This window comes from Typopeltis vanoorti, chromosome 24, assembly GCF_054136105.1.
Source record: "Typopeltis vanoorti isolate ZY-2024b chromosome 24, IOZ_Tvanoo_1.0, whole genome shotgun sequence".
In the NCBI taxonomy this organism is placed as follows: Eukaryota; Metazoa; Arthropoda; class Arachnida; order Uropygi; family Thelyphonidae; genus Typopeltis; species Typopeltis vanoorti.
In genome coordinates, this window is record NC_143572.1 from 25,674,190 (window position 1) to 26,095,318 (window position 421,129).

At 36.1% G+C, this 421,129-nt stretch overlaps 1 protein-coding gene across 2 annotated transcripts; it reads right to left on the reverse strand.

Annotated features, from left to right (window-relative positions):
* Positions 1–11,396: 11,396 nt before the first annotated feature.
* LOC150093032 (dual specificity protein phosphatase CDC14A-like) lies at positions 11,397–394,204 on the reverse strand. Of its 2 annotated transcripts, XM_090413767.1 has the most exons (12): positions 393,736–393,760; positions 362,947–363,043; positions 361,578–361,640; positions 305,743–305,818; positions 250,090–250,182; positions 235,398–235,477; positions 183,349–183,415; positions 140,623–140,685; positions 106,692–106,779; positions 88,198–88,428; positions 60,466–60,604; positions 11,397–11,804 (listed from the first exon to the last, which is right to left on the reverse strand). In XM_090413767.1, the coding sequence occupies exons 4-12, from the start codon at positions 305,782–305,784 to the stop codon at positions 11,489–11,491; spliced, it is 1,119 nt and encodes a 372-aa protein (XP_090269893.1). In that variant the 5' UTR covers positions 305,785–305,818; positions 361,578–361,640; positions 362,947–363,043; positions 393,736–393,760; the 3' UTR covers positions 11,397–11,488. The 2 variants fall into 2 exon arrangements, with proteins under 2 accessions (XP_090269893.1, XP_090269892.1); XM_090413766.1 differs by lacking the exon at positions 361,578–361,640 and having other exon boundaries at positions 393,736–394,204.
* Positions 394,205–421,129: the final 26,925 nt, after the last annotated feature.

The window sequence follows — 421,129 nt, forward strand, 5'->3', positions numbered from 1 at the left end:
AAAGGCATATACTGCCATTTTCTTGGATTTAGCAAAGGCATTTGACAGGGTGCCACATGATAAGCTGATTTTAAGTTGCAGCACATGGGTTTGAATGTCAGGTTGGTCAACTGGATTCAGGATTGGCTGTCCAATAGGTATCAGAGAGTTGTGTATGGTGGGACAGTTTCAAGGAGGCAGAGGGTTACAAGTAAGGTCCCACAGGGCTCAGTACTGGGACCTATATTGTTTAACCTTTATATCAATGACATTGTCAGTGGATGTTCGGTTGTTTGCAGCTGAAGTGAAGCTGTGAAGGGTTATTAATAATAGTGCAGATGTGGTAGTCATGCAAGGGGATTTGAATAAGCTTGACAGATGGGCAAATGAATGGGGGTTTCAGTTTAATGCAGAAAATGTAAGGTCTTGAGGTTTGGGACACATCGATGGGATGCTGCATACTCTATTGGAGGAGATATACTGGAGGAAGTAGGGGAGACAAGAGATCTGGGGGTTGATGATTGACAGAAACCTGAAATTCAGGGGACATATTGCAAATATGGTGAAGATAACACAGAGGACTGCTGCAATAATGAGAAGGATGCTGACCTGCAGAGATAAAAGAGTTATCATTCTGTTGTATAAGACCCTGATCAGACCACACTTAGACTATTGTTCTCAGATTTGGACCGGACCCCAGGATTTGAAGGGGATAAATTAACTGTGGAAAGGGTACAGAGGCGGATAACAAATAACAAAGAACAGTTTCAGGACTGTACAATGTTAGTGATGAGGATCGGCTGAGAGAATGTGGACTGCAGAGTTTGGTGGATAGAAGAAGGAGAGGTGATATGATTGAGACTTTTAAACTGTTGAGAGGTGGTTAGGGTTCACACTGGGAAGTTCTTTCGCTTGGTTGAACAGCGGGAAGGAGTGATGACAAGGGGCCATCCCTGGAAGTTACGAAAGGAAACTGTGAGCAAGAGGGTGAGGAGTGGTTTCTTTGTGTGGAGGATGGTTTAACCATGGGATGCATTGCCTGATAGAGTGGTGAGAGTGAGAATGGTCAATAAGTTTAAAGAGTGGTATGATAGACGATAGACTATGTTTCCTAAAAAGGACCTCCTGTGATGAGTCTTTTGACTACTTGGAGGCCCAAATAATAATAATAGTAATAATCCTACAAAATCTCTACATCACTTTCATCATCATCACATTTCCATGGAGTCAAAAGACTTGTGAAATCTTGCTGTCACAAACCCTCATAACTCATGAAACCGTACCATAAACAAATGTGCTGTCTATGCTCAGATAACATTCCAATCAACCACTACTCTCCATGCAAAAATTTTTCTTTCAATAGTGAAATACCATGAGTTAACATAATCAAAAGAAAAAAAGGAAGGAAAACTTACATAAAAAAGTTTTACTCTAAACTACAGGCATGATCAGTACAGGATCACAGAATGGAAATTAAATAATAACAGACAATTCTAAAAAGCACAACCTGAGCAGCTAATATAAGATAACTAAATAAGGTCAATAATTTCCTAACTTTAAAACACACATATATACAAAATAAAGTTACAAAAGTTTAACAGATTTAAAAAGTAGTATCTTCCACAATGGGGATACACATATATACAAAATAAAGTTACAAAAGTTTAACAGATTTAAAAAGTAGTAACTTCCACAATGGGGATAGACAGAGACCATTGTAATTTTTTTTTTTTTTTTATATGCAAAAATTTACTCTGTCACTCCACTCTCACAAAGCTTCCAAGGACTGGCCTCTTGTTCGTGCCGTCTCCCTCACCATCCTATGATAAATCTTCTTTGAGATCAATCTGGCCATAACTCCTTATCAATTTATATGTTTCAATCATTTCCCATCCTCTCTTATCAACTGCAAATCCTGCACTTCCATTTCATTATGATATTGCTAATTATTGACCTGGGATGGCCCAATTTGTCAACAATCTGCCAAATAGATAGGCCTGCAATATGGCATCCTATTACAATACTTCTTTCAAACTCTGTATTCCCTTCTTGCAGCCATTTCACCTAGACACAGTTGCACTGACTTGGGAGTATTGTATTCCTCCAATTTATACTAGTTACAAACAAGCGACTCATTCATGGCATGATGCACCTTGTCCATAGGGTGTCTGTTGATTTCTTTCCAAGCACTGTATGTCCCCATAGCCAAAGTCCTCCATAATAATTACTCAGTCTACACTTATCATGCTAATCTGCTGATGCATGGTATATTCAATTTTCTGTGTACCCCTTCGGGTTATAGAAGATATCAACTACAGAGGTTCCTGTCAGCCTCTCTCTCTCATACCAGATAGCTTCAATTAACCATCTCTCTTACCCATGAATTGCTCCTACTAACTTTTCCTTTTGCAATCTTTCATGATCAGTAATGTCCATTCCTCCACCCTGTTCCCTGAAAATACAATACCCATTATATCCTATCCCTATATCACCTTTCACAAGCAAGTTTCTCTAATAGTAAGTCACATCATATATACTAAATTACAGCAAAGCTAATATTTTACAGGTGTCAAAACGATTATGGAAATGAATTTACTCTAAACAACACTTATTTAAAGGATGTTCTTTAAATTACTTGCTCAAATAAATAACTGAGTGGGATAAACATCAATAAATCAATTATAACATTAATGAAAGATTAAATAAGGAATATTCTTTTTTTAAAAAAAGATGGATTTTGCCAAGTATCAGTACATGGTCTTTTCAAGTGGTAGCATATATGGGGCAGAGCTGCCAGGCTTGATGGGATCAAAATTGAAAATTATATCAACTGAAAATCATATATTAATTTGCCTTGCTTTGTTAAGAAGTGTTTGTATACTTCATTTCAAAAACTCTCACTACAAAATAATGAATCTTATATTTAAATACAATAATATTTAAATCCATGATAGCAAAAATTGCAAATGTTTCTTATGTTTCTATTACAAATCTATCCAATTAAATGGATAATGTTTTTTAACTTACCCAAGCAGAGTTGAATTTTGCATTTTCTAACACATTCTGTAAAGGTTAATGATACACTTTTCTTAAATGTCACCACCACCCAGAAATCTGACTTCAAATTTTTCAGTTTGCTGGTTTATAGATATTTCTCTAGAAACCAGCACAGCACATGCATAAATATTATGTATGCAACAACATAATATGATCTAATTCCACATATATATAGAGAGAGAGTTCTTGACAGGAGCTAAGATGGTGAGCACAAAAGTTAATCTTTTACAAGCAATAACAGTTTATGGCCAATAGTTGGTGAGGAATAAGCAACAAGAATATTCAAAACTGTTTTGCTCACTCTGTGTGGTTTTAAGCATGCAAGTATGGACATACCAGATTTGGCTGACAGTGAAAATGACATCCATTAGATGTAAATCAGATCAAAACTGTGAAGAGTTTGCATCCATTGAGAACAGTCTTTAATACCATAATGAAAATTCTGGAAACAAAATTGTGGAGGAAATTGCAGCAAAATATTAGAAGACATTAGAACAAGAAAGTGATGAGGATGACTCTCCAAGTTTGAATGGATGATTATCCAGTACAATAGAAAATTTACTGCTGGATTACAACTCTATTTCATGCTATACCTGTCCTAGATACCTGTGCTTATTTTGTTCAATAAAAAAAAAAAAAGACAAACTACACTCAATGAATTCCTAGAACATCAAGAACTGTATGCGTGTTTAACAAGTATCTAAATGAAATTATTTTTATGGGAAATATTTTACTTCAATTAAAACCAATTGTATCTATAAATGTAATTTTGCTACTTGATAAATGAAAACCTTGTCTAAATTTGTATTTTGTCTTATGTATATATACATTTTAAACACTTTACATGTAACTTCGTGTAATTGAGGAAGCTGCTTAATTGGGCCAAATTATGCTATTCTTGATGTGGCCCAATTAACCAGAATCCACTGCATATAGAGAAATATGAAATATCAAGAATAAATAATTACAAATAAATGATTTTTTTTTTAATTTATTGTACTAAGAACTAATAAGAGGCTAAAAAAATTCTTTCATATACACAATATGTTATGAGGCTGGTAATGTATACTGTGACACTTCTGCAGATTCAATAATGAAGCCATAGCCAAATAAAACATTTCAGCTAATGAAGTGCATTTTTTAGTGTAGACAGTAAATTCAACATGGACAGAAATAATAGAATAAATAAAGCTTGTATAACAGTGAGCTAGCTGAATAAATTTATATGGAATGACAGAAAAATTAGCCAAAACACCAAACTAACAGTACACACGAGTGCTCAAACAAATTTTATCTTAAGGATCTGAAAGCTTGGATAAAAAGAAAAACACATTGATTGAGGCATACAGACTAGCTTCATGTCAGCAAAGAAAAAGTTAAAAGGAAACTAGTACTGTTAGTTATAACATAACTTTTGTGTTGTACTATAATGTTAATACCCACCTGAAGGCACACACAAGGAAATGATAATTAATATGAACTCGACTGTTTCCGGTTCATGGAAAATTTTTTTCAGGGAAATTCATTATGAGAAAATTCTTCACAAGAAAATTGAAGTAATATTGTAATAACACACATACATGAAAAACGAATTCAAAACAAGACATATTTTAGGAAATATAGTTTCTTTCTATATTATTAAAACACTTAAGGAATTGAACAACGTAGGTAAGGATATAAATTAAATTAAACTTTAATAAATATTTTCCGATATTTCGGCAACGTCACGTTGCCATCTTCTAAAGGAACTTACAAAAAAAGTTACGTGCACGTAGGCACTACAACACAGAAACTGGGAATGAAGAGATGAAGCTATTGTTCTCCTAACAGTCCTGATGGTGCCCTCTAGCGGGCTAAGTAGGTGTTCTTGGCCGTTGGGCTGAAGATCTGCTGATGTAGGCCTTCCAAATTTGGGTTACAAAAACAATTAATGTAACATGCACACAAAAACTTACAATACTAAGCCCAACCACATGGGTGACAATAAAGTCTTATCTAGGTGGAGCGCCCTCTAAAGGCGGTAGTAGGTGGCCTGGAATGTAAGGTGGGACCTCTGGTGATGAGTGTTTCCCAAATCTTCGGAAGCTTAATGCAACCGTATTTGTTAAGATTTGGTTGGTTTCTGAGAGCTGCTGCTGCTTCTAAGAAAAGTCTCTCTTTCTTGAATTTGCTGTGGTGGAGCATGGTGGTTTTCTTCCATGATACTCTGTGGGTGGTGTCCAAAACATGGTCAGCCAAGCCTGAATCGCCATAGCTGTGTTTAACGATGTACGACTTGTGTTCCTCCAGGCGGATGGATGCTGATCTGCCTGTCTGTCCAAAGTACGCAAGCTTACAGGAACAGGATACTTTGTAAACTCCAGGCAGAGAGAGAGAGAGGAGGGAGCTGATCTTTCATAGAACGGATAAGGGTAGCAAGTTTGCAGTAGGGCTTATATGCTGTGTGTAGGTTATACTTTTTTAGTATCTTGGCTATTTTTTCCGAAGTGCCTCGGACGTAGGGTATGGTGATGGCATTTTTAAAATTTGTTGACGAGAGGGATGGGGAATGGGGGAGGAATTGATTTTTTTGATAATGTGTTCGCTGTAGCCATTGGAGAGGAAAGTTCTGTGTATGTGGTTAAGCTCAGTCGTGAGGGCGGTTCCACTGGAACAAAGATTGTGGGCTCTCTTGGTAAGGGTTTTAATGATGCCATATTGTTGTGAGGGGTGGTGGTGGGAGAGTTTGTGAATGTATCTGCCTGTGTGTGTGGGCTTTCTGTATACAGTGAAGGCAAGTGTATCATTAGGCAGGCGCGTGACTAAGGTGTCTAGGAAGGGTAAACAATTGTTCTTTTCCATAGTAAACTGGATTCTTGGATGTAGGCTATTGAGATGACCGAGGAAGGAGTCTAACGTGTCTGGGCCATGAGGCCAAATAGAGAACACATCATCTACATATCTTAGCCAGATAGAAGGTTTGAGTTTGGCTGAGTCTATGGCTCGTTTTTCGAAATCTTCCATACAGAAATTGGCAAGGGGGAGGAGAGGGGGGAACCCATGGCGGTTTACTCTATCTGCTTGTAGATTTTGTTATTCCAAGAGAAATACCCAGAGTTGATGGCAAAGGAAAAGAGATCTAAGATGTCAGAGGGAAAAACGTTTTCTAAGAGAGATAAAGTGTCAGTTAAGGGAATATTGGTAAACAAAGAGGAGATATCAAAGCTTACAGACATATTAGTAAGCGTTGATATCTCCTCTTTGTTTGCGATGGACAAACTTGTACATCGTTAAACATAACTATGGCCATTCAGGCTTGGCTGACCATGTTTTGGACACCACCCACAGAGTATCATGGAAGAAAACCACCATGCCCCACCACAGCAAATTCAAGAAAGAGAGACTTTTCTTAGAAGCAGCAGCAGCTCTCAGAAACCAACCAAATCTTAACAAATACGGTTGCATTAAGCTTCCGAAGATTTGGGAAACACTCATCACCAGAGGTCCCACCTTACATTCCAGGCCACCTACTACCACCCTTAGAGGGCGCTCCACCTAGATAGGACTTTATTGTCACCCACGTGGTTGGGCTTAGTATTGTAAGATTTTGTGTGCATGTTACGTTAATTGTTTTTGTAATCCCCGTAGATGTCCTAGTGACTAGGACGAAATATAGGAAGTATTAAATTCTATTTTAATTCTTTTTGAGTGTTGTAAAAAATCCATTAAACCTCCAACATAAAGTTATTAGTTCAGAACCTTCAAAGTAGGTGGAAAAGTTGGATGTTGATGGTTCTTTTCCATTATTTTAGAAAGGATTGAACTGAGGGAAACTGGATGACATTTGAAGGTAAAGATTTATCATCTTTCTTAGGTGACAGGTTGTATGTGAGCTAATTTTCATATTGCAAGAAAGATACCAGTGGAATAAAAGTATAAAAAGGCAATATAGTTGGGAAACAGCTCTAGAGACCAAACCTGGAACTTTTTCGAGCCACTTCAGGCTTTTCATAAGTGTGGCAGAGGTCTCATCCAGCACCAGTGGCAAAGAATTGTCATTTACATTAGGCGATCCCAAACAATGTGGCATTCAAACCTGCAGTCTGTTGATTGGAGAGAAGATATGTTAACCACTTGGCCAACCAGGATGACATTTGTCTGTCTTCTGTGGTAAACTTATTCAAATTCTCTGCATCAACACAATGAAAACTGACTTTTAGAGAACTAAAAGCAGGAAATTTGCATTCTTCCAAAATGGCAGCTGAAGCTACACCCTCTACATAATTTCTTGTATGTTCCTCAACTTAACTGGTAGAGAACATCAAAGAAGAAAAATATGCTAAACATACACTGCTTGGAAAAAAAAGTCAATAGCACCCCCACCTTACTTTGTAGCTGGTATAAACTGGAGGAATATGATGCTTCCAAGTTAGTGCAACTGTATCCAGGTGAAATGGCTGCAAGAAGAGAAGAGAACTGAAGGAATTTGAAAGAGATGTTGTGATAGGATGCAGTGTTGCTGGCCTATCTTCTTGGCAAATTGTTGACAAATTGGGCCATTCCAAGTCAATAATTAGTAATACCATAATGAGATGTAAGCGCAGAGAGTCAACTGCATGTATTCTCCTTTGGACAACCCACTACACTCACCAAATGTGACCATAGGTTGCTACAAAGGATAGCATGTAAAAACCTTATAACATGCCATTCTTTGGTCAACACATTCAATACAGAGTTCAGAGCATTGAATCTGCATAAAAACATTCAGAACCGAGGCTTGCAACATCAATTTCCATGGCAGAACCACAAATGCACAAGACCCACATTATCCAAACCAACTGCAGTATCATTTTCAGTGGTGTAGAGAGCAATGAATCATGCTACAACCTCTACTGAACAGCAGATGGACAGGTGTGGATGTGGCAGATGCCTAGTGAAAGCATCTTACCAGAATGCGTAATCCCAACTCCGAAATTTGGAGGTGGTGGTGTGATGGTATGGTCTTGCTTTTCCTGATTTGGCCTCAGACCTCTGTTTAGGGTGCCATGAACAATGAACTCCGAGAGGTACATGAACATTCTGGACAGTGCTTCCTATTTTGTGGTATTTCTATGGAACTAACTATTGTCTCTTTCCGCAAAACAATGCACTATGATATAAGGCTGTAGCTGTATGGTTTGTGGATATGAATATCACCACACTTGACTGACCTCCACAGAGCCCTGATCTCAACCCTATTGAACATCTGTGGGATGAACTGGAGTATCGGGTGAGGTCAAGGGACATCAACCCCACAACAGTCCAGGACCTTGAAAGTTTATTTTTCACTTGGTTAGAGTATAATAAATTTAGTTTAATACTTTATCCAAGTGTGTGCAAACAAAGTTTGCGCCTGAAAGTATCTTCAGGACTGGGGCAAGGTGATACAACACCAGGGCAACTCGTTGCAAAGGTGTAGCAAGCTACCAACACTCCTGTCTCAGTATCTCCCATAATGCAAAACACATCTCCTTGCGGATATGTCTAATGTTATGCATTAAGGGAAGGGCCACTACCCGTTGGTAGCTTGCTACACCTTTGCAGCGAGTTGCCCTGGTGTTGTATCACCTTGCCCCAGTCCTGAAGATACTTTCAGGCGCAAACTTTGTTTGCACACACTTGGATAAAGGATTAAACTAAATTTATTATAGTCCAGGACCTTATTACATGCCTACAGGAAGAATGGTCCAAAATTCCCATGGATTGCTATTGTACACTTGTGGAAATTATGCTCCGAAGGACTGCTGTAGTTATCGCAGCAAAAGGGGTCCTACATCTTTTTAAGGTGGGTGCCATAGCTGTTTGTTCCTCACACGATGGTGTCTGCTAACTTCTTTCCAAGCAGTGTATAATAACATCTCATATTTCTCCTGGTATGGAGCAACTGATATGCAAAAATTGGTAATTCCTGATTGATTGGCACTGCCCAGAATATAATTTAAACACAATCAATGCTCCTAGCCTTCCACCACTTCACAACAAATTTATTATTATTTATATTATTATTATTATGTAACACCTCCAGGGAGTCCAAAGACTCATCGAGGGAGGTCACTTACTCTACAACTCTCCATCTCCACCACTCATTTCACCAACTGCAATGATCTTCATTATCTATACCAACATCATCTACCGCTGACCACCACCACTAATATTTTCACAGACAATCACAAACATCAATGTCCACGGCGGGATTCAAACCCACAGCCTTTTGGCTGGAGAGCAGATATGCTAACCACTCAGCCAACCAGGCAGGCAATGAAAACATTTTCAAAAATATTTAAAACATTTTCTTTTATACCACCTGCAAACAGCAGTTGTTGAGAATAAACTACTTTTGTAGGTGCCAAAGTAGTTCATTTTGCTTTCTTCTTGTGTATTTCATTAGTGACAAGAAAAGAAAATCATTAAGATAATGGTAGTCTAATAATTTATCATTTATTAGTTTTGAAGCTCCATATGTAACTAAAAGCACTGAAGACCCCTGACTCTAAGAGAAATGTTAATAAGTCCTCAGAGAGTCTCCTCATTTTTCTTTTCTTTTTTTTTTATGTGATTCCTTCTTATGAATAACTATAGGCCTATAATACATTAGTACCATGAGTGGTCTCAAGAATTATTCGTTCAATTTTTTATTAATTTTAATTTTTTTCTATATTTTTAACTTATTTTTAAATAGTATGGAAACTCTGCTCTAGAGAAGGAAAATTGGAACTTTTTCAAGCCAATTCAGGTCTCCAATAAGTAGGAAGGTGGATCTCACACTGGACAATGAAATCTATCTCCCACCTAAAGATAATTACAACATTCATACCCACAGTGGGAATTAAACCCATAACCTGTTGGTTGCAGAGTGGAAATGCTAACCACTCAGCCAACCAGGCTGGCATACTAATGGATACAGACCTTGTTTTTGTATGGCTATTTATTTATATTGATTGGAATTGGAAAATTGTTTTTAGTTCTCAATATAAGCTTTTCTTAAAAATATTCACCCTCAACAGTCTTCTCTTCAGTAACTTTATGTAATTTTACATCACATAAATTCACAACAATTTCTATGAAATTCCAAAGTTCTTAAAAAAAATTTAAGTGTTTTTAATAAGATTTTGAAAGCAATATTTCTCCTATTTTGCTATCTTTCAATGAGTAAAACTGACAAAGAAAAAATTAAGAAATAGAAGAAAAATCCCATATCTCAATGACAAAGGGTTCTTACACTATAAATCAAAATGCACAAAAAAGCAGATTTAGAATGAGGTTGTTAGGTAATTCAGAAGGTCAAAATCTGAAGTTCATATTGGGATGTGAAGACCATAGGGAAGTCTATAGTCTTTCAATCTAAAGAAAAGATTACAGAATGGTGGTGTATAAATAGATATGCAGTTTTATGTTTAAGATTTAAAATCATAGTATTTTATTGAAGGAAAAAAACACCTATGAGATACTGATATAGTCCTAGAATTGAAATATCCAAGTTGTTTAATACTGTTCTGACAGAAAATGTGTCTAGAGCTTTTTAGGGTGTTTGACTTGGATTCAGCAATCACCATCATCATCAGTACCCATCATTAGATCTGAAGACAGATACTATCACTACACATATTGATGGGACAGACTTAGAACATGCCGAATATGATGCATTTCTAATATATAACCAGTTAGATCCAGATATGCTGAAACATTTTTTTCATATTTGTATGCTCCTTATAATGGTACAAACCGCTGCTGGGTGAAATATAGACGGTGCAATGCAGCCAACCCTACCTGTTAAACACAGTGACCAATTTGTTAACCTTAGTGTGATTTATTGATTGCTGCAAATTGCTTCTGATGCTACTTTGTACACTCAAGTTCTGATAATAATGATGCCAGAAGCTGAAAGTATGTGTAGTGGGGGGGTAATGTCACATCCTCTTCATCATGATGTTAAATACTCTTTGCAAATAACTGGTGGTTGCATAGGTACAGATTCTTGTAATTTATGTAACAGAAGGCTAATATTGCACTCTGGAGACCTATAAAACAAGAATAAATTAGTGAATATTTTTAAGGGGGCTAGATCAAAAAGAGTCAAAATATTAATACATACCATATTACAGTGTAGTACATTTTCTCCATTCAAACCACGTACCAATTTTCAAACAATACAAAAAAAAGTTCTTCATAAGGAATCCAAAAAGCTTCCTATTTTTTTGAGTAAATTCAATTACATATCCTCTGTGAAAAATCTATTTGTGTCCTCTCATTCCCTGGATAAATAAGAAATCTACTTCAAATTAACAAAACAGGAGAGCAATACCTTCAAAATATCTGAAAACAGTAACACCTGAAACTGAAAGTAATCATGCAAACTTTATTTTAGTATGCAGAAATGAATATTTATACAAAATAATAACTGGTTTCATTTACATTTGGTTCTCAATACTTCATTTTAGTCCCCCCTTTTCCTAGTTGGACACACCTTTTCTTTCTTTCTGAAGATCGGCTCCTTAATAGTTTTTATGGTAACAGTTTGTCTACCCTCATCCAGTTGCATTTGATCTACTTTATTTAATATACGAGAAACCGTTTCCTCTTTCCGCACTCTAAGGGATGGATTATGATGATCCAAGCTATCTTCTGTCTTGTTGCTGTTGATGTTCCCAACATTGTTACCAGTGCAACCACTACTGCTGCTGTTGTTATTATTCAAGTTTGCTTTCTGGGTTCTGTAAATATCTCCTTGTAACCATAAAAATGACTGTTTCCTATAAATAAATTAATTTAGAAAACAATTTTACATGAGCTGAAGAAAAGCAATTTTTCGCACATAGAAAGTAATATTAAGAACACCAGAGATTTTATTTGTAAAACACACTGACAGCAGTTTCAATTTGCATAAACAAATTACACTGAAATTGCTTTAAAAAATAACCTTATTACTTACACATGCAACATGGGAAGGGAGTCAACTATGTGAGGGAAAATTATAACATACTCTACTTGGGTATCACTGGGCAGGTGATTGTAATAAGCTTAGGAGGCAGCTAGAAGCACTGTGATGGCTTAACAATTTGTAAGAGAAGAATGCTATTAATAAATAGAAGCTGGTCAAGTGGTATCTGAAGGAAATAACATCAGGCTTGTATACTCAAGGCCAGGAAGATAAATCAGGCAGGAGTACAATGGATGAATACTATAGTTAAGCAGGGGCTGGAAAAAAAAAAGTTGTAGAGTGTATAGAAGGAGAAAAGTGAACAGCAAGCTTAGGAGCAGCACAAGGCACAAGCAGGAAAGATGGAAGGGGTGGCCAGCATGGTAAGAAGACAAAATTAGTTTGAGAGGAAATTAGCCAAGCAGGCCAAAGGAAATTCCAAACAGGGCTTTCACTATGAGGTAGGTGAAAGGAAGAATGACCATGGAAACTTGTGTTATAAGAAAATGGGCAAAGGAATTGGTTAAACAGTCTAGTTAAACAGCTGACTAGGCATTTAACTTATGCCTCAGCTCTGATAAACTGAGGGAAAGGAAGGAGGGAAAAAACACTGCATTGCATAAAAAAGACTCCATGACAGAGGTAGTAAATTACAAGCCTTGATATGACCACATATGGATGGATTACTGCCCAGGTCTGGTTACCTCAGTTTCTTGGGAAATGAAGTGCTAGCAGGGATTTAGAGAATAATATACCAGTGCTCTCAGTTAGGAAAATTGTTAAGTAAGCTAAATAAATGAGTTGAAAGTAAGAAGATTAATGTCTCCAAAATTTTGGAGACTAATTTTGTTATAAACCAGTTTTATATGTGTGTATGCAGTATTCCTTCATTCTCATTCAAAATTTTGGAATAAGCTTGTTGTTCTATCTTTGTTCTCTTTTGCTATTGTTATTTAATATACTAACTTACTTCCTTAATAATGCCCTTCTCAACTCTACCTAGGAATGCTTCCTTTTTGGACACTAGAAAATTTATTTTTTATTGCTGCGCCAGCCAGAGTCCTATAATATGAGCTTATTCAAAATTCAGGGAAATATTCCTAGGTTAACTGGCATTCATTCTAATATGCACTAAATAGATACTGGTTCTAATTGCAGTCGTGACCAATAAATCTATTACTCAAACACTCTCATTAAATTCCCTCCCGCTATGGTTCTAATTTTTTTTTTTACAATAAAACATGTTTATTAGAACAAATTCACTTTACAACTGTAATTGAAATGGGATATCAAGCTTTACAAAATCTCTTACTAAGTTAGTTACTCAATACTAATTTAAGAAAACACTCATAGATTAACTTGGCAATTACTCATACTCTATGCAACATTAAAACAAGCTAACTATGTTATTCAAAATCAAACTCTTAATTCTTGCTACATTAAAATACATTTCTCAACTTGTTACTATTCTGATATAAATCAACTACAAATTATCAAATTCACATATAATCTCAGTCACATGCAGCTAAAATTTCACTCCTGACATTCTTTTGTTTAGCAGAATTACTCTATCTCAAAATTCAAATCCTTATTATAGTCCACTATGAAATGTCCACTTAATATGATCTAACATTAAATTCTGTCTCATTTAAACATACAACAAATGTCTTTACGTTACCCAATCTTTTTCTTCCAAAGGTCTGTTAACAGTCGCGTGTATTTCGGGTCCTCCTTCCTTGGTAGCTTCTGCAATGGGCTTACGACTACGCCGTCCATCTTACATTCTTCTCGGATTCGAAATTCTCACTGCCTTGATACAGCGCATTCTCTGCTCCTACTCGAGTGGGACATCTCTCTCTCGCTCGTCCCTACTCCATTCACTATTCAGCAATCCTTGAAGTGAAGTCAGGAACAACCAGAAAAAAGCCCCACATTATCGCGCGCATTCCGCTTATATTTCGTCCCTTCTTTCCCATATGACCCTTTGTTTTCATGCCCTTAAGGTGCTCCTCAAGTCCTAGCTGCCGTTTAGGTGCTGTATTCTTGGGAATCCCGCTTACGTCATCTTCCTCGTATGTTGTAGCTGGCGGCATTATGGCTGATACGTGTGTATGTAACTCGACCTTTGCACTCGTACTCTTAACTTCTTTGGCGACTTATTAAGTTTAAGAAAGCTTAATGGGACAAGATTATTCTACAATTTCTTTATTAAATTTTCACCTAATCCTATAATCCTTCAGTTTAACTTTCAACTACAAAATTTTTTTAGTACGATTTACATATTATACAAATTCCTTTGCAACATAAATTCAGCACTATGTGCTGTCAACCAGGTATTATCTGAGTTAGCCAAATTCTTATGTTAGATTCTGAATGAATAATTTCTGAAGATCGTCCATTCAGGATCTAACATTGTTTCAGCATCTAAATTACTATAATTTCATTCTTTTCCTGGGTCTTATTATATATCTCTTCCCTTCAGGTTTATATTTAATACTTCCTTTGATAGTCTTTCTGTTTCTACTCATATATATTCTCTTCAATTCTTTTGGTGTTCTTTAATTTTATCATTTATTCCACATATTTGCAATTCATTCAATTCCATCATTTTGTATTTATCCATCGTTTAAGGGATCAAAGCAAAATAACTGAAAGAACACCTCCACATTGCCTTTAAGGAATATGAAAGAACTAATGGAGGCTTCTAACTTAATGGCCAATCCTCATGTTTATGTGGTGCACCCCATTAGTAGATATCCACTGGATACTGAACAAGCAAGGATGGGCTGGCAGTTTGTGACTTAGCCCCAAACTGTACTCTCCATTAGCTTAAACCACAAATACATATGATGGTACAACATGATGAGATTTCATGCAAGCTTGGGTATGGGCTGTGGTTAAACAAGGCCTGCGCTGTTTTCATCAGGAGAAACCAGGGCAAACAGTGAAAAGTCAGCTACTGAAACAAACTCCAACTCAATATCTACATAAAGCAGAGTAAACTCTACATCAGAAGAAGTGAAGAAAGGAACAAACAATGTAAGGAAATGGAAAGGAAATTGAACATGCAGCAGAACTGGAAAAGTTCTGCTGCATGTTGGTATTACTAAGACATATAAGACAAAAACAGGTGAGATCTTACTAAATAACTATTATTATTATTATTATTATTATTATTATTTCGGGCAACTCCAAGGAGTCGACAGACCCATCAAGGGAGGCCCTAACATCATGTCAAGAACAACTATGCAACATTCACACAGTATCTATCATACCTCGTCTTGAACTCATTCACAGTCATAGCACCCACAACTAGCTCTAACACCCTTGCTAACCACATTCTTGCCCAGCTTCCATGTATGGCCCCTAGTCCTCCCACCACCAGTCCTATTCTCAAAAATATCTTCTGAATTAATCTTATAGAAACCCTAATAAGGGTTCAGTTATATTATACAGAAAATAACAATCAAGGAAAGGAAGGATTAATGACAGCATTCAGGTAGAGTATCTGGCCAAACATCAAAATGGAGTAATGGACAATGAACTGATTTGTGACCAGTGCTTTTTTTTTCTGAAAAAAAAAAAAAGGTGCTGGTACTCACCATGAAGATGTTATTACAGCAGCTTCCACACTTTTAACATATCCTATGATATAATATACCTTCATCGTCTCTAGATCTCTTCTTGCTTTTGGTATCAACATTTTATTCTTGACATACAGCCACTCGTTTCTCTCGCAGAAGTCATTTTTTTGCAAAAGAGTCCAACATTCGGGCCAATCAGAATCTGCTTCCTTTTGACCACGTGGATCTTCAGTCTTGGTTTCGTGATCCTCTTCACCAAGTGTATTTTCAGTACTAGTTTTCTGTTTTATAGGATCACATGTACATTCAACAATTTCTGTTTCTTCAGCCTTCCTGTTTTTTTTATCACTGGCTTATTTTACTCATTTTGAACAATGATAGCACTGATTTAACTTAGATTAATTCAAAACTCACGTGAACACCTGCCTGTTACAGAGTGAATATAGAACTGAGAAACTGATATTGGAAGCAATCGAAAGTGAACACAACGTCCTGTTTCCGGTTGCGTACCAACCTATGAAACAGGAAAGCAGGGTACCAACTTATGAGTAATCAAAACTGAAAATTTGATTCGTGAACACAGTTGTGAACACCATACAAATTGTGAACACAATTCGTGAATATCATCTACCGCGATATTTATAATACATTTTGCTGTCAATAAATCTCAAAATTTTAAAAACTTAAGAAAAAAGGTGCTGGTACTGCATACCATTGCATACTGCCAGAAAAAAAGCACTGTTTGTGACTATGGTCCTTCAGAAGGTTCTCCTAAAGAAGAAGTGGAAAAAATTTTTAAGTCATTAGAGCAGGCAGCTGAAAAAAGAATATGGAAATGGAAAAAGTGCTTATTGTTGGAAATGTAAACAGTCAAGTAGGAAATGAATCCCACCAGGTATATGGAAACATTTTGGGAAAAATTTGAAGAAAAGGGTAATGCTAATAAGCATCTGCTGTATTTCTGTTAATAATACAGACTGCTCATTACTAAACACCATGCTCAACATAAAAATGTGTACAAGTTCACATGGAGAAAAGACAAGAAATAAGAAAAGCCTCACTGACTGTCATTGTTGATAGTGATATCTTCATGATGGTTCTGTATACAAGAGTGTACAGAGGATTTGAAATTAGAAGTGACTATCACTTAGTTTTAAGTAGGATAAAACTTAATATCACATTTAAAAAGAACATTATGTAAGAAAGTTTTAAAACTAATTAAACTTGAACAGCTTTTACAAGTAAACTGCAGACTCAACAATACAAACATTATTGCAGAAAAAATGAAACAGCTTGAAAACAAGAACATGGAGTCTCAGTGGCAAACTCAAACTAGCCATTGATTGATTCAGCTAGGAGAATATGTGAAGTTAAATGAGTCATGGACAAGAAAAAAGCATACCGAAAGGTCCTAGGAAATAAGTCAGCACATGGCCTAAAAAAATACAGTGAACGTGTGAAAGTAACTGAACAAAAGACACGGGAAGACTTTGGTAAGAATATAGAAGGTGAATATCAGGAAGATGGCAAATATTCTGGAGGCAATTAGCAAAGCTTAGAAATGGAGGAAAGAGTACTATAAAAGGAATCAAAGATGATAAAGGTAACATGAAAACTGAGGATAGTTATCCTGGGTGTAGAGAGTAACTATCTGGAAAGATTGTTAAATGAAACAAACAGCGACAGAACTGCAGTAGAAAACTTTCAAGAGAAATGCAAAGAGGGGTACATATCAATACCCGAAATGTGGAAGGGCAGCTGGAGGAAATGATATTCAACCAAAAATGCTCAAATATGGAGGCATAAAAATTTTGCAGTGGCTAAATTACAAAACCGCATGATTCCAAGGGCCTCAGAAAGTTGAATTCCAGAAGGTTGGAGCAGAGCTCTCATAATTTCCCATCTATAAAAAAGGAAGTAAAGATGAATGTGAGAATTATAGAGGAATCTTACAATTAAGTGTTCCAGGTAAGATTTATGCAAGCATACTTGACAAGAGGTTGAGAAAAATTGTGGAAAATAAACTTGAAGAAGAACAAGTCTGGTTCAGACCAAATAAGTTGTGAAGATGAAGTTTTCACTTTACAACAAACAGTTGGGAAATCATGGGAATATGTTTGTAGATCTGGAAAAGGCACATGACAAAGTGCCCAGAGAAAGTTATCTAGAATTTTGTAGACACATAGACTATGTGCAGAACAACACATAGTCTATATTTAAGTTGTAAGTCAGCAGTTAGAAAATTAAAGGAAATACAGGAAGATGTTTGATGTAAAATCATAGGAAAACAAGGATGCATATTATCGCCACTCTTATTCATCATCTATATGGATCACATTATGAAAGAAAGTGGCATTAAACCTAATATTAGAATCAGAGATATCAAACTTAGCTCTTTGCTTTATGCATATGACATTGTACTCCTAAACACATCCAGTGCAAGTCTCCAGGGTTAACTAAATTACATGACAGCTTTACAAATTTGGCATGAAAATCAGCAATAAAAAGGCCAAAAAGTATGAAAATAGGCTGGAACATAAAAAAAAAAAAAACTTCAGCTGATTCTGAATGGAGAACCTATTGAACAAGTAAAATAGTTCAGCTATTTAGACACAGGTTTTAGTGAAGATGGCAAATTAAATTTAGAAATAAACAGAATAAGCAAAGCTGGTATGATGGAAAGCCAAATGAATAAATTTATATGGAATAAGAAAGAAATCAAACAAAACACCAAACTAGCCACACACACACACACACACACACACACACACACACACACACACACACACACACACACACACACACACACACACAAAAAAAAAACAGTGTTCAAACCAGTTTTAAGTTATAGATCTGAGAGTTGTGTTAGGAATAAAGCACATGATCAAAGACTGGAGACCACAGAGAGTTCTAAGAAAAATTAAGGGAGTGAGGAGATGGCATCAATGGCAGAATCTTATTAAAAATGAAGATATTAGAAAGGAACTTGACCTTGTTAGCATTCAAGAATGTGTGAGTAGAGCTAAATCTAAGGTGGAATTGACCATTTAAATAAAATGGTGAGGAAAAGTTACCAAAACAGATGTGTTGATGCCAAGATGGCAGAAAGAGACCAAGAAGAAGAAGAAGACCAAAGTCTAGGTGGACCGAATGAGTCAGAAGTGCCTTAGAGCACAAAATGTTAAATACGACAATATGCTGACAAGTAATAGACTAATTTGGAGAAAAATTGCTGATAGGAAATTAATTATAATATAAACTTAATCATGCAGTGCTGTCATAGTAGCCAGTAGCCCAACCCCCCCCCCTTTAGGGTACATATCAGGATATTGATGATCATCTAAACTTTCAACTGCACTAAGAAATTCCCATGTAATTGATTTTGGCCAAAATCAACTGCATGAGAATTTATAAATATACCAGACATATTTTTCTATTCATATGCTCAGATGACAAAAGTTCTCCCAACTTGGCCAAAGTCTGCTAACTTGCAAGAGTAAATTCTGTACAATCATGGGTGATCCATGGTAGATGGGTGTATCTGAATGAGCAGATAAAGACAGCTAGTTTTAATGATACTGAAAGTTGTACTGATATTATACTTTTTTAAAACCGTTCCTAGTTTAGTGGTGCTCTGGATATGTGAGATAATTATGAGGTTACTATAATCTGGTTTCTGGGGTAAAGAAGGAATGGCTACTGGCTGAGATGGTTATGAACATGAGTAAGTTCAATAGTAATTTGAACATGTGGTTCTGGTCTTATTGTATACCTCTATACATAATTAACTCTATAAAATGCCATTTGGAGGAGTGGCTATGGAATAGTGGCAGATAGGTTCCCTGCAAATGATAGTAAATAAAAGTTGCAAACATATGAAAGAGCCATATGCATGAATAGAGAATAGCTGCACCACTGTGCATGTGGTACAGCTATATAGGAGATTTTTTAAGTTGATCTGAGTTAAGTGCAGTATTTTCAAAACTTTTCACAAAAAAATTATGAGGGAGTAACTTATATCTGTGCCTTAAGTAATCTGTTTATAAATTTTACAATATAAAATTGTAAATATAAAATATCAACAGAAAATGAATAAAGCAGTACTATCTAGAAAGGGGAGTCTCTATAACTCAGTTGGTTTCGACAAAGCCCTTTCCAGGTCTTTCCACTTTTCCAAAAAAGTGGAAAGACCTGGATCCCATCAATCACATGATGAACCTTATCAGTGCTTTTCAATTAAAGGTGAGGTAGTCAGTCTTATGGATGGTTTAATCCTCCAGGAAACTTAGGTTTATCATCTCTCAAAACAGGAAAACTAGCCCCATGAACACATATCTACAGACATAAGATACTGCTAGACAAAGAAGGCAATTGGAAACCACCTTGTTCTATAAAGCAGCATTGCTATCCAGGGCCACACCTACACTTTTCCCTAGGTGGGTGGGGCCCAAGATGTTAGTGCTCTGGAACCCCTAAATTGGCCCCTGTGCAGTACGGCCCTGTTGCTACCCCATCAACCACTGGGTTGGGTGGGGGTGGGGGGGTTAACACATACACACACACACACACACACACAAAATCCAGAAGAGAACTAGGATTAGATTAGTACTATGGTATCTTTTATAGATAGTTTTGTGGGAAGCTACATCAAAGCAATTGAAAAGTGGAATACAGCCAGTGATATGGCAGAATTCTGACTAAATATCAGGCAACCAAAAAATTTGTATGGTTTTTCGGTAGAGTTTGCTGCAATGAGTTGTTTTATTTTGTAGTGGTTTGCAGAGAACAATATTTTATGTGAATCATAAGGCATAGATGTGCAGCAGACAATCGGTGTGCTCTAATTTGGTGTGTGTACTCTTTTTTCTGTGACTTTGACCCCTTTTAAAATGTTGAAACTGATGTAATTCAGGCTTGTTTGCTTTATGAATTTGGCGTGAAGGCCTTCAGAAGCATCTCGTAAGATACGTGTGGCATTTGAAAAAGATGCAGTAGCAGAACATACTGTGCAGAAATGGTTTAAAATTTGTTTCTGATGATGAATCACTTTAAGATGCACCACATTCAGGAAGACCCTATATTATTGATAATAAAGACTTAACATGCTGCTGCTGAAAATAATTCAAGATTAACATGTCAAGAACTTTCACAAATGATTAACGTGAGTGGTGAAATAATTTGTTTACACTTGCATCAACTGGGAAAATCATGGAAGCTAAGCAAATGGGTCCCACATGCATTACCAGATGAAAATAAACTTCAAAAGCTATCAATTTGTTCTTCATTTCTTCCAGCCATAAAAACGGGCCATTTTTGGTTTACTTACTCACGTGATGAAAAATGGATCTTATACTCTAACAGAAAGCAAACTTATCATTGGTTGTCACCAAACGATCCAGTACGGCACACTTCAAAGGCACTGCTTCATCCCCAGAAGACTATGCTTTTATGTGTGGTGGACTGGAGCTAGTATTATCCACTGAGGTTCTTGCTGCAGGCCAAACAATTACGGCAGAGATCTACTCGATGCAACTCGAGTGTGTACAGCAGTGTTTCTCAAAGTGTGGTACGCGCACCCCCTGGGGGGGTGCGCGAAATGTCTTCAGGGGATCCGTGGCAATTTTTGGCTATGCATCATTAACGCATGAAATAAAATTTAAGTTTAAGATCGTAAAACATTCCTATTGTATCACTGAATAAGGTACAGAGACATCTGCAGGCTGTGTAATATGTTTCTCAACAAATAGTGCAATTAGAGACAACTGGGTAAAAACGGAACTAATGAATCGCATGACCCCTCCCACATAAAATACTGTATAGTAGACAATCAAAAACATATGGTGCACCGGCAACATATGGTTTTGTTTGAGTGAACATGTTAAAACTAAGAAATATATGGTGAATGTGTTTCAGATATTATATAAGGAATTCAGTTGAAGAGAATTAGCATTTCAACTGAAATGGCTTGCTTTTGTCAATTAGTAACGCGATCTTTTGTTAATACCGCACCAATCATATGGACGTCTTCATAGCTGCTTTATCTCTACTGGCCTACCATTGCTGTCTGTTTCAAGTTCTGCTTTCACTAGCCATATGTTGAAGGACTGTTTGTTAAATACGGTAATTTTTTTTTAGCTTTCAAATTCTTAAGCATGGATCACTGGTTAAAGACTGGATTTTTAAAATGTGCAAAAGAGATGAACATAGTAGATACAAGTAGCTGTCAGCAACAAGAAAATGTTGATATTGTATCTGGATCAAGTGAAATTGATAAGTGTGTGTCGTCTGACATCTCTAAAGAACCAACTAGGAAGAAAATGAGAAAACTTCGTAAGTACGATATAAATTACTTGAAATGTGGATTTTCATGGACGGGGAAATGCAGAGGAACCTATTCCATTATGTGTAATTTGCAGTGAAACTTTAAAAAATGAAAGCATAAAACCATGTAATTTAAATCGCCATTTTGAATCGAAACATAATGAATGCAAGGACAAACCTGTCGAATTTTTTCAAAATAAACTAAAAAATTTAAAAGAATCTCAAAAAGTGATGTCGATCATGTCAGGAGGTGAAAACATGAAGGCTTTAGAAGCTTCATATCATGTGTCGCTATTAATAGCAAAAAGTGGTGCAGCGGAAACAATTGGTGAAACTTTGGTCAAGCCTGCAGCAAAAATAATAGCGGAAATTATGATCGGAGATAATGCAAAAAGATCTTTTGATAGGATTTGTCTTTCAAATAGTACCGTTCATCAAAGAATCACTGAAATGGCTGAAAACATAAAACAAACATTGTTATCTGATATACGTAAGAGTCGTTATTATGCGTTGCAGGTAGATGAATCCACCGACATTACAAATTTTGCAAATCTTCTAGTGTTCGTTAGGTATGAAAAAAATCAAAAAATTCATGACGACCTTTTATATTGCCAACCCTTGCCAGAACATACAACAGGAGAAGAAATATTCAACAGCATAAATACCTTTATGCATCAAAACAAGCTTGATTGGAAAAGTTGTGTTGGAATAAGCATGGATGGAGCGAAATCCATGGTCGGATCTAAAAAAAGGGCTTGTTTCAAGGCTTCAAGCTGTTGCACCAAATGCAAAGTCGACACACTGCTGCATACACAGGGAGGCTTTGGCTACACATATGATGTCTACAGACCTAAGAAAAGTTCTTGATGAAGCTGTAAAAATCATAAATTATATTAAAGGTCGTCCTCTAAATGCCAGACTTTTCTCTCAGCTTTGCAAAGAAATGGGAAGCAACTATACACAACTTCTTTTCCATACCAATGTTCGTTGGCTTTCTCGTGGAAAAGTTCTTACTCGTTTATTTGAACTTCGATATGAACTACAAGTTTTTCTTGATGAAAAGTTTGAATTGAAAAAAGTATTTACATAATTGGAAATGGCTCAGTCAATTAGCATACCTGGCAGATATATTTACTGTATTAAATAGTCTTAATTTATCTTTACAAGGCAAGGTAATTTCTATATTTCATGTCCAAGATAAAGTGAATGCCACGTTGGCAAAAATGAAGTTATGGCAAAAGCGGGTTGGTAATGGAGAATTTGACGCGTTTCCATCGCTTCGTGAATTGCTCGCAAGTTCAAATGAACAAATTGATGATGATGTGAAAATTACTATCATGCAGTATTTAAAAAGCTTACAAATGAATCTAGAAAAGTATTTCCTTGAATTGGACATTAATATTGAGTGGATAAGATACCCTTTCAATAAAAACAAATTTATGCCAAAGGGTCTATCGTCAATAGAAGAAGAAAAACTTTTAGAACTAGCTTCTGATGGTTTCCTAAAAAATAAATACAGTGAGAATACGTTATCATCATTTTGGCTACAAATACAGAATGAATTTCCTGAATTAACAGATAAAGCTCTAAGGTTCATTTTTCTATTTCCAAGTTCATATCTGTGCGAAGTTGGATTTTCGGCCCTTGTAGATATTAAGATGAAGAAGAGGAATCGCATTATAGATGTCAAACCGCATTTGAGATTGAAATTAACAACTATAGAGCCAAATTTTGCTGAAATTTTATCTCACCATAAGCAATTTCACTCCTCTCATTGAAGATAAATTATTTCAAGTAAGTAAAACTTTATAGTATCTTTATAAAGTTTGTTCTATTAAAAAAAATCATATTTTTTGTTCACATGAACATATAAATTCAAATAAAATAGATATTTAATTTTTTAATATTTTAATTTAATTTTTTAATATTTTAAATTAATTTATCAATTTTAATTAATTAATTTATTTTTGAATTAATTAATTAGGGGTACTTGGTAATAATGAAAATTTAAGAAGGGGTCCACAGATATCTGAAGTTTGAGAAACACTGGTGTACAGGATGCATTACTTCAGAAACAGCCCCAGAACTAATTAATCGGAAGACAGTGCTATTCTTATAATGGAATGGGACAATGGAATGGAAAGGACAATGCAAAACTTACACATGAGAAGATTTGTGCATTAGGATGGGGAGATACTCCCTCATCTTCCACATTCCCCCTGGCATTTCTCCAAGCAATTATCACCTTTTTTTATCTGCTAGACAGTTCCGTGATTAAACAGAGATTGAAATGGAGGTTGCTAGGTTTATTACTTCTAAAGACAAAATATTTCATAAAAGCAGAATTTACAAACTTGTATCTCGTTGGAAAAAAAGTTATAGATTATGAAGGTGCTTATTTTAATGAATAAAACATTTTATGAAAATTTCTGCAGTTGTTTAATTTTTATTATGAAAATCCACACAAATGTTTTTGGTTACCTGACTTTAGCCAGTTTGTAGATAGGACAATAAATATACTAATACAACTAGGGGAGCATTGGATTGCATGTTTTAATAAAATTTAATGTCTATCCTATTCTTATATAATTATAATAATATTATATTATTCTAATCATTTGATAAAGTTCTGATAAACACCTAGAACAAAAATTAATTAAGTTTATGTCTTATTATATATCCTAAAAGAAAAAGAAGAAATTATTACAATTTGAGGAAAATGAGGGGTTAAAGAGTTTTAAGATATGTTCTTTTTTGTGGTTATATTGCTTTAATGTCATTTTTGTTCTAGGTGTTTAACAGAACTTTCCGGCCGCCCCTCGTAATTACAGGCTATCAGTTTGTGCTGGTTTTAAACTCCAGGCAGTGGTAAATCCAAGGAGGATTGGATTGCATGTTTTAATGAAATCTGATGTCTTTTTCTAATTCTGTTCTTATATAATTATAATAATATTATATTATTCTAATAATTTGATAATATTAGTGGGGAAGGAATGAGGGAGTGGATGTGTCAATCATGTAGTATGTTACTGATGAAGAAATAAGGTTGTTCCTTTTTCTGTTTTTTTTCCCTCCCCATTTTCCCTATTCATAATGGTAATATTTTTGTTTTGTCAAATTTTTTTTTCAGTAGAGATAAAATGCATTTTGATCTGCTTTATTGCTTTATTAAGCAGTTTCAAGACACCTAGCCTTAGGATGTTAACATGTGAATGTTAACATCAGGTTAACAACAGGCTAGGTAAATTATACATTGTTCACTGTGTGAACAATGCATTTTACATTTGCCCAAAACACAATCTTGACATGCTGTAAGCCTTATTAGCTTACATGAAAAAGACAGCCAGCATTCTAGTACGTTTCACTATGGTAAAAGAAACCAATAATTGTCTACCTTTCCTAGTCACTCATCTATCAAACAGATCTCCATTCCTTACTACATAGAGGAAACCTACAACAAAGATAAGAACATCCATCATGACTGCACCTACAACCCTTTCCACAGTGATTAAAGCTCTAGCCAACAGAGCAGTCATATATATATATATATATATATATATATATATATATATATATATATATATATATACACATACAGGTAACTCTCGTTATACATGGGGGTTGCATTCTTAAGAATCACTGTGTATATCAAAAAATGCATAAAACAGGAGGCTTATAAAATCAGATAACAGAGGTTGGATACCCAAATGAGAGAGATTCAATCTTTTTATGATTAATTTAATCAAAAATGCACCTATTTTGCATACATATTAAAGCATAAGAGAAGTACATAAAATATTCAGTATGTATAAAAAGATAAATATTAAAATAGTTCTTTCATTTCAAGATTAATACATTGTAATCGCATTGTTAAATTGTGAATGAAGCTATGTTATGTAATTTATTATTTTTCATTCACATTTAACATTGCTTATTAACTATTAATCATGGCTCATATAAATTTATTTATTATTCCTTAAATAAGAATTACTAATTAAAAATTTATTTAAAACCTGACCTATTATTAACTTATAAAATAATAATATGTTTGGAATTTTGTATAACAAAAAATATACAGGGTGTTCGGGATAAATTTGACAGTTTCGTAAGGAAAAAGAAAATCTTCTTTGTATCTATTAAATTTAATGAATTGACAAAAAAACATTACAGGCAGAGTTAATTACAATACTATCAACAAGATTTACTCAAAATAACCACCATTAGCATCGATCACAGTTTCAATTCTGCTTCGGAACCTCGAACAAGCTGATGCTACAGTCTCCCTGGGAAGGGCCGCAAAAACTGTTTTAATTTTATCCATTAACTGGGCTTTTGTATTACTGGAAGTGCGATTGGTGTCTTTTTCAACTGCGCCCCATACAAAATAATCCATGGGGTTAAGGTCTGGGGAGTTTGGAGGCCAAACATTTGGACTGGTGAAGTCGTAGAAATTTTCAGACAACCATTTTTGACTTTTCCCAGAGGTGTGGCAAGGGGCCGAATCCTGCTGCCATACATACGGCCTACCATTGGCTACCCTTGTTATCCAGGGCTTGACTACAGTTAGCAACTCCACGAACAAAGCCCAAATTCCAATGCCAGGGTTCTTCAACACCTGTTCCTGCAGATTTGCGAGGAATTCTGCTGTACGAACGCAATCAGATCGTCTGCTAGGGATCTTTCTTCTTGCTACATCCTCGTAGTCACCATTGCAAGTCTCTAGTTCATGCCTGATTGTTTTTACTGTATTCAGGGAGCATTGGGCAGCAGTCGTAATATCCTTATTTTGATGGCGGGCACAAATCATCATGATACAAGTTATTCTCTTCCATGATTCAGGTGGGTTCCAGCTATCCATCCTTTCTGACATCTTGTATATGAATGAAGAAGGGTACAAACTTTTAAATGAAGAGAAGTGTGTGTTAATACATGTAACTTACGGAAAAATATAATTAATTATAAATATGTCAAATTTATCCCGAACACCCTGTATATGGTGTAACGTAAAGTGTTATTTTATATTTAACTGTATACGTAATCAAAAAGTTGAAGAAATAGCTTAAATATTATATTGTTCTTATTTCTGAAATATTTAATGTTATGTAATCACTCATGTAGCAGTAATATAGCATACATTACATTGGCGAGATGTTTACGCTTAGTCAATTGTCATGGAAACGCACGCGTAAACAACCACGAGTGGAGTAGAGCGTGGCATTCGAACGTAAGGTGGGAGTGAAGGTCATATATAGAGAGAGAAAGCAGAAAGAGAAGGAAGGTCATAGATAAGACAGGGAAGGGAGAAGAATTATTATTAAGCGAGTGAGGAGAGAGTTTTGCAGAACCAAGATTATAAAATCCTGAGGGCAGAAATTTATGAGTATAGTGTTCGGAAGTGAACCTATAAGTAGTGAAACATAAAGTTTAATGTTATAAGCGAAATCTTCTGTTGTTATGAAGAAAGGTTGATGCCGTAATCAGATAAAAGGAAACTGGACAGTCAATGCGAAAATTCTGATTAGTTCCAGTTAATCTGAATTACGATTAAATTCTATATTGCCCTAGGAAAAGGTTATATTGATTACTTGGAGAAAAGTGAACAGGAAAAGATATTAGTACCTAATTACTGTTGTTTGGAATAGTGAAGTGCGACTTACAGTAATACAGTTTAAACTATGGAGAATATTTGTTATGTGTGTTCCGCTAATGTTAATTAAGTTAATTCATAAGTGCTCTCTCAATAATTTGATGTATTGAAGAATTTGTCTGGTAAGAGTGGTTGTATAAGTTTCTCTATTCTAGCATTAACTGTAATATATCTCCGATGCTCAAGGTCCGGGAATATATTTGCTTGGAATTATGCTTACGTAGTTTATTGCCTGCTGTGAATATGAACATTGAACTGATAGATTTGTGAAGACTGATAAAATGTGAAATTGTTATATTAACTTGAGATAAGAAGATTTGTGTTTTTGAGACTGTGAATAGTATATGAAAGTTAGAACATTGAATTAGCATCAGTGACTTAAGAAGATGTGTTAAGTTAATTGTATAGTTCCATTTTAAAATAGAGTTCTTGTATTTGTTAACCATATCATATATTAAATGTTTTATTTTGTTGATCTAAATATTGTGTTTGCCTGAATTCCTTATTATTGCACCGTTCATAAACATTCGAATCGTGCGGCAATCCCAAGTAAAAATGATAATAGATGAATTGGCCTAATGAGATGACTGCTAACCTAATTTAGAACTGATCCTACTATTTATATAGACTAATCTAAGAATAGGGTGGCGCAGTATAAATATAAATTTCCCTACTTTTGGATCGGTGATCATTTCGTAATTAGTTGTATTATTCATAAAAGTGACTTGAAACTAAATAGATTTAGAACACACAGAAGAGGTCGTCACGACAGCATCTTTAGCTGGCATGCTGAAGTTGAAGGCATGTAGGAGGTTGGAGTCTGCCTTTACAAGAATATCTCAATGGAAACCTGATTTGCAGCTTGTAACTCCTGATTGTGGATATCTTTGTGGCATTCAAGGATGTTTTCAATCTCCCTTTTCATGTTAGAACTCCTAATATAGTCAGAGTCACGTTCTTCAAAGAGTCATGGCACTGGCATATCAACTTAAAACATGACTTTCTCTGTGAGAGTTTTCACAGGCTCAATCTCCACAGAACTTGACTCAGATTCCTTACCAATGTTCTTTTCCATAGACAAAAGATCATTGCTGAGGTCCTCCTGATGCGATTCAAGCAACTCTTCCACATTTTCTTCATAAATCTCCTCAAATCTGTTAGCTAATGAAGCCACAAAAAATCCTAGGGAATTCTTTTGATATGTAGCAAGCAAAACAAAAAAATAAATAAAAAATAAAAATAATGATTATGTAAGGATGACACTGATTAGAGAAAGTGGTATAAGAACAACTGCTGCTGCAGAGGACATACTTGAGATATTTAATGAGCAGTTCATAAAGGTCTTTCATTCTTGTGAATGTGACATCATGGAGAGTTTGAGAGCAGCTTATCAGTTGTTGATAAGCCTGTTACCTTCTCCAAGCTTATATTTTCACTGAAATTACTGATTTCTTTAGGTGCAATAATGGTGGTGCTATCTGAATGAGGGAGAAGTGGAAGACAGGTAAGTAGAATTTGCAATCAATGGGACTTTGAGGGACCAGAAGGCACAGGTTTCATTTGGACAGGAGGCAAGTTTTCTGCTATTATTCTTTAAGAAGCCAGATATGAATTTGCTGGGGTCTTGTCAAAAGGCATCTGCAGTAAGCTGAGTTTTTTCATTTCAACCCCCATTCTACTCAAAATTCTCATTCATATTCCATGTCTTGGTCCAGCAGATGCTGGACCAAGACATGGAATGTGAATGAGAATTTTGAGAAGGCCTTTAATAAACGTGAAAATAGCAGGATTTGGAGTGGTGCATCTAAAATGTTCCTAAAAGTTTTTGACATTACCCAAAAGAAAAGATAACCCAAACCTCGCATATTTCTTTCACTTTTTCATAGATACCCTGTTGCTGTCATTATGTCTTTTGTATAAGTATTTTCACATGCACTACTCAGCTGAAATGCCCGCTACCATTCCTTTACTTTTCTCTAAACATTAAAAAACATGAACAGCTGTTAGTCAAAATCCACATCAAACCAACTTCTTACTTCTAATTCCATCTATCTCTGTTCTTTGAAAAAGCCTTCTCTATACCATTTTCTTCATGGACTGTGACCTCCAAACAGTTCAAGAAGCACATAAACAGATGCTTTTTTCTTCTCCCTAAGCAAAACTATCAAAACTTTTATCCACATACAGCACTCTTGTGTTATAGGTTTTGCAATCTCTTGTGTATGTAGTTCTCTCTCTCTTTCTCACTCACTCTCTCACACACACACACACACAGACACACACACACACACACATGCATGCACGCACACACGTGCAAGCATGCAAATATATTTTAAGATAAATTAGAATGTTGGAAGTTTTTTCACTTGGTTAGACTATAAATTATATATTTAGTTTAATCCTTTATCCAAGTGTAAGCAAACAAAGTTTGCACCTGAAGTATCTTCACACTGAGGCAACTTGTGGTAAAGTTGGTATAAGTTCTCATCACTTGCCTTAGTATCTCCCGTAATGCAAAGCACACATTTCCTTGTGGACATGTATAATGCTATGCATTAAGGGAAGTGCCACTACCCAGACCGGTTTCGACCTTTATTGAGGTCTCATCAGTGGGAGCCAGACCCAGAAGTGGTGATACCATGGTGGAAGTAATGGAGAAGTCATATTTACCTATATGAGTTGCCAAAAGGTGTCGCATCTTATTATCAACTTACTCTGGATTAGAGAAGGATGTTGGAAGTTTTTTCACTTGGTTAGACTATAGCATTATACATGTCGGCAAGAAGATGTGCTTTGCATTATGGGAGATACTAAGGTAAGTGATGAGAACTTATACCACCTTTACCACGAGTTGCTCCAGTCCTGAAGATACTTCAGGCGCAAACTTTGTTTGCTTACACTTGGATAAAGGATTAAACTAAATATATAATATATATATTTATGAAGGAGAAAAAGACATAAAATTAAGAACTTCAAAATTTTTACAGATTATAGGCCTGATAAATAGAACACTCAACCCAAATATAGTACAAAAAGAAACATGCTTGAAAATATACAATATTTTAGCAGTGCCCACATTATTATATGGCAGTGAAATTTGGGCAATAAACAAACAAGATAAACAAAGAATAAAAACAAGTGAAATGATATTTATGAGAAGAACTGCAAAATACACATTATTAGATCAAAAAAGGAATGAAGACATTTTAAAAGAACTAAAAACAAAATCAATAGGAAAAAACTATCATCATCATCATCAAATTCCTGCCATGTACCCTCAAGGGGTGTACAGGATATGACAGTACTACATGAAAAAATTACATCATTACTAACTTCCTATCTACAATTTTCCTCCAAATCAGTCTGTTACTTGTCAAGACTCCAACATTATCAGATCTTATATTTCTATCGTCTAAGGCACTTTGTACCGTATCAATCCACCTATATCTTGGTCTTCCTCTGGGTCGTTTTCCTGCCAACCTGGCAGAGAACACTTGTTTTGCTAATCTTTCCTCTCCCATTCTATTTAAGTGACCATACCATCTGAGATTAGCTCTGCTAACACATTCCTGGATGCTGACAATGTCAAGTTCTTTCCTAATATCCTCATTTTTAATATGATATTGCCATTGATGCCATCTGTTCACGCCTCTAATCTTTCTCAGGACTCTCATATCTGCGGTCTCTAGTCTTTGGTCAAGTGTTTTACTTCTGACCCAGCTCTCAGATCCATAAGTTAAAATTGGTTTGAACACAGTCTTGTATACAGCTAATTTAGTGTTCCGACTAATTTCTTTCTTATTCCATATGAATTTATTCAATTGACTTCCCACGATACCAGCTTTGCTGATTCTGTTGTCTATTTCTATATTTAGTTTACCATCTTCAGTAAAAATTGTGCCTAAGTAGCTGAAATGTTTTACTTGTTCCACAGGCTCTCCATTCACAACACAGTTGACATTTTCAATGATTCTGCCTATTTTCATTGTCTTTGTCTTTTTATTGCTGACCTTCATACCATATCTATTACAACAGCAATTCAATTTAGTCAGAGAATCTTGCAGACTTGTAGCGGATTTATTTAGAAGTATAACATCATCCGCATAAAGCAAAGAGCTGACATTAACATCTCCAATTTTGATATCAGGTTTAATACCACATTCCTTCATAATGTGATCCATATAGATAATGAATAACAGAGGGGATAATGTACATCCTTGTCTCACACCAGATTTAACATTAAACCATCTTCCTGTACTTCCTTCAATTCTAACTGCTGACTCACAATTCAAATAAAGACTAAGTATTGCTTGATATAATGCCCCATTGACACCATATAACTGCAGCGTATTGAATAGCTTCTCTCTTGGCACCTTGTCATATGCCTTTTCCAAATCGACAAAACTTAAATACAGATCTTTGTTATATTCCCATGCTTTCTCGACTATTTGTCGTAAAGTGAAGATCTGATCCTGACAGCCTCTATTTGGCCTGAATCCAGCTTGTTCTTCACCAAGCTTTTCTTCCACAATTCTTCTCAACCGTTTCTCAAGTATACTTGCATAGATCTTGCCAGGAACACTCAGTAGGGAAATACCTCTGTAATTCTCACATTCAGTTTTATTTCCCTTTTTATATATGGGTACTATGAGAGCTCTACTCCAATCATCGGGAATTCGTCCCTCTGTCCAGGCTTTCTGAACTATGCAGTGCAGCCACTGTAAGACTCTTATACCACCATACTTCAGCATTTCTGGTTGAATATCATCTACTCCTGCTGCCCTTCCACATTTTAAGCCTTTGATGGCTTTTTCTAATTCAAGTGTGGATATGTATTCCTGACTGCATGCCTGGTCAGTGTTTTTTACTACTGTGCTGTCATCACTGCTTGTTTCATTTAGCAGTTTTTCAAAGTAATTACTCCATACTTCAAGGATATCTTTTTCTCCTGTTTTCATTTCACCTTTATCATCTCTAATTCCTTTTACAGCACTCTTTCCTCCATTCCTAAGCTTCTTCAACAACCTCCAGAATATTTTGCCACCTTCTTGATATTTATTTTCTATATTCTTGCCAAAGTTCTCCCATGACGTTTGTTTAGCTAGTTTTACACACTGTTTAGCTTTCTTACGTTTGTCTCTGTATTCTGTAAGAGTAAAAGCTGACTTATTTGCCAGGAACTTTTGATATGCTTTCTTCTTTTCCTTCACTGCCTCTTTAACTTCCTGTGTCCACCAGGGAGTTCTGATTTTTTTATCTTTGCACACAACCTCAACACATGCCTCTCTGGCAGAATCAATCAATGTTTCCTTCAGAGTTTGCCACTGAATCTCCAAGGTTTGATTCCTGTTCTCAAACTCTTTCATTTTCTTTTCAATAATATTTCTGTATTTTAGTCTACAGTTTACATCTGAGAGCTGCTCAACTTTTATTCGCTTTAAAACTTTCTTACATGTTATTCTTTTCAATATGAAATTCAATTTTATCCTGCTCAAGACTAAATAGTGATCACTTCCAATTTCAAATCCTCTGTACACTCTGGTGTCCTGCACCAGGGAGAAAACATCACTATCAACAATAACATAGTCAATGAGACTTTTCTTATTCCTAGCCTCTTCTCTCCATGTGAATTTGTGCACATTTTTATGTTGGAACATGGTGTTAGTAATAACCAGTCCATGTCCTGAGCAGAAATCCAACAGATATTTGCCATTATTATTAGCTTTGCTCTTTTCTCCAAATTTTCCCAAAATATTTTTGTATGTCTCATAATCATTTCCTACTCTACTATTTAGATCCCCAACAAGGACCAACTTTTCCTTTTTCATTGTGTCAGTTGCTTTTTCTAAAGCCTCGAAAAATTCCTCCACTTCTACCTTAGTAGAACCTTCTGTGGGACCATAGGCACAAATAAGTCTCATTGTCCAGTTCCCCATTCTCATATTTGCCCACATTACTCTACTTGAGACTGACTGCCATTCAAGAAGATTAGCCTCGTATTTTGTGTTGAATACTATGGCTACTCCTTCTTTTCCTTGATTGTTATTGCCTGAATATAACATTTTGTATTTATTGCTCAGAAAGATCTCACCAGTTTTGGTCTTTTTTGTTTCAGTCACCCCTATTATGTCGATCTGGTACTTATCTAATTCCTCAGCTAGCTCCATTTCTTTGCCATTTAGGCTTCTTACGTTGATAGTACCGATCTTTAACTCTGGTGATGTTGAGTTGGGGTTTGTTTTCAGATTTGTTCCAGTAGCTGACTTTTCGCTGTTCGCCCTGGTTCCCTGGCGAAAACAACGGGGGCCTTGTTTAACTGGGCGACGCCCCAGCCGGCATGAAATTTTGTCATGTTGTGCCATCATTTTTTATTTTGGTTTAACCAATAAGAATACAATTTGGTCGGCTAAATCCCAAATTGCCAGCCCATCCTCGTTCGTTCAGTATCAAAGTAGATACCCAACAGGGTGCACCACGAGAAGGTGAGGATTGGACATTAGGTCTGAAGCCCTGGTCGGTTCTCCGCATTCCTTTAAAGGCTATGTGGAGGTCTCCTCTCAGTTATACAGCTTTGACCCTTAAGCACCCCCTAGGAAAAAACTAAACAATTATAAACAAAAATGGATAGAAGATGTAAACTGAATGGCCAACCCGAAATCCTAAACAAATACTAAAATATAAGCCAATTGGAAAGAGAAGGCAGGGTAGACCTCAAAAAAGGATATTGGATGGATAATGAGAACGGAACAGACCAATATGGTCTATACCCGTAATTAGCGTTATGATGATGATATAATTTATATATTAGAATCTATATTGAAATTTACTAAATCTTCCCAATTTTATCAGACTACCAACTACATTTAATGACAAATTTAGCCAATTTGAAACTATAAAAATTATTTTACAAATGACATAATGAAACCCCTTTTAGCAAAATCAGCTAGAACAATTTGAAAAAAAAAAAAAAAAAAAAAAAAAAAAAAAAAAAAAATCTATAATGCATTAGATAAAAATAGCTCAATATTTGCTTGTTATGATGAACAGTGCTATTCTCAATGGCACATTACAAAAATGTTCTGACATGCACCTTTCTTTATGACTGTCTTGGATTTAGATTTTTCTGACTTGGAAACTTTTACTAGTTTTCATTAGAGTATTTGTACAAAGAAAGTGATGACCAAATGTTAACATCTCTTCCTGATCACATTGTCCTTTATCATAAAAAAGAAAGACTTAAATAACACAAAGATGTAAAATTTATCTTACTGCACACATAAACCAAAGTGAGATTTTTTTTTTTTTGAAATAGCAAAAGCTTAATAAGATATGTTAAACCAGCAACAATGCATCAGATTCACTAAAATGTGGATGTGAATAGAACTATAGAGTTGAAATAACATGAATAAGAAGTGCAAGCCATTAATTAACTGCATCATGAGATGTGATAATCTTTCACATCCAAGAGAAGACAGTGTAAAGAATTAACTAACGATCATAGCTACCTCTCAGAACCAGTGCTAATGAAATCAAGAAAATGCATGTTCTTACAGTAGTAATGTAGACATCTCTAATTTAAATAAAGCCACTACACAGAATAAATGTATGTAGTATAATTTTATATTTCTAGTTCTTCTATCATTTTATTATTATAGTCTGTTGTATGCTATTTTAAATCGTTTTGCAGAAAAAAACAAGTGAAATTTCCATATGTAATATTACTGTACTTTAGTCTGATTACTTAGGTTTCTTGGGGATGAGGAAGTAGTGAAGATGACTCACAAGCAAGTGACAAAGATGGTGAGTGGTCTAGGGAATACTCCCTATGAGGATAGATTGTCAGTTTGTTAGTTGCAAAAGTTGGTTAAAAAAAAAAGGGGGGGGGGATATGATAAAAACATTTAAGTTACTTAAAGGGTTTTATATGATTGATGGAGAAAATATTTCAGCACTTAGAGGAAAGAGAACAACAAATCATCCCTGGAAATCAAGCTAGAAGTACTGCTGGCTAGGTTATCTAAGTGGTTAGCACATCCATGCTCCATCCAACAGGCTGTGGGTTCAAATCCTGCCATGGGCATGGATGCTTGCGATTGCTTTCAAATGAGAGATGAATTTCATTGCTCAATGTGAGACTGCCACTTTGCTTATTGGAGGGCTTAAGTGGCTTGTAAAAGTTCCATTAGGTTTTTTCTGGACCAGGTAAAATAAATAAAAATGCAATATATACAAAGTACATCCAGAAAGCGCGTGTGCGCGCACACACACACACACACACACACACACACACACGCTATCTTTGGGTTACTGCAGATGATAGAAAAGTTTCGAGAGAAACAACAAGAGCTACATCTGGCATTTATTGATCTGGAGAAAGCATATGATTGAGTGCCGAGGCAAGAAGTCTGGAGGTGTCTGAGGGAGAAGAAGATTCCAGAGAAATATGTCAGGTTGGTGCAGGAGATGTACAGAAATGTGAAGACAAGTGGGACAGACAGAAAGTTTTCAAGTAACAGTTGGCTTGCATCAAGGGACAGCATTAAATCTGTTTCTGTTTAACATTGTGATGGAGGAGGTGAGAGAAGATGCGCCTTGGACAATGTTGTATGCAGATGACATCTTGCTGTCTGCAGATTCAAGAGAAGAAGCGGGAACTAAACTGGAAAGATGGAGAAAGTACTGGAAGAGAGAGGTATGAGACTGAGCAGAAGTAAGACAGAGTATATGTGTTGCACAGTGGGCGGCGGCCAGGAGACAGATCTGGAGCTGGAAGGAAATGTCATCAGGAAGGTGAGGGACTTTAGATATTTTGGTTCAACAGTGGAAGAAGATGGAGGAGCTGAGAAGGAAGTGGGATGCAGGATACAAGCAGGTTGGAGGAACTGGAGGGAGATGGCTGGAGTGTTATGCGATAAGAGGGTGCCGATCAATCTGAAAGGCAAAATCTATAGGACAGTAGTGAGGCCAGCTATGACGTATGCTATAGAAACTGTGGCCCTGAGGAAAAATAACATCAGCAGGATGGAAGTAGCAGAGATGAGAATGCTTAGGTGGATGTGCAGTGTGACCAGAAAGGATTGTCTGAGAAATGACTATGTAAGGGGAACAGTGAAAGTTACGAACTTAGAAGCGAAGATACAGGAGGCAAGGTTGAGATGGTTTGGTCATGTGATGAGGAGGGAGGACAAATATGTGGGAAGAAGGGTCATGCAGATGGATTTGCAAGGAAGGAGGAAGCGTGGGCAGCCAAAGAAGAGATGGAGGGAGCTGGTAGAACAGGACTTGAGGATGAAGAATTTGGATGTGGTGACAGCCCAAGACAGGAGGATGTGGAGGAGACTCATCATCAACAGTGACTCCACTTAAGTGGGAGAAGCTGCAGAAGAAGAAGAAGACATCCAGAAAGTACGTTCCAATGGGCCGCCAGAGAAACAAAAATATACTTATAAAAAAACTTTATTGGAAATTAAAGTAGCCATCTTTCACTACTTTTCTACATAATTTCTGCCACTGTTCAGGCACTTATCATAATGGGGCACCAAAAGTTGTATACCTTCATCATAGAAGGTTGGTGCCTGTGACACAAACCACGTATTTACTGCTTCTTTGACCTCGTTGTCGTCTTGAAACCGCCAGTCACCAAGGAAAGATTTTAGATGTTTGAACAGGTGAGTCGCTTGGCATGAGGTCAGGACTATATGGGGGAGGATGGAATTGTTCCCAGCTGAAGGTGGCAAGAAGTTGTTGTGTTACATCGGCTGTGTGTGGGAGGGGGTCGTTGAATGAAAACAACACCCCTGGTAAGCATGGCATGTCGTTGATTCTGGATCGCACGATGCAGTTTCTTAAAGGTTTGGCAGTATATACTCACATTGATTGTGGAGCCTTGACTCAAGAAGTCTACCAGCAAAATTCCTTGTCTGTCCCAAAACACAGTGCACATGAATTTCCGAGTAGAAACTGTTGTTTTCAATTTCATCTCAATTGGTGATGAGGTGTGCTTCCACTCCATGAACGTGTGACACCCAAGTGTTGTCCCCAGTGACAAGTCTGCTCCAAAAAGCATCGCCTTCCTCATGGCAGTATGTCAAGAATTCCAACGCACTACCCAGCCAAATCACTTTGTGTTGTTCTGTAAGCAACTTCGGCACCCAGCATGTACACAATTTTCGATAATTCTGTTTCTCCAACACAATTTCATGATGACATAAACATGAAACTTCTGGAAATTGTAGTGAGAGTGACATCATAGTGAATCACCATTCTGTCAAATCTTCCCTTCAACTGAAAGCACCAAATTGTCAGTAACTAACAATGATCACCTGCTCCATTCATCATCTTGCACACCTGTCCTTCCTTCATTAAAAAAGTCTTACCCATCTTCGTATCACTGAATCACTCATTGCGTATTCTCTATAAACCGCAATAACTTGCTGATGAATTTCAGCTGCTTTAACATTCCTTGCATTCAAGAAACGGATAACCAACCTAATTTCGCATACGGCGGGTGATTCGATTTTCTTAGACATTATAAACACACACCAAGAAGCATACACACTGTGAGAATGTCTGAAAATGATACCAACGCCTTGGTAACGAATCAACAAAGTCAGCATGCATGCATGAGCACCATTGCAATCGCAATGCTGCAGTGAAAATATTTAAAAACGGAACTTACTTTCTAGATGTCCCTCGTGTGTGTGTGTGTGTGTGCGTGTATAAATTAATAAAAGTAGGGGAAAAACTTAACTCACGGTACTAATGTACTATAGGTTTACAAATAGACCTTTTGTGTTTAGCATGAGTCTTTGCTTAGAAACAGCTTGGTGAATGAGTGGAATGGGTTGCCAGTCATTTCTACGTTATAGGTTCAACAAGAGGGTACAACAGATGAGACTGTGTGGATAGTTTGGGTATCCCACAATGAGTCTTCAGACTCTATGGAAACAACAACGCAATAATAATTTTATGACTAATAAAAAGGAAGGTGGCATCAATGAGTACAGAAAATATATTGCATTTCCACAAATAAATCATTTACTGGACTTAAATATTGTATCTTCCTGGAAAAACAATATTTGAATAAACTTTTCTGATTTATCTAATTACACTTAACTGAAAGTCCATTTTTTGTTCCCAAAGACTATTCATAATAACAACTTTCATGAAACAATTACTGTATGAATTAATTATATATGTCTAGGTTATTCTAAATTAAGCTTTCTTTATTGGTTCTTGTCGTTTTTATTATTACATGAGTTCTCCACACTTCAAGTTAGAAATCAATTCATAGAATGTTTAAGTTTCCTTGTGCATGTACAGTTTTCTTTACAGAAAATGAAGCACAAATCTTTACAAATTACTGAATGAAGAATACCAATTACAGAATAAAGACATCTTGTATAAATCTTAGGATATTTATAATCGTTTGTAATGTTATAGTTTAAGGTTGGCTGATTGGTAGACCCTCTGCTACTAATGGCGCACGCAAAAAAATTAAGCAAGTTTGAGTGCAGTTAGTAGTTAGAAGGGTTTCAATCATTCCTATTGGCACACTCTCCCTCTATAAGTCTTTCGACTCCCTGAAGTGTTCATATAATAATAATAAAAATAATGTTATCTACAGTATCTGACATGCAACAAAAGCAACATTAGGTGTGACAATTTCCTGGAATGGCTTCATACTATCATGTGTATGGGCACTCTGGCAGAACCATATGATTGTGCAATGGCATATGCCGGTGTTTGAGTCATATTGTTATAATTATTACTATTATTATTGTATGACCACTACCATGGAGACTGAAGACTCATTGTGGGAGACCCAAAATAGCCACACAATCTATAACACCTCTCCTTGAACCCATTAACAGACAAAGCACACACACACAAATGACTCTGGCAAGCTGTTCTATTCATCAAAACTTTCCAAGAAAAAAATCTAGTCCTCACACCCCTACTAAACACATTTTTATTCAACTTCCAGGGATGACCCCCTTGTTCTGGATCCTCTAGCCAAGTGCTGAAACATTTCCTTGAATCAATCCTAAAAACCCTTTAAGCAACTTAAATGCTTCTATCATAACCACTCTTTTCCTCCTATCAATCAATTCTGCAATCCACACACCTTCCTTCTATCCTCATAGGGAACATTCTACAGACCACTTTGCCATTTTGGTCACTCACCTCTGAACTTCTCCGACTTCCTTGTCCCCCAAAAACCTAGGAGACCAGAACACAGTAATCCAGATGTGGACATATTAAGGCTTATAAAGAGGAATAACAACTACCTTATCTCTAGTTGTTAGTGTGTTCTTCAACCTTAGCAATTTGTCTTTTAAATTTTAATTCTCTGTCTACCACCACCTTCATCTATTTCCTGGAGTACATTTCCATCAATGTAGCACACAGCTTGTAATCTATTTATCCCAAAATGCATAACTTTACATTTCTCGACATTAAACTGATATGCATTATCTTCTGCCCATACATAGCCTATTTAAATCATCCTGCAAGCTCTCCATATCACCTTGATTAACTATTAATCTACCAAACTTTGTATGATCGGCAAACAAGTGAATGTTCCCTTTCAGGTTATTTCCAGAGTTCTATGTGGTATTCTGTCAAATGCAAATCCAGCAGAATCATCCTATAGCCATTTCTTCCAACTTAGCTGTTACTCGATTATAAAAAGTTTGTAAATTACTAAGGCATGACCAACCCTTCACAAAGCCACGTTGCCAGTCATACAGTATCATATTTTTATCCACCTACTCTTGGATTCTCTTTTTTGACTAATTTTTCCAGTACTTTGGTAAAAGTACTGGAAAAATTAGTCAAAAAAGAGAATCCGCATCTGAGATACTGATTGGTATATAATTTGCTACTGCAGTAGAACCTCCCTCATTCAAGGGAATTATTTTGCCCTTCCACTTCCTTGGAACTCTTCCAGTGCTGAGACTTAAATTAAAGAGCATAGTCAGAGGCAATGTCAGTTTCCTTGCACATTTTCACAAAACCTGAGTTGATATCCCATCTAATCTCACAGCTGCATTTACCTGGAGATTCTGCAATATCCTAAGAACCTTCAATTCATCCACCTCTTCTCCCACATTAGTGTCTGTCACATATGTTCAAGAAGTAACCTCACTTGGATGATATATCTTTGCAAAGTGGTCACTCAACTCAACTATTTTATCTGCTTCTCTCAGCTCGTGACCATCATCACTCATTAAAGTTAATCTTCCAAGTCATTCTTCCTCTTACTTGCTACATAATGAAAGAACTCTTTGGGATTTTCTTTGGCCTGCTTGGCTGGATTCTTTTCATAATCTGATTTTGACTTCCTTCCCATACTGGTCATCTTTCTTGCCTGAGCCTTGTACTGTTCATGAGTTTGCTGGTCATCTTTTTCTTTATATACCCTCCACAGCATTTTCTTCTTCTGCAGCTCATGCTTAATGATATTACTCATTCAACTTCTACCTGATTAACCCTCCTTACCTTAGGTATACAATTTAATATTGCTTCCTTTAGATGACCTTAACTATCTCCCATTCACTAACATCCTTAGCCTGCAGTGTTTTATGCCATTGCACAGATTGAAGCTTCCTCCTAAGCTTGAAATCATCACCTGTCTTGTAGTTCCACATATTCCTCTTCTGAACAGAATATTCCTCATGTTTTACAATCTCAGAAATCAAGACCACATGGTCACTTTTGGAGGAATTGTGGTCACCCTGGTTATGGATAGCTCTTCTGATCCTATGACCAGACCCAATACTCTCATTACATGCTGCCTCAAGTAATTATCTCTCAGTAAGTGTATAAATTCCATCCCTTCATGCCATGTGATCTATCTTCCTTCCAGTCTATATCTCCATAGTTGAAGTTTCCCCCATAATAATAATCACTGACCTGTACTCACTGTACTAATTTGATGATACATGTCTTCCAGATCATCAGTGGAATGCTGTGGTTTATAGCAACAACGAATGTATATTTTGTCTTACTGACCTTGATCTCACACCAGACTTTTTCAAATGAACAGCCACACTCTTGCCTATCTCCTATTCTTTTGGGCTGCAATTCATCTGCTATCATCAGCAGTACCCCTCCCACATCCTATAGTCTCTATCAAGATGACAATATACTTGACAATCTGTCTTGAGTTAGAATTTTTTTTTTTTATGTTGCTCTCACCCACAAAAAGTTATTTGCAAACTTATAGTACAATTTGCACTATGGATGGGCTAAGGTTTTTTTATATTATTATCAATTATATATATATATATATATATATTTTACATAGTCCAGAAAAAACCTTACTCTAGAGCCCAAATATGAAACTTTTTTCAAGCAACTTCAGAACTCCAATAAGTATGGGTGGTGGTTTCCCACTAAACGATAAAATTCATCTCCCATCTAAAGATAATTGCAAATATCAATGCCCATGGTGAGATTCATACCAGCACTCTGTTGGTTGGAGAATAGGTATGCTAACAGCTAATAGACTGGCATGTACATGTTTGTTGCTTTAAGCAGTAAAATGAAAAAACAGAATTTAGAACACTGTATTATTATCAAGTTTTATGCAAAGTTAGGTAAAACTCTAGACATGTTAAGAGCAGTTTATGGTGCTGATGATGCCATGAAAAATACCAGTTTGTATGACTGACATAAGAGGCTTAAAGATTTGTGGGAAAATGTGAGAGACGATGAAAGAACTGGGCAACCATAAACTCAGTGGTGTGTAAATGTAGAAAATGTACAGCAATTTGTTCAGTCCAACAGAGTGATTAAGTGTAACAGTTAATGGCAGAAAATAAGATTTTGAAAGAGAAACAGTGAGGAAAATTTCTACAAATTTTGAATGAAGTTCAAACAAAGTGGCAGCTTTATGTGTGTTCTGATATTTTTTCACAAATAACTGTTTGATAGAGTTATTACTGGTGATGAACTTGGTGCTGTCAGCATAACCCTGAAATAAAATGTCAAAGCATGTAATGGAAAACATCTTCAAGACAGAAAAAGGTATAAATGTCACAATTGTACAGTAGCAAACAAATTAATCCGAACACTCACATTTTAAAGAAATATTTTATTTCACAAGAAAATAAGTACAAAAATTAAACTAACTGATCTAATAATTTATATGTGCTCCTCTGTTCCTAATAAGTTCATTAATTCGCTTAGGCATGGACTCTACCAACATAACACATTTTCTTATTTCTGCATCTTGAAACTATACTACTTTTATAATGGATTGTATTAGTTATCCTTTGTATTATCGCACTTTAAATTTCCAAGTCTCTTTTTCACTATGGCCCACAAATTTTCTATTGAGTTGCCTGGCCACTGAAGCAATTGGATTTTGTGATTTTTGAGGATCGCTTTCCCTTTTTTTGAAATGTGGCATGCAGCAAGATCCTGTTAGAAGATAAGTTCTTTATCTTTCTGGATCTGCGGGACTACTCTTTTCTCCAATATTTTTATGTATTGGTCACTTTTCATCATATCATGCTGTCAACAGGTACAAGTGATCCTGGACCATCACATGTAAAACAACTCCAGAACATCTATTTAAACTGGGTGTTTAGGAGCTTGTTGAAGGTGGGTGGGAGAAGTCTTCCCAGCCACTCATTTGTGAACATAGGGTACTTGCTCTCCTTAGACAAAGAAATGGCTCTCATCTGAGAATACAACATTCTTCCATTTCTCAAAAGTCCAACCTTTGTATACTTCTGTTCACTGGAGCCTCTTTTTCTGCATAGCCTTCATCAACAGTTGTTTCTTTCTTTTTTTTTTTTTTTTTTTTTTATCTGTGGGCAGTCCATGCTTCTAACAATCTTCGATGGACTGTCATGCAAGAAACAACACTAGCTGCCAAGTCTCAAAGTCTACAGCAGACAATCTTGGATTCATTTTGCTTTTCCTAACTAGTAAACTATCTTCAGTAAGTATAATTCGTGGGCAAAAAAGTTTCCTTTTTTGCCCACATTTTCCTTTTCTGTCAGAAGAAAAGGTACCTGTCTCCCTAAATCTCTTTAAAACATGAAAATTTCATTTATTGAGATCCTGTATGATTCTTTCAAAGTTTGTCCCAATCATATCATCCTCTCTTCCTCCTATTTGTTGGTGTCTGCAACCTACAAATTCTCAATTTTGTCTTCATAATTGGTATTCCACAATCCTGATATCTCCTTTGCACTCTCTACACTGTATCAGAATCACCATAGAACCCAAAACACAAAAATCCAAAGGAGTTCTATATAAGGAATTGTAAAACTTGTAAAAGAGATAAATAACTTTCTTATCTTTATATGTCAAAGTCTGTTTCAGCATTCCAACTATTCTCTTGAGTTGTATTTGCTATCTTTGCTATATGACCCATAAACTTCAACTTCCTATCTTGTAAAACTTCAACATGTGTAGCCTGATTAGTTTCTTCTAGCATAATCCCAATATAATGAGATTGGGTATCGAATCACAAGTACAATGAATTTATATTTACTAACAATGAATATAGCCATTTTCACATGCCCATAATTCCAACCTGTTCAAATCACTCTGTAAGTACTGCACATCAGCCACATTCCTGATTACCAAATAGCTGTATGTCTCCTCTCAAATACTTCCAAATGTCATTAATGTATAGATTCAATAATAATGGACCAATGACTCCTCCTTGCAGAACACTACTAATTACCATAAATCTTACAGATTCACATTCCCTATATACAACTTTTTGACATACGAGGGTGGTCTGAAAAGTTGTCGGCCTCAACCGTAGATGGCAACACTCTCGGCAAGTTTTTTTTTCTAAGTTGGTACATCTGTCATAAGCATCCATGTGAAATGGAAAGTCATTCTATCGAGTAGTTTGTTTTACAGAGCCTGTCTGAAGCAAAAATGTTGTATGCATCCCTTGAAATGGATAAAATTGAGTATCGTGCAGTAATAAAATTCTTTTTAAAATAAGGTTTAATGTCAAAAGAAACTCATTCAAAGTTCATAAAAATTTATGGGCACTTTTCTCCTTCATTTATGACAATTAAGAAATGGTACGGCCAAGTTGAAACGTGGCCGTACCAGCCCTGAAGATGATCCATGTGAAGGACATCCAAAAAAGTGTAACAAAACCAGAAATCATAATAAATTTAGTTTAATCCTTTATCCAAGCAAACAAAGTTTGTGCCTGAAGTATCTTCAGGACTTAGGCAACTTGTGGTAAAGGTAGACCAAGCTCTCATCACTACTTATCTTAGTATCTCCCATAATGCAAAGCACATCTCCTTGCAGACATGTATAAAACATGTAAGGGAAGGGCCACTACTCACACCAGTAGTGGTCACTACCCAGAGTTCAGGTGCAAACTTTGTTTGCTTACACTTGGATAAAGGATTAAACTAAATTTATTATAGTCTAACCAAGTGGGAAAAAACTTCCAACATCTTTCTCTAAATCCAGAGTAATTTAATAATAAGGTGAGACACCTTTTGGCAACCCATATAGGTAAATATGACTTCTCCATTACTTCCACCTTTGTATCACCACCTCTAAGTCTGCCTCCCACTGACGAGATCTCAATAAAGGTCGAAACCAGTTGGACGATTGCATGATAAATGGCAATGCTGTAGCCCATGAAGTTTACTGAGGCAAGGCTATTGCTGTTACCCCTCAGATGATATATGAGCAAATGAGCGGCTCTGCTCGGTGGTGGGGTGAGGCTTCCACGGCATTGAGCCAATGCTGAGAGTTCTTCTCGGTGGCAGGGTGAGCTTGTTACTGAGGGGAACAATGCTAGTTTTTGGAGTTTGACCTGTACTTGAACAGTCAATAAAGATAGAAACCGGTCTGGGTAGTGGCCCTTTCCTTAATGCATAGCATTATACATATCCGCAAGGAGATGTGTTTTGCATTATGGAAGATACTAAGACAAGTAGTGATGAGAGCTTGGTCCCTCAGTCCAAGTGTAAGCAAACTTTATCTAAGTGTAAGCAAACTTTGTTTGCTTACACTTAGATAAAGGATTAAACTAAATTTATTATAGTCTAACCAAGTGGAAAAAACTTCCAACATCTTTCTCTAAATCCAGAGGAATTTAATAATAAGGTGTATAGGTAAATATGACTTCTCCATTACTTCTACCTTAGTATCACCACCCTCTGGGTCTGGCTCCCACTGATGAGACCTCAATAAAGGTTGAAACTGAGTCTGGGTAGTGGCCCTTCTCTTAATGCATAGCATTATACATGTCTGCAAGGAGATGTGTTTTGCATTATGGAAGATACTAAGACAAGTAGTGATGAGAGCTTGGTCCACCTTTACCAAGAGTTGCCTCAGTCATGAAGATACTTCAGGTGCAAACTTTGTTTGCTTACATTGTGATAAAGGATTAAACTAAATTTATTATAGTCTAACCAAATGGGAAAAAACTTCCAATACCAGAAATCATTGATCAAGTGCACGATATGATATTAAATGACCGGCGATTCAAAGTACGTGAAATTCTGAGTCTATCGTCATTTCAAAAGAACGTATAGGATATATTTTGCAAGAAGAACTGCAAATGAAAAAGCTTTGTGCAAGATGGGCATGGTGATTGCTCACAGCAAATCAAAAACTCACTTGCATGAAAATCTCTGAACAGTGCTTGTGCATCGATTTATTACTACAGATGAAACTTGGATTCACCATTACACACCAGAATCCAAACAGTAGTCCAAACAGTAGTCCAAACAATGGACAGAAGTTGGTTGTTCAGCAACAAAGTCAGTTTCATCAGCAGGAAAGGTCATGGCATCGGTGTTTTGGGATGCTAACGGCATTTTGTTTATTAATTATCTTGAAAAGGGTAAAACAATAACTGGGGAATATTATTCCAATCTTTTAACCAGACTAGAGGAAAAAATCTGTGAGAAAAGACCCGGTTCGCAGAAGAAAAAATCACCTTTTATCAGGACAATGCACCTGCCCACAAAGGTGTTTTGGCAATGGGAAAATTAAGGGATCTTCACTATGAATTTTTTGAACATCCACCCTATTCCCCAGATTTGGCTTCCTCGCTACAACTCTTCCTTACTGGTCAGAGCATTTCTTCGAATCAAGAGGCGATTGCTGTTGTAGAGGGGTATTTTTGTAGATCTTACTGAGAACCACTACAGGGACGGGATAATGGCATTGGAGCATCGCTGGAATAAATGTATTAGTCTTAAGAGAGATTATGTTGAAAAAAAAATTGAAATTATAAATTCGTTTTTTCATTGTTAGGCTGAGAACTTTTCAGACCACCCTCATATGTCAGTCAGCCATCCCCTTATCACACTAATATTTTATATTCCAATCCCATATATTCTCTAATTTATGCAACAATCATCCATAGTATATTCTGTCAAAAGCCTCAACAAAATAACTAGGATTATTTTTAGCTTGCAAAATCCAAAGGTATAATGGTGAATCTATTCTCCTTGTCTAACTGAATATAACATTATTACAGAATGTGAGCAAGTTGCTCAACCATTACCTTCTTCAAGTAAACCCATGCTCCTCCCTGCAAAGTATACATTCTCTGTCAATGCATTCCTAACCTAACCTAATCCAACCCAACTTTTCCAAAATCTTCAATACTACCCCAGATATCTCATTGGTCGATAGTTGGAATTTTTTTAAGTGGTTCCTAACCAGAAAAGGTTTATTTGTAACCTATAGTACACCTCTGAATCAAAAAAAAATTTTTTTTAATTAAAAAAATAATAATAATCAAAGATTTTGCATTGAATAATTTGCAATTCTAATTTGTTGCATAGAAAATAATTATTATCAAATATGAATAAGCATCATCTAAATCTACATACTTTGTAGATTATATAACCATGTAAACACATAAAAATGTAATAGAAATTATAAGAAAACTGTTATTTAAAAACATTCACAAACTTAGTATTTTTAACATGCTTCAAAATATTAGAATATTCCAAATTATTTTACCCGATTGGTTTTGAGGAGCGCATAGAAATAGCATATATTTCAGTAGCTGTGGGAACTTGTGAGTGAGGAATCATTTGTGCATGGATTTCATCATTTGCTAAACATAGGTTGAACGAGTGACAAATCGGAAGCTGAGAAGTTTCGTATGGTGCCTCTACACAAAGAAGGCCAAACTCAAATTCCTTAGCTATAACGGTTTATAGCTAAGGAATTGAAATGTTCTCAAGCAAGCGTGAGCAGAGTATTGAGACAGTATTCTAATAACTGGAGTTTTCAAAATAATCGCTGTGATACAGTCGAAAAGTAATAACTACATTAGGATATTGAAGAATATTGTCAAGAAAAATCGTTTCCGAGGTGTAAGGTGATAACTAGGTGTGTACGTACGATGTTGAGATGGCTTCACAAATTGGGTTTTAAATGATGTGTGCCTAAGTCAAAGTCACTTATGACTTCCAAACAAAAGGCAGCTAGAGTGCAATAGCATAAGCAAAGACTGCTGTGGGGTTAAGAGGACTGGTAAAAGGTACTTTTTAGTGATGAAAGTATGTTTTGTTTGTCACATGGTCATCAAGGGATATATTTGGCATCTTAAGGAAGACATGTGATAAAGAATGCATGAACATTTGGTGAAATTGCAACCTCTGTCATGGTATGGATTTGTATGACTGTAGAGGGTCCAGGCAGGCTGTATATTGTGTACGAAAGAGTCAATTCCAAAGTGTACCAAGAAATTCTTGAACACTTCATGTCACCAGCATCAGAAGATTTATGTGATGGTGATTTCAGTAAGATTCAGCTTCTTGTCACACTTCCAAGACCACTACTAGATGGTTCAAAGAAACACAAATCAATGTAATTCCTTGGCGAGCAAACTCATGAGATTTAAACCCCACTGAGAATTTGAGGGGAATTATGAAGAAATGTCTTCAAGACGTTGTCCCAAGAAACAAAATTAAACTTGTTTCTAGTCTATAGGCCACATGGGCATGTTTCAGTAAAAAAAGACTGTGAACTGCTAGTAAACATCTTTTATTGGAAAAACATCTAATTTTTCTGCATTTAATTTCACATTATTCGAATATTTTGAACCACGTTAAAAATTGTTCAGATTTTGCGAATGTTATCAAATAACAGTTTTCTTATAATTTATATTACATTTTTATGTGTTTACATGGTTATGTAATCTACAAAGTATGTAGATTTAGATCAGTGTTTCTCAACGTGGAGCGTATGCCCCACAGGGGGCAATTAGAAAATGATGTTGCATTCGTCACCTTCTCACTGATACTCAAAACACTCACTATTGTCGGCAAGGGGGGAGGGCAACATCAAAATCTTTGAGGAGTTGAGGTGGAGCATGATCCAAAAAACGTTGGGAAATACTGATTTAGATGATGCTAATTCATATTTAGTAATAATTATTTTCTATGCAACAAATTAAAATTGCAAATTGTTCAACACATTTTCTTTGATTATTCTAATTTTTTGATTTGGAGGTGTACATTCATATCATGTTAGGTTAGGTATATATATGATGATGATGAACAGCCTATTTTTCTACCCACTGCAGGGTAAAGGCCTCTCCCATGAAGAGAGTGAGGTTTTGGGTCTACTACTCCCATGGTGACCCAGTCCATATTGGGAGAATGTATCTATACTTGGGTGAATGAATGTATGAAGGTGGAAAACAATCACAAACATCCATGCCTATGCGGGGTTTGAACCTGCAGCCTCTTGACCAGAGAGTGGATACACTAACCACTTGGACAACCCATGCTGGCATATGTATATTTAACAGATCCAGAAACCTCACTCTAGAGATCAAACATGGAACTTTTTCAAGCCACTTCAGGCCTCCAATAGCAGGGTAGTGGGTCTCACACAGGGAAATGAAATGCATCTTCCACCAAAGGACATTCACAAACATCCATGCCCCTGGCAGGATTTCAACCCCACAGCCTATAGGCTGGAGAGCAAATGTACTAATCACTTGGCCAACCATGGTGGCAAATCATCTGTCTGGATATATCAATCTTTGTGCAACCCTCGTGGATTGGGATTACCATTTGTTGTTCATGAAGGCAGAAGAAACATTAAATAGCTTGGTTAAATTAATAGCAAGTTCAACTGAACACTCTTTCAGCATCTGTTCTGATATCCCATTAGTCCCTACTGCCAAATTTTTCTTCATTTTGTATGATAGATCTAGTACCTCGTCCTCCTCATACAACTAAGTTTCTTCATTGAGCAAAGAGGTAGCAATGAGCACAATGTTGCATACACCAGATTGTTAGCTTTTAGTAAAATGGGCTCTCATTTGTTGAGTAATCTCTTCTGCATCTGTCACCCATATGCCATCTGCATTCAGTAGGGTTTTTCTTTCACATTCATTCTTTATTGACAGCATTAAGGATAGAAATTTTTTGGGTTATTTTTAGCTTGCAGAGCCAGTTTCTTTTTATACTTATACTTACTCCATGCCCATGGTAGTATTCTAGCCTGTTGGCTGGAGAGCAGATATGCCAAGCACTCAGTCAACCAGGCTGGCAAATCATCTGTTTGGATACATGTCTTTGTGTGACCTTTGTTTTTTGTACAATGATTGTGATCTTTTGGCATGCTGTATACACTTTTCATAACTGATATCACTCTTATATACACAATATTCCTTCCACATCATCTTTTTTCTTATGACTCTCTTATTTAATATGATTACATGTGCTTTTCGCTCCTAAGGTATTTATTCTTTTAACTCCAGGAACATATTCTGATATTTCATCAATTAAGTATTTTTACATTTCTATGCACACTGTCAATATTCTCCAACTTGATGCAAAATAGTCACATCTTTACATAGTTAATAGTTCAATAGTTACATCTTTTAAACATTTCCCATGCAATGTCAATATTCTCCCCATCCAACAACTAATACCATGGTGCAGAATTCAGCATATTCTTCAGTCAGTCATAATTTCCTGCTTTGTAGTTCACAGCATGTAAACTTTTCTGAATGTAACATTTCTAAACTTAGCCACTCCCATAGTGAAACTACATGATTACTGTCACTAACTGGAAGCAGAATAGGTACATCTTCAACTGAAACTGATCTAACATTCTTTGATCTCAAGTTCCTTCTGTCTTGTAACAGCTCAATAAATTGAGTTTCGTTCTTCTCATGAGATTTCACTGCTACCCAATCGGTTCAGATAATTAAAGTTCCCCATTATGATTACACATTTCTTACCCATCATCTTTATTTGGTAATGCATTTCATCATCACTAGAAACTGATACACTAGGTCTGTAACAACATCTCACGATGCGTTTGATCTTGTTAGCTTGCACTCACACCAGATGGCTTCAAGCTCACTGCTACATGAAAAACTGTTACTAGTATTGCAGTCATAGGCCTCAACTCTAACTGGATTTAAGTCATCAAATATAATTAGCACCACCCTCTCCTGTACTGTCTATTCTTCTTAAAAATATTGTGCCTTTATGCTTGATACCAGTTAGTATGTCTGCTTCTGATAGCCAGGTCTCACTAATTCCCACAATCTGAGGTCCCAACATATTGAAGAAGGCTATAAATTCTATCCCGTTGTTTCCGATACTCCTGGAATTTGTTTACAGACAATAAATAACCTGGATGCCTTTTTTGTATACTCTTGAAAATAATCTGCATGATATATTTGCAGGTATCTGTTCTTATCTAGTGCTTTATTTATGCAGGTATCTTTGCCCATGCTTAACAAATCCAAACTGGACAAACACAAAATCATTCTCTCATCAATCATTTCCATGATAATGTCTAATCCCATCATTAACACAATTACATAGTATTTCACTCTTACACACAGATTCTCACCATTCCTACCATCAATATTTAGTTATCCTCACTCACTGTGTTAGTTTTCATACCAATTAATAATTTCTTAAGACTTCTGATGCCAAATGCATTCAGGTGTAGGCCTTCTTCCTTCAAACTACACATTCAAAAACTGACAGCCATTCCTTTCATGCATCTAATTGCAAGCCATCAGAGTCATTTGTTCTTAATTTATTTCTCTATCATATCTAGGTAATATACTTATGATTATCACATTCTCACTCTTACTTCTTCTAACAGTCCTTTGATATTATTATTACGTGACACCGCCAGGGAGTCCAAAGACTCATTGAGGGAGGGCACCTACTCTATAGCCTTCTGTCTCCACCGCTCACTCCACCAACCACAATGAACTGCAATATCCTCCTCATCATCATCATCTACACCAACACCAATAGTATTTTCACAGACAATTACAAACTTCCATGCCCACAGCGGGATTCGAACCTACAGCCTTTTGGCTGGAGAGCAGATACTCTAACAACTTTTGGCCAACCAGGCCAGCTACTAGAATTACGATCTCTTTTCTTTTCTTTTCTGTTTTTCAAGTGCATGTGGTATATTTAAAATTTTTCTCTGGGAAAACTTGTGTGAAGTTATAACCTGCTCAAAAATGGCATATTTCATGATAGAATCTTACCAAACAATATCCTTATTTTTACAATCAACTTTACCTATCTGATTTTCATTAACTTGCTCTAGCTTGCCTGATTCCGTGCTTTGTTGTTTCTCATTTTGCTGCTAACTTTCTTATCCTCCCTATGTCCTTTTAAATGACACTTGACTTTCTGTAATTCCTGCATCATCTGTCTAATGATCTGCTTTAAATTTGAGATTTTGGAGTTTAAATCATTTTCAATATCCTGTTTAGTGGGACAAGCCTTGTTCACTGCTTCACTGTTCTTGATAGTTCTGTTTCCTGTGTGTTTTTAGAGTCATTTCACAGCTATTTAATATTGTAATATCTCAATTAAAATATGTTATAAAATACTAAACACTATAAAACAAAAACCACAAAAATCTACTGTAATGTACTATACAACACTAATTTTGTAAGGAAAACATATAATAAAACAGATAAAATTTACCAATTTTACATGAGCACTAAATATGCTGACCACTAATGACTACATTTAGAAATTTGCAAGGATACAAAAGAAGACAAAAACAGAGGATTGTTCAAATCACATTTCTTTCAGCAAAAATTATTCACAAACATCTTGCTTTTCAAAAAAAAAATTAATTTAATTATTTTCAATAATTAAATTAATTTTATGTGTGTGTTAATTAATTAACACATAAGGCCCAAATCAAGAACAAACTCGCATGACTTTATTTTTCTTAAAAGGCCCTCATAAAGAAAGCGATCTGTTTTGATTCTTCTGCTGTCTTCTTTTGCCTCAAGAAAGTGATGGACGAGGGCTTCAAAGTGTTCTCACACTGCAGAAACAGTGCGAAAGCTAGATGCAACCCAGTGAGTGCTTAAAATTCTGCCAATTTTAAGAAGTTGACTCGAGTCGCTGCACATTCCTGTAGTTCCCTAGCATTCTTAGGTGAAGCATGATAAGTCACAAAGTTTGTCCATGAAACTCTTAACACGTTCACTGCCAACCACGAGTATACTCGTAGTTGGTATATGAGCCTCACAAGCCAACTACGAATATACTAGTATGTCGATTACTGCCGGCAATGAGATTACTTATACTGACCTTCAAGAAGTGAAAGTGCTTGGCGTGCAGTAACAAACCATGCTCGAGGAGCATGGCAGCAAACGTGTTAAAGCATTTCACTCCTGGCACATGTTCACCGTGTCACTAACAGACAATTCAAGGTGATGGCTAGCACAATGCCAGAAAATAACACTAGGAAACTTCTCTTGTATTAGCCTCCTTACACAATTACGCACACCGAACAACATGGCTGCACCATCACAAGTTACAGACAATAATTACTCCTTTAAGTAATCTTCACATAATCCTAAACACTCAAGATGACTAATTAAAGAGTTTAGAATTCCTCTAGCAGTTACATCTGATAATTTGATCAAATCTAGGAAATTACTCACAGGAGCCGAAAGTTCAGGAAGAACTACACGAACAATAACAATCAATCATATTTATTAATTTAGGAACACAAAACACACATGTAGAAAATATTATTTTACTGATTAATAATAAAATAACTTTACGTTTCGACCCCTGTATTGAGGTCATCTTCAGAAGGATACATGTGTATAAGAATAAGCTACATGCTGTTGCACCCTATACAAGTAAATTACATCTACGTTGTTAACTAATCTTTATTCTTATCCTGCCCTCTAGTGATAAAAAAATAAAATAAAATAAAATAAAATAAACAAAAATAAAATAAAAACTACAATAAACTTTGCTAAAGTCCTCATGTACTAGGATTCTTCTGGAATTGTACAGTACAGGTTGCTATTCAATGTTCAGGAGAAAAAACCACTTCAAGTCTTCTTGAATTGAGATTTTTTTCTTCGGGGTTGCTATGAAGGTTGTAGATGGGTCCTCCAGATTCTTGGAATTGTTAGACCATCATTTTTATTCAGATTCGGATCATGCTTGAGCATTTCACATGCTTCCTTGAATTTCCGCTCGAACCAGGTTTTGGTGCGGTGTAGGGACTTGGTACCTTTCCAGTCAATTCTGTGGTATGTTTGGAGTGCGTGGTCAGAAAGGCCTGTTTTTCCAAAATGGAGGTATTTTATGTGACATTTGTGTTCATCCTTTCTGATTGGGATGGTTCACCCTGTTTCTCCTATGTATGGTATGTTACATATGCAATCTATTTTGTAAACCCCTGGGTTGGCTAAGTGTGGCAGGGGATCCTTGGAAGAATTGAGGAATTGAGTAGGTGTCTTAATTTTGTCGGAGATTTAAAGATGGTTTTGATGTTGTATTTGTGTAGTGTTCTGTCTATTTTTTCTGAAATGCCTCTAACATATGGTATAGCAATAGCATTCTTGAAATCTTTTTTTGTTATTGGTATTCAACCAAAAAATTAAGCAGCAACCTAAGCAAAGCAGATAAACTGGCCCTCATATCCCTAAAAAATAACCATGACATTATTATCACAAAAGCAGATAAAGGGAATGCCACTGTTGTTTTAAATCAAACAACCTACATTGAAAAAATGAACCATTTGGTATAGGACCACAACACCTACCAAATGGTCAATTACAACTCCACGCAACGTAACAAAAAGAAAACTACTTAAATCAGTTAACACATGGCTGGAAGAAACAATTAAAAAATTAATACCGCAGTATGCCTGCGTGCCCAGAATTTATGGCCTGCCAAAAGTACACAAAACAGACATGCCATTATGTCCAATTGTGGAAGGAATTGACAGTCTGAATTACTACTTAGCCAAAAAATTAGCGGCCACACTCAAGGAATTGGTTGGTCATTACCCTTCCTACATAAAAAATACACAACAATTCATAAACAAAATTAAAAATATTACACTCAACGACCAAGATCTATTAGTCAGCTTTGACATAACTTCCCTTTCACCAATGTGCCAATCAATGATACTATCCTACTCTTACAGAACATATTTCCACATGACATCACGGCACTCTTTGCCCACATACTCCGCTCTGGATATTTTGTGTGGCAAAACAATTTTTACCTTCAAAAAGAAGGTACAGCCATGGGCTCACCACTCTCCTCCCCAATAGCGAACTTTTATATGGAAGGTTTTGAGCAACGAGCTCTAGAATCGGCATGCCTAAAGCCCAAAATTTGGCTCGGATATGTCGACGATATTTTCGCCATTTGGCCCCACAGCCGCCAAGCACTAGATACATTCCTTAGTCACCTGAACAAACAACACAAACACATCCAATTCACAACTGAAATTGAAAAAAAAACAACTCTCTTCCATTCCTAGACACACTTGTCACAAGTCTTCCTTCAGGCTGTCTCTCCTTCTCAGTTTACTGCAAACCTACACACACACAGGCCAGTACATACACAAAACTTCTTATCACTACCCAACACAAAAACTAGGGGGTCATAAGCACCCTTAAACACAGAGCTCAAACCATTTCTTCAAATGAACAAGCTCTTAACCATGAATATGAGACCATCAAACATACCTTTATAAAAAATGGATACAGTATAAATACCACTAATAACAAATAAAAGATTTCAAGAATGCTATTGCTATACCATATGTTAGAGGCATTTCAGAAAAAAGACAGAACACTACACAAATACAACATCAAAACCACCTTTAAACCCCCGACAAAATTAAGACACCTACTCAGTTATTCCAAGGATCCTCTACCACACTTAGCCCACCCAGGGGTTTAAAAAATAGATTGCACATGTAACATAACATACATAGGGGAAACAGGGTGAACCATCCCAATCAGAAAGGATGAACACAAACGTCACATAAAATACCTCCATTTTGGAAAAACCGGCATTTCTGACCACGCACTCCAAACATACCACAGAATTGACTGGAACGGCACCAAGTCCCTACACTGCACCAAAACCTGGTTCGAGCGGAAATTCAAGGAAGCATGTGAAATGCTCAAACATGATCCGAATCTGAATAAAAATGATGGTCTAACAATTCCAAGAATGTGGAGGACCCATCTACAACCTTCATAGCAACCACGAAGAAAAAAATCTCAATTCAAGAAGACTTGGTGAAGTGTTTTTTTGTTTTGTTTTGTTTTTTGTTTTTCCTCCTGAACATTCAATAGCAACCTGTACTGTACAAATCCAGAAGATAATCGTAATATAACAATATAAACTGTATAATTCCAGAAGAATCCTAGTACGTGAGGACTTTAGCAGAGTTCATTGTAGTTTTTATTTTATTTTATTTATTTTTTTTTTATCACTAGAGGGCAGGCTAAGAAAAAAGATTAGTTAACAACGTAGATGTCATTTACTTGTATAGAGTGCAACAGCATGTAGCTTATTCTTATACACATGTATCCTTCTGAAGATGACCTCAATACAGGGGTCGAAACGTAAAGTTATTATTTTATTATTAATCAGTAAAATAATCTTTTCAACACGTGTTTTGTGTCCCTAAATTCATAAATATGAATGCTGATCACCGTGTAACCTTAAAAGAAAGGAAAAATAACAATCAATGTTGTTGTGTTACTCACAGTTGTCGATTCATCGATAAATAATGATATTTTGTTCTTGGAGTTCACTATATTGTTTATTAATATTTTTCTCATTTCATTTGCGATATGGCTCACAATGTTAAGGCAAACATTTGCAGAATGAAGAATATATCCCATGTCTAGGCCATTAAGTTCCTGTAAATTTATTTCGTCTTCAAAGTTGTTAAATGATGGATTTCTCCTCGCAACATTGTAAGCAGTTTGAAACACTTTTCCTGTTACGTCTTTATTATGAGACAAAGTATTTAGGAAAACTTTCTCTAATGTTTCGTTTTTTGCTTCAGCTTTTATTTTTTTGACATGCTTTGTGTGCTGCACTCTCCTTATGATCATAAATCATTTTTCTTAATGACATTAACTGTTGTTTGCAAGATTCTCCAAAATGACTGATTTTACCATTTGCCCACTCCTGCTGAAATTTTCGTTAACATGTGTTTATTGACGGCACGACTTCCGACATCACAACACACTTTACAGCCCAACATTTTATTCTTGACATACAGCCACTCGTTTCTCTCACAGAAGTCATTTTTCTGCAAAAGTGTTCAACATTCGGGCCAATCATTATCAGAATCTGCTTCCTTTTGACCTTTTGATGGATCTTCGGTCTTGGTTTCGTGATCCTCTTCAACAAGTGTATTTTCAGTGCTAGTTTTCTGTTTTACATGATCACAAGTAGATTCAACAATTTCTGCTTCTTCAGCCTTCCTTTTTTTACTCATTGGCATAAAGTAACTACTTATTTTATTCATTTTGAACAATACTTGCACCGATTTAACTTAGATTAATTCAAAACTCATGTGAACACCTGCCTGTTGCAGAGTGAATATAGAAATGATAATATTGGAAGCAATCGGAAGTGAACACAACTTCCTGTTTCCAGTTGCGTACCAACCTATGAAACAGGAAAGTACCAACTTATGAGTAATCAAAACTGAAAATTCAATTTGTGAACACAGTACCATCTACCAGAATATTTATATAACTGGTAATTAGTTTACTGAATTAACAACGCATATAAAGTATATTAATTAAAGGTAACTTTAATGAATAACTTCTATATTTCGGCAACGTCACATTGCCATCTTCAGGAACATAAAGATATGGTATGTGCACTCAGGAACTAACACAAAGCAAATGAGGAAGAAAGCAAGAAACTAATATTGTTCCTAAAGTCCTAATGGTGCCCTCTTGCGAGCTAATTTGGTAGTCTTGGCAGTTGGGCTGAAGTTCTCATAATGAAAGTCTCCCAAATTTGGGGCAGTTTCATGCACCCAAATTTGTTGAGGTTAGGAACGTTTTTTAGAGCTGCTGAAGATTCTTTGAATAATCTTTTGTATTTAAACTTGCTGCGATGAATTATTTTTGTTTTCTTCCAACGAATTTTATGGTGGGTATCTAAGGCATGGTCTGCCAGCCCAGAGCAGCTGTACTGGTGAAATATTTATAATACATTTTGCTGTCAATACATCGCAAATTTTTAAAAACTTAAGAAAAAAGATGCCAGTACTGGATACTGTTGCATACCGACAGAAAAAAAGCAATGGTAATGGCTATCCTTCATATTTATTTCTTCTGACCCCCACCTTCCATTGGCAAGTGAATTCTTGTAAACCAATAGTTGAAAGTGATATATCAAATCATAATTTGAAAACAACTAAATTAAATCTCCTTTTTGCACTAATATAATACATGTGATAAATTTAATACATTTCCTATTCTTACTTCTCTAAAGTAAAACAATCCACTAATGATACTTTCAATAATTCATAATGCTAGACAATTATTTCAAAAAGTAGTATAAAAGCTTATATATTACAACAGATTGCCTTTTTACAATTTAATGCATTGGTGCTTACAGAAATTTACCTCAAATCCCCTGTCCCTTATTTTTCTCTCTCTTTTTTGTGAATAAAATCAAACTTTTGGTGATTCTATCTACAAATAGTGGCCCTCAGGTAGTTTCATAATTTGAATATATTTATACTCTGTCTCTTCATTAATCTAAACAAAGCCTGGGCAAGTCATAATTCACACACAAAGCTTAAAATATCACATATAGGAGTGCTGACTGCCATAATTACCAAAACAAGATTCCCCCAAAAATGCATATGCACCAAAGAGCTTCTGGTTCAATTAATGTATTCAGAAATGGAGGGAAAGAAATAGCAGAGGGCCAAAAACTTCACTCCACAAAAAATGCCAGTAATTGCCACATCCCATCTTCCCTTCTATGTTAGGTTCAATGGCCTATCATGACAAAGTAACTTGGCTTCTTATAAGCCTGCTTACTGCTTATGATAGGACAAGTAATTTTATCTGTAAAGTCTGCAAAGTCTGTATGTGTGTTTCTGGCCAGAGTACCTGTTTTACTGAATAAAAAACCCTAGTTTCTGGAGGTGTGTGTGTGTGGGGGGGGGGGGGTTTCACTTCTACCTTCATGTGAGACAAGGGCATGAATAACCTCTGGGTTCAAAACCCCAGAGGTTATTCATGTCCTTGAAAGGATTCAAACCCAGGTCTTTCCAACCAAAGAGAATTATTGTTACTGACTGAGCTTGGAGGCTTACTAAATTCCAATAAGTTTAGCATTGACTTAGCAGAATAAATTTGGAGAGGTTACTTTCCAAACAAATTATCTATAATAAATAGTTATAGTCATATTATAACAAAGAATTTGATTTCTACAAGTTTCCCATAGCAAACTTGAAGAAATAACACCTTTTTATTATAGTACCTTTCACACACAAGCAAAAGTTATCAAGTACTCAGACAACAAATTGAAATGACCTATACTGCTTACACCAGTTAAGTCCATAAATTCAAGGAGGCTTGTTTGTTTGTTTGTTTTGGATTTGTGGCTGAAGCAATAAAGGTCAGTATATTGTCTGTAAACTGGGGGTTCTTTTTTTCCAGTTTGCCTCTTTTCAGGGATTAAAAACCTTACTGCCTCCATATGACACCAGCTAACAAACTGTCAACTGAAAATTCTGATAAACGTTCTTTGCATCCTAGATGGGATTCAAACCCAGGTATTTCCAACCAAAGGTTGGAAATATCTGGGTTTGAATGCAGATATTCTTCAAGGAGGCATCCTAAATGCCACTGAAGGACAGAAGTGGCTATTGCCATGTTTCATCTCCAGGGTAGAGTCTCTGATTTCTGTCTTTTCCCTCCTTTCTTAACACATGCAGTGTTGATAATGACCTTAATGAGCATACCCAAAACACCACAATTAACTAGGAAGTTAGTATTTTCCATCTGAGGATATAGAAGTGCCCCTGCAGGTTAACCACTAGATAGTACAAGGAAACAAACCTGATAATATGGCTTACAGAAGCTTCCTGACAAGCTGGAAAATAAATTCTGCTATGACTTAAACTGCCAGATTGTGCCCAGAGAGTCCTGTGTAACTATATACAGTGGGCGCTCCCTATGTGGAAATCATGTCTACCATCACCACCATTATTCCACCTTCCTCTTATCATGCAAAAACATGAACTGCTGCTAGCCAACATCCATACACAGTACAGCTCCAAACTTTTCAAATTAACTTCTCATTCGCTTTTTTTTTTCATTCTACCTACTTACCTATGTTCTTTGGAAAAGCCTTTCCCCATGCTATTTTTCACTATAAATATAACCTCCAGCTCTTCAAGAAACAGTGACAGATTCTCTCTTTCTCCTTAATCATTTGTCTGCATATGGCACTATTGTGGTCATGGTAATACCACATTGTGGGAAAGACATTACACATTTGAAAAATTTTGCATATAGTTGACATTCAAAGTCTTTTGTTAAACCCATCCAATGAGTGAAAAATAAGGAAATTACTAACTGGGTAGGCGATTTTCTTACAAAATCATATCAAATAAATACTCACTCTTCCAGCCAATGCTGCTGATGTCCAATAATTGATCCTGGTCTACAAATTCTAATCCAAGCTACTGCTTCTGCTGCTGTAAAGCGATAATGCTTCATAATATAGCAGGCAATAAGAGTTCCAGTCCTTCCTAGTCCAGCTAAAATGTAATATTAATATTAGCATTATACCAATTATTTTCAAAAGAAATGCACTGCAGATTAAATGAATATTAAATTTTTTAAAACTGTGAAGCTGTGATTGTTTCTGATTTTGCAAACATGAATATTCACATTAGCTCCTTTTTAGTAAGCTTATTTCATATAACAGTTACCCCAACTAAATCTGCTCTGAAGGCTAATAAATCTAAAAAAATTGTCAATATCAGTACAGGCAGCCCTTGATGTACGCCTCACTTCCATTCCTGTAAAAAACGGGTGTAAACTGAATCCAATTTTAATGGGAAGTACAAAGTTACGTCCCACGCAATCAAAAAATATGCACATGAAGCATGTGTAACATTATTATATTTAAAGCTTTGATAATACATACATATATATTTGTTAAAATAAAATTATTAATAATGAAACCAAAACAAAATTATATACAAAAAATATGAAACTTCGAAAAGATATTACATATTTTTATGTTGAAGTTCCTGGTTTCGGATCACCTGCATTTTTTTTAAAAAAAAGTATCCAGTGTTAACTGCCCAGGTTTTCTTTTACTTTCTTTAAGGAGTTCAGTGTAAGGTCAAATACATGTGATTACCCTCCTTTTTTTACGTTCGCACTCCATTCCCAGTCATGGTCCATTTTGCAGAGTTTATCAGTCAATGTCTCTATGCTTGCAAGGATATGCTGTAAATCGGCCATTTTTATATTTCTCAGAGGCCCTTCTTCATTTTCTTTCTCCTCCTTTGGATGTTGACTTAATTGTTAGGCTAATTCTTTGTCTTCATTAGAGAACAATTTATCATGGCTCTTTAAGACTTCTGTCACATCTTGAGCTGTAATATCATCCAATCCCACCTCTCATGCAAGCTTGGTAACGTCTTCAATAACATTCTCCTCTTCCTCTAATTCCTCGAAGTCGTGCATAAATGCCAGAAGAAGTTTTCTCCATGCTCCTTTTAAACACTTTGCTGACACTTCGTTCCAAGCTGCCTTGATGTTGTTAATGCCCTTCAAAATATTGAATGACTGCCAATAGTCTTTGATAGATTTTCCTGAAGTGTCCAAGACCCTTACCATTTCCATAAATGTTATAAGGAGGTAATAGGTTTTGAAGATTGATATAATTCCCTGATCCATCAGTTGCAAAAGCGATGTTGTGTTTGGGGGCATGTAAACAACCTTGACATCCAATGGTATTCTTACTTCAGCAAGGTTTTGATGATGTCCAGGGGCATTATCCAAGAGAAGCAATGCCTTGGCTGGCAAATCATTTTCTTTACAGATGTGAAGCACAGTAGGACAAAAATAATTTGTGTACTAATCTATAAAGACGTCTTGTGTAACCCAAGCTTTCTTGTTCCATTTCCAATAGACTGGAAGCATGGCTTTTAGACCCTTGAAGGCACATGGTGTCTGTGATTGGTACACCAACATTGGTTTAAGCTTCAAAGTTCTGGAAACGTTTGCACCCAACAAAAGAGTAAGTCTATCTTTCGCAGCTTTAAAACCTGGATCAGAACGTTCTTCACAGGAAATGAAGGTATGTGATGGTAACTTTTTTCCAGTAGAGCCCAGTCTCATCAACATTAAAAATGAGATCAAGAGGATAACTTCCTTGTTCTATACAGTCTTGACATTCTTTAGGAAAAGCAGCTGCTGCCGCAACATCTGCACTTGGTGCCTCACCACATAATTTGATACTATGGCACTTACTTTGAGACTTAAATCTCATAAACCAACCTTTGCTTCCTAAAAATGTTTTTTCGCCTCCATCTGTCTTTTTAAGATCTTCAAAAATTGTTTTTGCTTTCTCAGTTATAACAGTCTGCATCAGAGGAATGCTTTTCTGATTCAAGTCATCTGCCCATAATGATAATAATTTTTCCATTTTTTCATAAAGTTTACCCTTGTTATAACTTACATGTTTTGCATTTAGTACTGTCATAGATTGCTGTGCAGACTATTTTATTCTATCTGCATTTTTCATAATTGTAGTAACAGTCGAAGGAGGCAAGTTCATACTTCTACAGACATTAAAACGCGTCTGCCCACCTTCCATTCTTCGAATCACTGCCATCTTCTTTTCAAGAGTGATTGATTTCCGTGCCTTCTTAACACCAAGTTCTTTTCTGCACTTCTTTTATCAGACATGGTATGTAATTACGTACTTTATCAATTTAAATACGTATGTATGTAAAAAAAATTAAATAGAACAATTCGGCAGATGCAACAGTAAAACTAGGTTTGATACATATACATCGTAGTAGCTCGATAAACACTCAAACACTGGAGTGCCTGCTAGCGTCATTTCTCAGTCAAATCACACTACAGTAAGAAAGTACACGCAGGCATCCTGGGTTATTGTGAATCGGTATAAATTGAACTATCGTAAACCGAGGGCTGCCTGTATATGAATATTGATATTTACCTTTGAACATCCTTGAAAGGAAAGAAGAAATCATTTTATAGAATCTTCTAAATTACTAAAAGGATTTTCTGGCACGAAATTTAAAACAAGGCAAAATCAATTTAAAAGTGAAAACATAAAATGCAAAGTGAAGAGTCCAAAAAGTATGATGGATTAAAAATATAAGTCATAAAATAGTATTAAACATGGAATAACACAATTATGAATATAAACTAATTAAACATTAACTTTTAAGATAAATATGCATGTAGAAATATGTAAAAGGAGTGGGGGGGGATATACATGATATACAATAATATACAATAAAATATATATGATAAGCCAACAAATTAAGGATGGCTTGTTAAGATATGTTGAATAATTATTTTTTATCAGACTGCAGAAAAAAATTGCAAGAAAGCTATTTTATGAAATTGTCATGAAATTTGTAAAGTGAACAAGATATTATGTGAGAGATTTTATTAGTTTCAGAGTGAGAAATGAAAAGTAACTTATTTTATTTAATTTTCAATTTTATAAGCTTGCAGAGACATTAAATAATAAGTTACTCTCACTCTCAAACCAATAAAATATCACCTAATATCTTGTTTTGCAATGCCCTTTGCTTGGAAAGACCTAAGTTGAAATCCATCTAGAACACAAAGAACCTTTATCAGGGTTTTTCAGCTGAAGGTTAGTTATTCAGCCTCATATGGAGGCTGAAGGGTTTCTCTTCCCAGAAACTGGTCATAATATACTGATCTTAGTTTCTTTGGCCAGAAATTCAAAACAACCAACCAACCAACCTAATATCCTAACTACTTTATAAACTTCAAAGCAATCTCATAAACCAGTTTTCTTCTACAAACAGATAATGAATTGTCTGAAATGGCTAGGAACACCATCTCTGATTTGCACATGTCATGTATATTAGTTGTTGTTTTTTTCCCCCTTTAAATTAAAGATACCATGAAATTATATACTTGGTTTAATCCTTTATCCAAGTATAAGCAAATACGTTTGCTCCTGAAATATTTTCAGGACTGGGGCAACTCAAGGAAAAGGTGATATAACTTAAAAATGCAAAGCACATGTCCTTGTGGACATGTATAATGCTATGCATTATGGGAAGGGTCACTATTAAGGCAAGTTATGTGAAGTCATACTACCTTTTCAACGAGTTGCCCCAGTCCTGGAAATACTTCAGGCACAAACTTTGTTTGCTTACACTTTTTTTTCTTTCTTTTTACTTTAATTGTATTTGCAGTCTTTTTTCACAATGTTTAATTGGTTTATACTCATTCTGTGATATTCCATGTTTTCCAACTTATATATTTCATCATCATCACCATCAAATTCCTGATTTGATGATGTACCCTCAAGGGGGTGTACAGGTTATGATAGTACTACATGAAAAATTTACATCATTACTAACTTCCTATCTACAATTTTCCTACAAATCATGGTAAATTGAAATAATTCAATTTACCTGCATTCATGGTAAATTGAAATAATTCAAAAATATGTGGGGGAAATTTAGACTTGATTAAATCAAGAGTGTCTATAAGTGGTACATTGGTAAATAGGGAGGTGACATCGAAACTAACCATTATGTCTGAATTTTTAAGATTAGATTTTTAACCAGTGTTTTGAAATGGATTGAATTTTTTACAAAAGTAGAGGAGTTGCCAGTACGAGGGGCAAGCGACTTAGCTAAATGCCGGGCCAGTTTATATGTGGGACTATCTATGCTATGAAAACAAAGTACTTACCACAGCTACATACAAGCCACAAGTGTGGTTGCGCTATATAGATGATGTGTTTGCCATCTGGCCCCATGGACAAGACACTTTGGATGCTTTTATCACCTACCTAAACAGCCAACACCCCAAAATTCACTTCACAGTAGAAAAAGAATCAAATAACTGTTTACCATTTCTTGACACATTAGTCACCTGCCTTTCAGATGGATCACTATCTTTTTCTATTTACAGAAAGTCTACACACACAGGAAGATACCTACATAAACAATCACATCATCATCCAGTCCAACAGTACGGCATTTTAAAAACACTTACACAGAGCCAGAGCCATTTGTTCTAACGATACAGCTCTGACCACTGAACTCCAGTACCTGCGCCATACGTTCTTAGCCAACGGCTACAATCCCTACAAAATAGATAAAATACTACATAGGCCCATTACTCTGCCCTCCTCTAATACACAAGAATACAACATGACCATTTCTATTCCCTATATCAGAGGTACATCGGAAAAGATAGCCAAAATATTGTTGAAACATGGCCTTTGCACCACCTTCAAACCTCATGTCAAGCTGGCAACTCTGATCCGCTCGCCAAAGGATAAACTTCACCCTTTAGCACACCCAGGAGTGTATGAAGTTCCATGTGACTGTGACTTGGCCTATTATGGGCAAACAGGAAGATCAGTGAATATCCGCCTGGAAGAACATGAAAGATACATTCGCTACTATTACTATGGCAAGTCGGGATTGGCAGACCACGCTTTGGACACTCCTACACACAAGATTAGATGGAGGAAAACGAATTTGCTATTTAGGAGTCATTATAGATCTGAAAGATTATTTTTTGAGTCAGCAATGGCTTTGAAGAATTCTCTCCCAACCTTAACAAATATGGTTGCATTAATTTGCCAAAAATTTGGGAGACGGTTATCCTAAGAAAAACTCCTGGATAACTGCGTTTTTTTTTTTTTTTTTTTCGTTAGAGGGCACCAAAAATAGGACTTTAGATCTTTTGTCTTTTGCAATTATATTGTTTCACTCACTCACTGTCGCATTTACATGTGTGTTGTGCTCTGATGATGCTGAGTTGAAAATCAGCGAAATATTAGCGTTAATAAAACATCTTTGTTGATAAAAGTGTTTGTGGTGTCGTGAAAAATAAGCCATGATTAATGCCATCTGTTCACGCCTTAATCTTTCTCAGGACTCTCATATCTACGGTCTCTAGTCTTTATTCAAGTGTTTTACTTCTGACCCAGCTTTCAGAACCATAAGTGAAAACTGGTTTGAATACTGTTCTTGTTTACAGCTAATTTAGTGTTCCAACTAATTTCTCTCTTATTCCATATGATATTATTAGATATTATATCAGATATCCTACCATACCAGCTTTGTTGATTCTGTTGTCTATTTCCATATTTAATTTACCATTTCACTAAAAATCGTGCCTAAGTAGATGAAATGTTTTACTTGTTCCACAGGTTCCCCATTCACAACACAGTTGACATTTTCAACAATTCTACTTATTTTCATTGTCTTTTGTCTTTTTAATGCTGACCTTCATACCATATCTATTACAACAGTTATTCAATTTAGTCATGGAATTTTGCAAACTTGTCGTGGATTTATTTAGAAGTATAATATTGTCCGCATAAAGCAAAGAGCTGACATTAACATCTCCAATTTTGATATCATGTTTAATACCACTTTCCTTCATAATGTGATCCATATAGAGAATGAATAACAGAGGGAATAATGGATATCCATGTCTCACACCAGATTTAACATTAAACCATCTTCCTGTACATCCTTCAATTCTAACTGCCAACTTACAACTCAAATACAGAATAATATAATGTACCATTGACACCATATAACTGTAACATATTGAATAGCTTCTCTCTTGGCACCTTGTTATATGACTTTTCCAGATTGACAAAACTTAAATACAGATCTTTGTTATATTCTCAGGCTTTCTCGACTATTTGTCGTAAAGTGAAGATCTGATCCTGACAGCCTCCATTTGGCCTGAATCCAACTTGTTCTTCACCAAGCTTTTCTTCACAATTCTTCTAAACCATTTCTCAAGTATACTTGCATAGATCATGCCAGGAACAATCAGTAGGGAAATACCTCTGTAATTTTCACATTCAGTTTTATTTCCTTTTTTATATATGGGCACTATTAGAGCTCTACTCCAATCATCGGGAATTTGTCCCTCTGTCCAGGCATTTTGAACTATGCAGCGCAGCCACTGTAAGACTTTTATACCACCATAACTTCAGTATTTCTGGTCGAATATCATCTACTCCTGCTACCTTTCCACATTTCAAGCCTTTGATGACTTTTTCTGCTTCAAGTATGGATATATATTCCTGACTGTATGCCTGTTGAGTGTTTTTTACCACTTTGCTATCACTGCTTGTTTCATTTGAGTGTCCTTGGTAAATGTGGCGGTCGAGTTAAGCTAGTCTAGAAAACGTGTTTTTAAAGTTAAATATAGTGTGGCTTTTTGTCACAAATTGTGCTAAAATTGTGCATCGGTTAGAAACAAGTGTCCTTCAGTGGTATTATTGTTTAGAACTGTGTTGTATATATTGTGTTTTCACTGCCGTTTGTTTCACTATATCAACGTGTAAAGATGGCGTCCAACAAGAAACGTACATCAGCGGCGCGCAGGACTTCTACTACTACACGAAAGGCTGGCTCAGCGTTAGATTTTTCGCAATGGATGCGTTGCGGAAACTGCTACATGTATGCACCGAAAAATGTGAAGGATCTGTGGTAGGTCTGGCAAAATGAAAAGAAAGAAAATGTCGACGTATGTGAGAAGTGTCGGGATAGGCTGGAGCGTTTAGGAATGGAAGCTGACATCGGGACAGTAGCGGAAGAACTTCGGCGGGAGTTTATAAAAATGAAAAATGACCTTCATCTTCTTCATGAGGAAGTGGAAGTGATCGGTAAGGAGATACTGGAAGTTAAAGCTGAGTTTAATGTGTTAAACAGAGAAATTAGGACTATAGAGATTACTTTAGCTGAAGTAACTAGAACAGGATTACATATGGGTGAGTCTTTGGTGAATGATTCAGTAATAAATAGTATGGGAGTGATTGGGAGTCAACATAATAAAACCACAAGTGGCCAAGAAGAAATGAGATGTAGTGAGAGTGGGGGGGTAAGTAATAGAGAGTTGAGTAATGAAGCTGGGAGAGTCATGCTGAATAGTGTAGAGAATGAGTCCATGAGTGTGAACTTGAATGAAGTTAATAGTGGTAAAATATATGGTGATTCTATGATTAAGGGTATGGAGAGTGGTATGCATGAGGAGTGCTTGGCTGATGGTACAATAGAAAGAGTGGCTTTAGCAATAAAGAGAGGGCATGAAACAGACAAGATGATAGTTATGGTGGGTACGAATGACCTGAGAGGTAGTATAAATCGGGTAGGAAAAGATTTAAGAACATTATCAGATATTGTGAAGAGGAAAAGTGTCAATGGGAGAATAGTGTGTGTGCTACCTCGTTTTGACAATTACGAGTTAAGTAGACGAGCAATGATAATGAATGATATGATTGCAAGAATGTGCAGAAAAAGAGGTCTGGAATTTGTTGATGTTTGGAGTGTGTTTGAAGGAAAAAGGCAGTTGTATGCTAGAGATGGACTGCATCTTAACATGGAAGGACATAAGAGATTGAAGAAGTTATTGTTTTCTGAACAGGTTGAAGTTATTGGGCAGGGAAACTAATATTGAAAAGGTTGAGTGTAAGAGAGAGAAACTTTAGCACTGATTGTGTATTTATTGATCCTTATAGGCAGAATAAATTGCAGAAGAGAGGGGAAAAAAATCGGCATAGGACTACGGTAGTTAGTGACTTATATATCAGTTCTAAAGCCGGTACAAGATCTAGAGGGAATCTGCAATTTTTGTATACCAATGCTAGAAGCATTAGAAATAAGAGAGAAGAATTTTTGGCATTAGTCAGTGAAATCTCACCAAAAGTTGTAGGCATTAGTGAAACTTGGCTGTCAGCAGAAGATGTGGTCACTGGAATTGAATGTGATGGGTACAGTATTTTCAGGGAGGATAGAGAAGATAGAACAGGAGGAGGAGTACTGTTGATGATAGCTGATGTGTTGCAGCCAAAGAAAGTAGTATATCATGATGATAGACATGTGAATGAGAGTTCATTTGAGGCAGCCTGGTGTGAAATAGTGACCAACGCAACCAAATATACAGTTGGATGCTGCTATAGGCCAGGGAGTACAGGGGGAGATATTGAATTCATGCATCAGCAACTTAGTGCAATGAGTGAAGGCTTAGTGATTATTATGGGGGATTTTAATTATGGTGATATCAATTGGAAGGAGGAAATATCACGTAGCAAAAAGGAAATGGAGTTCATACATCTGCTACGAGATAATTATGTTAGCAGTGCTTGGGATAAAATCAGCGGGTATCTGAGGAAAGCAATATCAGATTGTGTTCCCATGGTCAGGAGGTCAAACAAGGCAGGCATTAGATGGATGAGCAGTAGTATCAAGCTTGAACTACAAAAAAAGAAAATGTTATGGAGAATTTACAAGGAGAAGGGCGATCAGGACACCCATGAGCAGTACAAGGCTCAAGCTAGGAAGGTTACCAGCATAGTAAGAAAAGCTAAATCAGATTATGAGAAGACCTTAGCCAAAGAGATCAAGGGTAATCCCAAAGAGTTCTTCCGCTATGTGGCAAGTAAGAGGAAGAATGACTTCGGAAGGATAACCTTAGTGGGTGCTGATGGTATTGAGGTGACAAAATCAGATGTAATAGTCGAGTTACTGAGTGATCACTTCTCAAAAGTCTATCACCCAAGTGAGGATATCTCTATACCTATAGCAATACCTAATGTGAGAATTGAAGCTAAAGAATCAGAGGTATTAAATATATTGCGAAACTTAAATGCAAACACTGCGGTAGGCTTAGATGGAATATCAGCTCGGGTGTTGCGTGAATGTGCAAATGAATTGTCAACCCCTCTTACCTGGATATTTAATTTAAGTTTGAACTCTGGTATGGTCCCTAGGGAGTGGAAGTTAGGCAAAGTGGTTCCTTTGCATAAGGGTGGCTCTAAAACTGCGGTATTGAATTACAGACCAATCACCATCTCAGGAGTAGTGGTAAAAGTATTGGAAAAGTTGGTTAAAGACAAAATTCAAGAATGGGTGGATCAGGATATGATACTCTATAGAGGCCAACATGGTTTTGTTAAAGGTAGATCTTGCCTTAGCAATCTATTAACTATCCATAATAGAATAACATCAGAGTTGGACAAAGGAACTGGCTACACAGTGGTACTTCTGGATTTTGCTAAGGCTTTTGACAGGATACCCCATAGAACACTGTTACGCAAATTGGAGCAGATGGGAATGGATATTAAATTGGTGATATGGATAGGAGAATGGCTCAGGGAGAGATACCATAAAGTGGTGTATGGAGGAGCCAAGTCCAGAATGAGGCAGGTGACCAGTGGTGTGCCTCAGGGCTCTGTGCTTGGGCCAATGTTGTTTAATTTGTATATAAATGATATAGGAAACGGCTTAAAGGGAGATATTCAGTTGTTTGCTGATGATGCAAAGTTGTGTAGTGCAATAAAAAATCAAGCTGATGTTGAAAGTTTGCAGGAGGATTTAAATAAGCTGGTAAAATGGGCAAAAGAAAATGGATGTCAGTTCAATGTGGAAAAGTGTAAAGTCCTGCATTTTGGGATTAAAAGATTACCAGCTGTGTACTACATCGATGGAAAGGTACTCCAAGAGATTGATGAGGCTAGGGACTTAGGGGTATTGGTAGATAAGGAGATGAAGTTCAGAGGACACATTGCTAAGGTGTCCAAGATTGCACATAGGATTACTTGGTTGTTGAGGAACACACTGACATCCAGAGATAAAGAGGTTATTATTCCCCTTTATAAAGCATTGATACTTCCACATTTGGATTACTGTGCTCAGGTCTGGTCACCTGGATTCCTTGGAGATGAGGAGGCTGTGGAGAGGGTTCAGAGAAGAGTGACCAAGTTGGTGAGTGATATAAAAAATGCTCCCTACATTGATAGATTGAGAGCTTGTGGATTGCAGAGATTGGTTGATAGGCGAAGAAGAGGGGATATGATAGAAACATTCAAATTACTAAAAGGTTTTTATAGGATTGATGCAGGGGAAATGTTTCAGCTGTGTGATAGTGATGGAAGAACAAGAGGTCATCTCTGGAAATTAAAGAAGAGTGTGGTTAACAAAGGTGTCAGAACAAGGTTTTTTGCCTGGAGGGTGGTGAATGAGTGGAATTCATTGCCTGACTTTGTTGTGAGCTCTTCATCTGTAAATGAATTCAAGAAGAGATATGACAGATATTGTTTTGCTAGTTTGGGTCTCCCGCGATGAGTCTACTGACTCCATGGAGATACCCGTAATAATAATAATAATAATAATAATAATAATAATTTAACAATTTTTCGAAGTAATTACCCCATACTTCAAGGATATCTTTTTCTCCTGTTTTCCTGTCACCTTTATCATCTCTAACTCCTTTTACAGCACTCTTTTCTCCATTTCTAAGCTTCTTCTTCAACAACCTCCAGAATATCTTACCACCTACTTGATATTTATTTTCTATGTTCTTGCCAAAGTCCTCCCATGACTTTTGTTTAGCTAGTTTTACACAGTGTTTAACTTTCTTACATTTGTCCCTGTATTCTCTAAGAGCAAAAGCTGACTTATTTTCCAGGAACTTTTGATATGTTTTCTTCTTTTCCTTCACTGCCTTTTTAACTTCTTATGTCCACCATGGAGTCCTGATTTTTCTATCCTTGCAGACAACCTCACCACATGCCTCTCTGGCTGAATCAATCAGGGTTTTCTTCAAGGCTTGCCACTGAATCTCCAAGGTTTGGTTCCTGTTCTCAAACTATTTAATTTTTTCTTCAATAATCTTTGTGTATGTTAGTCCAGTTCACATCTGAGAGCTGCTCAACTTTTATTTGGTTTAAAACTTTCTTACATGTTATTCTTTTCAATATGAAATTCAATTTTATCCTGCTCAAGACGAAATAGTGATCGCTTCCAATTTCAAATCCTCTGTACACTCTGGTGTCTTGCACCAGGGAGAAAACATCACTATCAACAATAACATAGTCAATGAGACTTTTCTTATTCCTTGCCTCTTCTCTCCATGTGAATTTGTGCACATTTTTATGTTGGAACATGGTGTTAGTGATAACCAGTCCATGTCCTGAGCAGAAATCCTACAGGTATTTGCCATTATTATTAGATTTGCTCTTTTCTCCAAATTTTCCCAAAATATTTTTGTATGTCTCAAAATCATTTCCTACTCTGCTATTGAGATCCCCAACAAGGATCAACTTTTCCTTTTTCAATGTGTCAGTTGCTTTTCCTAAAGCATCAAAAAATTCCTCCACTTCTACCTTAGTAGAACCTTCTGTGGGACCATAGGCACAAATAAGTCTCATTGTCCAGTTCCCCATTCTCATATTTGCCCACATCACTCTACTTGGGGCTGCCTGCCATTCAAGAAGATTAGCCTCGTATTTTGTGTTGAATACTATGGCTACTCCTTCTTGTCCTTGATTGTCATTTCCTGAATATAGCATTTTGTATTTATTGCTCAGAAAGATCTCACCAATTTTTATGTTTTTTGTTTCAGTCACCCCTATTATGTCGATCTGGTACTTATCTAATTCCTCAGCTAACTTCATTTCTTTGCCATTCAGGCTTGTCATGTTGATAGTACTGATCTTTAACTCTGGTGATGTTGAGTTGTGGTGTGATTTCAGATTTATATATCTATCTGTCAATATTATGGCAAAAGTATGAAATCTCAGAAACATCCAATTCCTATTTTTCATAACTAATTTAAATGTAAGATTACTGCCAAGTACATTAAATTTCCATAATCTTTCAGCTCTTTACCTTCCAAACCAATTTTTAAACCCTACTTTAAGTTCTATACCAAAAACCTGCTTTTAATTTAACTCCTTCAAGTGATGTTCATATGGCAATATTAATACTGATATAAACAAAACAAATTTTTAGCATTCAGGGTAGCCTGAGTTGGATTGTTCTATATAAAATAAGCTTTGCTAATGACAAAACCATTATCTATAATATAGCATATTTCTATTACTTAGCAATCTTCTTCATTTATTTGTTACTCACAAATGTAAACATTAATTCTTATTTAATTACACTTGATAACATCAATACAAGTGGGAGAGTTTTGCTTTCTTCTTCTTCTTTATAAGAAACAGTCTACCTATATGAGCTAGCACAGGTTTGCCTACAGTATAGGATAAAGTTATCACTTGAACAAAAATAGTAATTTCTCCATACAGAGAATTTTTCCTCTCTCTTTTTTTGACTGTTTATTATAATTCCTTAATTTTTTCATTTACTTTCCAAGCAGACTTTAAAAATAAATTAACTTAATTTCTGATTATTGTTGGGTTTCTAGGATGGCAATAGTATGAACTCTCAGATATATCCAATTTCTATTTTCCCTAACTAATTTAAATGTAAGATGACCAAGCATTTCCATAACCACAGCTTCAGATTGATAACTCACTTAACATGGGGGTGGGGGGGGGGGCAGTTGAGCCATATACCAAGTAATCACCACTTTACATGCAAGTTGGCAGGCGTACCTTTCACAATTTTTTCAAAATTATTTTTAGTGTTTTATTATCTATTTATTATTATTTTACTTATATCTTTACGTGCAAAAACAACACAAAATAAGGTTGGCCAAGTGATCCGTTTATTTGCTTTCCAACCAACAGGTAGGTTTGAATCTCACCATGGTAGTGGTGGTAGATCAACTTAGGTGGTAGATGAATTATGTGAGACCATGACCCTACTTATTGGAGGTCTGTCTTAAGTGGCTTGAATAAGCTCCATGTCTGGTCTCAAGAACAGGGTTTCTGGACTGGTAAAAAATATATATTTTTTTAATTATATAAATTAATAAAAATAGAAAAAAATTCTTAGCCTATCCAGAGTACTAAGTACTAAAGATTTACAGCCATCTATGGTTGGGAGTTAACAATATCAACATGTTTAATTGTTATTATCTCATTTTATTTAACTTAACCTCCACAAAACCTATATAAATATACTGCTTATATACTATATTAACTGTGGCCAATCCAAATATTTTAATCCTAACAGTAAAAAAAAATGAATTCTTATGTTTGTTCTCCTCCCTCACCTCAATAGCTTTTTATTATGTCCTCTAATGAAGACTAATTCAGACAAGCGCAACAAACTACTGCTAATTATTCTTTAACATTCCTGAAATATCATAAAATTTGATTAAATCTCCTCTCCCTTTCTTATTAAATAAATCAACAAATTATAAACAAAACATCTTCTATCATGACTGATAGGATTATTCAAGAGTGGTTGAATTATTTTAACTTATATGTTAATCTATAGTGTTTGGAACTACAGGTAGCTTTAGCATACTCAAGATTAAAAACCTTTTGGGGGAGGGGATTTATATAAAACAAACTACAAATTGACAATACAAACTATTCCTCCATTTTTATCCTCTCCTTCTATTCAAACATCTTTACTTATCTAGGTTTCCCTAAGAATTAATGTGCTGTTGTGTTCTGAATCCCTCTGTAAAAAAGACCGCATTTTCCCCTTTTTAAGCAAAGGTCATAGCAAAAATTACTATGAGAATCTACAACAGCCAGAAAAAAAGAAAAAAAAAAATATAATGAATACTTGTTATAACTAATTAAACATTTAGAAAGATAATTTTTCCCAGATCAAACAGCAAATGACATAATCAGGTTTATTTCATATTATCACTTAAACTATAACAATTACATTATGATATAAACTGTAGTATAAGAGTGATCATGGAGTAACTAACCTCTATCATACCAGATTTTGCAGAAGAAAGACAACTTTTATTCTAATCATTGACTAGAACTGAATTATCTGAAATTTTCTAGGTATTATTTTCAGCCCAATTCCTGGGTTGGCTGATCTTTATTATAGGTAAGCAAGGTTTCCTCTCTTTTGAAAGAAACCAGTATTTTAAATCTATAACTCAGAAATATCGACTGTAGAACATGGTATGGCAGAAGTTCCACAGTATTCTTGTGTCTCCTTGGATACCAGTGTAGGCTAAGAAAAGCACACTCCCCTTTAGTAATAAAGAAGGTGCACACTAGCCACCATACAGTTTTCAAAATGTGAAGGCTAAACGATTGTCACCTATTCCCCTTAGAGAATAAAAAGGTATCAGAAAAATATTTCATCTTAAATGAAATAAATATCCATAAATATCCACTGTGGGAATCCATATCTTGAACATGCTAATTGGAACATTATAATACACATGGCATCTGCAGTATGTAAACAAAAATGAAAAATAGCCGCTATTGTATATCAAGCCTGACTAACCTCTGTTCAATTCAAGTGTTTTTTAATTATTTATTATTCTGAAATTTTCGATGCGCTGATACTAAGCAAGAGAAGTTATTTCACAAAGTACAGAATTTTTAAAACAATAAAGATATTCTGGTATTTAAGTATAACACTATTCATGCATGCAGAACATTCACTTGCTCTCACTCACTGCAAGAGAGCAGAAGATAGCACAAGTGGTGAATATCAGTGCTGAAAGGCAAGTTCATTTTGAAAGTTTTTAGTGACAATTAAGTCACTCATTTTATATCATTATATTTATGAATGTTTGTGTGATTAACCTTAAGAGTAGTGTACTTAATATTTTGATTTATAAAGGTTTAAAATTTGTTTTATTGTACACGGTATTGTGCATCACGGCACCAATGCGCAAAACAGTGGTGGACAATAACTTGCATGATTACATTTTCCACAGCATGTGCAAAATGTATGCTCTTTGTAGAACAAAAGATTTTTGTAAGGGAGGATGTAACTGGGGGGGGGGGGGCGGATGTGTTTGCAAAAGTGTATCATGAGCAAATATAATAAGTATAAAGAGACTGAGAAGAGTGATAGTGGTGAGATGAAAGATAAAATGCATGATAATGCAATTGGCATTGTTAGTGTTGCAAGCAGTATGAGTGACTGTATGAATGACATGGAAAATGAAAAAAAGAATGGCCAGATAGTAATGAAAAAGATAGCACACTTATGCGGAGTTTTTCACATAGCAAAACGTGAGATTGAGTGGATCAAGAACTGCCTGGTGGATGATATGATACAGAAGTTAAAGAAAGGGGAGAGAAAGCAGGGGATGAAAGATCAAAAGCATGGAAATAAGGATTGGATTATGTATGGTGATTCACTGATATCAGGAGTCCTTGAGGAGAGTGTGACAAAACTGTGTTTACCTGGAGCTAAGATAAAGAATGTCAGTGATGCTAAGGATGCAGAGAGTTAAGGTGAAAGAGATGTTTGTTTTGGTTGGTATAAATGATTTAGCAGGTGACAAGTGTGGTACTGTAAGAAGATATGAAAGAGTTGCTAATGCATGTGAAAAAGAAGATTGAGAAAGTAAAAATTATGAGACTGCTGCCACAGTATGATAGAGGCAAGCTGAGATGGAGAGCTGTGATCTCAAATGAGTCAGTGGGCAGATTGTACAGGAGGAATGGTGTGGAGTGAGTTGATGGAAGGAAGGATTTGTATAAGGTGGATATGGCTTGCATCTGAACAGATTTGGTGTCAGGCGTCTTGAGAAAGAATTGTTCAGTGAGAGTTCAAAAGTACAAAGTCAGGGAAACTAGAATGTTTTGGGGGGATGCAGGTGAACATGGGTCCAGACAACCTAGAGGTTAGTAAGTAGGAGAGTAATCACATGATGTCGAATATAGCACCCCAGGTTAACTTTAGTCAGCTAAGTAACATAAGGTGTAAGGGAGGTTGTGGGATGAAGGGGGTATTGCAGTTTATGTATACTAATACCAGAAGCATTCAAAATAAACTTGAGGAGATTTTGGCATTCATTAGCATATCTTGGCCAAAGGTTATAGCACATTAGTGAGAGATGGTTGCCCTAGGATGATATGGTCACAGGAATAGAATGAAAAGGATACAGTGTCTTCAGAGAGGGCAGAATGAACAGGAGGAGGGGAAGAGCTGTCTGGTGTGAAGTAGAGCCCTACAGGGTGAAATATATAAATGGCTGCTTTTATAAATTGGAGGGGGGGGGAATACAGGAGAATGTAGATAACATGCACTAGAAAATTAGCATGATGAGTATAGGTCGAGTAATTATTATGGGGGATTTCAACAACTATGGGGACATAGATCGCAAGGAGGAATGGTTACAGACAGGGAAGGAAATGCAATTTACAGCTTCTGAGAGATAATTATCTGAGGCAACATGTAATGGAGGACATGTGAGATTCAAGAGTGCTGAATCTGATCATTCCATCAGAAAACTTAACAATCAATCTAGCTAGGCTACCTCCTTGGAGAAAGTAATCATGTAGTCTTGATCTGGGAGATTGCCAGACTTGGAGAATTTTCTATTAAGAAGGGATATACATGGAATTACAAAGCAGGTGATTATGACAAGCTGGGGAGACAGCTTTCATCGCAGCAGTGACATAAGAATTTGGAGGGGAGAGATGTTGTTGGTGCATGGGAGGTAGTTAAGGAGGTGTTTGAAGAAAGCAGTATCTGAATGAATAGCATCATTAAGCAAGAGTTGCAGAAAAAGTTGTAGAGAGAATATAAAGAAAAAGGTGATCAGCATGCCCATGAGCAGTACAAGACATGAGCAAGAAAGGCGACTGTATGGTAAGGAAGACCAAAGCTAATTATGAGAGAAAGATACCTGATGAGGCCAAAAGAAACCCTAATGAGTTCTTTTGCTATGGGGCATGTAAAAGGAGGAATGACCATGGAAGGATGACCTTAAAAAGTGATGATGATGGGGAGGTAACAGAACCAAACCAAATAGTTGAATTACTGCTTGAGCATTTTGCAGGAGTGTACCATCTAGGCAGTGATATTGCAATGCCCGATGTGACATTGACTGATAGGAGAACAGAGGTTGAAGAAATGGAGATGCTTAAAGTATTGTTGAACCTCAATATGAATACAGTCATGAAATTATATAGCATATCGGCCTGTATATTATGAAAATGTGCAAGGGAATGGTCAGCTCCTCTGACCAAGCTGTTTAATTTAGACCTCAGTAGTGGGAAGATGCCAACGGAGTGGACTAGTTGTTTGCTGATGCTAAACTGGAAAGACCATTGGTAAATGAAGGTGATGCAGAGATGCTGCAAGAATACTTATACAGACTAGCAGTATGGGTCAAGGTTAATGGTTGCCAGTTTAATGTGGCAAAGTATAAGGTGATGCACTTTGGAAAGAGATCAGAAGCTGTGTACTATACTGATGGAACTGAATTGCAGGAAACTGGTGAGGGCAGGGACTTGGGTGTGATTGTTTACAGGGAGTTGACGTTTAGAGGACATATTGCAAAGGTAACTTAAACGGTGCATCAGATTACATGGTTGTTGAAGAACACACTACCAAGTAGAAATAGAGAGGTTATTGTTCCCCTATATAAGGCTTTAATAAGGCCAGATCTGAACTACTGTGCAAATATCTGGAGTCTCAGATTCCATGGTGATGAAGCTGTGGAGAGGATCCAGAGGGAAGTGACAAAGATTATGGCACGTCTGTGAAATGCTCCTAACAAGTACAGATTGATGTTCTATAGCAATGTTTCTCGATCTGTGATCCACGACGATGGGACAAGTGGTCCACAGGCAGACTTAAATTAAATAACTAAATAGATATATATATTTAATTATCCAAACAAAACAAATTAAAATTGAATAAGTTAAGTAAAAATTATTGAAATAAAATGAATACTTAAATAACCCTAATTGTGGTATGCGTGTTGATTATCAGATTTACTCACCGTAAATCTGATACTATAATCTGATATAAGTAGAAGAAACAAACAGTTCAAAGAAAAAATACAGTAGGAAACATAACAGTTCATATTTGGAATTCAAGTTTACGTGGTGTGGAGATGAAGTGAACAGAAACCTCAATATGTTTTGTGTTATGAAGTGTTGTCGAATGAGTGCATGAAACCTGCAAAACTCCGACGACATTTAGAAACTAAATATTGTGAAGTGAAAAATAAGCCAACTGAATTTTTTTCAGAGACGCTTAGGGATATTAAATCATGGGAAGGATATAGTTTTGGCCATGGGTTCGATTAATAGCAAGGCACTGGAAGCATCCTATATCTTAAGTTTGCGCATAGCAAAAACAGGGAAACCTCATTCTATCAAGGAAAATTTACTACTTCCAGATATAAAAGATGTGGTAAAAACTATGTTTGGCAACAAGTCACTAAAAGATGTTGATTTGATTCCTCTTTCAAATAACACTGTCGGTCGCAGAATTAATGATATGGCAGGTGAAGTAGAATCTCAGTTAATCGAAAGAGTTAAAAAGAGCCCTTATTATGCGTTACAAATAGATGAGACTACTGATGTTACAAATGATGCACTGTTAATATGCTACGGAAGATATGTGCATGATAACAACATTCATGACGATATTCTGTTTTGTAGAACTTTGTCATCCCAAACAACTGGAAGAAATATTTCACACTCTCAGTAATTACATAATACACAAAAGGATCCAGAGGGAAAAATGTATGGGCTTCTGTTTGAATGGAGCTCATGCCCTTACAGGCAAGCAGGCATAGCTGGGTTGTTTATAACTTCAAGGAAGTAGCTCCAGCTACGAATTGGGTACATTGTTTCATATATAGGGAAGCATTAGCCTTCAAAGGAATACCACCAGAATTTAAAACTGTGCTATACAACACTGCAAAGCCAGTTAATTTTATTAAGGCTTATACATTAAATAACAGGTTATTTTCAGTATTCTTCGATGAAATGAGCAGTGAATATATACAACTTTTGCTTCATTCTGAAATTCACTGGCTTTCCAGGGACAAAGTACTAACAAGCTTATTTCAATTAAGGCACTAAGTTCTTCTGTTTGTAGATGAACGTAATTCTGATTTTGCATCACTCTTTGTCGACAAAGCATGTTATCAACACTATCCTATCTTTCAAAAACTTTTTTTTTTTTTGAAATTAAATGGACTGTCTCTTTAACTATTCTTGATGCCTACGACAAAATAAAGACATTCGAGATAAAAACTGGTGTTATGGATTAGTTATTTAAAAGACAGACAATTTGCACCTTTTCCAACATTGGAATCCTTTTTAGTGGAAAATTATATTTTTGTTGATTCTGAATTTCTGGAAAGAGTTTGTGACCACCTCAAAACTCTGAAACAGAATTTTGAATCATATTTTCCGAAGATATAAGAAATTACTGTGAGTTCGTGATCCATCAGACTTATTCATGAGAACAACCTTTCGTTATTGAAAAAAGAATAGTTAAATGAGCTTTCAAGTGATAGTGGACTTAAAATGCAATTCCGTGATCTTGGTTTGGCTCGATTCTGGATCTCACCTTCAGCGAGAAGTGAATTTCCCAAATTATCTGAAGAGGCATTGAAAATTATCATGCAGTTTTCTACAACCTGTCTTTGTGAGAAAGGATTTTCATCGTTCCTTCAAATAAAAATAAAACACAGAAATCATCTTAGTGTGTGTCTCGATCTTTGACTGAAGGTTGACTAATATTGAGCCAGACATTAAACAACTTTGCAAGGGCCAAGAATTATATTAAATATTTTAATAAAATATTTAATATAATTAAATGGGATGCTTAAGGGTCAAAGCTGTATAACTGAGAGGAGACCTCCACATAGCCTTTAAAGGAATGGGAGAACTGACCAGGGCTTCTGACCTAATGTCCAATCCTCCTCACCTTCTTGTGGTGCACCCTTGTTTGGTAACTACCTGGATACTGAATGAACGAGGATGGGCTGGCAATTTGGGATTAAGCCGACCAAATTGTATTCCTATTGGTTAAACCAAAATACAAAATGATTGTACAACATTACAAAATTTCATGCCGGCTGGGGCGTCACCCGGTTAAACAAGGCCCCCGTTGTTTTCGCCAGGGAACCAGGGCAAACAGCAAAAAGTTAGCCACTGGAACAAATCTGAAAACACACCACAACTCAACATCACCAGAGTTAAAGATCGGTACTATCAACATAAGAAGCTTGAATGGCAAAGAAATGGAGCTAGTGGAGGAATTAGATAAGTACAAGATCGACATAATAGGGGGTGACTGAAACAAAAAAGATAAAAACTGGTGAGATCTTTCTGAGCAATAAATTCAAGATGTTATATTCAGGAAATGACAATCAAGGACAAGAAGGAGTAGCATAGTATTCAACACAAAATACGAGGCTCATATTCTTGAATGGCAGGCACTGTCAAGTAGAGTGATGTGGGCAAATATCAGAATGGGGAACTGGACAATGAGACTTATTTGTGCCTATGGTCCCACAGAAGGTTCTACTAGGGTAGAAGTGGAGGAATATTTTCAGGCTTTAGAAAAAGCAACTGACACAATGAAAAAGGAAAAGTTGGTCCTTGTTGGGGATCTAAATAGCAGAGTAGGGAATGATTGTCAGACATACAAAAATATTTTGGGAAAATTTGGAGAAAAGAGCAAAGTTAATAATAATGGCAAATACCTGTTGGATTTCTGCTCAAGACATGGACTGGTTATTACTAACACCATGTTCCAACATAAAAATGTGCACAAATTCACATGGAGAGAAGAGGCAAGAAATAAGAAAAGTCTCACTGACTATGTTATTGTTGATAGTGATGTTTTCGCCCTGGTGCAGGACACCAGAGTGTACAGAGGATTTGATATTGGAAGTGATCACTATTTAGTCTTGAGCAGGATAAAATTGAATTTCATATTGAAAAGAATGACATGTAAAAAAGTTTTAAAACGAATAAAAGTTGAGCAGCTTTCAGATGTGAACTGTAGACTAAAATACACAAAGATTATGGAAGAAAAAATGAAAGAGTTTGAGAACAGGAACCAAACCTTGGAGATTCAGTGGCAAGCGTTGAAGAAAACCCTGATTAATTCAGCTAGGCATGTGGTGAAGTTGTCTGCAAGGATAAAAAAATCAGAACTCCCTGGTGGACACAGGAAGTTAAAGAGGCAGTGAAGGAAAAGAAGAAAGCATATCAAAAGTTCCTGCAAATAAGTCAGCTTGTGCTCTTAGAGAATACAGAGACAAATGTAAGAAAGCTAAACAGTGTGTAAAACTAGCTAAACAAAAGTCATGGGAGGACTTTGGCAAGAACATAGAAAATAAATATCAAGAAGGTGGCAAAATATTCTGGAGGTTGTTGAAGAAGCTTAGTAATGGAGGAAAGAGTGCTGTAAAAGGAGTTAAAGATGATAAAAGTGATATGAAAACCGGAGAAAAAGATATCCTTGAAGTATGGAGTAATTACTTTGAAAAACTGCTAAATGAAACAAGCAGTGATGACAGCACAGTGATAAAAAAACATTGAACAGGCATGCAGTCAGGAGTACATATCCATACTTGAAGTAGAAAAAAGCCATCAAAGGCTTGAAATATGGAAAGGCAGCAGGAGTAGATGATATTCGACCAGAAATGCTGAAGTATGGTGGTATAAAAGTCTTACAGTGGCTGGACAGCATAGTTCAGAATGCCTGGACAGAGGGATGAATTCCTGATGATTGGAGTAGAGCTCTAATAGTGCCCATATATAAAAAGGGAAATAAAACTGAATGTGAGAATTACAGAGGTATATTCCTACTGAGTGTTCCTGGTAAGATATATGCAAGTATACTTGAGAAATGGTTGAGAAGAATTGTGGAAGAAAAGCTTGGTGAAGAACAAGCTGGATTCAGGTTAAATAGAGGCTGTCAGGATCAGATCTTCACTTTACGACAAATAGTAGAGAAAGCATGGGAATATAACAAAGATCTGTATTTAAGTTTTGTCGATTTGGAAAAGGCATATGACAAGGTGCCAAGAGAGAAGCTATTCAATATGCTACAGTTATATGGTATCAATGGGGCATTATATTAAGCAATACTTAGTCTTTATTTGAGTTGTAAGTCAGCAGTTAGAATTGAAGGAAGTACAGGAAGATGGTTTAATGTTAAATCTGGTGTGAGACAAGGATGTACATTATCCCCTCGGTTATTCATTATATATATGGATCACATTATGAAGGAAAGTGATATTAAATATGATATCAAAATTGCAGATGTTAATGTCAGCTCTTTGCTTTATGTGGACAATGTTATACTTCTAAATAAATCCGCTGCAAGTCTGCAAGATTTTCTGACTAAATTGAATAACTGTTGTAATAGATATGGTATGAAGGTCAGCAATAAAAAGACAAAGACAATGAAAATAAGCAGAATCATTGAAAATGTCAAGTGTGTTGTGAATGGAGAACCTGTGGAACAAGTGAAACATTTCAGCTACTTAGGCATGATTTTTACTGAAGATGGTAAATTAAATATGGAAATAGACAACAGAATCAACAAAGCTGGTATGGTATGAAGTCAAATGAATAAATTCATACTGAATAAGAGAGAAATTAGTCACAACACTAAATTAGCTGGATACAAGACAGTGTTCAAACCAGTGTTAACTTATGGATTTGAGAGCTGGGTCAGAAGTAAAACACTTGACCAAAGACTAAAGATCGCAGATATGAGAGTCCTGAGAAAGATTAGAGACGTGAATAGATGGCACCAATGGCAATATCATATTAAAAATGAGGATATTAGGAAAGAACTTGACACTGTCGGCATCCAGGAATGCATTAGCAGAGCTAATCTCATTTGGTATGGTCACTTAAACAGAATGGCTGAGGAAAGATTAGCAAAACGGGTGTTCTCTGCCAGGTTGGCAGGAAAATGACCCAAAGGAAGACCAAGATATAGGTGGATTGATACGGTACAATGTGCCTTAGATGATAAGAAATATAAGATCTGATAATGATAATATTGGAGTCTTGACAAGTAACAGACTGATTTGGAAGAATATTGTAGATATGAAGTTAGTAATCATGTAAATTTTAGATGTAGTACTATCATATCCTGTACATTCCTTGAGAGTACATGTCAGGAATTTGATGATGATGATGATATAATTAAATATTTTAATAAAAATTAAAATTTTGTTCAGTGATGATACACTTTTAATCGTTTACTTCCAATTTTATTATGTTTCCATATGTATTCAAAACATGATTTTAGATTTATTATGTTATAAATGGCACAGTTTTTTCCCAAATGTTGGTAATCCCCACATAGGTTTTTTTTTTTAAAAAATTACATAACTTAGTGGTCCGTGGAATTGTTTTAAGCATTTTACTGGTCCTTGGGCTTAGAAAGGTTGAGAAAAGCTGTTCTATAGGCTTCAAAAATTGGCTGATATACAAAAAAGAGGAGACGTAACAAAAGCACTTACGTTATTAACGGTGTTTTTTTTTACACGATTGACACTGAAGATTTTTTTTCAGTATATAACAAGAAGGGAGAGAAACAAGTGGTTACCAGTGGAGACTGTGTACGAGTGTGGTTAGCAAGGATATTAGGACTAGTTTTTTTTGCTTGGAGGGTGGTGAATGAATGGAATGGGTTGCCATAGGGGTTGCGCGAGATTCATCAGTGAATGAGTTTAAGGAGAAGTGTGATAGGTATCGTGTGAAAGATGGCTAGTGTGTGAATAAATGGATCTTCCATGATGAGTCTTCTGACGCCATGGAAATAACTGTATAATAATAATAATTATTATTATTATTATTATTATTATTATGAAATTATTATTCAGACTACATGATATTATTAAGTATCATGTAGTCTGAAATGAGTCTTTGATAACTCTGACATCTATGCTTTACATCAAAAGCACAAGTATTGAGACAATGATTCTCCACTGTCTGAATGAGCAATACTCAAATGCATTTGGTATTGAGAGTCTTAAAAAACTAATAACTGGTATGACACTAAACAGACAGTCAGAGAAACTAAATTATAAAGGGAGGCATGAGTGTAAGAGTGACAATGTTATGTCACTGTGTTAATGACACAAATGGGTTTTGTCATGGAAATGTTGACAAGGAGAGAATGATTTCGGGTTTGTGTTCGTCCAGTTTGGATCCATCAAATGTGTACAAAGATGTCTACATGTGTAAGGCATTAGAGAATAGAGATCTGCAAGTTGTCAAACTGTGTCAGGCAGACTGCAGACAAGACAATACAAAAGAACAAACAGGTAGATTATTATGTCTGTGCATGAATGCTAGGAATATCAGAAATAAAGGGATAGAGTTTGTTGCCTTAGTCAATATGTTGTGACCTCAGATTGTAGGTATTAGTGAGACCTGGCTATCAGAATCAGACATACTAACTGGTATCGAGCGTTAAGGGTACTGTATTTTTAGGAAGGATAGATAGAGAAGAGAGGAGGGGGAATGCTAATGATATCAGATGACTTGAACCCAGTTAGAGTTCAGACCTATGATTGTAGTACTAGTAACAGTATTTCATGTGCCAGTGAGTTTGAAGTCATCTGGTGTAAGATGGAATCTTATAAGATCAAAGACATAGTGAAGTGTTGTTACAGATCTGGTGGATCAGTTGCTAGTGATGAAAAAATGCATCACCAAATAGAGATGATAGGTGCAAAAAAGAGTAATCATAACGGGAGACTTTAATAATCCAAAGATTGGTTGGGTAGCAGTAAAATCTCATGAACAAAATGAAACCGATTTTATTAAACTATTGCAAGACAACTTCCTGAAGCAGCGAGTGACAGAAGGAACTCGAGGTCAAAGAGTGTTAGAATTTCATTATAGTGTCAGAGGGTATTTCAGTTAAAGATGTAACTATTCTGCTTCCTGTTGGTAATGATAATGTGGTACTCATTTGGGAAGTGGCTAAGTTTATGAATGTTCCATTTAGAAAAAGTTATGTGCTGAACTACAAAGCAGAAATTATGACTAACTGAGGATATTACTGAGTTCAGTGCAATGGTATCAGTTGCTGGATGAAAAAAAAAACATCGATAGTGCATGGGTAGCATTTTAAAAATATTTAAAGGATGCAATATCAGAATGAGTCCTGAGAGTTCAAAGAATAAATAGGGTAGGAGTCAAATGGATGTGTAATCTTATTAAGCAAGAGATTCATAAAAAAGGATGATGTGGAAGTGTAAAATTTCTCATGATATGTAACTTATCCCGTTCGCTTTTACTTGTTTTTTTAAAAGGAATGTACTTAGAGAAATGTTAATTTTGTCTGTAATAATCTTGTAGTTTTAATGACTTAAATAAGCCTTTGCTAAAATAATGTGGTGCATGACATCATCATGTAATACTGTTAACTCATGTCTAACCAGTAAGTCTAATTCTAAGAATAGCGAAGAATTCTAAGAATTGACATACTGCATGACCACATATGGAAAGTTTGAGAAATGTACACATGTGTACAACGGAAGTCCGGGCTTATATAAGGCGAGATGTCAAGAAGGACTTTGTCTTAGCGTTTTCATCTTCTCTTACCTGGGTCTGCCACCACGTGAAGTCTGCTGTTAGTAAATGAAAGAGAAGCGTTGTAAGTCTGAGGTCTTGGAGTCTTAGGAATTTCACCTTCTCTTACCTGGGTCCACCACCACCTGGGTCTGCTGTTGGTAATCAAAAGAGAAGTGTATGTCTTAGGGTTCTTAACCTTCTCTTAACTGGGTCCGCTGCTATGTGAGGTCCATTTGGTAATCAAAAGGAAAGAGCTGCACATTGCAACCATGTTAAGGGTCCTATAGGGCATGGAATAACTGACGACTAGGATAAAGAAGAAATTTGGCAGGAAATCAAGAACAAGCCAGCAGAAAGAAAGACAAGAAGGAGCACTTACATGTGAACAAAAAATTCAAGTAAAAGGCTGTGCTGAATGAGAATTGTAAATACTTATGTATGTGATAATTCCGAACAAGATTGTACATCAAGAGTGTGTGTTTATGAGTACAATAACATTAAGCTCTTTGTGGTGATCTTCTGTGGTTATTGAAAAAGGGAGGATAGGTAGTATGCCAAAATGTGTGTAGGATCACACCATCAATTCTAGTGCAGTTATTCGAGTTATGAAGAATTTCAGCTACAACCGGGAGGTCTTTGTGATTTAAATTCACTTTTTTCGACCTTATGAAATGGCTATTATTTAAAGCATCTTATGCTAGCCCACTTTTAGGTTGCCCATTCTGAACATGATTTTTATGTTCTTTTCTTCTTACCAAGGTGATCAGTTTATATAAAATACCAGGGGATACTATAGACATTTAGAAAGGAGGACAGAGGATTTTAACAGTCTGTCCTTGATTTGTTTTAGGAAAGTAGAATTTTTTTTTTCAAAGGTTTCTAGTCTGTTTTAATTTTCAACTGTTTTAAGAGAGAGCCCAGTCTACCTGTTGTACCTTTGATTTAGGTTTTTTTTTTGAGGGGGGGGGGGATAACTGGTTTGTTATAACCCTGTTATTTCAGACAAAGTGTGTAGATCTTGAAAATGAAATTTGCTCTGATCTTGAAATTCCAAGTTTTTCTAGGCAGGATGGTAATGCAAAGTGACATATAGATATCTGCCTAAGAGTGTATGGGGGGGGGGGGGGGTAGAGAAGGCTAAGGACCTTCTTTTTTCTCTTTAACATTTTTACTAATTCAGGAATGGATTGGTGAGAAACTGAAAAGTTATAAAGAGCCAGTGGGCCATGTGGCCAAACTGGCAAAGACATCTATAAACCACAACCATACTTTGGGCTTGGGGAGGATTTACTAATTACAGTTTCCCATAGTGTTCCAGAAACTTCAATATGAATCACTGACACGAAGAGTTAGCTTGGTGATGTGCCATGCCAGATCACTGTTGTACTCATTTAGAAATATAATGAGTGCTTTAACCATTTAATGCTTCAGCTATGTAAATATAATATAACATATATAAAATTATATCAGAATTTATCCATTTGCATTTGAGGTATATTTGAATCAAGACAGATGTGTCTACCTATGGTATTAAAAATATTATTACATCACACATCTATGAAAGTCACAGGGGTCATCAAGGAAGGCAACTTTATATTACATGACTTATATGACCCACAATCAACACTACATAATCCTATGTCTGCAAAAATATGGTGCTTTTTTACTTTGAAGAGTGTTAAAAATACACAGTTAACACTTAATTCTGTAATGACATAATACGACTCTCTAACATTGCAAAATTCTGTGATTTCTAATTTTGCTATTTCAGTGAAAAATTCGAGTCAGCCTTGTGCTGCCGATTCTTAAAAAAGTACATGATTAATAAAAGACAAAAGTTAAATCAAAAAAAAAAAAATTCTTTATGCATGTTTAAAATAAAATTTGCTTTACCTTTACAGTGAATAGCAAGTGCTCCAACAGCATTTTCAGAAATCTCTAAAAAATCTTTCATTATTGCATCACTAGGTGTGCTACCATCAACAAAAAATAAATCCCTATGGTCAAAACCATTGTCAGAAAATCGGTGGGAATCATAAATTTTCTTATTAAGTCTCACAACTGTTGTTACATTATGTTTATGGAAATATGGGAAGTATGATTCAGGGGCATGCAGATGATAGCCTGTAAAACATAGTAAAAAAAATGGCAATGCATCCAATAACAATATACAAATTAAAATTAAAGAAATTAAATTACTTGTACTAAAGAATATAACAACATGGTTATAAATGGACAACTCTTCTAACTTATCTTGTTTACTGAAAATGTAACCTCATAATATCACCTAAAATGCCTAAAACAACAGTTTTCTCCTTTGCCCTTCATTTGCATAAATATTTCCGAATACCAGACTTATTTTAGCAGATCAGCTCCCTACAACCGTTACCAAATCGCTCATTAAGTTACTTCATAAAAATTAATCAAGACACTATTAAGCAAATGTGAAACAATCATCTTATCTTTGTGTTTTAAAGGAACAGAAATGACTCTAGAACTTATGTATTGCATATAAAAATTCATGGTAGAAGTTCTAGCCATCTCTGTTAATGAATTCCCTAATTTTCATGTTCTGGTGTCTAAAGTAAACTAAGCTGCAAGTACATGGAACTTCATAAATTCATAGTAGCTGCTGATTCTTAAAAATAATCTCTCAGACTTGTGACAACTTCTATGCAGCTGAGCAGTCTTCTTCCATTTAATCCTGAGTACAATAAATAGATATCTAGAGCATGGTTTGTCAGTACAAATTTTCATAATGAGGGTTGTACATGTGTAACTTCTTAGGTTCATTGAGGTGGATGTTAACCCCTCTCATGCATAAGGGCCTCATATGAGGACACATATATTTTCCCTCATAATAATTATTCATTCATAATTTAGTGCTACTGTATGCATGTAGTCCTCATCTGGTGGAGACCAAAGTGTTCTTAGAAACCAGACCAGATGGCAGGAGTTTCAAGAGAGTCACAGGAATATCAATCTCTGTGCAGTGCATGGTGGTATCAAGGAGGAAGTGAAAAGCTGCTGTTTTGTTGATTTGAATTTGGTGATTTTATGAGTCTTCTGGAAAGGTTAGTATGGTTTTATATATTGGTATACCTTGTAGATGAAGTGTGAATATTTAATTTGTTCATGTTTATTACCATATTCATAAAACGAACTTGAAAACAACCTGTCCTCACATGAGGACAATATGTTTGTAAGGTAATTATGCTGCAAATAGTTTGAGGTTAGAAAGTTCTTGTACAATATTTTTATAATTTTATTTATTTTATTTTTTCAAACATAAATGAATAGTAAGTGTGTTAATTGGCATTATCATCTCTTTTACAGATGGATAACCAAAATCCAGGTCCATCAGGCATAAAAAAGGGTTATTACCACAAGAGACTTACTGAAGAGAAGATTGAAAAAAAACTGTTGGAGGAATCTGAAGATGGTTTGGAGCTGAGTGATTCTGATGATCCTACATACCAGCAGCCACAAAATGATCCTACAGAGAGTGACAGTTCAAGAGAAGACAGTGATGTTCAGTGCCTTTTCCCTGTTGGTCAGACTTGCAACATTCAAAGTCCAGCTAGTGTGCAAAATACAGCTGTTGCTGGTCATATGCCATTGCAGAGACAACCAGTGTGGTTTAGTGAGAAAATTGGATTTGCTGGAATTCAAATCAAGAGTGGCAACTGATTTGATATAATCAAGGTTTAGCTCAGCTAGGTACAAAAAAACAAGGACACCCTTCAAGTCAGACACTGCCAGCACTAAAGAAACGCAGAACTCGCTCTGTGCAACATGAGAAACATTTTGATGGTGGTGGTGGACACTTCCCAAAGAAGTGTCCACCACAAGATACATCTGTGGTAGATGTGAGGTTCCAATCTGTCCAGAATGTTTTTCAGTCTTTCCATACAAAATGTGGCAAAGAGAATTCTACTTTTTCCTATGTACTAAGTAATCCAAATCTTGATCATTCATGCAGTGTTTCAGCAAAATATAAATTGTTTATAATCTGTTTTGTCACACTTGTAATGTCTTTCAATGAAAATAAATTCCTTGGTCTAAGTCGTTTCTACAGAAATATGTCTGTAGTCTGTTGGTGTGATGCATGATGTCCTCAGATGAGGACATAATTTTTTTACATGTACAGGACATAAATTTAGCAAAATTAATGAATTCATGGTAATACTGTAAGATTAAATGGTACTGTATCATGCTATTATAATTTTTTTATAAATGAATATAAAAATTCATGTATGAAAAGGTTAATATTGAGGTCCACCTAAAGTATGCCAAGCTGCAGGTATATGGAACTTTTAAACATTCCAGGAGGTGTAAATGCTTCCTCCAAGCAATTCTATTTCTAAGCTATGGAATACTAGAAAGTCATGTGGGTTCTCTCTCTCTCTCTCTCTCTCTCTTGCTTGACATTTCAAGAATAGCTGACCAAGTCTGGCCAGACCTCTTTACCGCATCTTATAATCTGCTTTCTACTCTTTCTGATCAGATCATCTGTTTACTCTCTGGAAAATCCACAATGAATGACATGTGCAGGACTGCATAAAATAAATATAAATAAGGTGCTAAAATATTCTGGAGAATAATGAGAAAGCTCAGAAATGGAGGAAAAAGTACCCTAAAATGAATAAAAAAATAATAAAGATGACATAAAAACTGAAGAGTGATTAATTGAAAAGATTGGTAAACAAGACAAGAAGTTACAGCATGGTGGTAAAAACACTCGACAGGAATGCAATCAGGAATACACATTTTTCTTCTTCTGCAGCTTTTCCCACTTAAGTAGGGTTACTGTTTGTAGTGAGTCTCCTCCACAACCTCCTGTCTTGGACTGCAGCCACATCCAAGTTCTTCATCCTCAAGTCCTCCTCCACCATCTCTTCTTTGACTGCCCAAGCTTCCTCCTCCTCTGCATATCCATCTGCATGACCTTTCTTCCCACATACTCTTCCTCCCCCCTCATCACATGACCAAACCATCTCAACCTTTGCCTCCTGTATCTTTGCTACTAAGTTCGTAACTTTCACCATCTCCCCTTACATAGTCATTTCTCAGACGATCCTTACTGGTCACACTGCATATCCACCTAAGCATTCTCATCTCTGCTACCTCCATCCTGCTGATTTTATTTTACCTCAGGGCAACAGTTTCCATAGCATATGTCATAGCTGGTCTCACTACTGTCCTGTAGATTTTGCCTTTTAGATTGATCGGCACACTGTTATCACATAGCACTCCAATCATCTCTCTCTGGTTCCTCCATTCTGCATCCCACTTCCTTCTCAGCCTCACCATCCTCTTTCATGGTTGAACCTAAGTATCTAAAGTCACTGACCTTCCTGATGATTTCCTTCCAGCAACAGATCTGTCTCCTGGCTGCCATCCACTTTGCAACACATATGCTCTGTCTTACTTCTGCTCAGTCTCATACCTCACTCTCTCTTCCAGTACTTTCCTCCAACTTTCCAGTTTAGCTGCCACTTCTTCTCTTGATTCGGCACACATCACGATGTCATCTGCATACAACACAGTCCAAGGCACATCTTCTCTCACCTCCTCTGTCACCACTCCATCACAATATTAAACAGGAACGGGCTTAGTGCTGATCCTTGATGCAAGCCAGCTGTCACTGGAAAACTTTCTGTCTCTCCCATGCAGGTCTGAACTCTTGTCTTCACATTTCCGTACATCAGGAATACATATCAATCCTTGAAATAGAAAAGCCATCAAAAACATGAAATGCAGAATGGCAGCTGGAATCAATGACATTCAACCAGAAATGCTAATTATGGAGGTATAAAAGTTTTATAGTGGCTACACCACACAGTTCAGAAGGCCTGGTCAAAGGGTTGAATTCTGGATGATCGGAGTAGAGCGCTCATAGTATCCATCTATAAAATGAGAAATAAAACTGAAAGTGAAAATTATAGAGGAATTTTCCTACTGAATGCTAATGGATGATTTATGTAAGTTTACTTAAGAAAAAAGTGGAGAAAAATTGTGGAAGGAATGCTTGGAGAAAAACAACAAGCTTATTTCATAACAATTAGAGGTTGTCAGTATCAAATTTTCACTTAAAAAAGAAAACAGTTGAGAAAACATGACAATTTAACAAGAATCAGTATTTAAATTTTGTAGATCTGAAAAAACCACATGACAAGTTGCCAAAAGATAAGTTGTTCAAAACGTTACACTTATATGGTATAAATGGGACATTATTTGGAGCGATACACAATCTATATTTGAGCTGTAAGTCAGTAGTTATAATTGAAGGAGGTACAGGAAGATGGTGTGATGTTAAATCAGACATGAGACAAGGGTGCACATTATAATAAGTTTAGTTTAATCCTTTATCCAAGTGTGTGCAAACAAAATTTGCGCCTGAAAGTATCTTCAGGACTGAGCTAAGGTGGTGCAACACTAAGGCAACTCGTGCCAAAGGTGGAGAAAGCTATCATCACTCCTATCTCAGTATCTCCCATAATGCAAAGCACATCTCCTTGCAGATATGTGTAATGCTATGCATTAAGGCAAGGGTCACTACCCAGACCAGTTTCAACCTTTAATTGAGGTCTCGTCAGTGGGAGCCAGGCTTGCCTTAATGCATAGCATTACACGTATCCGCAAGGAGATGTGCTTTGCATTATGGGAGATACTGAGATAGGAGTGATGATAGCTTTCTCCACCATTGCCATGAGTTGCCTTGGTGTTGCACCACCTTAGCTCAGTCCTGAAGATACTTTCAGGTGCAAACTTTGTTTGCTCACACTTGGATAAAGGATTAAATTAAACTTATTATAGTCTAACCAAGTGAAAAATAAACTCTCAACAAGGGTGCAAAACATGTCCATTGTTATTCATCATCTATATAGATCATATAATGAAGGTCTAATAAATACCTTGGAGTGAGCCTGGACAGAAGTGCACACACTAACAACCTATAAAAGGCACATCACCAACCTGTCCAACAAAATTAAAACAAGAAACAATATCATTTCAAGGCTTGCTGGAACAACCTGGGGTTGTGGTGCAGAAGTCCTAAGGTCATCTGCACAAGACCTCGCATTCTCTGCAACAGAATATTGTGCCCCTATCTGGGAAAGAAGTGCACACACTAACATTATAGACACCAGCTAGACTCTACCATGCACACAATTAGTGGAACAGTGAGAAGCACCCCTCTCCTGGCTGCTTGCCCTATCTAACATTGCTCCACCAAATATAGGGAGAAGACAAGCCTCGATTAAAGAATTTAGTAAAGCGATTAGTAACTCACTCCTGCCCCTGCACCAGACTCATAAATCCACCTAGTCTTTGCCTAAAATCTAGAAAGCCTCTCTCTGGTCCACGGACAAATTCTCTTCAGCTGCCTTGCCATCAACATCTGACATGTGGAGAGAATACTGGTCCAACAAACGGCTTCTTAGTAGAAGATCCCTGTGCTCTGCAGCCTAGTTTTGCTCTTCCTAGGAAGATTTGGTCATCAATGAACAGGATCAGAACAAACCAGGGCAGATGTGGCTACCTACTACATAAATGGGGACTGTTAGACCACCTTTATTGTGATTGTTCTCCCATGGCTCAGATGATTACTCATATTGTGAACGACTGCCCAAGGCACCAATTTCATGGTGGTGGCCTACAGGACATCCACAAGGTGATGGATGAGGCCTTGGATTGGCTTCTCAGACTGGACATTGACCTGTAGTTGTTCTGTATTACTTTTGCCATAAGAATAAATAAATAAACATAATGAAGGAAGGTGGTATTAAACCTTATATCAAAATTGGAGATGTTGATCCCTACTCTTGACTTTAAGCCAATAATATTATACTTCTAAATAAACATAATACAAAATATGCAGAATTCCCAGACTAAACTGAATAACTGCTGTAATAAATTTAGTACGAAAATCAGCAATAAAAAGACCAAGGCAGTGAAAAAAAATGCAGAAACACCAGAAACATTAACTGTAAATTGAATGGAAAACCTATAGAATTAGTAAAATTTCAGCTATTTAGGCACAATTTTCAGCAAAGATGACAAATTATATTTCAAAATAGACAATAGAATTAACAAATTTTGTACAGTAGAAGTCAACTGAATAAATTTATATGGAATAGGAGAGAAATTAGTCAAAACACTAAACTAGCTGTATGCAAGACAGTGTTGAAATCAATTTTAACTTATGGATCTGAGAGCCAGGTTAGAAATAAAACTCTTGATCAAAGGCTGGAGACCACAGACATGAGAGCTCTGAGAAAGATAAGGGGGTAATGACGAGATGGCATTAATAACAGTAATGTATTAAAAATTAGAATATTAGGAAAGAACTGGCCATTGTTAGCATTCGGGAATGTGTTGAACAGAATGGGAGGAAAAAAGCCTAGCAAAACAAATGTTCATTGCCAGGATGGCAATTAAAAAAAAAAAAAGTAAAGTCAGAAATATAAGATATGATAAAACTTGAGTTTTGACAGATAACAGATTAAATTGAAGGAAAATTATATAAACATAAAATGTTTTATGACTAAAACATTCAATATCAACAGGAATTTATTAGTCATTAAATTATGTAACATCCACCCACTACTTTCACCACCTGACTGGAATAGAACTGGCAGCTTCTTCAGTTCTTAAAACACCAAAAATATAAATACGAAGATCACAAAGTTGACTAAACACAAAAAATTCATTACAAAACAAATAAATAAGTTCATGCTAAACTAATAAAGTAAATCCCATGACATGCATTAGCTATCTGCAGCTAATGACACAGTGATTGTTGGCAAAATTGAAATCTCTGATGTTAAAAGATTTAAAAAGTGATACCTATATATCAGTCCTTGGTGTTTATTCTGGAATCCATGTGAATGTATAACTGTAACCGATTTCTTCAGACTTCATGAATAAAAGTTATTTTCTACATAAAGCATGATTGAAAAATTTCCCATCGACTGCATGGTTGGTGTTATAAGTATGGCTGGCCAGACCAGATCTGTCTTTTCTATAATTATTATTATTATTACGAGACCTCTAGGAAGTCAAAGGACTCATTGAGGGAGACAACATATTACACTCACCAGCTATCATAAATGTTCTTGAATTCATTCACACTGCTTGTACACATATCCCATGGCAATTCCTTACTTTATTCCAATCACATACCACTCCATGAGAAATAAATCTAGATCTCACCCAGTTCTTGGTGGCATTCATTCACTCTTGCATCCTTTCCCTACACCCTCCATAAAATGAAAAATTCCATCAACTGAAATCCTGTATGATCCTTCAAAAGATTGTAAGTCTCGATCATATCACCCCTTCTTTCTCCTGTTTGCTAGTATCTGCAGTCTACAAATTCTCAATCTATCTTCATAATCAGTATTCTACAATCCTGACATCATTTTTAACTCTCCTTTGCACTCTCCACTGTATCAGAATCACAATGAAAACCAGACTCTCACACAATAGTCTAAGTGAGGTCTTATCAAGGCCTTGTAAAAAGGCAAAATGATATCCTTATCTTTCCATGTCAAAGTTCGTTTCAGCATTTGGAATCATTGCAACATGGCCCCTGAACTTCAACTTCCTATCTACTAACACTCCAAGATTCCTAATTTGAGCAGTTTCTTATAGCATAATCCCAACAATATAATACAACATCGATATGTAATCACACCAAAGTGCACGATTTTACATATACTGACAGTGAACTCACATCCATTTTCCTATGGCCACAATTCCAGTCTATTCAGATCATTCTGCAGGTACTGTATGTCAGCCACATTCCTGATTACCCCACCTATTTCTGCATCACAACAAATAGCTTTATGTCACCTGTCAAATCCTTCCTAATGTCATTCATGTACAGATTGAATAACAGTGGATCATGGACTGATCCTCATGGTACCCGACTGCTTACCTTAAATCTTGCAGACTCACATCCCCTATATACCATTTTTTGATACCTGTCAGTTAGACATCCTCTTACCCACACTAATATTTTATAATCCAATCCCATACTCTTCAACTGATGCAACAGTCATCCATGCTGTATTCTGTCAAAAGCCATGGATACTCATGGAGTATCCATTCCTTTTGTCTAGATCAATGAAAACATTATTATAGAATGTGACCAAGTTGCTAAAACATGACCTTCCATTAGTAAATATATGCTGTTCATTCCAAAGCAGAAATTTTCTGTCAATCCGTTTCTGAAAATGCGAGCCATAACCAACTTTTCCAAAAACTTCACACCACTCCTGTGATACAGAGTGGTCAATAGTTGGATATATCAGTCTTTGTACCACCCTTGTGCATTGGGATTGCCATATATTCTTTCCACTCCTGTCAAATCTTTCCTGTTCTGATTATATAGCCTGGTCAAAAAAATAGCCATTTTGGCTGAATACTCTATTTAGCATCAATGCTGATATCCCATCATTGCTTATTGGTGAATTCTTTGTGTGTGCAACAGCTTGAATAACTCCTCCTCATACATCTAAGTTTCTTTCATATTGATAGAAATTCTAGCATATTGATAGAATTCTTGGGGGTTGTACAGGGTGTTCGGGATAAATTTGACATATTTATAATTAATTATATTTTTCCGTAAGTTACATGTATTAACACACACTTCTCTTCATTTAAAAGTTTGGACCCTTCTTCATTCATATACAAGATGTCAGAAAGGATGGATAGCTGGAACCCACCTGAATCATGGAAGAGAATAACTTGTATCATGATGATTCGTGCCCGCCATCAAAATAAGGATATTACGACTGCTGCCCAATGCTCCCTGAATACAGTAAAAACAATCAGGCATGAACTAGAGACTTGCAATGGTGACTACGAGGATGTAGCAAGAAGAAAGATCCCTAGCAGACGATCTGATTGCGTTCGTACAGCAGAATTCCTCGCAAATCTGCAGGAACAGGTGTTGAAGAACCCTGGCATTGGAATTCGGGCTTTGTTCGTGGAGTTGCTAACTGTAGTCAAGCCCTGGATAACAAGGGTAGCCAATGGTAGGCCGTATGTATGGCAGCAGGATTCGGCCCCTTGCCACACCTCTGGGAAAAGTCAAAAATGGTTGTCTGAAAATTTCTACGACTTCACCAGTCCAAATGTTTGGCCTCCAAACTCCCCAGACCTTAACCCCATGGATTATTTTGTATGGGGCGCAGTTGAAAAAGACACCAATCGCACTTCCAGTAATACAAAAGCCCAGTTAATGGATAAAATTAAAACAGTTTTTGCGGCCCTTCCCAGGGAGACTGTAGCATCAGCTTGTTCGAGGTTCCGAAGCAGAATTGAAGCTGTGATCGATGCTAATGGTGGTTATTTTGAGTAAATCTTGTTGATAGTATTGTAATTAACTCTGCCTGTAATGTTTTTTTGTCAATTCATTAAATTTAATAGATACAAAGAAGATTTTCTTTTTCCTTACGAAACTGTCAAATTTATCCCGAACACCCTGTATTTAGCTTGCAAAGTCAGTTTCTTATTATACTACTAAGACTTGAGCATTCTGTGCAATAGTTGTGACTCTTCTGGCCTGCTGCTTATAATTTTCAAAACAGACATCAAAGGTATTCCCTCCACATCCTTTTCTTACGAATCCCTTGTTGATAATATTACACATCTGTCTGACTCCCACCCTATTTATTCTTTGACCTGTCGGGACACATTCTGATATTGCATCATTTAAGTCTTTTTAAATGCTTCCCATGCACTGTTGATGTTCTTCCAAGCATTTGATACCACTGTATTGAACCCAGTTTGCTCCTCAGTTCATCGTAATTTCTTTCTTTGTAGCTCAGCATATAATCTTTTCTAAATGGAACATTCATAAAATTAGCCACTTAACAAATGAGTACCGCAGTATCACTGTCAGCAACTGGAGGCAGAATAGTTACACCTTTAACTGAAATATCCTCTGACAGTATAATCAAAATTAAACACACTTTGACCTTGAGTTGCTTCTGCCGCATGCTGCTTGAGAAAGTTGTTTCTCAACAGCTCAATAAATTTAATTTCCTTCTTCTCATGAGATTTTACTGCAACCCAATCAGTATTTGGATAATTAAAATCTCCCCTACGATTACTCTTTTTGTGCCCACCATCCTTATTTGGTGATGTATTTCTTCATCACTAGGTCTGTAACAACACCTGGTCTGTGTTGTTACACCCAGCGTCCATAACAACACTCCACTATGTATTTGATCTTGTTAGATTTTACCTCACACCAGATGGCTTCAAAGTCACTGCTACATGAAAAACTGTTACCAGTAATTATAACTTATAATTATGGTTGGTGGTAGATGGCGTTGGTGTAGTTGCGATCAGTTAGTGGAGAGAGTTGTAGAACAGGTGCCCTCCCTCGATGAGTCTTTGGACTACCCGGAGGTGTCTAATAATAATAACTACTAACTGGATTCAAGTCATCCGACATCATCAGCAGCATGACCCCTCCTCTCCTCTCCTATCCTGTTTATTCTTCCTGAACATATTGTACCCTTTACACTTGCTACCAGTTATTTCAGTTTAGGTTTACAATACACTTCAAGAGTAACACCATTTTCAGCCATTTTAGTGATGAGAACATCAAGAAAAGGGAATTCTATATACCTCTTAATATTTGTAGAAAGGTATGCTATATTTAGAAAACCTCAGGAGGCTGCTAACATTTTGAATTGGTTAAAAGTTACATTGGTGCTGTAATCTTTGAACAATGCTAGTTTAATCAACAGACTGCCAATATTGTCCATCTTTTTGAGCATTAATATAAATTTGATAGTGGGTTTATAAGAGTTAAGGGAGATAATGTTCCCAAAATAATAAAAATATCTGCATATCTCCATCATGCTACTGCTTTTTTAAACTCATTTCTGTTATCAAGGTCCTCTCAAAATTCTACATTAAAAAGGTCAGCTGAAGGAAGAGAGAGAAGCTGCTCATTGTAAATCCAAATTCTTGCTTGTAAAACATATTATTCAACTGAGTAAAAATTGCAAGAAACAGTGTTCAAATAAGTCCCCCCAACACACACAACTTGGTTAGACTATAAATTATATATTTAGTTTAATCCTTTGTCCAAGTGTAAGCAAACAAAGTTTGCACCTGAAGTATCTTCAGGACTGGGGCAACTCATGGTAAAGGTGGATAAAGCTCCACATCACTTGCCTTAGTATCCCATAATGCAAAGCACATCTCCTTGTGGACATGTATAATGCTATGCATTATGGGAAGGGTAACTACCCAGACCGGTTTCACTGTTTAAGTGCAGGGTTACCTCTCCAAAAACTCATGAGATCCCCCAATAATGAGCAACCCGCAGGAGCAAAAAACTCAGCATTGTTCCCCTCAGTAGCAGGCTCACCCTGCCACTGAGAAGAACTCTCTGCATTGGCTCTACACCATGGCAGACTGACCCCACCACCGAGCAGAGCCACTCATATTTCATCTGTGGGTAACAGCAACAGCTGTGCCTCAGTTAACTTCATGGGCTATAGCATTACCATTCATCACCCAAGCTTCCAACCGGTTTTGACCTTTATAGAGGTCTTGGCAGTGGAAGCCAGACCCAGAGGTGACACCAAGGTTGAAGCAATGCAGAAGTCATATCTACCTATACGAGTTGCCAAAAGGTGTCACACCTTATTATTAAATTACTCTGGATTAGAGAAGGATGTTGGAAGTTTTTTCCCCCCCCCCCATTTGGTTAGACTATAAATTGCAGTCTGTTGATAAACAAACAAAGTTTGCACCTGAAGTATCTTCATGACTGGGGCAACTCGTGGCAAAGGTGGATAAAGCTCCACATCACTTGACTTAGTATCCCATAAGGAGATGTGCAAAACACATCTCCTAGTGGACATGTATAATGCTATGCATTATGGAAAGGGTCACTACCCAGACTGGTTTCGACCTTTATTGAGGTCTCTTCAGTGGGAGCCAGACCCAGAGGTGATACCAAGACAAGTGATGTGGAGCTTTATCCACCTTTACCACGAGTTGCCCCAGTCCTGAAGATACTTCGGGTGCAAACTTTATTTGCTTACACTTGGATAAACGATTAAACTAAATATATAATTTATAGTCTAACCAAGTGGAAAAAAAAAACTTCCAACATCCTTCTCTAATCCAGAGTAATTTAATAATAAGGTGTGACACCTTTTGGCAACTCGTATAGGTAGATATGACTTCTGCATTGATTGCCTCAACCTTGGTATCACCTTGAGTCTGGCTTCCACTGAAGAGAAGCTATTGCTGTCACCCAGATCCTGCAGGGATGAGGGCAATGCTGTAGCCCGTGAAGTTAACTGAGGCACGGCTGTTGCTGTTACCCACCCCAGATGAAATATGAGCGGCTCTGCTTGGTGGTGGGAGTGAGCCTGCCACAGGGTAGAGCCAACACTGAGAATTTCTCTCAGTGGAAGGGTAAGCCTGTTACTGAGGGGAACAACGCTGAGTTTTTGATCCTGCAGGTTGCTCATTGTTGGGTGATCCAGGGGGTTCTCACGAGTTTTTGGAGAGGTAACCCTGCACTTAAACAAGGAAGCTGATCTGGGTAGTGACCCTTTCCATAATGTATAGCATTATACATGTCTGCAAGGAGATGTGCTTTGCATTATGGGATACTAAGGCAAGTGATGTGGAGCTTTATCCACCTTTACCAAGAGGTGCCCCAGTCCTGATGATACTTGAGGTGCAAACTTTGTTTGCTTACACTTGGATAAAGGATTAAACTAAATATATAATTTATAGTGTTCAAATAAGTTAGTGACATTTCGTGGAAAGATGTCTTGAAGGAGTTACAAGACATCATCTACATGAAGGTATTATCCAAGTCAGTGGATGAACATATCACTAACTGACTTGCAAGGAAGTCGGTGGATGACGTCAGTTTCTGGACAAAATGGGATGAATTTTTGATGGAAGATCCCGATGACCTTATGAGTGTCCAAACTAGATGTCTAAATAAGGTATAAGCTGGGGAGTTTATGCCATCTACAATTGGTCTCAAGGTGATGCCAAACTTGATTATTTTAGGCAACCCATAAAGTCATGGAGGAAGAGAATGCAATGACTTGTGCTTTCTTAGTAATTCTGGAGGCCAGTTTGGGACATTTTTAATAATAATCCATTTGCTTTTCCATAAGTTGACAATGTAGGATCATGATCCAGAATGAAACAGTAGAAGAGCTAGAAAGCAAACTTGTAATGTTTTCATTATAATCCTCCGTAATCAGGCCTACTGTGTATTCCCTTTTATCAGCTCTCAAAATTATAATATTCCTGATCTTTTTAAGTGATAGTCAAGCTTTCTTTCTAAGATGAAAATACTGAATATTGGAGTTGGAGGAAGGAGCAGAGCAGTGGTTTTTTAGTCTAATAATATTGGCAACATCTGCTGAAAGGATGCAAATTCCATTTACAACACTGCATAAAAAATCCTTCTAGAACATAATCCGGAGTTACAGCATAGTTAAATCCTTTTTTTTTTTTTTTTGAGAATAGATTCCTCTGAAAATATTAAGCAGTAGTATGAAAGGTATAATATGCCATTATGTGAATGTAGAGACAGCTACATTCATTTGAGACTGATGTAATGAATTAAATTTCTTCATTCTATTGTACACAAAAAAAGCACTGATATGAGTATAAACTATGCTACTGATCTTGTTCTAAGAAATTATATCTAATGCTAAAATGAAATATATTTCGAGACATATGGAATTTAGTATCCTGATATAATGAATACAAATACATAAGAGGAATAATGAAGTTTTGCGATAAATACATTTTGCTCTGATTGATATCACTTGTTCTTTGATACACAAACTTAGGAATTATACGACTGTCTCTACATCTTTGAAGAAATATTAAATGGTTAATCAGAGAGGCCTTTATTCATCTTGTAACAGGCTTGAAATACCTTGAAAATTCATGTCCCTTCCCACCCCATCCCCCCTAAACAGCAGGGGTTCTAGACTGTCTAATACTGAGCTCACACAACACTAATTGTAATGTACTATAGGTTTATGCTTTCATGTGTGGCATTCACATTGCAAAAAATTCTAAATAAAGCCTTTGACTCTTAAGAAACTGCTCTGGAAAATTCTATAATTTTAACAAAACTTAGCTGCCCACCAAAATTCATTTCTAAGAACACTACATGATAACAGTCAGTAAGCAAGTAGTCAGACATGCTTGTTAATTAAACAATCACACGTATCACACAAGAAAATTATATTTATTTTACAAATATTACAGCAAAGAACAACATTAGGGATTTCAACAAAAACAGGAGAGCACATACACTAAATTTGAATAGCAACCTATTCAAATTCACAGTCACATCAGGATATTTGACATGGAAATAACAAGTGGAAGGAACTGCAATGGGTTCACCATTATCACCTCACCTAGCAAACTTTTATCTGAAAATCTTTTCTCTCTATCCCAAACCATCTATTTGGCTATGATACATGGATGACATTTTCAGTATGGAATCACACAGAGCAAAAACTCCATTCATTGTTACAAAAAAATCAATAATCTACATCCCCAAATTAACTAATGAACAATACATTAGCACACCATCCATCTCAGAAATACGAGCATCATAAAATCTTTATTGATCAGAGCACACAAGATCTGTTCTTCTGAGGGACTGTTCAAACAGGAATTGAAAATTATTAAACAAACAGCTCTACTAAATGGATACAACTGAAGAACAACACAAACAATAGGATTTCAAGACAACATCCAAGAGAAGAAATATAACTTTGTGGGCCTCCCACACCTTATATCAAATCACTGAACAAGTAGCCAAGATTATGAAAAAATACCAACTTATACCCATCTTCAACCTTATTAATCAAATTCATAACCAAAGACAAACTCTCAACAATGATGCTAACTGAAGTATACCAAGTAGCATGTTTGTGCAAACTATCATACTATGAAAAAACGGGAAGATCACTTAATAAACAGACTGTATTTCTGAACAACAAGACCATATCCAGTTCATCGAGCCACACAAATATGGCATGCCACAACATGGAATTGAAAACGCAAACCACAGGTTCCAATAGGAAAACACAAAACTATTGCACAGATATATGTCCAGATATGAATGGCTATTCAAAGAAGGCACCAAAGCTCTAATTCATCAACCAAACCTTAAACATAACGACTGCGTTACCATCCCAAAAGTTTGGGAAATTGTTATACTCAATTGTGTTAAATAGACTGTATTAAAAGTAATACAGTTATTAATAATACTGTTACTCTGCCATTTGTTTTCATCTTTCTCTGTTCAAGGCTTCCAATACCAACATTCTCCAGTATTCTCTAGTAGCTCATCCTTCCATTTTCCCCCCAGTTGCCCCAGCTTTTGTCTTCCTTCTTACAGATACCTCTGGGTGATTGTCATTGTCCATCTATCACTTTTCATCTGTGCACTATGAGTGCTCTGTCAATCTCCATTTCAATTTTAAAATCTCTTCCACTATATCTAATGCCTCTTTCTTTTCACATATCTTCATTCCTTATTTTGTCTATGACCCTACCACGTTTAGCAGAAGACTTCACTCTCAAAACCCAATGAAGTACAGGCGTGACCACAGGGCATCAAAATAACGTCACATATGAATAACTAACTAAAAGTCACCCAAGCCTTTCTGAATTTTTCTTTTAATTTCTTTATGAATGCTTATTTTTCCGAATGTAAAATTCTTCCAAGTTATATATGCATACTTTCTCTATTTTGTTACCATCTATTATTTGTTCTGTTATCTGGTTTCCTTTAATATTTGTCATTATTTTAGTTTTTCATAGTTTACATATAATCCTACTTTATTTGATACTGTACATAATTCATTCATCATTTCTTCTCTTGTTGTTTGCTATTACTACAATATCATCAGCATATTGTTAACAGGTCTCGCTATATATATATATATATATATATATATATAATATTATATATTATATATATCATAAATATATATATATACAAGGGATGTCCAGAAAGTAAGTTCCGATGGGCTGTCAAAGAAACAAAAATATACTTACAAAAAAAACTTTATTAAAAATTAAAGTAGACATCTTTCACTACTTTTCTACATAATTTGTGCCATTGTTCAGGCACTTATCATAACGGGGCAGCAAGAGTTGTATACCTTCATCGTAGGAGGTTGTTGCCTGTGATGCAAACCATGTACTGACTGCTTCTTTGATCTCATCATCATATTGAAACCGCCAGCCACCAAGGAAAGATTTCAGATGTTTGAACAGTGAAAGTTGCTTGGCGCGAGACAGCCTTCCCGTTTGAAGCAGGCTTCCAGAAGAAACTCAAATCCGGAGTCATTTTCATTGACCTACCATCAGCTTATGACACAGTCTAGATTAGGGACCTCCTCCTAAAGTTAGGAAATATTATAAGGTGCAAAAAAACTTTCCAGATTTTTGAATCCATTTTCTCCAACAGAAAGATCCCAGTCCATATTGGCAGAAAAAAGAGCAGGTCCAGATTCCTTCACAACGGTCTCCCAATTCTCTGTGTTATCCCCTTTACTTTTTAACATCTACGTGTACAACTTACCACATACCAGCTCAAGCAAGTATATGTATGCTGATGACCTAGTGATCCTACATCAATCTATCTCCTTTACCAACCTGGAATCAACCTTGAACACAGACCTGAACATCCTGGAAGAGTACTTAAAGCCAAATCCAAGCCAAATCAGGTGAAAAACTGTGTCCACAGTACTTTACCTGAACAATGCAGAGGCAAATCGACACCTCAACCTTTCTTTCTGTGGAAAAATGGTAGAACACGAGCCTCACCTGAAATACCTTGGAGTGAAATACCTTCGGGACAGAAGCCTAACCTATAAAAGGCACATCACCAACCTGTGTAACAAAATTAAAATAAGAAACAATATCATTTCAAGGCTTGCTGGAACAAGCTGGAGTTGTAGTGCAGAAGTCCTAAGGTCATTTGCACTAGACCTCGCATTCTCTGCCCCTGTCTGGGAAAGAAGTGCACACACTAACATTATAGACACCAGCTAAACCCTACCATGCACACAATTAGTGGGACAATGAGAAGCACCTCTCTCTCTCTCCTGGTTGCCTGTCCTATCTAACATTGCTCCACCAAACATACCGAGAAGACAACCCTCGATTAAAGAATTTAGTAAAGCAATGAGTAACTCACTCCTGCCCCTGCACCAAACTCATAAATCCACCTAGTCTTCGCCTAAAATCTAGAAAGCCTCTCTGGTCCATGGACAAACTCTCTTCAGCTGCTCTGCCATCAACATCTGACATGTGGAGAGAATACTGGTCCAATAAACGGCTTCTTAGTAGAAGATCCCTATGCTCTGCAGCCTGGTTTTGCTCTTCCTAGGAAGATTTGGTCATCAATCAACGAACAGGATCAGAACAAACCAGGGCAGATGTGGCTACCTACTACATAAATGGAGACTATTAAACCACCCTTATTGTGATCATTCTCCCATGGCTCAGACGATTACTCATATTGTGAACGACTGTCCAAGGCACCAATTTCACGATGGTGGCCTACATGACATCCACAAAGTGATGGATGAGGCCTTGGATTGCCTTTCCAGACTGGACACTGACCTGTAGCTGTTCTGTATTCCTTTTGCCATAAGAATAAATAAACTAACAGACTAATCTGGCAGAAAAGTTGTAGATTGGAAATTACTAATATATAATGCAAATTTTCATGTAGTACTATCATAGCAACTTGTATATCCTCTGAGAGTATATATCAACAATTTGATAATGATTATGATGACACCTATAGGAAGAGTGGCCTTGAAATTATTCAACAGCTGAATTAAAAGTTGCCTTACACACTACCATTATGTTCAATATGATAAAATCTCTATAAATCAGTCACACAATAACTGTTATACCTTCAAAAGAAGAAACCTGGAAATTTCAGTAATGTTGACATAATGAAAGAATTACTCATATTGCCTGTTAGAAATAGAGAAAAAGGAAACCATCATTCTCCTGTGGGATAGTACAAATCGCTTTTGACAACTTAAGCTTCCAAACTACTACTCTGCTTGGGGCAATGCACTCCATTTTTAAATTTCTGAATAATACTCTGCAAAATAATGGTTATGGAGACTACGTCATTCTGAATATATGATTCTCATTTTAAAAAGTCTACATTTTGAATTAAAACATTTAACATTTTTTAAACAGCTACAAAGCAAAACTTATATAGAAAATGCTATAAAAATGTTAAAAGTGTTATATAAAAGAGTAAATTTTTTTTTTAAAAATGTCATCTATTATTTTAAGCATTGGCATCTTACCGTTTTCAATCTTGCTTTTAGAATGAGGCCCACAGAAGGCAATAAATTTATTTGGCACAATCCAATTAAGATCTCCATTTTCTACACGCTATAATGACAAGAAAAAACGATTTTAAAGAGTGCACCCAGTTGAAAATAACCCATACTCATGCTTGTATTTACTTTATACTTAAAACATAAGCCACTTTTCTAGCAATATTTCCATAGAGTTAGCAAACTAGCCTATCTATCTATATATGGTTTTAACAAACATATCAAGAAACAAATATATGCCATCAGGTGGCATATGGTGGTAGGGCTGCATTTGGAGAGCTCTGAAAGCTAAGATGTTTAGTTTTAAAAAAATAGTGATATTAGTTAAAAATTGTGTTAGAATTAGACTGTTGTGTGATTAATTAGATTTAAGTTAAAAGTTTTGTTTTAAATATAGTCTTTTTGCAATATAGTCAATATAGTAATTTTGCACATCCACTTTCACATCATTTATTATTATTATGTGACACCTCCAGGGAGTCCAAAGACTCATCAAGGGAGAGTGTGCCAACAGCATCGAACGATTGACCCCTTCCAACTACTAACCATGCCCAAACATGTTTAACAACACTTTTTCCATGTTTGTGAGACATATGCATTACCAGAGGAAAATAGAATTTGGTTTGAAATTGATAGCAGTGGGAAAATGTGCTGAAAATGCTATGAAAGTGAGGATCAAAACTGCATGTCAGGTCAGAAGATTGAAGTAGTGGAAGGAACTGAGAATATGCATGAAAATTTGAGTAATATAATGGCAGATAGGATTAAAAGAGAAGTTAAAAGTGACATGAATAAGGAATAATAGTATGACAGATGTAAAGAAAAGAGTGAAGGGCTGGCTATAATAAAGGTGATAGCTCAGTTACGCAGAGTGACAGAGGACAAAGTGGGAGCTGCAATGAATGCAGATGTGTCTGGCGAGTGGGTCAGCAGATATCACAAAGAAAGACGTGCAAGATAAGAAAAAGCCATAGAAGATTTAGCAAGCAAGTCTTATATGGTGATTCTATCATAAGAGGTGTGAATGGTGAGACTGACAAAATCGTGCTGTCTAAGGGAGCAAAAATTAATGATGCTAGTGAGTCTATTGGGCATAAAAAGGGAAAGTGAAAGAGTTGATTGTTTTGGCTAGAATGAATGATTTGAAAGGAGAAAAGTATGGCATGAGAGAGAACATGAAGGAATTACTGGAAGTAGCAAAAGAAAAGAGAGCGAGAGAGTTAAGATAGTGAGTATATTGCCGTGGCTGAGAAGGAGGGCCATAATAGTGAATGATTCAATTAGTAGGTTATGCAGGAGGAGTGGTGTAGAGTTTGTGGAGTGAGTTTGATGGGCGAAAGGACTTATACAAGAAGGATGGTTTGAATTTGAATGGATTTGGTGTTAAGTCTGGAAAAAGTGTTGTTGAATGAAGTGAAAGTGGATGTGAAAAATCAGGGAAGATAGAGATTTTTTTTTTGGGGGGGGGGAGAGCTGTTAAGGAGATATATAGACATCAGGGAGGCAGTTGAATGCAAGAATGTGTATAAATACCTAAGTTAGTACCACCAGTCTAAGTCTAAGTCTAAAGTGTCAGGATAGTAATCGGACTTTTGCACTTTATGTACATTAATGCCAGGAACATTAGGAACAAAGGGGAGGAATTTTTGGCATTAGTTAGTTTATTCTGGCATGATAGTGATACCAGATGGAATTCTAATCAGTAACCTGCAGCATGGATATAGAATTGGTGAGATGGATAGGAAGGGGGTTGATGCGACATATATCAGAGAGTAGTTTATTCAGGAGTAGAGTCCAGAAGAAGGCCTGTGTCTAGGCATGCTGCAGGGCTCTGTTCTTGAACAGATGCTGTTTAATTTGTATGCTAATGATATAGGAAAGGATCTGAGAGGAACAATTCAGCTGTTTGCCAATGATGTAAAGTTGGGTGGAACAATAGTTAATACAGATGATGATAAAATTTTGCCGGATGATTTGGATAGACTGGCAGTCTGGGCAAAGGATAATGAATATCAGTTTAATGTGGCAAAATGTAAGGTTATGAGTTTTGGGGTGAAAACATTATCAGCTGTTTACCACATTGATGAAACTCTACTCCATGAAATTGATGAAGCCAGAGATTTGGGAGTGTTAGTGAATATGGATATATAGTTTAGAGGGCACATAGCAAAAGTGACTAAAGCAGCTCATCTGATTACTTGATTACTGAAGAATACCTTGATGAGCAGAGACAAGCAGTTATTATTCCTCTTCATCAAGCCAAGAATCCATCTTGACTACTGCATGCAGATCTGGTCACCAGGGTTTCTTGGCAATGAGGAAGAGGTGGAGAGGAACCAGTGGCAAGTGACCATGATGGTACCAGATCTATAGAATGAATCTTACGAGAACAGGTTGAAGATTTGTGGGTTACAGAAATTGGCTGACAAGTGGAAAAGGGATGATATGATTCAGGCACAAATTACTGAAAGGTTTTTACAAGATTAACACACAGGAAATTTTTCAATTAGGTCATCCCTGGGACCTGAGGTACAGCAGCAAACAAATTAATCCAAACACTCACATTTTAAAGGAAAATTTTAATTTTGCAAGAAAATAAGTACAAAAAAATTAAACTCCAACTATACCTAATAATTTATATGTGCTCCTCTGTTCTAATAAGTTCATTAATTTGCTTAGGCATGGACTCTACCAACATAAAACACATTTTTCTTATTTCTGAATCTTGAAACCATACTTTTATAATGGATAAAATTAAGTTATCCTTTATATAACAATTTAATTTTCCAAGTCTCTTTTCCATTTTTACCCACAAATTTTCTATTGGGTTAATGTCAGGAGAGTTAGCTGGCCACTGAAGAAATTGGATGTTGTGATTTTTGAGGAACTCTCACTTTTTTTGAAGTATGGCCATGTATCAAGATTCTGTTGAAAGATGAGTTCTTTATCTTTCTGGATCTGTGGGACCACACTTTTTTCTCCAATATTTTTATGTATTGGTCACTTTTCATCATACTGTCAACAGACACAAGTGATTCTGGACCATCATGTGTAAAACTACCTCACAACATAAATTTAAGATGCCAAGAAATTATGTTCTTTTTTTAATCCTTTATCCAAGTATAAAAACTTTCAACATCTATCTCTAATCCAGGGTATATTAGTAATAAGGTATGACATCTTTTGGCTACTTGTATATGGAAATATGACTTCTGCATTACTTCAACCTTGGTATCACTTCTGGGTCTCGCTCCCACTGGTGAGACCTCAATAAATGTTGAACCCAGTCTGGGTTGTGACCCTTCCCATAATGCAGAGCATTATACATATCCATAAAGATATGTGATTTGGGATATTAAGGCAAGTGATGTGAAGTCATTATCCTCTATATATGAGTTGCCCAGTTATGAAGTTACTTCATGCAAAAACTTTGTTTGCTTACACACTTGGATAAAGTTTTAAATCAAGAATATAATTTCTTGGCCTTTAATTTATAGTATAATGAAGTGAAAAAAAAACTTTCAAAGGCCTCAGAACATCTTTTTTGCTGGGTGTTTAGGAGCTTGTTGAAGGTGAGTTGGGAGAAGTTTTCTGAGTTGTGAACATAGGGTACTTGCTCTCCTTGTACAAAGAAATAGTTCTCATCTGAGAATATGACCTACTTCTACTTCTCAACAGTCCAATCTTTGTACGCTTTTGCCCACTCCGGCATCTTTTTCTACATAGTCTTCGTCAACAGTTGTTTCTTTTTTGGTCCGCGAGCAGTCTTCTCTGCTTCCAACAATTTTCGACAAACTGTCATGTCAAAAACATTAATTCCACTAGCTGCCAAGTCTCCATTTAAGTCTACAGCAGACAATCTTGGATTCATTTTGCCTTTCCTAACTAGTAAATAATCTTGAGTAAGTGTAGTATATGGAACATTCATATACTTAGCCACTTCCTGAGTCATTAGCTGGAGGCAGAACAGAAACATCTTTAATCCCTCTGACACTATAATCAGTTCTAGCAATCTTTGAGTTTACATTACTTCTGTCACATGATGCTCAATAAATTGGTTTCATTCTTCTCATGAAATTTTTCCACTACCCAACTATTATTCTGACAATTAAAGTCATATATGATGATTACTTGTTTAGCACCCATCAGGTTGATTTGGTGAGTCTTTTGTTATCACCAGCAACTGATCCATTATGTCTGTAAGAACATTCTGCTGTGTATTTTGATCTTGTAAGTCTCCACCAAACATCAGATAGCTTCAGACTCGCTGCTACATGGGAAATTGCATTCACAGCCATAGATTTCTATCCTAATTGGACTCAAGTCATCTATCACTTCTTCTTGTCTATTCTTCTTAAAAATACTGTACCTCTTACACTTAAAACCAGTCTGTATATTTACCTCTGAAAGCCAGGTTTACTAATTTATACAGAATAAAAGAGAAGTTAAAAACACTATATTAGCTGTAAACACAACAATGTTCAAACCAATTTCAACTTATGGATCTGGCAGCTGAGTTAGAAATAAAACAGTTGATGAAAAACACCACGGATATGAGAATTCTGTAAAAAATTATGGGAATATGGTAGTGTCAATCGCAGAACCATGTTAAAAATTATTATATCAGGAAGAACACACGTGTTGAACAGATTATTTTATTAATTACTAACAAAATGTTAGTTGGTCGAAACTTGACGTTTCGACCCCTGTATCGAGGTCATCATCGTAAGAATACAAGTGTATAAGGAACCAAGCTACATGCTCATGCCCTGTATATCGGTAAACTAAATCTACGTAGTTAATTAATCCTTTTCTCTAGCCTGACCTCTAGTGATAAAAAAAAAAATTAATACATTAAAAAAATAAAGTAAAATAAAATAAATAAAAATAAATAAATAACTAATTAAATACAACTACAATAAACTGCTAAAGTCCTCATGTATTAATATTCTTCTGGATAGTTCTGATTGTTATATGATTTCTTTCAGTTGTTGTTGGATGTTACAAACACTTCACCAGGTTGTCTTCTTGTAGTGGGATTTTTTATCGCTAATTTAGTACTAATACATGAGGACTTTAGCAGTTTATTGTAGTTGTATTTAATTAGTTATTTATTTTTATTTATTTTATTTTACTTTATTTTATTTTTTTATGTATTAATTTTTTTTATTTTTTATATCACTAGAGATCAGGCTAGGGAAAAGGATTAATTAACTAGTTTACCGGTATACATGGCATGAGCATGTAGCATGGTTCCTTATACACTTGTATAAGGAACCATGATGATGATGACCTCGATACAGGGATCGAAACGTCAAGTTTTATTTTGTTAGTAATTAATAAAATAATCTGTTAAACACGTGTGTTTTTGTGTCCCTAAATTTACAAATATGAGTGCTGATCACTGTGTAACCTTAAAAGAAAGAATCATCATAATCCATGGAGAACCCACAAACAGTGCAGCCTCTACGGTAGCTAAAGATACGTGTTTCCTTGTTAACGAATCGACTAGCCTTTTTGAAACAATGTAGAGACAGCAACGTAATACCCAACTGCATTAAACTAAAGAAGAAGTTTAAATCAGCCAAAGCCCTCCATATTTATGCCCGGTTGGAAAAAGCCTTGTTACGAGAACAAATCCACGAGGCACGTAAAAATCTAGCATCCACCCAAGCCAAAGTTCTACAACTTAAATTTGAGCTATCCGGCTACGTTATTCCAGAAATTTGGGAGATTTTAGATAGGATCACAGACGACTTGGCCAAGCACTTATTACTGAAAAACAAAGAAAAATTAGTAATGAAATTTCAAGCCCTACAACAACAGAAAAGCACAAGACCATCAAGACGCCATAACGAACGGAACAGCCAATCACAAATTGATATCATAAGGAGTAGCCAATCGCCCACAAAAGAAGTTAGGAGCAACCAACCACCATCGGACCACTGCCTGGTTATCAACCAATCAAACCACAATCTTACCTAAGATGAACTCTCGCTGCTAAAGAAAGGTTTGAACTATGCCATTGCTCCGAGGTCAGTGAACAAACTTGATATTATGTATCATATTGAGAGAGGTTTATGATCCCTCCCCACCATTTTGGCTGATAAAATACGAATGGAAACATCGTGTATACTAAATTCAAACAAAAAACTAAGCACCAACTTAAACAAAACCGAAAATCTAGCCCTTAAATCCTTAAAAAAATAACCAAGACATTATAATCACAAAAGCAGATAAAGGCAATGCCGCTGTCCTTTTAGACCGTACAACATACATACATTGAAAAAATGAACCATTTGATGTCGGACCACAACACCTACCAAATGGTAAACTACAACCCCACAAAACGTAACAAAAAGAAAACAACTGAATTAATCAAATCCGTCCACACATGGCCCGAAGAAACAACAAAAAAATTAATACCTCATTATGCCTGTGCACCCAGAATTTATGATCTGCCAAAAATACACAAATCAGGCACACCACTACGTCTGATTGTTGAAGGAATTGACAGCCCAAATTATCACTTAGCCAAAAAATTAGCAGGTCAGTCCCCTTCCTACATAAAAAATACACAACATTTCATTAGTAAAATTAAAAACATTACACTCAACGACCAAGATTTATTAGTCAGCTTTGACATAACTTCCCTTTTCATCAATGTCCCAATCAATGACACTATCTTGCTCCTACAGAACACATTTCAACACGACACTACAGCCCTCTTTGCCCACGTACTCCACTCTGGATATTTCATGTGGCAAAACAGTTTTTACCTTCAAAAAGAAGGTACTGCCATGGGCTCACCACTCCCTCCCCCCAATAGCTAACTTTTATATGGAAGACTTTGAGCAACGTGCTCTAGAGACAGCATGTCTAAAGCCCAAAATTTGGCTCAGATACGTCGGCGACATTTTCGCCATTCGGCCCCACAGCTGCGAAGCTCTAAATACGTTCCTTAGCCACCTAAACAAACAACACAAACATATCTAATTCACCATTGAAATGGAAAAAAACAACTCTCTTCTTTTCCTAGACACACTTGTCACACGTCTTCCCTCTGGCTGTCTCTCCTTCTCAGTCTGCCGCAAACCTACCCACACACAGGCCAATACATATACAAAATTCTTACCACCACCCAACACAAAAACTAGGGGTCATAAGCACCCTTAAACACAGAGCTCAAACCATTTGTTCAAGCTCTTAACCATGAATATAAGACCATCAAACATACCTTTATAAAAAATGGATACAGTATAAAAACTATTCACAAGATCCTCCATAAAGATACCAGTAAGAACAAAAAAGATTTCAGGAATGCAATTGCCATTCCTTATGTTAGAGGCATTTCTGAAAAAATAGACAGAACACTATGCAAATACAACATTAAAACCACCTTTAAACCCCCAAATAAGTTAAGACACCTACTCAGTTCTTCTAACGATCCTCTTCCACACCTAGCCCACGTAGGGGTATACAAAATACAATGCACATGTAACAAACCATACATAGGGGAAACAGGGCAAACCATCCCAATCAGACAAGACGAACACAAACGACACATTAAATACCTCCATTTTGAAAAAACCGGCCTTTCTGACCATACACTCCAAACATACCACAGAATTGATTGTTAAAATATCAAGCCCCTACACCGCACCAAAACCTGGTTTGAGAGAAAATTTAAAGAGTCATGTGAAATGCTCAAACACAACCCAAATCTCTAACAAAAATGATGGCCTAACCATTTGAAGAATGTGGAGGACCCATCTACAACCTATATAACAACCTAAACTAGTCATAAAAAATCCCACTACAAGAAGACAACCTGGTGAAGTGTTTGTAACATCCAACAACAACTGAAAGAAATCATACAACAATCAGAACTATCCAGAAGAATATTAACACATGAGGACTTTAGCGTTTTATTGTAGTTGTATTTAATTAGTTATTTATTTAATTTTTATTTATTTTATTTTACTTTATTATTTTTTTTTCATGTATTAATTTTTTATTTATTTATTTTTAATCACTAGAGGTCAGGCTAGGTAAAAGGATTAATTAATTACGTAGATTTAATTTACCGGTATACAGGGTATGAGCATGTAGCTTGGTTCCTTATACACTTGTATTCTTCCGATGATGACCTCGATACAGGGGTCGAAACGTCAAGTTTTATTTTATTAGTAATTAATAAAATAATCTGTTCAACACGTGTGTTTTTGTGTCCCTAAATTTACAAATATGAGTGCTGATCACCGTGTAACCTTAAAGAAAGAATATCAGGAAGAAATTGCAACTGTAGCATTCAGGAATGTGTGAATAGAGCTAATGAATCTTGGGTAGTATGGTTACTTAAACAGGATTGGGGGGGGGGGGGAGTTAACAAAACAGGTGTTTGATGCCAGGATGGCTGGGGGATATGAATATGGCCTATGAATAGGAAGTTAATAATAATGTAAGTTATTCATGTAATATTATCATTGCATCCTGTACACTGCCTTCAGGGTATATATCAGAAATTTGATGAAGGTGATTGTTTGTAGGGGATATAGAAATGGCTGAGTCATAAGCAAGCAGATTTCAATGAAAATGAGTCCCCCACCCTTTAGCTAACTTTTACATGGAACACTTTGAATCATGATACTTACCACATCTATGTACAAGCCCTTAGTGTGGTTATGCCTTGTTGATGATGTGTTTGCCATTTGATCCCATAGACAAGTCACCTTCGATTCTTTTGTTTCCTACTTACCCAGAATTTGCTTCGTAGTAGAAAAAGAATCTAATAACTGTTTGCTTTTTCTTTGTACATTACTCGCCCTGCTTTCGAATTCACCATCTTCTTCCATTTATAGAAAACACACACACACACACACACACGCCCACACGCGCGCACACACACATACACGAGAGAGAGAGAGAGAGAGTTCCATAAATAATCATATCATCATCTAACCCAGTGTTTCTCAAACTTCAGGTATCTGCTTACCCCTTCTTAAATTTTCATTATTACCAAGTACCACTAATTAAATAATTAAAAAATAAAGTCATTAATTAAAATATAAATTAATTAAAATTTATAAATTCATTTAAAATATTAATTAAAATTAAATATCTATTTTATTTGAATTTATATGTTCATGTAAACAAAAAATATGATTTATTTTTAAATTTTGGCTCTCTAGAGATGTCAGACGACACCCTCATCAATTTCATTTGATCCAGATGCAATATCAATGTTTTCTTGTTGCCTACAGCTACTTGTATTTGCTATATTGCTCTCTTTTGGGGGTTTCATAAATCCAATCTTTAACCAATGATCCATACGTAAGAATTTGAAAGCTAAAAAAATAATGTATTTACTCGAATATAGCTCTAACTTTTTTCCTAAAATTAAAGCTAAAAAATCGTGTTGCGAGATACGTCCGGGAATTTTCAGAAACTAAAGTTTTCAGAAAAAAAACTGAAAATGGTGCGACTTACCAAGAAGCTCCTACTCGCTATCACTACTTTTGGCATCAAGAACAGTTTCTTTGTGTGTATCGTCAAAGTCATCAACCCAAATAGCGTCATCTTCTTTCCCATTATTTCAAAAAAAAATTACCAGTAATTTACAAGACTTGAGATATGTAGAGCAGGGAAGAACTGCATATGATTGGTGCGGTATTAACAAAAGATCGCACGAACCAAAGACAAATTAGCATTTCAACAATTGAGTTGAAATGCTAATTCCCTTCAACCGAATTCCATATTATCTGAAACACATTCACTATATGTTTCTTAGTTTTAACACGTTAACGACGGGGGTGGTATCAAGCAAAACGTATGTTCCACCGGCAACATATGGTTTTGCTTGAGCAGTTTCTGTTGGAGGGGGAGGATGCGATTCATTAGTTAGTGCCGTTTTATCCCGGTTGTCTCTAATTGCACTGTTTGTTGAAAAATATAATGACTCCTTTAACTAAAAAAATTTTAAATTAGCAACTCTGATCTGCTCTCCTAAGGATAAACTCGATATCCTGGAGTGTATGAAGTTCTATGTGACTGTGACTTGGCTTACTATGAGCAGATAGGAATATCTGTTAACATCTGTCTTGGAGAACATAAAAAAATACGTTCGCTAACATTATTATGGCAAGTCAGGACTGACAGACCATGCTTTGGTATACCCGTTCGCACAGGATTAGATGGGGAAAAAAACAACAAATACCTTTATAGAAGTCATTACATGTCAGAAAGATTCTTTTTAGAGTCAGCCATGGCTATGAAGCATTCTCTTAAGCAAAAAAGTAAGGTTGCATTAATTTGTCAAAAATTTGGGATACTGTTATCTTATGACCAACTCCTCTATAACTGTAATACTTCTTTTTTACAACATTAGAGTGCACCAAATTAGGAATTTAGATCTTTTGTCCATTATAATTTGAATTGTTTCATTTACTCATTGTTGTGTGTTAAACCGTAACTATGAAAATTGCATGTAAATACACATGCATGCATATGCAATGAACGGCAAGACTTAAAAAACAGATATCAACTACATTACTGAAGTCGACTTTTCCCAACTATGGAGTGAGACAGACACATGCACACGCACGCACGCACGCACACACACACACGCACGCACGCACGCACGCACGCACACACACACACACACACACACGCACACACACACACACACACAGAGAGAGAGAGAGAGAGAGAAAGCAAAGTATAAACCAGTTAATAATTTTTTTTTTTTTTTTATAATTTAGTTGGTTTGGGATGTCCTTCTTTCTTAATCCTCCTCTTTTACCTTTTATGGTGTCAAGGTAAGTATTCTTGTAACCACAACTGTACTCGAGGATAAGGTGGTTAGACCTATACCTCCTTGGTGTGTCCTATGTCTGTAAATACGTGTGTTCATGGAATAAGAAGTAGGAACTTCCTAACTCACCTTTCATCGAAATAGACCCACTAAAGGTTCCTCACGTCACTGACGGGAATCGAATCCAGGTCTTCCTGACTAAAGGGCTTCGTCTATACTGACTGAGCTACAGAGGCTCAGTTTGGGATGTAATACTGTTAAAATAAGTTATGGTTAGGTCTGTGAGTTACAGAAATTAGCCGATAAGCAAAAAAAAAAAAAAAAAAAAAAAGAATGTAAGGATTTAATGGAAACATATAAGTTATTAAAAGGGTTTTATATATATGGTAAAGAAATCTTACAGTATGTTAACTGGAGAGAGAACAAGGACTCACCTCTTTAGGTTATTTTAGGGTGTGATTAACAAGTTAGGACTAGATCTTTTGTTAGGGAAAGTTTTGAACGAGTGGAGGTTGCCAGAGGTAGCCACAAGTGCTCTGCCAGTAAATGAGTTTAAGAAGTATGCTATGCATTGTGGTTAGTGTGGACTTCCAACAATAAGTCTTTGTACTTCATAAATATGGTTGTGTAATAAAAATAATGTTTAGCTTTCTCTTTCAAAATATTTCTTTTGTAATTTCAGTTTAGGTACACAAAACTTAATTTCCCCTTTCAAGCCTTTAATGCCGATGACTTCACAATTTACTGTCGCTCTGCAATATTGAGGATCATTGAAATACAACTTCAACAAGCAGTCAATCATGTCTCTTCATGGGCTTTTTTGCCATGGGTTCAGGTTCTCTGGCAGAAAAAAAATGTCTGTGTATGCTTCAGCCAGAAGCACACTCTTCACCCCAATCCTGATTTAAGAATGAGACAAACTGTTATCCCACTAGCCTCCAAGACCAACTTCTTTGGACTCATCTCTGACAGAAAGCTACATTCTTTACACACATTTGTCATCTTTGGGCAAAGTGCCAAAAAAAGCATTGGACATCCTTCACACTCTATCTTCTACAGAGTAGGGTGCTAAATTGATGTTCCTTGCTCCACATCTATCTTGATTGAAAGCTTCATTATGGTTCCCAGGTTAACAGTTTTGCTAGTGAGAGCCTGTTCCAGTGGTTGGACCCCTATCAATCATCAGAGTATCTGGATAGTTAACAGTGATTTCCACACATCACCCATTCAACGTATTTATGTTCAATCAAATGGATCTCCTCTATCACTTAGATGAAAACAATTGTCTCTTAATTATGCCCTAAAAATAAAGTCCCTTCCAGATCATTCTACATGGACTAATCTTTTTTGTCTACTTTGCGAGTTCCAATATCACTCACTCACTCACTCTCTCACACACACACACACACACACACACACACACACACAGACACACAGACACACACACACACACACACACACACACACACACACACACACACACATCAGACCGCCATGATTACTGCACCAAACAAAACAGCATTCCACAATGTCAGGCTTGCACTCCCTCTCGCTTTGTCAACTACAGATGTCTCATACACCATCTGTCTACCTTCAATTGTTCAGTGCACACAGTTCTTAATCATGTATACTGATGGTTCAAGATCAGAGAGCTCTGTTGTCTGTACTGTCATGTTTCCTTACATTACTCTCTCCAACCAGATCCTACTCAATTGCAGTAATTATACAGCAGAGTTGAATGCCATTCAGCTCACACTTACACATATAAAAGAAAACTCCTACTGAAAGTGTGTAATTTATACAGATTCTTTGAGTTCCCTACAGGCTATTTCATCTCCAGTATATAATCCACATCCAGTGCTTGGTGGCAGGAAGCGCTGACAAACAAATTGCATGAGATTAAGCCTAAAATTAAGAATTGGCAGTCTAGTCAACATAGGAAATGAAGAGAGAGAGTTGTTCTTGCTAGACTCCACATAGGTCACAGTCATCTTATGCATCTTATTTATGGGCTGATGACTCACCTATATGTGAGAAATCCAACACCCATCTCAACATTAGTCATATTCTAGTGGAGTGTCAGTGCTTCACACGAGAGATGAATGACATTTTACTTATTTGACTGAGCCCTGTATACTTGAGCAGATGTTATCACACTCAGACAAACTGCATGACATTTTTAAATTTTTACAAAGAATTAATTTATTCAAACACATTTGATTGTAAATTTCTTTATATATAGATACTGGACTGTAGATATTAAACCTTGTGCATACATTTTATTTACTCATTTATCTTATAACTATTTATTAATACCTTTCTTTTAGTGTTACATGGTGATCAGCATTCATTTTAGTAAAGTTATGAAGACTACACCTGTGTTAGGAATAATTACTTTAATTTCCTGACATTTCGACCTTCATATCAAGGTCATCATCTGGAGTATACACATATACATGCAAAGACAAGTTACATTACATTTCTAACAGTAAGCCAGAGTGACAATGATCTGATCAATCGTTATTACTACTGGCCTGACCTCTAGCGAAAAAAAAAACTACATCATAGCTATATTCTATTTATAACATCATCAGAGAACAAATTCATATAGATAGTTTTAATACAGCAAAGCGGTGGCCTAATTCATAATTTTACAATAGTGTTATATTAGAGTTATAATCCTGGATTGATTATAGTCCTAATTATAATTAACTCTTAGACCAAAATGTTAAGTGGGTAGAATATGTGCCATCCATTCTTGGGATTTTTAGACCACCATTGTTGTTAAAATTAGGATGGCTGTTAAAAATTTAACAACCACCCTAATTGTTGTTAGGGTGGCTGTTAAATTTCTCCATTCATCACAGGCCTCCTTGAATTTATGCTCATACCATGTTTTTGTGTGATGTAAACAGGTGCATTCCAATCAATTCTATGTTCAGGGCCTGATCAGAAATGACAGATTTACCATAGTTATAAAATTTAATATGCTGTTTATGTTCCTTTTTTTCTGATAGGAATTATGCATCCCGTTTCACCTATATCAGGCAAATTACAGGTGCAATGAATACGGTATACTCCAAGGTGAGTCAGTGGAAGAAGTGAATCCTTGGATGAGTTGAATCATCATCATTAGTGTTCTGTCTCTTGACAGGTCCAACGGTATAACTCAGCAGATTCTCTTCCCCCAATTTCCTTTGTCTCTTGCTTCCTCCTTCATTTCCTGATATCTTCTTTTCCCCATTATATCATCAAGCATCATTAGTCGTCGTTGCTTCCTTCAATTTTCCCTTCTATAATTCTTTTCAGTAGGCTGTCTCCTCTTAATACATGTCCTATCCAGTTATGCTTTCTTCTTCTTCTTATGGTCTTTAGTAAATTCCTTTCTTCTTCAACTCTTTGTAATACTTCTTCATTGGTGATTTTTTCAGTCCACTTTATTTTCTCCATTCTTCTCCATAACCATATTTCAAATGCCTCCAACATTTTAACTTCTTTCTTCCTAATTGTCCATGTTTCTGACCCATATAAGGTCATACTCCAAATATAGCACTTAATAAGCCTTATCTTTAGATTTTTATTCATTTTATTAATAAACAAATTTTTCTTGCTATAAAAGACATATTTTCCTTTGTTAATTCTTTCTTTTATTTCCATGTCACATTTTCCATTTTCTTGTATTATACTACCAAGGTATTTGTATTGTCTCACTTGCTCTACACTTTCTCCATTCATCATCACCTTGATACTTCCTGGTTTCCTGGAGACTCTCGTCACTTTTGTTTTCTTTGCGTTAATTTTCATACCATATTTCTTGCATATATTTTCAAATTTTTGCATTAGGTGCTGTAGTTTATCTTCGGTATTAGCTAATATTGCTTGATCATCTGCAAATCTAATATTCTGTATTGTTCTTCCTCCAATAGTGATTCTTCTTTCCTCTTCATAAAATGCTTCTTTTATCATTTCTTCTGCAAATATATTGAAGAGCGTCGGTAACAGGCAATATCCCTGTCTTACACCTCTGCCAATCACACATTTTTTAGTTTTTCCTACTTTTGTCTTTATTATGGCCGTCTGGTTCATATATAATTCAGCTATTAACCTTGGATCTCTCCAATCTAAACCTACTTTGCATAATATTTCCATCAGATTTTCCCATTTCATCATGTCAAATGCTTTTTCAAGGTCGATGAAACAAATATAAACTTCTTTATTTACTTCTATATTCCTTTCGCATATGGTCCTCATTACTCCAATTGCATCTCTGGTTCCTCTGTCTTTTCTAAATCCAAATTAATCATCCCCCAGGAAATACTCCACTCTATTATACAATCTTTGATTTAATATTCTTAGCAGTACTTTGGAGGCATGTGAGAGTATGCTTATAGTTCTGTAGTCACTGCACTTAGCAGGATTGCTTTTCTTTTCTATTGGTATAAGAATACTCTCTGTGAAATCTTTAGGCCATACTCCTGTTTTGTAAATGAGGTTGCAGAGTTTCCATGTTTCTGTTATACCTTTGTTCTCCAGTTGTTTTAGGATTTCACTAGGTATTCCATCCACTCCTTCCATCTTTCCACTTTTTAATTCCTTAATTGCTGTTTCTACTTCTCTCTTTAGTATTTCAGGACCTCTTTCTTCTGTTGAGATTTCATTTTGCTCTTCCAATTCGATTTTTGTTGGTCTTTCATTTTTTGCGTAAAGTTCTTCGATGTATTCCTTATATCTTTTGCCCTGTATTTCAATATCATAAATCAGTTTTCCTTGCTTATCTTCTAATGGCAGATTTCTTATGCTTTTTTTAATATTTGTAATTTCTTTTGCTTTTTCAAACATTTTATCATATTGTCCTTTTTTTCCATTTCTTCAATTTCTTTACATTCTGTTTTTAACCATTTCTCTCTTGTTTTATCAGTTTCTCTTCTCAGTTCATTATTTAATACTTTGTATTTTCTTCTTCCCTCTTCAGTGTTTACATTTTTCCATCTTCTTCTTTCTTCCATTTTTCTTATCATTTCATTTGTAATCCATGGCTTTTTCATTCTTTTCCCTTCGACAAAACCTTTCTCACCAGCAGCTGTTTCATATATCAAGTTTTTCAGTTGATTTCATTTTGCATTAACATCCATAGTTTCTTCAGATATATTCTCTTTGTTCCTTATTTTCTTTTCCAGTTCTTCTCTGAATTTCCTACCTGCATCTCCTTTGAGTTTTTCTAGGTTCCACCTTTTCTTGCTTTTTTTACCTTTGTTTATTTTCTTATATCATATTCTTAATTCCATAACAAGCAAATTATGGTCTGAGTCAATATCAGCTCCTGGATATGTTGATATCCTTTTTACACTGTTTCTGTACCTGTTTTGTATTAACATATAATCAATCTAGTATCTTGCGATATCACCTGGCATTTTCCATGTATATCTTCTTCTCTTTGGAAGTTTAAACCAAGTATTAACAATGATTAGTTTGTGTCTTTTGCAAAACTCTATAAGTCTTTCACCTCTCTCATTCTTTTTTCCAAGGCCATATCTTCCTGTTATTCCTTTCTCTACCTTTTCACCTACCATCGCATTCCAGTCTCCCATCCAGATGGTACACCTTTTAGTTCTGTCTTCTTCCATTATCTCTTCTATTTGATTATATATCTCTTCTACTTCATTTTCATCATGATCACTTGTGGGCATATATATCTGTATAATCATTATGTCCACAGGCTTTGCTTTCAGTTTAATCATAATCACCCTGTCACTTTTATATATTATTTTTTCTACTGAATTTTTAACTTTTTCATTCAAAACAAATGCTACTCCATTTTACCCCTGTGTTCTACAGGAATATATAATTCTATAACCATGAGTTGAATGTTTTTTAATTTTGCAAGAGATTTAAAGGTGGCATTAAGGTTGTATTCTGTTTATTTTATCTGATATACCTTTAATGTATGAAACGGCAATAGTTTTATTGTATTCTAGTTTATTTTTATTTATAAATGGAGTCTTATGAAGAATTTTGTTGATAGTATTTTGTCTGTAGTCATTTTTCAAGAAGGTATTAATTCATGTTTAAGTACTTGTTCACTGGAGCAGATCTTCAAAGCTCTGGTTCTTTTTTAGTGTGTTAATAACATCTACTTTTTGTGTAGGGTGGTGGTAGGAGTTTATATGTATATATTGGCCAGTATATATAAGCTGACAGTAAACAGTGAAGGAAAGACTGCCTGAAGGAAGATGTGCGACAAGCATATCCAAAAAGGGAAATGAGTTCTGACTTTCAATTTCAATTGTAAATTGCACGTGTTTGCCACCTTAATGCCACCTTTAAGCCATCCTCAAAATTAAAAAACTTATTCAACTTATCCAAGGATCCTCCTCTCCATGTGGGGCACCTGTTCGTGGTGGAGGGGACCTCTCAGTGATGGTACTGACCCTTTTCATTCTTCCTCTTTTTCTTTACTTTATTTCCAATATTCTTGGCTCTGCTTCTCCTGAATCTTTTTCCCTATCCTTTTTTCCTGATCACCATCACTGGAATCCATCGTCCTCCCGCCGTATTTGCCATGCGGTGTGACCTGTGGACATCCAGAAAGGGGGATCCTGGTAGTCTTGTACTACTTTGGCCCCTACTTTGGCAAGACGGGCAGTCCTGGATGGCCCAGCCAAGATCAATCGGCTAGTGGGCTTGCCTGCAAGGGTCAAAGGTGTTGCAGTAAGTCTCTCACCCCATGGTCCATGATCGGAATCCTAGACCTGCTGTAGTGCCCATATAGCGTCCAGGATAGCCCTAGCATTTCACTCCTCAGTGCAGTCTTTGCATGCCGGGCAGTAGACATCCATGTGTGACTCCATGGTGGGTGGGGAGCTCTGGTGCCAAACTGAAAACTCCTTGAGCATGAATCCTTCAACCTTTTCAGGGATCCTAACAAAGTCCCAACCAAGTACTGATACTGTAGATACAGCATATGGAAACAGAAGAAAGAAACAAAAGTTATCGGATATGAACATAAATGTACCAACCTTTTTAATCATTCATGCAACAGGTGAAAAGCCAATTGTGAAAATTTCACCCTTCTTTATTCAAAAAGGTTTAGAAGGCCTGGCAGGACCTGCCAAAACTGTTAAGAAATTGCATTCTAGTGATATCCTTGTGGAAACACTGTGTCAGCAACATTCCGAAAACTACTGAGAGCAAAGACAATAGGTGGAATACAAATTGCAGTAACACCTCATAGAACACTCAATTCCAGTAGAGGAGTGATATCAGGATGGAATCACCTTGATTTTCCTGATGAGGAGATATGTTCAGAGCTTAAAGATCAAGGAGTGACTGGTATGAGGCACATCCTGATATGTATGGATGGTCACTTGGTTTCAACCAAGAACATCATCCTTACTTTTAATACACCTAGGCCTCCGACATCTGTAAAAGCAGGATATCTCAGCTGTCCTGTTAGAATGTACATCCCTAACCCGCTGAGATGCTTTAAATGTCAGAGATATGGACATGCCTAAACTGCCTGTCGTCTTTCCACTACCTGTGCCCAATGTGGTAGTAAAGAACATGATAACAAATCTTGCTGTGCAAAAAAAGCTAAAGTGTCAACTGTCGGGGAAATCATCCAGCTTATTCTCGTGCATGTCAGAAATAGAAAGATGAAAAAGAGATACAAAAAATTAAAACAGAACAAAACATAACATATCAGGATGCAAAAAGAAAGCTGGCCACCATTACACCTGTTCTGAGATCCTCTTATGCCGAAAAAGTAACAATTAAAAAAGTGCCAACAGCAACTCAAACGTGTATGTCTGTTCCACCATCTGATAATTTCACCATACCTGAACTTTGTGATCACAGGTGCTTCTCTGTTGAGCACATTAATCACAAGACCTCTGGACTTACTCCAGAGACAACTTCAAAAATGGTCCCAGTCAATGAAAACTCACCTGTCAAAAAAAATTACAGCAAAATATCACTCAAAGATAAACCACCATACACTTGCACAGAAAAAATGAATACCTCGGTACCTACTGAAAGTAAACTATACCAACTGACCCTAACACATTTGATGTTTTGAACTCTCTACCAGAGGAAGAGATGGACATTGGCCATCCATACTTCCCTAAAACAGTGGATAAATATAAATCTGACAAAGGTAAGTCCTCAACCTCCTGAAAACCTGACAAGTCAATAAAATCAAAACAACAGGAAAATTTTACAATGGAACTGTCGTGGAATTCGCCAGAATATCGATGATATCAAGATGTTGTTGCAGAAACACAAACCTTTCTCGTTCTGTCTACAGGAAACGTACTTAAGACCCAATGAGGACGTACCTTTAGGAATTTCACTGTTGTATGTAAAGACAGAACTGGAGGTGGTCCTGCTCATGGAGGAGTAGCTATCCTAGTTGGCAGTCATATTCCTTTCCACCATGTCCAGCTTAATACTACTCTGGAAGCAGGAGCAATTCGGCTCTCTGTGGGATTTCTTGTTACAATATGTTCAATTTATTTATTGCCGAGTGCTGAGTTAAATGAAATTGATCTTGACAATCTTATTTTGCAACTGCCTGAACCCATACTTTTGATGGGTGACTTTAATGGTCACAATACTCTGTGGGGTACTGCCATCACTATTCATATTCATATTCTGCAATTGATTGTACAATTTCCCCTTCCATTCTTTCACTGTTCACATGGGATGTTGAAGAGAACATATACAGAAGCGATCACCTCCCTGTTCTATGCACAATGTCTTCACAAGAACCATGTTCACCCACACGAATACCTATATGGAAAATGGACCAGGCTGATTGGTTTTTCTCATTTTGCAAAATTTAATGCTGATACTATCAGTCAAACACCTGTCAATGAAGCAGTAAAGTATATAACAGAGTGCCGTTATATACTTTGTCCAGTAACATTGTCCAGGCAGCAGCAGTAGCAGCCTACATCCCGAAAACATCATCTCAGTTTCAGTGGTGTATTTAAGTATTTGATGCCCCCAGAAAGTGCCACCCCTCATGACCTGCCTATGGGCAGGTCATGAGGGGGGCGGCAAATACAAGTGGAATTTTATAGCAAAAGTTGCTATAAAATTCCACTTGCTTCACATCACGTAACTTTCTTCTGGTTGGTGTCATTTTCAATTTTTGGACAAAGTGGAAATTATTTCCGTCCATCCCTCACGAAGACTCTGAGAGGCATCGTCACGAGCTGACCAACGAGTAGGCGAAGGACGTTTGATTACTTTCGCAAAAGTTTCCAAGTGCTTTCTTAGAACACTCCACCGATGTGTTGAAGATGTGAAAAATACGTACAGTTTCTGAAGGACATCAAAAAATGCAGAAGAGTATGGACAGGATTTGGCAGCGCAAGTACCAATTTGAGACAGAGAATATCCAGCGCACGGTATGAATTCTGCCAATGGATTTATTTCAAGAATTCTTGCTTGCATTCCTGTGTACTTGCCTGACATGTTACTAGCATTATCATGTGCCTGCCCTCTGCAATTTGCTACATCAATTCCAAGCTCGTTTAGTGAAGTCAGTACCGCCTCTTGTGACTCTTCAGATTTGTGACTTACGTTAGGAATGAAACGCAAGAAACGCTCCATAGAAGTTCCATGTTCTTTCACATATCGTACAATGAAGGACAGCTGATCAACATGAGACAAGTCTAGTGTTGAGTCAACACTTATGAAATAGTACTACGCTATTTTAAGTTCTTCCACAATAAATCTGATTACTTTCTTGCCCATTATTTTGATAAATTCCTCATTTGTGGCAAAGGAAAGATAGGAAACAAAACTTTTTCCTTTTTTTTTTCCGATTTTGGCAATGTGCTCAGCAAGAAAGGGATCAAATTCACTAATCTGTAGTACCTTTGTGTCAAGAGAAACTGATTACATGCCAATATGCTTGCAGACTAAACTTACAATGAGGAAAAGAAAAATATTTCTCTACTTGTGAGTAGATGTGGCATATAAGGAACATGCTATAACTAAAAAATGAGAGCCTGGAAATTTCCGCCGCACCTCAAAATTTGCCGCTCTAGGCTCAGGCCTATACCTAAATACGCTACTGCTCAGTTTTCATTCTATCCAAAGCCTTGGTGGAAACCAGAATGTCAGACAGCCAAAAAAGATCAACACAGAGCATGGGGCATATTTTGTGGATACCACACCACATGAAACATAATAGCTTTCAAGCATGCTCGAGCCAAAGCACATCATGTGAGATGTCAGAGGAAAAAACAATCATGGATCCAATTAATCAAATGACCAGTCCAAAAATTGTATGGGATAAAATCCGGAAAATGAAAGGCAGGTATAGTACACATTGTTTGTCTACCTTAGACCATAATGGAAGTGTTATTGCTGATCCCAAAGCTATTGCAGACACTTTGGGAGAAACTTTTGCTAGAATCTCAGCAACAGCTTCATATTGTTCATACTAAATTTTTGATACTGAAAGTGCAGCAAGAGAAACAAAGGCTTAATTTTTCTACCAACATTCTTCAGCCATTTATTGAGGAACTAAAAAGCGCTCTTCTACAATCTCATCCTAGTGCAGTAGGGCCTGATGACAAATTCTTGACATAAGTCAATTGTCATTACTATCCCAAAACCAGGAAAAGATACAACACAAGCAAATAATTATCAACCCATAGCTCTGACCAGCTGTCTTTGAAGGACATTAGAAAGCAACAGTATTAGAAAGCAACAGTCTTCTCTCCAGTACACAGTGTGGTTTCCATAGACATCATTCAACTTTAGACCATTTGGTTAGTTTAGAAACTTTTATAAGAGATGCATTTCTGAAGTGAGAACATCTCGTTTCAGTTTTCTTTGACATGGAGAAAGCTTATGACAGCCTAGAGATATGGCATATTAAAAGACCTCTATAACCTAGGTCTCAAAGGACACCTCCCTGTATTTATTAAAAACTTTCTGTCCAGGCGAACTTTCCAAGTCAGAGTGAGAAGTACGCTATCTCGACCATATCATCAAGAACAAGGTGTTCCCCAAGGCTGTCTTACGTGTGACTCTTTTTGCTATTAAAATTAACTCAATCATTGAACAGCTTCCTCCCACTGTAGACAATGCTCTATTATATGTTGATAACTTCACAATTTACTGTCACTCATGTAACATGAGGGTAATTGAAAGACAACTTCAGCAGGCAATTGATCATGACTCTCTGTGGGTTCTTGATAATGAGTTTAGGTTTTCAACAGAAAAAATGTCTGTGTACACTTCAGTTGAAAACACACTCATCACCCAGATCCTGAATTAAGAATGGGACATACTGTTATTCCAGTATCTACAGAACCCAAGTTCTTGGGACTCATCTTTGACAGAAAACTTACATTTCTAGCACACATTCGTGAACTAAGAAAGTACAAAAAAATTTTGAACCTCATTCGCACTCTATACTCTACTGAGTGGGGTGCTGATCGAACTTCATTGCTCCATCTTTATCGTGCACTTATACGTTCAAATGAATTATGGGTCCCAAGTCCATGGTTCTGCAAGACAGAGTAACTTACAATGATTGGATTCCATCCATCATCAGGGTATACAGATAGCTACTGGTGCCTTTCGCACCTCACCCACTCAAAGTCTTTGTTTACGCAAATGAACTGGCTCTATCACTTTGACGGAAACAGTTATCTCTTAATTATGACCTAAAAATAAAATCTCTCCCAGATCATCCTATATGGACTAGTATCCTCTCTCTGCATTGGGAAGCTCAATATCACACACATCAAACTGCTATACGTCCTTTTGGTATGCGTGTTAAAGAAACTGTGCAAGCTGTTGGTATAAATGTTGACAACATTAGCTACACTAAACATAACAGCATCCCTGTGGCAGGTTTGCACACCATCCTGCAACCTCCACTTTGTCAGCCACAGAAATCTTATACTCCATCATCCATCTACCTGCAATTGTTTAATGCACCCAGAGCAGCACATGCTGATTTTTTACCCATCTGTACTGATGGTTCAAGAACTAATACCTCTGTTTGCTGTGCTGCTGTGTTTCCTCACATTATTATCTCAAATCCGATCCCACCAGACTGCAGTAATTATACAGCAGAGTTACATGCCATTCAGCTTGCACTTGTGCATATAAAAGAAAACTACTACCAAAAGTGTATAATTTACACAGACTCATTAAGCTCTTTACAGGCTATCTCCTCTCCTATGTATAATCCACATCCAGTACTTTATGAGGTGCTACACGTTTCACAAAATGAAAATCCTTAATTTTGATGTTCAGTTCTGCTGGATTCCCAGCCACATTGGAATTAAGAGAAATAAGGTTGCAGCTGCAGCTGCTAAATCAGCTCATATCTTTTCCACATACTGTTTGACAGTTCCATATACAGACTGCAGACAGCTTATAAGATCAAAGCTAATTTCTCAGTGGGAGTCAACATGGCAAGAAACATTGACAAACAAATTATGACATTAAACCTGAAATTAAGCACTGGCATTCTAGTCAACGTACAAAGAGAAGGGAGGAGGTTGTTCTTGCTAGACTCTGCATAGGTCACAGTCACCTTATGCATTCTTATTTACTGAGATCTGATGATCCTCCCATATGTGAAAAATGCAATACGCATCTCACTATTTATCATAATCTGGTAGAGTGTCAACAATTTACATAAGAATTATGTATTACTGTAGGCCTTGATCTTGTATATTTGTGTCACCCCATTGTAATTTTGTAATATGTAAATACCACAATGCTAAACTTAATTTTTATGCATATATACTGTATAATAATTCCTTTCTGACTCTTTATGTATTAGTATAATAACATTGGTTGTAATATACTATATGTAGATACTGCTTTCCTTGACGTGTTTTGTATATGCATATGTTAACCTGTACTGTTATCTATTGTTGTACTGCTGAAACCTGTGCAGTAATTTTGTTTATATCTAGATACTGCATTGTTTAACTTAAATTTTGTATATGCATTTTATTTACTAGTTTATTTTTCGACTAATCATATATTGCTGTAGGACACCTTATCTATTTGTGTACCTTCTAGTAATTTTGTTGATAAATTCTGTTTATACTGCATTGCTAAATTTAATTTTCATCCATGCATATTGTATAATAATCCCTTTTTGCCTATTTTTCTACTGCTGTAAAAACATTTGTTATAATTTTACATATATGTAGATACTGCATTTCTTGGCTTGGTGTTGCGTGTTTTGTGTATTAACTTATATTGTTAATTATTTTTGTACTACCTTAATAACCTCTGACCTTGTGTGTTGCTGTGCTGTCTGCAACAGTTCTGTTTATCTGTAGATGCTGCTTTGTGCTAAATTTTTGTATAGACATATTGTTTACAATTTTCTGTAACTGCTTATGTATAGTTATAACCTGAATGAATGAAGTGGGATAGGTGAATGAAGAGTGAATGAATGGGATAGGTTGCCAGTCTGTTGCAGGTAACATGACTGTGAATGAATTCAAAGCAAAGTATGACAGATACTGCACAAATGCTGGGTAGTGCTTGATATGATGTTTAGGACTTCCCTCAAAGTATAAAGACTCTATGGAGTAGCCAGTAATAATAATAATAATAACAAAAGAAGTTAACAAAACAAAAGTGCCAATAAATTAGTCTATCCATCTATATGTACTTTTAACAAACATATCAAGAAATAATAAATCACAAACATTATACACACCAGTTATCTACTATATTACTTGAATGGCATTTCCACAATCATTGCAAGAGTGAGGAAATTAAGATAATGTCACACTTACTAGCACCTGCCTATAAACAAAATAAATGACAACAACCTCAACAATCAGAAGTTTAGCAGCAAGATGGAACTACTTTCATTAGTTCTGAATGTGTTGTAATGAAGCTATCTGCAGTAATAAAAATTATTATTCTTTATTGTTGTGAATATGTGTGTCTAAGGTGACTGTCTGTCAACATTAATTGGCAGTCACTTCACTTCACTTTACTTTTTTTTTAAAAAAAAACACAGTAAAGTAAAGCACCCACTAAGTTCTTTTTCATTTACTTTTATTTAATGTGGATAAATGGGGTGAAGAAAAATACTACTACTACTGTAAGCTCACAGCAGTAGTATTTCTTTTACATCTTGAACAGTTCAATTCAAGATGAATTTTTAATGATGCTTTTGACACAGATTATTAGACACACATATTCACAAGAATAAAGAATAGTTTCTATTACTGCAAATATTTCATCAAAGTGATCTGCTGGAATGAAGATATTATCAAAAAACTGAAGACCCATTTTGGAAGAACTCCATGTTTCAATAGCCTACCAAAAATCCATAAAGAATAAGTCCCACTCAGACCCATAGTTGACTGCATAGATTCCCACATATCACCTAGCCAAATTCCTAGCTTGCCTTTTAAGCTCCCGCACAGGCCACATGAGCCTTTATGAAAAATTCATCTGAATTTCTGACGAAACTAAAAAAACCTAACCCTTCAGTATACAGACATCATGGTCAGTTTTGTTATCCAGTCCTTATTTACTACAAGGTAATAAGTAAATAAATAATTGGAGTGTTCCCTCAAGGCAGTCAAACTATTTGACTTTGTCATGCACTCAGGATATTTCATCTGCAGAAACCAATTCTACAAAAAGATCGAAGGAACTGTTCAGGAAAGCCCTTTGTCACCTACACTTGCCAATTTCTACTTAGACCTTCTTGAAGACTCCCTGTTCTCTTGCCAATAATAGCCTCAACCTTCCTTTTGAATTGACTATGTGGATGATGTGTTTCCATCTGGACAGATTCAGAAGAATTGCTAGAGACTTTCTTAACCAAAATCAACAGCCTACAACTTCACCATGGAAAAAAGAAAAGGATGGGAAATTAATCTTCCTGGACATCCTTCTTTCCTGTACTCCATCTGAAATACGACCTCTGTTCACTGTAAACCTACTCTCACAGGCTGGTAAATACAGTAAGATTCAGCATATCATCCATCTCAAAAAATAGGCATTCAAATCTTTCCTCAATACAACACGTCAACTGCTCCAATTCCCAAGCCCTCTCAACAAGAACCGAACACCATCCAGTGCACCGTCTTCACCTCAAAGTTAAATAGCATCCTGGACACATGCATGCCTAATCCCAAAAACAACCCTGAATCTGTATAACGAGTCCCTATCCCATACATAATAGGCATCTCAGAGGCAATTTCAAAGATCCAGAAGAGATACAGATTAGTAACTACATTCTCCGTCAACAAAATCTCCTCCTGGTTACCATCCATGAAAGACAAACAGCTCCCTTTCTCCCTCCCTAGTGCAAGTGCCTCTTTTCATATTTTGGAGAAACAGGATGTTTGGTCAAAACAACTACAAGAACACCTGTTATATTACCAACAATAAAGCTGGAAAATATGGCAGTGCTCAGCATGAAGTGGAAACTGATCATGATATCCTCCAGTTTGGAAACCAGTAAATATAGCAGATGAATGTTACTAAGTGGGGAAAGGAAACCTTCAGACAGAGGAGGTGAAAAGCAGGAAATTCTAAATTTGGTATTCGCTGGATAGGCAATATTAAAAAGTACAAAAGCACAGGTGCCACCGTTTGTGGCTAAATGAATCATGAAGAGTATAATTTGGGTATTGAAGTTGAACTGTGGTTGATGTAGCTGTAATTTGGGTGTCTGTTAAGAGGAGGTAGTCTGATTTGGATATCTGTAAGTGGTAATGAATGTCATTTATGTTGTAGATGTTTGTGAAGTTGATGTGGAAATGAATTTTTTTTGGTAGGGATCCTGGTAACGTTGGAATATTGTGTTTGGTTTGAACTGTTTGGATAAACTGGTTGTTGAAGGAGATTTATTATGTTTGCTGCATTGCCATCATTGTTTGTCTGTTTCATTTTTGGTTTATTATTAGATGAAAGGAAGGAGGGAGGATATGCAGTAGGGGGGGAATAAACTCATGAACATGACACCCATACAGAGTGACCAGTCTTCTTGCCTTTTCATGGCCTCAACAGTGCCTCTCATATACCACTACTTGGACTCCCTCGCCAGGCATAACCTGGCAGATGGTGGGAGCGGGACTATGGACAAGTGGACTGGGAAGCCTCCTGACTAATTACTGACTGGATGGGGCCCATATACTATTTGGCAGCTGGCTGGCATTAACACCATTTTTACTGCTGTGTCCTTGAAATGAAGGAGGGTGTGGGTCTCTAAGTATGTTAGTCATGCCCTTGAAGAGTATCACTCACAAACTCACAATGTATGGAGAACATGGGGTAGATGGGGGGGACCCTGCTCTGGAAACCAAACACATTCACCACTTCAGGTCCCCAATATGAAGGGTAGTGGTGTTCCATCAGGCCTAGTCGAGTTGGCATTTCCTCCAACTAGGAAGATATCCTTTCGCAACACGAATGCTTGCTGAACACCAGAGCCCCGTTTGTGGAAAGAGGCCAAACAGGAAGACAAGGTTGACTTGACTGTGTTCTTCCTGATATAATAATTTTTAACATGGTTCTGCGATTTACACTACCATATTCCCATAATTTTTTACAGAATTCTCATATCTGTGGTGTTTTTCATCAACTGTTTTATTTCTAACAGATCCATAAGTTGAAATTGGTTTGAACATTGTTCTGTTTACAGCTAATATAGTGTTTTTAACTTCTCTTTTATTCCGTATAAATTAGTAAACCTGGCTTTCAGAGGTAAATATACAGACTGGTTTTAAGTGCAAGAGGTACAGTATTTTTAAGAAGAATAGACAAGATAGAAGTGATAGATGACTTGAGTCCAATTAGGATAGAAATCTATGGCTGTGAATGCAATTTCCCATGTAGCAGTGAGTCTGAAGCTATCTGATGTTTGGTGGAGACTTACAATATCAAAATACACAGCAGAATGTTCTTACAGACATAATGGATCAGTTGCTGGTGATAACAAAAGACTTACCAAATCAACCTGATGGGTGCTAAACAAGTAATCATCATATATGACTTTAATTGTCAGAATAATAGTTGGGTAGTGGAAAAATTTCATGAGAAGAATGAAAGAAATTTATTGAGCATCATGTGACAGAAGTAATGTAAACTCAAAGATTGCTAGAGCTGATTATAGTGTCAGAGGGATTAAAGATGTTTCTGTTCTGCCTCCAGCTAGTGACTCAGGAAGTGGCTAAGTATATGAATGTTCCATTTGGAAAAAAATACATGATGAATTAAAAAAGTAGGGAAATGAAGACCAACTAAGCAATACACTCAGTTTGATACTATATCAGTTGCTAGATGGAAGGATATCAGCGATGCATGAGAAACATTTAAAAAATACTTAAATGATGCAATATCAGTTTGTGTCTCTAGAATTCGAAGAATAAACAGGATAGGAGTGAAATGGATGTGCAATCTTCTTCTTATTATTATTATTATTATGTGACACCTCCAAGGAGTTCAAAGACTCATTGAGGGAGGGCACCTACTCTACAACTCTCATCTCCACCACTCAAATCCACCAACTACAGCGAACTGCATCATCTACACCAACGCCATCTACTGGACACCACCACTAGTATTTTCACAGACAATCACAAACATCCATGTCCACAGCAGGATTTGAACCCGCAACCTTCTGGCTGGAAAGCGGATATGCTAACCACTCAGCTAACCAGGCCTTATAATGCAGGAAGTTCTTAAGAAAAAAATTATGGAAAAATGGAAAAATTATGTGGAAAGATGTGTGCATAAGGGTGAAGTCCATTATGATGGCAGAAGAATTACATGTATCATATGGAAAGCTAAGTCTGGGGATGAAAAGAAACTAGCTTAGTAAGCTAAAAACAACCCAAAGAAATTATATTATTATGTTGCAAGTAAAAGAAGGAATGAATGAATGTGAAAGAATAACTTCTGAATGCAAACAGTATGTAAGTGAAAGATGCAAATGAGATTGTTCAACTAATCAGTGTCCACTTTTGTTAAGAGCTAAGAATGTCGTGTATGCAATATAGAGCTTAATGCTGCCTCTTCACTGGATGAAGAACTCAGGTGTAAGAGGTGGAGAATGCGCTAGAGCTGTTACATAAAGTGAAAAAAATTCACCGATGAGGTAATAGGATGATTTCAGAACACATTCTAAAAGAGCGTTTGGCTAAACTGGATTTTGACTAGACTGTATAATTTGAGTCTTAGAACAGGTAAGATCCCACAGGAGTGGTACAAACATATCAGTGTAAGATTCCAGAGAAGTGTATAAACTATCAACCTATCAGTATCTCTAGAGTGATGTTGAAGATTTTGGAAAAGCTGGTAAAAGCTCATATACAGAAAGAGGTTGATAGAGAATCTATATTTTGTAAAAAATAGCATGGATTTAATAAAGTAAGGTCGCATTTGAACAAACTTGCTCACCTTTTTTTTCTTTTTAAATAAAATCGTAGCAGTTAAATTAGACAAGGAAATGGATTTAGCATGATATGTTTTTTGACTCTGCTAAGATCATTGATATGATGCAGCATGAAAACTACTGCATAAGTGTTGGAGGATATGGAATCAGATTATAAACATTAAAATGGAGTTAAGGTGAATAGTGGTGTATCCCAAAGAACAGTACTTGGTTCATTGTTCTTAATGTTTATATTAATGATATAGGTTGGAACTGTGGGTATGTGAAAACGAATAACAGTTCAATGTTACTAAATGCATGTTATGTGCTTCAGTGTGAGATATCCAATGGCATATTACACTGGTAGGATAATGGTAGAAGAAAGTGATCTTAAGAATCTTAGATCAGGTATCAGGCTAGGTATCTTAGTTTTAGTAGATAGGAAGTTGAAGTTCAAGGGCTACATAGCAACGACTATAAATACAACTAAGAGTATAACTGCAATGCCGAAACAAATATTGACGTATAAGGATAAGGAAGTTATTTTGCCTCTTTACAAACCTTGATATGACCTCACCTGGCCTGTTGTGCACAGATCTGGTCTTCTGGTTTGTGTGGTGATGCAGATACAGTGGAGCTGATGCAAAGGAGAGTATTAAAGATGATATCAGGACTCTGAAATGTAAAAAGAGAATGTGAAATGAGGGCAGAATGAGAATTCATGAACTGCAGACACAACAAAACAGGAAAAAGAGAGGGTGATATGATAGAGACCTACAAACTTCTGAAAGCATCATACAAGATACCAGGAGATGAATTTTTCATTCTTTGGAGGATGGGATAGGACAAGAGGACATCCGTGGAAGTTGAGAAAGAATGCAGTTAAAACAGGGATGCGAGCTAGATTTTTCTTTGATATAGTAGTGCATGATTGGAATCGACTGCCTTTGGAGTTGGTAAGTGCAAGTAGTGTGAATAAATTCAAGAAAAGGTATGATAGCTGGTGTGAGTGATAGGTGGACTCCCTTGACGAGCCTCTACCTGAATGGCTGTATCTGACAGTAATAATAATAATTTATTCAATAGACTTCCTACCATATCATAAATTGTCTAATTCCATATTTACTTTGCCATCTTCACTAAAAATTGTGTGCCTAAATAGCTGGAATATTTTACTTGTTCTACAGGCTTCCTATTCAGATTGCACCTATTTTCAGTATTCCTATCTATTTTCATGATCATTGTCTTTTTACTGCTGAGTTTCATATCATATTTGTTCAGTTATCCAATTCAATTACAGAATCCTAAAAAGTGATACTGGATTTATTTAAGAGTATAACATCATCTACATAAATACACTTTCTACCATATCAGTTTTACTGATTATATTGTCTAATTCCACATGTATGTAGATACCATCATGAACAAAAGCAGTCTTTTACGGAGTTTCTGTAGTTAACTCTATTTTCATTTCCTCATGTATTTTTAATTTATTGACTGTGGAAGGGGAAAAGAAACCTTTTCATTTTTTGCTTTATGGTTCAAGACTTTTTTCCTTTTTTGGGTACTACTTCTTAGATAACCACAACATCTGCAAAAAAAAGTCAGATATAACCTAGTAAAATGATTTACTTAACATATTTGCGAGGGGAATAGGCAAACTGAATTGTGTTGTACTTGAACTTCAGGCAGGATAAGTCAATTTGTCTAGTGCTTTCTATTTGCATATCCAGTGTATATATATATATATATATATATATCAGTAATTTAGTACTGGAACGAAAATCACCCTATACAGTGAAACATATCTCCCCCTACAAACACCATACCGCACAGATGCAAGCAAAACAAAGTAAACTGTTATTGTAGCACTAAAAACAGTACAGACACGCAATGTATACCATATTTAATGAAAAACAGAGTATTCAGTGTAATTAGAAACAACTGGAATGAACAGCATGCTGCATAAGAATAACAATAAATAAATATGGATGCCACTAAGGTTAGTTTATTATAATATTACATTAATTCATTGTTATTCCAGTGTCTTCCACTTATGTCTCAATTTTCAAGCCTAACCATTCTGCATAGCTGCAAACACAAGAATCTAGAAGTTTTATTGTAGCACTAAACTACGATCCTGCTTGAGGTGTAACTTGCAAGACACAGCTTAACATGAATGTGTTAATATATCAATAATAATATATCTTAATACAGAAGTAAAAATGCAAATTTAATTAAATAACTAAGATTATCTGAACACTAGGTAAAGGTAAAAAAAATCAAAGATTACAAATTTCTAAATATACATCATCCATATGTCACACATCACTGCTTAAAAGAGGTGCTGGTACAGCATACTATTGTGTATCATCTCAAAAAAAAAGAGCACTGATAACTTATACATAAAACAGGAGAAGTGGAAGACTTGAAGAACTATTGACCTATCAATGAAGTGTTTCCAAAAGACTTAGTCTGTAGGCTATGAGGGGGGGGGGGGGACTCTAAACTTTGCACAGTCAAAAGAACAGGCAAGTTTTTCAAGTGGATTTCAGCACAATGTCTTATATTCGAGGTGTATAACAAACTACTGAATGATGAAATGAACAACAACTCCCATTCTGTCTTGCTTTTATTGATTATGAGAAAGCTTTTGATTCAGTAAAAACTGTCAGAATACTTAAAGCACTGTGAAATCAACAAGTGGAGAAGACATATGTAAGGACCATCAAATCGGCATACATCAATGAAACAGCAACCATCCATTTTAATGGGAACAACCTCACTGTGGAAATGAACAGAGGCATACAACAAGGTAACACAATACTCACAAACTATTCGCAATTGTCACAATGCAAGAAGGACCAGACATTACCTCCCCTCATCTGTGATATATCAGATCTCCATAGGATTGACTTATATCTCTAGCCTCTCCTGGCCAGCACTTTACATAACATATATAGCTTCCTCCGTATCCAAAAAACTAGATGTCCTTTTCTGTTTAAGACATTATTTCTCACCTGTACAATTCCAGGTACAGGTGAGAAATAATTCCAAACTGGCCTTATCTCAGAATATCATTCTCACATATGAGGGGGTACATCAACAGCCTCTCTAAAAATGCTTGATGTCCAGAAGAGGATTAATGACCCTTCTTTCATAAACTCACTCCAGTTGTCATCACACACACACAATGTTTCTGTCTTGTGCCTCTTCTATAAGTATTTTCATGGGCACTGTTCCACCAAACTGGCTGATACCATTCATCTGCTTTTCCTCAAACATCCATTCATTCATTGTCCAGTTCAAACATACTAAACCTTCTTATCCTCTTCATTCACACCTTTAACCCATGTGCGTTGGAACTACTGTTTTCATAAGAACTACAACCTCTACTATTAAAAAAAAAAAGAAGTCATATTTCACTTTTTGTCTATCTTTCTAGTATTTTAAAATATTTCTTGGAACAGCATGAAGCAATAATTCATTACAAATGTTATTAAAATGATGTTTTAAATTCATTACGTTAATTTGATAAAAATTAGTAATAACTGACTGTACATTCACAATGATGCGAGTCAGGAATTTGATGATGATGAAAAACAGAGAATTTGTATAATTCAATTTGCTTTGTTCTTTGTATCTCGAAGGTAATTATATATATTAAATCATTATTAACCACATCAATCAAAAAGATTGATGTGGTTAATAATGAATTCAAAATTCAACATTCCTGATGATCATAGCCTACCTTCGGGTGAGGGAAACAATAAATAAACACAAATAATAAAAAATAAATAATATAAAAATAAAATACAATAAAACATAATTATCGTAGTAAAATCACATCAGCAATCATTTGTTTCTTAAGGTCCTGTTATTTTAAATTTCTGTTTCCTGCCTGAAAGTTATTGCATTGTTATCCAATTAAATTTCTTTTCTTTTGGTATTCACCCTGTGGATAATTCTTCTTTTTCTAGATGCTGTTATGTGGGTCATAGATGAGCCATCCGAATCCTTGGAACCTCTAGGCCATCATTTTTGTTGAGATTTGGTAAGGTCGATAAGTATTTCCACAGGCTTCTTTTTATTTACTTTTTTGTACCAAAGTAAGGACTAGGTGCCTTTCCAGTCAATCTAGTACATCTATGTTTCAAGTTCATGGATTGAAAAGACCTACTTTTTTGTGATGAAGATACTTGATGTGTTGTTTATGTTCTTCATTTGTTTTGGGATTATACAGCTTATTTCCATGTATATATACAGGTGCAACAGATTTGATACACACCTGGGTGGGCAAGGTGAAGAAGGGGGATCTTTAGAAGAGATTATTATTATACCTCCCTCCCTCCCACACATATTCCAAGCTATACTGTGTTGGTGGAAACAGCCCAAGGTATTAACTGTTCTAATCTAGTGACAAAATTTAAATAAAATTTCATGAAATTTTAAGACACTCCCACATGTTTACTTAACCACTATGCTGTCCATGACATGCATATATGTCAATATGTCAAAATATGGATGTAAAGTATCCAGTGAAACTGAAATAAGATAGATAAAAAGCATAAAATGTTTTGGTATATTTAATCAATATAAATGGTTGGGTAGTTAAGGGAAATTATTTCTAATTATTAAAAAAATAATTCACAATGCTAAAACCTATAATTTTTCATTTTACTAACCTCATAATATTCATATTCATCAACATCAAATGTGTCAAAGTTGAAAAAGCCATTTGTGAGTGCCTATAAAACAAAGGAAAACAAGTCACTATATAATAAAACCAGTGTGATATTGGGGGGGGGGGGGGGGGCTTGTTTTTCGTGGATATAGTTGCAGCTTTATTATTAACAGCTATGGTTAAAATCTGCACTAATATAAATCATTAGCACTGCCACCGTCCATCAGTCATTCTTTAGACCACGACCACCTAGGAGGGGGTTGTTTTAAATTACAGCTAAAGCTATGAAGTCAGTATATTATGTCTGTTAATTGCACATGTTCTTCTGGCCAGTATGCCTGTTTTGCGAGATGAAAAACCTGAGTTTTTGAAAGGACTGCCACATGTGCTTCCAAATTGGATGTGCACACCTGAATGCAGTTGGTGGGGAGGTGAACTTATCAACAGACATGCAGAAATGCAGCATTCTCTAAAGCCAACATGCACCACAAACACAAAAGGCAATGGCAAACCACCTCTGTATATATTCTGCCAAAATTGTATGCACAAAGGCTAAATTAATGAGATATGTGCCAGAAAATGGGACACCAAGGTCAGAAGGCATCAAAATGCCTATTGGGAAAGAGAAGAGGAGAACTTTTGAATATTAATAAAATTAACAAGAATGATGAAGATGGATCAAAGCCTTTGGAAGATTCATCTTCCATAGAGTTAATTTCAGAAGAGGACGCCTCTGCTCTGTTGATTTACATAAAATAGGAACATCGAATGTAAGAAATATGTATCAAGGAAACTGGAACCAGCATAAAAAAAAAGGAGATGAAAAGAATTACTCAAGCTAAGATTTTAGGAAAAGGAACACTTCGAAACTGAAGATTTATTATCCATATTATCTTCATAGTTAGAAGAAAATATGGAAAATAAATTTTGGGTTAAAATCCAATGTCTGACAGAATAATTCAAATCAGAATAAAACCATATCTAGTGAATGTCACACAATTTTACCTCATCTCTATTGGCATCTGTAATGGGTAAATACATCTGTATATGTACCCATTACAGATGCCAGTAGAGATGAGGTAAAATTTTTTTACAGTAGATTGCAACAAGTAGGTGTGTACAGTTTTGATAAGGTAGATTTTCTACCGATTAGGTGATTGGAATGCAAAACTGGGAGAAAAAGAAGAAATTGAAATGCAGAACTAATCATGAATTACTGACAGCTGAGGTTAGATTTTAATTAAGAGCTGGGAAGAAACAAAAAGGAATGTATAAAATTTGATTCAAATCATATAAATGATGTATTCAAAGTAAATGTCGGAAAGAAATTAAAAAATTTGGATAGGATACAAAGAGAATTAGAAGAACTGTGGGAACAAAATATAAAATAATATTAGAAGAAGCAAAGGAGAATCTAATTAAATCAACAAGAAAGAAAGATAGTAAATGGTTGTGAGAAGAAGCTATTCAAATAGTAGAAGAAAGAAGAAAAATGACACTTCAGGGAAACAAGGAGTTAGACAGCTAGAGATTTTCAGAGACATGCTAGGAAAGATAAAGAGAAGCATCTAGATAAAAAGGTGCATAGAAATAGAAGAAAAATAACATACAAGTAGAACAAGAGATTCGTTTAGAAAGATAAACAAAGTTACCGGAAAGTTGATCCCTACATTATTATTATCATCCTTATACAGGTATTCTCCATGGAGTCAGAAGCCTCACCACAAGAGATCCAATATTCACATACCTATCATGCTCATCCTTAAAACTCATTCACTGATGAAGCACTCACAACTACATCTGGCAACCCATTCACCACCCTCCAGGTAAAAAACCTAGTCTTAACACCCTTGCTAACCACACTCTTCCACAATTTCCACTGGTGATCTCTCCCATCCTGCCATGTACTGAAAAAAAAAAAAAATCTTCAGTATCAATCCAGTAAAATCCCTTTAATAATTTGTATGCTTCTATCATCAGCTAGTTATGAAGTCACACAGACCTTCAGTACATGCAGGTCCATGTGGTTTCAAAAGCTAGCTATCTATGAGATGCTCATAATTCTTACAGAAATGATAGACCTGTCATAGTGTCACTCACCTCTGGATCCTCTCCACCACTTCTTCAACCTCAAAAAATTCAGACGATTACATCAGCATGCAGCAGTAGTCTAGATGTGGCTTTATTAAAGCCTTATAAAGGAAAACAATAACTTCTCTACACCTGCTTTTTTTAAGTGTGTACGACAATGATGTAATCTGATGTGCTATTTTTGCCACCAATATGCCCTCTAAAATTCAACTCCTATCCACAATTATCTCCAAGTCCCTGGCCTCACCACATTCCTGCAGTTCAGTTCCATCAATATAGTACACAGCTTGTGATCTCTTCTTCTAAAAGTGCATCACCTTACACTTGGCCACATTAAACTGGCAGCCAGTTACATTTGCTGATGTGGCTAGTCTATTTAATTCATTCTGCAGATCTCCACATAATCTTCATTAATATCACTCCCCCTCAGTGGCGGCTCATGACTTGAAATCGTGGGGGTGCTGCAACTTTCAAAACATATATACACACTGTAAGTATAGTGTAAAGGGTTTGGATAAAATATCAAAATTATGGTAAAAATTTTTAAAAAAATTAAACATGAAAAAATATTGTTTATTATTGATAAAATTATACAGTTCGGTATAATTCAAAATTACTTAAAAATAAAATATATTCTTCTTGTTTTGTTTCATGAAAAAATATTGTTTATTATCAATAAAATTATACAGTTTAATATAATTCAAAATTACTTAAAAATAAAATCCAATCTTGTTTTGTTTTGAGCGAAAAGGTCAATAACTTTTTCCTTGATGTTTGTGTGACTGTTGAAGAATTTTTTCTCCGTTGAAATCATCGCAAGTGCATTTAAACTATCCTGATTCATAATGCTCCTCAGAAATGTTCTATTCTCTTTAATGTTGAAAAACAGTGTTCAGGTTCTGATCTAATCATAGGAATTGTCAAGAGAATTTTTATCAATACAGTAATTTTACTAAGAACACAATCTAAATTATTTCTGTTATAAATTTTAACAAGTCAATTAATTTACAATAATCATGCATGTCGGGTCTACTGTAGAATACTCGAAGTTCAGTTTCAAGTTTTTCTGTGTTGATCATGGGATATGCTTCAGTGGTCAATTTTATTTCTTCTGTGGGCAATTTATTCTTAAAATTAGCTAATTTATCCTTGTTAAATAATAGCAGCTACTAAATGTTTAGTGAAAGAATACCTGTCCTCCATATCAACACATATGCAGTCACATACTTACTTACATATGCAGTCACATACTTATTCAGCAATGAATGTCTTTGAAGGATTCTCACAGTACTTTGAATTTCTTATTGCCAAAATAGCAGTTTTAAAATTTGCTATATATTCATGTACTTTGAATACATCAATTTAAAGAGATTGTATTTGATTGTAAATTACTTCCACATGAGGCATTACCTCATGAAAAAGCTCCAACCAGAACATTAATTTTTCATTATTTAGATAGACTAAAATTCCTGTGGCTTCTGAAATAGTTTGATCTGCAATTGATGTTGACTGAATTTCAGCAAGGCAGCTTTTTACCGGTTGCAAATTTTCGTAACTGTGTTCACAGTGTGTATGTTAAAGTTCCATCTTGTAGCAGATGGGAGCAGAATGGCAACGTTTATATGCTTATGAAGAATTGTTACAGGTTGTGGTGATCTCGAGAAAAATGTTGATATAGCCATAATATTGGAGAAAAAAATTCTTGAGTTCTGAGTAACACTTGCTGCATTTTTCATTATAAGATTCAGTTGGTGAGCATAACAATGAGTGAAATGTGCATTATTATAAAATTCTTTAACTTTTGCTTGAACGCCCCCTTTTTTATCCTTCATGACATTTGCACCATCAAATGTCTGAGCTATTAGTTTTTGTCTATTACCTTGAAGGATAATATCTAACTGCTCTAGAATACATTTGGATAAGCCATCTGCAGTTTGATTCTCTGGAATAAAGAATCCCCAAAAGCGTTCAAATATTTCTTCATTCAATAAGTACCGAAAAACAATAACCATCTGAGAGTGTTCTGAAACATCCGTTGTGTCATCAGCCATGACAGCTACAAATGAAGCTTCTTCAATATCCTTATTTATTTCATTTTGGTATATGAAAAAGACAATCGAGTATCTCATTCTGAACAGTCTTAGAAACACCTTTAAAGACTGTACTGGTTTCTTAAATCTGGATCTAATTTAGACAGAAAATTCACTAATCCCCTAAATAGACCTGGATTTGCTTTCTTCATGTCCACGTAAAGGCATTTCAAAATTTCCACAAAATAACATAATATAGTCAATTATCTTGGATAAAATTTCACGGTTTTTAGCAACCTTTTTGTTATGCTCATTAATCGAAATTCTGTAATCCTCACTAAGTTTTTGTTTAATATCTGCAGTTCCTAAAAGCGATAAAGAAACTGCATTTTCAATATTTTTTTTGACGTTTCATGTTTTTCAGTTTATTCATATTTACAAAACCATCTTTTGTCCATTTCGTATCACCTCCAAACAACAAACACAAAACAAAATAGTGCATTTTTCACTTCACAACGACATAGCCAACTTTTCTTTTTATACCACTCTGTATTAAAACTTCTAATGTACTTCTTAGCATTGCTTATTCCTAGCTGAGATATTTGAATATCAGGTAAAGGATGCCTCTTATTTTAATAGAAACTTTCTCAGAGAGAGAGTCAACTCTGAAAATTTAAGTTTTTGTAGTTCACTTACAGTCACTACCGTCACAGAACTTATTTCTTGAGGTTGCATTTTGGAGGTCATAATTGTCAATAACCCCAATAATGTTCTAAAATAAAAACTAATAACAAATGTCATGTGGAACTGCATGACGAACAGTGCCACATTATGCTAATAGCTCGCATCTCACTATGACGTGCATATGCTTGCATGCGTAGCAATATGACACTGTGGTAAACATAGTGCTGCTAGCATCCTTTGCCCTCCTACGTGCTACAAGATGGATGTTTATTATTTTTTATACAAAATAAGAGAATTGTATAGGATTGTTGATGATAAAATTAAATATTACAAACAAATATAAATAAATTAATAAATATATTTATATATTGAGAAACACTGGGAGTGCTGTAGTTCTGCAGTGCCTATGCACGAGCCACCCCTGCTCCTACTAGTTCTGCATTATCAACATAAATTGAATATTTCCCATATCACTGATGTACAAATTAAACAACAGAAGACTAAGTACCAAGCTCTGTGGTACTTAGTCCTCTACTTAGTGGTACACAATTAGTCATCTGTGTTCTCCTGAAATCAACTCCTCCTCCACTCTTTGATATCTGTACATCAGCCATCCTCTAATCCAAATCACCAGATTCGAATCCATCCCATTGGCTCCAATTTATGCAGCACAGTTCTGTCTTGAATCTTGTCAAATGCTTTGCAAAGTTCAACAGTATCACCGAGTAGTCATTTCCTTTATCCAATTCCATTGCCACTTGATTATAAAAATTAATCAAACTACTCTTCATAAAAGCATGCTACCCTTATAAAGTATCATATTCTTATCCCCCCCCCCAGTTCTGAATTCTGTCTTTCATTAGTTTTCTCCAGTACCTTAACCACCACTACTGAGATGCTGATTGGTTTCAAATGTGCTACTTCTGTCTTAGAGCCTCCTTTGCAATGGGACTATTTTTCCCTCTTTCTATTCTATTGGCACCTTCCCAGTACTTAAACTAAATTTAAATGGCTTGGTCAGAGAAGATAAGTCATTTGCATATTTTTGTAATACACAGGCCAATATGCCACCTATCCCATGGCTATGTTCATATTGAGGTCTGCAATATTTTAAGCACCTCCATTTCTTCAACTGTTATTCTTCTTTCAGTCAATATCAACATCTGGAATTGCAATGTCACTACCTAAATGATACACCCCTGCAAAATGCTCAGCAGTAATTCAACTATTTGGTTTGGTTCTGTTACCCCCCCCTATTTTCATCATCATATCACTTTTTAAAGTCATCCTTCAACAGTTGCTCCTCCTTTTACCTGCAACATAGCAAAAGAACTCCTTAGGGCAGGGGTGTGGGCCACCTGTGTCCTGTGGAGCTCTTTGCCGTGGCCCACTGGCCATTTTGAAAAAATAACTACTTAACATTAAAACGCGATTAAATAAAAAATAATTTCAATAAGGCCAACAGGCCACTAAGCTATACTGCAGTATTTAGAATTGTAAGATGCTTTCCAGATTCACAAGGAACACTGTGCATTTGATACTTTACATAAAATCCTATAAAAATGAATATTAAATAGACATGCTTCTTCAGCCATCTACCAGCGCCAAGCAGTACTTAAGTACTAGCACTAACATTGCAGGTAGATGGCTGAAGCAGTAGTTCGTTCGAGTGCACTGTCAAGTACCTTCCAGATACATCTCGATATTTCGTTATTTTCATATAAATACAAGAGGATCTCATCCACAGTCAATCGTGATATTCATGTATAAGTGCACGCAGGTTCGTCGTGCCAGCTATAGCCTATTGCGGTTTTATACTGCCAGACATAGTCAGTGGATAATAAACAGTTATATGGCCATTTTGAATCATTTTATGGGTTCACCTTCCATCACCATGGCATCTCCGAGTAAAAAGCATAAATCAAGTGATTCTTGTCGGATTTTTAATGAAAAGTGGACCGATTTGTACTTTTTTTGTGCTGATCCATGATAAGCCAGTATGTTTAATTTGTCGTGAGTCAGTGTCAGTATCAAAAGAATACAATATAAAACGACACTATGAGACAAAGCATGCGTCCAATTTCGATCACCTTCAAAGACGTCTTCGTGTAGACAAAGTGAACCATCTCCAAATTGATTTAAAATGCCAGCAGGGTATGTTTAAAAGGTAGAGGGAAGAGAGCGAAGCGTGCATCATAGTAAGTTATGTAATAGCTGAAAAAATTGTAAAAAATCAAAAGCCTTCTTGGACGGTGAACTTGTGAAAGAGTGTCTCATCACTGCTGGGGATATTCTGTGCCCAAATAGTAAGGAAGTGTTTAAAAACCCAAGTTTGTCTGGGATAATTGTAGCATGATGTGTCGAAGAACTTGCCAATGACATTGGAGGAACTTTAAAAAAAAAACGGTCATCCGAATTTACGTCATATTCACTTGCTTTAGATGAGAGCAGATATGTGAAGGATACATTACAACTGGCTATCTTTGTCCGTGGCATTGATCAACAATTGAATGTGACAGAAGAACTGCTAGCGCTTGTACCTATGAAGGGAACAATGAAAGGTACTGATATTCTTGAAGCTGCCAAGAAAATGCTCCAGCGTTTCTACCTCAGCTTAATCAACCTCGAGGGTGTGGCAACTGATGGTGCCCCTGCTATGTGCTATGGTGGGAAACAACCAGAACTAGAAGGAAACATTTCATCCATTGCCACTGTTTAATCCACCAGGAGAATTTGTGCACAAAAACTATTGGATTTGAGAATGTCATGAAAGTTATTGTGACTATCGTCAGCCTTATTAGGGCAAGAGGATTGAATCATCGTCAATTCCAAGAGTTTTTGACCCAAGAGTGCAAAGCAAATCACGGCGATGCGGTTTATTATAGTAACGTGCGTTGGTTGAGCAGAGGGAAAGTTCTTAAAAGAGTCTTTGACTTAAGGAGCGAAATACAGCAGTTCATGCAAACCAAAGGGAATCCGATTGCAGAATTTAACGATCTGAAGTGGATGACAGACTTTGCCTTTGTGACTGACATCTCGCTGCATATGAATGACCTAAATATGCGGCTACAATACAAAGATCAACTGGTGCACACTCTGTTTGATCACATCAAAGCTTTTGTGGTCAAACTCAAACTTTGGGAGGCACAACTCGCAAAAAAAGACTTAACTCATTTTCAGCTTCTTGCTGAGTCCAACTGTTTATCTCTTGATCAATACACTACAAAACTAGCCACGTTGCAAAGTGAGTTCGAAGAGAGATTTAGTGATTTTCGTAACCAGCAGTCTTCTTTAGTTTTATTTTCAATGCTGCTGAAATGCCAGGCTCAGTACAAATGGAGAAGCTTGAACTCCAAAACAATTCTTCTTTGGGAGAAAAATTATTCAATGTGCCCTTGCTTACATTTTACAAAGACTACATTACTGAGGATGCATTCCCTAATCTTCGCCGGCATGCTTTGAAGATGTGCACTTTGTTATGAAGCACATGCTTATGTGAGCAGTTCTTCTCCAGAATGAAGCATGTGAAGTCCAAGATCAGAACTCAGATTAGGGACCAACATCTCAAGAATACTCTGCGCATAGCGACTTCCAACATTGACAAGCTGGTCAAACATAACATTGCCAAGCTGCCCATTGACATTTTAAAAAATGTTTTCATTAAATTATCTTTTTTCAAGTATTAATTGTATTTATTTATTATGAACCTGACTCCTACCTATGCTCTTAAAGCTGAGTTTGTTTATTTTTATAGGATTTTATGTAACGTATCAAATGCACAGCGTTCTTTGTGAATCTGGAAAGTATCTTACAATTCTAAATACCACAGTATAGCTTAGTGGCCCATGGGCTTCACTGAAAATTTTAATGTGCCCCACACTGTCTGAAAGGTTGAAAATCCTTGCTCTAAGGGGTGACTGCATTCCTCATTGAGGCAATTTGATAATCTCATTTTGTTGTCTTGTTTATGACCATTGTTTTTTTGTAACAATTTGTTACTGAATTAAAGTGTTCATTTACAATTTTTTTGTGTGTGTGTGTGTTTCTTTCACATCTCCATGAGATTCACTCATGAGGATGAGCATCATCTTGTAGGATAAATGTCTCCCCTATCACACATATATTTGGGTGTGATAGGGGAGACATTTGTTCAAGCAGATGTCTAGTGGTTGCAATATAGAAGTTAAACCACCTGGTATAACAGCAATTTTTGTGTTATTTTTTTCTAGAAGACTTTTAGTATTCTCAGTTAAATGGCTATGAAACATATCCCATACTAATAAACTGCGTTTCTTCATTATACTGCCTGGTCTCATGTTCCACACATTATTTATCCATAATTTCACACCATTTTCGTCCGTCCATCCTTTTTTGTGAAAATGTACAAAAACACCTGAAGGAAATTTTAGTTTTATGTTTGAAGATGATCATTGGTTTTAACTCGGTTCCATCAGCCAAACATGACAACAAAACCGTAAACCTTGTTTTTTCATGACCTGTAGTTCGAACTAACACACTCTTACTACCTTTAGACTCCATACTGATTTATTGCTTATCATATCAAAGCTCATAGAAGTTTCATCCATATTTCCAATATTTGACAATAGAAATTTCTGTTCTTGTCTCAACTGAATAATAAATTTATGGAAACTGGTAAGTTTGTTGTCAAGATCTGCTGGCAGTTTTTGAGCAATTTTCGTTTTTTGTCGTATTGGCAGATTTTGTCAATTCATAAAACGATTACAACATCCTGAAGTAGCTTGAAATTCTATACTTCATCCGGATTCAATGTTGACCATTTAATGCATATGCTCTAATCATATTTCTTGTAACAAGATAACAATCCTGCCTTTGTTTGAATACCCATTCTGCAACGTGATTTTCCAGTTGTGGCCATCAAGGTGATCCCAGTTCTTATCACACATTTTTTCTTTGGCAATTTTTTTAAAATATCTTCTTTCTTCCTCCATTCTCTTACCATCTTTTCGGTTATGTCAAACTTTCTTGCAGAAGCACAGTTATTAGTTTGCTTTGCCATTTCAATTACCCTTATTTTAAATTGAGCTTCATGCTTTCTTCGTTTTGTTGCTGGTTCCATGATTTTAAATGATAACAATTTTAATAATCCAAAATTTTTAAAAAAATGTAAAATTAATAATTAATTAAAATTGGGCTAATCACTTTTAATTAGGTTAATTCGCATAAATACTAAATCTATGCTATGCAAAAAAATAATGGATACAACAACAATACCTAATGTTGCATTAATACAAGAAAGAAGAAATTGGGGGATCATCTTATACAACTGACATAAGCTTAAAACCTAAAAATAGCCTAAAATTTAGGCCTCGTCTTATACGCCGATGGTCCTATATGCTGACACATACGGTATTTCATTCTGTTGGTCTCTATCTCACATCAGATAGCCTCAAATGAGCTGCCTTCTGCATCCCTGTTATTCTTCTGATGTAATTCTACTATTTTTTTACTTAAATTCCTCTGCTATCATTAGCAACCCCCCCACCCACACACACACCCATCCTGTTCCTTCTGTCCTCTCTGAAGATAATATAACCTTTGCATTCTATTAATATAACTATATCATCCTCATTCAACCTAGTCTCACTAATGCCTGTAACTTTTGGCCAAGTTGAGCTAATCAATGCCCCAAACTCCTTGTCCTTATTCTGATTACTTTTTGCATCAGTACACATAAACTGCAATACCCTCTTCATCTCACAACCTTGTGTTGCTTAGCCCACTAATGTTAAGAAAACCTGGGGTACCACATTTAGCATCATGTGATCACTCTGCCACTGCTAACCTATAGAATGCCTGAACCTATGCTCGCCTGCCCCCCCCCCAAAAAAATTCTAGTTTCCCTGACTCTGCACTTCCAAACACTTACTGAACTGAACAACACTTTCTCAAGACTCCTGGCCCCAAATCCATTGAAATGCAAGCCCTCCACCTTATATAAATCCTCCCTTCCATTAAACTCACTCCACAGACTCCAAACTATTCTTCCTGCATGACTTACAAACTGATACATTTACAATCATACCTCTGTCTCAGTTTGCCTCTATCACACTGTGGCAACAGACTCAACTTTTACTCGCACACACTTTATTTTTTGCACATACTAGCAATTCTCTCATATCTTCTTGCAAACCATACATCACCTGCAAAATCATTTATATCAGCCAAAATAAACATCTCTTTCACTTTCACTCTCTGCATCCTATATGGCAGGGGTGTTCAACCCATCAATCGCAGAGCGATTTTTGGTTGATCTCTTGTGTATTCCTTCTTATTACAAATTTAATTAAAACTGAAAACATAATATTTAATTTATTATTATTTTCAATTATTTTTAATTCACTTTAAGTGTTATTGCTATTGTTTATTTATTTTTCATTAAAATTGTCAAATTCTGGTTAAATGAATTAATTTGGATCAGTGGAAGTCAAACAGTGAGCCAAGTGAATACGATTATAAGCAAAGTGTAAAAACTCGATTGTAGCTTAAATATTCCAAAGCACATTACATCAATTTTTTACTTAGGCTAAGTCCCGTGTGAATATTGTAAAAAAATAACCTTTGTTTCTCTCGGTATAGTCAGTATTAGATGTTTTGGTAAATAACTATTTTGAAGCTAACTGTATATATTGCTTTAATAAGAAGATGTTAGAGTGTTAAAAACAAAGGCAATGTTTTTGTCGCCGAAGCTGTACATTGTGGCATTAGAAAGATTGTTATTAAAACTTGAATGTATGAGAAAAGCTTACAGGCTCTAAGTGTAAACATCTCCGAAGTCAGTCAGAAAGAATTCAAACAACTTTCTGATGGCCGGCAACTTACAATAAAAAGAAAGCAGAGGAGAACAAAAGGCCTGCCGAACTTGAAACTTAAGATGAAAGACTCATACCGATTCTTTAGGGGTTGCCAAACTTCATACACAGTCTCAGAGGAGGCCTAATAAAAAGGGACTGAAGTAAGCAGAAGGGGTCCCGGTTCCAGAATTGCTGTCAGAGAGGAGGCTACCCGGTCCAGAGTCGCCGTCAGAGAGACTGCCCGGATCCACGTTGCTTGAGAGAGGAGTTCCCGCTTTCAGAAAGGAGCTTCTCGGTTTGAGACTACGCTAGAGAGAGAGAGACTACTTCTAGGCCACAGACAAGGTTTCAAATTACCGAAAGGAAGAGTTCCAATTGTCAGAGAAACGTTTCCAGGCCAGGTTAATGTCAGACAGTCACCAGTGTGTTGCATTTTCATTAAAATTTGATGAATCAAACGACTTCACTGATAATGCTCAGTTAATGGTATTTATTCGCATGGTATTTCAATATTATTCAAGTAAAGAAGAACTTTTAAAAATTATACCATTATTGGGAAGGACTAGGGGAGAAGACATTTTTTCAGCATTTGATGAATTTGTGAAACAACACAAACTTTCGCTTTTTAAACTTGTGTCTATTACTACTGATGGTGCTCCTGCAATGATAGGTAATAAATCAGGCTTCATTTCATTATGTAAAAACTATGACAAATATCCAGATTTTTGTCAGAATCCACTTTTTCAAATATGACCATCATAAAAAATTAATGTACCACTGTATTATTCACCAATAAGTACTGTGTAGTAAAAGATTAAACACAAAGGCTGTTTTGGATATTACATTTAAAATTGTAAATTCTGTTCGAGGAAAAGCCCTGCAAAAGCGGTTATTTAAATTTCAGGCAGATGATGATAGGGAACTTCTGTCGTACAATAATGTTCGCTGGCTCAGCAGAAGTCAATGTTTAGAAAGATTTCTTGTGTTAAATAACGATATAAAAAAGTTTCTTGCTGAAAAAGGAGATATTTATCCACAATTGAGTGATAAAAGATGGTTGTTACACTTATCATTTTTAGTAGATTTCTGTACGAAATTAAGCAATTAAATTTAGAGTTACAAGGCAGAGATAAAAATTTAATTGGCATGTTAAGTTCAATAAAAACTTTCCAACAATACTTACTTTTATTAAAGAAAAATATAAATGACCACGAATTTAGACATCTCCATTATTTATTAAATTTTGAACAAAATCAAGAAATGCTTCGCTATGATTTAAAAGAATTTATTCGTGAAATAGAATTAGTTGATGAAGAAATGAATTCAAGATTTCAAGATTTTAATAAAACTGAAATGATTGTATCTTTTATCAATAATCCATTTCAAGAAAACTTGAACATCACAGAAATTTCAAATAAAATTAGGGCTGTTTGATATAAACCAAGCTGAAGTAGAATTTGAGATAATGAACATTCAGAACAGTTTACATTTAAAATCAATAAACAATGAAGCTATTTAGAAGTATGCACATGAAAAATTCCCAATATTAACTGATATTGCGCTAAAAATTCTGTTGTGTTTCGTATCGACATACTTGTAAGAATACGCTTTTTCAAATATGACCATCATAAAAAATCAATTAAAAAAACAAATTACAAATGATCATCTGGATGATTGTCTACGATTGGTCACTTCTTCATATCAACTTGACTATGAAAATATTGCGAGGTCTAAACAATGCCAAATTTCACATTAACTTTTTTTTTTTTTAATCAACCAGCATTTCCTGTAACTTGTGGATTTGTAATCAATCTGTTGTTTTGGTTTCCAAAATAGAGAAATAAATATTTTATTCAAATATATTCGTGTTTTTTTTGTTGTATTAAAATAATTAAAAGTGATAAATAAATTTTTAAATACATAAATAAAGTTTTTAGTTGAGTATTTTTTTGTAGTTGTTTATTTGTGCGTAATCAGATATCAGGTTGGGGGAACGTGATCTATATAAGAGAGTAGATCGCCGAATAACTTTTTATAGAAAAGTAGCTCACACAGTAAAAAGGTTGAACACCACTGCTATATGGCAACCAAGAAGCTTCAGTAAAAATGGTCTTCTGAGAAATAGGCAGTGTTTGAGTGAACAAAGAGGTGCAGCAGGGTTGTATATTATGTGTCTTTTTAATATTTGTAGTGTTTAATATATCATCATCATCATATTCCTGCCATGTACCTTCATGGGGTGTACAGGATATGACAGTACTACATGAAAAAAATTACATCATTATTAATTTCCTATCTACAATTTTCCTCCAAATCAGTCTGTTACTTGTCAAGACTCCAACATTATCAGATCTCATATTTCTTTCATCTAAGGCATTTTGTACCGTATCAATCCACCTATATCTTGGTCTTCCTCTGGGTCGTTTTCAAAAAATCTTTCCTCTCCCATTCTATTTAAGTAACCATACCACCTGAGATTAGCTCTGCTAATGCATTCCTGGATGCTGACAATGTCAAGTTCTTTCCTAATATCCTCATTTTTAATATGATATTGCCATTGATGCCATCTGTTTATGCCTCTAATCTTTCTCAGGACTCTCATATCTGTGGTCTCTAGTCTTTGGTCAAGTGTTTTACTTCTGACCCAGCTCTCAGATCCATAAGTTAAAACTGGTTTGAACACTGTCTTGTATACAGCTAATTTAGTGTTCTGACTAATTTCTCTCTTATTCCATATGAATTTATTCAATTGACTTCCCACCATACCAGCTTTGCTGATTCTGTTGTCTATTTCTATATTTAATTTACCATCTTCAGTAAAAATCGTGCCTAAATAGCTGAAATGTTTTACTTGTTCCACAGGTTCTCCATTCACAACACACTTGACATTTTCAATGATTCTGCCAATTTTCATTGTCTTTGTCTTTTTATTGCTGACCTTCATACCATATCTATTACAACAGCTATTCAATTTAGTCAGAGAATCTTGCAGACTTGTAGCAGATTTATTTAGAAGTATAACATCATATGCATAAAGCAAAGAGCTGACATTAACATCTCGAATTCTGATATAATGTTTAATACCACTTTCCTTCATAATGTGATCCATATAGATAATGAATAACAGAGGGGATAATATACATCCTTGTCTCACACCAGATTTAACATTAAACCATCTTCCAGTACTTCCTTCAATTCTAACTGCTCACTTACAACTCAAATAAAGATGAAGTATTGCTTGATATAATAGCCCATTGACACCATATAACTGCAGCATATTGAATAGCTTCTCTCTTGGCACCTTGTCATATGCCTTTTCCAAATCGACAAAACTTAAATACAGATCTTTGTTATATTCCCATGCTTTCTCGACTATTTGTTATAAAGTGAAGATCTGATCCTGACATCCCCTATTTGGCCTGAATCCAGCTTGTTCTTCACCAAGCTTTTCTTCTACAATTCTTCTCAACTGTTTTTCAAGTATACTTGCATAGATCTTGCCAGGAACACTCAGTAAGGAAATACATCTGTAATTCTCACATGCAGTTTTATTTCCCTTTTTATATATGGGTACTAGGAGAGCTCTACTCCATTATCGGGAATTCGTCCCACTGTCCAGGCTTTCTGAACTATGCAATGCAGGCACTGTAAGACTCTTATACCACCATACTTCAGCATTTCTGGTCGAATATCATCTACTGCTGCCTTTCCACATTTCAAGCCTTTGATGGCTTTTTCTACTTCAAGTATGGATATGTATTCTTGACTGCATGCCTGGTCAGTGTTTTTTACCACTGTGCTGTCATCACTGCTTGTTTCATTTAGCAGTTTTTCAAAGTAATTACTCCACACTTCAAGGATATCTTTTTCTCCTTTTTTCATGTCACCTTTATCATATCTAATTCCTTTTACAGCACTCTTTCCTCCATTCCTAAGCTTCTTCAACAACCTCCAGAATATTTTGCCACCGTCTTGATATTTATTTTCTATATTCTTACCAAAGTCCTCCCATGACTTTTGTTTAGCTAGTTTTACACAGTGTTTAGCATTCTTGCATTTGTCTCTATATTCTCTAAGAGCACAAGCTGACTTATTTGAAAGGAACTTTTGATATGGTTTCTTCTTTTCCTTCACTGCCTCTTTAACTTCCTGTATCCACCAGGGAGTTCTGATTTTTTTTATCCTTCCAGACAAGCTCACCACATGCCTCTCTGGCAGAATCAATCAATGTTTTCTTCAGACTTTGCCACTGAATCTCCAAGGTTTGATTCCTGTTCTCAAACTCTTTCATTTTTTCTTCAATAATCTTTGTGTATTTTAGTCTACAGTTCACATCTGAGAGCTGCTCAACTTTTATTCGCTTTATAACTTTCTTACATGTTATTCAATTTTATCCTGCTCAAGACTAAATAGTGATCGCATCCAATTTCAAATCCTCTGTACGCTCTGGTGTTCTGCATCAGGGAGAAAACACACTATCAACAATAACATAGTCAATAAGACTTTCTTATTCCTTGTCTCTTCTCTCCATGTGAATTTGTGCACATTTTTATGTTGGAACATGGTGTTAGTAATAACCAGTCCATGTCCTGAGCAGAAATCCAACAGATATTTGCCATTATTATTAGCTTTGCTCTTTTCTCCAAATTTTCCCAAAATATTTTTGTATGTCTCACAGTCATTTCCTACTCTGCTATTTAGATCCCCAAAGGACCAACTTTTCCTTTTTCATTGTGTCAGTTGCCTTTTCTAAAGCATCAAAAAATTCCTCCACTTCTACCTTAGTAGAACCTTCTGTGGGACCATAGGCACAAATAAGTCTCATTGTCCAGTTCCCCATTCTCATATTTGTCCACATTACTCTACTTGAGACCGACTGCCATTCAAGAAAATTAGACTCGTATTTTGTGTTGAATACTATGGCTACTCCTTCTTTTCCTTGATTGTCATTGCCTGAATATAACATTTTGTATTTATTGCTCAGAAATATCTCACCAGTTTTGTTTTTTTTTTGTTTCAGTCACCCCTATTATGTCGATCTGGTACTTATCTAATTCCTCAGCTAGATCCATTTCTTTGCCATTCAGGCTTCTTATGTTGATAGTACTGATCTTTAACTCTGGTGATGTTGAGTTGGGGTTTAGTATTTTATTTTATTATTATTATTAGAATAGACTTAGACAAAGACCACACAGGAATTAAGATTGGTAGGAGAAAAATGAATAACTTACGATATGTGATGATATACAATCCACATTGCATTAATTAAGGAAGATCTGGACCAGATTATTCTGTTAGTTGGGGGGGGGGTGAACCTAATACAGTGGGACGAATTCCCGATGATGGAGTAGAGCTCTCGTAGTACTCATATATAAAAAGGGAAATAAACCTGCATGTGAGAATTACAGAGGTATTTCCCTACTGAGTGTTCCTGGCAAGATCTATGCAAGTATACTTGAGAAATGGTTGAGGAGAATTGTAGAAGAAAAGCTTGGTGAAGAACAAGCTGGATTCAGTCCAAATAGCGTATGTCAGGATCAGATCTTCACTTTACGACAAATAGTGGAGAAATCATGGGAATTTAACAAAGATCTGTATTTAAGTTTTGTTGATTTGGAAAAGGCATATGACAAGGCACCAAGAGAGAAGCTATTTAATATGCTACAGTTATATGGTGTCAATAGGGCCTTATATCAAGCAATACTTAGTCTGTATTTGAGGTGTAAGTCAGCAGTTAGAATTGAAGGATGTACAGGAAGATGGTTTAATGTTAAATCTGGTGAGACAAGGATGTACATTATCCACCTCTGTTATTCACTATCTATATGGATCACATTATGAAGGAAAGTGGTATTAAACATGATATCAAAATTGGAGATGTTAATGTCAGCTCTTTGCTTTATGCGGATGATGTTATACTTCTAAATAAATCCACTACATGTCTGCAAGATTCTCTGACTAAATTGAATAGCTGTTGTAATAGATATGGTATGAAGGTCAGCAATAAAAAGACAAAGACAATGAAAATAGGCAGAATCATTGAAAATGTCAAGTGTGTTGTGAATGGAGAACCTGTGGAACAAGTAAAACATTTCAGCTATTTAGGCACGATTTTTACTGAAGATGGTAAATTAAATATAGAAATAGACAACAGAATCAGCAAAGCTGGTATGGTGAGAAGTCAATTGAATAAATTCATATGGAATAAGAGAGAAATTAGTCAGAACACTAAATTAGCTGTATACAAGACAGTGTTCAAACCAGTTTTAACTTATGGATCTGAGAGCTGGGTCAGAAGTAAAACACTTGACCAAAGACTAAACACCACAGATATGAGAGTCCTGAGAAAGATTATAGGCATGAACAGATGGCATCATTGGCAATATCATATTAAAAACGAGAATATTAGGAAAGAACTTGACATTGTCAGCATCCAGGAATGGTTAGCAGAGCTAATCTCAGGTGGTATGGTCACTTAAACAGAATGGGCAAAGAAAGATTAGCAAAACAAGTGTTCTCTGACAGGTTGGCAGCAAAACGACCCAGAGGAAGACCAAGATATAGGTGTTTTGATACGGTACAAAGTGCCTTAGACGATAGAAATATAAGATCTGATAATGTTGGAGTCTTGACAAATAACAGACTGATTTGGAGGAAAATTGTAGATAGAAAGTTAGTAATGATGTAAAGTTTTCATGAAGTACTATCATATCCTGTACACCCCTTGAGGGTACATGGCAGGAATTTGATGATGAAATAATCCTCTTCTCTAGCATCAGAGCAAATTTATTTTCTTTCATTCATAGAAACTATACATAAGCTAATGTAAGTAACCAACATTACATGTCCTGCCAATATCATCTTTCTCTGGATCATTTCCTGGAATAAAGATCTCTGTGTTCTCATTCTCTGTAGGACATCTGTATTTGTCACATATTCTGTCTATAGGATTTTCAGAGCTCTTCTATGGCACCACATTTCAAAGGCCATTATCTGTTGCCTTACTCTCTTCTTGAATATCCAGGTCTCACTTCCATATGTGAAAATTGGCCACACTAATGTTCTTATCATTCTTTTCTTTGTCTCGATACTCACAGAACTTTTGAGCAGATCTTTATTTTTCCAGAATGCATCTTTAGCTATGGCTGTTCTTATTTTTATTTCTTTATCTTGCTTTCCATCCGCAGTAAAGTAGGTGCCTAAATATTTGTATTCTGTTGTATGTTCAATTTTCATATTGTTTATGAATATTTCTAACTCTGAGATTTTCATAGATTGTTTTTTTTTTTTGCATTAATATATAATCCAAATTCTTTACCTTCTTCAATTAGTAGCTGAAGTAATTTGATTAATTTGTTTCTGTTTTCTGCTATTAGAATGGTATCATCAGCATATCTAAGATTATTGTATTTTATACCATTGATACTAATTCCTATTTTTTGTTTTACAATCTTTTTCATCACTGTCTCACTATAAATATTAAATAGATTTGGTGAAAGGATACAACCTTGTCTAACTCCTCTTTTTATTTTCACTTCAGAAGTCTCAGAGTTAAACAGCTGCATTTTCTGTTTGGTGTAAATCATTTTTATAATCTTAAGTACATGATCTTCTATGTCTAATTTATCTAACATATTGAACATTTTATTATGTTTTACCTAGTCAAAAGCCTTCTGAAAGTCTATGAAGCATATGTAAATGTTCCTATTTCTTTCAAGTGATCTTTCTATTATATAGAAAGAATACAGAATCTATCAACTTTTATAGTTTCTGTATTCGGCTTTGAAATAATGCTGGATTTAATATCCACTTGATTCATGTAATTTTGCATTGCCGGAATGAAGAGTCTTTTAGCTCTTTATTTTAGTAAACACACACTATTTCCAGGGGTGACCTCTAGTTCTCTCTCTGTTCATCATATATTGAAAAATTTCTTTTGTGTCAATCTTATAGATGGAACCCCTTTAATAATTTGTTTCTACCATGTCCCCTCTTTTCCACCTATCAATTATACTTTGCAACCCATACACCTATCCTCATAGGAAGAATTCCACACATCTGTCATCAGTTTGGTCACTTGTCTCTGAATATATATATATATATATAGGGCTCAACAAGTATGCTCGCCCATTCATCTGTGGTGAACAGATTTTGACAGGTGGCAAGTAGCTGCAACTTGAACAAAATAGGAAAAGAAAACACAGGAGAATATATGTAATATAAATAGTCATTCTAGTAACAATTCTTCTTCATTTATGGTTCTTAATGGTTCCTTAAGCTCCCATAACCACCCAAGATATCATTGGATTTTGTAACTATGATTCCAGGATAAGGTGGCTAATCCTATGCCTATAAACATACTTTGTATGCAAGCTGTGTTCACTGGCCACTTTGCCTGTATGCAGGATGAAAAACCTTTCCACCTCCATATGAGACCGGCTAACTCACCTTCACCTGAAAAGTTCCGATAAAGGTTCTTTGAGTCCCAGATGAGATTTGAACTTGGATCTTTCCAACTCATCAAATTGACTGATGATGGAGGTTCCAGATATAACACTGATGAATGTAGCAAATTATATTTTCCAGAAAAATCCATCGTTGTTTTTACTGCTCTTCCTAATCTTTTAATTTATCAACTTCTTGAAACAGTGGAAAAGATTTCCTCTATGTTCTCACATAGAGGAAATGTTTTCCACACAATGATACAGTGTCACTAATTACTTTATGGAATTTTTATTGACATACTGGGAAATGTCGTTATAAAAATGGGTGGAAGGATTTTTTTTTTTCATGGCAAGTACTGTTTTTTTCTTTTTTTCGTGGCGAGTAGGATTTTGCATTTGTTAAGTCCTGTATTTTACACACACACAAGTATATGTAAATCTAAGGGTATGGTCGAGACTATGACATAGTGAGGAAACTGGTAATTTTTTCCTCTAATCATTCGGGAAATAGATTCACATCACCGACAGTCTTTAAACTGGATATAACTGCCACTTGACACCTGCATCAACTAGATTACAGATGCCTAAATTTTTAGTGCAAAAGAATCACATTATGCATTCTACAAAACTCAATGAACTTTCTGGCTGAAGTGCACAAAATACTGAGCAAGTAAAAACAATAATGTCAGAACTGGAAAAAATATTTACATTTACTATAGTAAAATAGAAAATGTAAATATTTCTTCTATTCAGATTAGAATAGAAAAAAGTAAAAGTCCTGTATTAAAACATGATGGAAACCTCTAATTATGGAATTACAATGTACTTCTTAGCAATATAATTAACACTTAAATAATCACAAAATCATACAAGACACAACATCCTAACTATAGAGTTATATGCATTATTCAAGAAGCATTAAATATGTGATGTGAGCAAAAATGGTGAGGAATAGTTAAAAAAATTATTTTTAAAAAAAATAATAATAAAATAAACACCACTGTGGTGAGAACAACTGCAAGTGGAAAGATATGAGTCCCATGTAGAGTGAAGAGAATATTTGTAAGGGTTTTTCCACTGAAGGTGAGTCAGATGATCTCAGACAATATAGCAGAGTTACGACCAAATAAACACAAGTCAACTTTACTTGGCTATAGCAGGCCATTAGTTCTAATAATGTGAAGGGAATTATTATTATTATTTCTTTTTTAAAAAAAGGAGCACTTCTAAATGAAAGCAGGCAAAATAGCCATAAAAATAATAATTTATTATTATTTTTTCTTAATGATAATTGATGTCTCTATTTGGCAACATGGCTCAAACACGTTACGCTTTTCTCCTCCACCTCAACAGTCAGCACACAAGAATACAGTTCACCAGTGAAAAAGAAAATAACAATAGCTTGCCTTTTTTAGATACTGTAATCACATGTCTGCCCAATGACAGAAGTGTGATTACAGTATCTAAAAAAGGCCTTTCTTTTGAAGTTTATAAAAAAAAAAAACACCCACAGGTAGATATGCGCATAAACTTTCCCATCATTCCCTTCTTCTCAATAATATGGTGTCATCAAATCCTTTTTGTCTATGGAGCTTCCAACCTCTGTTTCACCCAAGTTTCCTCACAGCAGAGCTTGCCTTTATTTGCCAATAGTTACAATGCTAAAGTGATCTACAAATTATCAGTCCCTCCCATCTCTTCACATCCCTCTCAGCATAAAGCCTACAGTAATTCCATTACTATTCTCTATATCCAGGGCATTTAAGAAAAAATAGCCAGAACTTTAAAGAAATATAATCTCTGCACTGCTTTCAAACCTCATTTGAAGCTGGCTTCCCTTCTCCACTCTCATAAGGATCCACTACCTCTCCTTTTTATTCCAGGTGGTTATAAAGTTTCTTTTTCTTGCAACTTATCATATTATGAAAAATTTTTTTTAAGGCTACATGGTGGTCAGTATTCATAGTGAAGAATTTATGAAGAGAAAAACACATGTTGAAGGAATTACTTTACTTATAATTATGAAAATAACATTTTATGTTTTGACCTCTGTATATTGAGGTCGTCATCAGGAAAACATACATATGCACAGGACTCAAGCTACATGACACTACACAAAAGTAAGATAAATCTAAATGCTATGTTAATCGTTTACCCTAGCCTGACCTCGGGTGAAAAATAAAATAAAATAAAATAATAATATAAATAAATTATATACAACAAAAATTTAACAAAATAAAATAAAATTTTTATACATATCAATATAATAATAGACAGATGATAGGAAAAAAAAAAAAATCTCTAAATAAATAAAAATAAATTTTTATAGTAAAAGTACATTAAACACATCTCTATAGTCCTCTTATATTAAAGTTTTCTTGTATTGGGGTTCTGACATATGTTATGGATGCTATATAGGTTACAGATGAGTCCTTCAGATTCTTGGAATTAATAATCCATCATTTTCGTTTAGATTCAGATGTTTCAGCATTTCACACATTTCCTTGAACTTTCTTTCAAAGCAGATTTTGGTGCAGTGTAGGGACTTGGTGCCTTTCCAGTTGATTTTGTGAAATGTTTGAAGTGCATAGTCTGACAGGCCTATTTTAACATGGCGGAGGAATTTGATGTGGCATTTATGTTTGACTTTTCTTATTGGGATGGTGTGCCCTGTTTCTCCTATGTAGGATAGGTTGCAGGTGCACTGAATTTTGTAAACCCCTGGGTGGGCAAGGTACGGAAGGGGATCTTCAGATGAACTGAGTATTTTGCAGGAGGTTTGAAGGTTGCCTTAATGTATTTATGTAGTGTTCTATCTATTTTTTCTGATATTCTTCTAATGTATGGTATAGCTATGAATTTTTGTAATCCTTTTTGGCTTTTAATGGTATTACTGTGGAGGATCTTGTGAACTGTCTTTATGTTGTAGCCATTTTTTTTATTATAAATGTTTGGCTAATAATTTCATATTCTTTATTCAGTGCCTGCTCATTAGAGCAAATTGCCAGGACTCTATATTTAAGAGAGCTAATAACCCTAGTTTTTGTGCTAGATGATGATATGAATTTCTATCTATCTATCTGTATTTGCCTATGTGTCTAGGTTTGCGGTAGACTGTGAATGAAAGGCAACCTGAGGGAAGATGTGTGATAAGTGTGTCTAATAAAGGACACATTCTTTTTCTGTGGAATCAGGGGCAGCATGAACTTAATAAATATGGTTGTATTAACTTCCCAAGATTTGGGAAACTTTAATTCTTAGGCCTCCTGCACAACATCCAAGGCTAGCCGACAGCACCTATAGACGGTGCCACTCATACGACTTTAGTCTTCATTTAGTCTAATTTAATTTCTTCTGCTTATTGTCTTTTAGTGTGTGTTATTACAATTTTTACATTATAATCCTGAAGATGTCTCTGTAACAAAGATGAAATACTGAAATGATTACCCACTGTTTAATATTTCTCTTCATGCTGTAATTTTTACATTAAATTGTACGAGGGTGGTCTGAAAAGTTATTGGCCTAACAATGAAAAAACGAATTTATAATTTCAAACTTATTTTTCAACATAATCTGCCTTAAGACTAATACATTTATTCCAGCAATGCTCCAGTGCCATTATCCCATCCCTGTAGTGGTTCTCAGTAAGATCTGCAAAATACCCCTCTACAGCTACAATTACCTCATGATTCCAAGAAAAACGTGGACCAGCGAGGAAGAGATAGAAGTCAGAGGGAGCCAAATCTGGGGAATAGTGTACATGTTCCAACAATTCATAGTGCAGATCCCTTAATTTTCCCATTGCCAAAACACCTTTGTGGACAAATGCATTGTCCTCGCGAAAGATGATTTTTTTCTTCTGCAAATTGGATCTTTTCTCACAAATTTTTTCGTCTAGTCTGGTTAAAAGATCGGAATAATATTCCTCGGTTATTGTTTTACCTTTTTCAAGATAATTAATGAACAAAATGCCTTTAGCATCCCAAAACACCGATGACATGACCTTTCCTGCTGATGGAACTGACTTTGTCTTCTTTGGCTGACGCCAAAGAAGACAAAGTCGGTTCCAACAGGTTCCATGTTTTGACTGCTGTTTGGATTTTGGTGAATAATGGTGAATCTAAGTCTCATCCACAGTAGTAATAAATCAATGCACAAAATCAGTTTTATTCTTGTTAAAACACTCCAAGCACTATTCAGAGATTTTCATGCTAGTGCGTTTTTGATCTGCTATGAGCAAGCGTGGGCACCCATCTTGCACAAAGCTTTTCATTTGCAATTCTTCATGCAAAATATATCCTATCATGTTCTTTTGAAATGCCTATAGTCTCAGCAATTTCACGCACTTTGACTTGCCAGTCATCCAATACCATATCGTGCATTTGATGAATGATTTTTGGTGTTGTTACACTTTTTGGACGTCCTTCACGTGGATCATCTTCAAGGCTGGTATGGCCACTTTTAAACTTGGTAGCCCATTTCTTAATTGTCGAAAATGAAGGAGAAGAGGCCCATAAACTTCTATGAACTTCAAATGAATTTTTTTTGGCGTTAAACCTTCTTTTATAAAGAATTTTATAACTGCACGATATTCAATTTTATAAATTTCAAGGGGTACAGACAACACTTTTGCTTCAGACAGCATAAAACAAACTTCTTGACAGAATGACATGCAATTTCACATGGATGCTCATGACAGATGTACCAACTTAGAAAAATAAAATCTTGCCAATAGTGTTGCCATCTATGATTGAGGCCAAGTACTTTTCAGACTACTCTTGTATCTTCAGGATAATCTCTATCAACGAGATGTTATCTGGTCTATAATAAATCAGTACCATCAATGGACAGAAAGTTGAAGAGGGGAAAAAAAAAAAAAATTAAGATTAGATTTAAAGACCTACAGATTTGTACTCTACAAGAAATATCTAAGAGGTGAGATGGTCCACAAAAGACAGCAGGAGAAGCAATGAATGAAGAAGAAAATTTAATTTGTGAGGGTTGGAGTTGAACTGTGAAAGAGTAATAAATACCTGCTGCACTGTGTTTTAATAAATTTAAGAGAAGCGTAAGAGAATTACATATGTCTATCCTGATGAACAATGATTATGGAATTATTTGGACAAAATGCAAGTGGCAAAATCTGAACACCTGTATAAAAGAGAGTAGAGAATTTGTAGGAGATCAATTGCCTCTTTATTCTGCTCTGTACTGAAATAATTTGAAAAAAATGTATCCAAAGTAAAAGATAAAATCATTTTATATTTTACTGTAGTTATAGGTTCTATAAATGCAGGATATCCCAAGGTTTCTCTATATTATACACTGAATACAGGATTTGTCAGGGAACTCTCAGTAACACTACTCCAAATGTGAAAAAAAGTATTCAATGCACAGGAGAATCTGTGATTTTTGTATAGTTAATATTTAGTTAATAAATATAATATCTCCAGTGAGAAAGAAAACCTAATTCTTGAATGCTGAGGAGATTTGCACAGTATCCACACATAAATAAAATTTATAATCATTTATACATTGTAATAAATTTAGTTTAAAGCTTTATCCAAGTGTAAGCAAACAAAGTTTGCACCTGAAGTATCTTCAGGACTGAGACAACTCGTGGTAAAGGTGGACCAAGCTCTCATCACTATTTGTCTTAGTATCTCCGTTAATGCAAAGCACATCTCCTTGCAGATGTGTATAATGCCATGCATTAAGGGAGGGGGCCACCACCCAGACCGGTTTCGACCTTTATTGAGGTCTCATCAGTGGGAGCCAGACTCAGAGGTGGTGATACTAAGGTGGAAGCAATGGAGAAGTCATATTTACCTATACGAGTTGCCAAAAGGTGTCTCACCTTATTATTAAATTACTCTGGATTTAGAGAAAGATGTTGGAAGTTTTTTCCCACTTGGTTAGACTATAATAAATTTAGTTCAATCCTTTGTGGTCCATCCTTACCACGAGTTGCCTCAGTCCTGAAGATACTTCAGGTGCAAACTTTGTTTGCTTACACTTGGATAAAGGATTAAATTAAATTTATTATAGTCTAACCAAGTGGGAAAAAAAACTTCCAACATCTTTCTCTAAACCCAGAATAATTTAATAATAAGTTGAAACACCTTTTATCAACTCGTATAGGTAAATATGACTTCTCCATTGCTTCCACCTTAGTATCACCACCTCTGGGTCTGGCTCCCACTGACGAGACCTCAATAAAGGTCGAATCCGGTCTGGGTGGTGGCCCTTCCCTTCATGCATGGCATTATACACATCTGCAAGGAGATGTGCTTTGCATTAATGAAGATACTAAGACAAGTAGTAATGAGAGCTTGGTCCACCTTTACCACGAGTTGCCTCAGTCCTGAAGATACTTCAGGCACAAGCTTTGCTTGCTTACACTTTAATAAAGGATTAAACTAAATTTATTATAATCTAACTAAGTGGGAAAAAACTTCCAACATTTAGACATTGTACATATACATTTATACATATATATACATTTATACATATATATATATATATATATACATTGTACATTTATACATTATATGTCTGTATAAATTAATTCTTTTTTAAAAAATTAAAAACTACATTCAATTTATCCAAGTGTGATATGATCTGCCTGAGTGTACATGGGTCTGTGAGTGTAGCATAAAATTTCTTTCTTTCTCAAGTAAAGTGCTAGCACTCCACCAGAATATGACAAATGGTAAGATGCATATTGCATTGTACACAAATAGGTCAGTCATCAGCCCTCAGTAAATAAGAATGAATAAGATAACTGTGATGTATGAAGAGCCAGCAAGAACAACTTCCTCCCTTCTGTTTCTCTGTTGACTTGATTGCCATTGGGTTATTAGTTCTGATCTTATAAACCATTTGCAGTCTGTATGGGAAGGGTGGCTAACAAACAGTACCTACAAAATGAATGAGCTGATCTAGCAGCTACATCTGCAGCCTCATTTACATTAATTCCAATGTAGTTGGAAATCCAGCATAGCTATATATTAAAATTAAAAATTAAGGAACTTTAATTTGTACAACAGTCACAGACCCTTGCAAAGTAATGGATGTGGATTATACACAGTAATTTATTGTGTGATTGAGTACAAAGAAATTTGTTGCTGCTGTCCAACCCCCCCCCCCCATCAGAGATCTTCTGTTAGCTCAAAACACTTGATTATTGTGTGTTAGGGACTTTCCAGGGGTGAGACTGGCAAGTTTCCTGTTATGTCTGTTTGAGTCTCTGATTAATATATACTAACTTCTGCCCCTACAAATATTTTGTATTTAATACCAGAAGATCCAATATTTTAAGTTCATAAATGGAAATTTTTTTTTTAAATATACAATCTTATTCTATTTGTTTTGTATGTATGTATGTGTGTTTCTAGACATTTAATACCTATGTCTAGTGTTGATGGCATGAGGAGCAAGGCCTGAACCTTCAGATTCCAAAAATCTTATATAATCTTGTTGTGCTTGGATTCTAACAGTAGCAGAATGGCCAATCTGTGCCTATTAGTAGATGACAAGAACAAGGCATTTGATAAACACCAGACAAGGATACAGGTCCTAATGTAACTTTGATAGACAATAAGGATGACAAATTCTGAGCTGGTGAGAAAGTGGTATACAAATTATATCTGTGAAGAATCCTTGCCATTTGTACAGATGTTCCTTTAAAGTAGGATATGCTGATCCTTTTAACATCAGATTGCAATCTAGAAGAGGGATGATAATTATTAAATATTTTCTGTATCAAGGTCTCACTATATCCATTAAGTAATATAGCAAGTTTTATTTTAATTAATTCTTCTAATAGAAGAGACTCAGAAGAACAACAAATTGTGTGTGTGCTCAGTGCAAAAAGCTTTGATAATACCTATTTTTTGTGAAGGATGATAGTGTGAAGATGAGTGGATATATCTGCCTGTAAAGAATAGCTTCAGTAAACAAAAAATTTAATATTACTAGCAGAGCTATGATGTATTAAAATATCCAAAAAGGAGAGACTACTGTTAGATTCAAATTCAATTAGAAAACTTGATGAAAGTATATAAAAAGTTATTTTATCCAGAAATTGAAGCAGTTCTGTTTAATTTTCAGAGTGAGACCAGATTGAAAAGATGTCATCCACAAAATGTAGCCAAATGTGAGGTTGAGGAGAAATAGTGTTAGAAATTCAATTCTCTAAACGCTCCATAAATAAATCAGCCAAAGCAAGTAAATTAGTGCAAAAACAGATGTGTCTAACTACTAACCTATCAGTATCTCTAATGTGGTTGTGAAGGTTTTTAGAGAGGTTGATATGGGTAGACAGACATGGGTAGACAAACAAGTTATACTCTGCAAGTAGCAGCATGTGTTTACTAAACGAAGGTCGTGTTTTAGCAATTTGCTCATATTTTATAACAATGTTATGGCTGGGTTGGATCAAAGGAATGGATAAGCTATGATAATGTTGGATTTTGCTAAGGTATTTGATAGAGTACCATACAAAAGGCTGTTTCATAAACTGGAAAATATGGGATTGGAATATAAACTCTTCAGTGGATGGTTGACAGACAGATATCAAAAAGTGGTATGTGGTGGATGTGAATCTGCCAGATTTAAGGTGACAGTGCTATACCTCAGGGTTCAGCCATTGGACCACTGTTGTTTAATCTATGCATTCATGACATTAAGAAGGATCTAAGAGATGTACAATTGTTTGCCGATGATGCAAAGAGAGACAGGGCAATCACGGATGCTACTAATATCCAGCACTTACAAAATGATTTGAATAGGCTGGTAATTTGGATAAAAGAAAATGGCTATCCATTTAATGTTAGTAAGTGTAAAGTTATGCACTTTGGCATGATGAGATTTTCAGCAACATATATTAACAGGATTATGCTACAAGAAACTGATGAGGTTATGGATCTTGGTGTAATGGTGGATAGGAATTTGAAGTTCAAAGGTCACAGAGAAAAAGTTGCAAATACAACTCAGAGGATAATTGTCATGTTGAATCAAACTTTGACATGTAAGGATAAGTAAGTCATTTTTCCTCTTTATAAGGCCTTGATAAGACAGCACCTGGTTCTAAGGGTATAAAGAAACTGTGGAAGGGGTGCAAAGCAGAATTTTAAAGATTATATCTGGATTATGGGATTTAGATTATGAGGAGAGATTGTGAGTATGTGGATTACAGACTCTGGTTAACAAGAAAAGAGGGGTGATATGATAGAGGTCTATAAATTTCTGAATAAGGGGTATTGGCTAATGAAATTTTTCATTATATATGGAAGGCGTAAGAGAAGAATAGGGGGCCTCCATGGGAGAGGGGTGGGATATCCTGCGAGAGAAAAAAGTTAACTTTTTTCCCTCACGGAGCAGTGAGTGAGTGGAATAGTTTGCCTTTAGGGATGAGTACATCTAGTGTGAACAAATCTAAAGGAAAGTATGACAGCTGGTTTGGGTGATTTGTAGCATCATCATCATCATCATCATCAAATTCCTGCCATGTACCCTCAAGGGGTGTACAGGATATGACAGTACTACATGAAAAAATTACATCATTACTAACTCCCTATCTACCATTTTCCTCCAAATCAGTCTGTTACTTGTCAAGACTCCAACATTATCAGATCTTATATTTCTATCATCTAAGGCACTTTGTACTGTATCAATCCACCTATATCTTGGTCTTCCTCTGGGTCGTTTTCCTGCCAACCTGGCAGAGAACACTTGTTTTGCTAATCTTTCCTCTCCCATTCTATTTAAGTGACCATACCATCTGAGATTAGCTCTGCTAATGCATTCCTGGATGCTGACAATGTCAAGTTCTTTCCTAATATCCTCATTTTTAATATGATATTGCCATTGATGCCATCTGTTCACGCCTCTAATCTTTCTCAGGACTCTCATATCTGCGGTCTCTAGTCTTTGGTCAAGTGTTTTACTTCTGACCCAGCTCTCAGATCCATAAGTTAAAATTGGTTTGAACACAGTCTTGTATACAGCTAATTTAGTGTTCTGACTAATTTCTTTCTTATTCCATATGAATTTATTCAATTGACTTCCCACGATACCAGCTTTGCTGATTCTGTTGTCTATTTCTATATTTAGTTTACCATCTTCAGTAAAAATTGTGCCTAAGTAGCTGAACTGTTTTACTTGTTCCACAGGTTCTCCATTCACAACACAGTTGACATTTTCAATGATTCTGCCTATTTTCATTGTCTTTGTCTTTTTATTGCTGACCTTCATACCATATCTATTACAACAGCTATTCAATTTAGTCAGAGAATCTTGCAGACTTGTAGCGGATTTATTTAGAAGTATAACATCATCCGCAAAAAGCAAAGAGCTGACATTAACATCTCCAATTTTGATATCAGGTTTAATACCACATTCCTTCATAATGTGATCCATATAGATAATGAATAACAGAGAGGATAATGTACATCCTTGTCTCACACCAGATTTAACATTAAACCATCTTCCTGTACTTCCTTCAATTCTAACTGCTGACTCACAACTCAAATAAAGACTAAGTATTGCTTGATATAATGCCCCATTGACACCATATAGCTGCAGCGTATTGAATAGCTTCTCTCTTGGCACTTTGTCATATGCCTTTTCCAAATCGACAAAACTTAAATACAGATCTTTGTTATATTCCCATGCTTTCTCGACTATTTGTCGTAAACTGAAGATCTGATCCTGACAGCCTCTATTTGGCCTGAATCCAGCTTGTTCTTCACCAAGCTTTTCTTCCACAATTCTTCTCAACCGTTTCTCAAGTATACTTGCATAGATCTTGCCAGGAACACTCAGCAGGGAAATACCTCTGTAATTCTCACATTCAGTTTTATTTCCCTTTTTATATATGGGTACTATGAGAGCTCTACTCCAATCATTGGGAATTCGTCCCTCTGTCCAGGCTTTCTGAACTATGCAGTGCAGCCACTGTAAGACTCTTATACCACCATACTTCAGCATTTTTGGTCGAATATCATCTACTCCTGCTGCCTTTCCACATTTCAAGCCTTTGATGGCTTTTTCTACTTCAAGTATGGATATGTATTCCTGACTGCATGCCTGGTCAGTGTTTTTTATCACTGTGCTGTCATCACTGCTTGTTTCATTTAGCAGTTTTTCAAAGTAATTACTCCATACTTCAAGGATATCTTTTTCTCCTGTTTTCATTTCACCTTTATTATCTCTAATTCCTTTTACAGCACTCTTTCCTCCATTCCTAAGCTTCTTCAACAACCTCCAGAATATTTTGCCACCTTCTTGATATTTATTTTCTATATTCTTGCCAAAGTCCTCCCATGACTTTTGTTTAGCTAGTTTTACACACTGTTTAGCTTTCTTACATTTGTCTCTGTATTCTGTAAGAGTAAAAGCTGACTTATTTGCCAGGAACTTTTGATATGCTTTCTTCTTTTCCTTCACTGCCTCTTTAACTTCCTGTGTCCACCATGGAGTTCTGATTTTTCTATCCTTGCACACAACCTCACCGCATGCCTCTCTGGCAGAATCAATCAATGTTTCCTTCAGAGTTTGCCACTGAATCTCCAAGGTTTGATTCCTGTTCTCAAACTCTTTCATTTTCTTTTCAATAATATTTCTGTATTTTAGTCTACAGTTCACATCTGAGAGCTGCTCAACTTTTATTCGCTTTAAAACTTTCTTACATGTTATTCTTTTCAATATGAAATTCAATTTTATCCTGCTCAAGACTAAATAGTGATCACTTCCAATTTCAAATCCTCTGTACACTCTGGTGTCCTGCACCAGGGAGAAAACATCACTATCAACAATAACATAGTCAATGAGACTTTTCTTATTCCTAGCCTCTTCTCTCCATGTGAATTTGTGCACATTTTTATGTTGGAACATGGTGTTAGTAATAACCAGTCCATGTCCTGAGCAGAAATCCAACAGATATTTGCCATTATTATTAGCTTTGCTCTTTTCTCCAAATTTTCCCAAAATATTTTTGTATGTCTCACAGTCATTTCCTACTCTGCTATTTAGATCTCCAACAAGGACCAACTTTTCCTTTTTCATTGTGTCAGTTGCTTTTTCTAAAGCCTCAAAAAATTCCTCCACTTCTACCTTAGTAGAACCTTCTATGGGACCATAGGCACAAATAAGTCTCATTGTCCAGTTCCCCATTCTCATATTTGCCCACATTACTCTACTTGAGACTGACTGCCATTCAAGAAGATTAGCCTCATATTTTGTGTTGAATACTATGGCTACTCCTTCTTTTCCTTGATTGTCATTGCCTGAATATAACATTTTGTATTTATTGGTCAGAAAGATCTCACCAGTTTTGGTCTTTTTTGTTTCAGTCACCCCTATTATGTCGATCTGGTACTTATCTAATTCCTCAGCTAGCTCCATTTCTTTGCCATTCAGGCTTCTTACGTTGATAGTACCGATCTTTAACTCTGGTGATATTGAGTTGGGGTTTGTTTTCAGATTTGTTCCAGTAGCTGACTTTTCGCTGTTCGCCCTGGTTCCCTGGCGGAAACAACGGGGGCCTTGTTTAACCAGGCGACGCCCCAGCCGGCATGAAATTTTGTCATGTTGTACCATCATTTTTTATTTTGGTTTAACCAATAAGAATACAATTTGGTCGGCTAAATCCCAAATTGCCAGCCCATCCTCGTTTGTTTAGTATCCAAGTAGATACCCAACAGGGTGCACCACGAGAAGGTGAGGATTGGACATTAGGTCAGAAGCCCTGGTCGGTTCTCCGCATTCCTTTAAAGGCTATGTGGAGGTCTCCTCTCAGTTATACAGCTTTGACCCTTAAGCACCCCGTGATTTGTAGCTTATCTCAATAAGTCCTTGGCTCCATGGAGGTCTCAGATGCTAATAGTAATAATAACAATTTTTACTTGAGTTAGATGCTAATATTCTCAGCAAAAGGATGATGCAGAGTAATCCACTAACTTCAAAGCTAATGTCAGCTTTTCTGAAGCCAGTGGGATTAATGATTAACAAATCTTTTTTTTTTCTTTTTATTAGCATTTGTTACTGCAGTTAATATGTTTTATGCAAAATGTATGGTAACTGTTGCAGTTCTAAATGTGCTGATACAATTTCCATAGTTCAGCTTTTAATGTTCTATAACTGTTCAGATGTTTTACACTATATGGCAAGTCGTTGAGTAATGTAGGTATAAGATGCTTCCTCATAGTGGCCCCATACAAATTGTTATAATGTCTAGTTGTGTAGAGGGTCATGTTTAGTCTGGTTATCTGATATGTTTCTCCGCTATTATGGTAAGTGTTGTTGAAATAGTGTCTTAGTAACAGTACGTAGTGTCTTAGATTCTTTATGCTCAGGATTTTGCGTTTTGTCATTAGGGATTCAGTTATCTCTAAAGCACTGCTGAAATGATTCTTCAGTGAGATTTTCTAAATTTGATAAGTGACTGTTTGCATAGACAGTTATGCCATCTCTTAGTACTGCTTCATGAGTTCCATGATATACAAGTTTTTTTACATTGGTTGGCATCATATCTTTTGCTTTGAAGAGTTTTGCAGCTATAGTGCATAGTTTGTTATGAAGGTATTCTATATGGTTAGTCCATTTAAGGTGGTTGTCAATGTATAAACTGAGGTATTTAATGTGTTATGTTATGGGTGTGATTTTGGAACAGTAGCAGCTTTCATGCTTAATGCAATGGTATGTGTGAGTATGTATGTTAGTGATATACGGTTCAAATTTTAGGGTTCTTTATTACTGGCATCTGCATTTTAGTGTTGTTTTAACTGAAGAGTCCAGTGTTTATGTCTGTTAATAGTGATGTCGTCTTCATATTGATATCTTTCACTTTGTAAAGCCAAGTTTTGAATGTCATTTATGTACACATTGAACAGTGTGGGTGATAATATTGCTCCTTGAAGAACTCTGTACTGTATTTATATTCCCCAGCTATGATATGTGCCTTGCATTCTGCCTGCGAGATAATTCCTAAACAAGGTATATGGTGTCCCTCTTATTTCGACTGAGTATAGTTCGGTTAGCAATGTTGCATGATCAAGTGTATCAAAAGCTTTGGTAAGATCAAAGAGTATGAGGATAGCAAATTTGTTTTATCAAGAGCTTTATTTAGTTCATTTGTAATGTCCTTTAATAAGATGTTTGTGCTCTTTGTTTTCTGGAAACAGAACTGCTTTTGTGAGATGATGCTATATTTCTGTAAGTAGTTTTGTAGTCTTGTGTGTGTTACTTTCTCAAGAAGTTTAGAGATGAAAAGCAAGTTAGCTACCGGTCTCTAGTTGAGAACGTCATTTCTTTTTTCTATCGCAGTTTTTAGTTGTTTGGGAATAGCACAAGTGTTGAATATCATGTTCACAAATTTCAGTACAGTGTGAGTATGATTTTGTCAATTCTGGACTCGTTTTCTGCTTTGAACTTGGGTAAATAGTCCAGCATCTTTCAGTTCCAATTTGGATGCTGGAAAAAAGTACATGGTTTGCTGTTGAACTTGGGTAAATAGTCTTGTGTTGGGCCTAATAGGAAAAGTATCCTTTTTGAGTTGTATGAGGGTGTTTGTAAAGGTGTAGTTAAATAATTCTGCGAGTTCCTTCTGATTCTTGTCCTAACCGAAGGTTTTGGTGATAAAATCTTGTGGGGAGGTTTTCCTTTTTTGGGTTAATAGTTCATTTTTTTAAATTTTTTTTTCATATTGGCACTGTATTATGCAAATTTCTAAAAGTAATAGTGTCTTTTTGTGCTCCTAATTTTAGATGTTAGTTGCTTTCTCATGTTTTTGTACAATGTAAGTGAATATTGTTGGGTGACTTTTTTTTTTTTACTCTCTTCCATAGAATGTCTTTTACTGCAATGCTGCTAAGGATGTCCTGATTTATCCATGGATTATTTAGTACATGTCTTCTGTTTCTTCAGTGTTTTGTTGCCTTTCTGTAAATAGAAATTTGAGGCTATCATATCAAGTTATTGGATCATTTATAGTGAGTAGCTTGTTCCAGTTAGTGTTTTTTTATAAGGTCATCAGAAATGCTTTTTACTATGATACTATGATAGTAGAGTGCAGTTTATCTGGCAGGATTTTATAATTGCAATTATAATTTTATTATAATTATAAATTTAAAATGCAATAATAGTGGTCTTATGGAATGATGGTATGATAAAGTAGTGGTCAGCTAATTTAGTACCACATATATGTACCGATGATGTATATGTGGTCTAGCATGATTTCCAAATGTAATGTTTCTGCATGTTTAAAAGTAGTTATGGTATCAGTCATGCTGTAATTTAGAATTTCTTCTCTTGTTGGGGAACTTTTAGTTAGGCTTATGTTGCACTGACTTAATATCAAGATATGTGTTAGTGGTTGGAGAGCCACGGTCAAGGGTGCTAATGTTAATATCACCTATTAGGATAAGTCTATCTATTGTGTAATTGTTGATGTCATTTAGCCATGTTTCTAATTCTTGTAGGAAGCTGAAAGGGTTTCTATCTGGAGGTCTGTATATTGTGTTTATCACATATTTGTGGTTGTAGTTAGTGATGATTTCCAAATGTAATGTTTCTGCGTGTTAATATCACCTATTAGGATAAGTCTATCTGTTGTGTAATTGTTAATGTCATTTAGCCATGTTTCTAATTCTTGTAGGAAGTTGAGAGGGTTTCTATCTGGAGGTCTGTATATTGTGTTTATAGTTAGTGATGATTTCCAAATGTAATGTTTCTGCATGTTCAAAAGTGGTTATGGTTTTGGTAACACTGTGCTTTTCATTTACAAATGCGATTATGCTGCCACCTTTGTGGTCTACATAATGTATAGTGTTGGTAATTGTTAATGTTATATACAGACACTTCTGTATCACATAAAGAAACTTTGGTCAAGATTAGAATATCAATATACGTCAGGAGGCTGTTGAGCAGGGTTGATAGTGTAAGCCAGTATTTCTTTATGCTTCTTATGTTTGAGTGTAGTATAGTGAGTTCAGAATTTGTATAAAAGTTATCTATACAATTATTTAAAGATTGAATGCTACACAGATAATGTTTTCCTGTTGAATATGTTTGCCAAGATTTATTGTAGCCATATTAGTGTGAGATAATAGTGTAAAACTTGCTATTTATATTATAGAGTGGGGGGGGGGGGATTAAGCACTACAATGGGAGACTGGTTAGATCAGAGTCACATGAGATTACATAAATGCAAGTATTTTTGTCCTTCTGCATAAAGACCTGAGAACTGTTAGTCCATTCATATTTATAAATTTAGGGGCAAAAACACAGGTATTGAAAAGATTATTTTATTAATTATTAATAAAATAAAACTTGACGTTTAGACCCCTGTATTGAGGTCATCATCAGAAGGATACATGCATATAAGGAACCAAGCTACATGCTCTAGCCCTGTATACCGATAAACTAAATCTACATAGTTAATTAATCCTTTTTCCTAGCCTGACCTCTAGTGATAAAAAAATAAAATAAAATAAAATAAAATAAAAAAATAAATTTATTTAAACTAAGGGATATTACATCCCATATTGTTTCACAGCCGAATAAGAAACTCAAAGAGTTTCATGCCGAATATAGAAACTATATAAAGTTCAGCGAGTCCAAGCGTAAGCAAATACCTGGATAGTCCATCTAGTGATGGACTATCCAGGTATGAGTTGCCCTGTGTTGCACTACCAGATGGACTATCCAGGTATTTGCTTACGCTTGGACTAGCCCGTACTTTATATAGTTTCTATATTCGGCATGAAACTCTTTGAGTTTTTTATTCGGCTGTGAAACAATATGGGATGTAATATCCCTTAGTTTAAATAATTTTATTTCGCCGAATTGAAGCCTTTGGCTCTTCATACATTTAGTAAAAAAAATAAAATTAAATTAAATTAAAATAAAAATTAAAGAAAAAAATAAAATAAATAAAATAAAAATAAAATAAATAAAAAATTACAACTACAATAAACTGCTAAAGTCCTCATGTATTAATATTCTTCTGGATTTGTACAATTCTGATTGTTATAATACGATTTCCTTCAGTTGAATGTTACAAACACTTCACCAGGTTGTCTTCTTGTAGTGGGATTTTTCTTCGGCTAGTTTGGGTTGTTATATAGGTTGTAGATGGGTCCTCCACATTCTTGGAATGGTTAGGCCATCATTTTTGTTGAGATTTGGATTATGTTTGAGCATTTCACATGATGCTTTAAATTTCCTCTCAAACCAGGTTTTGGTGCGGTGTAGGGACTTGATATTTTTCCAATCAATTCTGTGGTATGTTTAGAGTGCATGGTCAGAAAGGCCGGTTTTTCCAAAATGGAGGTATTTAATGTGTCATTTGTGTTCGTCTTCTCTAATTGGGATAGTTCGTCCTGTTTCCCCTATGTATGGTATGTTACATGTGCATTGTATTTTGTATACCACTGGCTGGGCTAGGTGTGGAAGAGGATCTTTAGAAGAACTGAGTAGGTGTCTTAACTTATTCGGGGGTGGTGGTTTTAATGTTGTATTTGCATAGTGTTGTGTCTATTTTTTCAGAAATGTCTCTAACATAAGGAATGGCAATTGCATTCCTGAAATCTTTTTTGTTCTTACTGGTATCTTTGTGCACTAAGGAACTAACAAAGCAAATGAGGAAGAAAGTAAGAAACTAATTTTGTTCCTAAAGTCCTAATGGTGCCCTCTTGCGGGCTAATTTGGTAGTCTTGGCTGTTGGGCTGAAGTTCTCATAATGAAAGTCTCCCAAATTTGGGGCAGTTTCATGCACCCAAATTTGTTGAGGTTAGGAACGTTTTTTAGAGCTGCTGAAGATTCTTTGAATAATCTTTCGTATTTAAACTTGCTGCGATGGATTATTTTTGTTTTCTTCCAACGAATTTTATGGTGGGTATCTAAGGCATGGTCTGCCAGCACAGAGCGGCTGTACTGGTGAAACCGGATGTAGTCTTGGTATTCTGAAATCCTGATATTTGTTGTTCTGCCTGTTTGGCCAAAGTAGGACAATTTGCAGCTGCAAGGGACCTGGTATACACCAGGTAGGTCTAGGGAAAGTGGTTGGTCTTTGGTAGAGCGGATAAGGGATGCCAACTTTTTATATGGTCTGTAACAGGAAGTAAGGTCATATTTTTTGAGGATATTAGTTATTTTTTCAGAGGTGCCCTGGATGTAGTGGATAGTGATAGACTTGGTGTAGTCTTTATTGTGGACGGGGGGAGGGTGGTTGTGGTTTACAGGTTTTAGTATTTTTTGGATTTTTTGGGGGTTATAGCCTTATTAATCTGCTCAGATGACAAGGCCCTGACTATGGAACTAAACCATATCCTCAACACTTTCTTAGCCAATGGCTATAACCCCAAAAAAATCCAAAAAATACTAAAACCTGTAAACCACACCCCCCTCCCCCCCCTTCACAATAAAGACTACACCAAGTCTATCACTATCCCCTACATCCAGGGCACCTCTGAAAAAATAACTAATATCCTCAAAAAATATGACCTTACTTCCTGTTACAGACCATATAAAAAGTTGGCATCCCTTATCCGCTCTACAAAAGACCAACCACTTCCCCTAGACCTACCTGGTGTATACCAGGTCCCTTGCAGCTGCAAATTGTCCTACTTTGGCCAAACAGGCAGAACAACAAATATCAGGATTTCAGAACACCAAGACTACATCCGGTTTCACCAGTACAGCCGCTCTGGACTGGCAGACCATGCCTTAGATACCCACCATAAAATTCGTTGGAAGAAAACAAAAATAATCCATCGCAGCAAGTTTAAATACGAAAGATTATTCAAAGAATCTTCAGCAGCTTTAAAAAACGTTCCTAACCTCAACAAATTTGGGTGCATGAAACTGCCCCAAATTTGGGAGACTTTCATTATGAGAACTTCAGCCCAACAGCCAAGACTACCAAATTAGCCCACAAGAGGGCACCATTAGGACTTTAGGAACAAAATTAGTTTCTTACTTTCTTCCTCATTTGCTTTGTTAGTTCGTTAGTGCACATACCATATCTTTATGTTACTGAAGATGGCAATGTGACATTGCCGAAATATAGAAGTGATTCATTAAAGTTATCTTTAATTAATATACTTTATATGCGTTGTTAATTCCGTAAATTAATTACCAGTTATGTCTAACCAACGTATAAGTCTTACTACTAGAATCATGATCATCCACGGAGATGCAATCGCACGAAAGGCCCGTCAATACGGCAAATTGAGGTTGAAGATATCGAGGCAAATAAATCGTCTGACGTTCCTAAAACGCTGCCAGGATAACAAAGTGATCCCCAACTGTGTCAAATTGAAGCACCGTTTTACTTCCGAGAAAGCTCTACGCATTTATAACCGCACTAGCTTCGCCTTCTTAAGAGAACAAATTACGGCGACGCGCGTTCTCCTTGCCGACGAAAACAAAACCTTACGCGCGCTAGAGGAAGAGCTTTCTAACACACTCGGTCTTGATCTATGGTCTATACTTCATGACATCTCATGTACATCAGCAAGAAAGGAATTCGAAAAAATACGTAGTCGGCACGTGAAAAAATACGAAAACCTGACAAAGACTTCTACTTCTGTACCCCAGCCACCACTTAACACAGTAGTCAACCTCTCTTCGTCAGTTTTAAAGCCTGAAGCACTCACCGCACTTTCACGTGGTCACAATTTTGCCCTAGCTCCTAAAAGGATACCTGCTGAAGAAATCATGATCCAAATAGAGCATGGAATTCGCAACCTGCCTAACCATATCGCCAACAATGTGAGACTGGATGTAGTCGGTGTTCTCACTAAAGCCAAACCTCCAAAATCCAACTTATCCAAAAACGAATATACAGCCTTACAAGAATTAAAAAACAACAAAAAAATAGTAATCACCAAAGCTGATAAGGGAAGCGCCACTGTGGTACTCAATCAAAAAGACTACAAAGGTAAGCTAAATTCTTTAATACGAGACCGTACTACTTACCTCCCCATTGAATATAATCCGACCAGCTCTCAGATTAGAACTATCCACAGACTCCTTAAGAAAGTCACTTCTTGGCCTGTGGAAGTCACCAACAAACTTAAACCTTATAACTCTAGACCCCCCCCCGATTATATGGACTCCCAAAAATACATAAACAAAATGTGCCATTGCGTCCCATAGTGGATGGCATTGATTCCCCCACATATAAATTAGCCAAACATTTAGCCAAAACGCTCACACACTACACTGGCAACACACCATCACACATAAAAAACTCGGCCCACTTTAAAGCCAGTATAGAAAACCTCACACTCCAACACACTGACATAATGGTCAGTTTTGACGTCTCCTCCCTATTCACTAATGTCCCACTCAAAGAAACCCTTGAGCTCATCCAAGCCAAGTTTCCTCCCGATATCTCAGCCCTATTTCAGTTCACAATGAATTCAGGCTATTTCGTTTGGCAAGGAAAGTTCTACAAACAGATAGAGGGGACAGCCATGGGTTCACCACTTTCCCCACCCTTGGCCAATTTCTTTATGGAGACATTTGAAGAGAAAGCCTTAAACTCCGCCCCACAAAAACCCACTATTTGGCTTCGTTATGTGGATGATGTGTTTGCTATTTGGCCACATGGCTCAGACACACTCCACTCCTTCCTAACACACTTAAACAACCAACATCCCAGAGTCCAGTTCACCTTAGAAAAAGAGGAAAACAACACCCTCCCCTTCCTAGACACTTTAATCACCCGCCAGCTTGATGGATCTTTTGTTTTCTCTGTTTACAGAAAACCCACCCACACTGGCAGATACATTCACCAGCAATCCCACCCCCCTCACAACAATATGGGGTGATAAAAACACTATATAACAGGGCAAAATTAATCTGCTCAGATGACAAGGCCCTGACTATGGAACTAAACCACATCCTCAACACTTTCTTAGCCAATGGCTATAACCCCAAAAAAATCCAAAATATACTAAAACCTGTAAACCACAACCCCCCTCCCCCCCCTCCACAATAAAGACTACACCAAGTCTATCACTATCCCCTACATCCAGGGCACCTCTGAAAAAATAACTAATATCCTCAAAAAATATGACCTTACTTCCTGTTACAGACCATATAAAAAGTTGGCATCCCTTATCCGCTCTACAAAAGACCAACCACTTCCCCTAGACCTACCTGGTGTATACCAGGTCCCTTGCAGCTGCAAATTGTCCTACTTTGGCCAAACAGGCAGAACAACAAATATCAGGATTTCAGAACACCAAGACTACATCCGGTTTCACCAGTACAGCCGCTCTGGGCTGGCAGACCATGCCTTAGATACCCACCATAAAATTCATTGGAAGAAAACAAAAATAATCCATCACAGCAAGTTTAAATACGAAAGATTATTCAAAGAATCTTCAGCAGCTTTAAAAAACGTTCCTAACCTCAACAAATTTGGGTGCATGAAACTGCCCCAAATTTGGGAGACTTTCATTATGAGAACTTCAGCCCAACTGCCAAGACTACCAAATTAGCCCACAAGAGGGCACCATTAGGACTTTAGGAACAAAATTAGTTTCTTACTTTCTTCCTCATTTGCTTTGTTAGTTCGTTAGTGCACATACCATATCTTTATGTTCCTGAAGATGGCAATGTGACATTGCCGAAATATAGAAGTGATTCATTAAAGTTATCTTTAATTATATACTTTATATGCGTTGTTAATTCCGTAAATTAATTACCAGTTAAAATTACGTAAAAGGAAGCCATCATTTCAGATTCTTGAAGATGAAGATTTTTAATTTTTTTTTAAGTCAAAACTATTTTTGATATAAGAGCTGATTTTTCCAATGAAGTTTTGTAGAAGTCTTGAAAGATATTTTGCTAAATAATACAGCTCTTTCAAGAGGTCACAAAAACCCATAACATAACAGTGTCATGTGCAAAAAAGGGGGCTAAGAAGAATGAAAAACTGTACTGACAAGTTTCTTGAAAAGCTACGGATTGTATTCACTGAAGACAGCAGTATTGAAGAGGCTGTTCTGTAGTTGAATTGTGTATGGATATTGACAAGCGGTCACTATCAGGATCAAGAGACAATTAGTATTAGGACTACTGAGGATTTTTTGATATTCTAGCAAAAGATCAGAGGAGGCATGATGAAAACAGTTTGTGGTATTGTATGTGATGATTTCCCTTGGCCATCTATACAAGAGTTGGGGGAAATGAACATTTGTGCTGCCTTTGTCCTACAGTTGGTTTGTACAAGTCTGGACAATTTACATCAATCCCATCATCAATGGCATGTGGTCGGCCACCACTTGCTTGCTGAGTATTGATGGTATTCTCGAGTGCAACCATATCAAGCTGTCTTGCACCAATAATACATCAAAGTCACTAAGATCACCACATTTACCCATGTTCATCAATTGCGATACACTGTTTGGAAGCCCTGATGTCTGCCTATTTACCGTCTGCATTTGGTTTGGCTATGTTTCACTCTAAAAGGGGAATGTCAGTGCCAACTTCCCATCACCCCCATCTCTAATGTTTTGTTCCTGAGTGTATTATGGACATTTACAAAAAAAAAAAAAAAATTACAAATTACAAAACAATAATTATGATACACTGAAACTAATATACATTTAAAAAGGCTAATTATTACCTTGCTAATAGCAAGAAGACAGTCCAATAATGTTAGATTGTATGTACATGGTCCAAATGAAGCATCTCTGAAACAAAATTATGCTATAAGTTATTTTTTTATATGTATACATTTATGTTTCTGCACTTTATGAATGATAAATTAAACAATTATAAATCTAACTTTAAAAAATAAAAACAATCATATTCTTGTTTAACACAGGTTTAAGAATTCGAATTGCAGATTTAAGTGAGAAGCATTCAAAATATTTCAGTGTAACAATTTTGAACATTTTAATTCCTTAAACATAGAACTGAAGTAGTATAAGGCATTAAACTGGATATCAAAACTGGTGATGATGCTACAACTAAATTGAATAACTGTTGTAATAAATTTGATATGAAAATCAGCATTAAAAATAGGTAGAAACTGAAAACATCAACTACACCCCGAATACAAGTTAAACATTTCAGCTATTTAGGCACAATTTTTAGTGAAAATGGCAATTAAATTTGGAAACAGAAAGCAGAATTAGCAAAGCTGGTATGGTAGGAAGGCAACTGAATAAATTTATATGGTATAAGAGAGAAATTAGTCAAAACACTAAACTAGCTATATACAAGCCAATTTTAACTTATGGATCTTAGAGCCAGAACACCAGATAATCTGAACCACTTTCCAAACACTCTAGATCTCTTCTTCACCAACAACCCAAATACACAGTGAATGTAGTGCCCCCCCCCCCCTAGGTAACTGTGCCCACAATCAAGTGCTCATCTCCTCCCTCTATGCTGTTACATAGAGGGAGGAGATGAGCAATGTGTAAGGGAGGATGCTTACACAGCTACTCCCATACAATAGTTTGGCATTATAACAGTGCTAAGTGGGACAGCCTCCGTGACTTCTATAACTCATTCCCATGGTTGGACTATTGCTTTTGGCCTTCCAACCCAAACATATGCATCAAAGTAATCCTCACCGGCATGGAAGCATATATTCCCCACACTACTCTGAACTGCCATTCCCTAGCTAAACCCTGGTTCTCCAAAAGATGTGTCAGAGTTGTACAAATGAAAAACCAAACATACCATAAATGGCTCAAATCAAGAACTCCATCCTCCTTTAGAGTTTATACTCAAGCCCGAAATAAATGCAAGAAAAAAACAATCAATGCTTCCAAAACAGAGTTCAAAAGAGCAAAAAGCACGAAACTAGCAGCCTGCTGCTAGTTTCCTGCAGTTTCCAAATGGCAGCCAAGCCTTTTGGTCTCTTGCCAAAGCAACTGGGCATAACTTCTACCCAACACTATCCCCCCCCCTCACATAATCAGATAGGTTTATTGCATCATCATCCACAGAAAAAGCCAATCTCCTGGTTTCACACTTTGCTTCCAATGCATACATAACTGACAATGGTAAATGCCCCAAACCATTTCAGATGGCCAACATACAATACCCTCTATATCCTTTTGCCAGAAAGAGATCAGAAAAACACTGTCCAGAATTAGACACAAAAAAGTCTCCTGGCCCTGATGGCATTCCTTCAATTGTCCTGAAATTTTGTGCACCAGAACTGACTCCTATCCTGTATCACCTGTATATACTCTCTTACTCCACTGGTATTTATCCCACAGCCTGGAAATTGGCCTATATTCAATCCATTCCCAAGAAGGGCGACAAGTCTCTGCCGTCCAACTACCGCCCTATCTCGCTCACCTCAGTCCTATCTAAAGAAATGGAAAAAATCACCAATTCCCAACTCCTACACTACCTTGGAGGCACCCACCTAATAAATGACTACCAGTATGGATTTTGTCGCTGCCGATCAACAGCAGATCTGCTCACGTATGTCACCTATCTCTGGATGGAGAAATTTGGTGAATCTCAAGTGGTTGCATTTGATATCTCCAAAGCTTTTAATTGGATCTGGCACAAAGACTTACTACCATCATTTAGTCTGTCCCAAACCTTCTGTAGTTGGATTGCTAGCTTTCTGCTTGGACATCATACGCTATGTGTGGTGGTTGATGGTTCCTTATTTTCTCACCATTCAACTAATGCCAGGGTTCCACAAGGTTCTGTCCTCTCACAACCCTCTTCCTGCTATATATCAATGACCTACTTCAGTCGATCTCCAACCCAATACACAATTTTGCAGGTGACAGCACACTGCACTCGTACCTTTTATTTGATAAACCTTACTCTACACAACTCACCTCAACCTACAGAATATCAACCACCACCTCCCTCAATTCTGATCTCCAAGCCATCCTTCCAATTGGGTTCAGATAACCTAGTCAATTTCAATGCTAATAAAACCCAGTTCTGTCTTATTTCTCATAAAAAAAACCATTTTCTCCCGGTATTATTTCTGACAACAGCCAAATTTCCAGACAATTTGAGATTTCTCTTCTTGGAATTACCCCAGCATCAAGCCTCTCCTGGCATAAACACATCACAAACATTGTATCCTCAGCTTCTAAAAAAACTAGGATTTCTCTTTCACTCGGGACATTACTTCACCCCTGAACAGCTGTTAACTTTATACAAATAACAAATCTGCCCAGCTATTGAATACTGCTCTCACAAATGGGGTTGGGCCCCTAAAAGCACCCTCAAAATGCTTGACTCAATACAGAAGAGTCAATTAGACTTATTAATGACCCATCTCTCACCAACTCACTCCTCCACTTTTGTATAGATGATTGGTTTCTGCATTATGTGTATTCTACAAATATTTCCATGGGAAATGTTCATCTGAAATAGCATCAATAATTCCCTCACTTAGTACTATATAAGATTGTTGGAACACATATAGATTGCTGAACATTCCTTTACAGTGCACCTTGAAACCCACAGAAGAAGTTTCTTTTCTTCCTCCTCCATCTCTGCAACTGCTGTATTGTGGAACAGTCTTCCTTCTGTTATGTTTCTCGAGGAATACAATATACAATCTTTTAATTCAGATGTAAACAAGTTCCTCCTTTCCCAACTCACTACCTATATACAGTACTAATGTATTATATGACTAAACATACACACACAACCACTACAATAGTAAGATTTTTAACAAGTAAATATTTCGTCCTAAGTATCATAGGAAATCTTCAGTACAGTTAATTCAAACAATACTAGGAATTACATACAGTTAGGGTGCATGCTTACAATGGAATCCCTCTATGTGTGCAGTGGCATGTTGTAGAATTAAATTAAAATATATCTGGTTTAAAAAAAAATTACATTAAAATGAGAACATATATAAATATTATTTTACACAATTTAGGATGACAATTTCCCAGACTTTAGGGATAGAAAGAACATCATTACAGTTCAAATTAGGTCTGTGATGTAGGACTTCAGCACTTCCTTTATATAAATGTTCACATTTATATGAAGATCTATGTAGAAGTTTAGTCTTCTTCCAATGGATCCTATGGTTTGGGTTTTCAATTCCGTATTGTGTGAGGCCAGATTTCTGTAATTTGATAAGACGGATATATGGTCTTGATGGTCCAAAGTGCATCTGCTAATGGATCTACCTGTCTGTCCATAGTAGGACAATTTACAGGAGCATGGGACCTCATACATTCCAGGTAGCATCAGAGGTGAGAGTTTGTCTTTAGGAGAAGGTAACCAATTGTAGATTGGTTGATTGGCTTGTAGGTAGCAGCCAATTTATATTTCTTTATGATTTTTGAAAGACGTTTGGGAGATGCCTTGATGTAAGGTATGGGAATCCTACAGGTTTGTTCTTGTCTAGGTTGATGTGTGGGGAAGTGACTGATGATTTTTTGTTTTAAATCCAGATATATTTTAATTTAATTCTACAACACACTACTGCATGCATAGAGGGATTCCATTGTAAGCATGTACCCTAACCATATATAATTTCTAGTATTGTTTGAATTAACTGTACTGAGGATGTCCCATGATACTTAAGATGAAATATTTACTTATTAAAAATCTTACTACTGTGGTTATGTGTGTATATGTTTAGTCATGAATGCTCCACAGGTTTCATTATACAATTAATGCATTATATGTTGTTCGACCGACCTCTCGTGTATGGGCCCAACATAAATAAGATTTGATAATATTGGAATCTTGACAGATAACAGATTAATTCAGAGGAAAACTGTTGACAGGAAGTTAGCAATGATGTAACTTTTTATATCATAATATCATATTATTATTATAATATCTTGTATACCTCTGACAACATATGTCAGGAATTCATAGTATTTCATCTTACCCCCCCCCACCACACACACACACACACACACACAAAATAAATAAAAAAATAACTATGAAATAAAGTAAAAATTAGATTCAACAATTACTATCTATTTGAGAAGTTCATTTTATATGAGTGTTCTATTTGCATCAGCAATGTATTTAGTAATGTTAAACATAGATATGTTTTAGTTACTATAAATCTCTTTTGGTCATTTCCACAGTCACATAAATATATGTATAACCAATACAGTGAGGTCACTGTTTTGAGTATTTTCACAAAATTAATATAATAATGGTCCTTATTCATTGAAAATGCATTTAGCAACATAATTTAGTTTCCACTCACCTTACGAATCAGCTACATTCTTCCAGTGCCAACAGTACTATTACCAATGATTAGGGACTTTTTTGTGTCATTCTTTCTGATATGTCTAAACAGTACTGTACTGTACTAAGATAGTGAATCTAAACACTCACCCAGAAATTTGTCTGTGAAGGGAGATATTGGCTGTACATATTGTAACACGTTAGATTGCAATGAGATAGTTCAGTCTTGTTAGATGATAATTAATCTACAATAATATAATTCACAATGCAAATGATGAATAAAGTAGGAAAATTACATACTGGCTCGTCCGTCACCCAGCATAAAAAGGGACGCGTCCTGGACTTAGGGAGAGGATCTAGGGTGAAAAATATGCCACAGCCTCCACTAGCTACAATGAGTCCGCCTACAGTGCACAATGATAGAAGGATATTAGTAGGAACATGTAACTGCAGATCTCTATGGGATGATGATGATAGATTGTAAGAACTGATGAAGGAATTGGACCATATAAAATGGGACGTTGTGGGCCTTTCAGAGATAAGAAGGAAAGAAGAAACCCTCATGCGATTAAAAGATGAACATCTACTCTACCACTGTGAATGTGACAAACTCAACTAGTGGTGTAGGATTCCTGATAAATAAAACAATCAAGGACAATGTCTTGTTTGTTAATAAAATGACATCAAGAATAGCTGAACTAAGTTTCTTCATAAATAAAAGATACCAACTGAAATTTATACAAATATATGCCCCAACTACTGACCATCCAGATGAAGAGATATATTTCTATGAAACATTAGAATCCACATTAAATAATTCTAAAGAATTCTACATAATTATAATCATCATCATCACGAACCATGGGCTCACTGCCCATTGATGTCCGATGCCTGTTTCACTATCTTCTTACACCATTCTTTGTCCAGTGCACAGTGTCGCAGTTTTTGTACACCCATTCCATACCATTCCTTTATGTCTTCTATCCATTCTCTGTATGGTCTACCTCTTCTGTTCAAACCATCCAAAATACCAAACAAAAATATCTTTATCTTCCGGTCCTCACTCATTCCACAGATGTGTCCAAATAATTGCAGCTTCCATTTTATAATCTTCTGCATTAGATTCTGTTTTGGTTGTATCTTCTGATAGAGTTCTTCATTGGTGATTTTCTGTACCCATCCTATTCTTAGAATCTTCCTGTAACAAGTTCTTTCAAATGCCAAAATTCTTTTTCTTGATTCCTTATTTATTACCCATGTTTCAGATCCATACAATACACCGCTGAAGATGCATGTTTCCAGTACTCTTAGTTTTGTTTGCAGGCTGATCACTTTACTTTTTCAGATGTTATCCATGGCCTTCAGATTTGTTCTTCCCTTTGCAATCCTGATCTTTATTTCTTTTTTACAGTCCAAGTCATATGACAGTTTACTTCCCAAATACGTGAATTGTTTTTCTATATCAGTTCCATCCACTTGTATGTTTTGTTTCATCCTCTTCTCACCAAACACCATTATCTTTTAAATATATGAAGAGCCAAAGGCTTCAATTCGGCAACATATAACTTGTTTAAGTTAAGGGATATTACATCCCATATTGTTTCTTAGCCGAATATAAAAATTATATAAAGTTCGGCAATTCCAAGCGTAAGCAAATACCTGGATAGCAGCAACTGACCCTTAAGGTAGTGCAAGCTGAGGCAACTAATAGCAAAGGTGGAGCAAGCTCCGATCACTATTCTTGATATTTACCCATAATGTGAACTTAGCTCCTAGGAGCTGTATTACTGTTCAACATTATGAGAGAAGGTCACTACCCAGACCGGTTTCAACCTTTATTGAGGTCTCATCAGTGAGTAGGTAGACCAAATTAATACCAAGTTTGTAGTGAACAGAACTTACATCCCTTCTATGAGATTTGTCAAGTGGTGTCCTAATAAACTATTAAATATATGAAGAGCCAAAGGCTTCAATTCGGCGACATATAACTTGTTTAAGTTAAGGGATATTACATCCCATATTGTTTCTTAGCCGAATAAGAAACTCAAAAGAGTTTCTTATTTGGCATGAAACTCTTTTGAGTTTCTTATTCGGCTAAGAAACAATATGGGATGTGAGAGGTAGTATAAATCGGGTAGGAAAAGATTTAAGAACATTATTAGATATTGTGAAGAGGAAAAGTGTCAATGGGAGAATAGTGTGCGTGCTGCCTCGTTTTGACAATTACGAGTTAAGTAGACGAGCAATGATAATGAATGATATGATTGCAAGAATGTGCAGAAAAAGAGGTCTGGAGTTTGTTGATGTTTGGAGTGTGTTTGAAGGAAAAAGGCAGTTGTATGCTAGAGATGGACTGCATCTTAACATGGAAGGACATAAGCGATTGAAGGAGTTATTGTTTTCTGAACAGGATGAAGTTATTGGGCAGGGAAACTAATATTGAAAAGGTTGAGTGTAAGAGAGAGAAACTTTAGCACTGATTGTGTATTTATTGATCCTTATAGGCAGAATAAATTGCAGAAGAGAGGGGATAAAAATCGGCATAGGACTACGGTAGTTAGTGACTTATATATCAGTTCCAAAGCCGGTACAAGATCTAGAGGGAATCTGCAATTTTTGTATACCAATGCTAGAAGCATTCGAAATAAGAGAGAAGAATTTTTGGCATTAGTCAGTGAAATCTCACCAAAAGTTGTAGGCATTAGTGAAACTTGGCTGTCAGCAGAAGATGTGGTCATTGGAATTGAATGTGATGGGTACAGTATTTTCAGGGAGGATAGAGAAGATAGAACAGGAGGAGGAGTACTGTTGATGATAGCTGATGTGTTGCAGCCAAAGAAAGTAGTATATCATGATGATAGACATGTGAATGAGAGTTCATTTGAGGCAGTCTGGTGCGAAATAGTGACCAACGCAACCAAATATACAGTTGGATGCTGCTATAGGCCAGGGAGTACGGGGGAAGATATTGAATTCATGCATCAGCAACTTAGTGCAATGAGTGAAGGCTTAGTGATTATTATGGGGGATTTTAATTATGGTGATATCAATTGGAAGGAGGAAATATCACGTAGCAAAAAGGAAATGGAGTTCATACATCTTCTACGAGATAATTACTTGAAACAGCACGTAACTGAAGGGACACGTGGTGTGAGAGTGTTGGACCTGGTTATTGGTTCAGAGGTTATATGCATAAGTAAGGTGTCCTCGTTACCTCCAGTTGGTGAAAGCGATCATGTGGTATTGACTTGGGAGGTTGCAAAATCTGTGGATTTTTCTATTAAGAAGGGGTATGTACGGAACTACAGGTTAGGCAATTATAACAAGCTTCGGAGTGAGCTTGCAGCCATCCCATGGCAAAACATATTGCAAGGGAAAGATGTTAGCAGTGCTTGGGATAAAATCAGCGGGTATCTGAGGAAAGCAATATCAGATTGTGTCCCTATGGTCAGGCGGTCAAACAAGGCAGGCATTAGATGGATGAGCAGTAGTATCAAGCTTGATCTGCAAAAAAAGAAAATGTTATGGAGAATTTACAAGGAGAAGGGCGATCAGGACACCCATGAGCAGTACAAGGCTCAAGCTAGGAAGGTTACCAGCATAGTAAGAAAAGCTAAATCAGATTATGAGAAGACCTTAGCCAAAGAGATCAAGGGTAATCCCAAAGAGTTCTTCCGCTATGTGGCAAGTAAGAGGAAGAATGACTTCGGAAGGATAACCTTAGTGGGTGCTGATGGTATTGAGGTGACAAAATCAGATGTAATAGTCGAGTTACTGAGTGATCACTTCTCAAAAGTCTATCACCCAAGTGAGGATATCTCTATACCTATAGCAATACCTAATGTGAGAATTGAAGCTAAAGAATCAGAGGTATTAAATATATTGCAAAACTTAAATGCAAACACTGCGGTAGGCTTAGATGGAATATCAGCTCGGGTGTTGTGTGAATGTGCAAATGAATTGTCAACCCCTCTTACCTAGATATTTAATTTAAGTTTGAACTCTGGTATGGTCCCTAGGGAGTGGAAGTTAGGCAAAGTGGTTCCTTTGCATAAGGGTGGCTCTAAAACTGCGGTATTGAATTACAGACCAATCACCATCTCAGGAGTAGTGGTAAAAGTATTGGAAAAGTTGGTTAAAGACAAAATTCAAGAATGGGTGGATCAGGATATGATACTCTATAGAGGCCAACATGGTTTTGTTAAAGGTAGATCCTGCCTTAGCAATCTATTAACTATTCATAATAGAATAACATCCGAGTTGGACAAAGGAACTGGCTACACAGTGGTACTCCTGGATTTTGCTAAGGCTTTTGACAGGATACCCCATAGAACACTGTTACGCAAATTGGAGCAGATGGGAATGGATATTAAATTGGTGATATGGATAGGAGAATGGCTCAGGGAGAGATACCATAAGGTGGTGTATGGAGGAGCCGAGTCCAGAATGAGGCAGGTGACCAGTGGTGTACCTCAGGGCTCTGTGCTTGGGCCAATGTTGTTTAATTTGTATATAAATGATATAGGAAACGGCTTAAAGGGAGATATTCAGTTGTTTGCTGATGATGCAAAGTTGTGTAGTGCAATAAAAAATCAAGCTGATGTTGAAAGTTTGCAGGAGGATTTAAATAAGCTGGTAAAATGGGCAAAAGAAAATGGATGTCAGTTCAATGTGGAAAAGTGTAAAGTCATGCATTTTGGGATTAAAAGATTACCAGCTGTGTACTACATCGATGGAAAGGTACTCCAAGAGATTGATGAGGCTAGGGACTTAGGGGTATTGGTAGATAGGGAGATGAAGTTCAGAGGACACATTGCTAAGGTGTCCAAGATTGCACATAGGATTACTTGGTTGTTGAGGAACACACTGACATCCAGAGATAAAGAGGTTATTATTCCCCTTTATAAAGCATTGATACTTCCACATTTGGATTACTGTGCTCAGGTCTGGTCACCTGGATTCCTTGGAGATGAGGAGGCTGTGGAGAGGGTTCAGAGAAGAGTGACCAAGTTGGTGAGTGATATAAAAAATGCTCCCTACATTGATAGATTGAGAGCTTGTGGATTGCAGAGATTGGTTGATAGGTGAAGAAGAGGGGATATGATAGAAACATTCAAATTACTAAAAGGTTTTTATAGGATTGATGCAGGGGAAATGTTTCAGCTGTGTGATAGTGATGGAAGAACAAGAGGTCATCTCTGGAAATTAAAGAAGAGTGTGGTTAACAAAGGTGTCAGAACAAGGTTTTTTGCCTGGAGGGTGGTGAATGAGTGGAATTCATTGCCTGACTTAGTTGTGAGCTCTTCGTCTGTGGATGAGTTCAAGAAGAGATATGACAGATATTGTTTTGCTAGTTTGGGTCTCCCGCGATGAGTCTATTGACTCCATGGAGATACCCGTAATAATAATAATAATAATAAAAATAATAACTTAAACCATTATCTTTGTTTTTTCCAAGTCCAAATCTCTTCCCTTCTTCATTTAACAGTTTCAGTGTTTTTTTGTAGTTCTCTTTCATCTTCTTCAATAATAACAATGTCATCTGCAAATCTCAGATTGTTAATTCTCATTCGGTATACAGATATTCCTTTGGCATCTTCCTTCAGTTTGTCCATTGCTCTTTTTAAATGTGCGATGAAAATGCTTGACGATATTGAGTCTCCCTGTCTAGTACCTCTGATTGTTTTAAACCATTTCCCCAAATCATCACCTATTCTAACTGCTGCAACTGCATTCTGATAAACATCTTTTAGTTTTTTATCAATTCCTTAGGATAATAGCACTGCTAATGTCACTTTCTGTTGTATGCTGTCAAATGCCTTCTGAAAATCAACAAAGCAATTATATATGTTTTATTTTTTCTTCTAGCTTTCTCTGCCATTAACTGCATTGTCAAAATTTGTTGAATTGTACTTCTATCTTTCTTAAATCCTACTTGCTCGTCTGCAAGGTATGCTTCCAATTGTGTTCTCAATCTTTCTGTCAATATGATCATCATCACTTTACTAAGGTGACTTATCAAGGCAATTGTTCTATAATTTTTACATTCTAGCTTATTTCCTTTCTTGTACAATGTTACTAATATTGATTTCACCCACTTCTCTGGCATTTTCCCTTCTTTCCATACCATATTACACAGTTGGTGCATTTCTGTAACCATACTTTCACCACCATATTTAATCATTTCTCCAGTAATATTATCGTTACCAGGACTCTTGTTGTGTTTTAGCCATCCTATTGCTTTTTCAACCTCTCCTCTTAAAATGTCCATATCATGCTCATTACCTGGTAGTGACATCTGCTTCAATTCTTCAGTCAGTTTCCCAACACTATCTGAATCTAGTTTTGCTTCATATAACTCACTACAGTATCTTGTCCACCGCTGTACAATTTTTTCTTTATTCATCAATGCTTTGCCTTTTTCATCTTTAATTGTGGTCTGTTTTGGTTGCCACTTTCTATTAATGGTTCTGATCATTCTGTATACCTCCCTTGTTTTATGCTCTCCATAGTACTGTTCTATATTGTTGCATTGGGCTTCTAACCATTTCATCTTATCCATTCTGACTGCTTTTATCACCTCATTACACTTTCTTCTATATTGCTCTTCTATTTGTTCTGATGTATCCCTTCTTATCTTCAACATTCTTTTCTCCTGTACTAACTTCAGTGTTTCTTGTGTAATCCATTTCTTCTTGATCTTCTCTTCTTCTGGTACTGTTTCTTCAACTGTATCTTCTATCACCTTCATTACTCTTTTCACTCTTAAATTTGAGTTTTTTTTCTTTCTCCACACTTTTAAGTTTCTCTTCTAACACTGTTCTGTACCTTCTTCCTATTTCTGCTTCACTTATTCGTGCTGTATCTCTTCTATTCTGATATTGGGGTTTATATTTCTTTTTTAATTTCAACTTGATGTTAGCAATCACTAAACTATGGTCCGAGTCTATATCCGCTCCTTGAAAAGTTCGACATTGCTGTACTGATGTTATCCATCTTCTTTTATATATATTATATAAAATTATATAATAAATGATATATATTAAATTATATATATTATGTTATATAAAATTATATTATATAAAACATAATTATAATGGGTAACTTTAATGCCAAGATTGGAAGCATAGATGACCATCTGAACTCCATCGGTAAATTTGGATTTGGACAGAGGAATGAAAGAGGAGAAAGACTTATTGAATCCGCAGAAGAAAATAACCTCTTTATTATGAACAGCTTTTTCAAGAAGAAAATCAACTGAAAATGGACTTGGAGAAGCCCAAATGGACAAACTTACAATGAAGTAGACTTCATCCTCTCTAACAGAAGATATATAATAAATAACACCGAAGTGCTTAATAGATATAATATAGGAAAGTAACCACAGACCAGTAAGGGTATGGATCAACAAAAAATGGGAACAGAATAAGCTCATATGAAAAAAGTCCAATTTATTGAATCTACAAAACCTCTACCCACAATAAAAGCTGTTATAGAGAATCACTCAAAAATGAACTAAAAAAGTTAAACACAGCTACTACCATCGATGATGCTAATGAAATCTTAACAAAATCTATCTTGAATTGCGGACTAGAAATAGGAGGTGTAAAAAAAAGGCACCAAAGAGAGGAAAAATTAAGACAGGAAACCTTAGATCTGATGAAAAAAAGAAGAGATATGAAAAGAAATTTGAATGACACCAATAAAATAGAATATGCGGAAAACTATACGTAAAAAGGATGAAACATGAAATTAGATTGTATATATATATTTTTTTTCCCTAGTATATATATATATATACACACTAGGAAAATTAAAGAAACAATAGAAAACAATATTAATATGAAGGTCCTAAAACAAACATTATCAGTTGGAACAAAGGAAATAGCTGCTGTAAGAGGAAAAAATGGTGAACTTATAAAAAATAGAGATGCAATAATCAAAAGAATTTAGGAATTTTATACAGAACTCTATGAAGACAAAGACCGAGACATCCAAGAATCATCTATGGATAACTTGAGTGAGGAAGAACACGATGCCCCTGAGATCTTACAAGGTGAAGTGGAAATGGCACTGCAGGAAATGAAGAATGGAAATGCCCCAGGAGAAGATGGAATTATAGTAGACTTCTTAATACTGGGAGGAAGCCCTGTCATCAAACAGCTGACTAAACTATTTAATAAATACCTAAAACAGAGAAATATTCCAAAAAATTGGAAAATTCACTTCTATTAATTTTTAAAAAGGGCAATAAGGAAGAAATTAAAAACAACAGACCTATAAGCCTACTCCCCCCACAATATATAAAGTCTTCACAAAAATTATAAATAATATAATAAAATCTAAACTAGAGGGAATGCAATCCTGTGAACAAGTTGGATTTAGAAAGAATTACAATACATTGGACCATACTCACACATTAAGACAGCTCATTGAAAAATCAATTGAATACAATAAACCCTTATGCCTAGCCTATATAGACTATGAAAAAGAATTTGATTCGGTTAAAACATCTGCAACACTAAAAGCACTTGAAACCCAGGGAACTGAGAAACCATATATTGAAACACTAAAACATATTTACAATAATGCAACTTCTGTAATTATATAAAAACAATGAAAAGTTCCCAATACAAAAAGGCATCTGGCAAGGTGACACCATATCTCCCAAATTATTTACAGCTGCACTAGAGGAAGTCTTTAGAAGCCTTGATTGAGAAACAAAAGGAATAAACATAAATGGAGAAAGGCTGCATCACCTGAAATTTGCAGATGATATTGTCCTAATAGCAAATAATCTTGAAGATCTGGAAGAAAGGCTAAATTAGCTAAATGAAGCCTCCTGAGTAATTGGATTAAAAATAAATAGAGAAAAAACAAAAATAATGAAGAATAAATACATAACCCATAGAACTGTCAAAGTTGAAAACCATGAAATAGAACAAGTTACTTCATATGTATATTTGGGTCAACTGTTATCCTTTGAGGATTATCAAACAAAAGAGATTGAACGAAGAATTCACCTTGGATGGATGGCTTATGGGAAAATGAGAGACATATTCAGAAGTGACATTCCTATGAGTCTAAAAAGGAAAGTTTTCAACCAGTGCATACTTCCTGTCCTAACATATAGAGGAAAACATGGACTTGAACATAAGTCCTAAACAAAAAGCTGAGAACAGCACAATATTGCATGGAGAGAAGTATACTAAAAATAACATTAAGAGATAGGAAGACAAATACCTGAATAAGATCTGAAACAGATGTCATGGATATTATAAAATACATTAAACAGGCTAAGTGGAGATGGGCTGGCCATACTGCCTAATGTAGTCATGGGAGATGGACTAGAAAAACAACAGAGTGGAGACCAATGGATGGAGCAAGACAAAGAGGAAGACCGAGAAGAAGGTGGAGGGATGAACTGGAACAAATTGCAGGAGTGAGATGGATGGGAGAGGCAGAAAACCGAGTGGACTACAAAATTATGGGTGAGACCTTCGTCTAGCAGTGGACAGAACCAAAAGGTTGAAGAAGAAAAATATAATTCACTGTAGAACTTAACAGCAATGAATTATGTTAACTGCATTTGCAACCAATAATGGTAATGTACAGTATTTATTTTCAAGTATTTGTTCAGTTTTACTCTTTTCATTTGTTCATCCAGAACTAACATATGAATATTCTTCTCTAGGACTTGTATTATTCTTTGTCGATTTGAGGACAATCTATAATTCTTCTATTACAACTAGTGGGTCAGTATCTATCTCATCTAAATTTAACAGTTTCTCTGCCTTTGTATAGGTCTCTATAAAAATCACTCCATATTTTCATTATTTTTTCATTACCATATTGTACTATTCTCTGAATATTTTTAGATTTGGAATCCATTTCTTCATTCAATGTGATCCTCATTTATTCCCTTTCAGTGGTTTATTTTTTTTAAATTATTTTTGTCTTCTATTATATTTTGTACTGTTATTACATTTCTGATTTCTTTTCTAACATTTGCATTTCTAGAAATTCTATATTGTCTATGCTACTCCTGTATCTCCTTTTCCTTGACGTTTATTTATTTATTATATTATTTATGTTACTTACACCAAAGAAAGGTTATTTGCAAACCTATAGTACATTTTGTACCATCGTTGGACTAAGGATTTTTTTTTCAATTTTTATCAATTTTATATAGATTTTTTTTTTGTATTTTTACAGTGTGGAAACCCTTCTCCAGAGACCAAACGTGGAACTTTTTCAAGCCTCCAATAAGCAGAGGTGGTCTCATGCCAGCCAATGAAATTCATCTCCTACTTAAAGACAATCACAAACATCCATGCCCACAGGTTGAAATTTTATTTTTCAATTGGTTAGACTATAATGAATTTAGTTTAATCCTTTATCCAAGTGTGAGCAAACAAAGTTTGCACCTGAAAATATCTTCAGGACTTCAGGTAAGGTAGTACAACACTGGGAAACTCGCAGCAAAGGTGGACCAAACTAATATCACTCCTATCTCAGTATCTCCCATAATGCAAAACACATCTCCTTGCGGATATGTATAATGTTATACATTAAGGGAAGGGCCACTACCCAGACTAGTTTCGACCTTTATTGAGGCCTCTTCAGTGGGAGCCAGGCCCAGAAGTGGAGATATCAGGCAGAAGCAATAGCGGGGTCATCTTTACCTATAGATGACCTAGCTATTGCTGAAGTCCTGAAGATATTTTCAGGTGCAAACTTTGTGTGCTCACACTTGGATAAAGGATTAAACTAAATTTATTATAGTCTAACCAAGTGAAAAATAAACTTTCAACATCTTTCTCTAAATCCAGAGTAATTTAATAAAAAAAGTGGCACACCTTTTGGCTACTCCTATAAGTAAAGATGACCTCCCTATTGCTTCTACCTGGTATCTCCACTTCTGGGCCTGGCTCCCACTGAAGAGACCTCAATAAAGGTTGAAACTAGTCTGGGTAGTAGCCCTTCCCCTTAATGCATAACATTATACATATCCACAAAGAGATGTGTTTTGCATTATGGGAGATACTGAGATAGGAGTGATTGGTCCACCTTTGCTGCGAGTTTCCCGGTGTTGTACTACCTTACCCCAGTCCTGAAGATATTTTCAGGCGCAAACTTTGTTTGCTCACACTTGGATAAAGGATTAAACTAAATTTATCATGCCCACAGGATTCGAACTCAAAGCCTGATGGTTGGAGGGTGGATGTGTTAACCAACCAGGCTACCAAGTATATTTGGTCAAGTGTCCATACATAAGTTTTACTCTAGATGTTCTCTTTGCTAGTAACGATTTTCTTAAATCTTTAGTAACTTCTATTATTGATGAAGCTATGTCTTTCATTCTTTCGGGTAAGTCAGATTCATTCATACTTCTTTATTTCAATTTTCCTGCCTTTGCTTTCTCAAACTTTTCTTTGTAGTTTACTATATGTTTAGTTTACTGTAGTTTACTTCCCCTTCTATTGTGGACTTTTCATTACCAATTTCAATCCTCCCCCCTTATTAATGTTTATTTTTATCCATGCTCTCACTAGTCTATGATCATCATAATAATTAAACTGGATGATAAATACATCTAACATTTCCATGTTATACACCATGATATAATTGATTTCATTAAAAACTTCTCCATCTGGTGATTGCTAGGTCCACTACTGCTTCTTTCAATTTTTTAAAGAGAGTAGTACCTATATATAATTATACCTATATTTTCATGATATGAAAATATAGTAAAAGAAAAGATTCACCACTAGTCCTCAAATACTTGAGTTGGAATGGTGGGAGAAAACAAAAAGAAAGAAAGATTTAGAGACCAGTCTACAGATAATATAACAAATGTGTGTGTATATATGAGGGTGGTCTGAAAAGTTCTTGAACTAACAATGAAAAAATAAATTTATAGTTTCAAAATTAATTTTATTTTTCAACATAATCTCCCTTAAGACTAATACATTTTTTTCCAGTGATGCTCCAGCACCATTATCCCACCCCTGTAGTGGTTCTCAGTAAGATCTGCAAAATACTCCTCTACAGCTGAAATTACCTCTTGATTCAAAGAAAAATGCTGACCAGCGAGGAAGAGTTTTAGTTTTGGGAAGAGATAGAAGTCAGAAGGAGCCAAATCTGGGGAATAGAGTGAATGTTCCAACAATTCATAGTGCAGATCCCCTAATTTTCCTATTGCCAAAACACCTTTGTGGACAAGTGCATTGTCCTCATGAAAGATGATTTTTTTCTTCTGCAAATCAGGTCTCACGAATTTTTTCGTCTAATCTGGTTAAAAGATCGAAATAATATTCTCGGTTACTGTTTTACACTTTTCAAGATAATTAATAAATAAAATGTCTTTAGCATCCCAAAGCACCGATGCCATGACCTTTCCTGCTGATGGAACCGACTCTGTCTTCTTTGGCGCTGAACAACCGGCTTCTATCCACTGTTTTGTCTGCTGTTTGGATTCTGGTGTGTAATGGTGAATCCTAGTCTCATCCATAGCAATAAATCTATGCACAAAATCAGTTTTATTCTTGTTAAAACACTCCAAGCACTGTTCAGAGATTTTCATGTGAGTGCATTTTTGATCTGTTGTGAATAAACGCAGCACCCATCTTGCACAAAGTTTTCGTTTGCAATTCTTCATGCAAAATATATCCTACACATTCTTTTGAAATGCCTATAGTCTCAGCAATTTCATGCACTTGGACTCGCTGGTCATGCACTTGATCAATGAGTTCTAGTGTTGTTACACTTTTTGGACATATTCACTTTTCTTGCTTCACCTGGGTGGTGCAACAAATTTATGGAATGCAAAGCATTAACATTACGACACCAAACAAAAATTGCGCAGAAGTTACCAAAGCAGCTTGAAGAAAAAAGTGCAGTCCTTCCATAAATTTATCATAAAATTATGGAAGTGTCACGGATATGAACTTTCCCAAATTGGCAATATGGATGAGATGCCCATGTACTTTGATATGCCTGGGAATTGAACAGTAAACTCAGTTGGTGAAAAGGGTGTCTTCATAAAAACAACGGGACATGAAAAACCGCATTTTACCGTTGTTCTAGCATGCATGGCAGATGGAACCCAATTAAAGCCAACAGTGATATTTAAAAGGAAGAAAATTCCGAAGCATATGAAATTTCCACCAGGCGTAATTGTTCACGCCAATCAGAAAGGTTGGATGGATGAAGAAGGTGTACAATTGTGGCTGGATCAAGTATGGAACATACGTCCAGGTAGCTTGTTACGTCAACAAAGCATGCTAGTCTGGGATATGTTCCGGGCGCATTTAACAGAGGCAAGCAAAGAGAAAGCACGTGAACTACGTACAGACCTAGCAGTCATACCAGGTGGTCTAACTTCCGTTTTGCAGCCGCTTGATGTCAGCTTGAATAAGCCATTTAAAGATCACTTATATAAAAAATGGAGAGAATGGATGTCATCTAGTTTGATGAAGATGACAAAGGGTGAGAATTTTCAGAAGCCTGAGATCACCCTAGTCACCAGCTGGGTTAAAGAAGCATGGGATTCGATACCATCTGAAATGATTCAACGTTCATTTCTTAAATGTGGAATAAGTAATTCAATGGATGGATCTGAAGATCACGTCATATACGAAAGCGAGGATGATGCACAACAAATTGGAGAGCATGAAGACAATGATGACAACTGCTACACTGATGACGCAATCCCTACAGATGAATTTATAAATGAAATATTTGACAACTCAAAAGATGAAGAAGAATTTAAAGGATTTTGACATTTTGTTTTAAAATAAATATTTCTTTCGTTAATTCGTATTGTATTTTGACATTTTGCTTTAAAATAAATATTTCTTTCATTAATTCGTATTGTATTATTTATAATGTTATGGAACAAGATTAACAGATCGCATCATACGTGGACATGGCATTTTAGGGCTAGTTTTCAAACAAAATTTCTAGTTCGCATTATATGTGGATCGCATTATACGCGATAACATACGGTACTTGATAGAATGACTTGAAATTTCACATGGATGCTAATGACAGATGTACCAACTTAGAAAAAAAAATCTTGCCGATAGTGTTGTCATCTATGGTCGAGAACTTTTCAGACCTTCCTCGTATGTCTTTTATGATATATTTGGTTAAGTATGGCATTTAGTCATGTATTTAGTTTTATGGTATATTGGGTTAAGTGTACATTCATCTGAAGATTTCCATGTCTGTGTATATTTTTCCTTATATTGTTGCTTATTATTAAATTTCTAGATATGGCCAAATTAATCAAACTTTCTTCATTAACATTTGTTTTTTTATTGACAACTGTAGCAAATTTGCAAATAAGCAAATAAGCAAATTTGCTTATTTCTTCCTTTCCAATTTTTGTACTGAAATAACCTAACAGGATAATTATAAGATTTTGTTGAATTATTTTTTCAAGGAATAGTTCCAGTTTTTCATAGAATTAATCTGTTATTTCCTCTTCTGCATCTTCTCTGGGTGCATGTACATTAATAAAAGTTATCTTGAACCACTTTGCTTCTACTCTTAGCTTGTCATTAAACGTGTCAAATTTAATCACAGATGGCTATCATTTTTTTCCTGATTATGAAACCCTTTCCAAGTTTGTGTTTATCTAAATAATATTCCACCATAAAGTAATAAAAATTTGTCTTTCTTCAAATTACTTTCCTCCATTCATTTTGTCTCTTGTACTGCTACTTATCATTTCATGGGTAAGTATCTGAAATGCTCCAGTTCTATACAAACCGCATGGTCCATAATCTTATTTAGAATTCATTATTCTAAGGCTTAGATTGATGTCCATTTAAGTCCATCCAGTGAAGATTACTTGGTACTTGTTTCATGACCGGTAGATTTTTTTTTTTTTTACAAGAAGGCTTATCAACCCTATGCTCAATTCCCAATCCCTGGAGGACTAGGGCAAACTATTCTGGCTTGGGAGGCCTTGCCAGTATAGTTTGCAGGATCATAGGGATATGCTAAGACTCCCCAACACACACACCACCATGACAAAGAAGAAGGGAGTAGAATTGTAAACTCATTTTTAATATGATTTTGCCATTGATGGCATCAATCAAGAACATTACAAACAAGGATAACAGGAAGGAACTTGTCACTAATAGCATTCAGGAAGGTATCTCTTCTTCTCTTCTGCTCATGGCAGGTTGAGTTCTTCAAAGACGAATTTTTGCCATTTCTTTCTGTCTGCTGTCTTTTTATGAAGTTCTATTATGGAGTTTAAGTGGGTGCTTTCTTTAATGTTCTCAATCCATTTCTTTCTTAGTCTTCCTCTGCTGGGCTGTCCTTCAATTCTACCATTTAATAGGATGTTTGGTAGTCTTTCTGGGTTCATTCTAGAAACATGTCCAAACCAACTTAGTTGGCTCTTTTTTAGTGCTGTAATTATTGTGTCTTTAAAGTTAAGTTCTTCTCTGACTTTTTCATTTGTTTTTCTTTCTGTCCAGTTTGTTCTATTGATTTTTCTTAGGCATTTCATTTCAAAAGCATTGAGTTTATCCGTTTCTTCTTCTACTATTTCTTTTAAGTACAGGTTGAATAAATATGGTGACAATGGACAGCCTTGCATAACTCCTTTTTTAATTGCTATTTGATCTGTTTCTATGTTTTTGTAATTAACTACTGTTGTGTTTCTGAATAGTAATTCATGATACAATTTATTAGGTATTTGTCGAACCCTCTGTTTTCTAGAATTTTAATAAGTTTGCTTCTGTTTACTGAGTCAAAAGCTTGTTTGAAGTCAATAAAACAAGCTTTCAACTTGTCTTTTAACTTTTAAAACAAGTCAAGTCAATAGTTTTTTATTTTTGTCTCTCATAAGATCTGTTAATCTGTTTAGCATGAAAATTGCATCATTGTGCTTCTGCTATTTATAAATCCCATTTGCTCTTCTTCCATCTGTTCTTCATAGGAATGTTTAACTCTGTTTTGAAGAATCCTAATGAATATTTCATAGCAATGGCTTAGAAGGGTGATAGGTCTATAGTTAGTGCAGGATCTGACATCTACTTTTTTGTAGATGGGTATGATCTGGCCTGTTCTCCATTCTGTTGGTAAATTTCCTTTCTTTAGTATTTTGTTGAGCAGTTTCCCTTAGGTAATTTATTATGCTTTCTTCCCCTTTTTCTAGAAGTTCTTTTTGAATGTTGTCTATGCCTGGTGCTTTATTATTTTTCATTTGTTTGATTGCTCTATGTATTTCTTCATTTAGTATGTCTTTTGCGTCAGAAGTTTCTTCTGAGTTGAAGGCATCTTGATCTATGTTTTCTTCAGCTGCAAATGTTTCTTTAAAATGATTAGTCCATATTTCTTTTATTGTTTCATGGCTACTTGTTGTGGTTCCATCTTTTTGCAATATTGAAACTGGTTTGGGTGAGTATGTTCTAGTTATCTCTTTAACTATTTCATAAATGGTCTTGGAGTCATGTTTTTCGTATGCTTCTTCACATATTCCTGCTTTTTCTTCTAAATGTGATTTTTGCTAATCTTCATATTTTGTCTATTTCTTTTTCTCAAATTTTTGTATAATATTCTATTTTCTTCATTATCTTCTTTTGAGATAAATGTTTAGGCAGAGCTAATCTCAGGTGGCATGGTCATATAAACAGAATGGGAAAGAAAAGGTTAGCAAAGCAAGTGTTTTTTAGCCATGATGGCAAAAAAAAAAGACCCAGAAGAATACCAAGATCTAGGTGCCTTAGAAGACCAAAATATAAAATAAGACAGTATTGGAGTCCTGACAGATAATGGATCAGTTTTGGAGGAATATTGTCAATAGAAAGTTAATAACAATACAAACTTGTCATGTAGTGCTACTGTAACATTCTATTGACAATATTCCTCCAAAACTGATCCATTATCTGTCAGGGGACTCCAATACTGTCAGATTTTATATTTTGGTCTTCTGGGGCACTTCTTACTATGTCAATTCACCTAGATCTTGGTCTTCTTCTGGGTCTTTTTTCTGCCATCATGGCTAAAAAACACTTGCTTTGCTAACCTTTTCTTTCCCATTCTGTATCTTCCCCCAAAGGTACAGGAATTTCATGATTATTAGAGATCTTCCATATCTCAGTCAGTATAGACAAAGCCCTTTAGTCAGAAAGACCTGGGTCCAGAAAGAACCCAGGTCAGAAAGAAACATGAGTGACGTGAGGAATTTCAATGAAAGGTGAGTTAGCCAGTCTCATATGGAGGTAGGGTTTTTTTTACCCAGAAACTCAGGTTTTTCATCCCCCAGAACAGGCAAACTGGCCCTGTGAACACATGCATCTACAGACATAAGACATTCCTGGAATAGGATTGACCGACCTACTCAGTGGGATTTCTGGTTTCAAATTGTAATAGGTCATGAAGCCTAATACATAACCCTAACATGCCACAAGACTTAATAGTAAAGGAAAAAGAAGATTATTATTAGCGCCGATAGGTGATTATAAGTAGACATGATAGGGTATATCCTGCCATACTCCCATTCTGATATTTGTTCTAATTTGAGTGCTATTTTATTTCCTACTGATTTCTTGAATGTAAGATTTGATTTGATTTATCTAAATAAGCCAATATTTTAAACCATTTTTGACTATTAATTTTATCAAAGACTTTTTCATAATAAATTAAATTAAATTCTTTTTTAAATTCTCTTCACTTTTTAATTATTAATTTTAAAGTAAAAATGTATTTGTATTGTATATATTCTAATTTAAAACACTTCCAAGAATCAATCAAGAATTAACCTCATAGACATCTGATACTAATAACAATACACTGCTCATCTAACAATATCCCTGAATGTTTACAATAAACAGTATTAATTTTAAAAGTAACCAATTCAATTCTCAAACAGCTATATAGATGAAATATATTAAATGATTCATGCTTTTTATCTATGTTATTATTATTATTATTATTACATCACACCTCCACAGAGTCCAAAGACTCATTGAGGGAGGACATCTACTCTACAACTCTTCATCTCACAACTCCACCAACCTTCATCATCTAACCAATGCCATCTACCATAACTAGTACTTTCACAGACAATCACAAACATCCATGCCCATGGCGGGATTCGAACCCACAGCCTTTTGGCTAGAGAGCAGATACGCTAACCACTCGACCAACTAGGCCGGCATCAATGGTATCCTGTTACTTCCATTTCAATGGACACTCCACATTGTAGTATTTATTGATGCATAAACATGGCATGGGCGGTTCAATGGTTAAACAAAAGAAGGAAAAAAGATACAAGAATAAAATCAATGTGGTAAGGAAAAATATATAATGTGAATAAAACCACCATTTATTAATGAATAACAGAGAAGCAATAATACTCTGCAAATTAAAATTTACTCAGTGCCATATTCAAAATCAAGATGTTCACAGGATGTAAGGAATTAAGCCTGAGTATCAAGTGAATAAGAGATATCATTATTAACTAATCAGCGCTTCTGTGAAAATGGGGAGGGGGGGGTAGAAAAAAATTTTGACTTCCACCCAGAGGATTGACGAGAGGGGCCCAACTTCCCTCTCATCAGCTCTCTACGTAGTATACAATTTTACCATACACTGCGATACTGTCAACCTATTTATTAAAAAAATTTGAAATGGTATTAAATAAATAAATAAAAAAGGCCATGGTAGTAATACTCATAAGAGTATCCTACATCTAGATGAAATGAGGATACTGGTTTGTAATCTCCTTCCAAGAATCAGGAAATAATAAGACTAATTTTAAGTTAATATAGTTTTGTGCATCTTCAGCAGTATGTTTAAAATGTTTATAACATTTATTACATATGCAAATTACTTTAGATCCCCCCACACACACACACAATTTTACACTTTGTAAAAAGAGCATTGCCAGGGAGAATTGACTTATGTTACAGACATACAAAGGTACCTCCTATAATGATACTATCCATAATTCAGTTTCATTAAAAGTGCCTTCCATACTGGTGTTCTAATTTTCATTATAAAAATAATTCATAACTTGTTCAAATACTCACCAAAGAGAATGAGAACCTTATTCCAGCCAGAAATGGTCTTATCATTACATTTTTAGTTAATGTCAATGAAAATGATGGATTTCCGGCTGGCATTAATGCAAGATGCCATGCAAGATATCAGTGATTTGCAACACCAGTTCTTCCAAATTCTTCCTGCAGTTAGGCATTATTACACTGCGATTAAAACTCTACAATTAAATTTTGGCTATAAAAAGGCCTGAAAACAAATCTGTCAGTAATGTTATGTGGTCATGAAAAAAAATAGTAAGTACTATGGATGTAAAAATGCAAATAATATGACATAATGAGGCAGGTAAGTGGCAAGTCTACAAAACCTTTTGAAGAATGAAAAGAAAGATATTTACACAATTACATTGATAAGCTGAGTAAATTCTTGATTAGGATAAGACAATACTATATATTCCTCTATGCTCTGACAAACCAAAAAATGAAAAGAAAGATATTTACACAATTACACTGATAAGCTGAGTAAATTCTTGATTAGGATAAGACAATACTATATATTCCTCTATGCTCTGACAAACCAAAAAAATAGAAATATTGCAGGTAGATGCAAATAGTTGCAAAAATTTAAATGACACTCAAACCATACAATATGCATCTCTGGTGAGTCAACAAGTACTAAACAGCAGGACAAGAATAATCCTAGCCTAAGATATGCTTCAGATTCAAAAACAGAAGATCAGTCAGTTTACCTTAAATTAAACAACAAGCTGAGATGAGTTGTGATTCATCAAGGATGAATCACAACCCAGCTTATCCTCTGGAGAGTGACTCTTCTCATTATTTTTTAACAGTGCCATGAAGCAGCATCAGCAGCAATTTTACGTAGCAAAACATCCTTCACTGCTAAGCGGAACATCACTACTACCATCTTGTTTACTGGAGGCCCAAGGAGAAAGTCTAATTTAATATTTAAAGCAGATACTGAAATTAGATGACAATCCTTCAAGCTTCTCCAAAAGCTAGTATAGTTCCATTATCGACTAATAGGCAATGAGAAAGTCAAAGTAATAAGGTACTGTCAGTTAATGCTTTCTACAGGCAGTGTGTGTGCTCAAAGAGTTTCACTTCTCATTACTCTCTCTGTCCTCCTTCACACCATTTTTATATCAATTCAACACACACAAAAAATCTGTAACACAAAGTGGCATGTGCGAATATGAATTGAGAAGGAAACTGCTAATGCTATTTTTAAATAACTGAAGGCAGTAGTCACCGGGAGCAACATAGTGAAAAAGGCTGTAGCAGCGCATAAAGGAATAAAATGAAAGAGGAAGAGCTGGCCAGACTGTAATTAGATGCTGAATATCTGTAGAAAACAGATGAAACAGATCATTTGTGATTCAGTGGTTGCAGTGCATCTATAAAAGGGATCATAATTAGTTGAACTTTCAGCCGTCTTCTAAACAGTAAATATTTCAGTAAGGTTCATGATACATCACATCACCCCAAATGTGGTAAAGAGTGTATTAAGAGGCTGGACTGATAAGAGTCAGCATTAGGAGAGTTTTGAGCAGAAAAGTGTACACATTTTTAGAAGATGAGACTGCCACAGATGCAATGATGTGGCTTAATTCAACTACACCTGGACAACTGTGTGCAGATTTGGTCTCCTGGATTCCAAAGAGATAATGAAGCTGCAAAGAAGAGTTACAGAAATAAGTTCAGGATTATGGAATGTGGATTACAAGGATAGACTGAGAGTATGTAGACTGTGGACACTGGAAGACAAAAAGAAAGAGGCATGATATGATAGACGTTTATGAACTTTTCAGAGGGTGTTACAGGATACTGATCAATAAAATTTTTCATTATATAGAAAGTGGAGAAAGGATAAGAATGCCTGTGGAAGTTAAGTTTGTTTGCAGTTAAGAAAGAGGTGACAGCTAGATTTTACTTTCACAGAACTGTGAGTGAGTGAGTAATTGGAACAGCTTGGTTGTTGAAGTAGTGAGTGCATCTAATGTGAATGAGTTTAACAGACAATATGATAGCTGTTTTTGGTGAGATATGGCCTTCCTTGACGAGTCGTCGACTCTCTGTTTTCATGTACTTTATGGTACACTAAAGGAGAAATTAAAAAAATAAAAAATAATTAATAAGGATGTCAAAAAGAGGTATGTTTAACATAAGCCAACAGTAAAAAATCAACAGTTAAACAATTCTACAATGAAGCATGTAATATAATCATATTCAAAAGGTATGGTTGTGTCTTACAGTAAAAAAAAACAAAGTGCACATCACATTCAAAATCCATACATTCAAAATTTTTGATAAATAAGGACCAGACTTTATGTAAGATGTTTTTTAACATTTGGTGGGGGATACCTAACATTTCAGAAGCATCTTTGAATTTTTTAATAAAAATCTTACTGTAGTCAGTATAAGGTATTTCTGTTTCTTGCAACATACCTGATAATCATCATTTGTTGGATGAAAGGTTAGACCAGATTTGTGTCCACTTTTCTTTTCAGTATTTGATATGTTCTGACTGATGGATGTCACTAAATGTTGAACATAGACTTAACAACCACAAATAGTTATTAAAAGAAGCTGCGTTTATTTAGTTGCTAAAACAATAAAAAACATACAAAGTAAACAAGTGACTAGTTTCACAACAAGGAACTTGTGGCTTCCTTAGTGTAAAATATCCACAAAGATCATCTTTATGGATGATTTTTGTGAATTTTTAAATTAATTTGTGGTTTTTGATCATGAGTAAAAACCACAAATTAAGGTAAAAAAGCTAAAAGAAATCATTTGCGATATAAATAATAACATGAGGAGACAGTAAGGTGTGGCACAAGTCATCTCTGGATGAAAGAAAGATGTAAAAATGTTTTTTACTAAGGTTTGTTATACGTTAAAGATACCAAGAAATTTTATACTTGGTTTTCAACCCTTTTCCCAAGTAAGCAAAACAAAGTTTTGCACATGAAATATATTCATGTCTGAGCTACTTGTATATAGAGGCTAATAACTTCTATCACTTGCCTTAGTATGTATCCCATAATGCAAAGCACCCCCCCCTCACACACACACACCTTTTTTGGATGTGTATAATGCAATACATGAGACCTTATAAAGGTCGAAACCAGTCTGGATAGTGGCCCTTCCCATTATGCACTGCATTATACACATCAGAAAAGGAGATGTGCTTTGTATTATGGGATACAAATGAAGTCATTAGCCTCTATATACAAGTAGCTAAGATGTGAATATATTTCACGTGCAAGATGTTGTTTTGCTTACTTGAGAAAAGAATTAAAAATTTCTTGGTATCTTTAACAAGTCATTTCTGTTTTCTAGCATTTTTGGAGATGATTAGTTGAAAAAGTGAAGTTAGGTATGGGCATCGATTAAATCATGATTTCCAGATATCACTCAGAATGAGTCTTTGGTTTCTGTTGAGTAAACCATGTGAAAAATAAGAGTGACGGATCTTTAAAATCCAGCAAGAAATAAGGATATCCTCTAACAATGGAATAGAAGCTTTGTCCCAATCGATATTCCTCTCTGTTATAAGCACATCTCTACAGTATTTCCTCTTTCTTAATTTCAAGCTTCTGTATGACCTTATGTACAGAAGACCACAGGAACAAGGTATCCTGTAGATCCATCTGGATGTTTGTAGAAGCAATACTATCCTTAGAAGACTAAAGGGAACTGCATATAGGGAGAATGGGCTTGAAGGCAACTCTGATAGAATAAGTTTTAAGGGGTTGGCAATTTTGGATAGATGAATTACCAATGTAACTGAAGCAGATCTCTGTAATGAATGTCGAGTTTCGGTCTTAGAGTACGATTTTTTTGGACAATCAGATATCTGTTGGGGATGAACTGGCTAAGTAGAAATGGAAGTTTTTTTTTTTTTTTAAGGGTGTGAATGATGCCTTTTGTAAAGGATGGTGAAGAGATGATAAGCTGAGATAACGTCCAGTGTGCATGGGCTTGCAAGTAAATATCTAAAGCGAATTTTCGGTAGAGATCAAGATATCAAGAAAAAAAAAAGGTAACTTGCATTCATTTTCTAATCTGCAAGTAAATTTAATTTTTCGATGGAAAGAGTTGAGTGAAATTAAAAAAATTATCCAAGTCAACAATATGTTCCAGACAATAAAATGTCATCATAAATTTTCACAAATAGCAAGCTCAAGTTTGGCTGATGAAAGAAATTTTTTAAAAAAAAAATTCTCCAAGAGCCTGTGTAACTCAGTGGATGTGGCGTTTGAACACCATGGTGCTTAGCCGCACGAAGGAAGACTTGGTTTCGAGTCTAGTCTGCGACTAGAGGAAATTTTTCTAAGCCTTTTTTCGACTGGTTCCCGAGTTAGTCGATCTCTGGCATGGGCAAGCGGGTTTTTCCTCCCAGAAACTCGGGTTTTTCGTCCCGTAAACTCAAGAAAATCGACCGTAGAAGCCACATTATTTTCAGACATTAAATATATTGTGTTGGGGATAGGGACCATGAGATGGCGGCACATTTGAGCCGTCTCTCTTCACTATGTACCGCTTAATTAGTGATAGTCTTGGGCCATCTATCTCTGATTGGTACCAGTGGAGATTGAGCTGCCCACTGAGTCTCCAAAAGTTAGATAGGGCTAAATGGCCTCGCTTACTCCCGTATACGGGAATAAAAAGGCGTTAGCTGATTTTTTTTTTTTTTTTTTTTAAATTCTCCACAAAAAAAGTCTTATAGCAGGAGGGAGAGTTAAGGGACTTTCCATAGCAAGCACAAAGAGTTTATAGAGATGGTCATTCCATTTCAAGTCATTAAACCAAAGGTAGTTTTCGTAACATCTGGTAAGAAGAGGTCTTCATTGAAGCTCAAGCTTCATCCACTGAAACATTTATATAGAATGAAACTATATCAAGACTTTACAATGTTGTCTAATGATCAGATAGAAATATTAGACAGTTTCTGCATAAAATGTGCTGAGTTCATGAAGAAGGAATCTGAGTGTCAGTCTTGTGAATTTTCAGTAAGTCATACATACAATCCTGTAGTTAACAGGTGCAGTGACTTGAGTTTTCTCTTTAATTCAATGGGTAAGATTTATATATTACAAACAAGAACAGAGATCACTGTCTGGGGGAAGGGGAAGCTAAAGAAACTGAAAGAAGCAGATAAATTTTAGACATATAGTTAACTGTATTCATGATGACTACAACATCATCGTTGTATGTCATTGTTTCTTCTTAAACTGAAAAGAACCTTTTTCCCCATTTTCAATGATGTTGCTTTTATGGTGTGTAAGATAATTGGAGAAGCAATGTAGCTTTGAACATAACATCATTTGCTGTATTCCATGGAAGGTAGCAAGGACTGTTTCTACACTGAATATATATAAAAAAATCAATTTTTGGGACATAGAAGTAATGGCAAAATTTTTGCTTTCAGCCTTGGTTAAATGAGGATAGACAAATAAAAGGAATAACAGCTTCTATTTGGCCAGTTTGTCCACAATGGATATTCAATAAGGACAATCCAAAACATATTTTTTAATCCTACTTCAGAGCAAAATCTTAATATGCATGCATTACAGAAACTATTTCAGTTCCTTATATTGGCAATCCATCCACTGAAATCACCAACCTCCTTAAAAGTAAGTAGCCTTCAAGCCTATTCTCCACATATGCAGCTCCTTAATTCTTCTAAGGAGAACAGTAAATAAGACATGTACAAGTTTCAACATAAGAAAGAAGGAACACCATAGTGATGTGCTTATAACAGAGAGGAAAAATCAGGTCTGGCTTACTACTCATCATCAAATTCCTGCCATGTACCCTCAAGGGATGTACAGGATATGATAGTACTACATGAAAAAAATTACATCATTACTAACTTCCTATCTACAATTTTCCTCCAAATCAATCTGTTACTTGTCAAGACTCCAACATTGCCAGATCTTATATTTCTATCGTCTAAGGCACTTTGTACCGTATCAATCCACCTATATCTTGGTCTTCCTCTGGGTTGTTTTCCTGCAACCTGGCAGAGGACTGTTTTGCTAATCTTTCTTCGCCCATTCTGTTTAAGTGACCATACCACCTGAGATTAGCTCTGCTAACGCATTCCTGGATGTTGACAATGTCAAGTTCTTTCCTAATATCCTCGTTTTTAATATGATATTGCCATTGATGCCATCTGTTCACGCCTATAATCTTTCTCAGGACTCTCATATCTGCGGTCTCTAGTCTTTGGTCAAGTGTTTTACTTCTGACCCTGCTCTCAGATCCATAAGTTAAAACTGGTTTGAACACTGTCTTGTATACGCCTAATTTAGTGTTCCGACTAATTTCTCTCTTATTCCATATGAATTTATTCAATTGACTTCCTACCATACCACCTTTGCTGGTTCTGTTGTCTATTTGTATATTTAATTTCCCATCTTCAGTAAAAATCATGCCTAAGTAGCTAAAATGTTTCACATGTTCCACAGGTTCTCCATTCACAACACAGTTGACATTTTCAATGATTCTGAATATTTTCAGTGTCTTTGTCTTTTTATTACTGACCTTCATACCATATCTATTACAGGGTGTTCGGGATAAATTTGACAGTTTCGTAAGGAAAAAGAAAATCTTCTTTGTATCTATTAAATTTAATGAATTGACAAAAAACCATTACAGGCAGAGTTAATTACAATACTATCAACAAGATTTACTCAAAATAACCACCATTAGCATCGATCACAGCTTCAATTCTGCTTCGGAACCTCGAACAAGCTGATGCTACAGTCTCCCTGGGAAGGGCCGCAAAAACTGTTTTAATTTTATCCATTAACTGGGCTTTTGTATTACTGGAAGTGCGATTGGTGTCTTTTTCAACTGCGCCCCATACAAAATAATCCATGGGGTTAAGGTCTGGGGAGTTTGGAGGCCAAACATTTGGACTGGTGAAGTCGTAGAAATTTTCAGACAACCATTTTTGACTTTTCCCAGAGGTGTGGCAAGGGGCTGAATCCTGCTGCCATACATACGGCCTACCATTGGCTACCCTTGTTATCCAGGGCTTGACTACAGTTAGCAACTCCACGAACAAAGCCCGAATTCCAATGCCAGGGTTCTTCAACACCTGTTCCTGCAGATTTGCGAGGAATTCTGCTGTACGAACGCAATCAGATCGTCTGCTAGGGATCTTTCTTCTTGCTACATCCTCGTAGTCACCATTGCAAGTCTCTAGTTCATGCCTGATTGTTTTTACTGTATTCAGGGAGCATTGGGCAGCAGTCGTAATATCCTTATTTTGATGGCGGGCACGAATCATCATGATACAAGTTATTCTCTTCCATGATTCAGGTGGGTTCCAGCTATCCATCCTTTCTGACATCTTGTATATGAATGAAGAAGGGTCCAAACTTTTAAATGAAGAGAAGTGTGTGTTAATACATGTAACTTACGGAAAAATATAATTAATTATAAATATGTCAAATTTATCCCGAACACCCTGTACAACAGCTATTCAATTTAGTCAGAGAATCTTGCAGATTTGTAGTGGACTTATTTAGAAGTATAACATCATCCGCATTAAGCAAAGAGCTGACATTAACATCTCCAATTCTGATATCATGTTTAATACCACTTTCCTTCATAATGTGATCCATATAGATAATGAATAACAGAGGGGATAATGTACATCCTTTTCTCACACCAGATTTAACATTAAACCATCTTCCTGTACTTCCTTCAATTCTAATTGCTGACTTAGAACTCAAATAAAGACTAAGTATTGCTTGATATAATGCCCCATTGACACCATATAACTGTAGCGTATTGAATAGCTTCTCTCTTGGCACCTTGTCATATGCCTTTTCCAAATCGACAAAACTTAAATACAGATCTCTATTATATTCCCATGCTTTCTTGACTATTTGTCGTAAAGTGAAGATCTGATCCTGACAGCCTCTATTTGGCCTGAATCCAGCTTGTTCTTCACCAAGCTTTTCTTCCACAATTCTTCTCAACCATTCCTCAAGTATACTTGCATAGATCTTGCCAGGAACACTCAGTAGGGAAATACCTCTGTAATTCTCACATTCAGTTTTGTTTCCCTTTTTATATATGGGTACTATGAGAGCTCTACTCCAATCATTGGGAATTCGTCCCTCTGTCCAGGCTTTCTGAACTATGCAGTGCAGCCACTGTAAGACTCTTATACCACCATACTTCAGCATTTCTGGTCGAATATCATCTATTCCTGCTGCCTTTCCACATTTCAAGCATTTGATGGCTTTTTCTACTTCAAGTATGGATACGTATTCCTGACTGCATGCCTGGTCAGTGTTTTTTACCACTGTGCTGTCATCACTGCTTATTTCATTTAGCAGTTTTTCAAAGTAATTACTCCATACTTCAAGAATATCTTTTTCTCCCGTTTTCATATCACCTTCATCATCTCTAACTCCTTTTACAGCACTCTTTCCTCCATTCAGAAGCTTCTTCAACAACCTCCAGAATATTTTGCCACCTTCTTGATATTTATTTTCTATGTTCTTGCCAAACTCCTCCCATGACTTTTGTTTAGCTAGTTGTACACAGTGTTTAGCATTCTTGCATTTGTCTCTGTATTCTCTAAGAGCACAAGCTGACTTATTTGACAGGAACTTTTGATATGCTTTCTTCTTTTCCTTCACTGCCTCTTTAACTTCCTGTGTCCACCAGGGAGTTCTGATTTTTTTATCCTTGCAGACAACATCACCACATGCCTCTCTGGCAGAAGCATTCAATGTTTTCTTCAGAGTTTGCCACTAAATCTCCAAGGTTTGATTCCTGTTCTCAAACTCTTTCATTTTTTCTTCAATAATCTTTGTGAATTTTAGTCTACAGTTCACATCTGAGAGCTGCTCAACTTTTATTCGCTTTAAAACTTTCTTACATGTTATTCTTTTCAATATGAAATTCAATTTTACCCTGCTCAAGACTAAATAGTGATCACTTCCAATTTCAAATCCTCTGTACACTCTGGTGTCCTGCACCAGGGAGAAAACATCACTATCAACAATAACATAGTCAATAAGACTTTTCTTATTCCTTGCCTCTTGTCTCCATGTGAATTTGTGCACATTTTTATGTTGGAACATGGTGTCAGTAATAACCAGTCCATGTCCTGAGCAGAAATCCAACAGATATTTGCCATTATCATTAGCTTTGCTCTTTTCTCCAAATTTTCCCAAAATATTTTTGTATGTCCCAAAATCATTTCCTACTCTGCTATTTAGGTACCCAACAAGGACCAACTTTTCCTTTTTCATTGTGTCAGTTGCTTTTTCTAAAGCCTCAAAAAATTCCTCCATTTCTTCCTTAGTAGAACCTTTTGTGGGATCATAGGCACAAATAAGTCTCATTGTCCAGTTCCCCATTCTCATACTTGCCCACATTACTCTACTTGAGACTGACTGCCATTCGAGATTAGCCTCGTATTTTGTGTTGAATACTATGGCTACTCCTTCTTTTCCTTGATTGTCATTGCCTGAATATAACATTTTGTATTTATTGGTCAGAAAGATCTCACCAGTTTTGGTCTTTTTTGTTTCTGTCACCCCTATTATGTCGATCTGGTACTTATCTAATTCCTCAGCTAGCTCCATTTCTTTGCCATTCAGGCTTCTTATGTTGACAGTACCGATCTTTAACTCTGGTGATGTTGAGTTGGGGTTTGTTTTCAGATTTGTTCCAGTAGCTGACTTGTCGCTGTTCGCCCTGGTTCCCTGGCAAAAACAACGTTTACTACTCTTCAAATGCATATCATCATATCAAATGTGACAAAACCTCTATGCCATATCTAGAGGATAATTTTCTCATTAGATTAAAGAATCCAGCAGTATTATTTTTTTACACAGCTAGCTAAACAAAAACCAAGAACTCATCCTAAGTGAGTCCTATTATGTGAGCGATCAAATAATGACTTGGTTGCTGCACATACTTGACTTCAATTTCTTAGCTAATCATCTTCAAACAATGCTAGTGTTAAATTGTGAATGAAGAATTTTATGATTTATTAATACTTCATTCATGATTTAATATAAACTGCATTTCCTGAGCTAAGTTTGCTCCTAAATAAATTGTAATTTAAACACTTACTATTATTTGTTCATTGAAATAATAATTGTAATTTTTTTTAGTTATTTTATCTTGTATAAATTATTAATATAACTTGTAAATGTATCCTAAGTGAACTGTAATATATGCATTTTATTTGTTGTTACGGAAAGTGAAAGTATTTCTAATGGACTCTGCTAATGTGATTTGATTGGCTGCTGTCAGAAAACTAAGTTATTTCATGAAAGTGTGCCTTAGCATTGAAAACTGTACAACGATCACGTGATAATTTGGTGGTTTGGACAGAAAAAAGAGAGAGGATTTATGAGATAGAGGAAGAAGGAACCAAAAGGAAAATGGAGTGAGTGTAGATAGGTAGTGAGACATGACCTAACTTGAGATTGAATGTCGCAACAAAGATTTGGAAACTTGTTCCGATTTTAATGAATCTGACTTCGAACTCATAATTATTTATAGTTTCCTGTCACCTTGTAAAGGAATTTACCTGAGTGAGTGGATAATAATAATATGATTGAGATTTATCATAAGACAAGTTATTACGAGCAAGAAAATATCTTTTCCAGTGTTGGCAAATAAGTTGTTGAACTCAGGGATACTACAAGTTTTGTGTCGTCTATAGTGGAAGATTATCGAGTGCCTATAAGTGATGTAAGAATTTTCAAAAATGTGCAAGTTATGATGATCATACTTGTAAGAATATCTATTCTATAACTAACGTGTGATAGTGTTGCTTGTGTCCAAAGAACTTGGTAAAATTTTGTGTTGCTGAAGCTAGCTAGTCCAGCTTGATGAGTGATATAAAACATTTCCTTGCAAAACAAAATGTGTATTGTGAGATAACACATAGAAACTTCATTAAATAAATAGTTCGTGTTTGAATGTGTTATCTCACAATACATATGTATATTTAAGACTGAACCTTTTAAGAACTATTTTAATCCTCTGATAGATATTGAAGTTGCCAGTTAAGTGTTTGATAAATTGAAGTTTATGAATATTTCTCTGAGATGAAAAAGAATTAACTTTTAAATGTTTTGCTAAATATTGATGTTGTTTAAAGTGAAACTAAGTTGAAATCATAACAGATGAGAATTGTGAAAGCCTTATACATAAGTTCTAGAAGTAAATGATATACTCAGCTGAGTAGAATCTAATTTCTTTATAGAATGCATAAATTGTTTTCTAATTGTATTGATCTTAATAGAGTTCTTGTTTCTTATGTAAGAATAATATTTTGAGAGAATTAAATATCTTGTTTAACTTGATTCTTATGCTTGATTAATTTCAGTTTCATTGCACCGCTCATTAAAATATGAATCTTGCGAGAAACTCTATATATAAGTAAGACAATTTCGGCCTGTAGTAAGTTCTCATAGCTGTAGTGCTAATTGGTGCTCGATTCCCTCAGAAAAATTGTGTGATTTCAAACACAGAGTGGTGCAGTACAATAAAAATTTTTCTTTATGTTTGAAAGTGGGGTCAAACAACAGCTAGCAAATGTAAGGTTGGATGAAAGACAAACCCAACACTAGAAAATGGATAACTCATGCCACACTTCACTGTCTTCTAGTGTTTTCGACTGTTTATTAATGTGTATTTTTTGCTTACCTTTGTCTTTTATCATGAAGAAGAGGCAAGTTCACTATGGCAAAACTGGCCATATTTTTTTCTTTGTACATTTTTCATTCGTTAAATGACCAAATAAAACCAGTTTCTTATATAAAAAAAAATGCCACAAGAGCGACAGATTCTATAACCCTTCAGTTTAATGGAATGGATTAGGCAGAAACACTGAAAATATCAACTGCATTGTGAATGGAGAACCTATAGAACAAATAAAACACATTTCAGCTACTTTGGCACAATTTTTAGTGAAGATGGTAAATTAAATATGGAAATAGACAACAGAATCAGCAGAGCCAGTATGGTAGGAGGTCAACTGAATAAATTTATATGGAATAACACAGAAATTAGTCAAAACACTAATTAGTTGTATACAAGACAGTGTTCAAAACCAGTTTTAACTTATGGATCTGAGAGCTGAGTTAGAAATAAAACACTTGACCAAAGACTAGAGACCGCAGATATGAGAGTCCTGAGAAAGATTAGGGATGTGAACAGATGGCATCAATGGCAATATCATATTAAAAATGAGGATATTAGCAAAGAACTTGACATTGTTAGCGTCCAGGAATGTGTTAGCAGAGCTAATATCAAGTGGTATGGTCACTTAAACAGAATGGGAGAGGAAAGGTTAGCGAAACAAGTGTTCTTTGCAAGGTTGGCAGGAAAAAGACCCAGAGGAAGACCAGAAATATAAGATCTGATAATGTTGGAGTCTTGACAGGTAACAGATTGATTTGGAGGAAAAGTGTAGATAGTAAGTTAGTAATGATGCAAGTTTTTCATGTAGTACTTTCATATCCTGTACACCCCTTGAATGTATATATCAGGAATTTGATGATGATACTTTATCCCATAGGGTTCTGATGACTGCTATTTCTTGTATTATTAGATGAAAGGAAGCAGAATGGAAATATTTCTTGTAAGTGTTAGTTTTCTGAACATGGAATAAGTAAGTTTTTTTGCTCAGAGACATGGTGAAGGATATCTAAAAATGGAATGGATCTGTTATTTTCCAATTCCAGTGTGAAGTTTAAGTGAGGATGCAGATTCTTTAGGTACCTCAAATTCTTTTAGTTCTGTGGATCTTTGCAAGATAAAAATATTGTCAACACAGCAGAGCCAAATTTTTGATTTTAACCAGTAGATATCAAGAGCATGCTTTTCAAAGGACTGCATAAGCTAACTAGAAGTATAGAAAATAGCTAAACATTCCATCTGCTTATAATATTTATTCTCAAACCAAAAAGAAAAGAAAGGAAATGGAAGACATCATAATCTACACATTCTACACAACAAATAAAAATCATGTACTTTGGCAGCAAGCAGAAATGCCCTATACACTCTACAACAATTTTGCAAGGAAATTCAAACAATTTTCTGATATGTTACATACTCAAACACACAATGTAACAAAAACCAAGTAATTATCTTAAAAGCCTATCTAGTCCCATTCATCAAAAATCTCCAGCATATGAATTATGATATGATACACAATACATTTAATCATGTATAGTGAGTAATTGTTATCTGTTGAACTATTTAATTGTTGATTTCTTTACTGGTGGCTTTTATGATAAATACCAGTTTTTGACATCCTAATTTTTTGCTTTTTTGAAGAAGTGCCACAATGTATACAAAATTGAGCTTTAAGCTAATAAATCAGTGTCACACAATTGCTAATTTCCCTGCATTCTTCATACCAGAAATCATTTGATATGTCTTTATGGCAATTTTTTTTTTGAGCAACTCCACTTACACCCCCCCCCGACACACACACACACCCAACTTCTCCAAAACCACTACTCAGCACATCCTGTTTAATTAAATTATTATTTAAAAGGTATTTAAAAAAACAAACTTTTAAAGGTAAGGAAAAGAGAATCAAAGTCAGACAGTTTTCAGAGGGGCAATCAACTAAAATATGCAAATATTATTCAAGAAAAAAACCAAACGTGTCGAAAACCTCAAACAGCACATCAAAGCTTTAAATGAAACTTTTACCGACAAAATATGTGCAGTCGAAGCTAAGCTTGAACAAATCGAAAACCAGCGCAACGCAAGCTTCACTCCGTCAGCGAAAGAACTTCACGATCTAATCGCATCGATGGTAAACAACTTGAGGGAGGCCAAACACAAAAAACTCAACGCCATCATTTTGAACTTCCCGGCGAAAAACGGAAAATCGATACAAGAGGACATCAACAAACTAGCCGAAGAATGCAACAGTGATCCTAAGAATATCGTTAGTTGCCATCGTTTCGGGCCTATAAATAAAAGGAAGGATGGGACGAACTTTCTGCGCCTAGTAAAAATGACTTGCGACACGCCGACAAGCACATCAAAAATAATAATAGCGATCAACAACAAGTTCAAGGACACCTGTCCCGAATCGTGATATGTGCACAACCAGACCTAACATTTGCACAAAGATAACAAAGATGCCAGCTTCGAAGACAACTCGAAGAAAAACGTCAAAATGGTGACAACAGTTGGACTATTGACTACAGACAAGATAAACTGGTGAAAAAACCAAGTGATGCCACTAGCAGCCACCATGGAGACCAGCATGCAGGCACCACATAGGAAATGTGCAAGACCCATGCAGTCCAACATACGACTCGCAAAACCTTACACATCCACTTCACCAACATCCGTGGCCTAAACTCCAACCTGAATAGTGTCCTCTACCACCTACAGTCTACCAAACCCCACCTACTCCATCTGGCAGAAACTCAAATCTCACCTCCCCCCCCCCCCCTAGCACCACTTATCTCAACCTTCCAAACTACTCACTCTCCAACAACTTTCACCCCAAGGGTGGTGTCTGCACATACATCTGCTCTGACATATCTTGCCAGAGAGCACCCAACATAGAATCACCCAACTTTGACCTTCTTTGGTTGAAAATATTCCTTCTCCACTCAGTCCAATTCATCTGCTGTCTCTATCGCTCCCCAAACGCAACCAACCATCCAGAGCTCTTTAATTTCCTCTCCCTAAAAGTCGACCTCCTCCAATTACACTTTCCCAACAGCGAAAACATCCTCCTAGGAGAATTTAACGTCCACAACACTAGCTGGCTTTTCTCCTCCAGTTGTACAGATCTTGCAGGCAGAGATGCCAAAACATTTGCCATCACTAACGACCTTACACAACTTGTCCAGATGCCAACCAGAATACAAGATAACCCAAACCAATTCCCGAACACCCTAGATCGCTTCCTCACCAATGACCCCTCCAAATACACAGTGAAAGTAGCGATCCCCCTGGGCAATTCTGACCACAACCTAGTGCTCATCTCCTCCCCCATGCAACAACGTTTACACAGACACTCCCATACAAGAGTAGTCTGGCACTATAACAGTGCCAAGTGGGACAGCCTCCGCAACTTCTATGCCACATTCCCATGGCTGGACTATTGCTTCCAGCCTTCCAACCCAAACATATGCACCGAGCTTATTACCAAAGTAATCTTCACCGGCATGAATACATACATTCCACACAGCACTCTGAACTGCCACTCCCTAACTACACCCTGGTTCTCCAAAACATGTGCCATGCTCCAAAAGGCTGTAGAGATGAAACACCAGACGTACCACAACTGGCTGAAATCAAGAACCTCATCATCCTTCAAGGCTTACACCGAAGCCCATAATAGATGCAAAAAAAACAATCAACTCATCCAAAACAGAGTTCAAAAGAGCAAAAAAGCAGGAAACTAGCAGCCTGTCCAAATGGCAGCCAAGCCTTTTGGTCTCTCTCCAAAGCAGCAGGCTGTAACTTCTGTCCAACAGTATTACACCTTGATGGCTCTACTGCATCATCACCCACAGAAAAAGCCAATCTTCTGACTCATACTTTGCTTCAAGTGCATGCATAACTGACGATAGTAAATGTCCCCCAACCATTTCAGACACCCAACATACAATGCCCCTATATCCTTTTGCCAGGATGAGATCAGAAAATTACTGTCCAAATTAGACACAAAAAACTGGCCCTGATGGCATTCCCCCAATTGTTCTGAAAGTTTGTGCTCCAGAACTGACTCCTCTCCTATGTCACCTATATATACTCTCCTACACCACTGGAATCTAGCCCACAAACTGGAAATTGGCCTATATTCAGCCCATTCCCAAGAAGGGTGACAAGTCATTGCCAGCTAATTACCGCCCTATCTCGCTTACCAGTCCTGTCAAAGGTAATGGAAAAAATCATCAATTCCCAACTCCTACACTATCTTGAAGACACTCACCAAATAAATGACTGCCAGTACGGATTCCGCCACTGCTGGTCAACAGGAAATCTACTCACACACGTCACCCATCTCTGGACAAATGCTATAGAGAGGTTTGGCGAATCTCAAGTGGTTGCATTAAATATCTCCAAAGCCTTTGGCCAGGTCTGGCACAAAGGCCTACTAGGCAAACTACCATCATTCGGTCTGACCCAGGACTTCTGTAGGTGGATTGCCAGTTTTCTGTCTGGATGCACACTGTGTGCGATGGTGGACGGCTCCCTATCCTCTCACCACTCAATTAATGCTGGGGTCCCCACAAGGTTCTGTCCTCTCACCAACCCCTCTTCCAACTTTATATCAATGACCTACTGCAATTGACCTCCAACCCAATACACAGTTTTGCAGACGACAGCACACTACACTCCTCGCTTGGATTTGATAAGCCTTACCCTACACAACTCACCTCAACCTACAGAACATACTGTGGAACAGTCTCCCACCTGCTGTGTTTTCCAAGGAATACAACTTAAAGTCACTCAAATCAAATGTAAACAAATTCCTCCTTTCCCAACCCACTACCCATACACGGTACTATAGGTTGACCAGCCAATCTCCTGTGTATGGAACAACATATATATAAAAAAAAAAAAAACTTGAAGACTCAGTGGTAAACTCTGAAGAAAACACTCACAGATTCAGCAAGGGAAGCATGTAGTGAAATTGTCTGAAAGTATAGGAAAATTCAAACTTCATGGTGGCCTCAAGAAGTTAAAGAGGCAATCCTCCAGAAAAGAAGGAGGCATATAGAAAATTCTTAACAAATAAGTCAGCAGGTGCCCTCAACAAATACAGTGTAGCAAAATAAGTCATTGGAAGAACTTTAATAAGAATATAGAAGATAAATCAGGAAGGTGGCAAACTGTGCTGAAGACTATTGAAAAAGCTTAGAAATGGAGGGAAAAAGGACTGTGAACAGTGAAGTAATACAGGGTGTTCGGGATAAATTTGACATATTTATAATTAATTATATTTTTCCGTAAGTTACATGTATTAACACACACTTCTCTTCATTTAAAAGTTTGGACCCTTCTTCATTCATATACAAGATGTCAGAAAGGATGGATAGCTGGAACCCACCTGAATCATGGAAGAGAATAACTTGTATCATGATGATTCGTGCCTGCCATCAAAATAAGGATATTACGACTGCTGCCCAATGCTCCCTGAATATAGTAAAAACAATCAGGCATGAACTAGAGACTTGCAATGGTGACTACGAGGATGTAGCAAGAAGAAAGATCCCTAGCAGACGATCTGATTGCGTTCGTACAGCAGAATTCCTCGCAAATCTGCAGGAACAGGTGTTGAAGAACCCTGGCATTGGAATTCGGGCTTTGTTCGTGGAGTTGCTAACTGTAGTCAAGCCCTGGATAACAAGGGTAGCCAATGGTAGGCCGTATGTATGGCAGCAGGATTCGGCCCCTTGCCACACCTCTGGGAAAAGTCAAAAATGGTTGTCTGAAAATTTCTACGACTTCACCAGTCCAAATGTTTGGCCTCCAAACTCCCCAGACCTTAACCCCATGGATTATTTTGTATGGGGCGCAGTTGAAAAAGACACCAATCGCACTTCCAGTAATACAAAAGCCCAGTTAATGGATAAAATTAAAACAGTTTTTGCGGCCCTTCCCAGGGAGACTGTAGCATCAGCTTGTTCGAGGTTCCGAAGCAGAATTGAAGCTGTGATCGATGCTAATGGTGGTTATTTTGAGTAAATCTTGTTGATAGTATTGTAATTAACTCTGCCTGTAATGTTTTTTTGTCAATTCATTAAATTTAATAGATACAAAGAAGATTTTCTTTTTCCTTACGAAACTGTCAAATTTATCCCGAACACCCTGTATATCACCCAGCGTAAATGAATATAAAGATATTCTAGATGATTTTTTCTAGCTCAAGTATTGACAGAACAGTGGAAGAATATATTCAAGAAGAATGTAATCAGAACATTCATCAAGACGTGAGCTAGAAAAAATCATCAGAAGCATGAAATGTGAAAAGGCAGTTGGAATAGATGATGATAATGAACCAGAAATACTCAAATATGGAGGCAAAAAATTCTGTCTATATTTCAGGTCATTTATAGAGGGAAATAAAATAAAAACAAAATTTCCCTATTAAGTATCCCAGGTAAGATTTACCTGCAATCAAACAACAAAACAGGTGGCTGATGCCAAAATAGCACGAAAAAGTCCCAGAGAGAGAGAGAGACCAAGAATCGAGGAAGACTGATGCAATAAGAAGTTTTCAGAAGTCTAATATATAAGATTTGATACTATTAGATTCTTGACAAGTAACAGACAAAACTGCTGATAGAAAGTTAGCAATAATGTGAAATTAACCATGTGGTACTATTATAGTGTTTAGTATACAGTGTGAGAAAATAAAAATCATAAGTATACATTACCTAAAAAAGAAATGAATTAAGAAAGACTATGATGGCAAACAATTTGAAGTGTAAACTCCATTTATAACACAGTTGTAAAGTCCATAATTTCTAAAATGAATGCTGATCACCATGTAACACTAAAAGAAAGGATTGAAGTGTAGACTGTGTAGAAGGAATGGATGCATGAAGTAAGGTTGAGGAAAGAATGGATTTACATACGAGGGATAGCCTACGCTTGAATGTGTTTAGTAACAGGAATCATGAGAAATAATTAATTGGTATGAGACCTAAAACAGAATCAGGCAACCAGACTGTGGGGGCAGAATTGGTGAGAATCTGTGTGTAACTGTATTAATGATGGAATGGGCATTATCATGGAATGATGAGTAGAGAATGATTTTGTGTTCATTTGGTTTGCACTTAACAAGCAAGTACAAGGATGTCTGCATAAGTAAAGCATTAAATAAGAAGAGCGATCTATACAAGTTGTCCAATTGTGTCACACACTACAGAGAAGAGTATAGAAAAAAGTTGCAGGTAATTTATTGTATCTGTATGCAAATACTAGGAGTATCAGAAACAAAGGGATAGACTTTGTTTCCCTGGTGATACACTGACCTCAGATTGCAGGCATCAGTGAGACTTGGCTATCAGGGGACATACTAAGTAGCATCAAGTGTAAAGAGTCAGTAGTTTTAGGAAGGACAGACAGACAGGGCAGTAGATGAGGGGGGGGGTGCTGTTAATGATATTATATGATTTGAATCCAGTTAGAGTTGAGACATATGACTGTAATAAATACTAATAAGTTTTTCATCTAGCAGTGAGTTTGAAAACATCTGGTGTGAGGTAATCTAATAAGATCAAATATTATTATTATTACACGGGCACCTCAATGGAGTCCGAAGACTCATTGCAGGAGACCAAATCGATCCACACAATCTATCATACCTCTCCTTGAACCCATTAACAGACAAGGCACTCACAACTGACTCTGGCAATCCATTCCACTCATTCACAACTCTCCAAGCAAAAAATCTAGCCATCACATCCCTACTAATCACACATTTATTCAACATCCAGAGATAACCCCTCAATCTCTGATATACTAATATAGCTTCACGAAGTGAAACCCATAAGTAGGTATCCACTGAAGTACTGAAAGAACAAAGAAGGGACTGGCGATTTGAGATTTGGCTGACCAAATTGTACGCACTATTGACTTCAACCACAAATAATATGATAACACAACATGACAAGATTTCATGGAATGTCACCCAGTTAAACATGGCTGCACTGTTTTCAGCAGGAAATCAGGGCAAGCAGCAAAAAGTCAGCTACTGGAACAGACTCAAGCTCAACATCTAGAAGAAGAAAAAAAAAACAATGTCAGACAAATTGAACATAGCAATAACCAATATAAAGAGTGTTGATGGAAAGGAAATCAAGCTTGCAGAAGAATGGGCAAAGTTATTCATCGTCATGGAATTCTGCAGACTCTTACTGGGTGTGTTTAGAAATACATCATCTGCATAAAGTAAAGAGCTGAGATTAACATTTCCAATTTTGATATCAGATATAATACCACTTTCTTTCATAACATGATCCATATCGATGATGAATAACAGAGGAGATAATGTGCACCATTGTTACACACTTGATTTAAATCAAAACATTTTCCTGTACACCTTCAATTCTAAATGATGATTTGCAGCTCAAATACAGACTATCTATGCTTGATATAATGTCCCATTTATGCAATATAAATGTAGCATTTGAACAGTTTTCTCTGGATACCTTATCATATGCTTTTTCCAGATCTATGAAACTTAAATACATATCCTTGTTATATTGCTATGATTTATATTCCTATTCCAACCATCTATTTGTTTCGAAGTGAAAATATGATCCTGACAACCTCTGTATCCTGAAAAGCTTGTTCTTCTCCAAGCTTCCCTTCCACAATTTTTTGAACTTTGTCTCCAGTATACTTACATAAATCTTACGAAGTACACTCAACAGAGAAATTTCTCTGAAATTCTCATATTCAGTTTCATTTCCCACAGATGGATACTATGAGAACTCTACTCCAATCATCTAAATTTCATTGCTCTGACCAGACCTTTTGAATTATGCAGTGCAGCCACTGTAAAACTTTTTTATCTCCATACTTGAGCATTTCCGGTCAAATATTATCTACTCCAGCTGTAGTAGAAGATCTTTTTCACATTTTATGTTTTGTTTTTGATGGCTTCTTCTACTTCGAATATTGATATGTATTTCTGTGAAGTGTTTTTTTTTTTTTACCACCATGCTGTCACTGCTAGTTTCATTTCGCAATCTTTCAAAGTAATTACTCCAGACATCTAGAATATACTTCTCTTCAGTTTTCATATCTTTATCATCTATGTGCTCATTCCTCCATTTCTGAACTTTTGCAATAGCTTCCAGAATATTTTACCACCTTCCATATATTTATTTTATATGTTCTTTTTAAACTTTTTTTATCACTTTTGTTTAGCTAGTTTTACACAGTGCTTCGATTTCTTTTCTGTATTCTCTAAGAGCACAAGTTGACTTCCTTGCCAGGAACACTTGCAACATACTTTCTTCTTTTCCTTAACTGCCTCTTTAACTTCCTGAGTCCAATATGGAGTTCTGATTTTTCTATCCTTACAGACTACCTCAGCACATGCCTCTCTGGCTGAATCAATCAATGTGTTCTTCAGAGTTTGTCTCCAATTTTTGGTTTTTGCTTTCCAACTCTTAATTTTTTATTGCAGAATGTTTGTCTATTTCAGTCTACAGTTCACCTCTAAAAGTGTTCAACTTTGGTTCATTTTAAAAGTTTCCTACACATCCTTCTTTTCAATATGAACCAATGGTAAAACTCGCTATCAACAATAACAACGTCAATAAGGCCTTCATTTCCTGCATGTTCTCTCCATGATAATTTGTGCACATTTTTATGTTGAAACATGGTGTCAGTAATAATTAGCTCATATTCTGAAGAGAAATCCAGCAGGTAGTTATTATCAGTTTATTATTATTATTATTATAAGCAGGTAGCATTATTAACTTGCTTCTTTCTCCAAAATTTCCCCAAAACATTTCTATGTCTGGTAATAATTTCTTACTCTACTGTTCAGATCTGCAACAAGGATCTGAACAGCTGCCTTCTTTAATGATTAAAATAATTCCTCAACTTCTTCCTTAGTAGAACCTTCTATGGGACCACAGGCAAAAGTAAGTCTCATTATCCAAATCCGCATTCTGATATTTGTCACATCACTCTACTTGATATTGCCTGCCATTAAAGAAGATTATCCTCATATTTAGTGTTGAATACTATAGTTACTCCTTTTCCCTGATTGCTGTTGTCTTAATATAACATCTTCTATTTGCCTGTACACCAAAAGAGAATTAACAATCTGAGATTTGCAGATGACACGGTTATTATTAAAGAAGATGAAGGAGAACTACAAAAAACAATGAAACTGTTAAAAGGAAGGGAAGAGATATGGACTTGTTATGAACTTGAAAAAAACAAAGACAATGGTATTTGGTGAGAAGAACGTGAAACAAAAGATACAAGTGGATGGAATTGATATAGAAATGTAGAAAAATTCATATATTTGGGAAGTAAAATGATGTACGATTTGGGCCGTAAAAAAGAAATAAAGATCAGGATTGCAAAGGGAAGAACAAATCTGAAGGGCCATGGATCATCTGGAAAAGTAAAGTGATCGGCATGCAAACAAAACTAAGAGTACTGGAAACATGCATCTTTAGTGGTGTACTGTATAGATCTGAAACATGGGTAATAAATAAGGAATCAAGAAAAAGAATTTTGGCATTTGAAAGAACTTGTTACAGGAAGATTATAAGAATAGGATGGGTACAGAAAATCACAAATGAAGAACTCTATCAGAAGATACAACCAAAACAGAATCTAATGCAGAAGATTATAAAACAGAAGCTGCAATTATTTGGACACATTTGTAGAATGAGTGAGAACTGGAAGATAAAGACATTGATGTTTGGTATTATGGATTGTGTAAACAGAAGAGGTAGACCATACAGAGAATGGATAGAAGACATAAAGGAATGGTATGGAATGAGTGTACAAAACTGCGACACTGTGCACTGGACAAAGAAAGGTGGAAGAAGATAGTGAAGGAATCGTTGGACACCAACGGGCAGTGAGCCCATGGTTCATGATGATGATGATGATGATTTGTTGCCTAGAAAGATCTCACCTTTCTGTCTTCTGTATTTTGGTAATACTTATTATGTTGATCTGGTACTTATCCATTCTTCTGTTAGTTCTATTTCTTTTCCACTGATGTGTCTTATGTTGAAGGTGCCAATCTTGAACTAACTTCTTGTTAACCTTGGTTTCCTGAGGAAAACAATGAGAGCCTTGGTTAATCGGGAGATAGCCTAGTTGGCATGAAATTCTGTCATGCTGTATCATCATTCTGCATTATGGTTTAAGCCAATAAGAATACAATTTGGTCAGATAAATCCTTACTTGGCAGAACATCTTCATTTGTTCAATATTCAGGTAGATACCTAACATGATACACCATGAGAAGGCCTGGTCGAATCTCCACAACATTACAATAACATTAGGAATAGTAACATTAGTGGTACATGGAGGTCTCTGCCCAGTTATCCAGCTTTGACCTTAAATATTCCACGTTGGCTTTCTATAAATAGAAAAAGACAATGAATCATTTGAAATATGTGACTAATGTGGAAAAAAAAAAGACAGACAGTTATTTGATTCTTTTTCTCCTTACTGAAGTGAAGTGTATTGTGGGATGTTGGCGATTAAATATAGTAAAAATGAATCTAATATGTTTGGTCCATAGGGTCAAATGGAAACATATGATCTATGTGGCAGAAGCAGGCTACAGTTTTGAGTGTAGCTGTGTTGAGTGCTTGGTTCTCTAAATGTTCGATATAGAAATTAGCCAAAGAAGGAGGGAGGGGGGGGTGCATTGCAGTTTAATCTATTTGTTATAAGTTTTGCCTTGCCAAATAAAATAAGTTGACTTTACAATAAATCTGAGCAATTCAAATATCCCTGGAAAAAAAGGCAAAACTTTATTAAATCAAAGGTTCTGTTAGTGGTATACATTAGTAAATGGAGAAGTAATATAAAAAATTAATCATGATGTTTTTGAGTATTTTTATGGATGTAGTTTTCTTTTTAATTCTTTTTAATGAATAAATTTTTTTTTAAATATAAAAGAGGAGGGATTACCTGCACATCTTCTTCAAAAGTCTGTAAGCGGAACTGACTATACTATCAAATAATTGGAGGGATATTAGATCTGTCAATTTTTGGTATGCCATAAAGTTGAGAAGCTTAAACATGAAAGGGATTTAGATTGTTAATAATTTCTTTGGCTGAAGAGTTCTTTTGTGTCATATTCTGTTTCATTTGTAATAGCAGCTGATTAAGCATTTTATGATTGTTGTATAACTTTTTAAAGAAGTTATCTTTCGCTATTAAAATCTTGAAGGATGGATCTATCTCCATGGGAACAAAGTTGACGATTTTGGATGCAGTTGTTTTTCCAACAGCAACTAACGAATGTGAGACTTGGAACCTAAAGTAGTCAGATAAGAAAAAAATAGCTGCTTTGGAGATGTGGTGTTACAAAAGGCTGTTGAGGATACCATATACTGAAAGGCATACAAATGAACAGGCATTAGAAAAGATCAGTAGAACTTTAAAGCATCTTAAGGATATTGACAGAAGAAAGTTAAAATACTTTGGAACACAATGAAAGGATGGAAGGAGGACTTCTCAGAACAGTAATAAAAGGTAAAGTTCTTGGAAAAAGAGGAAGGAGTAGACCATCAATGAGATGGATGGTCTGTGTGTGGAGTGATTGATCTTGAGAGAGTTGAAGCCTCCAGAAAAGCATACAACAGGACTACATGGTGAGGCCTGGTGTGGCAAATCACCAAGCATTGGAGTGACTGCATGGCATCTATGGATGCCCACTGAACATATGGATGGATCTCTCTGTTGGAGGATTTCTAATCTTTGTCGGGTAATGACTTTTTACTTTTCACTTTTTTCCCTGAACAATTAGGAATGAAAAATTTTATACACAAGTATAAGGCCCCTGTCAAACTTTAAAGATGTATTCTACACATTAAAAAAAGGTCCTAATAAACATGAATTCAGAAACATTGCATTTCTGAGATACAGCTTTTTTTGTTGTTTGTTTGTAAAAGGACAAATATAGATAGAAGGCAAAATATCAGGAAATATAAATCCCTTGGTTACTTGCAAAACAAACATAAATGTACCTTACAGCAGGTGTTTAAAATCACCTCCATTGCCAGCAATCCAGGTGTTAAGACTTATATCTCACTGTCTTTGGTGAGATATCAGTCTTGCAATGCCTGAAAGTTCCTGGCTGGTGTCTGATGAGAGTGCATGCATGTGCAATGCTTTCAAACAATTCATCAACATTCCCAAAGCAGTAAAGTACACCAATGATTTCAAATGGCCCCAAAATTTAGGTCAGGTAACTGAGGAGAGTATATAATTGATTCAATCTTTCAGGAAACCATTTGATTAAGATACCTACAGCCTCACAACTGAAGTGTGGCAGGTGACTGAATTAAATTTTTCTCCAATGTAAGAGAACATCATTGCATATATTACTGAAAGTGCTTTCTACCAGGTTTTGCAACAAGTCAGGGTACGAAGTTCTCTAAGGCTGTCTGATAAAATATACAGCTCTATTAATGTCACCCAAGATGCCTGTCCATATGTTGATAGAGAACTACTGCTGATGATGATGTCTTGATTGAAACTAAATGGATTTTGATTGGTCACATGTGATTCTTGTGATACCATCTTGAGTGAATATCACCTCATCTGTGAAAAATAAACAAGAAATAGTTGATCTCACATACACTGTTGTATAAACCACTGACAAAATACCAAATGACAATGTTGATGATCACCTGTAAAAAATATTTGAACCAGCTGGAAATCATACAGATGAAACTGATCATGCAGAACCCATATAACTGCTTTAGAGAGACTGTTTCACTACAATCTTCCATGTTCTCGTACATGAATTTTGTGCCATTAGAGACATGATAATATTTTTGCCAGTTGCTGGTATCTTCACAGTTCTTCATCACCTTCTGTTTCATAGTGCAGGAATTGTACATTGCTCACAAAAGCATGATGAAGACAACTGAACATTCAAGAACATAGAACTTGAAGACTAGAGAAAGCCTCATAAACATGAACTCGCTCTCCACTGCAAATCAATAACATATCATTTACAAACATTAAAAGAACAAGCAAATGCCACATCTCAGGAAAAACCTATTAGTGAACACAATTTCAGGCAACTGTTGTATGTAATTATGGTTATATACAATCATGTGATTCATTGCATATATTCATTTTCCATTAATTTTGCAATAGCATGCACCTTTAAAGTTTATGACAAGTTGTGGAATTGGAATCACCTTGTGTGTGTGTATACACACACACACACACATTTACACATATATGAATCCTACCAACCCACTAATGATGTGCAATTATAAGTAGTTTACAACTCTTCATGGCTGGAATTCACACATGCACACACACACATATATACACTCATAAACTTTAAAGGTATATGCTCGAAACTAATTAAAAATAGACATAACACAATGAAGCACTGTGTAAACAACGATAATCACAAGCAGCCATTGCCTGAGGTCACTACTCGAGAGGCCAAGCATGGTACTCAATAAGGAGGGACAATGAGATTCATCTCCCATCTAGACATTCATGATCTATGCCTGCAGCAGAATTCAAACCCAACAGCTATTCTTGAAGATCACAGCTCAGCACTTAAAATATTAATTAGTTCTTTATATAGAGCAATGATAGCTTTATTTATTTTAGCAAGCTCTAGTAGGCTGGTCTGAAAAGTTCTCAGCCTAGACCATAGATAGCAACACATCAGCAAGATTTTTTTTTTCCAAATTGGCACATCTGTCATAAGCATCCATGTGAAATTGCAAGTCATTCTATCAAGTAGTTTTATACAGCTGTCTGAAGCAAAAGTGTTGTCTGTACCCCTTGAAATGGATAAAATTGAGTATCATGCAGTTATAAAATTCTTTATAAAAGAAGGTTTAACGCCAAAAGAAATTCATTTGAAGTTCATAGAAGTTTATGGGCCCCTTCTCCTTCATTTTCGACAATTAAGAAATGGGCTACCGAGTTTAAAAGTGGCCGTACCAGCCTTGAAGATGATCCACGTGAAGACGTCCAAAAAGTGTAACAATACCAGAAATCATTCATCAAGTGCATGATATGGCATTGGATGACCGGCAAGTCAAAGTGCATGAAATTGCTGAGGCTATAGGCATTTCAAAAGAACATGATAGGATATATTTTGCATGAAGAATTGCAAATGAAAAAGCTTTGTGCAAGATGGGTGCCATGCTTGCACACAGTAGATCAAAAACGCACTAGCATGAAAATCTCTGAATAGTGCTTGGAGCATTTTAACAAGAATAAAACTGATTTTGTGCATTGATTTATTACTACTATGGATGAGACTTGGATTCACCAGAATTCAAACAGAGGTCAAAACAGTGGACAGAAGCTGGTGCCAAGGAAGACAAAGTCGGTTCCATCAGCAGGAAAGGTCATGGCATCAGTGTTTTGGGATGCATTTTGTTCATTAATTATCTTGAAAAGGGTAAAACAATAACCGGGGAATATTATTCTGATCTTATAACCAGACTAGATAAAAAATTTCGTGTGAAAAGACCCGGTTTGCAGGATAAAAAAATCATCCTTCATCAGGACAATGCACCTGCCCACAAAGGAGTTTTGGCAATGGGAAAATTAGGGGATCTGCTCTATGAATTGTTAGAACATCCACCCTATTCCCCAGATTTGGCTCCCTCTGACTTCTATCTCTTCCCAATGCTAAAACTCTTCCTTGCTGGTCAGCGTTTTTCTTCAAATCAAGAGGTGCTGGAGTATCGCCGGAATAAATGTATTAGTCTTAAGAAGATTATGTTGAAAAATAAAAATAATTTTGAAATTATAAATTTGTTTTTTCATTTTAGGCTGAGAACTTTTCAGACTACCCTCATATATAAGTAGTACATACGGATCTAATGAATGATTCTGCTCGATATCGCATGCAAAACATAACAAACTGGTAAGTGGAAACTAAAATGTTCATAGGAGCTCAACAGGTTAGCTTTCCAATAATAATAATAATAAATGTTGAAGCATCAATACAATTCCCACTTGTGTAAAATTCATGAAAAAGTTTAAATCAGTCAAACCACATTATTTCATTTACAGATATACAAGATTAGCTGTCTTGCATGCATGAGCAAACTGCTTTAACAAACAAGTGTCGGAAATAAATGTGTGTTAAGGCTTAAATGCTGGGAGGACATCATGTTGGCAGTTTAATGGAGTATTTATAGCACTGGGAAAGGATTAAAAACTATTTTTATTCTTCCAATATTTCGTCTCAGTCACTGAGACATCTTCAGGAAGTGTAAACACTTGTAACACACACAAAAGCAACACCATACTAAACAAAACATGCAGATAATACTAGAGTCCTATCTGGATGAGAACACCATCTATGGATGTCTTTAGAAGACCTAGGATGTAAACTGGGATCTCTGAGGATTAATGTTTCTCAAATTTTGGGAAATTTCTTGCATCCATATTTATTTAAATTCAGTTGATTTCTGAGGAAAGAAAAGATGCAGATTCCAACAGTGTTTCTTTTCTAAATTTACTGTGATGGAACAAATTTACTGTATCTGAAGCAAAAATAGCAAGGGAGAAAAAATAAATAAAATATAGGAAAATCATGGTACAGATGGGTTAGTGCAGTTAAGAGTGCTGCTATAAACAAAAAAAGTAAATGCAACTATCCAGAAAAGGTGGTCAGATAATAGCTAACTATTTATTTTCAAATGATAAACTACATGGTATATAATATGCACAGATGCATATATTCTACCTGAATGGAACAAATGGAGGACTAGATCCACTAACTAATGGTCGATATGCTTCTTCAGGTGTCTTCTTCAGATAAATTATCTGAAACAAGAGATGTTAAGAATAAACAGCATTAATATAAGATGGATATATAAATATACATATTTGTAAAACACACACACACACACACACACACACACACACACACACACACACACACACACACACACACACACACACACACACACACACACAAAGATGTTATGTATGTATGTTTGAATACATATAAATGTGATGGAACAAATATATAAAATGCAATATACATTGCATCCAATATATAAAATTAGATGCAATGTATTTATTACAGTGAATTTTCTTTAGAATGGCATTGCATCTATGAGATTTCAGTTGGGACTTTCGTATTTTTTAAAGACAGCAAGTTGTATAATCGAGTTTGCTAGAGTGAGAGTCAACGGTAACATGAAGATGATAAATTTTCTGGAGTAAAATGTCTTGTTGTGATTTCACATATGATGGCTGTAGAAGAACTATACAGTTACATAGTTCTTCTACAGCCATCACATGTGAAATCACAATAAGACATTTTTGTTCATCATATATGCTATAAACAAGAAGGAGTGGTACAAAAGTAATGCTTTGATTTTTCTTTAGAACATATAATTTTTTTAACAACAGTTTAACATGGATTAATCCTCCATTTTTTGCAAGCATTCCATCATTTTTTGATAGTCTCTATCATTCTCTATGCACTTTTGAGAAAGATGCTATGCTGATCATGTATAGGTCTAACATCAAAGCTCTTCACAAACAGCTTGTTTCAGCTTATCATCTGGAAAATGGCATTTTCAGAGTACATCATTCAGAGGAACAAACAGGTGATAGTCAGATCTGGGATATGGTTGGGATGGAGAAAATCGGTCCAGTCAAATGTTTCAACTTGCATCCCTTGTGTTCAAACTGGTGTGAACTTGGACACTGTTGTGGAGAAGAAGGACCTCCATGTTTCTGCAGGGTAAGGTAGTATGTTCTTCAAATAGGTGAGAATTTCCATTAGACTCACATCTTCCACAGTAAGGAATTCAACAGTCACTTCTCTGTATATCTATAACAGCTACCATTTTGAACCATTTGTGAGCTGCCCTCGTATGACTGATCACCATGCCAGCACACACTGTTGTGGAACTAAAGACTACTGTTCACTAAGTGACATGTAAAAATTTGTGCTGTACTTCAACTGAAAGAAAAGTAAAAATAAAACAAGGGTATTATTTCATATGCTGAGAGTCTCCATCATTCTCTACAGTGATACTTATTTGTAAAGTGTAAAAGGGAAGGAAAGCTAATCTAATGTGTCATGTATCTATAAAAAGATATGTTAATGATTTGTTTTTCATAATTAGCAATAATGTTTTGTTAGATTTAGTTTCTTACATAAGTTTAATTTAGCCTGTGAAATGTAATGTGCATTTTTTTAAATGCTGCTTCTTCTTTATCAACAACTGCACCAACAGAAACTCTCAAGCCAGGCAGATCAAAGTGCTCCATTTCTTTCTATGCTTCCAAGTTCTTTCTTCATAAACAGCATTCCAGCTGATATTTTTCTAAATCTTCTCTTATCTGATCTCTTCTCTCCACCTTTTTTGTGATCCTCCTCTTGGTATTTTCCCCCTCAATTTGCATTTCATATATTCTTCTAGTACTCTTTATAAATATATTTTAATTAATGTCAAAATCCCTTCACGCACAAATTCAGAAGTTAAAGTCCAAATTTTTTATCTTGTCTTTCCTTGTTTATGCCAACACTGACCTCAAAACTTTTATTTCCACTTATTTCTCTTTTTGTTAGTCTCAATGTTTCTGTTGCCTAAGACAAACGGACAAACAGCGAATTCTGTTAATCAAAAGATCACACTTCAATGGGCCCCTCGCTATCCCAAAGTAGACACACTATTAAATTTATAAAAGCTCTGGCCTATCACTAGAAAATACACTTCCCAAATATTCAAAGTTTTCAATAGTTTCAAGACTTTGCCCACTGAATTTACCACAGTTAGGCTGTTAGTTTAAACAAAGCTCTCGCTTTTATAAGCTTATTTTTATATATTGTAGCATGATTGAGGATGCCAAACAGACCAGGACAACGGTAGATAGGATATCATTGATCAGTAAATTTAAGGCGCATTTATGCAAGTTATAGTATATGCACTATGTCTGCTATATAAAAGGAGTGGTGCAGTGTATCTGCTATATAAAAGTGAGTGGATGATAAGCAAAATGGTGAGAAAGTGGGCAGTCATGTTATATATCTGAATACTAGAAATGTGCATGTCAAAAGGTGAGTGAATATTTGTGGAGGAAAAAAAAATGCGAGTATTCTGGAGAACAAAGAAGGGAATACAGAAATAAGTGAAACTGAACAAAAAGTGAGAGTAGAGAGAAAGATTACATGAAAGATGTGAAGAAAGAGGAGGAAAACAGAGAGGTTGCTTGAATGAAAGAAATAGGGTATTTTGCATGAAGAATTTCACAGGGCAAGGTGTAGCATTCTCAAAGGATGGTTCTCAAAGGAAATACAAACAGAGAAGCTCTTGAGAAACAAGTGTACCTTAATGGAGAAAGAATTGAGGAAGTCAGCAAGTTTGAGTATCTAGGATCTATTATTAATGTGAAGAATTGCTGTTCAGAAGACGTCAGAAAAAAGGTTAGGAATTGCTAAAACAACAGTCAGAGTCCTGTCTAAAATCTGGAAGGATGGATCTATTTCCATGGGAACAAAGTTGAGGATTTTGGATGCAGTTGTTTTTCCAGCAGCAACTTATGGATGTGAGACTGAACCTAAAGAAGTCAGATAAAAAAACGGATATCTGCTTTTGAGATGGGTGTTACAGAACACCACATCTCTGTTGAAGATATACTGAAAGGCGTACAAATGAATGGGTGTTAGAAAAGATCAGCAGAACTTTAAGGCTCCTTAAGGATATTGACAGAAGAAAGTTAAAATATTTTGGACACAGAGAAAGGATGGAAGGGGGACTTCTCAGAACAGTAATAGAAGGTAAAGTTCCTGGAAAAAGAGGAAGGGGTAGACCATCAATGAGATGGATGGATGGATGGGTGTGTGGAGTGACTGATCTTCAGATAGTTGAGGCCGCTAGAAAAGCAAAGAACATAACTACATGGCGAAGCCTGGTATGGCACATCACTGAGCATCGGAATGACCATACGGCATCTGTAGATGCCCAGTGAACATAGAGAGAGAGAGAAGGCATAGCATTTGGGGAAGCAGCATAGTAAGAAATGAGACAAAAAGAAAAGCATGAAAGAAAAAAAGATTAAGATAGAAGAGGGGAGAAGAAAGTATGGAGAATATTAAATAGTGAAAAAAGCAAAGTAAAGAGACTATACTGTATGGTGATTCCATGATTATGGATATGCTTGATGAGGGTGTCACAAAATCATGTTTTCCTGATATCAAAATTAAAGATATCAGTGTTCATAAGATTTCAACAATGAAAACTGAAAAATCTAATCATTTCGGCCAGAAGCAAATGATTTAAAAGATGAAAAGTATGGAATGTGAGAGGATGAAAGAATGACTAGAAAAAGTGAAAAAGAAGAGGACAAATTTGTAGGTATCTTGTGAAGGTATGATTAGGTAAGAAGGATTGTAAAGAATGGGCCATGAATCCAAATGAGTCAATGGTTTTTTTTTTTATTTTTTTATTTTTTTTTTTTTTTTGTATAGAAGGAATGCTGCAAAGTTTTTAGCTGTTTGGAATGAATATGATGAGCAAAAAAGATTTCCAGTGAGTGAGGAAAATATTATCTTGAGAAACTGTGTGTGGACGAGACTTCTGCACTTTTGTTTTCTTCCATTTGATCCTGTGTGAAAAGGTATTCAAGGCACAGTCTGATAATTCCAACTTGCCATAAACAATAGTGCCAAATGCATTTTTTAAGTTCTGAAATATAGAAAACAATGTTGGATAAAAAAAACGTAGCCATTTCCTTTATCCAACATTGGGTGGATAGAGATATGATACCCTATACTGGGAAGCATGGGTTTGTAAAAGATAGGTTCTGTCTTAGTAATTTATTCACATTTTATAATAAATGTGACAGCAGAAATGGATAAAGGAAATGGCTACACCATGATATTGTGGACTTTGCACAGGCGTTTGATGGAAAACTACATGGAAACCTATTACGAAAGTTGGTGCAAATGGGAATGCATAGGAAGCTAGTAGAATGGAAAGGAGGGATGGCTGACAAACAGACACCAGAGTGTTATATATAGTGGGGTGGAATCTAGGAGAATGAGGGTGACTAGTGGAGTACCTCATGGTTCTACACCAGGATCACTACTCTTTTATTTGTATATCAATGATCAAAGATATAGAGAAAGATTTAAGAAGGTATATTTAGTTGTTTGCTGATGATGCCAAACTAGGAAGAGCAATATTGATAAAGGTAATGTAGATATCCTGCAGGAAGATTTAAATAAATTGTCATTGTCAGCAAAGGTTAATGACTCTCAATTCAATGGTGCAAATGTAAGGTTATGCACTTCAGGTTGAAAAGGCTACATACAGTGTATCATATCGATGGTACTGGATTGCAGGAAATTGATATGGCTAGATACTTGGGGGATAATGGTTGACAAAGGACATATTGCAAAAGTTGGTAAAATAACTCAAAGGATTACTTCAATGTTGAAAAACACACTAACAAGTAAAGATAGGGAAATTATTATCCCTCTTTATAAGGCTATGATTCGGACATATCTTGACTACTGCACACAGATATGGTCACCTAGGTTTCTTTCAACCAGGAGATGGTAGAGCAGATTCAGAGATGAGTGACAAGTCTGTAGAATATTCTCTATAAGGATAGATTGAAGGTTTGTGGATTACAAAATGTAGTTGAAAAGCAGAAAACAGGGAACATGACAGAAAATTTTAAGATATTAAAGGGGTTTTATAAAATTGGTGCAAGTAAAATTTTTCAATATATGATCAATAGTTAGAGAACAAGGGGCCATGAGTTTGATTAGTAGAGGTGTGAAGACCAGATTTTTTTGGCATGGAGAGTGGAATGGATTGTCAAAATTGGTTGCGAGTTCCATGCCAGCGAATGGTTTCAGGGAGAGGTATGATAAGATTTGTGTGTATAATGGTTAATTTGGTTCTCCCATGATAAGTATCCCGACTCCACTGAGAAGCTGTAAAATAGTAATAATAATAAAAATACAAAAGCAAATATGTTTAGTTGTGTTGATCTTTGTAAACAATATTTCAATTAAAATATTTGGAATACGTAAGTATAATACTGAGGAAGAAAACTTGCCTATCAAAATATAGGAATGTCAAAATATTAAGACAATGAAAATAGACAGAAACATTATTGTGTATCCATTCAGGATACACAACTCTATCCTGAATGGTGAACCTATAGAACAAATAAAACATTTCAGCTATTTAGGCACAATATTTAGTGAAGATGGTAAATTAAATGTGGAAATAGACAACTGAATTAGTAAAGCTAGTATGGTGGGAAGTCAGCTGAATAAATTTATGTAGAATTAGAAAGAAATTAGTCAAAACACTAAATTAAATCAAAACAGACCAATTTTAATTTATGCATTTGAGAGCTGGGTTAGAAATAAAACACTAAATCAAAGATTGGAGACCACAGATGTGAGAGTTCTGAAAAAGATTAGTGGAGTGTACAGATGGCATCAATGGCAGTATCAGATCAAAAATGTGAATATTAGGAAAGAACTTGACATTGTTAGCATCCAGGAATGTGTTAGCAGAGCTAATCTCAGGTGGTATGGTCACTTAAACAGAATGGAAGAGGGAAAAATTAGAAAAAACAAGTGCTCTCTGCCAGGTTGGCAGAGAACACTTGTTTTTCTAATTTAAAATACAGAAATATAAGGTCTGATAATATTGGTGTCTTGACAGATAACAAATTAATTTGGAGGAAAATTATTGATTGGAAGTTGATAATGGTGCAACTTTTTCATATAGTACTATCATAATTATCTTGTACATCCCCTGAGGGTACATATCAGGAACGTGATGATGATTAAATCATTTTAAGACCAGCTATACCCCAAAAGTTGTAAACTTCTTTTTATCCAATTTGTGACTGCACCAAACACAGGACTTAGGTACCTTTGTCCACGACTATTATTATTATTACGACACCTCCAGGGAGTACAAAGACTCATCGAGGGAGGACACCTACTCCACAACTCTCCATCTCCACCAACTACTTTCATCATCTATACCAACACCATCTACTGCTGACCACCGCTACTAGTATTTTCAGAGACAGTCACAAACATCCATGCCCAAGGCAGGATTCGAACCCGCACCCTTTTGGCTGGAGAGTAGATACGCTAACTACTCGGCCAACCAGGCAGAAATCTGAATTCTTTTCAACACCAGGAGTTAGTGACTGTGTACTGAGACAAGCTGTCTGTGCTCTGAAGACAGTGATTTGAAATCCAGTGAAACATCAGAAATTTAATCAATTTCTTAATTATGTCAGTTATATATATATATTGTTTAACATTGTTAAATGTAAGATGAAAAACTGGTTTAAACATATCCTATATACTGTAGCAATTTTCTGGCTGATTTCTAATCCATATAACTGAGAAATTGAGAAACTGTGAAGACTAAGAATGTGACTTCTTCAGGCCATTTCAGGTCTCTAATAAACAGGATGGTTGTCTACAAAATTATCTAAATAAAAATTTTGATCAACACCAAGCTAATTCTAAAAATGGGATTTGAATTGAGAGCCTATTGGCTGTGGATGTTATACACTTGGCCAACCAAATCCCATGCTGACCAAGTAAGAGAATGAAAAGGTTCCCATAGTAGGTTGAGCATAACTTTCCTTTCCGATAATTTTTTTTCTTTCAAATAATACTGAAACTTTTCAATATACACTTAAGTCTTACAATAACAAACTTATGGTGAGCACAGTGATAGTTTGTTATAGTAAATTTCCTTCAACACAGTATTCTACCTATAGTGGTGTTTTGCTAGAATGGGAAAATGCGTAACTGATATTTTTCTTACAAATCTGGAATTAATTTATTATTAACATCTAATTTTTTTGAATGTCAGTTTCTTTCGTCTTTCTCCTTGCCTTTTCACTCCCAAATAGAGTAGGCAGAAATCTAATAGCCCAAACTTTTGAAAACTTTTAGGCAGTCAGTAGTCACTGGTAGCTGAGTTCAGTTCTACTGATCATTTGTAGATTTATAGATAACAAAATTACAATAATATTGTGACTGGTATTGTTTCTAAAGCAGTGCTAGTTCCTCTGTGAATTTTTCTGAGTTAAAAATCCAAATTTCTGAGAGAAAATCTAACTGCACATCTTCTTTGCACCGCTAAAGACAATGCCGAGCTGGTTTGGGTAATGTGGGGCTTGCATATTGCAGTCCTACCATGGAACCCCACATTGTGAGCCTTGGTTTTCTGAATGATTTGTGTTCCATTTGATGTCTGCAACTCTGCATTCAATGTGTCAGTCAACGAATGGTAGTTTTTACATATTATCCTACATAGCACCTTACGGTCACATTCAGTGAGTGTGATGAGTCAGCAGGGAGTCAACTTGTAGTTGACTCCCTGCACTTCCATCTTAGTATGGTATCACTGAACAGATAGGCCTGTGACATAGCATCCTATCACAGAGCCTCTTTCAAACTCTGTTAGTTCCCTTCTCACAGCCATTTCACCTGGACACAGTTGCACTGACTTGGGAGCATCATATTCCTCCAATTTATATCAGATACAAACACAACTTGTTACATGGCATGATGACCTTGCTCATCACGGTGTCTGTTGAATTCTTTCCAAACAGTGTACTTGTGGCATAAGATTTCATAAAATTAACAGGAAGACACAAAGAAAGGAGTGAATAAAATTTATTCAATGATCATATATTTTGATCTGAAAATCACAAGTTATCAGCAGCAATAGGCAGTTAAAATGTAGTAGTAATTATTAAAAATTAATGATGTGTGATTAGAATAAATCCTCCAAGGGCCAACCCCGCATCCACGTTGTGGAGGATGGAAGCAATATAAAGTAGAGGACTGCTTCGTAAGGTGAAGCATGGTAGGGACTTCGAGTGCCTCAGCCGATATGGTAGCTGTGAAGGCTTACAGAGAACCTTGAAAAATGGCTGATTAAAGGGGCTCTGGTGAAGACGTTAGGACTGCAGTGACATCTGTTTCATCATTGACGGAAGAATTTATATATCAATGGCAATGTGAAACAACTGGCAGGCAGAAGAATCTGAATACAGATCAATGGCTGACAGTCTGAGCCAAGTTAGATGGCTATTGCAGACAAGGAAGAGCTACTACCCTATAGTATCTATAGGATAGTACTATCCTATAGTCAACCATGGAGAAACGGAAATATCTTACAAGCTATGCTTTGGAAGTTGGAACCTCTGCAACATCCCAAGCTATAAACAGTTACAGGAAAGAAGACACTGAAATTATGAGTAAAACAAGCACTGCAAATGCACTCCATGATGTCAACTTAAATCCAAAAGTAAGGTTGGCATCTGATATTCCTCGTTTGAAAATAAGAAACAGTCTCGAAAATTAGAACTTGGAATGTGAGAACATTATATAATCTAGAGAATTTTGACAACCTTATACAGGAAATGAAAAGACTTAAAGTTTATGTGATGGGAATTAATGAAACAAGATAGCCTAACACAGGAAAACTAGAAAAAGATGGCTTTACATTTGTATATTCTAACAGAGAGAAGAATGAATATGGAGTGAGTTTCATGATTAAGAAAGGCATTTTAAATATGTAATGGGGCTGTGGAACATAAAAGAAAGAATGATACTTATTAAATTAGCTGCAAAGCCTTTTAACATCATAATTAATCAAGTTTATGCCCCTACAACGACTCACAATGATGAAAAAATATAAAATTTTTATAGTAACTTACAAAAATCTATAGAGCATGTTAAATCAAATGACTTGAATACAAAGCTGAGAAGGAGAAGAAAATCTGGCTGTTAGAAATTCTGCATTGGGAGAAAGAAATGAAAGAGGTGAGAGATTGATACAATTCTGCATTCGAAACAACCTACGCATAATGAATACTTTCTTTCAACATCCAAAGCACAAACTATATTTGGACAAACCGGATAACTCTATAAGAAATAAAATATATTTTATAATGATAAATAATAGATACATAAATGATATAACCAAAACACACCCAGGTGCTGATGCTGATGTAGGTTCAGACCATAACCCTGTTGTGTCTACTTTACAGATTAAACTAAAAAACATTTCTAAAAACAATCATACTGAAAGACTTCACTTGAAAGCTCTGAATATACTTAACAATGTAATGGTATTTAACTCAGAAATGACAAAACTGGAAAATAAAGATGGATCTCGACCAACCATGAACTTGACTCACCAAATCTAGCCAGAAAAGTTGGTCACTTCTGAGAAAATTAGGGGGGGGGGACAGAACCGACAACGTACAAACCACCAGAGATAACTCTTGATCAAATGGCTAATCATTTACTGAAAACCTCCAAGATAAGTCCCAGCTCTACCAGGAAAATAACTGTGCAATCTTCCATCAGAAAAAACCTGAAGTTGGCCTCTGAGCTTCCTGAACTTGTACAGCCAGTTTCTCTTGGAGAGGTGCAGGAAGCCTTAAAACTCACCAAGAATGACAAGGCTGCAGGAGTGGATGGTATCCTCCCCGAGTTTCTAAAACATCTCAGCCAACGAGGTCAAACATGGCTGGCCAGCCTTTTCTCAAATATTATAACAACTGGAAAACTACCAAAACTGTGGCGAGGAGCCAAAATAATTGCTATGCCCAAACCAGGGAAAGATCCAAATAATGTCAAAAATCTACGACCTATCTCCTTCCTTTGCTCCACTTTTAAGCTCTTTGAATGAATTCTCCTTAAAAGAATTTCACCACTCATCGAAAGACCACTCCTGAACAAGCTAGCTTCAAGGCCAGGAAGAAGTTGCTGTGACCACGTCCTAGCCTTGACAACACAGATTGAAGCAGGCTTCCAGAAGAGACTTAAATCCAGAGTCACTTTCATCGACCTAACTTCAGCTTATGACACAGTCTGGATCAGGGGCCTCCTCCTAAAGCTAAGCAATATCATAGGTGCAAAACAACTTTCCAGCTTTTTGAATCCATTCTCTCCAACAGAAAGATCAGGGTCCATATTGGTGGAAAAAAGAGCAAGCCCAGATTCCTCCACAATGGTCTTCCACAGGTCTCTGTGTTATCCCCTTTACTATTTAACATCTACATGCCTGACTTATCACATACCAGCTCAAGCAAATATGTATACACTGATGATATCGTTATTCTATACCAATCTACTTTGCCAACCTGGAAACAACCTTGCGCACAGACCTGAACATCCTGGCAAAGTAGATGTTAAAGCAGTGGTACCTGAAGCCAAATCCAACAAAAACTATGTCCACAGCATTCCACCTGCACAATGCTGGGACAAATCGACACCTCAACCTCTCTTTATGTGACAAAATGGTAGAACATGAGCCTCACCAGATATATCTTGGAGCAAGCCTGGACAGAAGCCTAACTTATAAAAGGCACATCACCAACCTGTCCAACAAAGTTAAAATGAGAAATACTATCATCTCACGGCTTGTGGGAACATGAGTTTGTGGTGCTGATGTCTTAAGGTTGTCTGCACTAGCCTTTGCATTCTCTGTAGCAAAATATTGTGCCCCTGTCTGGAAAAGCAGTGTGCACACTAACATTATTAACACCCAGCTAAACTCTACCCATGTGTACAATTAGTGAGACACTGAGAAGCACCCCTCTCCCCTGGCTGCCTGTCCTATCCAACATTGCTCCACCAAATATATGGAGAAGACAAGCCTCGGTTAAAGTATTTAATAAAGTAATGAGCAACCCGCTCCTGCCCCAGACTCTCATAAATTGACATAGTATTTGCCTAAAATCACAAAACCCTTTCTGGTCCATGGAAGAACTCTCTTCAGCTGCCTTACTGCCAACATCTGATATGTGGAGAGAACACTGGTCCAACAATCTTCCAACAAATGGTTTCCTGGTTGAAGATCCCTGTGCTCTTCAGACTGGTTTTGCCCTTCCTAGGGAGATTTGGTCATCTATCAACAGGATCAGAACTAACCAGGGCAGATGTGGCTACCTACATAAATGGAGACTATCAGACCACCCTTATTGGGACTGTTCCCCTGTGGCCCAGACAATCACTCATATTGTGAATGACTGTCCAAGGTGCCAATTTTATGGTGGTGGCCTCCAGGAAATCCACGGGGTGACAGGTGAGGCTCTGGATTGGCTTTCTGGTCTGAACATTGACATGTAGCAGCTTTTGCCATAAAAATAAATAAATAAATAAATAAAACTCAGAAATAGGAAAAAATTAGATCATGTAGGATATAAAACAGAAGACAATATACTTAGCAATAGAGGAAATGAACAAATATTAGAAGTGTAATATATGAGATAACCAAGATTATTCCAAAAATTAAATACAATAAGAAAAAACCCTGGATGCCAAATCAATATTAGAACTCATGAAGACTAAAAAAGAAAAATATACAACAGTATAAAATAATCAGTAAAAGGATAACAAACGAATGCAGGAAGGCTAAAGACAAGTGGCTAAATGAAAAATGTAAAGAAATATAGGAACTGGACAACAGACACAATAGTATGGAAATGCATAACTCAATAAGAGATCTGACAAATAAAAAGAAAAATTTTAACTATAATCTTTGTATAAAAGATCAAAATAGAAAAATACTACTAGAAACATAAGATATCATAAAAAGATGGAAAGAATATGGAAACGAACTGTTTAACTCTGATTGCACAGATTCACCAGATATACATGGATGGTGACCCAAATGGTAAAACACTATCCCCAAAATTTCAAGAACTTTTGAACGTTCAGAATATACACTAATAAGTTTAACAAGCCATGATGCAAAGTTACTACTGAGAATAATCCTAGAAAGAATAAAAGGCACGTTGTCAACAGAAATAGAAGACACTCAATCAGGTTTTCAAAAAGACAACAGTACAGGAGGAGGAATTTTCAATTTGAAAACATTATGCAAAAGAAGCCTCGATAAGCAAAAATGCATATATCTTTGTTTTATTGATTACACCAAAGATTCAATATCTCAGAAGAAATTAATACACATTCTACAGAATAATGGATTAAAAGATCTATGCATAATTACAAATATATACTGGAATCAAATGGCCTCAATAAGATACAAAAATGCATACTCTGACAAGTTTGAAATCAAAAAAGGAGTAAGACAAGGATGTGTCTTATCACCCTTACTGTATAATATATATAGTGAACAAGTTTTTAAAGATATTGCAGAAATGAAGGGCATAAAAGTAGGAACTTCAACTTCAGGTATGCAGATGACATGATCCTTATAGTTGAATCTGAAGATGATCTTCAAAACTTAGTCATAGAAATTTACAACAGAAGCTCAGACATTAGATTAAATATTAACCTGAAGAAAACAAAGTGCACGATTATATCAAAAGAATCAATATATAAGAAACTAAATATAACTGTTAACAAAAAGAAAAATGAACAAGTTCAGTCTTTTATATATTTGGAACAAATGTTTACAGATGGAGGAAATTCCCTTAGAGTAATAAAAAGAAGAATAGAAATAGCACGAAAGGCCTTCGTTGATATGAAACTGTTCTAACATCCAGAGACATTAACATAGACACAAGAAAAAGTGCTATATCTGCTGAAACCTTCCCTTCAACAGTGAAACTTGGACTCTAAATAAAGCAGAGAAAAAATTAGACGCTTTCGAAAGGTGAACCATCAGAAGAATGTTGAAAATACCATGGACAGAGAAAATGAAAAGTTTAAAAGAAAGTAAAAATGAAAAGAACATTAATGAAAATCATTAAAGAATGAAAACTTAAATATTTTGGACACCTAACTAGACAAGAAGGCTTTCAGAAATTAATGTTAGAAGGGAAACTGGTCAAAAAAAGAGGGAGAGGTAGACCCAGGAGAATGTGGTTTGAAGACATTAAGGACTGGAAGGGCTTGAATTATCATAAATGTTCCAGGGCAGCAAAAGAAAGAAAAACGTTCCGTTGCATGGTTGCCAACCTCCTTCTAGGGGATGACACTTGAAGAAAATTAGAATAAGACTTCCATATCATCAATAGTGAAAGGCAATCATTCTGATTCAAGTTTGGACAACTGAGCAAGGCTTCAGCACTTTCTTTAAATAGATGTTTGAACTAATGGCAACAATGGTGGAGTAAGCAAGTTTCAGACACAATTGTCCTGCCTTGGGAGCATCATATTCCTCCAATTTATACCAGCTAGAAATATATGACTCATTACATGCATCTTGCCCATGGGAGGGTCAGTTGACTTCTTTCTAAGCAGTGTATATAATGCTTGCAACACAGAGCATTCATCATACGATGATCTCTCAGTTAACTAACCTTCAAATAACTGACATGTGAATGGGCTAATCTGTTAAATGACTTCTGATAGAGCATTAAGTAACTGAACCTTTAGTCAACCAATCCATCAATTATCCAACCAACCAACAAAGTGATTTCCCACTGAGGTCAGATAATTGGGGAATCCCATTATATATATACACACACACACACAAGGTGTGGGCCAAAAGTTTTGAGACTAACATTACCATAAGAGCAATGCATGTGCCATCTGTTGGTCAAAACTTGAAACATTTGTAGCAAACCTTTCACTATCATATGACCAAGTATCAGGAGCTTGTGTTTGACGGTTGTTGAGTTAATGTACATTTTGTGAGTGAAGGCTTTTATGTGTTATAACTGTACAACAAAGTTTCGGATAAAGAACAGCAGAAGATGAATCTTTTTGGAAAAAAATTGTTACTGGTAACAAAATGTGGTATTTCATGGGGGGGGGGATTCTCCAAAACCCAAGAAGCTGTGTTTCAAAAATCAAATAAAAATGAGTTATTCATTGTGAGTTTGTTCCTAATGGTCAAAAAGGTCAATGTAAAATTTTATAAAGATGTTTTGCATCATCTACTACAAAAAACGAATTGAGTGAGACTGGCACTGTACCAATCCAACAAATGGCTTCTCTTCATAACAACACTGCAGAATGCTCTAGTTATGAAGCAATTTTTAGCAAGCAGGAAAGCCACTGCCCACTATTTGCCCGACCTTGCTCCAGCCGATTATTTTCTTTCCCCGAAATTTTTGCTAAAAAGTCAGTTTCCAAACACTAAATAAGATTCAGAGTACAATTACAAGGGAGCTGAACAGCAATCCAAAAAAGGAGTTTCTGGATGGCATCAACAAATTGTCTGGAAGCACAAACAAGTGCATAGTCAAGCAGGAGTCTACTTTCAAATTTAACCTGAAATTGGTATGGGATATTTATTAATTGTTCTTTTATATTAATTGTCTCAAAACTTACTTTGGAGCTGCACCTTGTATAATTTTGGAAGCATGGTGGCTGTGCGTACAAACATATGCATGTATATAACCACAAACATTGTAATTTCCATCAAGCTGTGAATTAAAATTAATGGTTAAAAAAAATGAGAGACACGAAGACAGAAACTTACAGCATATGAACCAATTAGAAATGCTGCATTGACTCGCTTCTTGCTGTCTGTTGTGGTGTAATGCACTATTTTCTTTTTTGCTAAGGAATAAGACTGTAAATAAACAATACACTTTGTTTTCATAATAATAAAATACACATATTAAAAGTATGTAAACATTATTAACAAAATCAAAAATACTGGTTTCTGCTTTTCTTTTAAAACAATTTCTTACCTGTCTTTCATTTCCATTTTAATACCTTCAAACTTCAAAGAGTTGAAGTTCAGAGGGCATATTGCAAAAGTTGGTAAAATAGCTCAAAGGATAACTTGGATGGCGAAAAACACACTAATAAGTAAAGACAGGGAAATTATTATCCGTCTTTATAAGGCTATGATTCGGACACATCTTGACTACTGCGCACAGATATGGTCACCTAGTTTTTGTACAATCAGGAGATGGTAGAGAGGATTCAGAGATCAGTGACCAAGATGGTGACAGGTCTGTGGGATACTCTCTATGAAGATAGATTGGAGGTTTATGAGTTACAAAATGTAGTTGATAGGCAGAAAAAAACAGGAGACATGATAGAAACTTTTAAGATATTAAAGGGGTTTTATAAACTTGATGCAAGTGAAGTTTTTCAATATATGACAAACAGTCAGAGAACAAGAGGCCCATCCATGGAAGTTGCGTGAGAGTGTGGTTAGTAGGGGTGTGAGGACCAGGGTTTTTTTTGCATGGAGAGTAGAATGGATTGTCAAAATTGGTTGCGAGTTCAACCAATATGCCAGAATTTGTGCGTATAATGATTAATTTGGTTCTCCCACAATGAGTATCCCGACTCCATGGAGATGCTGTAAAATAATAATAAAAATACGAGATGTGGCTAGTAAATAACAAGACTGGTTGCAAAAATGTTGTTTATTATTACGATTGTACAACTTAATTTTATCCTCTTCAACATACTCCCCTCCTCTATCTATACACTGTTGCATACAAATTTTCCATTGTTGGAAGCAGTGCTGCAAGTAATCAGGTGTTATCTGCTTCAGTAGCGCTGCTGGTTTCTCCTTTACCTTATCCACTGACTGAAAATGGGTGCCCTTCAATGTGGATTTCAACTTTGAAAAAAGGTAAAAGTTACATGGAGCCAAGTTCAGTGAGTAAGGTGGATGGTCCAACACTGGGATCTTCTTTTCAGTCAGATACTGCTTTATAGACAGTGCGGGCTGGAAAATTGGCCTGATGGAGGAGAATCCAAGCGTTGTTCTTCCACAGATTGGGTCTCGTCTTCCTCACTTGTTCTCTCAGCTTGGCCAGAACCTCAAGGTAATAACGTTGGTTAACTGTCTGACCCTATGGTACCCATTCAGCCATTACCACACCACTGATATAAATCGATCAGCATTGCCATCAGTTTTGACTTGCTCATTCTTGCTTTTTTCATTTTCAGTGATGTGGGAGTTTTCCAGTGCATCGATTGTCTCTTTGTTTCTGGATCGTACTGGAAAATCCACATCTCATTACATGTGATGATCTTCTCCAAGTCCGACTCAGCTGTCATCCATTCCATTATGTCAGTGCAAAGACATTATTCTGGCAAAGCGACTTCACATGTGTTTCTTTTATAACTGCCTACAGACTAACTACAAGCGACAGCAAACAATGATTATCTCGATTGCTTCTAGAACCTTCAAGGTCATTCACGGCACAAGTGCATCCCACTGCTATGAGTACACGATTCACAGTGCACCTTGTCTCGTTATTTAATAGTCACACCTTGTACAAAAGCAAAAATGTTCAGTTATGTTGATCTTTGTGAATGATAATTAAATTACAACATTTGGAATACATAAGTATAATGCTGAGGAAGAAAACTTGCCTATCAAAATATATGAATGTCAAAATATTAAAAGAATAATCATTATATTAGGGACTCAAATACCATTTAAAATAAAAGAAAGTTTAACATAAAATTGAACGTTTCAACCTTTACATTTAGGTCGTCATCAGAAATGTGCATATAAATATACAGTACTTAAAAGCAACTAGCACCATAATGTTTAAAACTAATTAGCTTGACCTGTTGTGGTGAAAAAAATAAAATTAATTAAAAAGAAAAAAAATTATTTTTATTTAAAAAAATAAAAAATTAATACTTAATTACATCAGCCAATCAGAAAATTCTAATTTTTGACATCCAATTATTAAATTCCTACAGATAGCCTTGTCACTTTATATTAACATGTTCATTCACAGCTTTTGATTGACCTGTAATTATTATATTTAGCCTAAAAGCCTAAAAAAAAAAAAAAAAAGTTGTAATTCCTGTTGACTTTTCTTTTTTTGAAGTTACCTTGTGTACTTTCAAGTAACCAATAGCTGATGTGTCTTCATTATTTTTGTTTGTACTGATTAGCATTACTGTTGTTTGGTATTCTAGGTAATCTGTGGATGAACATTGTTGTCAGGGTTGTATCCTTGTTGACAAAAATTTTGACCCCATAATTCTTAATTAAATTTGGTTGTTTTATTTAAGTTGTCTCACATGCCTCTTTAAATTTTGTTTTGTAGAATGTTCTCTTCTTTTTTTTTTTTTTTTTTTTTTTTGTACCTAGAAAGAATGATATATGATAGAAGAATGAGAAAGATGAAGAACTACAAACCAAAGGTGACATAAGAACAGACTAGGTCAGTGATGGCGAACTTTTTACCCAGGATCTTTTTTTTTTTTTTTAAATATTGACGTTGTTGATGTGCCACATGCATACATGCATTATATATTTAACTACATAATCATAGATGGTGACTTATACATATCATATTAGGCTATTTCTTTAATAGGACATTGATATAAAATCTATGAATTCATATTATACAATTAATTTAATAAAGTCTGTAATTTGTGAAATTACAAACTTACATTACATTTAATGACTTTTCTGTTGCTGAGTGCTGGTAGAAAGTTGCTTTATAGAAGGGCTATAGTGTGTACATTTTAATGCTACACAGGCAGAGCTCAAATCATTGCTCAATCTATTTCTCCCTTTCGATATGATATTATTTAAGGCAGAAAACAGAGTTTCACAAGAGTATGTAGAAAAGAAAATTGTTAGAAGAGCTTTAGCAAAGATTTTAAGAGCATGAAAGTTTTCGAGAAGGCTATTCCACACGTTTAGAATTTCACAGTCTGAATTTTTACACGAGTATCATGCAGACGTTCCTGCTCAAGTTCTCCTAATTCATTTCTAAGAGCAATAAACTTTCTTTTCCAGATAGGATTACACTGGAAGTCAGCTAGTTGCATTTCTAGATCTTTTAAATCCAACCAGTCAAAGCCATCTAATTTAAGATCCATGAATTCTATTTCATTAGGATACTTTATGAATTGGATTGTTTGTTCCAACATTTGAAATTGCTCAAATCTAGAAGAAAACTGCTCAGTTACTGACTTTAGAACTTTGATAGATTGGTTGATATGTTGTTCACGATTTTTGGGGAATACTTAAAATGGTTACTTTCTAAATCAAGTTGAAATATTTTGAGTTTATTCTCAAAGCTCTTGATTGTGCCAGACATAACATTGACAGATTTTCTGAAACTTGGCAATTGCATATTAAGTTCATTCGGGTGCAATGAAAAATCTGTGAAAAAGATCAGCTTATTGAGCCAAGCAGAATCGATCAACTGAGAAAATCCGTGCTCCATGCTCCTCGTATTTAAATATAATTTCATTTAAACATTCAGCAAACTGTTCAAGTACTTGGCCACGACTCAACCATTGAATATTATTGTACATTAATAGACCATTGTACACTGATTCAACTTTGCTTAAAAGTGAATTAAATTCTCGTTTGTTTAAAGCCCTGGCAGCAATAAACTTAGTTACCTTTGTTACAATTCTCATCACATCATCCAAATCCTTTAAGCCTGATTTCGCACACAGTCTCCTGATGTATAATACAATGGAAACAAACCAGGGGATGGCCAACATATTTTGTAAATTGTTTGATAAAACCGACGTTGTGGCCAATCATACTAGGAGCGCCATCAGTTGTAATCGAAAATATTTTCGATAAATCTATCTGTTTCTCACGGAACACTTTAACAACACAGCTGCATATGTCTTTACCTGTTGTGTTTTGAGGTAAATTTTCTAACTTTATTAATTCCATATGCACAGAATCACCGTGAACAACATACCTTGCAATAATAGCCAATCGAGCTGATGACGTAATATCTATAGTTTCGTCGAGACAAATGGAAAAACAATGGCATGAGTTCAAGTCTTGTTGTATTTGATTTTCTATACTAGCATTCATTGATATAACTCTGTCTTTAATAGTATTCCTACTTAATGGTAACTCTTTCATGTGCTTTACAATAGCTTCCTTATTATAAAAGTCCTCAAATAAAAATGGTGTATGGTGTAATGGTGAAATAATACAAAAGCTTCTTTAATATAATCACCATCACTAAGTGGTTTCCCATGTTCAACAATAGTATGTGAAATACTGTAACTTGCGGCTACTAATTGCTTGCATGAAGCAATGGCTGACTGTATACCTAGAGTCCGAATAATAAATCAAGTAGGGGTTAAATGGATGAATAACACCATTAAGCTTGAGTTGCAAAAAAAGAAACAACTATGGAGGGAATTTAAGGAGAAGGGTGACCGGCAGGCACATGAACGGTATAAAGCGCAGGCCAGAAGGGTGACGAGTGTGGTAAGAAAAGCAAAAAAGGATTACGAAAGAACATTGGCCAATTGGCCATGCAGGCTAAAGAGAATCCTAAACAGTTTTTTAGATATGTAGCAAGTAAAAGGAAAAATGTACATGGCAGATTGATTTTAAAGAATGGCGATGGTAGGGAGGTAACTGAATCAGTTGAGATAGTTGAGTTACTGAGTGAGCACTTTGCAAAAGTATATCATCCAGGTAGTGACATTGCAGAAACGAATAAACTAGTAGATTATACGGGAATTGTGGTTAATGAAGTGGAGGTGAGTAGTCTATTGCATAACCTCAATGTCAATACATCTGGGATTGGATGGTATACCAGCTCGTGTTGTACGAGAAGCAGCTAAAGAATTGTCAGTACCATTGACCATTTTGTTTAATTTGAGTCTCGGGTCTGGGTTAGTCCCGAGCGGGTGGAAAGAGGGGAAAATAGTTCCACTGCATAAAGGTGGTTCCAAGACTGCTGTTGTAAATTACCGACCGATTAGCATATCAGGAATCATTGTCAAGGTCTTAGAGAAAATAGTCAAGAGGAAAATACAAGATTGGATAGAAGAAAATGGGATACTGTATCGGGGACAGCATGGTTTTGTGAAGGGTAGGTCATGCCTCAGTAACTTGCTCACGTATTATAACACAGTGACGGCTGAACTGGATAAGGGTAATGGGTTTACGGTGATTCTACTGGACCTTGCCAAAGCCTTTGACAGGATTCCACATGGAATTCTAATCAGTAAATTGCAGCATATGGGAATGGACATAGGGTTGGTGAGATGGATAGGAGGGTGGTTGACGGAGAGATATCAGAGAGTGGTTTACTCGGGAGTAGAGTCCATAAGACGGCCTGTGACTAGTGGTGTGCCACAAGGATCTGTTCTTGGACCACTGCTGTTTAAATTGTTCATAAATGATATAGGAAATGATCTGAGAGGAACAGTTCATTTGTTTGCGGATGATGCGAAGTTGGGTAGGGCAATAGTGAATGCAGATGACGTCAAAATTTTGCAGGATGATTTGGATAGATTGGAGGTCTGGGCTAAGGAGAATGGATGTCAGTTTAATGTGGCAAAATGTAAGGTTATGCATTTTGGGGTGAAAAGACTGGCGACAGTTTACTGCATTGGTGGAACCGTGCTCCAGGAAATTGATGAGGCACGAGATTTAGGAGTGTTGGTAGATAAGGAATTGAAATTTAGGGGACACATTGCAAAAGTGACCAAAACAGCTCATCAAATCACTTGGTTGCTGAAGAATACGTTGACAAGCAGAGACAAGCAGGTTATTGTTCCTCTGTATCGAGCCTTGATAAGACCCCATCTAGACTACTGTGCTCAGATTTGGTCACCTAGGTTTCTTCTTGATGGGGAGGAGGTGGAGAGGATCCAGAGGCGAGTGACCAAGATGATAGCAGGTCTGTGGAATGAACCGTATGAGAACAGGTTGAGAATTTGTGGGTTGCAAAAATTGGTTGATAGGCAGAGGAGGGGAGATATGATTGAGACATTCAAATTACTGAAGGGTTTCTATAAAATTAATTCAGAAGATATTTTTGAGAACAGGGCTGGTTGTGGGAGGACTAGGGGACATCCATGGAAACTGGGAAAAAGTGTGGTTAGTAAAGGTGTTAGAGCTGGGTTCTTTACTTTTAGAGTAGTGAATGAGTGGAATGCGCTCCCTGAGTCTGTGGTGGATGCTGTGACAGTGAATGAGTTTAAGGCGAGGTATGATAGATACTGTATGAATGTCAAATAGTTGTGATGAATATGATTTGGAGCCTCCCTCGATGAGTCTAATGACTCCCTGGAGTTGCCCGTAATAATAGTAATAATAGTAATAAATTTGAAGGTCCTGAAACAAATTTAATTAAAGTCTCTGATTGTGATTCTGCTAGTTTTAGATGTTGAGATATGTATTTCTTTGCATTCTTCAAAAATTTTTTCTAGGAGCCATTTGGGCTTAGTTTCAAAATGTCTTCTTACATTCCAAGTTCTACTCACAGATAGCTCACCACACAATTTACAGAGAACTTTATCGTCTCTATCAATAACACCATATTGTTCAGTCCAGGCATCTTGGAAATTTCTTCTACTTCCTTTCTGTGATAATTTTAGTTTTTTATTAGTGCTAGCTGCCATTGTAAAAAGGTTCACAAATTAAAAAAGAGCACAATTATATACAGCGGTAATTAAGCAGTAATAAATAATAAGAACTAACAATTACTGGAAATGAATTATACACCAGCAACTCAAATTACTTAAGTGGCAGACATGCAAGACTACCACTACTTCTTTCAGCAGGGTTGCCATATTTATTACCAGTACATTCATAGCAACCTTGTTACGTTTTATTCTCTATCATGCTACTAAATAGCAGCCATTTAGTAGGTTTTGTTGTGACGTCATCGTAAGTTGTTACTATTTGCATTATTTAAAAAATTTACTGAATTTATTGCAACTATAAAAATGTTTTTCATTATTTACTCAGATAAATTCAACATTTAATGCTGCGAATTATATTTTCTGTTAAAGTGATTTAAATATGTTTAGAACTTGTATTACTCATTCGAGAGACTTGGAATGCATTCATGACCGAATTTCACACAGAAGTCAAATGAAAACTTTAAGTTTATAATATATAATGCACGTATTTATCAGTTTGTATCGTATAATATTGATAATAATTTTTATAAGTTTTTATATCATATGACTATGCAGAAATTAATGATTAAGAAAGAAAACGTAAACTTAAAAGGCTCGTTATTTATAGGCTAGTTACAAAATAAAATATAAATAAGCTAACTAGAAAATAAAATATAAATAGACTAACTATAAAATATAATTCTTTCAATGAACCAAAACCTATCTTCGCCTTAAGTGAGAGCGATCTTACATGATTTATCACAGTTTTTTCATCAGAATGCCAATATCTTTCAACGTCCAAGGTGTGTCACCTGAAACCTTCAAGTATGTCAGTGCTGACACACGTGTCATAGGTTCGCCATCACTGGACTGGGTGGTAATTTGTTATGTCTATACACAAATACAAGGAGCATCAAAAACAAATGGGTTGATTTCATTGCTTTATTGAATACTATGTGGCCTAAGATTGTTGGCATTAGTGAAACCTGGCAATCAGAATCAGATATGGTAACTGGAATTGAGTGTAATAGGTATATGGAACATTCTTTCCAACTTACCAGTTGTAAGGAATGTAAAATAGTTCCATTGTATCTTGACTACCACACCAGAGATACCTATCAGTATCTCTGGTGTGGTAGTCAAGATTTTAGAGAAGTTGGTATGAACTCACACACAGAAATGGGTAGACAAACTATACTCTGCAAGGAGCAACATGGGTTTACTAAAGGAATGTCATTTTTTAGCAATTTGCTCGTGTTTTATAATAATGTTATGGCTGAGTTTGATGAAGGGAATGGATACACCATGATAATGTTGGATTTTTCTAAATGCATTTGATAGGATACCACACCAAAGGTTGTTGCATAAACTGGAGAATATGGGATTGGAATAAAAACTCTTGACTTGGATCAGTGCAGATGGTACAGAGAGATATCAAAAAGTGGTAAACAGTGGATGTGAATCTACCAGATGTAAGGTAACCAGTGGTGTTCAGTTCTTGGGCCATTGTTGTTCAATGTATACATTAATGACATTATGAAGGGTCTAACATGAGATGTGCAATTAGGTACCAGTGATGTAAAGATATGCAGGAAAATCAGAGATGCTACTGATATTCAGCACATGCAAAAGGATTTGAATAGGCTGGAAATTTGGGCAAACAAAAATAGCTGTCAGTTTAATGTAAGTGTAAAGTTATGCACTTTGGCATATTATATTAGAAGGATTATGCTACAAGAAACTGATGAGGCTAGAGATCTTAGTGTAATGATGGACAGGAATTTAAAGTTCGAAGGTCACATAACAAAAGATACAAATACAACTCAGAGGAAACTTGCAATGTTAAAGCATACCTTGACATGTAAGAATAAGGAGGTCATTTTGCCTCTTTATAAGGCCATGATAAGACAGCATCTGGACTATTGCATGCAGATTTGGCCTCCTGGGTTCCAAGGAGATAAAGAAGCTGTGGAAATGATGCAAAGAGGAGTTACAAAGATTATATCAGGCTTATGGGATTTAAATTGTGAGGACAGATTGCGAGTATGTGGATTATAGACTCTGGTTAACAGGAGAAAGCAGGGGTAATATGATAAAGGTTTATAAACTTCTGAATCGGTGTTACAGGATATCATCTGATGAAATTTTCCATTATATGTAAGATGGGAGAGAAGAAATGGGGCATCCATGGAAGTTAAGTTTATTCGCACTCAAGAAATTGGTAAGAGCTAGGTTTTTCTCTCAAAGAGTAGTGAGTGAGTGGAATAGTTTGCCTTTGGGGTAGTGAGAGCATCTAGTGTGAATGAATTTAAGAAAAGGTATTACAGCTGGTTTGGGTGCTTTACATCCTCTCTGGATGAGTCCTTGACTCCCTGGAGGTCTCAGTTAATAATAATAAGAAGAAAAAACCTAAGAAAACATTGGCTGAGTGAAACAAACCACATGGACTAGATTTGCAAAAGGAAGAGAAAGAAGGAGGACCTAGATTAATACAATAAATATAAATCAGAATGTGAACTAAGCTGTGAATGAGTACATTAATATAAAATGGTAAGACTAGCTACTAAGTGTTTTAATAACTAGATGTCATAAACAGGAATTTTCTGAGTGGCTGATGTAATTTTTTAATTAATTTTTTTTTTCACCACAAGTGGTCAAACTAAATAAGACATTTTCAAGGGGACAACCTTGACTACTTCTACAATACAGTGCAATTTCATGAAAATAATCTTAATGTAAAAGATGAAATATAGAATTTTAATGTTCTCAAATTTTTTTTTTTAATATCAGACAGTAGTTGAGTTCATAAATCTATTACTATAATGAGTGCTCTTCGTCATTCAATCACACTGAAAGAAAGGATTAAAAGAATAGGAAGCCATTTAAACCATTCTTTCTTAACATATAGTTATGCAGCCATTCCCCAACTTACATAATGGTTGTGTTCCACAGGACTTCATGCAAGTTGAATTTTACATAAGTCAGAATTTCCCTAAATGCTTATATAACACTTGTAACTATTCATGCTGAATTTGACTGAAGGAAAAAAAAAATGTCCGATAAACATGCAAACAAAATTATTTATTCAATTTCTTTTATCTCTCACACACACGCACACACACACAGGAAATATTACAGAAACATGCTTTAAAATATCTAATAAAAAGTTTAGAACAAGTACAAATACAAACACCTTATAATCAAATATAAAATGCTGATAAGTACACTGCTGCAGAGGTTGGGGCTGTGAAGATTTAGAAGGGATTTGACACTCAACCTATGGAAATGGGTTTATCACTGGATGGTGCTTTTTTTTATTTTCTTCATAGCAAGGAAGCATATCATTAATTCCTTTGTTAACTTTTAAAAAATGTTTACTGTCAGGATCTATTTTCTCAGACTTCACCACTGCCAATGCAATTTTTTATATATATATATATATTTCGTGAATGAAATGGAGGTGAGTAGCCTATTGCAAAACCTCGATGTCAATACATCTATGGGATTGGATGGTATACCAGCTCGTGTCGTACGTGAAGCGGCTAAAGAATTGTCAGTACCCTTGACCATTTTGTTTAATTTGAGTCTCGGTTCTGGGTTAGTCCCAAGGGGGTGGAAAGAGGGGAAAATAGTTCCACTGCATAAAGGTGGTTCCAAGACTGCCTTTGTAAATTACCGACCGAGTAGCATATTAGGAATTGCTGTCAAGGTCTTGGAGAAATTAGTCAAGAAAAGAATACAGGATTGGATAGATGAAAATGGGATATTGTATGGAGGGACAACATGGTTTTGTGAAGGGTAGATCATGCCTCGGTAACTTGCTCACGTTTTATAACAGTGACGGCTGAACTGGATAAGGGTAATGGGTTTACAGTGATTCTACTGGACCTTGCCAAGGCCTTTGACAGGATACTACATGGAACTCTAATCAGTAAACTGGAGCAGATGGGGATGTATATAGGGTTGGTGAGATGGATAAGAGGGTGGTTGATGGAGAGATAGCAGAGAGTGGTTTATTCAGGAGTTGAGTCCAAAAGACGGCTTGTGACTAGTGGTGTGCCACAGGGTTCTGTTCTTGGACCACTACTTTTTAATTTGTGCAAGTCTGTGGACCAACATGACTAGTTGGTCCACAGACTTGCCAAGGAATCCGAAGTCACTACACCCATTGACGCCACGACTGTGTGGAGCCCTGAAAGTCCATAAAAGTGGAGTTCCACTACGCCCGATCGTTGACAGAAAAAATGCTCCCAGATTATTGTTCAAACACTTCTCCAGCCTCCTAAAAGGACATATCAGAAAATTGGACACTTACATTAAGAATTCAAAACACTTCGTTGAAAAACATCTCATTCTTAAAGACAGACATTCTCGCTAGCTTGGACATGGTATCTTTATTTACCAACATCCCGGTAGAAGAGGTTATCAGTATCCTATACAATCTCTTCCCTGAAGATATGCCTCACCTTTTCGTCATTGCTTTAAATCTAATTATTTTAAATGGAATGAAACGATATATGAGCAACTAAATGGCTTAACTATGGGCAATCCCCTTTTGCCATCCTGTGCAGATCTGTTCATTGAAAAGACAGAAAGACATCCTCTCAAAATTAGACCCAAAACTTTTAGTTTGGTGGAGGTATGTAGACGATGTCTTCATAATTTGGAGGGACACAAAAACAGCTCTTGTGGACTTTTTTAAAAAAGCAACACCTCCTCTTCCATGGCAGGATTTCACGTCGATCATGGCCACCCACTATCATGCTTGCGATCCCTGAATGATCCAGTCACACAAATTCTGATGAAAATGAGGAAACATTTGGTGATGCGGTACGCATCTATTTGGGTACATTTCACGATACATTCATAACAGCGGCTTGTCCATTACCATCAGCTAACCTGTAAATGAGGTGCACATCTGCCATCTCAGCATTCGTAAAACGATGCATGTTCTTTATACGACGTCAAAAGCTTGAATGAGGAAGCCCCAACTGCTCACCTGGAGAGCTGACAAACACCTATCACTTTCGGGTGGCATTTCTGGTCATGCTTTCCTATGTGAATATGGTTGATTTTGATGTTCTCTACCTACCCTCAAAGTTTGTATGTGGAATTTTGAACCACTCTATATATTTCATTTTAATTATATGCCCTGAATACCGATTTACACAGGTAGAGATCGATCGGAGAGAAAACTGCCAATCCAATTACACAAAGATGAAGGCAGTCCAAATGGTGGTAACTTGTTGAGAAGTCCTTCATGCCAAATCCTATCCAAAACCTTGAAGACAAGAGCAATGCCACCAGTTTCTCTAAATCTCTCCATGGAATAGGTCCAAAGGTGCATGATGTAGGCCAGATCTCCTATGGATCTACTCTGGCAAAATCCATACTGGTGGTGACTAATTAAATGGCAGTTCTTCAAGTGTTGAAGAAGTTGATTATTGATAACCTAGCCTATTACTTTAGACAAAATTGAGGTGAGAACAATAGATGGATAACTTGATGGAATACATTTATATTTTTTTGGGAACTGGTTGTATATAGGCTTTCTTCCATGATGTAAGTTAGATGCCAGCTGAGTACAGTTTAGTGAACAGATGATAAAGAATAGGTGTTAGTTCAGGAATACATCTCTTGAGCATAATGGGTGGGATTCCATCAGGACTTGATTTTGTGGTATCCAAGTTACTCAAGATTCTTCTGTCTTTCTAGTAGAAGGTCACAGGAGGTATGTGATGCAATGTTTTAGGCAAAGGAGGTAATTTGACATGGTCATCTACAGAGGAGATGGAAGACCAGGACATCTTTAGAGGTAGCACAGATGGGCAAAAGTTGTGCCCAACAGCTTTGCAAGGGACCAGAGGATGTGACTACCAGTGGCATAATCAGCGAGTTTTCCACATTTATCATGGTTGAATTGAAATTTTGCCCTTTTGATGATTGTTTTACGAGTGTTGCAGGAGAAACTGTGTAGGAAGCTGGGGTATTTTGGTTCTCAAGCTACTTGGGATAAGCTGCTTGCTTTTTTTGAACTGCCCTGGAACACTTCTTGGAGAACCATGGTTTAGATATATGGATTGGAAAATTTGAACAGAGTGAGGAATGAAAGCTACCATTCCAACATAGATTATTTCTTTAACAAGATCACAAGAGGTATCTGGATCAAAGGATGAAAGCAACAGTCTGACAATGGAAAGGAGGAGTAAAAGTCATATAAGTCCCCCTCCCCCCACTTTGTATTGTTTTAATGTTACATGAAGTTGCGAATGGCTGAAGGAATGACATTCTGACAGAGCCGAAACATGGATGGAACTGTGATCTGAAAAAGGAGAACTAGTTAAGAAAAGATCCAGAGTGTTTGGTGAGTGAAGTGGATTGTCAGGAATTCTGGTGAGATAAATGATCTGTCTTAAGTCACTGCTTACAGCAAAAATCATCTCTGCCTCTCTTCCAGTTTGGACAGCAAAATCTGAAAAGGGAGCCAATTAGAATAATGTGAACATTGAAATCACCAAGAAAGAAGACTTCACTCTTTAGAAATTTTGAATGAATGAAATCGAGTTTTGAAGATAGAAAGTCAAAGTGGTCAGAATGGGAGAACAGTAGAGGCAGCAGATTAATGAGACAAAATGTGGCAAAGAAATCTTAAACCACAGGTGGTCAAAAAGGTGAGATTCTAGATTAGACATCTTTTGGCAATGAATATGAGAATTTCAAATTTGTGGTCTGTTAGTTTTTCATAGTGTTTTATTTCTAACCCACCTCTTAGATCCATAAATTAAAATGGGTTTTAATATCCAGTATACATGCTAGTTTGGGTGTTTTTGCTCAATTCTCTCTCATTCCATTATACACGTGATTTTACAACAAACTATTTTCTTGTACCTTATTTAATTCTAACTGCCGACTTAAATATAAGCTATGTCATCATCATAACACTAATTATGGCTATAGATCATATTGGCCTGTTCCAGTCTCATTATCTATCCAATATATCCTTTTTTGAGGTCTACCCTGCCTTCTCTTTCCAACTGGCTTATATTTTAATATATGTGTTTAGGATATCAGGTGTTGGCTATTCGGTTTACATGTTCATTCCATTTTTGTTTATAATTGTTTAGTTTTTCTTCTGATTTTGTTTTTAGTTCTTTTAAAATGTCTTCATTCCTTTTTTGATATAATAATATTTTGCAGTTCTTCTCATAAATCTCATTTCACTCCTTTTTATTCTTTATCTTGTTTGTTTACCCAAATTTCACTGCCATATAATATAATAACGTGGGCACTGCTAAAGTATTGTGTATTTTCAAGCATGTTTCTTTTTGTACTATATTTGGGTTGAGTGTTCTATTTATCAGGCCTATAATCTGTAAAAATTTTGAAGTTTTTAATTTTGTCTTTTTTTCCTTCATATGATATTTCACATCCAGATAACTGAAAGTATTTATTTGTTCTATCATTTTATTATTAATAACTATTTTGCTTCTAACTGGAGTTTGTCCACAAAATGCCATTGTTTCTGTTTTATCTATGGAAATTTTCATTCCAAACTGTTCTACTATAACATTTAAATTATATATTGCTCTTTGTAAATTGTCTTCTTATCTGATGTTATTACCTGATCATCTGCAGATAGAGTATTTATTTTGTCATGCCAGGAAATTTCTATACCTTGATTGTTTAAGGTGTTCCACTGTATTAATATTTCATTAATGTAAATATTGAAAAGTGTTGGAGACAGAGGGCATCCCTGTCTTACTCCTTGGTTTATAGATTGTTTTTCAGACAACTTTTCATTTATTTTTATTTTATCTTTATATATATTCAATATTGCATGTAGTAAAATATTATGTATATTTATTCTTTGTAATATATCAAATAGTATATATCTTTTTACTTTGTCAAATGTTTTTTTGTAATCTATAAACAAAAGATGAGTTTCCAAATTAAATTCCCTTCTTTTTTCTATAAGTAGTTTTAAACAGAAAGCTGCATCCATAGTAGAGCAAGCATCCTTTTCTAAATCCATTTTGACATTCTAATAATATTTTTTCCACTGTATATATTTTATTTAGTTTTTCATTAAGTATTCTGTTATATATTTTGTAGCATGTATTCAATAAACTAATACCTCTGTAGTTAGCATGGTTTGTTTTATCCCCTTTTTTTAAATATAGGTATTATTATACTTGCATTCCATTCTATTGGTATTTGTCCATTTGTATATACTTTATTTTAAAATTTTAGTAATCTTTGATGAAATTTTTTTTCCAGCAAATTTATACACTTCGGAGTTTATCCGATCTTCTCCTTCTGATCTGCCATTTTTTATTTATTTAGGTTGTCCTTTAATTCTTTCATTGTTATCATATCATTTAAGGTATTTTGTAAGTTTCTGGTGTAATTATTTTTGAGGCCAGCATTATCCGTCCAAAGATCTGTAAAGTAATCCAAGAATTCTTTTAGATCTATTTAAACATAATTTATATTTACAGTTTCTTTTATATCTGCATTCATGTGTTTTAGTATTTTGTATGAACTGAGTCTTATTTTGTATATGTCATTTGCTAGATATGAAACAAATTTTTCCCAGCTTTCTCTCTCTCTCTATTTTTGCTATTGCACATCTTTTTTTTTATATTCAATTTCATCTTGTTTTATGCTACTTAACCATCTTTTAAAAGCCAGCTTTTAATTTTCAATTATTGTTTTTATTTCATTGTCCAATATATGAAATTTTTTATTTTTATGATTTTTTTTGTGTTCCTAGATTTTCATATGCTGCTGATGCGATAATTTCTTTTATATTATTCCATTCTTTCACAATGTCTTCATTTTCTTGTATATTTTATAAACAGTTATTAATCCTCTGTTAGTATAAATTTCTTATACTTGAATCATTTAGTAGTCTTACTTTGTAATTAGATTTTGTTCCTCTAGTTTATTTCCTTGTATTTTTTGTAGCCAATTTGGTGGAAATCTTAGTTTTCCCTGTACTAAATAGTGATCTGAGTCAATTTCTAGCCCTTTTCTAACTTTAATGTCTAGGAAGAGGTTTGCTGCTTTTTCATTTGCTATAAAGTAGTCTATTATTGATTTTTGTCCTATTGCACACCACATATATTTATATACATTTTTATGTTTGTATAATGTATTCATTATTTTTTAATTATTATATATACTGTATAATCAATGAGTCGCTTTCCATTTTTGTTTACTCTTGGTTCTCCAAATTTTTGTATATTATTGTTAATTTTTTTCATTCCTATTCTGGCATTAAGATCTCAAGTTATATGGTCTGTTTTATTTAATTTTTCATATATGCCTTGTAACTCTTTGTAAAAGTAATCATTTTCTTCTTCTTTCCCTTCATCAGGGGCATATACTCCAACAACTGTTAAATTTTCTTTATTCAATTTTAATCTCAATTCTAATATTCTTTCATTCCAGCATATATAATGAGTTATTTTTGCTTAAATTGATTCTTGGATCCAAATCATTACACCAGCTTTTGCATGTATTTGATTGTCCACTCCACCATATATGATATTGTAGTTAGCTGTTTCTTTTGTTCCTTTAAATTTCTTTTTTGTTTCTGTAAGAATTGCAAGTGTCTGTAAGTTGGTCCTTGTTGGGGATCTAAATAGCAGAGTAGGAAATGATTATCAGACATACAAAAATATTTGGGGAAAATTAGAAGAAAATAGCAAAGCTAATAATAATGGCAAATATCTGTTGGATTTCTGCTCTGGACATGGATTGGTTATTACTAACACCATGTTCCAACATAAAAATGTACACAAATTCACATGGAGAGAAGAGGCAAGGAATAAGAAAAGTCTCATTGACTATGTTATTGTTTATAGTGATGTTTTCTCCCTGGAGCAGGACACCAGAGTGTACAGAGGATTTGAAATTGGAAGCGATCACTATTTACTCTTGAACAGGATAAAATTGAATTTCATATTGAAAAGAATAACATGTAAGAAAGTTTTAAAGCATATAAAAGTTGAGCATCTCTCAGGTGTGAACTGTAGACTAAAATACACAAAGATTAATGAAGAAAAAATTAAACAGTTTGAGAACAGGAACAAAATCTTGGAGATTCAGTGGCAAGCCTTGAAGAAAACTCGGATTGATTCAGCTAGAGGCATGTCGTGAAGTTGTCTGCAAGTATAGAAAAATTAGAACTCCATGGTGGACACAGGAAGTTAAAGAGGCAGTGAAGGAAAAGAAGAAAGCATATCAAAAGTTCCTGCAAAAAAGTCAGCTTGTGCTCTTAGAGAATACAGAGACAAATGTAAGAAAGTTAAACACTGTGTAAAACTAGCTAAACAAAAGTCACGGGGGGACTTTAGCAAGAACATAGAAAATAAATATCAAGAAGGTGGCAAAATATTCTGGAGGTTGTTGAAAAAGCTTAGGAATGGAGGAAAGAGTACTGTAAAAGGAGTTAGAGATGATAAAGATGACATGAAAACGGGAGAAAAAAAGATATCCTTGAAGTATGGAGTAATTACTTTAAAAAACTGCTAAATGAAACAAGCAGTTATGACAACACAGTGATAAAAAACACTGACCAGGCATGCAGTCAGGAATACATATCCATACTTGAAGTAGAAAAAGCCATCAAAGGCTTGAAATGTGGAAAAGCAGCAGGAGTAGATGATAGATATTCCACCAGAAATGCTGAAGTATGGTGGTATAAAAGTCTTACAGCGGCTGCACTGCATAGTTCTGAAAGCCTGGACAGAGGAACAAATTCCCGATGATTGGAGAGAGCTCTCATAGTACCCATATATAAAAAGGGAAATAAAACTGAATGTGAGAATTACAGAGGTATATCCCTACTGAGTGTTCCTGGTAAGATATATGCAAGTATACTTGAGAAACGGTTGAGAAGAATTGTGGAAGAAAAGCTTGGTGAAGAACAAGCTGGATTCAGGTCAAATAGAGGCTGTCGGGATCAGATCTTCACTTTATGACAAATAGTCGAGAAAGCATGGGAATATAACAAAGATCTGTATTTAAGTTTTGTCGATTTGGAAAAGGCATATGACAAGGTGCCAAGAGAGAAGCTATTCAATACGCTACAGTTATATGGTGTCAATGGGGCATTATATCAAGCAATACTTGGTCTTTATTTGAGTTGTAAGTCAGCAGTTAGAATTGAAGGAAGTACAGGAAGATGGTTTAATGTTAAATCTGGTGTGAGACAAGGATGTACATTATCTCCTCTGTTATTCATTATCTATAAGGATCACATTATGAAGGAAAGTGGTATTAAATATGATATCAAAATTGGAAATGTTAATGTCAGCTTTTCGCTTTATGCAGACAATGTTATAATTAAAATAAATCCTGTACAAGTCTGCAAGATTCCCTGACTAAATTGAATAACTGTTGTAATTGATATGTCGGTATTAGTGAAACATGGCTGACAGAGGATGATAAAGCTAGTGGGATTGAATGCGATGGGTACAGCGTGTTCAGGAGTGACAGGGTGAATAAAAAGGGGGGAGGAGTGTTATTGATGATAGCTGATGAGCTTCAGCCAAGGAGTATAGAATTTGAACTGCAGGATGGGGAAAAAAGCACATTTGAGGCTGTTTGGTGTGAGATACAATCTAGCAGAACAAAATATACAATTGGGTGCTGCTATAGACCGGGTGATGGAGTGGATGGTGGGAATAGTATGCATAAGCAAATAGAAGAAATGAATGGAAGGAGGGTAATTATTATGGGTGATTTCAATTATGGTAACATTGACTGGAAAGAGGAGAGGGCACATGGGAGGAAGGAATTGGATTTTATGCAGTTATTAAGGGACAACTATCTACGGCAACATGTATTGGAAAATACCAGGGGGCAGAGAGTGCTGGACCTAGTAATTGCAACTGAGAATGTAGCTGTAACGAACATGACCATGTTGCCACCAATTGGTGAGAGTGACCATAAGGTCATGACTTGGGAGGTGGCTAAAGGAGTCGAATTTACAATTAAGACAGGGTATATGTGGAATTACCGGGCTGGTAAGTATGACAAGCTTAGGTGTGTGCTTGGCTCAATGCCATGGCATGTAAAACTGCAAGGGCTGGATGTTGATGGTGCACGGGAGGTGGTTAAGAACTGTTTGCAGGAGGCAATGGTTGACTGTATACCAAGAGTCCGAATAATAAATCAGGTAGGGGTTAAATGGATGAATAACACTATTAAGCTTGAGCTGCAAAAAAAGAAACAATTGTGGAGGGAATTTAAGGAGAAGGGTGACCATCAGGTGCATGAACAGTATAAAGCTCAGGCCAGGATGGTAACAAGGGTGGTAAGAAAAGCAAAAGCAGATTACGAAAGGAAATTGGCCATGCAGGCTAAAGAGAATCCCAAACAGTTTTTTCAATATGTTGCAAGTAAAAGGAAAAATGCTCATGGTAGAATGATCTTAAAAAATGCTGAGGGTAGGGAGGTAACTGAATCAGTCGATGTTGTGGAATTACTGAGCGAGCACTTTGCAAGAGTATATCATCCAGGTGGTGGCTTTGCGGAAATGGAGGAACCAACAGCTTATACTGGAATTGTGATGAATGAGGTAGAGGTAACTAGTCTATTACAGAACCTCAATGTCAATACATCTGTGGGATTGGATGGTATACCAGCTCGTGTCGTACGTGAAGCGGCCAAAGAATTGTCAGTGCCCTTGACCATTATGTTTAATTTGAGCCTCAGGACTGGGTCAGTCCCAAGGGGGTGGAAAGAGGGGAAAATAGTTCCACTGCACAAAGGTGGTTCCAAGGCTGCTGTTGAAAATTACCGGCCAATCAGCATAACAGGAATCATTATCAAGGTCTTAGAGAAAATAGTCAAGAGGAAAATACAAGATTGGATAGAAGAAAATGGGATACTGTATCGGGGACAGCATGGTTTTGTGAAGGGTAGGTCATGCCTCAGTAACTTGCTCACGTATTATAACACAGTGACGGCTGAACTGGATAAGGGTAATGGGTTTACAGTGATTCTGCTGGACCTTGCTAAGGCCTTTGACAGGATACCACATGGAATTCTAATCAGTAAATTGCAGCATATGGGAATGGACATAGGGTTGGTGAGATGGATAGGAGGGTGGTTGACGGAGAGATATCAGAGAGTGGTTTACTCAGGAGTAGAGTCCACTAGACGGCCTGTGACTAGTGGTGTACCACAAGGATCTGTTCTTGGACCACTGCTGTTTAATTTGTTCATAAATGATATAGGAAAGGATCTGAGAGGAACAGTTCATTTGTTTGCGGATGATGCGAAGTTGGGTAGGGCAATAGTGAATGCAGATGATGTCAAAATTTTGCAGGATGATTTGGATAGATTGGAGGTCTGGGCTAGGGAGAATGGATGTCAATTTAATGTGGCAAAATGTAAGGTTATACATTTTGGGGTGAAAAGATGGGAGGCAGTTTACTGCATTGGTGGAACCGTGCTCCAGGAAATTGATGAGGCACGAGATTTAGGAGTGTTGGTGGATAAGGAATTGAAATTTAGGGGACACATTGCAAAAGTGGCCAAATCAGCTCATCAAATCACTTGGTTGCTGAAGAATACGTTGACAAGCAGAGACAAGCAGGTTATTGTTCCTCTGTATCGAGCCTTGATAAGACCTCATCTCGACTACTGTGCTCAGATTTGGTCACCTAGGTTTCTTCTTGATGGGGAGGAGGTAGAGAGGATCCAGAGGCGAGTGACCAAGATGATAGCAGGTCTGTGGAATGAACCGTATGAGAACAGGTTGAGGATTTGTGGGTTGCAAAAATTGGTTGATAGGCGGAGGAGGGGAGATATGATTGAGACATTCAAATTACTGAAGGGTTTCTATAAAATTAATTCAGAAGATATTTTTGAGAACAGGGCTGGTTGTGGGAGGACTAGGGGACATCCATGGAAACTGGGCAAAAGTGTTGTTAGTAAAGGTGTTAGAGCTGGGTTCTTTACTTTTAGAGTAGTGAATGAGTGGAATGCGCTCCCTGAGTCTGTGGTGGATGCTGTGACAGTGAATGAGTTTAAGGCGAGGTATGATAGATACTGTATGAATGTCGAATAGTTGTGATGAAAATGATTTGGGGCCTCCCTCGATGAGTCTAATGACTCCCTGGAGTTGCCCGTAATAATAATAATAATAATAATAATAATATGGTGTGAAGGTCAGCAATAAAAAGACAAAGACAATGAAAATAGGCAATCATTGAAAATGTCAACTGTGTTGTGAACGGAGAACCTATGGAACAAGTAAAACATTTCAGCTACTTAGGCATGATTTTTAGTGAAGATGGTAAATTAAATATAGAAATAGACAACATAATCAACAAAGCTGGTATGGTAGGAAGTCAATTGAATAAATTCATATGGAATAAGAGAGAAATAGAAATTAGTTGGAACACTAAATTAGCTGTATACAAGACAGTGTTCAAACCAGTTTTAACTTATGGATCTGAGAGCTGGGTCAGAAGTAAGACACTTGACCAAAGACTAGAGACTGCAGATATGAGAGTCCTGAGAAAGATTATAGGCATGAACAGATGGCATCAATGGCAATATCATATTGAAAACGAGGATATTAGGAAAGAACTTGACATTGTCAGCATCCAGGAATGCATTAGCAGAGCTAATCTCAGGTGGCGTGGTCATTTAAACAGAATGAGCAAGGAAAGATTAGCAAAAACAAGTGTTCTCTGCCAAGTTGACAGGAAAACGACCCAGAGGAAGACTAAGATATAGGTGGATGGATACGGTACAAAGTGCTTTAGACGATAGAAACATTAAGATCTCATAATGTTGGAGTCTTGACAAGTAACAGACTGATTTGGAGGAAAATTGTTGATAAGAAGTTAGTAATGATGTAAATTTTTCATGTAGTACTATCATATCCTGTACACCCCTTGAGTGTACATGGCAGGAATTTGATGATGATGAAGAACTGCAATTTCTATATTTTTGTCATTTAAAATTTTATCTAATTCTGCTTCTTTATGTGCTATGCTTCGAATGTTCCATGTAGCATATTTCACCACGTTTGTCTTTTTCCAAAGTTTCTTAACCTTTTCCAGTTTGAGGTCATTTCCCATGTTTTCTGTCCAGTTTGGATTTCATTGAAACTTCAGCTATGTATCTCTGTAAAAAGTCCCATTTATATCACATACCTGAAACACTTTGAAAAGTGTTCACCCGGCCTGTTTGGCCAAGCAGTTAGCGTATCTGCTCTCCAGCCAAAAGGCTGTAGGTTCAAATCCACTATGGGCATGGATGTTTGCGTTTTTCTGTGAAAATACTAGTGGTGGTAGTTGGCAGTAGATAGCATTGATGTAGTTGCGTTTCATTGTAGTTGGTGATTTGAGTGGTGGAGACAGAGTTGTAGAGTAGGTGCCCTCCCTTGATTAGTTTTTGGACTCCCTGGAGGCATCACGTAATAAAAATAATAATAAAAAGCATTTTTCTTGGTACTTTGTCATTATTCCTTTACAAGATCTACAAAACATATAAACAGATATTTATTTTATTCTATGATTTCCTGACCATTCATCTTAAACTGAAAATTGGATCATGACAATTAGGCCTAAACCAAGCTTGTCCTTCTCCAGGTTTCTCTTTCACAATTTTTCTTAGCCTTTTCTCAAGGAAGCTTGCATAAATCTTAGAAGGAACATTCTCAGTAGGAAAATTGCTCATTTTTCACATTCATTCCCATCATCAGGAATTCAACCTTTTGATCAGGTATTCTAAATTAAACATTTATAGCCCCATGTTTGAATGGGGCTATATATATAGTGGAATATCATCTGCACCAGTTTCCCCCTCGACATTTCAGGCACTAATAGCTTTTTCTACCTCAATTAATTACATCTCTCATTGCATTCTTAATGAATATTTTCTACTACAGTTCTGTCATTGTGTCTTTCATTGAACAGTCTTTGAAAGTAATTTCTCCAGATATCAATAGCTGTATTGTCAGGTTTTCACATCACCTTTATCATCTCTCATTCATTTTACTCTACTCTTTCAGTAGCCCCCAGAACATTTTGTCACCTTCCTGATGTTATTTTCTACATTCTTACCAAAGTGTTTCCATGACTTTTCTACTTTTACACAAAACATAGCTCTCTTACATTTTTCTCTGTATTCTTTTAAGGTTCCTACTTGCTAGGAACTTTTGATAAGCTTTTTTTTTTTTTTTTTTTTTTTTCCCAGGACAACTTCCTTAAAACTTCTGGCATCCACAATCATGGAGTTCTAATTTTTCAATCCCTGAAGACAACTCAACTACATGTTTAGACGAATCAATGTTTTCAACAGAGTTTGCTATTAAGACTGAAAGGATTGACTCAAATGTCTTCGTTTTTTCTTGAATAATAGATGTACACTTCACCTTACAATTCATCTGTGAAACCTGCTTGACATTAATTCTTTTTAAAAATTTCTTCCATTCTTATCAGCCTCTATAGTATCAATAATTTTGAGATGCTAAATGGACTTGATTGCCTACAAAGTTGGTTTAATGTGGCAAGTGATCCAAAATATACTGTTTATCCCTGCTAAGTCAACCTTGCCTTTTCACTGTGCAGAGAAAATACTTTGATGTTTTCAGCCTGTTTCCAGAAAAGGGGATCTGGTGTAATGAGAAAGCATCACCAAAGAATTATTTTCCTAGCTGAAGAAAATGCTAACTAGATCCACTAGGTAGTAGATGACCATTATCCAATGAAACACCAACACTCGGCTTACTGAAGCGACAAATATGATGTGTGGCCTCCAGAGTAGAGGGCCAATATACTTAGTCATACTTAATTACAACACCCAAACGTCCTCCATTTCAACAGAACATAGTGAAAAAAAAAGTGGTGTTACAGACTGGCAGAAACAAGTCGAGTTTTCTTGTCAACTGCCACATAATCCTGCTTCCATATACTCTTCCAGATCATGCCGGGGGGGGGGGGGGGGGGTTCTGGGTAGTATATGGAAGGAATTGTTGAGGCCAGATTATAGTATCCTCAGGAGATTGGTCTCTCTCTCTCTCTCTCTCTATGAGCATCATGTCCAAGAATCCATCTCATCTCACTACAGTCTATGTTCTATGCTTTCATCTAACTAGCAACGAAAATGTAATGTACAAACAATACTAGTGATAAGTGTTGGCAGGACATCATGTTAGAGGTTTAATAGAGTATTGACAGCACTAAGAAAGGATTAGAAAATATTTTTAATGTTTCCAATATTTCTTCTCAGTCATCTTCGGGGATGTTGCATGTGTGTTACAACAACACTTGCAACACAATACTCAATAAAACATGTGGCTACGACTTCAAAATCTTACCAAGGTAGTCTGCCATCTATGGGTATTGGTAGGAGGCCTAGGATTTAAATTAAGATCTTTGATGATTAACGTTTCACAAATTTTGGGAAGTGTTTTTTTTGCATCCATCGTTTAAATTCGGTTGATTTCTGAGTGCTGGTGCAGATTCTAAAAACAGTCTTTCTTTTGTAAATTCACTGTAATGAAACATGGCAATTTTCTTATGGAAGATCCTGTGAATGATATCCAATACCTGGTCTGCAAGACCAAACTGGCCACAGTTGTGAATGCAGATGCAAGTTTTCTGTTCATCTAAATGAATGGTGACTAACCTACCTGTCTGCCCTAAGTATTTTCCAAATTGCAAGAAGAGGGTACTTTATATACTCCAAACACTGAGAGGAGGGAGCTGATTTTTGTAGAATGAGTAAGGGCAGCAAATTTCTAGTGGGGCTAAAAAGCTGTGTAGAGGATGTACTTTTTTAAAGACCTGGATATTTTTCCCTGATGTGCCGCAGATATAGTGGAGCGATGGCCAAGAATTGGGAAGGAGAGTGATTATTTTTTAATTCTGTAAGATGGAGAGGAAGGTGTTGTGTATATGGCTGCATTCTGTCTAAAGAGAGGTTCCACTGGAACAAGCTTGTAGGCTCTATTGGTTAGAATTTTAATGATGCCATATTGTTGAGAAGGGTGGTTGAGGGAAATTTTGTGACTGTATCTGCATGTTTTCTGTATATAGTGAAAGAGAAGTTACCATTTGGAAGGCATATCACTAATATATAGTAAGGATAAACTATTGTTTTCCATTTCCATCATAAGCTGGATCTTGGATGTAAACTAGGGAGGTGACCGAGAAAGGAGTCTAATGTGTATGGGCCATGAGGCCAAACAGAGAATACATCATCTACATATCTTAGCCATATAAAAGGTTTGAGGGAGACCAAGTCTAGGGCTAATTTTCCAAAAAGAAGGGACTTAGCAGTTCCCTTTGTCTGTAAATATTGTTCCTCCAAGAAAAATAACCAGAACTGGTAGCAAAGGAAAAGAGAGAGATCTAAGATATCAGAAGGAAAAGCGTTTTTAAGCATGTTAAGGTATCATTCAAGGAAATACTGGCAAACAGTGAGGTGATGTCAAAGCTAACTAATATATCTGTATTATTTAAAGTTAGATATTCAATCGAGGCTGTAAAGAGGTAGAGTTTTTTTGTACAGGATGTGGTATGAACAGTGGAGGAAGGGAAGAGAGTTGGCTTACTGTTTTGACAATTTGTAGAATGGAGTATCAGTGGAATTTACTATAGGTCTCTTGGGAGGGGGGGGGGGATATTGGGTTTGTGGAGGTTATGTGAACACTGTATCCATAATCTAGTGGGATGCAAGTATAGTAATCTCAGAGAATAATATCAATTTTCTGATTATATTCAGTGCTGTTGAGGATGACTGTGATATTACCCTTATTCGCTTTGGTGATGACAATATTTATCTTTTCATAACTTTCTGAGAGCAGCAAGATGGCCAAAGATAGACTACTTTTCGGAATCAAAGACTGGGAAAGAATATGGGTGACATCATCTGATGTTGTTGGCTATTTCCAGAGCTTAGTGACAGATTCTGCATTCTACACTATAAAATAGGTCTAGCACAGGAACTTCTTTCAGTGCTAGGGAAAAATTGTGGCCAATGCCTAGGGTGCTGACATGATAGATTTACTAAGGTATGGAGTGGTTAAATATACAGTTGTGATTAATAATTGCACAGAATATTATAATTTTTGTTATGCTTATATCTAATTTTTTGGAATTTTTTTTTTGCTTCTGAAATGTCCAAGAGAATGGACCAAAGCTCAGAGTTGAGGATCACACAGAGCTCCAATTGCAACAAGTTGATGTTAGCATTGGTAGCAGAGTAAAATCTCTCATGATAAGTAACTTATCATGTTCATTTTTACATGTTTTTCTAGGAAGATTGCATTTAAAGAAATGTCTCCCTTTGTTAAAATAATGTGGCACATGACGTCACGTCATTATGTAACGCTGTTAACTCATGTCCATATATGTCAATTTCAAAAGACAAACGAAATATGACGTCATCAGATGGCCATATATGGAAGTTTCGAGAGAAGTGCGCATGCATACAACAGAAGTCCAGGCCTTTATTATGGCAAAACATCAAGAAGGACTTTGTCTTAGTTTTCTAAATCTTCTCTTACCTGGGTCTGCCGCCATGTGAGGTCCAATGTCGGTAATTGAAAGAGAAGCATTGTATGTCTGAGGGTTCTCAATCGTCTCCTACCTGGGTATGCTGCCATGAGAAGTAGTGTGTTGATAGTCAAGACATCTTGCTAAGAAAGAGCTGCACATTACCACCATGTTTAGGGGCCTAAAGGGCATAAAAGAATAGAAGACTTGGACAAAGGAATTTGGTGGGAAATCAAGAACGAGTAAGCAGAAGAAAGACAAAAAAAGAGCACTTTAGTGTGAACAAAAGATTCACATAAACGTTTGTGCTGAATGAGAATTGTAAGTACTTATATAGGTGACATTTCCAGGCAAGAAGGTACATCAAGTGTGTCTGATTATGGGTACAAAAAGATTCTGTCAGTTAACAATTCAAATAAGCTCACTCAAGGTGTGTCTTAATCTCAACTGTGTATAATTAATTATTGTAAGAGTAAGAAAAGTACTGAACTCGATAATGTAATTTAATATTGAATTAAGCTTGCCTAAGGTAGGCCTTATTTCCAGTTTGTGTATGTGTGACTAGCAGGATATTCTAGATTGTGATTTACCTTTAATGGAAGAAACACAGAACTAAGTCTGAATCAGGAAGAACTGAAACTGACAATGACTTGTCATGCAATTGTGTGATCTACATTAACATATATATATACAGTCTGATCCACATTAACACACACACACACACACACACACACACACACACACACACACACACACACACACACACACACATGTTAATGTGGATCAGACTGTAAATATTCCTTTTTGATTTAATTAAATTCTGTCAATGCACTATCCTGAAAATTTCGAATCTGCATAGGATAAAGTTTAAGCGATCACTAATCAAGCTGCGTTTAATTAAAGGTAAGGATTAACATTAGTGGAGGATGCTAACAATATCTGCTTTATCTTCAGTTTAAAATCTTATAATCTCGCACAAAATACATAGGCTAACTGGCGCAGTCATAAAACAAATAAATTTGTTAGACTATACAGCATGAGAACATAAGATCTAGTAGAAATAAATAAATAAATGGTGGCAGTCGACCATTTACAACATCTCATTAAGTTTTAAACAAAGAACAACAAAAAAAAGAAAAAAAAAACAGGGTTGTGATATACATTACTTACACAGAAGGGAAAATAACACCAGAGAGGCTAGCATGTTTTGCAGAGATCTGTTCTCACAGTAGTGCAAGACTAGCATGTTTGTATATATATATATATATATATATGGGAATAAATTTTTAACTTGGGTATATTGTATATTAGGATAACCAAGCAATTTTATATGCTTGGTTAAAATTGCTTGGTTATCCTAATATACAATATACCCAAGTTAAAAATTTATTCCCATCAATATCTCCTCCAGAGATTTTTATTAAAACTTAAATACACCTTGTTGCAACTTATATAGGTAAAGTTGATAAGGCTTTGTATTACTAAAACCTTGGTATTTAGGGTCTAGCTACTCACTGAGGAGACCTCAAAAAAGGTTGAAACCGGTCTGGGTAGTGACCCCACCCATAATGCATTGCAGTATACATCTTCTAGTGAGATGTGCTTTACATTATGGAAAATACTAAGAATAGTGATCAAAGCTTTAACCACCTTTACAATGAGTTGCCCTGGTGTTGTACCATCTTTAGACTTGAACTTTGTTTCAGGCGCAAACTTAATTGTTTGCATACTTGGGATTAGGTGCTAAAATAACCAAGCATATAAAATTGCTTGGTTATCCTAATATATATATATATATATATATATATATATATATATATATATAATGTATATAATATATACATATGAATATATGTATATATTAGGTATTACTCTTGTATTCTGACATCCTGTTAGAAAGGCCAGCCAATTTACTTGCTGTTCAAGAAAGTTTTCACTTGGTAGCATTATAAATTAAAGATACCAAGAAATCATATATTTGGTTTAATCCATTATCCAAACATCTTTCAGGACTGTGGCAACTCGTGGCTAAGGTGGTATATGACTTCACATGACTTGCTTTAGTATCCCATAATGCAAAGCACATCTCCTTGTGGACATGTATAATGCTATACATTATGGGGAGGGTCACTGCCCAGAAAGGTTTTGACTTCTATTGAAGTCTCATCAGTGGGAGCCAGACCTGGAGGTGAGATACCGAGGTTGAAGTAATGCAGAAGTCATATTTTCCTATATGAGTTGCAAAAAGGTGTCACACCTTATTATTAAAATACTCTGGATTAGAGACAGATAGCTGTTGAAAGTTTTTCACTTGGTTATATTATAAATTAAAGATACCAAGAAATTATATACTTGGTCCATTATCCAAGTGTAAGTAAACAAAGTTTGCACCTGAACCTTGGTATCTCACCTCCAGGTCTGGCTCCCACTAATGAGACCTCAACAAAGGTCAAAACCAGTCTGGGTAGTGACCCTTCCCATAATGCATAGCATTATACATGTCTGCAAGGATATGTGCTTTGCATTATGATACTAAGGCAAGTGATGTGAAGTCATACCACCTTTGCCACGAGTTGCCCAAGTCCTGAAAGATACTTCAGGTGAAAACTTTGTTTGCTTACACTTGGATAATGAATTAAATCAAGTATATAATTTCTTGGTATCTTTAATTTATAATATAACCAAGTGAAAAACTTTCAACAGCTATCCATCTCTAATCCAGAGTATTTTAATAATAAGGTGTGACACCTTTTGGCAACTCATATAGGAAAATATGACTTCTGCATTACTTCAACCTTGGTATCTCACATCTGGGTCTGGCTCCCGCTGATGAGACCTCAATCAAGGAAGAAACCTTTCTGGGTAGTGACCCTTCCCATAATGCATAGCATTATACATGCCTGAAAGGAGATGCGCTTTGCATTATGGGTTACTAAGGCAAGTAATGTGAAGTCATACCACCTATGCCACGAGTATTTTCACCTGTAGTATCTATCCTCAAAGATACTACAGGTGAAAACTTTGTTTGCTTACAGTTGGATAATGGATTAAAACAAGTATATAATTTTTTGGTATCTTTAATTTATCAATTCAATTGCCTAGATAAATATAGGTTGGACTTACTATATTGTCTTGCTTTGCATGCCATCTCTTCACCATAAATAATTAGTATCATGAAACTTCCCGAAATTGGGGAAGTTCTCATCCTCTATACTTGAACCCCAACAGCCAAGAAAGCCCAACATAGCCCACTAGGGGGGGGGGGGGGATACAATGTGGAACTTTAGGCCTATTCTCGGTTGACATGATTCATCTTCATTACTTAGTGCAGTGCCATATTATATTTTATATTATTATTATTATATTATTATATTTTGCTCCCTGATGATGGCAATTTGAATTTGTAGAAACAATGGAAGAATTAATCAAATTTATTTTAGTTAATATTAGTCTACATTATAATTTCCTTAAAAAATACAGCTATGAATAGCCAACATATAAGCCTTACCACCAGACTAACTGGTTAATCAGCAACTATAAGTATGGATTCCACTGATCTAGATCCACAACTTACCTCTTAACCCATTGCCCACCATCAGACACACTCCATGGAAAGGTCCCAAGAAACATGCTGCTGTCCTTGACATTTCCAGTGTTTTTGAAAGGTCTGCTAAGCAAACTATCAACCATATTTTTTCTTTTATGATAATCTTATACATGAGAGGTTGGTAACCTATGGTACATTAGTATGATAGATGGACAAGAAGGAACTAGTTCAAAATAATTTTGGTAGTTTTATGCATTCATATTTATTTAAATTAGGTTGATTTCTGATTGCAGCTGCAGATTCTAAAAACAGTCTTTCCTTTTAAAATTTCCTATGGTATAGCATGATGGTTTTCTTCCAGGAGAGCCTGTGGGTTGTATCCAATAGATGGTTTGCAAGACCAGATTGACCACAGTCATGACTGCAAAAGAGTCATGGATGTGTTGTCTTTGCATGTGTGTCACAAGTTATTTGTAATCACTGAAGATGTCTCAGTGACTGAGACAAAATACTGGAAGTATTAAAATTAGTTTTTTTAATCCTTTCCTAGCTGCAAATATTCCATTAGACTTCCGACAAGAAAAACTTGTTCGCATTTAGCTAAGAGCTGGGAAAATATGAAGTGGAAGCCTATTCCGAGGCAGCAATAGACAAGTTAAATGAGGAGAAGAGGAAATTTGTTCTGTGGGTTTGGAGTTGAACTATAAAGGAGTGTTAAGTAGTTGCTGTATGTGTTTCAATTGATTTAACAGAGTAGAGGAATACTGATGCCAGATCAGATGAACATTGGTGATGGAAGTATTTGTAGAAGATGCAAGCAACAGAAACTCTGTGCTTGTGTGAGAGTGGATCTAATGAATTGGCGACAGATGGGGTCATTAATCAGCCGCATTGCTCTCTTCTGTACTGAGTCAATTAATTCTAGGAAACTAAGAGACACCACCTGATATGTGCAAACAGTATTCAAAAGTTGGGTGGATTTATGATTTGTATATGGTTAAATAGCAGTTCAGAAGAAAAGTGATGTCTTGAGAAAAAAGAAAAATCCCAATTTTTTGGGTGCAGTAGTTGCAATGTACCTATGCAAAGAGTCTAGCTGCCATCCAATATGTAATTGAATGGTCAGTTTTCTCTTTGCCTGTTCAATGGATACTGTGATGGATTGCTCTCTCTCTCTCTCTCTTCAAGCTTTGCCACCTACATAAGAGGCGTAGGTGGCAAAGCACTCTGTCCTATCATTTACCCTCTCCTTCATCTATATATAAATGACCTACTTCCAATCACCACTAATCCTCTCAATCCTACTCATTTGATTAACTATGCAAGTGTTCCAACATCCCAAGCTTCTAGATCATCTGCAGCAGCATCTATACACTGATCAATTTCTATACCATCCTCCAATGAGGTGAGGATAAATTAAAGATGCCAAGAAATCACATTCTTGGAATCCTTTATCCAAGTGTAAGCAAAAGAAGTAACTTAAACATAAAGTAACTTCATGACTGGGCAACTCATATGTGGAGGCTAATGACTTAACATCACTTGCCTTAGTATCCCATAATGCAAAGCAAATCTCCTTATGGACATGTATAATGCTATGTGTTATGAGAAGGATCACTATTTAGACTAGTTTCGACCTCCATTCGACCTTTGTATCACTTCTGAGTCTGGGAGCCAAACTCAGAAGTGACACAAAGGTTGAAGTAATGCAGAAGTCATATTTCCATATCCAAGTAGTCAAAAGGTGTCACACCTTTTTACTAAAATACTGGTTATACTATAAATTAAAGATGCCAAGAAATTATATTTTTGGTTTAATCCTTCATCCAAATGTAAACAAAGTTTGCACGTGAAATAACTTCATGACTGGACAACTCATATATAGAGGCTAATGACTTCACATCACTTGCTTTAGTATCTCATAATGCAAAGCACATATCCTTACAGACATGTATAATGCTATGCATTATAGGAAGGGTCACTACCCAGACTGTTTTTGACCTTTATTGAGGTGAAAAAGTGAAGGGGTACTCATCATAGGCCTGGAGTAATTAGCATAAGGGTGCAAGAGAGCCTGATGGTATTAGGAGAAAGAAAAGACAGATAGATAGTATAAGAGATAGAGAAAAGGCCTCAGCTCTTTTATATCATCATACAGCCAGAAGCTATCAGTTTTCCTTTTTTACCAATCTTATTTAGATGAACAACCGAAAACCAACTGAAACAAAAGTGCAAGGATGAATGATACCCAGGTGGTTAAGCCTTAAGTTGGCCTTCTTGCTGGGAATGCTCTCCAGTCATCCTTACAATTGACCATAAGACCACACTGAATTAAGAGGATTAAAAAAAAAAACCTTTAAATTAAACCTTTAAAAAACAATTGAAAAAACCTCACATAGCAAAAATAGATAGCATTTCATATCCTCCTGGTGAATATTGCATAATGTAGGTGGTCTACACCACCAAGTCAAAAATTTGATATCTCCTAGAATGCTTCTTTCGAAATACAAAAATTGTCTGACTGAACAACAAAATTTCCACAATACAATATTATAAAGCAGTGGTCGGCAACCTTTTTAATATGAAGGGCACAATACTGCGGGCACCATGACGCTCGCGGGCACTGCGTTGCCTACTCCTCCTGATTTAAATAATTAAACTTAAAATTACAATTGGCATGAATGGTTTTGACGTCTTTGTATTTACTTTTTTTTAGAAATAGCCACAGTATTATTGCATAATAAACAAATACATTTGCCATTATGATTGATAGAGCAAGGTGCTTGCATCTGATCTGACAGATACATGCTAATTGTTAACATGAATATTCTTTAACAATTAAAGACTATTCGTGTTAACAATTAGCATGTATCTGTCAGATCAGATGTGAACGTCCAAGTGGACGAGAGACCTCTGATCATAAGTAGTTTGAGTTGTTGACATCATATAGTTATCAATGCGACCGCTCTCACTAACCTTCATACCATTTCTAAACGCTGTTAGAACCCTTTGCTTTTCGGTATGTGTGTTTGTTGAATCACTCCCACTATCAGTGCAAATACTTTGGTTTATAAAGATATTTTTAACCCTTTATAATGGATGTCATTAGCCCTCCGTAATTTTCAAATTTTATATTGCGCTCTTCATATTAAAAAGGTTGCTGACCTCTGCAAGATGTGCTTTACATTTATGGAAAATACTAAGGAAAGATGTCTGGAGCTTGCTCTACCTTTACTAGAAGTTGCCCATAATGCGCTACTCATGCTTGATCCGACGAAACTTTTAGTTTCTACATATTTGGCACGAAACTCTTCTAGTTTCTATATTCGGCTATGAAATAATGTTGGATTCAATATTCACTTAATTTGTACCATCACGTATTATATTTGCAGTGGTTTTTTTTTTTTTTTTTTTTTGCATTTTAGCACATGCTAGTAATGAATGTATCTCTCAGATATACTGCGATCTATGCTGCAAAATTACCGCTGCAAGCTTCAAAGCAGTTTACAATAATTTCTCTGAGGGCACGCTAAAAATTTTGTGCGGGCGCCATGGCATCTGAGGGCACTGCGTTGCTGACCTCTGTTATAAAGTATTTGGATATCATATTGATGGTTTGTAGATCCATTTTTTTTTCTAACCTTCCATAAAATTTTTAATTCATTAAATATAACAATCAAAATTCTCTTCCCATTGCAGACAAGTGGTGGGTACTGCAAAAAAATAAGCTGTTCTGTTGAATGTGGTTGGTCTGATCTGAAAAGTTCTCGGCCTAACAATGAAAAGACAAATTTATAATTTCAAAATAATTTTTATTTTTCAACATAATCTCCCTTAAGACTAATACATTTATTCCAGCGATGCTCCAGCACCATTATCGCGTCTCTGTGTGGTTCTCAGTAAGATCTGCAAAATACTCCTCTACAGCTGCAATCACCTTGTGATTCAATGAAAAACACTGACCAATGAGGAGGATTTTTAGTTTTCGGAAGAGACAGAAGTCAGAGGGAGCCAAATCTGGAGAATAGAGTGGATGTTCCAACAATTCATAGTGCAGATCGCTTAATTTTCCCATTGCCAAAACACCTTTGTGGGCAGGTGATTTGTCCTGATGGAAGATGATTTTTTTTCTTCTGCAAACCGGGTCTTTTCTCACAAAGCTTTTCCTCTAGTATGGTTAAAAGTTCAGAATAATATTCTCCGGTTATTGTTTCACCCTTTTCAAGATAATTAATAAACAAACTTTAGCATCCCAAAACACCGATGCCATGACCTTATGTTCTATGGCGCTGAACAACCGGCTTCTATCCACTGTTTTGACTGCCGTTTGGATTTGGTGTATACTATATACTAGTGAATCCAAAGTCTCATCCATAGTAATAAATTGATGCACAAAATCAGTTTTATTCTTGTTAAAATGCTCCAAGTAATGTTCAGAGATTTTCATGCGAGTGTGTTTTTGATCTGCGTGGCACCCATCATGTGCAAAGCTTTTTCTTATGCAATTCTTTATGCAAAATATATCCTTCACATTCTTTTGAAATGCCTATAGTCTCAGCAATTTCACGCACTTGGACTAGCCAGTCATCCAATACCATATCGTGCACTTGATCAATGATTTCTTGTGTTGTTACACTTTTTGGATGTTCTTCATGAGGATCATCTTCAAGGCTGGTATGGCCGCGTTTAAACACGGCAGCCTATTTCTTAATTGTCAAAAATGAAGGAGAAGAGTGCCCATAAACTTTTATGAACTTCGAATGAATTTCTTTTGGTGTTAAACTTTCTTTTACAAAGATTTTTATAATTGCACGATACTCATTTTTATCCATTTCCAGTCACACATGTGCAGACTGGTCTGCAATATTTTATGGATTTTTGAAGCTGTATTGCTTAAATAGCAGAATTTTAAGACTGAAAGCCCAAATCCTCCATGCTTCTTTGATAGTTGAAGAAATTCTTTTTAACTTCTTGGTATTGGCTGGACAAAAAAAATTGCACGGGCTTACTATATAATTGCTTTTCTTCAGCTTCTGTGATGTTGTAATATTTATTATGTATAATTAAGCAGGAAAGATTATGGTTTTGAGCTATGGCTTTAGAAGAAAAGGAGAGCTGCCCTATTTTCCAGTCTTTAAGGTTTCAATGTTCTTGCATATAAGTTCTTGAACTGGTAAGTGGAGAAGGGAATTGTAAGTATAATGAGAGGGAGGGGGGTTCTTACTTAGAGGGTTAGTCCAAAAGGAATGCCGCCAAGATCCCACTTTCCAAAAACTTTTAATTTTGTCTTGTCTGCATTAGTAGTTAACAAAATGATCTTGCTGAATTTTTCCAAAATACCAAAAGAATGTGTTATATGGAATCATTATTCTTCAAAGTGCCGACTACATCATCATCAGCATATGCTAATACCTCACTTTCCTTCATAGCTGAAGGAACTGTTATTCCTCATACAGCTATGAAGGGGGAAACCTTGCTGGATTCCTTTTTGAATTTTCACTTGGTCTGGCAAGAACCCATTAACTAGGAGGCAGGTAGTTGAATTGACATAGGCTCCTCTGATAACAGATAGCAGCTTTTTATCCACACCAATTTGCTGGAGGATGTGAAACAGATTGGGATGCCAGACATTATCAAATGTTTAGGTAAGGTCCACTGATAGCAGTGCCATCAAGTGCTTTTTTGTATTAACTAAGCAGAGTACATCTCGTAGCAGAAACAGATTAAATTCTACTGGCTGGCCTGGAATTCCATACAACTGTGTGCTTTTAATTATGTATCTCATTCCCACTTTGAGCCTGTTATTGATAATGCAGAAAAATATCTTGTAGTCAGTATTAGATAGAGAAATAGGTCTCCAGATGCTGATTAACATGTGATCTCTATTAGGTTTTGGAATGAGGATGGTAGAGCTTGCTACAAATTCACTTGATATGTGTCCTGACAAAAGAAAAGAATTAAACAGTACAACTAGAATGCAAAGACAGGCCTCACAGTAAAGTTCTATCCTTAGACCATCAGGTCATGAGGATTTTCTTGTCTGGCATTCTTTAAAGTGGTGGTAACTTCAGTACTGCAAGAAGTCTGACAAGCCCATCTTAGATATGAACAGGATAGCCATTAATGTTCCAAGAGTTATAATTTCCAACAGTAATACTGTCTTTCAAACAGATTTTTGTAGTGTTTTTGAAAGGAGTCAAGGATGTCAAGTGGTGGACATGTCTTCACCATGAATGCAAATTTGAATGATAGTCTATTCTTTTGCAGAATTTAGTGAATTGTCTATTGAAGAATGCAGCTGAAGGACTATCTGCTAAGTGCTGCTGTATTCTTATTTTAAAATTTCTTTTTTCTACTTGTTTCTTCCTTTCCACTTCTATCTCTATGTTAATATTTCTAATGATGTTGCCACATTCTATACCATTGCATTGGTTTGCAAAAAACCAGCTTCTCTCTTTATATGGGTCATTCAACTTTTATCTTTTGAGGAAAGCCTATTCCTTTCCTCATTCCATCATATTTTGTTTTACTGCTTGTTTGAATTTTAATCACATATTCCAGTTCCAGTAACATTATTCCAATTTGAAGAGGAATTTGGTTGAAAAGATCAATGAAAAATTTGGTGAAAGTCTCCATGGTCCAGAACCGATCTCTACTTGTTCCATGCAGTTGCAATTAAGTATAAATGGATTGTGATCTCTGACATGTTGATGTCAAGATCTGAATTGTCCTATTTATAAGGGAAGAGGAGATATAAATTCGATCAAAACGGGTACCAATACCTTGATTCATGTATGTTCAAGCTTGGAGATCATCATCATCAAATTCCTGATATATATCCTCAAGAAGGGGTGTACAGGATATAATAGTACTACATGAAAAATTTACATCATTACTACCTTCCTATCTACAATTTTCCACCAAATCAGTCTGTTACCTGTCTAGACTCCAACATTATCAGATCTTATATTTTTGTCTTCTAAGGCACTTTTTACTGTATCAATCCACCTATATCTTACTAACTATTATAATAACGGAATTAACTCACGTAATTGAAAAATTCTCTTTTTTCTCTTTTTTTTTTAATATATATATATATATATATATATTAGGATAACCAAGCAATTTTATATGCTTGGTTATTTTAGCTCCTAATCCCAAGTATGCAAACAATTAAGTTTGCGCCTGAAACAAAGTTCAAGTCTAAAGATGGTACAACACCAGGGCAACTCATTGTAAAGGTGGTTAAAGCTTTGATCACTATTCTTAGTATTTTCCATAATGTAAAGCACATCTCACTAGAAGATGTATACTGCAATGCATTATGGGTGGGGTCACTACCCAGACCGTAATATATAATGTATAATGTATAATGCATTGCAGTATACATCTTCTAGTGAGATGTGCTTTACATTATGGAAAATACTAAGAATAGTGATCAAAGCTTTAACCACCTTTACAATGAGTTGCCCTGGTGTTGTACCATCTTTAGACTTGAACTTTGTTTCAGGCGCAAACTTAATTGTTTGCATACTTGGGATTAGGAGCTAAAATAACCAAGCATATAAAATTGCTTGGTTATCCTAATATACAATATACCCAAGTTAAAAATTTATTCCCATATATATATATATATATATATATATATGTGTGTGTGTGTGTGTATACAATTATATTAGGAAAGATTTGCTGCTTTATAAAGTACTATCTCCCACAGAGGGGGAGACGTAAACCATCAGATCTGTTTAGGTTAGGGGAGTGAAATAATGTTTCACATGTTTCTTTGTATACCCATTCCATTAGGAACCGACTTTTGTGAATGACTTTTGTCTTGTTCCACTTAACCCTATGTCTGGTGTTGATGGCATGTTCTGCAATTCCAGACTGTTCAGGTTCAAGGTACTGGATGTACGACTGGTGTTCTTCTAACTGGACCTGAGCAGATCTTCCTGTTTGTCCAAAATATGATAATCCACACGAGCAGGGAATCTGGTAGACACCTGGATAGCTGAGATGTGGGAGCTTGTCCTTTGGAGACATTAGGAAAGTGGAGATTTTTCTGACGGGTCGAAAAGCCACACAGATATTTAGTAGTTTTAGCGCCTTAGCTATGCGTTCACTAACCCCTTGTATATAGGGGGATAGGTATACGTGTAGGTTCTTCTGTACTTGAAGAGGATGCTGGAGCACGATTACTTAAAGCTCTTTTTATGAAGGACTTCTTATAGCCATTGGATATGAAGGAGAAATTAATATACTGTAATTCTTTTTTGTAAAGGTTCTTCTGAAGAACAAAAGGAGTGGGCTCTATGAACTAGTGTTTTTATAGTACCTGCCTTTTGGCTGGGATGGTGATGTGATTCAGCATGGATGTACTGGCCTGTATGAGTCTCTTTCCTATAGACTGTGAATTGTAGATAACCATCTGGTTGGCAAAGAACCAAGAGGTCTAGAAATGCTAACTGCTTATTTACTTCTACTTGTAGGGTGAACTGGATCCTTGGATGAAGTGCATTAATTTTTGAGAGAAATAGTTGTAGTTCTTCTGAGGTGCCTTCCATATGGCAAAAATGTCATCCACATATCTAAACCAAATGTTAGGTCTGGGTGTAATGTTATTAAAGATACGCTGTTCGAAATGCTCCATGAAGTAGTTGGCAATAGCAGGAGATATTGGATTACCCATTGCTGTCCCTTCGATTTGTTGGTATAACTGGTTTTTGAAGGAAAAATAACTGGACTTTATTACAAATTCAAATAATTTGACAATGTCTGGAGGAAATTCTTGGTATAGTAATTCTATGCTGTCCACCAACGGAACATTCGTAAATAGCGAAACAACATCTAGACTAACCATAATCTCTAAATCGTCTAGATGCAGATCATAAATTTTATTTCTGAAGTCCACAGAATTTTTTATATATGTAGCAGTTCTTCTAGTTGAAAAGTGAGTAAATTTGACAGAAATTTTGATATTTTGTAAGTGGGACAACCTATACAGTCTACAACCAGTCTTAGTGGAATTCCTGGCTTACGTACTTTTGGAAGACCATATAATCTCAGTGGGCACCTGAAGGAGGTCTTTAGTGTTTTCTTTTTATCTTCATGCCATATCGATATTTTTTCTATAAGGGCATTAAGCTTTTTTATTTGACTACCGGTAGGATCTGAAGTGAGTGGCCTATAAGTCGAATAGTTGCAGAGTAACAGTGATATTTTTCTCGCGTATTCTCTTCTGTCTTGGATGACTACAGCCTTCCCTTTGTCAGCTTTTGTAATAATTAGGTTCTTGTTATTTTTTAGCGAATTCAGTGCTTTTTGTCCAGCATACGATAGGCCAGTAGGTCACTATTAAATTGTCAGCTACAAGAAGCAAAGAAATCTCTTGCCCTTCTGAACAAAGAAATAATAGATGTCAAGAACGCTATAGAACCAGCATTAGAGACTGAAAATTTTAACACCGTTTTACTCATTTCATCAATGTCATACCGAAAGGTTTTTAATGCTTCCCGTGACAGATTGAAATGTAAGTTTGATTCACTGGTGAGCCATCCCAAATCTAGCACTACTGTCATTGATACAGATAGAGTAGTGATCAACGTATCAGGCCGCCCACTGACAGCAGCGAACGTTTCATTCTATCAAAAGGGCATAATTTTGCCGTTGCTCCAAATAAAATACCCATAATAGACTTTTTTCATAGTATAGACAGAGGTATTCGATCCTTACCCCAAAAACAGCTAACAGAACAAGTTTCAAGTTACAAAAATTCTTTTTAATGCCAAGCCTCCACGGCCGAACCTATCATATGCTGGACAAAAAGCACTGAATTCGCTAAAAAATAACAAGAACCTAATTATTATAAAAGCTGACAAAGGGAAGGCTGTAGTCATCCAAGACAGAAGAGAATACGAGAGAAAAATATCACTGTTATTCCGCAACTATTCGACTTATAGGCCACTCACTTCAGATCCTACCGGTAGTCAAATAAAAAAGCTTAATGCCCTTATAGAAAAAATATCGATATGGGATGAAGATAAAAAGAAAACACTAAAGACCTCCTTCGGGCACCCACCGAGATTATATGGTCTTCCAAAAGTACGTAAGCCATGAATTCCATTAAGACTGGTTGTAGACTGTATAGGTTGTCCCACTTACAAAATATCAAAATTTCTGTCAAATTTACTCACTTCTTCAACTAGAAGAACTGCTATATATATAAAAAATTCTGTGGACTTCAGAAATAAAATTTATGATCTGCATCTAGACAATTCAGAGATTATGATTAGTCTAGATGTTGTTTTGCTATTTACGAATGTTCTGTTGGCAGACAGCATAGAATTACTACACCAAGAATTTCCTCCAGACATTGTCAAATTATTTGAATTTGTAATAAAGTCCAGTTATTTTTCCTTCAAAAACCAGTTATACCAACAAATCGAAGGGACAACAATGGGTAATCCAAATCTCCTGCTATTGCCAACTACTTCATGGAGCATTTCGAACAGCGTATCTTTAACAACATTACACCCAGACCTAACATTTGGTTCAGATATGTGGACGACATTTTTGCCATATGGAAGGGCACCTCAGAAGAACTACAACTATTTCTCTCAAAAATTAATGCACTTCATCCAAGGATCCAGTTCACCCTACAAGTAGAAGTAAATAAGCAGTTAGCATTTCTAGACCTCTTGGTTCTTTGCCAACCAGATGGTTATCTACAATTCATAGTCTATTGGAAAGAGACTCATACAGGCCAGTACATCCACGTTGAATCACATCACCATCCCAGCCAAAAGGCAGGTACTATAAAAACACTAGTTCATAGAGCCCACTCCTTTTGTTCTTCAGAAGAACCTTTACAAAAAGAATTACAGTATATCAATTCCTCCTTCGTATCCAATGGCTATAAGAAGTCCTTCATAAAAAGAGCTTTAAGTAGTCGTGCTCCAGCATCCTCTTCAAGTACAGAAGAACCTACACGTATACCTATCCCCCTATATACAAGGGGTTAGTGAACGCATAGCTAAGGTGCTAAAACCACTAAATATCTGTGTGGCTTTTCGACCCGTCAGAAAAATCTCCACTTTCCTAATGTCTCCAAAGGACAAGTTCCCACATCTCAGCTATCCAGGTGTCTACCAGATTCCCTGCTCGTGTGGATTATCATATTTTGGACAAACAGGAAGATCTGCTCAGCTCCTGTTAGAAGAACACCAGTCGTACATCCAGTACCTTGAATCTGAACAGTCTGGAATTGCAGAACATGCCATCAACACCAGACATAGAGTTAAGTGGAACAAGACAAATTTCATTCACAAGTGGTTCCTAATGGAACAGCTATGCAAAGAAACATATGAAACATTACTTCACTCCCCTAACCTAAACAGATCTGATGGTTTTACATCTTTCCCCCCTGTGGGAGATAGTACTTTATAAAGGAGCAAATCTTTCCTAACATATAATTGTATACACACACACACACACATATATATATATATTAAAAAAAGAGAAAAAAAGAAAAAAAAAGAAAAAAAATCTTTTTTAATTATGATAATTAAATAATTATTTAATAATTAAGTAACTAAATTAAATTTAAATAATTAAAATAAAAATAAAAAATAAATAAATAATAATAATTTAAATAAATTTAGGAAATTTAACCTTAGCTACTTAGGTGGTGCTTTGTGAATATAACAGTTATTGTTTAATTAGCCTTGTACCTGTACTGATGATGCCTGTGATACTCAGGTGAGAATTCTACGAATAAAGAATAATTGATGCGAGTTAATTCTGTTATTATAATAGTAATATGTCTACTCACAGTATTTCCTTACTGAAACTTCCACCTATATCTTGGTCTTTCTGGGTCTTCCTGCCAACCTGGCAAAGAACACTTGTTTTGCTAATCTGTCCTCTTCCATTCTGTTTAACTGTAGTTTAACTGAGATTAGTTCTGCTAACACATTCCTGGATGCTATCAATGTCAAGTTCTTTCCTATTATATTCCCATAAGCTCTTCGGTCAGCTTACCTTATGAAACTGTCATAGTTTCTACATTTGGTTTTGAAATAATGGCGGATCTAATAGCCACTTGACTTATATAATTTTACATCACCGAACTGAAGCCTTTTGGCTCTTTATTTTAGTAATTACATGCATCTACAAGTGAGGGGAGAAAAAAAAAGCAGTCATTCGCTATACAACAGTGGTCTGGAACATAATGTGTTGTATGACTGGGATATGCTTATACAGGTGGTTCCTGGGTTACAAACAACACGACGTATGGAGTTCCATACTTACAAACAGGCTCCCAAGACTTCCCATAAGGATAATTAATAATTAAATAATTAAATTAATAATTCGGGAACTAATTTCTTTCATGCATGTAAACAAACCCACACTTCACCGCATTATTAAAGCAGGCTCTTCCTGTTATTTGGAAATCAAATTTAAGAGCCTGGGACACACTTGCCATGTTTGAAGATTGGTTCTTGAACTATTTTATTCCTGCTGTGGAATGTTATTGTTCATAAAAGAAAATTCCCTTTAAAATTCTGCTTGTACTGGACATCCAACATCTTTAGATGACCTTCACCCTAATGTAAAGGCCGTATTTTTACCACCTAACGATACATCGTTACTACAGTCAATGAACTACGGAGTCATTTTTGCATTTAAGGCTTATTACTTACGACATACATTCCTGCAAGCAGTCAGGGCTACGGAAGATGATGTGATGGCCTTGATAGAGTTCTGAAAGAATTATAACATCCATGATGCCATCAAAAATATTGCTGATTCTTGGGAGGAAGTGGAGCAATCAACAATTAAAGGGGAGTGTGGAACAAGCTGTGCCCTCAATTCCGTGATGATTTTCGTGGCTTCACAGAAGACATCGCCGAAATTAGAAAAGCTGTGGTGGATAGTGGCAATGTACTGCAATTGGATATCAATGAAAATGATGTCACTGATTTACCAGAGTCCCATTCACATGAATTAACCAATGAAGATTAACCTGCTCACTAAATAACAGGCTGCAGGTTCGAATTCCACCACAGAAATGAATGTTTATGATTGTCTTTAGGTGGGGGATGAATTTCGTCATCCAGTACGAGACCACTGTCCCACTTTTTGGTGGCTTGAAAAAGTTCCATGTTTGGTCTCTAGAATAGGGTTTCTGTACCAGGTAAAAAAAAAATAAATAAAAATACAAAAAATATAAAATCAATCAAAATTAGATAAAAAAATATCCTTAACCTGCCCCGGTATGAATATACTCCAGATTTACAAATAGACCTTTCTTGGGTGGGATCCCCAAAAAACTAGCAGTTATGGAGATAAAGAAGTTTATGACCTAGTCCAATACAATACAGCAGGATTCTGAAGTCTACAAAATAGTACTGAGAGACTTTAATGGATAACTGGTTAAAAAATAAAAATAGGAAAAAATGGAATAGAAGAACAAAATGAAAGAGGAAATATGATGTTAAACTTGATGAGGAACTAGTTGAATGTTATGAACACATTTTACAGAGAAAGACCAAACCAAATTTTATTATTAAGAGAGACTTTCAGGAAATCAGGGACTCATCGAGGGAGACCACATACTATCTACACCATGTGTCATATCTGTTCTTGAATTCATTCCCACTACTTGTACACATACACACATCCAATGGCAATCCATTCCAATCACACACCACTCTACGAAAGAAAAATGTGACATTCATTCTCAAATTCCAAGGATACCCTCTTGCCCTTTCCTCATCCTCCAAAAAATGTCAAACTCTACCTACTGATATCTTGTATGACCCTCTTTCTATAATAGTCGATGTTTTGACCTCTATATCAAGGTCATCATCAATAATACATATATATGAACAATATACAATATGCATAAGCTTTAGTATAACTGTTTTGATAACTGTTTACATTAGCTTGACCTCTGATGAGAGAAAAAGAGAGAGGAAGAGTTAAAAATAAATAAATAATAATAATAAATTATTTAAATTAAGGGGATATTTAATCCCACATTATTTCAAAACCGAATAAGAAAACTCTTAAGATAGAAATCAAAGAGTTTCATGCCGAATATAGCAAACTATAAAAGTTCGGCAAGTCCAAGCTTGAGCAAACACCTGGGTGGTACAATACCGGGCAACTCGTTGTAAAGGTGGATAGGTAGACCAAATCAGTGAGTAGGTAGACCAAATAATACCAAGATTATATGATAATAGCTTTAATACTTTACAGTATGAGTTGTCAAAAAGGCGCACAGATAACTTAATAAAATAAAGAGCCAAAAGGCTTCACTACAGCTATTATCACTATAATCTTGGTATTATTTGGTCTACCTACTCACTGATGAGACCTCAATAAAGGTTGAAACCTGTCTGGGTAGTGACCTATCTCCCTTAATGTAAAACAACATACATCTCCTAGGGGATGAGTTTTACATTAGGGCAAATACTAAGAATAACGATCCTAGCTTTATCCACCTTTACAACGAGTTGCCTGGTATTGTACCACCCAGGTGTTTGCTCAAGCTTGGACTCGCCGAACTTTTATAGTTTGCTATATTTGGCATGAAACTCTTTGATTTCTAGCTTAGCGTTTTCTTATTCGGCTTTGAAATAATGTGGGATTAAATATCCCCTTAATTTAAATAATTTTAACATCGCCAAAGTGAAGCCTTTTGGCTCTTTATTTCATTAATAATAATAAAGTATGATAAAATATAAATGTTAGATTAAAAAAATGGTATATATATATATATACACATACATATATGAAGTGGAACTGCATCAACTGCACCTCAACAGTCCTGTTATCTTTAGGTTCTGTCCACTGATCAGGGTTTCTTATGTTGGGAATCTGCCACTGTGCTGTTCTGAATGCAATATGGGTTGCAGACGGACTCTTAGAATTGCTAATTCATCATTCTTGTTCAGATAAGAATGATGAATCAGTATCACACAAGTGTCCTTGAATTTTCTTTCAAACCAAGTTTGGGTGCAATGTAGGGACTTGGTGCCTTTCCAATTAATTCTATGAAAGTTTGGAGTGTGCGGTCAGAAAGGCCCATTTTACTATAGTGAAGGATTTAATGTGACATTTGGTTCATCTTTTTTTTAATGGAACTGCACATCCTGTTTTCCTTATACAGAGTAAATTATACATGCACTATAACATAAATGAAGGAAACTGAGTATGCTTTTTTTAATGCTGTAGGAAGTTTGAATGCTACCTAAAATATTGTATTCATGCAGTGTTGTATTTTTTTTCTAATATTACCCTAATTATGGTATGGTTATGGTATTTTTGTAATCTTTTTTATTTTTCATAGCATTATTGTGAAGGATCTTGTGAACTTTTTTTTTTGTTATAGCTATTCTTTATTAAGGTTTGGTTAATAATTTCATATTAATTTAACACCTACTACTACTACTTCTTCGTTTATGATCTCTTGTGCTATTAAGTATCGAGATTTTGCCAAAGAGATTTCCATGCCATCCTGTCCAAGGCTTGTTGTTTTGCTTCTTTCCAGTTAATTTCCTTCTTTTCTAATTTTTCTTTAATTTCCTTTTGCCAACCTTTCCTTGGTCTGCCTATGTTTCTTTTCCTATTTTCTGGCATTCGTATACTGTTTTTGCTATTCTTCCTTCTTCCATTCGATTACGATGTCCAAACCACCTCATTCAGGCTTGTGTTATGAATTGGTTCAGAGGTGCAACTTGAAGGCTGTCTCTTATAGTTTGATTTCTTATTCGGTCTAGTCTTGTTTTTTGTGCCACTTTCTTAAGGTATTTCATTTCGATTGTTTGTAGTTTATTTGTGTTTCCTGTTGTTAAACACCAAGACTCGCAACCATAGGTTAATGTTGGTAGAAACACTGAATGGTAAACTGCCATTTTGGTATTCTGGGTGACTTCTTTCTTATCTAGGAGTGCACCTTTCATTGCATAGAATAGCTTTGTTCCCCCAGTTATCCTGTTGTTAATTTCTGTGTCGTCTACCATCTTCTTGTATATATGATCCCAAGTATTTAAAGAAGTGGATTTGTTCCAGTTGATGGTTCTTTATTTTTATTATGTGTTCTGGTTGGTTTCTAGATATGATCATTGTTTTAGCTTTATTTATATTTATGGTCATATTCCTTTTCTTCGTTTCTTCATACCAAATGTTGATGTTGTGCTGCAAATCTTCAGCTTTATTTCCTAGAATCACTATACATCATCTGCAAAAGCCAAGTGTGAAATCCTGGTTTCTTTCAGTTTCCTGTATCCTAGGTGGAACTTTTTTGTTTTTGTTTGGCATGCCTTTAAAATTTCATCCATTACTATAATGAAGGAAAGGAATGAAGATTTGCCTCACTCCCACATTTGTTTCAAATTCTTTTCATCTATTATTACAGGTTCTTACATAATTTCTGTTACTTTTGCAGATGCTTTGTAAGGCTGCTATTAAGTTATCTTGTATCTTGTTTTTCTTTAATGTTTGCCATATCAAGTGTCTGGGAACTTGGTCAAAGGCCTTTTTGACATCTATAAAACATACATGTAGTTCTTGTTTAAGTTAAGTTAACTTAACTTAAACTAAGTTTAAGTTAACTTGTCTAAGAAACGATATGGGATATTACATCCCATATCGTTTCTTAGCCGAATAAGAAACTCAAAGAGTTTCATGCTGAATATAGTAGAAACTATATAAAGTTCGGCGATTCCAAGCATAAGCAAATACCTGGATACTGCAGCAACTGACCCTAAAGGTAGTGCAAGCTGCGGCAACTCATGTATAAGGTGGAGCAAGCTCCGATCACTATTCTTGATATTTACCCATAATGTGAACTTAGCTCCTAGGAGCTGTATTTCTGTTCAACATTATGAGAGAAGGTCACTACCCAGAATGGTTTCAATCCTTACTGAGGCAATACTCATGGAAGGGTTGTAAGTTCTGTTCGCTACAAACTTGATATTAACTAGGTCTACCTACTCACTGATGAGACTTCAATAAGGGTTGAAACCAGTCTGGGTAGTGACCTTCTCTCATAATGTTGAACAGAAATACAGCTCCTAAGAGCTAAGTTCACATTATGGGTAAATATCAAGAATAGTGATCGGAGCTTGCTTCACCTTATACATGAGTTGCCTCAGCTTGCACTACCTTTAGGGTCAGTTGCTGCAGTATCCAGGTATTTGCTTACGCTTGAAGTCGCCGAACTTTATATAGTTTCTACTATATTCAGCATGAAACTCTTTGAGTTTCTTATTCGGCTAAGAAACGATATGGGATGTAATATCCCTTAACTTAAACAAGTCATATGTCACCGAATTGAAGCCTTTGGCTCTTCATATATCTAATAATACATGTAGTTCTTTTCCATATTCCAACGTTTTCTCTGATATTTGTCTAAGACTGAAGATAAGATCCTGCGTTCTTCTATTTTTTCGAAAGACATATTGCATTCCATCCAGTGTATCCTCTATTTGGTTCCTAAGCCTCTCTTCTAAAATATGGACATACAATTTTCCTGGAATGCTTAAAAGCAAAATTCTTCTATGGTTTTCACATTTACGGTTGTCTCCTTTCTTAAATATAGGGATTATTGTTGCTACTTCCCAGTCTTTGGGAATAATTTTCTTTTTCCATAAGACATTGAATAGGTGTATAAGAAATTTTATGGCTTTCATTCCTAAATTCTTTACCATTTCTGGTGTTATTTGGTCATGGCCTGCTGATTTGCCCAGTTTTATTTTATTTATTGCTGCTAATAGTTTATTTTCATGTATTTCCTCACTTTGATCTTCTATTTTGCTTGCATGTCTTGCTCTTAGGGTTCTATTTTTTCCATGTCCTGCATGTTCCAATAATTCTTGGAAGTAGTGTTTCCATCTTTCCATGATGTCTTCAGAATTTCCGAGTAACTTTCCATCCTTATTTTTGATAAATTTCATGGGGACAGGACATTCTTTCTTTGACCTCATTCCTCTTAAAACATTATAGAAAAGTTTTTGGTTTCCTTTAAAATTTTCTTCTAAAACAGCATTTCTCAACCTTTCCAAGCCCAAGGACCAATAAAATGTCTAAAACAATTCTATGGACCACTAAGTTACAGAGGCGTAGCTGGGGGGGGGGGGGGGGGGAGATAAGCCCCTGGCAGCACTTTTTTGGCGTTTAAGAAATCTTGCCATACTGTCTATAAAACAGCAACTGAGTGATGAAATAGACTTCGACAATGTCATCGACGAGTTTATGAACAGAAAAGCAAGAAAAATAACATCTTAGAACATTCAAAAAAATTTAAATACACAGTGCTTTTAATTTCTTTCCCTATTACATCGTTTTGACTTTTTTGTAATCTGTTTAAAAACCAACGGGAATTACCACCATTTCGGAAAAACTGTGCGATTTATAACAAAATAAATCTAAATGCATGTTTTGAATACCATCATTTTTTTTTTATGCAAACCCCAACTCAACATCACCAGAGTTAAAGATCAGTACTATCAACATAAGAAGCCTGAATGGCAAAGAAATGGAGCTAGCTGAGGAATTAGATAAATACCAGATCGACATAATAGGGGTGACTGAAACAAAAAAGACAAAACTGGTGAGATCTTTCTGAGCAATAAATACAAAATGTTATATTCAGGCAATGACAATCAAGGAAAAGAAGGAGTAGCCATAGTATTCAACACAAAATACGAGGCAAATCTTCTTGAATGGCAGTCAGTCTCAAGTAGAGTAATGTGGGCAAATATGAGAATGGGGAACTGGACAATGAGACTTATTTGTGCCTATGGTCTCACAGAAGGTTCTACTAAGGTAGAAGTGGAGGAATTTTTTGAAGCTTTAGAAAAAGCAACTGACACAATGAAAAAGGAAAAGTTGGTCCTTGTTGGGGATCTAAATAGCAGAGTAGGAAATGATTGTGAGACATACAAAAATATTTTGGGAAAATTTGGAGAAAAGAGCAAAGCTAATAATAACAGCAAATATCTGATGGATTTCTGCTCAGGACATGGACTGGTTATTACTAACACCATGTGCCAACATAAAAATGTGCACAAATTCATATGGAGAGAAGAGGCAAGGAATAAGAAAAGTCTCATTGACTATGTTATTGTTGATAGTGATGTTTTCTCCCTGGTGCAGGACACCAGAGTGTACAGAGGATTTGAAATTGGAAGTGATCACTATTTAGTCTTGAGCAGGATAAAACTTAATTTCCTATTGAAAAGAATAACATGTAAGAAAGTTTTAAAGCGAATAAAAGTTGAGCAGCTCTCAGATGTGAACTGTAGACTAAAATACACAAAGATTTTAAATTGTACATATTTGGTCTAATGTATTAAAATTAAGAACTTTTATTGCTAAAAGACCATAAGATATAATGATAAAATATACAAAGAGCCAACAAGTTAGCAAACAAAGTTTGTGCCTGAAGAATCTTCAGGACTGAGGCAATTCGTGGTAAAGGTGGACCAAGCTTCACTCCTTGTCTTAGTATCTCCCATAATGCAAAGCACATCTCCTTGCAGACATATATAATGCTATGTATTAAGGGAAGAGCCACCAACCGGTTTTGACCTTTATTGAGGTCTCGTCAGTGGGAACCAGACCCAGAGGTGGTGATATCAAGGTGGAAGCAATGGAGAAGTCATATTTACCTTTATCCAAGTGTAAGCAAACTTTGTTTGCTTACACTTGGATAAGGGATTAAACTAAATTTATGATAGCACTAAATTACTAAGTTAACATCATTAATAATGTATAATGCTATGCATTAAGGGAAGGGCCACTATCCAGACCAGTTTCAACCTTTATTGAGGTCTCATCAGTGGGAGCCAGACCCAGAGGTGGTGGAAGCAGTGGAGAAGTCATATTGGATAAAGGATTAAACTAAATTGGATAAAGGATTAAAAAAAATGATTAAAACTTACACTTGGATAAAGGATTAAACTAAATTTATGATAGCACTAAATTACTAAGTTTACATCATTAATAATCTATCAACAATTTTTCTCCAAATAAGTCTGTTGCTTGTCAGCTCTCCAATTATTGGCATATTTAATGATTCATTCTTCTAAAGCATTTCTGGTTGAATCAATCTACCTAGACTTTGGTCTGCCACTGGGTCTTTTCCTGCCATCTTGGCATCAAACACCTGTTTTGCTAACCTTTCCTCTCCCATTCTCTTTAAGTGACTATACCTAAGATTAGCCCTACTCACTCATTCTTGAACAAATAATGTCAAGTTCCTTTCTAATGTCTTCATTTTTAATGATTCAGCAAATGATGTCATCTGTTCAGGCCTCTAATATTTCTAAGAACTCTCATATCCATGATCTCTAGGTGCTCTATTTCTAACCCAGCCATTATATCATAATTTAAAACTGGTTTGAATAGTGTCGTGTATGCTCTTAGCTGCTTTGCTTGTTCTTGTTGTTTATTTCCAGATTTAACTTGTCATCTTCACTAAAAACTGTTTCCTAAATAGCTGAAATATTTTATTTGTTCTATAGGTTTTCCATTCAGAATGCAGCTAAAATTTTCTATGTTCCTGCCTATTTTCATAGTTTGGTCTTTTTATTGCTGATTTTCATGCCAAATTTCTTACAGCTGTTATTCAATTTAGTTAGAAAATCCTGGAGACTTGCACTAGATGTGTTTCAGGAGTACAACACATCTGGATAAAGCAAAGAACTAAGTTTGACATTGCCAATTATAATATCAGGTTCAATTCCACTTTTTTTCATAATGCATTCCATATAGATGAATAAGAGTGAAGATAATATGTATTCTTTTCTTACACCTGATTTTATAGCAAACCATCTTCTTGTATTTCCTTGAATTCTAACTTCTGACTTACAACTTAAACATAGACTATGTATTCTCTGTATAATATTACACCTGTAACATTATACAGAGAAAGCTTTGGAAAGGTTTTCTCTGGGCATCTTGTCATATGTTTCTTCCATTTCCTTGTCATATTCTCATGATTTCTCAACTATTTGTTGTAAAGTGAAAATCTGATCCTGACAACTTCTATTTGGCCTGAAGTCAGTGTGTTCTCCCAGTTCCCCGTCCACAATTTTTCTCAACTTCTTTTCAGATATGCTTGCATGAATCTTACCTGTAACACTTAGTAGTGAAATCTCTGTAATTTTCACACTCAGCTTTATTCACTTATTTTTTTTTATAGATGGGAACTATGAGAGCTATACTCAATCATCTGGAATTCGACCTTCTGACCAGGCTCTCTGAATTGTACAGTGTACTCACTGCAAAACTTTTATATATTTGAGCATTTCTGGTAGAATATCATCTACTCCAACTGCCCTTCCACATTCCAAGTTTTTGACAGCTTTTTCTACCTGAAGCATTGATGTTATTATTATTACATGACACTCCAAGGAGTCCATAGACTCATCGAGGGAGGACACCCACTCTACAACTCTCCATCTCCACCACTCAATCCACCAACTACACCATCTCCATCGACTACCCATTACCACTAGTATTTTCACAGACAATCACAAACATCCATACCCATGGCAGGATTTGAACCCGCAGCCTTTTGGCTGGAGAACGGATATGCTAACCACTTGGTCAACTAGGCCAGCATATTCCTGTTTATATGTGTGGATTACCATTTTCATTTCTTTTGAAAGTTTTTTTACTGTGGTTCTGTCACTTCTTGTTTCATTTAACAGTTTTTCAAAGTAATTACTCCAGATATCCAGGGTATCCTTATCCTCAGTTTTCATGTCACTTTTTCATCTTTGATCCTTTTATAGTACTCTTTCCTCCATTTCTAAGCTTTTTCTAATTGCTTCCAAAATATTCTGCTATCTTCCTGATAATCATCTTCTATATTCTTACTGAAGTCTTCTCATGTCTTTTGTTTAGCTACTTTCACACATGGCTTAGCTGTTACATTTTTCTCTGTCTTCTTTTAGCTCATCTACTGACTTATTTACTAGGAACTTTCAGTATACTTTCTTCTTTTCCAAGACTACGTCCTTAACTTCTTGTGTCCACCATGGCATTCTTAGTTTTCCATTCTTGCAGAAAACTTCACCATATGCCTCCCTGCCTAAATCAGTCTTTGTTGTTCCGTAAATCGTGGATAGCTTTCTTATCATAAGGAGTAATATTAGGTATTGGTGGTTTTGCTGAAGCAAGAATAATTGTACTATTGAACCTAATAGCATTTGCTGTAGCCTCTTCCAGAGGCTACAGCAAATGCTATTAGGTTCAATAGTACAATTATTCTTGCTCTTCCAGAGGCTACAGCAAATGCTATTAGGTTCAATAGTACAATTATTCTTGCTCTTCCAGAGGCTACAGCAAATGCTATTAGGTTCAATAGTACAATTATTCTTGCTCTTCCAGAGGCTACAGCAAATGCTATTAGGTTCAATAGTACAATTATTCTTGCTTCAGCAAAACCACCAATACCTAATATTACTCCTTATGATAAGAAAGCTATCCACGATTTACGGAACAACAAAGACTGATTTAGGCAGGGAGGCATATGGTGAAGTTTTCTGCAAGAATGGAAAACTAAGAATGCCATGGTGGACACAAGAAGTTAAGGACGTAGTCTTGGAAAAGAAGAAAGTATACTGAAAGTTCCTAGTAAATAAGTCAGTAGATGAGCTAAAAGAAGACAGAGAAAAATGTAACAGCTAAGCCATGTGTGAAAGTAGCTAAACAAAAGACATGAGAAGACTTCAGTAAGAATATAGAAGATGATTATCAGGAAGATAGCAGAATATTTTGGAAGCAATTAGAAAAAGCTTAGAAATGGAGGAAAGAGTACTATAAAAGGATCAAAGATGAAAAAGTGACATGAAAACTGAGGATAAGGATACCCTGGATATCTGGAGTAATTACTTTGAAAAACTGTTAAATGAAACAAGAAGTGACAGAACCACAGTAAAAAAACTTTCAAAAGAAATGAAAATGGTAATCCACACATATAAACAGGAATATGCTGGCCTAGTTGACCAAGTGGTTAGCATATCCGTTCTCCAGCCAAAAGGCTGCGGGTTCAAATCCTGCCATGGGTATGGATGTTTGTGATTGTCTGTGAAAATACTAGTGGTAATGGGTAGTCGATGGAGATGGTGTAGTTGGTGGATTGAGTGGTGGAGATGGAGAGTTGTAGAGTGGGTGTCCTCCCTCGATGAGTCTATGGACTCCTTGGAGTGTCATGTAATAATAATAACATCAATGCTTCAGGTAGAAAAAGCTGTCAAAAACTTGGAATGTGGAAGGGCAGTTGGAGTAGATGATATTCTACCAGAAATGCTCAAATATATAAAAGTTTTGCAGTGAGTACACTGTACAATTCAGAGAGCCTGGTCAGAAGGTCGAATTCCAGATGATTGAGTATAGCTCTCATAGTTCCCATCTATAAAAAAAAATAAGTGAATAAAGCTGAGTGTGAAAATTACAGAGATTTCACTACTAAGTGTTACAGGTAAGATTCATGCAAGCATATCTGAAAAGAAGTTGAGAAAAATTGTGGACGGGAAACTGGGAGAACACACTGACTTCAGGCCAAATAGAAGTTGTCAGGATCAGATTTTCACTTTACAACAAATAGTTGAGAAATCATGAGAATATGACAAGGAAATGGAAGAAACATATGACAAGATGCCCAGAGAAAACCTTTCCAAAGCTTTCTCTGTATAATGTTACAGGTGTAATATTATACAGAGAATACATAGTCTATGTTTAAGTTGTAAGTCAGAAGTTAGAATTCAAGGAAATACAAGAAGATGGTTTGCTATAAAATCAGGTGTAAGAAAAGAATACATATTATCTTCACTCTTATTCATCTATATGGAATGCATTATGAAAAAAAGTGGAATTGAACCTGATATTATAATTGGCAATGTCAAACTTAGTTCTTTGCTTTATCCAGATGTGTTGTACTCCTGAAACACATCTAGTGCAAGTCTCCAGGATTTTCTAACTAAATTGAATAACAGCTGTAAGAAATTTGGCATGAAAATCAGCAATAAAAAGACCAAACTATGAAAATAGGCAGGAACATAGAAAATTTTAGCTGCATTCTGAATGGAAAACCTATAGAACAAATAAAATATTTCAGCTATTTAGGAAACAGTTTTTAGTGAAGATGACAAGTTAAATCTGGAAATAAACAACAAGAACAAGCAAAGCAGCTAAGAGCATACACGACACTATTCAAACCAGTTTTAAATTATGATATAATGGCTGGGTTAGAAATAGAGCACCTAGAGATCATGGATATGAGAGTTCTTAGAAATATTAGAGGCCTGAACAGATGACATCATTTGCTGAATCATTAAAAATGAAGACATTAGAAAGGAACTTGACATTATTTGTTCAAGAATGAGTGAGTAGGGCTAATCTTAGGTATAGTCACTTAAAGAGAATGGGAGAGGAAAGGTTAGCAAAACAGGTGTTTGATGCCAAGATGGCAGGAAAAGACCCAGTGGCAGACCAAAGTCTAGGTAGATTGATTCAACCAGAAATGCTTTAGAAGAATGAATCATTAAATATGCCAATAATTGGAGAGCTGACAAGCAACAGACTTATTTGGAGAAAAATTGTTGATAGATTATTAATGATGTAAACTTAGTAATTTAGTGCTATCATAAATTTAGTTTAATCCTTTATCCAAGTGTAAGTTTTAATCATTTTTTTTAATCCTTTATCCAATTTAGTTTAATCCTTTATCCAATATGACTTCTCCACTGCTTCCACCACCTCTGGGTCTGGCTCCCACTGATGAGACCTCAATAAAGGTTGAAACTGGTCTGGATAGTGGCCCTTCCCTTAATGCATAGCATTATACATTATTAATGATGTTAACTTAGTAATTTAGTGCTATCATAAATTTAGTTTAATCCCTTATCCAAGTGTAAGCAAACAAAGTTTGCTTACACTTGGATAAAGGTAAATATGACTTCTCCATTGCTTCCACCTTGATATCACCACCTCTGGGTCTGGTTCCCACTGACGAGACCTCAATAAAGGTCAAAACCGGTTGGTGGCTCTTCCCTTAATACATAGCATTATATATGTCTGCAAGGAGATGTGCTTTGCATTATGGGAGATACTAAGACAAGGAGTGAAGCTTGGTCCACCTTTACCACGAATTGCCTCAGTCCTGAAGATTCTTCAGGCACAAACTTTGTTTGCTTACACTTGGATAAAGGATTAAACTAAATTTATTATAGTCTAACCAAGTGAAAAAAAAAAACTTCCAACATAGTGCTATTATAGTAGCCTAACACTCTTGAGGGTATCAGGAAATTGATTATAATATATCAATGATGTCATGGAATTAGACTGAAATATGAGTGACAAATAATCATTCGATGACTAGCCAACTGCACGCTTAACACTCGTGTGCATACAATAATTAGGTGTACCTACAATTGGTACCTAAAGGTATCTGAATGCACATTTCAAACACTTGTTGCCAACTATATAAGAAATATCTTTAATATATCATGCAAACCTAAAAGAATTTCAAATTAAAGAACATTTGCAAAATATGAGCAATAAAAAAATGTAAGTAATTAAAAAATGATATCTCTATCACCATGCATGCATAATATGTCAATTTTATAGGAGCATTTTATGTAATAGATGTTAGTACAAAAAATCTAGTCAGTTCTAGATAGATGATAATACTGACCTTTAACTTCTTGTTTAACTTACAGCAGTATCGATACAACATAGCTAAATTGAGAGGTCCGAAATCAGCATAAAAACTGAAAACAAAGATAAATTTTTATTGAAAATGTCTAGCAAGCACATAACAGAAACAGAAATCAACAGCACATTTTTTTTTATTATTTTTTCCTGCATCTTTACATCAAAGCAAAGAAACAATTCATTTAATCACAAAAAAAGAGCTAATCGTTTATTGCAGCTCTTTAAAATTATAATATTAAATTCAAAATACTATGAAACTAATAGATCACAGTAAGTGATTGATAGCCAAAGAGTTTAATACCTACTGGGTCTAGTAATACCAATGGGCTGACACTTTAAAGTGAAGATCATTTCCACAAAAAAGCAAAATTCAAATGGATGTAGTGCTGAGTCAGTCATTTCATAAAAGCATTTTTTTTTAAATATTTTATTTGATGTACTTATAAAATAGAGATGTTTATACCTGTGTCTTCATCTAAAAATGCAAAGAATTATTAATGATTATGATACAGAATATCAATCAACATTACTCCTATATGTCTTAATGTTATTATGTGCTGTGCATTCTCCCAATTCTTTCTTTAAGATGCCTGATGAATGCATTACAATATGTTATTAATTTTCTTTTTACATAAATTTTGGGACAAAAAAGTGACAAGCATGGTTAAAAAAGAAAAAGTAGAATATGAGAAGAGATTGGAAGAGGTCAAAGATAATCCATGGTAATTTTTCCAGTAATCCAAGGTAAAAATAATTACGGCACTTTGACACTAGTGGATAGTTATGGTAGCAGAATAACCATAGCAAATAATATAGTGGAAATTACTTAATGAACACTTCAACAGTGTATATATATCATACTGGTAAAAATAATGCTAGAAGAACTGGAAGTGAATGAATGTGTATGAAAAATGCAGATGTTACTTGGGTTAGATGCTAATAAGGCTGTGGGAATAGATAACATATCATCACATATTTTTAAAGATGCAAAAGAGTTAGTCATGCTCTTGACCCAGTTATTTAGTGACAGTCATGCTATTGACCAGGTTATTTAGTGACAGTCCTGCAACGAGAAAGGTTCCTAAGGAGTGGAAAGAAAGCAAAATAGTACCTCTCCACAAAAAATTTTATGACAGAAGTTTTCAATTATAGACCAGTCAGTATATATATATTGGGGGGGCTGGAAAGTCTGATAAACACCTAGAAGAAAAATGATATTAAAGTAACTGATATAATCACAAGAAAGAACATATCTTAAAACCTTTTAACTCCCATATTTCATCAAATTGTAATAATTTGTTCTTTTAGGATATATAAGAAGACATAAAATTAATTAATTTTTGTTCTAGGTGTTTATCAGAACTTTCCAGCCTTCCCCCCCCCCCCCCTCGTATCTGCAGTTGTGGTCAAAGTATTGGAAAAACTGGTTAGGAATAGAATACAGAATTGGGTTGATGAATATGAGATTCTACATAAGGGAGATTCATATACAGTGATTTTCCTGGACACTCTGCAAAAGTGTTTGATAGATTACCGGTGTACAATATGTAGATGACTGGAATGGATTGAAGATTGGCTTTCTGAAAGATACCCAGCAAGGTTTGTATGATGGAGAAATGTCTCAAAAGGAAGGCAACCAGTGATGTGCCTCAGTGTTCTTGGGCCTCAGCTGTTTAAATTATTTGTTAATGATATTTCATGTTGATTAACTGGAGATCGTCAAATATTTGCTGATGAAGCAATGTTAGATAGAATTATAATGAGCATGCTGGTGTTTAATTCTCTGCAAGAAGATTTGAATAGACATTTTGCTTGGACAGATGAGTGGGGGTTGTAGTTTTAATATTAATAAATGCAAAGTGGTACACTTTGGGATGCAGAGATATAAGGCTACGTACTGTATTGGTGGGGCTGTACTTCACGAAGTGAATGAGATTTGGGATCTTGGGATGATGGTAGACAGTAGACTAAAGTTCCAAAGGCACATCATACTGCTGCAATGATAAAAAGTACATTGATATGTAGGGATAAAGAGGTGATGGTGCCTCTACATAAAGCATTGATACAATCACATGGACTGTTGTGCTCAAATTTGGTCACCTAGTTTTCATTGTGATGGAAACACTAGAGAGGATCCAAAGACGGATGCTATGCAGAGCAGTGAGGAAATATGGATTACAGAGTTTGGTGGGTAGGAGGAAAAGAGGAGGTATAATAGAAACCTTCTAGTTAGTTAAGGGATTCTACCAGATTAATACAGAAGGAATTATAAAAAGAGTAGACATTAAGATAGGAAGAACAAGAGACCATCCCTGGAAGTTGTATAAAGATGTGAAGAGGGATGTGATGAATAGATTTTTTACATGGAAAGTTGTTGGTGGAGAATACATTGCCAGAGTGCATTGTGAATACAGGGAGTGTAAATAATTTCAAAGTTCATTATGATAGACATGTTGCTGGCTGAGTGGGCCTTCCACGATGAGTCTATTGATCCATGGAGATTACTGTAATAATAATCTATCATAAAATATTTCTACCAGAATCACTTACATTTAATTTAAATGTCTTTATTTATAAAATTTTTGGTTATGTTTCATAGTCATTGTCAATACAATTATAGAAATTTATTAAACAGCATTTAGTGTAATATATTTTGAACATCTATTAATGAAAAAGGAGCTATTCTTCTGCAGCCAATAGTGCACATAATATCACATGCTTTCAACTGAATTGTTGCTCTCTTTTTTGCAGTTTCCTATAATTGTATTGACAATGGCTATGAAACTTAGCTGAAAATTTTACAAATAAAGATGTTTAAATTAAATGTGATTCTGGTAATAATATTTTATGATGAATTCTTCCTCTTACATATAAATTTTTAAAAGAATAATAATGATAATATTCTTTATTCTAGTAGTAATATGCCTTCATAAACGTATGCTGATTTTCATGTATACATCTATCTTTCCAGTCTGGTTGGTCAAATGGATAGTGTCACCTTGGGTGAGATTACCACCTTGCTTACTAGAGGGCTAAACTGGCTTTAAAAATTAAAATCTTTGGTCTCAGAGCAGGACTTTCAGACAGATTGACAGTCTTTGTGGGTGCAATTTAAAAAAATAAATAAATAAAATATTTTTGTACAGCTGTAAAACTCAACGATGTAGCAACATTAAACAGACAGGCAGTGACCGCTGAATATTAGATTGATTGATTGGTTGGTATAGATTTTACTGGCACATGGCAGCATTAGATGTACTAACAAAGTGAATAGACTGAGGAGTTCAGGTAAATGCTTACAGCACTAAAACATTTATTATGAGATTCAGTGTGATATTCACTTCCCGAGGAATGCTCATTAGTCTGGTGTTATAAACAGTACTGTCATTAACTAACTAGAGGTTGATATTATGATATAATATGATATTATGCCACTAACTAGAGGTAGGCAAATGACTTCTAATTGTAACATGTTCAATATTCCTGATGTTAACAGCTTGGAGTAGAGTTTAACAGATGATATGCCAGTTATTTCTAGGGCCATTAGGAAACTGTCTGGAGATATGTATCAACAAATAGTTTTGTGAAAATCAAAAGTATGTGAAAAATGCTGATTCTGGGAGTGATAGGGCAACTTCACATTTGGGTCATTCCAAATGAAATCATCAGGCAGTTGAAGCTGCAAAATTTTTGAATCTGATGAAAGCTCTATATTTTTCCTTCCTTCCTTTAGAAAAAGGTAGTTTCTATAAGCAAAAAGGAGATTCGTTCAGGCAACAAATGGCTGGTTAACTGATTCTAGGCAAACACACTCTGGCTCAAAGTCTGTGCCATAATGAATTTCTTCTTTATCTTCTAATTCTCGAGGTTCAAAATATCAAGTGTTAGCAGTTCATTTTTCTCATCTAGCACTACAGTAATTTCTCTTAGCGATTTTAAGATAGATGTTTGCAAACTGATCACAACATTTAATACCATACAAGGGAAAAAAATTTTCCACACTAATAATGTGTAGAGATATTTACAACACTAAGTACAGCTACTCCCACCCTCTATAAAATGAAAAATTCAATCTGCTAGTATCCAAACAATTTCAGAAGTTTCAAGGTCTCTATCAAATCACCCTTTTTCCTCTTGTGTGCTAGTGTCCCAATATCATCTTCAACACTCTCCTCTGCACTCTCTCCACTGTATCAGCAACACAGTACAGATGGGTGAGAAGCTGAGAAGGAATGCTGTGATGAAAGGGAATGAGAGCTAGATTTTCTCATTGAGCTGTATGTGATTGGAATGGCTTTCCTTTCATGATATGGAGTGTAGGTAGTACTAATGAATTAAAGAAAAGATATGACAATTGGTATGAGTAATATGTGGCTTCCTTTGATAAGTCTCTGACTCTCTGGAGGTCTCTGGTTATAATAATACTCTTGACTGATGGCTATAAAGCAAATTGGTCTCATTCTGTTATTTTCATCTCCTCAGTCTAGCCAGCCTTACGAAAATGAAGAAAACCACATTTTGTTGCACATCTTTCACTACATGGACTTTTCAAGACAATTTTAGAATCATGAGTGGTGTGCTATGTGAAATGGGAATAAGAAAATGAGAGAATAAAAAATATATGAATGAATGCTTTATAAAAAGGTAAAATGACTTCCATATCCCTATATATCAATGTTAGATTCAGCATTGAAAATCATCCCCTAAGTTGCATTTGCAATCTCTGCTATATGGCCCCTGAATTCAATTTCCTATATACTAAAACTCCAACATCCCTAGTCTGATCAGTACTTCTAGCATAATCCTGCCAATATAATACACCACTGGATCGACTATTCAGACTTGCATACTGGTTTGAACTAGTTATAAGGTTTAATGGAATGAATATAGAACATGTAAATAAACACAAGTTTAATCAATCCGATATTTTGTCTGTCACTGAGACATTGTTAGTGAAACAATATTAAAATTGCAAAATCACACAAAAATGCACAAAACAATAAGTGGAAAAATTAGACTGAGAGAGTCAAGTACCATGAGGGATATCTTCTGTGGGTACTTGTGGCTAGTCTTAGCTATTAGCTGGGAGGCCTAAGAATGAAAGTTTCCCAAATCTTCAGAAGTTTAATAGAACCATATTTATTAAGATTTTGGTTGTTTTTTTTAGTCCAATATCCCTAACATAGACAAATGCTGGATATAGTATTGCTTCCATACTAAAGAATAAATAACAGATGAATATGACAGTTTGAACAAACAATATAGGGTGGGTATTAATTCTGAGCAACTTGGGAGAACAGTTGCTTTCTGGATCAAGCAATTTATTAGTACTAAACCCCCACACTAAAGAGAATTTTTCTGATGTATTTTTTAGCCAAAAGATCAAAGGCTGTATGTATAAGTGGTATTGCATGCCCATTTTGGTTGGCTGTACTGTCGTGTGGCTTATGCCACATGTGCTACAAAATTTGCATCAACTGACCATATGACTGCATTTTTATTCATGTATGAAAGTATTAAGAGTACATAGCACATCAGAACTCATCTTAATTGGTCCAATGCAATTAATTGCAAGATAACTTTGAATACTTTAATTCACCAATTAATTATGACCAAACCTGCATAGAGTGGGAGATAATGTATTTGTTTAAAGATATATTAGAAAACAATAATGAAAGAGAATGCTATATCTGAATTACTCATAGGTGTAATTTGGAAGAGGAGGACGAAGCTTACCTCCTTTGACTACAATCATATAATCCACAAAAGCTCTGGAAAAAAACAGGACATTCAATAGATCGTCAACACTGTTTCCCCATTGTAAATATGGGCAAAAAAAGTTATAATTATTTATAGAAAATTATATATTAAAAATTTTTTGTCTATATCAGTGTCCTAAACACATCAGTTCACACTTCATGCATGCAAAACAGATTAAACTCAGAAAACAAAAAACAGCAACTTGTGACGAATGACAATGTTCAATTGGATTGGTTGACACAATAACCAATCACAGCCACTGATTTCTGGGTGCTACTATCTCAGCGCACACCCTACCTTGCCATTTAGGCGATTTAAAACTACTGGAATGCTAAGAATTTGACCCACTGCACCATCTGCATCTGTTTAAAGGGCTCAAATATGTTTGTATTTGTGAATGCACACCCAGGCTATTAAAGCAAATGTGATGCAATATTTACAGGTTGAAAAGTGTCCTCTTCATGAAGCATTAGTATATTGTGCTTAATTTTAGGAATAACACAAAGCCAGGAAACAATTAAGGGAGTCTTTAACAGGAATAAATGCAAAAATATAATATCAGAGACATTTCTATTTTTTGTAGGTGATGCATGGCACACCTAGCACACACCCAGAATATACCACCTCTGGTATGTATGTATCAGTTCAATGAAACAAAGTGTAAGATGATGCACTATGTATATACAGAGATGGAAAAGCATTGTGAGAGATTAATGAGGTCAGGGATTTGGAGATAGTGGCAGATGGGAAATTGAAGTTCAGAGAGAATAAAGGATAGGGCAACCAAAAGAGGATGACTGCAAGAGTGGGGAATACAGCTCAAAATATCATCTCAATGTTAAGAAACATACCAATGATTAGGTAAGATGAAGTTATTATCCTTCTTTATAAGATGTCATCAAACACTGAGGCTACTGTGCAGAGATTTGAATGCCTGAATTAATTGGTGATGAGAAAGTGGTATACAGGATCCAAAAACAAGTGAAAGGCAGAATACTCCTTATAAGGATAGAGTGAAGATTTATGGATTATAAAATTTAGCTAATATGCAAAAAATATATGACAGAAACAAACTATTGGGATGGGGGATTATAGAGTAGATGCAAAAAAAAAATTTCCAGTGTATGACAGAACAGGAGAAAACAAAGGATTATCACTGGAAGTTGTGTAAGAACTTGTGTAAGTTAGCAAGATTGTGAGGAACCTTTTTTTTTTGCTTGAAGAGTGGCGAAGGAGTGGAATGGACAGAGCCATCATAAGTAGTTTGTCAGTTAAAGAGTTTAAGGAGAGATGAATGAATAATGGTTAGAGCGGGCTTTCCACAATGAGAATTCAGACCCCATGGAGTTCAAGTGTAATAACAATAATAACTTTAATAAATGTCTGATATGGTCTATTTATTATTCTATGCTATGTCATATAATTTAGTGAATGTGTAAGAGGTACTGCAAATACACTATACGTCCAAATACTTTTGTCAACATAAAAGTATTTGGACGCCTATGTGCCACAAATTTCGGATCCTACAAAATGTGAATATTCTAGGACTGTCTGCATAAGTCTGAATAAAAGGTGGGATGTTCTGCACTGTAATCTATGTCAAAATGCAAATTCAACTGAACTGACAGACTTCCAACGTGGGATGGTAGTTGAGTGTCAAATTAGTGGCCTTTCTGTATGTAACATTATTACCCATCTCAGTATACTGAAATCCACCATTGCTTAAGTCACTCATAGAAGGAAAGTTGATGATGCTATCATAGCATGAAAATGTCCTGAGAGGCAACTGACACTCAACGAGCAAGATTGACGAGCTCTGTCTTGGAATATTCAAGCATCCCACATATCATCAGTGACAGACCTTTCAGTCAACCTGGAAAATGCTGCAGAGACATTTGTCAGCACTAGAAATGTCTGCAGAGAGTTGCATGTCTTAGGTTTAGCATGACAGTACTGCTGAGAATGAGCCACACATAACCCTTTCCTCACACACTAATGCCAAACAATGTTTGGACTGATATCTTTCACACCATTCCTGAACCATAGATGATTGAAAAGGGATTCTGCAGTGATGAATCATGCTTCCAAATGTTTCACTCTGATAGTCCTGTTTGGATCTGGCAGGACTGTATCATTCCAACTGGCAAGTTTGGCAGAGGCGCAGTATGGTATGGGGGGTGTTTCAGCTGGATGGGGCTTGGTCCATTGTGAATGTGCCCAAAACCATGATGTCTGATAACTACCTAGACATGCTGGGCAACTTCATGCTTCTTACACTGTAGAAGTACTGTGGTAGTGATCCTTGCATGTTTCCATACAACAGTGCTCCATGCCATACAGCACTGCATGTCTGAGACTAGTTTCCACTGGCCAGTCCAACACTAATGTGTTGGACTGGCCAGCTCAAAGTCCAGACCTCAACCTTCATCAAACATCTTTGGGATGAATTATAATGCCAAATTTGCTCCAGACCACAGTGGGTAACATCAGCAACAGGGTTAGCTTTGTGTGAGGAATGGAAAAATATTCCTGCTGCGATGTATCAGAAATTGGTTGAAAGTATATCCTCAAAGGACAGTTACTGTCATTCAGGTCAAAGGTGGTCCTGTTCAGTACTAGAAATGTAATTAAAATTCATTTTTTTTTAAGCACAACTAGGTGCCCAAATACTTTTGTAAACAGATCGGATAAAACTATTTCTGTGGAAATGCAGATATCTAAATGTAAGTAAATCAAATGTTAAGAGGGAATATTAAAACTGCCTAAGAGCCATGAATCAAAGAGAAATTTCATGTCAAGGTTGGTGTTAAGAAAAGAGATTAACTAATCAACTTATTCAGACAAAGATGTAAAATCTGGTATGAGTTGCACTGTGAATACTGTAAGTTATACTGTGAATAATGTGAATACTTCCTCGACTCAAGTGAGATGGGAAAAAAAATGCTGTCATCTTCAACTCCAACAGATGGGATGCTGGAGGATGACATTATTAATAATAATCAGCTAACACCTTTTATTCCCTAAAGGGAATAGGTAAGGGCGTTTAACCTATCAGCTTTTGGAGACTGAGTGGACAATTCAATCTCCACCAGTAGCTGGCCCATGACTATCACTAATTATAAGCAGCAACCGATGAAGAGACGGGCAAACAAGTGCTGCCATCTCTTGGTGCCTAACCAAGAGATGGCAGACCTTGGTTAAGACAGTAACATATCCTAACAGGATATGTTACTGTCTGAAATAATGTGGGTTCTACGGTCGATTTTCTTGAGTTTACAGGATGAAAAAACTCACTTATTGTGACAGAGATCGACTAACTCAGGAACTGGTCGAAGACATTAGAAAAAGTTCCTCCAGTCAGCAACTAGACTTGAACTTAAGTCTAGTCACTAACTAGACTTAGATTCAAGCTTAGTCACTTTCTTACATTATTAAGTAAGCTGGAAAATGTGACCTCTATTCCCCAAATAATTGCTGGGCCAGACAAACGGAGATGACAGAACTTCCTGGTCCCAGTAAAAGTGAACTGTGATATGCCAAAAAAGCAGATCTGAATAATAGTAATCTGTCACTTATCTTTCAATTAACCAATCGTTGCATGTTAACCAAATTCTAGGACAGCACTATTCCACTGCACACTTCAGTTAAAACCTTTCAATTATCAGAATGGCAAATTGCCCTCCTGATGCAGTCGGATAAATGGTAGATTACGTTAACAGCAGTTGTGAATAACAGCTTCCCTTTGTCATACATACTGTGGTTAGATTGTAGTTCTGTTCAGCAGGAACAAAACTGTTCACTATGTCAACAGGAAGATAAAAACAAAATGGTGACCAAGTGTGGATCAATGTAAACAATGGCTATAAAGAAAGGAATGTTAGTATAGAAATCAAGTAATACTAAGAGCCAGCATAAAAACCAGAATAACAGCACATAGAAAATATACATGGCTGGCAATGACAAACTTCACAGATATACAGATTTAAGACCACACCTGGATTACTGTGCGCAGATTTGATCTCCCAGGTTCCAAGGGGATAAAGAAGCTGTGGAAAGAGTGCAAAGAAGAGTTACAAAGATTATATCCAGATTATGGGATTTAGATTATGAGGACAGATTGCGAGCATGTGGATTGCAGACTCTGGTTAACAGGAGAAAGAGAGGTGATATGATAGAGGTCTATAAACTTTTGAATGGGTGTTATTACAGCATTTCAAATGATGAAATTTTTTTGTTATATGGAAGGCAGGGAGAGAACACGGGGTCATCCATGAAAGTTAAGGTTGTTCTCAGTCAAGAAAAACCTAGCTCTTACGAGCTAGGTTTTTCTCCCAGAGAGCAGTGAGTGAGTGGAATAATTTGTCCTTAGGAGTAGTGAGTACATCTAGTGTAAATGTTAAGGGAAGGTATGATAGCTGGGTTGGATAATTTACAGCCTCCCTCGATGAGTCCTTGACTCTCTGGAGGTCTCAGAAAATAATAATAATACTCCTTGAGGTTAGAACTTCTCAGTTTTAACCTCAAGAGCATTCAATTCCATCTCCAGTAGCAAAACCTCACCTTTTCCTAACAGACTCAAACTGACTTTTGCATATTACTACTTAGCTCGATTTTCTCAATTACACTTCACTTTGGCTCCTTTTGTCTCAAAAGTATCATATTTGTGCATATTTTATTTGCTCACGGTATAACTATATCACTTAGAATATCCTTTTTATGACCTTCTTTGACTAAAAATCTCTCTCTCTCTCTCATTTTATGAAATTTATCATAACAATGCAGATATTTTTCTTTCAGAATTCAATCTTCACAACACCAACTGGCTTTCCCCTCCTCAAACTGAATAGATAAAGCAGGCAGAAATGCTGAAATGTTTGCTATCACTTTTGCTATGTTTTGCCTAAAACATTTTCCTGCTTATCGATTTGCTTGTCCAGATTTCTGCCTTACTTATGATCCTTCAAAATACACTGTGAATGTCATACTCCAGGTAACTCAGACAACAATCTAGTGCCGGTCTCCTCTCCCCAAGAGCACCATTCACACAGCCACTTTCACGCAAATGTTGTCTGTCATTATAAGAAATAAGTGGGATGACCTTCATAGGATCTATGCCTCATTCCCTTGGTTGGATTACTAACTGTTTTCAGCCCTCTGACTCAAACATATGCACTGAACATATCAACGAAAATAATTCATATTGGTATGGAAATATTTATTCCCATTCCACTCTAAATTCTCATCATATCTAAACCATAGTCTCCAAAAGGTGCATACCAAGGCCAGTACATACCACAACTGGCTTTCATCCAAATCTCTATCCACCAAGGTCCCAAAAAACTATCAACATATCCAAATTTGATTTTGAAAGGACTAAATCAGGAAACTATCATCCTGTCCAAAGTCTTCTAATCTCTTACCAAAGCAAGAGACTAGAAGAAAGAAAGTGAAGGGTATTATGGATCCATCCATATTTTATAGCCAAATATAGACTTAAGTTTCAAAATTTACCAGAGAGCTCATAAGAATGTAACCTACTGTATTGGAATTTCCTTGGCATGTACTATTTAAAAGATACAAACTCTGCTCAGAAGCTTAAATGTTTGCCTCTTATTAATACTCTTAGGCAGAGCTCATGCCTTTTAAGTAGTGCATACCAGGGCAACTCCGATGCTGTAGGTTATACTCTCATAAGCTCTCTGGCAAATTTTGAAACTTTTAAGTTTCTTGCTATATTTAGTTATAAAATATGGATGAATCCAAAATATACGACACTTTAATATCTTACTTATACCAAATTAAAGCCTTTTGGCTCTCTATACTTTAGTCATTAATGAATTAGTTTTAATGTTATTTTATTCTTAGGGTATGCCATTGTAGACTATATGTTATAGATGTCCTAGAGCAGGGGTCGCCAAAGTTAATTGCTGTCGACCCCTTCAAGAGTTTCTTGACTTTTTATCGACCCCCTATATTTTACTATTACATAATTATAATAGGACAAGCAAAAAAGGACGCTTATGTGAGTTTTTAGATTGTTTATTTTATAGTTACAGTGTTTATTGTATGTATAATGTTATTATATTACTATTACAACTACTACTACTATCACTAGTAATATCACTGGTATTACTAGTGATATTAATAAACTACTGGTATTACTACCAGCGCTGCTCAACTCTTCAACATAGAGAAGTTTAGTTCGTGAATGAATAACGATTGAATTATAATATATATGTTGATGAATCTTAGGACATTAACACTCACTTCTATGTCGATGCGCAAAAATGAGACTGGGATCGAATACTTGTAAGTATCAGTAAATAAGAACCATGCACGTGTTGCAATCTCGCTCCCAATGCGCCAGCCGGCAGGAACCACCAACATCCGTTTATTGGTAAAACGTCATTTTGGCCTACTTGATTGGCCTCAGTAACTATTTTCATGACCTTACTTCGACTTACAGGTCCTATTCATGGACCTCTAAGACTGATCCCACGATTCACTCTTAATTGTTTCCTTTCTTTTAAGCTTACACGGTGATCCGAATGCATTTTTGCAAATTATGGAGACAACTACCATGTTTGAATGAAAACTTTAGTTTAATATAACTAAAATCTACATTCAACGTTTCGACCTTTATGTCAAGGTCATCTTCTGGAGCATACAAATATACACAGGAAACAAGCTATACTACAATCAAACTGGTTCGTTAAAGACACTGGCCAACCGCTACCACAATTGTTGGCCTGACCTCTGGTGAAAAAATAAATAAATAAAAAAAAATAAAAATAAAATAAAAAATTATACATCAACGCTAGAGTCCTATCATTAGTGTTGTCTACTATATATATATATATTAACATCATTCCAGCCAGTTGGTATGGAATGGTTTCTAATACTAGTTACGGATTGGCAAGAGTCCTGGCTTATGCTGGATCTTTCATATTAGGTGGGCTGAATGTGTGCCATCTAGATCCTTGGAATTTTAATGCCGTCTTTGTTATTGATAACCACCCAAATAACAAAGATGGCATGAAAATTCCAATGATCTGGATGGCACACATTCAGCCCACCTAATATGAAAGATCCAGCATAAGTCAGGACTCTAGCCAATCCGTAACTAGTATTAGAAACCATTCCATACCAACTGGCTGGAATGATGTTAATATATACAGGGTGTTCGGGATAAATTTGACATATTTATAATTAATTATATTTTTCCGTAAATTACATGTATTAACACACACTTCTCTTCATTTAAAAGTTTGGACCCTTCTTCATTCATATACAAGATGTCAGAAAGGATGGATAGCTGGAACCCACCTGAATCATGGAAGAGAATAACTTGTATCATGATGATTCGTGCCCGCCATCAAAATAAGGATATTACGACTGCTGCCCAATGCTCCCTGAATACAGTAAAAACAATCAGGCATGAACTAGAGACTTGCAATGGTGACTACGAGGATGTAGCAAGAAGAAAGATCCCTAGCAGACGATCTGATTGCGTTCGTACAGCAGAATTCCTCGCAAATCTGCAGGAACAGGTGTTGAAGAACCCTGGCATTGGAATTCGGGTTTTGTTCGTGGAGTTGCTAACTGTAGTCAAGCCCTGGATAACAAGGGTAGCCAATGGTAGGCCGTATGTATGGCAGCAGGATTCGGCCCCTTGCCACACTGGGAAAAGTCAAAAATGGTTGTCTGAAAATTTCTACGACTTCACCAGTCCAAATGTTTGGCCTCCAAACTCCCCAGACCTTAACCCCATGGATTATTTTGTATGGGGCGCAGTTGAAAAAGACACCAATCGCACTTCCAGTAATACAAAAGCCCAGTTAATGGATAAAATTAAAACAGTTTTTGCGGCCCTTCCCAGGGAGACTGTAGCATCAGCTTGTTCGAGGTTCCGAAGCAGAATTGAAGCTGTGATCGATGCTAATGGTGGTTATTTTGAGTAAATCTTGTTGATAGTATTGTAATTAACTCTGCCTGTAATGTTTTTTTGTCAATTCATTAAATTTAATAGATACAAAGAAGATTTTCTTTTTCCTTACGAAACTGTCAAATTTATCCCGAACACCCTGTATATATAGTAGACAACACTAATAATAGGACTCTAGCGTTGATGTATAATTTTTTATTTTTATTTTATTTATTTCTTTCTTTATTTTTTTTTTTCACCAGAGGTCAGGCTAACAATTGTGGTAGCAGTTGGTCAGTGTCTTTAATGAACCAGTTTGATTGTAGTATAGCTTGTTTCCTGTGTATATTTGTACACTCCAGAAGATGACCTTGACATTAAGATCGAAACGTCGAATATAGATTTTAGTTATGTTAAACTAAAGTTTTTATTCAAACATGGTAGTTGTCTCCATAATTTTCACTCTTAATTGCATTGTCATTACCTCCATGTGTTTTGTCATGGAGGTAATCCAAGTTAACCGGATTAAACATTACCATACAATGATGTCTTATATTTTTCTGTCGGCCCCCAATTGATCCGAGCCCAAATCGACCCCTTTGGCGACCACTGTCCTAGAGTATTTAACTAAACTGTAATTATAATTACATTTAATTAAAGTGTACATGGTAACTATAAACACAAATTACAAATTTTAAAAAAGTAAGAAGAAAGGAGGAATCTGTTAACATTTAAATCCTTTTTTTGTTAATAAAACCATCAAAAATTCCAAATGCCAAAGCTACAGAACACTTCTAAAAAAAAAAAAAAGAAAGAAAAGAAATACTGTTTTCCCCCGCTATCCTCAACACTAAGTACTCCATATTCTCCACCAAATATACACAATAAGACACCTCAGAGCAGCCAGATCCCAAATCTATCCTAATGGAACCCATATCCACTACCACACTCATAAATTAAGTTGCTAGGAAACCAGCAACAACAACAAAATTTACACTGGTTTGATTCAAAGAACATTCCTCTTCAGAACTGTAGAACACTTCAAGGAGTGTGTCCTATTTGTCCACAAATGTTGAACTAAGGAACTTGAAAATACACTTCCCTGACATTTCAAGTTCCTTAGTATGGAATGAGAGTTTTTGCTCTGTTAGGGTTTCCACCTGATCTCGGAAGAGAACCAAGCAGTTTGAAACAGCTGTCAAGTCAGTGAAACCGAGGCTTTGGTAACTGACATTACCAAACAGAGCCTATTCAGAGACAAACTGACCAGCTATGGTTCAGCTTGTCACTGAATGGGTGAATGCATCTAGCACAGGGAGAGATTGCCCATGACTATTCTCTCCTTAAAAATTCCAAAAAATTAGGATTTATAGATCATGTCGTACAACCACAGATCAGTTTTTCCATGGTCACTTCCTTCTAATCAACCTTTCTGTAATTTCGAATATGCAAGCGCAAGTTCTTCTTGGTTGTTCAATTATTAGTTGCTAGGACTGATACGACGCGTTTTCTCTAATGATCATTTGAAGGAATGATAATGAGAGGAACGAAGGCCACCATTTGAGCAACCTGATTTTTATTTGGTTCCTGTGACAAAGGATGTTGGAACAAAGAAGGCATTTCTTCTTTAATATTGAAGAGGTTTGTTGCTCATGACTGTTCTCATTCATTATGTTATGGTTCAGTCCAAGCGAACTACTTGGGGAAAACACACTGTCTGATCAGTAGAAAGAGAGAAGAAACATTTCTCCCGTAACAATTTGCGAGTGTTGTTCTTTGTGGTTTTTGTTGATCAAGTGGGATGAAATATGATGTCAGGTCAGTGAAACCTTATCAAAATGGACTAATAAAAGGCAAATATATACACACTTGGGGAGCACCAATGTCTTTTAAGTAGTCTATACTAAGGCAACTCGTGAATGCTGAGGAGTGTATTCCTGTAAGCTCTCTGGTCAACTTACCTTACAAAGCTTTCACAGTTTCTATATTCAGCTTTGAAATAATGCTGGATCTAATATCCACTTTGCTACAACAATTAAACTCTCTAAAATCATAAATTTGTCGCAGATATCATAATATTTCTTGTAAAAGCAATGAAATATTAACTATCAAAAATTCATTTCGATTTTAAAATAAGGTGAGGAAAAAGAAGAAACTTGCAAACACTGAATTTGACTGTAGATCATATGCTTGAGGATATATATAAGAGAGATGACTGTTCCAAAATAGACAGAATGAATGAATGAATGAATGAAGAAAAGGAAAACTTTGTCCTGGGAATCTGGAGTTGAACCATGAAGGGGTGTTTGATAGGCACATGCTTTAACAGATTAAGAGAAGGACATGGAAATTACTAATGCTATATTTGCAGCGGAAACAATGTCAGTGTGAAAGCATGGAATGAATTTTGTGTGTGTGTGTGTGTGTGTGAGAGAGAGGGTCATGAATTAACCTACCTAATTGATGAACTTTTCTGTATTGAGTCAAGCCTTTTAGGAAGCGCTAAAAAGTAACACCCCAAAAGGAATATTGCTATTATCAGACCTCCATGGAGTTAAGACATTGTGGGTGGTCCCTCTGTCACATACATCATGCTCTCAGGTGATTCATTTCAATCATTCAACACTCTCCATGCAAAAACTCTGCTTGTCACTTTCCTGCTCACACCTTTCTTATACAGCTTTCAGTGAATGACCTCTTGTTCTCTCCCTATCTCACCCATTCTGCAAAAAACTTCTACATTAATTTGGTAATAACTCTTACCGATTTATCTGTCATTATTATATCCTCCCTTCTCCTATTTATTGAACTCTGTAAACTGCATTTTCTCAACTTTCCTTCATATTCAACATTCAAGAGTCCAAAAACCAACTCTGTCAACAGTCTCTGTACGCTTTCCAATATCTCTTAATCTTTTTGAAAACAAGCTGACCACATTTGTGCACAGTAGATCACGTGGCCTGATCAAGGCCTTATATTTTAAATGGGAGATGAATTTCGCTACCCTGCTTAGTTTGAAGTGGCTTTAAAGTGTTCCACATTTGGTCTCTAAATCAGAGTTTCCAGACTATGTAAAAAATAAATAAAAATACAAAAAAATTATAAAAATTAATATAAAATAGAAAAAAAATCATTAGCTACTAGCTTTTGAGAGTGGGAACATATATAATTAAAGATGCCAAGAAATTATATTCTTGGTTTTAATTCTTTATCCAAGTAAGCAAAACCAATGTTTTGCGTATGAAGTATAGCGTGGCCACAGTTGAGCGAACCATAGCTGGCAGAGTGCCAAGGGTCAATTCATGTTGAAGGGGAAAAAGGATTAAGGGATTCATCACCAACATGTGATTTCCAACTGTTATACAAGCAAAATAGTTACCACTTTAAAAATTAGAATGCTCATAAAAGAAAAGATACTTAAAAGTAAGCAAAAACAATATTTTGCATGTGAAGTAGCTTCATGACTGAGCTACTTGCACATAGAAGCTAATGACTTCACATCAAGTATGTATCCCATAATGCAAAGCACATACCCTTTCGGATGTGTATAATGCTATGTAACCTTGGTATCTCTTCCAGGTCTTGCTCCCCACTGATGAGACCTCAATAAAGGTCAAAACTGGTCTAGGTAATGGCCCTGCCATTATGCATAGCATTATACACATCCAAAAGGGTGTGCACTTTGCATTATGGGATACATACTAAGGCAACTGATGTGAAGTAATTAGCCTCCACATACAAGTAGCTCAGTCGTGAAGATACTTCACATGCAAAACATTGTTTTTTGCTTACCAAGAATATAATTCCCTGGCATTTTTAATTTATAGTAGAACCAAGTTGAAGAAACTTTCACACAACTTTCTAAAGCTTTTGACTATGTTCAGCAAGTGAAACTGTGGAAAGTAACGAAAAGAATGGGTCTTTCTCAAAACACTATCAGGTTGATAGCTAATTTGTACAGGTAGCAAGAAACCATCTAAGAACAGGTGTTGAATTAAGTGACTGCTTCAAGTTGGAAAGGGAATCAAGGCAAGAATGCCTTATCTGTTTGGTATCTATGCTGAGGACATCATGTGTGTAGCATTGGATGAGCTTAAGACAGGAATTAGATAGGTTGTAGACTGATCAGTAATCTGAGGGATGCTGATGATACCGTTGTTGTTGACTTGTCCTTTGAAGAGTCTTAGATGTTTCCATGTGCTCCTTGAATTGCTTTGGCTATGTCGATTTTGTTTGTATAGAGCTGTTGTTCAGGATTAGGATCTATTTCTTGCAAAAAGCTGCTGTAATTGTTGGACAGGTAAAGATGTGAGTGGGTGTCAGTTCAGTACTGGGGCAATTGTTGTAGTTTCTATATGTTCTCGTATCATCTATATTGATCTTCATTCCTCCATAATGCCTGTTCGTAGTCTTGCTATCATGGTGGAGGTCTTTCTGTCAGCACTGATTTCGGGAATTTGATGTTGTATCACTGATTTCAGTGGAATTAGTTTAGCTTTTGCTAGTTCGTTAGCATCAGCAAGAGTTATCATGTGAGTTTCTTGGTTGAGTTCTCTGGCCTCTTGCTAATTTATCAGCTGCTTCATTGTAATCAATGCCTACATGAACAAGAATCCGTTGCAAAATGCAACTTTTTCCTAAACACTAAAGTTGATTTAAGAGTTTAGGAGTGTTTTGTCAGAGCTTGGTATTGCCGTTTTTGATTACCTCCATAGCTGATCTTGAGTCACTGTAAATTATAATTCCCTCAGATTGTTGAGATAATGATAATTTTAAGTAGGCTTCGAGTGCTTTATTTATTGCATAAAATTTGCTGGTAAAATTAGAAGCAATTCTCCCAGATCCAACTCTTATTGAAAGTTTTTCACCTTTTGGGAGTAGAAGGAGAATACCAGTGCCTCCATTAATCATACTGGTATCTGACGATTCATCGGTATAACAAATAACTTGTTTGGAGGATGAAAGAAGGTTGATAGTATTTAGGCCTTTTTTCTTTGAGTATTTTTTTATATTTTTTTTTATATAGAGTTTGGTAAAGTTTAGATTTATGGAGGTATTTTGAAGTAAAGAACTAAAAAATAGAGGTTCTTTGTTTATGTGGGCATTTAGCTGATCAAGACCTATTTCCTTCCTGATAGTGTCATCATATTGTAAAGTTGATCTGTGAAGTCTGCATTTTTGATTCTAACATTCATAAGTTTTTTAGGGAGATATGATTGCTTTGGTAGCTTCTGATATTATTTATGAATTTTATGGTGGCAAATTTTCGTCTGTCCTCCAGCAGGTCGAGCCCACATTCCTGTTGGGCTCTGATGTTGTTAGTGGATGAGACTACACCAATGATAATCTTGGAGCTTTTGCTTGTATTTTGTCTAATTTTTCCTTTACTGATGAGGCCAAAGGTGACCAGATAGGTGCTGCATATTCCATCATTGGCCTTATTAGTGTAGTGTAAGTAGTTTTGAGGATTTTTGGCTTTGCACCCCAATTTGTTCCACAAAAGCCTTTTCAGTATATTTAATTTTTTTAGAGCTCTGTTGGAAGTGTTAGAGATTTGTGCAAAACATAATTCCTGATCAAGCGTAATACAAAGGTATTTTGGATTTGTGACTTTTTCAATTAGCTTGTTGTTGATCATACTTTGGGATTGTAGGAATGTCTATTTTTCCTGTCTGTACTAAAGGTGCTTAGTTTTGTTTTGTCTTGTCTGGGTTGATTTTAAGTTCATCTGACCATTTTTCTAATCCTCTCATGGATTTGTTTATGAGATCAGTAAGAACAAAGGACTTCAGCTGAATCCTAGCAAGAGAGAGAGATTATGGTTCTCAAAGTGTGTGAGGAAGTCAGCAAGTTTGAGTACCTGGGATCCATTATTCATGTGAAGAATTGCTGTTTAGAAGTCGTCAGAAGATTAGGAATGGCTAAAACAATTGTCAGAGACTTGTTCTAAAATCTGGAAGGATGGATCTATATCCATGGAAACAAAGTTGTGGATTTTGGATGCATCTGTTTTTCCAACACCAACTTATGGATGTGACTTGGAACCTAAAGAAGTCTGATATTTTGAGATGTGGTGTTACAGAAGACTGTTGAGAATATTATATATTGAAAGGCAGACAAATGGATGGGTGCAAGAAAGGATCACTAGAACTTTAAGGCCCCTTAAGGATATTGACAGAAGAAAGTTGAAATACTTTGGACATATTAAAAGGATGGAAGGAGGACTTCTCAGAACAGTAATAGAAGGTCAAGTTCATGGAAAAAGATGAAAGGGTAGACCATCAATGAGATGGATGGATGGATGGTGTGTCTGGAGTGACTGATCTTCAGAGAGTTAAAGCCTCCAGAAAAGCATACAACAGGACCACATGGCAAGGACTGATATGGCAACATCAAGTATCTGAGTGACCATATAGTATCTGTTGATGTCCAATGATGATGGATGGAGTGTCCTCTACATCACTGCCAGAAACAACTGTTATGCTGTCTTCACAATTTTAACAATGTCTCCTAAATTTTTTTAAGTCCTCATACACCATCACTTGCAGATCTCTTATTTCTGCCACTTCCTCCAAGATTACCTCAAATGTATACTCGGAATCACACCTTTGTTTAGCAAATTTTAAATCCTTATGCTATGAAACATTGAACTGACAATCCCACTCACATGAAGATTCACTAAGTCTATTTGAGTCCTCTTGCAAAGCCACATCTGCTCTATTCTTCACAGTTCTTCCCAACTTTGCATCATCTGAAAACAACTGAATATCCCTATTCAAACCATCTTGAATATCATTAACATATAAGTTGAAATAAATTATAATACTAGTATAAACTTGTGTAAATTATTTTTTTATTAGTATAAGTTTTGCCTAAGTATCAAAAGCATCTTCAGTACAAGAATGTAAAAAGCTAAATAAACAATAACTGACAATGCCAAAAGGCACTACCTAAGTAGTTAATGTAAGATAACTAAAAAAAGATCATTAAATTTCCTAATTTATAATATATATATATATATATAGAGAGAGAGAGAGAGAGAGAATTAAATAAAATAAAGTTTGGAAAGATTAGCTGATTTAAAAAGTACTATCTCCTACAAAGGGGATAGATAGTGAAGTAAAGTTTCACATGTTTCTTTATAAAGTCATTCCATGAAGAACCGACTTTTGTGAAGGACTCTTGTTCCAATGGACTCTATGTCTAGTGTTGATAGCATACTCTGCAAGTCCAGACTGTTCAGGCTCAAGGTACTGAATATAAGATTTGTGTTCTTCTGGCTAAATAAAAGCAGATCCTCCTGTTTGTCTGAAATAAGATAACCGACAAGAGTGAAAAATCTGGTAGACATTGAAGTGGTAGACACCTAGATAATTGAAATGTGGAAGCTTGTTCTTAGGAGAAGCCAGAAAGGTAGAGATTTTTCTGATGGCAAAAGCCAACAAAAATATTCAGTGGCGTTAAAGCTTTTGCTATGCATTCACTAATGCCTTGCACATAAGGGATAGGAACGAATTATTTCTTCTGTATTTGAAGAGGTGAAGATACCAAAAATGTTCAAAACTTATTTTAATGAAAGAATTCTTATACCCATTAGATGAAAAAAATTGGAAATAATATGTTGTAATTCTTTCAATAATAATAGACCTGAAGAACATAACGAGTGACCCAATGAACCATATTTAAATAGTCCCAGCTTTTCGACTGGAATGGTGATGGGATTTAGCATGAACATTATTACCAGAGAAAAGACTTCAACAATGGTTTGCACTATACCCTGAGAGTAATACTGGTATTCCAACAGCCGAACCTCTTCCATATAGTGCCTACTTGAACCGGAGTACTTGGAAAAGCCTCAACGGACTATGAACGATAGGATGCCACAAACAAAACATCATCAAATGGAGCTACTTCACTGGACCAGATAATTGTGAGTGTGGGGCAATCCAGTCCTTGGAACACCTTCTTTCTTGTCCCCTTCTTCAATCACCTAGCACAAAGGAGCCTTACATCCTGCACAGAAAGAGCAGTTGATTGTGCAAGATACTGGAGGAACATCTGACCATATTTATTATATATAACTTATTTATAATTGCTTTTAGTACCAATTACTTACTATTGTACCAATTGTGTTTGGATATGAAATAAATATTATTGCCTGACACCTCTAGGGAGTCCAAGGACTCATCGCTGGAGGGCACTCTATTTTGCTAAATATATCTCACCCTTGCCACTACTACTTAATTCTCCTAATATGACACTACTACCATCAATATCATCTACCACCCATCATCACCAACAACAGTATTTTTTTTTTATTGTCTGTAAATTGTGTGTTCTGAAGGCCAATTTGTCTGTACATGTGATGAAAAACCAGAGTTTCCGGGAGAAAAAACCTTGCTACCTCCATATGAGATCAGCTAACTCACTTTCAATTGAAAAAGCCCATATGGATTCCCCTTGTCATGACAAGAATCAAACCCGTCTTTTCCAAATGAAGGGTGTAATATAATGCCCTGTATGAGTCTTTCGAAAAACTGAGAAATGTAGGGTGCCATCTGGTTGACAAAAAATTAAAAGATCTAAAAAGCTAACTGCTAATTTACTTCTTCTTCTAGGGTGAACTAGATCCTGGGATGCAGTGCACTTAATTTAGAGAGAAACTATTGTAATTCATAGGAAGAGCCATTCCAGTTAGCAAAAATATCCTCTACATATCTAAGCCAGTGAGTAGTTCTAGGTGAAATGTCGAAAATACGTCAAAAGAAGTTGGCAATAGTAGGAGAAATAGGACTGTCCATTGCTATTCTTTTGATTTGTTGATAACTTGTTTTTAAAGGAAAAATAACCAGAATAACCAGTTTCCTTATTGAAACAAATCATACAAGTTAAACAAGCAATGGTTACAAAACAGCCATTTGAGTATACTGCTTGACTTTCCCCTTCCAGAATATACACACAACTTGCTGTTTTATTAAAACACTTAAGGAATAGAACAACGTAGTTAAGGATATAAATTAAATTAAACTTTAATAAATATTTTCCGATATTTCGGCAACGTCACGTTGCCATTTTCTAAAGGAACTTACAAAAAAGTTACGTGCACGTAGGCACTACAGCACGGAAACTGGGAATGAAGAGATGAAGCTATTGTTCTCCTAACAGTCCTGATGGTGCCCTCTAGCAGGCTAAGTAGGTGTTCTTGGCCGTTGGGCTGAAGGTCTGCAGATGTAGGCTTCCCAAATTTGGGGCAGTCGCATACAACCAAATTTGTTGAGGTTTGGAGAATTTCTTAGGGCTGAGGCTGATTCCATAAAGAGTCTTTCAAATTTGTATTTGCTACAGTGTATCACTGTAGCTTTCTTCCACCGTATTCTGTGGCGTGTATCCAGAGCATGGTTCGCAAGCCCAGAATGACTGTATTTGTGAAAACGGATGTAGTCCTTGTGTTCCGAAATTCTGATATTCGCTGTCCTGCCTGTTTGGCCAAAGTAAGACAGTTTACAACTGCAAGGGACCTGGTAAACACCAGGTAGGTCTAGGGGAAGTGGTTGGTCTTTAGTGGAGCGGATAAGGGATGCCAATTTTCTGTAAGGTTTGTAACAGGAGGTCAGGTCATGTTACAGAAAATTGGCATCCCTTATCCGCTCCACTAAAGACCAACCACTTCCCCTGGACCTACCTGGTGTTTACCAGGTCCCTTGCAGTTGTAAACTGTCTTACTTTGGCCAAACAGGCAGGATAGCGAATATCAGAATTTTGGAACACAAGGACTACATCCGTTTTCACAAATACAGTCATTCTGGGCTTGCGGACCATGCTCTGGATACACGCCACAGAATACGGTGGAAGAAAGCTACAGTGATACACCGTAGCAAATACAAATTTGAAAGACTCTTTATGGAATCAGCCTCAGCCCTAAGAAATTCTCCAAACCTCAACAAATTTGGTTGTATGCGACTGCCCCAAATTTGGGAGGCCTACATCTGCAGACCTTCAGCCCAACGGCCAAGAACACCTACTTAGCCCGCTAGAGGGGAACATCAGGACTGTTAGGAGAACAATAGCTTCATCTCTTCATTCCCAGTTTCTGTGCTGTAGTGCCTACGTGCACGTAACTTTTTTGTAAGTTCCTTTAGAAAATGGCAACGTGACGTTGCCGAAATATCGGAAAATATTTATTAAAGTTTAATTTAATTTATATCCTTAACTACTTTGTTCTATTCCTTAAGTGTTTTAATAATGCATAACCAACATATAAGCCTGTCTACGAGAAACACAACTTGCTGATACCTATCAGATAGCCAATCTCCAATAGAAACTATTATCCAACCACACATTCCAATTTAATTACCAACTTGTCATGCGGCAAGTCTCTCAAAGGTCTTAGGTCTCTGCAAAATTTAAGTACAGGTGTCCCCCGCTTTACACGATTAATTGGTTCTATGAAATAATCGTGTAACACGAAATCGCGTAAAGTGAGATGAATTTATCATGGGTGAGATAGGGATAGCGGTTTCTTCAGAAGGATAAAAAAATTAAAAGTTTACACCTGTGAGCAAAAAGAAATTTTAATGAATGAATTATTTAAACTTATAAACAAAACACACAAATTCCGTAGTTTTGTCAAGATTGAACATTTGCTGAGGCAAATAACCATGTTCCTGAATTACACTTAGAAATTTTGCTGGAAAGTTCTCAGCAGCAACAACATCATCTCCTGCAGCCTAGCCAGTCAGATTGAGATTATGGAATCTATGTCACATCTGGAAACATTCAAACCACCCACATCACTTGCAGCAAAAGATTGCACTTTATGATCAGGATCTATAGCATTCAAATCATCAAACAAACTTTTCGCTTTAGCCTTGATAATCAAGGTGGATAACGGAATAGCACGTTGATTTTCATGTTCATCCATTGGGCCAACAACCTTTCCAATTTCTCCATAATTGGTGCCCTTATCTGTGTTATTTTAGTTGTCGACATTCTCGTCACACTTTTACAAACTTTCTTTTATTTTTTCTTCTTGATTTCTTATTGTTCTTAAAGTTGATTCTGAAATTCCTGTAGCTCTGACTATGTCGACTGTGTGCTCATTACCTCTTCTAATTTTTCCTCCAGTGTTATAGCTTTTCTCTGTTTTTTAGTCTTGGAAGTATTTTGTTCTCAATTACCTCTTTTTTCCATAATGTTTGCACTGCAGAAGACTCCAACAATGGAGCTTACTAGTTCTACACCTTCTGTGAGACTGACATGCAGCACGATGCCGCCTTGTCAAAGCGGTGCACGCACAAAGTCACATGACCACGCACAGGGTGACCACGAAATTGCTATCGGTTGCAATTTTTTTAATTAACTTTTTAAAATTGCGTTATAGCGAAAATGCATAAAGTGAGATCGCATGTAATGAGGGATACCTGTATACCATTGTACATGCATCGGCCTTGTCCAATGCACTTATTACTATATTATAAATAGTAAGCAGATTACTAAAACATGATCTTCCTTCAGCAAACCTTCAGAATGCTATAGTTGTCAATCCAATTCTGGATCTTAGTTCTCACTAACCTATCTTTGACACTTTCAATTACAACACCAGACACACAGATTGGCCTATAATTCAAAGCTTCTTATTACCATCCTTATGAAGCAGAAAAAATGTGTTCCTTCTACTCCTCTGGAACTTGGCAAATCTAAGAGTCATAAGGATGGTAATAAGAAGCTTTGAATTATAGGTCAATCTGTGTGTCTGGTGTTGACATATACCTTGACACTTGTTAACTGTGGCACATTCCCTCAAAACCAGAGCTATGAAGTCAGAGTCAGTAAAAATGTACCAACTCCAACTCCTAATGAATGTAAATTGTAATATAAATAATATGTTAAAATTTTCTATTTCACAGATAATAATTTGATTAACCTATTTTTCAGGATATATTTTAATTTAAAGTTCTTTGCAAATTTCAAACATATTTTATGATAATTTATATATTATATTAGTGAAAGCAGCATCACATGAAAAAATTCACAATGGCAAAAAGTGTCAACAGAGTCTGCTGTTTTTGAATACTACAATAACAACAGATGGGAAATATAATGCGTGTCAATATATTATCAAAGATGGTGATTGAGAAAAAGCATGTGACAAAAATTAGTGGTTTTGTGGTTCTGATAAAAATACACCTAAAAGAGAGACACTTGCAGCATTTTCATCCTAAAGCGTTAGAAGCTGTGAATGAGAAAGACAGCAATAAATTTTATCAATCAATAAAACAGCATTCCCTCTACTTCGGGGGTCTAAAGAAAGATCAGAAATCTACTGGAGGCCAAACACAACTACCAAGATTCTTTACATCTGACAAAGTTATTGTAACAATTATGCCAGAAAAGTTTAAAAACCACATCACTGAAATGGCAGTGAAGAATAGTGTACCTCTGTCCTTTTTTTCCCAATCAGCCTTTTTAGTTTTTAGGCTTAAATGGAGAAATGGATAGAAGCTACCATAAACTGAGGAGTCAGTGTTGGAATCGGAGTTGAAAGTTTTATGTACCAACTCTACAGCCCTGCTCAAAATACCAATGATATATCACAGGTAGGTAGGAAGCATTCTTTCATACACTCACCAGGTGGCAAGTATATAAAGAAGTTTATTGTATGGAATGCAGCAGAATAAATTAATTTTATATTTATTCTGAGATGATAGTGTAATTTTTAGATTGAGTGTGGCTGTGCAATATTATATAAATTTTTAGATGATATTATTTTAAATTCTGTGTTTGTTGTTTAGCAGTCTGGGTGAAAACAGTGGTAAGGTTCACTGCATAGGTTGGCACAAAAGACAAAGTAAATGGTATGGTATAGAGAATGGTAGAGTGCCATGAGTAATATGTATGCATGGGGAGATGTTGCAGATGTTTATGCACAAGTTAATAAGAGAGATGAGCAAGTGTGGGTACATGGATATTGTATATACATCATGCTGATGGACCACTATGCTTGTTTCAATCAGAGTAGGGAAAATGGCATAGTAAGCAAAAAGAATGTTAAGAAAGAGTGCAAAAAAAGACTGTTAAGAAAGTGAATGAAACTAATCGCAAAGGGTGTGACTGACAATAAGAACGCAAGCAAGAATGACAGTGAAAAACAAAGTGCACTAAGCAGTAAGAAAATGAGAAGGAATAAAGAATATGTGTGTGTGTGTGTTAGAGAGAGAGAGAGAGAGAGATTAACAGTTTAATCCTTTATCCATGTCCGCAAGGAGATGTGCTTTGCATTATGGGAGATACTAAGACAAGTGATCAGAGCTGTCAACCTTTACCATGAGTTGCCTCAGTCCTGAAGATACTTCAGGTGAAAACTTTGTTTGCTTACACTTGAATAAAGGATTAAACTAAATTTATTATAGTCTAACCAAATGTGGAAAAAAAATTCCAACATCTTTTTCTAAATCCAGAGTAATTTAATAATAAGGTGAGACACCTTTTGGCAACTTGTATAGGTAAATATGACTTCTCCATTACTTCCACCTTAATATCACCACCTCTGGGTCTGGCTCCCACTGCCGAGACCTCAATAAAGGTCGAACCCGGTCTGGGTAGTGGCCCTTCCCTTAATGCATAGCATTATACATGTCTGCAAGGAGATGTACTTTGCATTATGGGAGATACTAAGACAAGTGATGACAGCTTAGTCTACCTTTATCATGAGTTGCCTCAGTCCTGAAGATACTTCAGGCACAAACTTTGTTTGCTTACACTTGGATAAAGGATTAAACTAAAATTATCACATATAAGTAGTATCAGTGGAATGTTATAGACTAAGAAATGAACTGTTATGTGTACATACAAATACTAGAAGTATTATCAGAAATAAGGGGGACAAAATGGTTGCACTGAGCGAGTTTGTTTGTTTGTTTGCATGTATGATTAACAATAACATAGGAAGGGTGAATGATATTAAAAAAAGTGACGAAAGATTTGAAAAATTATGAGCATAAGTGAAACATCCTGATAGGAATAGAGATGGAAAAGTGTGATTTGTTTTTGTGAAGATAGAAAAGGCATAATAAAAAAGTGGAATGCTGTTGATCATAAAAATACAGATCCAAGGCAGAAATAGAGGCAACGGTTTTGACATGCAGGGTGGAGTGAGATAGAAGTGATTAGACTGAAATACATGGATGAATGTTGCTATAGACCTGGTAATGTGAAGGGTAGTGATAATGAAATGTATAATCAAATTATCCAAGCAAATGAGAAAAGTTATCATTATGGGTGATTTTAATTATGTTTATTCTTAAAACTGGAATGACAAGATAGAATCCAGAAGTAAGGAAAATGAATTTCGAGTTTTCAAGGGAGAACTACCTAAGCCAGTATGCAAAAGAGGAGACATAAGGATCAACGGTCTCATATTTGATTATCTCATCACAGGATGCCATTATAAATGAGGTGCTGAATAATCTTCTGCCATGAGAATGACAATGAAGTAATTACCTAGGTGGCTGCCAAATATATGAGGACTTCAGTGAGGAAAATATACTTTCCTCACTACTTTTCATTATCACTACAAGGATAGTGATAATGAAAAGTTTGGAAAACTGCTTGGAGATATAACACAATGAGAAGTTAAGCAAAAAGGAGATGAATGCTACTTGGGTGCTATTCAATAACTATCTAGCAGAAGCAACATCTAAATGTAGTCCAAGTGTAAGAAAGTTAAATAAGAGAGGTGTGAAATGGATGAATGAAGGGACAAGGATAACCTAGTGACCTTCAATGCAGCCAAAACACAGTTCTCCCTTTTCTCTCATCCTCAGTGATACACACATATCATCAGACAGGATGAAATATCTCTCCTTGGACTAACATTTATCTACAACCTCTCTTGGCACAAACACATCACATCAATAGCTTCCTCAGCTTTTAAAATACTAGGCATTCTTTTCTGCTCAATAAGCTATTTTACACCCACCCAGCTAACCTTATACAAATCCCAAATCTGCCCATCCTTAAAATACTGTTCACACATTTGGGAAGGTGCACCTAAAACTTCTTTAAAAATTCTTGACACTGTCCAGAGGAGAGCAATTCAACTTATCCTTCCCTCATAGGCTCACTTCTTTCTCATAAATGCAGTGTTTCAGCTCTGTGTCTCTTCTACAAGTAATGGCAAATCATTCCACCACTTGCTGCTGGGCCTGTTTAAACAAGCACAGCAGCTGTCCAAAATCCCTTTACAACTGCAAACTCATCGAATGAATTTTCCTGATTTGTTCAATCCTGATTTCCTATCCTGATTTGTTCAATCCACCTCTGTCCTCTGGAACAGCCTTCTTCATGATGTATTTCCCAACAATTTCAACATACAGCTCTTTAAGAAGAATGTCAATAGGTTTCTTCTTTCTCAATCCTTATCAGCACCTCACACAATAATGTGTAGGTTCTTGTACTCTAATGTATGGAATAAATACATAAAAAAAACTGATGAGGCAAGAGATCTTGGAGTTATAATGGAATGAAATTTGAAGAAATTCAAAGGTCACACAGCAAAAACTGCAAATACGCTCAGAAGATAATTGCGATGATGAAATGAACATCAACATGTAAGGAAAAGGAAGTCATTTTGTCTCTTTACAACATATTGATATTAACACACTGGGGCTATGTGGCACAGATTTGGACTCCTGGGTTTCAAGGGCACAAAGAAACTATGGAAATGGGGCAAATAAGAGTTTTAAAGATATGATGATTATGAAAATATATTGAGAGTATATGGACTGCAGACACTGGCAAACAAGAGAAAGAGGGATGATATGATAGGTCTAATCATGTGTTGGAAATTGTGCTGATAACATTTAAGGTAACCTTCAGAGGAACATTAGTGAATAAAGAGGAGACATCAAAATTGACCATATCAGTGTGTGGAAGTGGGTGCATGGTGGCCACGGAGTGGGAATGATGAACCAGGAAGGAGAGAGGGTTGTGGACTTTGCAGTAGCGTTTGATCTGGCAATTGTGAACTCTTTTTTCTTCAAGAGGGAAGAACATTTGATAACATTTAGAAGTGGTAACAACAGCTCACAAATTGACTACATTTTGACTAGAAGAAAACATCTTAAGGTTGTGACAAATTGTAAGGTAATTCCAACAGATCAAGTAGCACAACAACACCGACTGCTGTGCGCAGACTTTAAATTAAGATCGAAGATAAGAACTTCTGGTTGCCATGGGATGAAGACAACTAAGTGGTTTCGCTTAAAAGAAGAGAGTGTGAGGAATCGTTTTAGGGAGAGAGTGTTAGAGAGGATTTCGGATGGACTGGAAAGTGTACAAGATTGGTGGAAACATAATTCAAAAGTAATCCCGAGCTGTGCAATCGAGGTGCTTGGTGAGACATCTGGAAAGATTAGAGAGCAGAAGGAGGGTTGGTGGTGGAATAATGATGTACAAGTGGCAGTGACAGCTAAGAGGAAGGCAAAGCAGAAGTGGGATGAGTCAAAAGTGGAAGAGGACAGAGAGGTGTACAAACAGAGAAAGCAAGAAGCCAAGAGAGTTGTGGCACAGGCGAAGACCATAGCATATCAAGATCTGTATGATCAATTAGAAACAAAGAAAGGACAGAGAAAAATTTACCAACTAGCGAAATGTAGAAATAAAGCAGCTAAGGACATCTTACATGTGAGGCAGATCAAAGATGCTGAAGGAAGAGTATTATGGAGGGATGTGGACATAAGAAACAGATGGAAAATATACTTTGAGGGACTTCTGAATGAGGAAAATGCAAGGACTCACAGAGGAGATGGGCAGCCTTCTGAAGGGATGGTGCAGAACATCAGTAGAATGGAAGTGACGGAGGCCATGAAGAGGATGAAGAATGGAAAAGCGGTGGGCCCCGACAGAATTCCAGTGGAGGCATGGAAGGCACTGGGGGAAGAGGGAATTGACCTGCTGTGGGACCTGTTCATGAAAGTTTGCCAACAGGAAAATATACCCGAGGAATGGAGGGAGAGTACTCTTGTTCCCATCTACAAGGGTAAAGGGGATGCACAAGACTGTAAAAATTACAGAGGAATAAAGTTGATGTCCCACACAATGAAGATCCTAGAAAGGGTTCTTGATGGTAGATTGAGGGAGGAGGTGGAGATTGCAAAGGAACAATTTGGCTTCATGCCTGGTAGATCAACAACAGATGCTATCTTTGGGTTACGACAGATGATGGAAAAATATCGAGAGAAACAAAGGGAGCTACATCTGGTATTTATTGATCTGGAGAAAGCATACGATAGAGTGCCAAGGCAAGAAGTCTGGAGGTGTCTGAGGGAGAAGAAGGTGCCGGAGAAATATGTCAGGTTGGTGCAGGAAATGTACAGAAATGTGAAGACAAGTGTTCGGACCTGTTTGGGACAGACAGAAAGTTTTCAAGTAACAGTTGGCTTGCATCAAGGGTCAGCATTAAGTCCGTTTCTGTTTAATATTGTGATGGGGGTGGTAACAGAGGAGGTGAGAGAAGATGCACCTTGGACAATGTTGTATGCAGATGACATCTTGCTCTGTGTAGATTCAAGAGAAGAAGCGGAAACTAAACTGGAAAGATGGAGAAAAGTACTGGAAGAGAGAGGTATGAGACTGAGCAGAAGTAAGACAGAGTATATGTGTTGCGCAGTGGGCGGTGGCCAGGAGACAGACCTGGAGCTGGAAGGAAATGTCATCAGGAAGGTGAAAGACTTTAGATACTTAGGTTCGACAGTGGAAGAAGATGGAGGAGGTGAGAAGGAAGTGGGATGCAGGATACAAGCAGGTTGGAGGAACTGGAGGGAGATGGCTGGAGTGTTATGTGATAAGAGGGTGCCGATCAATCTGAAAGGCAAAATTTATAGGACAGTAGTGAGGCCAGCTATGACATATGCTATAGAAACTGTGGCCCTGAGGAAAAATAACATTAGCAGGATGGAAGTAGCAGAGATGAGAATGCTTAGGTGGATGTGTGGTGTGACCAGAAAGGATCATCTGAGAAATGACTATGTCAGGGGAACAGTGAAAGTTACGAACTTAGGAGCGAAAATACAGGAGGCAAGGTTGAGATGGTTTGGTCATGTGATGAGGAGGGAGGACGAATATGTGGGAAGAAGGGTCATGCAGATGGATGTGCAATGAAGGCGGAAGCGTGGGCGGCCAAAGAAGAGATGGAGGGAGCTGGTAGAAGAGGACTTGAAGATGAAGAACTTGGATGTGGTGACAGCCCAAGACAGGAAGGTGTGGAGGAGCCTCATAAGAAACAGTGACCCCACTTAAGTGGGAGAAGCTGCAGAAGAAGAAGAAGTGTGTGGAAGTGTTAAGTTTTCTATATTTTCTATACTGGTGTTAAAGTGGGAAGAGTTTTTAATGCATGAAGAGATACTTCCAGCATATTGGCATCCACAATAGAGAATAATGGCATGTTCTGTTTGTGATTTTAAGGCAGCCCATATATACTGGAGGGGGGGGGGAATCTGAAAATTGTATGGTTTAAGTTTGTAATTTCCACAGTCTAGGAGGTAACCTTTTTTAGGAGCATGTGAAGGGCTTTGATCTGTGTGTTGGTAGAATCATAGGTTAGCAGGAAAAAATTATGATACATATTGAAAGGGGGATGCACAGCCTTCCACCTATTTGGCAAACAATAGACTAGATGCAGCAAATGTCTTAACATAGTGTCAGAGGGTGTTTCAGTGAAAGACGTAACTATTCTTCCTCCGGGTGGTGACAGTTATCATGTGGTACTCACTTGGGAAGTAAGTTTATGAATGTTCCATTCAGAAAAGGTTACATGCTGAACTACAAAGCAGGAAATTATGACCAGCCGATGAGTATACTGAGTTCAATGCAATGGTATCAGCTGCTGGATGGAAAGAATATCAACAGTGCATGGGAAGCATTTAAGAAATACTTAAATGATACAATATCAGAATGTGTCCTGAGTGTTCAAAGAATAAATAGATAAATAGAATAGGAGTCAAACAGATGTGTACAATCTTATCAAGCAAGAGATTCGTAAGAAAGGATGATGTAGAAGGAATACAGTATACATAAGGATGATGTCCATTATGAAAATTATAAGCAGCAGGTCAGAAGAGTCAACTATTATACAGAAAACTAAGTGTAAGTACGAAAAGAAACTGGCTCTGAAAGCTAAAATAATCCCAAAGAATTCTACTGATATGCTGCAAATAAAAGAAAGAATGAATATGAATTTCATTTCAATGAATATGAGAAAGAATAGGAAAAGCCATCAAAGGATTGAAATATGGAAAGGCTGCAGGAGTAGATGATATTCGACCAGAAATGCTGAAGTATGGTAGTATTAAAGTCTTACAGTAGCTGCACTGCATAGTTCAGAATGCCTGGAGAGAGGGACAAATTCCCAATGATTGGAGTAGAGCTCTCATAGTACCTATATATAAAAAGGGAAATAAAACTGAATGTGAGAATTACAGAGGTATATCCCTATTGAGTGTTCCTGGTAAGATATATGCAAGTATACTTGAGAAACAGTTGAGAATTGTGGAAGAAAAGCTAGGTGAAGAACAAGCTGGATTCATGTCAAATAGAGGCAGTCAGGATCAGATCTTCACTTTACGACAAATAGTCGAGAAAGCATGGGAATATAACAAAGATCTCTATTTAAGTTTTGTCGATTTGGAAAAGGCATATGACAATGTGCCAAGAGAGAAGCTATTCAATAAGCTACAGTTATATGGTGTCAATGGGGCATTATATCAAGCAATACTTAGTCTTTTTCTTTTAAGGTTACACAGTGATCAGCATTCATATTTATGAATTTAGGGACACAAAACACACGTGTTGAAAAGATTATTTTACTGATTAATAATAAAATAATAACTTTACGTTTGGACCCCTGTATTGAGGTCATCTTCAGAAGGATACATGTGTATAAGAACAAGCTACATGCTGTTGCACTCTATACAAGTAAATGACATCTACGTTGTTAACTAATCTTTTTTCTTAGCCTGCCCTCTAGTGATAAAAAATAAATAAATAAATAAATAAAATAAAATAAAATAAAAACTACAATAAGCTCTGCTAAAGTCCTCACATACTAGGATTCTTCTGGAATTATACAGTTTATATTGTTATATTACAATTATCTTCTGGATTTGTACAGTACAGGTTGCTACTGAATGTTCAGGAGGAAAAAAAAAAAAAAACACTTCACCAAGTCTGCTTGTATTAAGATTTTTTTCTTCGTTGTTGCTATGAAGGTTGTAGATAGGTCCTCCACATTCTTGGAAATTGTTAGACCATCATTTTTATTCAGATTCGGATCATGTTTGAGCATTTCACATGCTTCCTTGAATTTAAGCTTGAACCAGGTTTCGGTGCAGTGTAGGGACTTGGTACCTTTCCAGTCAATTCTGTGGTATGTTTAGAGTGCATGGTCAGAAAGGCCAGTTTTTCCAAAATGGAGGTATTTTATGTGATTTGTGTTCATCCTTTCTGATTGGGATGGTTTGCCCTGTTTCCCCTATGTATCATATGTTACATGTGCAATCTATTTTGTAAACCCTTGGGTGGGCTAAGTGTAGCAGGAGATCCTTGGAAGAACTGTGTAGGTGTCTTAATTTTGTCATGGGTTTAAAGGTGGTTTTGATGTTGTATTTGTGTAGTTCTGTCTATTTTTTCTGAAATGCCTCTAACATATGGTATAGCAACAGCATTCTTGAAATCTTTTTTTGTTATTAGTGGTATCTTTGTGGAGGATCTTGTGAATGGTTCTTATACCGTATCCATTTTTTATAAAGGTGTTTGATGGTCTCATATTCATGGTTACGAGCTTGTTCATTTGAACAAATGGTTTGAGCTCTGTGTTTAAGGGTGCTTATGACCCCTAGTTTTTGTGTTGGGTGGTATTAAGAAATTCTGTATATGTAGTGGCCTGCGTGTGTAAGTTTGCGGTAAGAGAAGGAGAGACAGCCTGAAGGAAGACGTGTGAACACGCCTTCCTGTAAGTCAGCAGTTAAAATTGAAGGAAGTACAGGAAGATGGTTTAATGTTAAATCTGGTGTGAGACAAGGATGTACATTATCCCCTCTGTTATTCATTATCTATATGGATCATATTATGAAGGAAAGTGGTATTAAACATGATATCAAAATTGGAGATGTTAATGCCAGCTCTTTGCTTTATGCAGACAATGTTATACTTCTAAATAAATCTGCTACAAGTCTACAAGATTCTCTGACTAAATTGAATAACTGTTGTAATAGATATGGTATGAAGGTCAACAATAAAAAGACAAAGACAATGAAAATAGGCAGAATCATTGAAAATGTCAACTGTGTCGTGAATGGAGAACCTGTGGAACAAGTAAAACATTTCATCTACTTAGGCACGATTTTTAGTGAAGATTGTAAATTAAATATGGAAATAGACAACAGAATCAACAAAGCTGGTATGGTAGGAAGTCAATTGAATAAATTCATATGGAATAAGAGAACGGAACACTAAATTAGCTATATACAAGACAGTGTTCAAACCGGTTTTAATTTATGGATCTGAGAGCTGGGTCAGAAGTAAAACACTTGACCAAAGACTAGAGACCGCAGATATGAGAGTCCTGAGAAAGATTAGGGGCAGGAACAGATGGCATCAGTGGCAATATCATATTAAAAATGAGGATATTAGGAAAGAACTTGACATTGTCAGCATCTAGGAATGCGTTAGCAGAGCTAATCTCAGGTGGTATGGTCACTTAAACAGAATGGGTGAGAAAAGATTAGTAAAACAAGTGTTCTCTGCCAAGTTGGCAGGAAAACGACCCAGAGGAAGACAAGATATAGATGGATTGATACAGTACAAAGTGCCTTAGACGATAGAAATATAAGATCTGGTAATGTTGGAGTCTTGACAAGTAACAGACTGATTTGGAGGAAAATTGTAGATAGAAAGTTAGTAATGATGTAAAGTTTTCATGAAGTACTATCATATCCTGTACACCCCTTGAGGGTACATGGCAGGAATTTGATGATGAACATGAAAGAATAACTCTTCTAAATGAGATAGCTTGAGGGTAACAGATGGAGAAAAAGTTGTTTAACTAACAAGTGCCCATTTTGTTAAAAGTTATCAACCTGGTGTACGTAACATTGAACTCACTGCTACTTCTTCACTGGATGAAGAAACTCGGGTGTATGAGGATGAGAACGCAACAAGCTTACGTAACATTGAGCTCACTGCTACCTCTTCAATGAATGAAGAAACTTAGGTGTATGAGGATGAGCTGCTGCAACAAATGAACATGTCGAATGAACTTTTACATGTAATAATAAGGATGTCATTTTGCCTCTTTACAAGGCCTACATAAGATCTCATCTGAACTATTACTCACAGGTCTGATCTTCTGGTTTCCATTATAATTTTGATACAGTAGAGAGAGAATGTTAAAAATGATATCAGGATTGTGGAATTCAGATTATAAAGACAGATTGAGAATTTGTAGACTGTGGACACTAGCAAACAGGAGAAAGGGATGATATGATTGAAACTTACAAACTTCTGAAAAAATCGTACAAGATTTCAGTTCATGGAATTTTTCATTTTATGGAGGGTGGGGAAAGGACAAGACAGCATCCTTAGAAGCTGAGAATTAATGCCACTAAGAAGGGAGTGAGATCTAGATTTTTCTCTCATAGAGTGGTGTGTGATTGGAATGGATTGCCAAGCAGTATGAACGAATTCAAGAACAAAAATGACAGCTGATGCGTGTATCAGGTGGCCTCCTCAATGGGTCTCTGATTCCCTGGAGGTCTCTCTTAATAATAATAACAAGCAAAACTGCCAAGATGCAACCTCTCCTGCAAAGAATATGAAGAGCTAGAGCTAAGATGGACAAAAGAATTATAACTATAAGGGGGACCGGAAAGTAATCAATTTTTTGAACTACATTTTTAATATAAATTTTATTAAAGAACAAATTAACATTATTCAATTCTATAATCGCCATTGTTAAAGTTTGTGATTAACAAAGTTCCTAAAAAAGAATTTATTTTGATCACAATTTAACAAGTAGGAACCTTTAAAAAAAAAGGGGGGGGGAGGGAATATACTTGCATCTGAGTGTGAAATACAACTGAAAATATTTGTTAACTCACATAAGAAAATTTGTTGTAATATGATGAAAATAAGATAATTAACTTACAGAATATTGGTCATAAGAATTTTGCATGTAAAGGCTCGTTATTAAACAATTGAAACAAGGGATTATAAGTTTATGTCAATTCTTAGAAAATTTTGGTAAGCTGATAAAGTTTAATAAATGTGACTCATAGGGTTAGCAAGAAACAAGGTAAGGTCCAAAGTTCCCGATTTTGGGCATCGCCACGAGCAAGTCGCGTGCACACGGCCCACGGGAATTTCAACAGAAAAATGCCACCCTAACTGGTTACAGAAAGCGTATCCAGATCGGGGGAAGGAGGATTAATTGCAGAAGGTGCCGGTAGGATCATGGTATAAAAGGGTTATGAACCACCACCCCCTCCCCCACAGGCTCTCTCTTGGTTCTCCAGTCTTCGTATGGGTTGTCTTATGTGGTTTTCCTGAGTGACAGTCAGGAGTTCTCTCCTTCTGTCACAACAAGGAACAAAGTAAGCGGGATTTCGGTCCCAATTCCCTATTATAGAAAGGAGGGTGCCGTACAGCTGAGAAGAAAGGTAACTACTGCATGTTATATCAACCGTGTTCTTGACAAAAAAAGAAAATCTGTGGAGAAGTAGGTGCCCGCGTAGTGAATCTCACGACTACAGAATGCAGATCCATTGCGTTTCTTTGGAAGAAGCTTGATGTACTGAAGACGTGAAGGCCCACCTTGATCCGAGAAATCTCAGATATGGTCCACTACAGACGAATTCGTCCTCAGAAATTATAGACAAGTAAGAACAGACTAGCATAGAAGATCCTTATCAAACTGTATCATAAAATCTTATATTATTTCAAATCTTAATGTAGCTGTGATTGTAGTTCAGTTACCTATTAATTGAAAGACTTGAACAAGAGTTGAACTAGGACTTTAGTGCATTTAAGAATAGAAAGAGAATAAGCTTGTCAGTGTTAATAGATAAATAATCGTGTGTCTAGAAACTTATGTATGTCATCTATATTTTGTCTGAGAGCTGTTTGAGGAATTGAATGTGGTTACTATTGTAGCGATAGGACTGTTTAACCCATATTACTCTTGTGAATTAACGTGTGTAAACTTAATTTAATTAAGGTATTGCATCATAATATTGTGCTCAGAAAGATGAGAAGTTTTAGTCAATTGTTAACATTTGAGAGGATAACCTTTTATTGTATGTGTGGAGTCTTTTGTGGCGGCATAATCGCCTTTCCCACATAGAATTTTATAACCTATCATTTGTGTTTTGTTAGTGTTGCTTCAGCTTAGTATTGAATTAAGTTTTAACAAATTTTTATGTATTGTATTGTGCTTATGTGTATAAGAAACTTTTGCTCATTGAAAACTCAGTTGTCTGAAATTGCCATTTAATGCACTGCTTGTAATAATGTACAAATCTACTAGCCGCGGGAGGGGAGAAGAAAAATAAAGTTGCGAGTTCAAGGTGACAACTGCATAATTGTTTCACACCTAAACATATTTAAGAAATTGCTTCTTGTTTTGATTCTTTTCATAAACTAAATGTTCTAAATGGCGCAGCTAAAAAAATATAAATGTTTTAGGACACTAAGGGGAGCAAGAGCTTAGATACCTTGTATTTGGGTGATATCATGTATAGTAAGAAATTTGTTACAAACGAGAAAAAAATAAACTTGTAAGAGTAATTAACAATTATAGGAAAGTAAAAGGGAGACACAACACTATCATTAATTATAACCTGATTCCAACAATCTACTAAGTTTAGAATTCCTTTTTTGAAAAAAGTTTTTTCTTTGGAGGCAAAAAATGAAATCAAACTCCTTTGGACATCATCTTGCGAACGGAAGGTTTTATTTCTTATGCTGTGTTCTAAGGACCTGAATAAGTAATAGTCACTAGGGGCAATATCCGGCGAATATGGAGGATGTGGTAGAAGTTCCCATCCAAACTGCCTAATTTTTTGTTGAGTCATTCTTGCAGAATGTGGTTTTGCATTATCTTGCTGCAAAATTACCCCTTTTCGATTGACAAGCGCAACGTTTGATTAACAATGCTTGATGTAGTCGCTCTAATTGTTCACAGTAGATGGCTGCTGTGATAGTCTTACCTTGTTCCATGAGTTCGTAATGAATAATTCCATGAATATCCCACCAAATGCACAACAGAACCTTTTGTGGATGAAGTTCATCTTTAGGTGTTGAAATTGGAGTTTCATTTGGAGAAAGCCACTGTTTTTTGCATTTATTATTCTATACAGCACCCATTTTTCATCACCAGTTACGACTCGTTCAAAAAAGGGGTCATTCTGTTGTCTGGTCAACAATGAATTGCAAATCTCCCGTCTTTGTGCTTTATTGTTTTCTGACAGTTCATGCGGTACCCATACACCCTGTTTAAGAACCTTGCCACTCCTATGTAAGTGCTCTTGGAGAGTTGACCATGATGAACTAAGTATCTCTGCTAATTCTTGTATGGTTTGTTTTGGATCTGATTCAACGAGAGTCTTAAGCGCATTGTCATCTAGAGTAAGAGGTTTTCCAGATCGAGGACGATCAGAGAGAGCAAAATTTTTTTCTGCAAATCTCCTAAACCATCACTGACATTTTTTAACCTTCAATACGTCTCCATAAGTTGAGCAAATGATTTTGGTAGCCTCGGTAGCATTCTTTCCTTGGTGAAACAAAAACAGCATACAATGACGTAAATGGTGCTCTTCAACTTTAAAGTCTGCCATATTAAAAAAAATAATCTAAAATTTAAAAAAAAAACAGATTTTTTAAATAGAAAATGCTAATATTTACATAAAAATCAAATTTAATAATTTATGTGTTATTTAAGAAAAAACAATCGGCTAAAAATGACCTATTAAAAATAATTGATTACTTTCCGGTCCCCCTTATATAAACATGGATAAGTGAAATGCCAGTGTAGTTGTTATCCAACATGATTACACAACAAGCTTACCTAGGCTTAAGGATCACTCTACTTACCTCCATTTGGCCAATGATCCTATCAACAATAAGATTAGAGCCCTGCACAGGCTCCTTAAAAAGTTACCCCCTGGTTTGTCGAAATTACAAATACTGCCATACAATTACAGACCCCCCCCCCTGCCCAATATAAGGAGTGCCTAAAATCTACTGAAAGAATGTGTCATTATGCCCTATTGTAAATGGTACTGATTCACCCGCATGCAAAGTAGCCAAACACTTAACCAGTAGAACCAGTTACCAAAGTGCACAACCAATATATTGGCAACACCTCTTCATACATTAAAAACTCTGCCCACTTTGGGGCCAGTATAGAAAATCCAACATATTAACATAATGGTCATTTTCACATCTCCTCTCTATCAGATGTTCCTCTGAAGGATACCTGATTCAAGACAATTTCCTCCCAGTATCTCAGCATTGTTTAAGTTCACCATGAACTCAGGCTATTTTGTTTAGAAAGGAAACGTCTACAAACAAATAGAGGGAACAGCAATGGCATCTCCACTTTCCACCAGTGTTAATCTACCATAATTATTTGTTGTTGCACAACAAATAATTGTTGCTTGCTTGTTGCACAAGTTTGCCGGCCTGGTTAGCATATCCGCTCTCCAGCCAAAAGGCTGAGGGCTTGAATCCCGCCTTGGGCATGGATGTTTGTGATTGTCTGTGAAAGTACTAGTGGTGGTAGTCAGCGATGGATGGCGTTGGTGGTAGATGATGAAGGTTGGTGGAGTAGTGAGACGAAGAGTTGTAGAGTAGGTGCCCTCCCTTGATGAATCTTTGGACTCCTTGGAGGTGTGATGTAATAATAATAATAAACAGAAAATTTTCCTTGGATTAGCTTTGATCTAACTGCCCAATCTCCTTTCAAATTCTGTGTGTTCTTTTTTAACCATGCTTGTCACTCTTCTAGCCTGTTTATATTCTTCATGCATTTGTTCACTATAAACTGTCTTGTATCACCTCCATAACTGCTTTTGTGACAATTCCTTGATTTCACTAATCATACATCTCACTTCTACTCTATTCATTAGTTTCACTCTTGGTATGCAGTTATGTATTGCTTGTGTTAGATTATTATTATTATTATTTCGGGCGACTCCAGGAGTCCTTAGACTCATCGAGGGAGGCCCTAAACATCATGTCCACACAACTATGCGATTACATTCTCACAGTATCTATCATACCTTGTCTTGAACTCGTTCACCATCATAGCACCCACAACAGACTCTGGCAGCTTATTCCACTCATTTACCACTCTAAAAGTAAAGAACACAGCTCTAACACCCCTGCTAACCACACTCTTGCCCAGCTTCCATAGGTGTCCCCTAGTTCTCCCACCACCAGTCCTGATTTCAAAAATATCCTCTGAATTAATCCTATAGAATCCCTTTAGCAATTTGAATGTCTCAATCATATCTCCCCTTCTCCGCCTATCCACTAGTTTCTGCAACCCACAAATCTTCAACCTGTTCTCATATGGTTCATTCCATAGACCTGTTATCATCTTAGTCACTCGCCTCTGGATCCTCTCCACCTCCTCCCCATCAAGAAGGAACCAAGGTGACCAAATCTGGGCACAGCATTCGAGATGAGGTCTTATCAATTCTCGGTACAGAGGTACAATAACTTGCTTGTCTCTGCTCGTCAAGGTATTTTTCAACAACCAAGTGAGTTGATGAGCTGATTAAGCTACTTTTGCAATGTGCCCCCTAAACTTCATCTCCCTATCCACCAACACTCCCAAGTCCCTGGCCTCATCAATCTCTTGGAGTACAGTTTCACCAATGTGGTATACTGCTGCTAATCTTTTCACCCCAAAATGCATAACCTTACATTTTGTCACATTAAATTAACATCCATTCTCCTTAGCCCAGAACTCCAATCTATCTAAGTCATCCAGTCATCCTGCAAGACTTTGACATCGTCTGCATTCACTATCGCCCTACCCAACTTGGCATCATCAGCGAACAAATGAACTGTTCCTCTTAGATCCTTTCCTATATCGTTAATGAACAGATTAAACAGCAGTGGTCCAAGAACAGAACCCTGCGGCACACCACTAGGCACAGGCTGTCTTTTGGACTCTACTCCTGAATAAACTACTCTTTGATATCTCTCCATCAACCAATCACTTATCCATCTCACCAATCCTATATCCATTCCCATATGTTGTAGTTTACGGATTAGTATTCCATGTGGTATTCTGTCAAACGCCTTTGCCAGGTCCAGCAGCATCACTGTAAACCCATTTCCCTTATCCAGTTCAGCCGTCACCTTGTTATAAAACTTGAGCAAGTTACTGAAGCATGATCTACCCTTCACAAAGCCATGCTGTCCCCTGTACAGTATCTTGTTTTCATCAATCCATTCCTGTATTTTTACCTTGACTACTTTCTCTAAGACCTTGACAACGACTCCTGATATGCTGATCGGTCGGTAATTTGCAACCGTAGTCTTGGATCCTCCATTATATTGTGAAACTATTTTCCCCTCTTTCCACACCTTCGGGACTAAACCAGACCTGAGACTCAGATTAAACAACATGGTCAAGGGCACTGATAATTCTTTAGCCGCTTCACGCAAGACCCGTGCCGGTATACCATCCAATCCCACAGATGTGTTCTGTTTAGATACTGCCTTATCATTTTCCATGCACTGTCAACAGTCTTTTCTGTACAATTCATCAACCCAATGTATTGATGCTAGTTGACTACAGAACGTTTTATGATCACATAGAGACCTTCTTAGCAATAACTTTTTTTTCCCCTGGTTGACTGTTTTCCAAACCAATACCCCATGATCACCCTCACCAACAAGTGGCAGTGTTAATAACTAATTCACAACCACATCTTGTGAGAATATCATCAAATCCAACACCAATAAACCTCATGTTGCTTCCATCACATGCTGCTTTAGATAGTTATCCTGAACTCAGCAAATTCACTTTCCTTGTTACCATATAACATCTCTTCTTTCCTCATCCACATTCCTATAATTAAAATCTCCCAATACAATAGTCTTTCTTTTACTTGCCCAAAACATTTCACAAGCAGTGCTCTACACATTCCCTGGCCTATAACAACATCTGTTAGATAAACTATTCTATTGATTTCAACTTCAAACAAATAGTTTCAAAAATCTTAACACATACTATTTTCCACTCTTGAAGGACACAATTCCTCTGTTATCATTAACAGTACTCACCCCCTCCTCTTTTCATCTTCCTATCCTTTTGGAAAATTCTATATCCTACAATTTTTAGTCCTGACAGTATATCATCCTCAGTGAATCAAGTTATTAAAATTATATTAAAAGACACTTGACAAAGTCTAGGGATTGTGGCTAGTCTTTGGGGGATGAATAACAGATGCCAATTTATTATGATCTAAAAGTGGTTATGGGGTTGTTTAGAAGTTTTGTTGGTTTTTCAGATGTGCTTCAGAACAGCAACTATACCAAATCTATTACCATCCCATATATATCCCGAAGCACATCTGAAAAACCAACAAATCTTCTAAACAACCTTATAACCACTTTCAGATCATAAAAAATTGGCATCTGTTATTCATCCTCCAAAGACCAGCCACAATCCCTAGACTTTTCGGTTTCTGCCAGGTTCCATGCAGTTTTAAGCTCCAATTATGGCCAAATAGGCAGTACAGCCAACATCAGAATCGATCACTGAACACAAAGCCTTCATCCGGTTCCACCACTACAGTCACTCAAGGCTTGCTGACCATGCCTTGAACACCAATCACAAGATACGATGGAAAAAGACCGCTTTACACCATAGCAGCAAATTCAAATGTGAAAGACTTTTCCTGCCAGAACCTCAGTAAATTTGGTTGTATGAAACAACCTGAAAAGCACTCATCCTAAAGGCTTCAGCCAAACAACTAAGAACCAAACAACCCATCCCACCTGACTAAGGGATATTTAGGACTTTAGACTTACCTTTGTTGTTTCTGCTTTGGTCATACTTATTCCATGTAGAGCCTGCATGTACATATCAATTTGTTCATTGTTCCCTGATAATGGCAATTTGATTGCCAAAATACTGGAAATATTAATTTAAATTTTCTAATTAATATACAGTATATGTTGTTAATTTTCTTAAGTAATGTAATACCATTACATTATTTTACGAAATGGTCTGAACAGGAAGTGCATTGTAACATCCATCCTGGACCCTAGTAAGGTACAGAGATACAAAATATCTTTGTAGTATGAAAAGATTCGCTGTTTGAACTTCAAAATGTTCTCATAAAGTTCAGTGCTGTTCATCCTCTCTCTCACTCACACACATGCAAATTGACTGTTGAAATTGAAAAGGATCAACACATTTCCTTCCTAAACCTTCTTCTTCTTCATCTAACTAGATGGGAGAGTGCAATTTCTTGACTTTAAAATGAAAACCACACATTGATCTTTATATCCATGCAGTCACACCCAGGGCTCCAGAAATCCACTCACCAAGGACAAGTTATCAGAAAGAAGTGGTGGGCAAATTTTTTTTCAGCCTCATTCTGAATGCATTCAATATATATATTCCCCCCACACACACAATTTACTTTTTTTTTTCATTTTAAAACCATCTCATTCACTTCCAAGTTATGTGACAATGGTAGGCTGTCAATAAATTTATCAACAAGAGGATCCAGAAGTTTTATTTCTAGAAAGCTAGAAATAAAACTTGTGGATATCAAATCCTTAATTCAAACACTATAGTGTTCCCTTTTATAGAATCGCAAAAACATGTGCAATTTTAGTTGGAGATTTTCTCTTCTTCCTTTTTCACCTTGTGACATCGAAGATTTTTCTATTCATATAACCATAACTGTACACAAGGATAAGGTGGTTAGCCCTATACCTCCGGGTGTATCCTATGTCTGTAGAAGCATTGAGTTCTCAAGGCCAGTTTGCCTGCTTGCGGGATGAAAAACCCTGCAGTCCACGCCTAAAAATGGCTAACTTGGCTATGTCTGAGAAAGATCCTAAGCTCTTCACATCAGTGACGAGAATCAAACCCAGGACACTCCTTTCCAAGCCATATGGTTGTGAAGTGCATAGTCACTCAAGTAACCATGCAGACCTTTCTCTAAAATTCATAATGTATCCCAATTATCTTTATGTTCTTCTATCCTTTTATCTCCTTTAAGGTTCAGAACTTTTATTTTTCTTTCTACATGAAAGACTGTTTATTTTTTCATAGTAATTAAAAACACAACTTGCTGTATTTTCTCCTCCCAACAGTTGTTCTGTCATAACATAACAACTGATAACTTTTAAATGTAAATTAAAGATGCCAAGAAGTTGTATTCTTGGTTTCATCCTTTATCCAAGCGTCAGCAAACAAAGTTTGAACACGAAGTCACTTCATGACTGGGCTACTCATAGAGGCTAATGACTTTACATCAATTGCCTTAGTTTACATTATCCCATAATACAATGCACATATCCTTACAGACATATAATGCTATGCATTATGGGAAGGGCCACTACCCAGACCGGATTTGACCTTTACTGAGGTCTCATCAGTGATAACCAGACACCAAGATTAGATATAGAGGTTAATGACTTTGCATCAATTGCTTTAGTATCCCATAATACAGTGCACATATTCTTATGGAAATGAATTATACATGTCCATATTCCTATGGACATGTATAATACTATGCATTATGGGAAGGGCCACTACCCAGACTGATATCGACCTTTATCAAAGTCTCATCATTGGAAGCCAGACCCAGAAGTGGCACCAAGGTTGGAGTAAAGCAGAAGTCATATTTCATAACATTATACATGTCTGTAAAGATATGCACACTGCATTATGGAATACTGAGACAACTGATATAAAGCCATTAGCTTCTATATAGAAGTAGTCCAGTTGTCAAGTGACTTCATACGCAAACTTTGCTTGCTTTCATTTGGATAAAAGATGAAACCAAGAATATAATAAATTTAGTTTAATCCTTTATCCAAGTGTGAGCAAACAAAGTTTGCGCCCGAAAATATCTTCAGGACTGGGGTAAAGTAGTACAATGCCGGGAAACTCATAGCAAAGGTGAACCAAGCTAACATCGCTCCTATCTCAGTATCTCCCATAATGCAAAACGCATCTTCTTGCAGATATGTATAATGTTATGCATTAAGGGAAGGGCACTAACCTAGACTAGTTTCGACCTTCATTGAGGTCTCTTCAGTGGGAGCCAGGCCCAGAAGTGAAGATACCAGGCAGAAGCAATGGTGAGGTCATCTTTACCTATAAGAGTGTCCAAACGGTGTGCCACCTTTTTATTAAATTACTCTGGATTTAGAGAAAGATGTTGAAAGTTTATTTCTCACTTGGTTAGACTATAATAAATTTAGTTTAATCCTTTATCCAAGTGTGAGCAAACAAAGTTTGCACCTGAAAATATCTTCAGGCAACAGTCCTATCTTATTCTTCCAATACCTTTATAAATTAAGTAGGTGTGCAACTACAATATACAGGGTGTTCGGGATAAATTTGACATATTTATAATTAATTATATTTTTCCGTAAGTTACATGTATTAACACACACTTCTCTTCATTTAAAAGTTTGGACCCTTCTTCATTCATATACAAGATGTCAGAAAGGATGGATAGCTGGAACCCACCTGAATCATGGAAGAGAATAACTTGTATCATGATGATTCGTGCCCGCCATCAAAATAAGGATATTACGACTGCTGCCCAATGCTCCCTGAATACAGTAAAAACAATCAGGCATGAACTAGAGACTTGCAATGGTGACTACGAGGATGTAGCAAGAAGAAAGATCCCTAGCAGACGATCTGATTGCGTTCGTACAGCAGAATTCCTCGCAAATCTGCAGGAACAGGTGTTGAAGAACCCTGGCATTGGAATTCGGGCTTTGTTCGTGGAGTTGCTAACTGTAGTCAAGCCCTGGATAACAAGGGTAGCCAATGGTAGGCCGTATGTATGGCAGCAGGATTCGGCCCCTTGCCACACCTCTGGGAAAAGTCAAAAATGGTTGTCTGAAAATTTCTACGACTTCACCAGTCCAAATGTTAGGCCTCCAAACTCCCCAGACCTTAACCCCATGGATTATTTTGTATGGGGCGCAGTTGAAAAAGACACCAATCGCACTTCCAGTAATACAAAAGCCCAGTTAATGGATAAAATTAAAACAGTTTTTGCGGCCCTTCCCAGGGAGACTGTAGCATCAGCTTGTTCGAGGTTCCGAAGCAGAATTGAAGCTGTGATCGATGCTAATGGTGGTTATTTTGAGTAAATCTTGTTGATAGTATTGTAATTAACTCTGCCTGTAATGTTTTTTTGTCAATTCATTAAATTTAATAGATACAAAGAAGATTTTCTTTTTCCTTACGAAACTGTCAAATTTATCCCGAACACCCTGTAGTATTGTCTTAAGCTTATTTTCACAGCTCACAACAAGAATTAACTTAGTGCAATTAAATGCTTGAAAATTGAACATAATGAAAATGCTTTTTAATTCCATTATTTAAAAATATATAATTATCTTGCAAAGACAAGTCAAAAACAGGATCATGTGACTTAGTGCAAAGTGAAAAGAGGCTTTTCACTTTAATTTCTTGCTTTCATGAATTTTATTTGATTTCCTATTAAATTATTGTTTGTAAAGAATTTATATAAATTCATCCTTCATTATGAACAATAAATGAAAGAAAACAAACTAAGTTGTGGCATATATTTAAAGCCATATTAAAGGAAGGCATATTTCTGTATAACTACGTGTAATGTACAATGAGAATTAAAGAATGTATTACTTTGCTCTATCACCTTTTTTTTTTAATCACCTATAACAATATTTATGTAGATGAGTAAATTTCTTTTTGGCAAATAGATTTAATTGTATATCTGGAGCTCTGGTCAAACCACAATCTCTTCAGTCAAAAATCAGGGGATATAAACCCAAATTCATCAACCTTTGCTCTCTGTGCTTTACTGAGGCATTACTAACACAAGAAATATATTTTAACAAAGCCATCTTGTGTTCCAGCTTCACTGAGAATTTCGTAAAGAGCATCATCAACAGTTATAGTTTCTCCTTTGCCAGTCTTCTAAGAAGTTGTCAAAAGTACAGCGTTCCTATGTGTCAAAGGTGTCTCTCTGCACTAATCTCTAAATTACTTCAATCCATATGTCTGAGTGGCTTTTAGCTTCCTAGTGTCTGTAGAAGACAAACTTCCCCCTTTGGCCTACCTCAGTGTCTATCAAATTCCCTATGCCTGTGGTTTTATCATAATTCATCCAAACCAGTAGTTCTGCAGGTGTTCATCATACTGAACATCTAGACTATGTTATTTTCCAAAAGTAGGAACAATCTGAACTTGAAAAATATGCCATCTTCTCCAAACACAGGATACTCTGGAAAAACACTACACATAAATACCATTTTTTTATGGAGCTTTGAAATCTTGCAACATCATCCAAATCTGTGCAATTCAGATGGGTTTAAGTTATTTCCTTTATGGAAAATTGTTCTTCACATAGCCCTCATTCCATAGGACTTTTCAGCAATTTGACTCATGCTGCTTTACTTTATTCACAACTGGATCGCACATTACCAATGTACACTGAGTTATCTTGCATTAGGAAACCCCCCCCCCCTCGATTTACAAATTTGGCATGATAACAAAGTACCACATGATATCAACATAATGTACAGTTACTATAAATAGGCACACCTATCCTCTGTATGTAATCAGTAAATGTTTGCCAATAATGGGGAAATGTGGCAACATAAGCCAATTTGACTACAGGCAGATAGTTGGGGCCCCAAGAGTAGGTATCTATTTTGGAAACAACCACACTCGTTGGTTGCTCACAGACTACTGTATCAAGGGTGTACTAGGACTGAATTAACCATGAACAGACATCCAGCAGAAGGACTCATATTGATCAACCATGTGTGTGGTTGATCCTAGAGGTGAGTTTCAGGCGTCATGACTGGTATCTCAAATGACATACAATAGTTACACAGCTCACCCACCAGTACAATAGTGGGGCAGTATAACCCACATGCACCATGCCCTGTATCTTGCTTCGCCTGGGGTTCCCACAACTGGAGACCAACAAGGATACCCATGATGACAGCCAGGCATCACAAACAATGCTTGCATGGGCCAATGAATGTTGGCAATGGATCTTCAACAGATGGAAGAAAGTCATCTGGAGTGATGAGTCCTATTTTCTGCTGCACTATGCTGATGGCTGGGTTTGCATTTGGCATAAATAGCATGAAACCCTATCCCCTGGTTCTGGTTGCACAGTAGAGGTTCAACAGGCCAATGGAGGTGGTGTCTGTTCACAAACCAAAGGTTGCAAAAGTCTTGTGCAAAAATAGTTGAACACATGAGATGGTCTGGCAAGAATTTTATTTTGATGTGTACAGCTGATGGCATGAAGCAACAAGGATAATTCATTTGCCACAATATACAGGCTAGGAATTAGTGATGATGGAAGAGAGAGTGCAAAGAACATTCATCACTTTGCAACACTTATCTTGGAAGTAGCCTACGTGAGGGAGAAAACTAAGTTTTTTTGTCAAATATAAGCCACAAGAACTTGGCTTTGATTAAAGTTTGTGCTGGTTTGAGTTCTGAATCAGAGTGAAGAGTACATCTGTGAAAAAAATGAAGACAAACTGTCTTATGCTGGGAAAATCTGAACCTGTTTGCAAGGACCCATTTTGAAAGATTGTCAATGGCTTGCTGCAGCTATCTTTCTATAACCATTATATTTGAATGATATAAATTCATCCACGCAGAGAGCTTTATAGCTGGAAGAAGTTCTGTTATCGGAGTTAAATATGACTGCAAAACGTGCAACATGTAAAACTGAGTAACGTGGGATATTCTCCTCTTGTGGAAATGAGCAGTTCACTGTCAGACTTCGGAAGATTCGATTCAATAAAAAAATTTTGATAAAAAGAAGAAGGTTCCCTCTGAGACCAAAGCTTTATAGGTCTTTTAATATTCTGAATCTCCAAGTAATATATGCTTTTCCCATATCAAAGAAAATCGATGATACTAGATGCTTGCATTTTAGGAAGGTGTCTCTAACAGATGCTTCCAGTCCAATTAAATGATCAATTGTTGTATGATGTTTGCAGAAACCAGAATGTGTTCTGGATTGTTTTTCTCCAGAAGCCATAAAACGGCGAGAGTTAACCCTTTTCTCTTGTTTCATCAGCTGCTTAAGCATGATTTTAGAGAAAAGGGTTAACTCCCGCCCAATATATTACTGAAGATTATGGATTCTTTCCTAGCTTAGGAAAGGCAAACAGTAATTGTCTTTTGCTAAGTATCTGGAAAAAGCTTCTCACAGAAAATTTTGTTGAACAGGTACAGTAGTTTATCCTTGACAGATGTTTGACCATCTCATTTAAGCAAGACAACTTTCATTTCCAGTTTCTTGAACAGACTGTTTTATAATCCTGTACTTCAAGGAGAACAGAATTTGTTTTTTTTATGCTTCACATTTTTTCTTTGGGTAAGGAACTTGGGAACAAGAAGATGCTGGTAATGTTTAAGCAAAAATCTCCTTAAGAGAGTCAAGCTTTGCTTTATGATGTATACCTAGGCTCAGTCAAGTTGGAAAGCAATGATGTTTGTTGTGGGATATCTATGGAAGAAATCTATCATGCAACACACTGAAGAACACATTAGAGATGGTGAATACCAAAGACATGAGGCCTTGGCTTTATCATCACATGTACTCTGTTCATATGACCCACAAGATGCCTCAGTTGTGAGACATCAAGTGAGGAATAGTCTGCAATGTTACACCATTATTATAACAACCAAGAGAAGAATTTCAGAATAATTAGAAATATCATTGTATCCAAAGCACCTAAATATAAACCTAGCATCAACTTATCAGAATACAGGTAACTCTTGTTTTATACGTGCTTTCGTTATCCATGTTTTTGCATATATGAGGTTTTATTTCAGTACATAAGAACCATCAAGGTTTTTCTGTCTAAGGTTGTGGAAGCTTCCGGCATGCTCCTTACTTCCTACCTCTGTACGCTTGTGCTCATTGTCCAATTTGTATCCCTACTACCTTGTTGCCTTCCTTGCCTTACAGTTCGATAATCATTATTTCCTAGTAAAGTAGCATATTGCTATCTTACCAACCATAAAGTTGAGGAAAGAAGGTGACTGCCTTATTGGTCTATGTGGTATTGTCTTTATCTTTAAATAACTTCTGTGCCCATTGAGCAAAATGTCTGGTAAGAGAAAAATAAAGGAAACTAAGAGTCACATAAAAAGAACAATGTGAATATAAAGTGAAAAAAAACTATGAAATTCTATTTTAAATCCAATTAGGAAATCACTTTAGGGGTAAAGTTGGAAGTTTTGAATCAATTTGAATAGAGGTGATAGATGTGACACTGATAATCAAAAGGCCACTGGACAGTGATTCTAGAGTGAGTACCATTAGTGATAATGCTGATACAATTTGTAAGCGGGCTCAATCGTCCACCAATCTCGGTGAGACCAGAGTAATGTCATGCAATTGAGAAAATGGAAAGGATGCTGGCTATATGGATCAGGCAACAGAACCAGCAGACATGCCTTTGTCTGGGGCAGTCATACAAGAAGGCAGAAAATTTGTATAAAGATCTGATGAAAGATAAAAAGTAACTGACACCTTTTGCTTTAAGTTGTAGGTGGTTTGATTGTCATAAAAGTTGCTATGCATTCTGCAATCTTAACATGACTGGTGAGGCTGCAGCTGCAGATCACGTTGCCACTGAAAATTTTCATGATCTGTTCAAAGCAATGGTAGCAGAAGAAGGTTTTAAGCCAAGAGGTTATAATCAGAAATTGAAAACTGCAAGTCAGGTTTCCACTGAGAGATTCTGGAAAAACTGCCTTCAATCCCCTATAAGCCTTGAACTTCAGGATGCTAGCTAAAGAAGATGTGATTAAGATGCAGTTATTAATCACGAACATAAAGCACTACTTTAAATGTTTTTTGTATCATTCCTCTTTATAAGGCCTTGATACACCCACATCTGTACTACTGTGCTCAAGTCTGGTTCCCGTGTGGGAATGAGGAAAGAGTAGAGAGGATTCAGAGGTGAGTGAAACAAGATGAGTGGTCTGTGGAATGTTCCCTATTAGGATAAATTGAGGGTGGATTGCAGAAGTTGGTTGATAGGAGAAAAAGAGGGGATATGATAGAAACATTTAAGTTGTTTAAAGGGTTTTATAGGATTGATGCAGGGGAAATGTTTCAGCACTTGGCTGGAGGGACCAAGGGGTTGTCCCTGGAAGTTGAATAAAGGTGTAGTTAGTGGGGTGTGAGGACTAGATTTTTGCTTGGAGAGTTGTGAATGAGTGGAATGGATTGCCAGAGTCAGTTGTGAGTGCTCTGTCTGTTAAAGGGCTCAAGGAGCAGTATGATAAATTGTGTGGATAGATCGAGTCTCCCAAGAGAGGTCTTCAGACTTGATGGAGGTGCCCATATAATAATAATATGTGCTGAATATTTTATTTATAACTTTTATGCCTTGATATGTATGAAAACTAGATGCATTTTCAATTAAATTAATCTTGAAAGATTGGAATCTCACTTGTTTAGGAATGCAACTTCTATTACCCATGTTATAATCCTTCTGTTTTACATTTCTGACATATGCAGCAACTCTCAAGAATGCAACCTCAGCATACAATGAGAGTTACCTGTACATCCTAGTCATAGCTAGCCAAATACATGTATGTGAATGTGTAAACAAACAAAATGTGTCCAACAAAGCAGTGCATAATTAGAAATATTTTTTAATATCATCAGATCTTATATAACTATATAGTGGTTGTCACCTTTATTAATCGTTATTGTTTGTTTACCACTTTTTGTTTTACACATGAAGGAAGCCTATGCACAATTAGGATGAAACTGTGTTTTTTGATTCAAGTAATTTTTAATATTTTATTCTGATTTCCTGCCTTAATTCTTATTTATCCATCCATGAACCGGCAAAGTCTACATGCTAATATACGTGTGTGTGTGTGTGTGTGTGTGTGTGTGTGTGTGTGTGTGTGTGTGCGTGCGTGCGTGCGTGTAGGTAGGGAGAAAGAGAGAGAAAGGTGAGTGCTAAGAAAAAGACAACTGAACCAAAAACAGATTATGACAATTTTGAGGAAATTAGCATAATGAGCAGATAATAGCATTAATGCAGAACAATATTAAAAATAAAGCTATCAGAAAAAATTTAGATTCTTGAATATTCATAATTTGAGTTTGATTCCTATTTGTTCCTCAATCTTGCTGTAATTTTGCAGATGATAGTATTCCATTCCTCTTATTTATTTGAGGAGCCATATAGTGCACAAATCTTTTGAGCTTCAAGAACTTCCACAATGCCTTTAAACATTCATCTCCTTACCATTCAGTAGTGGGGTGAGAACAACTCAGTGAACATCGATGGAACCAAAATATAGTCCTATCTTATTTCTCATAAAAAAAACATGTCATTTCAATTTTTCTTACCTTTGACAATATTCAATCTATACATCAAAGTGCCTTATACCTTTCTCAGTACACTGCATCATCCATATCCTTCCCAGCTTCCAAAAAAAAACTTAGTGTCCATTTCCATTCAACACTACTCTCACCTATACAACTGCTAACACTATATATATATATATATATATATATATATATATACAGGGTGATTCAGAACTCTTGGGCCAAACTTTAAGGGGCAATAGAATACACCTAAACAAGCGCTTTTCGTCATACAATGTATGGTCCAAACTCGAGCGGTGAAGCGCTAGGGGTTAGCAACTACTGGGTCAGGAAATGAAGAAACACATGAATGACAGAGATTTGAAACAATTGCAGAAATTACAGAACATAAATTAAAGAATTCTATTGAACAAATTACAGAAACTGCTCAAAAGAGCGACTGTCAATGCAGGCTGCACACCTTCGACATAGTGATTGGCGTACATTGGCAAAAACACCAGGCATTTCTCGTACAGCTGCAGCGGCAATAGAAATCCTGGCAATAAGGTCCTCATTAAAATCTATGGGGCTATCGTAGATCAGGCTTTTCATATGGTCCCATAGGAAAAAGTCCAGACATGAGAGATCGGGCGATCGTGGCAGCCAAGCGATGGGACCACCCCGATCAATCCATCATCCTGGAAATGTTGCATCCAAGGCGTTCCGCACATCCACGCTGAAATGGGGGTGGCACTGTCGTGTTAAAACCACATATGTGTTTTAATGTTTGCTGAACAGGGTTCAGTAATTCTGGCAAGACCTCTTGTAAAAATACGAGGTACGTTCTCCCATTAAGTCGTGCTGGCAGAAGGTATGGGCCAATCAAATGGTCATGCAGGATTCCAGCCAAAACATTTATGGAGAAACGCCACTGGTACAAACGTGGACGTGTGGTGTGCGGATTTCTGCTCGCTCACACATGATAATTGTGGGTATTAATGCCCTCACATGTGAAGATGCATTCGTCAGTGAATAAGACATGTGCATCAAAGTCCGACTGCACTGCAGTCTGCTGCAGGAACCACTGTGCAAAATCCACATGAAGCCGGTAATCTGCAGGTGTCAAGGCATGCACCCTCTGTGCATGGCAAGGATGTAATCATTTGTCCCGTAGAACTTGCCACACCGTCGTTTAGGATACAGGTATGGCATGAGAAATTGCTCACATGCTACATTCGGGACGATCTGCAACCCTATGTAGAATTTCCTCTGTAACATGTGGCGTGCTAACACTCCTTGCATGCCCTGTATCCTACATGCCACTGACTAAGGAGCCCATTTTGCACAGATACCAGTGCAATTGCTGAAAGGTTTTATGATCAGACACATGTCTAGTCGGAAAGCGCTCTCAGTACAGTCTTTGGGCTTCCCTCACATTCCCGTCTGCAGCTCCGTAAATGAAATGCATGTCAGCCTTCTGATTTGTGAAAGAATCCATCCTTTTTGCACTTCACGGTAGAAATAACGATGACTGCAAAAACCAGGACTTTTAAGCGTTCACTGGAAAGTGCCCTCTAGCGCTTCACTGCTTGAGTTCAGACCATGCATTGTATGACGAAAAGTGCTTGTTTAGGTGTGTTCTATCACCCCTTAAAGTTTGGCCCAAGAGTTTTGAATCACCCTGTGTATATATATATATATATATATATATATATATATATATATATCTCAAATCTGATCCTAACTTTAGCATACCGTTCTACCATTTGAGGTGATGTATATGAAATCTTCCTAAAAAACTTTGACGCTATTCCAGAAGAAGAATACAATCAAGTTAATAGATGATGCATTCCTCCTCTTCTTCCTCTCTCTCTCTCTCTCTCTCTCTCTCTCTCACACACACACACACACACATAGATTTTCATAAATATTCTGGTTAAATTTCTCATCATCCATTTTCACTTCATTTACTGCTGTTTTTTTTCCAAACAGTCAGTCTCCTGCTTTAACATACCATTCTACCATTTGAAGTGATGTATCTGAAATCTTCCTAAAATCCTTGACACTATTCCAGAAGAAGAATACAATCAAGTTAATAGATGATGCACTCCTTCTCTTCTTCCTCTCTCTCTCTCACACACACACATGGATTTTCATAAATATTCTGGTTCAATTTCTCATCATCCATTTTCACTCCATTTACTGCTTTTTTTTTCCCAAACAGTCAGTCTATTGTACACTGTTTTTCTCAAGGGTGACATCTAGATATCCAAGAAACATATCAACCATCATCCTTTCTCTTTATCCACTTATCCACATGTGGCACTGTTGTGCTATAGGTCTTGCAACCTCTCCTATGTATAAATTATAATAAACAATGATTTGGGAAAATGATACAGAAAATAAACAATCTGATCTTTAATAAGATTATATGTGATATAGTAAAGCAAAAATATATAAAATTAATGAAATTAGAAAAAAATGTTTAGCTACCTGCTGTACCAATGCTCTATAACAGCGGTTCCTAAGTTATTTTAACTGCAGGACCCTTTTCACCTTGATAAAAAAATTTGGAACCCTGACAATTTTTACTGATTATAAAAAAAAAAATAAATAAATAAATAAAAAATTATTTATTGAAAATACAAAAAAACAGATTAATGGAAAAGCAAAATATTGTTAATTCAAACTAGTAATTAATGTGAAGGATTAAACTTCTTTTCTTTCAAAATTTGGCTTAATTGTGGACAGCTGAATTCTAATATCAGAGTGGCATCCAACTTAACACAAGATATGACAATTCACAGCATAGAGCAAAAATCTGCTTTCACATGTGTTTCCGTTTAATACCACAAATATGTGGTATTAAACGGAAGCAAACAACAAATTGCCTTTTTGAATAAATTGGAATATTCTTCTTTTAAGTCACACCAAAACTCGTTTAATGAACCTTCATTAAATTTAACTTTTATTTGTCTGTTTGATGTCAGGTCGATGAGATTTTATATTCTGAAGTAGATGGTTCCTCTGGTTTCTCTTTAATATTGAAAACGTAATAATTATTGTCATCTTTTAGTAGAGGAAAGTATTCATTTAATGCCACATTTATTGATTTTATCAATAAATGTGGCATTAATTGCAAATAATTTCTTTTCAAATTTTTTCATGAATTTCACAGTTTAATTGCTATAAAAAAAATCACAAAATGATTGCAATGCAAAACAACACCGATCTATCACCTGCTCATACACTGCACCCCACCCCACTACAGACAATTTCATAGGGGATATGACTCAACTAGTGATGGGAGAATCTAATGAAAGTTTCAATTTATTCATCCACTTGACTCAAGATATTTTATTGAAATTTTTGAAACTTTATTTAAATAAAGTTTTCATACATATTTTAATTCATCAATTAGAACTCAAAAAATAATTTTATTATAGAACCCTAGGGTTCTGCAGAACACAAGTTGGGAACTGTTGCTCCAAAATTTTCCACTCTGGAATGGAAACATGGCTAGTTAGAAATTGCAAGTTAATGTTAAGAGCACTGACATGTATGCACTAACCAGAAGAAAAATTTAGTCACTTGAATTTTTAGGGAATAAAGAACTATTGAAGAGTCCAGAAGTAACTATCAATGCAACAACAACAACAGGAAACACGTTTTAGGAGAGTGGTGGTAAATGCATTCACACACTAAAGAAATTTAAATGATGATATGTTAGATATATCTAGAAAGTCCAATGAAAGTACAGTATTCAATAGCTGTAGTAGTTGTATAATAGTAGCAATAATAATAATAATAATAACAACAACAATCACAATAATAATAACTGATTTAAAGAAATGTTACACACCTCTCATACTGCAGTTCTTCATCTATACTAAAAAAGTGTGTCTGAAGTGTTGATCGTGGTTTGGTTGTAGTGCGAAGAGTTGCAAAATACAAGCGACCTAGAAAATAATGAAAATTTTTGAAAAGGATATGCTTAATTAGAAATTAAACTAAAAGTAGTATAATTGAAAATAAAACAATCCTAGTTTTGTACTAATGTTAGAGAATTTCAGACATATACGTAGTAAGACTTGTCACTAGAGGCCACTCAATCACTATCATATCATTACCCTAAACTTAACCAATGCTTTTCACATTCCCAATGCCTTCTGGCAATGCATTTCAGTCGCTCATCATTTGCAGCATAAAATATCCACTTCTCCTAAAACAACTTGCACACATTGATCTTATACAATGTTCAGGAAGGGTCTCTCTTTCTTTCCTTCTTCACTCTATGAATAATCTCTTCTGCATTAATCTAGTAACCTCAAAGTGGCATGAATGTCTCTATCATATCACATTTCTTCATCCTATCCATCAAGCTCTGCAATTTACACTCACTCAACATTTTTTCATGAAGAATACTGCAAAATCCTGGTTGCCTTAATTACTCATCTCTGGAACCAACCCAGAGTTTCCTCATTAATGCAAAAATCAAGTGATCAAATTTGTACAGAACAATCCACATAATGGTTATAAAGGGAAATTACAACGTTATTGCCTCTACATGTTTGCATCTTCCATATATATTATGTCATCTAAATAATAAAACTGTTAACTATCACCTCAGGGAAAAAAAAAACTCCCTTAGAATTCCTTTGGTTTTACTCACTTTGGTTATTCATACTGTACTCTTCATTTCCTTACTATGTTCATCAAATTTCTAGTCTGCACCTTTATTTCTCATAGATATGATGATAGCCTCTCATCTTATACCTCTTTTAAGATAGCCAGCCTGGTTGACAGTGTCTGTTTAAGTGCTCCACTTACAAAGAGTAGATCTGAATCTCTCTTTTGTCTTAAGTAGCTCAGTCAGTATCGATGAAGCCCTTTGGTTGAAAAGATATGGGCTTGAATTCTATCTAGGATGTAAAGGCCCTTTATAAGGGCTTTTCCTGAGGGCGAGTTAGCCAGTGTCATATGAAGGCTGTCCTCCAGAAAACTTGGGTTTTTTACCCTGAAAAATAGGCAAAACAGAGAGAGAGAGCACATACATATACAATTAACAGACAATATACACAATAATTTGCACATAATTCTAAATAACTCAACCCATTTCAGACTCCATAACTTTTTTTCCAGTTCCTGATGAATTTCACTGTTTTCACTCCTACCTTATGTATTTACCTAACCTATGATACATTATATGATTGCGGGGGGGGGGGGGGGGGGGGGAGTTCTGATAAACACCTAGAACAAAACTTCATTAATTTTATGTCGTTTTATATATCCTAAAAGAAAAAGAACAAATTATTATGAGGAGATGGTGCAGAACATTAGTAGAGTGGAAGTGAAGGAAGCCTAATAGCAGGTCTGTGGAATGAACCTTATGAGAACAGGTTGAAGATTTGTGGGTTGCAAAAATTGGTCAATAGGCAGAAAAGGGAAGGGGTGATATGATTGAGACATTCAAATTACTGAAGGGGTTTCTATAAGATTAATCCAGAAGATATTTTTGAGAACAGGGCTGGTGGTGGGAGGACTAGGGGCCATACATGGAAGCTGGGCAAGAATGTGGTTAGCAGGGGTGTTAGAGCTAGGTTTTTTACTTGGAGAGTGGGGTGAATGAGTGGAATAAGCTGCCCGAGTCTGTTGTGGGTGCTATGACTGTGAATGAGTTCAAGGCAAGGTATGATAGATACTGTGTGAATGTTGAATAGTTGTTCTTGACATGATGTTAGGGCCTCCCTCGATGAGTCTGTAGACTCCTTGGAGTTGCCCGGAATAATAATAATAATTACAATTTGATGAAACTGATATAACCACAAGATTCTTTCTTGTGGTTATATCAGTTGCTTTAATATCCTTTTTGTTCTAAGTGTTTATCAAAACTTTACAGACACCCCCCCATAAAGAAAAGATTGTTCAGTTGTGTATCTCTGCATTAGTTTTAATCTGATTATGGAGTTTTTCATCATCTTTTGCCTTATAGTTCACATGACTGTTTGGCAGAAATCCACCTATGCCAAGCTACCTCCCAAATTAGTACTTCGAAATTGCTCTCAACTATCAACACTGACAGTACAATCACAGTTATATTCTTTGAGACTATCATTTTATTAGAATATTACCATTTATACTGAGATACTTTTAATAAAATAAAATGGCATATCATCTTACAATTTATGCTCTTATATGTCTGGTGAGAAAACAGTGATAAACAACAGCAGTTACTTACAAAGTTTTTCCACTTGGTCAAAGAAATAACTTATATTCATATTTTAACCCTTTACCTAAAAGTAAGTTAACAAAGTTTGCACATGAAAGATCTTTATGACTAAGATACTTTTATAAGAGGCTGCTGAATTGGTTCATTATTCCATAATTGCAATATTTCATAATGCACAGCACACTTCCTTTCAGACATATATATCACTATGCATTATAGAAAGTCAGAAAGGTACTGAGATTAAAAGGAAGGTACTGAAATTAAAATCAACACAAAAGTCATATTTTCCACATAAGTAGTAAAATGATAATATTATTTTAATAATAATACCATATTATTAAAATATTTTGGATCAGAGGTAGTTGTAGAAAGCTTTTCTGTGACTACAAAGTTAATTATACGAGAGAAAATATTATATTCTTGTTTTACTCTTTTATCCCAACATAAACAAAGTTTATGCATGACCTTTCTTCACTACTAGGCTACTTGTATACAGAGGTTGTTGACTACACATAATACCCAGCACTCACTTACAGACATGTATATTTCCATGTATTATGGAAAGGGCCACTATCCAGACAATATTGAAGATACTTCATGCAAACTGTTTGCTTATACATAGCTAAAGGATTAAAACAAGAATAAATTTATTATCTAGTAAAACTGATTTACACATTTGACTGCCGAGTACAAGATAATATGTAGTTGGTAGTATATATCAGGATTGCCAACAAGTTTGCATCCTAATATAAACTCAAAGATACAGAAAACAATACCAATTATCCCATTAGTGACAATAAGCATTATATTACGAACATGTATGATTTTCTTCTTTAAAAAAAAAAAAAGAGAATGCAAAATATGTCAATTAAAATATATGTAGTATTTATCTATATGCATCAAGGACAGAGAAAGATTTATCAATTGGCAAAATGTAGAAATAAGGCATCAAAGGACATCGTACATGTGAGACAGATCAAAGACTCTGGAGAAAGGGTATTAAGGAGGGATGTGGATATAAGAAACAGATGGAGAATATACTTTGAAGGGCTTTTGAATGAAGAAAATGCAAGCACTCACAGAGAAAATGGGGAGCCTTATGAGGGGATGGTGCAGAACATTAGTAGAGTGGAAGTGAAGGAAGCCATAAAGAATATGAAGAATGGAAAATCAGTGGGCCTTGACAGGATCCCAGTGGAGACATGGAAGGCACTGGGGGAAGAAGGAATTGACCTGCTATGGGAACTGTTAATAAAAGTTTGTCAACAGGAAAATATACCCAAGAAATGGAGGGAAAGTACTCTTATCCCCCATCTACAAGAGTAAAGGGGATGCACAAGACTGTAAGAATTAGAGAGGAATAAAGTTGATGTCCCACACAATGAAAATCCTAGAGAGGGATCTTGATGGAAGAATGAGGAAGGAGGTGGAGATTGCAAAAGAGCAATTTTGCTTCATGCCTGGTCGATCGACGACAGATGCTATCTTTGGGTTACGACAGATGATGGAAAAGTTTCAAGAGAAGCAATGGGAGCTACATCTGGTATTTATTGATCTGGAAAAAGCATATGATAGAGTGCCGAGGCAAGAAGTCTGGAGGTGTCTGAGGGAGAAGGTGGTACCAGAGAAATAATCAGGTTGGTGCAGGAGATGTACAGAAATGTGAAGACAAGAGTTCAAACCTGCCTGGGAGAGACAAAGTTTTCCAGTGACAGTTGGCTTGCATCCAGCAGCATTAAGTCCGTTCCTGTTTAATATTATGATGGAGGTGGTGACGGAGGAAGTGAGAAAAGATGTGCCTTGGACTATGTTGTATGCAGATGACATCGTGCTGTGTGCAGAATCAAGAGAAAAAGTGGCAGCTAAACTGGAAAGTACTGGAAGAGAGAGGTATGAGACTGAGCAGAGGTAAGACAGAGTATATGTGTTGCAAAGTGGATGGCAGCCAGGAGACAATCTAGAGCTGGAAGAAAATGTCATCAGGAAGGTCAGTGACTTTATATACTTTGATTCAACAATAAAAGAGGATGGTGAGACTGAGAAGGAAGTAGAATGCAGGATGGAGAAATTGGAGAGAGATGGCTGGGGTGCTATGCGATAAGAGAGTACCGATCAATCTTAAAGGCAAAATCTACAGGACAGTAGTGAGACCATGACATATGCTATGGGAAGTGTGGCCCTGAGGAAAAATAACATCAGGAGGTAGCGAAGATGAGAATGCTTGGGGGGGGGGGGGGGGGATGTGCAGTGTGACCAGAAAGGATCATCTGAGAAATGACTATATAAGGGGAACGGTGAAAGTTATGAACTTGAGAGCAAAGATACAGGAGGCAAGGTTGAGATGGTTTGGTCATGTGATGAGGACGGAGGAAGAGTGTGGGAAGAAAGGTCATGCAGATGGATGTGCAGGGGAAGAGGAAGTGCCGACGGCCAAAGAAGAGATGGAGGGAGATGGTGGAGGAGGACTTGAGGTTGAAGAACTTGGATGTGGCTAGAGCCCAAGACAGGAAAGTTGTGGAGGAGACTCACCACAAACAGCAACTTGGGGCAATGCTCCATCATGAGGCAGTGTATGTAGCAGTCATGTAAAATTGGTGATTTTTGTGTTTTATTGTGCTTTCTCGCTTAGAAAATTAATGTTTTATAGTATATTAGTGTACATTTTTGGACACAGTTAGCCTAGAGGGTTCGCGCTTCGCAACCATATGCCTGGGGAAGGAGTGTCCCAGGTTCGATTCCCATCGAAGACGTGAAGAACTTGAGGATCTTCCTCAGGCATAGCCAAGTTAGCCGGTCTTGGGCACGGGCAGCAGGGTTTTTTTTTGCCAGTTTATCTGACATTTTTCATCCCACAAGCAGGCAAACCAGCCCCGTGAACATGCGCTTCTACAGCCAAAAAATATATCCCCCCCCCAGCGGCAGAGTAAAAATGCTCAAGAAAGAAGGCTTACCCCACTAAAGAGGATATTGAAAATGATTTAACTCCCAAAATTGCACAGTTAAAGCAGATTATTAGACAGACAACACAGGAATTACAGAAATATGGGCGGCATTTAAAAGAACATAGGGAGGTTAAATTAAAAATAAGTTAATGATGCCAAGAAATTATATTCTTGGATTAATACTTTATCCAAGTGTAAGCAAACAAAGTTTGTGCCTGCAGTAATTTCAGGACTGTGCAACTTGTATACAGAACAGGGTTGTCAGATGAACCGATTAACCGGGATTGTCCCAATTGCCTCAAATCCCGATGTCCCAAATAGACCTTCGGGACGCTTCAAAATATTGGAAAGTTTTCGAAATCCGCTTTCGCCGAACTAAAGAAATTTTAACGGTGTACAGAAATTTTTAGCAGTGTTTGTGTATATTATTATGATTTAACCGTGCACCTGTCTCATTTCGTGATGTTATGTGGAGGGGGGGGTGGACTTGCAGTGATCACGTACATTTAAACAACAGTGTTCGACCACGAGCCAGGGTATATGCATTTAGTTCTGTTGACTGTTGATTTATTTACTTTATTTTATTTTGTTTTCTTATGTAAGTTAAGTTATTATTATTTTAAAACTTGATCATTAGAAATTACTTGAAATATATATTGTTTGAAATTAATGTTTCTAATTACATTATTTTTAGCCCTACTGAAAATACCAACAAGAAAATGCAAATTTTCAGACAAGTATAATGAAAATTATCCTTTTATCAAAAGAAGGTTTTATCAGAATATGAAGGTTTTTGTAAACACTGTAACAGTTATTTAAGTATAAATCACGGGGGAATTGCCGATATAAAAGATCATATAAAAAAGAGAAACATCAATCCAATGTAACATGATGGGTTAGGAGATGTGCTTTGCATTAAGGGTAAATATTAAGAATAGTGATCAGAGCTTATCTACCTTTACCACGACTTGCAGGTGCAAACTTCACTTATTTGTCTGTTTGCTTACTTGGGAAATGGAGTAAAACCAGGTTTAAAATAGCTTAATATCTTTAACATTTAATAAATTTAGTTTAATCCTTTATCCAAGTGTGAGCAAACAAAGTTTGTGCCTGAAAGTATCTTCAGGACTGGGGTAAGGTGGTACAACACCACCTTACTTAATGCATAACATTAGACATATCCGCAAGGAGATGTGTTTTGCATTATAGGAGATACTGAGACAGGAGTGTTGGTAGCTTGCTCCACCTTTGCAACGAGTTGCCCTGGTGTTGTACCACCTTACCCCAGTCCTGAAGATACTTTCAGGTGCAAACTTTGTTTGCTCACACTTGGATAAAGGATTAAACTAAATTTATTATACTCTAACCAAGTGAAAAATAAACTTTCAACATCTTTAACATTTATTATACCCAAGGTAAAATGCTTTCTACAAGGCTCTATTGAAAATGGCCAAATCTAATGATAAGTTCAAAAAGAAAGATTAATATTTTAATTAAAATAAAGGATAACTAATATTAGTTTTGTGATTTTTAAATAGTTAAAATAAGCCCATGGTATTATTTCTTATAGTTATAATTTAAAAAAATGTTTTTGTGATTTTCTTTTCTTTAAATTTTGTGTTATACTTGATTCAAGTAACTTGAATCAAGTATACAGAATAACTTGAATATCTAATATTTTATATTTATCACTGATTCTTTTAGTTGAGTTGTAAGATCTTTATAGACCAAAGAATATTTATATTTGTTACTGTGATTTTTTTGGTTGAATTGTAGAATCTTTATAAAACAAAGAATGTTTTATTTGTCTCTGTGATTTTTTTTTCTAGTTGAGTTGTATTATCTTTATAAAATAAAGAATCTCGTGACTATGATATTTGTAGTTCATTTGTAGAAAGGAGTTTTTTTTTTTTTTTTGGTTGTCAAAATCGTTGATCCGGTTTGACAATCAAGAAATCTGACAACCCTAATATAGAAAGTAATGACTTCACATCACTTGCCTTAGTAGAAACTGAATTATGATGGGAGAAATAGTAAGAATCTGTGTGAAGAGCAACAAATGTTATGTAACTGTGTTAATACTTGTAGATAAGCTTATACACTGGTTGTACATACTTCTAATTTTTTAGGAAATGACAACATAAACTAAATTATTAATTATAAAAACTTTAACTACCTATATTTCGGCAATATTACATTGCTATCTTCAGGTATCACAAAACAATGATATGTGCACACAGGCACTCACACTAAGCAAATGAGGCTGAAGAAAGGCAACTAAAATCAGTCCTAGGAGGTGTCCCCTAGCAGGCTAAATTGTTTAGTCTTGGTCATTGGTCGCTTCCCAAATTTGCGGCAGTCTCATGGACCCAAATTTGTTAAGGTTAGGGAAGTTTTTCAGGGCTGAGGCTGATTCAAGGAATAATCCTTCCTTCTTGTACTTGCTGAGGTGTAATAAAGTGGCCTTCCAGCATATTCTGTGGTGGGTGGCCAATGCATGGTCAGCAAGTCCTGAGTGACTGTGTTAGTAGAACCAAATGTAGTCCTTGTGTTTGAATATCCTGATATTGGCTGCCCTGCCTGTTTGGCTGTAGAACAGCTTGCAGCTGCAAGGGACTTGGTATACTCCAGGTAAATCTAGGGGAAGTGGCTGATCTTTGGTGGAGTGGATAAGAGATGCCAATTTCTTATGTGGTTTGTAACTAGTTGCGAGATATTTTCTTAGGATTTTTGTTAGATTTTTGGATGTACCCAAATATACGGAATGTGATAGATTTAGAGTAATCTCTGCTATGAAGGGAGAGAGGTTGTGGTTAAATGGTTTTAATTTTTTTTTTTTTTTGGAGGTTATAGCCATTGGCTAAGGTGTTAAGGATATGGTTAAGTTCAGTAGTCAGGGCATTGTTATATGAACTGATTAATTCTGCCCTAACTACTGAACTTAACCATATCCTTAACACCTTCTCACCCAATGGCTACAACCCCAAAAAATATTAAAACCAGTTAACCATACCTCCCCCCCCCCCCCTCTTCTAGCAGAGATTACGTGCTATGAAGCATGTAATATATCTGGGGTACGTCCAAAAAAACTAAAAAACATCCTAAGAAAATATGTCACAACATGTTACAAACCATATAAGAAATTGGCATTTCTTATCAGCTCCACCATAGACCAGCCACTTCCCCTAGACTTACCTGGAATATACCAATAGAGCCACTTTGGACTTACTGACCATACATTGGCCAACCATCACAGAATATGCTGGAAGAAGGTCACTTTATTATAACACAGCAAGTACAAGTATGAAAGATTATTTCTTGAATCAGCCTCAGCTTTGAAAAACTTTCCAAACCTCAAAAAATGTGGGTGTATGAGACTGCTCAAAATTTGAGAAGCACACATTCTAAGATCATCAGCCCAATAGCCAAGACAAACCAATACAGCCCACTAGTGGACATGTTTTAGGACTCTAGGACTAACTTCAGTTGCATTTCTTCAGCCTCATTTGCTTAGTGTGAGTGCCTGCATGCATGCACATATCATTGTTTGTGATCCCTGAAGATGGCAATGTAACATTGCTGAAATATAGGTAGTCACTAAAGTTTTTATAATTAATAATTTAATTTATGTTGTCATTTCCTAAAAAATTAGAACTGTTAAGAACTTTTATTGCTAAAAGACCATAAGATATAATGATAAAATATACAAAGAGCCAACAAGTTTCACTAGCCACTGTCTAGCATTTTCAAGGCTGTACTGGTGTGAAAACAAATGCATCAAGTTACATGAAAAACATACACTTGAGTAGCAACTGCTAGGCTGCTACATTTGATAATTCGCGTTTGATGGCGTGCATGTGCTCAAACGCTTCAGTCAGAATCCGGTACATGACCACGTGTTGTGTACTTTTTTGCATATTGTAGTTCTGTTAAAACTGAGAGAAATGATGAGATTTTTCCATATGTCTTTAAGAATAATACCTTGATTTCTATTTAAATTATTGCCTGTGTGTAGCACCACAGCTGCTTCTTTGAAAGTTCTGTGTCTGTGGTCATTCTCGATGTAAGGCATAGAACTGTTTTTCCAATCTATAACGTGATTTGATGTTGAGAAATGATGAGCTAAACCAGATGTGATGATTCTATTGTGATTGACATCCCCCACATGTTCTTTCTGTCTTATTTCAAAACTTCTAGAAGTCTGACCAATGTAAGAAAGGCCACACGTGCATGGAATTTCATATGCTCCAGGAAATTTGAAGAAAGGTACCTCATCTTTGGGTGATCTTAAGATTTGTCAGATCGTGGCAGTTGGTTTAAAAACCACTCTGATGTTATGAGCTTTTAACATTCTCGCCAATTTTGTGGAAACTGAATTAATATATGGAATGACAGCTGTGGACACATATTGTGACACCGTAACACGTTGTTGGAGGTTGACTTTAAAGCAATTTGTTTAAAATGTTAGAAGGGTATCCATTCAGAGATAGAGTGTTAGCTATTTGTGACTGTTCTATCTGTACATCTGCTTCTTTCGAAATAGACCTTAAGGCTCTATTATGGAGGATATGAATGATGCTGTATTTTTGTGATCTATGATGGTTGGACGAATAATGTAGATATCTACCTGTATCTGTGGGTTTCTTGTAAATGGACAGTTGGATGTTGTTATCTTCTCTCCTCACGAGGATGTCAAGAAAAGGTAGTTCTCTGTTCTTCTCCAGTTCCACAGTGAATTTGATCTTATTGTGTAGCAAGTTGATTTTATTAAGAAACACGAAAAAGTTTTCCATGGTGTCCTTCCAGATGATAAACACGTCATCGACATATCTCCACCAAATCAACGGTTTTGGTGAAATGGTGGAAAGAATATCCTTTTCAAGTTTTTCCGTAAAAAAGTCTGCACATGGTGGTGACAGGGGGCTACCCATGGCTAGACCTTCCGATTGTTTGTATACTATGTTGTTTACTTTGAAGAAATTTGATTTCAGGCAATGATGAAACAACTGTGTGATGTCTTGAGGGAAGAGATCTTTAAGAATGTTGACCACCTCTACAATCGGTGCATTAGTGAATAAGGACACTACATCAAGACTAGCCATAATGTCCGTTTCTGATATTTTGATACTCTTGATTTTTTTCACAAAATGTTGAGAGTTTTTAATGTAGGTATCTGTGTGTCTAATTGTTCCTTTTATTAAATTTGCCAGATGCTTTGCTAGTAAGTACGTAGTTGAGGATCTTCCATCAACTATTGGACGAAGAGATACGTTTTCTTTGTGAATCTTGGGTGCCCCATAAAGGCGTGGAGTAATAGGATGTAAGGATTTAAGTTGTTTTTTTTAGTTCATCCAACCAACCAGTCATATTGCGGATAAGGGCATTAGTCTCTTTAATCATCAAGTAATCATCATGAGTAATCATCAAAATGATTACTCATGATGGGATTTTTATCTAAGACATGGTAAGTGGAACTGCCTACTAGTAACAAGTTAATCTTATTAAAGTAATCTTTCGAGTTGAGAATGACCGTTGAATTTCCTTTATCGTCTTTGGTTATTATAATGTCTTTGTTGTTCCGTAAATTGCGGATAGCTTTCTTATCATAAGGAGTAATATTACGTATTGGTAGTTTTTCTGAAGCAAGAATAATCGTACTATTGAACCTAATAGCATTTGCTGTAGCCTCTGGAAGAGGAAAAAGACTTTTTTCTATCCCACACATGAAATCCATTTTAGGAATAAAATTAAGGGAGATGGCAAAGTTGAAACCCTTTTTTAGGATTTCTGATTCATGATTAGAAAGCCTGTAATCTGAAAAGTTGAAAATTACTTTGTTATTAGGGAGACCGTGGTACGACTGGAATTTTTTCTTATGAAAAACCTCGAATTTTTTAATTTGTGAGAATTTACTCGCTCTGAAAGTTTTTTCATAGCTACGATGTAAAACGTGATCTATGATATTCCAAGTTGTGTAGTCCAAACTGTTAGATATGTCATCAAACTGCTCTCTACACTTTGCATCAAAAATGTTAAGCTCATACCTGGTATGTTGTATCCTTTCTCTTATTAGCGCTAACGAAGTCTTCTGGTATATTCTTTTGCTGTTGTAGATTGGATATGTCCTTTTACTACTAAGAACTTCGGGATGACAGCGAAATTTCTACATCTCTTCAGAAATGTAAGGTGGTTTAGTAACTTAGCTTTTTTGCATTTGTTCTTCTCAAAGCACCGAACTTTATGTTTCATTTGTGAACTTAAATTGTACATATTTGGTCTAATGTATTAAAATTAAGAACTATTTCCACCATTTCACCTAAACCGTCGATTTGGTGGAGATATGTCGATGACGTGTTCATCATCTGGAAGGACACCATGAAAAACCTTCTCGTGTTTCTTAATAAAATCAACTCACTACACAATAAGATCAAATTCACTATGGAACTGGAGAAGAACAAAGAACTACCTTTTCTTGACATCCTCGTGAGGAGAGAAGATAACAATATCCAACTGTCCATTTACAAGAAACCCACAAATACAGGTAGATATCTACATTATTCTAACATTTTAACATACTTCTAACATTTTAAACAAATCGCTATTTAAAAGTCAACCTCCAACAACGTGTTATAGTGTCCCAATATGTGTCCACAGCTGTCATTCCATATATTAATTCAGTTTCACAAAATTGGCGAGAATGTTAAAAGCTCATAACATCAGAGTGGTTTTTAAACCAACTGCCATGATCAGACAAATCTTAAGATCACCCAAAGATGAGGTACCTTTCTTCAAATTTCCTGGAGTATATGAAATTCCATGCATGTGTGACCTTTCTTACATTGGTCAGACTTCTAGAAGTTTTGAAATAAGACAGAAGGAACATGTGGGGGATGTCAATCACAATATAATCATCACATCTGGTTTAGCTCTTCATTTCTCAACATCAAATCATGTTATAGATTGGAAAAACAGTTCTATGCCTTACATCGAGAATGACCACAGACACAGAACTTTCAAAGAAGCAGCTGTGGTGCTACACACAGGCAATAATTTAAATAGAAATCACGGTATTATTCTTAAAGACATATGGAAAAATCTCATCATTTCTCTCAGTTTTAACAGAACTACAATATGCAAAAAAGTACACAACACGTGGTCATGTACCGGATTCTGACTGAAGCGTTTGAACGCATGCACGCCATCAAACACAAATTACCAAATGTAGTGGCCTAGCAGTTACTACTCAAGTGTATGTTTTTCATGTAACTTGATGCATTTGTTTTCAACATTTGTTTTCAACCAGAACAGCCTTGAAAATGCTAGACAGTGGCTAGTGAAACTTGTTGGCTCTTTGTATATTTCATCATTATATCTTATGGTCTTTTAGCAATAAAAGTTCTTAATTTTAATACATCAGACCAAATATGTACAATTTAAATTAGAACTGTGGTAATATCTAGAATGGGAATGATGGGAATGAATGATATCGTGGAAATGATTATGAGGAAGGAACAATTTTGAGTTTGTCCTATTAGAACATAACAAGCAAAGCATGTCTGCATAAGTAAGACACTAGATAATAGATATCTGCAAATTGTCCAAATATGTCATGCAGAGTAGAGTCGACAGTATACAAAAAAAAACATGGCAGTAACTTATTGTCTGTATAGGAATGAAGAGTATCAGAAAAAACTGGGTTTGTTGCCTTGATTAATACATTGGGAACTCACATTGCAGGCATAAGTGATACCAGGATATCAGAAGCAGACATACTAACTGGTATAGATGTAAAGGGTACAGTATTTTTACAAAGGATAGACAGAACAGGAGGGGGGGGAGAGTGTGCAGCTAATGATATTGGATGACTTGAATTTAGTGTTAGCAATGAGAACCTATGACTGTAATACTAGTAACAGTTTTTCATGTGGCAGTGTATTAAAGATGACAAGAAATTATATTTTGGTTTCATCCTTTATTGAAGCATAAGCAAACAAAGTTTGTGCATGAAGTCACTTCACGACTGAGCTACTTCTATATAAAGGTTAATGAGTTGACATCAATTACCTCAGTATCCCATAATGCAATGCACATATCCTTGAGGACATGTATAATGCTATGCATAATGGGTAGGGCCACTACCCAAACAAGTTTTGACCTTTATTGAAGTCTTGGTATTATTTCTAGGGAGCCAGACCTAGAAGTGATACCAAGATTGAAGTAATGAAAACTCATATTTTCATATACAAGTAGCCAAATCTGCTTTGGTCATCTGGTATGAGGTGGAGTCTAACAAGATCAAATACATAGAGGTATGTTGTTACAGACCTAATAGTTCAGTTGCTAGTGATGGAGAAATGCATCACCAAGCAAAGATGATGGGTGAGAAATGGGTAATCATAATTGGGACTTCAATTATCCAAACATTAATTGGGAAGAAGTAAAATCTCATGAGAAGAATGAAACTGACTTTGAGTTGTTGCAAGACAACTTCTTCAAGCATGTCACAGAAGAAACTTTAGGTCAAGGAGGATTAGATTTGATTATAGTGTCAGATGGGTTTCAGTTAAAGATGTAAATATTCTGCATTCAGTTGGTAACAGTGATCATGCTGTACTCATTTGGGAAGTAACTAAGTTTATTAATGTTCCATTCAGGAAAGGTTACATGATGAACCAGAAAGCAAAGCAGGAAATTATGACCAACTGAGGAGTATGTTTGGTTCTGTGCAATGGTTTCAGTTGTTGGATAGGAAGAATATGCCAGTGCATGGGAAGCATTGAAACAATAGTTAAAAAAATTCAATATCAGAATGTGTCCCTAGAGTTAGAAGAATAAATAAGATAGGAGTGAAATTGAATGTGTAATCTTATTAAGGAAGAAATTCATAAGAAAAGAATGATGTGGAATGAATACTATATGCATAAGGATCACGTCCATTATAAAAATTATAAGGAGGCGAGAAGAGTCAACTGTTGTATGGAAAGCTAAGTCTGAGTGTGAAAAGAAACTGGCTCTGCAAGCTAAAAACAACCTAAAAGAATTCTATCATTATGATGCAAGTAAAAGAATGAATATGAAAGAATAACTACTGAATGCAGAAAAGATTGTTCAATTAATGAGTGTGCGTGCGTGCGTGCTAAAAGCTATCAACCTGGTGTATGCAGCAATGAGCTCACTGCTACCTTTTCGCTGTATGAAGAAACTCAGGTGTATGAGAAAGAGGTACTGGAGTAGCTGCACAAACTGAATAAGAATTCTGCAATTGGGACCGATGGGCTAACAGCTGAACTGGCTATTCCTTTGACCTGATTATATAATTTGAGTTTCAGAACAGAGAAGATTCCACATGAGTGGAAGGAATGTATGATAATCCCATTGCACAATGGCAAAGACTGATGGATCCAACTAACGACCTATCAGTGTCTCTGGAATGATGGTGAAGTTCTAGAAAAGTTGGCTAGAGCTTGCATTCAGAAATGGGTGACAGAGAATCTTAACTTTGCAATGAACAGCATGGGTTAACTTAGGAAAGGTCATGTTTGAGTAGCTTGCTCACATTCTATAATAATGTTACCATTGAGCTAGACAAGAGGAATGGAAAAACAATGATACTTTTGGATTTTTCTAATGCTTTTCGTAGAATGCAGACAGAAGAAAACTGTTGTATAAACTAATGAATATGGAATTAATTTGTAAAAACATTGGGATGGATAAGAGTGACTGACATACAGATATAAATGTGGCATATAGGAAATGTAAATCTGCAAGATTTAAGGTAACCAATGGTGCACTTTAATAATCAGTCCTTGGTCTATTGTTATTCAATATATACATCGAGGACATCGGGAAGAATTTGAGAGGAGACATACAACTATTTGGTGATAATGCAAAGATAGGCAGTGTAATCAGGAATGCAGCTGATGTGCAGTACTTGCAGTGATTTGAAGAGGTTGAAGTTGTGGACATGGGAAAGTGACTGTCAGTTAGATGTTAGTAAATGTGAAGTCATGCACTTGGATGTGATGAGATATCCAATGTCATATTATATTGGCAGGATTAAGCAAGCTAGAAAAAACTGATCAGGCTAGGGATCGATCTTAGAGTTTTAGTTGATAAGAGGTTGAAGTTCAAGGGACATGTAGCAAAGATTTCAAATACAACTCACAGGATAATTGCAATGCTGAAATAAACCTTAACATGTCAAGATAAGGAAGTCATTTTGCCTCTTTACAAGGCCTTGATAAGTCCTCTTCTGAACGATTGTGTGCAGGTCTGATCTCATGGTTTATGTGGTGATTATGATAGTGAGGAGAGAAAGAGAGATTGGTTTTGGTTTGGTTTATAGTTTATTTGGCACAAAAAACAACAAAGATCATACTGCACCAAAGTAAAGGTTATAGCTATTCATAAACAGTTAAAGAAAATTGTAAACAATATGCATGTACAAAAACTAAGTTCCACAATGCAGCATCTACATATAAACAGAATTACTGCAGAGGGCACAGCAATACAAATGGTCAAATATCACAGCAGTACATAAATAGTCAATAATACAAGTTAATAAACAAAATACATGTATACAAAACCAAGCCAAGGAATGCAGTATCATATAGATAAAATTACAACAAATTTATTATAGCAGTACATAAATAGGCAAAAAGGAATTATTATACAATATGCATGCATAAAAAGTAAGTTTAGCAATGTGGTAACTACATATAAACAAAATTACAACAAAGTTACATAAATATACAAGATGTCCTACAGCAATACATAATTAGTCAAAAAATAAACTAGTAAATAATATGTATGCACAAAAGTTAAGTAATGCAGTATCTACATATAAACAAAATTACGAGGGTGGTCAGAAAAGTTCTCAGCCTCGACCATAGATCGCAATACTATCGGCAAGATTTTTTTTTAAAGTTGGTACATCTGTCATAAGCATCCATGTGAAATTGCAAGTCATTCTATCAAGTAGTTGGTTTTATACACCTGTCTGAAGCAAAAGTGTTGTCTGTATCCCTTGAAATGGAAAAATTGAGTGCAGTTATAAAACTCTTTGTAAAAGACGGTTTAATGCCAAAAAAAATTCATTCAAAGTTCATAAAAATTTATGGGCACTCTTCTCCTTCGTTTCTGACAATTAAGAAATGGGTTACCAAGTTTAAACATGGCCATACCAGCCTTGAAGATAATCCACGTGAAGGATGTCCAAAAAGTGTAACAACACCAGAAATCATTGATCAAGTGCACAATATGGTATTGGATGACTGGCGAGTCCAAGTGTGTGAAATTGCTGAGACTATAGGCATTTCAAAAGAATGTGTAGGATATATTTTGCAAGAAGAATTGCATATGAAAAAGCTTTGTGCAAGATGGGTGCTGCACTTGCTCACAGCAGATCAAAAACGCACTCACATGAAAATTTCTGAACAGTGCTTGGTGTGCTTTAACAAGAATAAAACTGATTTTGTGCATCAATTTATTACTATGGATGAGACTTGGATTCACCAATACACACCAGAATCCAAACAGCAGTCAAAACAGTGGAGAGAAGACTGTTGTTCAGTACCAAAGAAGACAAAGTCAGTTCGATCAGCAGGTAAGGTCATGGTATCACTGTTTTGGGATGCTAAAGGCATTTTGTTTATTAATTATCTTGAAAAGGGTACAACAATAACCAGGGAATATTATTCCAATCTTTTAACCAGACTAGATGAAAAAATTCGTGAGAAAAGACCCGGTTTGCAGAAGAAAAAATCAAAACACAAAAAGTGTTTTGGCAATGGAAAAATTAATGGATCTGCACTATGAATTGTTGGAACAGTATTCCCCAGATTTGGCTCCCTGTGACTTCATCTCTTCCCAAAATTAAAACTCTTCCTCGCTAGTCAGCGTTTTTTTTTCCGAATCAAGAGGTGATTGCAGCTATAGAGGGGTATTTCGCAGATCTTACTGAGAACCACTACAGGGACGGAATAATGGCACTGGAGCATCATTGGAATAAATGTTTTAGCCTTAAGGGAGATTATGTTCAAAAATAAAAAATAATTTTTAAATTATAAATTCATTTTTTCATTGTTAGGCAGAGAACTTTTCAGACAACCCTCATACTATACTGCAGAGGTGACTGAAAACACACAAGGTCAAAAGTTACAGAAGTACATAAATAGTCAACAGTACAAGTTATTGTTATTATTATGTGATACATCCAGAAAGTCCAAAGCCTCATCAAGGGAGGGCACCTATTTTTTATTAATATATATATATATATATTAATATATTTTTATTAACTTTTAACTAATGCTGGCCTGGTTGGCTGAGTAGTTAGCATATTTGCTCTCCAGCCCAAAGGTCGTGGGTTTGAATCCTGCCGTGGACATGGATGTTTGTGATTGTCTATGATTCCTTAGCCGAATAAGAAACTCAAATATAGAAAATCTATCCAAGAGTTTCATTATTTCTTATTTTTCTTGAGTTTCTTATTCGGCTAAGAAATAATGTTGGATTCAATATCCACTTAATTTGAATAAATTTACTTTGTCGAAGTGAAGCCTATTGGCTCTTTATGTCAGTAATTTAGTAGTGCACCTTTTGGGGACTCATACAGTAAAGAAATAAGCTTTGTATTACTGCAACCTTAGTATTTACATCTAGGTCTACCTACTCACTGACGAGACCTCAAAAAAGGTCGAAACCGGTCTGAGTAGTGATCTTCTCCCATAATGTATAACAGTATACATCTAGGAGATGTGTTTTACATTAAGGGAAAATACTAAGAACAGTGATCAGAGCTTACTCCACCTTTACTACGAGTGGCCCAGCTTGTACCATCTGTTGGCTTACGCTTAGACTCGTCGAACTTTTATTTTATAGTTTTCTATATTTGGCATGAAACTCTTGGACAGATTTTCTATCTTTGAGTTTCTTATTACGCTAAGAAATAATGTTGGATTCAATATCCACTTAATTTGAATAAGATTAGATGATTCAGAAATTACAGAAAATATAAAACCTTTTACGTATCACAATCCAATAAATGAAAATAGACATCTAGCTGAACTCAACACTAATAACCTTGACATTTTATAGAGCAAATTCCTGAACAAACCTAGAACAAGATCACAAATAGATCATATTTCTAATCAATAGAAAATGGGCGAGAGATCACCTCAAAATTTCAGGACATATGATAAATTAGAAATAAACTCCCATCACAGCATAGTGAGAGCACACAGTGTGTGCACTCACTTCATCTCAGTACTTTTAACTCAAAAACAAGAATAAAACAACAAAAACTACACAATAACCACTAATAAAACTTTTGATTCAAGTACAAATATTTTGTATTGAAAACAACAGTACAGTTATAACTGGGATTACAGTGAAGCTTCTTCAAAATTCTACCAATAGACTCAGAGATATCAGAAATATAAGCGACTGGAACTCTATGGTCTGTTGAATAATCCTTAGTTACAGGAATGCAGGAGTCAATTATCTGTTGGATTTGATAAGGGTTTGTAACCATTGAATTCTAAGTTTGGATGGCTTGCTGTAAGCTTGAGGGAGTGGAGTTGAGTGCAAATATCATGCACTCTATTAATTAAAGGCTTGGCAACACCAATTTTTTGGGAGGTGTGATAAGCAAACTTTTGATAAATGTATCTGTCAGTAAAAGTGGGTTTCTGATAAACACTGGTTGACAAAATACAGGAAGTTGTGCAAGTAAGAATGCCCAAGAATAGTAAACTACACATTTTTTTTTGCCATGGTGAACAGAATGCATGAGCGAAGGTTACTGATCAGATGTAGGAAGGTGGTAAGTTCATTTTAAGAAAGCCAAACAGCAAAAAAGTCATTATTATTATTAACATCTGACCTCCATGGAGTCAGAGATTTATCGTGGGAGGTACACACAATGCTCATTCAACTGTGCCTTAAACTGATCCAATGTGTCTACATTCACAACACACTCAGGCAAAGCATTCCACTCACCAACCACTCTTTATGCAAAGAACCTTCTCCTCACACTCCTTATACAGTTTCCAAGGATGACATCTTGTTCTATCCTCCCCCTCTCCCATTCTATGAAGAACCTCTTCCATGACAACCTGATAACAACCCCTGACTAGCTTATATGCCTCAATCATATCCCCTCCCCTCTTCACGAGGCTTTGCAATTTACATTCTCTCAATCTGTCCTTGTACTCCACATTCCAAAGACCACTGACGACCACCTTTGTGAATCTTCTCTGAACCCTTTCCAACATATCGTCATCACCATGAAAACTCAGCAACCAAACCTGCGCACAATAATCCATGAGGCCTGATCAAGGCCTTATGCAATGGCATCATAACCTCTTTATTTCTGCATGTCAGTTATCTGCATCATTGCCATTATCCAATGTGATGTCTTTACAACTTGTGTAATGTGGTCCTTGTTCACCATCACTCCCAGATCTATCATCTCCTCTACTTCCTTTAAAGTTTCTCCACCAAGTGTATATTTTGCATCCCATCATTGCTTACTAAATCTCAAAACCCCACCCTTTGCAACACTGCCCATTCATGTAATCTATTCAAGTCCTCCTGTAAGGCCATAACATCTGCTTGACTCTGCATTGCTCTCCTTTGCATCATCTGCAAATAGCTACACATCACTAGTTAAACCCATTGCAATATCACTAATAAACACACTGAACAACATATAATAAATTTAGCTTAATCCTTTATCCAAGTGTGAGCAAACAAAGTTTGCGCCTGAAAGTATCTTCAGGACTGGGTTAAGGTGGTACACACCAGGGCAACTCGTTGCAAAGGTGGAGCAAGCTACCAACACTCCTATCTCAGTATCTCCTATATAATGCAAAACACATCTCCTTGCGGATATGTCTAAAGTTATGCATTAAGGGAAGGGCCACTACCCAGACTAGTTTTGACCTTTATTGAGGTCTCTTCAGTGGGAGCCAGGCCCAAGCGGAGATATCAAGCAGAAGCATTAGCAGGTCATCTCCACCTATAGGAATTGCCAATTGGTGTGCCACCCTTTTTTAATAATTTACTCTGGATTTAGAGAAAGATGTTGAAAGTTTATTTTTCACTTGGTTAGAGTATAATAAATTTAGTTTAATCCTTTATCCAAGTGTGAGCAAACAAAGTTTGCGCCTGAAAGTATCTTCAGGACTGGGTTAAGGTGGTACACACCAGGGCAACTCGTTGCAAAGGTGGAGCAAGCTACCAACACTCCTATCTCAGTATCTCCTATATAATGCAAAACACATCTCCTTGCGGATATGTCTAAAGTTATGCATTAAGGGAAGGGCCACTACCCAGACTAGTTTCGACCTTTATTGAGGTCTCTTCAGTGGGAGCCACATGGGAGCCAAATAAACTTTCAACATTGAACAACAATGGTCTCAAAACTGATCCCTGCGGCACACCGCTAGTGACCTTCCTTTTTCGAGATACTGCACCCCCATATGCAACTTTCTGATACCAATTTGACAGCTGGTCACTGATCCAACTCAGAAATTTCTTGTCCAATCCCACTGTTTTAATTTATTTAACAGCTTGTTGTGTGGCAGTCTATCAAAGTTTTGGCAAAATCCAAATACACCACTGCATATGCATCTTCATATACATTTGTACATTTTGTTATGTCATTAACATAACAAAACCAAAGAGAGGATTGGGGAAGAATGGATGAAAACAGGTATCTTCCAGATAGTTCAAAAAACAGTTTGCCAAGGGTGTGGATAGATGGCTACACTGTGTGCCTTCAAGCTGATTATAGATCTTGTTTTTCCATGCTAAAATATTCTAAAATAAGAATAGCAAATAAGCATCATTCAAACGACCTAACTCTTCCTACTGTACAAACCCAGTATCATGAACTATAAAAAAAAAACTAACAGAAGGTTTATTACCTTAAAAATCATCCTACAGCTTCCTTTATATTGATGATCCATCCATTAAATAGCAGCAAAGGCTATGATCACTAAGGCTTCTTATCAAAGGAAATGGGTAACACAATCATCTGAAGAATTAATAAAGAAACACAATGTGGAAATAGTGATATTTCCACAATCAAAGGATTCGTGGTATACATACTGAGCTAAATGAACTAAATGATCAAGTATATATGGCCTTTTAAAGTGACGAGGAAATCCACATCCAGGCTGATAAAAGAAGAAAAATGTACCAGGTAGCTAATTCCTTATGCAAAAAAGCAAATCCAAAAGATTAAGAATAAAAAATAAAAATGGCAATATATCACAAAAGATAAACATTAACTCTTACTGTGGAAAAATGACTTCAAAAACACTTCAATAATTTATCAGTAAATCTCACAGCAGATGCTTTGCCAAAAATAATTTCCCATTAGGTGTAACAATTTTGCAGCACAAGAATTTCAAACTGCAAATTCAAAATAATGAGCAAGCATCTGGACTGGATACTATAATAGCAGAGGCTATTAAACGTGGAGGAAAAGACCTTTAGAAACAAATACTAAATATCTGCAATATAGCTCTAGCTACAATCCATCACAATAGAGAAAAGACCTAATAAATAAAAAAAAAAGGGGGGGGAGCAATCTAAACAGCCCATTACAGAGAAAGCACTTCCCACCACTAAAATCTACAACAGAATGCTTCTGTTGTAGATTTTAGATTCCAATGCCTTAGAAGATTGCTAGGAAGGAAGGAAGAGATAAAAACTTTCCTTTAATCTTAAACTTCACAGATTTCTCAAAAGTCTTAGATTCAATCAATAGATAAAGGATGTTCAATATTCTCAGCTATTATGGCATACCCTTGAAAATAATCAAAGCAATAGCAGAACAGTATCAGAATTATCAGAATAGCTTAATATTATTAAGTAATGGTTAATAGAGAGATGACTGACAGATTTTCTATTTCCACTGGAGTTCTTCAGAGAAACTCTTTGACACTGCATCTTTTTATTAATTACCCTTGACTACATATTCAGACTTAAAGGCAATGTATATGGAATAACTCTTGAAGATTCAGTAGGACAAACCCACATAAGCAGTCTCTTTTTTTGCAGATGAACTTGTACTAATTGACTAACATTCAGACTGTCCAAACTCACTTAATGATAATGTCTTCAATCAGTACTAAGTAAGATACACATGGCAAGATCACATTCCCAATACTGCCATTCCTGAAGAAAGTCAAAAAAGATCCTCCCCCGATGGAAACAATTCAGAAAAGTAAGATGGGATAATTGGAATACCAACTTAAACATCCACCCTTACCTACATTTGCCTCTAGTTCCCTACAGACCAACCAATAGACACAGAAAGGCCCAGAAAACTGTTTTGCCAATACAATTAAATAAAATTCTATAATAAGCCAAAAGGCTATTTTTCCAGCAACATAAGTTAAGTTAAAGGGAGATGGTAAATCCCGTTTTATTTTATAGCAGGGTATGAAACTCGGATCGAAATCCATCGAATCCATAGAGTTTCATGCCGAAAAACTATCGGCGAGCCCAAGTGTAAGTGATCACTTGGGTAGTACAACACCAGGGCAACTCCAAGCAAAGGTGGAGCAAGCTTCATCGCTAACCTTAATATTTTCTCATAATGTAAAACACAGCTCCTAAGAGATGTATATATACTGTTTTACATTATGAGAAGAGGTCACTACCCAGACCGGTTTCAACCTTTTTTGAGGTCTCATCAGTGAGTAGGTAGACTTAGAATATCAAGGTTTTAAGTGAACCGAACTTACATATACCTCTACTATAGATTTGCTGAACTAGTGTACTCCTATATTGTTATTACTACTATAATAAGCCAAAAGGCTATTTTACCGCCGACATAAGTTAAGTTAAAGGGAGATGGTAAATCCTGTTTTATTTTATAGCCGGGTACGATAGCCTTTTGGCTTATTATAGTAGTAATAACAATATAGGAGTACACACCAGTTCAGCAAATCTATAATAGAGGTATATGTAAGTTCGGCTCACTTAAAACCTTGATATTCCAGATCTACCTACTCACTGATGAGACCTCAAAAAAGGTTGAAACCGGTCTAGGTAGTGACCTCTTCTCATAATGTAAAACAGTATATATACATCAAGGTTATTGACGGAGCTTGCTCCACCTTTGCTTGGAGTTGCCCTGGTGTTGTACTACCCAAGTGATCACTTACACTTGGGCTCGCCGATAGTTTTTTCAGCATGAAACTCTATGGATTTCGATCCGAGTTTCGTACCTGACTATAAAATAAAACGGGATTTACCATCTCCCTTTAACTTAACTTATGTCACCGGTAAAATAGCCTTTTGGCTTATTATAGTAGTAATAACAATATAGGAGTACACCAGTTCAGCAAATCTATAGTAGAGGTATATGTAAGTTCGGTTCACTTAAAACCTTGATATTCCAGGTCTACCTACTCACTGATGAGACCTCAAAAAAGGCTGAAACCGGTCTGGGTAGTGACTTCTTCTCATAATGTAAAACAGTATATACATACATCTCTTAGGAGCTGTGTTTTACATTATGAGAGAATATTAAGGTTAGTGATGGAGCTTGCTCCACCTTTGCTTGGAGTTGCCCTGGTGTTGTACTACCCAAGTGATCACTTACACTTGGGCTCGCCAATAGTTTTTTTGGCACAAAACTCTATGGATTCGATGAATTTCGATCTCCCGTTTTGTACCCGGCTATAAAATAAAACAGGATTTACCATCTCCCTTTAACTTAAATAAAATTCTTTCTGAAGACTAGACTCAAGCCAATTGACATTTACCAGTTGGCACATAACAAAGCAATTTGGTTCATCTTCATTTAAAGACTACTGCCATGAGTTGTTATATGCATATTTCTGTATATACTTCCCTGTATATACGTAAACAAATGATGATTTAGTAGATTTACATAATCTACTAAAATTCATTGAGTGCTGCAGATCCCCAAAGACTGGAGGGGAGGAAAGAGAAGCGACCTCTAAAAGATAAATTGAAATTTCATGTTTTTAAACAGTGCATCAGAAAAAAAATCTTATGATATCAATAAAGATATCATAGTGCAAAAATCAGTTCAGCTAGCATTACAGAAATGCATTGGTTGTTGATTGCATGACTGACTTGGTAATTATTAACAATAATAAAGGAGTTCTTTTCAAATGTGAACTACTATATGACACTTTTGTGTGAGAAGGCACTGATCCTCATTAGTGTGGCTCTGATTTTTTTCATCTCTTTACACCAAACTTTTTTTTTTATGGGACAGTATAATACTCTTGCCTAATATATATAGCTTGGGAATAAAGAATTTCAGCATGGAAATCACTTCACCATGGCAAACTTGACTATAGCAAATAACACACATAACACCACCAGAAGATGCAATTCTGAAAACCTTCTAGTCGGGTTCAGGAATATATCATTATTATTATTAGTAGTAGTAGTAGTATGTTATCTCCAAGATTCATCATGGGAGTGTCTTTAGCTTAGCAGAGCCACTATTACTGTATCATGAGTTGCTTATAATACAATCATGAGTTGGTGGAAGTATTACCATTATTGCAGTAACCATTTCCTCAAGCAAAACATTCCACTTACTCACTCACCATGAAAAAATATACCCTCTTACTCAACATCCAGAGTTGACCACTCTTTCCATGCTTATCATGCACTGAAAATCTTGCACCAAATATAGAAACATGATAGAAACATGCACCAAATAGCATGTTTCTATCAGATCCCTTCTTTTATATTATTTGTCAAACTTCATAATCTCTTAATCTATCCTCGTGCAACATTCCAAAATAGTCTAGATATGCCACATTGGCCAACATGACGTGCAATTTACAAACAAAAAAATACTACAAGTGGTGGTGGTGAGGCAATAGGTGGCATTGTGTGTGTTGTTGATGGTAGTAATGTCATAGTATGTAGCTTGAGGATTAAGTAGAGGAGATTATGTGATAGCTCTACATAAAAACTGTTACGTCTTTATATCAACAACTTTGTTCCAAATTAGTCTGTATCTATCAAGACTCCAATATTGTCAGATTTGTCTTTTAGAATGCATCGATCTACTTAGAAATAGTCAGGATCCTTTTCCTAGCATTCTGCCATCAAATCTGTTCTGCTAACCTCTCCTCTCTGATTCTGTTTAAGTTATCAAACCACCTGATTACTCTGCCCAAACATTCTTGACTGGTAACAACATTAAGTTTCCTTTCTGATATCTTTATTTTTAATAGAGTGAATTTGGTATTATACGAACTCAATTAACCAAGTGCCTCAGATAACTGAATTATAAATTTCAGGGCAGCCTAATTCTGCGTTTCACCACTAGAGAGGTGACGTCCTCAACAATGGTTATGATTCATTTGATTTGGGTATGAAGGTTGTTTAAAGACAAATTGATAATTGGAACTCTTCACTTTTTTTTTTAAACATGATTTACCATCCCTGTATTAGAAGTGTTTTAATTAAACTATACTACAATAAGCTTAGAGATCGAAGTGAAATATTTATTTAGTTTATGCTTTCACATAAATGAAATATAGATTTACCCCCACAGGAGGATGAACAATTTACCAATCCATTTTCAAAGAGATACTTTGTCAATAAATCATGCTATTCTAAAAAACCTTTGAAAAACAAGTGATGTGTCTTGCTGGAAATGTGTTTATGCCTCTTAATATGCCAACTATTATTATTATTATATGGGCAACTCCATGGAGTCCTTAGACTAATTGAGAGAGAGAGGTCCTAAACATTATACCAAGCACTATTCATTACTTGTGGAATACATATATCATACTTTTCTTTGAACTCATTCACAGTCAAGGCACCCACAACAGACTGGTAGCATTCCATTCACTCACCACACTCTAAGCAAAAAATCTAATCCTCATGCTTCTATTAACTACACTTATCGATTTCCAAGGATAGTTCCCTAATTCTCCCACCACCAGACTTGTTTAGAAAAATTTCCGGTATTAACCTGTAAAAACTCTTCAGTAATTTGTATTCCTCAATCATATCACTCCTTTTCTGCATATCAACCAATTTCAGTAATCCACAAATCTACAACCTGTCCTCATAAGGCGCATTAAATAGACATGCGACCATCTTGGTCTTTTGCCTCTGGATCCTCTCCTCTCATCCCCAAGGAAACCCAGGTGATCAGATGTGTGCACAGTAGTCAAGATGGGGTCTTACCAAGGCCCTATAAAAAGAGATATAATAACCTGCTTATCTCTGCTTGTCAGGATGTTCAATAATCAAGTAATCTGATGAACTGTTTTAGCCACTTTGCAAAATACCCTGTAAACTTCAACTCCCTATCCATTAACACTCTCCTGGCTTCATCAATTTTCTAGAGTACAGTTCCATCAATGTGGTACACAGCTGGTAATCTTTACATCCCTAAATGCATAACCTTACACTTTGCCACATTAAATTGACATCGATTCTCTTTTGCCCAAAAGGAATGTTTATTTAGAGTACTGAAAAATAACTGAGTCAAGCATGAGGTGCATGTGTGCATACTTTGCCCTCTCTACTGTTAATAATGGATGAAACGGTATTGGGGAGAAACAATTTAAATACTTACTATTAACTGTGTTTCATAGTCAGTACTATGGAAAACATGAAATGTTCTTTTTCTGTACAATGTAAGGAAATTGATCTCAGAAGTATTATCATTCATTTGGCCGAATTACAGTTAGCTAAATGTGCAATTTTTGTTCCCAGTGATTTCAGATAATCTCAAATTAATTGCATATGTCCATGTTTTAAAAAGGTTTATTGTTTTTCAAATAACTAGTTAAAAATTACATCACAGAATAAATGTTCAGTTTCTGCACTTATACTGGTTTTCTCTATTAATATTGTGTAAAACCTCCAAGAAGTGAGAGACTCATTGTGGGAGGGCACACAACCCCACTACAACTCATCTTCCTTACTTAATCCTCTATAATTATGCGACACTATTACCATCAATACAATGCCATCTACTGCACACCACAGATAGTATATTTTGTTGATGCAAAATGAAAAACTCAAGGATGTGGGATGAAAAATTTGAGTTCACAGGAAAGGAAAACCCTACTACCTCCATATGTGATTGGCTAACTCACAATCAACTGAAGCCCATATAAAGATGCCTTGCAACACTACGATAATCAAACTCTATATAATATTTAAACATATCACAACATTTATAATAATTTAGAATTTTATGGTTTTTTTCATTTCAATTTCATCCTTTGAAGTGAGCTCAGCCATTATATGTTTTCACCAGCTGCTTCTCCGTGGTAGATGGAAAACTAGCTATTCTGTAAACTTGCCCTTTCCACATTTGTGGTTTCCATGCTTATAATATGACAGACAGCAGATTCCATTATGTGCCAAGTATGACTCAAGAATGTAGCATCAGTTCAGGTAATTAATTTATATGTAGTCTGAAAGGGTTACAGAGTGACAGTAACATACATATACATTATTTAAGAATAATGTATATGTAGGTAAATGTCCACAAATTCACATGGAGAAAAGATACAAGAAATAAGCAAAGCCTCATTGACTATGTTACAGTTGATAGCGATGCTTTCTTTCTGATTCAGGACACAAAAGTATACAGAGGATTTGAAATAGGAAGTGATCACTATTTAATTTTGAGCAGGATAAAATTAAATTTCATATTGAAAAGAAGAACATGTAAGAAAGTTTTAAAGTGAATAAAAGTTGAGCAGCTCTCAGATGTGAACTGTAGACTCAAATACACAAATATCATTGAACCAAAAATAGAAGAATTTGAAAACAAGAACCAAACTTTGGAGATTCAATGGTAGTGAGTTTGTCTGCAAGGATAGAAAAATCAGAACTCCATGGTGAACCCAGGAAGTTAAAGAGGCAGTGAAGGAAAAGAAGAAAGTATATCAAAAGTTCCTAGCAAGTAAGTCTGCTTGCACTCTTAGAGAATATGGAGAAATATGCAAGAAAGCAAAGCACTGTCTGAAACTAGATAAACAAGTCATGGGAAGACTTTGGTAGGAATATAGAAAATAAATATCAGGAAGGCAGCAAAATATTTTGAGGCTATTGAAAAAGCTTAGAAATGGAGGAAAAGGTACTGTAAAAGGAATCAGACATGATAAAGCTGATATGAAAACTGAAGATAGACATTCTACATGTCTCAAGTAATTACTTTGCAAGACTGCTAAATGAACGAGCAATGTCAACATGATGGTAGAAAACTCCCAACAGGAATGCAGTCAGGAATAAATTTGAAAAAATAATCAAAAATATGAAATGTGGAAAGGAAGCTGGAGTAGATGAAATTTGGCCAGAAATGCTCAAATATGGAGGTATAAAAATTTTTAAAGTATACTTGAGGAAAAGTTAAGAAAAATTGTGAAAGAGATGAATGGAGAACAACAAGCTGGGTTCAGACAAAAGTATAATTCTCGTCAAGTATAATTTGCTAACACTATACTACAGATTTCGCAGCTTCTCATGTGCGGAATTGATATAAAAGTTTATACAACAAAAGATTTACACAAAAGAATGCCAGTATTTTTAATGCAATATTTATTCAATTAGTAAGAATTATGCAGCAACAAATATTGGTAATGACGGTTTAAAAAATGGGGGGAAGGGGGGGGGGTTAAACTGGTTCTGAGAAGGGTCAGATAGTAAACATTTTAGGCTTCCTTTCTTTTGCAAATGCTTCACAGTAGGCTTTTGACAGGTTGTTATAGTTTTCAGGTACCCAATAGTTGTTTTCAGCACACTAAACTCTCCAGAACTTCCAACACACTTAAAATTCACAGGTTAATATTTACACTCATCATTATCTATTTATTTATATAACCAACAATAATCTAGTCAGATTATCTTCTATCACACACACACATCTCTGCTTGCCAACTTGCAGGATGTGAGTGTGAATCTCATTGTGCCACACATGATTATGAATCATTGAAGGCTACTGTACTATTGCCACCATGACTATTGGAGACTTGTAAAAGATATTACACTTGGTTTCTGAAACAGCAGCATTATTAGATTTTCTAAAAGTTAATCCACTCCTGATACTAATGTACTGTAGGTTTACAACCTCTAGTAGGTGGGTTAATCAAAAACAAATGACTGACTATGACTTTGTTACTTATGTAAGAACTTTATTTAGCATAGAACTTTTGCCCTAGTATCTGGTGCATCTTCAGTATGACTTTCAAATTAAACACGTAGAATAAGAAAAAGGAAGACACAATAATGAAAATGCATGAACTACATGACCATGATAAAGATTGGCATAAATGTACAAATTTAAACAAGAGACGTGTTAATTTAAAAAAAAAAGAAAGAAAAAAAAGAAAAACAATAACTATGGAATGTGTATACTTGCAACTCTTTTTTGTGAAGGACTTTATCTTCTTTCAAAGAATTCGATGTTTGGTGGAGATGGCATGTGATGCAAGTCCCAGATGTTCTGGCTCATGAAAGTTAATGTAAATCAAAGTGTTCATCACAACCAATAGCCACTGATCTATAAGTTTGGCCAAAACATGACAGCCCACACACTGGCAAAGAATTTGAAACTCCAGGTACTTATGTAGACCAACTGATCTAAGCAGCTTGGATATTCCTTGAGAGACACCTTAAACATAAGAAACAGAATGTGATGGAACTTCTTGGCAGGCAAGGAAACCCTATAACCACTGATGACTTTATTGATATATGGCTCGATAAAGCTATTTGTGAGGAAGGTGGACTGATATAATTTAAAATTTCTTGAGAAAGCAGCACTTCAGTAGGGCAAAAAGAGTGCGCTTGATGTATGTTACCGGTGCCGGATTTTTGACAAGGATGATGGTGATGTAAAAGAACATGAAGTAAAAAAAAAAATCTAACATTCAATGGTTAAAGAAGTAGACGTCTGTGAATTCTGAATTTTATTTGGGGAATAGGAACATTCTGGAAGACAAAATATTAATTAGAAATGATAACTTTATTCCAAACAAAATAATCTGTATCATAACATTTCAAATTTATATGTATGTATGTGTGCGTGAGCGCATAATAGTAAATCGTTAAACTATGCGTCTACGACTGACTACCAGTCGAAAAATTTGACCGTTGTTGATTGAATAGGAAAAGGCTGAATGAAAGATTGATAGTGAAGTGGTGAAACATACTAGTTCACTAATTCTGTACGAACAACAGGGTTTTTCTATTGTATCATAGACCCGAAAACATTTAACATCCGTAAAGCCAAAACTGTGACATATGCAGTTTTGAAATGCAGCAATTTTACATGAGAATAACATTTAATACTAACAGAATTAAATATATTAATTAAAGTATTTCTTAACCGACCAGGTATTGGAAAGTTTGTTCGTGATTAATGTAATTTGACACATCAATCATTAACAAAGAAACACTGATATAATTTGAAGACGTGTCCAGATTAAATGTTTACCTTTTATAAACTCCGTAACATGCACCATCAAGTCGCTGAGATGTTCATCCATTATAATATATATCGCCAACTGCACTCCAAATGTCAAGAACTATTACGGTTCTTTTGAACCAAAGCATATATTTGTATTTTCAAACAGCAATACATAAGGAATGGACACAGCATAAGTGTCATTTGAATAACAGTATATCTTCATATATATACAAACTATTAAAAACGTGGCTAATCAAACAACCTTGGTTTTAGAACCGAGGAGTTTACTGGGTCTAACCACGGTGAAATGCCGTTTACCAGGGAGCATGTTCTGTCAACAGTAACGGATTTACAACACTGTGGTCTAAAATAAAAATCTCTTGAATCATTCAGTTTTCGCAGCATTCCAGTACAATTTGGAAATATTATTATTATTAAGTTCAGATATGAAAGAAGTCGATAAGACGTGATATAAAAGTTCAAAGGCAAAAATGCCTCACCATAAACAATTTTAAACAGCCATTTTTAATCAACAGAAGCCGCTAGTTTACGTTTCAAAACGTTCAAAGTAGGCTGCAAAGCCACGTGATCCGAATAAACCAATTGTGATTAAGGGATAAACGATTTATTATCATACTGCTTGAATACCAAACTCTGCTTCGCAACAGCATAAAATCGCAATAAGCTACAACAAACCGAAACAAATTGCTGACTGACATAAAACGGAAATAATCAAGGATTGCGAATAAAATATACCGACTGCCGTTACCTTTGCCTGGCGTTGAAGGAAAATCAATTTTTCTTGATAACCAGTGAAAAGAGTAATGTCCAAGTTGTGCATTACGATTAACAAAATGACACATATATTCATAAGAATATGAGTACAACAAAAGAGAAATTATACATGTAGTTGTAATCGTTCGAAATGATAATAAAAGATGAAAGATGTTAACAATCACGGTAAAATAAATGAAGGTAAAGAAGGTGTTGTTTGCTGCCTTGATTGACCTTCCTGCATAGAAACAGAATATAATAACAGTAGTTGACTGGCTAATATATCCAGTTCGAGGCATAACTAAAATCATCCTATCAAATGTTTCATCTGATTTGAAATGGTGCTTTATCTGAAAGACTCAGCTTTTCCATCATAAATTGTCTTAATATTGCTCCTGGCACTCAAATGAAAATTAGAACTGTGTTCCGCTAATCCAAATTAGTGGAATTACAGTTTCAATATATCTATGCTTTATCAATTTTTCATTCACTTTTGTTGCATATCCAAACCCATGGAGTGGCATTGTTGTTTTTATGTGCCATTCAATCGATTTCGACTAATGGTGATCATGGGCACAAAGACCCCTGATCCCACTCGGCCTCTTATCCTTTCCTTCAACAATTGTAAGTTCAAGTTGGTAAGGCGATGATCACTAAACATAACTGTCTTTTGCCAGAAAAGGTTGGTCGATTTGTAGACCCTCTGCTACTAATTGCTTAAGCAAGTTTGAGCGCGGTTAGTAGTTGGACGAGAATCAATCGTTCGATGCTATTGGCACACTCTCCCTCGATTAGTCTTTGGACTCCCTGGAGGTGTCACATAATAATAATAATAATAATAATAATAATAATGAATGAATGAATGAAAGTACATCAAATTCTGTTCAGCTATCATCGTCTCCAAGGAGAATTCTGTTTTTGCACTCTAAAACCTTTTTATTGGTTATTCTTGAAGTCCACGGGATTCTTAATAGCCTCCACCACACCCATAATTCAAATAAATCAATTCACTTTATATCTTTCATCTTAATAATACAACTTTTATGTCAATACATCACTACTAGAAATACCATTGCTTTGACAATTCTAATTTTCATGGCCTTACTCACACCTCTGTCTTTCATAATTTTTGCCAGGTTTAACCTAGCTTTTTTCCCTATGATTATCCCTTTTTTTTTTCATTTATCTTCATATTTATTGTCATTTCTGATTCTGTACCCTAGCAAATCATAATCTTCAACGATTTCTATTTTATCTCCCTCTATTATCAATTCATTTAAATTGTCAGAAGCCATCAAATTTCTTTTGCTGCTGTTTAAATTAATCCCGCTTTGTTACTTTTCATCTTAACCAATAGAATCAGCAACGTCAGATCTTCCTTAATTTCTGCTATGAGGGTTGTATCGTCTGTATATCTTAAAGTATTCATTTTTGTGCCACCAATCTTAATTCCAGCTGGATCTTTGTCTAAATCAGCCATTCTCATGATATATTCATTATAAATATTAAAAAGATAGAAAACAGTATACAACCCTGTCGCTCCCCTTTTCTCATTCGAACACTGTTCTCCAAAGACTGTTCTTACTGAAGCTTCATGGTTGTCAACAGCTCTCTTATCAAGAGAATTAGATGCTCAGGTATTCCCATTACAATCCATAGTATGTTGTGATTCAAGCAATCAATAGATTTCTTATAATCAATAAAACAAACGAATACTTCCTTCTGAAATTCTCGCGCTCTTTTCATAATTCGTTTCTTGTTTGCTATTTGTTCTCTGGTTCCTCTACCTCTCCTAAAGCATGCTGTTCTTGTGGCATTTCAAGATTCACATATGGCTCCAACCTTTATTGGATCACTTTCAGCATAACTTTACTTGCATGTGAAATAAAAGCGATGGTTCCATAAATCTCACAAGCTTTGAGATTTCATGTTTTTTGGAATTAGGATGAATACTGATGTTTTCAAATCTCTAGGCCAGTATATTTTCTTACAAACATGTTGACAAATTTCAGTCCATATATTCACTATTTCGTTCCCAGCTGCTCTCAATAATTCCACTGAACCTTGATCAGCTCGGAGATTTTTGTTTTGCCAATTGTTCCATTACCCATATCACTTCACTTTGAATTATTATGGAGTGCTATTACCATGTGAATAGTCCATGAACGTTGCTGTTCGGCTACGGTAATGTGTAGGATATAGCATTCCAAATTTCTAACTGTTCATATTTTGAAGTTCAGCAATATTTATTTTTTCTGCTTTTACAAGTTCGAAAACATTCTTCCAATACAAGTTACAGTAAACATATTTTACAACCCCAATCACGTGTTTGGTTATAATGTATTTCAACAACCTTGCTGTAATGATTTGAAAACACTCTCATCTATCATTCTTAATTTTTGCAGAGCATTTGCTCTGCAAATATAAAGACATGTCAATAATATTTTTGCAGAGTAAAAATACCATTATTGAACTTTTCAATATTCACCATATAGTCATTTGTAATGCTTGTTTTTGAACTGAGAGTGTTAATACTTCATTCTTTCTTGATGATGCCTCCTGAAAATATTTTGAAGATAAGCAACTATCAATTTTTTCTTTGGCGACCTTAAATGGCAATACCAATTTTTTTTTTTTTTTAATTTTATGAGAGTTTTGTCATTTTTGTGTTATAGAGGAAAAGACTGTTATAGGTTCGATTATAGTGATCAAAAAGAGGAAGTTTTTCTGCGCTTTTTTAATTATTATTACTATTATTACATGACACCTCCAAGGAGTTCAATGATTCAACCAAGGAGGGCGCCTACTCTACATCTCTGTTTCCACCACTCAGTTCACCAACGTCCGCGCGGTGTTAGCCTAGTTGCTTTGCACTTTGCAACCATATGCCTGGGGAAGGAGTGTCCTGGGTTCGATTCCCGTCGCCGACATGAGGAGCGTAAGGATCTTCCTCAGTCATAGCCAAGTTAGCAGGTCTTGGGCGTGGACAGCAGGGTTTTTCCCACAGTTTACCTGGGGTTTTTCATCCCGCAAGCAGGCAAACCGGCTCCGTGAACACACGGATCTACAGCCATAAATACTTAACCCCCCCATGAGGGAGCTCAACTCTCCCCAGTAGGGAAGGAGGAGAAAAGGGAGTAAACTCCATATGAATAAATAAGTTCACGAACCGCAACTTCAATCATCATCTACACCAACACCAGTAAGTTTTCTTCAATTGGTTACCTAATGCCAGTCAAGATTTTTCGCAGCGAAATTCGGTTGATTAATTCCCAAGTTACAATATTATTTATTTCACAATAATCAAAATCAACAAATAGAAAGTCATTCTATATGCATTATGTAAAGAAAATTATTGAATATATATGAATAGAAAATTCAAGTTTTTAATAACAATAATTAGGAACTTCACGAGATTATTAAATTTGTTAAAAATCAATTGCAAGCCTTTTGTCCATGGAACCTGAATTCTTATTTATAGTTGCAATAGTTTCTTCTTCCAGTATCTCGAATTCTACAGAAATAGAAATAAGAGTTGGTGGTTTTATTGTGACATTGCAGTACTTAATACTTTTTTTATGCATTTTAATTTTGAAATGCTACTTTGGCAACTGAAGACCAATATTGTGAAAATTCAATATATCCTGAGAGCTACAGAGGTATTCGGAAACGAATCCGGTAATTTATTCCTTTAAATATGTTGTATAAATACACGTCGAAGGACTGCTCATTATATTTGCAAAGAAGATATACTAACCCAACTTAAAGTATCGCAAATTACAATATATTTGCAGAACTCAAAATCTTAAGTGGTTTTCTAGATTTTAGAAAATAACATTTTAGTTCTTTTTTCACTGATCTTCCATGATTATCAAGTTCCAACGAGACGGTCTGATTAAAATTATCCAAACACCTCCTCGTGCTAACTCTCCTCTATTATGAAAACCAATAATATGAAACTGATCTACCTGTACTGTTATAACAGATGTTCAATCTTATGGGAAAGCCTTCTTCTAGATTTTGCTACTTTACTATGATACTCTTACATTCTTCCCGACAGGGCTGGCTTAACACGAGAAGCAGGCGATGCGTCGCATTAGGGCACTTTTTTCAAGAAGTAAGTAGAAAAAAATAAAATAAAAACACGTTTTCATATTAGCGTTTATTAAATGTAGATATTCACTAAATATATTGTAATAAATACCTCGACATTTAATAACATTAAAAAGAGTCGGGCTAATCTGGGGTAACGTGTTACAGGGGGGCGTCTTATACTACCGACTTTCTTTTTTTACATGTAGCATGCATTTTCCAGTTGGGACGTGAGGCACGCACCTGTATCTTGCTTAATATCTATTACGAAGTGACATTTGGGCATTTTTTGAGGAACATACCTCAACCGTTGTTTGTAAATCGTCGCATTGTTGATTGCTAAACACACAGTAAATGTGTAGTTAATTCCCACTGAGGTTAGTAGATTCAAAATTTAACCTAAGCTTTACAAATCTGATAAATGAATTTTTTTGCATTTTTTTTACTTCAGAATAAATTAAATATCATCCAGAGTTGCAAATAAAAAAAGACAAGCGGCAAAACAACTTGAAAAAGAGAAACAGAAAGGGCTGCTAACTAAATTTCTCAAAAAGTCTCAAGATTTATCCATGTACCACGTAAAAGATTTAATTTATCTGAGAAGTTTTAGATATTAAACATTTGCGGAGATAAGGATACGATAAGGGGTCGAGCATGCGAGGAAAACAGCGAAGTTCAGAGACACATATGGAATATTAACCCTTGAGCACTCTTTGGTCCGTGCAGAGGACACACACATTAAATTTGGTGATCGCTGATGCTGATCAAGTAAATACTGAAACAGTGAGGTTTTTTTCGCACTATACAAGAAATTTATAATTTATTTAGTGTTTTAACTAAACCGCGGGATGCACTGAAAATGTGCACGAAAATTGCACATAAACCTTAATCAGAGACAAGATGGGACGCAAGGATTGCTGCTCTTCGTTCGCTTAGAATATAGTGTTGGAGAAGTTTTTGATTCTTTTGTGATTTATAATAATATTCAAATTGACAATAGTACAAAATATGAATCCAAAACTTTAGCTCTGAAAATAAAAGAGTATGGATTTTTATGTTCACTAATAATCTGGTATGAATTTTGTTCGGGATCAATGTAGTAACTAAAATGCTTGAGCATCCAGACACAAATTTAAGTGAATCTTTAAACGCGTTAAATAATGTAATCGACTTTGCTAAAGAATTTAGGTTGGATGAAAATTTTAATGTTATACTCGAATCGACGAAGTGCTAGCATTAGATTTAGCAATTTTTCCTGAGTTCAAAAGCAGCATATTAAGAAGACGTAAGAAAAGATGTTCTGTTAGGAATATTTGGACGAAGCGCTAGGTGATCCGCAATATAACTTTAAAGTTACATTTTTTTCATACCATTGTGGACACTATTATTAATTCTTTGGCCGAAAAATTTGATCTCTTGACAAATCACTTTAACCTATTTCAGTTTTTATCCAATTCCAAGGAAAATTTCAAAATGGGTGAGTACACTTAAAGTAAACACTTGTGATGATTTACAAGTTGAGCTGACTGATTGTGAAGAAAATCATATTTGTTCAATCGAATTGTATCATGAAATACAAATTCTAATGGACATCATACAGAATAGTAACACCTTTTGATCCACTGGAAATATTGCAGTGAATATACAGAAATGATTTAGAAGGCGTCTTTATTAATTTAACAATTTCTTTTCAAATATTTTTAACACTTCCAGTTTCACTAGCAAGTAGGGAACAATCAGTCTCAAAATACAAACTAATTTAAAAAAATAAAAAATAAAACAATCTACGGTCTAATATTTCACACGAAGGACTGGTTGGACTGTAAATGATACCAACAGAAGGTGATATCTCCCATAAACGAGAAACAAAGGAAATTTTGGATTTCCCTTGTTTGTTTTCTTCTTTGTTTGTTTCCATTAAAAATTAAATGATTATTGTCATTGTGCAATTTCTAGTTTGTACATCTCTAGTTATAATAGCTCATAGCCAGTAATCTGCACCTTATATATCTGTAATCTATGTGTTTTTGTATGTTTCGCAATTTTCGCTATATTGTTAATATATGTATTTTTCAGAGTACACAATTTAAAAAAAAAATAACATTGGAATGGATTTCCATAGAGCCTGTGTAGCTCAGTGGATGTGGCGTTTGCACACCACCGCGCTAGGCCGCACGAAGGAAGTCTTGGTTTCGAGTCTAGTCGGCGACTAGAGGAAATTTTTCTAAGCCTTTTTTCGACCGGTTCCCGAGTTAGTCGATCTCTGGCACGGGCAAGCAGGTTTTTCCTCCCGGAAACTCGGGTTTTTCGTCCTGTAAACTCAAGAAAATCGACCGTAGAACCCACATTATTTCAGACATTAAATATATTGTGTTAGGGTTAGAGACCACGAGATGGCGGCACATTTCAGCCGTCTCTCTTCACTGAGTACCACTTAATTAGTAATAGCCTTGGGCCATCTGTCTCTGATTGGGTACCAGTGGAGATTGAACTGCCCACTCAGTCTCCAAAAGTTAGATAGGGCAAAAGGGCCTCGCCTACTCCCGTATATACGGGAATAAAAAAAAAAGGCGTTAGCTGATTTTTTTTTTTTGATAATAATAATAATAAATGTGTGTGTTTTGAGTGTTTAACCTTTACATTTCAACTACATTTAAAATAAAAAGTAAGGGGCACTCAACTTTACATTGGGGGGGCCAGGATCGTGCAAATTCGCTTCCACAAAAATATTTCCTTTGCTAATTTTTCGCAATCAATTTTACATATTTTTCTTTCTAAATGTTTAATAATATTTAAAGTACAATATGCTAAATAAAATGTTACTAAATATGCATATACATTGACTCTATGTAAAGCTGTAAGTAGGGATTATACCAGATTAGAGTTGGCGAAACTCGAACCAAAGTTTGCAAAATCAACCGATGTTGACCGAATGAAATCTGCCAGATTTAATGTTTCGGTCCGTGGGCCATTATTGTTCAATCTGAATATTATTATTATTATTATTATTCCTGATACCTCCAAGGAGTCCGACGACTCATCGCGGGAGGATACCTACAACTGTCTCAACCACTACACCGAACCTCTACTACGAATCATCTCCAACAACGCCATCTACCGCCCACCACAACTAGTATTTTTTGTCTGTAAATTGCGTGTGTTCTGAAGGGCCGATTTGTCTGTATGCAGGATGAAAAACCCGAGTTTCCGGGTGAAAAACCTTGCTACCTCCGTATGAGATCGGCTAACTGACCTTCGATTGAAATTGTCCAGATAAAGATTCCTCCCGTCGCGACGAGAATCGAACTTAGGTCTGTTCCAATCGAAGGGCGCAATGTACCGTCGTTTTTCCAATTGCGCAAAGGAGGATATTAATGACAGCAGGCAGGATCTTACATCAGAGGTGCAATTATTTGCCGATAATGCGAATATAGCCAAGGCAATCAAAGATGATAGTGATATTCAGCACTTACAAACAGATTTGTATATGCAAGAAATTTGGGTAAACGAAACCCGCTATGAGTTCAATATAAGAAGTGTAAAGTTATGGACATTGGTGTAATAAGATATTCAATGGCCTATTTATTAGCAGGATTATGCTACAAGAAACTGTGTTCACGTAAGGGATCTTGGAGTATTGGATGATAGGAATTTGAAATCAAAGGTTACATAGCAAAAGTTGCAAATAAAACTCAGAGGATAATTGCGATGTAGAAACGAACCTTGACATGTAAGGATAAGGAAGTCATTTGCCTCTTTACAAGGCTTTTATAAGCCTATACCTGGATTATTGTGCACAGATATCGTCTCCCGGGTTCCAAGAAGATAAAGAAGCTGTGGATAGGGTGCAAAGAAGAGTTACAAAGATTATATACGGATTATGGGATTTAGATTGTGAGGACAGATTGCAAGTATGTTGATTGTTCAGTTTGGTTAACAGGAGAAAGAGGGGTGATATGATAGAGGTCTATAAACTTTTGAATGGGTGTTATAGGATATCATCTGATGAAAATTTTCGTTAAATTGAAGTTCGGGAGCGAACACGACCGCATCAATGGAAGTTAAATTTATTTGCAGTCAAGGTTTTTTCTCCCAGAGAGTAGTGAGTGGAATAATTTGTTTCAGGTGGTGATTGCATGTAGTGTGAATTAATTTAAAGGAAGATATAACAGCTGGTTTGGGTGATGATTACTCTTTTGATGAGTAATTGACTCCTGGAAAGTCTCAAATAATAATAATAATAATATAAGGAAGGTTAATCAAGTAGGTGTTAGATGGATGAGTAATATTATTGAGCATAAGCTGCAGAAGAATAAAATACTGTAAAGTGTATATAGTGATAAAGTGATTAGCAAACTCATGAATAGTACAAGGCAAAGGCAAAAAAGGTAAGCAGCATGGCAAGAAAGGCAAAATCAGCTAACTAGAAGAATGTAGCCAAGCAGGAGAAAGGAATTCCCAAAGAGTTATTTCGTTATGGGGTAAGCAAGAGGAAGAATGACTATGGAAGATTAAACTTTATGAATGCGAAGGTCATGAGTAGACAGAAGCAGATAAAATTGTTGAGTTACTGAATGACCACTTCTCTCTATATACGTTCACTAGGTATCTACAGATGCCATATGGTCACTCCGATGCTTAGTGATGAGCCACACCAGGCCTCGCCATGTAGTCCTGTTGTTGTTTGCTTTTCTGGCGGCATCAACTCTCTGGAGATAAGTCACTTCACACACACACACCATTAATCCATCTCACTGACGGACTACCCCTCCCTATTTTTCCAGGAACTTTACCTTCTATTACTGTTTCGAGAAGTCTCCCTTCCATCCTTTCTATGTGTCCAAAATATTTTAACTTTGTTCTGTCAATATCCTTAAGGAGCCTTAAAGTTTTATTGATCTCTTTCTAACACCCATTCATTTGTACGCCTTTCAGTATATCTTCAGCAGAGATGAGGTGTTCTGTAACACCCCATCTCAAAAGCAGATATCCGTTTCTTATCTGACTTCTTTAGGTTCCAAGTCTCACTTCCGTAAATTGCTGTTGGAAAAACAACTGCATCCAAATCCTCAACTTTGTTCCCATGGAGATAGATCCATCCTTCCAGATTTTAGACAGGTCTCTGACTGTTGTTTTAGCCATTCCTAACCTTTTTCTGACGTATTCTGAACAGGAATTCTTCGCATTAACAATGGATCCCAGGTATTCAAAATGTAGACTTCCTCAATTCTTTCTCCATTAAGCTACACTTGTTTCTCCAGAGCTACTCTGTTTGTATTGAGAACCGAAATCTTTATCTTGCTAGAATTGAGTTGAAGGCCTCTGTTATTACTGATCTTGTTAACTTTGTCAAGAATTAGTCCTAGTTCTTCCATGTCATTACAAAGGAGTACTACATCAGCATACCTCAGATTACTGATCAATCTACCTCCTATCCTAATTCCTGTCCTGAGCTCATCCGATGCTTTGCGCGTTATGTCCTCTGCATATATACCAAACAAGAGAGGAGAAAGTCAACAACCTTGCATTACACCTTTGCCAACTTGAAGGTAGTCAATCAATCCAACACCTGTTCTTACCTGGCGTCTTGCTCCTTATATAACTTGGCTATCAACCTGATAGTGTGTTAAGGAAAACCCATTCTTTTCATTACTTCTCACTGTTTCACATGCTCAGCACAATCAACAGTTTAGAGTAGCCTAAGAAACACATTACCAGAGGGAGTATGAATTCTTTATATTTTTCAATGATCTGTCTAAGGCAAAGGATCTGATCTCTGGTGTCCTTACCTTTCCTAAAATCTGCTTATTCCTCAGGCATCTCTGTTTCAACTTTGTCCTCAATCCTATTTAGAATGATCTAAATAAAATTTTGCTTGATATATTAAACTAATAGTTCTATAATTCTTGCACGCCTTCATATCAGCTTTCTTCTGTAGTGGTGTGAAAACTGACTTCTTCCAGTCTAGGCCATGATCCTGTCTCCCATATCCTTGTAATAAATCTATGAAACACTCTTATCCCTCTGTCCCCTGTGGCCTTAATTAAAATTGCTGGGATTTCATCTGCACCTCGGGCTTCATGCCTAAGTGGAGGATGTTCAAAATCAAAATTTTCCTGGTGGAAGGGCTTCTCCATATTTTCTTTATCCACTCTGCTGTACAGTTCCTCACAGAATTCTTTCCATTTGTTTTTGAATTCCAACTCTTCTGTTAGTAATGCTCCATTCCCGTCTTTGATATCATTCAATTTAGGTTTAAACTTGTATTTTAAGTCAGGAACTAAATAAAACATCCTTTTATAATTGTGCCTCCTCATCTGGAACTCTATCTCTTCACATTTATTAGTATAGATCCTTTCCTTGTCCTGGTTGTTGGCTCTTCTGATATGTAATCGCTTGTGTTCTTCAGTCCCTATGTCTCTTTGTTTTTCTAATCACCTTCTTTTAATTAGTTCCCATGTATAATCTGATATCCATGTGTCTCTTGGTCTTCTTATTGGGCCGAGATACTTCTTCGCTGTATCCTGTATTATCTCCTTGACTCCTTCCCAAAGCATTTCTGGTGAGGTCTCCTCATTGATCTCCAAAAAATCATCCAACCGAGTTGATATTTTTTCTGTGAATCCACTAGGAATTACTAACATCCAATATAGTGGGATGCGCCCGACCTTGAAATTTTTGGAGTCTTAATCTTACTTTGGCTCTTACTAGCTGATGGTATGTACCACAATCTGCTCTTGTACAAGTATGCACATCAGAGATGTTTGTCTTCCATCGGTGGAGAACCAGGATGTAATCAATCTGGTGCCTTGACCTATCAATGTTAGATGACCAAGTATAGGTACGTCGTGGACAGAGGCGGCTCGTTGCTTGAAATCGTGGGGGTGCTGCAACTTTCGAAAATACACATACACACTGTATGTACAGTGTATATGTATTTGGTTAAAATATCAAAATTATGGTAAAAATTAAGAAAAATTAAACATGAAAAAATATTGTTTATTATCGATAAAATTCTACAGTTTGGTATTATTCAAAATTACTTAAAAATAAAATATATTCTTCTTGTTTTGTTTCATGGAAAAATATTGTTTATTATTGATAAAACTATGCAGTTTAGTACACTTCAAAATTATTTAAAAAATAAAATCCTTTCCTTTAATTGTAATTAGCGGAATTCATTTTCAATTTTTGGGCATTACAATTAAAGGATTTTAATTGTAATGTCCAAATATTTAAAGAGACGGAGTAAACACGATAAGCACTATGAACACTATTCTGGCGCTAACAAACTGCATTTAAACGACAGGGGAATTGCGCTACGGACTGTACCGTATTATGCTAATAGCTCGCATCTCACTATGACGTGCGTATGCTTTTGCGCCTAGCAATATGACACTGTGGTAAACACAGTGCTGCTAGCGTCCTTTGCCCTCCAAAGTGGTACAAAATGAATTTTTATTGTTTTTTATACAAAATAAGAGATTTGTATAGGATTGTTGATGATAAAATTAAATATTACAAGGAAATATAAATAAATTAATAAATATATTTATATATCGAGAAAAATTAGGGGTGTGCAGTTCCGCAGTACTTATGCATAAGCCGCCCCTGGTTTTCGATGTTTCTGGAAGCAGGTGTTGATAATAACTAATCTGTTAGCACTGGCAAATTCCAACAGTCTTTCACCACGGGTGTTATATTCACCCAGACCAAACATGCCGCACTTCGGCATGACTCTCATTTTCCCTCTTTTACATTTAAGTCCCCTAAGATGTACGGTCGCTCTAAGCTAGACTTAAGTTCAAGTGTAGTTGCCGACTGGAGGAATTTTTTCTAAACCTTTCTTCGACCGGTTCCCGAGTTAGTCGATCTCTTTCATCACAAGCAAGCGGGTTTTTCCTCCCGGAAACTCGGGGTTTTCGTCCCGTATACTCAAGAAAATCGACCGTAGTACTCCATTATTTCAAACATTAACATATCTTGTTAGTGTTAGGTACCAAGAGATGGCAGCACTTGTTTGCCAGCCTTTTCATCGGTGGCTGCTATCTCTTCATGGGCCAGCTATCTTTGATTGGCTACCGGTAGAGATTGAACTGCTCATTCAGTCTCCAATAGCTAGATAGGGTATAAAGACCTCGCTACTCCCTATAAAGGGAATAAAAGGAGTTAGCTGATTTATTTTTTTTAAGATGTACAGTATGTCTCTCCTTGGTAGGCAGTCCTAAACAGTTTGTAAGTTTTCATAAATTCCTCACTCTCTTCTTCAGGCCTATCCGTGTAGGGTGCATAAACTACCCCAATTGATACATCGGTAGGCTGAGCTTTAAGTCTAGTAGAGAGTATCCTATCATTAATGTGGTTATAACCAAGAAGGCTTCTTGCCTGAGCTGTCTTCAATTCCACAGCTACCCCATGATATTTGAGTTACCACCTGAGTAAATAACTAGCTTACCATCTTGTCTTTTGAAATGCCCTTCTCCATTCTGTCTGGTCTCTGAAATTCCCCAGATATCAATTTTATACCTATCCATCTCTTTACAGACAATCTCAAGAGTGCCATCTGTAGAACCCGAACATTCCATGTGCCTATGTAAAATTCGAGTCTATGATTAATCTTATACCTTCTATGTTTCTCATTCACAGTATTACTGACTTTGATGAGACTGTAAAATACTTCTCATACAGGGTCCACTGCCTAAGCTCTGATTATTTTGTGTGACAGCTGCTGCAGGAAGAGATTTTTATAAGGCACAACCATATTAGCATTTTGGAGTGAAGGCACTGCAAGAAGAAAGTGGTAGGGTTGCAGAGGTCCTTTCCACATAAGATGAAAGAGCAAACTAGGAAAGAGTCACCCCTATCCCTCGAAGACTCTAATAGCATGGGGGGGGGGGAAGGAGCAAGAAGGAAAGAAAAAAGGGAGGGACAAGTCTACAGACAATATAACAGATCTGTAATACATGAGGAAAGGCATGTCCAACATCAGGTACCTCGGGTTTGCCATGCCCGTACTCACTTTGCAACTTTGCAAGGGTATATTACACAACTTTGCAAGGGTATATTACACATCTGTTTAACATATGTGAGACACTAATTTGGGAACGGAGGTGAATGAATTGAAGATCTTAGGATATTGCAGGAGCCTCCATAGCTCAGTCGGTATAGACGAAACCGTTTTATCAGAATGACTTGGGTTCGATTCCTGTCAAACACGTGAGGAACCTTTGTCTGGTCTCTTTCGACTAAAGGTGAGTTAGTTGTCCTCATACGGGGGCCGGCTAACTTGATCGTCGAATACTATATCTTCATTTTTTATGTTATTTCCTTTCATTATATTTTTATTTGTTTTTATTTTAATTATTTGTAATCATATAGACAAGGCAACTTCATTGAGTTTCAAGTTTGTTCCTCCATATATCGTTGTGTATGTGTCAGTAATCATATATCAACAAAATCTGAAACATATAGCTGCTCCATTAAATTCGCTTCATTGCTTTTGCATATTTCTTGGGATTTCTCATAACCCAGTCTGCAACAACATTTTAGCACCCAAACTTTATCAGACAATAAATATAATGTTAGGATTAGGGACGAGGAGATGGCATCATTTTTCAGCTCTGTCTCTTCTCTGGTTACCATGTATAATTAAGAATAGTCTCGCACTAGCTGCTCTGTCTACCGATGGAAATTGAACTGTCCTCTCAATCTCCAAACGTTACATAGACTGAGATCACGTAGCCTACACCCTTTATGAGAAAAAAGACATCAGCGGATTTTATTTTATTTTATTTTTTTTTTTTTTTTTCATGTAGATTGGATTTTTGTAAATATAGTATTAAAAATTTTCATAATCCTCAACGTATGTCATCTACTGGACAACTCATGAACATCTGTCCACATACAGAAATATTTGTATTTTGGATATCCACGAGTATAACAATAATTGTTAGCAATTTATTTATTTAGGATAGAGAGAAATACAAGTAATTATTGAGCAAAACCATATGTAGACCATCAGTTGAGTTAACCTGTCGATGGCAACGTCGGAGAGCAAATACAATTTCCTAAGGCCTACAGTAACTGTAAATGAGACAGTCACCAGTGAAATGGTTTATAGTCTACAAAGTACCATACACACAAAATGGTGGGCACACTTTCCCCATTCTCTTCTAAACCTGTTTAGCTTATTCCAGAAGTGTGTTATCAGATAGAATCCCCCTGGCGGTATGATAATTAGACCTATGATTGGGTACTGGATTGTACTTTGCAGTTCATTCCATAGTCCTCTGCAGTAGTCCATGGGACCACCATCTGGCATTTCCACAAACCACATGAGAGACCTGGAGGTGTTTGATATTTGTTTTGGAAATCAAAATGATTTCATTCATCCTATCTGATGGCAATTTAATGTACATTTGGTTTTACATTTCATGCCTTAAAGAACGTGTAACATTATTTAGTTTTGGTGTGTATGCATTCTGTGCAAATGTTCTGCCATATTGTTATGAAATTTTCATATGGTTTCAGTCAAATGAGGAAAATTTCAATTGTCACGTTCGGTAAGTTTCTTTGGTGTTCCTCTGTGGGCTAGACATTGATCTGCCGAAAACTGAATCGTATATTGAGTTCAATGACAACATGATAAAATTTTTTTCAACATCCCTTATATATATATATATATATATATATATATATATATATATATATTATTAAGGGTATTTACTCGGATTGTAGACATTTTTATATTAGAATTTTACTGACTAGAAACACCGAGATAAGACAAAAACTTTAATTAGAGCACAACTAGTTTCATCGGAATGCCGACTTCTTCAGGTGTACATACTATCACAAAAACTGGAAAACTAGCAAGATAAAAAATGAACTTCTCATATAAAGAAGTTAGTCAAGTTAGAACTGACGTCCGCGTGGCATGTCTAGCGTGATGCGTTAGTGAGTGGGCACTATCTCGAGAACGCCAAAACTGAATTACTGCACTGTGTAAATCAAGTAAGCTATAACTTAAATTACTGTTCATGTATATGAGGGTCCAGAACTATTTCTTTAGGTTAGAAGTCGCGCATTTCTAGTTCATCAGGGCATTTATTGATATTTGTAGTAAGATTCCAGCCTATCTGGTGTTGACGCTCTTCTAAATTGGAGTTGTGGCACAGGCGAAGGCCATGGCATATCAAGATCTGTATGATCAATTAGAAACAAAGGAAGGATAGAGAAAACTTACCAATTAGCGAAATGTAGAAATAAAGCAGCAAAGGACATCTTACATGTGAGGCAGATCAAAGATGCTGAAGGAAGAGTATTATGGAGGGATGTGGACATAAGACACAGATCGAGAAATACTTTGAGGGACTTTTGAATGAGGAAAATGCAAGGACTCACAGAGAAGATGGGCAGCCTTCTGAGGGGATGGTGCAGAACATCAGTAGAGTGGAAGGGACTGAGGCGATGAAGAAGATGAGGAATGGAAAATCGGTGGGCCACGACAGGATTCCAGCGGAGGCATAGAAGGCACTGGGGAAAGAGGGAATTGACGTGCTGTCGGACCTGTTCATGAAAGTTTGCCAACAGGAAAATATACCCGAGGAATGGAGGGAGAGTACTCTTGTTCCCATCTACAAGGGTAAAGGGGATGCACAAGACTGTAAAAATTAAAGAGGAATAAAGTTGATGTCCCACACAATGAAAATCCTAGAAAGGGTTCTTGATGGAAGACTAAAGAAGGAGGTGAGGATTGCAATGGAACAATTTGGCTTCATGTCTGGTAGATCAACAACAGATACTATCTTTGGGTTACGGCAGATGATGGAAAGGTTTCGAGAGAAACAAAGGGACCTACTTCTGGCAATTATTGATCTGGAGAAAGCATACGATAGAGTGAGTATCAAGGCAAGAAGTCTAGAGGTGTCTGAGGGAGAAGGTTCCGGAGAAATATTTCAGGTTGGTGCAAGAAATGTACAGAAATGTGAAGACAAGTGTTAGGACCTGTCTAGGACAGACAGAAAGTTTTCAAGTAACAGTTAGCTTGCACCAAGGGAGAGCATTAAATCCGTTTCTGTTTAACATTGTGATAAAGGTGGTGATGGAGGAGGTGAGAGAAGATGCGCCTTGGACAATGTTATTTGCAGATGACATCTTGCTGTGTGCAGATTCAAGAAAAGAAGTGGGAACTAAACTGGAAAGATGGAGAAAAGTACTGGAAGAGAGAGGTATGAGACTGAGCAGAAGTAAGACAGAGTATATGTGTTGCACAGTGGGCGGCAGCCAGGAGACAGATCTGGAGCGGAAGTAAATGTCATCATGAAGGTGAGGGACTTTAGACACTTAGGTTCAACAGTGGAAGAAGATGGAGCAGCTGAGAAGAATGTAGGATGCAGGATACAAGCGGGTTAGAGGAACTGGAGGGAGATGGTTGGAGTGTTATGCGAAAAGAGGGTGCCGATCAATCTGAAAGGCAAAATCTATAGGACAGTAGTGAGGCTATGACATATGCAATAGAAACTGTGGCCTGAGGGAAAATAACATCAGAAGGAAAGTAGCAGAGATGAGAATGTTTAGGTGGATGTGCGGTGTGACCAGAAGGGATCGTCTGAGAAATGCCTATGTAAGGGGGACAGTGAAAATTTCTAACATTTGGAGACTGAGTTGGCAATTCAGAATCCACTGGTAGCCAATCCCAGATATTTGGCCAAAGACTATCATTAATATAAGCAGCACGCATTAAAGACACGGCTAACAACTGCTGCCATCTCGTGGTCCCAAATTCTAACACAATATTTTTGAATGTCTGAAATAGTGTGGGTTCTGTGGCCAGTTTGATTGAGCAGGACGATAAACCTGCTTGCCGGTGCCAGAGATCGGAAATTAGTATAAAAAAGGCTTACGAAAAGATTTTGTCGCCCACTAGAGTCTCTTTCTTTGGAGAGAGTTGCGCTCAGGATTACAAACATTACTTCCAATGAGCTACACAGGCTCCTTAAGTGTATCTCGATTAATTTTTAAATGGATATGAGTTTTGAGCCACCTAGCCTGGTTGGCTGAATGGTTAGCGTATCCGCTCTCCACCAAAAGCCTGTGGATTCGAATCCCGCCATGCGCATGGATGTTTGTGATTGTCTGTAAAAATACTAGTGTTGACGATGGGCAGTAGATGGCGTTGGTGTAGATGATGATGGTAGTTGCTCCACAACTCTCTTTCTCCACCACTCAATCCACCAACTACTACGAACGTAGTAGTTGGTGGATTGAGTGGTGGAGAAAGAGAGTTGTGGAGTAGGAGTCCTCCCTCGATGAGACTTTGGATTCCCTGGAAGTGTCATGTAATAATAATAATAATAATGATAGTGATTCGTATCATAATGAAAATACAGCACTTGCAGATTTAAATTGGGATCTTATCAATACCATCCGGTTCGAAACAAAATATGACAGATGACGTGACCTATGATATGAAACATCAAATTTAGGAGTGAAATACTAAAAACATCGATTTTTGAAGCATGAGGAGCTCAGTATAATTCACGCTTGAATAATCTGCGTTAGGCCTGGATGATAGATTTAATTAATGTCTATCCTACTACTCGAATTTATCATCGAGTGGCTTAGCAGAGTGGATGCAAGCGTCACTTCCACCGAATTACACAAGATTCTGAAAATCCATGTTAGTATTAGTGCACTGTTAAATTAGCCTTTCTTACGTCCCAACATCCCTTAAAATCAGCATCCTTTATCTTATGTCGATCTCTGGTAAGGGATGCTGATTTTTTCTCGTGGAAACTCGAGTTTTTTTTTCTCCCATTACACCAAGATATCTAGCCTCGTCATTTTCATGTAGTATAACCCCCCACCCCTAATATAAGAATACGCTGGAAATCTCATCATGCTGAAGTGTATAAGTTACATTTTCTAAGATTATGCTGACAGTCATTTCCCTGTTCCCAAATTTCCAGCCTGTTCAAATAATTTTGTAAGTGCGGGATATAAACGGCATCCATGTTTACCCTGCCTCTCTTTACAAAAATCTGCGAACAATTGCACATCTCCTATTAGAAGCTTCCTAGTATCATTAAGAAGGATCTAACAGGAAAATGTCTCATGAACTGAACCATGGGGCACTCTACTGGTCAACTTAAGTCTTTCAGATTCACACCACACTGCAAATAACTTTCTGATATCTGTCTATCAACCATCCACTGATCCACGACGAGAGTTTTTATTCCATAGTCCAGTTTATACAACAGCCTTTCGAGTGGTTACCTATCCAACATTATCATAGTGTATCCATTACCTTTAACTAACTCGGCCATAACATTGTTATAAAATATGAGTAAATTGCTAAAACATAACCTTCCTTTGGTAAACCCATGCTTCTCTTTTCAGAGTATATCTTGCTCGTCTACCCATTTCTGTTCGGACAATCTCCTTCGACGAGTCTTTGGACTCCCTCGAGGTGTCACATAATAATAAAAATAATAATAATAATCTTCACTACTACAACAGAGATACTGATTGTCGATAGTTAAAGACATCGGTTTTTGCATCACCCTTGTTCAATGGAATTATCATACATTCCTTCTATTCCTGTGGTATTATTCCTGAGCTGAGACTAAAATGATACAAACATGTTAAAGGCATAGCCAATTCTGATGAACTTTACATTAGTAAACGTGGTAAAATTTCATGTGTCCCTATTGCCAGATTCTTATCCAAGTTATGAAACAGCTCTTCAACCTCATATTCAAGCACATCTTACTCTTCATCCAATTATCAGTAGCACTGTGCATCATGCTACATACACCTGTTTGATATATCTTAGCACAGTGAGCACTGATTAATTAAACAATCTCATTGGCTTTTGACGCTAGAGTACTACCTGCATTAAGTAAAGTTATTCTTCCATATTCGTTCTTTCTTTTGCTTGTGGCAAAACAATAAAATTCTTTTGGATTTCATTTAGCCTGAATATCCAATTTATTTTTATACTCCGATTTAATTCTTCTCTTCCCACTCTTATTCTGAAGATATTATTTCTACATCACCTCCTTCTTTTTTTGGACTTCTTGCTTACTAAAGTTGTACATCCATTTCAAACCCAACCTATTTATTCTTCGAACACTACGAATACATTCAGTTACAACCTAATTTAAGCACTTATTTAAGTTAAGGGATATTACATCCCATATCATTATTTAGCCGAATAAGAAACTCAAAGAATTTCATGCCGAATATAGTAGAAACTATATAAAGTTCGGTGATTTCAAGCGTAAGCAAATACCTGGATACTGCAGCAACTGACCCTAAAGGTAGTGTAAGTTGAGTCAACTCCTGTCTAAGGTGGAGCAAGTTCCGATCACTATTCTTGATATTTACCCATAATGTGAACATGGCTCCTAGGAGCTGTAATTCTGTTCTATATTATGAGAGAAGGTCACTACCCAAACCGGTTTCAACCTTCATTTCAACCTTTAGGATCAGTTGCTACAGTATTCAGGTATTTGCTTAAGCTTGGAATCGCCGAACTTTATATAGTTTCTACTATATTCGGCATGAAACTCTTTGAGTTTCTTATTCGGCTAAGAAACGATATGGGATGTAATATCCCTTAACTTGAACAAGTTAAAAACTTTGGCTCTTCATATATCTAATAATTTCAGCACTTTTTCAAAGATATCCATGCATTGCTGTATTTCCCATTCAGTAACCGATACCATGAAACTAATAGTTTTCTCCTACGTTGATCATAATTACTAGTTTTGTAGTTCAGTAGCCTGTAACCTGTTCTAATGGGAACATCAATATAATGAGATACTTCTCAATAAATTACAGGATGATCCCTCTCACCAACAGTTGGTAAAATAGTTATATTCTTCACAGATACGCCTTCTGACGCTATGAACAAATTTAACACTATCTGACGTTGAGTTTCATTGAGTTGAGTTTCTCAAGCAGCATCTGAAATATGCTGCTTGAGAAAGTCGTCTCAGAACAGATCAATACATTTTTCTTCATTCTTTCCTGATATTTCTATTCTATCCAGTGAATGTTTGGAAAATTAAATTCGCCCACAATGCTCACTCCTTTAGTACACATAAGTACTACTATTTACGGGAGAGCTTGATTGAAGGGGATGAAGAAATACAGGACGAAGAAAAATTTGGTCTCATTCCGTTTATTGGTTTTAGCTACAGATGCCTCCAAAGAGGGAAAGTTATTTTATGGCTACCATGTACATAAATTTCTTCGTCCCCTTGAATTGAGCTCTAAAGTCTGTAGTGACTACCTACTATATTTCATTCTGTTAGTTTCAACTTCAACCTAGATCGCCTCAAACTCACTGCTACATAACACATTGTTAATAACACTGTTTTCTTGCGTTTCTATCATAAGTTGACTTAATTCGTCTGATGTCGATAGTAGTACTCCCCCTTCTCTCCTACCTCTATTTTCATTCCTCAGAATAGTATACCGATTACACTCGATCTCAAATACCATATTTGACTCTTATAGTCAGGTTTTACTCATTCCAACAAACGTAGGCCGCATTGTATTCAATAAAGCAACAAACTCAGCGCCTTTGTTACTGATGCTTTTGGCATATCTATATATTGTTTAATAGTCTAGTTTCCTGACTCTCTGAATTAGGTCTCATAACAATAAGTAATTTTTCCAAACTCCTAATGCTTAATTAATTCATTTGCTGGCCGTCCCTGTTATACAAGTCTTTTCCGCCGTCAAGCACACACACATATAAAAATTCGCATCCATTTTTTTTTACCTGAACTGCTCCTAGACTCATTTCCTATCATTGCTCTTCTTAACACAGTACTGTCGTGGCTACATATCAAACCTACAATTTTTACTCCGTCAGATTTCTTTCTCACTTTTTACAACAGACCTTCCATGTCCTCTCTCATACCACATTTGTCTCTAATTAATTATTAGTACTTACCAGCTACCATCTCTTTTACTTTTCTTTTCTGTTTTTCAGTAAGGATTCTCATATCTTTAATTTTCGCCTCCTGAAACTAAGTCTTGACTCATTCGGCAAGCACAAATTTTAGATTGAATCGCCATGCCAATCACCTCTGTTTTCTTAGAATTTAAAATTTAACTGACTTACCTTGCTGTTATTAATATTTTCATTACCAAGTTCATTCACTTCCTACTTCTTCTTGCCCTGAATGTATTTTTATCCTGCAATATATACCACATGTATAAAAAGAACAAAATATGAATAGCGGCAGAACATATAATACCAGTAAAATATGTCGGGTATTTAGGCACAATACTTAATATAGATGAAAAATTTAATTTGAAAAAGTATACAACAGGATAAGCGAAACTTGTATGTTACGTATTAAAATGAGTCGATTTATATGGAAAAAGAGGGTAATCAGTCAAAAATCTAAACTATGCGTATGAAATGCATTCCATCAAGTTTTAAATCATGGAACAGAGAGTAGGGTCAGAAATATCATACTTTATCGAAGACTGGATACCAGAGAGATAAGATTTCAATAAAAAATTAGGGACCTGTACAGATGACAGAGAAATAAAAAAAAACAAAGACTTTAGGAAGGAACTTGACATTGTTAGCATTTAAGAATGTGTGAGCAGAGCTAATATTATTATTACTATTACGGGCTACTCCAAGGTGTCCTTAGACTGATCGAGGAAGGCCCTAAACATCATGTCCACACAACTATTCGACATTCTCACAGTATCTATCATACCTTGCCATGAACGGATTCACTGTCATAACACCTACAACAGACTCTGGCAGCTTATTCCACTCATTTACCACTCCAAAAGTAAAGAACGCAGCTCTAACACCCTTACTAATCACACTCTTGCCGAGCTTCCATAGATGTTCCCTAGTCCTCCCACCGCCAGTCCTGATCTCAAAATATCCTCTAAATTAATCCTATAGACACCCTTCAGTAATTTGAATGTCTCAATCATATCACCTCTTTTCCTCCTATCAACCAATTTCTGCAACCCACAAATCTTCAAACTGTTCTCATAAGGTTCATTCCATAGACCTGCTATCATCTTGGTCAGTAGCCTCTGGATCCACTTCACCTCCTCCCCATCAAGAAGAAACCTAGGTGACCAAATATGGTCACAATAGTCGAGATGAGGTCTTTTCAAGGCTCATTACAGAGGAACAATAACTTGCTTATCTCTGCTCGTCAAAGTATTCTTCAGCATCCAAGTGATTTGATGAGCTGGTTTAGCCACTTTTGCAATGTGCTCCCTAAACTTCATCTCCCTATCCACCAACACTCCCAAGTCCCTGCCTTCATCAATATCCTGGAGTACAGTTCCACTAATGTGGTATACTGCTACTAACCTTTTCACCCCCAAAATGCATAACCTTACATTTTGTCACATTAAATTGACATCCATTCTCCTTAGCCCAGACCTCCAATCTATTCAAATCATCCTGCAATAATTTGACATCTTCTGCATTCACTATTGCCCTACCCAACTTTGCATCATCAGCGAACAAATGAACCGTTCCTCTTAGATCCTTCCCTATATCGTTAATGAACAAATTAAACAGCAGTGGTCCAAGAACAGAACTCTGTGGCACACCACTAGTCACAGGCCATCTTTTGGACTCTACTCCTGAATAAACTACTCTCTGATATCTATCCACCAACCACCCTCCGATCCATCTCACCAACCCTTTATCCATTCCCATATGTTGCAGTTTAGAATTCCATCTTTTATCCTGTCAACGGCCTTAGCCAGGTCCAGATGAGTATCACTGTAAACCCATTACCCTTATCCAGTTCAGCCGTCACTGTGTTATAAAACTTGAGCAAGTTACTGAGGCATGATCTACCCTTCAGAAAGCCATGCTGTCCCCCATACAGTATCACATTTTCATCAATCCATTCCTGTATTTTTCCTTTGACTGCTTTCTCCAAGACATTGCAACTACTCCTGATATGCTGATTGGTTGGTAATTTGTAACAGTAGTCTTGGATCCTCCTTTATGCAGTGGAACTATTTTCCCTTCTTTCCACTCCTTCGGGACCAAACCAGATCTGAGACTCAGATTAAACAACATGGTGAATGGCACTGATAATTCTTTAGTCGCTTCACGTGAGACCCGTGCCGTTATCTCATCCAATCCTACAGTTGTATTCACATTAAGGATCTGTAATAGACTATTCACCTCCACTTCATTCACCACAATTTCCATATAAACTAATGGTTCTTTCATTCTTTCAATATCACCACCTGGATGATGTACTCTTGCAAAATGCTCACTCAGTAATTCCATTATACGGTTGTATCAGCGGCATCTCGTACATAAGCACTGCGACGCTGCAGCATCCTCAAAGTAAAAATGAAAAAATTGAATTTTGTTTTTATTTATAAATAATAACAGTGCTCACAACATTATATAAATGCAACACAACTTGTTAAAGGTTACAGCTTATGTTTTGACATTGATTGAATAGTTAATAATTGGAATTGTTCTTTTAATGCTTTAGATTGCACTGCGATCTAACACAGTGTCAGAATTATCACGTTAAGCCAATTGCAGCTGGTCTCGCTGATATTCGTTTGCGCTTCTTATTGCACGTTACCAGTGATTCCGACACACACTGCTCGTTTGGGCAGTGTATCGTATGCTTGCGGGCGTTATTTCTGTGAGATACGAAACTTTTATTATTGGTGTTTGTTCGAGGTGAGATTGAAATATTTTTAATAAAGCAATTTTTTAATATATAAATTTATTTATTAATAAATTGGTTACTGATTAGGAAAAAATAGAATTTATTTTATTTTATTTTATTTTGTATATGTAGCACCCCTCACTTAAAATTTTCACCGGCCACCACTGGGTTGTATGGTCACTAAAACATATTGATTGGAGAATGGTGAGTAAAACAGGTGCTTGCTGTCAAGTTGTCGAGTACGAGACGCAGAGGAAGACGAAGTTCAGGTGGAATGATTCAGTCACAAGTACTTTAGAAGAATGAAATGGTGGATCTTCCAATATTGGAGTGCTGACGAGTGATAGACTAATTTGGAGGAAAATTGTTGGCAAGAGATTAATAATAACTTAACTTAATCAGTCCTTTTATCCCTACAAGGCTTAAATGGCCTCGTCTATAAGGCAATAAAAGGTGTTAGCGGATTTTGCTTAATCAGGTAGTTCGTTCGCAGTCGTATTTGAAAAGTATTTCAACAAATTCTTTGAAATACCCTTGAGAGTATTTCAAAGAATTTATGATGATGTAAATCTGCAAATTGTTATCAAACACAGTTAATCATTTTATTCCGTTATAGGGAGTAGGCGAGCTGTTTTAGTTCTATCTCCCTTTTGGAGAGTGAGTGAACAGTTCAGCTATCTCTGATTGATAGACAATCAGAGATAGCTGGCCCAGGACTATCACTAATAAAAAGCGGGAACTGATGAAGAGACAGGCAAAGAAGTGTTGCTATCACTGGTTACTAAAAATAACCTAACTGGATACATTTTTCCTGAAATAATGTTGGTTCTATGGTCGATTTTCTTGAGTTTACAGGAGTATACTCTGAGTTTCCTGGAGAAAGAATCCTCTTGTTAGTGCCAGAGATCAACTAACTCGGGAACCGGTTGAAGAAAGCCTTATAATGAGTTCCTTCAGTCGGTGACTAGACTTGAACTATTAGTCTATCTTCGGTCCACGTAGCAGAGGAATGCGAGCGACACTTCCACTGAGCTGCACCAGCCTTCTGAAAGAAATTAAGAATAAAAAAAAATCAGCTAACGCCTATGTTGTTCCCGTATAGGGAGTAGGCGGGGCCGTTTACCCTATCTAACTTTTGGAGACTGAGTGGGCAGTTCAATCTCCACTGGTAGCCAATCAGAGAGATAGCTTCCCAAGGCTATCACTGATTCATCGGTACGCAGTGAAGAAGGCGGCAAGCTAGTGCCGCCATCTCGTGGTCTCTAACCCTAACACAATATTTTTAATGTCTGAAAAGAGTGTGAGTTCTACCGTCGATTTTCTTGAGTTTACGGGAGAAAAAACCTGCTAGCCTGTGCCAGAGATCGACTAATTCGGGAACCGGCACGAGTTCTTTATACCCTATGTAGCTTTTGGAGACTAATTAGGCTGTGAAATCTCCACCGGTGCACAAGTAGAGATAACTGACCCATGTCTATCACTAATTATTACTATTGTTATTGTTATTGTTATTATTATTATTATTATTATGAGCAACTCCAAGGAGTCCTTAGACTCATCGAGGAAGACTCTAAAGATCACGTGAAGAATTATTCAGCACTTGCACAGTATCTCTCATATTTTGCCTTGAACTCGTTCACCTTCATGGCAACCGCAACATACTCCGGCAGCTTATTCCACTCATTCACCACTCCCCTAGTAAAAAAACCTAGTTCTAATACTCTTGCTAACTACACTCTTTCTCAATTCCCATGGATGGCCATTAGTTCTCCCACAACCAGACCTGTTCTGAAAAATTTCCTCTGAAGTAATCTTGTAAAAACCCTTTAGTAATTTGAATGTCACTCATATCACTTTTTTTGCAACTATCAACCAATTTCTGTAGCCCACAGATCTTCAACTTGTTCTTGTAAGGTTCATTCCATAGACCAAATACCATCTTGGTCACTAGCTTCTGGATCCTCTCTACGTCCCCCCCATAAAGAAGAAATCCTGGAGGCCAGGCTAAGCACAGTAGTCTAGATGGGGTCTTATCAAGGCTCGAAAAAAGATGAACAATAACCGGTTTGTATCTGCTCGTTAAAGTATTCTTCAGTGACTAAGTGATTGATGAGATGTTTGTAATTCTTTCAAGTATTCTCTCAAAGCAAACTTATCTTTTAAAGGATTCTTTCTGGTCAATACAATGATTTCTTTTATCCTATGCATCCGTGCTATAATAGCCTCACTTACATCATTAATTTTCGCACCAGGAATGCACGATTTTGTGATACTCTCATTTTTTTATACCTTTTACTACTGAATTGCCATATAACACTCATCATTCATTTTTCTTTCACTCCCGATCATGATCTCATTTTTCTTATCTCGCACTTGCTTCTTTTTTGTTAGCTGATCCACTTGGTAGACATTTTTTAATCGCTCCAGCTGTCACTTAGCCCTATGTATCACTCCACACAACTGGGTTACCTCCCTTATTGCAGCTAACTCTTCATTTTTTATATAATTCAAACCATTCTCTCGCTCTGTACTTTTACTCTCACTTTCAGCTAATGTTACATCACAATTTTTTACCGTATTCTGACTTTCATCCACTATGTCAATCTCCTGACCTGAGACACAATTTAGATCCTCACTTTCATGACACAGGATAAATGAGTTATTAATGAATGAATGATTTTCATGAATTATAGGCAGCTACCGATGAAGAAACTGGCAAACATGTGCTGCCATTTCTTGGTATCTAAGCCTAACAAGAAATGTTACTATTTGAAATAATGTACATTCTACGGTCGATTTACTTGAATTTACAGGATGAAAAACCCAGTTTCTTGAAGAAAAAT

Excerpts from the sequence above, each read along its gene's own strand:
- LOC150093032 (XM_090413766.1), bottom strand. The coding sequence starts at position 393,787 with ATGGATGAACATCTCAGCGACTTGATGGTGCATGTTACGGAGTTTATA. Across the intron at positions 60,605-88,197 it reads ACTTGCTATTCACTGTAAAG|CTGGACTAGGAAGGACTGGA; the intron begins GTAAAGCAAATT and ends ATTACATTTTAG. Across the intron at positions 11,805-60,465 it reads CAGCAGCATTGGCTGGAAGA|GAAACAGTCATTTTTATGGT; the intron begins GTGAGTATTTAT and ends ATTTATTTATAG.